Source organism: Macaca mulatta, chromosome 1 (genome assembly GCF_049350105.2).
Source record: "Macaca mulatta isolate MMU2019108-1 chromosome 1, T2T-MMU8v2.0, whole genome shotgun sequence".
In the NCBI taxonomy this organism is placed as follows: domain Eukaryota; kingdom Metazoa; phylum Chordata; class Mammalia; order Primates; family Cercopithecidae; genus Macaca; species Macaca mulatta.
The window spans coordinates 208,153,806-208,637,736 of record NC_133406.1 but is presented as its reverse complement, the minus strand read 5'-3'; the positions used below and the strand labels follow the sequence as shown (position 1 = coordinate 208,637,736).

The 483,931-nt window shown below is 47.2% G+C and overlaps 13 protein-coding genes across 46 annotated transcripts; 7 read left to right on the top strand and 6 right to left on the bottom strand.

Annotated features, from left to right (window-relative positions):
- The first annotated feature begins 4,976 nt into the window (after positions 1-4,976).
- FAM167B (family with sequence similarity 167 member B) lies at positions 4,977-6,953 on the top strand. Of its 2 annotated transcripts, none has more exons than XM_077964662.1 (2): positions 4,977-5,490; positions 6,443-6,953. In XM_077964662.1, the coding sequence occupies exons 1-2, from the start codon at positions 5,230-5,232 to the stop codon at positions 6,695-6,697; spliced, it is 516 nt and encodes a 171-aa protein (XP_077820788.1). In that variant the 5' UTR covers positions 4,977-5,229; the 3' UTR covers positions 6,698-6,953. The 2 variants fall into 2 exon arrangements, with proteins under 2 accessions (XP_077820788.1, XP_014989585.3); XM_015134099.3 differs by having other exon boundaries at positions 4,993-5,490; positions 6,467-6,953.
- A 2,003-nt stretch (positions 6,954-8,956) lies between these two features.
- Positions 8,957-42,943, top strand: LCK (LCK proto-oncogene, Src family tyrosine kinase). Of its 6 annotated transcripts, none has more exons than XM_015134119.3 (13): positions 8,957-9,311; positions 29,549-29,658; positions 29,877-29,958; positions 30,133-30,223; positions 30,454-30,552; positions 30,695-30,798; positions 31,152-31,301; positions 31,575-31,727; positions 31,845-32,024; positions 36,163-36,239; positions 36,331-36,484; positions 36,569-36,700; positions 42,295-42,943. In XM_015134119.3, the coding sequence occupies exons 2-13, from the start codon at positions 29,554-29,556 to the stop codon at positions 42,495-42,497; spliced, it is 1,530 nt and encodes a 509-aa protein (XP_014989605.1). In that variant the 5' UTR covers positions 8,957-9,311; positions 29,549-29,553; the 3' UTR covers positions 42,498-42,943. The 6 variants fall into 6 exon arrangements, with proteins under 6 accessions (XP_014989605.1, XP_014989587.1, XP_014989614.1 ...); XM_015134128.3 differs by lacking the exon at positions 8,957-9,311 and adding an exon at positions 29,296-29,452; XM_077964645.1 differs by lacking the exon at positions 8,957-9,311 and adding an exon at positions 29,352-29,452 and having other exon boundaries at positions 29,529-29,658.
- A 7,385-nt stretch (positions 42,944-50,328) lies between these two features.
- HDAC1 (histone deacetylase 1) lies at positions 50,329-94,428 on the top strand. Its single transcript, XM_015134135.3, has 14 exons — positions 50,329-50,443; positions 58,933-59,045; positions 75,282-75,399; positions 84,313-84,387; positions 87,411-87,549; positions 88,008-88,149; positions 89,545-89,637; positions 91,384-91,492; positions 91,574-91,714; positions 92,282-92,390; positions 92,484-92,614; positions 92,894-93,046; positions 93,505-93,553; positions 93,823-94,428. Exons 1-14 carry the CDS (start codon positions 50,395-50,397, stop codon positions 93,848-93,850), a joined length of 1,449 nt encoding a protein of 482 aa, XP_014989621.1. The 5' UTR covers positions 50,329-50,394; the 3' UTR covers positions 93,851-94,428.
- Positions 94,429-94,635: 207 nt separating this feature from the next.
- On the bottom strand, positions 94,636-97,019 carry MARCKSL1 (MARCKS like 1). Its single transcript, NM_001260707.2, has 2 exons — positions 96,729-97,019; positions 94,636-95,898 (listed from the first exon to the last, which is right to left on the bottom strand). The coding sequence occupies exons 1-2, from the start codon at positions 96,813-96,815 to the stop codon at positions 95,398-95,400; spliced, it is 588 nt and encodes a 195-aa protein (NP_001247636.1). The 5' UTR covers positions 96,816-97,019; the 3' UTR covers positions 94,636-95,397.
- Positions 97,020-110,519: 13,500 nt separating this feature from the next.
- LOC144334483 (uncharacterized) lies at positions 110,520-275,698 on the bottom strand. Its single transcript, XM_077964609.1, has 5 exons — positions 275,695-275,698; positions 114,418-114,518; positions 113,925-114,179; positions 113,580-113,654; positions 110,520-110,727 (listed from the first exon to the last, which is right to left on the bottom strand). The coding sequence occupies exons 2-5, from the start codon at positions 114,465-114,467 to the stop codon at positions 110,688-110,690; spliced, it is 420 nt and encodes a 139-aa protein (XP_077820735.1). The 5' UTR covers positions 114,468-114,518; positions 275,695-275,698; the 3' UTR covers positions 110,520-110,687.
- Positions 124,323-125,194, bottom strand: FAM229A (family with sequence similarity 229 member A). Its single transcript, NM_001265827.1, is given in 3 exon segments — positions 124,323-124,563; positions 124,753-124,899; positions 124,981-125,194. Coding segments are annotated over 3 exon segments (384 nt in total). The 5' UTR covers positions 125,115-125,194; the 3' UTR covers positions 124,323-124,460.
- On the top strand, positions 125,495-127,505 carry TSSK3 (testis specific serine kinase 3). The gene has a single exon (XM_077964593.1). It carries the CDS (start codon positions 126,684-126,686, stop codon positions 127,263-127,265), a length of 582 nt encoding a protein of 193 aa, XP_077820719.1. The 5' UTR covers positions 125,495-126,683; the 3' UTR covers positions 127,266-127,505.
- BSDC1 (BSD domain containing 1) lies at positions 128,118-159,594 on the bottom strand. 4 transcript variants are annotated; one of them, XM_002802289.4, is made up of 11 exons: positions 159,557-159,594; positions 159,233-159,293; positions 151,830-151,946; positions 148,907-149,125; positions 145,667-145,721; positions 143,207-143,322; positions 142,701-142,769; positions 142,456-142,534; positions 140,787-141,266; positions 131,425-131,528; positions 128,118-129,669 (listed from the first exon to the last, which is right to left on the bottom strand). In XM_002802289.4, exons 1-11 carry the CDS (start codon positions 159,565-159,567, stop codon positions 129,637-129,639), a joined length of 1,344 nt encoding a protein of 447 aa, XP_002802335.1. In that variant the 5' UTR covers positions 159,568-159,594; the 3' UTR covers positions 128,118-129,636. The 4 variants fall into 4 exon arrangements, with proteins under 4 accessions (XP_002802335.1, XP_001103174.1, XP_014989674.1 ...); XM_001103174.5 differs by having other exon boundaries at positions 148,907-149,074; XM_015134188.3 differs by lacking the exon at positions 128,118-129,669 and having other exon boundaries at positions 131,170-131,528.
- ZBTB8B (zinc finger and BTB domain containing 8B) lies at positions 229,606-246,220 on the top strand. The gene is made up of 3 exons (XM_015134244.3): positions 229,606-230,633; positions 240,640-240,818; positions 245,134-246,220. Exons 1-3 carry the CDS (start codon positions 229,643-229,645, stop codon positions 245,449-245,451), a joined length of 1,488 nt encoding a protein of 495 aa, XP_014989730.2. The 5' UTR covers positions 229,606-229,642; the 3' UTR covers positions 245,452-246,220.
- Positions 275,699-300,117: 24,419 nt separating the features above from the next.
- ZBTB8A (zinc finger and BTB domain containing 8A) lies at positions 300,118-366,632 on the top strand. 9 transcript variants are annotated; one of them, XM_077964536.1, is made up of 7 exons: positions 300,401-300,543; positions 311,978-312,059; positions 316,957-317,072; positions 352,790-352,846; positions 353,246-353,613; positions 358,775-358,944; positions 365,209-366,632. In XM_077964536.1, exons 4-7 carry the CDS (start codon positions 352,791-352,793, stop codon positions 365,539-365,541), a joined length of 927 nt encoding a protein of 308 aa, XP_077820662.1. In that variant the 5' UTR covers positions 300,401-300,543; positions 311,978-312,059; positions 316,957-317,072; position 352,790; the 3' UTR covers positions 365,542-366,632. The 9 variants fall into 9 exon arrangements, with proteins under 9 accessions (XP_077820641.1, XP_077820662.1, XP_077820659.1 ...); XM_077964515.1 differs by lacking the exon at positions 316,957-317,072 and adding an exon at positions 300,118-300,183 and having other exon boundaries at positions 300,443-300,543; positions 352,790-353,613; XM_077964533.1 differs by lacking the exon at positions 316,957-317,072.
- Positions 366,633-373,389: 6,757 nt separating this feature from the next.
- On the bottom strand, positions 373,390-419,810 carry ZBTB8OS (zinc finger and BTB domain containing 8 opposite strand). 6 transcript variants are annotated; one of them, XR_013404358.1, is made up of 9 exons: positions 419,666-419,810; positions 400,741-400,765; positions 399,931-400,052; positions 399,619-399,701; positions 397,787-397,839; positions 392,950-392,986; positions 386,621-386,738; positions 385,102-385,198; positions 373,390-374,221 (listed from the first exon to the last, which is right to left on the bottom strand). XR_013404358.1 is itself a non-coding variant. In XM_077964550.1 (8 exons), the coding sequence occupies exons 1-8, from the start codon at positions 419,796-419,798 to the stop codon at positions 374,103-374,105; spliced, it is 690 nt and encodes a 229-aa protein (XP_077820676.1). In that variant the 5' UTR covers positions 419,799-419,810; the 3' UTR covers positions 373,390-374,102. The 6 variants fall into 6 exon arrangements, 5 of the variants coding, with proteins under 5 accessions (XP_077820676.1, XP_077820694.1, XP_077820690.1 ...); XM_077964550.1 differs by lacking the exon at positions 385,102-385,198; XM_077964568.1 differs by lacking the exon at positions 386,621-386,738.
- A 591-nt stretch (positions 419,811-420,401) lies between these two features.
- RBBP4 (RB binding protein 4, chromatin remodeling factor) lies at positions 420,402-450,352 on the top strand. Of its 6 annotated transcripts, none has more exon segments than NM_001261038.1 (12): positions 420,402-420,555; positions 421,145-421,292; positions 426,827-426,972; positions 436,615-436,788; positions 437,131-437,246; positions 437,364-437,524; positions 437,627-437,753; positions 437,882-437,959; positions 440,788-440,864; positions 440,980-441,037; positions 441,129-441,239; positions 449,229-450,352. In NM_001261038.1, coding segments are annotated over 12 exon segments (1,278 nt in total). In that variant the 5' UTR covers positions 420,402-420,539; the 3' UTR covers positions 449,295-450,352.
- On the bottom strand, positions 449,678-482,900 carry SYNC (syncoilin, intermediate filament protein). Of its 7 annotated transcripts, none has more exons than XM_077964485.1 (6): positions 482,587-482,900; positions 474,595-474,776; positions 464,185-465,364; positions 453,820-453,944; positions 453,580-453,656; positions 449,678-451,440 (listed from the first exon to the last, which is right to left on the bottom strand). In XM_077964485.1, exons 3-5 carry the CDS (start codon positions 465,151-465,153, stop codon positions 453,608-453,610), a joined length of 1,143 nt encoding a protein of 380 aa, XP_077820611.1. In that variant the 5' UTR covers positions 465,154-465,364; positions 474,595-474,776; positions 482,587-482,900; the 3' UTR covers positions 449,678-451,440; positions 453,580-453,607. The 7 variants fall into 7 exon arrangements, with proteins under 7 accessions (XP_077820611.1, XP_077820607.1, XP_077820577.1 ...); XM_077964481.1 differs by lacking the exons at positions 474,595-474,776; positions 482,587-482,900 and adding exons at positions 467,607-467,684; positions 473,273-473,447; XM_077964451.1 differs by lacking the exon at positions 453,580-453,656.
- Positions 482,901-483,931: the final 1,031 nt, after the last annotated feature.

Genomic DNA, 483,931 nt, shown 5'->3' with positions numbered 1-483,931 from the left:
TGCAGTGAGCTTGCAGTGAGATTGTGCCACTGCACTCCAGCCTGCGTTACAGAGCAAGATGCCGTCTCAAAAAAAAAAAAAAAAAAAAAAAAGGGCTGGGCATGGTGGCTCACACCTGTAATCCCAGCACTTTGGGAGGCCGAGGAGGGCGGATCACGAGGTAAGGAGTTCAAGACCAGCATGACCAACATGGTGAAACCCTATCTCTACTAAAGAATACAAAAATTAGCAGGGTGTGGTGGCACACACCTGTAATCCTAGCTACTCAGGAGGCTGAGGCAGGAGAATCACTTGAACCCGGGAGGCGGAGGTTGCAGTGAGCCAAGATTGCACCACTGCACTCCAGTCTGGGTGATAGACTGAGACTCTGTCTCAAAAAAAAAAAAAAAAAGAAAAAAGAATAGGCCAGGGCAGTGGCTCACGCCTATAATCTCAGCACTTTGGGAGGCCGAGGCGGGCAGATCACTTCAGGTCAGGAGTTCGAAACCAGCCTGGCCAACATGGTGAAACCCTGTCTCTACTAAAATACACAAAAATTAGTGGTGGCAGGCGACTTAATCCCAGCTACTTGGGAGGCAGAGGCAGGAGAATCCCTTGAACCCGGGAGGCAGAGGTTGCAGTGAGCTGAGATCAAGCCATTGCACTCAAACCTGGGGGATAAGAGCGAGACTTCTCTCAAAAAAGAAAAAAAAAGGAAAGAAAAAGAAAAATAGAGCTGGGCGCAATGGCTCATGCCTGTAATCCCAGCACTTTAGGAGGCCGAGGCGGGTGGATCATGAGGTCAGGAAATCAAGACCATCCTGGCTAACACAGTGAAATCCCATCTCTACTAAAAATACAAAAAATTAGCTGGGCGTGGTGGCGTGCGCCTGTAGTCCCAGCTACTTGGGAGGCTGTGGCAGGAGAACTGCGTGAACCCGGGAGGCAGAGCTTGCAGTGAGCCGAGATCGCGCCACTGCACTACAGCCTGGGCAACAGAGCGAGTCTCAGAAAAAAAGAAAAAGAAAAAGAAAAAAAGAATAAAGGAATAAAACAATGGTACTTCATAGGCAGAGAAGGCTTTTTTTTTTTTTGAGACCGGTCTGCCTCTGTCACCCAGGCTGGAGTGTAGTGATGTGATCAGGGCTCACTGCAGCAGCTTTGCCCTTCTGGGCCCAAGCAATCCTTCCATTGCTTGATGGTCTTGATCTGACCTCGTGATCCGCCCACCTTGGCCTCCCAAAGTGCTGGGATTACAGGCCAGAGCCACCGCGCCTGGCCAATTTTGTATTTTTAGTAGAGACAGACTTTCTCCATGTTGGTCAGGCTTGTCTCCAATTCCCGACCTCAAGTGATGCGCCCACCTCAGCCTCCCAAAGTGCTGAGATTACAGGCCTGAGCCACCGTGGCCAGGCTCTATTATTATTATTATTATTATTATTTTGAGATGGAGTCTCGCTCTGTCGCCCAGGCTGGAGTGCAGTGGCGGGATTTCGGCTCACTGCAAGCTCCGCCTCCCGGGTTCACACCATTCTCCTGCCTCAGCCTCCTGAGTAGCCGGGACTACAGGCGCCCGCCACCGCGCCCAGCTAATTTTTTGTATTTTTAGTAGAGACGGGGTTTCACCGTGTTAGCCAGGATGGTCTCGATTTCCTGACCTTGTGATCCGCCCACCTCGGCCTCCCAAAGTGCTGGGATTACAGGCGTGATATTATTATTATTATTTTATTTATTTATTTATTTATTTGAGATGGAGTCTCATTCTGTCACTCAGGCTGGAGTACAGTGGCACAATCTCGGTTCACTGCAACCTCTGCTTTCTTGGTTCAAGTGATTCTGTCACAGCCTCCTGAGTAGCTGGGACTACAGGCGCACACCACCATTCCCGACTACTTCTTGTATTTTTAGTAGAGATAGGGTTTCACCATATTGGCCAGGCTGGTCTCGAACTCCTGATCTTGTGATCTGCCTGCCTTGGCCTCCCAAAGTGTTGGGATTACAGGCGTGAGCCACTGCACCTGGCCTCTAGCAGCTCTATTATTAAGAGTGTATATGTTTTCACTTATTTATTTATTTATTTTTTTTTTGAGATGGAGTTTCACTGTGTCACCCAGGCTGGAGAACAATGGTGCTATCTCAGCTCACTGCAACCTCCACCTCCAGGGTTCAAGAGATTCTCCTGCCTCAGCCTCCCATGTTTTCATTTCTTAAACACTGATGTCCACACTGTGCTGGATGCTGATTACTAAGAAGAATAATACCAACTTCTGCCTTCAAAGGGCCTTCTGGTCCACTCTGTTCCAGACTTTTGCATGTAAGTTTTGCACACACACACAAGCTTTCTTTCAAATAAAAAAAAAAAAGTGAAACCATAGTATAAACATAAAATTGGAACTATTCTATGAAAGAAATCAGACATGAAAGAATACATATTTGCTTCAGCCCAGGAGTTTGAGACCTTTTTTTTTTTTTTTTTTTTTTTTTTTGAGACGGAGTCTCGCTCTGTCGCCCAGGCTGTAGTGCAGTGGTGTGATCTCGGCTCACTGCAAGCTCCACCTCCTGGGTTCATACCATTTTCCTGCCTTAGCCTCCTGAGTAACTGGGACTACAGGCACCCGCCACCAGGCCCAGCTAATTTTTTTGTATTTTTTAGTAAAGATGGGGTTTCGCTGTGTTAGCCAGGATGGTCTCGATCTCCTGACCTCATGATCCACCTGCCTTGGGCTCCCAAAGTGCTGGGATTACAGGCATGAGCCACCGCGCCCAGCCAAGTTCCAAACCATTATGAGCAACAGAGGAAGACCTCATCTCTATCAAAAATTAAAAAAAAAAAAATTAGCTGGGTGTGGGGTCTTGGCCCTGTAAGTCCCAGCTACTGAGGAGGTGAAGCAAGATAATCACCTGAGTCCAAAAGTTCAAGGTTGCAGTGAGCCATAATCCCGCCACTGCACTCTAGCCTGGCAACAAAGCAAGACCCGGTCTGAAAAAAAAAAAAAAAAAAGTACAAATTGTAAAATTCCAGACCAGCAGCAGCAGCAGCTGGGATGGAAATTTGGTAGAAATGCAGATTACCAGGTCCCACCCCATACATACTGAATCTGAAACTCTGGGTGGTGGGGCCTAGCAAGCTTAGCAAGCTTTCTAGGTGATTCTGATGCATACTAAAGTTTGTGAACGACTAGAAGGTATACAAACAGAGAAAACTATGTTGTTAGAATGAGGGTAGTGTTACCCTTTGGAGATTAGTGACAGGCCAGGAGCACACGGGAAGCTAACAGCCCTTCCTGGGTGTTGTTAGAATGAGGGTGGTGTTACCCTTTGGAGATTAGTGACAGGCCAGGAGCACACGGGAAGCTAACAGCCCTTCCTGGGTGCTGGTAACACTCTGTTGCTTGATCTGGGGGCTGGTTACATGGATATGTTCACTTTGGGAGAATTCATCGAGCCATACATTCATTTATTTATTTATTTACTTATTTTTTGAGATGGAGTTTTGCTCTTTTTGCCCAGGCTGGAGTGCAATGGTGTGATCTTGGCTCACTGCAACCTCCACCTCCCGGGCTCCATTGATTCTCCTGCCTCACCCTCCTGGGTAGCTGGGATTACAGGCGTGCACCACCACGCCCAGATCATTTTGTATTTTTAGTAGAGATAGGGTTTCATCATGTTGGCCAGGCTGGTCTTAAACTCCTGACCTCAGGTGATCTGCCCGCCTCGGCCTTCCAAAATGTTGGGATTACAGGCGTGAGCCACCATGTCTCCATGCATTTATGATATGTACAGTTTTTCTGTGTGTATGTTATGCTTCTTTTCTTTCTTTCTCTTTCTCTTTCTTTCTCTCTCTCTCTTTCCTTCCTTCTTTTTTTTTTTTTTGAGACAGAGTCTCACTCTGTCGCCCAGGCTGGAGTGCAGTAGCCAGATCTCAGCTCACTGCAAGCTCCGCCTCCCGGGTTTACGCATTTTCCTGCCTCAGCCTCCCGAGTAGCTGGGACTACAGGCGCCTGCCACCTTGCCCGGCTAGTTTTTTTGTATTTTTTTAGTAGAGACGGGGTTTCACCGTGTTAGCCAGGATGGTCTCGATCTCCTGACCTCATGATCCGCCCGCCTCGGCCTCCCAAAGTGCTGGGATTACAGGCTTGAGCCACCGCGCCCGGCCTTTCTTCTTTCTTTTCTTTTCTTTTCTTTTTTTTTTTTTCCTTTTCTTAGACAGACTCTTGCTCTGTCACCCAGGCTGGAATGCAATGGCTTGATCTCAGCTCACTGCAACCTCTGCCTCTCGAGTTTAGGCGATTCTCTTGCCTCAGCCTCCCAAGTAGCTGGGACTACAGACGCATGCTACCACACTCGGCTAATTTTTTGTATTTTTAGTAGAGACGGGGTTTCACCGTGTTAGCCAGGATGGTCTCGATCTCCTGACCTCTTGATCCGCCCACCTCAGCTTCCCAAAGTGCAGGGATTACAGGCATGAGGCACTGCAGCCGTCCTTCTGTTGTGTACGTTATGTTTCAAAACAAAGTTTAAAAAAGGGAACTGCTCTGGTTGAAGCCCTGGGAGGGGCAGGGAGAGGGAAGGCAAGGAGCCCATCCACAGCTCTGCCCTTCTCCTGCAGGCAGCCCTTGAGGACTCCTTCGAGTATTAGCCTGAAATCCTTCATCTGTCCCAACAGAGCTCTGAGAAGGTCAGTGACTCGCCCAAGGTTCTGCAGAGCCAGCACTAGAACCCAGGTCTCCTGACTCCCAGGCCAGGGCCCTGGAGGCTAGTCCTTTCCTGAAGGGCTGGTGTCACGAGTAAGGACAAGGGGTGGCTAGGCAGCCTCCTCCCGGATCTCAGCTCCCTTAACTTGGGTCTTGGGAGGAGGGCCAAGATTCTGGTATGAATGATGCTTTTCTCATCCTGGAGTAACTTCCTTTCTGGGAACTGGGTGTCTCCTTCTGGGCAAAGACAATAAAATTCATCCAAAGGGCCAGAGGAGCAGGGTTCCTCCGGCCCCCACCCAGATGGGCATCACGTGGCTCTCAAGTTAGCAGTCCAGGAAAATTCCAGCCCTTGCATACTTGGCCTCACACAACCATCTGCTCACTCACCTTGGCACACTCAGCCCCCCTAACCCACCTTCAACATTGACCACCGCACACTCCCTGGCACGCTCTTCTCACTCTCAGCTTCTACCACCTCTCCCTGGGCAATATTGCCAGCCTTTCCCTAATTCCAGAGCTGCAGCCCTGCCCTGTCACTCACCTCAAACCTGCCATGTCCCTGGGGCTACTGAAATTCCAGGCAGTGGGTGAAGAGGGCGAGGAGGATGAGGAGGGGGAGAGCCTGGACTCTGTGAAGGCACTGACAGCCAAGCTACAGCTGCAGACTCGGCGGCCCTCATATCTGGAGTGGACAGCCCAGGTCCAGAGCCAGGCCTGGCGCAGGGCCCAAGCCAAACCTGGACCAGGGGGACCTGGGGACATCTGTGGTTTCGACTCAATGGACACCGCCCTTGAGTGGCTCCGACAGGAGCTGGTGAGTCTGTTGGGGCGGGCAGCTTTGCACAGGGCCTCAGGCTGGTCCTCCTCAGGGCCCAAGACCACAGGCATGGGGCAGTTACTGCAGGCAACTCCGGTGTCCTGGGCCGAGGAGCTGGGAATGGATTTGTCCAGTGTTGTATTCAGGGAGTCTTGCTGAAGAAGGACTCCATCCAGTGTACTGACCTTATGCTCTTATTGCTTAGGGGACAGAACACTGGCGTTGGGGAGTGTGGGGCACCATTATAAATAGGGAAAGACACAGCTTCCCCTACTCTGGGACTTTCTATGGCCCAAAGATACAGCGACGCTGCAGGCAGATTCTGAAGAGATGAAGTTTCAGTAGGTGGCTCCCAACTCAGCATGTGCAGATATAAAGATACCCAGCTGGGCTCCAACGCAGAGATTCCGCTTAGTTGATCTGGGATGGGGCCCAGGCAGTTGGATTTGCTTAATAATGACTCCTGGCCGGGTGTGGTGGCTCACGCCTGTAATCCCAGCACTTTGGGAGGCTGAGGCGGGCGGATCATGATGAGGTCAGGAGATTGAGACCATCCTGGCTAACACGGTGAAACCCCGTCTCTACCGAAAATACAAAAAATTAGCCGGGCGTGGTGGCCGGCGCCTGTAGACCCAGCTACTCGGGAGGCTAGGGCAGGAGAATGGCGTGAACCCGGGAGGTGGAGCTTGCAGTGAGCCGAGATCGTGCCACTGCACTCCAGCCTGGAAGACAAAGCGAGACTCCGTCTCAAACAAACAAACAAATAAACAAACAAACAAACAAACAAAGACTCCTTAGCTAGGTTTGAGAACCACCAGGTGAAGCCAGATTGGGAGATGGGGAGAGATCAAGCTGAGGTGAGAGGGGGCTGGGGAGGACACAGCCAGTGCAAAGGCCCGGCGTTGCCAGGAAGGGAGAAAGGGCGAGCGACCGAGGGCCTGTCCGGCAGGCTCACGCCCCCTCTCGGCCGCAGCGGGAGATGCATGCGCAGGACCGGCAGTTGGCAGGGCAGCTGCTGCGGCTGCGGGCCCAGCTGCACCGGTTGAAGATGGACCAAGCCTGTCACCTGCATCAGGAGCTGCTGGATGAGGCCGAGCTGGAGCTGGAGCTGGAGCCCGGGGCCGGCCTGGCCCTGGCCCCGCTGCTGCGGCACCTGGGCCTCACGCGCATGAACATCAGCGCCCGGCGCTTCACCCTCTGCTGAGGAACACCTGTGCCCCCCTGACTCCCCGCCCCCTCTCCCAATGCTGCTTCCCCTGCCTGTCTGGGAAGAGGAAAGGGAGGGGTGCCCCAGAGGCACCAGCTCCTGGCGGGGGAGGAGGAACATTTAGGTTTCTGAGAGCTGAATTCCAAGAGTGCAAAACCCCAGCATCCTGTTTCCTCTGCTGCCCCAGCTGGGAGGGGGAGGAGGAGGATCTCACACCCTCAAACTCCTCAATAAATGCCCTTTCTGGTTCCTATCAAGGTCTCTTGCAGTCGTTTATTTAGGCCCAAAGCCGTTATCTGAATGTCGCCTGTCACTGGGACCACCCTAGTTCACTGCAGGCCCATGGGAGGTGACTTAGGTAAATTGGGCTGCTGAAGAATGCAGAATCTGGGACACATAGGTTCAAAGCCAGCTACCCCATTTATTTATTTTTGTTGTTATTTCTTCTTCTCCTTCTTCTTTGAGACGGAGTCTCGCTCTGTCACCCAGGCTGGAGTGCAGTAGCGCAATCTCGGCTCACTGCAACCTCTGCCTCCTGGGATCAAGTGATTCTCCTGCCTCAGCCTCCTGAGTAGCTGGGATTACAAGCGGCCACCACTACATCTGGCTAATTTTATTTTATTTTATTTTATTTTATTTTATTTTATTTTATTTTATTTCTTTTCCTTCTCTTCTCTTCTCTTTTCCTTTCTTGAGATGCAATTTCACTCTTTCACCCAGGCTGGAGTGCAGTGGCGTGACCTTGGCTCACTGCAACCTCCGCCTTCCGATTTCAAGCGATTCTCCTGCCTCAGCCTCCTGAGTAACTGGGATTATAGGCACCCGCCACCATGCCTGGCTAATTTTTGTATTTTTAATAGAGACAGGGTTTCGCCATGTTGGCCAGGCTGGTCTCGAACTCCTGACCTCAAGTGATCCACCTGCCTGGGCCTCCCGAAGTGCTAGGATTACAGGCCTGAGCCACCGTTTATTTCTATTAGACCCTGAGGAGCTCCCTTAACCCCTGAGTCTATTTCCTCACCTCCACAATGGAGGTGCTGATTCTCACTCCACAGGCAGCGGATGTGCCTTAAGGGAAATAGTGCACAGTGAGCACTCAGTGAATGTGAACTATTACTCCCAGCTGCTGTCTTTCTACTCTGTGCTGAGACCCGGAGATGGACTGTGAAGTGTTCAGGCTTACATTGCAACGGAGTCTGGGCCCTGCACCTGGAGCTCCAACTCTAGGCTCTGTGTCACTGTGAAGGTTTTTCAACTTTGTCTCTCTCAGCCTTTGTTTCTTGTGTTACCCTCTTTGTCTGACTTTCCAACTCAGGCTTCCTCTTCCCCCCACCCATTTCCTGCCCCCCCTTCTCTCCGCAGCTGAGGTGCACACAGCATCGCTTCCACCTCACAAACCCCAACAATGCTCTGTGGGTTCCCCTCCCCCCACCAGCTCACTCAGGCAGTGACGCATGTGCACTTTCCTCCTGCGGGGGTCAAGGCTGGGTTCTCGGACCCGATGAGGCCACCTGGCGTTCCTCATATCACTGGTGACCTGGCCCTCAGCTAATGATGGGCGCCCCCTCAGCCTGGCCCCAGGGGAAATGGAAATTCTTTGCCTGCCTGCTGCTCGTGAGGATCTTCTTGCCTCCTGCTTATAACAGAAAGTCCTGACTGTCTGTGGCCTGCACCTGGGGGCCTGAGCGGCCCTGTTTGCTCTGTCATCCACCTGTTGCAGGAGATAGTGCCAAGCCCTTCACCTCTGCCAGGGGCTGTGACCTTGCCTCTACCTGAATTCAAAGTGTTGCCCTACTCTCCGACCATGATTAGTGGGTGTTGTCCTGGCCTCTGACTACAGCAGGGGCCGTTACGATGCCCTCTTGGAGACATGAGGTTGTCCTCCTGTCTGCCTCCTGAAACAGGCTGTTTTCCAGCACTCTGTCTGTAAGAGGGATGGTAGCCTACCATTCACCTACCCTTGACTATAATAAAGCCACTGTCCCATGCTCCGAGATGACATGGGAATTGTTCTCTTGGCCTGACCTGACTGTAACATGCGTGGTCTGCTCACCAGCTATTTAACAGGGATATTGTCCTCTCCTCTGACTCTGAATGATGCTACCTTTGCTGCCAGATAGAAACAAAAGGGTCTCTCAGCTGCAACAGTGGTGCTGCGGTGCTGCTTGCCTCTCACCGTAAGCTGAGTGTGTGTCTGCTTGCCCCCTGCTCCCTGGGCCCAAAGGCTGCCCTTGAATCTCCTGCCCAGATGCACTCTGGAGGGCAGAAGGGAGGGTCTATCAGACATCCTCCCCTCAACTTTAAACCTCCCAGTGTCGCCCTGGGACAGTAGGGGAAGTAGGGCCTGGCCTGGAGATGTAGGGGACCCCCAAGGGCTGAGAGGCGGGGGTCTATGGTGGCAGGAAGCTTGGGGTGCTAGAGGGTTGTGGTTGGGCTGCTGGGGCCCGGTTGGCTGCGGAGCCCTCGGGAGGAGGCAGGAAGTCAGGGTGGGACGTGGGCGCGAGGAGACAGGTGGTGGCTACGACGGTGAAGGGAGCTGAGACTGTCCAGGCAGCCAACTTAGGCCAGGAGGACCATGTGAATGGGACCAGAGGGCTCCCGGGCTGGGCAGGTAAGGAGCGCTGGTACTGGGGGCGCAGGCACTGGGGTGAGAGGCCTGATAGCAGACGGCTGCGGTTACGCGGGCCCAGGCTCCCTAGGGACACAGCAGCCCTTTGTGGCTGGGGAGAGAAGATCCTCGCTCAAGGTCAAGTGGGAGGCAGGCAGTGTCGCTGGGTTGCCTCTTTCCTGCGAAGCTGGTGGCGCTTGCCTCTGCCGTGCTGTCCACCAGCAGCCCCACCTCACTGGGACCATGTTTCCTGGAGACCAGGCACATGGACAGTCAGGTGTTAAAAAGGCTTCCAGAAACCACCAAATCCAGTCCCTCATGCCATGAGGATGAGGCTCCTGAGGCCCAGAGATAACAAGGCACTCACTGCCTATGGTTTCTCAGCAAGGCAGTGGCAGGGCTGGGCCACTGCCACTGAGAGAGTGATGTCCGAGGCTGTGACCACCCCGCCTGGAGCAGGGTGATGGACAGGTTGGACTCAGAGGACCCAGGAATCCTTCTGGTTTCTGGGACAGACCCCAGTGACAAGAATCTCCTGAGAGAGAGACAGAGAGAGAGAGAGAGAGAGAGAGAGAGAGATCACCCAGGGCATCCAGATGGACATGCGAGGAGTGATTTTATCCTCAGTGATCGAGGGAAGAGTCTCCTGATGGGCGTGGACTAATATGTGTGGGGGTGTCCATCACCCGGGATGGAGCTCCAGGGTGGATGGACATATCTGATCTGAGTCTGGGAGGTTGGGAGTGAAAGAGAATGATGGGAGAAAGGAAGAGGAAGTACTATTTTTATCCCAGACAGGGGTGCAGTTGGCCCTGGGTGAGGAAGCGCTGAACTCCCATCTGGAAAGTCACCATTCCTGCCCCTGCCAAGCGTCACAGCAGGATGTCCTCCCCTCGCCCCTGGCTCCCTCCGGCTTCAGCCCTGCCTGTGTAGGGCCAGTTGGTTTTGCTGATTCCTGCTTCAAACCCCAGGGAGGTGGAGAGAGATTGGGGAGGCATAGTTGCTACCTGCTCACCTCCTCACTTTTTAACTCTGAGCCTTAATTTTTTGGGGGAGTCCCCACTCAGCCAGATTTCCAGGTTTCCCCTGCTTCGTTGGAGTTTTTCTTGACACACACTTTCCGCCTAGTCAGCAGGTCCCAGCCTTTCTCCTATCTACAGCTCCGAGTCCTGTAGTCTCTTGTGGGGGCTAGGGAACATGGTGGCTCTCCCCGCGCTTCAGGGAGGGTCATTCACCCTGGACAGGCATGAGCAGTTCCTTCCACCCAGCCCTATGACAGATGAATCAAACAGGGTCCCTTGCTCTTGGGCCCCAGGAACAGAGGCTCTTCTCAAAGAGAGAAGGGCCAAGTGGACAGGGGCTGACAACAGGCTGAGGGTTGGTTCAGAGGAGGGGAGAAGGCATTTCTTAAGATCTGGAAAGCTTCCTGCCAGAGTCAAGACAGTTCTGAGAAGGAGAAAGACCCATTTTCGAGAGTGCCTAGGATATGAAGCCAAGGTCACTATCCCTGGATTCTGTTCCTTGGGTACCACGAGGCCAGAGACCTCAGAGCAAGACCAAAGGCAAGAGAGCCCACAGATGCGGTGTGGGGCAGAGAACATGCATTTCAGAGACAGGCCGACCCAGTCACAATTCCGCTCTACCATGTCCTTGAGCAAGTGGCTTCATCTCTCTCTGAACTTCAGTTTACTTACCTGTAAAGAGGCAATAATCAAGCTGGGCGCGGTGGCTCACACCTGTAATCCCAGCACTTTGCGAGGCTGAGGCGGGCAGATCACTTGAGGCCAGGAGCTTGAGACCAGGCTGGCCAACATGGTGAAACCCTGTCTTCACTAAAAATGCAAAATTAGCCAGGCGTGGTGGCAGTGGCAGGTGCCTGTAATCCCAGCTACTCAGGGGGCTGAGGCAGAATCGCTTGAACCCAGGAGGTGCAGGTTGTAGTGAGCAGAGATCAAGTCATTGCACTCCAGCCTAGGCAACAGATTGAAACTCCGTCTCAAACAAAAATGCCTCCTGGGTTCAGGCGATTCTCCTGCCTCAGCCTCCCAAGTGCTAGGATTACAGGTGCGCCACCACGCCCAGCTAATTTTTGCATTTTTAGTAGAGATGGGGTTTCACCATATTGGCCAGGATGGTTTCGATCTCCTGACCTTGTGATCCGCCCACCTCGGCCTCCCAAAGTGCTGGGATTACAGGCGTGAGCCACTGCACCTGGCCGGCACATAGTAGGTGTTCAAGGGAAGTGAGGCACTCCCTCCCCCTGCAAATGATGCACCAAAAGGAGGGCTGTCCACACCCAAATTACGCCCACTCAGCAGCTTGGCAGGCCAGTGAACCACCCATTCCCTCACATTTGTGGTGTGGCTTTGCAAATCAGCCTGCTTCCTGTATATAGTGTGAGGGGTGTGAGAACTCAAGCAGGCTGGACTCTGAGCAGGGCCATGGGATCTGCTTTAGAAGAGGGTCTCTCACACAGCCACACACAGACACACACACACACAAGCCAAAACACCATACATATTATAGGAAAATGTATGTGTACAGATGTGTTCAGAAGCAGGGCAGGGACTACACATAAAACACAGACTATATCCTATAACTCCAGGCACACACCCAAGCTGATGGCTTCAAGGCCAAGCTCAATTCAGTGAAAGTAATTCTCAGTGGGGTGGGGTGGGGTGGGGGGTGAGGAGCAGGTAGGACCAAGGTACCATCCAGTAATGTGGCCTCTTAACAATCAACCTCAGTGTTGATTTTAAAGTATCTGGAGCTAGGGGTTCGAGGCTGCAGTGAGCTATGATCGCTCCACTGCACTCTGGCCTGGGTGACACAGCTAGATTCTATCTCTAAAAAATAAATATGGCAGGGCACAGTGGCTTATGCCTGTAATCCCAGCACTTTTGGAGGCCAAGGTGGGTGGATCATCTGATGTCAGGAGTTCGAAACCAGCCTGGCCATCATGGAAAATCCCTGTCTCTGCTAAAAATACAAAAAATTAGCCAGGCGTGGTGGCACATGCCTGTAATTCCAGCTACTCAGGAGGCTGGCAGGAGAATCGCTTGAACCCGGGAGGCGGAGGTTGCAGTGAGCTGATTGCACCATTGCACTCTAGCCTGGGCGACAAGAGTAAGTCTCCGTGTCAAAATACATACACACATACATACATAACGTATCTGGAACTCCTTTTCCAACTGTTGTACTAAAGGACACTAGTTGCATTAGGCACCTGGAAAGGAGAGGGCTCTGAGGCCAACTCAACATGGCTTCAGCTACAAGCTCTGGCCCATCATAATCACGATCACATCACAACCAACATTAGCTTGTTAAAGCTCCAAAAGTCTCCCCGAGAAGAAGCCTGATTCGCTTTGTCTAAACCAGTGTTTCCTGAACTTCCTGGGTCATAAACCTTTTTGTCCCATGTCACCTATTCTATGTTGATGCCTTTTGATACAAGGAGAGGAGTGGGAGGGCAGGGTGGGCTGTGCAGAGACACTCACATGATTGTGTCTCATGGTAGAGTTTATGTCTTGGCAGTAGTTTTGTTGTTTATGTTTTCTCTCTCTTTTTTTTTTTTTTTTTTTTGAGACAAAGTCTTACTCTGTTGCCCAGGGTGGAGTGCAGTGGCACAATCTTGGTTCACTGCAACCTCCGCCTCCCAGGTTCCAGCGATTCTCCTGCCTCAGCTTCCCTAGTAGCTGGGATTACAGGCGTGTGCCACCACGCCTGGCTAGGATTTTTTTGTTTGTTTGTTTGTTTTTTGAGACGGAGTTTCGCTCTTGTTGCCCAGGCTGGAGTGCAGTGGCGCGATCTTGGCTCCCCGCAACTTTGCCTCCCAGGTTCAAGTGATTCTCCTGCTCAGCTTCCTGAGTAGCTGGGATTACAGGCATGGGCCACCATGCCCGGCTAATTTTGTGTTTTTAGTAGAGATGGAGTTTCTCCATGTTGGTTAGGCTGGTCTCAAACTCCTGACCTCAGGTGATCTGCCTGCCTCAGCCTCCCAAAGTGCTGGGATTACAGGCGTGAGTCACCTCGCCCAGCTGTTTTTGTTTTCTTATTACAAAATTAGCACATTGCTGTTTTAAAAACACTCAAACAGGCCAGGCACAGTGGCTCACGCCTGTAATCCTAGCACTCTGGGGGGCCATGATGGGAGGATCACGCGGGCCCGGGAGTTTGAGACCCGCCTGGGCAACATAGTGAGACCCCATCTCTATTTAATTATTGAAAAAAATAAATAAAATTTAAAACTCAAACAGTACAGAGGCACATAAAGAAATATAAGAAACGCAGCCTCCTCCAAACCCACTTCTGGGATATGCCCATCGTGAACCATTTGGTGTGTGTCCTTCCAGATTTTCCTATGTATGGCTGCTGGAAAACACGGAGGTTGAGTCTAGTCTCTGCAGGCTGGCAGACCAGGACTCACTTCACAACTCCACTGTTCATTTGTTTGTTGTGAGGCCTCAGACAAATCATTTTACCTGGTTTGGGCCTCAGTCTTTGCATCTGTAAAATGGGGATAATAATAGCACTTCATAGGATTATTATGAGAATTACATGAAATAATGCAAATAAAGGCTTAGCACAGAGCTTATTTAAAAGAATCCCCTATATACATATGTCAATGCAAATAGGCATATACTCTGCATTCTGTTCCGCAACTTGCTTGCCATGGGGTATGCGGGATGTCTTTCCGTGTCAGTATGTGGAGCTCTGCCTCATCCTTTTAACTGTTTCACTAAACGTTAGCTTGGTAAATGGTTAACGGTGGTGATTTTGAAATGTTACTTCCTGGCAAGTGTTGCTGTCGCGTGCGGCCATGTTGTTGGTAGTCTCAGATATTATTGATCAGTGAGCTAACTACAAGCCTTACAGCCTCCTGTGGAAATGAAGTGACCCACCAGAGGGACACCCACCTCTGTCACAGAGGGCAGGGCCAAATGCATGGGACGCTCTCTGCTCACCTCTGCGTCCTCAGCACTAGGTCAGAATCTGGCACGTAGGAGGCATCTATTAAATTTTTTTTTTTTTAGAGATAGTGTCTCACTCTGTTGCCCAGGTTGGGGCACTGTAATTTCACACACCTGGGCTTGAGTGGTTGTCCCACCTCAGCTTCCTGAGTAGCCTAGGACTACAGATGTGTATCACCACGCCCAGGTAATTATAAAATAATTCCTGGCCAGGCACACCTGTAATCCCAATACTTTGGGAGACTGAGGCAGGAAGATCTCTTGAGACTAGGCATTTAAGACTAGCCGGTGCAACATAGCAACACTCCGTCTCTATTAAAACATAATAATAACAATACATTTCATTTATTTATTTATTTATAGATGGAGTCTTGCTCTGTCACCCAGGCTGGAGTGCAGTGGTGCAATGTCAGCTCACTGCAACCTCTGCCTCTGGGTTCAAACAATTCTCCTGCCTCAGCTTCCCAAGTAGCTGGGACTACAGGCACATGCCACCACGCCTGGCTAATTTTTTTTTTTTTTTTTTTTTTTTTTTTTTTTTTTTTTTTTTTTTTTTGAGACTGAGTCTGGCTCTGTCGCCCAGGCTGGAGTGCAGTGGCCGGATCTCAGCTCACTGCAAGCTCTGCCTCCCGGGTTTACGCCATTCTCCTGCCTCAGCCTCCCGAGTAGCTGGGACCACAGGCGCCCGCCACCTCGCCCGGCTAGTTTTTTGTATTTTTTAGTAGAGATGGGGTTTCACCGTGTTAGCCAGGATGGTCTCGATCTCCTGACCTCGTGATCCGCCCGTCTCAGCCTCCCTAAGTGCTGGGATTACAGGCTTGAGCCACCGCGCCCGGCCTAATTTTTGTATTTTTAGTAGAAACGGGGTTTCACCATGTTGTCCAGGCTGGTCTCGAACTCCTGGCCTCAAGTGATCCACCCCTGCTTGGCCGCCCAAAGTGCTGGGATTACAGGTGTGAGCCACCGTGCCTGGCATAATACCCTTTACGTGTAAAATGTAAAATAAATTTTTGGCTGGGCCAAAATGTAAAAATTTTGGGAGGCTGAGGCGGGTGGATCATCTGAGGTCAGGAGTTCGAAACCAGCCTGGCTAACATGGTGAAACCCTGTCTCTACTAAAAATACGAAAAATTAGCCAGGCGTAGTGGCAGGTGCCTGTAATCCCAGCTACTCGGGAGGTTGAGGCAGGAGAATCGTTTGAACCCAGGAGGTACAGGTTGCAATGAACCGAGATCGTGCCATTGTACTCCAGCCTGGGCAACAAGAGCGAAACTCCATCTTTAAAAAAAAAAAAAAAAAAAAAAGTGTGTGTGGAGATAAGGTCTCACTATTTCACCCAGGCTGCACTCACACTATGTACGGTCTCAAGCAATCCTCCCACTTCACCCATTACGTTTTTGTCAATAGGCCAGCTCCTTTCATCCACAAGCAGCAGCCTAAGCTCAAAGTTCTCTCTTGTAGTGCAGCATTTCCTAAAATATGACCTGTACACCACTCAAGTGTGTGAGTGATTTTAGGGGATAATGGATGAACATTTACGAATGTTAATTTTTTTTAGTGTGCGCTGTTGTTTCACTTCCATTTATGTCTCATGATTTTGGTTTTCCATTTATGGTAGTAAAGTTTCCATTTTAGGTACATATATCAAAGATGAAAAAGTAGCCCGTGGAAGTGCCAAAAATCATGAAGGAAAATGAAAATGATCAATCATTTTAGCCTGGAAGATGTTTAAGGCCAGTGTCTATGTAGCAAGCACTATGTTAAAAATTTTATTTTATGAGATCATCTATATATCACGTATCATGCTCACCACAGCCAGCCCTAGATGCAAGTCTTATTTTTGTCATCATTTTGCTGATGAAGGAACTGAGGGAAGTACAGAGGTTTAGCAACCTGCCCAACAGCCTTCTGCCAGTAAGTCTTGTTTTTTTTGTTTTTTTTGTTTTGTTTTTGAGACAAGGTCTCGCTCTGTCACCTAGGCTGGAGGGTAGTGGCTCAATCTTGGCTAACCATAGCCTTGACCTCCCCAAGCTCAGGTGATCCTCCCACCTCATCCTCCCAAGTAGCTGGGACCACAAGCATGGGACATCAAGTCTGGCTAATTTTTGTATTTTTTTTTGTACCGATGGGGTTTTGCCATGTTGCCCAGGCTGGTCTCAAACTCCTGGGCTCAAGTATTTGTCTGCCCACCTCAGCCTCCCAAAGTGCTGGGATTGTAGGCATGAACCACCACGCTTGGTGCCCTTCTGCCAGCAAGTGATTGGGAGAACCTGGGATTGAACTTGGGTTGCCATGGCATGGACATGGTGAACTGAGCTTCCATAACTGCCAGACTCCCAGAAACTTTCATAAAGCAGTGTGGATTGCCAAGCTGTAAGTAAGGCTCCATCCTAATAAAACTCCCATGGTGCAAGAAGCACACCAAGGTACCCAAGGTAGGGGACTCAGTAAAAGGGATTATCAGGTACATTCATGTTACTAGTTGGGGGACTTCTACTAAAATACCAATTAGAATAATTGCTCTATATCCTTTATTTATAGCGATACTTGACTAGCAGAATCAGTTCTATGTTCAAGACATAAATACATTTTGTTTGCATATAAAATAAGGCTTTTGTTGTTGTTGTTGTTCTCTGTGTCAAGAAGCTACTGAGTTCATTCAAAAAAGGTATTAAGCCAGGCGTGGTGGCTTGCACCTATAATCACAGCATTTTGGGAGGCCAAAGCAAGGGGACTGCTTGAGCCCAGGAGTTCAAGACCAGCCTGGGGAACATAGCCAGAATCCACCTTTACAAAAAATAAAAAAATTAACAGGCCGGGCGCGGTGGCTCAAGCCTGTAATCCCAGCACTTTGGGAGGCCGAGACGGGCGGATCACGAGGTCAGGAGATCGAGACCATCCTGGCTAACACCGTGAAACCCCGTCTCTACTAAAAATACAAAAAACTAGCCGGGCGAGGTGGCGGGCGCCTGTAGTCCCAGCTACTCCGGAGGCTGAGGCAGGAGAATGGCCTAAACCCGGGAGGCGGAGCTTGCCGTGAGCTGAGATCCGGCCACTGCACTCCAGCCCGGGCTACAGAGCAAGACTCCGTCTCAAAAAAAAAAAAAAAAATTAACTGGGTTTGGTGGTGTGTACCTGTGCTCCCAGCTGCTCAGGAGGCTGAGGTGGGAGGATCACTTGAGCCCAGGAGGTTGAGGCTGCAATGAGCCATGATCATGCCGCCACACTCCAGCCTGGGCAATAGAGTGCGATCCCATCTCTAAAAGAAAAAAAAAGGAGAGAGAGAGAGAGGAATTAAAGTCAGGTGCAGTGGCTCGTGCCTGTAATCCCAGCTATTCGGGAGGCTGAGATGGGAGGATTGCTTGAGGCCAGAAGTTTCAGACTGCAGTGAGCTACAATCATGTGCTGAACTACTTCAGCCTGGGTGACAGAGTGAGATGTGAGACTCCATCTCTTTAAAAAAAAAAAAAAAAAAAAAAAAAAAAACCGGCCGGCCGTGGTGGCTCATGCCAGTAATCCCAGCACTATGGGAGGCCGAGGCGGGTGCATCACGAGGTCAGGAGATTGAGACCATCCTGGCTAACACGGTGAAACTCTGTCTCTACCAAAAATACAAAAAATCAGCCAGGCATGGTGGTGGGCGCCTGTAGTCCCAGCTACTCAGGAGGCTGAGGCAGGAGAATGGCATGAACCCGGGAGGCGGAAGTTGCAGTGAGCCGAGATCGCGCCACTGCACTCCAGCCTGGGCGACAGAGCAAGATTCTGTCTCAAAAAAAAAAAAAAAACAACAAAACAAAACAAAAAAAACCAGCCCGGGCCCAGTGGCTCACACCTGTAATCCCAGCACTTTGGGAGGCAGAGGCAGGTGGATCACAACATCAGAAGTTCGAGACCAGCCTGGCCAACATAGTGAAACTAAAATTAGTTTCTACTAAAAAAACACAACTCTACTAAAAACACAAAAAATTAGCTGGGCGTGGTGGCGGGTGCCTGTAATCCCAGCTACTTGGGAGGCTGAGGCAGGAGAATCACTTGAACCTGGGAGGTGGAGGTTGCAGTGAGCTGAGATCATGCCACTGCACTCCAGCCTGGGCAACAGTGTGAGACTCCATCTCAAAAAAAAAAAAGTATATATTTTAAAAAATATGAAAAAGGAGGTAGCCCAGGACACATCCCTGATCTACCCACTAGAAATTAATTACTGATGGGGCACAGTAGCCCATGCCTGTAATCCCAGCACTTTAGAGGGCTGAGGCAGTGGATTGCTTAAGCTCAGGAGTTTGAGACTAACCTGAGCAACACCGCAAAACCCTGTCTCTACAAAAATTCAAAAACTACAAAAACAGGCCCTCTCATTCACAGCTTCTCAGGTGATAAAAGAAAAAGAAAAAAAAAAATAGCTGGAGGCTGGGTGCGGTGGCTCACACCACACCCGTAATCCCGCACTTTGGGAGGCCAATGCAGGCAGATCACTTGAGGCCAGGAGTTCTAGACTACCCTGGCCAACATGGTGAAACCCCGTCTCTACTAAAAATAAAAACATTAGCCAGGTATGGTGGCGGGCGCCTGTAGTCCCAGCTCCTTGGGAGGCTGAGGCAGGAGAATTGCTTGAACCTGGGAGGCAGAGGTTGCAGTGAGCTGAGACCGTGCCACTGCACTCCAGCCTGGGTGACAGAGTGAGACTTTATCTCAAAAATAATAATAATAGGCCGGGCGCGGTGGCTCATGCCTATAATCCCAGCACTTTGGGAGGCCGAGAAGGGCGGATCACGAGGTCAGGAGATCGAGACCATCCTGGCTAACACGGTGAAACCCCGTCTCCACTAAAAATACAAAAAATTAGTCAGGTGCGGTGGCAGGCGTCTGTTGTCCCAGCTACTCGGGAGGCTGAGGCAGGAGAATGGCGTGAACCCAGGAGGCAGAGCTTGCAGTGAGCCGAGATCGCACCACTGCACTCCAGCCTGGGTGACACAGCGAGACTCCGTCCCCCCAAAAAAAAAATTAATAATAATAATAATAATAATAGCCGGGCGTGGTGGCACATGCTATTTGGGAGGCTGAGGTGGGAGGATCGCTTGAGCCCAGGAGGTCGAGGCTTCAGTGAGCTGTGATTGTACCACTGCACTCCAGTGGCACAAGACAGCAAGACAACAAGAGGGAAAGACCCTATCTCAAAATAAAATAAAATAAAATAAAATAAAATAAAATAAAGAAGTTATTTACCATTCCTGCTAGCCCTGATTCTTGATATTGCTTGATATTGTGATGAGGGCTCTATGTGGGCATGAATAGCTAAGTCTCTTTATTGAACATGGGCAGCTTTGTCATTAGTCAAGTCTGGGTCGGGGCAAAGGCCAAGAAAATGTTTTAAATGATTCATTTTTTAAATTTTTATTTTTATTTTTATTTATTTATTTATTTATTTTGAGATGGAGTCTCGCTCTGTAGCCCAGGCTGGAGTGCAGTGGCGTGATCTCGGCTCACTGCAAGCTCTGCCTCCCGGGTTCACGCCATTCTCCTGCCTCAGCCTCCCGAGTAGCTGGGACTACAGGTGCCCGCCACCACGCCTGGCTGATTTTTTGTATTTTTAGTAGAGACAGCGTTTCACTGTGTTAGCCAGGATGGTCTTGATATCCTGACCTTGTGATCTACCTGCCTCAGCCTCCCAAAGTGCTAGGATTACAGGTGTGAGCCACGGCGCCCGGCCTTTATTTTATTTTATTTTTGAGACGGAGTCTTGCTCTGTCGCCAGGCTGGAATGCAGTCCCGGGTTCACGCCATTCTCCTGCCTCAGCCTCCTGAGTAGCTGGAACTAAAGGCGCGCACCACCACGTCCAGCTAATTTTTTGTATTTTTAGTAGAGATGGGGTTTCGCCATGTTGGCCAGAATGGTCTCAATCTCTTGACCTCGTGATCCACCCGCCTCAGCCTCCCAAAGTTTTGGGGTTATAGGCGTGAGCCACCGCACCCGGCCTTTTATTTTTATTTTTACAGAGACAAGGTCTCACTATGTTGCCCAGGCTGGTCTTGAACTTCCGAGCTCAAGTGATTTTCCCATCTTGGCCCTAGGATTATAAGCGTGAGCCTCCAGGCCTGGCCATTTTAAGTGATTTCTGACAGATTTTGCCACAAAGTGGTCCAGAGTACAACAGTAGAATAGCCTGCTTGTTCTTTTTTCTTTTTTACTTTTTGTGCTCTACATGTTCAGAGAAACTGAACTATAGAAATGACCCCTGAAGGAAGTACAGTCTTGTCTGCTGTATTTTGCGTTGCTTTGTTTGTTTTGTTTTGTTTGAGACAGGTTCTTGCTCTTTCCCCCAGGCTAGAGTACTGTATTGGCTCACTGCAACCTCAACCTCCTGGGCTCCAGCGATCCTCCTACTTCAACCTCCCGAGTAGCTAGGACCATAGGCGTGCACCACTACACCTGGTTAATTTTTGTATTTTTTGTAGAGATGGGGGTCTCACCATGTTGCCCAGGCTAGTCTTGAACTCCTGGCCTCAAGTGACCTTCCACTTTGGCCTTCCAAAATGTTGAGATTACTGGCTTGAGCCATTACTTCCGACCACCTGCCTGTTCTTGATGTAAAGCATTGGCCCAAGAAACTCAACCTAGAAGCTGACACATCTTTTGGACAAAATGTTCAATAAATCAATAGGTCTATAGTTGGAGGAGAAAAAATGTTAACTTAAAAAATTTTTAATTTAATTTAATTTTTTCTTTTTTTGAGACAGGGTCCCCCTGTCGCCCAGACTGGTATGCAGTAGTATAATCATGGTTCACTTCAGCCTTGACTTCCTGGGCTGAGCGATCCTCCCACTTCAGCCTCCTGGGTAGCTAGGACTACAGACAAACGCCATCATGCCATCATGCTTGGCTAATTCTTTTTTTTTTTTTTTTTTTTTTGAGACAGAGTCTCACTCTGTGGACCAGGCTGGAGTGCAGTGGCGTGATCTCCACTCACTGCAACCTCCGCCTCCCCAGCTCAAGAGATTCTCCTGCTGGCCGGGCATGGTGGCTCAAGCCTGTAATCCCAGCACTTTGGGAGGCCAAGGCGGGCAGATCATGAAGTCAGGAGTTCAAGACCAGCCTGGCCAACATAGTGAAATCTCGTCTCTACTAAAAATACAAAAATTAGCTGGGTGTGGTAGGACGCGGCTGTAGTCCCAGCTACTTGGGAGGCTGAGGCAGGGTAATCACTTGAACCTGGGAGTTGGAGGTTGCAGTGAGCTGAGATTATGTCACTGCACTCCAGCCTGGGCGACACAGCGAGACTCTGTCCTCTGTCTCAAAAAAAAAAAAAAAAAAAAAAAGGCTGGGCATGGTGGCTCACACCTGTAATCTCAGCACTTTGGAGGCCAAGGTGGGCAGATCACGAGGTCAGGAGTTTGAGACCAGTCTGACCAACATGGTGAAACCCTGTCTCTCCTAAAAGTACAAAAATTAGCTGGGCTTGGTAGGCGCATGCCTGCAGTCCCAGCTACTCAGGAGGCTGAGGCAGGAGAATCGCTTGAACCTGGGAGGCGGAGGTTGCAGTGAACCAAGATCGCACCCTTGTACTCAAGCCTGGGTAACAGAACTAGACGCCATCAAAAAAAAAAAAAAAAGAGATTCTCCTGCCTCACCCACCCAAGTAGCTGGGACTATAGTCGTGTGCCACCACACCCCACATCCAGCTAATTTTTGTGTTTTTAGTAGAGATAGGGTTTCACCATGTTGGCCAAGCTGGTCTCAAAATCCAGACCTCAAGTGATTCACCTGCCTTGGCCTCCCAAAGTGATGGGGTTATAGGTGTGAGCCACAGCTCCCAGTAGCCAGGCGCCGGCCACTAATTATATAGCTGGACATGGCCGGGCACCATGGCTCATGCCTGTAATCTTAGCACATTGGGAAGCCGAGGCAGGTGAATCACTTGAGGTCTGGATTTCGAGACCAGCCTGGCAAACATGGTGAAACCTCATCTGTACTAAAAATACAAAAATTAGCCAGGTGTGGTGGTGCATGCCTGTAATCCCAGCTACTTGGGAGGCTGTGGCAGGAGAATCTCTCTCTCTCTCTTTTTTTTTTTTTTTTTTGATGGCGTCTAGTTCTGTCACCCAGGCTTGAGTGCAATGGCGTGATCTCGATTCACTGCAACCTCTGCCTCCCGGGTTCAAGCAATTCTCCTGCCTCAGCCTCCTGAGTAGCTGAGACTACAGGCATGCACCTAGTATGCCTGGCTAATTATTGTATTTTTAGTAGAGACAGGGTTTCACCATGTTGGTCAGGCTGGTCTCTTGAACCCCTGGGCTCAAGGAGTCCTACTGCCTCAGCCTCCCAAAGTGCTGGGATTATAGCTGTGAGTCACCACGCCCAGACTCCTTCTGGTCTTAGTTTGACAAAGATTGCTGAGTAGCCAACATGATCTAACCAGGTTAATAAATGAGGTCAATAAAAAGAAAATCAAAATTAAAGCTTAATATAAATTTCTCATTGTCTGAAAGAAAGAAGTGGAAGAAGAAAAAAAAAAAAAAAAAAAAAAAAAAAACCAGATGAAAGGAATCCCCAGGGCTCCCAGAACCAGCAATGAGGGCAGATTCTGGGGTGAATGAAACAGGACATTCTTTTCTCACAATTTAGGAATCCAAGGTCAGGAGTAAGAATTTCGTAGATTCGAGGCTGCCTCTGACTAGGACATGTAATATTCTCAGTCAAACTGCAGACTGCCCGTGGTCCACAGAACATTTTGTGACGATTATAGAAAGGCTACCGGCCAGGTCTGGTAGCTCATGCCTGTCATCCCAACACTCTGAGAAGCTGAGGCGGGCAGGTTACTTGAGGTCAGGAGTTTGAGACCAACCTGGCCAACATGGTGAAACCCTGTCTCTACTAAAAATAATAAAAATTAGTGGGCATGGTTGTGCGCACCTGTAATCTCAGCTACTTGGGAGGCTGAAACAGGAGAATTACTTGATCCAGGACGTGGAGGTTGCAGTCAGCCGTGATTGTGCCACTGCATTCCAGCCTGGGGGACAGAGCAAGACTCCGTCTCAAAATAAATAAATAAATAAAATAAAAATTAGACTGGGCATGGTGGTTCATGCCTGCAATCCCAACACTTTTGGAGTCTGAGGTGGGAGGACTGCTTGAGCCCATGAGTTTGAGACCAGCCTGGGCAACATGGTGAAACCTTGTCTCTACAAAAAGGTAAAAATAAAAGGCTGGGCACGGTGGCTCACGCCTGTAATCCCAGCACTTTGGGAGGCCAAAGTGGCAGGTTACTTGAGCCCGGGAGTTCAAGACCAGCCTGGTCCACATGGTGAAACCCCATCATTACAAAAAATACAAAAATTAGTCAGGCTTGGTGGCATGGGCCTGCAGTCCCCACTACTCAGGAGGCTGAGGTAAGAGGATCCCTTGAGCCCAGGGGCAGAGTTTGCAGTGAGCTGAGACAGTGCCACGGCACTGCACTACAGCCTGGGCGACAGAGCAAGACACTGTTTCAAAAAAAAAAAAAAAGAAGAAGAAGAAGACCGGAAGGATGGGGATAACACCCACAGATGTATGCCTATATGACCTCACAATTACATAGGGACAGTTGCTGCTATTCATAGTCTCATTCTGTTATATATCCCTCTGCACACACAGACTCCTGCAGACCCACAGACATGCACCCATAAGCACAGTGCTCACTGCATATGGTTTCATATGCATAGACTTGCATTCACCAGTCAGGTAAATACATAACCAGAAACATGCATTCCAGGTAGAGGGAGGATTGTCTTGAAGAGAAAAGCCTTTGTTAACAGCACAGTGGTCAAATTTTTGATGGGGAATGGACCCTGTCAGACCTGCCTTCCTGTCTCACATTCTCCTAGACCTCTCAGCCCTCCCCCTCTGCCCTTAGACTTCCCAGGGAGTGAAAAGTAGAGGAGAGAATCTTGATAAAGAATGTAGGAGCCAAGCCAGGCATGTGCCAGCAATCCCAGCTATCTGGGAGGCTGAGGTGGGAGAAGCACTTTAGCCCAGGAGTTAGAGACCAGCCTGGGCAACATAGTGAGACCTCGCCTAAAAAAAAAAAAAAAAAAAAAAAAGGATCTAATTTGAGTTTTGCATCTGCCAGGAACCCTCAGCGTGTTATTGGGACAATCACTTAACCTCTCTTTTTCCCTAGTTTTATTTTTTATTTTATTTTTTTTGAGACAGAGTCTTGCTCTGTCGCCCAGGCTGGAGTGCAGTGGCACAATCTCGGCTCACTGCAACCTCCGCCTCCTGGATTCACGCCATTCTCCTGCCTCAGCCTCCCGAGTAGCTGGGACTATAGGCGCTTGCCACTACGCCCGGCTAATTTTTTGTATTCTGTAGTAGAGACGGGGTTTCACTGTGTTAGCCAGGATGGTCTCGATCTCCCGACCTCGTAATCCACCCGCCTCAGCCTCCTATAAGTGCTGGGATTACAGGCGTGAGCCACCGCGCCCAGCCTTCCCTAGTTTTAAAATGAGGCTGGTGAACTGTATTAGTGTTTCCTAAACTCTTGTGAAGACAAGGTGTCTTTTACCATTTCCTGTTCTGCACACCCTCTTCCCCACATGGATCTCATGATTTTAAAGTTTTTACCTACTAAGCTACCTCATTTAGATGCAAATTTTCTTATTTTCAAGTTAAAAAACAATTTAAATAGAGGAAGGGTCACACCACATTGTCCAGGCTGGTCTCAAACTCCTGGGCTCAATCAATCCTCTCTCCTCAGCCTCCCAAAGTGCTGGGATTACAGATGTGAGTCACTGCACCTGGCCTCAAGTTTAAATTTTAATCAAAGATTTGGCCAGGTACAGCAGCTCGGAGGAAGATTCTATTTTTTTTTTTTTTTGAGATGGTGTCTTGCTCTGTCACCTAGGCTGGAGTGCAATGGCGTGATTTTGGCTCACTGCAACCTCCACCTCCCTGGTTCAAGCAATTCTCCTGCCCCAGCCTCTTGAGTAGCTGGGATTACAGAAGCGCGCCACCACACCCAGCTAATTTTTGTATTTTTAGTAGAGACGGGGTTTCACCATGTTGGCCAGGCTGGTCGTCTTGAACTTCTGACTCCAGGTGATTCACCCACCTTGGCCTCCCAAAGTGCTGGGATTACAGGCATGAGCCACCGTGCCCAGCCTGCTTTTTTTTTTTGAGACAGAGTCTCGCTCTGTTGTCCATGCTGGAATGCAGTGGCGTGATCTTGGCTCACTGCAACCTCTGCCTCCCGGGTTCAAGTGATTCTCCTGCCTCAGCCTCCTGAGTAGCTGGGATTATAGGTGCACGCCACCACAACTGATTAATTTTTGTATTTTTAGTAGAGATAGGGTTTCACCATGTTGGTCAGGCTGATCTTGAACACCTGACCTCGTGCTCCACCCGCCTCAGCCTCCCAAAGTGCTGGGATTACAGGCATGAGCCACCGTGCCCAGCCTGCTTTTTTTTTTTTTTTTTTTTTTTTTTTCTGAGATGGAGTCTCGCTTTGTTGCCAGGCTGGAGTGCAGTGGCACAATCCTGGCTCACTGCAACCTCCGCCTCGCGGGTTCAAATTATTCTCCTGCCTCAGCCTCCTGAGTAGCTGAGATTACAGGCACCCACCACCATGCCCAATTAATTTTTGTATTTTTAGTAGAGACAGGGTTTCACCATGTTGGCCAGGATGGTCTTGATCTCTTGTGATCTGCCCACCTTGGCCTCTCAAAGTGCTAGGATTACAGGTGTGAGCCACCAAGTCCAGCCTTTTTTTTTTTTAGACAGGTTCTCGCTCTGTTATCCAGGCTGGAGTGCTGGAGTGCAGTGGCACAATCATAGCTCATCGCACTCTTGAGCTCCTGGGCTCAAGTGATCTTTTGCCTCAGCCTCCCGAGTAGCTGGAAGTACAGGCGTGCACCACCACACCTGGCTAATTTTTTGATTTTTTTCTAGAGGTGAGGTCTCACTATGTTGCCCAGGCTAGTCTGGAACTTCTGAGTTTGAATGATCCTACTGCCTCAGTCTCCCAAAGTGCTGGGATTACAGATGTGAGCCACCACGCCCAGCCAGCAACTCCAGGTTTGCTCTACTCCAAATAGGTTGTGTGACTTTAAGCATACCTCTGTGGGCCTCAGTTTGCTCATCTAAAATCAGAGGTTTAGCCAGGTATAGCAGCTCATGCCTGTAATCCCAGCACTTTGGGAGGCCAAGGAGGAAGGATCACTTGAGGCCAGGAGTTTGAGACCAGTCCGAGCAACATAGCAATACCCCCATCTCTAGAACAAACAAAAAATCACCTGGGCTCAGTGGTGCCAGCTACCCAGGAGGCTGAGGTTAGAGGATCACTTGAGCCCAGGAGTTTGAGTTTTCAGTGAGTTAGGATTGGGTCATTGCACTGCAGTCAGGGCAAAAAAGTGAGACATTATCTCAAAAATAGATCAACAAATAGTAAAATTGGAGATTAGGCTTGCTGGTTTCTAAGACCTTTGCAGATGGGAGACTCTGTGCATTAACACTCCACGTTCCAGTTGACATTTATTAACTAATTTTGGGTGCTGGAGGCTTTCAGACGAATAAACTACAGTTTCTGCTCTTGATGAACCCCCACTCTCATCAAAGGTATGGGAGAGGCAGTGGGACCTTGGGGTGACACGTGAATCAGTAATCGTGGAACTCTGTGCCTAAGTTGATTATTGAGGTCTGAATAGAATGTTGCAAGAGACTGGGGTGAGAGGGAAGCAAAGACCATTGGGAAGTCTTCACAGACTAGGTGATATTTAGGCTAGGTTCCTGTAATCCCAACACTTTGGGAGGCTGAGGCAGGAGGATTGCTTGAGGCCAGGAGTTCAAGACCAGCCTGGCCAACATGGTGAAACCCTGCCTCTACTAAAATTACAAGTTAGCCAAGCATGATGGTGCATGCCTGTGATCCCAGCTATCAGGAGGCTGAGGGAGGAGAATTGTTTGAACCTGGAAGGTAGAAGTTGCAGGAAAAAAAAAAAAAAAAGGGTAATATTTGAACTGAGCCTTGAAGGTTGAGTTAGAATTCAGCAGGTGGACAAAAGAGAGCATGCCGACTGGGTTCAGTGGTGCATGCCTATAATCCTAGCATTTTGGGAGGCCAATGCAGGAGGATTGCTTGAGCCCAGGAGTTCGAGACCAGACTGGGCAACATAGTGAGACCTCATCTCTACAAAAAAGTAATCAGCTGGGCATGATGGTGTGCACCTTTAGTCTTAGCTGCTGGGGAGGTTGAGGTGGGAAGACTGCTTGAGCCCAGGGGGTCTAAGGGGATTGCACGACTGCACTTCAGCCTGGGCAAGGAAGGGGGACCCTGTCTCGAGAGAGAGAGAGAAAGAGAGAGAGAAAGAGGGCACATTTCACAGCAGAGGGATCCACAAGTACAAAGGCATTAAGTAAGAAAATAGCGGCCGGGTGCGGTGGCTCAAGCCTGTAATCCTAGCACTTCGAGAAGCCGAGAGGGGCGGATCACGAGGTCAGGAGATTGAGAACATCCTGGCTAACACGGTGAAACCCCGTCTCTACTAAAAAATACAAAAAACTAGCCGGGCGAGGTGGCAGGCGCCTGTAGTCCCAGCTACTCGGGAGGCTGAGGCAGGAGAATGGCGTAAACCCGGGAGGTGGAGCTTGCAGTGAGCTGAGATCCGGCCACTGCACTCCAGCCTGGGCGACACGGTGAGACTCCATCTCAAAAAAAAAAAAAAAGAAAAAAAAGAAAATAGCATGGGGTGTCTGGGAAAGGCAAGAATAGTTCAGAACACAGGCTGTGTGTGGAGGTGTGTGTGGGGGTGCCTGTGTGTGGGTGTGTTTGTGTGTGTGAGTGTGGGTGTGTGGGGGTATGTATGGAGGAGATGCCTGTGCGTGTGTGTGAGTGTATGTGGGGGTGAGTGTGTGGGTGTGTGCATGGGTGTGGGTATGTGGAGGTGCCTGTGTGTGTGTATGAATGTGTGTGTGGGGGTCATGTGTGCGGGTGTGGGTGCCTGTGTGTGTGTGTGTGTATGTGGGTGTGTTTGTGGGTGTGACTGTGTGGGTGTGTGGATGAGTGTGTGTGTTTGTGGGTATGGGTGCCTGTGTGTGTGGGGAATATGTGTAGAGAGTGTGTGTGAATGTGTGTGTGTGAGGGTGGGTGCCTGTGTGTGTTGGGGGGCACTTTTGGGGGGTGAGAGTATGTGTTTATTGAGTGTGAGTGTGGGTGCCTGAGTGTGGGAGGGTGAGTCTGTGTGTGAGTGTGGGGGGGTACCTGTGAGGGGTGAGTGTGTGTGTATGTGAAAGTGTGTGTGGATGCCTCTGTGGAGGTGGGATGGGGGTGCCTCTGTGTGTGTGTGTGTGTAGGGTCTGTGTATATATAGGGTGTGTGTGAGTGTGTGTGTGTGAGAGAGTGTGTGTGTAGCAGAATGGACTGCGAAGGTGGATTTGATCTTGAAGTTCTGGAATGCACGGTACATCAAACTTTATTTGAGGACAGCGCTTTCCAAGCGCTCTGAGGAGCAGCCCTAGACAAGGAGGAGCTGCAGGGACTCCGGGGGCTTCAAAGTGAGGGCCCCATTCTGCTTCAGACAAAACAGGCCCACACTTATCGCTTTATCTATGGAGTTCTGCTTGATTTCATCAGACAAAAAATTTCCAGTGCTAACACAGGCAAATAAGCGACAAAAAAAAGTTATGGCCAACAGACTGACTGGAGGGTTTTCTGCTGGGGAGAAGCACGCCTGTGTTTGAAGGAACCCTGTGAGGTGACTGTGGGGCTATGTGAGAGGAACAGCGGGGTCCTGATGGTGGACTTAGGGAGCAGAAGCCTCTTTCTCAGCCTCCTCAGCTAGACAGGGGAATTATAATAGTAGGTGGGGCGTGCACACCTCTCCAGTAGGGGAGGGTCTGATAAGTCAGGTCTCCCCCAGGCTTGGGAAAGTGTGTGTCATCTCTAGGAGGTGGTCCTCCCAACACAGGGTGCCGGCAGAGGGAGAGGGAGGGGGCAGAGGCAGGAAGTGGGTAACTAGACTAACAAAGGTGCCTGTGGCGGTTTGCCCATCCCAGGTGGGAGGGTGGGGCTAGATAGAGCTCAGGGGCCGTGTGTGAATTTACTTGCAGCCTGAGGGCTCAGAGGGAGCAACGGTTTGGAGCTGGGACCCCCTCTTTTAGCTTTTCTGTGGCTGGTGAATGGAGATCCCAAGATCTCACAATCTCAGGTACTTTTGGAACTTTCCAGGGCAAGGCCCCATGATGTCTGATGTTGGGGAGCAGATCTTGGGGGAGCCCCTTCAGCCCCCTCTCCATTCCCTCAGGGACCATGGGCTGTGGCTGCAGCTCACACCCGGAAGATGACTGGATGGAAAACATCGATGTGTGTGAGAACTGCCATTATCCCATAGTCCCACTGGATGGCAAGGGCACGGTAAGAGGCGAGACAGGGGCCTTGGTGAGGGAGTTGGGTAGAGCATGCAACCCAGGAGAAAGAAATGACTCTCCTAAGATCACACAGCAAGTAGCTGGTAGACTCAGGGATAACACCCAACCAGGCTGGAGAGACTGAGAGCAGGGCAGGGGGGAAGGGGGCCAGAGTCTAACCCAGTCTTCTGCTTTCTGACCCCACCCTCATCCCCTACTCCACAGCTGCTCATCAGAAATGGCTCTGAGGTGCGGGACCCACTGGTCACCTACGAAGGCTCCAATCCGCCGGCCTCCCCACTGCAAGGTGACCCCAGGCAGCAGGGCCTGAAAGACAAGGCCTGCCGATCCCTGGCTGTTGGCTTCCACCTCACCCCCACCTACTCTCTCCCCGGTCCTGCCTTCCTTGTCCCCCGCCCTGTAACTCCAGGCTTTCTGCCCATCCCAGCCCGGTTCTCCCTGATGCCCCTTGTTTTTACAGACAACCTGGTTATCGCCCTGCACAGCTATGAGCCCTCTCACGACGGAGACCTGGGCTTTGAGAAGGGGGAGCAGCTCCGCATCCTGGAGCAGTGAGTCCCTCTCCACCTTGCTCTGGAGGAGTCCGTGAGGGAGCGCGATCTCCGGGACCGCAGCCCTCCTGAGGCCACCGGTTGGGGTGGCCGCCCTTGGGACAAAATTCAAGGCTCAGGACTGCTGAGCCAGGGTTCGGCGAGGCTGGCTTAAGGGGTGGAGGGGTCTTTGAGGGAGGGTCTCAGGTCGACAGCTGAGCTAGCCACACTGATCCGCCTCCGTGGCGCAGGAGCGGCGAGTGGTGGAAGGCGCAGTCCCTGACCACAGGCCAGGAAGGCTTCATCCCCTTCAATTTTGTGGCCAAGGCGAACAGCCTGGAGCCCGAACCGTAAGTGGGGACCCGTCGTGGGGGTGAGCGGGAGCAGATCTAGGGATCCTGGAGCAGGGAGTGGGCCTGGGGTGGCGGTGAAGGCTTGAGGGCCACGGAGGAATATCCGACGACAGCCTTCGTTCGCTTCCGCCGTGCACAGCTGGTTCTTCAAGAACCTGAGCCGCAAGGACGCGGAGCGGCAGCTCCTGGCGCCCGGGAACACTCACGGCTCCTTCCTCATCCGGGAGAGCGAGAGCACCGCGGGTGAGCGGGCAGTGGTCTCGACCGGGCGCGGGGGTGCCGCAGGGTGTGCCCGAGGTGGGGGCGCGGGATGAGCCCGAGGGGGGCGCGGGGTGAGTCCGAGGGGGAGCACAGGGTGAGCCCGAGGTGGGGACGCGGAGTGAGCCCGATGGGGACGCGGGGTGAGTCCGAGGGGGAGCGCAGGGTGAGCCCGAGGTGGGGACGCGGAGTGAGCCCGATGGGGACGCGGGGTGAGTCCGAGGGGGAGCGCAGGGTGAGCCCGAGGTGGGGACGCGGGGTGAGCCCGAGGGGGGCGCGGTGGCGGGCCAGACTCACTGCGTTCTTTAGTCCCTTTGTCCATCCATTCATTCATTCAGGATCGTTTTCACTGTCGGTCCGGGACTTCGACCAGAACCAGGGAGAGGTGGTGAAACATTACAAAATCCGTAATCTGGACAACGGTGGCTTCTACATCTCCCCCCGAATCACTTTTCCCGGCCTGCATGAACTGGTCCGCCATTACACCAGTGAGCCCGGCAGGACCCCTCCCCCGTGCCCTATCAGCCTATCTCCCCTCAGTCCCCCTCGGGTGTCCCCCATCCATCTTTCAATGCGCTCCTCCATTCCCCGCAGTGGGTGAGGTGTGGAACTTGACCCTACGGACCCAAGTGTTTGGGTGACAGCCCCACACCCCCCTGCTAGTCCACTTCACCTAGATAGGAGCTTGGAGAAGTGGGGGAAGTGGTGTCAATACGAGGCCTGCCATATTGACAGTCTTCACCCCTCCCTTGTCCTCGCAGATGCTTCAGATGGGCTGTGCACACGGCTGAGCCGCCCCTGCCAGACCCAGAAGCCCCAGAAGCCATGGTGGGAGGACGAGTGGGAGGTTCCCAGGGAGACGCTGAAGCTGGTGGAGCGGCTGGGGGCTGGACAGTTCGGGGAGGTGTGGATGGGTGAGTGTGGCCTCCAGGACTGCCCGGGAAGAGGGGAACGGGAGGGGCTGCTGAGGTGGTGAGAGTCCCAGGACAGCTGCCTGGCGACTCTCCCACTCCTTCCCTTCCCCGATCCAGGGTACTACAACGGGCACACAAAGGTGGCAGTGAAGAGCTTGAAGCAGGGTAGCATGTCCCCGGACGCCTTCCTGGCCGAGGCCAACCTCATGAAGCAGCTGCAACACCAGCGGCTGGTTCGGCTCTACGCTGTGGTCACCCAGGAGCCCATCTACATCATCACTGAATACATGGAGAATGGTGGGTGCCGCCCGAGTCGGCTGCCGGGGGACACTGCTCTCCCCGCTGTCCCTGCCGGAGGGTGAAAGTACACCTTTTTTTCTGGCCCAAAGCTCAAGCAAGGAGGGTTTATTGAGCTTTCCTGGCCCCTAAAGACTCACCTCCAGCTGGGCGCAGTGGCTCAGGCCTGTAATCCCAGCACTTTGGGAGGCTGAGGCCAGCAGATCACGAGGTCAGGAGTTCGAGACCAGCCTGACCAACATGGTGAAACCCCGTCTCTACTAAAAATACAAAAATTAGCCAGGTGTGGTGGCGCATGCCTGTAATCCCAGCTGCTCAGAAGGCTGAGGCAGGAGAATCCCTTTAATCTGGGAGGATGAGGTTGCAATTGCAGTGAACCAAGATCATGCTACTGAACTCCAGCCTGGGTGACAGAGCTCTGTCTCAAAAAAAAAAAAAAAAAAAAAGGCCGGGTGCAGTGGCTCACAGCTGTAATCCCAGCACTTTGGGAGGCTGAGACGGGCGGATCACCAGGTCAGGAGATCGAGACCATCCTGGCTAACACGGTGAAATCCCGTCTCTACTAAAAAATACAAAAAATTAACCAGGCGTGGTGGTGGGCACCTGTAGTCCCAGCTACTCAGGAGGCTGAGGCAGGAGAATGGCGTGAACCCGGGAGGCGGAGCTTGCAGTGAGCCGAGATCGCGCCACTGCACTCCAGCCTGGGCGACTGAGCAAGACTCCATCTCAAGAAAAAAAAAAAAGAAAAAAAAAAAAAGAAAAAAAAAAAAAGAAAAAAAAAAAAGAAAAAAAAAAAAAGACTCACCTCCAGGCATGTGAAAAAGGTATATCCTCTGATCCTGTCTGGGGGCGAGCCTAAGGTAGCAAGAATGTTCTGGAAGAGCATTCACCCCAACCTGCCCTGACCTGCCATTCTGTTTACCTTCTTCAAAGCCCTACCTTGATCTCAGGATGCTTGATCTCAGAAAGCGAATGGGTCCCTACCCCTGTTTCTCTCCCTTCTGCCCCTGAGCTTTGGGAGGGCAGATCTGCCCCGGAAGCCCTCTTTTTCAGTTCTGAGTGAGCCCCCCCACCCCGCACCCTTCTTGGTCTGATACTGGACAGAGTGAGAGCCCCAGGAAGAGGAATACGAGTTTCTAGCCTCAGCTTTGTTCACACCGATTTGCTGTGTGACAGGCCAAGTGCCTGCACTGTCTCTGGTGCTCAGTTTCCTCAAGAATAACAGCAGAAATCTAAATGGGCTCACCAGAATTAATACAGAGTATTCATCAAGGCCTCTAGCGTCTGACTGCCTGGGTCAGAAGTCTGGCTTCATGATTTTATGGCTTTGTGATAATTACATCACCTCTTTCTGTCATGGTTTCCTACTATAATAATGCATTAGTAACCTCCTCATAGGGTCTTGTGAGGATGAAATAATTAATGCATATATAGCAGTTAGAACTATGCCTACTTTAGGCCGGGTCCAGTGGCTCACGCCTGTAATCCCAACACTTTGGGAGGCCAAGGTGGGCGGATCATAAGGTCAGGAGATCGAGACCATCCTGGCTAACACAGTAAAACCCCATCTCTACTAAAAATAAAAAAAATTAGCCTGCGCGGTGGCGGGCACTTGTAGTCCCAGCTGCTCAGGAGGCTGAGGCAGGAGAATGACGTGAACCCAGGAGGCAGAGTTTACAGTGAGCCAAGATCGCACCACTGCACTCCTGCCTGGGCGATAGAGTGACACTTGGTCTCAAAAAAAAAAAAAAAAAAGGACTATGCCTACTTCCAGGTGTAGTGGCTCAAGCCTATAACCTCAGCACTTTGGGAGGCCAAGGTGGGTGGATCACTTGAGCCCAGAAGTTCAAGACCAGTCCGTGCAACATAGCGAGACCTCATTCCTACAAAAAATTTGTAAAAATTAGCCGAGCGTGGTGGTGTATGCCTGTAGTCCCAGCTACTTGGGAGGCTGAAGTGGGAGGACCACTTGAGCCCAGGAGGTTGAGGCTGCACTGAGCTGTGATTGCACCACTGCACTCCAACCTGGGTAACAGAGTGAGACCTTGTCTCAAAAAAACAAAACACAAAAAAACCACAAAACTATGGCTACTATATAGTAACTGATCAATAGGTTTGTCGCTGTTATCTGGCTCTGATTCTTTGGGAGTGTAAGATCTATCCTTCTTTCAGGAAGAGAAACAAGCTGTTCATTGGCTAATGGGAAATCGCAAATAGATTATGTCATGTGTATCTTTTTTTTTTTTTTGTCTCACTCTGTCCTCCAGGCTGGAGTGCAGCGGCACGATCTCAGCTCACTTCAACCTCCTCCTCCTGGGTTCTCATGCCTCAGACTCCCAAGTAACTGGGACCACAAGCATGTGCCACCATGCCTGGCTAATTTTTGTATTTTTAGTAGAGACAGGTTTTCACCTTGTTGGCCAGGCTGCTGTCGATCTCCTGACCTCAGGTGATCCTCCCGCTTTGGCCTCCCAAAGGGCTGGGATTACAGGTGTGAGCCACCATGCCCAGTCTATCATGTGTATCGACTTTGATTGGTAGTTGCTTGTAGCGCTGGAGAAGGATTCTGAGGTTCAATGGAAGTGAGTGCTGGGAATGATTAGTAACATCTGCCATGGACACAATGGAAGAATGGCAGTATATATATGTCTCCGTATTTGCTGTGTGTGGGGGAGGTCTTTGTCTTTGGTAACTAGTTCAGCACTCAAAGTGGGGACACTCAGGTTGCTGTCATCCTTTCACAGGGTTTTTTTTTTTTTGAGACAGAGTCTCGCTCTGTCGCCCAGGCTGGAGTGCAGTGGCGCGATCTCAGCTCACTGCAAGCTCCGCTTCCCGGGTTCACGCCATTCTCCTGCCTCAGCATACTGAGTAGCTGGGACTACAGGCGCCCGCCACCGCGCCTGGCTAATTTTTTGTATCTTTAGTAGAGATGGGGTTTCACCGTAGTCTCGATCTCCTGACCTTGTGATCCACCAGCCTCGGCCTCCCAACGTGCTGGGATTACAGGCATGAGCCACCGCGCCCGGCCATTTCACAGGTTTTTTTTTTTTTTTTTTTTTGAGACGGAGTCTCACGCTGTTGCCCAGGCTGGAGTGCAGTGGCGCGATCTCGGCTCACTGCAAGCTCCGCCTCCCGGGTTCCCGCCATTCTCCTGCCTCAGCCTCCTGAGTAGCTGGGACTACAGGCGCCCGCCACCGCGCCCGGCTAATTTTTTGTATTTTTAGTAGAGACGGGGTTTCACTGTGGTCTCGATCTCCTGACCTTGTGATCCGCCCGCCTCGGCCTCCCAAAGTGCTGGGATTACAGGCTTGAGCCACCGCGCCCGGCCCACAGGGTTTTAATCTCTTGGGAAGGGCCAGTGGTCATTCACTCCATCCTAGCAACTTCCACTCATGTCCAGCTGCCCTCCACTATTAGAGAGGTGGTCCTTCAGACCCCCAGACCCCCTCTTTCTGTATTCCATCCAATATATTCAGCACATTGTTATTGTTTCTTACTCTGGGCTGGGCACCAGGAACATGGATGGATGAAACAAGGTTCCTGTTGTCAAGGTTCCCCAGTTACAGGTACTGGGGAAACCAGAGTTTGTGCCATGGGAAAGTTCCAGCATGCCCATGGGAGTGTAGATGATGATCCAGTTTATTATGCCTGCTAAGATCTAGAGAGGCTTCCTAGAGGGGCAGTCTAACTGGGCCATGAAAGAAAAGTAGAATTTTTTTTAGCAGGCAGAGATGAAATAAAGAGGCTTTGGGGTGACAGCCTAGTAGTCTGAGTGCAGGATCTCAAAATTGTTAAAGTGTTTGAAGTCAAAGGCAGAGTGAGGGAAAGAGAAGAAGCTACCAGTGTCGCCCATGTCAAGCTTTGGATACTAGTTGAGGAGTCTGAATTCTACCTTATTGATGATGAAAAACCTACAGATCCCTCCCAGCGTGCTCTACCCTAGCCCCTCCCTCTGCAAAAAAACCTTCACATATCCTGGGCATCCTTACCCTGAACACACACTCCTCCATTCTCACTCTTCACTCTTCCTTTTCACATGTCAGACACACTTCCAGACATGTGAAAAGGGTCTGGGAGAAGGGTCTGGGGACCTCCTCCTGGGGCAACTTAGGCCAGCAACTCTTGCTTCTGCCCACAGGGAGTCTAGTGGATTTTCTCAAGACCTCTTCAGGCATCAAGTTGACCATCAACAAACTCCTGGACATGGCAGCCCAAGTAAGAAGACTGGGGAGGGGCTGGGCAAGGGCACAGGCCAGTGGCGTGAAGACATCTGGCTCAGGATTGCTGATCTGTGTTTGTCCTGCAGATTGCAGAAGGCATGGCATTCATTGAAGAGCGGAATTATATTCATCGTGACCTTCGGGCTGCCAACATTCTGGTGTCTGACACCCTGAGCTGCAAGATTGCAGACTTTGGCCTAGCACGCCTCATTGAAGACAACGAGTACACAGCCAGGGAGGGTAAGTGTGAGATTTAAGGGTGATCTGGGCCCTGCAGGGTCTAGCCAAGCAGACCCAGGTGACCTCACTCTGCCTCCTCCTTAGGAGCCAAGTTTCCCATTAAGTGGACAGCGCCAGAAGCCATTAACTATGGGACATTCACCATCAAGTCGGATGTGTGGTCTTTTGGGATCCTGCTGACGGAAATTGTCACCCATGGCCGCATCCCTTACCCAGGTTAGAGCCAAGGGCAGGAACTGAAAGGGTGATGGGAAGGGCAGCAAGTCCATGTCTCCCCACTCAATTCTTTCCAGTCTCAGAATCTGAAACTTTGTAGTTGCATCTCCTCTATCCTTTCAGGGGTATGACTCCAACATCCCAAGGCAGATGCCACATCTCCCAGAGCTGGCTTCCATCTCTGTATCTCTCTTTAATAACCCCAGCTCTTTTCTTTTTCTCTTTTTTTGAGGTGGAGTCTAGCTCTGTCGCCCAGGTTGGAGTGCAGTGGCGCCATCTCGGATCACTGCAACCTCTGCCTCCTGGGTTCAAGCAATTCTCCTGCCTCAGCCTCCCAAATAGCTAGGATTACAGGTGCGTGCCACCATGCCCGGCTAGTTTTTTGTATTTTTAGTAGAGACGGGGTTTCACCATGTTAGCCAGGATGGTCTCAATCTCCTGACCTCGTGATCCACCCGCCTCGGCCTCCCAAAGTGCTGCGATTACAGGCATGAGCCACCGCGCCCGGCCCCAGCTCTTTTCTTTAGTTGTGGCCCAGGCAGCCTAGTATGGTAGAAGAGGATCTAGCTCAGAAACAAGAGGCCTACCTTTTATTAGCAGATCTGCCACTGTTGCTAACTTTCTGTTTGGCTTTGTTCAGATCATTCCTTCTTTCCCATCTGTTCTCATTTCTAATATGAGATTAGAACAGTGCTTGGTCAATACTAAGCTATTATCAATCATCACTTTGAACTAGTCACTTCACTTCTCTGAGTCTCAGTTTCCTGATATTAAAAATAAGAGACTAGGCCAGGTACAGTGGCTCATGCCTATAATCCCAGAACTTTGGGAGACCAAGGTGGGAGGATGGCTTGAGCCCAGAAGTTCGAGACCAGCCTGGGCAACAGGTCGAAACCCCATCTCTACAAAAACAAAAATTAGCCAGGTTTGGTGGCATGTGCCTGTAGTCCCAGCTACTCAGAAGGCTGAGGTGGGAGGATTACCTGAGCCAGGGAGGGAGAGGTTGCAGTGAGCCAAGATCATGCCATAGCACTCCAGCCTAGGGCAACAGACCAAGACCCTGCCTCAAAAAAAGAAAAAGAGAGACTCCATCTCTTCCCCCCCCCCAAAAAAAAAATTAAAAATTAGCTGGGCATGGTGGCACACACCTGTAGTTTCAGCTTTTTGGGAGGCTGAGGTGGGAGGATCGCTTGAGCCCAGGAGGTTGAGGGTGCAGTGAGCCATGATCGTTCTATTGCACTCCAGCCTGAGCAACAGAGAGAGAACTTGTCTCAAAAAAAAAAAAAAAAAAAAAAAAAGGAAAAATGAGAGACCATTTGTGAAAGAGCCTGACTCATAGTAGGTTGTCAGTATACACTGACTCCCTCACCATCTCCTGGACAAAGCCCTTTACCCCTGAATTCAGCCAAGACAGGGATGGAATTTTTTGAAAGGAACTTGCTAAGAAACTCTGGGGAGAGGAAATGGAGCACAAAGACAACGGAGTAGGGAGGCGCGGCACAGTGGCTAAATTTGTAGAAGCGTCCCACATCCCCAGAGTAAGGTGAACAGACCTTTGCTCCAAGGAAGGTAAAGACACCTTGGAAGGCCGGATGTGGTGGCTCACGCCTGTAATCCTAACACTTTGGGAGGCCGAGGCTGGTGGATCACAAGGTCAGGTGTTTGAGACCAGCCTGACCAACATGGTGAAATCCCATCTCTACTTAAAAAAAACAAAATTAAAAATTAGCCAGGCCTGGTGGTGCGTACCGGTAATCCCAGATACTCAGGCGGCTGAGGCAGGAGAATTGCTTGAACCTGGGAGGCAGAGGTTGCAGTGAGCCGAGGTCGTGCCACTGCACTCCAGCCTGGGCGACAAAGCGAGACTCCGTCTCAAAACAAAAACAAAAACAAAAAAACACCTTGGAGACAGGTGAAAAGCTGAGGGGCTTCCCTGCCCTGGGCTTGCCCCAACCCAGAGTCCAGGGGTAGTGCTGGAGCTGGAAATATGGAAATACTCTCCAGTTATCCTGCCAGGGGTCCTCACTGCTCCTCGCCTATTCCCACAGAAGGAAACCCATAGGGAATGTATCTATTAGAAGAAAATAGGCAGTGAAAGCATGATGATAAATGGAAACTGACATGTAGCATTAGGGTCAGGGAGACAATGGGGAGAAATGGGGACCTTGGTAAACTTGCAGCTGCTCCAGCAGATGGTTGCAATTAAGGCGTGGGGGACCTGAAAAACTAGATCTTTTTTTTTTTTTAAGAGAAGCCAAAACTTGGAGTTTTAGGAAAATTTGTTCATTTCCATTTATTGGCGATCGAGTCAAATTGTTTAAAAGCACTCTAGGGGCTGGGCACGGTGACTCATGCCTGTAATCCCAGCACTTTGGGAAGCTGAGGTGGGCAGATCACAAGGTCAGGAGTTCGAGACCAGCCTGGCCAACATGGTGAAACCCCACCTCTGCTAAAAATACAAAAATATTAGCCAGGCGTAGTGGTGGGACCTGCAGTCCCAGCCACTAAGGAGGCTGAGACAGGAGAATCACTTGAACCCTGGAGGCAGAGGTTGCAGTGAGCCATGATCATGCCATTGCACTCCAGCCTGCGCGACAGAGTGAGAGTCCATCCCAAAAATAAATATAAATAAATTAAATAAATTAATTAAATGAATAAATAAACAAAACCATTCTAGGGCCAATCCAAAGTGGATCTGTGGGCCATACTCTGGCTGGATTTAACCTGTGGGCTTGCATCCCCTAACTCTGGCCATGGCTGTTTAGTTCTGTGGCCTATGTCCTCCTATGCCCTAATTTTAAAATGTGAGAGTCCCGGTCGGGCATGGTGGCTCACGCTTGCCATCCTTGCACTTTGGGAGGCTGAGATGGGCAGATCACGTGGTCAGGAGTTGGAGACCAGCCTGACCAACATAGTGAAACCCCATCTCTACTAAAAGTACAAAAATTAGCCGGGTGTGGTGGCATGCGCCTGTAGTCCCAGCTACTCAGGAAGCTGAGGCAGGGGAATCCCTTGAACCCGGGAGGTGGAGGTTGCAGTGAGCCGAGACCATGCCATTGCACTCCAGCCTGGGCAACACAGTGAGACTCTGTCTCAAAAAGAAAAAAAAAATAAAATTGCGAGAGTCCTATAGGTAGAGGCCTCCCTTGTACAAGTCCTGGGGAAAAAGGGTCTCTGTTGACCAGGCTTTAGTCCCAAACTTTCCAGGAGCAAAACTTTGATTTTGTAAATACCCTATAAGCTTTTGGTCTTTGGGAACTGCTTGTCACAATCTTTGTTCAGAAGACTGAAGGAGAAACCAGACACTACATGAGCAATTTAGAAACAGGGAAGGAGGGAGCTGTGTTACTGCTGTGATCACGTAGTTCTCCAGAACAATTCTTCTTGGGGTCTACATGCCAAACGCCTGCCAGAGGGGCTAGGACCAGCATAAAGGGAGGGAACCAGCTCAAAGACTATTTCATCTGGGTCATGGAGGGGCCTGGGGAACCTTCTCAAGCCCAAATAAAGTCTGCTTTGCTGAGGCCCAGCGTCCATTTGGCTTCCTGATGCAGGATGTCATGTGCCTGGTCTTAAAACTGGAGCGACTTCACCACTGTCTTGGTTGTGAGTGCCCATGCTGCCCTGGGCCCTGACCATCTCATCATTCCTACCAAATAATCATCATCCCAGGTGCCCTTTATTACTTATTTATTTATGTATGTATTTCAGACAGAGTCTCTCTCTGTCACCCAGGTTGGAGTGCAGTGGCATGATCTCAGCTCACTGCAACCTCTACCTCCTGGGTTTAAGTGATTCTTCTGCCTCAGTCTCTTGAGTAGCTGGAATTACAGGTGTATGCCACCACGCCCAGCTAATTTTTGTATTTTTTTAGTACAAACAGGGTTTTACCATGTTGGCCAGGCTGGTTTCAAACTCCTAACCTCAGGTGATCCACCTGCCTCAGCCTCCCAAAGTGCCGGGATTACAGGCGTGAGCCACTGCACCTGGCCTCAGGTGCCCTCTATGAAGCATCTCCGATCCAGACTTTCTGTGCCTGGATAGATTCGATGCTTTCTGTGATATATATATATAATTTTTATTTATTTTTTATTTTTTGAGACAAGAGTCTGGCTTGAGTTGCTCAGGCTGGAGTGTAATGGCGCAGTCTCAGTTCACTACAACCTCTGCACCTCCACCTCCTGGGTTCAAGCAATTACTGTGCCTCAGCCTCCCAAGTAGCTGGGACTACAGGCATGTACCACCATGCCCGGCTAATTTTTGTATTTTTAGTAAAGATGGGGTTTTGCCATGTTGTTCAGGCTGGTCTTGAACTCCTGGCCTCAAGAGATCTCCCTGCCTTGGCCTCCCACAGTGCTGGGATTACAGACGTGAGCCACCATGCCTGGCTTGTGCACTATATTTGATGCTTTCTCATCAATCCTCATTCAATCCTCATAAGAATTCTGTCAGGTAGGAATAGCTATTTACTCTTTACTCTATTTTCCAAATAAGGAAACTGGGCTCGCCCAAGGTCCCACAACTAACATGTGTGTATTATTGAGCATTTAATTTATACCAGGGAAGCCGGTCATGGTGGTGTGCACCTGTTGTCTAGCTATTTAGGAGGCTGAGGTGAGAGGATCACTTGAACCCAGGAGTTCAAATCTGCCATGTGCTATGATTGTGCCTGTGAACAGCTGCTGCACTCCAGCCTGGGCAACATAGTGAGATCCCTTATCTAAAACATTTTTTTTAATTTTTGTTTTTATTTATTTATTTATTCATTTATTTATTCATTTATTTATTTTTTGAGATGGAGTCTCGCTCTGTCGCCCAGGCTGGAGTGCAGTGGTGCGATCTTGGCTCACTGCAAGCTCCACCTCCCGGGTTCACGCCATTCTCCTGCCTTAGGCTCCAGAGTAGCTGGGACTACAGGCGCACACCACCATGCCCGGCTACTTTTTTGTATTTTTAGTAAAGATGGAGTTTCACCGTGTTAGCCAGGATGGTCTCGATCTCCTGACCTCGTGATCCACCTGCCTTGGCCTCCCAAAGTGTTGAGATTACAGGCGTGAGCCACCGCGCCCGGCCAACATTTTTTTATTTAAAGTAAATAATTAGCTGGGAACGGTGGCTCACGCCTGTAATCCAGCACTTTGGGAGGCCAAGGCAGGCGGATCACCTGAGGTCGGGAGTTCAAGACCAGCCTGACCAACATGGAGAAACCCATCTCTACTAAAATACAAAATTAGCTGGGCGTGGTGGTGCATGCCTGTAATCCCAGCTACTCCAGAGGCTGAGGCAGGAGAATTGCTTGAACCTGGGAGGTGGAGGTTGTGGTGAGCTGAGATCGTGCCATTGCACTCCAGCCTGGGCAACAAGAGTGAAACTCCATTTCCAAAAAAAAAAAAAAAAGAAATAATCTATACCAGGCACTCCAAGTGGTGTGACTGACATTCAGCAAGTACGGCTTGTGTGACCTTACCATTGATGAAGACCAAGATTCTTTTGGATTGGTGCTCACACTGTGCCAGTTAAATATTCCGAACATTACCCCTGCCTGTGGGCTTCCAGTGCCTGACCTTCATGTCCTTTCTCCCATCAACCCCTAGGGATGACCAACCCGGAGGTGATTCAGAACCTGGAGCGAGGCTACCGCATGCCGTGCCCCGAAAACTGTCCAGAGGAGCTGTACCAACTTATGAGGCTGTGCTGGAAGGAGCGCCCGGAGGACCGGCCCACCTTTGACTACCTGCGCAGTGTGCTGGAGGACTTCTTCACGGCCACGGAGGGCCAGTACCAGCCTCAGCCTTGAGAGGCCTCGAGAGGCCCTGGAGTCCTCCCCTTTTCTCTCCAGCCTGACTTGGGGAGATGCAGTTCTTGTGCCATAGTCACACGGCCTATGCACATATGGACTCTGCACACGAATCTCGCCCATATGTGACACATATGCACCTTGTGTCTGTACACGTGTCCTGTAGTTGCGTGGACTCTGCACATGTGTCTTGTACATGTGTAGCCTGTGCGTGTATGTCTTGGACACTGTATAAGGTACCCCTTTGGCTCTTCCATTTCCTGAGACCACAGAGAGAGGGAAGAAGCCTGGGATTGACAGAAGCTTCTGCCCACCTACTTTTCTTTCCTCAGATCATCCAGAAGTTCTTCGAGTGCCAGGACCTTATCTAATACCTCTGTGTGCTCCTCCTTGGTGCCTGGTCTGGCACGCATCAGGAGCTCAATAAATGTCTGTTGATGACTGTTGTTCATCTCTTTACTGTCCACTCTTTGTGGGTGGGCAGTGGGGGTTAAGAAAATGGTAACTAGGTCACCCTGAGATGGGGTGAAAGATGGGATGAGTGGATGTCTGGGGGCTCTGCAGACCCCTTCAAATGGGACAGTGCTCCTAACCCCTCCCCAAAGGATTCAGGGAGACTCCTGCCTGGAATCCCTTAGGGAATGGGTGTGTCACAGGACCTTCCTCCCCATTATAAAAGGGCAATAGCATTTTTAACTGATTCAAGGGCTATATTTGACCTCATATATTTTTGGGTTTTTTTTTTTTTTTTTTTTTTTTTTTGAGACGGAGTCTCACTCTGTCGCCCAGGCTGGAGTGCAGTGGCGCAATCTCGGCTCACTGCAAGCTCCGCCTCCCGGGTTCACGCCATTCTCTGGCCTCAGCCTCCCGAGTAGCTGGGACTACAGGCGCCCGCCACTGCACCCGGCTAATTTTTTCTATTTTTAGTAGAGACGGGGTTTCACCATGGTCTCGATCTCCTGACCTTGTGATCCGCCCGCCTCGGCCTTCCAAAGTGCTGGGATTACAGGCGTGAGCCACCGCGCCCGGCCATATTTTTGTTTTTTGAGATGGAGTCTCGCTCTGTCGCCCAGGCTGGAGTGCACTGGCCGGATCTCAGCTCACTGCAAGCTCCGCCTCCCGGGTTCACGCCATTCTCCTGCCTCAGCCTCCCGAGTAGCTGGGACTACAGGTGCCCGCCACCTCGCCCGGCTAGTTTTTTGTATTTTTTAGTAGAGACGGAGTTTCACCATGTTAGCCCGGATGGTCTTAATCTTCTGACCCATGATCCGCCTGTCTCGGCCTCCCAAAGTGCTGGGATTACAGGCTTGAGCCACCGTGCCTAGCCCAGATTTTGTTTTTTTAAGGCTAGTCAAATGAATCAGTGGGAGTGGAGGAGGAACAAATAAATCTGTAACTATCTTCAGATTTTTTTATTTTTATTTTTTTGAGACAGGGTCTCACTTTGTCATCCAGGATGGAGTGCAGTGGCATGACCATGGCTCACTGCAGCCTCAACCTCTCCAGCTCAAATGATCCTCCTGTCTCAGCCTCCCGAGTACCTGGGACTACTTTCTTGAGGCCAGAAGTTCAAGGCTAGCCTGGGCAACAGAGTAAGATCCTGGTCTCCAAAAAAAGTTTTAAAAAAACCAAACACACTTAGCCGAGCATAGTAGCTCACGCTTGTAGTCCTAGCAGATCAGGAGGCTGAGGCATGAGGAGTGCGTGAGATATGACTGTGCCACTGCGGCACTCCAGAGTAGGCGACAAAGGGAGATCCTGTCTCAAAAAAAAAAAAAAAAAAAAAAAAAGGAAGGCTTCATTGAGAAGGTGGCTTTTGAGCAAAGACTCCAAGGTGAAGGAGTGAGCCTTGTATGGAGGAGGGGGAGGAGCAGTCAACCAGAGGGAATAGGGTGAGGCAGGCGTTTACCTGGCAAGCTCTGAGAGAGGAGGGTAGATCCTACAGGCCTGGGGCCTTGTGACCTCTGCAGAAGCTATTTTGAGGAAAGTGTGTAGGAATCTCTGCAAAGCTGGTATGATCTGAATTACATTTTATTTATTTATTTATTTTTATTATTTATTTATTTTTTGAAACGGAGTCTCACTCTGTCGCCCAGGCTAGAGTGCAGGGGTGCAATCTTGGCCCACTGCAAGCTCCGCCTTTCCCTGCCTCACTCCTGAGTAGCTGGGACTACAGGAGCCCACCACCAAGCCCAGCTAATTTTTTTGTATTTTTAGTAGAGACGGGGTTTCACCGTGTTAGCCAGGATGGTCTTGATCTCCTGACCTCATGCTCTGCCCGCCTTGGCCTTCCAAAGTGCTGGCATTACAGGTGTGAGCCACCGCACCCGGTCTATTTTTTTATTTTTTATTGAGATGGGGTCTTACTCTGTTACCCAGGCTGGAGAACAAAGGTGAAATCTCGGCTCACTGCAGCCTCTGCCTCATGGACTCAAACAATCCTCCCACCTCAGCCTCCTAAGTAGCTGGGACCACAGGCGTACACCACCACTCCCAGCTAATTTTTTGTATTTTTGGTGGAGACGGGGTTTCACCATGTTGCCCAGGCTGATCTCGAACTCCCAAGCTCAAGTGATCTGTCTTCCTCAGCCTCCCAAAGTGCTGGGATTACAGGCGTAAGTCACAGCGCTCGGCCCTGACTTACATTTTAAAAGGATGGCTCTTACTGCTGTCTTGAAAATAGACTGAGTTAGTCAGTTTATAAAAGTGGGGAGATTTTACATAAAACTCCAGATTTCTGCCTTCTCTTTTTTTTTTTTTTTTTTTGAGACAGAGTCTGGCTCTGCCGCCCAGGCTGGAGTGCAGTGGCCGGATCTCAGCTCACTGCAAGCTCCGCCTCCCGGGTTCACGCCATTCTCCTGCCTCAGCCTCCCGAGTAGTTGGGACTACAGGCGCCCGCCACCGCGCCCGGCTAGTTTTTTGTATTTTTTAGCAGAGACGGGGTTTCACCGTGTTAGCCAGGATGGTCTCGATCTCCTGACCTCGTGATCCGCCCGTCTCGGCCTCCCAAAGTGCTGGGATTACAGGCTTGAGCCACCGTGCCCGGCCTTCTGCCTTCTCTTGTAAAATAGGGGCTAGGTACGTTGGCTCACTCCTATAATCCCAGCATTTTGGAAGGCCAACATGGGCAGATTGCTTGAGCCCAGGAGTTTAAGACCAGACTGGGCAACATGGCAAAACCCTGTCTCTGCAAAAAAAAAAAAAAAAAATTAGCAGGGTGTGGTGGCACACACCTGTAGTCCCAGCTACTCAGGAGGCACGCCTGTATTCCCAGCTACTTAGGAGGATGGCTTGAGCCCAGGAAGTCAAGGCTGCAGTCAGCATGATCCTGCCACTGTACTTCAGCTTAAGCGAAAAAGAGAGCGAAACCCCATCTCAAAAAAAAAAAAAAAAAAAAGGAAGATTTAGCTATGTTGGACTTACCTGTCCTCATGGAGCCAAATAATGGCCACCCCTCCAGGTAGGGCATGAACTCTGCCTTTGCCAGAGTCCCCTCCACTCCCTGTTGGTCTTAGACAATGAAACTGAGTGTTAGTAGCTATTTATCATCAAGTTCGTGCTTGTTGTTCTTATAATAAAGAGAAGTGGTTTAATAAATGGTATAATAAAGAAAATTACATTATGGTATAATAAAGAAAATGGTTTTTTTGCACACACATTTCCATTAAAAAGTGAGAAAATTAAAGATACCTGAGGATGGCAGAGTGTTTGATGAAAGATGGGGAAATGTCAGCCAGGCACGGTGGCTCACACCTGTAATCCCAGCAGTTTAGGAGACCTGGGCATGTGGATCACAAGGTGAGAAGTTCAAAATCAACCTGGCCAACATAATGAAACCCCGGCACTACTAAGAATACGAAAAGTTAGCCAGGTGTGGTGGCAGGAGCCTGTAATCCCAGCTACTTGAGAGGCTGAGGCAGGAGAATCGCTTGAATCCAGGAGGCAGAGGTTGTGGTGAGCCAAGGTCACACTATTGCACTCCAGCCTGAGCCACTAGAGCGAAACTGTCTCAAAAAAAAAAAAAAAAAAAAAAAGATGGGGGAATGTCATATTTCTTTATTAAAGGGAAAATAATCTAATTTTTAAATTTTATTTATTATTTTTGTTTTATTTTATTTTTGAGACAGAGTTTTGCTCTTGTCCCCCAGGCTGGAGTGCAATGGTGCGATCTCAGCTCACTGCAACCTCTACCTCCGGGCTTCAAGGAATTCTCCTGCCTTAGCCTCCCTAGTAGCTGGGATTATAGGCGCCTGCCACCATGTCTAGCTAATTTTTATATTTTTAGTAGACATGGGGTTTCACCATGTTGGCCAGGCTGGGCTCGAACTCCTGACCTTGGGCGATCTGCCCGCCTCGGTCTCCCAAACTGCTGGGATTACAAGCTTGAGCAACCATGCCCGGCCTCTAATTTTTAAAATATGCAAACAAAGGGCCGGGTGTGGGGACTCATGCCTGTAATCTCGCAGTTTGGGAGGCCGAGGTGGGCAGATCACGAGGTCAGGACATCAAGACCATCCTGGCTCACACTGTGAAACCCCATCTCTACTAAAAACACAAAAAATTAGCCGGGCATGGTGGCGGGTGCCTGTAGTCCCAGCTACTTGGGAGGCTGAGGCGGGAGAATGGCATGAACCCGGGATGGGGAGCTTGCAGTGATCCAAGATGGCGCCACTGCACTCGTCTGGGCGATAGAGCAAGATTCCGTCTTTAAAAAAAAAAAAAAAAAAAAAAAAAAAAAAAAAAAAAGGCCGGGCGCAGTGGCTCACGCCTGTAATCCCAGCACTTTGGGAGGCCGAGGCGGGCGGATCACAAGGTCAGGAGATCGAGACCATTCTGGTGAACACGGTGAAACCCTGTTTCTACTACAAATACAAAAAAGTAGCCGGGCGTGGTGTCGGGCGCCTGTAGTCCCAGCTACTTGAGAGGCTGAGGCGGGAGAATGGTGTGAACCCGGGAGGTGGAGGTTGCAGTGAGCCGAGATAGTGCCACTGCACTCCAGCCTGGGCAACAGAACCAGACTCCATCTCTCAAAAAAAAAAAAAAAAAAAAAAATGCAAACAAAGAGCCTCTGAGTCATAACAACATAAATCTATCACCTGACTGACCTGCTGCCACACCTCATGATCTCATCTGATCCCCACACTCCTTCTCTTTGGGATACTGTGTGCTACCATAGTGTCGGTGAATTTTGTATTCCTATCCTCCCCATTTTTATTATTTTATTTTATTTCTTTTATTTATTTGAGACAGAGTCTCACTCTGTCATCCAAGCTGGAATGCAGTGGCCTGATCTCGGCTCACTGCAACCTCCACCTCCTGATTTCAAGCGATTCTCCTGCCTCAGCCTCCTAAGTAGCTGGGACCTACAGGCGTGCACCACCACACCCAGCTAATTTTCGTATTTTTAGTAGAGACGGGGTTTCACCATGTTGGCCAGGCTGGTCTCGAACTCTTGACCGCACGTGATCTGCCTGCCTCAGCCTCCCAAAGTGCTGGGATTACAGGCGTGAGCCACAGCAGCCGGCCTCCTCCCCATTTTATAACAAGGGAAATGGAGGCCCAGAACGGTTAAGTAAACCCACCCAGGGCTAGCTGAGAATTAGCAGCAGAGAACTCGGAGTAGAATTTGTTCCCTGGCCCTTTGCTGTTTCTATTATAGAGGTAACCAGCCTTAGATTTTCTGTTACCTTATAATTAATGACTTAAATGCAGTTTCTGAGTGAGAAACACAAGTCCCAAACACTCTTTAAAGAGGCATAAAGATGTATCTTGTTTTGTTTTGTTTGAGACAAGGCCTGGCTCTATTGCCCAGGCTGGAGTGTGGTGGTGTGATATTGGCTCACTGCAACATCTGTCTCCTGGGCTCAGGCTATCATCCCACCTCAGCCTCCTGAGTAGCTGGAACTACAGGAGCGTGCCCCCACACCCGGGTAATTTTTCTATTTTTTGTAGAGATGGGGTTTTGCCGTGTTGCCCGGGCTGGTCTTGAACTCATGAACTCAAGTGATCCACCTGCCTTGGCCTCCTAAAGTGTTGGGATTACAGACATGAGCTTGCCCTGTCTCTTGTTGAATGTAGGACCACGAGTAGGTGGCTAACTTAGTGCAATGTTTGGCATATAGGAAGCACTCATTAAATATCGACATTATTTTAGTTATTTTAATAGCCCAGCATTGCACTTTTAGGTCTTTCCGCTTTCAGTGATGATCAGTTGATAATTGATGATCTGGTGGAGTGGTCCTCAATGGGAGAGTTGGGGGCAATTTTACACTCCCTTACACCCCACTAATCTTCCCCCCAATCCAGTGGTAAAGCTATTGCACAGTACTTGGCAATGTCTAGAGACAATTTTGGTTGTCACAGCCTGCGGGGAAGGTGCTACTGGCATCTAGTGGGTAGAGGCTAAGGATGCTGCTTAATTTTTTTTTTTTTTTTTTTTTTTTTTTTTTGGAGACAAGAGTTTCGCTCTAGTTGCCCAGGCACAGAACAGCTTCCTACAAAAAAGAATTACCTGGCCCAAAATGTCATTAGCTTCCAAGCTGAGAAACCTGCTCTTCTAGGCCAGGCACCATGGCTCATGCCTGTAACATTGGGAGGCCGAGGCGGGCGGATCCTGAGCTCAGGAGTCGGAGACCACCTTGACCAACATGGAGAAACCTCGTCTCTACTAAAAATACAAAGTTAGCCGGGCGTGGTGGCGCATGCCTGTAAGGCCAGCTACTCGGGAGGCTGAGGCAGGAGAACCGCTTGAACCCAGACGCAGAGATTGCGGTGAGCCGAGATCACACAGCACAGATCACACCATTGTACTCCAGCCAGGGCAACTAAAGCGGAACTGTCCTCAGGGAAGGGAAGGGAAGGGAGGGGAGGGGAGAGGAGGGGAGGGGAAGGGAGGGGAAGAGAAGGGAAGGAAAAAGGAAAGGAAAAAGGAAAGGAAAGGAAAGGAAAGGAAAGGAAAATCTGCTCTCCTATCATAGGATAATCCCATTTCTTCCTGTCTAAAGAGACTCCTACTTAAGTCATCCTGGGTGACTGCTTCAGGGAGGTAGGTTTTGGAGTCAGAAAGGCTGGGTTCTGTCACTTTGTTACAGTGCCTCTGGTGCAAAGAAGGCATTCAAAAAACCCTGTACAGTTGAAAAATTGAATTTAATTACTTTGTGTAACTTTGAGTAATTCACAGAAATCTGAACTTCTTTATCCTGTCCTGTAAAATGGAGGTAAAAAGCCCTTGGCCGAGAGGTGTTTTGAGGAAAAACTGAAATAACATTGGTAAACTGTCGCACAGTACTTGGCACACAGCAGCCCCTCGACAAACAGCTTTCTTTCCCTTTCTTGTCAGTTTCTTCCTCTCAAAACCAGCGTGTTGCTTTTCTTTTTAATTTAATTATTTTTCTGTAGCCCTCCTTTGCGATCACAAACTCGCTTTCTAACCCAGGTTCAGCCCTTTTATTGGCTGAGTGACCTTGTGCAAGTCACTTTTCCCCTGTAGGCCTCGGTTTATTCTCCGTAAAATCAGAAAGTTGGCCTCCGATCTCCAAGCACGCTTTTCACGACCAAGTGGGACTGTTAAGTTTACGGAGCTGCTTTCCTCCCCCGGGACTGATGGTACGGTCCCCGGGCGGCTCCCCACCCATCTGTCGCAGACCTTGGTACAGGCCCAGGGGGCCCTCGGCGGCCTCTCCGGGCTGCCCTTGCCCCCTGCCGAGTTCCGGGCCCGTGTCTGCGCAAGCTGATTGGCTGGAGCGGTGCCCGGGCTGCGCGGCTATAGGTGAGCTCAGGAGGGGACGGGCGGGGCGGGCCGGAGACCCGCCCCCTCCCCCCTGGGTCGGACGCTGAGCTGAGCCGCGGGCGGGAGGGCGGACGGACCGACTGACGGTAGGGACGGGAGGCGAGCAAGATGGCGCAGACGCAGGGCACCCGGAGGAAAGTCTGTTACTACTACGACGGTGAGCACTGTCCTCGCGGCGGGGGCGGGGCCGGGCCGGGCCGAACCGGGGACCTGGAGGCTGAGGCTGGAGCGCCGATGGGAGGCTGCGGGAGGCTGAGGCGCTGGGGAGAGGCTCGGAGAGGAGGCTGCGAGGGGGAAGTCGAGGCTGAGGGAGGAGGCTGTGAGGAAAGGAGATCGAGGCTGAGATCGAGGGGATCGCGTGGGGGAACCCTGAGGTAATCTTGGTGGGAAGATTCTGAGGAAGTCTGATGTGGAGAGTTTGATGTGGAGAGTTTGAGTGGGACTCCTAGAGGGGAGGGTGCGTCCGAGGAGGGAGGCTGAATCTGATGGAGACGGCTGCAAGGATACATTTTCTTGCCGAGAACCCAAAGCTCTTCCCTGCCCCGTCTCTTCCTCATCTTTTCTGGGAGAAGAGCCCTGCACGACTGGTCGCCCGCCTCCCCTCCCCCAGCCTCTGAGCGGGGCCTGCGGTTGCTACTGCGACGTGGGGCGCCAGGGGTTGCAAGGAGAAGGATGCAACCTGTTAAAACAGGCTTCTCACTTAATCTCTCAAGCAGGTTACTGTGTTCGAGGAAGTGTTGAGGGGCTGGGGCGGTGGGAATGATCGGGTCCCAGTGACCGAAGTTCTCTCCGTGTCAGAGCTCAGAGTGTTAGAGGAGCACAGAGAATAGGCACCGAACTCCACCTGAGGAGTCAGCGAAGGAGGGGACGTCTCAGGACCTGAAGAACAGGAGTTCTTAGCCAGGCAAAGGGAAGGCAAAGATAACAGCAAGTTTCAGAGGCAAGAGAGAGGACAGCACCTTTGAAAAACAGGCATTTGACCGGGCGCGGTGGCTCACGCCTGTAATCCGAGCGCTTTGGGAGGCCAGGGCAGGCGGATCACTTGAGGTCAGGAGTTCGAGACCAGCCTGGCCAACATGGCAAAACCCTGTCTCTACAAAAATATAAAAAGTAGCTGGGCGTGGTGGCGCGCGCCTGTAATTCCAGCTACTTGGGAGGCTGAGGCAGGAGAATCCCTTGAACTTGGGAGGTGGAGGTTGCAGTGAGATGAGATCAGGCCACTGGATTCCAGCCTGGGTGACAGAGCAAGACTCTGTCTCAAAAAAAAAAAAAAGGGAAGAAAGAAAAGCAGGCATTTGTAACAGTATGGCTGAGACATAGATTTGGGGGCCTATTGTAGAAGGTGGGGACCCGGGGCGAGGGAAGTGTTGCAAATAATGTGGTTGCTGAAGTAAATGGAGACCGACCAGGTGAGGTGGCTCACACCTGTAATCCCAGCACTTTGGGAGGCCAAGGCTGGTGGATCATCTGAGGTCAGGAGTTCGAGACCAGCCTGGCCAACATGGCGAAACCCCGTCTCTACTAAAAATACAAAATTAGCCGGGCATGGTGTCGCGCACCTGTAATCCCAGCTACTCTGGAGCCTGAGGCAGGAGAATCCCTTAGAACCCGGGAGGTGGAGGTTGCAGTGAGCCAAGATCATACCACTGCACTCCAGCTTGGACAACGGAGTGAGGCTATGTCTTAAAAAAAAAAAAATGTAAACAGGGACCAGACCATGAAGGGCTGGGCATGCTGTCCCAAGGAAGTTGGACTTTATTGAGGGCACTTGTGAATGATTCAAGTTTTATGCAGGTTAGTGACATCATCAGGTTTATACCTTAGAAATTAAAGTCATGGGCTGGGCACGGTGGCTCACACCTGTACTCCCAGCACTTTGGGAGGCTGAGGAGGGCAGATCACGAAGTCAGGAGATCGAGACCATCCTGGCTAACTTGTGAAACCCCGTCTCTACTAAAAATACAAAAAAATTAGCCGAGCGTGGTGGCGGGCGCCTATAATCCCAGCTACTTGGGAGGCTGAGGCAGGAGAATGGTGTGGATGCGGGAGGTGGAGCTTGCAGTGAGCGGAGATCATGCCACTGCACTCTATCCTGGGCGACAGAGGGAGACTCCGTCTCAAAAAAAAAAAAAAGAGAAAGAAATTAAAGTCATGGGGTCCAGGTGCAGTGGCTCACGCCTGTAATCCCAGTACTTTGGGAGGCCGAGGCAGGAGATCACTCGAGGCCAGGAGTTCAAGACCAGCCTGGCCAACGTGGTGAAACCCCGTCTCTACTAAAAATACAAAAATTACCTGGGCGTAGTGGCACGCACCTGTAATCCCAGCTACTCAGGAGGCTGAGGCAGGAGAATCACTTGAACCTGGGAGGCAGAGGTTGCAGTGAGCCAAGATTGCGCCACCGCACTCTAGCCTGGGCAACAGGGTGAGACTCGATCTCAAAAAAATAAAAAAATTAGCCAGGTGTGGTGGCACATGCCTGTAGTCCCAGCTACTCAGGAGGCTGAGGCATAAGAATTGTTTGAAACTGGGAGGCGGAGGTTGCAGTGAGCTGAGTTCTCACCACTGCACTCCATCCTGAGCAAAAGATAGAGACTTGGTCTCAAAAAAACAAAAACGAACAAAAAAAGAAATTCAGATTTTAGGGGTAAGGAAGAAGGCATGGATCCCAAGTTCCTGGTGTGGGCAATACATATATATATAGAGAGAGAGAGACAGTGTCTAGCTCTGTCACCCAGGCTGGAGTGCAGTGGCATGATCTTGGCTCACTGCAACTGCAACGTCCATCTCCTAGATTCAAGGGATTCTCCTGCCTCAGCCTCCTGAGTAGCCAGGATTACAGGCGTACGCCACCATGCTTGGCTAATTTTTGTATTTTTATTAGAGATGGGGTTTCACCATGTTGGCCAGGCTCGTCTCAAACTGACCTCCAGTGATCTGTCTGCCTCAGCCTCCTAAAGTGCTAGGATTACAGGCGTGAGCCACACTTCCTGGCCTCTGGTGTGGGCAATTTGATGGTGAGTGTTTGGAGGTTTGGAGAATGCCATGTCAGTTGATAACTTTTTTTTTTTTTTAACTTATAGAGACGGGGTCTCAATATATTGCCCAGGCTTGTCTTGAACTCCTGGGCCTGGCCTCAAGCAATCCTGCCACCTCAGCCTCCCAGAGTGCTGGGATTACAGGCATAAGCCACTGTTTTTTGTTGTTGTTGTTTGTTTAGAAATAACTATTGATAACTGTTAAGATGTTTGGGGGACATTCAAGTAGAGGCATCCAGTAGGTAGTTTAGAAGATAGAAATTTTTTTGGTAGTCATCAGTATCTTAGTCTGTTATAACAGAACACTGTTTATAAAGAACAGAAATTGCTGGATGTGGTGGCTCATGCCTATAATCCCAGTAGTTTGGGAGGCTGGGGCAGACGGTTCTTTTGAGCCCAGGAGTTTGAGACCAGCCTGGGCAACATAGGGAGACCCCGTCTCAACAAAAAGTAAAAAAATTAGTTGGGCATGATGACATGTGCCTGTAGAGAGGCTGAAGTGGGAGGATCACTTGATCCTGGGAGGTCGACTTTGCAGTGAGCCATGATTGCACCACTGCACTCCAGCCTGGGGGACAGAGTGAGACCTTGTGACAAAAAAAAAAAAAAAAGAGAACATAAATGTATTTCTCATAGTTCTGGAGGCTGAGAAGTCCAAGGCTGGAAAGGCCAAGATCAGGGTGCCAGCATTTGGTGTCTGGTGAGGGTCTGGTCTCTACTTTCAAGATGGTGCTTTGAATTCAGTGTCTTCTTATGACGGAAGGTGGAAAGGCAAAAAAGGATGAACTCTCTGTTTTTTTAATAAGGCCATTAATGTATTAGGATGGTAGAGCCCTTAAGACCTAAACACCTCCCAAAAGGCTCCACTTCCAAACACTGTTGGCACTGGGGATTATGTTTCCAACACATGAATTTTGGGGGACACATTCAGACCATAGCAATCAGCATGTGGATAGTTATTTTATTTTATTTTATTTATTTATTTATTTATTTATTTATTGTAGAGATGTTGTCTCGCCATGTTGTCCGGGCTGGCCTTGAACTCCTGGGCTCAGGTGATCCTCCCATCTCAACCTCCCAAAGTGCTGGGATTATAGGCATGAGCCACCATTCCTGGCTGGTAGCAATTTTAATTATAGTAAATGTAGTCCTAAAGGATGCAGTCACCCAAGAAGTTATATAGAATTCCAGGGTGGAATTCTAAGGAAGTGGATTGAGGAAAAGTTTAGTGCCCCTCATGCTGTGTACTCCCTCACCATACTATTTGTCACTGTGTAGCGGAATTGCCCATTTACTTGGTCATATTTCTTGTAGGCAGGAGGCTCTTTAGAGAAAGGGGCCATGCCTTGTTTACCTCTGTATCCCCAGCACCAAAAACAATGCCTAGCTCATGGTAGGTTCTCAATAAATATGTGTTGATTAAATGTATAACGATATAGAGTGAGGGGCCAGAGAGGTAAGTGAAGCAGAAAGTACCGGGTTACAGAAGCTAAAGAAGGGAGGGATTGGGCAAGTGTTGGCAGCAATTGGGGCAGAAGCTAGATTGTGGTAGATTGCAGTACATGGATGGCTAGATGAAGAGGAGAGATTGGGTTGAACCCTTTTTTTGGAGACAGGGTCTCACTCTGTCACTCAGGCTGGAGTGCAGTGGCACGATCTCAGCTCACTCTTCCAAGTAGCTGGAACCACAGGTGTGCACCCTTTTTGTATTTTTTGTTTAGAAGACAAACGGTTGTCTTTTGTTTAGAGACAGGATTTCACCATGTTGCCCAGGCTGGTCTCAAACTCTTGAGCTCAAGTGATCTTCCCGCCTCGGCCTCCTGAAGTGCTGGGTTTACAGGCGTGAGCTACCATGCCCAGCTGGTTGAACCCTTTCAAAGGGAAGCTTGTGTGAGGTAGGGAGAGAGGATTATTGATAAGGGAGATGTAGTGGCTAAAAGTTGAGCATATTGAAATAATTCTTACAGAAAAGAGCCAGAAGAGAGGGAGAGGGTGAAGATACAGGAAAGGGACTAGTAGTGATGGAGTTTCCTGAGGAGACCAGGGGAAATGGAAACCGGAGCCCAGGTAGAGACACCAACCTTCAACAAAATCCTTTGTGATGCGAGGGTAAATGGCAAGGAAAAGTTCAAATGGAGGTAAGTTTGAAGAGGAGAAGATAAGGAGAAAGTTGAGGGAGTTCTCAAGGTGAGGAAAGAGAATATTCCTTTTCCTGAGGGTGGGGAAGGGCAGTTGGTAGATTAGGAATCTTGAAGAGAGGAGATTTAAATAGCTGTTGCAAAAGTTGGGGGCTAGGGAAAGAAATTTGAAAGGATTGCTGGGCAGTGATGAGAATCATTTTGAGGCTGGAACCTGTGATTTTTGTAGTCATATCATTTTGCACAGTTTTATGATAACATTTTATGATAACATTCTCAGTTTAAAAGAAGAAAAAAATGGGCCAGGCATGGTGGCTCACACCTGTAATCCCAGTAGTTTGGGTGGCCAAGGAGGAAGGATCACTTCAGGCCAGGAGTTCAAGACCAGCCTAGGCAACAAAATGAGACATCCCCCCCAGCTCTACAAAACAACACAAAAAAATAAGCTGGGTGTGGTGACACGTGCCTGTAATTTCAGCTACTTGGGAGGTTGAGGTGGGAGACTGAGGCAGGTGGATGGTTTGAGCCCAGGTGGAGCCTGCAGTGACCCCAATAATGGTGCCACTGCACTCAGCCTGAGTGACAAAGCAAGACCCTGCCTCAAAAAAGAAAAAGAAGAAAAGGTAGAAAGACCTCAGTCTTTAGATAAGGGAATAGACTTCTTTTTTTATTTTATTTTATTTTATTTTTTATTATACTTTAAGTTCTAGGGTACATGTGCACAATGTGCAGGTTTGTTACATATGTATACATGTGCCATATTGGTGTGCTGCACCCATTAACTCATCATTTACATTAGGTGTATCTCCTAATGCTCTCTCTCCCCCCTCCCCGCCACTTTTTTTTTTGAGACAGAATCTTGCTCTGTTGCCCAGGCTGGAGTGCAGTGGCATGATCTCGGCTCTCTGCAAGCTCCACTTCCAGGGTTCATGCCATTCTCCTGCCTCAGCCTCGCAAGAAGCTGGGACTGAAGGTGTGCGCCACCACACCTGGCTAATTTTTTGTATTTTTAGTAGAGACCGGTTTCACCGTGTTAGTCAGGATGGTCTTGATCTCCTTACCTCGTGATCCGCCCATCTCGGCCTCCCAAAGTGCTGGGATTACAGGCTGAGCCACCATGCCCGGCTGGGAATAGACATCTTACTCGAGAAACCGAGTTTTGCAGTGAGGTCATTACTTTGGGACTCAGATTTGGCTCTGCCATTGAGAAGCTTTGCAATACTAGGCAAGTCACCTTACATTTCAGATTACTCTCCTATAAAATCAAAATGATAGGAGTTCCTATTATGAGAACAATGATGGGAAAGCTCTTTAAGAGTTTAAAGTATGGCTGGCGCCAGGCTCACGTCTGTAATCCCAGCACTTTGAGAGGCCAAGGTGGGTGGATCATTTGAGGTCAGGAGTTTGAGACCAGCCTGGCCAACATGGTGAAACCCTGACTCTACTAAAAGTACAAAACTTAGGCGTGGTGGCACATGCCTGTAATCCCAGCTACTCAGGAGGCTGAGGCAGGAGAATTGTTTGAACCCGGCAGGCAGTGAGCCTGAGATCGCACCACTGAACTCTAGCCTGGGTGACAGAGTGAGACTCTGTCTCCAAAAATAAAAATAAAAATTAAGTCGTACCTAAATAAAAAGGACAATTTCTTTTAAAGTCTCTCAGCAACCTGATTAAGATATAGAGATAGACCACAGTGAAACCCCGTCTCTACTAAAAATACAAAAAATTAGCCGGGCGCGGTGGCGGGCGCCTGTAGTCCCAGCTACTCAGGAGGCTGAGGCAGGAGAATGGCGGGAACCCGGGAGGCGGAGCTTGCAGTGAGCCGAGATCGCGCCACTGCACTCCAGCCTGGGCAACAGCATGAGACTCCGTCTCAAAAAAAAAAAAGATATAGAGATATGTCTTTATTTTAATTATAGTAAATTTAGTCATGAAGGATGCAGTCACTCAAGAAGTTATATAGAAGAGGATCCAGGGTGGAATTCTAAGGAAGTGGACAGTACCCCTCATGCTCCGTACCACCCTGTCATAGCATTTGTCAATGTGTATAGGAATACACACAGCACGGTTGGCAAACTAATTAAAAACTTAGGAAAAGGATGGTTGGCCTGCACTATTGGAGGCTCACATCTGTAATTCCAGCACTTTAGAAGGCTAATCAGGAGTTTGAAACCAGCCTGGGCAACAAAGCAAGATGCCATCTCTACAAACAAGCAAACAAACAAAAACATCAAACAAACAAACAAAAAAACGTAAAAAGAAAAGGATGGTGTCTCAGAGCCCCACCCTGACTACCCTCACCTCAGGTACTCCCTTACCCTTCTGGATAAGGTATCTTAGTCCTCCAGGTCTGAGCCTTGACTGGATGCAGGCTTGATAGGCAAGGGAGTTGCTAGGGATCAAGGCTCATGCCTTTTTTTCACTGGGTGGCGAAAGCTCTGCCTCAAGCTAATAAACCTCTAAGGAGAGATCTTTGGGTGTATAGTTCACTTGATTTTGCAACAGTGTTCAAGGAACTTTCTACCAGGTAGATTTATAGGGCCCTCTAGATTAAGTGCAAACTAAAGTAGGTACCTGAGAAACCCAGTGTAGGGCCGGGCACAGTGGCTCATGCCTGTACTCCCAGCACTTTGGGAGGCTGAGGCGGGTGGATCACAAGGTCAGGAGATCGAGACCATCCTGGCTAACACAGTGAAACCCTGTCTCTACTAAAAAAAAAATGCAAAAAATTAGCCGGGCGTGGTGGAGGGCGCCTGTAGTGTCAACTACTTGGGAGGCTGAGCCAGGAGAATGGCATGAACCCAGGAGGCAGAGCCTGCAGTGAGCCGATATTGTGCCACTGCGCCCCAGCCTGGGCAACAGAGTGAGACTGTCTAAAAAAAAAAAAAGAAAAAAAAAAAAGAAAAAGAAACCCAATGTAGCTTTTAGCATATTGGATTTGGAGTCAGAAGAGTGGGCTCCAGATCATTCATTAGCTGTGTGATCTTGAGCAGGCACTTAACTTCTCTGAGACTCAATTCAATTCATTGAATCTTTATTGAGCCTCTGTGATATACAAGGCATATTAATCCTTGCCTTCAAGGGGTACCCAGTCTTGTGGATATAGTCATGTAAATAATTCAGATATAAAATAATCCTAGCACTTTCGGAGGCTGAGGTGGGAGGATCACTTGAGGTGAGGAGTTTGAGACCAGCCTGGCCAACATGGTGAAATCCCACCTCTACTAAAATACAAAAATTAGCTGGGTTTGGTGGCACGCACCTGTAATCCCAGCAATTTAGGAGGCTGAGGCAGGACAATTGCTTGAACCTGGGAGGCGGAGGTTGCAGAGAGCTGCCGAGATAGCACCATTGCACTCCAGCCTGGGTACAGAGCGAGACTCCATCTCAAAAAAAAGAAAAAAAAAATTCCTGGGTTCTCCTGGGAGTGTATGTCTAACCGTTTCGTGAAGCTGTCACTGTCTCTTCTTCAGGGGATGTTGGAAATTACTACTACGGACAAGGCCACCCAATGAAGCCTCACCGAATCCGCATGACTCATAATTTGCTGCTCAACTATGGTCTCTACCGAAAAATGGAAATCTATGTGAGTTACCATATGTGCTATTATTCCCTAACTGCATCTGCTCTGGTTCCCTATATGCCATTCATTATCTCATTTTCTCCACCACTCATTTACATGTTGACTGCTGTTACAAGGCAGGTACAATAAATGATAAAGATTTTTGGCTGGGCATGGTGGCTTACGCCTGTAATCACAGCACTTCAGGAGGTGGAGGCAGGAGGATCACTTGAACCTAGGAGTCCTAGGCCAGCCTGGGCAACATAGGGAAATCCTGTCTCTACAACAAAATTTGGCCATGGTGGCGTGTGCCTGTGGTCTCAGGTACTTGGGAGGCTGAGGTGGGAAGACTGCTTGAGCCTGGGAGGTCGAGGCTGCAGTGAGCTATGATTGCACCACTGCATTTCAGCCTGGGGGACAGAGCAAGACTCTGTCTTAAAAAAAAAGCTAGGCTGGGCATGGTGGCTTACGCCTGTAATCCCAGCACTTTGGGAGGCCGAGGTCAGGAGATTGAGACCATCCTGGCTAACACGGTGAAACCCTGTCTCTACTAAAAATACAAAAAATTAGCCGGGCATGGTGGCGGGCGCCTGTAGTCCCAGCTGCTCGGGAGGCTGAAGCAGGATAATGGTGTGAACCCATGAGGCAGAGCTTGCAGTGAGCTGAGATCGCACCACTGCACTCCAGCCTGGGTGACAGAGCGAGACTCCATCTCAAAAACAAAACAAAACAAAAAAACAAAGCCAGGTGCAGTGGCTCATGCCTGTCATACTAGCACTTTGGGAGGCCGAGATGGGCAGATTGCTTGAGCCCAGGAGTTCGAGACCAACTTGGTCAACATGGCAAGACCTCGTCTTTACAAAAAAGTAGCCGGGCATGGTAGCAAGTGCCTGTGGTCCCGGCTACTTAGGAGGCTGAGGTGGGAGGATCATTTTGAGCCTGGGAAGCAGAGGTTACAGTGATCCGTGATTGTACTACTGTGCTCCAGCCTGAGAGACAGAGTGAGACCCTGTCTCAAAAAACCTGTAATCCCAGCACTTTGGGAGGCCGATCTTCGAGTTTTTAAAGAGATGCTGGAAATCCAGATTATTATGTAAAATCTCCCAAGAAACCTTGTCTCTACAAAAAATACAAAAAAAAAATTAGCTGGCATGCTGACCTGCACCTGTAGTCCCAGCTATCTGGAAGGCTGAGGTCGGAGGATCACTTGAGCCTGGGAGGTCAAGGCTGTGGTGAGCCGTAATTGCACCACTGCACTCCAGCCCAGGTGACAGAATGAGATTTTGTCTCAAAAAAAAAAGTTAACCCAGAGTTTTTGCTTTTTGGTTTTTATTTGAAGCATGTATTCAATCCAAACACATTGGCCGGGCGCGGTGGCTCAAGCCTGTAATCCCAGCACTTTGGGAGGCCAAGACGGGCGGATCACGAGGTCAGGAGATCGAGACCATCCTGGCTAACACAATGAAACCCCGTCTCCACTAAAAATACAAAAAAATTAGCCGGGCGTGGTGGCGGCGCCTGTAGTCCCAGCTACTCGGGAGGCTGAAGCAGGAGAATGGCGGGAACCCGGGAGGCGGAGCTTGCAGTGAGCCGAGATCGCGCCACTGCACTCCAGCCTAGGCGACAGAGCGAGACTCCGCCTCAAAAAAAAAAAAAAAAAACAAACACATTAGTACATCTGTAGACCAAATAGGTCCAATGGTTCCCAGTTTTAACCTCTCTGGAGACAGTGAGGAGGAACAAGTGAAGGGTTTTTAGTGAAAGAGGGATAGGAACAGGCATGCATTTTAGAAGCAGAGAGGCTAGGTGAGTGGCTGTTACAAGAGTCCAAATGAGAAAATAAAGAGGGACTAGGGTTGCATGTTGCCTTACAGCATAAGAATCTGTGGTTAAAAAGTCTGTTTCTACAGCTTGAGTAATCTAATAACAGTGGTATTTTTGTCACCCATTCCAGAGACTGAAAGAAGATTAGTGTTCTTTCCTAGATGGCCTTGTCATGTCTCTGGAGCCAGTGGAGGCAACTGGGGAAGCAAGGAAGGAAAGTAGAAGAGTAGACAGACCTTGGGACTACAGAGCTTTTTTAGGTGTGAAGGCAGCTGGGAATGAAAAACAGAAAAGGCAGAAGATATTTTTAGGTACTCTAGGGAGCAGACTATCTCTGCTCCCTAGAGCTCTGCTCCCTGCAGGCTGGAGTGCAGTGGGGTGATCATAGCTCACTACAGCCCTGAACTCCTGGGCTCAAGTTATCTTCCCACCTCAGCCTCCCAAGTAGCTAGGACTACAGGCAGGCACCACCATGCCTGTTTTTTTTTTTTTTTTTTTTTTTTTGAGACAGGGTCTCACTTTGTCACCCAGGCTGGAGTGCAGTGGTGCGATCTCAGCTCACTGCAACCTCTGCTTTCTGGGCTCAGGTGATTCTCCAGCCTCAGCTTGCCAAGTAGCTGGATTTAAAGGTGTAAGCCACCATGCCTGGCTAATTTTTTGGTAGAAATGGGGTTTTACCATTTTGCCCAGGCTGATCTTGAATTCCTGAACTCAAAGCAATCCGCCTGCCTTGGCCTCCCAAAGTGCTGGGATTATAGGCGTGAGCCACCATACCCAGCCTCTCTCGGCTAATTCAAAAAAATTTTTTTGTTGAAACAGGGTCTTGCTGTTTTGCCCAGGCTGGCGTCAAACCCCTGGCCTCAAGAGATCTTCCTACTTTAATCTCCCAAAGTGCTGAGACTTTAAGCATCAGCCACCATGCCTGTATTCTTTTTAAAAAATTATAAAAATGATTTTTATTTTTTACCTGCAGTTCCAAGCACAGTATGTTTTAGTTTTATATGTTTGATTGTTATATAGATGGAGCCATACCGTATTTATTATGTGACTTTCTTATTTTTGCTAAATATGTTCTTGAGACTCACCCATGTTGATACATGTAGCTGTATTTATTTATTTATTTATCTATTTATTATTATTATTATTATTTTTTTTTTTTTTTTTTTTTTTTTTGAGACGGAGTCTCGCTGTGTCTCCCAGGCTGGAGTGCAGTGGCGTGATCTCGGCTCACTGCAAGCTCCGCCTCCCGGGTTCATGCCATTCTCCCGCCTCAGCCTCCCGAGTAGCTGAGACTACAGGCGCCCGCCACCACGCCCGGCTAGTTTTTTGTATTTTTTTAGTAGAGACGGGGTTTCACCGTGTTAGCCAGGATAGTCTCGATCTCCTGACCTCGTGATCCACCCGCCTCGGCCTCCCAAAGTGCTGGGATTACAGGCTTGAGCCACCGCGCCCGGCCTATTATTATTTTTTGAGACAGAGTCTCGCTCTGTTGCCCAGGCTGGAGTGCAGTGGCGCGATCTCGGCTCACTGCAAGCTCCACCTCCTGGGTTCACACCATTCTCCTGCCTCAGCCTCCCCAGTAGCTGGGACTACAGGTGTCTGCCACCATGCCTGGCTAATTTTTTCTATTTTTTAGTAGAGACGGGGTTTCACTGTGTTAGCCAGGATGGTCTCGATCTCCTGACCTCGTGATCCGCCCACCTCGGCCTCTGAAAGTGTTGGGATTACAGGCGTGAGCCACCGCGCCTGGCTGCTGTATTTATTTTTACTGAATTTCATTGAAATAAATGTATTTTAGTCTGTTATCTCATTGATGGGCATTTGATTTGCTTCTGGGGTTTGACTATTGCAAATACTGCTGCTATGAACTTTCTTGAACATGTCTCTTGATGCATATATGCTAAAGTTTCACTAAAGGATATACTAGGAGTAGAATTGGATCAGGACATATGCAAATACTCACCTGTATTAGATAAAGCCAAAATAGTTTCCAGTTGCCAGCTATGTAAGAATTGCAGTTGCTCTGAGTCCTTGCCAAAACTTGATTTTGTCAGATTTCAATTTTGTTGCTAATTTAGGTAGACATGAAATGGTATCTTACTATTATTTTAATTTGTATTCCCCAATTCCTATTCAACCGTTTTGCCCATTTTCCTATTTGGTTGTCTTTTTTTTTTTTTTTTTGACACAGTGTCTCACTCTGGCACTCAGGCTGCAGTGCAGCAGTGCGATCTCGATCTCGGCTCACCGCGTCCTCTGCCTCCCAGGCTCAAGCCATCTTTCCATCTCAGCCTTCTGAGTAGCTGGGACCACGGGTGCATGCCACCACACTCGGCTAATTTTTGTATGTTTGTAGAGATGGGGTTTTGCTGTGTTAACCAGGTTGGTCTCAAACTCCTGGGCTCAAGTGATCTGCCCACCTTGGCTTCCCAAAGTGCTGAGATTACAGGCATGAGCCACAGTGCCTGACCCATTTCTTTTATATATTAAATGTCCATTTTTACTTATTCATTGCATATATACTCATCAGGCACCTATTTTGTGCCAGGCAGTATGTGTGTGTCTGGCTTTGGGCTCTCTGTTCGGTTGACTTGGTCTGCTTATTGACCCATATGCCAATACCACAGTGGCTTAATTACTTAATTTATATTATAGTAAGTCTTGTTATGTGGTAGCACAGTTCTCCCACTTTGTTCTTCTGAAAAAGTGATTTGGCTATTTGCCCTTTCACTTTGTTTTTCTTTTTCTCGCTCTTTTTTTTTTTGAGACAGAGTTTTGCTCTTGTTGCCCAGGCTGGAGTGCAATGGTGCAATCTCAGCTCACTGCAATCTCTACCTGCCGAGCAGCTGGGATTACAGGAATGCGCCACCATAGCCAGCTAATTTTGTATTTTTAGTAGAGATGGGATTTCTCCATATTGGTCAGGCTGGTCTCGAACTCCCAACCTCAGGTGATCCGCCCACCTTGGCCTTGCAAATTTTGGGATTACAGGTGTGAGCCATGGCACCCAGCCTCTTTTTCTCTCTTTTAGAGACAGTGTTTTATTCTGTTGCCTGGGCTAGAGTACAGTGGCACAGTCATAGCTCATTGCAGCCTCAACCTCCTGGACTCAAGTAATCCTCCCTCCTCAGCCTCCTGAGTAGCACTTCTTTTTAATTTAATTGTGATTTTGATATGCGTTTCACTAATTCACCAAGGTCTATTTAGAGCTGATTCTGTTGTTTGTTTTGTTTCTGTAGGATCCTGGACTGTGTTTCCTGTGTATTTTGTGATTTTGGACTGTGGGGTAATGCAGTAGCCCACTCTTATCTGAGCGGGGATACTTTCTAGTACCCCCAGTAGATGCCTGAAACCATGGATAGTACTGTACCCTATATATGTTATATTTTTTCCTGTACATATATACCTCTGATAAAGCTTAATTTTTAAATTAGGTAGAGTAAGAAATTAACAACAATAATAATAAACTAGGACAATTATAACAATAAACTGTTTGCAGTTTCATGCATAGAAGATTCATTCCTGGCCAGGCGTGGTGGCTCATGCCTATAATCCCAGTGCTTTGGGAGGCCAAAGCCAGTGGATCACCTGAGGTCAGGAGTTCGAGATCACCTTGACTAACATGGTGAAACCCTGTCTCTACTAAAAATACAAAATTAGCCAGATGTGGTGTCGCATGCCTGTAATCCCAGCTACTCAGGAGGCTGAGACAGGAGAATCATTTGAACCTGGGAGGCAGAGGTTGCAGTGAGCTGAGATCGCACCATTGCACTCTAGCTGGGGCAATGAGAAACTCCTTCCCAAAAATAAAAAAAAAGAAGATTCATTCCTACTGTAGATCTTAGCTCTTAGCAACTTCAGCACAGGATTTTTTTCTTTCCTTACTGTATTAAGAACTTCAACCCTTTCATATAAAGGAAGCACAGCACAGCTTCTCTTTGGCATATTGCCAACATCACTACTCTTGTACTTTGGGGCCATTATTAAGTAAAACAAGGGTTTCTTGAACAGAAACACTGCGATACCTTGATAACTGACCTGATTACTGAGAGATCTACTAAGTGACTCACAGGTGGGTAGTATACAGCGTGGATATGCCAGATAAAGGGATGATTCACACCCAGGGGACAGACCTGGATGTTACAGAATTTCATCATGAATGGCTCACAATTTGAAACTTATGAATTGTTTATTTCTGGCATTTTTCATGTAATATTTTTGGACAGTGATTGTGTGTCACTGGAACTGTAGAAACCACAACTGAGGATAAGAGGGCACTGCTGTATTCTTTGGAACTTTTTTTTTTTTTTTTTTTTGAGACAGAGTCTCGCTCTGTCACCCAGGCTGGAGTGCATTGGCGCGATCTCCACTCACTGCAAGCTCCGCCTCCCAGGTTCAAGCCATTCTCCTGCCTCAGCCTCCCATATAGCTGGGACTACAGGCGCCCACCACCGCGCCCGGCTAATTTTTGTATTTTTTTAGTAGAGACGGGGTTTCACCGTGTTAGCCAGGATGGTCTCGATCTCCTGACCTCGTGATCCACCCGTCTCGGCCTCCCAAAATGCTGGGATTACAGGCATGAGCCACCGCGCCTGGCCTCTTTGGAACTTTGAGTCCTGGGATGAAGATGGGTTGTTAGAAGGTGATTTGCTTTTACTTTGTAAAAGAGGTGGCATTTGAGATGAGCTCTTTCCTTCAGAGATTTGGGATAAGGGACGAATTTCAGATAATAGGAAGAACATGAGCACAAACACTGTTGAAAAGCTCTATAGCTCTCTAGGTCTTAAGGAGGAGTTGTTTGGAGTATAATATTTGTGAAAGAGAGTGGGGCAATTACATTGGGAAGGGAACCATGTGAAATTTCTTGATTGCTATATCAAAGAACTTAGAATCTTTACTTCGTCAACAGGGTGTCATTGAATGAGAGCAGTACATTAACATTTTAAGATTTTTGTGATACCAGTGTGGAAGATGGAAGCTGATAAGGCTGGATAGAAATAGGACCAATTAGGAGGCCAAAAATACTCCAAGTGAGATTTAATTTATGTATGGGTTTTTTTTTTTTTTTTTTTTTCTTTTTACTTATTTATTTTTTTTTTGAGACGGAGTCTCGCTCTGTCGCCCAGGCTGGAGCTCAGTGGCACAATCTCAGCTCACTGTAAGCTCTGCCTTCCAGGTTCACGCCATTCTCCTGCCTCAGCCTCCCGAGTAGCTAGGACTACAGGCGCCCGCCACCATGCCTGGCTAATTTTTTGTATTTTTATATTTTTGTATTTTTAGTAGAGACGAGGTTTCACCGTGTTAGCCAGGATGGTCTCGTGATCCGCCTGCCCCGGACTCCCAGGCGTGAGCCGTGGCGCCCGACCTGTTTTATATTTTGAGATAGGGTGTTGCTCTGTCATCCAGGCTGGAGTGCAGTGATGTGATCACAGCTCACTGCAGCCTCACCCTCCTGGGCTCAAGTGATCCTCCCACCTCAGTCTCCTGAGTAGCTGGGACTACACTGTGTGCTACTATACCTGGCTAATTTTCATATTTTTTATAGAGATGGGATTTCCCCTTGTTGTGTAAGCTGGTCTCAAAGTGCTGGGCCCAAGCAGTCTGCCCCTCTTGGCCTCCCAAAGTGTTAGGATTGTAGGCATGAGCCACCACACCCAGCCAAGAGTTAACTGGTTAGGTCAACAGTTACTCATTGAGCAGCTGCTGTATGTCAGGCACCATGCTTGTTGCTTCAAATAAAGGTAGAACCTGCTCCTGGCCTCCCAGAGTAGACCAAGCAAACATGCAATTTCTATGCAGTTTGGTGAGTGAAATGATAAGGGAAGTACAGGCTTCTCAGGGTAACATTTCAGAGAGTTACTTAACTGAGATTCTGAGAGGTCAAGGACAGCTTTTTGGGGGAATTGGCTTTTCTTCTCTCTCTCTCTTTCTCTCTCTCTTTTATTTTAAGAGACAGCCTTAGGCCGGGTGTGGTGGCTCAAGCCTATAATCCCAGCACTTTGGGAGGCCGAGACGGGCGGATCACAAGGTCAGGAGATCGAGACCATCCTTGCTAACCCGGTGAAACCGCGTCTCTACTAAAAAAATACAAAAAAACTAGCCGGGCGAGGTGGCGGGCGCCTGTAGTCCCAGCTGCTCGGGAGGCTGAGGCAGGAGAATGGCGTGAACCTGGGAGGCGGAGCTTGCAGTGAGCTGAGATCTGGCCACTGCACTCCAGCCTAGGCGACAGAGCGAGACTCCGTCTCAAAAAAAAAAAAAAAAAGAGACAGCCTTGGCCGGGTGTGGTGGCTCACGCCTGCAATCCCAGCACTTCGGGAGGCCGAGGCAGGCAGATCACTTGAGGTCAGGAGTTCAAGACCAACCTGGCCAACATGGTGAAACCCTGTTTCTACTAAAAATACAAAAATTAGCTGGGCATGGTGGTGGATGCCTGTAATCCCAACTACTCGGGAGGCTGAGGCAGGAAAGTCGCTTGAACCTGGGTGGCGGAGACTGCAGTGAGCTGAGGTTGCACCACTGTACTCCAGCCTGGGCAACAGAGCGAGTCTAAAAAAAAAAAAAAAAAAAAGCCTTGCTTTGTTGCCAAGGATGGAATGCAGTGGCTATTCCTAGGTGAGATTATAATGCACTATAGCCTCAAACTCCTGTGCTCAAGTGATTCTCCTGCCTCAGCCTCCCAAGTAGTTGAGACTACAAGTGTGTGCCTGGGTTGACTTTTAATTGCAATCTAGAGGTTGAGTAGAGGGTGTGAAGAGAACAGTGTTCTAGGTCATAGCATGTATAAAGGCCTAAAGGTGAGAGAGATGGCCCTTGGGGAACTGCAAGCAAAATGGTGCTTGGCAGATTGGCACAGTGAATGAGATCAATTCAGCCTCTCAAACATGTTTTATTTAACTCACAAAGTATTTTAAGGGCTTTACGTTAGTGACCAACCTTTAAAAAATGAAATCTGTCCAGAAAGGATCTGGCAGTTGGGCTCAAATTCCCTCATGGCAGTCATCAGCTAGAGCTATGTAAATAAAGGCTGTCCTCTGCTCACCAGTGTTTTGTTTGTGTTTGTTTTAAGCACCAAGTTAGTTAGCTAAACTGACTGGCCCTTATGAGTGCTTTGAGTTTGGTGTTCCCTGGGATAGAGCACAAAATATTTAGGGGAGTGCAAGTAGGGTGAGCAGGCAGATTATTCTGGTTTTCCAAGCCAGGTTAAAGAGTTTGAACTTGATATTTTGAGTAATGAAGCCATTGAAGTGTTTTTAGAGGGGAGTGACGTGATTCAGTTTGCATTTTAAGACTGATAACTCTATAACAGGCACAGTGACACATGCTCGTAATCCCAGCTACTAGCAAGGGTGAGGCAAGAGGATCACTTGAGCCCAGGAGTTCAAGACCAGCCTGGGCAACATAGGGAGATCCTGTCTCTAAATAAAAAAGAAAAAGACAGGCCGGGCATGGTGGCTCACGCCTGTAATCCCAGCATTTTGGGAGGCTGAGGCGGGTGGATCACCTGGGGTCAGCAGTTTGAGACCAACCTGGCCAACATCCCCATCTCTACTAAAAAATACAAAAATTAGCCGGGTGTGATGGCGGGCGCCTGTAATCCCAGCTACTTGGGAGGCTGAAGCAAGAGAATTGCTTGAACCTTGGAGGCGGAGGTTGCAGTGAGCCAAGATCGTGCTGTTGCACTCCAGCTGGGTGACAAGAGTGAAACTTGGTGATACAAAGAAAAAAAAGGCCAGGCGCGGTGCCTCACGCCTGTAATCCCAGCACTTTGGGAGGCCGAGATGGGCGGATCACAAGGTCAGGAGATCGAGACCATCCTGACTAACATGGTGAAACCCCGTCTCTACTAAAAATACAAAAAAATTAGCCAGGCGTGGTGGCGGGTGCCTGTAGTCCCAGCTATTGGGGAGGCTGAGGCAGGAGAATGGCGTGAACCCAGGAGGCGGAGCTTGCAGTGAGCCGAGATCGCGCCACTGCACTCCAGCCTGGGTGACAGAGAGAGACTCTGCCTCAAAAAAAGAAAAAAAAAGAGAGAGAGAGAGAGAGAGAGAGAAAGGGGGAGAGGGAGAGAGAGGGAGAGAAAGAGAGAAAGAAAAAGAAGGAAAGAAAAAGAAAGAGAAAGAAAGAAGGAAGGAAAGAGAGAAAAGAAGGAAGGAAAAGAAAGAAAAGAGAAAAGAAAGACAGACAGAAAAGTCTGCCTGTAGTATTGAGCATAAATTAACAATGGTTAAGAGGGAGGCTAGGATACCAGTTAGGAGATTGTTGCCAGAATCCAAGTCAAAAAAAAATGGTAGCCCCGAAATGGAAGTGGACAGATTTGACAGATAATACATTGGTGGTAGTTTCAAGAGAAGCTGAATGTAGTGGATGAAAAAAGAAGAATCAAAGATGTTACCCCAGACCGGGCGTGGTGGCTCATGCCTGTAATCCTGGTACTTTGGGAGGCCGAGGCCGGCAGATCACCTGAGGTCAGGAGCTTGAGACTAGCCTGGCCAACATGGTGAAACCCTATCTCTACTAAAAATACAAAAATTAGCTGGGCGTGGTGGCGGGCACCTGTAATCCCAGCTGCTTAGGAGGCTGAGACAGGAGAATCGCTGAACCTGGGCAGCAGAAGTTGCAATGAACCGAGATCATGCCATTACACTCCAGCCTAGGCGACAGAATGAGACTGTCTCAAAAAACAAAACAAAACAAAAACAAACAAACAAAAAAACCAAAGGTGATGCCCTGGCTTCGATCTTGAACAGCTAGGTGGTTGGTGCTGAGAATAGGAAACCTGGGAAAGAGGGGCATAGGAAAAATAGGGTAGTAGATGCAATCAAGATTATGGAGGCACGAGAGAGACTGGCAATGGATTGAAATGGGAAAGCAAAAGAGGGCAGAGTTTAAAATGACACTTAGGTTTTCAGCCTGAGTAGACAGTTGGTATCATTAACAGAAATAGTGAAAGAGAACTTCTGGAAGTTAAGTGGAATTTGAGTGCTTCTAGGCTCTCAACAACAAATTGTTCAGTCCAGTTGAATTTGAAGTGCCTTTAGGATTTGTGGGTGGAGCAGACTGAGAAGCTATTGGACGTATGAATCTGGAGCTCAGAACTAAGATCAAAATGGAGTTTGTGCAGTCATCTGTGTAGAAGGGATAGCCAGACCAGAGTTTTGATGACATTAGGAAGAGGGTAAAGGGCTTAGTATAGTAAAAACAACTTGGTATTTGGAGCCAAGTCTTTTTTCTTTCACTGTAGGTGTTTTGGTTTGCCTTTTTAGAGATAGGGTCTCACTGTTTGCCCAGGCTGGTCTTGAACTCCTGGGCTCAAGTGATCCTTACATCTTAGACTCCTGAGCAGCTGGGACTACGGTGCATGCCACTGCACCTGGCTTCTCTATGGCTGTTTTTGATAAAACAGTATCTGTCGTTCAGTCTTGTATGCTGCATTAAATTAAGTGAGGATTAAATGAGAGTCAAAGTACCTGGAGCCAGATCTCTGGATTCCTTCCAGTTTACCAGCTGTGTAACCCCAGGCAAATTACTTAACCTCTCTCTTTTGTAGTTTCCTCCCTGTGAAATAAGGATAATAATAGTATGAATTTTTTTTTTTTTTTTTTTTTTTTTTGTGATGGAATTTCACTCTGTTGCCCAGAATGCAGTGGTGTGATCTCGGCTCACTGCAACCTCTGCCTCCTGGATTCAAGCGATTCTCTGCCTCAGCCTCCCGAGTAGCTGCGATTACAGGCGCCTGCCACCACGCTCGGCTAATTTTTTGTATTTTTATTAGAGATGGGGTTTCACCATGTTGGTCAAGACTGGTCTCGAACTCCTGACCTCAAGTGATCTGCCCCGCTCAGCCTCTCAAAGTGCTGGGATTACAGGCATGAGCTATTGTGCCCGGCTGGGAACTTTTTTTTGTTTGTTTTTTGTTTTATCAGATGGATTCTCACTCTGTCGCCCAGGCTAGAGTGCAGTGGCACCATCTTGGCTCACTGCAACCTCTGCCTCCCAGGTTCAAGCAGTTCTCTGCCTCAGCCTCCTGAGTAGTTGGGATTATAGGTGCATGCCACCATGCCCGGCTAATTTTTGTATTTTCAGTAGAGACGGAGTTTCACCATCTTGGCCAGGTTGGTCTTGAACTCCTGACCTCTTGATCCACCCTCCTCAGCCTCCCAAAGTTCTGGGATCACAGATGTGAGCCTCTGTGCCCGGCCAAACTTTTTTTTTTTTGAGACAGAGTCATGCTCTGTTGCTCAGGCTGGAGTGCAGTGGCACGATCTGGGCTCACTGCAACCTCTGCTTCCTGAGTTCAAGTGATTCTCATACTGCAGCCTCCCGAGTAGCTGGAATTACAGGCGCCTGCCACTGTGCCCGGCTAATTTTTGTATTTTTTGTAGAGATGGGATTTTGTCATGTTGGCCAGGCTGGTTTCAAACTCCTGGCCTCGGCCGGGCGCGGTGGCTCAAGCCTGTAATCCCAGCACTTTGGGAGGCCGAGACGGGCGGATCACGAGGTCAGGAGATCAAGACCATCCTGGTTAACACGGTGAAACCCCGTCTCTACTAAAAAATACAAAAAATTAGCCGGGCGCGGTGGTGGGCGCCTGTAGTCCCAGCTACTCGGGAGGCTGAGGCAGGAGAATGGCGTGAACCCGGGAGGCGGAGCTTGCAGTGAGCTGAGATCTGGCCACTGCACTCCAGCCCGGGCGACAGAGCGAGACTCTGTCTCAAAAACAAAAACAAAAACAAAAACAAACTCCTGGCCTCAAGCAATCCTCCCACCTCGGCCTCCCAAAATGCTGGGATTATAGGCGTGAGCCAACGTACCTGGCCATGAACTTTAAAAGGTGTTTTTTTTGTTTTTTGTTTTTCAAAGATGGGGTCTTGGGAGTCTGAACCTATTCTGGCTAGGAGAGGTTGCCCGATAATTTATTTTATTTATGTATTTTTTTGAGCTGGAGTCTCGCTTTGTTGCCCAGGCTGGAATGCAGTAGCATGATCTCAGCTCACCGCAGCTTCTGCCTCTGAGTTCAAGCAATTCTTCTGCCTCAGCCTCCTGAGTAGCTGGGATTCCAGGCACCCGCCACCACTCCCAGCTAATTTTTGTATTTTTAGTGGAGATGGTGTTTCACTATGTTGGCCAGGGTGGTCTCAAACTCCTGGCCTCAGGTAATCTGCCCACCTCAGCCTCCCAAAGTGCTGGGATTACAGGTGTGAGCCACTGTGCCTGGCCCTGATAATTATTTTAAAAAAGAGAAAAAGACAGGGTCTCACTATGTTGTCCAGGCTAGCCTTGAAGTCCTAGGCTCAAGTGATCCTCCAGGGCTTAGATCTTTAAAAGGTTGTTGTGAGAATCATATGAGGTAGTATTTAAAGTGTCTGAAAGAGTGACTGTCATAGAGGAAACAATAAATGTTGGCTGTGTATTAAAAATGCTTTATAAACTACAGAAAATATGGCAGGTTCTCAAATAACATCACTTCGCTCAGCATCATTTAATTACAACGTTGAGGAGAAAAATAACTGATATCTGGCGTGGCCACTATCTGTGTGGTGTTTGCACATTCTCCCCTTGTCTGTGTAGGTTTTCTCCGGGTACTCCAGTTTTCTGCCACATCCCAAAGATGTGCATGTGAGGTGAGTTGCCATGTTTTCATGGTCCTAGTCTGAGCAAGTGTGGATATGGGTGTGAGTGCACCCTGTGATGGAATGGCATCGTGTCCAAGGTTGGTTCCTTGTGCTGAGCTGCAGGGACAGGCTCTGGCCACCCTTGGAAATGAATGATTGAATTCAAATTATTGTCAAATAAAAATTCGTAAAGTAGATAATAATCATACAGATGCACAACAATAAAAGATGTGATACAGAAACACTCAGTGAGCCAGCCTGCCATATTTATTATTGTTCGTTTTTGAATTGCATGATGGTAGAAGGTTCTCCTTGCAATTTTCACTTTGCATACATTTATTTATTTATTTATTTTTATTTATTTTTTTTTGAGACGGAGTCTTGCTCTGTCGCCCAAGCTGGAGTGCAGTGGCGCAATCTCGGCTCACTGCAAGCTCCGCCTCCCGGGTTCACGCCATTCTCCTGCCTCAGCCTCCCGAGTAGCTGGGACTACAGGCGCCCGCCACTGCGCCCGGCTAATTTTTTGTATTTTTAGTAGAGACGGGGTTTCACCATGGTCTCGATCTCCTGACCTTGTGATCCGCCCGCCTCGGCCTTCCAAAGTGCTGGGATTACAGGCGTGAGCCACCGCGCCCGGCCTGCATACATTTATTATGTGATTTAACCCACCACCACCACAACCACCATCACTCACTGATGCACCAAAAATTGGGTAAATAATAATGTATATATTTTTTGAGACGGGGTCTTGCTCTGTTGCCCAGGCTGTAGTGCAGTGGCAAGATTATAGCTGACTGCAGCCTCGACTTCCCTGTGCTCAGATGATCCACCTTAGCCTCTTGAGTAGCTGGGACTATAGGCAAGTACCACCACATCCGGCTAATTTTTTATATTTTTGTAGAGACAGGGTTCACCATGTTGTCCAGACTGGTCTCAAACTCCTGGGTTCAAGTGATCCACCTGCCTCAGCCTCCCGAAGTGCTGGGATTTTAAGCATGAGCCACTGCACCCAGCCCAATAATCATCTTCCTTATTTTTATAAATCTTTCTTAAATATAGGGATAGTTCACATTTATTTCAGTATTTAATGTTTGAAGTGTTTTGGGTCTTTATTTAGAATTTTAGTGATGTTTTTGTGACAGAAATATGCTGTAGGAGCTTAAATTCTTGTTTATATCAATTATCCTGTGGTAAAATTGGTTTCTTAATACATTATTTTGCCTACAGTCACAATTTCCAGGAACCTGTGGATAACATTAAGTGAGGACTTTTGTTGTATTGGTAATTAGAGAGGCAGAGGGTCATCTCTGAAGAAGACCTACCTTTAAGGGATGGGAGGAAAAGAAGAGAATTTTAAAAAGAGGGAAGGAGGAATCAGAATGTTGGGATAACCAGGAAATTATCTTGTCAAGAAAGTGGCAAGGGGAGGATGTGATAAAAATTGTTGATGTGATGACTTATAAAGGATTTCCCATCTGTTTCAGTTGTCATTAGATACCCTTTTTTCATGAACTCTTGGAGCCATTTTGTCCATAATTTTATGATACATATATATACATATTTATTTTTAATTTTTGAGAGGGAGTTTCGCTCTTGTTGCCCAGGATAGAGTACAGTGGCGCAATCTCAGCTTGCTGCAACCTCCACCTCCTGGGTTCAAGCGATTTTCCTGTCTCAGCCTCCTGAGTAGTTGGGATTACAGGTGCATGTCACCACGCCCAGCTAATTTTTGTGTTTTTTGTAGAGACCAGGTTTCATTATATTGGTCAGGCTGGTCTTGAACTCCTAACCTCAGGTGATCTGCCCGCCTCAGCCTCCCAAAGTGCTGGGATTATAGGCATGAGCCACCACACCCAGCCAGTTTTATATAATATTTAATAATAAAAAGTAATAATTTTGTAGGCCGAGCACGGTGGCTCACGCCTGTAATCCAGCACTTTGGGAGGCTGAGGCCGGCGGATCACCTGAGGTCAGCAGTTCGAGACCAGCCTGACCAACATGGCAAAACCCTGTCTCTACCAAAACTACAAAAATTAGCTGGCTTGGTAGTGGGCACCTGTAATCCCAACTACTCGGGAGGCTGAGGCAGGAGAATCTCTTGAACCCGGGAGGCGAAGGTTGCAATGAGCCGAGATCGCGCCATTGCACTCCAGCCTGGGTGACAGATTGAGACTCTGCCTCAAAAAAAAAAAAACAAAAAAAGAAAACAGAAAAAAAAAGGCCTGGCGTGGAGGCTCATGCCCGTAATCCCAGAACTTTGGGAGGCCGAGGCGGGCAGATCGCGAGGTCAGGAGATCGAGACCATCCCGGCTAACACTGTGAAACTCCGTCTCTACTAAAAATACAAGGCGGAGCTTGCAGTCAGCCGAGATTGTCCCAGTGCACTCTAGCCTGGGCAACAGAGTGAGACTCCGTATAAAATAAATAAATAAATAAATAAATAAATAAATAATAATAATAATTTTGTGAAGCACCTTACAGTTTACAAAGAGATTTAACAACCTCTTCCGATTCTCTTAACTTCCCTGTGTGGTCCATGTTGTCCCTGTTTAATAAATGAGGAAATGGAGGTTCAAGAGATAGTAACTTGCCTAAGCAACAGAGCTTGAGTTACTCTAGGCCTTCTGATACTCTGTCTCCTTTGGTAATCTTGTTTGCCTAGTTATCTTGTAAATCTCTTGAGGCCTGAATCTAATCAGTTATTTCTTTTTATTCTTTATAGCACCTAGCTCCGTGCTGCGCAGGAAATAGAAATATTCAAACTAGATTGAGTGGACTGGCCGTGGTCAAAAATAACTTGCCCTTTCTCCCTTCTGCCCTCTAGCGCCCTCACAAAGCCAATGCTGAGGAGATGACCAAGTACCATAGTGACGACTACATTAAATTCTTGCGCTCCATCCGTCCAGATAACATGTCGGAGTACAGCAAGCAGATGCAGAGATGTAAGTCCATTCTTTTCCTCCACACTCCCAAGCCCCCAGTTGCATCTTACTTTCCACTGCAGAGGCCCGCTCTGCTGTCCTGGCACCTCCCATTCAGTGGACACCAGATTTCCCCTACCTCCTAAAGGTGCCAGAGTGCTTTTTCCCCTCAAGTCGGGTTTTTCATGTTTCCTGATTTGTGAACAATAGAGGTAGTACTTTTTCTGGTTATGTTCACAACACTGTCCCAAGAGTACTGTAATTATTGTAGTGGAAAAAGCACTGACCTGGGACGGAGAGACAGTAGATACAGTAAAATTTAACTCTAACTCTCAGCTGACTGGGCAAGTCACTTCTCAGATTTTTGTAAAGTGGACTGGGCCACGTGATCTCTGATTTCTGTCCAACTGTAACTGTTTTAACTTAGTGGGTATTGATTGAGAATTTAGAGGCCACTCAGGACAGATTCTAGATGGTGTAATCTTTGAGATGAGGTGATTGCGCCCCTGGCCCCTTGGACTTGAAACTTCAGAGCAGGTCTCATCTTGGAAGCCACGCTTAATTTGTAGGAATCGTGGGAATTATTTTAGCTGTGGGGGGGAAAAAAGTATTCAAATTTGGAACTAAACTATCATACCTGACTTCCCCCTTGTGTTATTTTAGAAATTATCTCTTAGCACCTAAGACTTCATATAGTGTAACAGCATTGACCAGAAGAAGTTTTGATTAATTTATGACAGCTTAGATTGAAGTGTCAGAAAATATGCGGCACTTGTTTATTGCTGCTGACCACAAGGTAGTCTTATTCCCAAGGAAGAAAGGTATTTATAACTATTATTATAACTAATAATAACTGTACAGTGGTATTGATGACAGAACCACAGAGACCTTCCTTGAAGCATTAAGCTTCTTTGCTACTGACAACTCCAGGAGCTGCCAGCTGCTGTGAGTGAGGTGTTTGCTCTGAATTGCAGGGTCTTATTTCCCTCCAAGATGAGGCAAATTCATGCCTTTCCTGTAGATGGCTTTAGAGGTTTCCATAACCCATTTAGGCCAAGGATCAGGCTCTATTCTCAGCAGAGTGGGCTGTCACTAGAGAAGCAGCTTGCTATTAAAGTAAGAAAATAAGCTTTCATGTCTTAGTTTGAATCCTTGGTCTCCTGGCCCCTCTGGTGTTATTTCCCTGCCCCCTCCTTTTTTTTTTTTTTTTTTTCCTGAGACAGAGTTTCACTCTTGTTGCCCAGGCTGGAGTGCAATGGGGCGATCTCTGCTCACCACAACCTCCGCCTCCCGGATTCAAGTGATTATCCTGCCTCAGCTTCCCAAGTAGCTGGGATTACAGGGATGTGCCACCACACCCGGCTAATTTTGTATTTTTAGGTTTCTCCATGTTAGTCAGGCTGGTCTCGAACTCCTAACCTCAGGTGATCCACCGGCTTTGGCTTCCCAAAGTGCTGGGATTATAGGCGTGAGCCACCGTGCCCGACCTGTTTTCCCTCTTTAAGAGGAAGACAGGACAGGCACAGCGGTTCATGCCTGTAATCCTAGCACTTTGGAAGCCCAAGGTGGGAGGATTGCTTGAGCCCAGCCAGGAGTTTGAGACCAGCCTGGGCAATATAGTGAGACCTCCATCTCTACAAAAAAATTAAAAAATTAGCTGGGCATGGTGGTGCACACCTGTGGTCCCAGCTACTCGGGAGGCTGAGGAAGGAGGATCTTTTGAGCCTGGAAGGTCGAGGCTGCAGTGAGCCGTGATTGTACTACTATACTCTAGCCTGGGCAACAGAGTGAGACCAAAAAAAAAAAAAAAGACATTAGTGCCTATTTCCTAGTGAAGGATGAGGGGATAAGTGAAGATAATGTATTTATTTATTTATTTATTTAATTTTAATTTTTTTTTTTTTTTTGAGACGGAGTCTCGCTCTGTCGCCCAGGCTGGAGTGCAGTGGCCGGATCTCAGCTCACTGCAAGCTCCGCCTCCCGGGTTCACGCCATTCTCCTGCCTCAGCCTCCCGAGTAGCTGGGACTACAGGCGCCCGCCACCTCGCCCGGCTAGTTTTTTGTAGTTTTTTAGTAGAGACGGGGTTTCACTGTGTTCACCAGGATGGTCTCGATCTCCTGACCTCGTGATCCACCCGTCTCGGCCTCCCAAAGTGCTGGGATTACAGGCTTGAGCCACCGCGCCCGGCCAGATAATGTATTTAAAGTATCTACCCTCAATGAATTGCTTTTGATATTTTGCTGTTGCATAATCGCTTTTGCTATTATGACTTACTATTTTTATTATTTACAAACTCATCAAGGCAGACAAAATACTATGCCCTTAGGAGTGTGCAGGTTCTGCTCTGGTGCTCCAATTTTTCTGAATCCAGCATTCTAAAGTTGTACATTAAAAATTCAGTCTGGCTGGGCATGGTGGCTCACACCTATAATCCCAGCACTTTGGGAGGCCAAGGCAGGCAGATCACCTGGGGTCGGGAGTTTGAGACCAGCCTGGCCAACATAGTGAAACCCCATCTCTACTAAAAATACAAAAATTAGCTTGGTTTGGTGGTACATGCCTGTAATCCCAGCTACTCAGGAGGCGGAGGCAGGAGAATTGTTTGAACCCAGGAAGCAGAGGTTGCAGTGAGCTGAGATCGTGCCACTGCACTCCGGCCTGGGTGACAGAGCGGGACTCCATCTCAAAAAAAAAAATTTGGTCTGGGCACCTATAGTCCCAACTACTCAGGAGGCTGAAGCAGGAAGATTGCTTGAGCCCAGGAGTTCAAGGCTAGTTTGGGCAATATAGTGAGACCTGATCTCTAAAAAAAAATTTTTTTCTAATTAAAATAATTAGGTCTTGGATTTTTCTGTCATCAGAAATGGGGGGTAGGAAGAATAAGCCTCTCTAAGGACTTCAGAGTACCTCACTGAGTTGATTCATAGGGTTATGGAGGGTCAGAGTAGACAAAGACTTTAGATGTCACTTAACATAGTGCTTTATAACCTGGGGTATCTACGAAGACAGTAATGAGCTCTTTTTAAAAAAAGAATTATTTTTATTTTTATTCTTGTTTTTAGAGATAGTTTATCATCCAGGGTAAGTACAGTGGCAAGATCATAGCTCACTGCAGCCTCAAATTCCTCTTTTTTTTTTTTTTTTTTGAGACGGAGTCTTGCTTTGTCGCCCAGGCTGGAGTGCAGTGGCGCGATCTCGGCTCACTGCAAGCTCTGCCTCCCAGGTTCACGCCATTCTCCTGCCTCAGCCTCCAAGTAGCTGGGACTACAGGCGCGTACCACCATGCCCAGCTAATTTTTTGTATTTTTAGTAGAGACGGGGTTTCACCGTGTTAGCCAGGATGGTCTCGATCTCCTGACCTCGTGATCTGCCCACCTCGGCCTCCCAAAGTGCTGGGATTACAGGCGTGAGCCACCGCGCCTGGCCTTAAATTCCTCTTACTCCTTAACTTGCCCTTCCTTAGAATATGTACCAATATCTAACCTAGGCGCTGGATGTAGTAGAATGCACCTGTAATGCCAGTGCAGGAGGGATAGCTTGAGGCCAGGAGTTCAAGACCAGCCTGGGCAGCATAGTGAGACCCCCATCTCTTTAAAAAAAAAAAAAGTAAAAAATTAGTTGGGCATGGTGGCACATGCCTGTGATTCTGGCTACTCAGGAGCCTGAGGCAGGAGGATCCCTTGAGCCTAGTTCAAGCCTGCATTGAGGTATGGTCTCATTTCGCCACCACACTCCAGCCTGGGCAACGTGGCAAGAACTTGTCTCGATAAAAAAAAACACACATGGCCAGGTGCGGTGGCTCATGCCTGTAATCCCAGCACTTTGGGAGGCCGAGGTGGGCGGATCACGGGGTCAGGAGATGGAGACCATCCTGGCTAACACGGTGAAACCCTGTCTCTACTAAAAAAAATACAAAACATTAGCCGGGAGTGGTGGCAGGTGCTTGTGGTCCCAGGTACTCGGGAGGCTGAGGCAGCAGAATGGCGTGAACCTGACAGGCGGATCTTGCCATGAGCTGAGATCGTGCCACTGCACTCCAGCCTGGGTGACAGAGCGAGACTCCTTCTCAAAAAACAAAAACAAACAATCCAAAAAATAAACCACACACACACACACACAAAAATATCCCACACACCTAACCTAGGAAGTTATGCTTGTGATAAGATCGAGTAAGTCAGGTTTTCTTGCTTGTGGCTGAAATGTAATAAACCCTTTCTGGTCACCTTGAGAGCCTTGACCAGAAGTTCTGACCTAGTATTTAGCAAGTGAAAATGGGAACACAAATAAATGCACTTGGGGGCTTATGGTGAAAACATGATAAAAGGGATTGGTAAAAAATTAGGAGACATTCTCATCCATTTTACAGACATGTAAACTTTCCCAGTCACACAGCAAGGTGATGATAGACTGCAGAATGGAACTCTAGGCCCCCAATTCTGGAGTTTTAAAAAATATAGTGTATATAAAATATTTTAGACACACAGGCCAGGCAAGGTAGCTCATGCCTGTAATCCCAGCACTTTGGGAGGCTGAGACAGGTGGATCACTTGAGGCCAGGAGTTTGAGACCAGCCTGGCCAGCATGGCGAAACCCTGTCTCTACCAAAAGTACAAAAATTAGCCATGTGTGGTGGCGTGTGTGCCTGTAATCCCAGCTACTCAGGAGGCTGAGGCATGAGAATTGTTTGAACCTGGAAGGCAGAGGTTGCAGTGAGCCAAGATCGCACCACTGCACTTCAGCCTGGGCGACAGAGCAAGACTCCATCTCAAAGGAAAAAAAAAACAAAAAAAACCAAACATATTTTAGACACACACAAAAAGCATAAAAAATAATATAATACACTTTGGGAGGTCAAGGTGAGCGGATCAGGAGATGGAGACCATCCTGGCTAACACGGTGAAACCCCGTCTCTACTAAAAATACAAAAAAATTAGCTGGGCGTGGTGGCAGGCGCCTGTAGTCCCAGCTATTCGGGAGGCTGAGGCGGGAGAATGGCGTCAACCCAGGAGGCGGAGCTTGCAGTGAGCCGGGATGGTGCCACCGCACTCCATCCTGGGCGACAGAGTGAGACCCCGTCTCAAAATAAATAAATAAATAAATAATAATATAACGAACATCGGCTGGGCGCAGTGGCTCACGCCTATAATCCCAGCACTTTGGGAGGCTGAAGCGGATGGATCACGAGATCAGGAGATCGAGACCACCCTGGCTAACACGGTGACACCCCATCTCTACTAAAAATACAAAAAATTAGCCGGGCGTGATGGTGGGTGCCTGTAGTCCCAGCTACTCGGGAGGCTGAGGCAGGAGAATGGCGTGAACCCGGGAGGCGGAGCTTGCAGTGAGCTGAGATCCCGCCACTGCACTCCAGCCTGGGCAACAAAGCCAGACTCTGTCTCAAAAAAATAAAAATAAAATAATAATAATAATATAATGAACATCCATGTGCCCACTACCCAGCCTGAGAAAGAAAACATTATTAATACAGTTGATGCCCCCTTGGGCATCTTTCCTTGATCACATACCCTTTCTCTCCCACTCCCCCAGCCCCCCACCCCATTACCAGCACTGCCAAGGTATAAGCACTATCCTGAGGTTAGTGTTTAATCCCCACACCTCTTTCTACAGTGAGCATTTGACTGCCTTCTCTGCCTCCACCTCTCACCCAGTATTGCTTCCCTTTAATCTAAAACTAGCCTGAGCATGAGAAAAGTGTATATAGTGGAAAGAGAGAAACCCATAGAAAAGTCCTCCCTAGCCTCACAGATTAGCTCACATGAGTATCTGCTCTTCCATTTGCCCCCTTTCCATCTCTAATCACATAGTTTATTGACTGGGAATAAATAGGCTGGTCATTTCAGCCACATGTTGGTTTGGGGCCTGAAGAAAAATATTTTTTTTTCTCACCTCCAAAACACCCATTCCTTCCCATGGAGGCTCCATATCCCAAATAAGAGTATAAACAAAGCTTTGGAAACGCAGGCAGGCCAAACTCTGTGCAGGAGGAAGTGGCCAGAGAGGGAAATCAGTCGCCAATGGATAAACAGCTGGGGCCCAGGGACCAAAGTTCTTATTTACACAGTCTCCCAGCGTTTACCCAGGAAGTGAGGAAGAGACCCACCCGCTGCACACTCCCTCATGCAGCCACGCTTCTGCAAAGCACCAGATCTTGGCACCCTCCAAGTTTAGGGCAGAACCAGAGCTGGTAACTCTTGTAGTCATTGTAGATCTTGAGCTTCAACTGTGTCTTGAGAGTTTACCAGCACGGTCCAAACTGGGCTCTTCTGCTGTCACCCCAGGGCTGCTCCTTCCTCTGCTTTTGGAACTCTTGTCAGTAACAGTGGGTACAGTAGAAGGCTGGGCAAGAGAATAAGTATGCAGGCCCATACTTCCTGCCTCTGACTTCCTGTAGCTCATCGATGTCTCAGCAGTTACTTTTTTTGTTTTTTGTTTTTGAGACGGAGTCTCACCCTGTCGCCCAGGCTGGAGTGCAGGGGTACGATCTCGGCTCACTGCAACTTCCGCGTTTTGGGTTCAAGTGATTCTCCTGCAGCCTCCCAAGTAGCTGGGATTACAGGCTCATGCCTGGCTCATTTTTGTATTTTTAGTAGAGATGGGGTTTTGTCATGTTGGCCAGGCTGGTCTCGAACTCCTGACCTCAAGTGATCCACCCACCTTGGCCTCCCAAAGTGCTGGGATTACAGGCATGAGCCACCACACCCGGCTGGCAATTACCTTTTCTGTAAGAGGTTTGGAGCTATAAAGTTCCTCTAGGTCTGAGTCTACAAGCTCCAGGTGTGCTTTCCTTCCTGTTTTCATTTCATTTGCCTTGTTGTTTGCATATGTTTCCACATTATGTACTACTTGGTACTTTTACCCCATTAGGCTCGAAATAACTTTACTCCAGTTGTCACTGTGAATGTAACAGTAAGACACTGGACTATGGGAGTCAAGACACCGGGACCCTGATTCTGGTTCTGCTACTGCCTGGTTTTGTAACCTTGGGCAAATCACTTAACTGCTCGGTATCTGTTCCTCCGCGCAGTGGGGTTGATATCTGTCTTGTCCAGCTCATAGAGTTGTGAGGATCACATGAGGTTGTATATGTGAAAGGACTTAGAAAAGGGCCAGGATATATTTTCACAGGCTTTTTTTTTTTTTTTTTTTTTTTTTTTGAGACGGAGTCTCACGCTGTCGCCCAGGTTTGAGTGCAGTGGGGTAATCTCGGCTCACTGCAAGCTCCACCTCCTGGGTTCACGCCATTCTCCTGCCTCAGCCTCCTGAGTAGCTGGGACTACAGGCGCCCGCCACCGCGCCCGGCTAATTTTTTGTATTTTTAGTAGAGACGGGGTTTCACTGTGGTCTCGATCTCCTGACCTTGTGATCCGCCCGCCTCGGCCTCCCAAAGTGCTGGGATTACAGGCGTGAGCCACCGCGCCCGGCCTTTCACAGGCTTTTAAGACAGACAAACCAGCTGGGCACGGCGGCTCACGCCTGTAATCCCAGCACTTTGGGAGGCCGAGGCGGGTGGATCACAGGATCAGTAGTTCGAGACCAGCCTGGCCAACATGCGAAACCCCGTCTCTACTAAGAATGCGGAAATCAGCCAGGCGTGGTGGGGGTAGGTGCCTGTAATCCCAGTTACTCCGGAGGCTGAGGCAGGAGAATCGCTTGAAACTTGAGGGCAGAGATTGAAATGAGCCAAGATTGCGTCACTGCACTCCAGCCTAGGCAACAAGAGCGAAACTCTGTCTCAAAAACAAAACAAAACAGACAAACCAAAGCTTGAGGCTTGCATACTGCTTCTGCCATTTACTAACAGTTCACCTCTCTGAACCTGTTTCCCTACTTTTTTTCTTTTTTTTTTTTTTTTTTTGAGACAGGGTTTCTGTCTCGCCCAGGCTGGAGTGCAGTTGCGTGATCTCAGCTCACTGCAACCTGTGCCTCCTGGGTTCAAGCGGTTCTTGTGCCTCAGCCTCCCAAGTAGCCGGGATTACAGGCACTTGCCTCCACACCTGGCTAATTGTTATGTTTTTGGTAGAGATGGGGTTTCGCCATGTTGCCCAGGCTGGTCTCGAACTCCCCGCCTCAAGTGATCCTCCTGCCTCAGCCTCCCAAAGTACTGGGATTACAGGTGTGAGCCACTGCGCCAGGCCCTGTCTCCCTACTTATAAGATGGGACCAAATCTTACCTCAGAAGCTTGTGTGAAGATGGATGATCTCGGGTATTTAACGCATGTAGCGCAGTGTCTGACACATTGTAAGTGCCCAGTGAACAATGTTCTCTGAGTCTCTGTTCTTGCCCCTTGTTTGTCAGCAGGCGTGAGGTCCAGAGGGTAAATTTTTCTCCCTCCAGAAATGAACCAACATTTTCCAAGTTGCTAACTGCTTCTCCATATTAGATTTTTGTTAATTTTCTGACCAGTGGGTGAGTTTGGGATATCAGTATTGCTTGTTACAGATAATGGGCTAAGACCAGGTGTGCACATGCCTATTGGGAGGCTAAGGCAGGAAGACTGCATGAGACCCAGGGAACATAATGAGACTCTGTCTCTACAAAAAACAAAAAAAATTAGCCGGGTATAGTGACATGCACCTGTATGTAGTCCAAAGTACTTAGGAGACTGAGGTGGAAGGATTTCTGGAGCCCAGGAGGTTAAGGTCAAGGCTACTGCACGTGAACCATGTTTGCACCACTGCACTCCAGCCTGGGCAACAGAGCAAGCCCCTGGCTCTAAAAAAGAAAAAAATAATGATGGACTAAAGCTCAAAGATGTTAAACAACTTGATGCAGTCATATAGCCAGTAAGTAGTAGAGCCTGGACTAGAACCCACACCTCCTGAATTTAAAGTCTATGTTTTTTTCCATCAGCTCATAAATATGTAAACTAAAGGAAATTGTGGAAACTAACCTTTTGCTTATTTCTTTCAAGTCAACGTTGGTGAGGACTGTCCAGTATTCGACGGCCTCTTTGAGTTCTGTCAGTTGTCTACTGGTGGTTCTGTGGGTAAGGAATATTCATCCTCCCCCCAGGGGTAGACTGGGTTGTTCTAGTGAGGTCTGCCTTTTAGGCTGCTATCCTAGTTGGCTGATCTGAAACCATGTAGATTGGTCCTGTGGTTTTTACTTAAGTCTCTAAAGTGGCTGGTGTAATGTCTCACACCTGTAATCCCAGCACTTTGAGAGGCTGAGGAGGAGGATTGCTTGAGGTCAGGAATTCAAGACCAGCCTGGGCAACTTAGTGAGACCCTCGTGTCTACAGAAAAATAAAGTAAAAACAATTAGCTGGGCATGGTGGCTTGTGCCTGTAGTCCCAGCTACTCAGGAGGCTGAGGCTTAAACCCAGTAGGTTGAGGCTGCAGTGAGTCGTGGTCACACCACTACACTCTAGCCTGGGCAACAGAGCAAGACTCTGTCTCCAAAAAAAAAAAAAAAGTTTAAAAAGTCTCTAAAATGTCCTTCTGGTTCAGTCCCAGCCCAAGTTCAATCTCTGACATGGTACTGACAGGTGTCCTTGACTGTCCTCTCCTACTAAGAGATCTTATGTACAGGAGTTCCCTGCAGACCTCCTGGGGTTGTTAAGATGCTGTATGTAAAAGCAATTTGTGAACTGCAAAGTGCTATAAAAATGGAAGTGTCATCATCTGTGAATCTGTCCTATGAAAAAGTATGGTAATTACCTTTAGAGGTCAGAAATACTCCCCACGTGTCTCCCACTTCCATTTGCAACTTTTGGGTTATCTCCAGGATGACTCTAAACCCTTTCTTAAATATTTATTTCCCTGTGATCCCCCACCAATATAATCATTGTGTCCACCCCCGCTGCCCGACCAGTATAATCGCAGAAAACAAAGAAGTGCACAGAAAAAAACACAGTCACCCATAGTCCCAGGGTTGGTGGATAACCTCTGTCACCATGTTGGTGTTTGGCCATTCTTTGGTGTGTGTGTTTATATCTGTATAACACATATACAACATCTACATTTTACAAAAGTAGGTTATATACATATCACATATATATGGTTTTATGCCTGCATTTCCTACTTAACGAAATTGTCTGTAGTTTTCTACAGCTTGCTTTCTTGTGGCTCTATGATTATTCCATGTTGTGGATTTACTTGAGTTGATCTAATCTGTCCCTCTTCTTGATAATTTGGATCTATCTATGCTTTTATTGCTGTTAAAATCAACACTGCAGCCGGACACGGTGGCTCACGCCTGTAATCTCAATCCTTTGGGAGGCCGAGGCAGGTGGATCACCTGAGGTCAGGAGTTTGAGACCAGCCTGGCCAACATGGTGAAACCCCATCTCTACTAAAAAATACAAAAATTAGCCAGGCGTGGTGGCGCACGCCTATAATCCCAGCTACTTGGGAGGCTGAGGCAGGAGAATTGCTTGAACCTGGGAGGTGGAGGTTACAGTGAGCCGAGATCGCGCCACTGCACTTTAGCCTGAGTGACAGAGTGAGACTCCATCTCAAAAAACAACAACAAAAAATTAACACTGCCGGCCGGGCGCGGTGGCTCAGGCCTGTAATCCCAGCACTTTGGGAGGCCGAGACGGGTGGATCACGAGGTCAGGAGATCGAGACCATCCTGGATAACACGGTGAAACCCCGTCTCTACTAAGAAATACAAAAAACTAGCCGGGCGAGGTGGCGGGCGCCTGTAGTCCCAGCTACTCGGGAGGCTGAGGCCGGAGAATGGCGTGAACCCGGGAGGCGGAGCTTGCAGTGAGCTGAGATCGGCCACTGCACTCCAGCCTGGGCTACAGAGCGAGACTCCGTCTCAAAAAAAAAAAAAAAAAAATTAACACTGCCACAAATGCACTTGCACACATGAGTGTGTATTTCTCTTTTACTTCTTCTGGGGCCTATTTGTGCTAGTGCTTTTTTTTTTTTTTTTTTTTTTTTCTTTTTGAGACGGAGTCTCGCTCTGTCACCCAGGCTGGAGCGCGGTGCCCGGATCTCAGCTCACTGCAAGCTCCGCCTTCCCGGTTCCCGCCATTCTCCTGCCTCAGCCTCCCGAGTAGCTGGGACTACAGGCGCCCGCCACCTCGCCCGGCTAGTTTTTTGTCTTTTTTTGGTAGAGACGGGGTTTCACCGTGTTAGCCAGGATGGTCTTGATCTCCTGACCTCGTGATCCGCCCGTCTTGGCCTCCCAAAGTGCTGGGATTACAAGCTTGAGCCACCGCGCCCGGCCGTGCTAGTGCTTTTTGACCTAGTGTATCGGCACTATCTTTGGTCATTTTTTTTTCTTTCTTTCTTTCTTTTTTTTTTTTTGAAGTAGAGTCTCCCTCTGTCACCCAGGCTGGAGTGCAGTGGCGTGATCTTGGCTCACTGCAACCTCCGCTTCCTGGGTTCAAGCGATTCTTCTGCCTCAGCCTCCCCAAGTAGCTGGGACTACAGGTGTGTACCACCACGCCCAGCTAATTTTTTTTTTGTATTTTTAGTAGAGACAGGGTTTCACCATGTTGGCCAGGCTGGTCTTGAACTCTTGACCTCAGGTGATCTGCCCACCTCGGCCTCCCAAAGTTCTGGGATTACAGGCGTGAGCCACCGCACGTAGCCTATCTTTGGTATTTTTTCAAAGTTCCTTGACCATGAGCCATAGTAAGAAATAAATTTACACATGCAATCCAGGATACATATAACACATATGCATGCATGCACACACTCACTCACTCTGAAGCCAGTTTTACAAAAGAGCAGTTACCTTTACTGTTACTCTGATATTTTTTTCTATGCTATTTCATTAAAAATATATATATACTAATAATGATGCACTAAATCAATTTTAAGGCCTGCTAATGGGTTACTACCCTCAGTTTGGAAAATAGTATTTTAAGAGTAGCCAGTGTCATGTTTATTTCCTGCTGGAGTAGGGTGGGAGGGAGGGGACTAATCTATGAATTGTACAATACAGCTGTTGAATAGGCAGGTCTTAACCTCTCACTTGGTTCCCTGGGCTTCTTGGAAGAAGGGGAGAGTGGCTTAGTAACCAGCTTATGTTCTCTCTTCCCATGCCCAGCAAGTGCTGTGAAACTTAATAAGCAGCAGACGGACATCGCTGTGAATTGGGCTGGGGGCCTGCACCATGCAAAGAAGTCTGAGGCATCTGGCTTCTGTTACGTCAATGATATCGTCTTGGCCATCCTGGAACTGCTAAAGTATGCCTGCCTGGCCTTGTCTCTTGGAAGAGCACCTTAGGCCAGGTTCCCATTTCCCTTTCCCCCTGGGCTTGCCTCCCTAGTTTGCTTTTCCTACCGATGTGCTGGCTAGGATGTGCTCGGTGAGTGTCTCTGGCCATCATCTCCTTGATGGGGTCTTGGTTTGAACTGAGCCACGGCATGATCAGGGGCAGGTGCTGCTCAGATCCTGCCTCCAGAGTGTCCCTGTGTGGCTGGAGTTGACCCTGGCTGTAGAGTAGGAAGATCGGACTTGGTCGGCTTGGTCAGGCCTCTGGAGACACCTGGCCGCTCTTCCACCTTCCTTCAGCCAGTTTCCACGTCTCTGGTGCTTAGAGATACCTGAGGGAGGCAGCCAGCCCGGTAAGCTGGGACCTGGCGCCCTTGGCGCGTCCCATCCCCAAAGAGCCCCCAGACCCCTGACCCCCTTCTGACCCTAGGTATCACCAGAGGGTGCTGTATATTGACATTGATATTCACCATGGCGACGGCGTGGAAGAGGCCTTCTATACCACAGACCGGGTCATGACTGTGTCCTTTCATAAGTATGGAGAGTACTTCCCAGGAACTGGGGACCTGCGGGTGAGAACGCCCTTTAGGAGCCAACCAGCTCACCCTCAGCTGGCAGCTCTACTTCTCTGTCCTATCTCATGCCACTAAAAACTGCTTCCTGCCTCTTCTGCCATTCAGAATACCATGTCCCAATCTGAAGCTCTTGCCCTGATCTCTTTCCCTTCTTTATTCTGGAGGAAGGGAATGATGGGACATAAAGGGCCAGAGAAAGGAGAAGGGGTCTCCTGACTCACTGTACTTTCCTCTTGGCCACAGCTAGGTTGCATCACACTATTCTTGTGTCTCATAAGCCTTGAGTTCGGGGGTAGGAATTGGGACTCTGAAGGACATCTCAGGTGTTCTTAATGTTTTTGGGTCACTTTCCCGTTTAGCCTTTTGACTGAAAACTATGGACTCTCTCTCCAGAAAAGTACTTGAGATCTTACATCTGATATAGAATAGGTAATAGACAAGTCCCCTTACTGAAGCCCATCCATGAACCTTAGGATAAGAATCCTTGGAAGCTACTTCCTTGAACTGTTCCATCTGCTTCTGTTAGCATGAATGTGGTGAAATCAGCTGCTTTGCCATGCCCAGTGGCCCTTGGGTAAAAAAGTGGCACTAATTCAGTTGTTTGCCATGGCAAGCGTTAGAATAAACGAGCATTCACTTTTGTTGTTGTTGTTGTGAGACAGTCTCTCCCTGTCACCCAGGCTGGAGTGCAGTGGCATGATCTCGGCTCACTGCAGCCTCCGCCTCCCGCCTCCACGCGATCTTGTGCCTCAGCCTCCGAATAGCTGGGATTTAGCTGGGATTATAGGTGTGTGTCACTCTGCCCGGCTAATTTTTGTATTTTTAGTAGAGATGGGGTTTCGCCATGTTGGCCAGACTGGTCTTGAATTCCTGACCTCAAGTTATTCACCCACCTCGGCCTCCCAAAGTGCTAGACTTACAGGCGCATTCACTATTTTGAGGTTACTGGGAAGGACTTTCTGACCTCTCTCCTTCCCTCCACAACACCCTAGAGAGGGAGCATGGGGGAAGAGGAGTGAGCATTAGAGCCCTCTGGAGTGGAAAGGGTTGTCAAGGATGGGTGTTATTTCTGTGACCCACCTGCCAGCCAGCTCTAACCCAATCCCAAGGTAGAAATCTTGTGCTATAGGGTAGGATATTCAATCTCTGGTCCCATCAACAGCTCGCAGCCTGGGTGTAGGCTGAACGCTATGTCCAGAGATGATTTGTCAGTGAAGTTAGATTTGCCAGTGAAGAGAATGGTACTAGCAAGATACCCCTGTTCTGCCTTGGCCCACATCATGGGCCTAGCTTGTCTCTCTTAGAACATCTTCCTTTATCCCTCCAGCCCCCATCCTTGACCTTCCTTCAAGCTTCATCCTTCAGTTTTACTTTAATGTCCTTCTTAATTAGGATATCGGGGCTGGAAAAGGCAAGTATTATGCTGTTAACTACCCGCTCCGAGACGGGATTGATGACGAGTCCTATGAGGCCATTTTCAAGCCGGTAAGTGGCTTTATCCACCCCTTGGGCTACAAACAGGGGATTGGTCGGCGGTTGGGGGGAGCAAAGCACCCCCACCATACCTCAGGAATCTCTCCTTACTAAAGCTGGTGGGGAGATAGAAGTGTTTGAACCCTGGATTGTTGTGTGTTCAGTTAGGGGAACAGACACCCATATTTGTTGTTTCCTTCTATGGGTCAGGTCTTCTGCTGGATACAAATATATCTAGACACGATCTTTGCCCTCATGGACTACAGTGGGGAAGGCAGGCACATACCTAGTAGTCTGTGATTAGTACTGTTTTTATATCTGTTTCTTTGGGCTACTGGGAGATTATTGTGTTCTTTTGGTTAGTGGTATGTCTCCTTGGTTTTTCGTGTTCCTCATTGCCTTACATTGATGTCTGCACATTTGAAGAAGTAAGGACTTACCCTAGTCTTTGCAGACTGGCTTTGTCTGGGAAAGCCCTTCACCAGTCAGCCCATCCAGAGATTCTGGAAAGGCTGTCTGGCATGTTCCATGGGCAGGCTGGCCTAGTGCCTGTGTTTCTGAGGGCTGATCAGAGGAATGAAAGACGAACTACTGCCTGGGCTGGCAGGAGGGTAGCCGGGGATGATTTCACAGAGATGCTGATGTTTAAGTTGGACTTTGAAAAACGAGGAGGTGCCCATGTGAAGAAAGAGGTGATGGCAGTAAGGGTGGCATTTAGTGGAAGGAACAGCACCAGCAGAAGTGCAGAGGTACCAGTGTGGCAGCATGTAGGCCAGTGTGGTATATGGGAGGAATGCTGAAGGAGGTGGTGGGAAGTATATGCTGGGCTCAGTATTTCAAAGGGAGCCTTGAATGCCATGCCGAGGAGTTAAATCTTCACTTATAAACAATAAGAAACTGTTTTTTTTGTTTGTTTTTTTTGTTTTTTTTATTTTTTGAGGCGGAGTCTCGCTCTGTCGCCCGGGCTGGAGTGCAGTGGCCGGATCTCAGCTCACTGCAAGCTCCGCCTCCTGGGTTTACGCCATTCTCCTGCCTCAGCCTCCCAAGTAACTGGGACTACAGGCGCCCGCCATCTCGCCCGGCTAGTTTTTTGTATTTTTTAGTAGAGACGGGGTTTCACCGTGTTCGCCAGGATGGTCTCGATCTCCTGACCTCGTGATCCACCCGTCTCGGCCTCCCAAAGTGCTGGGATTACAGGCTTGAGCCACCGCGCCCGGCCAATAAGAAACTGTTTAACCTGATAAGGTCAGGTAGTCATTCAGCAAACGCTGACTACCTACTACGTGCCTAGTATTTAATAAGGGCTACAGAAGTGGGAGTGTGGTCTCGGTCTCAGTAATATTAGACTCTGCTTGTGAGAATAAGATAAACTAAAAGTGCTTGCTCATAATGTAAGGCTCCAAGTCTGTAAAACCGAATGAGTAGAGTAGATGCAGCTAAGGGTCAGGAAGGCTTCCTGAAGGAAGTGGCACTAGAGCTTGGGCAATAGAAGAAGAGATATAGGGAGTTGACAGGGAGGCCATTCTAGGTTCAGTGTTACTAGAGTTAGAAGGGTCTTAGAGAACTTTTCAAATTGGAAAACTGAAATCCCAAGTGGGGAAGCAAGAGCTTCAGCCTGGCACTCCCTTTTCTCTCCCACGTAGCATGAGGGAGAGTGGAAAGGTAGGAGTGGGTGGGAAAGTGTTGCACCCACCCTTTCCACCCCAAGCCTCCTATTGCTTTCTTGAGGTTGGTGGTGACCAGGATGTATCATTTTAGGTCATGTCCAAAGTAATGGAGATGTTCCAACCTAGCGCGGTGGTCTTACAGTGTGGCTCAGACTCCCTGTCTGGGGATCGGTTAGGTTGCTTCAATCTAACCATCAAAGGTGAGACCAGGTAGCACAAGGATGGGTGGGCGGGGTCCTGCTTGGTGCTCCTGTAACTCAGCACCCCTTCTCCCACCAAAGGGCACGCCAAGTGTGTGGAATTTGTCAAGAGCTTTAACCTGCCTATGCTGATGCTGGGAGGTGGTGGTTACACCATTCGTAATGTTGCCCGGTGCTGGACATACGAGACAGCTGTGGCCCTGGATACGGAGATCCCTAATGGTAATAGCTGCAGGGCCAGGTTTGGCTGGGCTGGGTGGGAGCTGGAGCTCATCTGTCCTTAAGTTTATAACCCCTTCCCCGTTGGTCATATGACCACTGTTCTTCTGATACTAGTCACTGAGTCCCCTGCATGTCCTCTTGTGATCAGCAGACCATAACCATCACTTTTTCCCTAGTCCTTTTTAGCTCTGTCCCCTCTCCCTTCTGCTTTTGGTCTGGACAAAGTTCTCAGTGGTAATTTACAGCTTTGGAATTTCTGCTCTGTAGAGTAACTGGAGTAGTGAGTGAAGGGAGCGTTCATAATGAGCATGGGCTCAAGTGTCCTAAACCAGGAACATGGACCTTCTCCTAGCGACATATACACCACTGGTATAGACATAGAGTGATGTTAACAAGATGGAAATCCCATAGGTACCCGTGTCTCACCGTGTCTTGGAGGCATTCTCCTCTGTTTGACAGATGGATCAAGGGCCCAGAGAAACCTACAAATGCTTTAGGGTGCTTACGTGCAAATGGTTCAGGTGCGGTGGCCAGGTCTCTTAACGGTCTTCTCCCTGCCCCAATCAGAGCTTCCATACAACGACTACTTTGAATACTTTGGACCGGATTTCAAGCTCCACATCAGTCCTTCCAATATGACTAACCAGAACACGAATGAGTACCTGGAGAAGATCAAGTGAGTATATCCTCCAGCCACCCCTTGGTTGAACATTCCTGACTTTGGTTTGTCCCTGACCAGAGCCCTGCTACTCTCTCCCACTGGCCACAGACAGCGGCTGTTTGAGAACCTTAGAATGCTGCCGCATGCACCTGGGGTCCAAATGCAGGCGATTCCTGAGGACGCCATCCCTGAGGAGAGTGGCGATGAGGACGAAGAAGACCCTGACAAGCGCATCTCGAGTAAGACCTAGACGCAGAGCCCTATGCCTTCCACTCAGTAGGCAGCCCCCACTTCCACCACCATTCCTGGCTGCACACTCTCCAAGCTCCCCACCTTGGAGAAATCTGTTTCCAGTTCCAGTGCCTGTAGGAACAGGTTAGGGAGCCTGAGCTCCTCCCTCTTCTCTGGTTCCCTTTCCCTTGGTGTCTCTTGGAGGGCCTGCAGGGAAGCACTGGGCATAGATGCTGAGCTAGATCGGCACCCGCCTGCTCTCACCCATGCTTCCCACTCCCTCCCAGTCTGCTCCTCCGACAAACGAATTGCCTGTGAGGAAGAGTTCTCCGATTCTGAAGAGGAGGGAGAGGGGGGCCGCAAGAACTCTTCCAACTTCAAAAAAGCCAAGAGAGTCAAAACAGAGGATGAAAAAGAGAAAGACCCAGAGGAGAAGAAAGGTGGGTTTGGGTTCAGCCGGGACTTGGGTCTTGAGCCTGAGAGGATGAATCTATGTAGGGCAGTGGGAGGAGGGAGTGACTCAGGCCCTGCCAGCTCCTGTGGGGCTCTTCCTCAGTTCCTTGAGCCTTTCAGTGTCTCCCAGAAGTGGCAGGGCCCACAAAACAACGAACCTCTACTGGCCAAGCACGGCTCTCACATACCACCCAAGCCCTTTTCCCAGCACTGCACCCCAGTTTCCCAGGGGGCTGCCTCCGCCCACCAGATTCTGGCTGTAGCAGGCTGGGAAACCGGTCCAACCTGTTCTCTACAGGGCTCACTGGGAAGACCAGGGATGGGCTTTTCTCTCTTTTATGTCCAGTGAGCGTAGTGTTGGGGAAGGGGTCTCAGGGTAAATGAAGACCTCACGGGTCTTTCCAGAGGTGCTGCCCTTAGCCATCCCTGTACTCTTGTGTTCTAGAAGTCACAGAAGAGGAGAAAACCAAGGAGGAAAAGCCAGAAGCCAAAGGGTGAGGAACGAGCTGCCTGCAGCCATCTCCCTGGCATTGGAGCACCAGCCCCTTTGTCCCACTACTCTGAAGAAAGGCACAGGGACAGCTGGTCCAGCTTACAAAGGCCTCTTTCAGGGACCAGTCTGTCCAGCTCTGCAGTTCTAGGCAGAGCTAGGAGCCCCAGCCCCCAGTAGTCACCTGGGATCCTGTGGAAGTCACTGTGTCTGCACTTTTGCCCCGAGGCTCTGGGCTGGGTCATCTCATGCCAGTCTCTGCTCTCTCCACAGGGTCAAGGAGGAGGTCAAGTTGGCCTGAACAGACCTCTCCAGCTCTGGCTCCCTGCTGAGTCCCTCACCTTTCTCCCCCAACCCCTCAGATTTTATATTTTCTATTTCTCTGTGTATTTATATAAAAATTTATTAAATATAAATATCCCCAGGGACAGAAACCAAGGCCCTGAGCCCAGGGCAGCTGTGCTGGGTGAACTCTTCCAGGGGCCACATTGCCACCCATTCTTCCCCAGTTCTTAACTTTGAACCATAAAGGGTGCCAGGTCTGGGTGAAAGGGATGCTTTTATGCAACCGTAAGACAAAATCCTGAAATGCGAAGTGCCTGCTTAGTAGCTTTGGAAAGGTGCCCTTATTGAATATTCTAGAAGGGGTGGCTGGGTCTTCAAGGATCTCCTGTTCTTTTCAGGCTCCTAAGGTAACATCAGCCATTTTTAGATTGGTTCTGTTTTCATACCTTCCCACTGGCCTCAAGTGAGCCAAGAAACACTGCCTGCCCCGTCTTCTCCTAATTCTGCAGGTGGAGGTTGCTAGTCTAGTTTCCTTTTTGAGATACTATTTTCATTTTTGTGAGCCTCTTTGTAATAAAATGGTACATTTCTATATCCTCCTGAGCTTGTTTCCTACGTGTCATTGGGTTGGTTTCAACTCTTACTTCCCTGCCCTTCTGGTGTCCATGAGTATTGGGGCAACCCCCTGAACAAGAAAACCCCATAAACTTACCTGCCTGCCTTAACTCCTCCCTTGAGGTTTGAGGTGAACTACTTTCCACCAATCTTCTCACCCTACCCCCAGAAGACCACTCATTAAAGCACCACTAAAGGGACGACATTTATTCCTTTTCCAAATGTTACAGTAAAACCAGGTGGAAGAGAATGGTTTTAGCAGTTAGAAAAAAAAAAAAAGTACAAATCTGGGGTTTGGCCATTAAAAGTTATTTACAACAATGGGAGAAAAAAAGACAACAAGAAGTTGTTTCACATTACAGACCTCCCCCCACCCCAAAGCCTAATACTTGCTTACCAAGTCAAAAAAGAGACACAGTTGATTCACAAGCTGGAGGTTTGAACTTGAGTAAGACATTTATAAAAACCTAGACGGGGCAGTGTCCTCCCCAGCCCAGGTGCCACTAGGCACAGCACAAGAGACTAAAAACAACAGGGGGAAGGCTGGACACTCAAGGTTTGGGAGTATAAGCACCCCACTTCTGGCTCAGGGATTTGGGCAGTAGGATAAACAAAACCTACTTGGAAAAGAATTGGGGAAGAAAACCAACAACTGCCTTATGCAGGGGTGGGGACAGGGAAGGAGGTAGGGCTAGGGACAGGAGCATTTCACATCACTAACCTAACTTGGGAAGCTGTAAGGGACCATCTTCAACTGGCCTTAGAACCAGATGGCTGATGGGAGAATCCACAGGAGGGAGAGGAGGAAAGGGAACGTGGCTGGGAGGAGGCAATAGCCCCTTCCTTTCTGGGCACAGGAAGGCAGCCAGGGCACCAGGTCCAGGCAGTGACCTCACAAGGACAGCACAGTTTTTGCAGCTTAGAGATCACCCACCTGCCCCCACCTAGCTACTCATTCTGCTCAGCGCTGGCTGGTGTAGGGCCACTCTCCGGCCCCGAGGGAGTGGATGGCTCTGTAGCCTGGGGCCCTGCCTCTTCTTCTGAGGCCGCACTAGCCTCTGCCCCCTTGGCCTGGGGTTCCTGGCTCTCAGGGGTGGCTGCGGCCTTCCCTTCCTGGGCAGTGCCCTCGTCGCTGCAGGCACCGATCTCCCCCTGCTCCTGCTCTTCCTCTGTGGGTGAGGAGGCAGAAGAATCACCCCCACCCTCCTTCCGATTTCTCTTGAAGGACAGGCCGCTCAATTTGAAAGGCTTCTTGAAAGAGAATTTCTTCTTCTTCTTGGGGGTCTCCTTGGGGGGGACCTCCCCCTTGGCCTCAGCACCCTGGCTAGGGGGTGCTGGCTCGATGGCATCGCCAGTGGCCCCGGCTGCCTCATCTGTTCCGTTCACGGGGGGCGACTCCCCTTCACCCTTGGGGGATAAGTCTCCATTGCTTTTCACGTGGCCATTCTCCTGCAGGGCAGAGGGGACAGCAATGAGGGCAGGGGCTCCCCCTCCCCCAGCCCGCTTCTGATCCCTTCTAGAGGAGGGGGTCCCCGATTCGATTCTACTGCAACCCGAAAGTATGGCCCAGGATCCCGTCAAACACCTCCCTCTCGCCCCTCACGGGCGCGCGGGCATCGAGCGCGCAGAGGCCGCGACCGGCAGGAGGCGCTGGGGTCCCGTGGCCCCCACCCCCGTCCCCCGGGGCGCGCTCTCTATTCCGCGCGGAACCGCTCCGGATCTGCTGTGCGGATCCCGGGCAGGCGGGCGAGCCGTTCCAGGCGACATTGGGCGGGAAGCCGCCCCGGGGCGCTGTCTCTCTGCACCTGGACGGCCTATTTTCCCAGCCTCCCGGAGGCTTTGTGTAAACGGCCCCCACCCACCCCAGGCTCTCCCACATCTCGGCTCCCCCTTAAAAAAAAAAAGACCATGGGCCACCGAGGTCGGGTCTGCGGGTGGAGTGCGCTCCCCGCCGGGCCCCAGCTCCGCGGCCCCTGGGCGCCCCCTTGGCGTGGCCCAGCAGCGCCTTTGTTCCCCGCGCGGCACTCGGGGCGGCCGGGGGGCAGCGCCGGGGGCCGGGGCCGTGAACAAAGAACGCGGCGGGGCCCGGCCGGCGCCCCCTCCCCGCCCCTCCCCTCGCTTCGCCCGCGGGGGCTGCGGCGCCGAGAACAAAGGGACCGGGCGGGGGAGGGGGCGCCGCGTGTCCCGGGCCGGACAAAGCGCGCGGCCCCGGCCCCGGGCCCTAGAGGGGGCGAGGTGCGAGAGGAGGGGCTGGGGCCGGCCGCGCCAAGCGTACCCACCTGGCCGTTGGCCTTCGCGGGGGAAGCGCCTGCTGCCTCCTCGGCGGTCACGTCGCCCCGGGGAGCCTTGGAGCTCTGGCTGCCCATGATGGGGGTCTGCTGGGGGGCGCTCGGAGCCGCCCCGGGCTCGCGCCGCAGGGGATAGTACGGCGGGGTTGGCCCGGCCGGCGGAGGGGTGGGGCTGGCGCCCGAGGGGGAGGGGTGCCGGGGGAAGCCGAGCTGCACCTCCGCTCCGCGGCCGACCCGCTAGCCGCACCCGCCGCCGCTCCGCTCCGCGCCAGAATGCCGCCCGCCGCCCGCCGAGCTCCCTATATATAAGCGCCCGAAGCTCGGGGCGGGGCCGGACATTTAAATGCGCGCCCAATCGAGGGGCGGAGGCGGGGTCGGCTCGCAGGCCCCACTTGCGCAGCAGGCGACGCTGGCGGTCGGGTACCCCCCACCCCTCCCGAATCCCAGGGGCAGGTAGAGTCCGGTGTGGGCAGGAGCGAGGCCGGTCCTTCCGCGAGCTGGGCGGGTCGGGTCGGGGCGGGGCTGGGGGCCTAGAGGAAGGGGACGGGCAGTCATTCCTTCTTCTCCGCTCCACCTCTTAGGTGGGCGCCCCGGCAGCCTGGAGCGGCCCCCAACGCCTTGGTCCTGCAGCCGCTGTCAGTCTCCCCGCTTGAACCCTTCGAAGGGCTCACACGACCAGACCCGTCAGATGACTGGTCCTGAATTATATACTCTAGAAAATGTGGTCATAGAAGCCGCAGGGCCACTGCGCTGGGCTCGGCACCCGCTCCGGCCTGGAGAGCGGTCAGAGGTCCCACCCACGTCCCTGCCTGCCTGCCGTGGCCAGCCGTGGAGCAGAGGGCTGTGACTTGCCTTGGGGTCACTCTGGTCAGACTAGTGAGGACTTTCCCTCATTCTTCCTTTCAGTCCCTTGGTGGCCAGTCATTCTGAGTGGGGACAGACAGATTTGCCTTCAGCCCCTCCCACCCTCAGCTGGGACGCACTGCAAAGTCCCACGTGGGGTATTTTGTGACCTTGAAGGGCATCTCCATCCCCGTTGAAAGGCCAAGGCTTAGCGGCATTGACAACCTGTCTGGCCTGCTCTGGTCTTTCCTCTTTACCTCGACACACAACTCTGCTCCCCTACATCAGGGTGCCCCAGGCCGGCAGAGAAACCCCAGCCGGGGACTCAAACCTCAAAACACCCCAGTTTCTGAAGGGGAGGGATAGGATGCCACCAAGGGTCCCTCCAAGAGACAGCCCCTTGAGGACAGCCCTCAAAGCTGCCCAGCCCAGCTTCCCACCCTGCCTGAGAGCAAGGGAGCCTGGAGGCAGGATGGGGGTGGCTGGAGACTCCCTAGCTCTGGTCCTCTGCCACCTCTCCTTCCGCTGGCCTGGATAGGCTGGTGGGAACCCCAGAGTCCTGGGCGGCCCTGGATGTCTGTGTCCGGCTGCCAGCCCTCAGCCCCCAGGAGGAAAGGGATGGGGGCTGGAAGGAAGCAAAGTGTTGCAAATGCAAGGCTGTGTCCCAGCCAGCTCAGCAAGTCCCTCCCCTCCCTCCTACGGTGAAGCCTCCTGGGAGGCCTGAGGCTGTGAAGTGTGGAGACACCCCAGGGCCTGAGAACTTGGGAACTCCCCAGAGATCTGACCAACAAAGGGGCGGGGAGGGCTGAGGTGGCTTCTACATTCTGCACTCACTCCTGTATCCTCCATCCCCACCCCCACCCTGAGACTACAGAATACCCTCAGCTATCTCAGGTTCACTCGCCCTCCACCCCCCACCCCATTTCACAGACTGGGACACTGAGGTTCAGGAAGAGAAAGTGACATGCCCAAGGGCACACAGCAGCTACCAGTAGCTGAGGGTGAGAAAAGGTTTGGAGAGATTTGATAACATGGGCCAAGGGCTGTAAGGAATCCCCTGGCAGAATGTTCTGTTGAGATCTGGGGCTGCCTGGTCAGAGTGGGAGGCAAGGGCTACTTCTGGGACAGGGAGAGGCACCGTGCCCCCACCGCAGCTCATTGAAAGTACCGTGACTTCTCCACAGCTTGCCACTAAGGGACGGATGTCATGACCTGCTCTCTGTCTCAGCCACAATAGGGAACCCACAATGCTGCCAGGCGCTGCCTGCACCAGCTGGCTGGGCTCAGATGGAGGGAGGGTGTGTGAGTCTTGGAGGGGTTGGGGTCAGAGGTTAAGAGCAGAACCTAAGGCTTCTGATCTCCAGGCACTGCCTGGCGGGGATGAGAGGCAAATATTCCCAAGGATCCCAGGAGTAGCATCGAGGAGCATCAGGGTGAAAGACCCTGGGTCCCCAGAGCCCCAGAGGGAGCCTGGTCCCCGGGGGAGGCCCTGCATCCCCACCAGACATCCCAGGAGGCTGGGGAGGGGGCGCCTGGGAGCCTGATCCCTCAGCAAATCCAGGTCCCAGCAGAATCTGACTTCTGGAAGAGGCAAGAGGTTTAGGATGCTTTAGGGTGGGGGTGGGAGGGTACAGCAGCCCCATGGCCTCCTCGGTCCACACTGCAGCTCCTTCCTCCCCAGCTGCTGCCAACCCAGACAATGCGCCCATTGTTCTGTGTCTCCGGGAGCCTGTGTGCAACTGCGTGTATCTGTTTCTCTCTGTGGATGACTGTGTGTATTGCTCTGTGTCTGTGTGTGTGAGACTTTCTGGCTGTGTGTGTGTGTGCGCGTGTGCCCAGGTGTGCACGTTTGTGGTTGCATGTGTCTGGATCTTTGTTTGGCCCTGTATATTCAAGGGTGAAGGAGAGAGCCTGGTGATCCTGGTAACTGAGACTTGCTGAGTATGTACCTGCCCTTCCTTGAGACTTGGTGACTGTGTCTGACTGGGTGTGAAACTGTGAGTGTGTGGCTGTATGAGAGGATATCGATGGGCCGGGTGTGGTGGCTCTCGCCTGTAATCCCAGTGCTTTGGGAGGCTGGGGCGGGAAGATTGCTGAAGCCCAGAGTTCGGGAATATCTGAGTGTGTGGAGCAAAGAGCGGCTCCTTTATGTCTGGGTGAGTGTTCCTGAGGGGGGCTGTGTGTGCCTCAGTGTGTCATTGAGGCTGTGGCTGTGGTGGTTAGAACATCTGAGGTGTGGGCATTTGCCAGGATGGAGTGACAGGGAAAGGAGGAATGGGAAGGACAGGGTAACTCTGAAATGGATGGGGGAAGGGAAGCTGTAGAGACCAGAGACCCCGCGTTCACACAACTCCTCATCTGTCCCAGTTCTCCTAGTAAGGGCTGTGGCCCTGGCCCTGGCCCTGTCCTGAGATGCTCCCGGCCCCACCACGAATCAGGCAGGGACAGCAGAAGATGAATTTCCCTGGCAGGAAACCTGGGACCTCTAGAGAGATGCAGAGCAGGGCTGAAGATGGGAGGGGGCAGCGGAAACCAGTGCCCCATGAAGGAGGTTGGGGGGGCTACTTTGACGCCTGTCAGGCCCCAGAGCCTTGTGTTGAGGACTGGATTAGATGCCAGGGGAGGTGTGAATGGGCAATAAGTAGTCAGAGATGGAGGCGTGGGCCTTCCTAGCGGAGGGACCGGCATATGTAAAGGCCTCGAGATGGGAAGTGACATCATCAGAGGTTCCAACGGAGGCCCTAGGGAACGGCGACTTGGCACAGCCCCAGTCCCCATCTCCTAGGGAGCATCAGCTGGACCTGAGACCTCAGTTCTTGCCCCAGGTTGGCCTCTTCTTGCTGTCACCATCAGCCAGTCCTCTCTCTTTGGCCTCCGTTGCTTATCTGTACAGTGAGAGGTTGGGCTCTGTGACTCATAGTTGCAGATACTGACTGGAGTTCCTCTTTCTGCTCACACTTAGACGTCAAGAGTAAGTGGTGAGTCAGGCAGGGTCCCAGCCCTCAGGGGTTTCCCATGAGGGGAGGGAGAGAAGAGACAGGCCATATCTTAGGGAGAAGAAAGCCAGACCTAGCATTAGATGAAGGACCTGTGGGCTGCCTGGAGGAAGAAGAGCATGGAGAAGAGCTCAGAGCAGGACAAAGTGGGAACAGGAGTGGTAGGTGTGAGGGTGCAGAGGGAGGCAGAGGCCTTTTCTGGAGCAAGGTTTGGGAGGTGGGATCCCTAGGATTTGTTAACTGGCTGGGTGCAGGGACCAGATGCTGATGCCGCCCACTTTTCTGTTTGGGGTGACAGTGGGTGAAGTGGACCCGTCAACTGAGATAGGCCATCAAAGGGAAAAAGAACGTGGGAGGGAGTTGCTGAATCTAGTCCTGTTACATTTGCGATGTCCAAGGAAGATTCAGGGGGATGTCCAGAAGGCAGCCTGAAGTCTATATACTTCACGTAGACATGTGATCACATTTCCTGAGCCAAAGGCTAGAGCCTAAAGGCTGGCTAGTGACCTTACAGGGACAACAGACAGAAGGTTTTAAGTCAGGACTGACCCCTGAAAATCTAGGCCTCTGATTACTGCCAATAAGAGGGTAATGGCAGCCAAGTCATGCATAGGACGCCCAGGAGGTGCCTGGGTGGCAGGAGCACCGCATTGGTGGGCAGCAGCAGGAGAGGGCTCCGGGAAAAAGCCAGCAGCAGACTAGGGGCAGGAGAAAGCCCAGAGTGCAGACCAATGGGAAGAATCTTTAAAAGGCGGGAAGGGGGCAGGGTGCATCCCAGCACTTTGGGAGGCCAACGTGGGCAGATCACTTGAGGCCAGGAGTTCAAGACCAGGCTGCCCAACATGATGAAACCCCACCTCTATCAAAAAATACAAAAATTAGCTGAGTGTGGTGGTGCGTGCCTGTAGTCCTAGCTACTCGGGAGGCTGAGGCTCGAGAATTGCTTGAACCTGGGAGGCAGAGGTTGCAGTGAGCAGAGATTGTGCCATTGCACTCTAGCCTGGGTGACAGAATGAGAATCTGTCTAAAAAAAAAAAAAAAAAAAAGGGAAAAGGCAGGAATAGGGACAGGGTGCAGTGGCTCACACGTGTAATTCCAGCACTTTGGGAGGCCAAGGCAGGAGGATTGCTTGAGCCCAGAAGTCTAAGACCAGCCTGGGGTGTAACACAGCAAGACCTCATCTCTACAAAAAATAAGATAGGCCAGGTACAGTGCCTCATGTCTGTAATCCCAGCACTTTGGGAGGCTGAGGCATGCAGATCACTTGAGGCCAGGAGTTCAAGACCAGCCATGGCCAATATAGTAAATCCCTGTCTCTACTAAAAATACAAAAATTACCCGGGTGTGGTGGTGTGTGCCTGTAATCCCAGCTACTTGGGAGGCTGGAGGATGGCAGGGTGGTGGAGGTTGCAGTGAGCTGAGTTTGCGCCACTGCACTCCAGTGTGGGCAACAGAGTGAGACTGTCTCAAAAATAAGTAAGTAAAAAGTAAATGTTTTTTTTTTTTTTTTTTTTTTTTGAGACGGAGTCTTGCTTTGTCACCCAGGCTAGAGTGCAGTGGCCAGATCTCAGCTCACTGCAAGCTCCGCCTCCCAGGTTCACGCCATTCTCCTGGCTCAGCCTCCCGCATAGCTGGGACTACAGGCGCCCGCCACCTCGCCCGGCTAGTTTTTTGTATGTTTTAGTAGAGACGGCGTTTCACCATGTTAGCCAGGATGGTCTCGATCTCCTGACCTCGTGATCCGCCCGTCTCGGCCTCCCAAAGTGCTGGGATTACAGGCTTGAGCCACCGCGCCCGGCCTAAAAGTAAATGTTTTTAAAGGCAGGAAGAACAGAGAGTAATCACCATCATTGCTGCCGGCGTTGATTGCGTGCCTGTTGTATGGCAAGCCTTGTGCTGACTGCTTTCCATATGTTCCCTCTGACCCTGTGAGATGTGTCCCACCACTGTCCCCATTTCCAGAGCAGGAAACAAGGCCAGGACTAGGGGAAGGTGGTTTTTAAGAGCTCTGAGGCGTGTGTGGTGCTAGGGTCAGCTGGAGGCTTCCAGAGAGAGTTCCGAGCTCCAGGCTGAGAGGAGATGCCAGAGGTGCTGGCGAGGAAAGCCAAGGCAGTGGCAGAGTCTGCCCCAGGGGCTGGACACTGCAGAACCAGCGCTACTTCTCATGCGCCTGGGCTCCCTGGCTCCCGGCTTGGTTGTCAGCAAGACCCAGGTGTGCTGTGTCCCTGCCAGTGACAGGCCTTGAACCCTGCTCTGGATACGGGGACACCTCAGGGGCCCTTCACTGGGAGCTGCCATCCAGACAGTGACCAAGTCATAAGGACAGGGATTTCGAAAGTTCCCTTTCAGAATTCTAGGCCACCCAGACCTTTCATTTCTCCCTTCCCCTCCTGCTTCCCCTGGCTGTGTGTGTGTGCGCGTGTGCACACGTGCACACGCATGTGTATGTGTGGTGGTTGCATAGACTGGATGAGGCCCAGCCACTATCTGATAGAGCTGTCTCTCTGGGGCTCAGTTTCCCCAATAGCAAAGAAGCCTGTAATTCCAGCTTGCCTGCTGACCTCCCCCAGGCTTGATGAGGTCACCAGAAATTCAACCCAGTTTATCTGGGCTGCCCGGAGCCTACCCTCTCCCCCTTCTCCTCACCTCTTCCTGACTTTCAGTTTCTTTACAGATCCTGGGTACCTCTGGGAAAGGAGTGGCCAAATCAGTGGAATGCGGGTTGCTTACAACTTTCCAACCAAAATTCCCCACTTAGGGGAAGTCCCTTCAAAAGAGAAACTGGGCCGGGCATGGTGGCTCATGCTTGTAATCCCAGCATTTTGGGAGGCTGAAGCAGGCAGATCATCTGAGGTCAGGAGTTTGAGACCAGCTTGTCCAACATGGTGAAACCTCGTCTCTGCTAAAAATACAAAATTAGCTGGGCATGGTGGCATGTTCCTGTAATCTCAGCTACTCGGGAGGCTAAGGCAGGAGAATCGCTTGAACCCGGGAGGCAGAGGTTGCAGTGAGCCAAGATCACTCCATTGCACTCCAGCCTGGGCGACAAGAGCAAAACTCCGTCTCAAAACAACAACATCAAAAAGAGAAACGGAAACTCCCTCCTAGCCTAGTCCCCAATCCCACCCCTTTCTACATCACCCCAACCCCACCCCACTACCTCTCCTATTCTGCCTCTGCCCCCAGATGATCCGAGCCCACACTACTGCTGCCTTCCAGCTTTGCAGCCCTAGACAGGTCCCTTCCCCTTCCTAGCCCCACTCGCCCACTCGAAAATGAAGACACTGGGAACCGCTTCAGGTGGTTGTGAGGTTGGGTGAGGTATTCTTGTGTTGAGGTGGTGTTCGTGGTAAAGAGCTGGCTCCATTGCCACTGTGTGACTTTAAGCCCTCTCTGAGCCTCAGTATCCTCATCTATAAAATGGGAATGATAGGCTGGGCGCAGTGGCTGACGCCTGTAATCCCAGCACTTTGGGAGGCCGAGGTGGGCGGATGACAAGGTCAGGAGATCGAGACCATCCTGGCTAACATGGTGAAACCCCGTCTCTACTAAAAATACAAAAAAATTAGCTGGGCATCGTGGTGGGTGCCTGTAGTCCCAGCTACTCGGGAGGCTGAGGCAGGAGAATGGCGTGAACCTGGGAGGCGGAGCTTGCAGTGAGCCGAGATCGTGCCACTGCACTCCAGCCTGGGCGACAGAGCGAGACTCCGTCTCAAAAAAAAAAAAAAAAAAAGAAATGAGAATGATAATAGTACTCATTCTGTGGGGTTATTGTGAAATAAATGAATTGGAAGCATCAAGGAAAGACCTTAAAACAGAGTATCCTGGCGCGGTTGCTCACACCTGTAATCCCAGCACTTTGGGAGGCCGAGGCGGGCGCATCACCTGAGGTCAAGAGATCGAGATCATCCTGCCCAACAAACCTCATCTCTACTAAAAATACAAAAATTGGCCGGGCGCGGTGGCTCAAGCCTGTAATCCCAGCACTTTGGGAGGCCGAGGCGGGCGGATCATAAGGTCAGGAGATCGAGACCACAGTGAAACCCCGTCTCTACTAAAAATACAAAAAATTAGCCGGGCCCGGTGGCGGGCGCCTGTAGTCCCAGCTACTCAGGAGGCTGAGGCAGGAGAATGGCGGGAACCCGGGAGGCGGAGCTTGCAGTGAGCCGAGATCGCGCCACTGCACTCCAGCCTGGGCGACAGAGCGAGACTCCGTCTCAAAAAAAAAAAAAAAATACAAAAATTAGCTGGGCATGATGGCACGTACCTGTGATCCCAGCTACTCCGGAGGCTGGGGCAGGAGAATCGCTTAAACCTGAAAGGCAGATGTTGCAGTGAGTCGAGATCCTACCACTGTACTCCAACCTGGTGATAGAGGGAGACTCTGTCTCAAAAAACAAAACAAAACACACACACACACACACACCACAAAACCCGCGCATTTGAGGTGCAGACCACACTGGAAGATTTCAATAATGTTCCTCAGGGCTGTTACATAAAATTCCGGGGCAGGCGCCAGACACAAACTTGGTGCCCAACAGTTTTCCATTCTTGTCTTCTCTCTCTCCTCTCTTTCTGCCCTGGGGAGGGGAGCTGGGAGCCTAGGATTGCCCTGAATCAGCCCTGTGGCCCCTTCATCATCTTTCCTCTGGGGCAGGTGGTGAAGGCACTGACTGGGCTGTCCCAACGATGGGAATTGTTCAGGGGGGAATGTATTTGGCTTCAATAAATTTCCTTATTTCCTATCTTCTCTCCCTCTTTTTTTTTTTTTTTTTTTTTTAACAGAGTCTTGCTCTGTCACCCAGGCTCGCGTGCAGTGGTGCCGTCATAGCTCATTGCAGCCTCAACTTCCCTGGGCTCAGGTGATCCTCTCACCTCAGCCTCCCAAGTAGCTGGGACTACAGGTACACACCATCATGCCCAGCTTTTTTTTTTTTTTTTTCCATAGAGACAGGCCTCGCCATGTTGCCCAAGCTGGCCTTAGAACTCCAGGACTCAAGTGATCCTCCTACTTCGGCCTCCCAAAGTGTTGGGATTACAGGCGTGAGCCACTGGCCTCAGTTAATTTCTTAATGAGAAAGGAATGTGCCTCTTTCTCAGAATCCTGAAGATTCTCTCCCTTTCCTTTTGCACCCCGTAAGTGTCCTCCTGGGACCTCCTTTTAGTACCTTTTTCCAGAGAAATATACTGTGGAGTGGCCCCCCACCTGCACCCAAACACATACTTCATCTTTCTGTCCCCTCCCAGCCCCTCCTTAAATTCCCCTTCTCTCTCTCTCTCTCTCTTTTTTTTTTTTTTTTTTTTTTTTTTGAGACAGAGTCTTGCTCTGGCACCCAGGCTGGAGTGCAATGGTGTGATATCAGCTCACTGCAACCTCCGCCTCCCAGGTTCAAGTGATTCTCCAGCCTCAGCTTCCCAAGCAGCTGGGATTACAGGTGCCTGCCATCATTCCCAGCTAATTTTTGTATTTTTAGTAGAGATGGGGTTTTACCATGCTGGCCAGGCTGGTCTTGAACTCCTGACCTCAGGCGATCCACCTGCCTCAGCCTCCCAAAGTGCTGGGATTACAGGCGTGAGCCACCGTGCCCGGCCTAAATTCCCCTTCTCTTCTGCTTACTCAGAGAGGTCTCATATCCCTGGCTACCCTTCCCCAGTGCCTCAGCTCTCACCACTGTTGCATTGGGGAATATGCCAGGAATATAACACATGCTTTTGGGGGGACACATTCAAGTCATAGCAATCCACTCAGCCTGCCGAGCTTCAACTCGACTGGCTTCTCAGTTCCTCTGAGTGCTGAGTTCTGTCCTGCCTCAGGGCCTTTGAACATGCTGTTTCCTCTGCCCAGCATTCCTCTCTGCTTTCTGAATTTCTACTCGTCTCTTTTTTTTTTTTTTTTTTTTGAGATGGAGTCTCACTGTGTCACCCAGGCTAGAGTGCGGTGGCACAATCTTGGCTCACTGCAACCTCTGCCTCCCGGGTTCAAGCAATTCTCCTGCCTCAACCTCCCGAGTAGCTGGGATTACAGGCACCCGCCACTATGCTCAGCTAATTTTTGTATGTTTAGTAGAGACGGGGTTTCACCATGTTAGCCAGGCTGGTCTTGAACTTCTGACCTCAAGTGATCCGCCCACCTCAGCCTCCCAAAATGCTGGGATTACAGGTGTAAGCCACTGTTCCCAGCCTACTCTTCTTTTAAAACCCAGATCAAACCACTCCCAAGGAGCTTTCCAGAGTCCCCAGGAGGAAGGACTGGCTCTTCCCACCACAGACGCCATTGCTCTGGGCTTTGGGCTCAGCACCTCTCACACCTTACTTACGTCCTCCACTGCCCAAGCCAGGAACCTGGACTGATCTCAGCTCATTGCTCCTCTCCATTCCGCACTGCGGAAGACCCTTCGTTCACCTGGGCTGGGCTATGTCATCTGCTTCTCACTGATCTCTCTGCCAACCAGTCCTGCCCCTCCAGACATTCTCCACTGTCTCAGGGTCACTTTCTTTTTTTTTTTTTTTTTTTTTTTTGAGACGGAGTCTCGCTCTGTCACCCAGGCTGGAGTGCAGTGGCCGGATCTCAGCTCACTGCAAGCTCCGCCTCCCGGGTTCACGCCATTCTCCTGCCTCAGCCTCCCCAGTAGCTGGGACTACAGGCACCCGCCACCGCGCCCGGCTAGTTTTTTGTATTTTTTAGTAGAGACGGGGTTTCATCGTGTTAGCCAGGATGGTCTCGATCTCCTGACCTCGTGATCCGCCCATCTCGGCCTCCCAAAGTGCTGGGATTACAGGCTTGAGCCACCGCGCCCGGCCTCAGGGTCACTTTCTAATAGAGGGTGCTCAGCAGCTATTTGTTGACAGACAAAGTAAACGACAGGAGGAATGAATGAAGGCGTGACAGAAATGTAAAAACAAATGTGCTCTCCTTGGATTTTAACCGTTCAGTGGTTCCCTATTGCTCTCAGGACCAAGCCCGAGCCTTACATTTAAGGTATTTGCTATCTGAGCCCCACAACACACTCTGGGCTTCTGGCCAGGCCATAACCTTGCTCTCCTTCCTGCCTTAGCACAAGCAGTCCCCTCTGCCTGGCTGTCTTTCCCTGCTATTGCAGTAATCGAGGCCAGAGATGATGGGGCCTGAACTCAGTGCGGAAGGGAGAGTTGGCCAGCACCCATGTGTCTTGAGCTCAGTGTTCTCCCTGCTCTCAGTGCTGGCGCTTAAGAGGGTAGCCTTGGAGTTGAAGTTCCAGTGCCTATTAGAGGGCCCATGGAGACATCAGGCTGGCAGTTAGTGGATATATGAGTCTGGACTACAGAGGAGAAGCCCCATAGTTTGGGGTGATCCCAAATTTGAAGCCAAAGGGCTCAACGGGATCCATTAGAGAGAAAGAGTGGCTCAAGAAAGGAAGGCAGAGTCAGGCTGGGTGCGGTGGCTCACGCCTGCAATCCCAGCACTTTGGAAGGCTGAGTCGGGAGGATTGCTTGAGCCCAGGAGTTCGAGACCAGCCTGGGCAACGTAGCGTGATCCCCATCTCTAAAAGAAACAAAAAAAAAAGAAGGCAGAAGACATTTAGACTCCCATTGGGGATCAGCTGATGACCAGTGAGCCAGGAGCAGGGGTGTCCTCAAGGCTGGGGGAAGAAACGCCTTCCGGAAGGAGTGAGTGATCCACCATGTTAAATACCGCTGAAAGGCAGAGGAAAGGAGGGAAAGGAGCACGGGGGACATTCAGGAGCAGCAGCCGCAGGACTCAGGGAAGGACTCAGTGTGGGATTGGGGAGGTCGGAGGGCTGAGGGGGACCGCAGGTCTGGCTTGGGAAAATGGGCGGAAGGGTGTGCCAAGTGCCATGGAGGAAGCCTGAGGAAGAGCAGCGGCGTGTGCGTGGAAACAGAGGGGTCGGTTTGGGCCAGGCGAAACTGAGGTGACTTTGGGATGTCATTAGATCTATGGCCTGGAGAGAGAAGTCTGTGTTGGAGAGAGAGAAAAAATGAGACCCCCAACCACCCTCTCTCTCTCTCTCTCTTTTCTCTCTCCCGTATCTATGAGCTCATCTATATGCTACTCTGAAGTCTCTATCTCCAGCCTAGATCTCTGTCCAGAACTCCCAGTGAACTTGGAGGTCACCCTGGATGTCCCATAGGGACCTGTAAAACAGACAAACAGGCCCCAGTGGACACAGATCAGAGAGGACAGAGTTGGAGGCAGGAAACCCAGGGAAAAGTCAATTGGACTCGTCCAGACAAAGGACAAAGGCAATGGTGGCCTGAACTAGGCGAGGGAAGAGGGTAGAGGAGGAGAAGATGAAGTCTAGAGACATTCTGAGAGCAGAGAGCCCCAGAGATAGGGACTAGGTTCTGTGTGAAGGGAGAGGGGCTGGAGGAGGGAGGGACATGGTTGCTGCTCCAGAGAGCTGGGCATGGGGCTGCCCTGGAGAGCTGGGCATGGGGCTGCCCTCAGCTGGCCTTGTTTGAGGAGGAGCCCACCTGGCTGCCAATCTCACCTGTTTATTTGACTGAGAGCCCCGCAGAGGGCAGGGGATGGGTCATAAGGTTTTTTGTTTGTTTGTTTTGTTTTGTTTTGACGGACTTTTGCTCTTGTTGCCCAGGCTGGATTGAGGTGGTGTGATCTTGGCTCACCGCAACCTCTGCCTCCTGGGTTCAAGTGATTCTGCCTCAACCTCCCAAGTAGCTGGGATTACAGGTGCCCGACACCACACCCGGCTAATTTTTGTACTTTTAGTAAAGACAGAGTTTTGCCATGTTGGCCAGACTGGTCTCAAACTCCTGACCTCAGGCCATCTGCCTGCCTCGGCCTCCCAAAGTACTGGGATCATAGGCATGAGCCACCGCGTCCAGCCCATAGGGGGGTCTTATGTGGGTGGGGGAGGGGGGCTCCTGTTGAGCAGTGAGTGGATAAGTCAGGGCAGCTCTTTCCTCTAGTCATCAGCAACCTCTGCCAGACCTTTGCACGGAGGCTTGGGGGGAACCCCTCCAGGCCACAGTCCTGGACAGGACCTGGGACAGTGGGTAAGAGAGGGTGCAAGGACAGCTAGGCCTCGGACCTAACTGAGGGCCGGGGACCAATCGCCAGGCCGCGTCCCTCCCCTGCTTTATTTATTTGTTTATTTATTTATTTATTACTTTTTTGAGACAGAGTCTCGCTCTATCGCCCAGGCTGGAATGCAGTGGCGTGATCTTGGCTCATTACAACCCCTACCTCCTGGGTTCAAGTGATTCTCCTGCCTCAGCCTCCCGAGTAGCTGGAATTACAAGTGCATGCCACCACGCCCAGCTCTTTTGTATTTTTAGTAGAGACGGGGTTTCACTGTGTTGGCCAGGCTGTCTCGAACTCCTGACCTCAAGAGATCCACCCACCCCGGCCTCCCAAAATGCTGGGATTACAGGCATGAGCCACCGCACCCAGCCCCTCCCCTGCTTTAAACGTGTTCATGGCTCCCTGTTTCTGCCTGGATAACCCCTTGTACTGGCTTTCAAGGTCTTTGAAGCGATGCCCTAACTGGCCTCATTTTAGGGAGAGCCCGCTTGGCTGCCAGTCTCACAAATCCCCAAACCTTTCTGCACGCTGCCCCCTCTGCCTGGAATGCGGCTCCCCGGGCATGCCAACCCCAGTGCCCGCCCACCTGTCAAGATCCAGCTCCAGGGACCCCTCCAGAAGACTTTCCTGACCCACTGTGCCCCAAACTAATGTCACCCTCCTGTGACACTGTACTCAGCTGGTGCATGTCTCCTCTTTCCGTGGCACTTTGAGAGTCAGGAGAGTAGGAACCAGGCCTCTTTCATCCAGTCTCCTCCCTGGGAGCTCACGGTTGGGGTGGGCACGGTGGAAGGTCAAGGGGTGATGGCAGAGGCTCTCCCAGCCCTGTAGGTTTGGCCAACTCAGTGTGTGTCAATGGGAAAAACCGAGATCATCCCCTCAAAGTAGAGAGAGCCAGAGTGAGGCCACGGCGATTTTATTTGGAGAATGAAGGGCAGAACCATAGAGATCTCAGGAAGGAGGGCAAAGGTAACTCATTGTCATCCACAGAGAGGGGACTCAGGATCACGCTGCGCATCCAGGCCGTCTTCCCTCTTAGCCCAGCCTTGGCACAAGTCGGCCCCAGGATCATCGTGCGATGGAGACTGAAGCCTGTCTCCCCAAGTCCCTGAAAAACACATCTGTGACACTCTTCCTGAATCCCAGGGCACAGGGAGTGTGGCTGAGCATGCCAGACTGCCTGGGCTCAAATCCTGTCCTGCCATGAACTGCCTGGGTGTCTTTGGACAAGTCATTTGACAGCTCTGAGCCTCCGCCTCCTCATCTGAGGATAATGGGAATAATGAGGGTACCCACCTCATGGGGATGTGATGAGGCTTAAAGAAGAAAATGCATGCAAAGTTTTAGCACAGTACCTGGCAGTGAGTAAATGTGCAATAATATTAATTATTACTATTTTATCAAGAGGCCTGGAATCTGGTCCCAGTTCTGCCACTGTTTTCTTCCCTAGGCCTGCCTGAGTTTCCATCTATAAAGTAGGTGTTAATTGATTAAATGAGATAATGGATGCCAAAGAAGCTTCTGAGATGAGTGATTATTTCTGCCCTTTGAAGTTCACTTCCCCGAAGCTGCAGGGTGTTGTCACCCCCACTCTGTCAGGTCTTTACTGGGCTCTCCGTCTAGGCAGGACCCGTTGCTGAAGGGCCAGCCCATCTCCTCCCTTCTGCCCACAAGGCAGAATGAGAGGAAAAGGCTGGGGTTGCCTCAGCAGGGACTGTGGTTAGACAGGACGAAGAACTTCCTTCCGGACTGCAGGATGCTGCCCTGGGAAGGAGCCAGAGGTCGTGGGACTGATGCCGTTTGGGGGGAGGAGTTGCTTCCAGGAGAATGGCAAGGCCAAGCCAGTTAAGCCAGAGTTAGCCAGTGGGGTGATTCTACTGGGCAGTGACCTCACTTCCAGAGACGCTGATGGGGCCCTGTTTAAACTGGCCCCAGGGCTCCCAGGATCACAGAGACGACAGACAAAAAAGACACAGAAACACGATTCTCCAGGCACAGACAGCCAGAGGCAGTGGTTACCAACCAAGAGACTATACTGTTCCCTCCACCCAGAACACTCTTGCCAGGCTCTGGAAGCGGCTGACCGTCTTTCCTAGCCTCGTTTAAGACTTGCTTCCTCAGAAGTGACCTCCCGACAACGCATGCATTCTTTCAGCATTTGCTGTGCCCCAGCTATGTGTTAGGCACTGTTCTAGACCTGTGAACAACACTAAGTCCCAGCCGGGTGCGGTGGCTCATGCCTGTAATCCCAGCACTTTGGGAAGCTGAGGCAGGCGGATCATGAGGTCAGGAGATTGAAACCATCCTGGCTAACACGGTGAAACCCCATCTCTACTAAAAATACAAAAAAATAGCCGGGCGTGGTGGCGGGCGCCTGTAGTCCCAGCTACTCTGGAGGCTGAGGCAGGAGATTGGCATGAACCCAGGAGGCGGAGCTTGCAGTGAGCTGAGATCGTGCCACTGCACTCCAGCCTGGGCGACAGAGCGAGACTCCGTCTCAAAAAAAAAAAAAAGACCAAGTCCCTGTCCATCCCATATCAAGTAGCACCTGACCCAGCCCTGTTCTTCTCAAACATAACACACTGTTTCTCTCTTCAGTTTATGGCCTGTCTCCCCACCAGAATGTATGTTCCATGAGGGCAGGGACCTCAACTGTTTGCTTCACCAGTGTAAACCCAGTGATTAACTCAGTGTATAAACCTGTCACAAACCACTAAAATAGGCCCTTGATAAATACTTGTCTTGTTTTTGTTTTTTTTTTTTTGAGACAAGGTCTGCTCTATTGCCCAGGCTGGAGTGCAGTGGTGCGCTCTTGGCTCACTGCAACCTCTGCCTCCTGGGCTCAAGTGATCCTCCCACCTCAGCTGGGAGTAGCTGGGACTACAGGTGCATGCCACCATGCCTGGCTAATTTTTCGTACTTTTAATAGAGACGGGGTTTCGCCATGTTGCCCAGGCTGGTCTAGAACTTCTGGCCTCAAGCAATCTGCCCCCGTCAGCCTCCCAAAGTGCTGGGATTACAGGCGTGAGCCACCACGCCTGGCCAAGCCCTTGATAAATATTTGTTGACTAAATATACACAGATATCAGAGACAGAACACACAGAAACAGAACCACGCTCAGAGGCGGTACAGACTTTCAGAGATGCACCGAAATGTGAACACAGACACACAGGATGATTGCCACGACAGGGCCCTTCAAACTGACGGAGCCTCCCTTCCTTGCCTCTAGGCCCAGGGCTGGAGTGACCTTTGCCCTGGGGCTGACCCAGCTGGGGCCCACCCAAGTGCACCACTTTCCTGGTCCCCAACTCCTTGCACCGGGCACAGAGTTGGTATTACGTTTGGGGAGTCCTGTTTGGGGCTCCTCTACTTTTTTGGGGCATCTTCTGACGAACATAAATTTCAACATAATCAAATTTGTCAATCTTTTTTTTTTTTTTTTTTTGAGACGGAGTCTCGCTCTGTCGCCCAGGCTGGAGTGCAGTGGCCGGATCTCGGCTCACTGCAAGCTCCGCCTCCCGGGTTTACGCCATTCTCCTGCCTCAGCCTCCCCAGTAGCTGGGACTACAGGCGCCCGCCACCTCGCCCGGCTAGTTTTTTGTATTTTTTAGTAGAGATGGGGTTTCACCGTGTTAGCCAGGATGGTCTCGATCTCCTGACCTCGTGATCCGCCCGTCTCGGCCTCCCAAAGTGCTGGGATTACAGGCTTGAGCCACCGCGCGTATGTTTGTGTCGGCCCAAGAAGGGCAGGGAAAAATAACCCTGCAAAGACCACGCCCTGCACTCGGGGCCCCCACAGTGCCCTGGAGCCTCGCAGGCCGAGGCTGAGGCTGGCCGACCTCGTGCTCGGGCCTCGCCCCTCCCCACGCCTCTAGCTAGGCCCCGCCCAGACCCGCCCCTCCACGAGGCCCCGCCCACCGACCTCGCCCCCTGTGGCCCCGCCCCTCACCGGCTCTCACGGGTGCAAGGGAACTAGATGTCTCTTCCTTTTGCCCAGAAAATAGTAGTTAATATTCTGCCATCGGTGCTTCCACCTGGAGGGAGGGGAAATCGGGAAGACAGGGTGGGGGCAAGGCTCCCCTCCCTCTGGGTCTGCGTCTACTCCGCCTAGTCCCGCCCCTTCCTTCCGCTCCCGGTAGCCCTCAGGCCCCGCCCTTCCCACCCAGTTCCGCCCCCTCCCCTCGCTCCCAGGCCCCCATCCTCGGCTCTGGGGATCCTCCCCTTCCTTAGACCGCGCCCCTTCGCATAGGCCCCGCACCCGTCTGCTCCCCGGACCCTCGCCCCGCCCCTCTCGGCGCACTCACGTGAGTCTCGGGCGCGCGCCGTAGCAGCTTGGCCAGCGCGCTGAGGGCACGTCGGCCAGGCCGGTGGCCCCGGGCAGCAGTAACAGGTTGCGTGCGGGCCAGCGCCAGGCGGCACCCGGAGGGTGGCGGCGCTGCGGGCTCAGCCAGTAGTCGCCCAGGCTGCGGCGGGCGGCGGGCGCCGGCAAGACCGGGCCCCGGCTGCCCCAGAAACACAACTCCTTGTCCAGGCGGTGCGGGGCCGTGGCCCGGGGCCGCCTGCGGGGGAGATGGGACAGCGATCACCCCAGGAGAACACGACAGGCGGGGAGAAGGGAGCTGCCTCGGATCGGACGAGGCAGGGCACGGCCCGGGGTCACTCCTGGTCGATTTAGAAGGACGTGGAAAGGGACTGGAGGCCCCCACTGGCGCCTTCCCAAGGACCTGGGTGCCTCCTTCTCCAGCTGCCAGACCAGGGTGCTTTATCCCGCCGGCGCCTTCCCTCGGGCCCCCTCACCGGGACAGAAGAAAATTCACCACGAAGTGAGCAGTCTCGGTGAATAGCATGGTGTCCGGCCGGTCTGGCCCGACTGCGGCCTCTTTAATACCTGCCTGGGCGTGGAGGGGGAGTCCTGAAAACCCATAGTCCCCCGGGGCCTGGCTGTTTTTAGCAGAAGGCCAGGAGGCGTCAGCTGGCAGAGGGGGTGGGGGCAGAGCTGGTCTCTCTCATGAGGTCTAGTCTGGTCTGCCCCCACTAGTCGCTTCAGTGGGAGGGGGCTGGTCACCAGATCTCCAGGTTCCCCAGAGACACTCCTCCCCAGGTCCAAGGACAGAAGTGCAAGGACAGGCAGAGGCAGCAGGAGGGGCCAGGGGCAGGAAGGTCAGCTGCCCATTGGAGAAACCCTTCCTTATCCCACCCAGGGCTTCCAGCCCCTGCTCACACACTTTTTTTTGAGACAGGATCTCACTTTGTCATCCAGGCTGGAGTGCAGTGGGGTGATCACAGCTCACTGCAGCCTCGACCTCCTGGGCTCCAATGATCCTCCTGCCTCAGCCCCCCAAGTAACTGGTCTACAGGCACTCACCACCACATCTGGCTAATTTTTTGTATTTTTTGTAGATACAGGGTTTCACTATGTTGCCAAGGCTGGTGTCGAACTCCTGAGCTCAAGTGAATCACCGGCCTTGGCCTCTCAAGTCTAGGATTACAGGTGAGCCTTTTTTTCTTTTCTTTTTTTTTTTTTGAGACGGTCTCAACTCTGTCACCCAGGCTGGAGTGCAGTGGCACAATCACTGCTCACTGCATCTTCGACCTCCCAGGGCTAACCTTCCTGCTGATGCAGGAAGATTGCTGGGATTGCAGCAGCTGGGACCACAGGCCTGCGCAACCAAGTTCAGCTAATTTTTTGTGGTTTTTTTTTTGTAGAGACAGTTTTGCCATGTTGTCTAGGCTGGTCTCAAACTCCTGGGATCAAGCAATCTGCCCGCCTCCCAATCAGCTTCCCCAAAGTGCTGGGATTGCAGGCATGAGCCGCCACTCCTGGCTGGCCTCACACACTCCTGATGGTGTGCTCAGGCACATCTCACACCTCAAAGGGCCTCCTCTTCTCCCAGGCTTAGGCGCACCCTGACCCGCTCCCCATGGCTTTCATAGGTGCCTTTTCCCTAATTCTATGCATGCTTAAATGTCAGCTCTTCAGCCAACTCTAGTTCAGGAGGCTGCTGGGGCTCTAGGATTCCCTAAACTGTCAGCAAAGTCCTGATACTTTCCTTCCCCAAAACTGAAGTCTTTGATCTGTTTAACCCTCTCTTTTTGCAGAAGAAGAAACTGAGGTTCACAATGGGGCAGTGAAAAGCCAAAAGTAAAACCTAAGCTTTCTACAACTCTGCCTGCTCCTACAAAAGGTGATACAACCCTTCTGTGTGTCCTTGTCTAGCTCAGGGCATGGGGTTCAGGGCTTAGAGCCCAGGCTGGGCCCTGCTCCTCCCTGACCCCTGGGGATCCTAAGGAACATGCTGGCCCAGCTCCCTTTCCCACACTGCCAGTTTGGGCTATTTCCCCACCAGTGACTCACACTGGCTGCCGGGGAGAGTGGGCAGCTGTTCTGAGCCCCCAGAGCCCAGTACAGGCCCTGACTTGCCCCCCAAGTTGTACAGCCATATTTGGGAATTTAATCTGTTTTTCCTCCTTGGGGACTCTCCTTCCCTTAATCCCTTCCTTTTTTTCCCTGTCTTCAACCATTTTTCCATATCTTCAGCCTCACCCTCCCTGATGGCTTCTTCCCACAGGCAGACAAACAGGCTCTAGTCTTTTCATATGTTTGAAAAAAAGAAAGCCCTCCCTCAGCTCCACATCCTTCTCCAGCTCCCCTCTGCAGCCAACATTCTTGAAGGAGTTGTATACACACGTTGTTTCCACTTCCTCACTCAGCCCCTGCAATCTGGCTTCCTCCCCTACCATTCCACAGGAACAGCCTGCCAAGGTCACCACTGACCTCCTTGTTGCTAAATCCAAGGGATGCTTATAAGTCTTTATCTGCCTTGACCCCTTAGCAGTGGCCAGCTTTGACACAAATACTTCTTCCTCTTTGAGATACTTTTAGGCCCTTGTATTTCTGGACACTGTGCACTTTTGATTTTCTTGCTATCTTATGGGTTGCTGCCACATGGCAAATTTCTTATCCTTTGCTCACTGCCTAATCATGGTTGTTCCCAGACCTGCTACAGTCTGTCCCCGGGGAGTCTCATCAACTCCCATGCCTTCAGCGTCCAGCCCATGTCAGAAACTCATTTCTCTTTCTCAGTCCAGCCCTCTCCCCCACCCCACACCTGCCTTCTGGACCCCTCCTGCTGGATGTCCCATCTCTCAGGAAACAGGCTGCATACCTGCCCTCCCTCCATGTCCCCCAGCTTAGCCATCTCCCAGTTGTCTGAACCTGAAATCTGGACTTGGTTCTAGATTCTGTCCTCTCTCACCCCCCCTTTTTTTTTTTTTTTGAGACAGAGTCTTGCTCTGTTGCCTAGGCTGGAGTGCAGTGGTGCAGTCTTGGCTCCCTGCAACCTCTGCCTCCTGGGTTCAAGCAATTCTCCTGCCTCAGCTTCCCGAGTAGCTGGGACTACAGGCGTGCATCACCATGCCTGGCTAATTTTTATATTTTTAGTAGAGACGGGGTTTCATCATGTTGGCCAGGCTGGTCTTGAACTCCTGACCTCACGATCCACCCTCCTCGGCCTCCCAAAGTGCTGGGATGATAGGCGTGAGCCACTGTGCCCAGCTTTTCTCACCCTTTTCATCCTTAAGCAGCTATGAAATCCTGTCCTTTCAGGACATACCTAAAATCCCATCGCTTCTCTCCATTTCCACCAACACCTGAGCCAAGGGCCCATCACCTTTCACCAGAGAGGCTGCAGCAGCCTGCTGACCTGTCTCCCTGCTGCCACTCTCAATCCCCTATGTGGTCTGTTCCTATAGGGCAGCCGGGTGTGTCTTCCCAAAATAGGAATATGTCTCCCTGCACCATGTCTTTAGCATCAAGTTCACCCAACCCATGGCCCATGCCAACCCCAGTGTTGGGGCGTTCCTCAGTCTTTGCCTGGGTAACAGCTTCTCATCCTTCAGTTCAAGCGTCCGTTCCTCATGAGAGCCATTTCCAACCTCCCAGCCAGGCAGGTGGCTCTACTCTTTCTTCTCCTCATAGCACCAAGGCCTCTCCTCTGTGGACATCACAAGCAGTCATTCACAAACTAGTCTAATCTGCAGATTCCTGAGCCCTCCTGTTCTACACCCTGGGGATGTCAGGAGGAGGACGGTCCAGCCCCTGGCCCCTGGGATGACAGGCGTGAGCTGAGATCAGGAATAGATACGGACACTGAAGGCAACACAGTGGCCATGCAGGCCCTAGGGATGGGGGACTGATGGGTGGTCAGGGGAGCCGCCTTTGAGGGCAATCTGCAGGGTCAGGGGAAGCTATTCCAGGCAGAAGGGACAGTGTGCTTAAGGTGGGAGGAATGTTTTGTGATGATTTGGATGTGAAGAAGCCATTGATGAGGTTTAGATAGGAAACTGACCCAGCTGCATTTGTGGTCTTTATAAAATAATTCTGGATTGGAGGAATCAAGCGAGGAAGAAAGGAGGGAAACCCGGCAGGGAGCTGCGGGAATAATCAGGTAAGTATTAAGGGGGACCTGACTCAGGGCAGTGGCAGTGGATTTGGGGCAGACTGAACTGTGGTTGCCTGTACTGGAGTCAGGGAAGAGGGAGGGAATGAGAATGATTCTAGTCCCCTACCCTTACGGTGGGTGGGAGAGGGCAGTGGGAGCTGGACCATCCATATCCCCGTGGTGACCAGGCTGTTCTACCTGCAGTCCTTCATCCATCCTTTGTATTTTTTTTTCTTTTCTTTTTTTTTTTTGAGTCAGTCTCGCTTTGCCGCCCAGGCTGGAGTGCAGTGGCATGATCTCAGCTCACTGTGACACCCACCTTCCAGGTTCAAGCGATCCTCCTGCCTCAGCCTCCTGAGTAGCTGGGATTACAAGCACATGCCACCATGCCTAGCTAATTTTTGTATTTTTAGTAGAGACGGGGTTTCACCATGTTGGTCAGGCTGGTCTTGAACTCCTGACCTTGTAATATGCCTGCCTCAGCCTCCCAAAGTGCTGGGATTACAGGTGTGAGCCACCGCGCCTGGCCGTCTTTTTTTCTTATATTCATGCAGTGACATGATCTCGGCTCACTGCAGCCTTGACCGTCCAGGCTCAAGCGATTCTCCTCTCACCCACCTGAGTAGCTGTGACTACAGGCACATGCTACCACACCCAGCTAATATTTTTGTATTTGTAGAGACACTATGTTGTCCAGGCTGGTCTTGAACCCCTGTGCTCAAAAGATCCACCTGCCTCAGCCTCTCAGAGTGCTGGGATTACAGGTGTGAGCTACCGCACTGGCCTCATCCTTTTTCTTTTCTTTCTTCTTTCCTTCCTTTCCCTTTCCTTTTTCCCTCCCTCCCTCTCTTTCCTTCCTATCTTCCTTCCCTTCATCTGTCTTCCTTCCTTCCTCTCTTTCTTTCTTTCTCTTTCTCCTTCCTTCCTTCCTTCCTTCCTTCCTTTCTTTCTCTCTCTCTCTCTCTCTCTCTCTCTCTTCTCTCTCTCTCTCTTCTCTCTCTCTCTCTTCTCTCTCTCTCTCTTTTTCTTTTTGAGACAGAGTCTCACTCTGTTGCCCAGCCTGGAGTGCAGTGGCATGATCTTGGCTCACGGCAACCTCTACCTCCTAAACTCAGGTGATCCTCCCGCCTCAGCCTCCCAAGTAGTTGGGACTACAGGCATGTGCCACCACACTTGGCAATTTTTTTTTTTTTGGTAGAGACAGGGTTTTGCCATGTTGCCCAGGCTGGTCTCAATCTCCTGACCTCAAGAGGTCTGCCCATCTCAGCCTCCCAAAGTGCTGGGATTACAGGCGTAAGCCACCATGCCTGGGCACCCCATCCTTTTTCTTAGGGGAGCAGATGGAGGCCCCTAAGAAGTAGAAGGCTGCTGGCCGGGCGCGGTGGCTCAAGCCTGTAATCCCAGCACTTTGGGAGGCCGAGACGGGCGGATCACTAGGTCAGGAGATCGAGACCATCCTGGCGAACACGGAAACCCCGTCTCTACTAAAAAATACAAAAAACTAGCCGGGCGAGGCGGCGGGCGCCTGTAGTCCCAGCTACTCGGGAGGCTGAGGCAGGAGAATGGCGTAAACCCGGGGGGCGGAGCTTGCAGTGAGCTGAGATCCGGCCACTGCACTCCAGCCCGGGCGACAGAGCCAGACTCCGTCTCAAAAAAAAAAAAAAAAAAAAAAGAAGTAGAAGGCTGCTAATAAGGCCTAGGACTAGGCAGAGGGGAGGAGAAGGGGAAGCTGGGTCCGAGTCCCGATGTGATGAGGTTTCAGGGAAAGTGGCATCTGGGGTTTCCTCAGAGCCTGGAAATTCCACTGTTTCCGGCTCCACTCTGAGACCCCCAAATCCTGAGATGCTCAAACCCTGGGGCCCAGTCCTTACAAGTCCTGGGGGCCCTCTAGGGGATGTGAGTCTGTATCAGGAGGTCCACAATCCCCTGACAAGTCCCAAGGTGGTGAGTAGGATCCTTGACTGTCCCTAATGCCAATGTGCACTTCGGGTGAGGCAGACCCCACGCCTGTTCCCTGCATGATCCCATGTCATCCTCATGTAATCCTTGGAGGCACATAGCTTATTTATCCCCATGCCACCTATGAGACTTCAAGGGGTTAAGGAACTTGCTCAAATTTGCACGGCTAGGGTGAGGCAGAGTGAGGATTTGAACCAAGGTTTGACTGACATCAGAGTCTGTGCTTTTAACTCCTGTGCTATATTAAGTCTGGCGACCCCCCTGGTTGATTGGCTCAGTAAGAGGAGGAGGATTTGTGGGGGATTTGCTTGTGGTTGGGGTGGCTGTCCCCCTCTCATATCAAGCGATGGGAAAGGGTAGCACTGACGTCAATTATTGCCATGGTGATACAGCAACCCTTTCCCTGCTGTCTCCATGGTAACCTGGGGGGTCCATCTGTACTTCGCCCCCTCCTTCTAAAAGGGGGTCCCTTAGGGAGGGGCTGGCTAATAAGGTGTCTGAGAAAGAAGTCAGGGAAGGCAGTGATTCGAGCATCCCCCTTTGCCTGGCCCCTCCCCATTCCTCAGGCCCAGAGAGTAAGGCTGGGATCTACATTGGGTTCTGCACTGGGGTCTGGGGACAGATGTACCCTTTAGGGTAAGGGAGGCAGCTCTGTCTTTGCTACCTGGGGATTCCCCTGGAAATTCCCCTGCCCCCAATCCCCCCACCAAGTTCTTAGGCTCCTGAACAGAACTGCTAAGAAGTTGGCAGAGAGAGACAAGAGGGTTTCCTCAGCCCTCTTCAGGGCTGGACATCACCCAACCCCTGGGGACAGTGTCTTTGGCTGTCTGGCTCTCTGCTGCCCCTTGAAGCCAATGGTAGGAGCAGCAGCCATAGCAGTCTCTCTTGCTTATCAAGTGGTAGCTGTGGCAGTGATTCTTGCGTGGTGCTATACATACAGGTCCTTGCTGAAACTTTCCACCAGGTGTCAATTAACCCCACTTTACAGATTTGAAGATGGAGGCTTAGAGGGGCTAAGTAACTAGCTCAAGATTGCACAGTTAGAAAAACAGAGTCAGGGCCGGGCACGGTGGCTCACGCCTGTAATCCCAGCACTTTGGGAGGCCGAGGTGGGCGGATCACGAGGTCAGGAGATCAAGACCATCCTGGCTAACACGGTGAAACCCTGTCTCTACTAAAAAATACAAAAAAAAAAAAAAACAGAGTCAGGACCTGAACTCAGCACTAGTTTTGGCCAGTGGCTTTTCCAGTGAGAAGGAGGAAGAAGAAACAGAGACCAGGATGGAAGAGAAGAGAAACAGGAGAGTGAAGTGACCCAGCTAGGAACCTGTCATACTCTGCCTGCCTGCAGAACAAAATTCAGACTCCTTCACCTGGTATGCAAAGGTCTCCTTGATCCAGCTTCTCTTCTATTAACCCATTCCTGGATCCCCTGCATTCTACGCTCTGAAAGGGAAAATGATGTCAAATTCAGGCCTGGATTCTCAGTACCAGCCATGGCCCAGGAAGGTGTTGACGAAAATTGATGAACTGAGTTTCTTGAACTTGTCCTTCACTTTCCTGCCTCCAGGCCTTTACCCACAATGCTTCCTCCCCAAAGGGAGTGCCCTTCCCCTTGCTCATGGACATTCTAGAGCTAACTAGTCCCACTGGCAAGGACTGCGTCTAGAATCTTTGTGTCCTTCACAAATCAGGCATGTGGGACGTGGCAGTAACTGGTTCTAAATTTTTTTTTTTTTTTGAGACGCAGTCTCACTCTGTCACCCAGGCTGGAGTGCAGTGGCGCGATCTCGTCTAACTGCAAGCTCCACCTCCCAGGTTCACACCATTCTCCTGCCTCAGCCTCCCGAGTAGCTGGGACTACAGGCTTCTGCCACCATGCCTGGCTATTTTTTTTGTATTTTTAGTAGAGATGGGTTTCACCATGTTATCCAGGATGGTCTCGATCTCTCGACCTTATGATTCACCCGCCTCGGCCTCGCAAAGTGCTAGGATTACAGGTGTGAGCCACCGCACCCGTTCTAATTTTTTTTAGAGTCAGCATCTCACTCTGTTGCTCTGGCTGGAGTGCAGTGGTGTGAACTTGGCTCATTGCAGCCTCAAACTCCTGGGCTTAAGCAATCCTCCTGCCTCAGGCTCCCCAGTAGCTAGGACTACAGGCACATGTCATCATACCTGGTTTTTGGGTTTTGTTTCGTTTTTAGAGATGGGATCCTGCTGTTTTCCATGCTGGTCTTGAACTCCTGGGCTTAAGTGATCCTTGTGCCTCAGCCTCCCAAAGTGCTGGGATTACAGGCCTGAGCCACCATGCCTGGCCTATTTTTTTTTTTTTTTTTTTTTTTGAGACGGAGTCTCGCTCTGCCGCCCAGGCTGGAGTGCAGTGGCCGGATCTCAGCTCACTGCAAGCTCCGCCTCCCGGGTTCACGCCATTCTCCTGCCTCAGCCTCCCGAGTAGTTGGGACTACAGGCGCCCGCCACCGCGCCCGGCTAGTTTTTTGTATTTTTTTAGTAGAGACGAGGTTTCACCGTGTTAGCCAGGATGGTCTCGATCTCCTGACCTCGTGATCCGCCCGTCTCGGCCTCCCAAAGTGCTGGGATTACAGGCTTGAGCCACCGCGCCCGGCTTTTTTTTTTTTTTTAGGAAAGGAAGGTTGAGAAGACAGGAGAAAGGCAGTGGGAGAGATGGGGGAAAAAAAAAAGGAAGAATGAGAAGGATTCACTATTTGGGGGCTGATAGAGTCCAAAGAGACCAGCTGATGCCTTTTTTTTTTTTTTTTTTTAATTAAAAAAAAAACAGTGAGGAAATAGGCCCTTTTAATAAGCCTCCTACATGGGGACTGCCTGGGACAGCATTTTATGTGGAAACTGAGAAGGGTATCCCTTTTGGGTGACTGTGGAATTCTAAGGTGCTGTAGGGAGAGTCTGGACTTCTCTACCCCATGAGGATTAGATGCGGGTGTTGAATTAATTGTCCTTAGATCTCAGGGTACAGGAGACTGAACCTAACCTTTAGGTTACACTCCCTCCATACAAAATTGGAAAGCAGAATATACGGGCTCATTAAAGCAAAATTGGAAAGTAGAAAATAGTTGCTTAAATACTACCACTTCCGGGCAGGCTTCCTGTCATGGGCCCCTCCGAGGGTAGATCTTAGGGCATGTGGTCTGAGGATGCCAAGGAGTGTGCTAGTGTCACTTCTCATTGGGGGAACTGAGTCTCAAAGGCTCAGTTCACTCATCTGTAAAATAGGAAGTTAAACCAACTTCTTTCTTTCTCTTTCTTTTTTTTCTTTTTTTTGATAGAGTCTTGCTCTGTTGCCCAGGCTGGAGTGCAGAGGCATGATCTTAGCTCACTGCAACCTCTGCCTTCTGGGTTCAAGTGATTCTCCTGCCTCAGCCTCCCGAGTGGCTAGGATTACAGGTGTGTACCACCACACCCAGCTAATTTTTATATCTTTAGTAGAGATGGGGTGTCACCATGTTGGCCAGGCTGGTCTCAAACTCCTGACCTCGTGATCCACCTGCCTTGGCCTCCCAAAGTGCTGGGATTACAGGCGTCAGCCAGCATGACCGGCAAGCCAAGGTTTTTCAAATGGCCTCTCCCCCAATCTTTTTATGATCCCTTCTGTCCTAGGAGAAACCAAGTCTCAGGATGGACTAGGGCAGCTCCAAACCCTTCCAACAAGGAAGGCCCCAGGCGCCTAGGACCGCAAAGAGCAAGTCCCAGAACCATCTTCTCGCTGGAGAGGATTAAAATGGGCCTGGTGGGGCGTCTGTAGTCTCAGCTACTCGGGAGGCTGAGGCAGGAGAATTGTTTGAACCTGGGAGGCGGAGGTTGCAGTGAGCAGAGATCGCGCCATTGCACTCCAGCCTGGGAAACAGCGAGACTTCGTCTCAAAAAAAATATATAATAATAAATAAATAAATAAATAAATAAATAATGGGCCTGGTGTGGGTGGCCACTGGCTGTATTCTATGTTACTTGTCGGCCCACCTCTCCCTCCTGTCCCCCACTTCTGTGGGTCACCGGGGTCCAGCACAGTGATGTGAATTTCACCAGAGAACTAGGAGAGGGTTAGAGAGATCTGGGACAAGGGCAGGGCCCCAGGGGAAAGGCTGCCCAGCAAAAAATGGGAGGAGCGAAGTGGCATAGGTTGAAAGGTGGAAGGGCGGGCCCCTGGGGCTGTGTCCAAGCGAGGAGGCCGCGGAAGGGCAAGTGTTATTGGACTGGACAGAGCAGCTGGTGGGCCCGACGGATAGACATACACTGCCAGCCCGGAGTGGAAAGAACAGTTTATGCTGTGCTTTATTAAAATGTGCATCATTTATTTTAAAATGTGCATCATTGTCTCGTGCTCGGCGCATGCGACCTCAGCGTGGTGGCCCGCGGGGGGGCCTCGTTCCCGCCCAGCTCCCGCGGAGCCGCAGGGAGCAGGCGCACTCACGTGGCGCGGGCCCGGGGGCTCCCGCCCATGGCCAGGTAGACGTCGATGGGCACGTGCAGCAGCGTCAGGCAGTGGCATCCGGGGCAGCGACGAAGCGGCCTGGGGAAAGCGGGGCGCGACAGGGGGCGCTGAGGCGGGGGCCCGGCCCATCCTGTGGGGAACATCCAGGGAGTGCACCTGGGTCCCCGGGGGTCCGGACGTGGATGCGGGGACCTGACTGCTGGGGGCGCCAAGTGGGACCGAGGGCGGGGCCGCGGGACGGGCGGAGGGGGTTGGCGCGGGCCTCACCTGACCGGGTTGTGCTCCGTCGCTACCGCCTCCGGGCTGTCCTGGGACTCGGGGGAGGCGGCAAGGCCACGGGAGTCTCCGGCCTCAATGGGGAATCTCCGACCCTGCGGGGGCTCCTGGGCGCTCATGTCCAGGCCCCGGGGCGCTCTGCGCGGGGAGTGGCGGTCAGGCCTCTCCCGGGCAGCCGGGCGCCGCCGCCTCGCGCCCGCCCCCTGGGCCGTCGCTCACCTCCCGGAGGCTGAGACCGGTCCCAGGCTGGAAGCAGCTGCCCGAGCCCTGGCCGCGGGAGAACGCTCCGGTCCAGGCGGAGCCGGGCAGGTCTCTGCGGCGGGCCCGGACCCGGGCGTCGAGGAGGGCAGCATTGTGACCCGGGCCGCGGCGCGCTGACCTCACAGAACCCGTTCCTCCCACTGGAGAACCCCCAACGGCGCCCCCGGCCGCCCCTGGCACTCAGCGCGGGCCGGAACCGGGGACTGGAGGGATCTGGCCATGGCGCCTGGAGACGGGGTAGCGCAGACCCCAGCCACCCGATGGGGGCGCAACAGGCCAGGGCAACCCGCCGCGAGGTGGCGTCCACGCCAAGGAGCCGAGCCTTCCCGGCCCACACAGACGCCGAGGAGCGCCCTCCCAGACGGGGCTACGACTCAGTGCCTGGCGCGGGGGCGGGCTCGGCGGTGACTTAATCCGGGCTGGGTTTGGTGGTGGTAGTGAGGGCAGGTAGGGGCACTGCCCATTTTGGCCAAGGGTCACACAGCATTTACATCACAATTGCGCCGGAGCTTAAAAATGTCTGGCCCTCTCCCTCCCCACCACCCGCGGCTGTGTCCAGACAATGTTCTAACGCTGGGGGCGGCTGCGGATGAAGTCCTTGGGGAGAAAAGGAGCAGGCCAAAGGCGATGGTGGAGTAGAGCTGCCTCGCAGAGGCAGCATGAGCTGAGAGGGTGATAGGAAGGAGGCGCTAGACAGGATGGAGGACTTTCTGCTCTCCAATGGGTACCAGCTGGGCAAGACCATTGGGGAAGGGACCTACTCAAAAGTCAAAGAAGCATTTTCCAAAAAACACCAAAGAAAAGTGGCAATTAAAGTTATAGACAAGATGGGAGGGCCAGAAGGTGAGCTGGGGCCCCTTTGGAGGGAAGGAGGGCTGGCTGAAGGCGGTGGGTGCTTCCTCCTGTTGAAAAGATCATTCGATCACTCCCTGCGCCCACTGGCCTGGAACCAAGCAAGCCGGATGGCAGCTCTGGAGTGGGTCAGTGGGTAACAGAGGGATTCTGGGAGTCCAGGAACATTACACCCCCCAAAATGCAAGATTAAAGTGGCATGAGGTAAAGGATCCTCAGAGGCAAAACCTGAGCCAGGCTTTCCTTTCCGGCAGGGGAACAGAGACTGGCAGAGGCCACAGCCAGGGCTAGTAGAGAACAGGGGCTGGTGCCAAGGCCCGTGGAGATGGGAAAAAGGAAGACAGGGCTCATAGAAAGAACTATGGGGTCAGGGGACAGCGGCGGGAGGAGCTGGCTCACCAGCCTGTGGACAAATCAGGCCTGCTAATTTGTGATTCTGTGGCTTTGTCTAAAAGCACCTAAAGCACCTTGATATCCAGTCTCACAGACTGCTCAACAGTCCACGAGGCTGGTGGGAGTGGTTCTTTTTTGAATGATACACTAATGACAAAAATAATAGAAGTAAACATTCTTTGCAATGTCCAAGCAGCTAGACACATTTAAGACCATTAAGGGAGCCAAGAAATAAGACCCAGACAAAGTGGGCAGAAGTTGGAAGGCAGGAGACAGGTGTGAGGAGGTGGGCCTTTCTGATCTGCCAGCCCATCTCTCCTCCCCTTACTTCCTCAGAGTTTATCCAGAGATTCCTGCCTCGGGAGCTCCAAATTGTCCGTACCCTGGAACACAAGAACATCATCCAGGTGTATGAGATGCTGGAGTCTGCCGACGGGAAAATCTGCCTGGTGATGGAGCTGGCTGAGGGAGGGGATGTCTTTGACTGCGTGCTGAATGGGGGGCCATTGCCTGAGAGCCGGGCCAAGGCCCTCTTCCGTCAGATGGTTGAGGCCATCCGCTACTGCCATGGCTGTGGTGTGGCCCACCGGGACCTCAAATGTGAGAACGCCTTGTTGCAGGGCTTCAACCTGAAGCTGACTGACTTTGGCTTTGCCAAGGTGTTGCCCAAGTCGCGCCGGGAGCTGAGCCAGACCTTCTGCGGCAGCACAGCCTATGCCGCCCCTGAGGTGCTGCAGGGCATTCCCCATGATAGCAAGAAAGGTGATGTCTGGAGCATGGGTGTGGTCCTGTATGTCATGCTCTGTGCCAGCCTACCTTTTGACGACACAGACATCCCCAAGATGCTGTGGCAGCAGCAGAAGGGGGTGTCCTTCCCCACTCATCTGAGCATCTCGGCCGATTGCCAGGACCTGCTCAAGAGGCTCCTGGAACCCGACATGATCCTCCGGCCTTCAATTGAAGAAGTTAGTTGGCATCCATGGCTAGCAAGCACTTGATAAAAGCAATGGCAAGTGCTCCCCAATAAAGTAGGGGGAGAAAGCAAACCCAAAAATCCGCTTCTAAAATGGTGATATATATTTTACGCCTTAAGTTTACTTATCCTAAAACTTACATCTACCGGAGCCTTACTACCACTCTTCCCTTTTAGAGATCTTCATGGAATCAAAGGGCCTCATTCAGACTTGCTTTTTTTTTTTTTTTTTCCTCCTTGCTCTGTCGCCCAGGCTGGAGTGCAGTGGCACGATTCCAGCTCACTGCAACTCTGCTTCTCAGGTTCAAGCGTTTCTCCTGCCTCAGCCTCCCTAGTAGCTGGGATTACAGGCACCTACCACCACACCTGGCTATTTCTGTATTTTTAGCAGAGATGGGGTTTCATCATGTTGGCCAGGCTGGTCTCGAACTCCTGACCTTAAGTGGAGGCCTGCCTTCGCCTCCCAAAGTGCTGGGATTACAGGCGTGAGCCACCAATGCCTGGTCTGACAAGTGATTTTCATACTAAAGTTAATTAAAATAGACCCCAGAATCATATACAAACAGGGGGAAGAGAGGAGAAAAACGACCAAGAACAACTGAAGCCATTGTTGTTGCAACTTCCTTTCCAAAGAAAAGCAGAGGTGTCGGGAGTGCAGAGATGGCCTCCCGACTCCTTGTCCCAGTGAGAGGCCTGTGGGGAGCCCTGTCCCTTTCTCATCCCAAAGGCAAAGCTGAATCTGGGATGAGGACAAGCGATGTCCTCTGGACCCAGGCTATCCCTCTACCCTGTTTCTGGCTCCAAGTGGGAAGCCAGTCCTGCCCTGGCCCAGTGCAGCTGCCAAGGGGACGAAAACAGACCCCAGACACCTTCCAGCTTTGGTTGAATCACTTTAATGCTGTTAACGGCAAGTCTGTAAAAGGTTCAGGACAAAGTTCTTTTTTCTTTCTTTTTTAATTATAAAACTAACAGCTGTTAGAATCTTTTTTCTTTTTTTTTTTTCCTTTTTTCTTTTCCCAGCTACAAAATACTCTGGGGAGATGCATTATAATTTAAAATATATAATATTGCACAAACAACCAAAAAGTTAATTAAACTAAAGAAATAATTACAAAGAGAAAAACCCCATCCCGTCAAAAAAAAGATTCAGCATTCTCTCCAACCCACCCCCTCACTGAAGGTTTGAAGTAGAAGTGACCCCACTCTCTCGGTGTCCCTGACCACGATCCCTTTCACTCGCTGGTGAGCACACCAGATTAGGTACAAGAATCATCAGAGCAGCATCGTGAAGCACCAGGCTCTCCAGAGATTCCTGCAGCCCCTCATTCCCCCCAGAGGTGCAGCTTTACCAGACTGGAGGGTGAGAGTGCAAAGGCTGGGTCTGTCTTCAGGGAGAAGAGCTTTTGCAGAAGCCTGATGAGAGTTTCAAGTTCACCCCCAGGATAGCCCTTCCAGAAGCAGAAGGGCTGAGGCGGAGAAGCTAGGCTTACCAGAGTTGTAAGTACTCGGCTGTGATCACCGCTCTGTACCGCTGGTAGCTGTTTTGTGTCCTAAGCTACAGGGGAGTTGAGGTGGGTAGCTGGTTGGACAAGGTATCCTGCCAGGCAACACACAGAAGGGCCTCAAGTGGCCCCCTCCCTTCTTGGGGAGGGGAAGAAATGCAAGAGTGAACTCCTGCAGGTGGCACAGCTGGGCTAAGGACTTGGGTGCATCTGACATGAAGAAGCCCTGGGAAGGCATAGGGACAGACCAGCGTGGGCTGGAGGAAAGGAAGGAGGTGGGTCAGGGTTTGGTCTCTGGATTCTGAACCCCAAAGGAGCCTTTCCAGGAATGGAAAATGCCTGGGAAGGGGAGATTCCCAAGAGAGGAGAGGCAAATTTCCCAGAGGTAAGTGCATCTTACCCACTGGGATAGGAACCAAAATGTGTCTGCTGTCCCTGTTTAGCCAAGGGTAGGTGGCGAGGCCCTCCCTGCCTGCTTATGGTGGACAGTGTGTGTTGTCTCGGCTTCCTCCGAGAGACTGGTGGTTTAGCTTCTGTCTACACAGGCGGAAGGGCTAGAACTATCCCTTGGGACTTCCCAGCAGGAGTCCTCAGTAACAGTGGGTGTTCGGCAGAAAAACACAGGCTCTTCTGGTGACGGGGGATAGGTTTCCTCTCCCTCGGGTCATCCTATTGTTGGCACAAGTCAGAGTTCCTGGCCAGGATTTAGAGAGCCCCTTTCCAGGCATGAGCAGAGGCCCAGAGGGCCAGCAGGGAGCCACCAGAATCTGTGCCCAGAGCTCTGGTTGGCAAAGGAGATTTGGGGGGACATTCTCAGAGTCTTCCAGGGCTGGGCTGAGACGAACGAGGGAGGCGAGAGATGCCATGGGTGGGGAGCTGCTCCCTCTGGCTCCCTTACTCCCAGTCCTCCCACTCTACATCTTCCAGCTGCAAATGGGAGGGGGTAATGGAGATCACAAACACAGTTACTCCTGAGTCAGGCCCAGACCTAACCTCCCCTTGCTGAGCAGAGCCACCTCCTATCCCCTACCCTAGGCCATACTCTGCCCCCTACTGAGAGTGAATCCCTAGTCTTAAGGAATGTGTCTGAGGGGCAGAGCTGCCCTCTGCTTGAGGGGTGGGCCTGCTGCTCTGATTATTTCAGACCTAAAGGAAATGCTTCCGCCAACCAACACCAGACACCACAAGGTGATGGCTGCCTACAGGAACCAAGTCAGCCCCAGTCCTTTAAGGAGAACTTGCCTCCTGCTGAGCAGATAATGCCATGGCTCTGAGATGCAGATAACTTAGGAGGCCTGAGCAGATACTTGGCCTTGGTCACAAAAGAACAGTGTAATCAAGGGCAAGTTACTTAGCCTTTGGGTGAATGGGGGCCACTCTCCGAGTGGCACTATGGTTAAAAACAGAGGTGGCAATGGCCTACAGGTGCCCACTAGGTCTTCACTAGGGGCACCAACACCCTAATTCCCAGCTCAAGTCTCCCCACAGAACCTTTTCTTGCTTTGTTCCTACTCTTGGCCTGCTGTCGGCTAAGCCCTGGTATAAGAGGTTCTAGAATGCTCAGGTGTATTGCAATCAGGTTTTAAAGGGGGCTGCAAAGACACAAAAAGCCAGCAAGCCCCTGTGGCCTGACAGGGCACTATAGGCCTTCTCTGTCCTGAGTATAGTGAGGTAGTCACAAGTGCAAAATACTCCTGTAGATAAAATACTCCCCCAAGGCTTCAGTTTCCCATCATGAAAAAGGAGGCCCTTCACAGGTCTCTCTAATCTGTCCACCTCTTTCTAACAGGCTCATGAGTTACACAATGGAAGGACTCATGTGGTTCTTATGTGACAGTGGAAGTAATGCTGACATGAATCAGATATCTGGGCTGCAGCCTCAGTCCTGTCATTAATTAGCTGGGAGAGCTTTGGACTGTTCCAGCCTCTGAATCTAAATGAGCCACTTTTGATTCTGAGAGGTAGTGAAGAATAACAGTACTAAGGCCTCTTTGAGCTGAATAACTGGAATGGGTTTTGTGGGGTTTATCACTAATGTCTCCTGAGTGCCACCATGTCTCAGGCACTAGCCCTAAGGTGTCTACATGGATCACCTCATTAGAGCTTATAAGCCAGGTCTTATAATAATCAATTCCATATTTTAGATGAGGAACCAGGGGCTTAGGTTAAGTAACTTGCCCTTGATCACACTGGTCTTTTATCTCCAAGGCCAAGTATATACTCAGGCCTCATACCTGGGGACCACAACTCAGGTCAGGTAGGGTTTGATGTCTTTTTTTTTTTCAAAAATAGAAATGGGGTCTCACTATATTGGCCAGGCTGATCTTGAACTCCTGGCCTCAAGCAATCCTCCCACCTTGGCCTCCCAAAGTGTTGGGATTACAGGCGTGAGCCACCGTGCCCAGCACGGCATCTGTTTTCTTAAGCAGTTTCTCAGGCAATTTTAATACAGAGCTAATGTCAAGAACTCTCCCCTCTATCTACCCTGGAACTGAGGGGAAGTGGAGCCTACCGATGACCACTGTTGTGGATCTGAGCAGGAAGCTCCAGCTCCTTTCCCACAACCTATCACCTCAGACAGGAGCAGTGACCCTCCTGAGGGGACAGCTGGGCTGGCTGGGGAGAGTTCTCACATCCAGGACCATTAGGCTCACGTCCCTCTGACCCACCAGGCCCACTCACCTCCCCAGAGGCATCCACTTTGGAAAGTGCCATCTGCACTTCCTCTTCGGTCATGTCCAAGTCAAAGTCTTTCTCCCAGTCCTCACTGATGTCTGTGCTTGAGCCTGGAACCACGAGCCACAGTGTGAAAAGCAGGAGGAGGCAGGGAAGGGACACTTGAAGAGGGTGTAGCTGGGGAGATAGCATGCTTTAAAAGGGTCTCACAAATACACAAGTCTTTACATTCTGTGTTCACTCTGGCACAGCAATCCCACTTTTTTGTTTTGTTTTGTTTTCTTAGATGGAGTCTCGCTCTGTCGCCCAGGCTGGAGTGCAGTGGTGCGATCTTGGCCCACTGCAACCTCCGCTTCCCAGGTTCAAGCGATTCTCCTGCCTCAGCCTCCCAAGTAGCTGGGACTACAGGAGCATGACCCCATGCCCAGCTAATTTTTGTATTTTTAGTAGAGACAGGGTTTCACCATGTTGGCCAGGCTGGTTTCAAACTCCTGACCTCAATGATCCGCCTGCCTCGGCCTCCCAAACTGCTGCAATAACAGGCGTGAGCCACGGCGCCTCGTCCCCACTTTTAAGAATCTATTCTAAGGAAAAATCCTGGATTCAGTCAGGAATTTAGCAAAGAGTGTTCACTGCAGTGCTGTCATAGTGACGGAAACCTAGAAACAATCTGAAAGTCCACTGACAGGGAATTAGACAAGTAAATAGTGAGTTACATGATGGAACACTATAGGCTGTCAGAGGTTAGGCTGGAGACGAACTTCACATCCATGCCAAACAGCCTTAAACTATTACCTCAGAAAAAGCAGGCTACTAAAGAGTGGAGAAGCACTGTGGCTCAGAGGCTCCAAGAGTCACAGAAATCTTCCAGAGGAAATACACAGTGAACTGAGACCTTGTCTCTAGAAAAAAATTTTAAAATTAGCCAGGCATGGTAGTGCACACCTGAGGAGTCCCAGCTACTCAGGAGGCTAAGGTGTGATGATCACTTGAGCCCAGTTCAAGGCTGCAGTGAGCTATGATCATGCCACTGGTGACAGTGCAAAACCCTGTCTCTAAACAAAACAAAAACCTCCCCTCAAACCCAAAACAGTGAACCTCTTCCTCCTCACTCCATTCTGCCCATACTAATCCTGTTCCTCCAGAAACACACCAGGCGCATTCCCAACTTAGGGCTTTTGCATGGGCTGTTCCCTGCACCTGGAACTCATCTCCTCAGATACCCACAAGACCAACTTGTCACCTCCTTCACGCCATTGCTCAAATCTCACCTTCTAGATGTGGTCTACACTGACCATCCTAAAGAGCAACCGATCATCACCCTCACTCTGTTCTAGTTGTTGTTGTTGTTGTTGTTTGAGACAGAGTCTCGCTCTGTCATCCAGGCTGGAGTGTAGTGGCACAATCTCAGCTCACTGCAACCTCTGCCTCCTGGGTTCAAGAGATTCTCTTGCCTCAGCCTCCTGAGTAGCTGGGATTACAAAGACACCTGCTACCACGTCCAGCTAATTTTTGTATTTATTTATTTTTGAAACAGTCTCACTCTGTCGCCTAGGCTAGAGTGCAGTGGTGCGATCCTGGCTCACTGCAACCTCCGCCTCGCAGGTTCAAGTGATTCTCCTGCCTCAGCCTCCTGAGTAGCTGAGATTACAGGTGCGCACCACCATGTCTGGCTAACTTTTGTATCTTTAGTAGAAACAGGGTTTCACCATGTTTGCCAGGCTGGTCTCAAACTCCTGACCTTAGCTGATCCGCCCGCTTCAACCTCCCAAAGTATTGGGATTATAGACGAGAGCCACCACGCCTGGCTCTGGATTGATCTTTTTTCCATTGTAGTGATCACTTCTAACATATTACATAATCAGACTTAATATGCTTATTGTCTATTAATAGAGGAGTTAGAGTATGAGCCCTATGAGGGCAGGGATCTTTTGTTTTGTTCTCTTATGTATTTCAAGTTCTTAGAACACATAGTTGGCACTCAATAGTCACAGACCCTTTCTGTAAACCAGGGGTTGGCAAACTATGGCCCATGGATCAAATCCAGCCATGTCACATCATTTGTTTACATACTGTCTATGGCTGCTTTCATGCTACAAGAGCGAAGATCAGTAATTTCAACTGCATGGCCCAAAAAGCCTAAAATATTTATGGTCTGGTCCTACACAGAAAAAGTTTACCACCCCCTGCTCTATGTGATTCTGATGCCTGTCTGTACTATTTGACGATCATTGCTCTAAACATTCATATTTGGCTATGACTTCTTATAGGCAATATTAAAAGTATATATATAAAAGTTATTAAGAAGCAAACTACACAAATAGTTCCTTTCAATAAAGCATGTACAGTATCATTCCAGCTTTAAAATGTGCCCACAGGCCAGGCGTGGTGGCTCAAACCTGTAATCCCAGCACTTTGGGAGGCCGAGACAGGCGGATCACAAGGTCAGGAGATTGAGACCATCCTGGCTAACTCGGTGAAACCCCGTCTCTACTAAAAAATACAAAAAACTAGCCAGGCGAGGTGGCGGGCGCCTGTAGTCCCAGCTATTTGGGAGGCTGAGGCAGGAGAATGGCATAAACCCGGGAGGCAGAGCTTGCAGTGAGCTGAGATCTCGCCACTGCACTCCAGCTTGGGTGACAGAGCGAGACTCCATCTCAAAAAAAAAAAAAAAAAAAAAAGCCCACAAATGCATGTACACATGCAGAAGAGATGAGCAAGATATCCAAATACACTAGCAAAGTTATCTCTAGGTGATGAGGTCATGGGGTGATTTTTCTTAACTTTTTTCCAAAAATGAACACATATTACTTTGTGATCTTTTTTTTTTTCTTTTTGAGACGGAGTCTTGCTCTGTCGCCCAGGCTGGAGTACAGTGGCACGATCTCGGCTCACTGCAAGCTCTGCCTCCTGGGTTCACGCCATTCTCCTGCCTCAGCCTCCCGAGTAGCTGGGACTACAGGCGCCCACCACCACGCCTGGCTAATTTAGAGACGGCATTTCACTGTGTTAGCCAGGATGGTCTTGATCTCCTGACCTCGTGATCAGCCCACCTTGGCTTCCCAAAGTGCTGGGATTACAGGCGTGAGCCACTATGCCCGGCCTGTAATCTTTTTTTTAAGTACCTTTAAAAAGAGTGGGTCCCTCATCCTCCAATGGCATGACCAGTAAACATCTTCATTTCTTCTTCTCTGACTACTCCTCACCAGATGCCTCAGCACTGAGACCTACCCCTCAGCCCCGCTCCCACATTCCTTATATGGTTTCCTGTATCATCCTCTCTTCCAGCCAGAGCATGGTCTCTGGGGCCAGGCAGACCTGGGTTGAATACCTACTCCTTCACTGTGTAGTCTTGGGCAAATTATTGTGGGCTTCAGTCTATTTATAAAATATGGATAAAAGCACCCTCTGCAAAGAACCACTGGAGAAGCTTATTAGAATGCAGACTTCTACCCTGTCCACCCCCGATCCCAACAAAGACTCAGCAGGTCTAGCTGGTGGCTGGGAAGGCTGCATTGTAAGTTGTAAGCAGGTACCTGTGTGATTCTGTGTAGACCTGGGCCTGTAGTTTGAGAAACAATGGTGTTAGAATTAGAGCTATGCATATAAAGTGCCTATTACGTATATATACATGGCTATGTAATGAATGGTGCTGCCTTTCTTCTAAGGGCCTTGTCTCAGAGTTAAGTCATTCTGTACAAGGTACCTCAGCAAGTCAGGGCAGCCAAGACCCAGTTCTTCTGACTCTGCACCTACATCTCTCTGTGCCTTCAGGACACTTAAGTGACATTCATCTGGCTGTCACCACAGGCTTCCTGTGGGTTAGCCAGACTCTTGGTTGCTTCCTCACTTCAGGGCTTTGTCTGTGGCCATGACAGCTTTCCCTAACCTCAGGCTGCCCTCTAGGGACTTGAAACCGTCTCTTCAGGCTTAAATGCTACAGCAGACCCTTTCAGGGGTAAAGAACAGAGTATCCACTAACATTTCTGGAATATTCCACATCTACCTCTTGGGTGGGTGTTAATAGTCCCCGTATACAGATAACGAAACGAAGGCTTCAGGTGGCACAGGGAGATGTGAAGCTGGGCTCTCTCTGCCATGTGCCTCCTTCCACCGTCCTGTCCTATCACATAAGGAGAGCACTAAGACCTCCATCACAATGTGCACGTGGCAGAGAGCTGACCTGTGCTACAACTGAAGACTTCAGGATGGAGTTCTACTGGTTTGGTTTTGAAAATGGAAGTTTTCAGGTGATTGCTAACTTTGTAGTGCTGTCACTCACAGCTCATTTTATTCTGTTTAATTGGCCCTCTGCTTCCCCAGTTAAGAAACAGAGGCAATACTGCTCTTAGGTTACACAGTCAGTCATGAAGTAAGGTCTTAACCTCTAGGCTCCTTCCAGGCCATGAGCCTGCCCCAATCTCTCGCCCCTTCCTGTGCAGAAAGAAATCCAGTCTCTCAGAACAGACGAATCCTGTGACAAAATGTAGGTGGGAAGCAGCTCTGCAATGACAGGAATCACCCTGGGACCCAGTAAAACCCTTTGGCTAGGGCACCCTAAGAGACTCTGCTGAACCGAGACCAAGCCTTATATCACCCTAGGACGTGGGCCCAAGAGGAAAAAGGAGTTACTTTGTCTCCAAGCCCCCTTTCTTCCTTTTAAGATTTATTTCCTCTACTCTGTTCCCACTGTTCCAGCCTGGTCCAAGACTCTGGCTGCCTCCCACCTGACTACAGTTGTTTCTGGTGGGTCTTCTGTAGCACATCCTCAGCCTCTCCTTTCACAGGCCCCGAGGGCAGTAGAGGCAGCATAGCAGAGTGGTTAAGAGCTTATGTTTACTTCTCCTATAATTTCAATTCCATCCAGTCTCCAACCACTACTAATTTTTTCTGATTAGCCTTTGTAGCCCAATTCCAAATGAAACCTATAATTTGTAACCCTCCAACTGTTTCACTATCCCTCATTCTCTCCCTTACTCAGCTCATATTCTATAAGCCATCATTCTTATCACTTCTTGCATATACTTTCTTTTCTTTCCTTTTTATTTTTTTGAGACAGGGTCTCAGCTCTGTCAGCCAGGCTGGAGGGCAGTTTAGCGATCTCAACTCACTGCAGCCTCAACCTCCCCACTCAGGTGATTCTCCCACCTCAGCCTCCCAAGTAGCTATGACTACAGGCATGTGCCACCACATCTGGCTAACTTTTTGTATTTTCTGTAGAGATGGGGTTTCACCACAATGCCAGGGCTGGTCTTGAACTCCTGGGCTCAAGCAATCCATCTGCCTCAGCCTCCCTTAAGTACTGCAATTATAGGCATGAGCCACCAGGCCCAGCGGACTTTCTTCTTTTCATCCACTGATTTTACCTGGCTAAACTTGAACCTAATTAGATCCAACTCCCCATCTGCTCTGTTCCTGCACCTAAGCAACTGAATGTGACTGAACAAAAATACAACAGGTTGATGGTCTCACTTAAAATCTACAATCACAAGGGCCCTGGGACCATCCACCCAGCAAACCTATTATACCTGTCAGGCCCATCACCTACTCTTCCCTCTCCTACAGGACTATTTCATACTCTCTGAAATATTTATTGGGTGTGACTGATCTCAGGTTCCTACCACTAGAAAAATAGGAAAAAGTACACAGATCTCACAGGGCTTTTTTTTTTTTTTTTTTTTTGAGACGGAGTCTTGCTCTGTCGCCCAGGCTGGAGTGCAGTGGCCGGATCTCAGCTCACTGCAAGCTCCGCCTCCCAGGTTTATACTATTCTCCTGCCTCAGCCTCCCTAGTAGCTGGGACTACAGGCGCCCGCCACCAGGCCTGGCTAGTTTTTTGTATTTTTTAGTAGAGACAGGGTTTCACTTTGTTCGCCAAGATGGTCTCGATGATCTGACCTCGTGATCCGCCTGTCTCGGCCTCCCAAAGTGCTGGGATTACAGGCTTGAGCCACCGCGCCCGGCCCTCACAGGGCTTTTGTAAGGATTGAGTAACATGCATATCAAGTGCTTAGCACAGAGCTAGACACACAGAAAGTGCTCAGAGAATGTTACCTCTATTATCGTTTCCCCAAAGCAGGGCTCTACTTAAATTTCTGCTCTGATTGAGGATCTATCATGAAACAATTATCCCGTCTATAGAGGAGCAAACAAAGGCTTACAGAAGATTAGTAATCTTTCTGAAGTCACATGGCTTATGAACAAAGTTGGGATTTGAACCCAGAACTGTCTGAACTCCAGAACCCACACCCTTAGCATCCATGCTCTGCTGCTTTATGGCCCCAAGGCCAATCTTCTGAATCCAGCTTAAGGTTTTAAATTCCGAAGTTCTATTTCTGAGTCAACCCACTCACCCTTCTTGTACTTCCTTCTCCTGGGAGAGAATACAGAAGAGTGGGTTTAGGTCACCACCCCTTAAACATGCCCCATGACCTTTGCTAGCTGGTCCTTGTAGGCCCCCTCATCTTAGACTACCACTCCCCTGCACCTGCCCCAAACTCGTCAACTCTCCTATACAAGGCTTGACTCCTTGGCGAAGCAACACAGATGTCCAGAGATTCCTTCTTTCTCTGAACTCCTCCAGTACCAGACTGGCCCATCCTGCTTTATGCTCCCTCACAAAGACTGCGGCTTCTGCCCCTCTCCCACTCAGTGTCTCATAAAGAACAGGAAGGAGCTTGGGCCGGGCGCGGTGGTTCACGCCTGTAATCCCAGCACTTTGGGAGGCCAAGGTGGGCAGATCACAAGGTCAGGAGATCAAGACCATCCTGGCTAACACAATGAAACCCTGTCTCTACTAAAAATACAAAAAATTAGCTGGGTGTGGCAGCATGTGCCTGTAGTCCCAGCTACTCGGGAGGCTGAGGCAGGAGAATGGAGTGAACACAGTAGGCGGAGGCTGCAGTGAGCGAGACTGCGCCACTGCACTCCAGCCTGGGCAACACAAGTGAGACTCCGCCTCAAAAAAAAAAAAACAAAACCAGGTAGGAGCCCAATGGATTACCTCACTGATCAGTCAGAAGGGAGGCACTGGGTTGGAGACTGGAAACTCCATGGTTTCCTTTTTTTTTTTTTTTTTTTTTTTTTTTGTTTTGTTTTGTTTTTTTTTTTTTTTTTTGAGACAGAGTCTCGCTCTGTCACCCAGGCTGGAGTGCAGTGGCGCGATCTCGGCTCACTGCAAGCTCCGCCTCCCGGGTTCATGCCATTCTCCTGCCTCAGCCTCCCGAGTAGCTGGGACTACAGGCGCCCACAACCGCGCCCGGCTAATTTTTTGTATTTTTAGTAGAGACGGGGTTTCACCGTGGTCTCGATCTCCTGACCTTGTGATCCGCCCGCCTCGGCCTCCCAAAGTGCTGGGATTACAGGCGTGAGCCACCGCGCCCGGCGACTCCATGGTTTCCATCAGGGAATAGGTTAGAGGTGAGGTGGGGTTCATTTCCCATCCACTGTGGCAAACCAGTCCCTTCCTGGGCCAGCAGGCCAGGCCTTACCTGCCGGGCAAGCTTTGTGGCTGTGGCTGGTGCTGAGTGTTAGCAAAGACAGGAGGATGCGTGTGTGAAGTGTGCAGGTGGTGGGGGGACTGGGAGGGGGCGGTTCTTAGTGATAATCAGCCATACCTGAAGTGGTATTTTGGATGTGGTAAAAAGGCTGACACCAAGGCTATCCTTGTCCTTTAATTCCTGCAGTTACAGAGGTTGCTCTTTGACATAAACTCAGAGTCTCCAGTCTAAAATTCCATTATACAGATAAGAAACTAAAGCTCCATTACTCAAGCTGGGTCACTGTAAGTTCATGGATGTTCATTTTTTTTTTTTTTTTTTTTTTTGAGACGGAGTCTCGCTTTGTCGCCCAGGCTGGAGTGCAGTGGCCGGATCTCAGCTCACTGCAAGCTCCGCCTCCCGGGTTCACGCCATTCTCCTGCCTCAGCCTCCCGAGTAGCTGGGACTACAGGCGCCCACCACCACGCCCGGCTAGTTTTTTGTATTTTTTTTAGTAGAGACGGGGTTTCACCATATTAGCCAGGATGGTCTCGATCTCCCGACCTCGTGATCCGCCCGTCTCGGCCTCCCAAAGTGCTGGGATTACAGGCTTGAGCCACCGCGCCCGGCCGGATGTTCATTTTATTCTTCTTTAAACTGCACGTATGAGTTTTGTTTATATATTTCATAATAATAAAGGCCTGGGGAAGCTGAATGACGTTCCTAAGGCTACACAGGACGAAGACCCTTTAACATCAATGTCACTGGGATTTCCAAGCCAGGGTAAGGTTAAATTGTCCAAAAAGATAGAAATTGGCACAGTGTGCTAGTTAAGGGCACGGGCTTGGAGTCAGACAGCCCTGGGTCTGAATCTGGGCCTCCTGGCCATGTGAACTTGGGCATTACCTAACCTAATATTTTTGGGTCTCATTTTTTTCATCTGTAAAATGAGGACAGTAATACTGAGAAATTAAGTGCCATATAACATATGTAGCATGGGATCTAGCATCAAACTTGTTTTGTTGACTCTTAAGATGCCAACAATTTAAGATGCATTCTTATTTCAGAGATTAATGTGCAACTTAGAATGAAACATGTGGCCGGGCGCAGTGGCTCAAGCCTGTAATCCCAGCATTTGGGAGGCCGAGCCGGGCGGATCACGAGCTCAGGAGATCGAGACCATCCTGGCCTACATGGTGAAACCCCGTCTCTACTAAAAAATACAAAAAACTAGCTGGGCGAGGAGGCGGGCGCCTGTAGTCCCAGCTACTCGGGAGGCTGAGGCAGGAGAATGGCGTCAACTCGGGAGGCGGAGCTTGCAGTGAGCTGAGATCCGGGCACCGCGCTCCAGCCTGGGTGACAGAGCGAGACTCCGTCTCAAAAAAAAAAAAAAAAAAAAAAAAAAAAAGAATGAAACATGTTAGCAAATAGTCAATATATAGCAGCTGTCATCACTATTGGAAATGAAAAAAATCTGCTCATAGTATCCTAAAAAGGGACAAGGAGACAAATCTGCCTTGGGAGGTGGCCCTGACCCCACACAACAATGGGCTTAGACCTCCAGACCTACCTTTTTTTTTTTTATTTTATTTTATTTTATTTTTTGAGATGGAGTTTCGCTCTTCTTGCCTAGGCTGGAGTGCAATGGCGCAATCTCGGCTCACTGCAACCTCTGCCTCCTGGCTTCAAGCGATTCTCCTGACCCGGACTCCCCAGTAGCTAGGATTACAGGCATGTGCCACCATGCCTAGCTAATTTTGTACTTAGAGACAGGGTTTCTCCATGTCGGTTAGGCTGGTCTCAAACTCCCAACCTCAGGTGATTCGCCCACCTCGGCCTCCCAAAGTGCTGGGATTACAGGCATGAGGCACCACTCCCAGCCCAGACCTACCTTTCTTTCCATTGTTGGAGGGTGTAGACTTCCCACTGTCCGAGTTCAGCTCAAACACCCGTAAGTCTGTGGGAGCCTCCTCCCTCAGAGTCTCTACTCTGGCTGGAGGCCTGGGTTCTGGGCCGCTGGGGTGGCCAGCAGGGGTTAGGGGCTTGGAGTGAATAGGGGGCGGGGGTCCAGTCTCGCCCACATCCACAACCAGGCCCTGTTCCTCCAAAGATGCCTCTAGCAGCTTTTGGGACAGGTCCTTGGGCAGCACTGGTGCCTCAGGTGCAGCGGCTGGGTTGGCAATCTGTGTCACGAGGGAGACGCTCTCGCTGCTCTCTGATGGAGTCACCTCGGCTGGGGGCTCAACTGAGGTCACCAGATTCTCTTCACAGGGGCTCTGGGGGCCAGGTCCTCCTTCAGGGAATGTAGAAGTTTTGGTCACAGGAACCTCTGCCTCTTTTGGAGATGTGAGTGAAATGCCCATGAGCTCCTCTGTAGAGAGAGAAAGGGAGGGGCAAGAGGGAAATGTACCCTGGCCAGCCCTAAGACAACCTTGGGGCCGGGCGCGGTGGCTCACGCCTGTAATCCCAGCACTGTGGGAACGAGGTGGGTGGATCACCTGAGGTCAGGAGTTTTTGAGACCAGCCTGGCCAACATGGTGAAACCCTGTCTCTACTAAAAATACAAAAATATTAGCTGAGTGTGGTGGCACATGCCTGTAATCCCAGCTACTCGGGAGGCTGAGGCAAGAGAATCGCTTAAACCCAGGAGGCGGTGGTTGCAATGGGCCGAGATTGCACCACTGCACTCCAGTCTGGACGACAGAGCAAGACTGTCTCAAAACGAAAAAAAAAAAAAAAAAGACTCAATAGTGTCATTTAGCTCTCCCCTTTGCCATCACAATGCTTCTGCAGACACTCCCTGCTAGTCAAAAGTCCTGCTCAGCCCTGGGGCCTAATGCCTGGTGGGCTTCCAGCAATGCAGTTCAAGGGGCTGTTATGGATTAGAAAGCCAAGGCTCAGAAGTGAGTCAGTTTTGGGTTCAGGTTGGGCTCTGCTACATCCTAGGTATATGATTGGGCAAGTCACCTAACTTTTACTCTTAACTTACTTTTATCCTTAAGAGGGGTAATAGGGTGGTGGTAAGGACTCTGTGTAAAGCTCTTAGTGCAGCCTCGACATATGGTGTAAACACTTAAGAAATGCATTAATATTATATCATCCAGAAGGCTCCAACGTGCTGTTATAAACTGAGCTACAGGTAGAGGATGCTCAGCTCCCTCCCTAACTCAGTGGTTCCCAAACCAGGCTGTGCATTAATATTACCAGGGAGCTTGTTTAAAATACATGTCTGGCCGCTTCTTTACAGTCTTCTTTAGAAGGTGGGGAAGGGAATCTGGATTTTCAAGAAGCTCCCCAGTGACTAGGCGGCAGCTGGTTCATGGGCTGGCAGGGGAGTCTACACCAACTGACACATGGGATTTCTGTAGCTAAATCGGAATTCCACTAGCCTTGTTCAATATTTCCTTGTTAGCTCCGCCTATCCTCAGCACATACAATGTGCTTGTTCCCTACTCTTGCCTGATGGGCGCCAAGTCTCTCCAGGCTTCAGAAAGCATGGCCCAGCCCAGAGTGTCCCACACAGATGTGTCACTTGCCCTTCACCTCTCAACGCCTCGTACCTTCCTCCTCCTCCCAGCCAGGTTCTTCAGAGATGCTCTGTTCCGCCCGCTGCTTCAGGGCGTCCCTCCGGGCCTGCTCCTGAATGTGAGGGAGCAGATGGACACAGGAAGTCAGGGCACCCTCTTCCCAGATCCTGGTCCTGATCCCACAACTCTTGGCACCCTGTATCCCTTTCTTCTCTCAATAAATCCAGCCTGCTTCCCCCAGGGTTGAGTGGGGACCTCCCCAGGCTAGACCAGCGTACCTGCTCTAGCTGATGGACTTTATAGAAATACCGATGCCAGAATTCTGAATGGGAAACAGCTGCTGGAACCTGGAGGGAGGGGAAAATGGAGGTGAGACTTTGGGAGTATTTGTGTGGGGTCTGTGTCCCCACCCTTATCAGTCTATTCCCAGCAAGTCTGGATATCAGACCCAGTAAGTGGCTTAGCAGTGATAGAGCACTTCCACCCTGACCAAAGTTTCGGCCAGACCCACCTTCCTAGTCCGGGTTGGCCAAGGAGGGAGAAAAGAACTCCCATCAGGCTTTGCTGGCCCTTTCATTTCTCACCATTCTCTGACTGCCAGAAGCCTGGCAAACCAGCTTCTCCCCATGTGAGTTCTTGGCTCAGGATATGGCTGGTCTGGCTCTATGGAGCCTCCCAGTGCTCTCCGAGCCAGATGACGCCACAGTGACTCTGAACATGTCCCTCCCACCTCCCAACACCTCAAGCCTGGAGCTGGCTGAGGCCCTGCAGACTGGGCCCTCACCATCTTGGTGTAGAGGGCCCGGATAGAGGGGCTGCCTACAAGGAGCTCTGAGATCTCCCCCTTCTTCTCCTCCAAGCAGAACTGGGAAAGCCAGGCGTCAAACAATTCCGGGGGCCCTGCAGAGGGACAGATGCTGACAGTCAGTTCCCTTGGTCTGGGGAAAGAACACTGGGCCTACAGAATATACCTAAGGCTGGACATGGAAAATGAAGAAAGCTTGTGTGTTCAAAGCCACTTAGCCAAGGGTAGGGGGTCAGGCAGGGTGAAGGGGCGGGTGTGCACCTGAGTGATCTCCAGAAGGGGCTGCAGTCTCCATGTTCTCATATCCCTGCTCGCTTTTTAGCCCATGGCACCTGGCTACTGAATCTCCTCGTCTCTGAAACAGCTGCTCTTAGGTCACATGACCCCAGCTGCCAGAGCCAACATCTATTTCTCTGTCTTCCCTCTTGTGACCATCTCTGACTCTGGGGGCCACTGCCTTCCTCCCGAAGCCCTCGTCTCTCCTGGTTTCTCACTCCTTTGTTATCTTCCTCCACTTCTCTGGTTGGTCCATTTGAGTCTCTGTGGGTTTTTTGTTTTCCTTTCCTTTCCATCTCTCTCTGGCTTTTTTTCCCCCCAAAATAATTGCCACTAAACCATAAGTTTCAACCTCATCCTCCCACTGTGTCTCTCTTTGCAGCCCAGGCTACTCTCTTGGCCCCAGATCCAGAGTTCCAAGTACCCCCGATACTTCTACCTGCAAACACACCATGCGCTCATTTTCCTTCCCACCTGATTATCTGACAGGGTTATCCAATCTGGGGGCCATCCTATCTCCTCCCTTATCCAATCACTCTAGATCACACTTCCTCAGTTGTCTCTTTTTTATTTTTTAAGAGATAGAGTCTTGCTCTGTCACCAGACTGGAGTGCAGTGACACAACTGTGGCTCACTGCAACCTTGAATTTCTGGGCCCAAGTGATCCTCCTGCCTCAACCTTCCGAATAGCTGAGGCTACAGGCACACCATCACGCCTGGCTAACTTGTATCTTTTATATGCACACTGTCCTCTCCATGCCACCTGACTCTTCCTAGGTTTTGGCCTTACCTCTGACACGGGATTCCTACCTAGCCTCCTAACTGGTCTTCCTGTCTTCTGTCTTTCTATTTCATTCTTTACAATGCTGCCCCAAGGGCTGCTTTACAAAATGCAAACTCTGATCACCCCAGGCCTCAAAAACTTTCACTGGTTCTCTATGGGAGGTCTTTTTAAGCTGGAGTCCAAGATGGGCTTCAAAGGGTCAAAGAATTCCCATATTGCACAAAAAGTTTTGTGGAGAGAGGGCTTGTCATTTTCAATAGATTTTTAAAGGCCTTTGTGACTAAAGAGAGGTCTAGAGCTACTACTGTGAGCCTTTTAGGCCAAAATTCCAACTGCCTGGTCTGTCACACCAAGCCCTTCACAATCTGGCTCCCATGAGCTGCTCTCATTGCCTTCACTTCCTCATACGCACCCTTTAACCTAGCGTTACTAAAAGGTGGGGTGCTCCCTGCTCTCTCTCCCAGCAATCTTTGCCTGAATGCCCTTCCCCACTTCTCATAGTGAAGCTAACTGACGTCTCATTTAACCTTAAAACTCCAACTCCGTCCAGGTGTGGTGGCTCATGCCTGTAATCCCTGCACTTTGGGAGGCCGAGGCGGGTGGATCACCTGAGGTCAGGAGTTCCAGACCAGCCTAACCAATGTAGTGAAACCCCGTCTCTACTAAAATTACAAAAATCAGCCAGACACAGTGGCAGGTGCCTGTAAGCCCAGCTACTCGGGAGGCTGAGTCAAAAGAACTGCTAGAACCCGGGAGGTAGAGGTTGCAGTGAGCCGAGATCGCGCCACTGCACTCCAGCCTGGGCGACAAAGTGAGACTCCATCTCAAAAACAAACAAACAAAACCCAACTCCAGCATCACTTGCTTGGTTCCCAGACCAGGAAAGGTGCCATTCCTCTGGGCTCCCACTGTCCCGCTGCTCTGTAGAAGCAGTCATGCTGCTCTCTAGTATTTCTACTTTATTCACTGTTTCTGCTTTCTCCCTCTTAACCGCTAGTTCCTGGAGGGCTGGACTAGGTGGAGGGTTTGGCTCATTTCTGATCTCCAGTTTCCATCATGGGGTTTGCTGCATGGCAGGGGCTTAGCCAACACAAGCTGAAGAGAAGGCAAGTGGGGCAGCAGGGCTGGGAGGGAGGCTGAGCTAAGGATGAGGGATGAGAGGGGCCAAGTCCCTGCAGGGTGGGCAGGACAGCTCAAGTTCAGGAAAGAAAAGAGAACATCAACCCAATCCACACGGTATAAGGTACACACTAGTCTCACTCTGGTCCCCCTACATAGCGGGTGCCTGGCCTCTGCTACCTGAGACAAACAGGGCCTACAACCAGACCCCCTTAGTCTACTTGCCCTACAAGCCCACCCCCTCACTGCTACCCTCTCACCATCTGGTTCATTGCAGTAGGTTGCTGGGTCCGACTGCAGGCTATAGAGGCGAGCCTGTAAGAAACAGAGAAGAGGAAACAGAAATCCTGAGATGCTGGGCATAGAAAGCACCCTTTCTCTGCCAGGATACTCAGTCAACCACAACCCAGCTTCTCCCTTGTTGGCTGGGATACCCCCAGGGCACTTGTTAATTAGCACTGTGGCACGGGGAGTGGAGCACTACGCTGGGCATCCAAAACTGGGGTTCCCAGAAAAATGGCCTTTCACCCAGTATTCTACCCCAGGAGCTAAGAAAATACAGCACAAGCAGGCTACAAAAGTATTTGTAAAATGCTTTGTAGTAGTGAAATTTGAAAAATGTTAGTGCCCATATATTAATAAAGTCAAAATTTAGGGATAAATTTTAAAATAACACAATTTCCCTCCAATTAAAACCATTCAAGAATTTATTAATTGTATAGCCAGTCTCTACCAAGTTATGTTCTCACTGGAACCACAGGGTGGCAAACTTAGCTGGCAAAGACGAAGTCTGCCTTTCTTCCTCAGTATTACAGGAAGCATGGGCTGTCTGTAAGTGGATTTGGTGACAATTCACTGTCATTATGGCTCAAAATCTTATCAAACATTTTCACAATTCCACTCACATGTTCACTAAGTGGTGGTGCTAATACTAGTGCTTGTTGATACATACTTGAAAAACCAGTACTTTTGGAACAGAAGTTCAACATGGGCCGGGTGCGGTAGCTCACGCCTGTAATCCCAGCACTCTGGGAGGCCGAGGTGGGTGGATTGCTGGAGATCTGGAGTTCAAAACCAGCCTGGCCAACATGGTGAAACCCCGTCTCTACTAAAAATGCAAAAATTAGCCGGGCATGGTGGTGCATGCCTGTAATCCCAGCTACTCAGGACGCTGAGGCAGGAGAATCACTTGAACCCAGGAGGTGGAGGTTGCAGTGAGCCAAGATCACTCCACTGCACTCCAGTCTGGGTGACAGACAGAGACGCCGTCTCAAAAAAAAAAAAAAGTTCAATGTGATAAAATGCTACAAAACCAGCCTAGGCAACATGGGGAAATCCTGTTTCTACAAGTATAAAAATTAGCTGGGCATGGTGATGTGTGCTTGCAGTCCCAGCTGCTCAGGAGGCTGAGGTGGGAGGAGCACCTTAGGAGATGGAGGCTGCCGTGAACTGTGATTGCACCACTGCACTCCAGCCTGGGGGACAGAGTGAGACCCTATTTCAAAAGAACAAACTACAAAGAGGGCCCCCAGTTGCCATGACATTATATTGTAAATTTAGAAGAAAACTCTCCATGAAATAGAAAACACAATGTGGCCAGGTGTGGTGGCTTATGCCTGTAATCTCAGTACTTCAGGGGGCTGAGGTAGGAGGATCACTTGGGCTCAGGGGTTTGAGACCAGCCTGGGCAGAATAGGGAAACCTCGTCTCTACAAAAAAAAAAAAAAAAAATGCCGGGCGTGGTAGTGCATGCCTGTGGTCCCTGCTACTACGGATACTAGGTAGGTTAAGGTGGGAGGAACACTTGAGCCCAGGAAGTTGAAGCTGCAGTGAGCTGGGATCATGCCACTGCACTCTAGCCTGAGTGACAGAGTGAGACCGTCTCAAAAAAAAAAAAAAAAAAAAAAGAAGAAGAAAAGAAAATGCGAAAACACAGCAAAAATACACTACCGTGGCTGTTGCTTTAAGTGCTCTGAAGACACCTCTCTCCCTTTACCTATACATATATTACTAGAAATTAGTCTAAATAACCCAAATGTGGAGATTATGCCTCTAAAAATGCTCTCCACAGCGTTCCTTATTATGCTTGAAAGCTGAAAGGAATCCAAATATGCAACATGAAGGAAAAATGGAATAATTAATGCTATTTTCACTTGCAAGAATTTAAAGACATTAAAAATTATGGCTGGCTGGGCACAGTGGCTCACGCCTGTAATCCTAGCACTTTGGGAGACCAAGGTGGGAGAGTCACTTGAGCCCAGGCATTTGAGACCAGCCTGGGCAACATAACGAGACCCTGTTTCTACCAAAAAAAAATTTTTTTAATTAGTTGGATGTGGTGGTTTACGCCGGTGGTCCCAGCTACTCAGGAGACTGACGTGGAAGGACACTTGAGCCTGGAAAGTCGAGGCTGCAATGAGCCGTGACTGCACCACTGAGCCCCAGAGAGAGCTTGGGTGACAGAGTGAGACCCTGTCTCATTAAAAAAAACAAAACAGGGCCGGGCGCGGTGGCTCAAAGCTGTAATCCCAGCACTTTGGGAGGCCGAGACAGGTGGATCACAAGGTCAGGAGATGGAGACCATCTTGGCTAACATGGTGAAACCCCGTCTCTACTAAAAAATATAAAAAACTGCCGGGCGCGGTGGCTCACGCCTGTAATCCCAGCACTTTGGGAGGCCGAGGTGGGAGGATCACAAGGTCAGGAGATCGAGACCACGGTGAAACCCCGTCTCTACTAAAAATACAAAAAATTAGCCGGGCGCGGTTGTGGGCGCCTGTAGTCCCAGCTACTCGGGAGGCTGAGGCAGGAGAATGGCGTGAACCCGGGAGGCGGAGCTTGCAGTGAGCCGAGATCGCGCCACTGCACTCCAGCCTGGGCAACAGAGCGAGACTCCGTCTCAAAAAAAAAAAAAAAAAAAAAAAAATATATATATATATATATATATATATATAAAAAACTAGCCGGGCGAGGTGGCAGGCGCCTGTAGTCCCAGCTACTCAGGAGGCTGAGGCAGGAGAATGGCATAAATCCGGGAGGCAGAGCTTGCAGTGAGCTGAGATCCGGCCACTGCACTCCAGCCTGGGCAACAGAGCGAGACTCCGTCTCAAAAAAAAAAACAACAACAACAACAAAAAAAAGGTGATTAGGAAAGATGCTACGTTTGTTGGTTTTTTAAAAGCAGGTTACAAAACCGCATGTATAAAATGTCTTTTTTGTTCAAAAGAAAAAACCAAACTATCTTTACCTATGTTTAAAAACAAAAACAAAAGTAAGGTTATATACCAATAAGAAATCAGGGGTTCTCTTTCGGTGATGCAATTATGAGTTTAAAAATAATTAACTTGTCCTTGCTTACTGGTATTTTTGGATTTACTATTAATAATATAGCCATATTGATTTTTTGGCCTGAACATGGGTTGCTTTTGTGAGTACAGGTTGTAAGTTAAAGCCCAGGTTACAGATGTTAGGCATCTGTAGGGGAGACTGTCAGTGAATACCTTGGTGCCATCATAGGGCTCAGCTGTGCCAGATGGTGTGCCCATCAGGGTGATGACATCGCAGTCGATGGTTTTGTCTGGTGAGGGGGCAAAGGTGTCTGAGATCACCCCTAGGAAGTCAGACAACCCTTTCTTCATCTTCTCCGTTGCTCCTGAGGAGCCTTCCGTCTGTATAGAGAATGGGCAGAGGAAGCAAGCGCCCCGGCAACAGGCTGCAATCTGGGGTATGGGGGTAAAACATTGGGGCAAAGGTGTATCGTGTGTTGGGGGACCAGGGAGGTGCTCACGACTCTTCACCCATCTTTGGGGCTGGAGAAGGAGTAGGAGGAAGCAAGGGTCCTCCATCCCCCAAGTGGGTCTGCAGAACAGGGCCATGGTAGGCCTGCGTAGATCAGAGTAAAGATCTTTGATTGGCTGTTTCATCAAAATTTCAAGGCCAGTCAGGCTGGTCAAAACTTGGCCAGAGAAGGTCCATACCATAGACATATCAGTGGGGAAGAGGGCCTATGGGTAGAGTGGTGGAAGGGGTACTAGCTTTGGAGTTAGACAAAGCTAGTTTGAATCCTTGCTCTACCACTTGTTGGTCATGAAACCAAAACCCTTTCTGAATCCGAGTTTCCTTATTGTAAAATGGGGACAAGTATACATCCTTCATAGGGTTACCATGAAGATTAAAAGATAGGGCATGGACAATGCCTGGCACACAGCATACGCTTAATAAACTGCGGCACTGTAATATTGCAATTTCATCATCATTATTGCTCAGGAAGTAGAATACTTCGTACAAAAGGCTGGAAACATATGGGCAGGATTAGAACAGATAGCTTGCCTTGCCTGGGACTAATTGAGGGTCACTATACAGACCACACTGGTCAGAATGCCTTCCAGCAGGCAGGGATAGGGTGCTGAGAACAGGGTCTAAAAACCTCGTGGAAAATTATACTTACTCTTGATTAAGCTGCCGAAGCATTTTAAACCTATAACCTATCATAGTGCCTGGCACATATTGTTACAGGTAACAATATTTGTTGAATTAAAAAAATGAATGAATGAATGAAATAAACAAGTGATATCTCTGCTATTGGCTAGACTTATAGCAGTTCAGCAGGGTTACAACTTGTCATTCATGCTCATCAGTAGCTGTGGTTAGAATGGAGACAGTATTTTACAAGAGGATTCAGCAAAATAAGCTTGACTAAAAAATTCCAAAACTCATTTTTCATAACATGAGTAATTAATTACAAGATAATTGATTCAGCTGGTGATCAAATTAAGAAGCTCCAATTTGTTCCAATGCTAAAGGGAAAATTGTAATATAAAAAACAGTATGCTTTACCTCACTGGAAACTTCAGAACTTTGCAGGGATATCTTTGACCACAATTTTTCCTTCTCACACTGACTTTAGAATCTAACCTCCATCTTGTAAGAGGTTTCCACTGTACATTTCTGATTAATAAAAACAGTATTGGGGGAGGGGGACAAGGATTGAAAAACTACCTATGGGGTACTAGCTGGTGATGGGTTCATTAAAAGCCCAAACCTCAGTATATACACAATATTCCCATGTAACAAACCTGTGCACGTATCCCCTGAATCTAAAACCAGAAAACAACAAACAAGCCAGGCACGGTGCCTCACACCTGTAATCCCAGCACTTCAGGAGGCCAAAGCAGGTGGATCGCTTAAGCTGAGGAGTTTGAGACCAGCCTGGGCAACAGAGTGAAACCCTGTCTCTACAAAAAATACAAAAATGAGCTGGGTGTGGTGGCATGCACCTGTGGTCCCAGCTATTCAGGAGGCTGAGGTAGGAGGATCACTTGAGCCGGGGAGGCAAAGGTTGCAGTGAGCTGAGATCATGCCACTGCACTCCAGCCTGGGTGACAGAGTGAGACTCCATCTCAAAACAACAGCAACCACCAACAAAAAACAGGACCAGTAAGAAAATAAGTTGGTACAACATTTCTGGAGGGCAGTTTTGAGTATAGTAAAAGGCTTAAACTAATCACTCTGTGATACCTTCCACAATTATATTATAAAGCAAATATTATGGCACTGGGCAAAGGTTTAGCAGAATGTTTACTGTAGCTCTGTGTACAATACTGGAAAAAACTGAAATAGGAAAGCAGCAACTGGTTAAATCCACATAGTGGAATACCATGCCACTTATTACACTCTAGAACAAGGTTTGCAATTTAAGTAAAAAAACAGGGGCCGGGTGCTATGGCTCATGCCTGTAATCCCAGCACTTTGGGAGGCCGAGGCAGGCGGATCACGAGGTCAGGAGATCGAGACCATCCTGGCTAACATGGTGAAACCCTGTCTCTACTAAAAAATACAAAAAATTAGCCGGGCGTTGTGGCAGGCACCTGTAGTCCCAGCTACTTGGGAGGCTGAGGCAGGAGAATAGCGTGAACCCAGGAGGCGAAGCTTGCAGTGAGCCAAGATGGTGCCACTGCACTCCAGCCTGGGCGCCAAATGGAGACTCTGTCTCAAAAAAAAAAAAAAAGGTTACAAAACATGGTATTCAGTTGACCCCTGTTTTGAAAAAGAAGTCTACATCAGGGATACACCCCCAAAATATTAACAGTAGTTATCTTTGGGAGATGGAGTTATGGATGTCTCTAGGTCTTTCTCTTGCTTTCTTCCTTTCTTCATTCTTTCTCTTTTACTTGCCTGTATTTTCTAAATTGTCAACATGAATGACTTTGCTAATGGAAAGCATTTGCTAAAACAATACAGAAGTGGGAAAACTAATTATTACTTAAAATATGCAGCTTGTTTGGTTGCCAGACACAATTCTTTCAAAATGGGAGGAAAAATAATCACTTAACGGTAGAAAAAAATAATCACTTAACGGTTGGGAACCCAGGACAGGGCAGGTTGCGAGGGGCAGTTACTTGGGAGCATTTGGGTGGTACTCACAGCCAGCTTCTCCTTGACCACGCTGGCCGTGGCTGCGATGGTACAGGCCGTGTCATGCTGCACCACCTGGGTAAACTCTGTCAGGTCCCGCTTCATGAACTCCAAGGCTTCAGAGGACTGTGGGAAGACAGAGAGGGATGCCAGGGCCAGCTGGCCCCACCACCCCTTGTTCCTGTTCCCTGTGCTTCTTCAGTACCAGACAGACACATGGAAATCTCAAATGGCAGGGGAGCTTGGGCTCAGAAACAAAGCTCATTTGTCCCAATTCCATGATCTGGGATTACCTGACAGCAGAGAGTGTGGGAGAATTTCCTGCTACTCTGAGCATGAAGACTGAGTCTCAGCCTAGGCACTCACAAGCTATGTGGCCATGAGTAAGTCTCATCTAGTCCTCAGTTTTCTCCTATAAAATGAGGGAGGCGATCTAGACCAGAGATTCTCAAGCACAAACTGGAAAAGAGGGGGCACAGTCAGTCTGAAAACAATACTGGCTTTGATTAATTGCTTTGATATGCTTTAAATCATGATATTCATATTAAGTTTCAAATAACATGAAAAAAAGGTACATGACTTTTTTTTTCCCCCTTGAGACGGAGTTTCCCTCCTGTTGCCCAGGCTGGAGTGCAATGGCACCATCTCGGCTCATCGCAACCTCCACCTCCCGGGTTCAAGCAATTCTTCTGCCTCAGCCTCCGAGTAGCTGAGATTACAGGCAGCGCCACCACGCCCAGATAATTTTGTATTTTTAGTAGAGATGGGGTTTCTCCATGTTGGTCAGGCTGGTCTCGAACTCCCAACCTCAGGTGATCTGCCCACCTTGGCCTCCCAAAGTGTTGGGATTATAGTCGTGAGCCACCCAGCCTAAGGCATGTGATTTTTTTATCAAAGGAAAGTGTTTCTATTTTTACTTTTTTTGTTACAGGGAAATTAAGTTGAAATATGAGGCAGTAGGTGAAGTTATTTGCCTTCAGGTTTAAGAATTAGTAATTACTAATTGTATTAGTAACAGCAATAGCTTGGAAAGCTGTTTTATGAGTAATTCTTAACAATTTAGTATCAGTAAAAAGGCATGTGATTTTTACATTCAACAAAGGAGGAAGCGGTCAAGATAACAACTGGATCAGATTATCTTGAAGGCCTTCTGGGTTCTACCATCCCAAGGTTCTATTCATATACAAAGCTCCTTCAGGCAGAACTCATATTTGCTCCTGCTAAACCAATCTGCTTCTCCGTCTGCACCCAGACCTCACTGGAGAAAGCAGGCCCTCAGCTCACTTCTAGGTCTTGCCCTGTCTTGCTTCACTCACCAACTCTAGGATGCCTTCCTGGAGTATCTCAGTGGCCACTCCCCCTGCAAGCCCTGTCATTTTACACGGGGATAATCACCTGCATTTTTAAAAGCATGTTTTTGAGTGCTCCTGTGGTTTATTCTTCTGGGAAGGGCCTGCCCACTTTTCATTAGCTTGGGAAGTTTCTGAATGGGACAGTCTCACGTATCAGCTACAGGCTTCTCTGGGGGTGGTAATCATGCCTCCATATTGATTTAGGACTCCTTAATTGGGGGTGGAGGGGGTAATTTACTTATTTACTTTTATTAAAATTTAAAAAAATATTTCACGGCACCATGAAATTGTGCCCCAGGTCATTTACCGATTCACTCTTTCTACCCACACTGCCACCACCTTAGTCCAGGCCAACTTGTTCTTTTATCTGGATTCCTCCCAGGTTGTCTCAGCTACCTTTACTTCATTCTCCTTATGACACCCAGTGGGTGCTTTGTCTGTTAGGGCAGACCCTGCTGCTTTACACTCTTTAAGTTTACACACTATCATAAGAGCAAGTTGAAAATCCACGTTTACTTACAAGGCCTATATAACTTGGCCTCTGGCTGATTGGTATCCCCTACCACCGTGCCCTTCACTGAGCTCCAGCTGGCCTTCCTCAAGTTTCTAAAATGCCCTAGCATCTGCCCTGCCTCAGGGTATCTGAACACATTGTTTCCTCTCCCTGATACAGAGTTCTAACTCTTCAAAACAAGCAAGCTGCAAACACAATGAAGGAACCCTCTTATCTGGAAAACTACTGCTCATCCTTAAAGTCTATGCTCCATTTCCCTAGAGGGGCTTCCCTGCTGCCTCTTCAGACTCAGCTGGCTTTCCCTGCTTTATCTCTTCTTTTTTTTTTTTTTTTTGGAGACAGTTTCCCTCTGTTACCCAGGCTGGAGTGCAGTGGTGCGATCTCGGCTCACTGCAACCTCCGCCTCCTGGGTTCAAGCCATTCTCCTGCCTCAGCCCCCAAGTGCTGGGACTACAGGTGCTTGCCACCTCAGGGAGGCATGATTACCACCCCCCAGAGAAGCCTGTAGCTGATATATGAGACTGTCCCATTCAGAAACTTCCCAAGCTAATGAAAAGTGGGCAGGCCCTTCCCAGAAGAAAAAACCACAGGAGCACTCAAAATGGTCCCATAATAGTGCTGATGTGCCCGGCTAATTTTTTGTATTTTTAGTAGAGATGGGGTTTCACCATGTTAGCCAGGATGGTCTCGATCTCCTGACCTTGTGATTCGCCCACCTCGGCCTCCCAATTTATCTCTTCTTTAACATAGAACATACTTTAGACTTATGATGACCTGTTCAATGTCTGTCTTCCTGGATAAACTGTGAGTTCTGTGAATACAGGTCCTATGTGTTTTGTTCCCTGATGGTTCCCCAGTATCTGACACAGAGCATACAGTAGGTGCTCAAAAAAGTCTGCTTGTTAAATTTACAAGGACCATTGAAATTTCAGTTATGTAACCACTTGTGTGACTAAATGGTTGTCTTCCCACTAATTGTGAGCTCTGAGCAAACATGAACAGATGTTGCCCTCAAGCAGGTCACAGTATACTGGGGAAAATAGTCCCACGATAGTGCTGATGTGCAAGGGCAGAGCAGTAGCCGCTGTACTATGGGGAGGTTGGGAAGATGTGGTGACCGGAGGCCTGAAATGGGCCCTTAAAGAATGAACAGGAGTTGATTAAGAAGTATTGATGTGGGCCAGGTGTGGTGGCTGACGCCTGTAATCCCAGCACTTTGGGAAGACGAGGCAGGAAGATTGCCTGAGCCCAGGAATTTGAGACCAGTTTGGGCACCATGGCAAAACTATCTCCACAATATATATATACAAAAAATTAGCCAGGGGTGGTGGCACGCACCTGTAGTTCCAGCTACCCAGGAGGCTTAGGTGGGAGAATCACCCGAGCCCGGGTGGTTGAGGCTGCAGTGGTGGGCTGTGATCACGCCACTGCACTCCAGCCTGGGTAACAGAGTGAGACCTTGTCTCAAAAAAAAACAAAAGGAACAGGAGTCAGCTAAGAAGTGTTGACATGGGGTTTACTGACATCTACAAGCATTATAGTCCTGACGGACATAAAATGTGAAGCAAGAGTGGTGAGGGATAAAGCTGGAGAGGTTGCCAAGGGCAACCAGGGAGGGCCTGGTCAGCCCTAGGATGATAAGGAGCCACCAAAGGTTTGAAGTGGGTGGGATATGAGATTTGCCTTTTCACTAAATTACTCCAGTGACTGGAATGGAGCAAAGGTCCAGAGGTGAGAAGATTAGAAGAGGAAGGAAGACCAGTCAGGAGGCTGCTGCAATAATCCAGGAAAGAAAAGAGAAAAATATGAGTAAGGACAATGCTAGTAAAGACAGAGAGGATGAGACTGGTTCAAGAGATAGGAGGCAGAAGAACGTGGATTTGGTGACTGAACAGGTATACTGACTGAGGGCTAGAAAAGAATCATGGAAGTGCCATAGGCTGCTAAAATAGGTGACTGGGTAGATGCAGTACTACCAGCGAAGTGAGAAAATCCTGGAGGAGGAGGAGTTCTAGAGAGAAGGTGGTAACAATGACTTTGGGCACGCAGAACTTGAGATAACTGTGGGCTGTCTAGGATAGCTGTCCAGCAATAGCCATCCTCAAACACTAAAGCTGGCCGGGCATGATGGCTCGTGCCTATAGTCCCAGCACTTTGGGAGACCAAGGTGGGCAGATTGCTTGAGCCCAGGAGTTTTAGACCAGCCTGGGTAACATGGCGATATCTTATCTCTACAAAAAAATACAAAAATTAGTTGGGCGTGGTGGTACACGCCTATAGTCCCAGCTACCTGGGGGCCTGAGGCGGGAGGATTGCTTGAATCCAGGAAGTGGAGGTTACAGAGAACCATGTTTGCATCACAGCACTTCAGCTTGGGTGACAAAGCGAGGGCCCGTCTCAAAACAAAACAAAACACAACATTAAAGTTCAGGGAAAAGGTCTAAGAGTCGCCCTAACAGAAAAGTGGAGAAGGTGACCCAGGAAGAGTTTGGAAAGTGGACAGAGCAACGGGCTGAGGATAAGTGTCCTCAGACACCACCTGTAGGGGGCAAGCAGAGGAAGAGGAACTCATGAAACAGTTACAAAAGCAACATCTGGAGATGTGGAGACTTAAGAATCATGTCACAAAATCCAAGAGAGTAGTGTTTCAAGAGAGGGAGTGATCACTAGTGTCAAATGCAGCAGAAAGGTCCAGGAAGATAAGGGCTGAAAACCACCCACTGGATTTGGCAAGCGGTAGGTGAAGCTGAGTGTGAGTAAAGATAAGCTTATAGGTGGTGGCTCTGAGGGCGGGGAGGGAGTTAAAGATCCTGTTTGTTGACCTGAAGTTTCAAAAAGTAGATGAGGTTGTCTCCTGGAAGTGAAAGGGATAAAGTGGCTGAATAGGGGACCCGAGGGAAGAGTTAGGTTTTGGGAAAGTTTCTGAAGTTAAGGGGAAGAAAAGCAAATTGGAGACTGAAGAGTATGTGGGCCCAGATGAGGTTGGCGAATCCGTGATGGAACCAAAAAGCATTTGGTGCCTTTCTCTTTTTAATTTTTTTCTTTCTGGTAAGTATGCAGAGCAACGATGTGTCTTTCTCTATCAACGTGTATGCACAAGTATTTGTGTCAGTCATATTGCTCTTGACAACACACAGGAAGACAGGACAGGAGGAGGTAAGGAGCAGAGGAAAGCAGATGACAGCACCATCTCATAGCTGTAGTCTTCAGGGCAATGTATTCTAAGGAGTGTTGAGAAGTGAGTGGTCCAAATGGAGCCAGAATGGGACATAAATATAGGAAAGCACCAAAAGACCAAGAAAAAAAATGGAAGGAAAAACGAACTGGGGGTGGTATCTAAGAGGTTTTCCCATCAGCCTGGCACCTAATAACAGCTAACACTTATACGGCACTTACTATATGCTAGGTACTGTTTTTAGTGTTTTACATTTAACCATCACCACAATCTCATCAGGTAGGTATTGTTAGTATTCCCATTATATAGATGAGGAACTGAGGCCTAGAGAGGTTAAAAACTTCCCCAAGAGGCCAGGTGTGGTGGCTCACGCCTGTAATCCTAGCACTTTGGGAGGCCGAGGCAGGCGGATCACCTGAGGTCAGGAGCTGGAGACCAGCCTGGCCAACGTGGTGAAACCCTGTCTCTACTGAAAATACAAAAATTAGCTGGGCATGGTGGCGCACACCTATAATCCCAGCTACTCAAGAGGCCGAGGCAGGAGAATCACTTGAACTTGGGAGGCAGAAGTTGCAGAGCCGAGATTGAACCACTGCACTCCAGCCTGGGTAACAGAGCCAGACTCAAAAGCAAACAAACAAACAAAAAACAAACAACACTTGCCCAAGTACATATAAGAGTAAGTAAGAAAGTAAAAAAAAAGGGAAATTAAGTCTTTTCTTTCCAAAAAGACTCCCACCTCCACCCCCCCCCCAGCTTTTAACTGGGAATTCAAAGAAGGAAGACGGAAGGTTGGCCAACTATCTATCTTTCACAAGTTGTGGTAAGACCAATCTTGAGAGAAACACAAGAGGCCCTCATGCAACATCTGCTGAATGAATGTCAGACTTTCCTGCCAGGAAATTACCCAACAGGAAACATGCTACTTTCTGGTCTTTTCTATCAAATGTTAGGGTGCAGTCTTCTCTCTTAGTCCTCATCAACAACATAAACAGCTCAGGGCATTCTCAGATTTCCTGGGCTATTGCTGAGAGGCTGTCCAGGAGTACCCAGGATAGGGGAGGAACAAAAACACTCCCAGATGTCCGGGTGTGGTGGCTCACGCCTGTAATCCCAGCACTGTGGGAGGCTGAGGTGGGTGGATCACCTGAGGTGAGGAGTTCCAGACCAGCCTGGCCAACATGGTGAAACCCTGTCTCTACTAAAAATACAAAAATTAGCCAGGAGTAGTGGCACACGCCTCTGATCCCAGCTACTTGGGAGGCTGAGGCACAAGAATCGCTTGAACCTGGGAGACAGAGGTTGCAGTGAGCTGAGACCGTACCTGTGCACTCCAGCCTAGGCGAGAGTAAGACTGTCTCAAAACAAAACAAAAATACTCCCAGAGTAGGGGACTTATTTAGGTGAGGTCAGAAGCTTCCTGGAGTTGGCCCTGAGGCAGGACTTACCCCAATTGCTTGAGGTAAACAGTAATCAACTTTTCCCACAATTCAGTTGGGCTGATTTTGACAAATAAGCATGAAATGAAACAGGAATACACATTGGCAAATTACCCACTGGCACAGCCAAATATCACTCATCCCACAGAGATTGTTCAGCAAGAAGGCCTTCCACTCTCTGGTGACTAATCTCTCTCTCTATCGCCTGTTGCATAGCCCTTACTTAGAACTCATCAGGTACCAGTGTGTATGGCTCATGCTCATCTCTGGCTTGGGTTCTTGCTTTTCATCCTGTCTAGGCAGGGTTGGCCTTAATAAGGTTCCTTCTCCAAAAGGCCTTCTCTGGTGAGTTACTGACTACCGAGAATAGACAAGGAGCCTCAGTACTTTCCTTTCACAGAACTTACCACAACGGTAACTAAACAACTGTTTGGCTACTCGGTTAATGGCTGTCTCCCCACTAGACTGTGAGCTTTGTAAGGCCCAGGATTACATGTGTCTGGCTGAAGTCTGTATCCTCAAGACCTATTAGAGCGCTGGTTGTCGCATATACTCTAATACTTGAATGAGTATACGAGTAAGTTTTTTTTATTGCTAGAATCTTTTCCTTCAAGACCTATATCAAATGTTCTCTCTTTCACGAAGAAACTGAATTTCCTGAACTGAAATAAATTGCTCCTTCCTATGGATTCCTACAAAACGTTCGTTAACTCCAGCCTTTAAAACCATCTTTATTTCACTGTGGGTAGTATCACACTGGTTTGCGTCGAGGTCTGTCTTGCCGTGGACCGGTAGAGGCTAAAAGAAAGGCCCGGGTCAGCCTCATCCTTAAGACTTAACGCCCGCAAAAGTTGGGCGGGGCTGGTTGGACCAGGTTGCACTGAGGCGGCGCAGGGCCCTGGTGAGGGAAGAAGGGCACGGGCCCGGCTTACCTTCTCTTTGACTGCTTGGTAGCTCTGCTGCAGCCAGCTCCGCCACCATCCCACGTCCTCCCTGTGGAAGAGAGACACATCTGGCAGTACCGCGGTGCGATTCCTGCCCGCCCAAGGATCCGGTCTGTTTCCCCCTCAAATGTACCCCGCGGGCCGAGGCTTCGCAGACCGCTTCCCCACCCCCTCAGAGTGCGACTCCACTCTGCCCTTTCAGATCAGTCCACGCCCGCGCTGATCTCATGTTCCCCACCGGGACTCTTGCCCAGCACCCCAACCCTGGGAGAATTCAGGCCCCAACGCCTAGGAGCAAAACGACGGGCTCACCCTTCCGCCATCTTGCCTGCATGACATCACCACTATTTACTGACCTTTGACTTCCGACACGGCACCGCCCCCTCAAGGACCGCCCCGAGGCGCTCGGCCCAATCCTTGCGCCGGCACCGCCCTCAGCCCAATCCCTTCCCTGCTCCATCATTAGGTCCCGCCTCCCTTAACTCTCCAGTCTCTGTCCAGTCTCTGTCCAGAGTTCTGCCTCAAACTCCGCCCCTGAACTCTCAGTTCAATCGTCATTCAGTGCTGTCCTCAGGCTCCACCTCCACCAAACTTGATTCTGTCGCTGTCCGCAAACGTCCGGTACGGTGGCCTCTATGGACGATGATCAGCCGACCAGCTGGACGGCGGAGAGCTGGGAGCAGAGGGGAGGAGGAGAGATAGCTCGAACGTCAGGATCCCAGAGCGCAGGGTTAGCACCGCCCCCCTTTGTGAAACCAGCTGCGTCGAGGCTGCTTTGTGTCTCTTCAGGCTAATTCAATAAGCCCATACTGCGGGGCTCTGGCCCAGAGTTTGGAGGAATGTGAAGAATTCAGAGGCGACTTAGATGCAACCTTTGGAGGGCTCCCGGGTTAATGGGAGACAGACACACACTCAGTAATCCAACTTTCGGTGGCCCGGCTCAGAACAATGCCAGTTGGAGGTGGTCTGGAGAAATCCAGAGACAGCCTGCATTGAGTTCCACTGCGTTTGGAACAGAGAGTCCACAGCCCACATACTTTGGACCTTAGCTAAGGTCAACCCCTCCACATGTGCGGTAGATCCCGTCGCCTCTTGTTTGCTTAAGGACATAGATCTAGTAATCCCCCCTTCATCTCATTTCCCTCTGATGACTGCATTATCCTTGTCATCATCCGTACTGCTGTTTCTCCCATCTCAAAGGCAAACAAAAACCAGCCCTCTCTAGATCCCTCACGGTTTCCCTACTCCCCTTTACAGCAAAAGCGTTGCCTACTCATAGTCTCCAACTCCCCTCTCCTCCCATTCTCTCTTGAACTCACTGCAGTTAGGATTTTACCTCTCAGACAATCCTTTGAAATAACTTTCTTTTATTTATTTGTTTCTTTTATTTTATTTATTTTATATTTATTTATTTGGTAGCTCTGCTTCAGCCAGCTCCACCGCCATCCCACGTCCTCCCTGTGGAAGACAGACATATCTATTTTATTTTATTTTATTTCGTTTCATTTTATTTTACTTTATTTTAAGTCAGAGTCTTGCTCTGTCACCGGGGCTGGAGTGTAGTGGTGTGATCTCAGCTCACTGCAACCTCTGCCTCCCGGGTTCAAGCGATTCTCCTGCCTCAGCCTCCCAAGTAGCTGGGATTATAGGGGCCCACCACCACGCCCGACTAATTTTTGTATTTTTAGTAGAGATGGGGTTTCACCATGTTGGCTGGCTAGTCTCGAACTCCTGACTTCAGGTGGTATGCCTGCCTCGGCCTCCCAAAGTGCTGGAATTATAGGCATGAAGCACTGCGCCCAGCTTGACATAACTTTCTTAAGGTCACCAAGAGGAGTGGCCAATTTTCAGTTCTTATTTTACATCCACATCTTATTTGACACAGTTGACCACTTTCTTCATTTGGCTTCCAGGACATCATTCCCTCTTGACTTTCTTCCCCATTCATTGGCATCTCCTCAGTATTCTTTGCTGTTTTCTCACCACCTTCTTGTTGCTGGAATGGGACATTCCCTGGGAGAGGGCTCAGCCCTTGGTGTCCTCCTTTTTGATGTTTTAGTCATTCCCCAGATGTTCTCATAAAGTCTCATTATTTTATTTATTTATTTTTGTTGAGATGGAGTCTCACTCTATTGCCCAGGCTGGACTGCAGTGGCACAATCTTGGCTCACTGCAACCTCTGCCTCCTGGGTTCAAGCGATTCTCCTGCCTCAGCCTCCCAAGTAGCTGGGATTACAGGTGCCCACCACCACGCCCGGCTAATTTTGTATTTTTAGTAGAGACAGGGTTTCACCATGTTGGCCAGGCTGGTCTTGAACTCCTAGCCTCAGGTGATCCACCTCCCTCAGCCTCCCACAGTGCTGGCAGTACAGTGGAGTGCAAGAGCCACTGCGCCTGGCCCATTTTATTTTATTTTTAAGACAGGATCTTACTCTGTTGCCATATTAGTCCGTTTTCACACTGCTGATAAAGATATACCTGAGACTGGGCAATTTACAAAAGTTTTCCTGGACTCGTGGTTCCACGTGGCCAGGGAGACCTCACAATCATGGAGGAAGGTAAAAGGCATGTCTCACATGGTGGCAGACAAGAGAAGAGAACTTGTGCAGGGAAACTCCTGATTTTAAAACCATCAGATCTCGTGAGAACCATCCACTATTACAAGAACAGTATGGGAAAGACCCGTCCCTACCATGATTCAATCATCTCTCACTGGGTCCCTTCCGTAACACGTGGGAATTATGGGAGCTACAAGATGAGATTTGGGTGGGAACACAGAGCTAAACCATGTCAGTTGCCCAGGCTGGAGTGCAGTGGCACGATCATGGCTCACTGCAGCCTTGACTTCCTGGACTCAAGCAATCCTCCTGCCTCAGTCTCCTGAGTAGCTGGGACTACAGGCATGCACCATCAAGCCCAGCTATTATTATCATTTTCTTAAATAGAGATGAAGTCTCCCTGTGTTGCCTTACTTTTAATTTTTCTTTAGCAATGCCTCACTATGTTGCCCAGGCTGGTCTTGAACTCCTGGTCTCTAGTGATCTGCCCAGCTTGGCCTCCCAAAGTGCTGAGATTACAGGCGTGAGCCATCTTATAAATCTCATACTTTTAAATGCCATGTATATGCTGATAGCTCTCAAATTTTCTCTCCAACCGATACATTTTCTCTGAACATCAGGCTCATTTTGTCTATTTGGATGTGTAATAGGTGTATTATATTTAACATGTCCCAAAACAAACTCCTGATTTATCCACCTCATCTTCCTGCAAACTTTCCCACATTTGTAAATGGAAACCTCATTATTCCAGTTGCTCAAGCCAAAAACCTAGGAGTCATCCTTGCTTTCTCTCTTTCATATCCCAAACTAATCCTATCAGCAAATCCAGTTGGCTCTGCCTTTCAAACAAAACCACAATCTAGTGACTTCTCACCACCTCCACTGTTACTATGTAGATACAAGCTACCATAATCAATCTCATGGTTAATTACAAGAGCCTCTTGGCCGGGTGCGGTGGCTCAAGCCTGTAATCCCAGCACTTTGGGAGGCCGAGACGGGTGGATCACGAGGTCAGGAGATCGAGACCATCCTGGCTAACACGGTGAAACCCCGTCTCTACTAAAAAATACAAAAAAACTAGCCGGGTGAGGTGGCGGGTGCCTGTAGTCCCAGCTACTCGGGAGGCTGAGGCAGGAGAATGGCGTAAAAGCTGAGATCTGGCCACTGCACTCCAGCCCAGGCGACAGAGCGAGACTCCGTCTCAAAAAAAAAAAAAAAAAAAAGAGCCTCTTAACAAATATTTCTGCATCCACTCTTGCCTTCCTTAAGTCTAGTCTTCATTTGCCTGAAAATAATCTTTTAAAAGACATAAGTCGGCCGGGCGCGGTGGCTCAAGCCTGTAATCCCAACACTTTGGGAGGCTGAAATGGGTGGATCACGAGGTCAGGAGATCGAGACCATCCTGGCTAACATAGTGAAACCCCGTCTCTACTAAAAAAATACAAAAAACTAGCCAGCTGAGGTGGCAGGTGCCTGTAGTGCCAGCTACTCGGGAGGCTGAGGCAGGAGAATGGCGTGAACCTGGGAGGCAGAGCTTGCAGTGAGCTGAGATCCGGCCACTGCACTCCAGCCTGGGCGACAGAGCAAGACTCCGTCTCAAAAAAAAAAAAAAAAAAAAAAAGACCTAAGTCACTGGGAATGCAAAATGGTGCAACTGGTATGGAACACAGTATGCCATTTCCTCAAAAAAATTAAACAGAATTACCATATGATCCAGCACTTCCACTTCTGAGTATATACCCAAAAGAATAGAAGGCAAGTACTCAAACAGATATTTGGTGTTGTTTTGTTTGTTTGTTTTAGATGGAGTTTCGCTCTTGTTGCCCAGGCTGGAGTGCAATGGCACAATCCCAGCTCACCTCAACCTCTGCCTCCTGGGTTCAAGCAATTCTCCTGCTTTAGCCTCTCCAGTAGCTGAAACTATAAGCGCGTGCCACCACACTGAGCTAATTTTATTTATTTATTTATTTTGAGACCGAATTTTGCTCTTGTCACCCAGGCTGGAGTGACAAGCAATCTCGGCTCACTGCAACCTCCACCTCCCAGGTTCAAGTGATTCTCCTGCCTCAGCCTCCCAAGTAGCTGGGATTACAGGTACCCACCACCACGCCCAGCTAATTTTTGTATTTTTAGTAGAGACAGGTTTTCACCATGTTAGTCAGGCTGGTCTTGAACTCCTGACCTCAGGCGATCCACCCACTTGTGTTGTGAAGATGATGTGATCAAATGATTGAATACTACTGTTAACAGGTCTAATGATGCCATTGAGGTGAGCACTTTATACAGTGTATCCTCCTAAAAGCTCAATGAGGTAGGAACTAGTTGTAATCTACATTTTATAAATGAAGAAGGTGACCAGGCATGGTGACTCATGTAATCCCAGCATTTTTTGGGAGACTGAGAGGGAAGGATTGCTTGAGCCCAGAAGTTTGAGACCAGTCTAGGCAACATAATGGGACCCAATCTCTATTATTATTATTATTATTATTATTATTATTATTATTTTGAGACAGTCTCACTCGGTCACCCAGGCTGGAGTGCAGTGGCGCGATCTTGGCTTACTGCGACCTCAGCCTCCCAGGTTCAAGCAATTCTCCTGCCTCAGCCTCCCGAGTAGCTGGGATTATAGGCATGCTTCACCACACCCAGCTAATTTTTGTATTTTTAGTAGAGACAGGGTTTTCCCACGTTGGCCAGGCTGGTCTTGAACTGCTGACCTCAGGAGATCTGCCTGCCTCGGCCTCCCGAAGTGCTGGGATTACAGGCATGAGCCACTGTGCCCGGCCTCTATTAATTTTTTTTTAATAAAAATGAAAAAACTAAGATTCAGAGGTATAGGGTGACTTTCTCAAGGTGACACTGCTAGGAAATGGCAGAACTCGGATTTGAACCCAAGGCTGTCTAATAAAATCAAGCTTCTGTGCATTTCATGCTAGTCTTTTTTTTTTTTTTTTTTTTGAGACGGAGTCTCGCTCTGTCGCCCAGGCTGGAGTGCAGTGGCCAGATCTCAGCTCACTGCAAGCTCCGCCTCCCGGGTTCCCACCATTCTCCTACCTCAGCCTCCCGAGTAGCTGGGACCACAGGCGCCGCCACCTCGCCCGGCTAATTTTTTGTGTTTTTAGTAGAGACGGGGTTTCGCCGTGTTAGCCAGGATGGTCTCGATCTCCTGACCTTGTGATCCGCCTGTCTCGGCCTCCCAAAGTGCTGGGATTACAGGCTTGAGCCACCGCGCCCGGCCTCATGCTAGTCTTAACTTCTTCCAACCTTATGCCCTGCTTGCTTACCCAGATGATAGCTGCAGGCATCCTGTTCTTCATTATCTTCACCTTATCTCATTCCTCACCCCCAGGCCCAGCAGGGTGCTTGCCCATGATGTCCCTAGTGACTGTGGATTCAGTGGGATCCTTTGCTTGGGTTTCTTTGGTTTTCCTTATCTGTTCACTCCAGTACCTTGACCCTCGGCTCCTTTCACTGGCATAACCTCGGGCATCAAACATATTCATCCTTTTTTTTTTTTTTTTTTTTTTTTTTGGAGGCAGGTCTCACTCTGTCACCCTGGCTGGACTACAGTGGCATGATCATGGCTCACTGCAGCCTCAACCTTCTAGGCTTAAGTGATCCTCCTGCCTCAGCCTCCTGAGTAGCTGGGACCACAGGCGTGTGCCACCATGCCTAATTTAATTTATTTATTTTTTTTTTTTGTAGAGATGGAGTCTTGCTATGTTGCCTAGGCTGGTCTATGCACCCCTGGGATCTAGCAATCCACCTGCTTTGGCCTTCCAAAGTGTTGGGATTACAGGCATAAGCCACTGTGCCTGGCCAATGTCTTCATTCTTAATGTTGGGATACTAATTCTGGTTGTTGTGATGACTAAAGAAAATAAGTAAAACACCGAGCACATTGCAAGGCATAAAGTCCTCATGCGGGGATTATGATTGTCTTACCTCCTTACCCCTGTCCTCAGAGCCTAAGACAATGCTAGGCGCTGGTAGAGGGCTAATGGGCATCTGTTGAGTTAAACAGTATATTGAAAGAACACTGGATTGGGAGTCAGCAGAGCTGGATTTTAATACTGGTTAATGGGCAGTTGTCACTGTTTCTCTCTGAAATTCAGTTTTTTCACTGTCCTTGCGGCCTCTACAGTCTCTTGTAGCTCTTAGGCAAAGTATGAATGCAGGTAAATCCCTCACCCTCAGACCCTCCTTTGACCCAAATCCCCCATCTGACACTGCTAGACCGCTTTTGGCAGATGATTTTTTTTCCTACTCCCCCCACCCACCCGTTAGAACTGGCAGGTGATTCTTATCCCAGGATCCTGGCTTTCGCTCCGAGGGAGCTCTGACACCCAGGTGCCACCAGATGGTGCTGTGGACTCATTCTTCATGGGAAGCTGGCTCCCCGGCTCCCCATCTCCCTGCCTCCTAGGAGAGGCCTTCTGGCTCCTCTGGACAGGGTGGGGTTCCTCCGTGGAAGACTCCTAGGCCTGGGATAATCCTGGGAGGTGACTCAAGCCTTTCAGAAATTTCCAAGGCCCAAGCCCGCCCTTGGTTTGGCTGTGCAGATTCCAGCACAGAGTTGGCAGAAGGACGGACTGCGTGATTTGTAGAACCCAGTGTAAAATGAAAATGCCTAAATTGCTGATGTAGGCAGCACAGGAAATGCCTAAAAGCCCATGGAATGGTTCTAGTTCAGCCCTCTAGAGCTGACTGTTAACATTTCAGGAATTTTGGACAGGTGTGGTGGCTCACGCCTGTAGTCTCAGCTGCCTGGGAGGCTGAGGCAGCAGGATCACTTTAGCCTGAGAGGCAGAGGTTGCAGTGAGCAGGGATGGAGCCACTGCACCACTCCACCCTGGGTGACAGAGGGAGACCCTGTCTCAAAAAAAAAAAAAGGAATTTTAAGAGCTGGTTGTTGAACATGGCCATTATTTAATTAAATGTTATAAACTTACCATTAAACAAGTTATAGAGTTGGGTGTGGTGGCTCACACCTATAATCGCAACTTTTCAGGCAGCTGAAGCTGGACGATCTCTTGAGTCCAGGAGTTCAAGGTTACAGCGAGGTATGATTACTCCATTGTACTCCAGCCTGGGTGCTGGGTGACAGAGCGAGAGCTCATTTCTTTTTTTTTTTTTTTTTTTTTTGAGACGGCATCTTGCTCTGTCGCCCAGGCTGGAGTGCAGTGGCACGATCTCGGCTCACTGCAAGCTCCACCTCCTGGGTTCACGCCATTCTCCTGCCTCAGCCTCCTGAGTAGCTGGGACTACAGGCACCTGCCACCACGCCTGGCTAATTTTTTGTGTTTTTTAGTAGAGACGGGGTTTCACCGTGTTAACCAGGATGGTCTCCATCTCCTGATCTCATGATCCGCCTGCCTCGGCCTCCCAAGGTGCTGGGATTACAGGCGTGAACCACCGTGCCCAGCCACGAGAGCTCATTTCTAAAAAATAAATAAATAAAATAAAAACAAAGGTAATAAATAACCCAAACTCATCACTGTGTAATTACTTTTATATATTTCACTATCATTTATGCTCACTTTTTTTTGGCTGGGTATAGGGGACTTTATTGACGGTACATGACAAAGTGGGATCTCATAGTCCTCTCCCATTCTTCAGGGAGCCTGGCGTGGAAACTGTGTTCAGGATGGGGAGATTCTCAGTGTCGTGGGGGACTGAGTTTGGCAGGGATTCCCCAGCAGCTGAGGGCCTCTCTTCCTCTCGTGCTGTCATTGGGGCTAGTGGTTCAGAGGGCTCTTACTCCTTGGAAGCCATGTAGACCATAAGGTATATCGTTCTGTTGCTGTAGCCAAATTCATTGTCATATCAGGAAATGAGCTTGACAAAGCGGTCACTGAGGACAATGCCATTCCCAGGATCTAAGGTGAAAAAGGTGGGTGTCTCTGTTAAAGTTGGAGGAGACAACCTACTGCTCAGTGTAGCTCAGGAGGCCCTTGAGGGGGGCCTCTGATGCCAGCTTCACCACCTTCTTGATGTTATCATATTTGGCAGCTCTCTCCAGATGGCAGATCAGGTCCACAACCCACATGTTGGCAATGAAGACATGGAAGGCCATGCCAGAGAGCTTTCTGTTAAGCTCAGGGATGGCCTTGCCCACAGCCTTGGCAGAGTGGGTAAATGCAGGGATGATGTCCTGGAGAGTCTTGTGGCCATCATGCCACAGTTTCCCAGAGAGGCCATCCGCAATCTTCTGGGTGGCAATGTTGGCACCAACTGTGGCCATGAGTCCCTCCATGATGCCAAAGTTGTCATGGATGACCTTGGGCAGGATAGCTAAGCAGTTGGCAGTACAGGAAGCATTGCTGACAATCACGAGGTTGTTTTCATACTTCTCAAGGTTCACGCCCATCACAAACATGGGGACATCAACAGAGAGGGCAGAGATGACCCCTTTGGTTGCACCCTCTAAGTGAGCCCCAGTGTTCTCCAAGGCAGTGAAGAGGCCAGTGGACTTCACAACATAACCAGCATCAGGACCAGCCCATTTGATTTTGATAGGATTTTGTTCCTGGAAGATGGTGATGGGATTTCCACTGATGACAAACTTCTCGTTCTCAGCCTTGATGGTGCCATGGAACTTGTCATGGGTGGAATCATACTGGAACATGTAGACCATGGAGTTGACCTGAATGAAGTGGTCATTGATGGTGACACTATCCACTTTGCTAGAGTTAAAAGCAGCCCTGGTAAACAGGCTTCCAATATGGTCCGATCTGTTTACTCTGGCCTTCACTCACACCATGATGTCTCAAGGCTGCTGCTGGTGCTACACGAGAAGATGTGTCTGTATGTCGTATGGAAAGAGCAGAGGGCTCATCTGTACTCTTGAATTAACTTACATTTATTGTATCTATATGGTGAAAATACTATATAATAGTGTACTTTTTTTTTTTTTTTTTTGAGACGGAGTTTCACTTTTGTTGCCCAGGCTGGAGTGCAGCGGCAGTATCTCGTTTCACTGCAACCTCTGCTTCCTGGGTTCAAGCGATTCTTTTCCTCCACCTCCCAAGTAGATGGGGTTACAGGCACACACCACCATGCCTGGCTAATTTTTTGTATTTTTAGTAGAGATGGGATTTCACCATGTTGGTCAGGCTGGTCTTGAACTCCTGACCCCAAGTGATCCACCCGCCTCGGCCTCCCGAAGTGCTGGGATTACAGGCATGAGCCACCACGCCTAATAGTGTACTATTTATGGTATCTCTCCTCAACTCTGCATTCAGTGATGTCACATTGGCAGCTTAAAATTGATGAAGGTGGGAGTGTTTAATCATTAAAATCCACAAACACTACAAATCATGCCCCTTCTTCCCTCAAGCCAGTTGTTAAACTTTTACCAGAATACCCGGGTCCTGATTGTACTCCTAATGTCCTATGTGATTTTGAGCAAAGCCCTGTTTTCCCCAGACTCCTATGTATTTATGTATCACTTTATAATTGACAAAAGGGCAGCATCTTTGTGTGCTAGGCGCTGTTGTCTCATAGAATTCTTAGAACTACCCCAGGGGTAGAATATTGTAGTCCAAAGAGCAAAGAAGAACTTTGCTCCAGGGTGGCTCTGTTACCAGAATTCCCAAAAGATGGCACTGTGGACTGGCACACTGTCTTTCAGTGCCATGTTCTCCACATTGGTTAAAGGATAACAATTACATACATATTATATATATAATATAATATATAATATACATATGGCATATAATATATATAATATACATATGATATATAATATAATATATAATATACATATGGCATATATAATATAAATATAGTATACATATGGTATATATAATATATAACATATGGCATGTATAATATAAACATAGTATACATATGGTATATATAGTATATATTATTTACATATGGTATCTATAGTATAATATATATTATTTACATACGATATATAATATTTGCATATTATATATAATACATATTATGTATATATTATATATAGTTTTTGAGATGGAGTTTTGCCCTTGTTGCCCAGGCTGGAGTGCATGGTGCGATCTCGACTCACCGCAACCTCCACCTCCTGGGTTCAAGCGATTCTCCTGCCTCAGCCTCCCAAGTAGCTGGGATTACAGGCATGCGCCATTACACTCGGCAGTGTATATGTATTTTAAGACGGGGTCTCACTCTGTCTTCCAGGCTGGAGTGCAGTGGCACGATCTCGGCTCAATGCAACCTCTGCCTCCTGGGCTCAAGCCACCCTCCCACTTCAGCCTCCCAAGTAGCTGGGACCACAGGCACACGCCACCATGTCTGGCTAATTTTTGTATTTTTATAGATACGGGGTTTTGCCATGTTGCCTAAGCTGATCTTGAACTCCTGGACTCAAGCAGTCCACCGGCCTCAGCCTCCCAAAGTGCTAGGCTTATAGGCATGAGCCACCGCGTTTGGTCAATAATAATATTCTTTTGGGCACCTCCAGCGTTGCTTTTGGGACTCACACATCATAAGCCTCCTTCTTGGCTATTTCTGGAAGTGGGGAAAGATCTAGCTCCCTCTGGCTTCTGTATAAGGGAGGTGGGAGGCAGGAAGTGGAATATTCTTCTTACTACAATAGCGAGGGTTTTTCCCAAAAGGGAGACTGGGCTTGGATGCAGATAACCCGAACATCAACTGTCCTGTTCCCCATTTGCTGCCAAACACATACACTCTGTGTTTTGAACTTAGACTTGCTTCCCAATTAGTATAAAGTAACTACCACTTCTGTAATTAAAAACATTGTTTTAATTACTCTCCAATGAAGGCATCCCAAAGCCTTGACGACTGTCCTCCAGCTCTCTCATAATTCCTGCTTAGGAATCTGCAATCCATGACTGAATGGTGAAGTTAATTTCCCTATAAAACCACCTAGAGACAATAGTGGCAGAAAGGGAAAAGAAAGAGAAGTAAAAGTATTCAAAATATGTAAATATCTACATCAAGGAAAGAAATTCAAGTAGAGACTATAATCCCCCCCCTCTGTAAAGCAGTCTAAGGCTGATCTTGTATTTATGACTTTCATTCTTTACTATCTATTCTAGGTTCCATCTGCCTTCAGTCAGCAACAGATGGTCAAGTTATTTAGCCACAGGAGAGACCACCCCTTCATTCCTGAGCAATCTGTGGCCTAAAAGATCCTTTTGTATAGAACTGCAGTAGTTTTGCAGTGCCTTTGATCACAGAATATTGCAGTAGTTGTAGGATCCTCTGGAAACATAGCAAAGTCTATCACTAAAGCTCCCTGCCTCCACTCAACCTATTTCCACTTGGTAGCTAGAGTTTAAAATTCTAGAAAATATCTTGATTTTTTTTTTTTTCGGCCTGTCTGTTCAGTGGCAGGAGATGCTCAAAAAGGTTGAGTGGCAATTTCAACTTCCAGTTTGGTGAAAAATTGTGTCACTTGATGGAGGCATTTCTCCCTTGGAGACTAAAATTTTAACATACCTCTCCTCCCTACAGTCATAGGGTCAAGAAGCAAATAACTTATGAGTGAGTCAAAAAGTTTCATTGTGGGCCAGGCTCAGTGGCTCACACCTGTAATCCCAGCACTTTGGGAGGCTGAGGCAGATGGATCGCTTGAGGCCAGGAGTTTGAGACCAGTCTGGGTAACATGGCAAAACCTCGTCTCTAAAAAAACACCAAAAAAATTAGCCGGGCTTGGTGGCTCGCACCTGTGGTCCTAGCTACTTGGGAGGCTGAGGTGGGAGGATTAGTTGAGCCCGGGAAATGGAGGTTGTAGTAAGCCAAGATTGCACCACTGCACTCTACCCTGGGTGACAGAGGGAGACCATGTCTCAAAAAAAAAAAGTCTAAGTATGACAGAAACCACTCCTACATTCAGCCCTTGGTTTCTGAACTATGTATCTGGCTAAAGGAGAAATGGTATACTGGTTCAGAGCATATACTGCATCCTTTTAACAGCGCTGTATCTCACAGGGTGCTATCTAACAGCTGGTAGATTACCTGGGCCTTCAGTAGACTTTGCCACCACTCTAGAAGGTTGGCTGATGGAGCGCAGGTCAGACCAGTGAATCCTGTGGTGTCCGCTTACTGTTTCACTTCTTTTCTTGTGAAGTGAATTTCATGGTCAGAAACAATATTGTGTGGGACACTAAGACTGTGTATTAAGTCCATAGATGGAGGTTCTGAGAGAAGAATGAGAAGCAGGGAAAGGAAATTCAAACCCAGAGTAAGCACTGTCACCAGTGAGACAAATTGTTCCTTCTTCACAAGGGACATAGTCCTATGTTATTGATCTGCCACCAAATAGTTGGTTTGTTCCATCAAGGTATGACACCACATCAAGAGTCCAGGACTGTTTGCTCCTGTAGGCAAACTGGGCATCAGTAGGTCAGTAGTGGTGGTTGCCAGGATGGCCTTGGACAGGGATGTTGCTGTTCTTGGGCCTATGCATAATTTCCACTTCTGTCACTATCGTCCTCTGTCCATGAACCCACTGAACAAGAACTGGACTGGCTGGCGGAAAAGGCCATCTAGTTAATATCCACAGAACATCATATCTGCTGATTATTAAAAGCTTCCTGCACAGTGGTGGCCCATGGCAAGCAATCATTTGACACACCTGCTGTCTTATGATCTGGGACCATTCCAGGAAATCCACCTTTCCCAAACCTCTTTGTCATTAACTTGCAATCTTTTTTTTTTTTTTTTTTTTTGAGACGGAGTCTCGCTCTGTCGCCGGGGCTGGAGCGCAGTGGCCGGATCTCAGCTCACTACAAGCTCCGCCTCCCGGGTTTACGCCATTCTCCTGCCTCAGCCTCCTGTGTAGCTGGGACTACAGGCGCCCGCCACCTCGCCCGGCTAGTTTTTTGTATTTTTTTAGTAGAGACGGGGTTTCACCGTGTTCGCCAGGATGGTCTCGATCTCCTGACCTCGTGATCTGCCCGTCTCGGCCTCCCAAAGTGCTGGGATTACAGGCTTGAGCCACCGCGCCCGGCCTAACTTGCAATCTTTTAAGACCCTGAGCTGCTCACACTATTTGTCATTGGCTGGTGAACTGGTATAGATCCTGACCTCAGGCCATTTCTCCTACCAGGCAAAGTGGACAATGAAATGCACTGCTTACCGTTCTGCCTATTTCTTGCTCTTTCAGAATCTGCCATCTGAAAACCAGGCTCTCATATATTTTTTTCTTTACAGTGGAGCCTTGTCACAATCATTTACATAGTCATGAATATTCTAATGGCTGGGTCTATTTCAGCGGGTCTATCCTTGTTTCTCTCTCCCAAACTTGTTTTGTTGTTGTTGAGACAGGGTCTCACTCTGTTGCCCAGGCTGGAGTGCAGTGGTGTCATCTCTGCTCACTGCAACCCCCACCTCCCAGGTTGAAGTGATTCTTGTGCTCCCACTTCCTGAGTAGCTGGAATTACACGCGTGGCCACCAAGCCTGGCTAATTTTTGTGTTTTTTGGTAGAGACAAAGGTTTCGCCATGTTGGCCAGGCTGGTCTAGAACTCCTGACCTCAAGTGATCTGCCTGCCTTGGCCTCCCAAAGTGCTGGGATTACAGGCGTGAGCCACTGCGCCCAGCCTTTCCTAAACTTTTTTTTTTTTTTTTTTTTTTTTTTTTGAGACGGAGTCTCGCTGTGTCTCCCAGGCTGGAGTGCAGTGGCGTGATCTCGGCTCACTGCAAGCTCCGCCTCCCGGGTTCACGCCATTCTCCCGCCTCAGCCTCCCAAGTAGCTGAGACTACAGGCGCCCGCCACCACGCCTGGCTAGTTTTTTGTATTTTTAGTAGAGACGGGGTTTCACCATGTTAGCCAGGATAGTCTTGATCTCCTGACCTCATGATCCACCCGCCTCGGCCTCCCAAAGTGCTGGGATTACAGGCTTGAGCCACCGCGCCCGGCCCTCCTAAACTTTTTATTCTGTCATATTGCTTCCTTCAGTAACTATGGCCTATGATTCAGTGTTGATTCTGATTTCAAGACATCTCTGCCTTGAGACAAAGTGGAAAACCATATGCCTTGCTCCAGCGGCCACCAAGAAGAGCTCCTTTCTCCGCTATCCTTCAGAGTGACCTTGCTCAGGCCATGACAGTCCATTTCCAGCTCATACCAGCACGTTGTACAGAGCCATGCATAACAGAATTCACACTTGCTTCCTCCTGTATGACCTGGGTTGGAGTCTCTGGAGCAGTGTGCAGGAATGGGCACTGGGAGTGAAAACAGCCTGCTCATTGCACCCTCAGGGCTGTTTAGGCCACATTCTCCATGGACCACTTTCACTTGAGAATGACTGAGTATTGGCGATCAGAAAACACCCAATTCATGATGGGCAGCTCAGGATGCAACGTCACCTGATGCTCTATGGTCAACCATGCAGCCTACTAGAACTATTAGGAAAATCCTAGTAGCTACTACTAGGGCAAGGATGTCATCGAAGAGTACTTCAGATGCGATAATGAACAAATAAAACTTTGGTTCACATTCTTAAAAAAAAAGTAGCTACTACTACTAAAACTAAGGAGCTATTTCTCAAAAGAAAAATACTCATTATGAATGAGTAACAAAGCTAACAGCTTTGCCTCCAAACTTTGAGGGCCTCTACAGTGATCCCTCTACCAATGTTTGCAATAGGCTCAGTATGGCATCATTTCCCTCAGACACATTTTTTTTTTCTTTTTTTGAGACAGAATCTCACTCTGTTGCCCAGGCTGGAGTGCAGTGGTGTGATCTCGGCTCACTGCACCCTCTGCCTCCCGGATTCAAGCAATTCTCCTGCCTCAGCCTCCTGAGTAGCTGGGATTAGAGGTATCCGCCACCACGCCCGGCTAATTTTGTATTTTCAGTAGAGACCGGATTTCTCCATGTTGGTCAGGCTGGTCTCGAACTCCCAACCTCAGGTGATCCACCCGCCTCAGCCTCCCAAAGTGCTGGGATTACAGGTGTAAACCACTGCACCTGGCCTTCCCTCAGACACTTTAAGCTGTGGATCTGTTTCGTTGTCAGGGCCAAATTGCTGAGCCAGTTTGCACTGCAGCCTGTACCAGTTGGAGAGGCATCCTCTTTAACTCTGTGCCTTACTCAAACCTGGAGACTGGCAAATAGTTAGAAGGAGTTGGCTGGGTGTGGTGGCTCATGCCTATAATCCCAGCACTTTGGGAAGCTGAGGTGGGCTGTTTGCTTGAGGCCAGGAGTTCAAGACCAGCCTGGCCAACATGGCAAAACCCTATCTCTGCTAAAAATAAAAGTAAAAAAAAATTATTTAAAAAAGACAAAAAAAGAAGTAGTGTACCTAGTAATGTTTGTATGTTGCCCGCAAAATCCAAAGAGACCTATCAAGCACTGGGATTCCTTCTTAGAGGAAGGAAGACTGAAGTACAGCAACCTGTCCTCTGCTCTGGAGGGAATGTCCTGGTGCGTCTCAGACTGTGTGACTTCCAAATTTTTTTTTTTTTTTTGAGATGGAGTCTCGCTCTGTCGCCCAGGCTGGAGTGCAGTGGCATGATCTCTGCTCACTGCAAGCTCCGCCGCCTCCCAGGTTCACGCCATTCTCCTGCCTCAGCCTGCCTAGAAGCTGGGACTACAGGCGCCCGCCACCATGCCCGGCTAATTTTTTGTATTTTCAGTAGAGACGGGGTTTCACCGTGTTAGCCAGGATGGTCTCGATCTCCTGACCTCGTGATTTGCCTGCCTCGGCCTCCCGAAGTGCTGGGATTACAGCGTGAGCCACCGCACCCGGCCAATGACTTCCAAAATTTTAATGAAATGGCAGCCTGCTATATTTTTGCTGGATTTATCTCCTACCCTTTTATACCCACTGTTTTCTACCTTTGGGTTTGTGTCAGCACAGTGCCACCAAAGTAGTAGAACAGCATGACAGCCTGTAGAATGAAATGACAAATACTTGGATTGACTCTTGACCTCTATGCCACCCTCCTTCTATTGGATGCATTGTAAAGTGAAATATCACATTTCCCAGAGTCCCTTGCAGTTAAGGTTCTGCTTGTGAACTAGGTTCCTTCAAGTAGGCACATCCATGTGAGATGTGGGAAAGCAGCTGTGAGGCAGAAGTCACCTTTCTGCAGAAGTGGCTGCTGGCAGAGATGCCTGCTTGAAATACATTGAGTTGTTTCTGCACTGAACTGACTGATACAGATGATGGCAGAGCCAAAATTTCTACAGACCAAATTGGGGCACAGAGCAGAAGGGTTGGCTTTTCTTTGAGGAAAGATTATAATGTAAATTGCTTTTTTTTTTTTTTTTTTTTTTGAGATGGAGTCTCACTCTGTCACCCAGGCTGGAGTGGAGTGGCACGATCTTAGCTCACTGCAACTTCTGCCAGCCTCAGCCTCCCAAAGTGCTAGGATTACAGGTGTGAGCCACTGTGCCTGGCCATAAAGCAAATTGCTGCTGCTGTTTTTGTTTTTTTGTTTTTTTTCATTGAGATGGAGCTACGGTCTGTCACCCAGGCTGGAGTACAATCTTGGCTCACTGCAACCTCCACCTCTGGGGTTCAAGCAATTCACCTGCCTCAGCCTCCCAAGTAGCTGGGATTACAGGCAGCCACCACCATGCCCAGCTAATTTTCTGTATTTTTAGAAGAAACAGGGTTTCACTATGTTGGCCAAGCTGGTCTCGAACTACTCTCCTCAAGTGATTCACCTGCCTCAGCCTCCCATAGTGCCGGGATTACAAGCATGAGGCACCGCACCTGGCCACAAATTGCTTCTTATGTTCTCTGTCATATTGGAGAAAAATGCATTTGCTTGTCCAAATTCTGGGAGTTGCACTGATATACTCCCCCAATAGCCACATCTGAAATAGCAGTGGTAACTCAGGCTGCCATTTGATTCAGTTTACAATATTCCTCCACCTTCTTGAAGACCATCTGTCTCTTTCTCTATCTAGATTGAAGACATGGATATGGATGTGACAGATATCACCACCTCTGCATATCTGAAGTCTTTGATGGTGGCATTAAACTTTGCAACGCTTTCAGGATTTTTTATTTCATTTTTATTAAAAAAAATTTTTGGCTGGGTGCAGTGGTTCAAACCTGTAATCCCAGCACTTTGGGAGGCCGAGACGGGCGGATCACGAGGTCAGGAGATCGAGACCATCCTGGCTAACCCGGTGAAACCCCATCTCTACTAAAAAATACAAAAAAAAAAAAAAACTAGCCAGGTGAGGTGGCGGGCGCCTGTAGTCCCAGCTACTCGGGAGGCTGAGGCAGGGGAATGGCGTAAACCTGGGAGGCAGCGGAGCTTGCAGTGAGCTGAGATCTGGCCACTGCACTCCAGCCTAGGCAACAGAGCGAGACTCCGTCTCAAAAAAAAAAAAAAAAAAAAAAATTTTTTTTAGTTGCTCTCTCAGCATACCAGGATTTTTAATTTTAATTTACATTTTGGTGGGAATGAAAAACTTTGATGAGTTCTACTTTGTTTTTCTCTTTTTTTGAGATGGAGTCTCACTCTGTTGCTCAGGCTGGAGTGAAGTGGTATGATCTCGGCTCACTGCAACCTCTGCCTCCCAGGTTCAAGCGATTCTCCTGCATCGGCCTCCTGAGTAACTGGGATTACATGCATGCACCACCATGCCCGGCTAATTTTTGCATTTTTAGTAGAGACAAGGTTTTACCATATTGCCCATGCTGGTTTCAAATTCCTGGCCTCAAGTGATCTGCCAGCCTCAGCCTCTTAAAGTGTTGGGGGTTTACAGGCATGAGCCACCACACCCAGCTTGTTTTATTTATTTATTTATTTATTTATTTATTTATTTATTTATTTATTTTTTGAGAGAGAGTTTCACTCTCTCACCTAGGCTGAAGTACAGTGGTGCAATCTCAGCTCAATGTAAACTCCGCCCCTGGGTTCAAGCAATTCTCCTGCCTCAGCCTCCTGAGTAGCTTTGTTTTTTTTCTTTCTTTTTTTGAGACGGAGTCTCGCTCTGTCGCCCAGGCTGGAGTGCAGTGGCCGGATCTCAGCTCACTGCAAGCTCCGCCTCCCGGGTTCACGCCATTCTCCTGCCTCAGCCTCCCGAGTAGCTGGGACTACAGGCGCCCACAACTGCGCCCGGCTAATTTTTTGTATTTTTAGTAGAGACGGGGTTTCACCGTGGTCTCGATCTCCTGACCTTGTGATCCGCCCGCCTCGGCCTCCTGAGTAGCTTTGATTCTGGGCATCTGCCACCACACTTGGCTAATATTTGTATTTTTAGTACAGATGGGGTTTCCCCATGTTGGCCAGGCTGGTCTCGAACTCCTGACCTCAGGTGATCTGCCTGCTTCAGCTTCCCAAAGTGCTAAGATTACAGGCATGAGCCACCATGCCCAGCCTGTTCTTCTTATAATAAAAACTATTAACCTATGGTCTGGAAGCTAATGCAGGTTTCTGCCAGTATTTTAGGATATTTCTTAACAGTTACACACATGAGGACAAAACTATCAGTTTTTGGGACTAGATCCACCCTAAAGTGGACTTTGGTCAAAACTCCATTTGTCACCTAAATCCCTATGCCCCCCGTTGTCTCTTGATACTTAGCCTCTCAGTTGACCATCTGCCATCTGCCCTGTACTGCCAGAGCTAGACACCAGCCAACAACACTTCCCAGATTCCACTGCTAGCTGCGTCCCAGTTACGTTGTGCCAATGGGAGGTGCCTGGTTATATTTGAAGGTGAGAGGAAGGGAGAAATTCTTAGGCTTTAGGAGGTGCCTTACCTTTAGCAGTGGTGGCTCCTCCAGCACTGTCAGTAGTGAGAGTGGGGTTGTTGGCTTCACCCCCAGGGTGGTTTCCTGGGCTCTGGAAAATGTGACATTTTACTCTTAGCTCCTTTGGCATTTCCAACATCTTTGTAAGCAAGTCCCTGCATTGTATACATTTCTGCTTGAAATATGTTGAATGTTCTCTGTTTTTCTTATCGACACTTACTCATACATTTCCATAAGCCCACACTCTGAATGCTGAAGCCCAGAGGCATTGTGGGTCTCCAGGAATCAATGTGGTTAGTGGTCTGATTGTCCCCAAGAGGTTTGGGTATTTGACTGGAAGGGTATGCGTCCCTTTAAGGAGTCAATCTTGACTTGCTGAGCTGATAAAATTCCCATGGGGAGAACAAGGCCTCATACCTTGTCTGCACAGTCCCCACACAGAGTTCCCAACCTGTGGTCAGTAAAGAATGTCACTTTCTAACAGGTCCAGGAGCTCCAAGTTTATTTTAGGATCCAACTCACAGGTATCTGAGGATACAAACCCATGGCTGGGTTCAGCTTTAAAAGGTCTTATCTGAGATTCCTTGTGGAACAGAGTTCCATCAAAACCAATCCAAAAGGCTTATGTAGAAATTACTCTTCTTGCTGCACTTTATGCAAATAATCAGGCTAAGTATAAAACTAAAGTTTATTCTACGAACAACATAGTCCTATCATAATTTGTTTTTACCAAAAATGAGGACTAGAGAGAGAAATTACGCTCCCAAGCTTATATATTTGTCATTAAATCCTAGTCTCATTGTTTTTAAGCTTTTTGCCTGCGTTTTAGACTAACCCTGCTTATACCTGTGGATCAAGTGGTAAGTGGTGATCACCTGCAGCTTGGAAGAAGCAAAAAGGGATGGGTAATGTGAATATCTGGATCAATACGCTAGTTCTGGGCAATTATCCTGCAAATTCTGCCAGGTAATGAAAGTGAGTAGGGTGCCCATAACCCAGAGATTTGTTTGGCAAAATAAAACCAAGGAACTTCATAGACCCCCAAAGTGAAATTCAGTATCTTGGTAAGTAAAATTTTAGATGGAAATAATCTAATACAACACCCTTGCAGAAATTTCTATACTCATTCTACTAATTGCAGTAGAGCTATACACAGTAGCACCTTCTAACTGAAATATTGGATAGTTTCCATCATTGTAGTATTTTGCTTATTTTATATATATATAAAATAGTTATATATAACTGTTATAACAGGGATAATAGTTACCAACAAAAAGGAAGCATGAAAGTTTTACTATCACCAAGTCTGCTAGGACTTTTTATTGGGTTTAGTGATACATCACACCCTTTAGCTCCTACACTATCAGCCATGGCCCATTTGTACAAAAAGACTAATTGTTGGGTCTGTCCTGAGCAATTTGCTCAGTTCAATAATGCTAAGGAACCTGCACTATGGTAGCAATGGTTCCCAACCTATTATTTTTAAATTGCACTGACATGGCCACATCATCTGGGGACATCCCTAACCTAGGTTCCTTTTTAGAAAGTGCACTATCTTGGAAGCCAGAGCTGGAGCCAGGTCAAGCCAGACTGGTGACATGGAGCCCCTGTACCAGTAAACCCACAAGCAGGTCCATTAGATCCAGTCTCACATGGGACGCCTGGAGATGGCAGACAAGCAGTTTGCATACTTAGTAGAAAACAAAATCCAAGCAAGCACAGACCAGATATTCAGCCGTCTAGAACATCTGGAGATTTTGTCCAGCAAGGAGCCCCCTAACAAAAGGCAGAATGCTAAACTTCGGGTTGACCAGTTAAAGTATGATGTTCAGCACCTGCAGACTGCTCTCAGAAACTTCCAGCATCAACACTATACAAGGGAGCAGCAGGAGAGACAGCAAGAAGAGCTTCTCAAACCTTCACCACTAACAATTCTCAATCGCAATCCTCTGATAACTGTTGAAGATTCGTATCTGTTTAAACTGCTGGCATTGCTGGACATGGTGGCTCACACCTGTAATCCAGCACTTTGGGAGGCCGAGGTGGGTGGATCACCTGAGGTCAGGAGTTCGAGACCAGCCTGACCGACATGGAGAACCCTGTCTCTACTAAAAATGCAAAATTAGCTGAGCGTGGTGACACATGCCTGTAATTCCAACTACTTGGGAGACCGAGGCAGGAGAATCGCTTGAACCTGGGAGGCAGATGTTGCGGTGAGCAGAGATTGCGCCACTGCACTCCAGCCTGGGCAACAAGAGCAAAACTCTGTCTCAAAAAAAAAAAAAAAAAAAAAAAAAAAAAAATTGCCGGCATTAAAATATCTAGACACGGGAACAACACAAGTCCCACTTATAACAATTGAGAACATCCTCATGATGACTCTTGAATTGGAAAAACTAGCTATCAGCTTCCCAGTTTGCACAAATAATGTGGGGTCACTGGCACAAATGATGAGGCATCTCCGGGAAGTTTAACTTCCTATCTGTCCAATCTCTTGAACAGATAATGCCAGTTAGTTACTTTGTTTTGTTTGTTTGTTTGTTTTTTGAGACGGAGTCTCGCTCTGCTGCCCAGGCTGGAGTGCAGTGGTGCGATCTCGGCTTACTGCAACCTCTGCCTCCCAGGTTCCAGCGATTCACCTGCCTCAGCCTCCTGAGTAGTTGGGATTACAGGTGCCCATGACCACACCCGGCTAACTTTTGTAGTATTAGTAGAGACGGGGTTTCACCATGTTGGCCAGGCTAGTCTTGAACTCTTGACCCCAGGTGATCTACCTGCCTTGGCCTCCCAAAGCACTGGGATTACCGGCATGAGCCACCGTGCCCAGCCAGTTAATTACTTTGGATGTGGCTCTAAAACCTGAGTTGAGGCCTTCTGTAGGACTGGAGATGGTTCAACCTTCTCAGGTGGCTCTGATGACTGAGCTGGTATCTCCTGCTGTGGTGGAGGACTGACCTCTTCAGTGGACTTTGGAGGACGACCTGAGGCTTCCTGCTGGGTTGCAGATGGTTCAGCCTCCTTAGGGGGCGCTGGTGGCTCAGCTGGGAACTCTTGTGGGACTGGAGAAAGTTCTACTTCCTTAGAGGGATCTGGAGTCTGAGCTGTGGCCTGTTGCCTGACTGGAGATTCAATCCTTTCAAGAGAATCCAGAGGTGGGGAAGGGGGATCAGGCTGGGTTAGAGAAAAGTCAGCCTGCTCAGTGGGAATCGGAGGGTTGTCCTGCTGGAAGGGAGAAGGTTCAACCTCGACAGTTGGTAAGCTCCATATCCACATTTTTAACTGTGGTATTGGTTGTAAGGCCGGCCGAGGAAAAGGACAAGGAGACCCAAAGTCAGACGGGCAAGTTTTTATTGTCCTGCCGGGCTGCTCCTTGACTAGCAGAGGAGACAGCGCCGCTTACAGGCTGCAGCAGGGCTTTACAGGGCAAGGAACTGGGTCAGGGTGTGTGAACTGAGTTGGGAGCAGGTGTTCTGCCCACTTCCTGGAGATGTTTTTGCCAGCTTTGTTAAGCGAGGTTAACAGACATGTTAACCGCATCTTGTAACTGCCAGTTTAGCCGAAATCTTCTGGACAGTCACTGGAGGGTTCAGTGAAAGGGGGTTTGTCTTTTGCCCTGGGGTAGCTGTGTGGAGAGTGCAAGGGACTGTATTGTAAGGCCTGTGGGAGGGAAAGGGAACAGTCTGGTCAGGGTGACCCTAACAATAGTCAAAGTTGAATTACTTCTTAATATTGAAGACAGATCTAGAGTTGAAAATACCATCTCATCATTCTATGAACTTAAAGTCTGAGGAGAGCTGAGTTGGAGGCTGAGTTGTGGCCTCTTGATGGACTGGAGGAAGTTCATCATTTCAGGGGTATTTAGCTGCTGAATTACAATCTCTTGCTGGTCTTTCAAATGTTGAAACTGCTCAGGGGACATTAAGGACTGAGCTGGGGCCCCCTGTTGTATTAAAATTTCAACCTGATTAGTGAATTCTGGAGTCACGGCAACCATGTGATCCACAAGTTTAACAGTGACATTGTGCAATGTTGGAGGCTGAACTTGATCATGACTTAGAGGAGAAACTATTACCTTATAATGCTCTGGAGATTGAGCTACAACTTCATTACGGAGCTCTGAAGGCTGAGCTGGGGCTTCTTGATGGGTTGGAGAAGACTCAACCTCCTCAGGGGTCTGTGGATGCTCAGCTGCAGCCTCCTGCTGGGTTGGAAAGGGGTTCTCATCCTTAATAGGTTATGGTATTGAAGTCTCCTGTTTAACTGGTAAAGGTCCAGCCTCTTCTGATGACTCTGGAGGCAGAGATGGGCCCCCATGCTGGGTGGCGGAAGGTTCTGCATCATTAACTGGCCCTGAGAGCTGAGCTGTAGCCTGCTGGTGGATTGGAGAAATTTCCCTCTCTGCAGTAGGCTCCGTTGCTATGGTGAGCTGCATATCTGGAGACTTAACAGTGACATTGGGCAAATCTGAGTGCTGAGCTTGAGGTAAAACTGTTACTTCATGATGTCTGGAGGCTGAGCTGGGATCTTCTCCTGGGTGGGAGAAGGTTCAACCTCTCCAGAAGACTCAGAAGGCTGAGCTGGCTTCTCCTGCTCTCTGGGAGAAGGTTCAGGCTTCACAGGAGAACCTGGAGGCTCAGCTGGGGCCTCTTCTTGGGTTGCAGAAGGTTCCACCTCCTCTGGAGACTGGGTTGGGGCCTCCTGCTGGGCTAGAGAAGATTCAATCTCCTTGGTAGGCTCTGAGGTTATGGTAACCTCTGCATCCGCAGGTTTCACTGTAATGTTGGGCAAGTTATAATGAGCTTGATCTTCACCAGGAGGGTGAAGTGTCGCTTCATGATTCAGTGGAGTTTGAGCTGCACTCTCCACAGAGGACTCTAGAGGCTGAGTTGGGGCCTCCTGCTGGGTCTGAGAAGGTTCAGCCTCCCCAGGAAACTCAGAAGGCTGAGCTGGCTTCTCCTGCTCACTGGGGGAAAGTTCAGCCTTCACAGGAGGACCTGGAGGCTCAGCTGGGGTCCCTTAGTGGGTTGCAGAAGGTTTCATCTCCTCAGGGTGCTCTGGTATCTGAGCTGGGGGCCTCTAATTGGGTTGAGGAAGAGTCCACCTCCTTAGGATGCTCTAGAGGCTGAGTTGCAGCCTATTCCTGGCTTGATGTAAGTTCCTTACCTGGTTCTGGAGTTACTGTAAGCTCCACATCCACAGGTTTGACTGTGACATTGGGCAAGTGTGAGTGCTGAGCTTCACTCTAACTTTTTTTTTTTGAGACAGAGTCTTGCTCTGTTGCCCAGGCTGGAGTGCAGTGGTGTGATCTCGGCTCACTGCAACCTCTGCCTCCCAGGTTCAAGCAATTCTCCTGCCTCAGCCTCCTGGGTAGCTGGGATTACAGGCGCCTGCCACCACGTCTGGCTAATTTTTGTATTTTTAGTAGAGATGGGGTTTCACCATATTGGCCAGGCTGGTCTCAAACTCCTGAACTTGTGATCTGCCCACCTCAGCCTCCCAAAGTGCTGGGATTACAGGCATGAGCCATGGAGCCCGGCTGCTTCACTCCAACTTTTATTGTTTTTGTTTTTTTTGTTTTTTGTTTTTGAGACGGAGTCTCGCTCTGTCGCCCAGGCTGGAGTGCAGTTGCCGGATCTCAGCTCACAGCAAGCTCCGCCTCACAGGTTCACGCCATTCTCCTGCCTCAGCCTCCCGAGTAACTGGGACTACAGGCGCCCGCCACCTCGCCCGGCTAGTTTTTTGTATTTTTTAGTAGAGACGGGGTTTCACCGTGTTAGCCAGGATGCACTCCAACTTTTAAATGAGACATTTGCCTCATGATGTATTGATGGCTGAGCTACAGTCTCTTCAGAGGCGGGTAGCTGCTGTGCTGGGGCCTCCTGCTCTGTTGAAGTAGAGTGAACCCTCTCAAGGGACTGTGAAGGCAGAGCTGGGACCTCCTCCTGGGTTGAAGAAGGTTCTACCTCCCCAGGGAGCTGTGGAAGCTGCTCTGGGGCTTCTTGCTGGAGTGAAGAGGACTGGATTTCTTCAAGGTCTCTGGATTTTGGGTTTCTGGCTCTAGATGAAATTGAAAAAGTCCAACTTGCTCAGGAGGCCCTGAGTTCACCTGGAGTTCTGGGGACAGGGTGCCTGGATACAGTATATTCATACTTGAATTTAAATATCCTGCAAAGTTTGTTTCTGACACTGAGGTTTTGATACAAATCGATGTGGAAGTTCCAGCCACAACCTTAGCAAGCCTCCATGCTGAGGTAGACCTTTCTTCAGGTTCTTGGGCCAAACAATAAGCTTCGTTGCTTTTGAATTCTATCTAGAGGTAGAATAAGTATTTCATATGCCTGATGATCTGCAGCTGATCTAGATTTGCAGTTTTAACCTTACTTTTGAGGCAAAGAGGCCGAGCTAGGGCCTGGTTCTGATCCCAGTCCAGCATTGGGACCACCTCTGGGAGCCTTTCTTGCCGAGTCAGCTTGTCATTCAGATTCTGGTGTGCAGCAAGGAACTGCTGTGGCCACGGGGGCAGCTCTCCAACTGAATCCGTGTCCAGGAATGGAACCAAAGTCTTGGTCAAAGTCTCAGTCAATTCCTGAGCCGGAGCTGACATATGGGAGGAAGCAGAGGACCCCAGATGTTCAAAGCCCCCGGGTCTGCGAGGTGGCGGGAGGGTAAGCGCATGGGGCGGTTCGGGTGGGAGATCGGAGGAGCGGGAAGACAAGGGCTCATCCGCCACAGGGCGTCGGAGATCAGCTGCAGCGGGTCCTGGACCCACTCCAGAGGCTGAGCTGCCTGGACGAGTAGCCACAGTAGTTGCCACGTGAGCAGGGGGCCGTGGGACCCAGAGACACAGCCGGAACATGACATGGACTGGCGCCGCGCACAGAGCTGGAGTCATTCTGGCAGCCCGGAGACGCTTGCGCCCCTAGCAACCGTGGGCACCGCCCTGTCCTTTATTTACGACACCTTTATAAGCAACCTTTATTAGGCTGAGGTCTAGATCCGCTCCTCGTCACCAGGGCGATCTTACCCTACAATCCTGCCCAAGCCTCCCTTCCCCAAGCCCCGCCCCGCAGGAACACTCCTCCTCTCCCTAAGCGAGGAAGGATTTAGGCAGCAGACCTGGGTGGTCCCAAGACTCCAGTAGCCTATTGTGGTGGTGGTGGGGTGGGGTGGGGTGCAGGCGCGGTAGAGCTTCCCAAGGAAGTCACGGGACCTCACCTCGGGATATTCAGAAGTGCTAGTCCAGTCCTGGCAGCCTGAATTCTTTCTCCTCCAAGCTGAAATCCGAGAGATACTCTTCCTCCTCTCGGCCATACAGCTTCCAGGGAAAACAACTGACCTGCAAAATCTGCGCCAGTTAGGGTGGCTCGCAGAATACACATTATGGTCATTTATTCCAAAATGTTGCCATTTTCGCTAAACTTTCGATATCCTTTGTTGCATGTTTGATCATTAATTCACCGCCCTATTAAGTACGGGCTGCCAGGGAACGAGCGAGGACTCCAAATTTTCTGTAGGAGGTGTTTTGGGGGGTGGGCAATTCAGTCTGGGAGAGAAGGCCTTAATCCGAGTGAATAGCCCTTTGCTGGGAGGGCCGTTAGACTGGGAGGAGGCTGAATTGTCATCCTGCCTTGACTTAATACAGCCTTTACCCTAGAAGCTACAGCGCCACTCTTCAGAAGTCTACCCTGTGTGCACACATGGAGAAGACGCTTAGGTTGTTAAAGTCAGCATGTTAAATAATTTTCTGAAACGCAGCTATAACTAGAACCCAGCTGGCTTCCCCCACAGCCATTCTTACCTATTTTATTACTCATTGTCTGGCACAATTACAAAGTGCGGGTGGTACTGATACCTACCTTTTAGGGTTTTCTGATGATTTAATTTGATAATGAATGTACACTGCTTTGCAAACAGTGAGCTTTCAATAAAAGGTACCTATTGTAATTCTCAAAAAAAAAAAAAAAAAGTGCACTATCTTGAATACGCCTAACAAAGAGACCTATCATTTCCATGCCCTCATATGGAGATTTAACTGAAAGAGAAGATTGAGAGGGCATGCACATGACAATCTCATCTTAGAAAGACCATGGATGGGGAATTCCATAACCAGAGGCCTCTTCCGGTTTGCTGGTATTCCTCTCCTTGAAAGGTCAGCACTTAATATTTCCACTGTGATGCAACGAGGATGGAAGGCAACAGTAGGAGCTGTGGAAGCACAAACAATCCAGAGTCTTTAGCCTCAGTAGTAACACAGAATAGACTGGGCCTCGATGTCCTTACAGCAAAGGTAGGGGTACCTGTGCAGTCTTTTTTTTTTTCTTTTTGAGACGGAGTTTCACTCTGTCACCCAGGCTGGAGTGCAGTGGCCGGATCTCAGCTCACTGCAAGCTCCGCCTCCCGGGTTTACGCCATTCTCCTGCCTCAGCCTCCCGAGTAGCTGGGACTACAGGCGCCCGCCACCTCACCCGGCTAGTTTTTTTTTTTGCATTTTTTAGTAGAGACGGGGTTTCACCGTGTTAGCCAGGATGGTCTCGATCTCCTGACCTCGTGATCCGCCTGTCTCGGCCTCCCAAAGTGCTGGGATTACAGGCTTGAGCCACCGCGCCCGGCCACCTGTGCAGTCTTAAATGAAACATGCTGCTTCTGGAGAAACACCTCTAGTCAAGTAGAGGAAAACTTACAGTTGCTTAAAGATCAAGTGAAAATCATTGACAGGTTAAGAGAAAATGCAGGCTCCAGCCCCGGATGGCTACAATCCCTCTTTAATGAATCCCAGTCTTCTTTGTGGAACTGGTTAGCTCCATTATTAAGTCCCCTTTTGCTCATGTGACCTTGTCTGCTCAATATTATAACTCAAATTGTTTCCTCTTGCCTAGAAGCAATCAAACTCCAAATGCTGCTGCAGACTGAAGTATGCATGGGCACGCCTTTCTTCTGAGGTCTCTTAGATAGACTCCAGGAGGAGTCCCAGCTGCTGTTCCCCACATGACGCCCCTTTTCAGAAGGAAGCAGCTAGAAAGAGTCATTGCCCAACACCCCCTAACAGCAGTTAGGGTTACCACTCCAGAGGGAGGTAATGATACAGGAGCTAAGAAGAAATTACTTAGGCAGATAGTAAGGGTATGGGAGTCCTCGGTAAAGCTTTTCTTTTTTAATGAAAAGCAGCCCCAAATCATTAAATCACTTTCTTTCTTTCTTTCTTTCTTTTTTTTTTTTTTTGAGACAGAGTCTCGCTCTGTGGCCTAGGCTAGATACAGTGGTGCAATCTCAGCTCACTGCAACCTCCACCTCCTCCGCCTCCCAGGTTGAAGTGATTCTCATGCCTCAGCCTCCTGAGTAGCTAGGATTACAGGTGTGTGCCACTACGCCTAATTTTTGTAATTTTAGTAGAGTCAGAGTTTCACCATGTTGGCCAGGCTGGACTCGAACTCCCCACCCCAAGTGATCTGCTGGCCTCGGCCTCCCAAAGTGTTGGGATTACAGGTGTGAGCCACCGTGCCCGGCCCTCCAACTCACTTTCTAACAAAGAGTAGCCTGCAAGCTGGGAGCTTGCATGGGTGAATGCTGGCAGGAACTAAGGACTAGACATATTTAAGATGGCAGCTTCGGCCAGGCGCAGTGGGTCAAGCCTGTAATCCCAGCACTTTGGGAGGCCGAGACGGGCGGATCACGAGGTTAGGAGATCGAGACTATCCTGGTTAACACAGTGAAACCCCGTCTCTACTAAAAAAAAATACAAAAAACTAGCCGGGCGAGGTGGCGGGCGCCTGTAGTCCCAGCTACTCGGGAGGCTGAGGCAGGAGAATGGTGTAAACCCAGGAGGTGGAGCTTGCAGTGAGCCGAGATCCGGCCACTGCACTCCAGCCTGGGCGACAGAGCAAGCCTCCGTCTCCAAAAAAAAAAAAAAAAAAAGATGGCAGCTCCACTTTCCCTTCTCTGCCAGCCACGTGTATTGTAAAGGAGTAGACACAATGGTGCCAATCAACTGGAAAGCCCATTTGCATAATAAGATTCAGGTGAGGCAACCATTCTTCCCTGTGCATTATTAGACGTCATAGCTGATTGAACCAATGGAGCCCTACAAAAATCAGACACTGCCTCCTCAAACTGGACGATAAAACTCGGTGCCTTCATCTACAGCCGGTCGTTTGCCACTCGGTCCTTTCCTTCTCCGATTGGAGACCCCTTCCTCTTTGGAAGAAGCTATTTCTCTTTCTCTTCTCTTCTACCTATTAAACCTCCACTCCTAAACTTGTGTGTGTCCGTGTCCTAAATTTTGCTGGCACATAACAGTGAACCCCAGGGTATATACATGAGACAATGTAGCTGCTTCACTGTCACCACATGGCCTCTAACAACCCAGAATCCTCTCATCCTCCTTGAGGTCAGAGCCATTTCAATGGTGAACCCATCCACAACTATTCTGGGCTTAGAGAAGATGGTCAGGAAAGTGCTTTTTAATGATTTTGGCACTTCCTTCATCAATTGTCCTCTAGCTTTGGTAATGAAGGTGAATTCTGGGCCTTTTCAAGGAATATAATTATTGGGTTGCTCAGCAAGATACATATATAGATTCAGTAAATCATTCTTGCCTCCTGAGGTCTTTAAATGTCTTCCTCTAATTTATGTCAAGAGACTTCCACTGTTGTACAAATTAATGATGGGCCAGAATCATATCCAGGTTTGCATAAACTAACACTTCGAATTTCTAGAATAATGGTTGCCAGCTGTCAGTGGGAGAACATCGGATGCAGAATCGCCAGTAAGTACACTCAAATCAATAAATTCATTTTGATCTAAAATTATATTCAGATTTTCCTTAGTTGAGAACTTTCCAAATCCACCTGCATAAATAGTCCCCTGCCCGCTCATTAAATAAAGTAGCAAATTCCTGTAATTTTTTCTTTGGGAAGGTCTCTTCTGCCCTATATTTGTCTACTTTTCATCCCCCAGGACATGCTAGGTGTGGACTTCAATTCTGGCTAAGGGGCAAAAAGGGACCTGTTTTCCCCAGCAATTAGGATAATTTTCCCAATTAAAGGAGGATCAAGTTCTTCAGGCAAGGGAGAAGGGAACACTTTCTTTCTTTTTTTTATTTTTTATTTTTGAGATGGATTCTTGCTCTGTTGCCCAGGCTGGAGTGCAGTGGCACGATCTCAGCTCACTGCAAGCTCCGCCTCCCGGGTTCATGCCATTCTCCTGCCTCAGTCTCCCGAGTAGCTGGGACTATAGGTGCCTGCCACCATGCCCGACTAATTTTTGTATTTTTAGTAGAGATGGGGTTTCACCGTGTTAGCCAGGATGGTCTCGATCCCCTGACCTCGTGATCTGCCCGCCTTGGCCTCCCAAAGTGCTGGGATTATAGGTGTAAGCCACCGCGCCCAGCTGGGAACACTTTCTTAGGGCTCAGTAGACAAATCTCTACATTCTCACTAAGAAATCTAACCAAGTCTTGGCTGGGCACAGTGGCTCACATCTGTAATCCCAGGACTCTGGGAGGCTGAGGCGGGTGGATTGCTTGAGCTCAGGAGTACAAGACCAGCCTGGGCAACATGGCAAAACCTTGTCTCTATAAGAAATATAAAAATTAGCCAGATGTGGTGTTGTATACCTGATGCCCCAGCTACTGGGGAGGCTGAAGTAGGAGAATCGCTTGAGCCCAGGAGGTCCAGGCTGTAGTGAGCCATGACTGGGCCACTGCACTCAAACCTGGGCAACAGAATAAGACCCTCTCTAAATTTAAAAAAAAAAAAAAAAAAATTCCATGTGCCAGGACATTATGGCAAGGGCAATCTTCAGAGCCTCTTGTAAAGCAGTATTGAGGTCCACAACACCTCCTGCAGCCATGCCTTCGTGGGCCGCGGTGGTGGGTTACGGGTGAAGCCAGAACTTGAGTGCATGCAAGCCTCTGCCTCTGCGTGACTACACAGCGGCAGGGAAAGAGTTTTTTATGCTTTTTTAAAAAGTTGAAGTAAAAGTTATGCAACATGCAATTAACTATTTTAAAGTGTAAAATTCAGTGGCATTTAGCGTATTCCCAATGTTGTACACCAGCAACTCTCCTTCTGTCCGTAGTTTCAACTTTTGTTGTTGTTGTTGTTGTTGTTTTTTGAGACAGAGTTTTGCTCTGTCGCCCAGGCTAGAGTGCAGTGGTGAAATCTCAGCTTACTGCAGCATCCACCTCCCAGGTTCAAGCGATTCTCCTGCCTTGGCCTCCCAGGTAATGGGGATTCCAGGTTCCTGCCACCATGCCCAGCTAATTTTTTGTATTTTTAGTAGAGATGGGGTTTTACCATGTTATCCAGGCTGATCTCAAACTCTTGATCTCAGGTGATCCTCCCTCCTCAGTCCCCCTAAGGGCTGGGATTACAGGTGTGAGCCACTGTGCCTGGCCAGTTTCAACATTTTTTACCGCTCTAGAAAAACACCCCATCCCCATTAAGTAATTATTGCTCATTTCCCCTCCCCCAATGCCTTGTTAACTGCTAATCATCTTTCTGTCTCTATGGATTTGCCTAGTCTGGATACATCATGTGTGACAGTTAATTTTATGTGTCAACTTGACTGGATCAGGGGATTCCCAGACATCTGGTCAAACATTATTTCTGGGTGTGTCTTTAAGGTTGTTTCCAGATGAGATTAGCATTTGAATCTCTGGACTCAGTCAAGCAGCTTGCCTTCCCCAGTGTGGGTAGGCATAATCTAATTTGTTGAGGATCCAAACAGAACAAAAGTCAGAGCATGGAGAAGTCAGGGTTTCTTTTCTTTACTTTTTTTTTTTTTTTTTTTTTTTGAGGCAGGGTCTTGCTCTGTCACGCACACTGGAGTGCAGCAGCACAATGATAGTGTAAACCAAAAATAAAATTCTAAGCCCGGAGCCGACTGGTGAGCCCTCCCGTTGGCCAAGGGCATTCCAAAGTTAACCTGAAGAACTAATTCAGGCCATGATGAGAAGTGGGGGTTCAACATGCCTCAGTATATCCTCCTCCCTTTCGGAATTCAGGCACAGCTGACCAGATTAACATAGATGTGGAGACCTTAAGATTGGCAGAACAGACTAGTTAAATCTAATGAGAAACATTCACAATCTATTGTCTCTGAAGCCTGCTACCTGGAGGCTTCATCTACATGATAAAACTCTGGTCTTCACAGCCCTTTATCATAACCCAGACATTCCTTTTTATGGATTCCAGGTCTTCAGGTAAACTCTTTCAACCAATTGCCAATCAGAATATTTTTGGAGCCTCAGGACCCACAGAATAGGAGAAAAAAAAAAAGAAAAATTTTGAATCCACCTATGACCTAGAAGTCCCTTTTCCACCCCACCTCCAGTTGTCCCATCTTTCTGGAACAAACCAGAAAGGTTACATCTTCCATATATTGATTGGTGTCTTATGTCTTCCTAAAATATATAAAACCAAGCTGTAGTCCAACCCCCTTGGGCACATGTTTTCAGGATCTTCTAGGGGTGTCTTATGGGCATGGGCCATTAGTCACTCATATTGGGCTCAGAATAAATCTCTTCAAATATTTTACAGAGTTTGACTCTTCATTGGCAATAGCTCACTGCAGCCTTGAACTCACTGCCTCAGCCTTCCAACTAGCTGGGACTACAGGTGTGTGCCACCTTGCTGAGCTAATTTTTAAATTTTTTGTAGAGAAGGGGTCTTGCTATATTGCCCAGGCTGGTCTCCAACTCTTGGCCTCAAACATTCCTCCCACCTTGGCCTCCCAAAGTCCTGGTACTACAGGCATGAATCACTGTTCACAGCCCACGGCTTCTTTTCTGTCTTACTGTTTGAGCTGGGACATCTTTTTTTTTTTTTTAGAGATGGAGTTTCCCTCTTGTTGCCCAGGCTGGCGTGCAATGGTGCCATCTCGGCTCACTGCAACCCCCACCTCCTAGGTTCAAGCGATTCTCCTGCCTCAACCTCCCAAGTGGCTGAGATTATAGGCGTGCGCCACCATGCCTGGCTAATTTTGTGTTTTTAGGAGAGACAGGATTTCTCCATGTTGGTCAGGCTGGTCTTAAACTCCCGACCTCAGGTGATCCACCTGCCTCAGCCTCCCAAAGTGCTGGGATTACAGGCATGAGCAACCGTGCCCATCAAGCTGGGACATCTTATCTTATTTTATTCTACATTTAAATTGGGATTTATACCTTCATCTCCCCTGGTTCTACCACCTTTGACTTGAATTACACCACTGATTTTCTGTGTCTCCAGCTTACAGGTGGCAGATCATGGATTTCTCAGCCTTTATAATTCCATTGTAACAACCTGATGGGTTCTGCCTGCCTGCTGCACAAGTGAAGACTACACCATTGCAGTAGAGAAAGAGTTTAATTGATGCCAGACTGGTCATGACATGCAAGAGATGGAGTTATTACTCAAATCAATATCATCTAAGACTCATAGGTTAGGGATATTTCAAAGGCAGTTTGGGGGAAGGGGTAGGGGTGGCTAGGAAATGGGTGCTTGCTGCTGATTGATTGGGGTGTAATTATAGGGGTGTGGGAAATCATCCTCCTGAATGCCAAATCGCTTCTGGGTAGGGCTACAGGAGCCATCAGCAGGTGGGTCCAGGTGGAACTAGGTGTCAGACATGCAATAAATCTGAAAAGATATCTCACAAGGCCGATCTTGGGTTCTACAATAGTGATATTATTTGCAGGAGTAATTGGGAAAGTTGTATATCTTGTGGCTCCTGAAATAATGGCTAGCAATCATTTATGTCTATGCCTTGGCAGAATTCAGGCTCCTCTCTTCCTCCTAACCTGGTGGTCTCTCATTAGCTTTACAAAGGTGGCTGAGTTTTGGGGAAGAGCTATTATCATTTACATGATAACCTAAATGTCTTCCAAAGCAAGGCTAAAGGTAAGAGGGGGATTGGCTAGGCAAAATCAGGTCTTCCCCACTGTCATTTTCTCACTGACACAATTTTTGCAAAGGTGGTTTCACCTTGAGGAATTTCTCATAATAAATCAATTTCTCTTTCTCCTTTTGGTTCTGTTTTTTTGAGAATCTCAACTAATAAATTACATAAAAGAAATCATACAAAATGTAACCTTTTGGCTGGGCATGTTGGCTCACACCTATAATACCAACATTTTCAAAGGCTGAGGCAGGAGGCTCACTTGAGCTCAAGAATTTGAGACCAGCCTGGGCAACAGAGTGAGACCTCAACACTATTTAATTAAATTTAAAAATTAATTAATTAATTTTGAGACAAGGTCTCACTCTGTCACCCAGGCTTGAGTGCAGTGGTGTGATCATGGTTCACTGCAGTCTTGACCTCCCAGGCTGAAATGATCCTTCCACCTCAGTCTCCCAAGTAACTGGTACTACAGGCACACGCTACTGCACCTGGCTACTTTTTGTATTTCTTATACAGACAAGGTTTCACCATGTTGCCCAGGCTGGTCTTCAACTCCTGAGCTCAAGCAATCCACCCACCTCGGCCTCCTAAAGTGGTGGAATTACAAGCATGAGCCACTGTGCCCAGCCTATTTTATTTTTTTATTTTAAGACATTTATTTAAGGATTTATTTATTTATTTATTTATTTATTTTGAGATGGGTGTGACAGTTCACGCCTGTAATCCCAGCACTTTGGGAGGCTGAGGTGGGTGGATCACCTGAGGTCAGGAGCTCGAGACCAGCCTGGCCAACATGTTGAAACCCCATCTCTATTAAAAATACAAAAATTAACTGGGCATGGTGGTAGGTGCCTCTATTAAAAATACAAAAATTAGCTGGGCATGGTGGTAGGTGCCTGTAATCTCAGCTGCTCGGGAGGCTGAGACAGGAGAATTGCTTGAACCAGGGAGGCAGAGGTTGCAGTGAGTCAAGATTGCACCACTGCACTCCACCTGGGGCAACAAAGAGCGAAACTCCACTCAAAAAAAAAAAAAAAAAAGATCTCTTGTGTTTGGCTTATTTCACTTAGCATAGTTTTTGAGGTTTATCCAAGTTGTAGCATATATTGGTACTTTGCTCTTCCTTATGACTGAATAATATTCAATTGTATGTCTATGCCACATTCATTCATCTGAAGGTGGATATTTGGGCTGTTCCCACCTTTTGGCTATTATAAATAATGCTGCTATAAACATTAATGTACAAGTTACTCTGGGCCGGGCGCGGTGGCTCAAGCCTGTAATCCCAGCACTTTGGGAGGCCGAGACGGGTGGATCACGAGGTCAGGAGATTGAGACCATCCTGGCGAACATGGTGAAACCCCGTCTCTACTAAAAAATACAAAAAACTAGCCGGGTGAGTTGGTGGGCGCCTGTAATCCCAGTTACTCGGGAGGCTGAGACAGGAGAATGGCGTAAACCCGGGAGGCGGAGCTTGCAGTGAGCTGAGATCCGGCCACTGCACTCCAGCCCAGGGGACAGAGCGAGACTCCGTCTCAAACAAACAAACAAACAAACAAAAAAACAAAAAAAAACCAAGTTACTCTGGACATATATTTTCATTTCCCTTAGGTATATACCTAAGTGTGGAATTGCTGTTTCATTTCCCTTAGGTATATACCTAAGTGTGGAATTGCTGGGTCATATGCTAATCCTATGTTTAACTTTTTGAGGAACCCACCAAACTGTGTTTCACAGTTGTTGCACCATTTTACATTCCCACCAGCAATGTACAGGTGTTTCCCTTTCTCCACATCCCTGCTGTTCCGCAGTAGGCAAGCCCACCTCCCTGAAAGTCCGAGGAAGCTGAGTGGCTGGAGATGCTGACATATTCAGTTTCTCATTAAGAGACATTTAATAGGCTGGGCACAGTGGCTTATGCCTGTAATCCCAGCACTTTGGGAGGCCGAGGCGGGCGGATCACCTGAGGTCGGGAGTTTGAGACCAGCCTGACCAACATGGAGAAACCCCGTCTCTACTAAAAATACAAAATTAACCAGATGTGGTGGTGCATGCCTGTAATCCTAGCTACTTGGGAGGCTGAGGCAGGAGAATCGCTTGAACCCAGGAGGTGGATGTTGTGGTGAGCCAAGAGCGTGTCTTTGTACTCCAGCCTGTGCACAAGAGCGAAACTCTGTATCAAAAATAAAAAAAAAGACATTTAATAGGGACTTATGAACAGAAGTCATGTCTGTGTCTTGGGCAACAGTGAGATGAGATAATGGTTACCTGTGCCATTACTCCCCGAGTCCAGGGCTTATTTACCACAGGGAAAGGGCATATGTGATTCAGAAGGAATATATAGGACAATTGCTTACAGGCAGATCTCATGGAAAGTACATGAACATGAATGTTATTTTGACCTAAGGGCAGGATTTATGGGAAGAATGTAATCTTACATAAGGAACAAAAAACTAAAAATCTTAGAGGCTTTCCTGGAACTGAGGTTAATCAGAACTCAACATGGTGGATTAACATCCAGAATAGAATTGCTTTGTCCTCTACCCTTGCCAATACTTGTTATTATCTGTTTTGTTTTTTGTTTTTGTTTTTGTTTTTGTTTGAGACAGAGTCTCACTCTGTCACCCAGGATGGAGCGTGATCTCGGTTCACTGCAACCACCGCCTCCTAGGCTCAAGTGATCCTCCCACCTCAGCCTCTTGAGTAGGTGGGATCACAGGCAGGTGCCAGCACACTCGGCTAATTTTTGTATTTGCTATTAATAAGACCTTGTCTAGTCCAAATTAACTTAGAACTGGCATAGGTAGTTCCTTCCTGGTTCTGTAAGTACTTCAAGGCTTGGCTGAGTGCAAACAGCTCCCACTTTTGAGCAGACCAATTATTAGGCAATTTTCCTAATTCTGCTTCTACAAGAGTTTCCCTATCAATTACTGAATACTCATTGTGTTTTTTTTCCCTCAATCACCTGGGAGGAATCATCTATCATCCTGTCCTGAAGGGAATTCCTCCTAGCAATTAATTAAGATTTAGATCCCCCTTAGGAAACCTGCTGGGTTAAGGAAATTATCAGTGGTTAAAGTTAAATGATCTTTTTCTAACAGAATAATCCCATACTTTTAAGATCTTTGCGTTAGTAAGCTACCATTTTGCTTTTTTTTTTGTCTTAGGATAGTTCTGAACTGGTGAGGTGTGCTCACAATGAGGTTTCCTCTAAAAGTTATTTTTCTACTTTCTTCTGCTAGCAAAGCAGTTGCCGCTACAGATTGAATTCATTTGGGCCATCCACGCGTTCCTGGGTTAAGGGTTTATTTATTTATTTATTTATTTATTTATTTATTTATTTATTTATTTTGAGATGGAGTCTTGCTTTGTTGCCCAGGCTGGAGTGCAGTGGCGCAATCTTGGATCACTGCAAGCTCCACCTCCCAGGTTCATGCCGTTCTCCTGCCTCAGCCTCCCGAGTAGCTGATACTACAGGTACTCAAATGCCCAGCTAATTTTTTGTATATATTTTTGAGACAGAGTCTTGCTCTGTTGTCAGGCTGGAGTGCAGTGGTGCGATCTCGGCTCACTAAAACCTCCGCCTCCCAGGTTCAATCAATTCTCCTGCCTCAGCCTCCCTAACAGCTGGGACTACAGGCGTACCCCACCATGCCAAGCTAATTTTTGTACTTTTAGTAGAGATGGGGTTTCACTGTGTTAGCCAGGATGATCTTGATCTCTTGACCTGGTGATCCTCCCACCTTAGCCTCCCAAAGTGCTGGGATTACATGCGTGAGCCACCGCGCCCAGCCAAGGATTTTTTTTTTTTTTTTTTTTTTTTTTTTTGAGACGGAGTCTCACGCTGTTGCCCAGGCTGGAGTGCAGTGGCGCGATCTCGGCTCACTGCAAGCTCAGCCTCCCGGGTTCCCGCCATTCTCCTGCCTCAGCCTCCTGAGTAGCTGGGACTACAGGTGCCCGCCACCGCGCCCGGCTAATTTTTTTTGTATTTTTAGTAGAGACGGGGTTTCACTGTGGTCTCGATCTCCTGACATTGTGATCCGCCCGCCTCGGCCTCCCAAAGTGCTGGGATTACAGGCTTGAGCCACCGCGCCCGGCCCAGCCAAGGATTTTTTTTTTTTTTTTTTTTTATTATTATTATACTTTAAGTTGTAGGGTACATGTGCATAACGTGCAGGTTTGTTACATATGTATACTTGTGCCATGTTGCTGTGCTGCACCCATCAACTGGTCATTTACATCAGGTATAACTCCCAATGCAATCCCTCCCCCCTCCCCCAGCCAAGGATTTTTAATAGGAAGGCTAAAGGTTGTCAGTGGCCTTAGTGCTTTCTGGCTACACCCTTGTTATCACTGAGACCAAGGTTGTATTCTAGTGTTATAGAGTCACGGAGAAGACCTTCAATTGTCAATTATAGCTTTTAAATTTAGCCTTGCTTTTAAAGGAATAGGGTACACTGTTTTCTCTTTACTACTTTCATCTCTCTTTTTCTCTCTTTGACTTTCTGTCTCTCTCTCTCTCTTTAACTCTTTATTTGTCTCTTTATCTCTCCCTCTCTCTGCCCCTTTCTTTTTCTCTCTTTCCTCTCTGCTGGTCTTTCCCTGCCTCTGCCAGCCACTTATGCTGCTGTTCTCCCCACTCCTTCCCCTAGGGGAGGGACCAGTGGGAGTGGAGCTACTTTTTCTTCCCCCGAGAAGAAAGGAAAGCCGGGGGTGGGGGGTTTGTGTGAGGTTCAACCCCCTCCATGGGAATTTCTCACCTCTTTTTTGAGGTTCAATCCCCGCCAAGGGGATTTCTCACCTCTTTCGGAGGTTCAACCCCCACTCATGGGGATTTCTCACTTTTTTTTGTTTGTTTGTTTGTTTGTTTGAGACGGAATCTCGCTCTGTCACCCATGCTGGAGTGCAGTGGTGCAATCGCAGCTCACTGCAAGCTCTGCCTCCTGGGTCCATGCCTTTCTCCTGCCTCAGCCTCCCGAGTAGCTGGGACTACAGGCACCTGCCACCACGCCCAGCTAATTTTTTTGTATTTTTAGTAGAGACAGGGTTTCACTGTGTTAGCCAGGATGGTCTCGATCTCCTGACCTCGTGATCCACCCGCCTCAGCCTCTGGAAGTGCTGGGATTACAGGCGTGAGCCATCACGCCCGGCCGATTTCTTACCACTTTTTAACCTCCAAGACATCCCAAGTAAGGAATACTTCACTGCCCCCCCGCGGCTTTCTTTCCCTAGTCCTGACTGAGGAATGCTTTACTGCCCCTGCGGTTTCTCTCTCCTTGGTATGTCCTAACCAAGGAATGCTTTACTGCCCCATGGCTTTTTCCTTAGTCCCAACCACCAAGGAAATACTTTACTGGCTCCTGTAGCTTCTCCTTCCTTGGTCTGTGTGTGTGGCAAGCCACCCAGGTGCCAAGGCAAGAGACCGAAGGCACAAGCTGTTCCAATATAATAAAGAAAATAATTAGAATAAGAATAGTTATATTAGAAATAGAATATAGACATGATTATATATTAATATTATTAATCATCAGTTTGTAGCATTACTCTTTTATTAATAACTTCTGTTCTACAATTATAACTTAGGAAAACCAGGCCATACAGAGTTAGCAGCTGAAGGGACGTGGTGAGAAGAGACCAGAAGGCAAGTGTGAACCCTCTGTCACACCCAGACAGGGCCACTAGAGGGCTCCTTGGTCTAGCAGTAACGCCAGTGCCTGAGAAGTCACCCGTTACTTAGCAGACTTCGGTCTAGTGGTAGCGCCAGTGCCTGGGAAGGCACCTGTTACTTAGCAGAGAAAGGGAGAATCCCTTTCCCTGGGGGAGTTAGAGAACATGCTGCTCCACCACCTCTTGTGGAAGGCCTGACATCAGTTAGGCCTGCCCACAGCCATCTGGAGGCCTAAATGTCTCCCTGTGATGTTGTGCTTCAATAGTCACACTCCTGGTCCACTTTCATGTTCCACTCTGTACACCTGGCTCTGCCTTCTAGATAGCAGTAGCAGAATTAGTGAAAGTATTAAAGTCTTTGATCTTTCCGAGAAATGCATAGAAGAAATAATGACATAAGCTGTCCCCTCTCTCTCTCCACCTTGGCTACCAAATAGGGAAGGGCCTCCTGTCTGGTGAACACGTGACTTGCATGACCTTACCTATCACTGGAGATGACTCATACTCCTAACCCCGCCCCCTTGCCTTGTATACAATAAATAGCAGTGCGACCAGGCATTTGGGTCTCCACATCTTGGTGGTTGTGGTTCCCCAGGCCCAACTGTCTTTCTCTCTCTCGCTTTGTCTTGTATCTTTATTTTGATGATTTCTCGTCTCCTCACACGAAGAGAAAACCCACAGGCCCTGTAGGGCTGGACCCTATAGAGTCATTGCCGCAGTGTGTGAGGATCCTTTAAGCTAGGTTGCTGGCCATTTTTTTTTCCACGTTGCTGAGAGCTCAGGTTATTCCTCACACTGGGTGGGTTTTGATTTCTCACCCCTGAGGCAGCCACTCGGGGGCAGGGTGCACCTCCTTACGAGAGAGAACCAGCGACCACCCTTGGAGGGGAATGTAATCCCGGATGAGCCCCCAAATTGTTATAAATAAAGTTTCAGTGCCACAAAAGAAATAGCACTCGAATATAAATTTTTTTTTTTTTTTTTTTTTTTTTTTTTGAGACGGAGTCTTGCTCTGTGCCCCAGGCTGGAGTGCAGTGGCGCGATCTTGGCTCACTGCAAGCTCCGCCTCCCGGGTTCACGCCATTCTCCTGCCTCAGCCTCCCGAGTAGCTAGGACTACAGGCGCCCGCCACCTCGCCCGGCTAATTTTCTTGTATTTTTAGTAGAGACGGGGTTTCACCGTGTTAGCCAGGATGGTCTCGATCTCCTGACCTCGTGATCCGCCCGTCTCGGCCTCCCAAAGTGCTGGGATTACAGGCTTGAGCCACCGCGCCCGGCCTAAAATTTTCTTTTTAATTCTCAGCAAGGCAAGTTACTTCTATAGAAGAGTGCACCCTTACAGATGGAGCAATGGTGAGCACACACTTGGACAAGGGAGGGGAAGGGCTTTTTATTTCTAATGCATGTGGCCTCTGCTGCTGTGTCATTCCCCTATTGGCTAGGGTTAGACTGCACAGGCTAAACTAATTCCGATTGGCTAATTTAAAGAGAGTGGCAGGCTGAGTGGTTTGGTGGGATAAATGGTCATGCAGGGTGGAGAATGAGTCAGGGTGGAGCAGGTAGCAGGTAATCAGAATGAGTCAGGGTAGAGCATGTAATCAGAATGAGTCAAGGTGGAGCAGGTAATTGAAAAAGGTTGCTTTATGAGAAAGTTAAGTTTAAAAGTAGAAGGCAAAGAATTGTATATACTGACATATTGATTCTTCAAACATAAATTTAGAACTCATATCTAACATGTTGCTGAGTTTAAGAGTCTTTTTGTTTTTTGTTTGTTTTTGAGACAGGATCTTGCTCTGTCACCCAGGCTGGAATGGAATGGCCAATCATAGCTCACCGCAGCCTCCAGTTCCTGGGCTCAAGTGATTCTCCCCCCTCAGCCTCCCGAGTAGCTGGGGCTATGGGGATGTGTCACCATGCTCAGCTATTTTTTACATTTTTTGTAGAGATGGAGTCTTGCTATGTGTCCCAGGCTGGTCTTGAAATCTTGGCCTTAAGCCATCCTCCTGCTTGAAACCTCTGCCTCCTAGGTTCAAGCGATTCCCCTGCTTCAGCCTCCTGAGTAACTGGGATTACAGGTGCCTGCCACCACGCTTGGCTAATTTTTTGTATTTTTAGTAGAGATGAGGTTTCATGGTACTAGCCAGGATGATCTCAATCTCCTGACCTTGTGATCTGCCCGCCTCAGACTCCCAAAGTGCTGGGATTACAGGCATGATCAACCACACCTGGCCCTGTAAATATTTTTAAAGCAGGTATTAGAGAACCAAAGGCAAAAAAGGAAACTAAAGTAGCATAAAGAGAATAACTGGAAGAAGTATCTGCCACCCTTATATCTGAGAATCATAGGAAGAGGGAGAAATTATTCCAATTTAGAAGGTAGAACTAAGATTGCCAGGTAAAATACAGGACACTCCTTTAAGTTAGAATTTCAGATAAACTATGAATAATTTATTTTTATTATTATTTTTTATTTTTTGAGATGGAGTTTCACTCTTGTTGCCCAGGCTAGAATGCAATGGCACGATCTTGGCTCACTGCAACCTCTGCCTCCTGGGTTCAAGTGATTTTCCTGCCTCAGCCTCCCAAGTAGCTAGGATCACAGGCATGTGCCACCATGCCTGGCTAATTTTGTATTTTTAGTAGAGATGAGTTTCACCATGTTGGTCAGTCTAGTCTTGAACTCCTAACCTCAGGTGATCTGCCTGCCTCAGCCTCCCAAAGTGCTGGGATTAAAGGCGTGAGCCACTGCGACCAGTCAACTATGAATAATTTTAGTCTAACTATATACCATGTGAGATTTGGAACATACTTATACTTTTAAATTATTTATTGTTTATCTACAATTCAAATTTAACTGATGCTCTGTGTTTTTCTTTGCTAAGTCTGGCAACCCTACCTGGAACCCTGACATCTGAGGCGAGGAGGCTGCTTGTCAGTGACAGATGTCTTTGAGGGGACCACAGTGAAGCTGATGATTCTGTGAATGGTAGAAAAGTGCAAACAAATCAACTGCTGATACTGGAATAAACTGCAGCTACTGGGTGAAAAATCATTGCTGAGGGGATGATGACAGGTATAAGAAATTGACAAGAGCTTCTAGCTTAGAAGTTTCCCTCTGGTGTACTCCACTGGCAGCTGGAAAAAAAGAATGGTGGTTTTCAATTTCAGCTCTGGCATTAGAAAACAGACCATAGGCAGTGGGTTTAAAGCCATGAGTCAACAGATTAGTAATCAGCACAGCTGGGCAGCTGCCAAGAACATTTTCTCCAATGCCACCCTGGAGGTGGACATAGAGAACAATGGACTAGGAAGATCCTTCCAGAGAATCCATCCAGGGGCTGACTAATTGGTTGATCAAGAACTAAGAATCGGCAGGGCATGGTTGTTCATGCCTGTAATCTCAACACTTTGGGAGGCCAAAGTGGGAGTATTATTTTAGCCCAGGAGCTTGAGACCAGCCTAGGCAATATAGCAAGACCTCATCTCTACAAAAAAATTTAAAAATCAGCTGAGTCTGGTGATGCACACCTGTAGTCCCGCCTACTCGGGAGGCTGAGGAGGGAGGATCCCTTTAGCCAGGCAGGTGGAGGCTGTAGTGAGCCTTGATGCTTACTGTACTCCAGCCTGGGTGAGAGAGCAAGACCCTATCTCAAACAAGCAAACAAAAATAATCTCTGCTTTTTGAATGATAGGTTTTTAAAAAGTTGTAGTCATCCTTTCTTCTCTCTCATTGTATACTGGGAGTGTTGAATGATAGACAGATAACGTCTTTACACATCTGAATTTGATGGAGAAGACCGCATGTTATACCGAGACTTTAAGTATGATGCAGTCACTTTGGATGGGACTTTAGAATACCTCTCAGGGAGAAGATCAATGTGTTTTATATTTTGGAAGAAGAATGAGTGTGGATGTGGAGTAGTCAAAAAGTGGACTGTGGCAGAGGCTGAGTAATTACCATCCTATACAAATTCTTCCAGAGAAGAGAAAAAGTGAGAACTTTCCAGTGCATTGCATGAAGTTGGCATGACTGAGGTAGGAGGCAGGACTGGACTCCAGAGCTGGGGCTTAGACTCTCGACCAAATTGAGGACTAGCTAAAACAGGTCTAGGGTGGAAACAGCTTTCCATAAAACATGCCTACCAGTATGCCATGTCAGTTTACCACTGCCATGGCAACACCCAGAATTTACCACCCCTTTACGTGGCAATGACCCTGATAGCCAGGAAGTTGCCACCTTTTTCCTAGAAATTTCTGCATAAATTGGCCCTTATTATATTATATGCAAAGATAATATTTGCATATAATTAAAAGTAAAAATATGAATGCAGGCCTGCCTCTGAGCTGCTATTCTGGGCACACTGCCTATGGGGTAACCCTGTTCTGCAAGGAGTGGTACCTCTGCCGCCACGGTGCACTGCTGCTTTGATAAAAGTTGCTCTAAGACTTTTTAAAAGCACCTTTTGGTTTCATGGTTATATACAGGACAGGGCTCACCTGTGCTGCATCATAACCATGAAACCAAACCTGGTAAGAAATGACAAGAATAAAAATGAAGGGTCAATCTCAATCATGGATATCAATCTAAACAAAATATTAGCAAATTGCATCTTCTATGAGAAAACACCAAATGGCCGATGACGCTGGTGCAGTGGGTGGGGCCAGAAGCCACAGGGGCCCTGGAATGGGAAACCGCAGCAGCTTTCAGGAGAGGCTTCGGTAGTGACATTGAGGCCAGGGTGACCAGGGCGGGGCCCAGCTGTGGAGCATGCTGAAGCAAGTCCAAGGCCAAAGAGTGGATGCCATTACTTATAGAAAGGGAAACATTTTGGTTATGGAACATCTCCATCTTATATCCAGTTAATTACACAGTGTAGTATATGACTGTCCTCCATTTTCTGGCTAGCCAAGTTCCCCATAAATCTGTAAGTTCCAGGGTTATATATAGTAAGCAACCTAGACAGGCCAGGTATATCCAGTTAAGAATGTTTCATAAATAAGGATTTCCTATTATTTTTCGGCCAGTAAATTCTATTCATGTGTTTACCAAGGGTGTGAGTTAGTAGCATGTTTATAAGATTTGACCAGGATCATTTCTTTTTCCCTGGACCCTAGGAAAGACAGGAAATGGGTTACAGCCTTGCTGTTAAGTCTTTCTGTCCCATAACGGAACTTTCTTTATCTCATAAAGGATATTTACAATAAATGTACTTTGTATATTAAAAGTTCTCTGTAATAAAAAGTACAATCAAACAACAACAACCAAACTGAGGCAATCATACCAGAGGACCATTCCTGTGCCTGCCATCCTGTCCAAATGTCCACCTATTACATTTTCTATAAAGTCAGGGCTTCAACTGGGAGTAAAATACAGATTGAGAGGGTATTTGGAATTGACTCAAGAGGCAGTGACCACTGTATCTAATCCAGGGGAAGACGCATACACCTAAGAATAAATGTGAGCGCCCTACATTGGCAGGGAAAACTCAGAGTTGCCCTTGGGTTAAATGGATTTTTTTTTTTCTTTTGAGATAGTCCTCACTCTGTCACCCAGGCTGGAGTTCAGTGGCACAATCAGAGCTCACTGCAGTCTCAACCTCCCACGCTCAAGCAATCCTCCCACCTCAGCCTCTTGAGTAGCTGGGACAACAGGTGTATGCCACCATGCCTGGCTAATCTTTTATTTTTTGTAGAGACAGGGTCTCACTATGTTGCCCAGGCTAGTGTTGAACTCCTGGGTTCAAGTGATCCTCCCACCTCAGCCTCCTGAGTAGCTGGGACTACAGACACAAGCCACCATGCCCAGCCTAAACTAATATTAATAAGAAATCTTGGCTGGGTGTGATGGTACATGCCTTGTAGTCCCGGCGACTCAGGAGGCTGACAGGAGGATCACTGGAACCCAGGAGCTCTGAGCACTATGCTGATTGGGTGTCTGCATTAAGTTCAGCATCAGTATGGTGACTTTCTGGGAGCAGGGGGCCACCAGGTTGCCTAAGGAGCGGTGAATTGGCCCAGGTTGGAAACAGAGCAGGTCAAAACTCCTGTGCTGATCGGTAGTGGGATCATGCCTGTGAATAGCTACTGTGCTCCCGCCTGGGCAACATAGTGAGATCCCCATCTCTGAAAGCAAGCAAACAAACAAACAAACAAACACTGACTTCCATTGAGGTGCAACATATTTTGTGGTGACCGCTTCATGAGTCCTCCCAGGAGAGGAGAGATGGTGGCCCAGAACCTGGAGATGCAGAGGGGATGGTTTTGCCTTTGGAATCAGTTACAGGCAAGGACATTATAGCGCCTTGTTGGATGAAGGCAGGTGGAACCCACATCTGTTGCAACACAAGTTATCCACACTCTATCATATTGCTCCTGACAAATCAGATGCCTCCTGACCAGGTGGGCGGCTTCTATTCTTGCATCTTTTTGGGAAGTGCCCAGCTGCTCCTGACTCTGTTATTCAAGTATCACACACATCCACTCTCAGTGGAAACTCAGGGAACCCCTGAGAAAAGGTGAGTTGTGTGTAGTTCCTCAAGTGGCTTTCTATTGTTCTGAGTACTCCTCACTAGGACAGATGTTGACAGTGGCTGGCCACAGTAAATACAGAGATTACAAAAAAAAACAATGTAGGGAGGCTGGGTGCTGTGGCTTACACCTGTAATCCCAGCACTTTAGGAGGCCAAAGTGGGAGCATCGTTTTGGGAGAGTCGCTTGAGGCCAGGAGTTTGAGGCTATAGTGAGCTATGATTGCACCACTGCACTTCAGCTGGGGGACAGAGTGAGACCCTGCCTCTGGGAAAAAAAAAAATAAAAGGAATACAGTTGTCTGTGGTTTTAAGTTTAGCACCCTAGCAGCTGCCATGACAAGCTTCTCATAAATCGCTCCTGTAGGCAGGGCGCGGTGGCTCAAGCCTGTAATCCCAGCACTTTGGGAGGCCGAGGCGGGCGGATCACAAGGTCAGGAGATCGAGACCACAGTGAAACCCCGTCTCTACTAAAAAAAAATACAAAAAATTAGCCGGGCGCGGTGGCGGGCGCCTGTAGTCCTAGCTACTCAGGAGGCTGAGGCAGGAGAATGGCGTGAACCCAGGAGGCGGAGCTTGCAGTGAGCCGAGATCGCGCCACTGCACTCCAGCCTGGGCAACAGCGTGAGACTCCGTCTCAAAAAAAAAAAAAAAAAAAAAAAAAAAAAAAAAAATCGCTCCTGTAATAAACCACACACATCCCAAATCCTGAAGGTGACAGTAATGTGTTTCCCCAGTGATAGCTTGAATGTCCTCCGTTTTGTTCATTGCCTGTCCTGCCTGAATGCTGACTGGAGAAGTTTTATTGGTGGCCTCTTTCGGGCATCAGAAAATGCTCTGTGATTTTCCAGGGTGGCTACAGGTATAGTGCATTTGCAATTGTTCTGGCCCTGCCTGCTGTGGGGAGTAATATGGACAGTCTTAGTGAGGGGGTGTAGCCTTTTTCTATCTTCCCCATATGGGAATCAAATATAGCCAATGTATACAATCCGGTGGCTGGGTATGTCCATATGGACTGCATGGCCCTGAACATGCAGCCATGGTTGTCATGTACCTCTTGAGTCTGAGGGAATATATATTGTCCTGTGATGACTTTGTTCAATGATTTGCTTTTTTTTTTTTTTTTTTTTGAGACAGTTTCACTCTTGTTACTCACACTGCGGTGCAATGACGTAATCTCAGCTCACTGCAACCTCTGCCTCGTGGGTTCATGCGATTCTCCTGCCTCAGCCTCCTGAGTAGCTGGGACTACAGGCACCCTCCACTACACCCAGTTAAGTTTTGTATTTTTAGTAGAGATGGGGTTTCACCATGTTGGTCAGGCTGGTCTCAAACTCCTGACCTCAGACGGTCTGCCCACCTTGGCCTCCCAAGGTGCTGGGATTACAGGTGTGAGCTACCGCGCTCGGGTTCAATGATTTATCAGACCTCTGGGTGGACTAATGGCCTCTGTGCATCTCTATCCATAAGCCATAGGCACCAAGCTGTGAAAGTGAACATCTTGTAAATGCATCATCCACAGAGAAGACACTGCAATTGGAACAGACCTGTGGGAGAAGCCTGCTGAGTATCATCACAAAGTGCCACCCTTATGTTCTTCCCTAGAAACTTCTTTTTCACAGCCTATGGATTGGGCCACCTAAGGCAGAAAAACAGCTGATCATTACTAACCAGGCATCACTTGAGGAATACATTCCCACAGGTCAGAAAACAGGACATCCTCATTTGTTGCAGGAAGTCAGGGACCCCGAATGGAGGGACTGGCTGGAGCTGAGGCAGAAGAACATAAATTGTGAAGATTTCACGGACATTTATCAGTTCCCAGAATTAATACTTTTATAATTTCTTACACCAGTCTTTACTGCAATCTCTGAACATAAATTGTGAAGATTTCATGGACATTTATCACTTCCCTAATAATACTCTTATAATTTCTTTTTTTCTTTTTTCAGAGGACAAAATGGTTTATTATATTTACACAGATGTCTACAATTTCTGTTGTTCTTCCTTCATTCCTGAAGTTCTGATTTTCCCTCTGGGGTAATTTCCCTTCAATCTGAAGAACTTCCTGTAACTTTTCTTTTAAATTAAAAAAAAAAAATTATTTATTATACTTTATGTTCTAGGGTACATGTGCACAACGTGCAGGTTTGTTACATATGTACACATGTGCCATGTTGGTGTGTTGCACCCATTAACTCGTCATTTACATTAGGTATATCTCCTAATGCTATCCCTCCCCCCTCCCCCCACCCCACAACAGGCCCTGGGTGTGTGATGTTCCCCTTCCTGTGTCCAAGTGTTCTCACTGTTCAATTCCCACCGTTTTTTTTTTTTTTTTTGAGATGGAGTCTGGCTCTGTCGCCCAGGCTGGAGTGCAGTGGCCGGATCTCAGCTCACTGCAAGCTCCGCCTCCCGGGTTTATGCCATTCTCCTGCCTCAGCCTCCCGAGTAGCTGGGACTACAGGCGCCCGCCACCTCGCCCGGCTAGTTTTTTTGTATTTTTTAGTAGAGACGGGGTTTCACCGTGTTAGCCAGGATGGTCTCGATCTCCTGACCTTGTGATCCGCCCGTCTCGGCCTCCCAAAGTGCTGGGATTACAGGCTTGAGCCACCGCGCCCGGCTCAATTCCCACTTATGAGTGAGAACATGCAGTGTTTGATTTTCTGTTCTTGCAATAGTTTGCTGAGAATGATGGTTTCCAGCTGCATCCATGTCCCTACAAAGGACATGAACTCATCTTTTTTTATGGCCGCATAGTATTCCATGATGTGTACGTGCCACATTTTCTTAATCCAGTCTGTCATTGATTGTCATTTGGGTTGGTTCCAAGTCTTTGCTATTGTGAATAGTGCTGCCATAAACATATGTGTGCATGTGTCTTTATAGCAGCATGATTTATAATCCTTTGGGTATATACCCAGTAATGGGATGGCTGGGTCAAATGGTATTTCTAGTTCTAGATCCTTGAGGAATAGCCACACTGTCTTCCACAATGGTTGAACTAGTTTACAGTCCCACCAACAGTGTAAAAGTGTTCCTATTTCTCCACATTCTCTCCAGCACCTGTTGTTTCCTGACTTTTTAATGAGCGCCATTCTAAGTGGTGTGAGATGGTATCTCATTGTGGTTTTGATTTGCATTTCTCTGATGGCTAGTGATGATGAGCATGTTTTCATGTGTCTGTTGGCTACATGAATGCCTTCTTTTGAGAAGTGTCTGTTCATATCCTTTGCCCACTTTTTGATGGGGTTGTTTTTTTCTTATAAATTTGTTTGAGTTCTTTGTAGGTTCTGGATATTAGCCCTTTCTCAGAGGAGTAGATTGCAAAAAATTTTCTCCCATTCTGTAGGTTGCCTGTTCACTCTGACGGTAGTTTCTTTTTCTGTGCAGAAGCTCTTTAGTTTAATTAGATCTCATTTGTCAATTTTGGCTTTTGTTGCCATTGCTTTTGGTGTTTTAGACATGAAGTCCTTGCCCATGCCTATGTCCTGAATGGTACTGCCTAGGTTTTCTTCTAGAGTTTTTATGGTTTTAGGTTTAACATTTAAGTCTCTAATCCATCTTGAATTAATTTTTGTATAAAGTGTAAGGAAGGGATCCAGTTTCAGCTTTCTACTTATGGTTAGCCAGTTTTCCCAGCATCATTTATTAAATAGGGAACCCTTTCCCCATTTCTTGTTCTTGTCAGGTTTGTCAAAGATCAGATGGTTGTAGATACGTGGTATTATTTCTGAGGGCTCTGTTCTGTTCCATTGGTCTATATCTCTGTTTTGGTATCAGTACCATGCTGTTTTGGTTACTGTAGCCTTGTAGTATAGTTTGAAGTCAGGTAGCATGATGCCTCCAGCTTTGTTCTTCTGGCTTAGGATTGTCTTGGCAATGCAGGCTCTTTTTTGGTTCCATATTAACTTTTTTTTTTTTTGAGATGGAGTCTCACTCTGTCGCCCGGGCTGGAGTGCAGTGGCCGGATCTCAGCTCACTGCAAGCTCCGCCTCCCAGGTTTACCCCATTCTCCTGCCTCAGCCTCCTGAGTAGCTGGGACTACAGGTGCCTGCCACCTTGCCTGGCTAGCTTTTTGTATTTTTTAGTAGAGACGGGGTTTCACCGTGTTAGCCAGGATGGTCTCAATCTCCTGACCTCATGATCTGCCTGTCTCGGCCTCCCAAAGTGCTGGGATTACAGGCTTGAGCCACTGCGCCTGGCCCCCATATGAACTTTAAAGTAGTTTTTTCCAATTCTGGGAATAAAGTCATTGGTAGCTTAATGGGGATGACATTGAATCTATAAATTACCTTGGGCAGTGTGGCCATTTTCACGATATTGATTCTTCCTATCCATGAGCATGAAATGTTCTTCCATTTGTTTGTGTCCTCTTTTATTTCATTAAGCAGTGGTTTGCAGTTCTCCTTGAAGAGGTCCTTCACATCCCTTGTAAGTTGGATTCCTAGGTATTTTATTCCCTTTGAAGCAATTGTGAATGGGAGTTCACTCATGATTTGCTGTTTGTCTGTTGTTGGTGTATAAGAATGCTTGTGATTTTTTTTTTTTTTTTTTTTTTTTTTTTTTTTTTGAGATGGAGTCTCGCTCTGTCGCCCAGGCTGGAGTGCAGTGGCGCGATCTCGGCTCACTGCAAGCTCCGCCTCCCGGGTTCACGCCATTCTCCTGCCTCAGCCTCCTGAGTAGCTGGGACTACAGGCGCCCGCCACCGCGCCCGGCTAATTTTTTGTATTTTTAGTAGAGACGGGGTTTCACCGTGGTCTCGATCTCCTGACCTTGTGATCCGTCCGCCTCGGCCTCCCAAAGTGCTGGGATTACAGGCGTGAGCCACCGCGCCCGGCCATAAGAATGCTTGTGATTTTTGCACATTGATTTTGTATCCTGAGACTTTGCTGAAGTTGATTATCAGCTTAAGGAGATTTTGGGCTGAGATGATGGGGTTTTCTAAATATAGAATCATGTCATCTGCAAACAGGGACAATTTGATTTCCTCTTTTCCTAATTGAATACCCTTTATTTCTTTCTCTTGCCTGATTGCCCTGGCCAGAACTTCCACCCCAAATCAACGGAATATACATTCTTCTCAGCACCACATTGCACTTATTCCAAAATTGACCACATAGTTGGAAGTAAAGCACTCCTCGGCAAATGTACAAGAACAGAAATTATAACAAACTGCCTCTCAGACCACAATGCAATCAAACTAGGACTCAGGATTAAGAAACTCACTCAAAACCGCTCAACTACATGGAAACTGAACAACCTGCTCCTGAATGACTACTGGGTACATAACGAAATTAAGGCAGAAATAAAGATGTTCTTTGAAACCAGTGAAACAAAGATACAACATACCAGAATCTCTGGGACACATTTAAAGCAGTATGTAGAGGGAAATTTATAGCACTAAATGCCCACAAGAGAAAGCAGGAAAGATCTAAAATTGATACCCTAACATCACAATTAAAAGAACTAGAGAAGCAAGAGCAAACACATTCAAAAGCTAGCAGAAGGCAAGAAATAACTAAGATCAGAGCAGAACTGAAGGAGATAGAGACAGGGAAAACTCTTCAAAAAATCAATGAATCTAGGAGCTGGCTTTTTGAAAAGATCAACAAAATTGATAGATCGCTAGCAAGACTAATAAAGAAGAAAAGAGAGAAGAATCAAATAGACACAATAAAAAATGATAAAGGGGATATTACCACTGACCCCACAGAAATATAAACAACCATCAGAGAATACTATAAACACCTCTATGCAAATAAACTAGAAAATATGGAAGAAATGGATAAATTCCTGGACACATACACCCTCCCAAGACTATACCAGGAAGAAGTTGAATCCCTGAATAGACCAATAACAGGCTCTGAAACTCAGGCAATAATTAATAGCCTACCAACCAAAAAAAAGTCCAGGACCAGACGGATTCACAGCTGAATTCTACCAGAGGTACAAGGAGGAGCTGGTACCATTCTTTCTGAAACTATTCCAATTGACAGAAAAAGAGGGAATCCTTCCTAACTCATTTTATGCGGCCAACATCATCCTGTTACCAAAGCCTGGCAGAGACACTGCAAAAAAAGAGAATTTTAGACCAATATCCCTGATGAACATCGATGAAAAAATCCTCAATAAAATACTGGGAAACCGAATCCAGCAGCACATCAAAAAGCTTATCCACCATGATCAAGTGGGCTTCATCCCTGGGATGCAAGGCCGGTTCAATATATGCAAATCAATAAACATAATCCAGCATATAAACAGAACCAAAGACAAAAACCACATGATTATCTCAATAGATGCAGAAAAGGCGTTTGACAAAATTCAACAGCCCTTCATGCTAAAAACTCTCAATAAATTCGGTATTGATGGAACGTATCTCAAAATAATAAGAGCTGTTTATGACAAACCCACAGCCAATATCATACCGAATGGGCAAAAACTGGAAGCATTCCCCTTGAAAACTGGCACAAGACAGGGATGCCCTCTCTCACCACTCCTACTCTTATAATTTCTTATGCCTGACTTTACTTTAATCTCTTTTTTTTTTTTTTTTTTTTTTTTTTTTTTTGAGACGGAGTCTCGCTCTGCCACCCAGGCTGGAGTGCAGTGGCCGGATCTCAGCTCACTGCAAGCTCCGCCTCCCGGGTTCACACCATTCTCCTGCCTCAGCCTCCCGAGTAGTTGGGACTACAGGCGCCCGCCACCTCGCCCGGCTAGTTTTTTGTATTTTTTAGTAGAGACGGGGTTTCACCGTGTTAGCCAGGATGGTCTCGATCTCCTGACCTCGTGATCTGCCTGTCTCGGCCTCCCAAAGTGCTGGGATTACAGGCTTGAGCCACCGCGCCCGGCCATACTTTAATCTCTTAATCCCGTTATCTTTATATGCTGGGAATGTACATCACCTCAGGACCACTATTGTACAAATTGATTGTAAAACATGTGTGTTCAAACAATATGAAATCAGTGCACCTTGAAAAAGAACAGCGATTTTCAGGGAACGAGGGAAGATAACCATAAGGTCTGACTGCCTGCAGGATCAGGCAGAAGAGAGGCATATTTTTCTTCTTGCACAGAGCCTATAAATGGACATGCAAGTAGGAGAGATATTGCTGAATTCTTTTTCCAGCAAGGAATATCCTGGGGAAGGAATGCATTCCTGGGGGAAGGTCTATAAACAGCTGCTGTGGGAGTGTCTGTCTTATGCGGTGGAGATAAGGACTGAACTATGCCCTGGTCTCCTGCAGTACCCTCAGGCTTACTAGGATTGGGAACTTTCAGCCTGGTAAATTTTGGTCAGACCAGTTCTCTGCTCTTGAACCCTGTTTTCTGTTAAGATGTTTATCAAGACAATATGTGCACAGTGGGACATAGACCCTCATCAGTAATTCTAATTTTGCCTTTGCCTTGTGACCTTTATTGCTGTTTGAAGCATGCAATCTTTGTGACCTACTCCATGTTCATACCCCCCTCCCCTTTTAAAATCACTAATAAAAACTTGCTGGTTTTGTGGCTCAGGGAATATCACAGACCTACCTACATGTGATGTTACCCCTGGAGGCCCAGCTGTCAAATTCTTCTCTTTGTACTCTTTCTCTTTACTTCTCAGACTGGCCAACACTTAGGGAAAATAGAAAGAACCTATATTGAAATATTGGGGGCAGCTTCCCCAGATCCTCATTTCTCTCTGTATTAGTCTGTTCTCATGCTGCTAATAAAGACATACCCAAGACTTGGTAATTTTAAAGAAGAAGAGGTTTAATGAATTTAGGGACAAATTGTGAATACCCACGGGGTGACTTTTGCACTATAAGAAAGCAAAAAACAGTTCCACGTGACTGGGGAGGCCTCATAATCATGGTGGAAGGTGAAGGAGGAGCAAAGGCATGTCTTATGTGGTGGCAGGCAAGAGGGTGTGTGCAGAGGAACTGCCCTTTATAAAACCATCAGATCTCCTGAGACTTATTCACCATCATGAGAACAGCACCCTGCTCCCATGATTCAATTACCTCCCACTGGGTTCCTCTCACAACACATGGGAGTTATGGGAGCTACAATTCAAGATGAAATTTGGGTGAGGACATACAGCCAAACCGTATCACTCTCCTGCTATGTTTTCATGCAAAGCATTGCCATGAAAGGGAGCATGCTCCCCATCCTACTCAAGCACAACTCTTGGCTCTGTGCATATATTAGTGGGAGGACTGTTGTGGTTTGGTGAAAAATAAGTCAGCAGCATCCTATCCTGGGTCAAGTACTTGTACCATTAGGAACTTGGAGCCTGCTGGCATCATAACACTGTCCCTTTAACCAGTTAGAGCAAGTGCTTCTATAGGGCACTGTCAGGCCAGAACATGTCCTGGTGTTAGGGGTAGGGGGGTTGGTTTTTCCTTTTTAAATTTTTATTTATTTATTTATTTATTGAGACAAGATCTCACTCTGTCACCAAGGCTGGAGTGCAGTGATCCTGGCTTACTGCAACCTCCATCTCCCAGGTTCAAGCAATTCTCCTGCCTCAGCCTCCTGAGTCGCTGGGATTACAGACACACACCACCATGCCTTTTTTTTTTTTTTTTTTTTTTGGTATTTTTAGTAGAGATGGGATTTTGCCCTGTTGGCCAGCCTGGTCTCGAACTCCTGACCTCAAGTGAACTGCCCGCCTCAGCCTCTCAAAGTACTAGGATTACAGGTGTGAGCCACCACACCCAGCCTGTTTTTTGCTTTCTTATGTGCAAAAGTCACCCCATGGGTATTCACAATTTGTCCCTAACCACTAGAGGTTTTCATGAATGTATCCTTTGTAGCACTCCAGAAGGTCAACTTCTTGACAGAAGCTGTCTCCCAACATCAATCAGTACTCAAAAATGTGTCAGTTGGGGCCGGGCGCGGTGGCTCACGCCTGTAATCCCAGCACTTTGGGAGGCCGAGATGGGCGGATCACAAGGTCAGGAGATCGAGACCATCCTGGCTAACACGGTGAAACCCCGTCTCTACTAAAAGTACAAAAAAAACTAGCCGGGCGAGGTGGCGGGCGCCTGTAGTCCCAGCTACTCGGGAGGCTGAGGTTGGAGAATGGCATAAACCCAGGAGGCGGAGCTTGTAGTGAGCCGAGTTCGCGCCACTGCACCCCAGCCTGGGTGACAGAGCAAAGACTCCGTCTCAAAAAAAAAAAAAAAAAAAAAATGTGTCAGTTACCAGAGAAGGGGTTATACCCTGATACTTCAGTCAATTACTCTGGCATTGTAGAAACTAATAAACAGCTCCAAATATTCTATGATATCTTAAATCAAAACAATTAAGGAAGAGACAAGGGAAACAAATAGTGCCTGCTGCAATGCTTTCTCATTTCCCTTTGGGAAGATAGGGTTCCTTGTTTTGCAGGAAGTCATCCCTTAGAAATTTTTTTTTTTTTTTTTTTTTTTGACAGAGTCTTGCTCTGTCACCCGGGCTGGAGTGTAGTGGTGCCATCTTAGCTCACTGCAACCTCCACCTCCCAGGCTCAAGTGATTCTCATGCCTCAGCCTACCAAGTAGCTGGGATTACAGTTCTGTGCTACCACACCCAGCTAATTTTTGTATTTTTATTTTTATTTACGTATTTTTTTAGATAGAGTTTTACTCTGTTGCCCACGGTGGAGTGCAGTGGCACCATCTCTGCTCACTATAACTTCTGCTTCCTGGGTTCAAGTGATTCTCATGCCTCAGCCTCCCGAGTAGCTGGGACTACATGTGCGTGGTACCACACCTGGCTACTTTTTTTGTATTTTTAGTAAAGAGGCGTTTCGTGTTGGCCAGGCTGGTCTCAAACTCCTGACCTCAGGTGATCTGCCTTCCTTGGTCTCCCAAAGTGCTAGGATTGCAAGCATGAGCTACCGCACCCAGCCTAATTTTTGTATTTTTAGTGGGCGGGGGGGGGCGGTTCGCGATGTTGGCCAGATTAGTCTCAAACTACAGACCTCAGCTGATCCACCTTTTTTATCCTCCCAGTGCTGGGATTACAGGCATAAGCCACTGCTCCCAGCCAGCAATTTTTAATTCTCTATTTGTTGCTCTGGAGGTCCTAAGTTTTAAATTCAGTGACACGTTGCTGTGCCATTCATGCTGCTGGGTATTGTCGATTGGCACTCAGCATCCATTCCCATCTCCTTCTACTGTCCCTTCCTGTGCTGCAGAATCTGGAGAGTTAAAACGTCATGGCCAGGATTTGGAAATGAGGTGGAGGCCACCCGCCTGCTGCTTGCTGCTGATGTATGGCAGCAGAGGTATGAGGCGTGTCTGCAGCAGGGTTGTAGGGTCCAGTCACTAGCCATGTAGGGGTTGAGAGGCTGTTTCAGGGGCAGCAAGGGTGATGTTGACTTCCAGTCCCTGAATCACAGCCACGGCAGTGTGTTGTTGAGCTTAACAGGTACAGTGATGACATCCTCATTTCTTCCTTTCCTGATAGCAGCAAAAATGGGTAGCTACCCTGGTGGGACAGTTTGGAGTCATCCTTGCAGAGTCATTCTCTAGCCTTCCTGACAATTTGTATTACCTAATTCCTTATAGGAATTCTTTTCTGTTTAAACTAGCCAGGTTGCTTTCTGCTTAAACTAGCCAAGTTGGTTTCAACTGAACTTTGAAAGATACACCGAAGTTCAGAGTGTCTAATACTAAAGGTTGTGCTGGTCTAGGTGGATAGAGTAAGTCCCACAGCAGACCACATCATATCTAGAGATCATAAGGCCTCTAGACATTTCCTATGCCTAGTTGTCAGGATCATGTCCTGTGCAGTCCACCCTAAAAAGCCCTTTTACGTTAGCAGTCTGGAATGTTACTAGGTCATCCAGCACAGGTTGCATGTGCCATAGTCATAAAATTTGGGACCTGAAACTTGGAGCCTGGGTGCAGGAAATGTGGAATGAATACTAGGCTGAGTTCCAGGTAGAGTCACAATTAAGGTGAAGGCATCAATGACATGACTTCGCAGGTGAGAAGATACAAAAGGCTGAGCCCAGAGAAGCCTGGTGCTCCTCACTTCTGATGCTTTCTCTGCTGCCTTGATGATCAAAAGTCCTCAGCACCCAAGATGGCCTTTGGGGACTGAGTGGCAAGGACAGCCACACTAAGAGGAAAGATGTAACTGCTGCTGTCCCTCTCTGGGTATCCAGCTTTACAAGAAATAGGTAAACTGCTTTTCTTTGATAGATAGTACAGTGGTGTTTGGCTGACATTTCACCACCTAAAATTATTAAGTTACCTTTAGAGTGAACTGCAATTACATTTTTGACAAGTTCTAAAATATATCCTAAACAAATCCCTCCACCTCTACCACCTCTACCCTATCCCCAGTTATCAGCATCTATCAGCAGGGGAGAGACCATATCTTATCTCTTCCCTGCTTAAGATCCTTCGAAGGTGTCCCTTCACATTTCTAAGAAAAAATCCAAACTCCTTAAGGTGGCCTACAAATTCCTATGTAATCTGGCCTTTGCTTCTCTATCCATTCATATTTCCTGTCACCTGGACTGGCTATATAATTTGGGGGGCCCAGTGCAAAATGAAAATGCAGAGCTCCTTGTTCAAAAACTATTAAGAATTTTAAGAGGGCAATGGCAGAGCATTAAACCAGGTATCAGCCCTTTCTTTCCTTTTTTTTGAATTCTTAAAATATTTATTTAGACTTTATTATTTTTATTTGTTAGTAATTTAATTTTTCTTCTTCCTGCTCCTCCTCCTCTTCCTCTTCTCCTTTTTTTGAAACAGTGCAGTGGCATGATCTCGGCTCACTGCAACCTCCACCTTTCAAGTTCAAGAGATTCTCGTGCCTCAGCCTCCCAAGTAGCTGGAATTACAGGTATGTGTCACCATGCCCAGCTAATTTTTGTATTTTCAGTAGAGACTGGGTTTTGCCATGTTGGGCAGGCTGGTCTCAAGTGATCCGCCTGCCTCAGCCTCCCAAAGTGCTGGGATTACAGGTGTGAGCCACCGCACCTGGCTCTTTTTTTGTTTTGTTTTGTTTTGTTAAGTAAAAAACTTCACCTGGAAGCACCAGCCCTTTCTGAGGATGTGGCCCTGTGCCACCATATGGGTTGCATGCCCATGAAGCTGGTCTACCTGCCATCCACTTCCTCAACCCAATGGCATCCTCCCGTTTTTTAGACATGTACCAACCGGTTTTCTGTTTCATCTTAGCATGGCTCACTACTTCTCATTAGGGTCTCTCAGTGGAGAGGGTAGTCTTTTTTTTGTTTTTTTGTTTTTTTTTTGAGACAGAGTCTTGCTCTGCTGCCCAGGCTGGAGTGCAGTGGCCAGATCTCCACTTACTGCAATCTCCACCTCCCGGGTTCAAGCCATTCCTCTGCCTCAGCCTCCTGAGTTGCTGGGATTACTAGCACACACCACCCACGCCCGGCTTATTTTTGTATTTTTAGTAGAAATGGGGTTTCACCATGTTGGCCAGGCTGGTCTCAAACTCCTGACCTCAAGTGATCCACCCGCCACCACTCCAGCCTGGGCGACAGAGCGAGACTCCATACATTTAAAAAAAAAAAAAAAAAGTAATACTGGCGTAGAGTGAATCCCTAGTCCAATATGACTGGTATCCTTATAAAAATACTTAATTTTTATTGTATTGTATTGTATTTTTTTTTAGACGGAGTCTCTGTCTGTCGCCCGAGGCTGGAGTGCAGTGGCGCGATCTCGACTCACCGCAACCAAAAGGCGACATTTTGACGTGGAGACATATACAGGGAATATGCCCTGTGAACATGAAGATGGCCATATGTAAGCCCAGGAGAGAAGTCTGGAACAGACCGTTTCCTCACAGAAGGAACGAACCCTGCCAACATCTTGCTTTCAGATGCCCCCAGGATTGTGACACAATAAGATCTGTTATTGACGCCACCCGGTTGGTGACATTTAGGTAGAGCAGCCCTAGCAAACGAATACACCCCCATTAGAACTAAGCTCCCTGAGAGCGGTAAGCTGCCTTGTCTTGCTCACAGCTGTTCCAGAACACGCCTGTACGGTCACTTAGCACCTAGTACTGCCATTTAACCGTTTCACTAGTATGTACGAACCGGAGAGCCTGTCAAGGGAAGAGCTGAATCTTTTATCTTTTCTAACGACTACCCAGTAAAGGAAACCGCGGGTATGCAATAAAAACCTGTTGAATCGATTAAATCATTTCACTTATTTCCAGATCTTTGCGGAGAGCGCCAGTAGGTGAAATATGTGCTGACTGATGAGTCACAGCTCTTATTCCCTGGGCTGCATTAATACCCACGACGTGCTTTTCGCTCTCCAGACAAAGAGACCGGTACTTGGCAGGTCCCTCAAGTGGGACTCAAAAGACCGAACCGAGCTGCAGCCTTTCGCTAGCACTGGTCCTCGCCCCTTTTGGCATCTTGGTACTTGTAGTTTTGTCCACTCTATCTTTACCAGAAAAGCCAGCGCTGAGACCACAACTCCCATCACCCTGCTAGCACCGGCGCCTTCAGAGCGCATCCTCCGAGGGGCACCAGCGCCATTGACCACCCTGCTGGCCGAAGGGCCCGCCTTCCCGAGGCCAGGCGCTCCCGCGATTGGCCAGCCGCCCCGCCTCTCATCGGAGGGCGCCAGGTGAATGAAAGGGGGGCGTGTCGGTGCGCGGAGCTCCGTGGCTGCGCTGCTGGAACCCGCTGGAAGGTGAGCGCCAAGAAGCGGGTTGGCGCTGCCGCTTTCGTTGGTTTGGGGAGGATTCCGAGCACCCGGGAGGCTGGCCTGAGATTGGGGTTAGGGAGCAGGATTGCCGCCACTCAGTCATCCTCCTTCGGACCGCTTGGCCCTGGCAACTCCTGGGACCTCCGCCCCGCGAGCCCTTCCAGCGTGGGGAGGGGCAGGCACGGCTGTGGGCTCCCAGCTTCCCTGTCATTGGGTGCTCTCCGCGTCGTCCAGCCGGGGGTCGCAGCGCCGACTTCTTCCACGGTGAATGGTACCCAGGCGTGGGGGCTCAGCCACACTGGGGAAGTGCCAGCCGCAGCGATGGCCACTTTGTCCGCGGGAGGCCACGGGAGGGGCTAGGCCTCGGGGCCCCATCCTCGGGGGCCATGCCCTGTAGCTGGTTCTGGTGGCCTGTGCAGGTCGTCTGGTGCTGGGCGGGGGAGGGTCTGTCTTGCGAGCAATTTAGATGCAGTTGACCCTGAAATTCTTCGTGTGGAAATGGAAACTTCTCTAATGTCGTTCTCCTCCGATCCATGCCTAAAAGAAAGGAGTGACTTCCCCAACCTGTCGCATCGTGTCCTGGAGGGTTTGGAGAGGCCGGTTAGCATAGTGGTTAAGGATGTCAACCCGGGAGTCAGTCTCTCTGTTCCATTCCTAACTTGGTGATGTTATTTTTATCTTTGAATCTCAGTTCCTCCTCTGAAAAAGAGGATGTAGTTAGAGTATCTGTTGCACTGGGTTATTGTGAGGTGAAAACTAATGTGCTTGTAAAAGCCGGGCATGGTGGCACGCACCTGTAGTCCCTGCTACTAGGGAAGCTGAGGTTGGGAGGATCTCTTGAGCCCAGGAGTTCCAGGCTGCATTGAGGTAGGATCGTGCACTCCAGCCTGGGCAACAGAGCAAGACCGTGCCTTTTAAAAAATTTAATTTAAAAAGTAAAATGAATATGCTCGTACTTTGCACAGTGTTTTATAAGGAATAGTGCTCAATATTTTGCTAAAATTGAGGAGCAGGTTTTTGTTATTCTCAGGTTGGTGGGACTGGAGGAGTCTTGTCAGAAAAGGTTGGGGGTGGAATTCAATGCTGCTTTTGGCCTCTGAACAGAGACAGTTGTGTGATCTGGCTAGGACTCCCTCAAGGGTATATGAGAGTTTGTATTGCAGGTAGCTGTGTTGGCATCTGCTGTCTCCTGGAGGACAGGCACTATACTTGGTTCATTTTTCTATTCCTGGCATCTTCCTTGTGTCAGGCATTGTATGTAGCTGGTAACCATTGAATTGAGTTGGAACCGTGGGGTGGTTGGGAGGTTCCCTGCCAGAGTGCAGATAAATGTGCTTCTGAGAGCGGTCTGCCCTCAGAGCTGCTTTTCTGGGAGAAGTGGTGATCCTCAGCATTTCCCGGGGCCGCAGAGCACTTCAGGCAAATGGGGGTGATATAAATAAATATATACACAATATATACCAAGTACAGGATTGGGGAAAATTTTGAAGAAAGTACTATATGGAAAGACTTTTGCAAATCAGGAAGTAGAATAAAAATAATTGCAATAGAATAAAAAATAATTTAAGTGAGAAAGCCAAAATAAATTGGTTTTAGGTGCTATTGCTGGAAAGGAGGCTCTTCCAGTGAAAGACGGAAGTGCTCTGGGAAGAGCCCCTGTAGATCAGACCATACTACAAGTTAAGAAATGTTGTACCTACTTACATGTTTATCTACCTGGCTTACCAACTCCTCACCCCTCTGCCCTGCCTCCTTTTTTTCTTAGTTAACAAAGAACAAAGCCAAGGCAGAAGGATCACTTGAGTCCAGGAGTTCAAGACCACTGAGACCAGCCAGGCAACATAGTGAGACCCCATCTCTATAAAAAAATGTTTTCAGGCCGGGCGCGGTGGCTCAAGCCTGTAATCCCAGCACTTTGGGAGGCCGAGACAGGCGGATCATGAGGTCAGGAGATCGAGACCATCCTGGCTAACACGGTGAAACCCCGTCTCTACTAAAAAATACAAAAAACTAGCCGGGCGAGGTGGCGGGTGCCTGTAGTCCCAGCTACTCGGGAGGCTGAGGCAGGAGAATGGCGTGAACCCGGGAGGTGGAGCTTGCAGTGAGCTGAGATCCGGCCACTGCACTCCAGCCTGGGCAACACAGTGAGACTCCGTCTCAAAAAAAAAAAAAAAAAAAAAAAATGTTTTCAGAATTAGCTGAGTGTGGTGATGCATGCCTGTAGTCACAGCTCCTCAGGAGGCTGAGGCAGGAGGATTGCTTGAGCCTGGGAGGTCGAGGCTGCACTGAACTGTGATCATGCCACTGCACTCCAGCCTGGGTAACAAAGTGAGACCCTGTCTCAAAAGAAAAGACAAACAATACATGCACATAGTAAAACATTCTATCAGAAAGATTTAAAATTAAAGGCAAAAGTCCCTCCACACACTTTTTTTTTTTTTTTTGAAACAGAGTCTTGCACTGTCGCCCAGGCTGGAGTGCAGTGGCACAATCTCTGCTCACTGCAGCCTCCACCTCCAACGCCTCCTGGGTTCAAGTGATTCTCCTGCCTCAGCCCCCCGAGTAGCTGGGATTACAGGTGCCCGCCACCACACCCAGCTAATTTTTTTTTTGTATTTTTAGTAGAGACAGGGTTTCACTATGTTGGCCAGGCTGGTCTTGAACTCCTGACCTCGTGATCTGCCCTCCTTGGCCACCCAGAGTTCTGGGATTACAGGTGTGAGCCACTGTGCCTGGCCCCTCCACCCACTTCTTCTTTTTTTTTTTTTTTTTTTTTGAGACGGAGTCTCGCTCTGTCGCCCAGGCTGGAGTGCAGTGGCGCGATCTCGGCTCACTGCAAGCTCCGCCTCCCGGGTTCACGCCATTCTCCTGCCTCAGCCTCCCGAGTAGCTGGGACTACAGGCGCCCACAACCGCGCCCGGCTAATTTTTTGTATTTTTAGTAGAGACGGGGTTTCACCGTGGTCTCGATCTCCTTACCTTGTGATCCGCCCGCCTCGGCCTCCCAAAGCGCTGGGATTACAGGCGTGAGCCACCGCGCCCAGCCCCTCCACCCACTTCTTAACTGTACTCCCTTTCCCCAAGGGTGCTGTTAATTCTCATATAGCCTTCCAGAAAAACATATATTTGCCAGCAAAAGCATTTATGCATAGGATCAACTATACATTTTGTTTTGCATCTTGCTTTTTTTTTTTAATATATCTTGGTGACTTTTTCACATGAACACAGGCAATTCTACATGGTTGCATAATATTCCATTGTGTGATTGTAAAGTCATTGATTTAACTTGTCCCCTACTGATGGACATTCACATTGTTTCTACTTTTGCGCTAGTACAAAATCGTGGTGTAACAGACATCTCCGAACTTATTTTATTTAAGACGGGGTCTTGCTGTGTCTCCCAGGCAGGAGTGCAGGGATGCCATCACAACTCACTGCAGCCTTGACCTCCCAGGCCCAAGCGATTCTCCCGCTTCAGCCTTCGTGTAGCTGGGACCACAGGCATGTGCCACCAAACCTAGCAAATCTTTTAAATTTTTTGTAGAGATAGAATTTTGCCATGTTGCCTGGGCTGGTCTCAAACTCCTGAGGTCAAATAATCTGCTCACCTCAGCCTCCCAAAGTGCGGGGATTACAGGCATGAGTCACTGTGCCCAGCCCTGAACTTATAATTTTTTTTTTTGAGATGGAGTCTTGCTCTGTCGCCCAGGCTGGAGTGCAGTGGTGCAATGTCGGCTCACTGCAATCTCTGCCTCCCAGGTTCAAGCAATTCTCCTGACTCAGCTTCCTGAGTAGCTGGGATTACAGACGTGCACCACCACACCCGGCTAATTTTTGTATTTTTAGTAGAGATGGGGTTTCACCATGTTGGCCAGGCTGATCTTGAACTCCTGACTTCAAGTGATCTGCCCACCTCGGTCTCCCAAAGTGCTGGGATTACAGGCGTCAGCCACCATGCCCAGCCCTGAACTTATAATTTGATATATTTGGGGGAATGTATTCAAATGAGTAAATGTATCGCAATGAGTTTGCCAAGGCAGAAGGTGTGTACATCTGAAGTTTGATAAATATTGCCAAATTCTCCTCTGATGTGGTATTCCAAATTGTGTTCCCACCAAACTGGATATTATCATATTGAAAAATGTGATTTTATCAGTCTGATGTGTTTTTTTTCAGTTCTAAGAAAGAATAAAATGTAATTTTTTTTTCTGTCTCTTGTTTTTCCGTTAGTATTTTGATTGTCAAAGGCAACAGCAGACACTGCCAAGAAAGCTTGGTTGGAGCAGTGGGAAGGGGTGAGAATGTCAGTGAAACCTTAGTCCTGTGAAAGTTTTGATTGAATTTTTCTTTTTTTCTTTTTTTTTTTTTTTGAGACGGAGTCTCGCTGTGTTGCCCAGGCTGGAGTGCAGTGGCACAATCTCGGCTCACTGCAAGCTCCATCTCCCGGGTTCATGCCATTCTCCCGCCTCAGCCTCTGAGTAGCTGGGACTACAGGCGCCCGCCACCACGCCCGGCTAGTTTTTTGTATTTTTAGTAGAGACGGGGTTTCACCATGTTAGCCAGGATGATCTCGATCTCCTGACCTCGTGATCCACCCGCCTCGGCCTCCCAAAGTGCTGGGATTACAAGCTTGAGCCACCGCGCCCGGCCGGTAATAGAATTTTTCAGATATCCGACAGTTCTCTTTTTTTTTTTTTTTTTTTTTTTTTTTTTTTTTTTTGAGAGGGAGTCTCACGCTGTTGCCCAGGCTGGAGTGCAGTGGCGCGATCTCGGCTCACTGCAAGCTCCGCCTCCCGGGTTCCCGCCATTCTCCTGCCTCAGCCTCCTGAGTAGCTGGGACTACAGGCGCCCGCCACCGCGCCCGGCTAATTTTTTGTATTTTTAGTAGAGACGGGGTTTCACTGTGGTCTCGATCTCCTGACCTTGTGATCCGCCCGCCTCGGCCTCCCAAAGTGCTGGGATTACAGGCTTGAGCCACCGCGCCCGGCCCTCTTTTTTGACCAAAATGTTAACTTTAACTACTTTGGATGGGAAAAAAAATCCTAAAATTATGACATAACTTCCTTGAGTTTAAAATGAATATTAAGATAGGAATCTTTTTTTTTTTTTTTTTTTGAGACAGAGTCTCGCTCTGTTGTCCAGGCTGGAGTGCAGTGGCACGATCTCCACTCACTGCAAGCTCTGCCTCCCAGGTTCACATCATTCTCCTGCCTCAGCCTCCCAAGTAGCTGGGACTACAGGCGCCTGCCACCACGCCTGGCTAGTTTTTTGTATTTTTTTTAGTAGAGACGGGGTTTTACTGTGTTAGCCAGGATGGTCTCGATCTCCTGACCTTGTGATCCGCCCGTCTTGGCTTCCCAAAGTGCTGGGATTACAGGCTTGAGCCACTGCACCCGCCATAGGAATCTTCTTAATACCTTAGGCCCATCGGTTATAGCCCTGGGCTTAATTTAGTGATGTCCTTAGGCCATTTTGAATATGTAGGAGTATTTAATACCCTTAGCTAAATGGCCTCCGGCTGATATCTTGAAAAAATTTCTAGATCTACCTTTTATAGCTTTTTAACTTTTTTATAGCTGTCAGTTTTCTCTTTTAGGTTTGTCAGTTTACTGTACTTACAGAGGCTTCTCTCCACTCTCCTCCTGAGTTGATTCTCTAGTTTCTAAACTTAACTCTATCATTTGTTATAAATACATACAAAGTAGGTATAAGTTGCCATTTAATAAGGTTCCAGTAAGTCTTTTATGAGTAAAGTCTGCACAATTAATGCATAAGCCTTGAATTTTGCCAGTGGAGGAACCCTTTACTGGGGCAAGGGGCGCCTGATTTGTCACTGGGAAAGGTCTTGGTGTGTTCCATTTGTGGAGAGGAAGAGTGGTTAAAGAGCTATTGGCAGAGGTTGCCAGCTCTAGCTAACCCTTTTGTGATTCCAGTAGAGGGGATGCACTTGGCTATAGGAACCTCTCTGATCTCAATGGGTCAGTAGGTAAAGGGGTAATAGCTGATGGATGGTTATGTGATTTATGTGATGGAAGAAGATGGGGTAGGGGGAGTTGGGGAACAGGTCAGTGTCTCTGTCCTCCTCACTACCAAGTGGATTTTATCTATTTATTTACTTCTTTTGGAGATAGAGTCTCACTCTATCCCCCAGGCTGCAGTGCAGTGGTGCGATCTCGGCTCACTGCAACCTCTGCCTCCTGGGTTCAAGCAATTCTTGTGTCTCAGCTTCCTGAGTAGCTGGGATTACAGGCACCTGCTACCACACCCAGCTAATTTTTGTATTTTTAGTAGACACAAGGTTTCGCTATGTTAGCCAGGCTGGTCTCGAACTCTTGAGCCCAGGTGATCTGCCCACCTTGGCCTCCCAAAGTGCTGGGATTACAAGTGTGAGCCACCATGCCTGGCCCCAAGGGGATTTTAAACTTGGTTTATAGTTTATCTACTAAGCAGTTAAGAAATGAATATTCCTTTTTTGCTTAACAAATCTATTTTGTCGGTTGGGCACGGTGGCTCACGCCTGTAATCCCAGAACTTTGGGAGGCTAAGGTAGGCGGATCACAAGGTCAGGAGTTCGAGACCAGCCTGGCCAATATGGTGAAACCCCATCTCTACTGAAAATACAACACTTAGCTGGGCATGGTGGCGCATGCCTGTAATCCCAGCTACTTGGGAGGCTGAGGCAGGAGAATCACTTGAACCCAGGAGGTGGGGGTTGCAGTAAGCCAAGATCACACCACTGCACTCCAGCCCAGGCAACAGAGCAAGACTCTGCCTCAAAAAGAAAAAAAAAAAGAAGAACAAATCTATTTTGTCCAAAGCACTCTGCCAGATACTGTAAGGGATATAAAATTGAATAAGACATGGCTGATGCTTTCAAAGGGCTTGTAGTTCATTGACAGAAAAGGGCCAGGACATAAATAATAAGCAGGAGTTAACCAAGGGTAGTGGAATCAGTTAGGAGTCTCCCAGTTGCATGAAATAGAAAACCCAACTCAGAGGCCAGGTGTGGTGGCTCACACCTGTAACCACAGCACTTTGGGAGGCCAAGCCGGAGGGGGGCAGATCACTTGAGGCCAGGAGTTCGAGACCAGCCTGGGCAACATGGCAAAACCCTGTCTCTACCAAAAATACAAAAAAAATTAGCCGGGGGTGGGTACCTGTAGTCCCAGCTACTCGGGAGGCTGAGGTATGAGGATTACTTTAGCCAGGGAGGTGAAGGTCGGAGAGGGCCGAGATCACACCACTGCACTCCAGCCTGGGTGACAGAGTGAGACCCCCTCCCCCATCTCAAAAAAAATAAAAAATATTTAAAAAAGAAAACCCAACTAAGACCAGCTAAACCAAAAAGGAACTTAATTGGCTTCTGGTACTGCTTGAGTTGGGGCTGCGATGTTGTCCCCAGGCTCCATCAGCCTGAGCTGGGCCGTCATCTTTGTTAGGCTGATTTCCCTGGTGGTGTGGCAGCAACATCCCTCACATCCTGCATCCCACAGAGCAGAGAGTGCTCTTTTTTGAAATTCCAGCAAATGTTTCATTGCTTTTCATTGGCTCTGAAAGCCACAAGGCCGTCTCTGAGCCAATCACTGTGGTCAGAGGGTGGGATGCGTTAATTTTTTTTTTTTTTTTTTTTTGAGACAGAGTCTCGCTTAGTCGCCCAGGCTGGAGTGCAGTGGCGCGATCTCGGCTCACTGCAAGCTCTGCCTCCCGGGTTCACGCCATTCTCCTGCCTCAGCCTCCCGAGTAGCTGGGACTACAGGCGCCCGCCGCCTCGCCCGGCTAATTTTTTGCATTTTTAGTAGAGACGGGGTTTCACAGTGTTAGCCAGGATGGTCTCGATCTCCTGACCTTGTGATCCGCCCGCCTCGGCCTCCCAAAGTGCTGGGATTACAGGCGTGAGCCACCGCGCCCGGCCGGGATGCGTTAATTTTATGAGCCTACATTATAGCTTACACACCTGGTGCTTGAGGATGGCATCAGCTTTATGCAAAGCATGTTGGCCAAGAATGGGGGAAGGATGCTTCCATCAAAGCCAAAAAAGGCACTAGAACCAAAAGAATGTGGAATACATGCTGGCTAGCCCAAGAATCCACCAAATGCTTCAGTGTAACGATGATAAAAGGAGACCAGTCTCGTTTGTGACCAGCCTGGGTAACACGGTGAAACCCCATCTCTACTAAAATAGAAAAAATTAGCTGGGCATGGCAGCATGCACCTGTAATCCCATCTACTCAGGAGGCTGAGGCAGGAGAATCGCTTGAACCCGGGAGGTGGAGGTTGCAGTGAGCCAAGATTGCACCACTGCACTCCAGCCTGGGCGACAGAGCAAGACTCCATCTCAAAAAAAAAAAAAAAAAAAAAGAGACCAGTCTCAAAGTTTTGGATTGGGATGCTGGAGGCTGGGTGTGGTGGCTTACTCTTGTAGTCTCAGGACTTTGGGAAGTGGAGGCAGGAGGATCGCTTGAGGCAAGGAGCTTGAGACCAGCCTGGGCAACATAGCAAGACTACCATCTCTACAAAAAAAAATTTGTTTAATTGGCCGGGCACAGTGGTACACACTTGTAGTCCTAGGTCTTGGGAGACTGAAGTCGGAGGGTTGCTTGAGCCCAGGAATTTGAGGGTGTAGTGAACTATGATCACACCACTTGCACTCTAACTTGTGTGACAGACCAAGACCCTGTCTCTAAAAAAGAAAACCAGTTTCAGAGTGATACACTAAAGACTCAACTATAATTTTTTTTTTTTTTTTTTGAGACAGAATCTCAGTCTGTCGCCCAGGCTGGAGTGTAGTGGCGCAGTCTCAGCTCATTGCATCCTCTGCCTCCCGGGTTCAAGCAATTCTCCTGCCTCAGCCTCCCGAGTAGCTGGGACTCATGTACCCACCACCACGCCTAGTTAATTTTTGTAGTCTTAGTAGAGACAGGGTTTTGCCATGTTGGCCAGGCTGGTCTCAAACTCCAGACCTCAGCTGATCTGCCCACCTCAGCCTCCCAAAGTGCTAGGATTACAGATGTGGGCCACCGCACCTGGCCTCAACTATAATTCTTAGATGTGAATATTTTCTGTATTTTGAGCCTTGAAGAAAGTAGAATGTAGTACATTAGAGCATTGGCTCTGGAGGCCAATAGACCTGATTTTGAGTCCCAGATCTGTTACAACTGGGTCATCTCCTACCCTCAATTTCCTTATCAGAACAAAGGAGACAATATTTACTTGTAAGGTTTTTATAAAAATTCACTGAAAGAATCAATGTAAAATAGTAAGCACTGTGCTCACATGCAGTTAGCTATAGTTATTATTTTTTTTTCATAAATTAACCCAGTTGGATAACCTCTGATTTTTATTAGATCCAAAGCAGACCATATTATTATTATTATTATTATTATTATTATTATTATTGTTGAGATGGAATCTTGCTCTGTCAACCAGGCTGGAGTGCAGTGGTGCAATCTTAGTTCACTGCAGCCTACACCTCCTGGCTTCAAGCGATCCTCCCACCTCAGCTTCCCTAGTAGCTGGGATTACAGGCCGGGCTAAGTTTTGTATTTTTAGCAGAGAAGGGGTTTCACCATGTTGGACAGGCTGGTCTCACAGTGATCTGCCTGCTTTGTCCTCCCAAAGTGCTGGGAAGCCCATATCCTACAGATACTATTGGACCACTGGTTTTGGAAAAATTGTTTAAATTTTTTTTTTTTTTTTTTGAGATGGAGTCTTGCTCTGTTGCCCAGGCTGGAGTGCAGCGGCACCGTATCTGCTCACTGCAAGCTCTGCCTCCCAGGTTCAGGCCATTCTCCTGCCTCAGCCTCCCCAGTAGCTGGGACTACAGACGCCGGCCACCATACCCGGCTAATTTTTTGTATTTTTATTAGAGACAGGGTTTCACTGTGTTAGCCAGGGTGGTCTCCATCTCCTGACCTTGTGATCCGCCCGTCTCGACCTCCCAAAGTGCTGGGATTACAGGCGTGAGCCACCGCACCCAGCCTTGTTTAAAAATTTTAAAAGAAATATTATTGGCTGGGCGCGATGTCTCACGCCTGTAATCCCAGCGCTTTGGGAGGCCGAGGCTGGCGGATCAGGAGATCAAGAGATCGAGACCATCCTGGCTAACACGGTGAAACCCCGTACTAAATACACAAAAAATTTAGCTGAGCGTGGTGGCGGGCGCCTGTAGTCCCAGCTACTCAGGAGACTGAGGCAGGAGAATGGCGTGAACCCGGGAGGTGGAGCTTGCAGTGAGCCGAAATCGCGCCACTGCACTCCAGCCTGGGCGACAGAGCGAGACTCCGTCTCAAAAAAAAAAAAAAAAAAAAAAAAAAAAAAAAAAATCATATTTGTAAAGGTTGAGATTTGTGAATTAACTTAAGAAAAATCTTGACAGAGATACAGGTTTACTCTGGAGCAGCAGCAGCTGGCGGAGCAATGGAGATGGAATCCTATTATGCCAAGCTTTTGGGGGAGCTGAATGAACAGAGAAAGAGGGACTTTTTCTGTGACTGCAGCATCATTGTGGAAGGGCGGATCTTCAAGGCCCACAGGAACATTTTGTTTGCTAACAGCGGCTACTTCCGAGCCCTGCTCATTCACTATATCCAGGACAGCGGGCGGCATAGCACCGCCTCTTTGGACATTGTCACCTCTGATGCCTTCTCCATTATCTTAGATTTCCTCTATTCTGGGAAGTTGGATTTGTGTGGGGAGAATGTGATTGAAGTGATGTCGGCTGCCAGCTACCTGCAGATGAATGATGTGGTGAACTTCTGCAAGACATACATTAGGTCATCCCTCGACATTTGCCGAAAGATGGAGAAGGAGGCTGCTGTGGCTGCAGCAGTGGCGGCAGCAGCGGCGGCGGCTGCAGCGGCGGCGGCAGCGGCGGCTCATCAGGTTGACAGTGGAAGCCCCAGTTCAGGCCGGGAGGGTACCTCCTGTGGTACCAAGAGCTTGGTCTCCTCTCCAGCCGTGGGAGAAAAGAGCGTGGACTGCCTGAGAGAGTCCCCTTGCGGTGACTGCGGAGACTGCCATCCCTTGGAACTGGTGGTGAAAGACAGCCTTGGCGGTGGCTCGGCTGACAGCGACCTCTCTACTCCACCCAAACGGATAGAGCCCAAGGTGGAATTTGATGCTGATGAAGTGGAGGTGGACGTTGGGGAACAGCTGCAGCAGTATGCTGCCCCGCTGAACCTGGCCCACGTGGAGGAGGCCTTGCCAAGCGGCCAGACGGTTGACTTGGCTTACAGCAACTACCACGTGAAGCAGTTCCTGGAGGCGCTCTTGCGCAACAGCGCTGCCCCGAGCAAGGATGATGCTGACCATCACTTTTCTCGGAGTTTGGAGGGAAGACCAGAAGGTGCAGGAGTAGCCATGAGTTCTATGATGGATGTCCAGGCTGACTGGTATGGAGAGGACTCAGGTGAGTTCCCTTAGCATTCATCAGCCCTGTCAGTCATTTAGTACACACTGTCTGTGCCTTGTGTTCTCCCATCATCATGATCATTATCACCATCATCATTGTCACTACCAACATCATCAGTACCATCATCACCAGTACCATCATCATCAGTACCATCATCACCAGTACCATAATCATCAGTATCATCATCACTAGTATCATCGTCATTACCATCATCACCAGTACCATCATCACCAGTACCATCATCAGTACCATCGTCATCACTACAATCATCACCAGTATCACCATCTCATTATGATCATCATCAGTCACCATTACTGCCACCACCACCACCACCAATATGCATTAATTGAGCACCTGCTGTATGCGGGGCATTGTTTCTTCCTGTATGTTTGTGTTTTACCTCTACAACTAGAATGTAAGCGTGTTGGGGGCAGTTTGGAGACATGGGAGGAACCCACTCTCTTCCTCTGACCGGCAGTGGGACCTTGGTTAAATCACTGAATCTCTTTGAGTCTGTTTTGTCATCTGTAAAATGGGGATAATCATCCCTGCCCTGCCTCTCTCACAGGTAACGGTTGTGGGGATCAAATAAGAGAGTTTTCAGAACTTTTTCTCACGTATCATCTTAGATTTCCTCTATTCTGGGAGGTTGATTTTGTGTGGGGAGAATGTGATTGAAGTCATATCCAGAGATATATGCTCCAGAGATTTATACTTCTCTGTGTCAGCCAAGGTGCTTGGCATAGAATAGGCACCCAGCCTGGTGTGTTTGATGATGCCATCTACTTGAGACTATTTGACTGATGGATTGATTGATTGAGACAGGGTCTTGCTCTGACACCCAGACTGGAGTGCAATGGTGCAATCTCAGCTCACTGCAATCTCTGCCTCCCAGAGTTCAAGTGATTCTCATGCCTCAGCCTCCCGAGTAGCTAGGATTACCATAGGCGCATACCACCATGCCCAGTATTTTCAGTAGAGACAGGGTTTCACCATGTTGGTCAGGCTGGTCTCAAACTCCTGACCTCAAGTGATCCTCCCGCCTTGGCCTCCCAAAGTGCTGGGATTACAGGCGTGAGCCACTGTGCTCGGCCGACTTGAGACTATTTTAGTGCCAGTGTTTGACTTCATGTGAGCTAACTTTTACATCCTTTGGTAGGCTTTTGCGTTTCAAGAGAACCTGGTTGTTTCTTTGAACAGTTCTGAGAGTTGAGATAATATGGTTAACTCCTCTTAACAGGTGAGGTAATTGTGTTGCAAGGTATCTTGTAGGAGACAAAAATAAACTTGACTGCCACCTTACTGACGAAACGTGGCTTCCAGAACCTCAAGCCAAGGCTGGGCGCAGCTGCATGCACCTGTAATCCCAGTTACTTGGGAGGCTGAGGCAAGAGAATAGCTTGAACCTAGGAGGTGGTGGTTGCAGTGAGCCAAGATCGTGCCACCACGCTCCAGCCTGGGTGACAGAGCGAGACTCCCTGCCAAAAAAAAAAAAAAAAAAAGAAAGAGAAAAGAAAAGAAAAAAAAAACAGAACCTCAAGCCAAGAAATTCATGAATTGCAGTCTGGCAGTGAAATATTCAGTAGTAAAAGTCTTTTCCTTTTTTTAGCTTCTAATTCTCTGGTTGAAGTGAAAGTCTTTTAAATAAAGGGAGATCAGCTATTTTTATTCATTACTAAATGGCTGTCTTGAGACTTTTTTTTTCTTTTGAGACAGGGTCTCGCTGTGTTGCCCAGACTAGAGTGCAGTGGCACCATCACAGCTCACCGCAGCCTTGACCTCCCGAGCTTGAGTGATCCTCCCACTTCAGCATCCCAAGTAGCTGGCGCTACAGGCATACACCACCACATCCAGCTAATTTTTTGTATATTTGATTTATAACAGAGACGAGGCCTCCCTATGTTGCTCAGGTTGGTCTCAAACTCCTGGGCTGAAGTGATCCTCCCACCTCAGCCTCTCAAAGTGCTGGGATTACAGGTGTGAGCCATTGTGCCTGGCCTGTCTTGCAAATTTTTAATTTCTGGGAATTTTTGGTTTTGTTTTGTTTTGTTTTGTTTTTGAGGCAGAGTCTCACTCTGTTGCCCAGGCTGGAGTGCAGTGGTGCAATCTCAGCTCACTGCAACCTCTGCCACCTGGGTTCAAGCAAGTCTCTTGCCTCAGCCTCCCGAGTAGCTGGGATTACAGGCATGTGTCACCATGTCCGGCTAATTTTTGTAGTTTTAGTAGAGATGAGGTTTCACCATGTTAGCCAGGCTGGTCTTGAACTACTGACCTCAGGTGATCCTGCTGCCTCGGCCTCTCAAAGTGCTAGGATTACAGGGGTGAGCCACTGTGCCTGGCCTCAAATTTCATTTTTTAAAAGCAGGAGCACTCAGTATGTCTGATTAAAACTGGACTTGAAAAACTTGAAAATGGCCAGGTGCAGTGGCTAACACCTACAATCCCAGCATTTTGAGAGGCCAAGGTGGGAGGATCGCTTGAGCCCAGGAGTTCAAGACCAGCCTGGGCAAGATGGCAAAACCCCATCTCTACAAAAACAAAAAAAAATTGAAAAATTAGCCAGGCCGGGCGCGGTGGCTCACGCCTGTAATCCCAGCACTTTGGGAGGCCGAGGCGGGCGGATCACGAGGTCAGGAGATCGAGACCATCCTGGCTAACACGGTGAAACCCCGTCTCTACTAAAAATGCAAAAAATTAGCCGGGCGAGGCGGCGGGCGCCTGTAGTCCCAGCTACTCGGGAGGCTGAGGCAGGAGAATGGCGTGAACCCGGGAGGCGGAGCTTGCAGTGAGCCGAGATCACGCCATTGCACTCCAGCCTGGGCGACTAAGCGAGACTCTGTCTCAAAAAAAAAAAAAAAAAAAAAAAGAAAAATTAGCCAGGCGTCGTTGTATGTACCCATAGTCCCAGCTGCTTGGGAGGCTGAGGTGGGAGGATCACCTGAGCCTGGGAGGTCAAGGCTGCGGTGAGCTGTGATCATGCCACTGCACTCCAGCCTCGACAACAGAGTGAGACGTTGTCTCAAAAAAAAAAAAAAAAAAAAAAACTTGAAAATGCTGTTTCTGGTTCTCAGAGACACTGGCTTCACCAGCATTGGGAAGATCGTGGCTGCTTCCATGAACACACCATGGGAACTTGTTGAAATTCTCATTGCTGTGTGTACGATGGCATTTCACACACTGATCACCCTTTCATATCCACGAGACTCTCATGATGCCCCATGTGTTTGACAGAGGAAATATGGAGAAACTGCGACCCAGAAGGGTTTAGTGAGTTTCGTAAGAATGCAGTAGTAAGTGGCCCAGCTAAAACCACAAACCTGGAGTGGCTTCATTTCATTCATTAAACAAACAGTGAAAGCAACACAAGTAGATAGAGGATTTCAGTGCAATGATTTTTTCTTTGAACCCCTCTGCAGGTAAGCACAAGAAGTATCATGAAATAGGCATTTGGCTCTGTGCCACTTATAATATATTCAGGTCCTGTCCTTATTGGTCTGGAAAGTCAGGCTTCTTGCTACAGGGTGCTGTGGCAATGCTGCTGCCCTGGCCCCTGGCCATGCCTGTTGTCTACCATGTTTTTATTTCATTCATATGGCTCCAGGGTATAGTTTTTCCAAGTGCACAGAGTAGGATTGATTTGTTTGGTTATTCATTTATTTGTTCAAATATTTGAGTACCTTTTGTGTGAAGACATAAAGATAAGTCAGACATGGATGCAGCCCTCAAAGAACTGATGGTGTCGTATAGGAGATAAGACACAAATGTGGGCCAGGCACAGTCGCTCATGCCTGTAATCACAGCACTTTGGGAGGCTGAGACAGGTGGATCACTTGAGGTCAGGAGTTCGAGACCAGCCTGGCTAACATGATGAAACCCCATCTCTACTAAAAATACAAAAAAAATTAGCCAGGCGTGGTGGTGAGTGCCTGTGATCCCAGCTACTCGGGAGGCTGAGGCAGGAAAATTGCTTGAACCCAGGAGGCAGAGGTTGCAGTGAGCTGAGATCGCACCACTGCACTACAGCCTGGGCAACAGAGTGAGACTGTCCCACAAAAAAAAAAAAAAAAAAAAAAAAAAAGACACAAATGTAAATAACATCACATGCTAGAAAGGTACTAGGGTTGAAAGACACTCAGGTATGAGTTCACAGTAGTCCAGAAGGAGAACTGGCTTCCTACTGGGAGATCAGGGAGGCATCCTGGAAGCGCCATCTGAAGATAAGAAGAGGGGACAGGGAAAAATTGATTGGAGTCAGGAGTCAGATCATGGAAAACCTTACATACAAAGAGGGGAGGTTATATCTGTAGGCACAGGGGATTTTTCTTTTTTTTTTTTTTTTTTAACAGTCTTACTCTGTTGCTCAGGCTGGAGTGCAGTGGTGCCATCTCAGCTGACGGCAACGTCTGCCTCCCAGGTTCAAGCAATTTTCCTGCCTCAGCCTCCCAAGTAGCTGGGATGACAGGCGTGCATCACCATGCCCAGCTAATTTTTGTATTTTTCGTAGAGACAGGGTTTCACTATGTTGGTCAGGCTGGTCTCAAACTCGTGACCTTAAGTGGTCCACCCGCCTCAGCCTCCCAAAGTGCTGGGATTATAGGTGTGAACTGCTATGCCTGGCCAGGTTTGTTTTGTTTTGTTTTGCTTTGAGACAGGGTCTCACGCTGTCACCCAGGCTGGAGTGCAGTAGCGCAATCACAGCTCACTGCAGCCTCGACCTCCTGGGCTCAAGTGGTCCTCCTGCCTCAGCCTCTCAAAGTATTAAGATTATAGGCATGAGCCACCACACCGGTCACAGGGGAGGTTTTGGTAGTTTCTTTTATTTTTTTAATTTTTATGCCCACCTGGATGCTCTGCACAAGCCTCAATCCCTGTAAAATCTGAACTGAACTCCCCTTTCCTCCTGTACCTGCTTTTCCTTCTGTTAATTTCACTCTTTCTCAGTGTGACTCCTCTCCACCTCCACAACCACTGCCTTAGCTCCTATCATCTCTCATCCAGACTCGTGGTCCCCTCCTACTTGGACTTCCTGCCTTTAATATTGCCTCTCTTAAGTCTTTTCCCTGAATTGTGCCCAGAGGGATCTTTTAAATTTGGCCATGAAAATTTGACCATGTGACCATTGTACCTTCCTTGCTTAAAATTCTAGCTGGCCAGGAGTGGTGGCTCAGGCCTGTAGTCTCAGCTACTCAGGAGGCTGAGGCAGAAGAATTGCTCGAACCCAGGAGTTGGAGGTTGCAGTGAGCTGAGATCGCACCACTGCACTCCAGCCTGGGCGACAGAGCGAGACTCCATCTCAAAAAAAAAAAAAAAATCCAGGCTGCTTACAAGTAAAGTCCAAATTTCTCAGCATGTTAGTTCCATGAGGGGCAGGGACTTTGGTCTATTCTGTTCACTGTTATATCCCCAGGACCCTAGAACAGAGCCTGACCCATAGTGAGTGCTCAGTATAAATTTGCTGAAAGAATGAATGAATGAATGTGACCATCACAATCTAGTTCTTGTTCCTTCCTTGCCCTCATTCCTAACCCCCACTTCATACTTCATAGTCTCATTTACCTCTATGCCTAAGCACGTGTTCTTCCTCTGCCCGAGATACCTTTCTCTGTCTTGAACTCCCAGTGAACTCCTGTTCATCTTTTATTTTATTTTATTTTTTGAGATGGAGTCTTGCTCTGTCGCCCAGGCTGGAGTGCAGTGGCCGGATCTCAGCTCACTGCAAGCTCTGCCTCCTGGGTTCAGGCCATTCTCCTGTCTCAGCCTCCCGAGTAGCTGGGACTACAGGCACCCGCCACCTCGCCCGGCTAATTTTTTTGTATTTTTTAGTAGAGACGGGGTTTCACCTTGTTAGCCAGGATGGTCTCGATCTCCTGACCTCGTGATCCGCCCGTCTCGGCCTCCCAAAGTGCTGGGATTACAGGCTTGAGCCACCGCGCCCGGCCTGTTCATCTTTTAAAACCTTGCTCAAAGTTAACCTCTTCTGTGAAATCTTTGCTGAACTCCTAAGGAAAATCATCACTTTTTATTTATATTTCTTCATCACTTTGAACTTTGCATGTGTGCTTCATATGGTATGAATATGTTTACATATCTTTCCTGCTAGACTTAACTTCTTGAGGGAGGAAACAGGTGTCTTACAATGGCCTGGCATGTAATAGGATTCAGGTGAACTGCTGTATTGGGGGAGTGAGATCAGGAAGGGGGAAGAAAGTGTTGAGACAATCCATACTTTTCTGATGGAGAAATAGTTAACAGTTATTTTTCCAAGGACTTATGCTGGGCCTATTTTATTTTATGTTTTTGTAGATAATCAGGAAGAAGTGTGTGGTACAAAGCCAAGGTGATGGAGATAAATAACAAGGAAGTTCCACAGTGCCAGAGGAGTGAGCAGGGTGATGAGCTATGAGCTGCTGCTTTGATCCTAGGAAACAGGTTGTTATTCCTGGCCGGGTGCTGTGGCTCACACCTGTAATCCTGGCACTTTGGGACACTGAGGCATGGAGGATCCCTTAAGCCTAGGAGTTCAATACCACCCTGGACAACATAGTGAGACTCTGTCTGTCTCTACAAAAAAAAAAAAAATTGTTAAATTAGCTGCCCGTGGCCGGGCATGGTGGCTCACACCTGTGATCCCAGCACTTTGGGAGGCCAAGGTGGGTGGATCACCTGGGGTCAGGAGTTCGAGACCAGCTTGACCAACATGGTTAAACCTCTGTCTGTACTAAAAATACAAAATTAGCCAGGCATAGTGGTGCATGCCTGTAATCCCAGCTACTTGGGAGGCTGAGACAGGAGATTCACTTGAACCTGGGAGGTGGAGGTTACAGTGAGCCGAGATTGTGCCATTGCACTCCAGCCTGCCCAACAAGAGCAAAACTCCATCTCAAAAAAAAAAAAAAAAAATTAGCTGCACGTGGTGGCACATGCCTGTAGTCCCAGCTATTCAGGGAGCTGAGATGGGAGGATCACCTGAGCCTGGGAGGTAGAGGCTGCAGTGAGCCATGATCATGCCACTGCACTCCTACCTGGGTGACAGAGACCCTGTGTCAAAAAACAAAAAACAGGCTGGGCATGGTGGCTCATGCCTATAATCTCAGCACTTTGCGGGGCTGAAGCAGGTGGATCACTTGAGGTCAGGAGTTCAAGACCAGCCTGGCCAACATGGTGAACTCCTGTCTGTACTAAAAATACAAAAATTAGCCAGGCATGGTGGTGTGCACCTGTAATCCCAGCTGCTCTGGAGGCTGAGACAGGAGAATCACTTGAACCCAGGAGGCGGAGGTTGCAATGAGCCGAGATCGTGCCACTGTACTCCAGCCTAGGTGACAGAGTGAGACTCCATCTCAGAAAAAAAAAAAAAAAAAGATAATCATTCCTATTTTACTTGTATCTCAGTACCAGTGTGAGCAGTGAGAGATTTAATAATTCCACATATGTCAGCAGCGATGAGCTTTTGAGCTGCTACTTTTATCCTGGGAAACAGATTTTGGAGTCACTATAGATTATGCAAAATGTTAGGCATTATTAGGATGGGAACTCAATACCAAAGAGAATTTCCACCCTTACGTAAAGGATGTTGGACTCTCACATTCAATTTAGTGTGCCATACTTTTCATAGCACCTCAGGAAAGACAGAGCCAGTTAGGTATCCCAAGCCAGCCCCAGAGAAAAGAGTTACTCCAGTGTTGACAGAGACCACAAGAGCCTGGACTGCTTACCCGGTAAAAAAAATTCTGAAGAGATGACAATGATGACAAACATGGCTGACATTTGCAAGTGCTTACTATGTGCCACGTGCTGTGCTTTATGTGTTACTTTATTTCATTCTTACCACAGTCCTGTGAGGTGGGAACTGTTATCATACCTGTTTTACAGATGAGGAAAGTAAGGCACAGAGAAGCTAAGTAAGATGTCGAGGGCCACACGGCTGGTCAGTGCTAGAGCCAGGACATGAACCATGTTTCTCTACTTGGAAAGCTTGAGTCACTAGTGCCTTCATAGGTGATATGATATGACCAAAATCTGTAAATCTGGAAGGGCATGGATAGAAAGAACAAATCTCGGGCCGGGCACAGTGGCTCACGCCTGTAATCCCAGCACTTTGGAAGGCTGAGGCAGGTGGATCACCTGAGGTCAGGAGTTGAGACCAGCCTGGCCAACATGGTGAAACCCCATCTCTACTAAAAATACAAAAATTAACTGGGCGTAGTGGCAGGTGCCTGTAATCCCAGCTACTCCAGAGGCTGAGGCAGGAGAATCACTTGAACCCAGGAGGTGGAGGTTACAGTGAGCCAAGATCGTGCCACTGCACTCCATCCTGGGCAACAGAGTGAGACTCTGTCTCAAAAAGTAAAATAAATAAATAAAATGAAGAAATCTCGGAATATAGTTGACCCTCTGTGTCCATAGCTTCTGCATCTGTGGATTCAACCAATCATGTATGGAAAATACGGTATTCACAGGATCCGCAGGGCTGACTCTGGGACTTGAGCATCCTTGGATTTTGGTATCCAAGGAGTATCCTGGAACCAATTCCCAGTGGATACCAAGGGATGACTATAGCAGTAAGTGTAACTCACAGAACTTGAGTGGAACAGTTTCTATACACATGAGTGATAATCACATTGTCACCTTAATGGTTATATGAGCAAGGTGAGGGAATAAATTGGAAAAAGATTTAAGTGAATTCCTGGATATTTGATGATTTCACATATGTAGAGTTAATATAAATTCCAAACAATTTAGGGTCTGCATCAAAGCAAGCCTCTTCTACGTATGCCTGGAAAATATTCTTAGGAACTACTGTCCAAGAAAGCATGAATTCTGGTCTAGAAATCTGATCCATTATAACAGCATTTTCCAAGTTCTGAAGGTAGTGAGATCAACTCAGAGGGTTGTATTAGTCAGCTCAGGCTGCCACAACAGAGTGCCCCAGACTGGGAAGCTTAACAGAAATGTATCCTCAAAATTCCAGAGGCTCAGAGTCCAAGATCAAAGTGTCAGCAGGGTTGGGTTCTGGTGAGGCCTCTTCCTGATTTGCAGATGGCAGCCTTCCCACTGTGTCTTCACACAGGCTTTCCTGTGTGTGTGTGCTAGGGGTGGGGGTGAGAGGAATGGCAGGGGGTATGCAGGGAGAAGGAGAGAGCAGTTGATCTCTGGTGTCTCTTCTTCATAAGAAAACCAGTCATATCATTAGGGCCCTACCTTATAAACTCATTTAACCTTCATTACCCTCTTAAGGGCTTTTATCTCCAAACACAGACTTCAAGGTATGAATTTTAGGGGTACACAATTCAGTCCATAACAGAGTCTCACCCAGCAGTCTTTTGTTTTGAGATGGAGTCTCGCACTCTTGCCCAGGCTGGAGTGCAGTGGCGCCATCTTGGCTCACTGCAAGCTCCGCCTCCCGGGTTCACACCATTCTCCTGCCTCAGCCTCCCGAGTAGCTGGGACTATAGGTGCCCGCCACCAAGCCCGGTTAATTTTTTGTATTTTTAGTAGAGACAGGGTTTCACCGTGTTAGCCAGGATGGTCTCGATCTCCTGACCTTGTGATCTGCCTGCCTTGGCCTCCCAAAGTGCTGGGATTACGGGCATGAGCCACCGTGCCTGGCCCCCAGCAGTCTTAAAATGAAATCAAACAGAATAAACACTATCAGGGTAAGTATTGTTTTGGGAAACTTTTCCAGTTATCCACATAAGGCATGTGTGTTCTGAGGTTGTAATGCAAGCTGAGTTTCTAACTGTGAGTCACACAGAAGCGTGGAAGCTGGTGTCTTACAGCATTCCCGACCTTATAAGAAGTACACTTTACCCTGGGGCTGATTGGGAGCCAGACTGAGTTGGAATTGCAGACGATGTCTTGCTGTTGGCTGGTGGCGGAGTTGGTGTCCTCCTCCTTCATCTGGGCTGGTGGAATTCCCCAGCTCTGGATCCCATCCACCAGCGGGTAGCCAGGGTTGGTCACTGCGTACAGCACAGGTAAATGAAAGCATTTGGTTCCCCAGGTGATGTGCTGGTGGTCCCCATCAAGCTCCACAAGTGTCCTTTCTGCCCTTACACTGCCAAGCAGAAGGGCATCCTCAAGCGGCACATCCGTTCACACACAGGCGAGCGGCCCTACCCCTGTGAGACCTGCGGCAAGAGGTTCACGCGACAGGAGCACCTGCGGAGCCACGCCCTGAGTGTAAGTGTTCCAGCTGGCCATGCCCTCGTGTCAAGAGCGATTCATGATCTCATCTAATGGAAGGGTACAGCCAGCCTGTCTTTCATGTCTCTGTCTACTGGGATGTTTTCAGATAATTGTCAACATATATTTTTACTACTAAATTAAAGCTCAGGTGGTGGCACTTACAGAAAGCTAAAACTTTATATGTTAGAGTTAAGTTTTAACTTCAAGTTAGACTAGTTTTCTCAGGGGAAGAACCAAGAAAGTTTAGATCCTGGTAAGAGGTGATGATTGTAATGTAGAGAACAACAGGGCTCAGACAGGATTGTGAATCTCTTCCTACCAGTGTGATACCAAAGGTAAGCTGCATCCTCAGTTTCCCACCCAGCCCCAGCACCTGGGGGTAAGGGAAGGGTATACTGCCATGTATAGAGCTCCCTGTGGGCAGCAAAGAGGGCCCCAGCCCAAGGAGGCCCTCCCCTCTAATGAGCTGCCCCCTAGGATTTGTCTCCATGTGAGCTGGTGAGTCCAACCAGCTGAAAACCATTCAGGCCACTTAGAAAGATGTTACATTTATTTATTTATTTATTTAAACTTTTAGGTTTGTTACATAGGTAAACTCATGTCACAGGGATTTGTTGTACAGATTATTTTATCCTGGAGTTAATTCTCTTTGCTCCTCTCCCACTTCCCACTCTCCAGCCTCCGGTAGACCCCAGGGTCTGCTGTTTCCTTCTTTGTGTTCATTAAGTTCTCATCATTTAGCTCCCACTTATAAGTGAGAACATGTTGTATTTGGTTTTCTGTTCCTGTGTTAGTTTGCTGAGGATAATAGCCTCCAGCTCTATCCATGTTCCCACAAAACACATTATCTCATTCTTTTTTATGGCTGCAGATGTTGCATTTTATGATCATCTTTTTTTGTTTGTTTGTTTTGTTTGAGACAGAGTCTCACTCTGTCGCCCAGGCTGCAGAGATAGATCATAGCTCACGGCAGCCTTGACCTTCCAAGGCACAGGTGATTCTCTCACCTTAGCCCCTACTTGGGTAGCTGGAACTACATGCAAACACCACCACGCCCAGCTAATGTTTGTTTGTTTGTTTGTTTTTTGTAGAGACAGGGTTTTTCCAGGTTGCCCAGGCTGGTCTTGAACTCCTGGGCTCAAGCGATCTGCCTGCCTCAGACTCGCAAAGTGCTGGGATTATAGGCATGAGCCACCATGTGCAGTTATGATCATCTTTGAGCAAGACAATCAGTGTTTGGGAAATCTAACATACAAATAGCTTGACCTTCAATGGGCGCTCTTAAGAATACCAAAAACTGGGCCAGGTGTGGTGGCTCACGCCTATAATCCCAGCACTTTGGGAGGCCGAGGCAGGCGGGTCACAAGGTCAGGAGTTCGAGACCAGCCTGGCCAATATGGTGAAACCCCGTCTCTACTAAAAATACAAAAATTAGCCGGGAGTGGTGGCGGACGCCTGTAGTCCTAGCTACTTGGGAGGCTGAGGCAGGCGAATTGCTTGAACTCAGGAGGCAGAGGTTGTAGTGAGCCAAGATCGGGCCACTGCACTCCAGCCTGGGAGACAGAGCGAGACTCCATCTCAAAAAAAAAAAAAATACAAAAACTGGCCAGGTGTGGTGGCTCACGCCTGTAATCCTAGCACTTTGGGAGGCCGAGGTGGGCAGATCACAAGATCAAGAGATCGAGGCCATCCTGGCCAACATGATGAAGTCCTGTCTCTACTAAAAATACAAAAATTAGCCGGGCATGGTGGTGTGTGCCTGTAGTCCCAGCTACTCAGGAGGCTGAGGCAGGAGAACTACTTGAACCCGGGAGGCGGATGTTGCAGTGAGCGAAGATCGCGCCACTGCACTCCAGCCTGGTGACAGAGCAAGACTCCGTCTCAAAAAAAAAAAAGAATACGAAAACCCTCAGAATGGGAGAAAATATTTGCAAGGGATATATCTGATAACAGTCTAGTATCCAGAATGAAGAACTTTTATAATGCAACAGTAAAAGAATGAATAACTCAATTAAACCTGGGCAAAGGATTTGACTAGACATTTCTTGGGAAAAGGTAGACAAATGGCCAATAAGCACATGAAAAGATGCTCAACATCATTAGTCATAGGGTAAATGCAAATCAAAGCCACCATAAGATGCCACTTCCCACCCACTAGGACTGCGCTAATTGTGGGTGGTTCTCCTGTATCAGCCTCTCCTCATCTCTGCCTCTTGTGTGTATCTTGCATCCAGAGCTCTCTAAAACAGAGGCTGTGATTGGTTCACAGAGCCCCATTGGCTGGAGTTCCTGAAAAGTGTACACATTAAAAAGATAGTTCCTAGGCCCAGCGCAGTGGCTCACACCTGTAATCTCAGCACTTTGGGAGGCTGAGGTGGACGGATTATCTAAGGTCAAGAGTTTGAGGTCAGCCTGGCCAATGTGGTAAAACCCCTTATCTACTAAAAATACAAAAAAAAAAAAAAAAAAATTAGCCAGCCTTGGTGGCACGTGCCTGTAATCCCAGCTCCTCAGGAGACTGAGGCAGGAGAATTGCTTGAACCTGGGAGGCGGAGGTTGCAGTGAGCCAAGATCAGGCCACTGCACTCCAGCCGGGGCGACAGAGTAAGACACCGTCTCAAAAAAGAAAAAAAAAAAAAAAAAAAAAAACGTAGTTCCCAAAGCAGCTGCTGGCACATCTGGGGAATATAGCTGTCTACCCTAGCAAATCTGCCTTCCTAATAATTAAACAATCCAAGGTACATAAAAACTATGTCAGCATTGGGGGATGGGAGACGGACAGCATTAGGAGAAATACCTAATGTAAATGACGAGTTAATGGGTGCAGCAAACCAACATGGCACATGTATACATATATAACAAACCTGCACGTTGTTCACATGTACCCTAGAACTTAAAGTATAATAAAAATAAAAATAAATAAAATATCAATTACCAAAGGTGTCCAATGAGAGGGGAAAAAAAAGCCATGTCAAAAATCCTAATGAGAGCCAGATGCAGTGGCACACACCTATATTCCCAACTACTTGGTAGACTGAGGCAGGGGGATCACTCGAACCCAGGAGTTCAAGTCTAGCCTGGGGAACATAGCAAGACAGCAAGACTCCATCTCCAAAAAAAAAAAATCCTGGCCAACTATGGTGGCTCACACTTGAAATCTCAACACCTTAGGAGGCCAAGGTGGAAGGATCACTTGAGGCCAGGAGTTCAAGACCAGTATGGGCAACATAGTGAGACGCCACCTCTACAAGAAATAAAAAATTAGCCAGGCATGGTAGTACATGGGTGCATGTGGTCCCAGCTGCTTGGGAGGCTGGAGGGGGAGGAACACTTGAGCCCAGGAGTTCAGGGCTTTAGTGAGCTATGATCGTGTCACTGCACTCCAGCCTGGGTGACAGAGCAAGACCCTGTCTCAAAAAAAAAAAAAAAAAAAAATCCCTATCAGTTCACTTTCACTTGAGTGCTCTTTGTATGCTAAGCACTGCGCATATAGTAAGGAATGGGACAGACTCTGTCCCTGCCCTCTTAGAGCTTACACTCTAGTGAATTTTATCAACAATTTGTGAGATGTACAACAAAGGAAGAAGTATGGGTGAGAATCGCTAGCTGGGGGCCCTAACTGGCCTAGAGCATCAGGAGAGACCTCCTTCCAAGGTGTTCATAAGGGGTGAAGGGTTGATGATGAGGAGAAGGGAATGTCCCACATGTGTCCAATGGCTCTGGGGTAGAAAGAACCTTGGTAAGACGAAGACTCATATGGTTTGGATCTCTGTCCCCACTCAAATCTCATGTTGAAATGTAATCCCTAATGCTAGAAGTGGGGCCTGGTGGGAGGTGGTTGGATCATGGGGGCAGTTTCTCATGGTTTAACGCCATCCGTCCTTGGTGCTGTCATTGTGATAGTGAGTTCTCATGAGATCTGGTTGTTTGAAAATATGTGGTGCCTCCCCCTTCTTTCTCTCCCCTCTGCTCTGGCCTTGTGAAGTGCAGACTCCCTCTTTGCCTTCTGCCATGATTGTAAGTTTCCTGAGGCCTCCCCAGAAGCTGAGCAGATGCCAGCATCATGCTTCCTGTACAGCCTGTGGAACTGTGAGGCAATTAAACCTCTTTCCTTTATAAATTACCTAGTCTCGGGTATTTCTTTATAGCAGTGCAAGAACAGACTAATACAAAGACTGTGGCAGAGAATGCAGGTGGAGTGCTAAAAAAGGAATCCGGAGGGTCAGGCAGGGGCCAGATCACATGGGACCTTGTGGAAAAGGCTCATCTCCTTTTCTCTGACATCTGCTGTGTCCGCTTGTGATTACAGGTCCACAGATCCAACCGTCCAATCATCTGCAAGGGCTGCAGGAGAACATTCACGAGTCACCTGTCCCAGGGGCTGCGGCGCTTTGGGCTGTGTGACAGCTGCACCTGTGTTACAGACACACCCGACGATGACGATGATTTGATGCCTATCAACCTAAGCTTGATGGAGGCTTCATCCGAAAGCCAAGAAAAGAGCGACACAGACAATGACTGGCCAATCTATGTGGAGTCGGGTGAGGAAAATGACCCCGCTGGAGATGATTCTGATGACAAACCACAAATTCAGCCCAACTTATCAGACCGAGAGACACTTACGTAGCAATAAATTGGTGGAGAAGAGGTTTTAGAACTTGCTAGTGCTCATTCTGTTGTTGAAAGATACCATTTGTTCAATTTTGTGGAACGCTGAGAGGAACATTTTTTCACTGTTATATGTGCATTTTTATTAGACTATCTGATAGAGGTTGGATTTTGTGACTCAAAGGACAGATAACCTTTTTGTGTGGTGCCCTTGGTTTCTGAGGGCTTTGCTGGCCACTCCTTAATTCTGAGTGAATCAATGCAGGCCCTGAGGTCTCCTGTTTTTCTTGCTGTGCATCCAAACTGTGGTTAGGAGAAAGATAAGAAAATCTCCACGCTTGTTTTTATATTGACTCAGCCCTCTGCATTCCTTTGTTATCATCCTCTTTCTCTAAAAACCATTAAGTTTTGGGATCAAGTTTACCTTTGCCAAGCCTTTCCTAATGAATTCCACATTAAATTTTCTGGCAACGTATTAAAGAGAAACCTTTATTGATATAAAGCAGGCAGGGCGGTCTAGCTACACGATCAAAAAAGGTACTCTCTAAATCTAGGACAGCAATTTTAAAGGCTTGGAATACTTACGGGCAGACAAACATGAGAATGATCCGAAAGGCTCATTATGGCATCCTGACTTGCCCAGTTGAATAAAATTTTAAGTTAGCACTGAGAAGGGAGGCTATGACCCCAAGTCTGGATGATTTCCCTGTCTGGTTTGGCATTTGATGATTCTACACCTACAACCTGTTCTGTTATCATAAAACAACTCATTTGGGCAAAACTCAAAATGCTCCCCTACTTTTTCCAGCAATTTCCAAAAGTTGGAACTGTGTAACTTGGAAATGTAGCTGCCTCTGGCATTCTTTTACTTAGTTTATACTGATGCAGGGCAGGCAAGCCCGAATATTGGGGCTTAGTCCAGGGGAGTTCTTGGCTTCACCCAGGAAAGAATTCAAGGGCGAGCCAGTGGTGTTAGACAGCAGCTTGTATTGAAGCAGCAGTGTGCTGCAGCAGCAGCAAAGGGGCCGCTCCTTGTGGACTAGGACTACCCCATAGGCAGTGTGCCCAGAGTAGCATCTCAGAGGCAAGTCGGCACTCATATTTATACCCACTTTTAGTTACATGCAAATTAAGGGGCAGATTATGCAGCAATATTTAGGAAAATGGTGGTAACTTCCAAGCCGCTGGGCGATTGCCAAGATAAGGGGCAGTGACTTCCAGGTGTTGCCATGGCAATGGTAATTGACATGGCCCAGTGATGAGCGTTTCTTATAAAAGCTGCTTCCCACACCATCCTCCCACCACCGCCTTGTTTTAGCTAGTCCTCAGTTTGGTCCGTGTCTGAGTCCGGCCTTTGGAGTTGAGTCCTGCCTTCTACCTCATTGCCTAGAACTTTATTTTTTTTTTTTTTTTTTTTTTTTTTTTTTTTTTTTTTTTTTTGAGACGGAGTCTCGCTCTGTCGCCCAGGCTGGAGTGCAGTGGCCGGATCTCAGCTCACTGCAAGCTCCGCCTCCCGGGTTTACAACATTCTCCTGCCTCAGTCTCCCGAGTAGCTGGGACTACAGGCGCCCGCCACCTCGCCCAGCTAGTTTTTTGTATTTTTTAGTAGAGATGGGGTTTCACCGTGTTAGCCAGGATGGTCTCGATCTCCTGACCTCGTGATCCGCCCATCTCGGCCTCCCAAAGTGCTGGGATTACAGGCTTGAGCCACCGCGCCCAGCCTTGCCTAGAACTTTAATTGGAGGGAAAGTATAAGCCCATAACGCCAAGTTACATTTCTAAAATGTTCATCTTTTAAAAGATCCTAATGAAGGAAAGGCAAGGTTAGTAGAAGAACAGGTTTTTAAAAGCAGTCTACCTTTCACCCACTTTTCAGCCACACAATTATTGCAACAAAAGAGGCTGAACTCTTTAAAGGGCTAAAGGGCAGGCAGTATTAGGAATTCGGAATGTAATTGAAGGCATTTTCCATAATTTTGTCTTACGTTAAAATATCCAAAATGGATTTTAAAAGAAATCTTCTTGTCTTCCTTTAAGTATAGTCGTCTTTCAAAAGATGGTAAAGTCACTTTTATTTCTACCTCTTGAGCAACAAAGAAGTCAAAAACATTATAAATTGGCTTGTAAATGTTAGCCAAAGCATTAGAAAGGTGTTCAAGCTGTACTTCTCAATTGTAGTTAAAACTGGAACAGTGCAACTCAAACTCTGGCCCACAGAGAGGCACTGTTCTGTAAATTGTTTTCTACCACTCTGCTACAAGGAAAGTCAGAAATTAAGTCTATGCATATAGAAATGTTGATAACACTTTGACATGGCTGTGACTCATGGCTTTGTCTTCCTTTTTTTTTTTTTTTGAGACAGAGTCTCACTCTTTTGCCTAGGCTGGAGTGCAGTGGCGCGATCTCGGCTCACTGCAATCTCCACCTCCCGGGTTCACGCCATTCTCTTGCCTCAGCCTCCTGAGTAGCTGGGACTACAGGCGCCTGCCACCACGCCTGGCTAATTTTTTTGTATTTTCAGTAGAGACGGGGTTTCACCGTGTTCGCCAGGATGGTCTCGATCTCCTGACTTCGTGATCTGCCCGCCTTGGCCTCCCAAAGTGCTGGGATTACAGGCGTGAGCCACCGCGCCTGGCCAGCTTTGTCTTCTTGAGTGGGGTATGGACCAGTTCAGTTCTGGTCAGCTAGAGGGCCACATGGTGCAGAGGATGGATACCAGCCTGTAGAGCAGGACCACATATTGGTCTGCAGTAGATGGGAAAATTTAAAACTTCTTTTATCACAGGTAGTTCAATAAATATCATTCTTGGATGGGTGTGGTGGCTCACACCTGTAATCCCAGCACCTTGAGAGGCCAACGCAGATGGAACACTTGAGGTCAGGAGTTCGATACCAGCCTGACCAACATGGCAAAACCCCGTCTCTACTAAAAATACAAAAATTAGTTAGGAGTGGTGGCATGTGCCTGTAATCCCAGCTACTCAGGAGGCTGTGGTGAGAGGAACACTTGAGCCTGGAAGAGGTTGCAGTGAGCTGGGATTGCACCACTCCACTCCAACCTGGGCGACAGAGTGAGACACTGTCTCAAAAAAATAATAATAATAAAAATAATAATAAATAAAATAAAAATATTCTATATCAAGAGTTACACATTGAAAATGATCAGGAACCAGAGATACTTGTCTTATCTAAAATAAAAATACTAGCTGTGGCCAGGCGCAGTGGCTCACGCCTGTAATCCCAACACTTTGGGAGCCAAGGCGGGTGGATCACCTGAGGTTGGGAGTTCGAGACCACCCTGGCCAACATGGAGAAACCCTGTCTCTACTAAAAATACAAAATTAGCTGGGCATGGTGGTGCATGCCTGTAATTCCAGCTACTCGGGAGGCTGAGGCAGGAGAATCACTTGAACCCAGGAGGCGGAGTTTGCACTGAGCCGACATCACACCACTACACTCCAGTCTGGGCAACAAGAGCGAAACTGTCTCCAGATATATATGTTAGCTGTTATTTTAAAAGAGGGATCTCAGCAAAAAGGAAACTTAAATGAATGTGTAGAAAATGTACTTGGCCAGGAACAGTGTTTGATATTTTTGCTTTCTCTGTTTAAATGATCTCTGATGTTTTAATGACTTTTCTACCTCATAGTTCAACCTCTCTGCCTGCTTTCTCCAGTGGAGCTATGATCCTCTTCAGTGATTCCGTGACCTATTCATATCACTGGGTAAAACATTTTACATTAGAGATTTCCCTGTAGGATAGTGATTCTCAGTTGGGGGCGATTTCGTGCCTTGTAGGTGGCTATTGGCATCTAGTGGGTAGAGGCCAGGGAAGCTGCCTAACATCCTAAAATGCACAGGACAGCCCCACAACAAAGAATTCTCCAATTCAAAAAGTAATACCAAGGTTGAGAAACTCTGTGGTAAGATAAAGTAGGAGTTTTTTAAGGATCTTTCATCAGTGGACTTAATTTTGTGTTATATTTTAAGCTACCTTTTACTTTCATAATATTTATTGATTGACTATTTTATTTTATGTATTTATTTATTTATTTTGAGATGGAGTTTCGTCCTTGTCACCCAGGCTGGAGTGCAATGGCACAATCTCGGCTCACTGCAACCTCCACCTCCCAGGTTGAAGCAATTCTTCTGTCTCAGCCTCTTTTTTTTTTTTTTTTTTTTTTTTTTTGAGACGGAGTCTCGCTCTGTCACCCAGGCTGGAGTGCAGTGGCCGGATCTCAGCTCACTGCAAGCTCCACCTCCCAGGTTTACACCATTCTCCTGCCTCAGCCTCCCGAGTAGCTGGGACTACAGGCGCCCGCCACGTCGCCCGGCTAGTTTTTTGTATTTTTTAGTAGAGACGGGGTTTCACCGTGTTAGCCAGGATGGTCTCGATCTCCTGACCTCGTGATCCACCCGTCTCGGCCTCCCAAAGTGCTGGGATTACAGGCTTGAGCCACCGCGCCCGGCCTCTGTCTCAGCCTCTTTAGTAGTTGGGACTACAGGCACACGCCACCATGCCTGGCTAATTTTTGTATTTTTAGTAGAAATGGGGTTTCACCATGTTGGCCAGGCTGGTCTCAAACTCCTGACTTCAAGTGATCTGCCTGCCTCAGCCTCCCAAGGTGCTGGGATTACAGGCATGAGCCACCGTGCCTAGCTGACCTTCATAATATTTAATAGGCCCTTATGTTCTCGCAAATTTTAGAAAATAGTGGATTAGTAAAATGAGGAGCTGAGGCCAGATGGTTCACAGCTTGTCCATGATCTGATTTAGGTTTATAATGTGAAAACTTAGAAAATTCTGACTCATTCACACACCCAGAATCATTACTAGGTTCTGATCATTTTGTTAATATTTTTTTTTTTTTTTTTTTTTTTTTGAGACGGAGTCTCGCTCTGTCGCCCAGGCTGGAGTGCAGTGGCGCGATCTCGGCTCACTGCAAGCTCCGCCTCCCGGGTTCATGTCATTCTCCTGCCTCAGCCTCCCGAGTAGCTGGGACTACAGGCGCCCACAACCGCGCCCGGCTAATTTTTTGTATTTTTAGTAGAGACGGGGTTTCACCGTGGTCTCGATCTCCTGACCTTGTGATCCGCCCGCCTCGGCCTCCCAAAGTGCTGGGATTACAGGTGTGAGCCACCGCGCCCGGCCATTTTGTTAATTTTTAAAGTAGCAGAATCACTGGGAAGAAAATAGAATGTGACACCTAATATTTAAATGATTCTCTTTCTTTCGTAATATCTGATTGTTGCATTTCTGGTGGACCGTTTGGAGTTTGTGTATAGGCATTGGCAGTAACTGGATCACTGAATTCTATCACTTTTAAAGGAGATACTTCCTTTGTCTAGACTATTAGATCATAAATTGGTCCTCTTTTAAATTTATGTTCACATTAGGTGGTCAGTATTTATAATCACAGTGTCTTTGAGGTTTAATTTGTGGGGTTGGTGATATTTTTATACTAAGTAAATTTATAGTTGAGCCCAACACAGACCGTTAGTGGTTTAGTTTCTATTCTGGCACATTCCACCCAAGTTCACAAAGGGATATTTTTGTCTCATATTAGATACATTGCATGAATAGGAACAGGACTCTTACTTGTAATGGAATTCCAAAATGGCATTCTTGGGAAGTTATTTCTCTTGGGGGATGAGAACCCCCTTCTCTAAAGTTGAGAAGGAATGTAAATAGGACCTTACCTATTTCTTACCTAAGAAACGACATAGTGCATCATGATTCTGATCATTTGGCAGAAAGACGCCATTCTGATGTAAATATTTTGGTGGCCACCAGACTTTGAATATTCCTTAAGGAAGCTGCCGACCTAGTGGTCTGCAACATGTTGTGGAATTGAGTATTCTGGTGGTTTTGTTATTGTTCATTGATGTCGTGACAAACCCCAGGGAGAGAAAGACAACAGGTAGGTCTGCATGCACTGATTCTGTGAGCCGTAGGAAAGAGTGGAGTGGCCTTTGGTTAACTGAACTCAGACTGTTTTATTTGGAACTCTAGATTTTTCTTGTGGGTGTCCTTTGTGCATTAAAAGAATGATCTCTGTGAAGTCTAGTGTAATGGGGTAGGGAGGGGCAAAGGGTTGGGGTGGGTGAGAAGTTCCTATTATGCTCTGTTTTGAGCATTCCCACTGTGCTTCCTGTTGTTGCTGGTCTCTTGTAGCTTGCCTTGTGTTTTGATGTGATCACACTGTCTTCTAACCTGATAAGGCGGCACTTTATTCAGGTGCATATGATGGGCACTGTTTTCATGAATTTCTGTTGCTTTTGTAGTTCTCTCCACTCAACAGTACTGTGTTCCACAAACCTTTCATTGTAGTGCTGGAAATTTGAATTCTTTTCTTCAAATGATGCTTCTGTAGAGAAAAATGAAAAGTGTTTTGGGGTCAGGAGTAGTTTGGTTGGTTCCTAAACATGTCCTAGTTTTAAAAGGTGACAGTAACTCACACGACTGCATGATCGGATGATACGGAAACTTCGTAACTGAAGGAGAACATTTAGCATCTGTCTTGACCCTCCAGGTAGATTATTTTGCTACTGGCAATTCTTCATTGACAATTGTGGTTTTGTGGGGGGGGGGGCAATTTTTATATCCATCATTTGATTTCTGGACCTTTGTCAGTTAATCAATAGAGGTTAGGGCAGGGATTATGTGCTCTGATGAGGAAGGTTTAGTAGTAACAAGCTTGGGGATTTTGAGGGAAGGCATCAATTTCATATACAGGTCTTGGTGACATGTAATGGATATGGATTATCTGTCATGCGGACAGTGAAGGGTATGATCAGGATTTTTTTGAAAGTAGGAAAACATACCAAACAGTTTCACATCTTTTACTATCCATAGGCCCTGAGGAGCATCTACTGCCATCAGAAAAACATGCAAATAGTAGTGCAATGCCCTCCAAGGGCCTTAGGCCCAGCTGAAGGTTTAGAAACATTCAAATTTGGCCGGGCGCAGTGGCTCACGCCTGTAATCCCTGCACTTTGGGAGGCCGAGGCAGGTAGATCACGAGGTCGGGAGATCGAGACCATCCTGGCTAACACGGTGAAACCCCGTCTCTACTAAAAATACAAAAAATTAACTGGGCATGGTGGCGGGCGCCTGTAGTTCCAGCTACTCGGGAATCTGAGGCAGGAGAATGGTATGAACCCGGGAGGCGGAGCTTGCAGTGAGGCGAGATGGCGCCACTGCACTCCAGCCTGGGCAGCAGAGTGAGACTCCGTCTCAAAAAAAAAAAAAAGAAACATTCAAACTTATAAACTGCCACAGTTGGCATCCGATTCACTTAGAAGGATATAGAATGGGAAGTGCTACTTACTAGCAAGGCAGAACCAGTTGCTCTTCTCTGAAAGTCTCTGCAGCTGCCTATGTGGCATAATGCAGGTGCAAGAAGACAGATCCACATGGGGCAAGTATGGGAGCTGCCCCAGCTTAAGAGACCCTTGCCCCACAGGAACAAGTATCTCTTATAACAGCTTCATAGACATGGCCTCCAGGGTCCCTGTAAAAGACATGCCTGTTCCAAGCATCACTGTACTTAGGGAAGCCCAGAGCTGAGGCTTCCTATCAGGCGTTTGTAGTTCTCCCAGTCCAGATGCAGTTTACCAGTTGGGTGTTATGTCTACCGTATGTAACATTGCCTAGCAGTTGACATATGTATTTTTATTAGGTTGCCAGGGGAACAGAGCTAGAAAGTTAACAAAAGGTAAAATTCTCATGCAGAAGGGAAAGAGGCTTTGTTAATCCTTTACCAAACACTATGCTAAGCAATTGCATAACAGATATTACACCTAATTCCTGTAGAATATAGCCAGAGGAATTTCCTAGTAAAATATAACCCACTCTAACTCATTTTTCCTTTCTTGAATAGTGTTCTTGGTGCTTAGTTGCTTGTGATTAATAGGCGGTTTGCAAGTTTTGGTAAGGTGTGTGTAAGAGTTGGCTTAACAGTCAAAATGATCCCAGCCAACGTACCATGTATCTTTTGGTGTCACTCATAGTAGGCGAGTATAGTATGTAGGGACATTATTGAATGGACATGTCTGAGTATTCCATCAGTCATACTTTGATGGGAGCCTTTATCTACCTGGGAAACACCAAACACAAGGCTCTTGGTAACCGTGACTCTTTTTTTTTTTTTTTTTTTTTTTTTAAGATGGAGTTTCGCTCTTGTTGCCAGGCTGGAGTGCAGTGGTGTGATCTCGGCTCACCACAACCTCCGCCTCCTGGGTTCAAGCAATTCTCCTGTCTCAGCCTCCCAAGTAGCTGGGATTACAGGCACCCACCACCATGCCCAGCTAATTTTTGTATTTTCAGTAGAGACGGGGTTTCACCATGTTGGTCAGGCTGATCTTGGCCTGACGTCAGGCAATCCGCGCAAAGTGCTGAGATTACAGGCGTGAGCCACCGCGCCCGGCCTGCTCTTGGAAATCATGCCTCTTATTCCTGCGTCACGTGGTCCTACTCTTGCCTGTTTCTGTGGCTCCCAGCAGATCAATGAGTGAAGATGGCTGGTTATTCATTCAGTAGTTATCAAACAATTATTTATGGAGTCCTTACCATATGTCAGGCATGAAGGGTACTTCGGAACCAGCACAATCCCTGCCTTCAGCACAACCACACACAGAGCCTGCAGTGTGTAATCACAGAGACTAGCAGTTAACCAGTTATAACAGCATGTTGGGTGTGACAATAGGAACAAGCACAGGGTACTCTGAGAATGCGTGAGTCGGGTACCTAGCCAGCCACAGAGCCTCACAGATGCTTTTTATCTAAGCTACTCTTCCTATCCAATAAAATTCCAGCTTTGGCATACTATATTTATAAGCAGTTTAAACAGTTGCTGAAATTTCTTGCCTTTTCCCAAACATAGTGGCTTCGGTCACTAACAGTGTTTAAATTACCTGTTTTATTCAGGTATGCAAAAATATACACTATACATAGAATATCAGAATATTGTAGTCTTTAGAAAATATGCATCAGGTTTTTTGTTTTGTTTTGTGACGGAGTCTTGGTCTGGCGGCAGGCTGGAGTGTGGTGGCGCGATCTCGGCTCACTGCAACCTTCGCCTCCAAGGTTCAAGTGATTCCCCTGCCTCAGCCTCCCGAGTAGCTGGCACTACAGGCGTGTGCCACCACGCCCGGCTAATTTTTTGTATTTTATTAGAGACGGGGTGTCACCATGTTGACCAGGATGGTCTCGATCTCCTGACCTCATGATCTGCTCACCTCAGCCTCCCAAAGTGCTGAGATTACACCAACTGAGTGGTTTTCTTATTTAAAAAATAATACGGTTTTCTGGCCGGGAGCAGTGGCTCACGCCTGTAATCCCAGCACTTTGGGAGGCCAAGGCGGGTGGATCACCTGAGGTCAGGAGTTCAAGACCAGCCTGGCCAACATGGTGAAACCTCATCTCTACTAAAAATACAAAACAGGAGAATCGCTTGAACCCGGGAGGTAGAGGTTGCAGTGAGCTGAGATAGTGCCACTGCACTCCAACCTGGGCAACAGAGTGAGACTCCGTCTCAAAAAAATAAAAAATAAAAATAATATGGTTTTCTTATTTAAAAAATAATATAATATGTAAATTATTTTTCAAGTAAAAATTAAATAACAACAGATAACTTCTCATTATGTTGATCCAGTGTACTGTGACAGATGGGGAGGAGCCCCACTGCATCTGGAGTGGGTCTTGGCTGGCCATGTGAACTAATTAATACCTCAGAAATCAGGATACATGCCAGGCACAGTGGTTCACACCTGTAATCCTAGCACTTCGGGAGGATAAGGCGGGTGGATCACTTGAGGTCAGGAGTTTGAGACCAGCCTGACCAACATGGTGAAACCCCATCTCTACTAAAAATATACAAAATTAGCCTGTAATTCCAGCTACTTGGGAGGCTGAGGCAGGAGAATTGCTTAAACCTGGGAGATGGAGGTTGCAGTGAGCCGAGATCACGCCACTGCACTTCAGCCTGGGCAACAAGAGCGAAACTCCATCTCAAAAAAAAATTAAAAAAGAAAAGAAAAGAAATCAGGATACATATAGGACAGAACCATTAAATCAAGAGATTTGAAAGTTAGAAGGGACAGGAGAGCTAGTCTAGTCCAACTCCATGTGACAGATGAAATGACGTTTCTAGTTCTTACACAGCTGGTTAGGATCAGAAACCGGGTCCTGTCAGGCCAGTGCTGATAATAGACAGACATGTTTGGGCAGGCAGAAAAGACCATTCATAGATAACATTTGTTTCCCTGGGTATCCCTCAGACCAGAGGCACAGGAGAGGAAAATGCTGTTTTGGCCTCATATGATAAAGTATGCATTGTGTGATAACGGTCTGCATTCTTGCAATGCTTAGACAGGGAGGGGGAAATCACATTTTGAGCATGGGGAGTTAATTTCTTTGTCCTGTAATACCCACACAGGTCTGAAACAACATAAACCACCATGGAGCACACTCCCACTCACACACAAAAGGCAAATTAAAATATTCATCGTGCACTTACTTAATATGTGTTCTGTATTGATTGTAATGTATTCGTTTTACTTGTAAAAAATTTCAAAAGTAAAAATATATATATTATTAACTTGAAGTGACTTTTTCCAATTGCTCTGATTTTTTTTTCTTTCTTTCTGTTTTGAGACAGAGTTCTACTCTGTCACCCAGGCTGGAGTGCAGTGGCGAAATCTCGGCCCACTGCAACTTCCGCCTCCTGGGTTCAAACAATTCTCATGCTTCAGCTTCCTGACTAGCAAGGATTACAGAGGTGCGCCACCACGCCCGGCTAATTTTTGTATTTTTAGAAGAGACGGGGTTTCACCATTTTGGTCAGGCTAGTCTCGAACTCCTAACCTTAGGTGATACACCTGCCTCAGCCTTCCAAAGCGCTGAGATGATAGGTGTGAGTCGCCATGTCCTGCCTCTGATTTTTGAAATATAAATTCGGTATGATTCAGGGAATGTAACAAGAACAATCTTATTTGAAACGGAAAACCACATATTTTTAAGTCATCAGCCCACATGATAAGATGGTATTGAGTAAAAATGTATTCTTAGGTATTTCTTGACTCAGTGGACTTCAATCAGTCTACTGTAAAAGCTAGTTTTATTTAAAGGTCTGTAATTATATATAAGAATTATTAGCAAAACAGATTAGCCACTTAATCTAAAAATACCTAGATGCAGTATTCCCGATTTTTAATGAAATATTTATCTGGTTTGGGATTAAAATGAACTCAGGGCCATCAAAAATGCAAATTATCTTTAATTTGGTTAAATCCACCTGGGTGTAAATGGAAACAATCTCAAGCTACATTTTTGTTTTGATTTATATAAAGTCAGATTGAAACATCCTAGTTACAAGTTTAGAATAGGAGGGGCCTCAGCTAGGTTCAAGAAAAAATCCTTTGTTCCTCTGTTGCTCATTTTGTCCTCAGAAACAAATACAATTTAACTGTTTTCTGTACCTTCCCAAATTTGAAGCTGACTTGAATTTGGTACCTGCAAATTTTAAATGGCTAAGGTCAAAACAGTTAAAACAGTTTCTTTAGAATGAGTGTGTTAGCTGGGTGTCGTGGTGTCACCTGCAGTCCCAGCTACTCAAGAGGCTGAGGCAGGAGGATTGCTTGGGCCCAAAAGTTCAAAGCTGCAGTGAACTAGGATCATGTCACCACAACTCCAGCCTGGGCAACAGAATGAGACCCTGTCTCAAAAACAATTTTTTTTTTTTTTTTTTGAGACAGAGTCTCGCTCTGCCGCCCAGGCTGGAGTGCAGTGGCGTGATCTTGGCTCACTGCAAGCTCCGCCCCCCGGGTTCACGCCATTCTCCTGCCTCAGCCTCCCAAGTAGCTGGGACTACAGGCGCCCGCCACCTCGCCCGGCTAGTTTTTTTGTATTTTTTAGTAGAGACGGGGTTTCACCGTGTCAGCCAGGATGGTCTCGATCTCCTGACCTCGTGATCCGCCCGTCTCGGCCTCCCAAAGTGCTGGGATTACAGGCTTGAGCCACCGCGCCTGGCAACAATTTTTTTTTAAATTGAATGAATGCAATAAGGAATTGAGGATCTTCTCACATTAATGAGTTAATAACCCTTCATAATTTTAGTTAATTGTTTTTCTCAGGGCAATTATTTTATATAAAATTCTAGTGGATAATTTTATGGACAAGATTTTAGTTAAGGAAAAAAAAATAACCCCACAAAATAAAGAGAACTATTAGATAGAGCTCTAAACAGAAGAAAGTTCCATCAAACCATTTTTCCCACTTTTTTGTCCCCCGGTGTTAGGACCCACCATTTAGTTATATGAGACAATTTCTGGCTGACAGAATTTTAGATTCTGTAGAAGAAGGCTGACTACTGTCTGATGAATGGGTAATTGATGATGCAACGTATGGAAAAAGTAAGGCAGACAACACAAAAATCACAGGAAGCGCAGCCATTCTACGTGCTGAGCTCTACAGTTGCACGCTGTCCAACAACTCTTGGAAGAAAAATAGAAACGGACTTTATCTTTGCCTGCCAAGTTTGCAAATGGATTAGTTCATTACAAAGGCACTTGTCAAAACATATTTATTAAAAAGAGAAGCCAGAGTTGGAAATCATCTTGACCATTAAAAAAATAGCAACTGATACCTTGTTTAAGAAGCAAGAAAGCTTCTGCGTTTTGGAATTGAAATGGTTTTTACGTTAAAGTGGCGATGTACCAGGTCTGTTTATATAGGTCAGTGTTGCCCAGCTTGTATTGTTTTGCTGTTTTTACTTTTTTATATATAAAGAACTAAAATTACGAGAGAAGAAATTCGCGGATATAATCTAAATCTGATTTCTCTTTCGGTTGTTTGGCATTCCATTTTTTATATAAATCTTTAAGACATATGCGCATATTTTTATTTTAAAAATTATTTCTGCTTAAACAACAGTTTCAAATATTTCTCTTTTGAAGACAGAAAGTTGGTTTAGTTTCAGCAATGTATTGATAAAATTCTACATTTTTTTAAATGTTGAGGCTGGGTTTATTTAAGATTAGCTGGGCTCGCTGCCTGCTCTTAAGAAAAACATGTATAGCCTATAAATTTTTAAAAGATTCCCATAATAATATAGAACTGCTAACACTAAATATGTTTTCCATCTGGTTAAAGACTCATTAACTTCATTTAGTAATAGGGAAAAAAGCTATTAGGTAGAACAGGGGTTAGGCTAAATCCTGCTTGCTGCCTGTTTTTTTTTTTTTTTTTTTGGTAAATAAAGTTATATTGGAAGACAGGCACATCCATTCCTTTTTGTCATTGTTTATGCTGTCATTGATGAAGTTGAGTGGTTGCTACAGACACTTTTATCCACAAAGCCTGACATATTTACTATCTGGCCCCTCACAGAGAGTTGCCTACCTATGATGTTGCACGGGACAGGAGATCTTTTATTCCTTCGCAGGGATGATGGAGGTACAGTAAGTCCCTACTTTGGACCAATCTGTGAGCATCACTAGGATTTAAATATGTCTGGTATGTATGAAGGTCAGTGGAGCGGGCACCACTGATCTGTATGAAGTTTTTTTAGAGAAGTCACTAGAAGGATCTGGCCAGGAGAAAGATGGTCACTTGGTTCAGCTCCAAGGAAGTATGCCTGAGCCTTCCATTTGAGAGCTATATGCAGAAACTGAGCATGACCTATATAATCTTGGTGACATGCTGGGAGGTCAAACTGTACTGCTTTTTTTTTTAATACTGCTGCACTGCTTTAAACACCTGATGCCAGGTGGGAGGGCAGGGGCATTGCCCTGCACTTCCACAACACTGCATGTCCTCAAGGTGTTCTCAGTAGAGGTGTGGCCCAGGCAGGGGCAAGAGAGGTTGAGTCCCTGCTGGATGGGCTCTAAGGGTGAACACTAGAGGCAGCTAGGATTTCAGTTTTCCTGACACCTGCAATTCAGCACCAAACCTCACAGACGGAATCCAGAGAACCTGTCTTGGTCAGGGCACATTTGGCTTCAAGGAACAGACACTCAAACAAGCTTAAAGCAATGATTCATAAAGTGTGGTCTCGGAACCAGCAGCATCGGCATCATCCAGGGAGATTCTGATGCAAACTAAAGTTTGAGAATAGGCTGGACACAATGGCTCATGCCTGAATCCCAGTACTTTGGGAGGCCGAGGCAGCCTGATTGCATGAGCTCACCAGTTCAAGACCAGCCTGGACAACATGGTGAAACCCCGCCTCTACAAAAAATATAAAAATTAGCTGGGTGTGGTGGCACGTGCTTGTAGTCACAGCTACTCTGGAGGCTGAGGTGGGAGGCTCGCTTGAGCCCGAGAAGTCGAGGCTGCAGTGAGCCATGATTGTGCCACCACACTCTAGCCTGGACAACAAAGTGAGATCCTGTCTCAAAAACTAAAAATAAGGCTGGGCGCGGTGGTTCATGCCTGTAATCCCAGCACTTTGGGAGGCCGAGGCGGGTGGATCACCTGAAATCAGGAGTTCGAGACCAGCCTGGCTAACCTGATGAAATCCCGTCTCTATTAAAAATACAAAAAAATTAGCTGGACATGGTGGCAGGAGCCTGTAATCCCAGGTACTTGGGAGACTGAGGCAGGAGAATCACTTGAACCCGAGAGGCAGAGGTTGAAGTGAGCCAGGATTGCGCCATTGTACTCCAGCCTGGGCAACAGAGCAAGACTGTGTCTCAAAAAAATAAATAAATAAAAATAAAATTTAAATTTAAAAAAAGCTTTGAGGCCAGGCGCGGTGGCTCAAGCCTGTAATCCCAGCACTTTGGGAGGCCGAGATGGGCGGATCACGAGGTCAGGAGATCGAGACCATCCTGGCTAACACGGTGAAACCCCGTCTCTACTAAGAAATACAAAAAATAGCCGGGCGAAGTGGCAGCGCCTGTAGTCCCAGCTACTCGGGAGGCTGAGGCCGGAGAATGGCGTGAACCCGGGAGGCGGAGCTTACAGTGAGCTGAGATCCGGCCACTGCACTCCAGCCTGGGCTACAGAGCAAGACTCCGTCTCAAAAAAAAAAAAAAAAAAAAAAAAAAAAGCTTTGAGAATAGTTTTTACTTTTTAATGTATTTTTTTGAGACAGGGTCTCGCTCTGTCACCCAGGCTGGAATGCAGTGGCATGATCTTGGCTCCCTGCAACCTCTGCCTCCTGGGTTCAAGTGATTCTCCTGACTCAGCCTCCCACAGAGCTGGGATTACAGGTGCCCACCACCATGCCTGGCTGATTTTTGTATTTTTAGTAGAGACAGTTTCGCCAAGTTGGCCAGGCTGGTTTTGAACTCCTGGCCTCAAGTGATCCACCTGCTTTGGCCTTACAAACTGCTGGGATTACAGGAGCCACCGCGCCCGGCCGAGAATAGTTTTAAGAGGATTTGTTTCTAATTAAAGTGAGTGACTTTATGAACATTCTGGGAGAGGAACTCAGCAGATGACCTGGAATTGGAAAGCAGCGGTGAGGCTGCTCCTGATCAGTCATGTGCCTTGCCCATGTTTCCTATCCACTTCTCTTTGTGCCTGTGTGGGGTCCCTGGCCACTCTCAGAAGACCACCTTTCTCCCACCCATTCCTCAGCTCAAAAGTGCTGCCCAGGCCGGGCGCGGTGGCTCAAGCCTGTAATCCCAGCACTTTGGGAGGCCGAGACGGGCGGATCACGAGGTCAGGAGATCGAGACCATCCTGGCTAACACGGCGAAACCCCGTCTCTACTAAAAAATACAAAAAAGTAGCCGGGCGAGGTGGCGGGCGCCTGTAGTCCCAGCTACTCGGGAGGCTGAGGCAGGAGAATGGCGTAAACCTGGGAGGCGGAGCTTGCAGTGAGCTGAGATCCGGCCACTGCACCCCAGCCTGGGCAGCAGAGCAAGACTCCGTCTCAAAAAAAAAAAAAAAAAAAAGTGCTGCCCAACCCTGACCTAATCACTGTCCTGTCCTTCAGTCCAAATCTTCCAAAGGAAAACACCTGAGTTTCTGCCCAGCAAAAGACTGGTTCCCTCAGATCACACATGGCACCCCTTGGGTCAGGAAGCAGGGGGCTCTGACTGAGGATAAGTGGTGGCCATGGGGACAGGTCCCCTGAGAAGCGGCCCTGGAGAGGGACAGGAAAGTTGACCTGCGTGTCTCCTAAATAAATAAAATCATGCCTGGCAGGAAATTTGAGAGGAATGCACATGATATACTTCCAGGAGCTCCCAGAATTAATGGGGGAAAAAACTGCAGGTGGCTGTAGGGTTTTCCATTAGAAGGGGAGTAAAGTGTATTTAGTTATTTGAAAACAGGTGTTCAAACAGAAACTTGTATACAAAGGTTCACAGCAGCTCTGTTCACAATAGCCTAAAGGTGGAAATATCCAAATGTCCATCAACTAATGATTGGATAAACAAAAGCGCCACACACACACACACACACACACACACACACACACACACATGCGTGGAATATTATTCATCCATTAAAAGGAAGTTCTGATGCCTGCTACAACATGGAGGAACCTTTAAAACATTGCTTCAGGTGAGAGAAGCCAGTCACAAAGGACCACATATTGTTTGATTCCATTTATATGAAATATCCTGGCCGGGTGCGCTGGCTCACGCCTGCAATCCCAGCACTTTGGGAGGCCGAAGCGGGCGGATCACAAAGTCAGGAATTTGAGACCAGCCTGGCCAACATAGTCTACTAAAAATTAACAAATTTAGCGGGGCCTGGGGGCGGGCGCCCGTAATCCCAGCTACTTGGGAGGCTGAGGCAGGAGAATCGATTGAACCAGGGAGGCGGAGATTGCAGTGACCCGAAATCGCGCCATTGCACTCCAGCCTGGCGACAGAGCAAGACTCCGTCAAAAAAAAAAAAAAAAAAAAGAAAAGAAAAGAAAAAGAAGGGAGGAAGGGAGGGAGGGAGAGTGGGAGGGAGGAAGAAAGGGAAGAGAGAAGAAGAGAAAGAAGGAAGAGAAGGAGAAAGATCCTGAATAGGCAAATCCATTAAGACAAAAAGCCCAGTGGCGGTTGCTGGAGGCTGAGGGAAGGAGGGAATGGGGAATGACTGACTGCTCATGGGTGCCGGTGCCTTTGGGGCGATGAGAAAGTTTTGGAACTATATAGTAGTGATGGTTGCACACCATGAATATCTTTAATGTCCCTAAGTTGTATTTTTAAATGATATTGTTACGTATTTTACAATTTTAAAATAATCTAATTATTGTTCTTGGGACGCCCGTAGGTCCCCCTGGCAGGAGGGGTGGAGGGGGAATGATTGTGGCTGCGCGCAGAGCTGGCCGAGGGCGGGAGGGCGTCGGGGCTGCCCGGGACCTGCAACCAGCCTGGCAGCGGGCGGCGGCGGCGGCGTTGGGATGCGGGCCACGGGAGGTCGGCCCCCAGACTTCTCCCGGCCGGGAGCAAAGCGGGAGACGCCAAGGCGAGCAGGCGCCATTTGCAGCCTGGGGCGCAGCAGCTACAGCGCCGGCTCCGAGGGGTTGGGAGCCGCCAAGGAGGCGGCGCGGGCGGCGGCGGTGGGCGTTAGCGGGCACTGGCTCCTGGCCGCCCCTCCCCGCCCCCGGCCCCTCCTGCGCACCCGAGAGGGGCTGCGGAACAATGGCCGCGCCGCCGTCGCCGCCCGGCCCTGCCCGGGGAAAGGCGGGAAAGCGCGCGGAGCCTCCTGCTGGCGGCGGCGGGAGCGTCTGGAGCCGTCCGGCGCCGCGGACTCCGGGGAGGATTGGTCTGCGCAGCGCAAGGACAGCAGCCGCCGAGGGCGGGGCGCGGGCCAGCGGATTTGCAGAACTTCCCTCAGTTGGGCTTTGTCTCATTTCGACTGGATTCAGGTTCTGCATCCTAGACAGGACTGTCACAGAAGGGCTGCTGCGATCTTAACGCAGCGCATCAAGTGGCACACGATTTCAGCTTGTCAATTTGTCTCATCACTGATGATGCTCAGTTTTATCTTTAAGATGCTGTCTGTAGGCTTCTCCGCTGTAAGGTCACGCTCACTTTGCAGTTATAATAAAAGTATTTTGTAGGGTGGTACTTTGAAATTTCATGAATCACCCATTTCTCATCAAACGTTTTCAACTTTATTTTTGTTTTTGAGACAAGGTGTCGCTCTGGCACCCAGGCTGGAGTGCAGTGATGCGATCACGGTTCACTGCAGCCTCAACCTCCGGATTCAACTCCCACTTCAGTCCCCTGAGTAGCTGGGACTACGCGGGTGCCGCCGGCTTTGGCCTCCCAAAGTGCTAGGATTACTGGTGTGAGCCACCATACCCGGCCCATTTATTTTTTTCATACTTACGGACACATGGTTTTCTTTTTCTTTCTTTCTTTTTCTTCTTTTCTTTTTTTTTTTTTTTTTTTTTTTTTTTTTTTTTAGCTAATGAGGAGTTCTCATTATATTGCCCAGCTGGTCTTGAACTCCTGGACTGCTGCCTTAGCCTCTGGCATAACTTGGCATTACAGGCACAACACTGGGCCTGGCTGTTAGGTTATAATATGTTGCTGTCATTTATTTTATTTTATTTTTATTTTTTGAGATGGAGTCTCGCTCTGTCGCCCAGGCTGGAGTGCAGTAGCGCGATCTCGGCTCACTCCAACCTCCACCTCCCGGGTTCAAGGGGTTCTCCTGCCTCAGCCTCCCGAGTAGCTGGGATTACAGGCGTGCATCACCATGCCTAGCTAATTTTTGTATTTCTAGTAGAGATGGGGTTTCACCATGTTGGCCAGGCTGGTCTCGAACTCCCGACCTCAGGTGATCCACCTGCCTCGGCCTCTCAAGGTTGCATGGGCAACCCTGTCTCAAAAAAGAAAAAAAAAAAAAAAAAAGCGCAAAAGATTTGAACTTCACCAAACAAGATATATGGATGACAAAGATAGCATTAATGATTGGGAAAATGTAAACTGAAACAGCAAAGCAAAATAAAACCACCATACCTACTAGAAAGGCTAAAAAACAAAAAACAAAACAAAAACCAGCAGTAGCAAGCACTGGCAAGGATTCAAAACAACGGAACTCTCACAAATTGCTGATAGGAAAGCAAAATTATACAGTTACTTTGGGAAACAGTTTGGCAATTTCTTATTTATTTATGAATGAATGAATGAATGCATGAATGAATGACAAGGTCTCACTCTGCCACCCAGGCTGCAGAGTAGTGGTATGAACACGGCTCACTGTAGCTGTGACCTCCCAGGGATTCAAGCAATCCTCCCACCTAAGCCTCCCGAGTACCTTTGACTATATGCATGCACAACCACACCCAGCTAATTTTTTATTTTTTGTAGAGGTGGGGTCTCCCTATGTTGCCCAGGCTGGTCTCGAACTGCTGGGCTCAACTCATCCTCCTGCCTCAGCCTCCCAAAGTGATGGGATTATAGATATAAGCCACCACCTGGCCATTTCTTACAAATTTAAGTGTATACTTAGCATATGACCCAGAAATCCCACTCCTAAGTATTTACCTAAGAGAAATGAAAACTTACATTTATACAAAAGTCTAGATATGAATGTTTAGAGTAGCTTTTTGCATAAATTCCCCAAAAGAAGCAATCAAAACGTTCTTCAACTGGCGAATAAACATCCACACAATGGAATATTACTCAGCAATACAAAAGAAAAAAATATTGTTACATGCAACAATAGTATGAATCTTTAGTGCATTATGTTAACTGAGAGAAACCAGACTCAAAAGAATATCTAGTGGTGGTGAAAATGGTTGCCACGGGATGGGAGAGTGTAAAGGAGGCTAACTACTAAGGTTCAGCACAAGGGAGGTTTTTGGGGGGCTGTGGGTAAGATAATTGTTCTGTATCGTGATTGTGGTATTGGTTACACAACTCTATGCCTTTGTCAAAATTCACAGAACTATACACCAAAAAGTGAATTTTACTGTATATAAGTTAAATAGTAAAAAATAAAAATTTATAGTGGCTATATTTGAAAAGAAAAAAAGACTGTTGATATTAAAATTAATGAAATAGTTTAGTATATTTTACTTAATGTATTTGAAATGTGGTCATTTCAATTGTAATCAGTATAAGAAATTACGAATGAGCTATTTTACATTCTTTTCTTTGTACTAAGTCTTGAGAATTTGGTGTGTATTTTATATTTACAGGACATCTTAATTTATGCTAGCCACATTTCAAGTGCTCAGTAGCCACATGTGACTAGAGACTATCATACAGGACAGTACACGTCTAGATCATGATTGGAAAAAAAGTAAGATGTTTCCAGCCTTGAGCAACAATCATCAAATACAGGGTAAAATTTTCCAACCAAGTAGAATATACTACTTAAGCCGGGCGCGGTGGCTCACACCTATAATCCCAGCACTTTGGGAGGCCAAGGCAGGCGGATCACCTCAGGTCAGGAGTTTGAGACCAGCATGGCCAACATGATGAAACCCCATCTCTACCAAAAATACAAAAATTAGTCAGGCACGGTGGTAGCCGCCTGTAATTCCAGCTACTCAGGAGCCTGAGGCAGGAGAATCATTTGAACCCAGGAGGTGGAGGTTGAAGTGAGCTGAGATCTCGCCACTGCACTCCAGCCTTGGTGACAAGAGCAAGACTCCATCTCAAAAAACAAACAAAAAAAAAACAAGAATACACTACTTAAAATTATCAGACTTAAAAAAAATCTGTAAACAATCATAAGGAAAAGGTATAAAAATATTAATTTTTGTATTTTTAGTAGAGATGGGGTTTTACCATGTTGGCCAGGCTGGTCTCAAACTCCTGACCTCAGCCTCCCAAAGTGTTGAGATTACAGGCGTGAGCCACCGCACCCAGCCGTCTTCTGCCCTCTTATCTCTTCCTCACTCCATACTTCACCCTGGTGAAAACTTACTTCTCCTTTGAGCCCAAGTCTCCATAGGCTTCCTTTTCCTGAAATCCCTGCTTGGTAGGGCAGGAACTGGGTCTTATTCTTTGTACAGTGGGCCCCCAACACTGTTTTCTTCTTCTTTTTTTTTTTTTTTTTTTAAGACGGAGTCTCCCTCTGTCGCCCAGGCTGGAGTGCATGGCGCGATCTCAGCTCACCACAAACTCCGCCTCCTGGGTTCACGCCATTCTCCTGCCTCAGCTTCCCGAGTAGCTGGGGCTATACAGGTGCCCGCCACAATGCACAGCTAATTTTTTTTTATTATTATTTTTAGTAGAGATGGGGTTTCACCGTGTTAGCCAGGATGGTCTTGACCTCGTGATCCGCCCACCTCAGCCTCCCAAAGTGCTGGGATTACAGGCGTGAGCTACTACGCCCAGCGAAAAAGACTCTTGAATATATGTAAGGTTTTTTTTGGTTTTTTTTTTGTTTTTTTTTTTAAGAGGCAGGGTCTCACTCTGTTGCCCAGGCTGGAGTGCAGTGGCTACTTTACAGGCACAATCATAATGGGCTACATCCCTGACCTCCTGGCCTCAAGTGATCCTCTTGCTTCAGTATCCCAAGTAGCAAGGACTACAGGTGCCAGCCTCTACACCTGGCTTATATGTAAATTTAATATCTGGAAAAAGTGGCTTTTTAAATCTGAAGGAAAGGGTGCCTTATTAAATAAACATTGTTGGGACAATTGGGTAGCTATATTGGAAAAAAAAAATTAGATCATATACAGCAAAATAACATTTAGATGGATAAGAGTCTTAAACATTAAAAAACATTAACATATTAAAAGAAAATAACAGGTAACATAAACTTGATGTGAGAAAATATTTCCTAAGAAAAAACATAAAACCCAGAGACCATAGAAGAAAAGAAAAAGTAAGGTTTACTGGGTCAATACAAAATATTTTGTAACATGAAAGATATTATAAACAAAGTTAAAAGATGAAAAAAGATTGGAGTCATATATTTGTCAAACATATAATGGAGAGAGTTGATATTGATAATACGTAAAGAGTTCCTTAAGAAAAAGCCCAAGACGCGGGGTGGTGGCTCATGCCTGTAATCCCAGCACTTTGGGAGGCGGAGGTGGGTGGATCATTTGAGGTCAGGAGTTTGAGACCAGCTTGGCCAACGCGGTGAAACCCTGTCTCTACTAAATAAACAAAAATTATCGGGCGTGGTAGCCCACACCTGTAATCCCTGCTACTTGGGAGCCTGAGGCAGGAGAATTGCTTGAGCCCAGGAGGCGGAGGTTGCAGCGAGCAGAGATCGCACCATTGCACTCCAGCCTGAGTGACACAGCGAGACTTCGTCTAAAAAAAGAAAAGAAGTCCGGGCGTGGTGGCTCACGCCTCTAATCCCAGCACTTTGGGAGGCCGAGGCAGGCGGATCACAAGGTCAGGAGATCGAGACCATCCTGCCTAACACGGTGAAACCCCGTCTCTACTAAAAATACAAAAAATTAGCCGGCTGTAGGCGGGCGCCTGTAATCCCAGCTCCTTGGGAGGCTGAGGCAGGAGAATGGCGTGAACCCGGGGGGCGGAGCTTGCAGTGAGCCGAGATCGCGCCACTGCACTCCAGCCTGGGCGACAGAGCAAGACTCCGTCTCAAAAAAAAAGAAAAGAAAAGAAAAGAAAAACTCCAAATAACAACAACAACAACAACAAAAGACAAAGGCTATTGACAGGAATTTACAGGAGAAGAAATGAACACCTAATACCCAATAACATATGAGATGTTCAGCCTCACTAGTGAGGGGAGGATGCAAGGCAAAACAATAGATAGTTGCTATTTTTTAACCAATCAAATTAGCAACAATTAAAATGATTCATAATATCCAGTTGATAAGGTATTAGGAAGAGGTTTTTTGTTTGTTTGTAGTTTTTTTTTTTTTTTTTTTGAGACAGAGCCTCACTCTGTCACCGAGGTTTGAATGCAATGGTGCGATCTCAGCTCACAGCAACCCCGGCCTCCTAGGTTCAAGTGATTCTCCTGCCTCAGCCTCCTGAGTAGCTAGGACTACAGCCACCCGCCACTATGCCCGTGGTGTATTTTTAGTAGAGATGAGGTTTCACCATGTTGGTCAGGTTGGTCTCAAACTCCTGACTTCAAATGATCCACCTGCCTCGACCTGCCAAAGTGCTGGCATTACAGGCATGAGCTACCACACCCAGCTGGTAGAATATGAATATGTATATATACACATATATATATATATATATATATTTTTTTTTTTTTTTTTTGAGATGGAGTTTCACTCTTGTTGCCCAGGCTGGAGTGCAATGGTGAGATCTCGGCTCACCACAGCCTCTGCCTCCTGGGTTCAAGCGATTCTCCTGCCTCAGCCTCCTGAGTAGCTGGGATTACAGGCATGCACCACCACTCCCAGCTAATTTTGTATTTTTAGTAGAGATGGGGTTTCTCCATGTTAGTCAGGCTGGTCTCCAACTCCCAACCTCAGGTGATCCACCTGCCTCAACCTCCCAAAGTGCTGGGATTACAGGTGTGAGCCACTACACCCAGCCCCGGTAGAATATTTTAAAAGGCAATTTGTTGGCCAAGTGAGGTGGCTCATGCTTGCAATTCCAGCACTTTGGGAGGCCGAGGCAGGCAGATCACTCGAGGCCAGGAGTTCGACACCATGGCAATATGGCAAAACCTCGTCTCTGCTAAAAATACAATAGCTGGGTGTGGTGGCACACACCCATAGTCCCCACTACTTGGGAGGCTGACATGGAAAATCACCTGAGCCCGAGCAGTAGAGGCTACAGTGAGCCGGGTTTTTTTTGTTTTTTTTTTGAGACAGAGTCTCGCTCTGTTGCCCAGGCTGGAGTGCAGTGGTGTGATCTTGGCTCACTGCAAGCTCTGCTTCCAGGGTTCACGCCATTCTCCTGCCTCAGCCTCCCAAGTAGCTGGGACTACAGGCACCCACCACCATGCCCAGATAATTTTTTGTATTTTTAGTAGAGATGGGGTTTCACTGTGTTAGCCAGGATAGTCTCGATCTCCTGACCTCGTGATCTACCCGCCTCAGCCTCCTAAAGTGCTGGGATTAAAGGCGTGAGCCACCGCACCCGGCCAGTGAGCCATGTTTACACCAGTGCACTCCAGCCTGGGTGACGGGAGACCCTGTCCCCTGCCAAAAAAAAAAAAAATTGTTAGCACAGTATGTCAAAATTTAAAATATAAATCCCTTTTGACCTAGCAATTATACTTCTAGTGAGTCTCTTCTGCAGAAATGCAGGCAGGCAGCTGGGCGCAGTGGCTCATGCCTGTAATCCCATCACTTTGGGAGGCAGAAGCATGTGGATCACTTGAGGCCAGGAGTTTGAGTCCAGCCTGGTCAACGTGGGAAAACCCATCTCTACTAAAAATACAAAAATTAGCTGCGCATGGTGGTGTGCACCTGTGATCCCAGCTACTCAAGAGGCTGGGGCACGAGAATTGATTGAACCCGGGAGGCAGAGGTTGCAGTGAGTTGAGATCATGCCACTTCACTCCAGCCTGGGCAACACAGGAAGACTCTGTCTCAAAAAACAAAACACAACAAAACACAAAAATTAGCTGGGAATAGTGGTATGCACCTGTAATCCCAGCTGCTTGGGAGGCTGAGGCAGGAGAACCCCTTGAACCTGGGAGGTGGAGGTTACAGTGAGCCGAGATCATGCTACTGTGCTCCAGCCTGGGTGACAGAGCAAGACTCCATCTCAAAAAAGAAAAGAAAAGAAAAAGAAACACAGGCAGGCAATGAGGCAGGGAGGATGGATGTAAGTGGGGAGATGAGGAGCAGGCTGGGACCCACAGATGCAAGTGGGAACCCCACCGAGATGGACTGGAACCCATGTCAGTTTACACTGCTTCCAATCCAACCTTGCTAATGTGGGTGTCTCACAGAAGTCAGGGCCCTTTGTCGTAGAGCAAAACATGTTCACCTGGCTCATGAGTCAGAGAAGCTGAAGGAGGATCTAGGAGAAGGTAGAGAAGTTTCAGGTCCAGCTGCTGCTTCATATCCAAAGGATGTGAGTCAGCAGATTTTCTGCCCTTCAAATATCCCCTAGACCTCCCTTATGGTCCACCCTAAAGGAAACATGCAAGAAAGGAAATTCTGGGAAATGTCATTTAGTCCAGCCAAGTTGATGCACTGCAAATTGAACATATGTGCAGATACATGTCCATTCATCATTGTTCGTAATAGGAAAAATAAGAAATAGCTTTAATGTCCACTGATAGGGGAATAGTCAAGAAAATTATAGTGTATGGTATACACACACACACACACAATGCATACTATGGAATCCTATGGTAAATATATCCTATGTATATATATACTGTGATATAAATATATTCCATACTATGGAATGATATGGTATGCGCGCACACACACACTGCATACTATGAAATACTATGCAGACTTTACAATGAATGAGATCAGCTTTTTTTTTTTTTTTTTTTGAGATGGTCTCATTCTGATGCCCAGGCTGGAGAGCAGTGATCACTGCAGCCTCAACCTCTGGGGTTCAGATGATCCTACCACCTCAACTTCCTGAGTAGCTGGGACTACAGGTGTACACCACTATCCCCGTCTAAATTTTTGTATATTTTTGTAGAGATGGAGTTTCGCACCATGTTGCCCAGGGTGATCTCAAACTCCTGGGCTCAAGCAATCCACTTGCCTCGGCCTCCCAAAGTGCTGGGATTACAGACATGAGCCACCATGCTCAGCCTAGATCTGCCTTTAAAATGAACATGACTACACACCTACCACAATGGCTAAAATGAATAAAACTGACAACACCAAATTTGGAAAAAAATGTGTAGTAACTGGTACTTTTTTTTCTTTTTCTTTTTTTAAGTGTAAAATGGTACAGCCACTTTGGGGGAAGAAATGTGGCAGTTTTTTTTTGTTTTTTTTTTGGCTTTTTTTTTTAATGTGGCAGTTTCTTATAAAACTAAACATATGCCTACTCTATGAACCAGCAATTCCACTCTTAGATATTTACTCAAGAAAAATGAAAATATGCATGCATAAAAACACTTGTACAGAAATGTGCATAGCAGCTCTCTTCATAATAGCTAAAACCTGGAAGCAGATCAGGTGTCCATCAATAGAATATATATAATCTTGTATATTCATACAATGGAATACTCAACAATGTAAATGAATGAACTACAGCTACAAGCAACAACAGGGATGATTCTCAAAAACATTACACTGAGTAAAATAATCTTTACACAAAAGAGAGCATGTTTGGCCAGGTGCAGTGACTCACATCTGTAATCCCAGCACTTTGGGAGGCTGAGGCGGGCAGATCACTTGAAGTCAGGAGTTCAAGACCAGCCTGGCCAACATAGTGAAACCCCATTGCTACTAAAAATACAAAAAGCCGAGCATGGTGGTGGGCGCCTGTAATCCCAGGGAGACTGAGGTAGGAGAATTGCTCGAACCCAGGAGGTGGAAGTGAAAGAAATCAGGCACATTCCTCAGCCCCGGGCTCAACACAAACAGGCCCAGTACAAACACATCCCACCATATATCTCTCAATTTCCTGAGCCCAGTACAAACACCATATATCTCTCAACTTCCTGAGCCCAGTACAAACACATCCCACCATATATCTCTCAATTTCCTGAGCCCAGTACAAACACCACCTGGAAAATCCCCGATAAGGACACAGCCGTTTGTAGTTTTACTGAAAGCGCGGGAACCAATAGAAAAACTAGTAAATGTATAACTTAAAATGTAAACCAATTGTAATGCTGTAACCAAAAGAATTCCCTTGTTCCCCTGTAACTTTACTATCCTATTTACCTCGGGTATAAAAGGCAAGCACTTGCATTGTTCGGGGCCCTCTTGTATGCTGTGGAATGGAGGGACCAAGTTCAAACTTGCAGTAAAAGATCCTTGCCGCTTGGCTTTGACTCTGGACTCTGGTGGACTTCTTTGGGGAACAAACGGTCTGGGCATAACAGAAGTTGCAGTGAGCCAAGATCACACCACGGCACTCCAGCCTGGGTAACACAGTGAGACTCTGTCCCAAAACAAAACAAAACAAAACATGTTTTATAGTTCCATTTATATGAAGTTCTAGAACAGGCAAAACTAAACTTTGTGGAATCAAAGTTGAACAGTGTTTGCCTATAGGAAGTTAAGGAAAGACCTGGTGGGGCATGAGGGAATTTGCTGGGGTGATGATAAAGTTCTGGGCTAGGTGTAGTATCTCCCATCTGTAATCCTGTGGGGAAAAGAAAGAGATCAGCCTGTTACTGTGTCTATATAGAAAGAAGTAGACATAAGAGACTCCATTTTGTTCTGTATTTGAGATGCTGTTAATCTGTGACCCTACCCCCAACCTTGTCCTTGCAAGAGACATGTGCTGCGGTGACTCAAGGTTTAATGGATTTTGGGCTGTGCAGGATGTGTCTTTGTTGAAGAAGTGCCTGAAGGCAGCTTGCTGGTTAAAAGTCATCACCATTCTCTTAATTTCAACTACCCAGGGACACGTACACGGCCAAAGGTCGCAGGGACCTCTGCCTAGGAAAGCTAGGTATTGTCCAAGGTTTCTCCCCATGTGATAGGCTGAAATAATGCTAAAAGGTTTATGGAGATGTTTGCATATGCATCTCAAGGCACAGCATTTTCCTTTAAACTTATTCATGTCACAGAGGTTTTTGTTCATATGTCTTACTGCCGATTTCCTCCCTACAATGATCCTATTGTCCTGACACTCCCTTATCTTTAAGATGGTAAAGATCTTATCTTTAAGATGGTAAAGATAATTATCAATAAATACTAAGGGAACTCAGAGACCGGTGCAGGCGTGGGTCCTCTGTAAGCTGAGTGCTGGTCCTCTGGGCCCCGGCTTTTCTCTATACTTTGTCTCTGTGTCTTATTTCTTTTCTCAAGTCTCTCGTTCCACCTAACGAGAAACACCCACAGGTGTGGAGGGGCAGGCCACTTCTTCAAATCCCAGCACTTTGGGAGGTCGAGGCAGGAGGACTGCTTGAAGCCAGGAGTTCAAGACCATCCTGGCCAACATGGCAAAACTCTGTCTCTACAAAAAAAAAAAAAAAAAGAGCCAGGCATGGTGGCACATGCCTGTAATCCCAGCTAATGGGAGGCTGAGACACAAGAGTCTGTTGAACCCAGGAGGTCAAGGCTGCAGTGAGTCATGATTCTGCCATGCACTCCAGCCTGGGCAACAGAGCAAGACTCTGTCTCAGTCAATCAATCAATAAAAGGTTCTGTGTCTTCATAGAGGTTTTGGTTATACAGGTATATGGATTTTTAAAAACTCAGCAAAAGTTGACTTAAGATGTGTGCATGTCATTGTATGTAAATTTTACCTTGAAAGAAAATATATAAACATTGAACTTTAATTAATTATATATGTGCCTTTTTTAAGGGGGAAGTATACTGATGCCTGCAATTTGCTTTGCATCAAATTGTGTCAAATTTACAATGCATCAAAAAGGAAAATGAATGGATGAATGGACAGTGATAGACAGATATGAGATAAAACAAACTCACGCCTGTAATCCCAGCACTTTGGGAGGTTGAGGCGGGCAGATCACCTAAGGTCAGGAGTTCAAGACCAGCCTGGCCAACTTAGTGAAACCCTGTCTCTACTAAAAATACAAAAATTAGCCAGATGTGGTGGTGGGCGCCTGTAATCCCAGCTACTTGGGAGGCTGAGGCAGGAGAATCGCTTGAACCTGGGAGGCAGAGGTTGCAGTGAGCTGCAATTGAGCCACTGTACTCCAACCTGGGCGACAAAGCAAGACTGCACTTCAAAGAAAAAAAAAGGCCGGGCGCGGTGGCTCAAGCCTGTAATCCCAGCACTTTGGGAGGCCGAGACGGGCGGATCACGAGGTCAGGAGATCGAGACCATCCTGGCTAACACGGCGAAACCCCGTCTCTACTAAAAACACAAAAAATTAGCCGGGCGAGGTGGCGGCGCCTGTGGTCCCAGCTACTCGGGAGGCTGAGGCAGGAGAATGGCGGGAACCCGGGAGGCGGAGCTTGCAGTGAGCTGAGATCTGGCCACTGCACTCCAGCCTGGGCAACAGAGCGAGACTCCGTCTCAAAAAAAAAAAAAAAAAAAAAAGAAAAAAAAAAGAAAAAAGAAAAAACACAACAACAATAAAACAGAAACATAATAGTTGTTGTGTAATACTTTGTAACCAATATAGTATAGAAATAAATAAAATGAATTGTGGAAACACTAGCCTAATATTACATTACCAATAATTTTGGGCAAGATATTTTAGCTAAAACAACATTAGATGAAACGAAGTGACATTTAATGTGATTCCCTTTGTGAAAGTTTTCATGAAAATAAATATAGGCTGGGTACGGTAGCTCACACCTGTAATTCCAGCCCTTTGGGAGGCCAAGGTGGGAGGATCACTTGAGCCCAGGAGTTCTTGTTGGAGGTGACTCTCTGAAGAGTCTATAGGCAGCACAGATCTCACTGCCACCCTGGAAACATAGTTAAGACGCTATCTCTACAAAAAAAAATTTAAGGCCAGATATATATGTGTATATATATATGAGAATGTATATCTACCAGCTGGGTGTGGTGGCTCACACCTGTAATCCCAGCACTTTGGGAGGCTGAGGCAGGCGGATCACTTGAGGTCAGGACTTCCAGACCAGCCTGGCCAACATAGTGAAACCTCGTCTCTACTAAAAATACACAAAATAGCTACTTGGGAGGCTGAGGCAGGAGAATCGCTTGAACCCAGGAGATGGAGGCTCCTGAGTGAGCCGAGATCATGCCACTGTACTCCAGCCTGGGTGATAGAACGAGACTCTGTCTCAAAAAAATAAAAAATCGTCAGGCATGGTGGCACATGCTTGTAGCCCCAGCTACTTTGCAGGCTGAGGTGAGGAGATCGCTTGAGCCCAGGTGGTTGAGGCTGCAGTGAGCCATGATCATGCCACTGCACTCCACCCTGGGTGATAGAGCAAAAACCTGTCCAAAAAAAAAAAAAAAAAGGAAAATACAGTCTATTATCATTTAACAATGGGATACATTCTGAGAAATGCATCATTAAGTAATTTCATCTTTGCATGAACATCATAGAATGTACTTACACAAACGTAGATAATATAGTCTATTATACAACTAGGCTATATGCTATGGCCCAGGGGTCCACAACCCCTGGGGCACAGACTGGTACCAGTCCCTGGTCTATTAGGAATCGGGCTGCACAGGAGTAAATGGCTGAGCTCCACCTCCTGCCAGATCAGCGGTGACATTAGATTCTCATAGGAGTGGGAACCCTACTGTGAACTGCGCGTGTGAGGGATCTAGGTTGCGCGCTCCTTATGAGAATCTAATGCCCAATTATCTGAGGTGGAGCAGTTTCATCCCAAAACCATTTCCGTCCCCGCCTTCCATGGAAAAACTGTCTTCCATAAAACTGGTCCCTGGTGCCAAAAAGGTTGGGGACCGCTACTACAGCCTATTGATCCTAGACTACAAACTTGTGCAGCATGTTACTGTATTGAAAACTGTAGGCAACTGTAACACAATGGTATGTATGTATGTATGCATGCATGTATTTATGTATATATGTATTTGACGGAGTCTTGCTCTGCCCAGGTTGGAGTGCAGTGGTGCTATCTTGGTTCATTGCAACCTCCGTCTCCCGGGTTCAACCAGTTCTCTGCCTCAGCCTCCCAAGTACCTGGGATTACAGGTGCCCACCACCACGCCTGGCTAATTTTTTTATTTTTAGTAGAGATGGGGTTTCACCATCTTGGCCAGGCTGGTCTTGAACTCTGGACCTCAGGTGATCCACCTGCCTCAGCCTCCCAAAGTGCTGGGATTACAGGCGTGAACTACCGCACCCAGGCAAAACAATGGTATTTCTATACTGAAACATAGAAAAGGTACAATAAAAATGTAGTATTGGCTGGGCGTGGTGGTTCACGCCTGTAATCCCAGAACTTTGGGAGGCTGAGGTGGGTGGATCACCTGTCAGGAGTTCGAGACCAGCCTGGCTAACATGGTGAAACTCTCTCTCTACTAAAATTACAAAACTTAGCCGGGTGTGGTGGCGTGAGTCTGTAATTCCAGCTACTTGGGAGGTTGAGGCAGGAGACTTGCTTGGACCCAGGAGGGCAGAGGTTGCAGTGAGCAGAGATTGTGCCACTGCACTCCAGCCTGGGAAACAAGACTGAAATTCTGTCTCAAAAAAAAAAAAAAAAAAAAAAAAAAATGTAGTATCAAAAATTAACAAAATGGTACACCTATAATGGTACAACTAATGGCACTTACTATAAATGGAGCTTGCAGGACTGGAAGTTGCTCTAGAAGGGCCAGTGAGTGAGTGGTAACTGAATGTGAAGGCCTAGGACATTATTGTACACTACTGTAGACTTTATAAACACTGTACACCTAGGCTGAATATATTTATTTTCAGACAGAATCTCACTCTGTTGCCCAGGATGGAGTGCAGTGGCATGATCTCAGCTCACTGCAACCTCAGCCTCCTGGGTAGCTGGGACTACAGGCACATGCCCAGCTAATTTTTGTATTCTTAGTAGAGATGTGGTTTCACCATGTTGGCCAGGCTGGTCTTGAACTCCTGACCTCATGTGATCTGCCCACCTCAGCCTCCCAAAGTGCTAAGATTACAGGCCTGAGCCACTGCGCCCAGCCGGCTAAATTTATTTTTTAAAATTTCTTTCTTCAATAGTGAATTAACTTTAGCCTGCTCTAACATTTTTACTTTATACACTTTTCAATTTTTAAAAAACTTTTATGGCCGGGCGTGGTGGCTCATGCCTGTAAACCCAGCACTTTGGGAGACCGAGGCGGGCGGATCAAGAGGTCAGGAGATTGAGACCATCCTAACACAGTGAAACCTTGTCTCTACTAAAAATACAAAAAATTAGCTGGGCGTGGTGGCGGGTCCTGTAGTCCCACTTACTTGGGAGGCTGAGGCAGGAGAATGGTGTGAACCCGGGAGGCGGAGCTTGCAGTGAGCCGAGATCGTGCCACTGCACTCCAGCCTGGGCGACAGAGCGAGACTCCATCTCAAAAAAAAGAAACTAAATAAAAATAATAATAACTTTTTAGGCCAGGTGTGGTGACTCATGCCCATAATTCCAACACTCTGGGCGGCTGAGGCAGGAGAATTGCATAAGCCTAGGAGTTAAGACCAGCCTAAACAACTTAGTGAGATCCCATCTCCACAAAAAATAAAAAATAAGCTGGGCGTGGTAGCGCCCATAGTCCCAGTTACTCTGGAGGCTGAGTGGGGAGGATCACTTGAGCCTGGGAGTTTGAGGCTGCAGTGAGCCATGATCAAGCTACTGCATTCCAGCCTGAATGACAGAGGGAGACCTTGTCTCAAAATAGAAGACAAAAAACAAAAAACTCCACTTTTAACTCTTTTGTAATAACACTTAGCTTAAAACACACATTCTACAGCGGTACAAAAATATTTTCTTTCTTTATATCCTTATTCTATAAGCATTTTCCTATTTAAAAATTTTTTTTGAAACACCATGACTGGCTAATTTTTGTGCTTTTTTTGTAGAGACAGGATTTCACCATGTTGCCCAGGCTGGTCTTGAACTCCTGAGCTGAAGCAATTTGCCCACCTTATCCTCTCAAAGTCGCTGGGATTACAGGTGTGAGCCACCTCACTCGGCTAATTTTTTTACTTTTTAAACTTTTTTTGTGAAAAACTAAGACACACACACACACACCAACACACACATACACTAGAGTAGACTAGGCCTACACAAGGTCAGGATTACCAATATCACTGTTTTCTATCTATACATCTTGTCCCACTGGAAGGTCTTCAGGGGTAATAACACACATGGAGCTGCCATCTCCTATGATCACAGTATCTTCTTCTGGAATTCCTCCTGAAGGACCTGCCTGAGGCTGTTTTACAGAAAAATTTTAAAAATATAACTAGAAGGAGTACATTCCAAAATAATGATAAATAGTATATAGTATTTAAACACACAAACCAGTAACATTTTTTTTTTTTGAGATGGGGTCTTGCTCTGTTGCCCAGGCTAGAGTGCAGTGGCCCGATCTCAGCTCACTGCAGCTTCTGTCTCCTGGGTTAAAGTGATTCTCCTGCCTCAGCCTCCCAAGTAGCTGGGATTACAGGCGCATGCCACCATGCCTGGCTAATTTTGCATTTTTAGTAGAGATGGGGTTTCACCATGTTGGCCTGGCTGATCTTGAACTCCTGACCTCATGATCCTTCCACCTCAGCCTCCCAAAGTGTTGGGATTACAGGCGACAACCACCGTGCCCGGCCCATAGTCATTTATTATCAAGTATTCTGCACTGTACATAATTATGTGTTCTAGACTTTTGTATGACTGGCAGCACAGATTTGTTTACACCAGTGTCACCAGTGCTAGGATGCTACCGCAGCTACGACATCACTAAGCAATAGGAAGTTTTCAGCTCCATTATAATCTTAGGGGACCACTGTTGTATATGCAGTCTATTGTTGACCAAAATGTCATTATGCGGTGCATGACTGCAGTTATTGTTGGATGATGTGTTTTGAATTGTGGTATGGGGAACTATGGTCACTGGAATAATAAACATATAAAGTATAGGTTTCTAATTCTGAGATGAGTAAGATCATTACATTTGTTAAGGAGCTGGTACAAATTCACAGGTATCTGTTCTAGCTTCGTTTCCTCTTTGCTTGCCCTTTTTTTTTTTTTTTTTTGAGAGGGTCTCACTCTGTTGCCCAGGCTGGAGTGCAGTGCCATGATCTTGGCTCACTGCAACTTCTGCCTCCCAGGCTCAAGCAGTCCTCCCGAGTAGCTGGGACCATGGGTGTGTACCACCACACCCGTGGTTAATTTTTTGTACTTTTTGTAGAGAGAGGGTTTTGCCATGTTGGTCAAGCTGGTCTCAAACTCCTGAGCTCAAGCGATCTCCTGCCTTGGCCTCCCAAAGTGCCGAGATTACAAGTGCAAGCCATCACACCAGGCCCCCCGTCTTTGCTTTCTATTAGTCTTTTATTTCCCTGGTCACCAGCGGTTTGTCCAACAGCTTATTTTCCCCTTTTCTTCCAATGAAGAGTCCCACATCTTCATCAAATTTAAATGTTTTTCTCATTTGAATATCTCAGATAACCGATGATCTTTGTGGTTACAGTTTTGGTGATGAACACATTCATTTATTCCTCAAATGTATTCAAATTATCAATTTATCTCTTAACTTCAAACTTAAGCTTTTTTGCTCTGCTTTGTGCAATCAGTTGACTGACTCTATACATTTCTTCTTTCCTAGCTAGAGCAGTGTTAGGCCCTGTCAATAGAGGGCGCCAGAGGGAGACTGCAATAGCAGAGGCAGGGGCTTAGCGGTTTCAAAAAAAAAACTTTTTTTTTTTTTTTTTGGAGACAGTTTCACTCTCTGTTACCTAGGCTGGAGTGCAATGGCGTGGTCTCAGCTTACTGCAACCTCTGCCTCCTGGGTTCAAGCAATTCTTCTGTCTCAGCCTCCCAAGTAGCTGAGACTACAGGCGCCCGCTACCATGCCCAGCTAATTTTTGTATTTTTAGTAGAGGCGGGGTTTCACCATGTTGGCCAGGCTTGTCTCCAACTCCTGACCTCAGGCAATCCACCCGCCTCAGCCTCCCAAAGTGCGGTGATCACAGGCTTGAGCTACCACGCCCGGTTTCAGTGTAAGTTTCTTCTTGATCCTACAGTGCAGCTCCATGGGGAATGGTGCCCACCCTGCAGTGAGTTTGCTGGCACCCTGGTGGGTGGCCACAGATGTTCCAGCCCACACCTGTGGCACCTCAACGAACTTCACCATCCAGCAGGCTGTAGACATATCCTCTCTGAAGAGGTCTAAATCTCAGTCTTGGTGGGGCATGGGAAAGGAAGTCCTCTTGCGAGTTTCTTCTTTCTTTGAGTACTCTCCTTCAAACTTAAAGGTAATAGCTGGTCCTGTTTTCTTTGCCATTTGCTACATTTGCTATTTCTGTTTGTTCATTTATTTGAGACAGGGTCTCACTCTGTCCCTCAGGCTGGAGTGCAGTAGTGCAATCATGGCTCATGGCAGCCTCAACTCCCAGGCTCAGGTGATCCTCCTGCCTCAGCCTCCTGAGTAACTGGGATTACAGGCATGCACCACCATGCCTGGCTAATTTGTTGACCAGGCTGGTCTCAAACTCCTGCGCTCAAGTGATCCTCCCACATCGGCCTCCCAAAGTGCTGGGATTACAGGCATGAGCCACCATGCCTGGCTGTATTCTTGTTTTCTTTGGAGCTCTGTTTCCATTTTAGTAGATAACTACTTGTGCTGGTCAATTTTGAGTGTCAAACTGGAGGGTGTTTTGATGAGATTAACATTTAAATCTGTGAACTCTGAGTAAAACAGATTGCCTTCCATAACATGGGTGGGACTCATCCAATCAGCTCAAGTCCCAAATAGACCACAAAGAGCAACCTTCCTGAGGGGATTCTCCAGCAGACTCTGTGGACTAGAATTGTACTGTCAGCTCTCCTATGTCTCCAGCCTGCCCACACTGCAGATTTGGATTTGTGAGCCTCCATAATCACATGAGCCAATTCCTTATAAGAAATCTCTCGGCCGGGCGCGGTGGCTCAAGCCTGTAATCCCAGCACTTTGGGAGGCCGAGACGGGCGGATCACGAGGCCAGGAGATCGAGACCATCCTGGCTAACACGGTGAAACCCCGTCTCTACTAAAAAATACAAAAAACTAGCCGGGCGCGGTGGCAGGCACCTGTAGTCCCAACTACTGGGGAGGCTGAGGCAGGAGAATGGCGTGAACCCGGGAGGCGGAGCTTGCAGTGAGCTGAGATCCGGCCACTGCACTCCAGCCTGGGCGGCAGAGCGAGACTCCGTCTCAAACAATAAAAAAAAAAAAAATAAGAAATCTCTCTTGGCTGGGTGTGGTGGCTCATGCCTGTAATCCCAGCACTTTGGGAGGTAGAGGTAGGCAGATCACCTGAGGTCAAGAGTTTGAGACCAGCCTGGCCAATATGGTGAAACCCCGTCTCTACTAAAAATACAAAAATTAGCTGGGCATGGTGGTGGGCGCCTGTAATCCCAGTTACTTGGGAAGCTGAGGCAGGAGAATCACTTGAACCTGGGAGGCGGAGGTTGCAGTGAGCCAAGATTGCACCATCGCACTCCAGCCTGGGTGACAAGAGTAAAACTCCGTCTCAAAAAACAAAACAAAACAAAACAAAACAAAACAAAACACAAAACAAAAAACTCCCCCTCCCCACCTTTTACTAGTTAATAATTCTTTTTTTCTAGACTGGGCACGGTGGCTCATGCCTGTAATCCCAGCACTTTGAGAGGCCGAAGTGGGCAGATCACGAGGTCAAGAGATCGAGACCATCCTGGCCAACATGGTGAAATCCCATTTCTACTAAAAAAACAAAAATTAGCTGGGCTTGGTGCTGTGCACCTGTAGTCCCAGCTACAAGGGAGGCTAAGGCAGGAGAATCACTTGGACCCAGGAGGCAGAGGTTGCAGTGAGCTGAGATTGAGCCACTGTATTCCAGCCTGGTGACTAAGCGAGACTCCATCTCAAAAAAATAAGAATGAAAATAATAATGTTTTTCTTCTCACCCCGCGCCCGCCTCCCCGAGACAGAGTCTCACTCTGTCGCCCAGGTTGGAGTGTAGTGGTGTGATCTTGGCTCACCGTAACCTCTGCCTCCCAGGTTCAAACGATTCTCTGTCTCAGCCTCCCAAGCAGCTGGGACTACAGCCACGTGCCACCATGCCTGGCTAATTTTTGTGTTTTTAGTAGAGACAGGGTTTCACCATGTTGGCCAGGCTGGTCTTGAACTCCTGACCTCAGGTGACCCACCTGCCTTGGCCTCCCAAAATGCTGGGAATACAGGTGTGAGCCACCACAGCTGGCCTCTTTTTTTCTTTTTTCTGTTTTATTGAGATGGAGTCTTGTCGCCCAGGCTGGAGTGCAGTGGCACAATCTTGGCTCACTGCCACTACCATCTCCTGGGTTTAACTGATAATCCCACCTCAGCCTCCCGAGTAGTTGGGATTACAGGTATCCACCACCACACCTGGCTAATTTAGTATAATTCTTTATATTAAAGTTTCTATGTTCAAATTCGTGGCATGGTTTATGTCTCTGGGCTGTACACTACTGACATCAGCAGTGGACTTGACACAGGGCACATACATGTGACTTCAGCAAACTAAGAAGAAATGCCTGTCCTCCACAGTTGAAGAAATGGACAGAGGAAAAGTCAAGAACGTTTTTCATAAGAACAGTAGTGGAGATGTTTGTTTAGAGCCCTCCAGAAGCAGAGAGGAGGGATGCCGTAAGGCTTCCCAGGAGAGTTGATGTCTGAACTAAATAATGAAGGAAAAATAGGAGTTTTCCTGGCCAGGCACGGTGGCTCACGCCTGTAATCCCAGCACTTTGGACTTCTGAGGCGGGCGGATCACCTGAGGTCGAGTTTCACACCAACCTGGCCAACATGGTAAACCCTGTCTCTACTGAAAATACAAAGATTAACCAGGTGTGGTGGCACATGCCTGTAATCCCAGCTACTCAGGAGGCTGAGGCACAAGAATTGCTTGAACCTTGGAGGCAAAGGTTGCAGTGAGCCGAGATTGCACCATTGTACTCCAGCCTGGTCAAAGAGCGAGACTCCGTCTCAAAAAAGAAAAAAAAAAAGAAAAAGAAAAAAAAAAGGATACAAATATATAGTTAGAAAAAATAAGACCTAGCATGTTTTTTGTTTTTGTTGTTGTTGTTTTGAGACGCAGTCTCGCTGTCGCCCAGGCTGGAGTGCAGTGGCACGATCTCTGCTCACTGCAACCTCTGCCTCCCAGGTTCGAGCAATTCTCCTGCCTCAGCCTCCCGAGTAGCTGGGATTACAAATGCATGCCACCACACCTGCCTAATTTTTGTATTTTTAGTAGAGATGGGGTTTCGCCATGTTGGCCAGTCTGGTCTCGAACTCCTGACCTCAGGTGATCCACACACCTCGACTTCCCAATGTGCTAGAATTACAGGTGTGAGCTACCGCACCCGGCTTATTTATTTATTTATTTATTTTGAGACGGCCTTGCTCTGTTGCCCAGGCTGGAGCACAGTGGTGCAATCTCAGCTCACTGCAACCTCTGCCTCCTAGGTTCAAGCAATTCTCCTGCCTCAGCCTCCTGAGTAGCTGGGATTACAGGCACACACCACCACGCCCAGCTAATATTTTTGTATTTTTAGTAGAGACAGATTGGCCAGTCTGGTCTTGAACTCCTGACCTCAGGTGATCCGCCTGCCTCAGCCTCCCAAAGTGTTGGGATTACAGGTGTGAGCCACCGCACCCAGCCAACTCTGTCTCTTTAAAAAACAAAATAAAAAAACATACGAGGGCCGGGCGTGGTGGCAGGCACCTGTAATCCCAGCTACTTAGCAGGCTGAGGCAGGAGAATCACTTGAACCCAGGAGGTGGAGGTTGCAGTGAGCCGAGATAGCGCCATTGCACTGCAGCCTGGGTGACAAGAATGAAACTCTGTCTAAATAAATAATTAATTAATTAATTAATTAAGAGAATGGCTATCCCGATTATCCTGACTCAATCTTTATGTTACACACATATATCAAATTATCATATGCATCCCAAAAGTATGTACATCTATTACATATCAATAAAAAAATAACAAAAGGGAAAAAAACAGAGCCAAGAAGAGGCTCCAATTAAACTTAAAAGAGAGAGGGAGAGGGAGTAAAGCCCAGGCTGCCAGCACTGACAGTAAAGTCCTGCTGGAAGAATGGGGAAAGTGTGAGTGTAAGCAGGTGGGCATTCACTGCCAGCCTCTCCTCCAAATACCGAAGGCTAAGGAATTACAAGCCAAGAGACTGCCTCATCCCAATGCTACTTCCTCCGAGGAGTTTAAAGGTAAGAGCTCAGAAGGGCCACCTGACCACAGTGAGGGCCAACGGGAGTGAGCCAGAGTGGTTTTGTGGTGCCTGGCGCTCCCTTCTCTGGGGCTACTCCCTCTCTCTCCTTAAATTTGTCTTGACTACGTTAGTCATCTTTGCTGAGGTAACAACCAACCTCAAAATCTCTTTGGCTTACAACAGAGGCCAGCAAATGTTTTCTGTAAAAGGCCAAACAGTAAATACCTTGGGCTCTGTGGGATAGGCATATCGTCTCTGTTGCAACTACTCAGCTCTGCAATTATAGCGTGAAAGCAGCCACAGACAATATATAAATGAATGAGCATGGCTGTGTTCCAATAAAACTTTATTTATGAATACTAACAATTTGAATTTCATACAGTTTTAATATCTCAAAATATTCTTCTTTTGATTACTTTTCCAACCTACAAAAATGGAAAAAAAAAAAAAAAAAAAAAAAAAAGGCCAGGTGTGGCTGCTCATGCCTGTAATCCAGCATTTTGGGAGGCCTAGGCTGGAGGATCGCTTGAGCTCAGGACTTTGAGACTAGTCTGGGCAACATGGCGAAACCTCATGTCTACAGAAAAATTTTAAAAATTAGCTAGGCATGGCAGCATGCACCTATAGTCTCAGCTACTTGAGAGGCTGACATGGGAAGACCGCTTGAGCCCAGCAGTTGAGGCTGCAGTGAGCAGTGATTGCACAATTGCACTCCAGCCTGGGCAGTGGAGCGAGACCCTGTCTCACACACACACACACAAAAAGCAAACAAACAAACAAACATTCTTAGCTTGCAGATCTTACAAAAACAGAGAGTAGACTGGGTTCAGCCCATAGACTGTAATTTGGCAACCCTTGCTTTACAAAAACCATCTATTTCTTGCTTACATTACATGTTGGTGACTACAGGGCAGCTTCCATGCTCACCCCACGACCTAGGCTGAGCTGCAAGAGCAGCCCCTACTTGGGTCATGTTTTTGCAGCAGAGAGGAAGAACAAGATTGCTGGTGAAAATGCATCATGCCTCTTAAAGCTCCTGCTCAGAGCTGGCATGTTGTCACCGCTTACATTCCATTGGCCCAAGCAGGTCCCAAGGCCAAGCCAGCCACTGGGGCAGGGAACTGCACTCTGCCTACAGAGAGTCATTGAAAGTCATAGCAATGGGTGGAAATGTATAATCCTCTCGGGGTGAAGGAGGGAACATTTGGAAAGAGTAATACAGTATACCATCCTGAATAACACCTTCTCCCAACACACATTAGGACAATACTAGTCAAAGTGTGGTCCAAGGAATGATGTACATGGTCTATGGTGAATACAGAAAGTGAGAGCAAGCATTTTAAAAGTTTTATAGCAATTTGATATTGCTGCAATAAATAGGCCCTCAAGAGGTTGGGAACAAAAATAATCTGGTTCTTTTTTTTTTTTTTTTTTTTTGAGACTGAGTCTGGCTCTGTCGCCCAGGCTGGAGTGCAGTGGCCGGATCTCAGCTCACTGCAAGCTCCGCCTCCCGGGTTTACGCCATTCTCCTGCCTCAGCCTCCGGAGTAGCTGGGACCACAGGCGCCCGCCACCTCGCCCGGCTAGTTTTTTGTATTTTTTAGTAGAGACGGGGTTTCACCGTGTTAGCCAGGATGGTCTCGATCTCCTGACCTTGTGATCCGCCTGTCTCGGCCTCCCAAAGTGCTGGGATTACAGGCTTGAGCCACCGTGCCCGGCTAATAATCTGGTTCTTTACCACAAAAACGCCACATTAGCAGACAGAGTAGCCAATACTCCAGGGAACATGCATGACTTTACAGGACAAAATACAATCACCATGAGAAAAAGAGTAAGCTGGCCAGGCACAGTGGCTCATGCTTGTAAACCCAACATTTTGGGAGGCTGAGGTGGGAGGATCACTTGAGGCGACGAGTACAAGACCAGCCTGGGTAACAAAACAAGACACTGTCTCTACAAAAAATAAAAATAGGCCAGGCAAGGTGTCTCATGCCTATAATTCCAGCACTTTGGGAGGCTGAGGCGGGAGGATGGCTTGAGCTCAGGAGTTAAGACAGCAGCCTGGGCAACAACATGAGACCCTGTCTCTATTTAAAAAAAAAAAAAAAAAAAAAAAAGGCCAGGCATGGTGGCTCATGCCTGTAGTTGCAGCACTTTGGGGGGCCCAGGCGGGCGGATCACCTGAGGTCGAGAGTTCGAGACCAGCCTGACCAACATGGAGAAACCCTGCCTCTACTAAAACCACAAAATTAGCCAGGCATGGTGGCACATGATGGTAATCCCAGCTACTCGGGAAGCTGAGGCAGGAGAAGCACTTGAACCCAGGAGGCAGAGGTTGTGGTGAGCCGAGATCGCACCATTGCACTCCAGCCTTGGCAACAAGAACGAACTCCGTCTCAAAAAAAAAAAAAAAAAATTAGCCATGAGTGGTGGTGTACGCCTGTGGTCCCAGCTACACAGGAGGCTGAGGCAGTAGGATCGCTTGAGCCTGGGCGATCAAGGCGGCAGTGAGCCATAATTGCACTATTGCACTCTAGCCCAGGTGACAGAGTTAGACCCTGTCTCAAAAAAAAAAAAAAAAAAAAATTAAAAGGGTAAGCTAAATTACACGTACACATACACACAATGTATACTGTAGTATATTATTATATACATAGATATATAATCTAAGAATTATTAGAATAGAAGGATCAAAAATGTAAAATAAGAATGATATACTCAGCCGGGCGCGACGGCTCACACCTGTAATCCCAGCAATTTAGGATGCTGAGGCGAGCAGATCACCTGAGGTCAGGAGTTCCAGACTAGCCTGGCCAATATGTGAAACCTCATCTCTACTAAAAATACAAAAATTAGCCATGTGTGGTGGTGGGCACCTGTAATCCTGCTACTTGGGAGGATGAGGCAGGAGAATCGCTTGAACCCAGGAAGCAGAGGTTGCAGTGAGCTGAGATCGAGCCTGGGCGACAGAGCAAGACACTATATCAGGAAAAAAAAAACAAAAGATATACTTAAAGAAGAGATTACGTTGACAATCTGAGGCAATAATGAGAAATTGTAAAAAATAACCAAGAATAAATATTAGAATTGAAGAGAGGAAAGAAAGAACAGAGATAGAATAATGGCAGGATGGATATAGTTGAATAACAAATTAGTAAATTTCAATATTATATTTAGGACCTTTCCCAGAAGACAGCAGGAAAGGACAAAGAACTAGAGAATATAAAAATAAATCCCAGCTAGGTGCAGTGGCTCATGTCTGTAATGCCAGAACTTTCGGAGGCCAAGGCAGACAGATCTCTAGAGCCCAGGAGTTTGAGACCAGCCTGGGCGACATGGTGTAATCTAATTTCTTTTTTTTTTTTTTTTTTTTTTTTTTTTTTGAGACGGAGTCTCATGCTGTTGCCCAGGCTGGAGTGCAGTGGCGCGATCTCGGCTCACTGCAAGCTCCGCCTCCCGGGTTCCCGCCATTCTCCTGCCTCAGCCTCCTGAGTAGCTGGGACTACAGGCGCCCGCCACCGCGCCCGGCTAATTTTTTGTATTTTTAGTAGAGACGGGGTTTCACCGTGGTCTCGATCTCCTGACCTTGTGATCCGCCCGCCTCGGCCTCCCAAAGTGCTGGGATTACAGGCTTGAGCCACCGCGCCCGGCCGGTGTAATCTAATTTCTACAAAAAAATACAAAAATTAGCCGGGCATGATGACATGTGCCTGCAGTACTAGTTACTTAGGAGGCTGAAGTGGGAGGAACACTTGAGCCCAGGAGGTTGAGACTGCAGTGAGCTATGATCATGCCACTGCACTCCAGCCTGGGCAACAGAGAAAAACCCCATCACAAAACAAAAAAGTGCCCATAGACTGCCAAACAGGATAGTTAAGAAAAAATCTACACTTAGTAAAATTACGAATATGTAATTTTACATATTCAAATTTGCTATTCAAAATGTAAGAATAGCAAATACAAAATGTAAGAATGTCAAAGACAGCCAGGTGTGGTGGCTCACACCTGTAATCCCAACACTTTGGGAGGCCGAGGTGGGTGGATCACCCGAGGTCAGGAGTTCATGACCAACCTGGCCAACATGGCGAAACCCTGTCTCTACTAAAAATTACAAAAATTAGCCGGGCACGGTGGCAGGCGCCTATAATCCCAGCTACTCAGGAGACTGAGGCAGGAGAATCGCTTGTACCCAGGAGGCAGAGGTTGCAGTGAGCCGAGATTGCGCCATTGCACTCCAGCTTAGGAGAGAGAGCAAGACTCCGTCTCACAAAAAAAAAAAAAAAAGAACGTCAAAGACAAAGACAAAGAGAACATCCTATAGGCTCATAAGAAATAGCAAATTGATACCACACTACTCAATAGCAACACTGGATGCAAGATAAAAATAGAGCCATATGGTTTTTCTGTTTTGTTTTTGGTTTTGGCAGAACACTTCTACAGTAGAGCAATATGGTTTAAAGTATCAAAGAGCACGTTGAATCTAGAATTTTTTGTTTTTGAATCTAGAGTTTTTTTTTGTTTTTTTGTTTTTTTGTTTTTTTTTGAGACGGAGTCTCGCTCTGTCACCCAGGCTGGAGTGCAGTGGCCTGATCTCAGCTCACTGCAAGCTCCGCCTCCCGGGTTTATGCCATTCTCCTGCCTCAGCCTCCCGAGTAGCTGGGACTACAGGCACCCGCCACCTCGCCCGGCTAGTTTTTTTTGTATTTTTTAGTAGAGACGGGGTTTCACCGTGTTAGCCAGGATGGTCTCGATCTCCTGACCTCGTGATCCGCCCGTCTCGGCCTCCCAAAGTGCTGGGATTACAGGCTTGAGCCACCGCGCCCGGCCGAATCTAGAGTTTTATATCCATTCAAATTGTCATTCAAATGTTAGAGCATAATAAAAATATTCTCCAGCACACAATGCCTTGTAAGCTTTGTTACACAAAGACAAACATTGAAGACAACCTTGAAGAGAGTACTCAAGATGAGAAACACATCCAGGAGATGCTGCAAGGGAGGAAAAATAAAAGTGTTCAAATACTTTGGTAAAGTTTGTTCTTGTCCGTATTTGCTCTTTCTTTCTTTTTTTTTTTTTTTTTGAGACGGAGTCTCGCTCTGCCACCCAGGCTGGAGTGCAGTGGCCGGATCTCAGCTCACTGCAAGCTCCGCCTCCCGGGTTCACGCCATTCTCCTGCCTCAGCCTCCTGAGTAGCTGGGACTACAGACGCCCGCCACCTCGCCCGGCTAGTTTTTTGTAGTTTTTAGTAGAGACGAGGTTTCACAGTGTCAGCCAGGATGGTCTCGATCTCCTGACCTCGTGATCCGCCCGTCTCGGCATCCCAAAGTGCTGGGATTACAGGCTTGAGCCACCGCGCCCGGCCCTTTTTTTTTTTTTCTGACAGCATCTTGCTTCGTCCCCCAGGCTGGAGTGCAGTGGCATGATCTCGGCTCACTGCAACCTTCACCTTCCGAGTTCAAGCAATTCTCATGCCTCAGCCTCCCAAGTAGCTGGGATTGCAGGCACATGCAACCACGCCTGGCTAATTTTTGTATTTTTGGTAGAGGTAGGGTTTCGCCATGTTGGTGTGAGCCACTGTGTAAGCCACTGTGCCCAGCCCATCTTTGTTGTTAAATAAAAAGGTTTCTGTTAAAGAAAATAAAAGGGGCCAGGAGGGTTGGCTTATACCTATGATCCCAGCGCTTTTGGAGGCTGAGGCGGGTGGATCACTTGAGGTCAGGAGTTTGAGACCATCCTGGCCAACATGGTGAAACCCTGTCTCTACTAAACATACAAAAATTAGCTGGGCATGGAGGCTGGCCACCTGTAATCCTTGCTACTCGGGAGGCTGAGCCAGGAGAATTGCTTGAACCCAGGAGGTGGAGGTTGCAGTGAGTCAAGATTATGCCACTACACTCCAGCCTAGGCAACAGAGCAAGACTCTATCTCAAAAAAAAAAAAAAAAGAAAAGAAAAAAAGGAAAAATACATTAACAACAAGTAATACCTATACTGGAGGGGATGGAGAAGAGACATGAAGATATGCTTAAGTATATATGCTTAAGTATAAAAATATATTTTATTTTTATTTTTATTTTTTTTTGAGACAGAGTTTCATTCTTGTTGCCCAGGCTGGAGTGCAATGATGCGATCTCGGCTCACAGCAACCTTTGCCTCCTGGATTCAAGCGATTCTCCTGCCTCAGTCTCCCAAGTAGCTGAGATTACAGGCACGTGCCACCAGGCCTGGCTAATTTTTGTATTTTTAGTAGAGACAGGGTTTTACCATGTTGGCCAGGCTGGTCTCGAACTCTTGACCTCAGGTGATCCACCTGCCTCGGCCTCCCACAGTGCTGGGATTACAGGTGTGAGCCACTGTGCACAGCCTTAAGTATATTCTTATTAAGGGGAAGAAATAGATATCAATGCATTTGTTATATCCAGAAAGGCAAAAACCATGAGTATGAGTAATAAAGGCAACTACAATCAGCAAAATATAAATGTATAGCAGAAGAAAATCTAGCCAGTGGACTACAAGGAAGAACAACACAAAAGCAATAAAACAACCAATATAAAATACTGGTTGGAAGTAAATTTAAAATTAATTGTAAATACAATAATACAATTGGGTTAAATTTAAAACTAAAAAGCAGAGCCTCTCAGAACTGATTTTTTTTTTTTTTTTTGAGACGGAGTCTCACTCCGTCACCCAGCCTGGAGGGCAGTGGTGGCATCTTGGCTCACTGCAACCTCCGCCCCCCAGGTTCAGGTGATTCTCCTGCCTCAGCCTCCTAAGTAGTTGGGATTACAGGCGCCTGCCACCACACCCAACTAATTTTTGTATTTTTAGTAGAGACGGGGTTTCATCATCTTGGATAGGCTGGTCTTGAACTCCTGACCTTGTGATCCACCTGCCTCGGCCTCCCAAAGTGCTTGGATTATAGGCATGAGCTACTGCACCGGCCAGAAATTTTTTTTTTTTTTTTTTTTTTTGAGATAGGTTCTTACTCTGTTGCCCAGGCTGGAGTGCAGTGGTGCAGTCATGGCTTACTGTAGCCTTGAATTCCTGGGCTTAAGCAATCCTCCAACCTCAGCCTTCCAAGTAGCTGGGATCACAGGCATACACCACCATACTCAGCTAATTTTTAAATTTTTGTAGAGACAAGGTCTCCCTATGTTGCCCAGGTGGGTCTTGAACTCCTAGGCTCAAGCAATCCTCCTGCTTCAGCCTCCCAGAATGTCGGGATTACAGGTGTGAACCACTGTGCCCAGCTTAGAACAGATTTTTTTAAATTCCAACAATATGATTTATCAAAAGATATTTAAAACAAAAAGAAATAGAAAAGATGAAAACAGAAGGATAAAAAATATATAATGGGTAAATATAAAAAAGAATCCAGGCCAGGTACAAGGGTTCACACCTGTAATCCCAGCACTTTGGGAGGCCAGGGCAGGAGGATCACTTGAGGCTAGGAGTCCAAGATCAGCCTACGCATCATAGTGAGACCCTCTATATTTAAAAAAACAAAACAAGGCCGGGCGCGGTGGCTCAAGCCTGTAATCCCAGCACTTTGGGAGGCCGAGACGGGTGGATCACGAGGTCAGGAGATCGAGACCATCCTGGCTAACACGGTGAAACCCCGTCTCTACTAAAAAAATACAAAAAACTAGCCGGGCGAGGTGGCGGGCGCCTGTAGTCCCAGCTACTCGGGAGGCTGAGGCAGGAGAATGGCGTAAACCCGGGAGGCGGAGCTTGCAGTGAGCCGAGATCGCGCCACTGCACTCCAGCCTGGGTGACAGAGCCAGACTCCGTCTCAAAAAAAAAAAAAAAAAACAACAAAACAAAACAAAACAAAACAAAACAAGGCCAGGTGCGGTGGCTTACACCTGTAATCCCAGCGCTTTGGGAGGCAAAGGTGGGTGGAACAACTGAGGTCAGGAGTTCAAGACCAGCCTGGCCAACATGGTGAATCCCTGTCTCTACTAAAAATACAAAAATTAGCCGGGCGTGGTGGCGTGTGCCTGCAATCCCAGGTATTTGGGAGGTTGAAGCAGGAGAATCACTTGAACCTGGGAGGCAGAGGTTACAGTGAGCAGAGATCACGCCATTGCACTCCAGCCTGGGCAACAAGAGTAAGACTCTGTCTCAAATAAATAAATAAAGTAAAAAAAAATAGACATTAATCTTCAAAATGGAGGGAAACGCAGGCACAAATGAAGCACTGGTCCATAGCAATTCTGAAATCCAACTGGGCAAGTGTTGGAAATCCTTGATTAAGATCCAGGGCCTGGTCCAGGTGCAGTGGCTCACGCCTGTAATCCCAGCACTTTGGGAGGCCAAGGCAGGTGGATCACCTCAGGTCGGGAGTTTGAGACCAGCCTGACCAACATGGAGAAACCCCGTCTCTACTAAAAATACAAAACTAGCCGGGCGTGGTGGCACATGCCTGTAATCCCAGCTACTCGGGAGGCTGAGGCAGGAGAATCACTTGAACCTGGGAGGCAGAGGTTGCAGTGAGCAGAGATCGCGCCATTGCACTCAAGCCTGGGCAACAAGAGCAAAACTCTGTCTCAAAAAATAAAATAAAATAAAATAAAATAAAATAAAATAAAATAAAAAGATCCAGGGCCTGGGAATAATTATTCCTGACTTTTGGTTCTACCTTCTGGGCTCTTATTTCTGCCCTCTGAATCACCCTTCCTTTTGCGTGAAAGGTGGCCCATATTTTGGATCACCTGAGGCAGGAGATTGAGACCAGCCTGACCAACATGGAGAAACTCCATCTCTACTAAAAATACAAAAAAAGAAAAACAAATAAACAAAAAAAACCACTTTAACCAGGTGTAGTGGCGGGCGCCTGTAATCCCAGCTACTCAGGAGGCTGAGGCAGGAGAATCGCTTGAACCCAGGAGGCGGAGGTTGCAATGAGCTGAGGTCGCGCCATTGCACTCCAGCCTGGGCAACAAGAGTGAAACTGTGTCTCAAATTAAAACAACAACAACAAAAAAAAGAAAGGTGGCCCATATTTACAGTTGTGCAGTTTTCACAGATTGTATTCTGCCAGAATTTTTTGGGTCCATTTTCTACCATTTTGTAGTGCCTCTGGCCATTTCAGTCCAACCTGACAGTGTTCCTCGGAACACTTCCTTTATTGTTATTTTATTTGTTTGTTTGTTTGAGACAGGGTCTCACTCTGTCACCCAAGCTGGTGTGCAGTGGTGTGATCACGGTTTACTGCAGCCTTGACCTCCTGCCTTGGCCTCTGGAGTAGCTGGGACCACAGGTGCATGCTACCATGCCTGGCTAATTGTTCTTTATTTTTTATTTTTTGTAGAGATGAGGTCTCACTATGTTGCTCAGGCTGGTCTCGACCTCTTGGGCTCAAATGATCCTCCTGCCTTGGCCTCCCAAAGTGCTGGGATTACAGGCAAGAGCCACCATAATCAGTCCCGAACAATCTCTTTGAAACATAGTAGGTGTCTTGTGAATCTTCTTGGGGTTCACTCGATTAGACAAAAGACACTCCCAAAAATATCTTCAAGATAAGCTCTTCTCTATCTTGGGCCTCCACTGAGGAATAGCCCTTAAGCTGGCCTGGGCTCAAGCCTCAAGCCTCCTGAGTAGCTGGGACTACAGGCATGAGCCACCAGGTCCCGCTGATTTTTTTTGTTTGTTTTGTAGAGACAGGGCCTCACTATGTTGCTCAGGCTAGTTTCCAACTCCTGGCCTCAAGCAATCTGCCTGCCTTGGCCTCCCAAAGTGCTGAGATTACAGGCGTGAGCCACTGTGCCCAGCCCCCTTAAGCTTCTTAGAAGCTCTACTGTTTGATTGAGATGATCTATAAGTCACATGCTTACATTCTTTATTTTTATTTATTTAAAATTTTAAATTTTTTTGTGAAGACGAGGTCTCACTGTGTTGCCTAGGCTGGTCTCAAACTCCTAGACTCAAGCGATCCTCCTGCCTTGGCCTCCCAAAGTGTGGGATTACAGGTGTGAGTCACCGCACCCAGTCTCTTAAATTCTTCAGATAACTTTTTGTCTAACTGAATGGTATTCTAAAGTACCATCTATGATCTTTTTGAAAACTTAACGAAGGATCTTACAGCCACATCCTTGACTTCATCTTTAGACTTATTTTGCTGACATTACCCTGAATTTAAACTTTGCTCAGAAGTCATTTCTTAATCATACCATCATTTGCCACCTTAAGAGCTTGGGAATTTTCCAAGCCAGCAAACTTTGGCTTCCCTTTGTCTAACAGTCCTTCCTTTAGCTTATCTCTCTCCTCTCACATTTTACTATAAGCAGCAAGGAGAAACCACCTGTTTCCTTCAACACTCTGGGGGGAAGCTTTATAGCTAGATCACCAAGTTCAAATATTTTCTACTTTTCACCTTATTATAGACAACTGTGTTGCTTCCCCCCGCATCCCCAACCAATACCTATCAAGGACTCCCTTTCCTCCAGTTTTCAATAAGATTTATAGATTTTTCTGTAATCCCTCACTTGCATCTTCCTCAAAGACCATTAGAATTTGTCTTTTTTTTTTTTTTTTTGAGACGGAGTCTGGCTCTGTTGCCCAGGCTGGAGTGCAGTGGCCGGATCTCGGCTCACTGCAAGCTCCGCCTCCCAGGTTTACGCCATTCTCCCGCCTCAGCCTCCCAAGTAGCTGGGACTACAGGCACCTGCCACCTCGCCCAGCTAGTTTTTTTGTATTTTTTAGTAGAGATGGAGTTTCACCATGTTAGCCAGGATGGTCTCGATCTCCTGACCTTGTGATCCGCCCGTCTCGGCCTCCTAAAGTGCTGGGATTACAGGCTTGAGCCACTGTACCCCGCCATTTTTTTTTTTTTTTTTTAAATGGAGTCTCACTCTGTCATCAAGGCTGGAGTGCAATGGCACAATCTCAGCTCACTGCAACCTCCGCCTCCTGGCTTCAAGCGATTCTCCTGCCTCAGCCTCCCAAGTACCTGGGGTTACAGGCACCTGCCAGCACGCCTGGCTAATTTTTGTATTTTTGGTAGAGATGGGGTTTCACCACGTTGGCTAGGCAGGTCTTGAACTCCTGACCTCGAGTGATCCACCCATCTTGGCCTCCCAAAGTGCTGGGATTACAGGCGTGAACCACTGCACCCAGCAAGAAGTTGCCTATTTTTTTTAGAAGATTCTTCAAGCTTTCATTAACACCTCAAAGCCCTTCCACCTACTGTCTAGTTCCAAAGTCATATTTTCAGGTTTTTGTTATGGCAGCACTTCTAGCTACCATAATCTGTATAAGTGATCTATTGCTGTATAATAAATTACTGGCTGGGCTTGGTGGCTCACACCTGTAATCCCAGCACATCAGGAGGCTGAGGTGAGAGGATCACTTGAGCCCAGGAGATCACTTGAGACCAGCCTGGGCAACATAGGGAGATCCCCATCTCTACATAAAATTAAAAAATCAGGCATGGTGGTGTGCACCTGTAGTCCCAGCTACTTGGGAGGCTGAGGCAGGAAGATTGCTTGAGCCTGGGAGGTCAAGGCTGCGGTGAGCCGTGTTCATGTCATTGCACTCTAGCCTGAGTGACAGCTGTCTCAAAAAATATATATATTCTTTTACACATATCCCCGTCTAGCTACCACCGTCTCTCTTTGCCTGTAATAATTCTAAAACATTACCCAAAATTATCTGACATTCTTTCCATTAGAGATAGCAACTATGTCCCCCTTCTGCTTGAATCTTAGTAGGCTGTGACAACTTCCACAGACAGGCAGAAAAAGTCATGCAGCTCCCTCCTACCTGTCTTGGACACACTCTCTCAGAACCCAGCTGCCATGCTGCAGGAAGCCCCAGCCCCACAGAGAGGTCAAGGGTAGGTGCTCTAGATGACAATCTCAGCTGAGCCAACCTTCCAGTGATCCCAGCCTAGGTGCCAAAACTTTGAGCGAAGAAACCTGCAGATGATTCCAGTTCTTAGTAGTTCAAGTCACCCCCAGTCATTTAAGTCTTCCCAGCTAAGGCTCCAGACAACAGAGGAAAAAAAAACAAGCCACCCCTGCTGTGACCTGACCCATAGAATCCAGGAGCATGATAAAACCGTTTCGGTTTTCTACTAGTACGTTTGGTTTGGTTTATTACACAGTAAAAATAACTGGAACATCCCCTTTATAAACCAGTTTCTGAGAGGACTTGTCTGTTCTCATCATCTCTATTCCTTCATCCTCCACTTATTCCTCTAATCTGGATATCCACCCCATCTTTTAAGCTTAATCATGTTCTCTAAAGTCAATGATCTCAAATTGACTTGTCAGTGTCAACTTGTCAAATGTCAATGATCTCCAACTTGTCAAATGTAATCAAACGTAATTTTCTTTTTTTTTTTTTTTTTTTTTTTTTTTTGAGACGGAGTCTGGCTCTGTCACCCAGGCTGGAGTGCAGTGGCCGGATCTCAGCTCACTGCAAGCTCCGCCCCCCGGGTTTATGCCATTCTCCTGCCTCAGCCTCCCGAGTAGCTGGGACTACAGGCGCCCGCCGCCTCGCCCGGCTAGTTTTTTGTATTTTTTAGTAGAGACGGGGTTTCACCGTGTTCGCCAGGATGGTCTCGATCTCCTGACCTCGTGATCCGCCCGTCTCGGCCTCCCAAAGTGCTGGGATTACAGGCTTGAGCCACTGCGCCCGGCCGTAATTTTCTTTTAGATTTGTTCTCTTAGCAATATTTAGCACTACTACCCAATTCTTCCTTTTTTTCTTATTTTCATAGTTGAGTTCTCGCTCTGTCACCCAGGCTGGAGTGCAGTGATGCCATCATGGCTCACTGCAGCCTAAAGCTCTTGGACTCAAGCGATCCTCCCACCTCAGCCTCCCAAGTAGCTAAGACTACAGGCACAAACAACCAAGCCCAGCCAATTTATTTGATTTTTTTGTAGAGACTGAGTCTCGTTATATCGCCCAGGCTGGTCTGGAACTCCTGGCCTCAAGCCAACCTCCTGCCTCAGCTTCCCAAAGTGCTGGCATTACAGGAATGAGCCACTGTGTCCAGACTCTTCTCTTAGTTTTTATGCCACCACATTATCCCAGGTCTCTTCCTTCCTTTCCAGTCTTCTCACACTCATTTGCAATTTCACCTTCCTCTAACCACCCACTAGATGAGGAAATAGCTCAATGTTTGGTCCTAAGCCTTCTTTTCTTCTCATTTTATAATCTCTATCCATATCCATGGTTTTAATTCCTGTCCCACCTATATGACTTGGATGATGAAATTTCTTTTTTCTTTTTTTTTTAGACGGAGTCTCACTCTGTTGCCCAGGCTGGAGTACAGTGGCATGATCTCGGCTGTCTGCAACCTCCACCTCCTGGGTTCAAGTAGGAATTGTTTTTTTAATTTAAAAATTTTTAAAATTCTGGCCTTCTAGTCCTTTCTCTCTCAGTGAACAGAACCACCATCTGTCCAGTTCCGAAAGGCTGGGAGTTGTCTTTGACTCTGCCTTCTCCCTCATTTCCCAGAGTCAACCTATTATCTCTAATATTTAACTCTCCACCTCACTTGATATCCCCACTTCTACCTGCCTCCTCTACCTCCAGTCTAGTTCAAGATTCCACCATCTCTTAGCTGGGCCACTGTGATCCACTCTTCCTTCCCTCTAAATCATCTTCCACAGTCATCTTTTCAAAACGCTTACCTCATCATAGCACACACGCCCCATGCAGCTTAAAACACATTAATGGCTCCCGAAGTTCTTAACCTGGCCCCATAAGGCCCTGATGGTCTGACCCCTGCCTCCCTCTCCCATCTTATCTCTTGTCTCTCCCCCTCACCTTGTACTCCAGCCTCATCAGCCTTTTATGCCATATTCCCATCTACCAAGCACCATTTTGCTCCCTCTATCTGGAATGCTCCTGACCACTCACACGCTTGCCTATTAATTCCTACTCCAGATTTCCAGTCAAGATAACCTCAAGGAAGCCCTCCTTGTACAAACCCCCTCCCTCATGAGACGGGTCCCCACTTCATCAATATTCTCATCACACAACATACCTTTCCTTCAGACTTATACAATTTTCAAATTATACATTTATTTGATTACCATCTGTCTCCCCCACTAGACTGCAAATCCCATAAAAGCAGGGACTTGGTGAATTTTTTACTCACCACTGCATTCCAAGAGCCTAGAGCAAAAACTTTACCCTTAGCAGGCACTGTTAAAATTGGAATGGGGCCGGGCGCGGTGGCTCAAGCCTGTAATCCCAGCATTTTGGGAGGCCGACGCGGGTGGATCATGAGGTCAGGAGCTCAAGACCAGCCTGGCAACCTGGGGAAACCGTCTCTATTAAAAATACAAAAATTAGCCGGGCGTGGTGGTGGACACCTGTAATTCCAGCTACTCAGGAGGCTGAGGCAGAGAATTGTTTGAACCTGGGAGGTGGAGGTTGCAGTGAGCCGAGATCCTGCCACTGTACTCCAGCCTGGGCAACAGAGGGAGACTCTGTCTCAAAAAAAAAAAAAAAAAAAAAAAAAAAAAAAATTGGAATGGATTATCTTCCTCAAGATTTGAACTGAAGAGGTGGAAACAGGGATGGGGGTGGGGTAGGGTGGCAGTCAGAGTTTAAGAGACTAGCACTGGTTAATGATGGAGCCCCAACATAGAGAAACAAGCTCCCAAAGCTAGCAGAATGAAGATGAGGGACAAAACTGTCATTACCTCTTCCTTGCAACAAAGTTTTTTGTTTGTTTGTTTGTTTGTTTGAGATGGAGTCTTGCTCTGTCACCCATGCTGGAGTGCGGTGGCACGATCTCGGCTCACTGCAACCTCCACCTCCTGGATTCAAGCCATTCTCCTGGTTCAGCTGCCCCAGTAGCTCGGATTACAGGCACGCACCACTATGCCCAGCTACTTTTTATATTTAGTAGAAGGGTTGCACCATGTTGGCCAGGCTGGTCTCGAACTCCTGACCTCGTGATCCGCCTGCCTTGGCCTACCAAAGTGCTGAGATTACAGGCAAGAGCCACCGCGCCCGGCCACAACTAAGAGTTTATCACCAACCTGATGTGCTCTCTTGAGGAATAAGTTTGTGGAACTCTTTTGCATTAATCTTTAATTAAGGCTAAAATCAAACCTTTGGCTATAACCATGTCCAGGTCTTTCTGGGGGAATTCTCAATGGGGGGCGCTAGCAGAGTAATCTGAGTACATCCAATATACCTGATACCTAATGGTTTTCAAATATGTTTCTACTTACCTGTTCAGAAGGCAAGGAAACACAACTAAATAGCAAAGCACCTCTGCAGTGACACAGAAGTGACATTAAGAGACAATTGTGAAGATCTTGCATCCTCAAAATGCATAATTATTCCTGAAATCAAAGTTACAGACTGTCCAATATGACTGATTATGAACAGGAGAGGAATCCATTAAAAGCTAAACCCAAGTTTTGATAATTTGAACCTTTTTCCTCCAGTTTTACTATAACACAGTACTTTTCAGTACCTGACCCCAGCATAAGGAACTAGGAAACTAATTTATAGAAGTAATGCATCTATAGTAACAGTGAAAATCCACTGATTTACTATTTTAGCAAATGTATAACCTGATATCTGTACTCTAAATATTAGAGATGTAAATTTGTCAGAGGAAGCTTGGTATACAATGAATGCTTGTATTGGAAAAGACGGAACTTGCTGTTTTTACTAATTTTGTATTTCTCTGGACTTAAACTAGGAATTATGTTCTCTTAGCTTCTCTGGGTTTTCCTCTTCAAATGAAATGCTTCTGACCTGTAGAGGTTTAGAAAAGGTTATCCTCAACTAAAACAACTGCTTCAATACAAGAGAAAACTCTGTGGAAATCTTTTGCATTTGACGTTGCTAAACTTAAGTACAATAATGTCACATGTACTTATACAGTAATTGTGGGCACGCCTAAGTCCCTCCCTCTTTCCTAAACCAAATTCCCCAGATCCTAGAAATCCAGCCCTTCTGCCCTCCGGAGGCGCCTTTCCCAACGTAAAGTACAATTTTAAATTTCAGCTCCTGACTAAAATCATGATCCGCAGTCAACTGCTAGAGAATCTGGGCACCCCGGTGCCTCTGGAGCGTGCAGCGGGTGTGGGCAAGGGCAGGGGGAGTGGGCGAAGCTGCTGGTTGGTGCCTGAAATCTGTGCGTTGCCCCTTTAATTGTGTCCCCAGCCCTCGGGCGTTTCTGTCCAACGCCCACGTCAGCAAATACCTTTTGTTTCTCTCACGTTGGGGCTACTTGTTTTAGGGCGCAAAGGAACGGCCTCGAAAGGGGGTCCTTCCCCAGCCGAGAACCAAGAATCTTCCCCCGGCCCGCGCGCGCGACCGGCCGGTGCGCCGCGGCCCGCGGTAAGTGGCGGCGCGCGGCGCCGGCGGAGGGCGGGCGGGCGTCGGGGCTGCCCGGGACCCGCCGCGAGCCTGGCCGCGGGCGGAGGCGCCGCGGGCTCTCACGGCCCGGGCGGCGGCGGTGCTGAGATGCGGGCCCTGGGCGCGCCTCACCAAGACGTCCCCGGGCCGGGAGCGCGGCGGGAGGCGCCGAGGCGAGCGGGCGCCATTTGCAGCCCGGGGCGCAGCGGCGGCGGCGGCGGCGGCGCCGGCTCCGAGGGGCTGTGGGCGGCCACGGAGGACGCGCGGGCGGCGGCGGCGGGCCGAGCCCGGGGCGGCGGCGGGCGTTGGTGGGCACCGGCTCCCGGCCGCCCCTCCCCGCGCCCGGCCGCGCCGCCCAGCCCGCCAGGCCGGCCCCTCCTGCGCGCCCGGGAGGGGCTGCGGGACAATGGCCGCGCCGTCGCCGCCCGCGCCCGCCTAGCCGCCCGGCCCGGCCCGGGGAAAGGCGGGAAGGCGCGCGGAGCCTCCTGGCGGCGGCGGCGGGAAGGCGGCGGGGACGGCGCCGGGCGTGTCTGGAGCCGTCGAGCGCCGCGGACTCCGGAGGGGCTCGGGCTGCGCGGCGCAAAAACGGGCGGCCGCCGGGGGGGCGCGCGAGGAGGGCAGGGCCGGGGCCGGAGCCGGAGCCTCTGCGGGCGCGGCCAGGGGCGCTGCCGGTGAGCCTGGCTCCCAGGGCAGTAGCCCGAATTTCTCGGTACAGCCTCCATCCTTGGTTTTATGTCAAGATGCGACATCTGGGCTTAGAAAACCGAGGGCTAACTCACCGCGCCTAACCAATGTTGAGCTCCAACTATTTGCTTCTGGACGGAACCGTACATGCTCATCTCTACCCATGCTGACCGCCTCTTTTGTGAGTTAGTCAGCGGCTTGTTCCCTTCCCCTTCAGATGCGCTTATTTATCGCTGATTGTTCCAATGGCCCTACTCCACATCATTCTGAGACGCGTTTGGAAGCGGTAGATTTACACACACACCTGGTGGGCTTCTAACCACACGTCAGTATCACTATGCTTGATAAACCTCTATATTTGCACAACTTTAAATGGAGTGCTTTCACCTATATGAATTATTTCACTTAATTTCACATAAAACAACCACTTAGGCTGACGGTAATTCCACTTTGCAAATGAGGGAACACGTGTGAAGCATGGCGTTTCACCTCTAGGCCAGGGTGACATAGCCACCCAGGACCTCCTGTTCCCGTCCTGCCTTCCCTCCTAAGGTACCTCCAGAGGAGTCTTTAGAAGGGCCAATCTTACACAGCGCTTCCCTGCACTGAAAACCTTAACTGATCTTTTTCAGGAACGCCTCCAAAATCCCCAGCAAGCTTCTGCTCCAGTCTTAATCTCCTCCATGCCTCAGGTATGGATGCATTTGTGGACTGGAGCAAGAGCCCCTCACTGATAAGCAGGGATCAGATGTCTTTATTCCTGGGAACCTCTCTGGCCACACAAGTGGCAACTGGGAAGTGAGAATCTGGCTTAGGGCCCTTGACCAAATGGGTGTCTGGGTGGATTGTGCTCAAAAATGTCAGCAGGAGGCATAATGAGTAGGGACTCCAGGAAGGAGGCCAAGCCACTAACCCTTATCTCCAAGCCCTGAAATCACCAGCTTTGCTGTTGATAATGATTTGAGGCCATGAAAAACTTTGTAAGATAGAGTAATATTGATTCATCCTGTATCATTTAAATCTAATTTTTAGATACAACTATGTCTAATAGATTTAACTCAGTGACACAATGATATGTTAATCATATTTAAAGGATTTGATGTGTTTGATTCCCTTGAATGAAGCTTTTGTTACTTTTGTGCTCAAAATTGGTCAGTGGTTCCCCATCTTACGCAGTTTAAAAGCCAAAAGCTCCATAATAGTCTATGCAGCCTTACAGCATCTGGTCTCACTATGTCCTACTTCTCTCATGATTTGCTTTCCCTTTCTGACTCCATATCCCATTGCTTCCCCGCTGCTCACCTCAGGGCCTTTGCGCTTGCTTTTCCCTTTGCCTGAAATACTGTTTCCCCAGACACCCACATGACTCTTACTTCCTTTGGACTTTACCCAAATACCATCTTCTCAATGAGGCTTTCCCCAACTATAGTTTTGATTCTCTTAAGTGTTTTTATTCTAAATCTTTTCTGTCTCATGCCATTTGTGCAGCTATAAAAATACTTTGGGACTGGGTAATTACACAGAACAGAAATTTATTTCTCACACTTCTGGAGGCTGGGAAGTCCAGGCAGTTTGGTGCCTAGTGAGGGCTGCTCTTTGCTTCCAAGATGGCACCGCGTTGCTGCATCCTCTGGATGGGAGGACTGCTGTGTCTTCACGTGGCAGAAGGGATAGAAGGGCAAGAGGGGCCAAACTCACTCCCTCAGGTCCTTTTATAAGGGCGTTAATTCCATCCATGAGGGCAGAGCCTTCGTGGCCCAATCACCTCCTAAAGGTGATACTGTTGCAATAGGGATGAGTTTTTTTTTTTTTTTTTTTTTTTTGAGACAGAGTCTTGCTCTGTCGCCCAGGCTGGAGTGCAGTGGCGCTATCTCGACTCACTGCAAGCTCCGCCTCCCGGGTTCACGCCATTCTCCTGCTTCAGCCTCTCCAGTAGCTGGGGCTACAGGTGCCCACCACCACGCCTGGCTAATTTTTTTGTATTTTTTAGTAGAGATGGGGTTTCACCGTGTTAGCCAGGATGGTCTTGATCTCCTGACCTCTGATCCGCCCGCCTTGGCCTCCCAAAGTGCTGGTATTACAGGCGTGAGCCACCGTGCCCGGCCTTGGGGATGAAGTTTCAACATGAATTTTGGAGGGGATACAAATGTTCAAACCACCGCTGTTAAATGTTTTTAATACAGACGATCACTGACTTACAATGGCTTAACTTATGATTTTTTGACTTTACAGTGGGTTTAATGGGGTATTAAAGGCATTTTAAACTTACAGTGTTTTCAACTTAAAATAGGTTTATTGGGATGTATCCCCATCATAAGTTGAGGAGCATCTGTACTTAATTCTAAATCTTCCCAAAGCTAAAGGATCGTTTATCCATCAAGGAATACAATTACCACCCTAGTTAGGTGAAGTTCTTTATGACTCAGGAATGTTTGCTAAGCAGGCTAACAAGATTAGTTTTGCTGACATTGGTGGGACACATTAAATTTTAGATTAATGACTCTGTATCTTAAAAGAGTTGATCCTCTCAGCCGGGTGTGGTGGCTCGTGCCTGTAATCCCAACACTTTGGGAGGTTGGGGTGTGGGGGTGGGGGGGGGGGTGAATCACGAGGTCAGGAGTTCGAGACCAGCCTGGACAAGATGGTGAAACCCCATCTTTACTAAAAATACAAAAATTAGCAGGGCGCAGTGGCAGGCACCTGTAATCACAACTACTTGAGAGGCTGAAGCAGGAGAATGGCTTGAACCCGGGAGGCAGAGATTGCAGTGAACCAAGATCGCGCCACTGCACTCTAGCCTGGGTGACAGAGCAAGACTCTGTCTCAAAAAAAAAAAAAAAAAAGAGAGAGTTGATCTTCTCAACCACAACCTTAGTTCAAGTTACACTTGCTACCTAAATCTTCTGTCTACTCATAGAAATACATGTCTTTTGCTTCTATTCCAAAGACCTTCGAACTTAATGGTTCCTAAAATGTGTAATTGTCTTTCCCAACCACCTTTTTAAAGATCATTGAACTTGATGGAAGTCTTGAATTCTGTTATATTCTTGGGACTATTATAATATTTAACTCTTACAGATATTTAAAATGTTTCCATTTGGATTTTGGATGTCCCATATAAATTGATCTAACTTGCTGTTTCAACGTATAAACTCACTCTACTGGAAGAAGAAAATCTGAAATGTATTACCCATTTCCATGACCTAATCACATAATTCTGAAAATAAACCTTTTTTGATGACTCAAGAGTACGGCTATGAATGCGTGTTACGTTAAAATCCTTTCAATGTGAATATCAAGTTGTAACTGACCCCAATGTATAGGACAATTCCTATTTTTTTTCGAGAGATAACTGGTTTTTTTTGAGACGGAGTTTTGCTGTTCTTTCCCAGGCTGAAGTGCAATGGTGCGATCTGGGCTCACTGCAACCTCGCCTCCCAGGGTCAAGCAATTCTCTTGCCTCAGCCTCCCAAGTAGCTGGGATTACAGGAGCCTGCCAGCATGCTCAGCTCATGTTTTGTACTTTAATAGAGATGAGGGTTCACCATGTTGGTCAGGCTGGTCTTGAACTCCTGACCTCAGGTGATCCACCCACCTCGGCTTTCCAAAGTGCTGGGAATACAGGTGTGAGCCACTGTGCCTGGCCTGAGATATAACTCTTATACCATAAAATTTACCCCTTTTAAAGTGTACAATTCAGTTTTTTATTTTTATTTTTTATTTTTATTTATTTTTTTTTTGAGACGGAGTCTCGCTCTGCCGCCCAGGCTGGAGTGCAGTGGCGCGATCTCGGCTCACTGCAAGCTCCGCCTCCCGGGTTCACGCCATTCTCCTGCCTCAGCCTCCCGAGTAGCTGGGACTACAGGCGCCCGCCACCTCGCCCGGCTAGTTTTTTGTATTTTTAAAGTAGAAACGGGGTTTCACGGTGTCAGCCAGGATGGTCTCGATCTCCTGACCTCGTGATCCGCCCGTCTTGGCCTCCCAAAGTGCTGGGATTACAGGCGTGAGCCACCATACCTGGCCTTGTTTGTTTTTTAGAGACAGGATCTCACTGTCACCCACACTGGATTGTGGTGGCGTAATCCTAGTTCACTACATCCTTGACCTCCTGGGCTCAACCAGTCCTCTGCCTCAGCCTTCCAAGTAGCTGGGACTGCAGGCTCACACCACTGTTCCCAGCCAGCATGAGGTTTCTAAGGTTCACCCATGTTGTAGTATATACAGTCATATGTCACTTAATGATGGGGATATGTTCTGAGAAATGTGTTGTTAGGTGATTTTTGTCACTGTGTGAACATCATAGAATGTGCTTACACAAACCTAGCTGGAATAGCCTACTATACACCTAGGCTGTATGGTATAGTCTATAGCTCCTAGGCTACAATCCTGTATAGCATAATATTATAGGCATTTTTATTTTATTTTTATTTTATTTTATTTTATTTTATTTTTTTGAGACGGAGTCTCGCGCTGTGTCACCCAGGCTGGAGTGCAGTGGCGCGATCTCGGCTCACTGCAAGCTCCGCCTCCCAGGTTCACGCCATTCTCCTGCCTCAGCCTCCGAGTAGCTGGGACTACAGGCACCCGCCACCACGCCCGGCTAGTTTTTTGTATTTTTAGTAGAGACGGGGTTTCACCATGTTAGCCAGGATGGTCTCGATCTCCTGACCTCATGATCCACCCGCCTCGGCCTCCCAAAGTGCTGAGATTACAGGCTTGAGCCACCGCGCCCGGCCTATTATAGGCATTTTTAAAACAATGGTAAGTATTTGTGTATCTAAACATATCTAAACACAGGAAAGCTGGGCACGGTGGCTCACGCCTGTAATCCCAGCACTTTGGGAGGCCAAAGTGGGTGGATCACCCAAGGTCAGGAGTTCAAGACAAGCCTGGCCAACATGGCAAAACCCCGTCTCTACTAAAAATACAAAAATTAGCCCGGCATGGTGGTGGGCGCCTGTAATCCTGGCTACTCAGGAGGCTGAGGCAGGAGAACTGCTTGAACCCAGGAGGCAGAGGTTGCAGTGACCCAAGATCGTGCTACTGCACTCCAGCCTGGGGGATAGAGCAAGACTTTGTCTCCAAAAATAAATAAATAAACACACACAGGAAAGGTTTCGCCATGTTGGCCAGACTGGTCTTGAACTCCTGACCTCAGGTGATAAACCGCCTCAGCCTCCCAAAGTGCTAGGATTACAGGCTTGAGCCACCCCACCTGGTCTTCTGTATCCACATTTGTATAAGACAAGAAAATGTGTTGTAATAAAATTCTAAAATGTTTACATTTTATATTCAGTGAAAGCAGTGTTTTTAAATGTTTGGATAATTAACAATAATAATAATAGCTGACATTTATCAAGGGCTTGTTATAAACCAGGCACTGTTATAAGCATGTTGCTTGGATTATCTTCTGATTTTCTCCATCTCACAGCTCTATAAGCTATAGGTATTATTATTATCCCTGTATTAGTCCATGCTCACATTGATAAAAAGAAATACCTGGCCAGGCACGGTGGCTCAAGCCTGTAATCCCAGCACTTTGGGAGGCCGAGACGGGCGGATCACGAGGTCAGGAGATCGAGACCATCCTGGCTAACACGGTGAAACCCCGTCTCTACTAAAAAATACAAAAAACTAGCCAGGTGAGGTGGCGGGTGCCTATAGTCCCAGCTACTCGGAAGGCTGAGGCAGGAGAATGGCGTAAACCTGGGAGGCGGAGCTTGCAGTGAGCTGAGATCCGGCCACTGCACTCCAGCCTGGGCAAGAGAGCGAGACTCCATCTCAAAAAAAAAAAAGAAAAAGAAAAAGAAATACCTGGCCGGGGCCAGGCACCGTGGCTCATACCTGTAATCCCAGCACTTTGGGAGGCCGAGGCAGGTGGATCTTGAGGTCAGGAGTTCGAGACCACCCTGGCCAATATGGGGAAACTTCATCTCTACTGAAAATATAAAAATTAGCCAGCTGTGGTGGCCCGCACCTGCAGTTCCAGCTACTCCAGAGGCAGAGACAGAATCGCTTGAACCCGGGAGGCAGAGGTTGCAGTGAGCCGAGATCACGTCACTGCACTCCAGCCTGGAAGACAGAGTGAGACTCCGTCTCAAAACAAAACAAAACAAAAAACAAAACAAAAAACACCTGACCGGGTGCTGTGGCTTACGCCTTTAGTCTCAGCACTTTGGGAGGCAGAGGCGGGTGGATCACCTGAGGTCAAGAGTTTGAGACCAGCCTGGCCAACATGGTAAAACCCCGTCTCTACTAAAAATATAAAAATTAGCCAGGTGTGGTGGCGCATTCCTGTAATCCTAGCTACTTGGGAGGCTGAGGCAGGAAAGTGGCTTGAACCCGAGAAGTGGAGGTTGCAGTAAGCTGAGATCACACCATTGCACTCCAGCCTGGGCAACGAGTAAAACTCCGTCTCAAAAAAAAAGACTGCCTAACAGGCGCCCCAGGGAGGGAATCAGGAGGCTCCCAATGACATTGCTAGTGTAATTTAAGGTCAACTAACTGCTATAGGCAGTGTGCTGTGTAATCTAGCACTTTGAGAGGCCAAAGTGGGAGGATCCCCTTGAGCCCAGGAGTTCAAGTTTACAGTGAGCTATGATTGCACCACTGCACTTCAGCACTTCATCCTGGATGACAGAGTGAGACCTTGCCTCTGAAAATAACTAAATAAAAGGAAACAACCCTGCTACCCCTGAACTTCCCCTGAACTCCTACCAAATAGTGATTCCTGTCTTCACCATGTTTGTCTCTTGCCAATCATGAAGCTTTTGACACTGGAATGCTGCTATGAGAAAAAAATACAATGTTCCATAAATGTGCTTGCCTGCATTAACAGCCAAAACAGAAGAAAGATGGTTCCCACCTCATTTCTGCCTTCCGGATCTCACAACATCCCACTGATGGGCCACATTTCACATGGGGAAACTGAATTGTAAAGGAGTCTGGGAAATGTACTTTTTAGTTTTCCAGAAGGAAGTTAGAAAGGATGCTGATGCTGGGCGTGGTGGCTCATGCCTGTAATCTTAGCACTTTGGGAGGCCGAGGTGGGCGGATCTCTTGAGCCCAGGAGTTCAAGACCAGCCTGGGCAATATATTGAGACCCTTTAAAAAAAAAAAAAAAAAAAAAAAAAAAGGATCGTGAGTGTTCAGAGTGTTCATCCACAGATCTACTCTAATATCTGCTGGAGTGGACCTTGGTGGTTATCTGAAAAAATAGCATTCCATCAGTATGTAAAAACTGTTGAGGGCACAGACTGTGCTCAGAAATCAGTTCTTTTGACCAGATGCGGTGTCTCACGCCTGTAATCCCAACTCTTTGGAGGCCAGTGTGGTGGGTGGATTGCTTGAGTCCGGGAGTTCGAGACCACCCTGGGCAACGTGGCGAGACCCCATCTCTACAAAAAATACAAAAAAATTAGCTGGGTGTGGTGGTACACGTCTCTGGTCCCGGCTCCTCGGGAGGCTGACATGCAGGCATCCCTGAACCTGGGAGGCAGAGGTTGCAGTGAGCCAAGATCGTGCCTCTGTACTCCAGCCTGGGTGAGAATGAGACCCTGCCGCAACAAAAAAAAAAAAGAAAAAGAAAAAGAAAAAAGAAAGCAGTTCTCTTAAAAAGCTGGGCTTTATATTAATTAGAATATTAATTAGAATATTAGGCCGGGCACGGTGGCTCACACCTGTAATCCCAGCACTTTGGGAGGCCGAGGCAGGTGGATCACAGGGTCAGGAGTTCGAGACCAGCTTGGCCAATATGGTGAAACCCCGCCTCTACTAAAAATACAGAAATTAGCCGGGCGTGGTGGTGGGCTCCTGCAGTCCCAGCTACTCAGGAGGCTGAGGCAGGAGAATCGCTGGAACCCAGCAGGCAGAAGTTGCAGTGAGCCAAGATCGTGCCATTGCACTCCAGCCTGGGCAACAGGAGAGAGACTCCGTCTCAAAAGAAAAAAAGCCACAAGTTACCACTGTACTTGTACACTGGACAGTAGTTAATATGCCCTTTAGTGGCAGTGTTGAAACAGTGAAGCAATCCAAGTAAATGCCATTCTCTGAATGCCCTTCTAACTCATTAGGGCTAGGTGACAGATGAGCTTTTAGTGTGGCAACGACTTGTTCTCAAAAACTATTAATTTTGGGCCAGGCACAGTGGCTCATGCCTATTATTCCAACAAGGTGGGAGGATCACTTGAGCCTAGGATTTCAAGACCAGCCTGGGCAACATGGCAAAACCCCGTCTCTACAAAAATACAAAATTTAGCCTGGTAAACCTGTAGTCTCAGCTACTTAGAAGGCTAAGGCTGGAGGATCACTTGAGCCTGAGAGGTCAGGGCCACAATGAGCCATGGTCACACCACTGCATTCCAGCATGAGTGACAGAGTGAGACTGTCTCAAAAAAAAAAAAAAAAAAAAACAAGCTGGGCACGGTGGCTCACGCCTGTAATCCCAGCACTTTGGGAGGCTGAGGCGGGCGGATCACCTGAGATCGGGAGTTTGAGACCAGCCTGACTAACATGGAGAGATCCCGTCTCTACCGAAAACAGAAAATGAGCCGGGTGTGGTGGTGCATACCTGTAATCCCAGCTACTCGGGAGGCTGAGGCAGGAGAATCAGTTGAACCTGGGAGGCAGAGTTGGTGGTGAGCAGAGGTCGCACCATTGCATCCAACCTGGGCAACAAGAGCGAAACTCCATCTCAAAAAAAAGAAAAAAGTTATTTCAGTTTGTTTTCTTATTTATTTAGAGAGAGGTCTCACTATGCTCCCTACGCTGGTCTGGAATTCCTGGCTTCAAGTGACCTTCATGCCTCTGCCTCCTGAAATGCTGGGATTACAGGCGTGAGCCACTGGGCCCAGCTCCTCTTCTTTATATTTGCCTGTATTTTCTTTTCTTTTTTTTTTTTCAAGATATGTTGAATTTTTAAAGCTGTTGTGTTCAGTTTTCTTCCAAAACACATTGATGACATTTGGAGGAAAAGAGCAATAGGACTTACTATCTTGGTATCATCTACTGGCCTGCCTTTGAATAGTGTTGTCTTAAATTTATTTTCTTGTCAAAGTTAAAAAGTATGTTTGGGTTGGGGACAGTGGCTCATGCCTATAATTCCAGCATTTTTGGAGGCGGAAGTGGGGGGATCACTTGAGCCCAAGAGTTGGAGACCAACCTGGGCAGCATGACAAAACCTCGTCTTTCTAAAAAATACAAAAATTAGCCAAACTTGGTGATGGGTACTTGTAGTCCCAACTACTTGGGAGACTGAAGAGGGAGAATCGCATAAGCCTGGGAGATCAAGGCTGCAGTGAGCTGTGATTGTGCCACTGCACTCTAGCCTGAGTGACAAAGTGAGACTGTCTTAAAAAATAAACCAAATGGCCAGGCGCAGTGGCTCATGCCTATAATCCCAGCATTTTGGGAGGCCCAGGCGGGCGGATTGCCTGAGGTCGGTCAGGATTTTGAGACCAATCTGGCCAACATGGAAAAACTCTGTCTCAACTAAAAATACAAAAAATTAGCTATGTGTGGTGGTGTGTGCCGGTAATCCCAGCTACTCGGGAGGCTGAGGCAGGGGAATTGCTGGAACCAGGGAGGCGGAGGTTGCATTGAGCCAAGATCACACCACTTCACTCCAGCCTGGGTGACAGAGTGGGACTCCATCTCAAAAAAACCAAAACAAAACAAAAAAAGGATTGCTTTTGATTTGCCATAATATATTTTAATATTGGAAATCTCTTATAAAGATTGAGGTTAAAAAGATATATATATAAAACATAAAAATATGTATATAAAATGTAGTTCTTTAAAAAGAGTTCCAAGCCAATTTGAAGCCAAATGATTTTTCTATTATTAATATTAATGATTTATTTATGTTGTATATATCATTGTATATTATATTACATATTTGTTATGTATTATATATTATCAATATTAATTATTAATGGCTTTCTATTAACTATTATTAATAATAATCTGTGCCAGATAATCTATTTTTATATGTTAAAAATGATATCTGGCCAGGCACGGTGACTCAAGCCTGTAAGCCCAGCACTTTGGGAGGCTGAGGTGGGCGGATCACGAGGTCAGGAGATCAAGATCATCCTGGCTAACACAGTGAAACTCCGTCTCTACTAAAAATACAAAAAAATTAGCCGGGCATGGTGGCAGGCGCCTGTAGTCCCAGCTACTTGGGAGACTGAGGCAGGAGAATGGCGTGAACCCGGGAGGCGGAGCTTGCAGTGAGCTGAGATCGCGCCACTGCACTCCAGCCTGGGGGACAGAGCAAGACTCTGTCTCAAAAAAAAAAAAAAAAGATATCTGACAGCGGCTCTTATATAATTTTTGTTTGTTTGTTTGTTTTGAGACAGAGTCTCGCTCTGTCACCCATGCTGGCGTGCAGTGGCACGATCTTAGCTCACTGCAGCCTCCGCCTCCCGGGTTCAAGCAATTCTCCCTCCTCAGCCTCCCAAGTAGCTGGGATTACAGGCACCTGCCACCATGCCCGGCTGATTTTTGTATACTTAGTAGAGATGGGGTTTCACCATGTTGGCCAGGCTGGTCTCAAACTCCTGACCTCAGGTTATCTGCCTGCCTTGGCCTCCCAAAGTGGTGGGATTACAGGCGTGAGCTGCCGTGCCTGGCCCTTATATAATTTATTTAAATAAATATTATGAACCTTAGCAGATCTTTCTACCTCTTATTACAAAAGTACATTATAAATATCTCTTTTCTCTCTCTACAGGACAATCCTGCAAACACAGACTGTTTGACTTAGAATCTTCTCTTTTTTACTCCATTCAAGAGCAGTATTCATAAATTTCCAGGTATGACAAATTTTAATTCTTGATCTACCTCACTTAAATGCATAGATTAAAAAGTAAAATTCTGGGGCCGGGTGCTGTGGCTCATGCCTGTAATCCCAGCACTTTGGGAGGCCAAGGTAGACAGATCACCTGAGGTCGGGAGTTCGAGACCAGCCTGACCAACATGAAGAAACCCTGTCTCTACTGAAAATACAAAATCAGCCAGGCGTGGTGGCACATGCCTATAATCCCAGCTACTCGGGAGGCTGAGGCAGGAGAATTCCTTGAACCTGGGAGGCAGAGGTTGCGGTGAGCCGAGATGCTGCCATTGCACTCCAGCCTGGGCAACAAGATTAAAAGTCCATCTCAAAAAAAAAAAAAGTAGAATTTTGGGCTGGGTGCGGTAGCTCATGTGCGTAATCCCAGCATTTTGGGAGGCCAAGGCAGGCAGATATCCTGAGGTCAGGAGTTCGAGACCAATCTGGTCAACATGGCGAAACCCCATCTCTATTAAAAATACAAAAATTAGCCAGGCGTGGTGCTGGGTGCCTGTAATCTCAGCGCTTGTGAGGCTGAGGCAGGAGAATCACTTGAACCCAGGCAGCAGATGTTGCAATGAGCCGAGATCACGCCAGTGCACTCCAGCCTGGGCAACAGAGCAAGACTCTGTCTCAAAAAAAAAAAAAAAAAAGGTAAAATTTTGTAGTTGTAGATATTATATATTAGAGAATGGATTTATTTCTTGGAAATTCACTGTCTAAGATGTTCAGTGTTCTGATCTTTTTGGTCTCCCTGTTCACTGATTGCTAATTTTTTTAAATGACATCTTTATTTTGAATTCTCTCTCTTTTTTTTTTTTTTTTTTTTGAGATGGAGTCTCGCTCTGTCCCCAGGCTGGAGTGCAGTGGCCGGATCTCAGCTCACTGCAAGCTCCGCCTCCCAGGTTTAGTCCATTCTTCTGCCTCAGCCTCCTGAGTAGCTGGGACTATAGGCGCCTGCCACCTCGCCCAGCTAATTTTTTGTATTTTTTAGTAGAGACGGGGTTTCACCGTGTTAGCCAGGATGGTCTTGATCTCCTGACCTCGTGATCCGCCCGTCTCGGCCTCCCAAAGTGCTGGGATTACAGGCTTGAGCCACCGCGCCCGGCCGAATTCTCTCTTAAGGAAGTGTAGTGTATCCTTGTGAATGTGGGCCGAATTCTTTTTTTTTTTTTTTTTTTTTAACATCCAGGATACATATTTGAATTACATTTTAATCTTTTACTTATTTATTTATTTATTTTTTATTTTTTTGAGATGGAGTCTTACTGTGTCGGCTAGACTGGAGTGCAGAGGCAACCTCCGCCTCCCGGGTTCAAGCACTTCTGCCTCAGCCTCTAGAGTAGCTGGGATTACAGGCACCCGCCACCACTCCTGGCTAATTTTTGTATTTTTGGTAGAGATGGGGTTTCACCATGTTGGTCAGGCTGGTCTCGAACTCCTGACCTCAGGTGATCCACCCGCCTTGGCCTCCCAAAATGCTGGGGTTACAGACCTGAGCCACCACACCCGGTTTTTATCTTTTTTTTAAACTGGGATCCAGGCAATTGTATGGAACTACATTTTTTAATTCATTGCCTCTCTTGTGTATATATTTCTCCCATTCTAGCTTGATCCACATACTTGTATTATTAAGAACTGGAGATTATCTAGACCAGTCCTTTTAATTTGCAGAGAAAGATGTTAAGCCTAGAAACTTAAGTTACTTGCCCATGGACATAATACTAATTTAGTGGTAGAACCAGTGTCAGAATTCTGACCTCCCACAGCTGCATCATGCAGCCTTGGAGTAACTGTCTGGGTTAACTCCCTTTTCTGTAAAATGGAGATAATAATACCATCTCCCGGCAAGGCACAGTGGCTCACGCCTGTAATCCCAGCACTTTGGGAGGCCGAGACGGGTGGATCACGAGGTCAGGAGATTGAGACTATCCTGGCTAACACAGTGAAATCCTGTCTTTACTAAAAATACAAAAAATTAGCTGGGTGTGGTGGCGGGCGCCTGTAGTCCCAGCTACTCGGGAGGCTGAGGCAGGAGAATGGCATGAACCCAGGAAGCGGAGCTTGCAGTGAGCCGAGATTGTGCCACTGCACTCCAGCCTGGGCGACAGAGCAACAATCCGTCTCAAAAATAATAAATAATACCATTTCCCCTATAGGTTGCATGTAAGGATTAAATGAGACAATGCAGGTAGTTACTTTAATACTGCCTGTTGGCCCTTTAACCCCTTCACTGCATCTTTCTTGAAATTCTCCACCCTTGGCTAATGTGTCACGAAGCTCTCTTAATTCTCCCTGTAATTCCTTATCTGTAACAGTGGCTTCTTTTCCCCATCCTGCTCCACAATCATGGGCAATCCTCCAGGTTCCCCTCTCAGCCCTTGTTTCCTCTGAGCCCCTTCATTTCTGCTAACAACTTAATCACTATTTGCAGATTCTCTTGCTCCTCTCTCTTCAAGTCTGAGTGTCCCTGTGAACTTCAGACCAGCATTTCCAGTGGCCTCCTGGCCATATCTATCTGATTTCCCATTCCTCTCAAATCCAGCATACATAAAACCAAAGTCATTGCTTTTCTTCTAAACCAGTTATTTCTCTGGACTCTGGACTTCCCAATTTCTTGTTTCAAATTTTAAAAAAAATTTTTAATTTTAATTTTTTTTTTTTTTTTTTGAGACAGCATCTGTGTGCCCAGGCTGGAGTGCAGTGGTGCAATCACTGTTGCTCACTGTAGCCTCAACCTCCCGGGCTAAAGTGACCCTCCCACCTCAGCCTCCCAAGTAGCTGGGACTACAGGCACATGCAATTTTTTATTTTTATTTATTTATTTATTTTTCTGAGACAGAATCTTGCTATGTCCCCCAGGCTGGAGTGCAGTGATGTGATCTCAGCTCACTGCAACCTCCACCTACTGGGTTCAAGTGATTCTCCTGCCTCAGCCTCCTGGGTAGCTAGGATTACAGGTGTGTACCACTGCGCCTGGCTAATTTTTGTAGTTTTAGTAGAGACAGGGTTTCACCGTGTTGGTCAGGCTAGTCTTGAACTCCTGACCTCATGATCCACCTGCCTCGGCCTCCCAAAGTGCTAGGATGACAGGTGTGAGCTACTGCGCCCGGCCACAATTTTTTATTTTTTAGAGACAGGGTCTTGCTCTGTTGCCCAGGCCGACGTACAGTGGTATTACCATAGCTCACTGCAGCCTCCAACTCCTGGGCCTAAGCAATCCACTGCCTCTGCTTCCCAAGTAGCTGGGACCACAGGCATGCACCATCATGCCCAACTAATTTTTAAAAATCTATTTTGCCATCCTGGTCTCAAACTTAATTTAAGAAAAAGCAAGGTATAGGACCGGGCACCGTGGCTCACGCCTGTAATCCCAGCATTTTGGGAGGCCGAGGCAGGTGGATCATGAGGTCAAGATATCAAGACAATCCTGGCCAGCATGGTGAAACCCAGTCTCTACTAAAAATACAAAAATTAGCCAGGTGTGGTGGCAGGTGCCTGTAGTCCCAGCTACTTGGGAGGCTGAGGGAGGAGAATCATTTGAACCTGGGAGGCGGAGGTTGCAGTGAACCAAGATTGTGCCTCTGCACTTCAGCCTGGCGACAGAGCAAGACTCTGTCTCAAAAACAGAAAAAAGAAAAAGCAAGGTAGAGACCAATGTGTATGATACAAGGGAACTTAACTTTCTTTTTTTTTTTTTTTTTTTTTTTGAGATGGAGTCTCGCTCTGTTGCGTAGGCTGGAGTGCAGTGGCCAGATCTCGGCTCACTGCAAGCTCCGCCTCCCGGGTTCACGCCATTCTCCTGCCTCAGCCTCCCAAGTAGCTGGGACTACAGGCGCCCGCCACGTCGCCCGGCTAGTTTTTTTTTTTTTTGTACTTTTTAGTAGAGATGGGGTTTCACCGTGTTCGCCAGGATGGTCTCGATCTCCTGACCTTGTGATCCGCCCGTCTCGGCCTCCCAAAGTGCTGGGATTACAGGCTTGAGCCACCGCGCCCGGCCGGGAACTTAACTTTCTTAACTTTCCATATCAGTAGAGTATTTTCTTATTTTTGAATCGTACGCATTCAAGGGTGAAAGGGAAGGGGAAAAGATCAGTGTTGCGGTGGCTCACACCTGTAATCCCAGCACTTTGGGAGGCCAAGGCAGGTGGATCACTTGAGGTCAGGAGTTCGAGAACAGCCAGGCCAACATGGTGAAACCCCGTCTCTACTAAAAATACAAAAATTAGCCGGGTGTTGTGGTGCGCTCCTGTAGTCCCAGCTACTTGGGAAGCTGAGACAGGAGAATCACTTGAACCTGGGAGGCAGAGGTTGCAGAGCTGAGATGATGCCATTGCACTCCAGCCTGGGTGACAGAGCCAGACTGTCTCAAAAAAATGATGTGAGAACTATATAAATAATTTGTGTTTCTCTAGGATTTTGTTTTTGTTTGTTTTTGTTTTGCCTTGGGTTCCAGGGCAAATAATGCTAAATGTAAATGTATAGAAACCATCTCATTAACATTTTGTTTAATTTAAATAAAATGTTGCTTGCTCTGTCCCTGAGGCTAAAGGGCAGTGGCATAATCCGAACTCACTGCAGCCTCTAACTCCTGGGCTAGGTGATCCTCCCACCTCAGAACCCAAATAGCTGGGACTACAGGCCCATGCCACCATACCCAGCTAGTTTTTATAATTTTTTATAGAGATGAGGTTTCACCATGTTGCCCAGGCTAGTCTCAAACTCCTGAGCTCAAACATCTACCTGCTTCAGTCTCCCAAAGTGCTGGGATTATAGGTGTGAGCCACTGCGCCCAGTCCATTTTACCAAACTCTTATCATCAGTTATTAAAACTTTCCAATGCCACCCTCTGTTGATGACTTCTAAATCTTTATCTCCAGCCTAGATTTCCTGAGCGTATATCCAGACATCCTTATACTGACTTCATGCTCGGTGAGCAACATTTTGATGACTGACTTTCCATATCACCTCCTCATAAGGAAAGGAGAATATGTTGGTCAGTGGAAAACAAATATCTGTCCCTTTGATGTTTACATTTTTCATCATAATTTATAAAATGGCCTTGTGTCTCTTTTGTATATATGGTATATCTGACATATCACATACACATATATAACATATATAGACCTATGTACAAACTCTGTGAGCTTGATTAAAGACAGAGGATGGGGGAAAAGGAGGGAAGTAGGAAGGCATTTGCCTGTAAGAAACAGATCATCTTTTTGTGGACCAAATCACATTTCTGATGAGTTTCTGAAAAATCAAACTTTAAATAAGAGGTAACAATGTAAATGCTGCCAATCATTTATCTTAGCACCTAGCCAGCTGGCCATTTTCTTCCTTGCTCACCCCTCCCTCCTTCTTATCTACAGTAGTTAGCTACTTAGGGAAAAATTTAGGTCTTCTCATCACACAGTACACCAAATACATTCTAGAAGAGAAGTATTACACACACACACACACAAGCAAATGGAAGTAAATATTCATCAGACATCTGGAGGAGGGAAGATATCCTGAGAGTAGAACACACTGAAAACAAATCATGTAGGGAACTTTCAACATGTGCCATTCATTTACTTATTCGTTTATTAGTCTCCAAGTCTGAAGGATGTAGATATGAGGCTGAGAAGGGAAAGGTTTGGCCTGGGACAGTTCCTGGGTCCTGGATTAGGCACTATAGGGAGATAGTGGTATTAATTCCCAAGAAAGGAGACACAGATGAAGGAGTAAATTTCACGGGTTAAGAAAAGGCAGCAATAGTAAGTTTGGAATTCAGTAAGTTTGAGGTTATCTTCTGTATCTAACTGGTGATGGATAACAACAATGATGATAAGAATTATAACAGCGGCTCATATATTATTGAGCAGCTACAGTGTCCCAGGCACCTGCAGGGTTCTTGACATTTGCAATGTCGCATTGAATCTACAATTCCATGAAGTAGGTACTGCACTCTTATAAACCCCCATTTATAGGTGAGGAAATAGGTGTGTAAACCACAGCAGAGCCGGGGCTTAGATTCACTTTAATGGCATAGCCCATGTGTTTACCCACTGTTATTTATGCTGCTTCCAAGTCTTGCTGATTCTACCTCTTTGGCTTATCTCTATCTACTTCTTTTCTTTCTTTCTTTCTTTCTTTCTTTCTTTCTTTCTTTCTTTGTTTGTTTGTTTGTTTGTTTGTTTGTTTGTTTTTGTTTGAGACGGTGTCTGGCTTTGTCACCCAGGCTGGAGTGCAGTGGCGTGATCTTGGCTTACTGCAACCTCAGCCCGCCGGTTCAAGCCTTTTTTGTGCCTCAGCCTCCCGAGTAGCTGCAAATACAGGCACCCGCCACCACTGGACCTGGCTAATTTTTCTATTTTTAGTAGAGATGGGGTTTCACCAAGTTGGCCAGGCTGGTCTCCATTGAGCCACCTGCCTTGGCCTTGTCTACTTGTTTTCATCACCACTACTGTGGTTTAAATGTTGGTCCCTTCAAAACTCATTTTGAAACTTAATCCTCAATTTAAATTTTTTTTTTTTTTTTTTTTTTTTTGAGACAGGGTCTCATTGTGTCACCCAGGCTGGATGGAGTGCAGTGGCACGATCACAGCTCACTGCAGCCTCAACCTCCCCAAGCTCAGGTGATCCTCCTACCTCACCCTCCTGAGTAGCTGAGACTACAGATGCATGCCACCATGCCTGGCTAATCTTTGTATTTTTTGTAGTGATAGGGTTTCGCCATGTTGCCCAGGCTGGTCTCCAACTCCAGGGCTCAAGTGATTTGCCTGCCTTGGCCTCTCAAAGTGCTGGGATTACAAGCGTGAGCCACCATGCATGGCGCAATGTGGCAGTATTGAGAGGTGTGGCCGTTAAGAGGTGATTGGGTTATGAAGGATTAATGGGTTATCATGGGGGGAACTGGTGGTTTTATAAGAAGAGGAAGGGAGATGTGAGCACGCTCAGCCCCTTGCCACCTGTACTAGTCCGTTCTTGCATTGCTATAAAGAAATACCTGAGACTGGGTAATTTATAAAGAATAGAGGTTTAATTGGCTCACAGTTCTGCAGGCTGTACAGGAAGCATAGTAGCTTCTGCTTCTGGGGAGGCCTCAGGAAGCTTCCAGTTATGATGGAAGGCATAGGAGGAGCAGGCATCTTCACATGGCTGGAGTAGGAGGAAGAGAGGTGCCACACACTTTCACACAACGAGATCTCATGAGAACTCACTCACTATACAGCATCAAGGTGGGGATGGTGCTAAACCATTCATGAGAACTCTGCCTCCATGATCCATTCACTTCCCGTCAGTCCCCACCTCCAACACTGGGGATTACAATTCTACATGAGATTTGGCCAGGGACACAGATTCAAACCGTATCACTACCGATCCTTCTGCACTGTCCCAGGACTCTGCAAAGAGTCTCCAAGAGCAAGAAGGCCCTCACCAGGTGTAGACCCTTGACCTGGGATGTCTCAGCCTTCAGAACTGTAATACATAAATTTCATTTATTTGTCTTTTTTTCCTTTATCTTTTTCATGATGTTATTTTTTCTTTTTTTCTTTTTCTTTATAAATCACCCAGTTTCAGCTTTTTGTTGTTGTTGTTATAAGTAACAGAAAACAGACTCATACCACCCTACCACTACCCACAACTACTTCCATTCTTTTTTTTTTCTTCTTCTTCTTCTTGTTGTTTTTGAGATGCAGTCTCACTCTGTCACCCAGGCTGGAGAAGTTCAGTGGTGCAACTTCAGCTCATTGCAACCTCTGCCTCCCAGGTTCAAGCAATTCTCCCACCTCAGCCTCCTGAGTAGCTGGGATTACAGGAGGCACATGTCACCATGCCTGGCTAAATTTTGTATTTTTAGTAGAGATAGGGTTTCACCATGTTGACCAGGCTGGTCTCAAACTCCTGACCTCAAGTGATCTGCCCACCTTGGCCTCCCAAAGTGCTGGGATTACAGGCATGAGCCACCATGCGGCAGCCCAACCACTTCCATTTCTACCCCTACCATTTTGTCTAGATTACAACTGCCTCCTGCCTGATCTCACTGCCGATGACATTCTTACTGCTCTCTGATTTGATCAAATACTAAATCACCTCTCTCCTTTGCATTAAACCCCTTAATGTCCCCCCCACCCCTGCCCCAGTGCTTACAGGGTCTAATCCAAACTCTTTTTTTTTTTTTTTTTTTTGAGACGAGTCTTGCTCAGTTGCCCAGGCTGGAGTGCAGTGCTGTGATCTCGGCTCACTGCAATCTCCACCTCCTGGGTTCACGCCATTCTCCTGCCTCAGCCTCCTGAGTAGCTGGGACTACAGGCGCCTGCCACCATGCCCAGCTAATTTTTTTTGTATTTTTAGTAGAGACAGGGTTTTACCATGTTAGCCAGGATGGTCTTGATCTCATGACCTCGTGATCTGCCTGCCTCATCCTCCCAAAGGGCTGGAATTGTAGGTGTGAGCCCCCACGCCCGGCCCCAAACTCTTTAATAAAGCAAATAAGGTGCTCCATCCATCTCTCACCATCTCTTTTGCACCCTGTGCTCCAGCCATATTGAACAACTTACTTCCTATTTTCTTTTTTTTTTTTTTTTTTTTTGAGATGGAGTCTTGCTGTGTCTCCCAGGCTGGAGTGCAGTGGCGTGATCTCGGCTCACTGCAAGCTCCGCCTCCTGGGTTCACGCCATTCTCCCGCCTCAGCTTCCCAAGTAGCTGGGACTACAGGCACCCGCCACCACGCCCAGCTAGTTTTTTGTATTTTTAGTAGAGACGGGGTTTCACCATGTTAGCCAGGATAGTCTCGATCTCCTGACCTCGTGATCCACCCGCCTCGGCCTCCCAAAGTGCTGGGATTACAGGCTTGAGCCACCGCGCCCGGCCCTTACTTCCTATTTTCTTATTATACCAGTCCGTGCCTTGGCTCAAACTCTATCTTCTGCCTAGAATGCGTTTCTCTTTTTTTTTTTTTTTTTTTCTGAGTGAAAACCTACTTGCCTTTCAAGCATCTACCCTAGCATTATATCACCTACGAAGCAAAGTACGTTGAGTCTTCTCCCACAGTTCTGGAGGCTAAGTCTGAAATCAGGGTGTTGACAGGGCCATGCGTCCTCTGAAGGTTGTAGGGCAGAGTCCTTCCTTGCCTCTTCCTAGCTTCTGGTGGGTGCCAGCAATCCTTGGCATTCCTTCTGTTGTAGCTCCATAATTCCAGCCTCTGCTTCTGTCTTCACGTAGTGTTCTTCCTTCTCTGTGTGTGGTTTTGTTTCCATTTTTGTTTTTCTGAGACTAGCCTGTTGCCTAGGTTGGTCTTAAACTCCTGGCCTCAAGCAATCTGCCTTTCCTTGGCCTCCCAAAGCGCTAGGATTAGAGGTGGGAGACACCGCATCCAGCCCCTGTGTGTGTCTTCTCAGTGTCCTACTTTCTCCAGATCTTTCCTTATAATGATACCACCCTAATCCAGGATGACCTCATCTTAACTTGATTGTATCTGCAAAGACCCTATTTCCAAATTAAGGTCTCCTGTGTAGGTAGGTACCAGGGTTTAAGACTTCAGCATATAATTTTGGGGGGCACAACTCAACCCCATGTCTCACATGCAGGAGCAAGAGCAAGAGAGAGTGGAAGGAGGTGGTACATACTCTTTTATTTATTTTTTATTTTTATTTGAGACACAGTCTCACTCTGCCACCCAGGCTGGAGTGCAGTGATGTGATCATGGCTCACTGCAGCCTCGAACTCCTGGGCTCACATGAATCTCCTGCCTCAGCCTCCAAACTATAGGAGGCCACCATACCCAGCTAATTTTTAAATTTTTTTTTCTTTATAGAAACAGGGTCTCACTATGTTGTTCAGGCTGGTCTTGAACTCCTGGGCTCAAGCAGTCCTTCTGCCTCAGTCTCCCAAAGTGTTGGGATTATAGGCATGAGAGCTATTTTTTAATTTTTATTTTTTTAGGTGGAGTTTCACTCTTGTTGCCTAGGCTGGAGTGCAATGGTGCAATCAGCTCACTGCAACCCCCGCCTCCTGGGTTCAAGCAGTTCTCCTGCCTCAGACTCCCGAGTAGCTGGGATTACAGGCATGCACCACCACGCCCAGCTAATTTTGTATTTTTAGTAGAGATGGGGTTTCCCCATGTTGGTCAGGTTGGTCTCGAACTCCTGACCTCAGGTGATCCGCCTGCCTCGTCCTCCCAAAGTGCTGGGATTATAGGCCTGAGCCACCGCGTGCGGCTTTTTATTTTTCTTTTTTCTTTTCTTTTGTGAGACGGAGTCTCTCTCTGTCGCCCAGGCTGGAGTGCAATGGCGAGATCTCAGCTCACTGCAGTCTCTGCCTCCCTGATTCAAGCAATTCTCCTGCCTTGCCTCAGCCTCCCGAGTAGTTGGGATTATAGACACCCATCACCACACCCAGCTCATTTTTTTGTACTTTAGTAGAGATGGGGTTTCACCATGTTGGCCAGGCTCCTTTCAGACTCGTGACCTCAAGTGATCCACCCACCTCGGCTTCCCAAAGTGCTAGGATTACGGGCTTGAGCCACCACACCCAGCCCCGAGCTATTTTTAAGTACTGAAATATTTTTATGTATAAACTGTTATTTTGGTGTTATAAAATGTAAATCATTTATGTTATAAGACATGTCCACAGAGTTATATACTGCATTTAGGTTTCATATCAAACAAGGGTACATTTTTAAAGTAGGTATACTGAGTACCTCATTCTTTATTTTATATCCTTACAAGGTACTTTATTGTTTTAACTCTTATTTTCTGTTTCTTATAGGATTAGTTCTCTTTTTCAGGGATTATTAGTTGTTTGCATTTCCCCCAGAGGCAAATCATCTACTGCCAGAGGCTCCCTGATGGAATCAGGTTAGAATGAGGTTGGGGGTGGGAAGACATTAAGAGAAGCAAAACCAGGCACGATGGCTCGCCCTGTCATCCCAGCAGTTTGGGAGGCCAAGGTGGGAGGATCCTGTGGGCCCAGGATTTTGAGGTCACAGTCAGCTATGACGCCAAGGAAAGGGAGTTAATGAGGAAAAGTTTATAAGACCTGATTCCCAGCCCTACAGGACTTCTCTCCTTTTCCCCTCTAGGGCTGACATCTTCTTTGTCTTTTTCTTTCTTTCTTTTTCTTTTTTTGAAATGGGGTCTCACTTTGTCACCCAGGCTGGAGTACAATGGCATGATCTCAGCTCACTGCAGCCTCTGCCTCCTGGGTTCAAGCAGTTCTCTTGCCTCAGCCTCCCAAGTAGCTGGAATTACAGGCCCCCACCACCACACCCAGCTAATTTTTTTTTTTTTTTTGTCTTTTTAGTAGAGATGGGGTTTCATCGTCTTGGCCAGGCTGGTTTCAAACTCCTGACCTCAGGTGATCTGCCCACCTTGGCCTCCCAAAGTGCTGAGATCACAGGCATAAACCACCAAACCTAGCCACCTTCTTCCTAAGGATAATTTATTTGAGACAGGTTCTTCTTCCCCAGTCATCTCACCCTCAAGCCAGAGGGGTTGAGGAAGCCCCATGATAGAACCTGGTCATCTCTAGGTGGAACGGCCTCTGAGACAAAACATTAAAGAGGATGGGGAGTACAACTCACTTCTTAATAATGTTATTGATACTGAGATGCCAGCAAGGTCATTTCATCTCAGTTTTGCAACAGCTAATTTGAAACCATGGGCACAGTGAGCAGTCAGCATGCTGTCACTGGTCCTGAGGACATTGCAGTATTTGAATGGTGAGAAGTGACAGCACTCAGAAAAGGACACACCAGATTTCTATGGCTTTTTTACCTTAGGATCTCAAAGGACATTACTGCTTTATTACTCATTCCCTAGAAAATAGTGCGCTAGAATAACTCATCCCTAAGAACGCTATGTGATTGGTATTTTGCAATTTTTACTCCATCCCAGTGCCAAGTTTCAGTGTTTTTCTAGTGTGATTGATATATTAGAATTTTTACTTTATAAGCTGTGATAAAACCATAATACTTTTTGGCCACTTTAAGTCTGGAGCTTTTATGATTTCACATTGAAAAGAAGTCTGAAGCTTTATTAGGTAAGTGAAAATGTAACACAGATGTCTGGGTAATGGAAGCCAGTAGCCTGTTTTTAACAGAATTACTCTTTAAAAGCAGAATAAATTCCCTCTCTAGAATTTAGGGATACAAATTCTCTACCCTCAGCCTTTGACCTATAACCTCTTTAGGGAAAAGGATTCATCTCTCTGTCTCTAATCTTTCACCAAAATACCAAATAATTAAGTGCACATGTTGCATAGCAAAATATACCTAAAACAATTAATACATCAAGTAAACCAATAGTTTCTCATTTTTAGAGTATCTAAAAAAAAAAAAAAAAAAAAAAACCGCAACAATTTATGCTGGCATTTTATAGTATAACTTGATTTATTTCAGGATTTCATTGTAAGAAACACAAACATATGTAGTATATAATTTAACTGCAACAAAATAGTTTAAAAATGTTGAAGTTTGAACAATCCTGAGAGATCATGCAGTCCCACCTCCTACCAAATGCAGTCACCCTAAATCAATGACATTCTGCCTCTGCTACAATGGTAGCATAGAAAGTGTTACTTTGCAAAGTGACTGATACTGTTGTTAATCAGTTTAGCCCAGTGTTCAAATTTGTCTTACGGAAACCCACAGTAAGAAATACATTTTTGCTGGGCACTGTGGTTTATGCCTGTAATCCCAACACTTTGGGAAGCCAAGGTGAGTTGATTGCTTGAGCTCAGTAGTTCAAGACTGCCTGGGTAAGATGACAAAACCCCATCTTTACAAAAAAAACACAAAAATTAGCCAGGCGTGGTGGCATGTGCCTGTAGTCCCAGCTGCTTGGGAGACTGAGGTTGGAAGATGGCTTGAACCCAGGACGTTGAGGCTGCAGTGAGCGGTGATCAGGCCATTGCACTCCGGGCTGGGCGACAGGGCAAGAACCTATCCCCTCCTCCAAAAAAAAGAGAAGAAAAAAAGAAATCCCTTTTAAGGCTTGGCACAGTGGGTCATGCCTGCCCATAATCCCTGCATTTTGGGAGGCCAAGACTGGAGGATCGCTTGAGGCTGGGAGTTAAAGATCAACCTAAGCAACATAGCAAGACCGTGTCTCTACAAAACAATTTAAAAAATTAGCTGGGCATGGTGGCGTGCCCTGTAACCCCAGCTACTCAGGAGGCTGAGGCCAGAGGACCTCTTGAGCCCAGGAGTCTGAGGCTGCAGTAAACTGTGATCACCTACTGTAGTCCAACCTGGATGACAGATTGAGACCATCTTTTAAAAAAATTTTTTTTAATTAAAAATAAATAGCTGTTCTGTATGAGCTCAAATTCATTCATTTCCCTTTAGTCCTATATTTTGGTCCATTTGCATTTTAGTGAATATTTATTCATTGAATAAATGCTGACTGAGCACTTATGTGCTAGACATTATGCACTGTGCTAGGGATGCTGAGGTGGAAAAAACAGAGACTTAGAGCTTTTGGAGCTTAGACTCTACTTCTTAGTCTAGAAGCCTAGTCTACTAGACCTATTAAGAGAATAATTCTGGCCGGGCGCGGTGGCTCAAGCCTGTAATCCCAGCACTTTGGGAGGCCGAGACGGGCGGATCACGAGGTCAGGAGTTCGAGACCATCCTGGCTAACACGGTGAAACCCCGTCTCTACTAAAAAATACAAAAAACTAGCCGGGCGAGGTGGCGGGCACCTGTAGTCCCGGCTACTCGGGAGGCTGAGGCAGGAGAATGGCGTAAAAACCCGGGAGGCAGAGCTTGCAGTGAGCTGAGATCCGGCCACTGCACTCCAGCCTGGGAGACACAGCGAGACTCCGTCTCAAAAAAAAAAAAAAAAAAAAAAAAAAAGAGAATAATTCTGGCCGGGCACAGTGGCTCATGCCTGTAATCCCAGCACTTTGGGAGGCTGAGGCAGGCGGATCACAAGGTCAGGAGATCGAGACCATCCTGGCTGACACAATGAAACCCCGTCTCTACTAAAAATACAAGAAAAGTAGCCGGGCATGGTGGTGGGCACCTGTAGTCCCAGCTACTCGTGAGGCTGAGGCAGGAGAATGTCGTGAACCCGAAAAGCGGAGCTTGTAGTGAGCCGAGACTGTGCCACTGCACTCCAGCCTGGGCGACAGAGCAAGACTCCATCTCCAAAAAAAAAAGAATAATTCTACAGCTGGGCACAGTGGCTCATGCCTATAATCCCAGCACTTTGGGAGGCCAAGGTAGGCGGATCACTTGAGCCCAGGGGTTTGAGACCAGTGTAGGCAAAATAATGAGACCCTATCTCTACAAAAAGAAGAAAAAGAAAGAAAAAATTAGCTGGGCATGGTGGCGCATACCTCTAGTCCCAGTTACTCAGGAGGCTGAGGTGGGAGGGTCACCTGAGCCTGGGAAGTCAAGACGGCAGTGAGCCGTGATAGTGCCACTGCACTCCAGCTTAGGCAACAGAGCAAGACTCTGTCTCAAACTTAATAATAATAAATACATAATAATAAAAACAAAATAATTCTAGTTCTTCGACATAATTGCCTTTCAGTATTGGAAGACAACTATCACGTTTCCTAATCTATGCCTCATATGATGTAGTTTCTGTAACAATAGCTATTGAGCCATAGTGATTAACTAAAGCTCCCCATACTAAAGATGGGCTTGTCAAGGAAACCTCTGTTGAAGTGACATTTAAGTAAAGACTTGTGTAGATTTGGGGAACAAGTTATGTGAAGATCCTTCACTCCTGGGTGAGGAATGTTCCAGACACAAGGGACGTCAGGAATGAGCTTGGCACCTTGGGAGGCATCAAAAGCAGTAAGGTGAGAGCTGCAGGTAGGGGAGATCTTTCGGAGATCTGGCAGCACTTTTAGACCAGGGTAAAGACTTTGGATTCTTACTCTGTGAGATGGGAACCACTGGAGGTTAAAGTATTTAACTTCATTTATTTTTGTGAAAGGGATTTTATTAGTCCATTCTCGCATTGCTATAAAGAACTCCCTAAGACTGGGTAATTTCATTGGCTCACAGTTCCACAGGCTGTAAAGGAAGCATGACTGGGCAGGCCTCAGGAAACTTACAGTGATGGCAAAAGGCAAAGGGGAAGCAGGCCCATCCTACATGTCTGAAGCGGGAGGAAGAGAGTGAAGGAGGAGGTGCTACACACTTTTAAACAACCAGATCTCGTGAGACCTCACTCACTATCACAAGAATAGCAAGAGGGAAATCTGCGCCCATGATCCAGTCACCTTCCACCAGGTCCCCTCTCTAACCTTGGGGATTACAATTCAACATGAGATGCAGATCCAAACCATATCAGGGATCTTCTCTCGTATCTGCCACCTAGCTATTTTTGTGTATTAATTTTATCATAAACTGGCTCTTTTACCAAATTCTTTTGTTTCTAGGTTTATTTAATTGGCTTTATTAAGATATAAGTTAGACTGGGCGTGGTGGCTCACGCCTGTAATCCCAGCATTTTGGGAGGCCGAGGCAGGCGGATCATGAGGTCAGGAGTTTGAGACCAGCCTGGCTAACATGGTGAAACCCCGTCTCTACTAATAATACACAAAAATTAGCCAGGTATGGTGACACACACTTGTAATCCCAGCTACTAGGGAGGCCGAGGCAGGAGAATTGATTGAACCTGGGAGGCAGAGGTTGCAGTGAGCTGAGATCACGCCACTGCACTCCAGCCTGGGCAACAGAGCAAGACTCTGTCTCGAGAAAAAATTAAGATATAATTTACATGCAATAAAATGCCCCAATTGTAAATGTACAATTTAATGTTTGACATATAGTCATATGTAATAATCACCATAAATAATACATGAAACATTTTCATCACCTAAAATTTCCCTCATGCCTTTTTTTTCTTATGCCATTTTGTAGTAGAGCCTCCTATTTCGTTCTGAGTTTCAGGCAATTGTAATCTCCCTTATGTGACTATAGATTAGTTCTGCCTATTCTAAGATTTCATATAACTGGACTCACACAGTAGGTGTTCTTTGGTTTCTGGCTCCTTTCATTGAGCCTAATGATTTTGAGAGTCATTCACATCATTGCTTGTGTCAGAGGTTTGTTTGCTGTATTGTTCAGTAGTATTCCATGGTATGGATATACTACAATTTATTTATTCACCATCAGATGCACATTTTCTTTCCAATTTGGGGCTAATATGAACAAAGCTGCTATGAAAAATTCTTGTATAAGTCTTTTTGTAGTCATGTGTTTTCATTTCTTTTGGATAAATACCTAGGAGTGGAATTGCCGGGTCTTAGAGTAGGTATAACTTTAGTAGAACTGCTAAATAGTTTTCCAAAGTGACTGTAGCATTTTACATTTCCACCAGCAATGCATGAGAGAACTAACTTCTCCACATCCTTGCCAAGATTTGGTGTTGTCAGTCATTTTGTTTTTGGCCATGATGGTGGGTGTGTAATGACATTTCCTCATGGTTTTAATTTGCATTTCCTTGATGACCAGTGACATCTTTTCATATGCTAATTTTGTTTGTTTTCTATTATGAAGTGTCTGTTCAAATCATTCGCCCATGGGTTGTTTGTCCTATTGTTGAGTTCCTATTGTTGAATTTTTCTTTTTTCTTTTCTTTTCTTTTCTTTTTTTTTTTGAGACAGAGTCTTGCTCTGTCGCCCAGGCTGGAGTTCAGTGGCTCAATATTGGCTCACTGCAAGCTCCGCCTCCCGGGTTCATGCCATTCTCCTGCCTCAGCCTCCCAAGCAGCTGGGACTGCAGGCACCTCCCACCACGCCCGGCTAATTTTTTGTATTTTTAGTAGAGATGGGGTTTCACCGTGTTAGCCAGGATGGTCTCAATCTCCTGACCTCGTGATCCACCTGCCTCGGCCTCCCAAAGTGCTGGAATTACAGGCATGAGCCACCGCGCCCGGCCCAAGAAGATTCTTTAGAGGATTTTCTGTGTACATGATTATATCTATAAACAATAACAGTTTTTCCTTTTCTGTGTACATGATTGTATCACCTGTAAACAAGAAGTTTTTCCTTTTTACTCTTTATGCCTGTTATTTATTTATGTATTTTTTTTTTTTGAGACAGAGTCTCGCTGTGTCACCCTGGCTAGAGTGTTATGGCGCAATCTCGGCTCACTGCAGCCTCCGCCTCCTGGGTTCAAGCGATTCTCCTGCCTCAACCTCCTGAGTAGCTGGGATTACAGGTGCCCACCATCGTGCCCAGCTTATTTTTGTATTTTTAGTAGAGATGGGGTTTCACCATGTTGATCAGGCTGCTCTCGAAGTCCTGACCTCATGATCGGCCCGCCTCGGCCTCCCAAAGTGCTGGGATTACAGGCGTGAGACACTGTGCCCAGCCTATGCCTGTTATTTCTTTAACATCTCTTATTGCACTGACCAGCACCTCCAGGACAGTGCTGGATGGAAATAGCTGAGAGCACAAATCTTGCCCTGTTCCCTGTCTTAGGGGGAAAGCACTTGATCTTTAAATTAAGTAAGGTATTAGCAGTTGGCTTTTTGTAGATGACCTTTAGCAGCTGAGGAAATTTCCTTCTATTTCTATTTCACTAGAGTTTTTACTATGAATAAGTGTTGGATTTTTCAGATGTCTGTTCTGTGTCTGTTGAGATAGCCTTATTTTTTATTGTTGTTCTGTTAATGTGGTGCTGATTGACTTTCAACTGTTAAACATCTTGTAATTCCAGTGATGAACTGCACTTGGTATTATCCTTTCATATATATTTGATTTACAATTTTTTCTTTTTTTTTTTGAGACAAAGTCTCGCTGTCACCCAGGCTGAAGTGCAATGGTGCGATCTTGACTCACTGCAACCTCCGCCTCCTGGGTTCAAGCAATTCTCCTGCCTCAGCCTCCCAAATAGATGGGATTACAGGCGTCTGCCACCACACCCAGCTAATTTTTTTGTACTTTTAGTAGAGATGGGGTTTTGCCATGTTGGCCAGGCTGGTCTCGAACTCCTGACCTCAGGTGATCCAACCACCTTGGCCTCCCAAAGTGATGGGATTACAAGTGTGAGCTACTGCACCTGGCCACAGATATAATATTAAGTTGGTTTTTTTGTTGTTGTTGTTGTTTTGAGACAGAGTCTCACTCTGTCACCTGGGTAGAGTGCGTTTGAACAATCTTGGCTCACTGCAACCTCTGCCTCCCAGGTTCAAGTGATTCTCCTGTCTCAGCCTCCTGAGTAGCTGGGACTACAGGTGCACGCCACCACGCCCAGCTAATTTAGGATTTTTGTGTCCATGTTTACAAGGGATATTGGTCTGTAGGTTTCTTTTCTTTTTTTCTTTTCTTTTTTTTTTTTTTTTTTGAGACAGAGTCTGATGCTATTGCCCAAGCTGGAGTGCAGTGGCACGATCTCAGCTCACTGCAACATTTGCCTCCCAGGTTCAAGCAATTCTCCTGCCTCAGCTTCCCAAGTAGCTGGGATTACAGGCATGTGCCACCACGCCTAGCTAATTTTGTATTTTTAGTAGAGACAGGGTTTCTCCATGTTGGTCAGGCTGGTCTCGAACTCCTGACCTCAGGTGATCCGCCTGCCTCGGCCTCCCAAAGTGCTGGGATTACAGGCATGAGCCGCCGCACCCGGCCTTGTAGTTTTATTTCCTTATAATGTTTTTGGTTTAGGAATCAGAGTAATACTGGCCTCATAAAATGAGTTGAAAGTTTTTCTCCTTGTCTATTTTATGAAAGTGTTTGTATAGATGAGTATTATGTCTTTCTTAAATGTTTGATAGAATTCAACACTGAGGACATTTGGGTCTGGAGTTTTCTTTGTGGGCAGTTTTAAAATTATATTTTAAATTGATTTAATACAATTTAATTTTTAAGTTTTATATATGGCTATTCAGATTTTTAATTTTTTTCTCATACTAGGTTTTTTGTTTTTTTTTTTTGAGACAGAGCCTCACTCTGTTGCCCAGGCTGGAGTACAGTGGTGTGATCTCACCTTACTGCAACTTCCGCCTCCTGGGTTCAAGTGATTCTCGTGTCTTAGTCTCCTGAGTAGCTAAAATTATAGGTACACACCACCACACCTGGCTAATTTTTGTATTTTTAGTAGAGATGGAGTTTCACCATGTTGGCTAGGCTAGTCTCAAAACTCCTGACCTTGGGTAATCCACCCGCCTTATCTCCCAAAGTGCTGGGATTACAGGCCTGAGCCACTATGCCTGGCTTCTTGTACTAGTTTTGATCACTTATAGCACTCAGGGAATTCATCTATTTCATTTAATTTGTTGAATATATTAGCATAGAGTTCATAATAGTTTCTTTTTATTCTTTCAATGTTTGTAGAATCTGTAGTGATGCTTCATTCCTAATACTGGTAATTTATGTCTTCTTTTTTTTTTTTCTTGGTCTAGCTAAAGGTTAATCAATCTTTATTGATAATGATTAATTTATTGACATTGATATAGATAACCAGCTTTTGGTTTCATTGATTTTTCTCTATCATTTCTTGGTTTCTATTTTGTTCATTTCTGATCTTGTCTTTATTATTTCCTTCCTTCTACGTACATTGGGTTTAATTTAATTTGATCTCCTTTTCTCTGGATTCTTTTTTTTTTTTTTTTTTTTTGAGACTGGGTCTCCCTCTGTCACCCAAGCTGGAGTGCAGTGGCTTGATCTCGGCTTACTGCAACCTCCCCATCCCGGGTTCAAGTGATTCTCCTGCCTCAGCCTCCTGAGTAGGTGGGATTACAGGTGTGTGCCACCATGCCCAGCTAATATTTTGTGTGTTTTTAGTAGAGATGGGATTTCGGCACATGAAAATCCTAAAATACTTGGAAATTAAACATTAAACTTCTAAATAAATAGACATTTATAGAACACTCCACACAAATCAAACTTTGTTGTTTGCAGTTCAAGCAGTTTAGAGGAAAATGTATATTTTATTTTTTATTTTATTTTTTATTTTTTGAGACATAGTTTTCACTCTTGTTGCCCAGGCTGGAGTGCAATGGTGCAATCTCAGCTCACTGCAACCTCCACCTCCCGGGTTCAAGCGATTCTTCTGCCTCAGCCTCCCAAGTAACTGGGATTACAGGCATGCACCACCATGCCCGGCTAATTTTTTGGATTTTTAGTAGAGATGGGATTTCACCGTGTTGGCCAGGTTAGTCTCGAACTCTCGACCTCAGTTGACCCGCCCGTCTCGGCCTCCCAAAGTGCTGGGATTACAGGTGTGAGCCACTGAACCCGGCCCGGAAAATGTATAGTTTTAAATTCTTATATTAAAAAAAAAAAAAACTAGAGTCAGACTTCTAGTTTGATTCCATATGGTCAGAGAACATACTCTGTGTGATTTTAATCCTTTAAATGTTCTAAAAACTTGGGCTAGGTGTGGTGGCTTATGCCTGTAATCCCTGAGGCTGAGGCAGGAGGATAACTTGAGGCCAGGAGTTTGAGACCAGCCTGGGCAATGTAAGCAGACCCCTGACTCTATAAAAGCCTTAAAAATTAGCCAAGTGTGGTGGCGTGCACCTGTGGTCCTAGTTACTTGGGAAGATGAGGCTGGAGGATTGCATGAGCCCAGAAGTTTGAGGTTATAGTGAGCTATGATTGCAGTCCTGCACTCCAGACTGAATGACGGAGCAAGACCCTGTCTCTAAAATTAAAAAATAAAAAAATTTTTTAAAAATTATAACATGTTTTATGGCTCAGGGTATGGTCTATCTTTTTTTTTTTTTTTTTTTTGAGACGGAGTCTAGCTCTGTTGCCCAGGCTGGAGTGCAGTGGCCGGATCTCAGCTCACTGCAAGCCCCGCCTCCCGGGTTCATGCCATTCTCCTGCCTCAGCCTCCCGAGTAGCTGGGAGTACAGGCGCCTGCCACCTCGCCCGGCTAATTTTTTTTGTATTTTAGTAGAGACGGGGTTTCACCGTGTTAGCCAGGATGGTCTCGATCTCCTGAACTCGTGATCCGCCCGTCTCGGCCTCCCAAAGTGCTGGGATTACAGGCTTGAGCCACCGCGCCCGGCCAGGGTATGGTCTATCTTGATTAATGTTTGCTACATACTTAAAAAGAATGTATATATTGCTTTTGTTGTATAGAGTGTGCTATAAATGTAAATTTGTCCAAGTTGGTTGATAGTATTGCTCAAGTGTTTTATTTAATTTATTATTATTATTTTGAGACAGGATCTCACTCTGTCACCCAGGCTAGAGTTGCAGTGGTAATAACATGGTTCACTGCAGACTTGACCTCCTAAACACAAGTGATCCTCACAACTCAGCCCCATCAGTAGCTGGGACCACAGGTGCATGCCGCCATGCCCAGCTAATTTTTACATATTTTGTAGAGATGGTTGTCTCTCTGTTTTGCCCAGGCTGGTCTTGAACTCCTGCCCTCAAGTAGTTCTCCCACTTTGGCCTCTCATAGTGCTGGGATTACAGGCATGAGCCACCATGCCTGGCCTGATAATGTCCTTTTTAAATGGAGCTCAGACTATTAATATTTAATATAATTATTAATATAGTTGGATTTAAGTGTACTATCTCGCTATTTGTTTTCTATTTATGCCAACTTTTTAAATGTCTTTTGTTCCTTTTCTCTTCTTGTTTTTTTTTTTTTTTGAGACAGAGTTTCGCTCTTTCGCCCAGGCTGGAGTGCAGTGGCACAATATCAGCTCACTGCAACCTCTGCCTTCTGGTTTCAAGTGATTCTCCTGCTCCAGCCTCCTGAGTAGATGAGATTACAGGCGCTCGCCACCACACCTGGCTAATTTTTGTATTTTTAGTAGAGATGGGGTTTCACCGTGTTGGCCAGGCTGGTCTCGAACTCCTCTCCTCGTAATCTGCCTGCCTCAGCCTCCCAAAGTGCTGGGATTACAGGCGTGAACCACCACGCCCGGCCCATCTTTTGTTCTTTTTCTTTTCTTTATCTTGCCTCAGCGAAAGAATATTGAGGTGGTTCACGCCTATAATCCCAATACTTTTGAGGGTCTGTGGTGGGAGGATCGCTTAGGGCCAGGAATTCAACACCAGCCTGGGCAACATAGCAGGACCCCATCTCTGCAAGAAATTTTTTAAAAAATTAGTTAGGCATGATGGTGGTCTCCCGTAGTCCCAGCTACTCAGGGGGCTGAGGTGGGAGGATCACTCAGGAGCTGAGGCCAGGAGTTGAAGGTTACAGTAAAGCTATAATCATGCCACTGCACTCCAACCTGGACAACAAACTGAGACTCTATCCCGGAAACAAACAAACAAAAAGAATATTGAGCACTTTTTTAGTATTCTGTTTCATCTCCACTATGGGCTTATTAACTTAATCTCTGTCTTATTTTTAGTAGTTGTTCTCAGGGTTTTAATACACATTTTCCCTCATCACAATATGCACTTCACTTATTACTCATCACATATTATAGAGCTTCATATATAGCAGGTTTCACAAACTACAGCCTTCAAGCCAAGCCTGAATACCTACCTGCTTTTGTAAATAAAGTGTTATGGGAACATAGCCATGGTCATTCAATTACATATTTTTTCATCAAGTCCAAAATGTCTACATAAATATGACACATTTTGTGCTGTAAGGACAGAGTTGAGTAGTTGCAATGGAGGCCACATAGCCTGTAAAGCCAAAATATTTACTGTGTGGCGTTTTAAGTAAAAGTTTGCCAACTTCTCATGTTTATTATAAGAAACTTACAGTGGTATATTTCTGTTTTTCACTTCCTTCAAATATTTTTTCTGTCCCCACCTTTTCTGGAACCTCAGTTACAAATATATTAGACTATTTGATATTGTTCCACATTTCACTAAAGCTCTGTTCTTTTTTTTTTCTTTTCTTTTCTTTTCTTTTTCTTTTTTTTTCTTTTTTTGAGACAGTTTCGCTCTTGTTGCCCAGGCTGCAGTGCCATGGCGCAGTCTTGGCTCACTGCAACCTCTGCCTCCCGGGTTCAAGCAATTCTTCTGCCTCAGCCTCCTGAGTAGCTGGAACTACAGGTGCCCACCACCATACCTGGCTAATTGTTGTGTTTTTAGTAGAGACGGGGTCTCACTATGTTGGCCAGGCTGGTCTCAAACTCCTGACCTCAGGTGATCTGCCTGCCTTGGCCTCCCAAAGTGCTGGGATTATAGGCCTGAGCCACCACAACCAGCCAAATTTTTGTATGTTTAGTAGACACAGGGTTTCACTATGTTGGCCAGTTTGATCTCCGTCTCCTAACCTCAAGTGATCCGCCCGCCTTAGCCTGTCAAAGTGCTGGGATTACAGGCATGAGCCACCATGCCCAGTCTTTTTTCTTTTTTTTTTTTTTTTTTTTTTTGAGATGGAGTCTCGCTCTGTTATCCAGGCTGGAGTACAGTGGCATGATCTCAGCTAACTGCAACCTCCACCTTCTAGGTCCAAGCGATTCTCCTGGCTAAGCCTCCCTAGTAGCTGGGATTACAGGTGTGCACCAAGACGCCAGGCTAATTTTTTGTATTTTTTAGTAAAGACAGGGTTTCACCATGTTGACCAGGCTGGTCTCGACTCTTGACCTCAGGTGATCTGCCCGCCTTGGCCTCCCAAAGTGCTGGGATTACAGATGTGAGCCATGCCTGGCCTCTGTTCATTTTTTGTCCTTTTTTGTTTTCTTTTTGAGAGAGTCTTGCTCTGTTGCCCAGGCTGGAGTGCAGTGGCACAATCTCAGCTCACTGCAATCTTTGCCTTCCAGGTTCAAGCGATTCTCACGCCTCAGCCTCCTCAGTAGCTGGGATTACAGGTGTGTTTCACTATGTTGCCCAGGCTGGTCTTGAACTCTTGAGCTCAGGCAATTCACTTGCCTTAGCCTCCCAAAGTACTGGGATTATAGGCTTGAGCCACTGAGCCCTCCCGTTAGTCTTTTTTTTTTTAACTTTAGTTCAGATAATTTCCACTGTATGTCTTCAAATTCATGGAATTGTCTTCTGCAGTTTATAATCCGTTAATAAGCCCATCTAGTGCATTTTTAATTTCAGATACTGTATTCTTTTCCTTTTTTTTTTTTTTTTTTTTGAGACAGAGTCTTTCTCTGTCACCCAGGCTGCGGTGTAGTGGCACAATCTCAGCTCATTGTAGCCTCCACCTCCCAGGTTCAAATGATTCTCATGCCCTAGCCTCCCGAGTAGCTGGGATTACAGGTGTTGGCCACCATCCCTGCTAAAATTTTTATACTTTTAGTAGAGAGGGGGTTTCACCAAATTGACCAGACCGGTCTCAAACTCCAGGCCTCAAGTAATCTGCCTGCTTCAGCCTTCCAAAGTACTGGGATTACAGGCATGAGCCACTTCACTTAGCCCAGATATTGTATTTTTTAATTTCTATAATTTTTTTTTCTTTTTTTTGAAAGGGAGTGTTGCTCTATTGCCCAGGCTGGAGTGCAGTGGTGTGAGCTCAGCTCACTGCAACCTCTGCCTCCTGGTTCAAGTGATTCTCCTGCCTCAGTCTCCCCAGCAGCTGGGATTATGGAATTACACTTACATGCCACCGTGCCCGGCTAATTTTTTTTTTTTTTTGAGATGGAGTCTCGCTCTGTCGCCCAGGCTGGCACAACCCCGACTCACTGCAACCTCCACCTCCCGGGTTCAAGCAATTCTTCTGCCTCAGCCTCCCAAGTAGCTGAGATTACAGGAGCATGCCACCACTCCTGGCTAATTTTGTGTGTGTGTGTGAGTGTGTGTTTTTGTAGAGATAGGATTTTGCCATGTTGGGCAGGCTGCTCTTAAACTCCTGACCGCAGGTGATCTGCCTGCCTCGGCCTCCCAAAGTGCTGGGATTACAGGCCTGAGCTACCACATCCAGTCTAATTTTTGTATTTTTAGTAGAGATGGGGTTTCACCATGTTGGCCAGTCTGGTCTCCATCTCCTGACCTCAAGTGATCTGCCCGCCTCGGCCTCCCAAAGTGCTGAGATTACAGACGTGAGCCACTGGGCCGGCCCTAATTTCTAGAAATTTTATTTGACTATTTTTATATCTTTCAATATGTTCATTTTTAAAAAAATATTTGAGTATATGTATAGTTAATGCTTTTACATCCTTCTTTGCTAACTCTAGCATCTCTTTCTAGATCTGTTTCTATCGACTAATTTTCCTTCTGATTAAAAAAAAATGTTTTATTTATTTATTTATTTATTTATGGAGACAGGCTCTCACTATGTTATCCAGGCTGGAGTGCAGTGGCTATTTACAGGTGTGATCATAGCGTACTGCAGCCTCTGACTCCTGGACTCAAGCAATCCTGCTGCCTTAGCTTTTCAAGTAGGTGGGACTACAGCCTCACGCCATTGTGACTAATCATTTTGTTATGGAATGATGGACACTATAAATATATATTTTTGAGTATCTGGTTTTTGTTGTCTGTCTTAATTGAATTTTGGTTTACTTGTTAATTTGTTAATGAATCAGCTTGATTTTGAGGCTTGTTTTTAAGCTTTGGGGCAGTTCTCTCTAAGATATTACTCTTCCAGGGTCTCTACTTTATGCCCTGGATGTTCAGCTTCAGCAAACAATGTTTACTCTGACTGGTCAAAACTTAAATATCAGCCAGGCACACTGGCTCACACCTAAAATCCCAGCACTTTGGGAGGCTGAGGCGGGTGGATCACCTGAGGTCAGGAGTTCAAGACCAGCCTGACCAACATGGTGAAACCCCATCTCTACTAAAAATACAAAAATTAGCCAGGTGTGGTGGCAGGCGCCTGTAATCCCAGCTACTCAGCAGGCTGAAGCAGGAGAATCACTTCAACCTGGGAGGCAGAGGGCTGCAATGAGCTGAGATCACACCATTGCATTCCAGCCTGGGCAACACAGCAAGATTCCATCTCAAAAACAAAAAAAAAGTGGGGGGGAAAAGAAAAAAAAACCAACAACTTAAATATCTTCCAACTCTCTGTGTGTGAGCTCTGGGAATTTTTCTGCTCGTAGAAACTCAGGACTCCTGTGAAGAGTTATTGATCTCTTTGCATAGTTGCTGCTTCTCTGGTACTTTGCCTCAAACTTCCAGGCACCTCATGCTCCTAAACACTGATCTCTGCTCCATTCAGTGTGATTTTTCTCTTCCTGTATTCCAGTCCAGAAAGCCAAAGTAATAGTAGGACATACCTCACTTGGTGCCATTCTCTCAGGGATCACAGTCCCATACTCCCTGATTTCATTGTCTGAAAATAATTTTTTTCATGTATTTTGTTCGGTTTTTCTAATTGTTTATAGCAGAAGGCCAAGTCTAGTACCAGTTACTCCAACATGGGAAAAGAATTTTATTTTTGTGGTTTTCTGATTTTACTTTATAGATACACAGTATCACCTGCAGTAATAATAATTCATTCTTTCTAATATTCACACATTGTAGTTAGTTATCTTGTCTAATTCATTGGCTAGTACTTCCAGGACAATGTTAAATAATAGTATTGATATTTCCTGGTATTTTTCTGTAAGGGTAGATGGGACAGCATTTTAAAGGGAGGCGGGGCATGGTGGCTCACGCCTATAATCCCAGAACTTGGGGAAGCCCAGGTGGGTGGATCGAAGAATCGCTTGAGCCTGTGAGGTGGACATTGCAGTGAGCCAAGATCGCGCCATTGCATTCCAGCTTGGGCTACAGAGTGAGACTCCGTCTCAAAAAAACAAAAAACAAACAGAAAAAAACAAACAAAAAATTTTAAGAGAGCATTGACTGGGCACAGTGGCTCATGCCTGTATATAATCCCAGCACTTTGGGAGGCAGGCAGAACACTTGAGTCCAGGAGTTTGAGACAAGCCTGGCCAACATGGCGAAACTCCGTCTCTACTAAAAATACAAAAAATTAGCTGGGCGCGGTGGCACATGCCTGTAGTCCCAGCTAGTAAGGAGGCTTGAGGCACAAGAATCGCTTGAACCTGGGAGGCAGAGGTTGTAGTGAGCCAAGATCGCACCGCTGTACTCCAGCCTGGGCAGCAGAGTAAGACTCTGTTTGAAAAAATAAAAAAAGAGAGCAAGAGAATTTTCAGGGTTAATGAAAATACTGGGGAAAAGGGCACTGTCCTATGGTGTTGACGGAGATACAAATTGATAGTGTTTTTGGAAGGCCGTTTGTCAGTACCCACTTAACAACTGGACTTCTAGGAATCAAATTATGTCCTTAATGCTTGTCTTAGTCTGTTTCTGTTGCTATAACAGAATACCACAGACTGCGTAATTTATAAAGAACAGAAGTTTATTTGACTCACAGATCTGATGCCAGCATCTGGCAAGGATCATCAGATGGTGGAAGGCATCCCATGGCAAGGAAGTACAGGAGCAACACAGAGAGACAACAAGGGGGCCAAACTCTTAGCAGGAGCCCACTCCCATGCTAACTAACCCACTTCCGAGATAACGGCATTAATCCATGCATGAATAAGGTGCCCACGTGACCTAATAACCTCTTTAATCTACCTCTTAATACTGTTCCATGAGTTTGTAGCGACATTAAAACCATAACAATGCTCAAGGATGTATATGCAAAAAAAAAAAATTTTTTTTTTTTTTTTTTTTTTTTGAGATAGAGTTTCCCTCTTGTTGCCCAAGCTGGAGTGCAATGGTGAGATCTCAGCTCACTGCAACCTCCAGCCCCCCAGGTTCAAGTGATTCTTCTACCTCAGTCTATCCCAGAGTAGCTGGGATTACAGGCTCACGCCAATACATCCGGCTAATTTTTGTATTTTTAGTAGAGACGGGGTTTTGCCACATTGGCCAGGCTGGTCTCAAACTCCTGACCTCAGGTGATCCACCCGTCTCGGCCTCCCAAAGTGCTGGGATTACAGGCGTGAGCCGCCGTGCCTGGCCTGCAAAAATATTTGTTGCAGCATTGTATTAGTCTGTTCTCACACTGATCCAAAGAAGTACCCGAGACTGGGTAATTCATAAAAGAAAGAGGTTTAATTGACTCAGTTCTTCATTGCTGGGGAGGTCTCAGGAAACTTACAATCATGGCAGAAGGTGAAGGAGAAGCAGGCATCTTCTTTATAGGGCATCAGGATGGAGTGAGTACCAGCAGAGGAAATGCCAGATGCTTATAACACCATCAAATCTCGTGAGACTCACTCATTGTCATGAGAACAGCATGGGGGAAACTGCGCCTATGATTCAATTACCTCCACCTGGTGCCACCCATGAGCATTACAATTCCAGATGAGATTTTGGGTGGGGACACAGCCAAACCATATTAAGCATTATTTATCGTATCAAAAAAATGTAGTCATGACCCAACTACCTTGTTTCAAAGAGAACAGAGGAATTACTATATTTTAACTGAGGGGATATGCTAATACAGGTTGAGTATCCCTAACCCGAAAATTCGAAATCTGAAATGCTTCAAAATCTAAAACTTATTGAGTACTAACCTGATGCTCAAAGGAAATGCTCATTGAAGCATTTTGGATTTTGGATTTTCCAATTAGGGATGCTGAACCTAAGTATAATGCAAATATTCTAAAATAAAAAAAAATATGAAATTCAAAATGCTTCTAGTCCCAAGCATTTTAGATAAAGGATACTCAACCTGGCCGGGCGCGGTGGCTCACGCCTGTAATCCCAGCATTTTGGGAGGCTGAGGCGGGCAGATTGCCTGAGGTCAGGAGTTCGAGACCAACCTGACCAACATGAAGAAACCCTGTCTCTACTAAAACTACAAAAGTTAGCTGGGCATGGTGGCGCATTCCTGTAATCCCAGCTGCTCGGGAGACTGAGACAGGAGAATCGCTTGAACCCAGGAGGCGGATGTTGAGATGAGATTGTGCCATTGCGCTCTAGCCTGGGTAACAAGAGCGAAACTATCTCCAAAAACAAAAAAGGATACTCAACCTGTAAAAGATTAGGCACTGATTTAATTCTTCTGTAGCAATATTCCCAGATGTCTTGTTTCGCAGTTGTCCGACGTAACCACGCATATGTTATGTCTCTGTTAGCACAGTATCCTGGGTTTGTCTGTACTCCAGAAACAAGGTCATATAAGCACTCAGCAAAAGCTGAATCTTGGGGCACATAATGATAATGTGAAGGTCCAATCCCTAGCTAAGTGACTCAGTCTTTTTTATTTAATAATTTCTGGGAGATTTGGGATTTCGAAGCCCATTACTAGTAGAACCTGGCCTATATTAAACATGGAAGAAACTTCATTATAGACAGAACTCTTGGGAACTAATTCATTATAGGGTCTTCATCTCTATATATGTTCATGTTTATAACTTTCATACAGTACTGAGTAGTAGTTAATGTATTTGTAAAATAACCGCTCAGGCCGGGTGCAGTGGCTCACTCCTGTAATCCCACCGCTTTGGGAGACTGAGGCAGGTGGATTGCTTGAGCCCAGGAATTTGGGACCAGCCTGGGAAACATAGTGAAACCCCATTGCTACTAAAAATACAAAAAATTAGCCAGGCATGGTGGTGCACGCCTGTAGTCCTAGGTACTCTAGAGGCTGAGGTGGGAGGATTGCTTGAACCTGGGAAACAGAGGTTATAGTGAGCCAAGATTGTGCCAGTGGCACTCCAGTCTGGGTGACAGAGTGAGACCCTGTCTGAAAAAAAAAAAAAAAAAAAAATCAGGTTAAGTGACTGAATCTGGTGGTGGTCTGGGGTGGGAGTTCAGATGGTGAGGCATTAATATAGTCTTACTCATAGGTAAAGACTGGATTAGATTATTCCAGTAATACAAAGGTCATTCATCATCCAAGAAATCCATTAATGTAATATACCATTTTAACAGGTTGTTTTGGGTTAAATTTGTTCTCCCAAAATAATATGATTAAGTCCTAATCTACAGTCTTTTATTTGGAAATAAGGCCATTGAAGATGTAATTAATATGGTCACTAGGGTAGGGTGGACCCTTAATCCAGTATCACTGGTGTCCCTATGAGAAGACAGTGTGAAGATGTGAGGAGAGAATACTTTGGGTTTTGTTTTGTTTTGTTTTTGAAACGGAGTCTCACTCTGTTACGCAGGCTGGAGTGCAGTGGCGGGATCTTGGCTCACTGCAACCTCTGCCACCCAGGTTCAAGCGATTCTCCTCTGTCAACCTCCCAAGTAACTGGAATTATAGGCGCCTGCCACCATACCCAGCTAATTTTTGTATTTTTACTAAAGAGAGGTTTTCACCATGTTGATCTTACCATGGTGACCATGTTGGTCTCGAACTCTTGACCTTAAGTGATCTACCTACCTCGGCCTCCGAGGTAGGCCTACTACTCCAAGGTAGTGCTGGGATTACAGGTGTGAGTCACCACACCTGACCAAGGAGGACAGAATACTTTGTAATGATAGAGAGACACACATGGAGGGAGAAGATGGCCATATGAAGACAGAGGCAGAGATTGGGGATAAGCTGCTTCAAACCAAGGAACACCTAGGGCCACCAGAAGATAGAATGAAATAAAGAAGGATTCCTCCCTTACAGGTTTCAGAAAACACATGATCCTGTTGACAATTTAATTTTGGATTTCTAGCCTCCAGATTGCAAGACAATAAAATTATATTTTTTTAAGTTACCTAGTTTGTGGTACTTTGTTAATGGCAGCCCTAGGAAACTAATATACAAAGAGGGGAAAACGTATAAATGCAGAATAAACATTTAATACATTTTAACTCTAATTTATGATTTTTTAAGTTTTAGCAGATTGAAAACAAAGGGTACCAATCAAACTCCTATATTAAACGTCGTCATTCTTTTTTTTTTTTTTTTTTTTTGAGATAGAGTCTGTCTCTGTTACCCAGGCTGGAGTGCAGTGGCACAAACAAGGATCACTGCAACCTTGACCTCCTGGGCTCAAGGGATCCTACCACCTCAGCATACCATGTAGCTGGGACCACAGGTGCACGCTACCATGCCCAGCTAATTTTTGTTTTGTTTTGTTTTGTTTCTAGAGACAGGATCTCACTTTGTTGCCTAGGCTGGTCTCAAATCTTAAACTCCTGGCCTCAAGTGATCCTCCTGCCTTGGCCTCCCAAAGTGCCCAAATTAGAGATGTAAGCCACCATGCCCAGCCTAAGCATCATTATTAGTAGTTAAATTTTAGCAGTGTTTCCATTCAGCAAGTGACACCTGCTGTCATGGCCTCTGTTCCACACTTTATGGGAGATCCTAGCCCATGCAGTAGGACAAATATAAGAAATGAGGCAGAGGCCGGGCGCGGTGGCTCAAGCCTGTAATCTCAGCACTTTGGGAGGCCGAGGCGGGCGGATCACAAGGTCAGGAGATCGAGACCATCCTGGCTAACACGGTGAAACCCCGTCTCTACTAAAAATACAAAAAAACTAGCCGGGCGAGGTAGCGGGCGCCTGTAGTCCCAGCTACTCGGGAGGCTGAGGCAGGAGAATGGCGTAAACCCAGGAGGCGGAGCTTGCAGTGAGCCGAGATCGCGCCACTGCACTCCAGCCTGGGGGACAGAGCAAGACTCCGTCTCAAAAAAAAAAAAAGAAAGAAATGAGGCAGAAAAATGGAACTACATGAAATAAAACTCCTTATTTGCAGACACATAATTATCTACGAAGAATGTTTCAGAAAATCTTTGGGTGGTTTTTTTGTTTTTTGTTTTTTTTTTTTTGAGAAGGGTCTTGCTCTGAGGCTCAGGCTGAAGTGCAGTAACTTACTGCAGCCTCAACCTCCTGGGCTCAAGCAATCCTACCTCAGCCTCCCAAGTAGCCAAGACCACAGATATGTGCTATTTTCTTATTTTTGTAGAGACAGAGTCTCCCTGTGTTGCTCAGGCCACTCTTGAACTCCTGGGCTCAAGTGATTCTCCCAACTTGTTCTCCCAAAGTGCTGGGATTATAGGTATGAGCTATAGCACTTGGACTCAGAAAATCTTTGGATAAACCATTAGAATAATAAGAGACTTTAGCTAATAAGAGAGGTTGCTACATACCAGATTAATATACAAATATGAATAGTATGCCTATAAACCAGTAATAATGCAGTAGGAAAAAAAGTGCCCATTCATTATAGCAATAAAATCTATGAGCAGTAGGAATAAATCTAACAAAAATATGTAAGATCTTAACAGAGAAAATAACATTGAAGAGTATGAAAGACCTGAATAAATGGAGAATTATACCATGTTCATGGATGGTGAGACTCAACATTGTAAAGATGTGAATTCTCCCCTAAATTAATCTAGAAGTTCAATACAATAATGAAGCTTGTCAAACTGATGCTAATATTTATGAGGTAGAAGGGTCAACAGCATTTTTGAAAAAAATGTTACTTGATGCCATGCCTGGTGGCTCAACACCTGTAATCCCAGCACTTTGGGAGGCAAAGGCGGGTGGATCACGAGGTCAGAAGTTCGAGACCAGCCTGGCCAACATAGTGAAACCCCATCTCTACTAAAAATACAAAAATTAGCCAGGCATGGTGGCGTGTGTCTGTAATCCCAGCTACTCAGGAGGCTGAGGCAGGAAAATCGCTTGAACTTTGGAGGTTGGAGGATGCAGTGAGCCGAGATTGTACCACTGCACACCAGCCTGGGCAACAGAGAGTGACTCCATCTCAAAAAAAAAAAAAAAACTTGAGGCGGTGGGGCAACTCATTTTAAAGTTTTGGTAATACTGTGAAGTGTTGGTGCAGAGACAGGCAAATTGAGAAAGTGAACTGAATAAAAATCTCATCAATAGATCCATAAATTATGGACTCCAGATGTATAACAGTAGTACCATTACAAATTAGTGGGGAAGGCTGGGTGTGGAGGCTCATGCCTGTAATCCCAGCATTTTGGGAGGCCAAGGTGGGCGGATCACTTGAGCTCAGGAGTTTGAGACCAGCCTGGGCAACATGGTGAGACCTTGTCTCTTATTTAAAACAACAACAGGCCGGGCGCGGTGGCTCACGCCTGTAATCCCAGCACTTTGGGAGGCCGAGGTGGGCGGATCACAAGGTCAGGAGATCGAGACCACGGTGAAACCCCGTCTCTACTAAAAATACAAAAAATTAGCCGGGCGCGGTGGCAGGCGCCTGTAGTCCCAGCTACTCAGGAGGCTGAGGCAGGAGAATGGCGTGAACCCGGGAGGCGGAGCTTGCAGTGAGCCGAGATCGCGCCACTGCCTGGGCGACAGCGCAAGACTCCGTCTCAAAAAAATAAAATAAAATAAAACAACAACAACAAAATAGTGGGGAAAGGATAAACTTTTCAATAAATGGTGCCAGGAAAGTTGTGGGGTTTTTTTGTTTTTTTTTTTGTTTTTTTTTTTTTGAGACAGAGTCTCGCTCTGCCGCCCAGGCTGGAGTGCAGTGGCGTGATCTTGGCTCACTGCAAGCTCCGCCTCCTGGGTTCACGCCATTCTCCTGCCTCAGCCTCCCGAGTAGCTGGGACTACAGGCGCCCGCCACCTCGCCCGGCTAGTTTTTTTGTATTTTTTTTTTAGTAGAGACGGGGTTTCACTGTGTCAGCCAGGATGGTCTCGATCTCCTGACCTCGTGATCCGCCCGTCTCGGCCTCCCAAAGTGCTGGGATTACAGGCTTGAGCCACCGCGCCCGGCCAAGAAAAGTTGTTTATATGGAAAAAAAAATTAGAATACTATGTACAAAATAAATTGAAGTAAATTAAAGCCCTAAAAGTGAAAAACAGAACTTTAAAAAATTCTTTATGTCCTTGAGATAGGGAAGGATTTCTTAAAATACAGAAGAAGCATACCACTAACTGATTGATAAATTTGACTGTATTAAAACTAAAATCGGTACTGGGTGTGGTGACCCACGCCTGTAATCCCAGCACTTTGAGAAGCCAAGGTGGGCTGACCACCCGAGGTCAGGAGTTTGAGACCAGCCTGGCCAACATGGTGAAACCCCATCTCTACTAAAAATACAAAAATTAGCCAGGCGCCTGTAATCCCAGCTACTTGGGAGGCTGAGGTAGGAGAACTGCACAAACCCAGGAGGCCGAGGTTGCAGTGAGCCGAGATTGTGCCACTGCACTCCAGCCTGGGAGACAAAGCAAGACTCTGTCTCAAGAAAAATAAATAAATACATAATAAAAATACAAAAATTAGCCAGGCATGGTGGAAGTACTGGGATGGGAAGCATGCAGATCATATAGGGCATTTTAGCTTATGAGAACTTTGGAGTTGGATGATAAACCATTGGAAAGTTTTGTGTAGAGGAGTAATGTGATTTCACTTATGTTTTAGAAGGATCATTCTGGCTGCTGTATTCAAACTAGACTGAAGTTGCAAGGAGGCTATTAAAATAGCCTTTAGGGCCAGGTGCCACTTTGGGAGGCCGAGGAGGGCGGCTGAGGTCAGGAGTTTGAGAGCAGCCTGGCCAACATGGCAAGATCTGTCTCTACTTAAAGTACAAAAATTAGGCCAGGCACGGTGGCTCACGCCTGTAATCCCAGCACTTTGGGAGGCCGAGGCAGACGGATCACGAGGTCAGGAGATCAAGACCATGCTGGCTAACACGGTGAAACCCCGCCTCTACTAAAAATACAAAAAAATTAGCCAGGTGTGGTTGCAGACGGCTGTAGTCCCAGATACTCGGGAGGCTGAGGCAGGAGAATGGCGTGAACCAGGGAGGCGGAGCTTGCAGTGAGCCGAGATTTTGTCACTGCACTCCAGCCTGGGCAACAAAACGAGACTCCATCTCAAAAAAAATAAAAAAATACAAAAATACAAAAGTTAGCTGGGCGTGGTGGTGGGCGCCTGTAATCCCAGCCACTTGGGAGGCTGAGGTAGGAGAATCACTTGAACTCTGAAAGCGGAGGTTTCAGTGAGCTGAGATTGCGCCACTGCACTCCAGCTGGGGCAACAAGAGCAAAACTCCATCTCAACAAATAGCCTCTAGATGATAAGTGATGGTGACTTGGATCAAGGTGGCAGCAGCAGCCATGGAGAGAAGTGGTGGGATTTTGCTATTCTGAAGGTGAAACCAACAACATGGAGTCAAAGATGACACAATGGCTTTGATCTAAACAGCTGGTAGAATGGAGGTTACGTTTCCTAAGATGGATAAGAGTGTAGGAAAGGTAGATTTAGGATGGAGGTGAACAAAAAGTATGGTTTTGCACATGTTAAGATGCTGTGATTTGCTGGGCGTGGTGGCTCATGCCTGTAATCCCAGCATTTAGGGAGGCCAAGGCAGGAGGATTGCTTCAGCCCACCAGTTTGAGACCAAGCTGGGCAACATAGTGAGACTGTGTCTCTATTTATTTAAAATAAATAATTTTTTTAAAAAGATGCTATCATATTATGAAATATGTGTTTGGTCTTCATCCCTCTTTCCTGGCATACAACTAAAATCCTTAGAATCTCCAAAGTGGTGTCTTTTTGTATGCTCATGAATTGACTGCTGGCTGACTGGCAGCCTCTAGGTAGCTTCAGGTTTGGGGCTGGTCACCAGAAAGGTCAAGCAGGAGTAGAGAAGTAGGACTTTCAGCCCACCCCCAGCCTCTGGGGAGGAGAGAGAGGCTAAAAGTTAATTTGATCACCAATGGCGAATGATATCATCATTCATGCCTACATAACGAAGTTTCCATAAAACCCAAAAGGCCTGGGTTTGGAGTGCTTCCAGATAGCTGAACATGGGGAGGTTCCTGGAGGGTGGTACACTTGGTGGGGGCGTGGAAGCTCCAAGCGCCTTCCCACGTGCCTTGCCCTATGCATCTCTTCATCTATATCCTTTGTAATATCTTTTATAAGAAACCAAGAAACTTAAGTGTTTTCCTAAGTTCTGTGAGCTACTCTAGCAAATTAATCAAACTTAAGGAGGGCATTATGGGAACCCCAGTTTATAGCTGGCTAGTCAGAAGCACACATAAAACAAGCTGGGGCCTGCAATTGGCATCAGAAGTTGGGGGATGCCTTCTGGGACTGAGCCTTCAACCTCTGGGATCTGATGCTCTCTCCAGTTACATAGTGTTAGAATTGAATTGAATTACAGGACAACTTGCTGGTGTCAGTGCAGGACTGATTGCTTGCTTGATGTTTGAAACTATGAGCCTGGATGGGATCCTAAATACTCCCTAGGGAACGATATAGGTAGAGAAGATGTTTGAGGCCTGAGACCCTGTACATTCCAAAATTTGGAGATTAGGAAAATGGAGAAGAACCAGCAAAGGAGACTGAGAAGGAGTAGCCGGTGAGGTAGGAGAGCCATGAAGGAGTAGTGTCCTGGTGGTCAAGTGAAAAAAGTGTTTTAGGATGAAGACAATGACCAACTGTGTAGGCAAAATGAAGACAAAGAAATGATCATTGGATTTGACAACACGCAAGTTACTAATAACCATAAAAAGGATGGTTTTGGCCAGTCCCGATGGCTAACGCCTGTAATCCCAGCACTTTGGGAGGCCGAAGCAGGCAGATCACCTGAAGTCAGGAGTTCGAGACCAGCCTGGCCAACATGGTGAAACCTCATCTCTACCAAAAATACAAAAATTAGCTGGGTGTGGTAGCACGCATCTGTAATCCCAACTACTCAGGAGGCTGAGGCAGGAGAATCTCTTGAACCCGGGAGGCAGAGGTTGCAGTAAGCCGAGATCACGCCACTGCACTCTAGCCTAGGTGATAGAGTGAGACTCTAACTCAAAAAAAAAGAGTGGTTTTGATGGATGGTGATGAAAACCTGACTGGAATGGGTTCAAGAGAGACAGGGAGACAGCAAATACAAACAAAACAGAACAAAACTATTTCAATGAATTTTGTGTAAAGGGAGTTGAAAAGAAAAATGGAATAGAAGCCAAAATGTAGGTGTGAAATCAAGGGGAAGTTTTTTTGGTTTTTTGTTTTTGAGACGGAGTCTCGTGTCACCCAGGCCAAAGGGGAAGTTTTTGTTGGCACATCTGTTTGTTTGTTTTTGAGTTACAGTCTTGCTCTGTCGCCTAGGCTGGAGTGCAGTGTCGCAATCTCGGCTCACTGCAGCTTCTGCCTCCCAGGTTCAAGCGATTCTCCTGCCTCACCCTCCTGAGTAGCTGAGATTACAGGCGCCCACCACCATACCCAGCTGATTTTTGTATTTTTAGTAGAGATGGGGCTTCATCATGTTGGTCAGGCTGGTCTAGAAATCCTGACATCAAGTGATCCGCCCGCCTCAGCCTCCCAAAGTGCTGGGATTACAGGTGTGAGGCACCGCGCCCGGCCTGTTTGTTTGAGGTGCAGTCTCACTCTGTTGCCCAGACTGGAGTGCAGTGGCGCAATCTCTTCTCACTACAACCTCCACCGCCCAGGGTCAAGCAAATCTCCTACGTCAGCCTTCTGAGTAGCTGGGATTACAGGTATGCTCCACCATGCCCGGCTGATTTTTTGGTACTTTTAGTAGAGATGGGGTTTCACCATGCTGGCCAGGCTGGTCTTGAACTCCTAACCTCAGGTGATCTGCCCGCCTCGGCCTCCCAAAGTGCTGGGATTACAGGCGTGAGCCACCACGCCCGGCCTCTGTTTTTAAGATAGGAGATACTTGATACCATGTTTGTACAATATTTGCAATTACCCACTTTGTGTACAGAGGGGAATGATTTTGAATTCAGCTTAAGCACAGCTTATTTCTGCCTGTCTTGCGTTCAGAGACCCACCCTTCCTGAGCAATGTCACATTTGCTTCTGCAAGGTGCCCTGAAGGCACTACCAGCCCGGGATCAATTTTCAGGTTAATTTTTCTTTTTTTAAACTTTATTTATTTATTTTTATAGAGATGGGGAGCTTACCATGTTGCCCAGGCTGATCTCGAACTCCCGGGCTCAAGCGATCTGCCCGTCTCAGCCTCCCAAAGTGCTGTGATTACAGGCATGAGCCACTGTGTCCGGCCTATGTTAATTTTTCTGGTTGAGATTTCCCACACCAAGCAGGTAAAGTAAATCTGGCCTCCAGAATCTCACAAGGCAAACCACTGGGCTTCAGTATTTCACCTAGGGCCTTTTTTTCCCTACCCAGGGCCCTGCAAAGACAAACTTTCTTTACCTTCTCATTGGACTTAGTCAGAATTTTTAGTCCCTTTTCACTAAGGTTGTGGTCCTCAGAGGGTTCTAACTTCCCAGCTGTCAGCTCTAATAGATCAGAGTTTGGTACTGGTAAGGACCTAGTCCCTTAGCCATTACTGGCTCACACAGCTCAGGCTGTGCTGCCTCCGCTTAGCTGGCGTCTAGGGATTTCTACATCTTTCTTGCAAGCTCAGCCACACCTTTAAAAAACTTCAGCTGTATTTTATCCAGCATCTCTAGGGATTTGTGGCAGAAAAGTTTTCACCACTATTTTGCTGGAACCAGAAATTTTTCTCCTCACTCTACCTGGCTAATTCCTGCTCACCTTTGAGGTCTCAGTTTAAATGTTACTTCTAAAGAGGTATCCCCAACCTTCTCCATCTCAGTCTAAGCTAGGATACTACTCATAGCCCCTTTATACTACTCATAGCACCTTCTTTCTTTCTTAGCACTTAACTTGTCATTGTAACTTCATGCAAGTCTTTGTTGAATTTAATTAAATTTAACTACACACACACACACACACACACACACACACACACACACACACACATATATGGAATCTCACTCTGTCGCCCAGGCTGGAGTGCAGTGGTGCAATCTCGGCTCACTGCAACCTTCACTTCCTGGGTTCAAGCAATTCTCCTGCCTCAGCCTCCCAAGTAACTGGGATTACAGGTGTGCGCCATGATGCCCGACCTTTTTTTTTTTTTTTTTTTTTTTTTTAAGTAGAAATGGGGTTTCGGCATGTTGGCCAGGCTGGTCTTGAACTCCTGACCTCAAGTGATCCACCTGCCTCAGCCTTCCAAAGTGCTGGTATTACAGGTGTGAGCCACCTATAATTTAACTTTTTCAGAGACAGAGTCTCTGTGGCCCAGGCTGGTGTGCAGTGAGTGTTGTGATCATGGCTCACTGCAGCCTCCACCCCCTGGATTCAAGTGATCCTCCTGCCTCAGCCTCCTAAATAGCTAAATATATATTAAAAATATATATATATATATATTTTTTTTTGTAGAGATAGGGTCTTGCTATGTTGAATAGCCTATTCTTTCACTCCTAGGCTCAAGCTATCCTCCTGCCTCTGTCTCCCAAAGTGCTGGGATTACAGGCATGAGCTACCACCCTGGGCTGGAGTCTTTGTTTAATGTCTGATAACCGTTTTAGATTGAAAACAACATGAAGGCAAAAATCAAATGTGTTGGCTCAACATATAGCAAAAGGCCTGATTTATTGAACATGCTCATGCCTGTAATCCTAGTATTTTGGGATGCTGAGGCCAGAGGATCTCTTGAGCCTAGGAGTTCAAGACCAGCTTGGGCAACATAGTGAGACCTCATCTCTATATTTAAAAAATGAAAGAAGGCTGGGCACGGTGCCTCACGCCTGTAATCCCAGCACTTTGGGAGTCCAAGGCGGGTGGATCACGAGGTTAGGAGTTCAAGACCAGCCTGGCCAGATGGTGAAACCCCATCTCTACTAAAAATACAAAAATTAGCCAGGCACGATCGCGGGCGCGATGGCGGGTGCCTGTAATCCCAGCTACTCGGGAGGCTGAGGCAGGATAATCGCTTGAACCTGGGAGGTGGAGGTTGCAGTAAGCTGAGATCGCGCCACTGCACTGTAGCCTGGGTTACAGAGCAAGACTCTGTCTCAAAAAAAATAAATAAATAAAGAAGAAGAAGATGCTCAATAAATTTTGCTAATAAAACAAGTAATTTTCTAAAAAACTAGTCTCAGGTTTTTTTTTTTTTTTTTTTTTTTGGTTTTTTGTTTTTGTTTTTGTTTGAGACAGAGCCTTGCTCTATTGCCAGGCTGGAGTGCAGTGCTGCGACCTCAGCTCACTGCAACCTCCACCTCCCAGGTTCAAGCGATTCTCCTGCCTCAGCCTCCTGAACAGCTGGGACTACAGGTGTGCACCACCACGCCCAGCTAATTTTCATATTTTTAGTAGAGACGGGGTTTCATCATGTTGGCCAGGATGATCTTTGGCTCTTGACCTTGTGATCTGCCCGCCTCAGCCTCCCAGCGTACTGGGATTACAGGCATAAGCCACCGTGCCCAGGTGATAACAGTCTAGTATTAAGTGATGTGTTGAAACCTATTATCTTCTGTGTCTTGGCAATTATATTCTCCAACAAGAAAGAGTTCTTAATGGAATAAAAGAGGCTTCTGATTATTATTTTAGTTGACTCACCTTAGAAAAGGATTGTTCACTTTGGGAGGCTGAGGCAGGAGGATTGCTTGAGTCCAGGAGTTAGAGACCAGCTGGGGTAACATAGCGAGACCTTATCTCTATTAAAAAAAAAAAAAAAGCCAGGCATGGTGGTGCACACCTGTAGTCCCAGCTACTTGGAGGCTGAGGTAGGAGAATCACTGAAACCAGGAGTTTAAGGTTGCAGTGAGCATTTTTTGTTTGTTTGTTTTTTGGGTGTTTGTTTTTTGAGATGGAGTCTTGCTCTGTGGCCCAGGCTCGAGTGCAGTGGTGCAATCTTGGCTCACTGCAACCTCTGCCTCCCAGGTTCAAGCAATTCGTCTGCCTCAGCCTCCCAGGTAGCTGGGATTACAGGCATCCGCCACCACACCCAGCTAATTTTTGTATTTTTGGTAGAGACAGGGTTTTACCATGTTGTCCAGGCTGGCCTCGAACTCCTGACCTCAGGTGATCCTCCCGCCTCAGCCTCCCAAAGTGCTGGGCTTACAGGAGTGAGCCACTGTGCCCAGCCGCAGTGAGCTTTGATCACACCACTGCACTGCAGCCTGGGCAACAGAGCAAGATCCTGTCTCAAAACAAAATAAAATAATTGTAATGTAGGTTTTGGTAACCACACGTGTCTTTTCCTCTTCAGAATGGAGATCTCCTCTCATCAGTCTCACCTCCTGCAGCAACTGAACGAGCAGCGCAGGCAAGATGTATTTTGTGACTGCAGTATTCTAGTTGAAGGGAAGGTCTTCAAAGCACATCGAAATGTATTATTTGCTAGTAGCGGCTACTTTAAAATGCTTCTTTCTCAGAATTCAAAAGAGACAAGTCAGCCAACCACAGCTACATTTCAGGCTTTCTCCCCTGACACTTTTACAGTTATCTTGGACTTCGTATATTCTGGCAAACTGTCTCTTACTGGTCAGAATGTCATAGAAGTAATGTCGGCTGCTAGCTTCCTTCAGATGACTGATGTCATAAGTGTATGTAAGACTTTTATTAAATCTTCCTTAGACATTAGTGAGAAAGAAAAAGATCGCTATTTCAGTCTCTCAGATAAAGATGCCAATTCTAATGGTGTAGAACGTTCCTCTTTTTATAGTGGTGGCTGGCAAGAAGGAAGCAGTTCTCCACGTTCTCACCTAAGCCCAGAGCAAGGAGCAGGTATAATAAGTGGAAAATCTTGGAATAAGTATAATTATCATCCAGCCTCCCAGAAGAATACTCAACAACCCTTGGCCAAGCGTGAACCAAGGAAAGAGTCCATTAAAAAGACCAAACATTTGAGAATGTCACAGCCTTCTGAAGTTACTCATTATAAGTCAAGCAAACGAGAAGCACGAACATCTGATTCTTCCAGCCATGTTTCCCAGTCTGAAGAACAAGCACAGATTGATGCTGAAATGGACTCTCCTCCTGTTGGCTATCAGTACGGTCAAGGATCTGATGTCACATCCAAAAGTTTTCCAGGTACCCAAGAAGGGCATAAGTCCCCTCCTCTAGGTTCCAAAGTGCTATATAAATCGGTCTTCTGTCAAAACACCCTTAGTTTCAGGTGCTCTAAGCAGTTGAAGCAACTGATTTTTTTCAAAAGTTCTATTTCTGTAATGAAATTTATTTAGTAACGACAGGCGTGGTGGCTCACGCCTGTGATTCCAGCAGTTTGGGAGGCTGAGGTGGGCAGATCACCTGAGGTCAGGAGTTCAAGACCAGCCTGGTCAACATGGCAAAACCCCATCTCTACTAAAAGTACAAAAAAATGAGCGGGGCATGGTGGCATGTGCCTGTAATCCCAGCTATTCAGGAGGCTGAGGCAGGAGAATCACCTGAACCCAGGAGGCGGAGGTTGCAGGGAGCTGAGATTGCGCCACTGCCCTCCAGCCTGGGTGACAGAGCAGGAGTCCTTCTCAAAAAACAAAAAAAATTAGCCAGGCATAGTGGTGCACACCTGTAGTCTCAGCTACTCAGGAGGCTGAGGCAGGAGAATCACTTGAGCCTGGGAGGCAGAGGTTGCAGTGAGCTGGGATTGCACCACTGCACTCCATCCTGGGCAATAAAACGAGACTGTGTCTCAAAAAAAAAGGAAGAAGAAATTTGTTTCATAAAACGTGGATTTATTCAAAATAATATTGAATAAATATAATGACAATCCAAATAATAAGAGTACTAAGGGTCAGAACCCATGATTTTTCTTTTTTTTTTTTTTTTTTTGAGACGGAGTCTCGCTCTGTAGCCCAGGCTGGAGTGCAGTGGCCGGATCTCAGCTCACTGCAAGCTCCGCCTCCCGGGTTCACGCCATTCTCTCGCCTCAGCCTCCCGAGTAGCTGGGACTACAGGCGCCCACCACCGCGCCCGGCTAGTTTTTTGTATTTTTTAGTAGAGACGGGGTTTCACCATGTTAGCCAGGATGGTCTCGATCTCCTGACCTCGTGATCCGCCTGTCTCGGCCTCCCAAAGTGCTGGGATTACAGGCTTGAGCCACCGCGCCCGGCAGAACCCATGATTTTTCAAACCTGTATCTGTGGGTGGTTAGATTACTCTTAAATGTTTAAAGCTCTTTTCTAAATAGTTCAATCTCTAAGACACATATTTTCACTTTTTTTTTTTTTTTTTTTGAGACAGAGTCTTGCTCTGCCCAGGCTGGAGTGCAGTGGCCAGATCTCAGCTCATTGCAAGCTCCGCCTCCCGGGTTTAGACCATTCTCCTGCCTCAGCCTCCCGAGTAGCTGGGACTACAGGCGCCCGCCACCTCGCCCGGCTAGTTTTTTGTATTTTTTAGTAGAGACGGGGTTTCACCGTGTTAGCCAGGATGGTCTAGATCTCCTGACCTCGTGATCCGCCCGTCTCGGCCTCCCAAAGTGCTGGGATTACAGGCTTGAGCCACCGCGCCCGGCCGATATTTTCACTTTTAAATAGTCTTTTTTTTTTCTGTGTATTTACTCAGAGGAATATTTAGCTTATTAAGATACAAACACAGGTTGGGCGTGGTGGCTCACGCCTGTAATCCCAGCACTTTGGGAGGATGAGGCAGGCAGATCACAAAGTCAGGAGTTCAAGACCAGCCTGGCCAATATGGTGAAACCCTGTCTCTACTAAAAATACAAAATAAATAAGCTGGGCGTGGCACACGCCTGTAATACCAGCTACTCAGGAGGCTGAGGCAGGAAAATTGCTTGAACCCGGGAGGTGGAGGTTGTGGTGAGCTGAGATCACGCCACTGTACTCCAGCCTGGGTGACAGAGGGAGATTCCATTTCAAAAAAAAAAAAAAGATACAAATACATTTTTTTTCTTCTTTTTTTGAGACGGAATTTTGTTCTTGTTGCCCAGGCTGGAGTGCAATGCGCAATCTCGGCTCACCGCAACCTCTGCCTCCCGGGTTCAAGCAATTCTCCTGCCTCAGCCTCCGGAATAGCTGGGATTACAGGCGTCTGCCACCACGCCCAGCTAATTTTTTGTATTTTTAGTAGAGACGGGGTTTCTGCACGTTTCCCAGGCTGGTCTTGAACTCCTGACCTCAGGTGATCTGACCTCCTCGGCCTCCCAAAGTGCTGGGATTACAGGCATGAGCCGCTGCGCCCAACACATCATTTTTTTTTTTTTAAGGAATGCCTGTAGTCCTAGCTACTGGGGAGGCTAAGGCCCAGGAGTTAAAAGACCAGCAGAGGAAACATAGAGCCCATCTCCCACCCAAAAAAGAACACCTCACATACAACCCATGACACTGGTCCTGTAAGTCTACAGTGGACCAATGTGCAACATGAGACATCTCATTTTCATGATAATAGTAAAACGCAGAAAGATCATGTAAATTGACAGTTTCAGAATAATCCTCCCTCACTCTGGAAGTAGAGAATAGGGATAAGAAATGCGTATCATACAATTTTCCCCCCAGTTAATCAGTTAACAAATTTGCCTAATAGTTTCCATGTAAATTTAAAGGAAAATTATATTAAAATGAAACTCCTCAAGGTTGTAAGATACAAATTACATATTTATTTTATTTTATTTTGCTATTTTGTAGAGATGGTGGGTCTCATTATATTTCCCAGGCTGGTCTTGAACTCCTGGCCTGAAATGATCCTCCCACCTCAGCCTCCCAGAGTGCTGGGATTACAGGAATGAGCCACTGTGTCCAGCCTGATTTTTATTTTATAAAAGTTTCAAACATATACAAAAGTAAAAAGAGAATGGTATAATTAACCTCCATGCATCCATGACCTAGTCCCACAACCTCTAACTCATGGCCTGTCTCATGTCTGTATCCTTATCCCTAACCCACTCCCTTTATTACTTTTAAACCAATCTCAGACATCATATGTTTTCACTTGTAAATCGTTCAGAATGTGTCCTTAAAATAGTATAGGAAAAAACTACAATACTATTGTCATACCAAAATTGAACAATAATTATTTATTTATTTATTTATTTATTTTTGAGACAGGGTCTCACACTGTTGCCTAGACTGGAGTGCAGTGGCACAATCTTGGCTCACTGCAACTTTCACCTCACGGGTTCAAGCGATTCTACCACCTCAGCCTCCCAAAACGCTGGGATTACAGGCATGCGCCACCACACCTGGCTATTTTTTTTTTTACTTTTGGTAGAGATGGGGTTTTACCATGTTGGCCAAGCTGGTCTCAAGCCCCTGACCTCAAGTGATTTTCCTCCAAGAAAAAAGCTTAAATATTAAATACTTTTACTTTGAAATTGTGTACAGTTTTAAAATATAGTACTATTTTACATTTAAAATCTAATGACCCTAATGCATTAAATTAAAAAAAAAAAAAAAGGCACGGCAGGCCAGGCACAGTGGCTTACGCCTGTAATCCCAGTACTTTGGGAGGTAGAGGCGGGCGGATCACGAGGTCAGGAGTTCGAGACCAGCCTGACCAACATGGTGAAACCCTGTCTCTACTAAAAACACAAAAATTAGCTAGGCGTTCTGGTGCGTGTCTATAATCCCAGCTACTCAAGAGACTGAGGCAAGAGAATTGCTTGAACCCAGGAGGTGGAGGTTGCAGTGAGCAGAGATTGCGTCTTGCACTCCAGCCTGGGCGAGAGTGAAACTCCATCCCAAAAAAAAAAAAAAAAAAGCATGGCAGTCTGTATCAGTCTGAATTTACCCAACTTGCTTTTTTTTATTTTTATTTTTTATTTATTTATTTATTTATTTTTTTGAGACGGAGTCTCGCTCTGTCACCCAGGCTGGAGTGCAGTGGCCGGATCTCAGCTCACTGCAAGCTCCGCCTCCCGGGTTCACGCCATTCTCCTGCCTCAGCCTCCCGAGTAGCTGGGACTACAGGCGCCTGCCACCTCGCCTGGCTAAGTTTTTGTATTTTTTTTTTAGTAGAGACGGGGTTTCACTGTGTTACCCAGGATGGTCTCGATCTCCTGACCTCGTGATCCGCCCGTCTCGGCCTCCCAAAGTGCTGGGATTACAGGCTTGAGCCACCGCGCCCGGCTGCTTTTTTTTATTTTTTATTTATTTATTTTTTTAGACGGAGTCTCGCTCTGTCGCCCAGGCTGGAGTGCAGTGGCGCCATCTCAGCTCACTGCAAGTTCTACCTCCTGGGTTCACACCATTCTCCTGCCTCAGCCTCCCGAGTAGGTGGGACTACAGGCGCCTGCCACCATGCCCGGCTAATTTTTTGTATTTTTTAGCAGAGAAGGGGTTTCACTGGGTTAGCCAGGATGGTCTCGATCTCCTGATCTCGTGATCTGCCCGCCTTGGCCTCCCATAGTGCTGGGATTACAGGCATGAGCCACCATGCCCAGCCGAATTTACCCAACTTTCTAAATATATCAAATACTGAAGTTAAAGTTCTATACTTAGAATTACATTGACAATCTAGTCTTAATAAAATTTCTTTCATCTGTTATTTTTTGGGCTCACCAACTCTTTGTGCATTCTTTTTATTTCATAATTTTTTTTAAGTTTATTTTTTTCTTGTTTCCAGTGGGATTGGATTGGATTCTTTCTGTTATTAGAATTGTTATTATGAACTTTGAAGGGGTGGCCTGCCCCTCCACACCTGTGGGTGTTTCTCGTTAGGTGGAACGAGAGACTTGAGAAAAATAAGACACAGAGACAAAGTATAGAGAAAGAAAAGCAGGGGCCCAGGGGACCGGCGCTCAGCTTACAGAGGACCCACGCCGGCACCGGCCTCTGAGTTCCCTTAGTATTTATAGATAATTATCTTTACCATCTTAAAGATAAGGGAGTGGCAGGACAATAGGATCGTTTTTAGGGAGGAAATTAGCAGTAAGACATAAGAACAAGGATCTCTGTGACATGAATAAGTTTAAAGGAAAATCCTGTGCCTTGAGATAAACCTTTTAGCAACATTGTTTCATCCTATCACATGGGGATAAACCTTGGACAATACCTAGCTTTTCTAGGAACAAAGACACACCCTGCCCGCCCCAAATCCATTAAACCTTGAGTTACCACAGCACATGTCTCTCGTAAGGACAAGGTTGGGGGTAGGGTCACAGATTAACAGCATCTCAAATACAGAACAAAATGGAGTCTCTTATGTCTACTTCTTTCTATATAGACACAGTAACAGGCTGATCTCTTTCTTTTCCCCACAAACTTTCCAATGATTTAATCAAAGCGTCTCTTGACAGATGATCTGCCCCGGATGCGATTCAAGTGCCCGTACTGCCCACATGTGGTGAAGCGGAAGGCAGACCTAAAGCGCCACCTTCGCTGTCATACAGGAGAAAAGCCCTATCCATGTCAAGCCTGCGGAAAAAGATTTAGCAGACTAGACCATCTAAGTAGCCATTTTCGAACAGTATGTATTATTTTTTTTTCATCGTTTTACTAATTCTTTTTTGTTTTCTTTGTTTGTTTGTTTGTTTTGAGATGGAGTCTCGCTCTGTCGCCCAAGCTAGAGTGTAGTGGCGCGATCTCGGCTCACTGCAACCTCTGCCTCCTGGGTTCACGCCATTCTCCTGCCTCAGCTTCCCTAATAGCTGGGACTACAGGTGCCTGCCACCACGCCCAGCTAATTTCTTTTTTTTTTTTTTTTTTTTTTGGATTTTTAGTAGGGACAGGGTTTCACTGTGTTAGCTAAGATGGAGTTTTTGTTTTCTTGAGATGGAGTTTCACTCGTTGCCCAGCCAACAATCTCAGCTCACTGCAACCTCTGCCTCCCGGGTTCAAGCAATTCTCCCGCCTCAGCCTCTCGAGTAGTTGGGATTACAGGGGTGTGCCACGCCCGGCTAATTTTTGTATTTTTAGTAGAGATGGGGTTTCACTACATTGGCCTGGCTGATCTCCAACACCTGACCTCAGGTGATTCACCTGCTTTCGCCTCCCAAAAGTGCTGGGATTACAGGCATGAGCCACCACGCTCGGCCTTGTTTTGTTTTGTTTTGTTTTGTTTTGTTTTGTTTTGTTTTGTTTTGTTTTGTTTTGTTTGAGACAGGGTCTCTCTCTATCGCCCAGGCTGGAGTGCAGTGGCACCATCTCAGCTCACTGCAGCCACAACTTCTCAGGCTCAAATTATCCTTCCTCCTCAGCCTCCTGAGTAGCTGGGACTACAGGCCTGCACCAACACGCCGGGCTAATTTTTGTATTTTTTTTTTTTTTGAGACGGAGTCTTGCTCTGTCGCCCAGGCTGGAGTGCAGTGGCCGGATCTCAGCTCACTGCAAGCTCCGCCTCCCAGGTTTAAGCCATTCTCCTGCCTCAGCCTCCCGAGTAGCTGGGACTACAGGCGCCCGCCACCTCGCCCGGCTAGTTTTTATTTTTTATATTTTTTAGTAGAGACGGGGTTTCACCATGTTAGCCAGGATGGTCTCGATCTCCTGACCTCGTGATCCGCCCGTCTCGGCCTCCCAAAGTGCTGGGATTACAGGCTTGAGCCACCGCGCCCGGCTAATTTTTGTATTTTTGTATTTTTTGTAGAGATGGGATTTCATCATGTTGCCCAGGCTGGTCTTGAACTCCTGGGGTCAAGTGATCCACCTGCCTCGGCCTCCCAAAATGGTAGGGTTACAGGCGTGAGCCATCACACCTGACCCATCATTTTACTTCTTAAGAAATATGTACATTTGGCCAGGCGCAGTGGCTCACACCAGTAATCCCAGCACTTTGGGAGGCCAAGGCGGGCAGATGGCTTGAGGCCAGTTCAGTTCAAGACCAGCCTGGCTAAAATGGTGAAACCCCATCCACCAAAAATACAAAAATTAGTGTGGTGTGGTAGCTCACACCTGTAATCCCAGCTACTCAGGAGGCTGAGGCACAAGAATCGCCTGAACCCAGGAAGTGGAGGTTACAGTGAGCTAAGATCAAGCCACTGCACTCCAGCCTGGATGACACAGTGAGACCCTGTGTTAAAAAAAAAAAAAAAAAAAAAAAAATGGCCGGGCGCGGTGGCTCAAGCCTGTAATCCCAGCACTTTGGGAGGCCGAGGAGGGCGGATCACAAGGTCAGGAGATCGAGACCACAGTGAAACCCCGTCTCTACTAAAAATACAAAAAATTAGCCGGGCGCGGTGGCGGGCGCCTGTAGTCCTAGCTACTCAGGAGGCTGAGGCAGGAGAATGGCGTGAACCCAGGAGGCGGAGCTTGCAGTGAGCCGAGATCGCGCCACTGCACTCCAGCCTGGGCAACAGCGTGAGACTCCGTCTCAAAAAAAAAAAAAAAAAAAAAAGTACATTTATGGGCTTTAGGATCATCTCATTTGCTGAGGGAAATATTTTCACACAACTCTACCATATTTAAAATTTCTCCAACTTAGTGTTTTTACTTTGCACATAAAGCATAATTATATATATTGATTTTATTGTCCTTTTAGACCTTGAAGTGGGGTATATTCTTTTCATGGTAAATAGTTTTATATTTCCATTTTAATTCACTTAGTCTAACATGTTTTTATATACCGGTCTGTTCAGAGCCAAAGATAATGTAAACTGTATAAATGTTTTAAGTGTCTAGGTCAGAATCACCACTGCAGATACTCAGCATCTACCAGTGATTACTGAATCCTTGTCTGGAAGGATCTCAGTCTAGTTGCTGCTGTCCAACCAGAGAGGGTCTTCACTATACCTGCTTTCTTTCTTTTTTTTTTTTGGAGACAGAGTCTTGCTCTGTTGCCCAGGCTGGAATGTAATGGTGTGATCTTGGCCCACTGCAACCTCTGCCTCCCAGATTCAAGCAATTCTCCTGCCTCAGCCTCCCAAGTAGTTGGGACTACAGGTGCCCACCTAGTTTTTGTATTTATTATTTTTTTTTTTCTCTTTTTTGAGACGGAATCTGGCTCTGTCGCCCAGTCTGGAGTGTAGTGGCCAGATCTCGGCTCACTGCAAGCTCCGCCTCCCGGGTTTACGCCATTCTCCTGCCTCAGCCTCCTGAGTATCTGGGACTACAGGCGCCCGCCACCTCGCCCGGCTAGTTTTTTGTATTTTTTAGTAGAGACGGAGTTTCACCGTGTTAGCCAGGATGGTCTTGATGTCCTGACCTCGTGATCCACTTGTCTCGGCCTCCCAAAGTGCTGGGATTGCAGGCTTGAGCCATCGCACCTGGCCAGTTTTTGTATGTTTAGTAGAGGTGGGGTTTCACCATGTTGGCCAAGCTGGTCTTGAATTCCTGACCTTGAGTGATCCATCCACCTCGGCCTCCCAAAGTACTGGGATTACAGGCATGAGCCACCACACCTGCTGGTCTTATATTTTTAGATATCCGATGGTCTCAGGAATTTGTATTGGTTTATTATGTCTGGATCCACAATTATTATTCTTTTTGATACTCAAATTTTCAGTTTTATCCAGTGAACAGTCTCTACCTTGACACTGGCTCTTGTCTCCTTTTGTCACAACTCCATTAAATTTTGAAAGTGTCCTTGTTCTCTGACTCCAAAAGAGGCCAAGACTCACTTTGTACTTTCCCTACAACAGAGCTGGAACCAGCCATTTCTCAATCCGTTTCCTTTAATGGAAAGTGAAATTAGAGCTCAAAGTCTGGGCAATCATTGTTATGGAGGTGTCATTTCTTTTACACTATTTCAGTGGATGGAGTTAGAAGATATATGTTTTGGAGGGATGGACATGAATCTGTATCAGAGCTTGTAACAAAAACAATACCACATTTGATACCCATAGTTTTTTGTTTTGTTTTGTTTTTGAGACAGAGTCTCGCTCTGTCATCCAGGCTGGAGTACAGTGGCATGATCTCAGCTCACCACAACCTCCACCTGCTAAGTTCAAGAGATTCTCCTGCCTTGGCCTCCCGAGTAGCTGGGATTACAAGCACACACCACCATACCCAGCTACTTTTTTTTTTTTTTTTTTTTTAATTTTTAGTAGAGACAGGGTTTTACCATGTTGGCCAGGCTGGTCTTGAACTCCTGGCCTCAAGTGATCCACCCACCTCCACCTCCCAAAGTGCTGGGATTACAGGTGTGAGTCACCACGCCCAATCTAGTAGACATAATATTACTATCTCAGGAGAAATCAGGATTCATTCAAATCGTGTACTTTCAGTGTTTACTGATTAATATGTCAACAGTTATGCACAGGATAATAACTGTACTAGTGGTAGTTACATACGCTTTCCTACATATTTTACCAGGCTATATTAGCTTTCTTGGATTTTTTTTTTTTGAGATGGAGTCTCACTCTGTCATCTAAGCTGGAGTGTAGTGGCGCGATCTCAGCTTACTGCAACCTCCGCCTCCCAGGCTCAAGTGATTCTCCTTCCTCAGCCTCCTGCATAGCTGGGATTACAGACGTGTGCCACCATGCCCAGCTAATTTTTGTATTTTTTTTTTGGTAAAAATGGAGTTTTACCATGTTAGCCAGGCTGGTCTCAAACTCCTGACCTGAAGTGATCCAACCACCTTGGCCTCCCAAAGTGCTGGAATTACAGGTGTGGACCACCGTGTCCAGCTTCTTGGGTATTTTTACTGTGTTTGGTGGCCTACTTCTACACTGTCCTGACTTTATTTATTTATTTATTTATTTATTTATTTTTGAGATGGAGTCTTGCTCTGTTGCCCAGGCTGGAGCACAGTGGTGCAATCTTAGCTCACTGCAAGTTCCACCTCCCGGGTTCACGCCATTCTCCTGCCTCAGCCTCCTGAGTAGCTGGTACTACAGGCACCCGCCACCAGGCCTGGCTAATTTTTTTTTTTTTTTTTGATTTTTAGTAGAGACGGGGTTTCACCGTGTTAGCCAGGATGGTCTCGATCTCTTGACCTCAAGCGACCCGCCCGCCTCGGCCTCCCAAAGTGCTGCGATTACAGGCGTGAGCCACCGTGCCCGGCCTATACAATTAATTTTTATAATTTTTAGATTAGAACCCATAATCTACTGTTCTGACAGCTGTTGAACAAAGTTGTTTATTACTAATTATAATACCTAATTATTCCTCAACTACAGCTGTTTACCAAGGCATTTTACACGTTAACTCATTTGGTCCTCATGTTAGCCCTGTGAGTGGTATTCCCATTAGCCACAGGAAGCAAGCAAAGATAATACTACGCTGATACGTAGAACCAGCACCATAGTAGTTGTTTATGACGAGTGTCCAGTAGAATTAGTCAGGTTTCTCATCTGTCTGGGTGGTGCCCATATCTTACCAGTTAAATATTTTAACTGTCACCCTAAAGCAAGTTTATATAATGTTTTAAATTACTTGCTCCAAGATACATGGTTAGTAAGTGACGAAGATAGTAAATGACTAGAACCCCAAGCCTTCCAATCCCTGTGTGGTCCTCTCTCCAGCAGATCTTTTATTAATAAAAATGGCAAGTACTCCTTCTATCTAAAATATTGATACATTTAAATTTTTACAATATTTATCTTTCTCTAGTAAAATAACAAAAAATTAATACACAAAACAAGAGAGATTCCACCCCCACCACCACCTCAAATTAAGATATGTTCAGACTGGACAACATAGCAAGACCCTTTCTCTAAAAAATTTTTTTTTTTTTTTTTTTTTTTTTTTTTTGTTGAGACAGAGTCTCGCTTTGTCACCCAGACTGGAGTGCAGTGGCCGGATCTCAGCTCACTGCAGGCTCCACCTCCCGGGTTCACGCCATTCTCCTGCCTCAGCCTCACGAGTAGCTGGGACTATAGACGCCTGCCACCTCGCCCGGCTAGGTTTTTGTATTTTTTAGTAGAGACTGGGTTTCACCATGTTAGCCAAGATGGTCTCGATCTCCTGACCTCGTGATCCGCCCGTCTCGGCCTCCCAAAGTGCTGGGATTACAGGCTTGAGCCACAGCGCCCGGCCAATTTCTTTTAATTAGCCAGGTGTGGTGGCATGCATCTGTAATCCCAGCTCCTTGGTAGGTTGGGATGGGAGGATTGCTTGAGCCTGGGAGGTTGAGGCTGCAGTGAGCTATGGTCACCACAACACCCTAGCCTGGGTGACAGAGGGAGACCCTATCTTAAAAATAAAAAGTATGCTGGACACAGTGGCTCACGCCTGTAATCCCAGCACTGTGGGCATCCGAGGCAGATGGATGACAAGGTCAGGAGTTCAAGACCAGCCTGACCAACATGACCTATCTCTACTAAAAATACAAAAATTAGCTGGGCATGGTGGCGTGTGCCTGTAATACCAGCTACTCAGGAGGCAGAAGTAAGAGAATTGCTTGAGCCCGGGAGGCGGAAGTTGTAGCAAGCTGACATTGCGCTATTGCACTCCAGCCTGGGCGACAGAGTAAGATGCTGTCTCAAAAATAAATAAATAAATAAATAATAAAAATAAATAAGTGCATGGTGCATGTAAGTGTTTGCAATTATTATTATCATAGGAAGTATCCTGTTGTTACCTCAGATACCCAAATGCTATTGGATTAAGGGATAAGTGAAATTATTATGTAATATTAATAATAAAAAACATGATAGCCACTATTTAGAGAAAGCTGATGTTTTTCTGTGACATCAATTTGCCACTAAAACCCTTGATCTTTTTCTAATAATAGATGTTAATTTGAGTTTAATGCATGGCTTTGAACATCTTAAGTTTATGAACTGGTACCTAAAATATCAAACTGTCCTGCTTTTGAAAAATCACTTTTATCACTATTTAAATCTCTACACAGATTCACCAGGCATGTAAACTCATCTGCAGAAAATGTAAACGTCATGTGACAGATCTAACAGGGCAAGTGGTACAGGAGGGAACCAGGCGCTACAGACTGTGTAATGAGTGTCTTGCAGAATTTGGCATAGACAGCCTCCCCATTGACTTGGAAGCTGAACAACATCTTATGTCCCCATCAGATGGAGATAAGGATTCCAGATGGCACTTGAGTGAAGATGAGAATAGATCCTATGTGGAGATTGTAGAAGATGGGTCTGCTGATCTGGTCATCCAACAGGTTGATGATAGTGAAGAAGAAGAAGAAAAAGAAATTAAGCCCAACATTAGGTAGCTGTAATGTGAACCAACAGAGCTGGCATGTCTGCAATTTACATTGACTTCCTGTATCTCTCTCTTTCTGTGGTCAGAGTCTAGTTAACAAATTTATCATACTGACTTTAAAGAAATGATCTGATATAACTTGCATGCTTTCTGAACAGGCCATTGTATCTATTCTGAACTTTGTTGCCCTAAAATGTGTTGCTGCACTGGAAAGAAAGAACTAGCTTGAGTTGGCATGATGGATGAACAATTATCCTCTTACTTTCATTACAATCCTCTTTATTACAGAGATACCCTTTTTCTTTTAATATTGGAAGATCTACTTAGCAAACTTTTTTCAAAGAAAATACTTTAAATAAATTCACCACATCCAAACTTTATGTAAGACAATTTCAAGGTGTTTCAAAAACACATATACAACCAATGTTTAATTTCACAGGAAACCAGTTAAGAGCACATTTAAAGATCTGGCAACCCACCTGACTAGACAAATTAGTCTTTGTATTAATTTGAGATCTGAAACAATCTGTCATTACTCTGATATCCTGAACGTTTAAGGATTATGGAAGAAGACTAAAATGTTTGAAATCATTCATATTTGACATTTTTATCATTAGGTTAAAATTACTCTCAGTATTGTTAAAAACAAAACAAACAATAAAAAAAATGAAAGTAGAGGCTGACCAAAGATTAAATGCAGATATTTTCTTAAAGCAGGAAACTAATGTTGCCTAAAAGTCAAGGCAGTTTGTGAAGACGATCTGTCAATATGGTTATCCATCTCTCTAAAGAAAAACAGGCCAGGCGCGGTGGCTCACGCCTATAATCCCAATACTTTGAGAGGCCAACGCAGGCGTATCACTTGAGGTCAGGAGTTTAAAACCAGCCTGGCCAACATGGTGAAACCTCATCTCTACTAAAAAATATAAAATTAGCCGGGCATGGTGGCGCATGCCTATAATCTCAGCTACTCGGGAGGCTGAGGCAGGAGAATTACTTGAACCTGGGAGGCAGAGGTTGCAGTGAGCCAAGATCATACCATTGCACTCCAGCCTGGGCAACAAGAGAGAAACCCCCCCCCCCAAAAAAAAGGAAAATAAACTAGGAGGTTCTTACCATATTTGAGTGATTTCTAATATTATGTAGTGCTATATTATTTATACAGTACTCTCTCACATATTTTCTCAATCAGTGAGGTGGATACTATCTCCGATTTACAAATGAGGAAATTAAGGTCAGAAAGTTTGAGAGAGAAAGCTGATGACTGGACAGGGTCTGATTTTAAACAATCCTCTTTCAACATTCTCTCCCTGTATGTCTCCTGAAATGGCAAAGAATAGAAGTCAAACCTCACCAGTTGGCAGTAATTATAAAAATAAGCCAATCAGAATTAGAAAGTATGAAAGGAGGAATTGAATCATTTTCAACAACATATAATATCTTGATCTAGAGATTTTCAAATAGTGCTAAGTAATGTCCCTACAGTACCTATTGGTATGTTTTTATGTCAAGTTATTTATATGTAAATATAAAGTATAAAACTATTTGAACAAATTATTCACTTAAGTACATTGAACATTTTTGCTTCTCTTGTTTATATATTTTCAAGACAAATTTTCTCCTAATATACAAAGTTTAAACTTCTCCCCTTTGGGCTGGGCACGGTGGCTCACACCTGTAATCCCAGCACTTTGGGAGGCTGAGGCGGGTGGATCTCCTGAGGTCAGGAGTTCGAGACCAGGCTGACCAACATGGAGAAACCCCATCTCTACTAAAAATACAGAATTAGCCCGACGTGGTGGTGCATGCCTGTAATCCCAGCTACTCGGAAGGCTGAGGCAGGAGAATCACTTGAACCCAGGAGGCAGAGGTTGCAGTGGACTGAGATTGTGCCATTGCACTCCAGCCTGGGCAGCAAGCGTGAAACTCTGTCACAAAAAACAAAAAACAAAAAATTAAAAAACCAAAAAACTTCTCCCCTGCCTGAATTATGAAACATTCCAAAATTACAGCTAAATTAGAGAAGCATTGTTTTAGTTCTAAAGGTAAAATCTAAATATCTGAAGTAAAGAGCTGAACTTCATAAAGGTCTCTTCTGCAAGTTATCACAGTGGAGCTTGATAGAATTTCATTGTATATGGAGAGGTACCGTCTATTTTACTGTATTTTTAAATGCCATTTTTAAATGACATACCTCAAAATGATACTTTTTATGTTATTATCTTCTCTTGTTCTTTCATTAATTATTGTCCTTGATACCGATTTCTAGGCTAAATTGGTTACTTTCTTTTAAAAATTTTAAAAATAGATGAATAACCATTTGTTTCATGGTACTTAACTGAGACTTTTTCAAGATTCCCTTGATGGCACATTTCCAGTTGCTTCAAGACTGGATGATAGGCATTGAGTTCTCTGTTCTCCCAACATGGCTGTTCCTAAATCAGGATTCTGTTTTTTTTTTGAGACGGAGTCTCGCTCTGTTGCCCAAGCTGGAGTGCAATGGCGTGATCTCAGCTCACCTCAACCTCCGCCTCCCGGGTTCAAATGATTCTCCTGCCTCAGCCTCCTGAGTAGCTGGAACTACAGGCACGTGCCACCATGTCAGGCTAATTTTTGTATTTTTAGTAGAGATGGGGTTTCGCTATGTTGGCCAGGCTGGTCTCGAACTCCTGACCTCGTGATCCCCGCCCCCGCCCCAGCCTCCCAAAGTGCTGGGATTACAGGCGTGAGCCACCATGCCCAGCCTAAATCAGGATTCTTAACAATTAAAGTGTATCTGAATGAGGAAGGAAATGCTTGTCATTCTCTAGTCTTACCAGAGTAATACTGACACCTTTTGAAATTAAAACCTGATTCTTTAGTTGTTGGAGCCAATAGGAAAAATGGCTGATTTGAACTTCATTCATATCAATGAAGTAGTGCTTGCATGTGTATACTCTAATGCACTTTATTTAGTCTATGATCTAAATGTCCTTTTATGCTATTATCTTCTGCATGCAAACTTTACATACATCAGCATGAATATCAGCAACATTCACTGAACACACTGCCACCAGCACTTGTTATTGCCTTTTCAGAAATAATGCTTTCTCATAATTGTTTATAACAAGCATCAAATGATCCCCACAAAACAACGATCGAGTTCACCAAACTAGACAAATCTGTTGTATCATTTTAACATCATAAAAGAACATTTAAGACATGTCTGTAAGTTGTAAATAATGCCTCCAGTTATCATATCATATATATCTAAGACATTAGAGACCGGTTATTTTCTACAGTGAAACTGTCTATTGATGATTTGAGAAAATTGAATTCTTTGGTTTTTACATGTGGGCAAATGTTACATAGGGGTATAATCTGTTTAAATAAGCTTTATTTATGCCAAGGATTTTTTTTTTTTAATATCAAGACTTGGTTAGACCAAAGTTTGCTCTTGCAGGAATGCCATTTATCAACTTCTGAATGCCCTTCTAACTCCATTACTCTCAAGAGTGTCTGGGTATAGGATGAAGCATTACAAAAAGAAAGCACCACTGCAGTCATGCCTAGTGTCTGGAAGAAACAAAATGGACTAGATCTGCAGTTTAAAGTAATTTTTTAACCTGAGAAACTCTTCAAATGAATTATTTCCTAGAGATGCTCAAATTTAAGGGATGAACTCTAAAATCAGAGCTGCTCTGGTTAAAGCCCCCCACAAACCTTTCCCCAGACACCTCTGCAGAACTCAGGTGCACAACGTTGAAAACCATGGAATTAGACAACTTCTTGAATTCCCTTTGAGCGCTGCAGCCTCATTTCGTAACTCCTATTACTCACTGTGCTTATAAGCAGGTAACCATATGGTCTCTTAGTGAAGCAAATCACATCCTTAGCACATGATGTTCCTTCTATGGGTATCAGATCTTAAGACTTTTTAAAATTTAGGAACAAATTTTTCAATTTTTTTTTTTTTTTTTTTTTTTTTTTGAGACGGAGTCTGGCTCTGTCACCCAGGCTGGAGTGCAGTGGCTGCGATCTCGGCTCACTGCAAGCTCCGCCTCCCGGGTTTACGCCATTCTCCTGTCTCAGCCTCCCGAGTAGCTGGGACTACAGGCGCCCGCCACCTCGCCCGGCTAGTTTTTTGTATTTTTTAGTAGAGACGGGGTTTCACCGTGTTAGCCAGGATGGTCTCGATCTCCTGACCTCGTGATCCGCCCGTCTCGGCCTCCCAAAGTGCTGGGATTACAGGCTTGAGCCACCGCGCCCGGCCAAATTTTCCAATATTATATTTTCAGTAATGCAATCAAAATAAGCATAGTTACTGTTTTCTATATGGCTAAGTACTGACTAATGGATGAAAGAAGTTTGGTGCTTCAATTATTTATGAGCTCAGAACTCAATTATTAAGTTATTTTGCCAGGTCATGCCAAGATTTATTGAAATTTCCACTCATATTGGTTTTCAAAAAATTTTTTTAGTCCTAAAATTAAATAAGTATGGAAAATCACTAAAAGCAGTGTAGCATAAGATGTGTTTAACTGGGAAGGGCGATAATAATAGGTACAGGAGGCGGGGCGCGGTGGCTCATGCCTGTAATCCCAGCACTTTGGGAGGCCGAGGTGGGCGGATCATGAGGTCAGGAGTTAGAGACCAGCCTGGCCAACATGGTGAAACCCCATCTCTACTAAAAATACAAAAAAAAAAAAAAAAAAAAAAAATCAGCCGGATATGGTGGCGTGCACCTGTAATCCCAGCTACTCCAGAGACTGAGGCAGGAGAATTGCTTAAACCCAGGAGGCAGAGGTTGCAGTGAGCCAAGATCATGCCACTGCACTCCAGTCTGGGCAACAGAGCAAGACTCTGACTCAAAAAAAAAAAAAAAAAAGAAAAATAGGTACAGGAGGACCAAACTTTAGATTATAAACAAAGTTTTATGTTATTTTATATGAGTGTATCAGTATTACTATTTATCGTTTATATAGCATTTTATATTTGCAAAGTGTTTAATAATTTTATGTTATTCTTTACATATCTGTGAAATAGGACAGTTATCCCACATGAAAGGTAAATAAATTGAGGCACAGAACAGTAAAAAAACCTAAAGGTCAGGCACGGTGGCTCACACCTGTAATCCCAGCACTTTGGGAGGCCGAGGCAGGTGGATCACTTTAGGTCAAGAGTTGGAGACCAGCCTGGGCAATATTGTGAAACCCCTTCTCTACTAAAAATACAAAAATTAGCCAGGCATGGCGGCGGGCATCTGTAATCCCAGCTACTCTGGGGACTGAGACAGGAGAATTGCTTGAACTCAGGAGGCGGAGGTTGCAGTGAGCCAAGATCACGGCACTGCACTCCAGGCTGGGTGGCAGAGCGAGATTCCATTAAAAAAAAAAAAAAAAAAAAAAAAAAAAGGAACCTAAGACAACCCAGTGAAATGGTGGCCAAAAAAATAGAAAATAGAATGATCACATTTTCTGAATCCTAGACCATCAGCGTAATTCACTGAGGTGTATTATGTATCACTCTATTTTATAGATGATTTTATACAAGTGATTGTTTTAAAGCTGACATCATTGTATGTGGATACATTCTATATAGAATAAATGTTATGTAAAGGACATGACTTTAGTTATCTCACAGGATCCAGAAACTTCCTGGCCGGTGGCACCTCTGCTTGGATTTTGCTTGTGCCTGTTGGGCTCATTCCACCCATGTGGCCTGGCAGGCTGTGCTCCACTGGTGGTACCGGCCTGGATCCCATGTCTGCCAAGGGTGAGCCAGGCACGGAGTGATGGGTGTGTGAGTGAGTGAGCGTGGGGTCCTGCCACTGCACACAACCAGGCACACTGGCTGCAGTGGGGTGGACAGCTCTCAGCGCTGGCACAGGCACCAGCTCCATGCGAGGCTGCAGCGAGACCAGATGTACCAAAAGCGGCTTCCACTGCGGGCACCAGCATCTGGACAAGGGGAATGCAGTGGTGCCCGAAAGCTCAGAGATGCAAGGAACTGCAGAGCCCCAAAGAGGGTGTTACAGCATGTCACAGCCCTGGCTCAGGGAGCCTCGAGGTCTGGGCTGCCAGAAGGGCTGCAGCTCTTCTCCTTCTTGTCGCCCCCAACGTGGTGAGCAGGGGGCGTGTTTGAGCCCTGCTTGTGTTACAGCTCTTTCGGTCCACCCTTCAGTGGGGCCCGAGTTCTTTTCCTGCATCCAAGAAGAATGAGGTACGCAGACAACTGGAGAGTGAGCAAGGCGGAAAGGAGCTTCACTGAGCAACAGAACAGCTCTCAGGAGTCCCAAAGTGGATAGCTCCTTTCCACAGGCAGGTCGACCTGATGAGTGTCCAGATGACCAGCTCTCACCCAAGAGGAGACCTGCAGGCAGGTCCTTTTAAGGAGACCGAAGTGGGTAGCTCCTTCCCACAGCTGGTAGTCCTGACAGTCGGCTGAGTCTGGCTGAGTCCAGGGGTTTTTATGGGCTCAGAAGGGAGGAAGTGCATGCTGCTTGGTCCATGGGTATCCATGGGCAGCCCAGAAAACACCACAAGTTCTTACCCCAGCCCTGGACTCCACCTGGAACTGCCAGCTCAGCCCCCAGGCTTCAGGCATTCACTGGCTTGAAAGTGGGATTTCACTGGGAACTCACCTTTTTCCACCCAGGAACCTATCGGCTTCCTACCATCAACATGCCCTCCATGGTGCCCACGCTGTTTGTGCCACAGGGCACTGCTGGCCTGAACTGAGTCACCCTCATACCCCCCTGGCTGGCCTCCCTTCCATGCACATGGGTGCCCAAAGTTTAGAGGGGGCCGAGGTGGCAGGGGGCTGGCGTGTCAGTGCCACCTCAGGCATGCTGAACCTGGCCAGGTCACGACAACACCTAGGTTTGGCCACAACTTTGCTCTGCAACAGAGCAGGTGCCGGGAGCAGAAACAGGCCAGGGAATGGGAGCAGGCACTTCTGAGCCTGTGGGGGCCGGAAGCTTCCCAAGCCCTGAAGAGTGCAGGGATGCCCAGGTCTGGAGCCGCAGCTGGATAGCTGCAGCTGTGCCCACGAGTGTGGGACTCCAGCCCTGCCAACTCAGTAGGGGCAGGGTTCCTGCCTGTAGCCAGCTCCTGCGGGCTCCCTGGAGCCGTGAGCCTCAGCTGCGTTTCCCCCACTGCAGCTGGCATCGCGGCAGCGGCTGTTACAGATGGGCCACCGATGCCTTTAGTTACAAGAGTTTTAATGATAAAATTTAGGTTATCACAGAAATGGTAGTATATAGCCAGCTGTTTTATATATTGTGAAGTATAAGTAACATATACAGCAAGAGAAGCAAGAGAAGCAAAGGGACTCTTGAAGTCAAAATATTTTGCAGTTACTGAAATAGTATAACACTTTTCCCTGCTCTTTTTTTTTTTTCCAAACCATCAAAATCCATTGCATACTTTATCACCTTTAACTAGGAAACCAGAGACTGGGTAAAGTGGCTTACGCCTGTAATCCCAGCACTTTGGGAGGCTGAGGTGGACAGATCATTTGAGGCCAAGAGTTCAAGACCAGCCTGGCCAACATGGTAAAACCCCGTCTCTATAAAAAGTACAAAAATTAGTCGGGCGTGGTGCCGCACGCCTGTGATCCCAGCTACTCGGGAGACAGAGGCACAAGAATTGCTTGAACCTGGGAGGTGGAGGTTGCAGGGAGCCGAGATCACACCACTGCACTCCAGCCTGGGTGACAGAGCAAGACTCTGTCTCAAAAAAAAAAAAAAAAAAAAAAAAAGGAAACCAGAGACCAGGGAAAAGCCCTTTACCTTTGCACTTAGCTAGATCATTTGCAAGCATGATTTTATACTTTGCCTGCCTTGCTCTTTCAGATTTCCAGATACACAATTCCATTATACATTGGGAAAATCATTTATTTCCTTGTTGATATTACTTACAGCTACTTATTTTCTTTATTAAAGAGAAACTTATTTTTATTCAGCCCATAAGGGAGAAAAGGGAACATTTCTGCCTAGACCAGAGATCCTCAACTTCGATTGCACATTAGAATCACCTGTGGAGCTTTTAAAATGTAGATGCCTAGGCAAATCGGAATCTCTGGCAGGTGGGGCTTGGGTGTAAGTATTTTTGCAAGCTAGGTTGGCTGGGCATGGTGGCTCATGTCCATAATCCCAGCACTTTGGGAGGCCAAGGAGAGTGGATCAGGAGGTCAAGAGATCGAGACCATCCCGGCCAATGTGGTGAAACCCCATCTCTACTAAAAATACAAAAATTAGCTGAGTGTGGTGGCACGAGCCTTTAGTCCCAGCTACTTAGGAGGCTGAGGCAGGAGAATTGCTTGAACCCGGGAGGCAGAGGTTGCAGTGAGCTGAGATCACACCACTACACTCCTGGCGACAGAACAAGACTCCGTCTCAAAAAAAAAAAAAAAAAAAACTAGGCTGGGTACAGTGGCTCATGCCCGTAATCCCCACACTTTGGGAGACTGAGGTAGGAGGACTGCTTGAGCCCAGGAGTTTGAGACCAGCCTGGGCAACATAACAAGACGCAGTCTCAGCAAAAAATTGAAAAATTAGGTGGGTGTGGTGGCACATGCCTGTAGTCTCACCTACTCAGGAGGCTCAGATGGGAGGATCACTTGAGCCTCAGGATCACTGAATGAAGGATGCAGTGAGCTATGATGGTGCCACTGCACTTCAGCCTGGATGATACAGCAAGATCTTGGCTCTAAAGATAAAAATAAATAAATAAATAAATAAATAAATAAATAAATAAATAATTAAAAGCTTCCCAATGTTTGTGACATGCAAAATAGGGCCCATTCAAGGTTTCGCTGTGTCCTCCCCATATAGATGCCAGGGAGAAGGAGTAGGACCATTTGACCTTCCAGTCCACTGATTCTCAACTGTATCATTAAGGAAAATTTTAAAAATAGAGGTGCCCAGTCCAGGAAAATACTTATTTTTGTGAAATTTCAAGACACACTGCATGTTCCATTATCTAAGGTTTTTAATAGGGACTAGTAATATCGACACTCTAATAAAATAATGAGTAGTCTTAAAATACCCCATTTTTATTTTGGGATGCATTTGAATTTTATTTGATTACGGGTATTGTATTCTGGGAATTCACACAGTACTTCAAACCAATAAAAGAACTATACTGTATAATAAATACGTGACTGAAATACTACATACTGAAATTTTACAAGCATTAATATTTTCTTTTTAAAAAAAGGAATCAGAACACTCCAAGCACTGTAAAAGCTCAATTGCTACACATTAGAATTCCATAAAATAATTGAATTAAGTCATTCTTTAGTTCCAGTTAAATGGAATCCTAGAGAGGCAGGAAAATATTACTGCATTATTTAAAGAAGACTTCAGACGAATTTGGAAACAGCAAATTTCTCTTTTGCTTTATTTCTTCAAGAATTACCATTAAAGTCAGGCGTGGTGGCTCACGCCTGTAATCCCAGCACTTTGGGAGGCCGAGGTGGGTGGATCACTGAGGTCAGGGGTTCGAGACCAGCCTGACCAACATGGTGAAACCCCATCTCTACTAAAAATACAAAAATTAGCTGGGCGTGGTGGCGGGCGCCTGTAATCCCAGCTACTCAGCAGGCTGAGGCAGGAGAATTGCTTGAACCCGGGAGGCAGAGGTTGCAGTGAGCCGAGATCGGGCCACTGTACTCCAGCCTGGGCAAAAAGCAAGATTCCATCTAAAAAAAAAAAAAAAGCTTTGAAAATAACTTAAAACACAACTTTTGGATACAGTACCATCCTCATTCCCACCTTGAAGGTTATGTTTGCAATCCATTCAGGACAAGTATATCTCTTCAGTCTCCTACAAAAAAGAATTTCTTCCAATGACAAAATGGTACTTTCTTGCATAATTTTTTTTTTTTTTTTTTTTGAGACGGAGTCTCGCTCTGTCACCCAGGCTGGAGTGCAATGGCGTGATCTCAGCTCATTCCTCCGCCTCCCAGGTTCAAGCGATTCTCCTGCCTCAGCCTCCAGAGTAGTTGGGATTATAGGCATGCGCCACCATACCCGGCTAATTTTTGTATTTTTAGTAGAGACAAGAGTTTCGCCATACTGGTCCGACTGGTCTCAAACTCCTGACCTCAGATGATCCGCCAGCCTTGGCCTCCCAAAGTGCTAGGATTACAGGCATGATCCACCACAACTGGCCCGTAATTTTTTGTCTTTTTATTTTCTTGCATAATTTTAAAAGGTTATATGCCGAGTCCAGGCGCGGTGGCTCACACCTGTAATTCCAGCACTATGGGAGGCCAAGGCAGGTGGATCACTTGAGGTCAGGAGTCCAAGACCAGCCTGACCAACATGGTGAAACCCCGTCTCTACCAAAAATATAAAAATTAGCTTGGCATGTTGGCACACACCTGTTATCCCAGCTACTTGGGAGGTTGAGGCAGGAGAATTGCTTGAACCCAGGAGGTGGAGGTTGCAGTGAGCTGAGATTGCGCCACTGCACTCCAGCCTGGGCAACAGGAATGAAACTTCTTAAAAAACAAAAGATACTGTGCCTTTTGTTGCCTATCTGAACTGATTTAAAACTTTCTGGCCGGGCGCGGTGGCTCAAGCCTGTAATCCCAGCACTTTGGGAGGCCGAGACGGGCAGATCACGAGGTCAGGAGATCTAGACCATCCTGGCTAACACGGTGAAACCCCATCTCTACTAAAAATACAAAAACTAGCTGGGCTCAGTGGCGGGCGCCTGTAGTCCCAGCTACACGGGAGGCTGAGGCAGGAGAATGGCGTGAACCCGGGAGGCGGAGCTTGCAGTGAGTGGAGATCGGGCCACTGCACTCCAGCCTGGGCGACAGAGCGAGACTCCGTCTCAAAAAATAAATAAATAAATAAATAAACTTTTTCTATATACTGAGGAAAAAATCCACAAAAAACCCAGGAGTTGAAAACCCCACCTAAAAGTATTAGCACCACATGTTAAAAAAATGAAGGCCTTGAGATATGGCCACATTGGCTCACTCCTGTAATTCCAGCGCTTTGGGAGGATGAGGTGGGAGAATCACTTGAGGCCCGGAGTTCGAGGCCAGCCTGGGCATCAGTGACATCCTACCTCCACCAAAAAAACCCAGAAAATTAAAATTTGGTGGGCATGGTGGCACAGTCCTGTAGTCCCAGCTATTCGGGAAGCGAAGCTGGGGTTGGAGGATCGCTTGAGCCCAGGAGTTCAAAACTGCAGTGAGCTATGACTGTGCCACTGCACTCCAGCCTGGGCCACATTATGAGACCCTCTCTATTTAAAAAGTAACAAATAAATGAAAAAGAAAGCCTGGATTTTCTCTCCCTAAACAATGAATATCATGTTCAAGCAAGTGACCCCTCTATAAACCCTGACTTTATGTATTATTTTCAGGGATGACTATGCCAGTGAGCGAGATTAAGGGGTAGAAACTTTTCCTTTTCAGTCCTGTTTTTCCTCACAACTACTTTTGCTGGAAAGTTATTCAGAGTCTAACAGCTAGACCCCCATTCCCCCACCGTCCCCACTGGAGAGGCCCGGGACTTACCAGACACCCCTAAAGCTAGATTAGCTAGACTCTAGGGGCGTTAGAGGGAAATAGACATTTTTCTGTCGTGTGTAGTGGACGCCTTATAAAAAGTCCACTTTTGGCCCCGGCGCGGTGGCTCACGCCTGTAATTCCAGCACTTTAGGAGGCCGAGGCCGGCGGATCACCTGAGGTCAGGTCAGTCTGGCCAACATGGTGAAACCCCGTCTCTACTAAAAATACAAAATTAGCCTAGCAGGGTGGTGGGCGCCTGTAATCCCAGCTACTCGGGAGGCTGAGGCAGAAGAATCACTTGAACCCGGGAGGCGGAGGTTGCAATGAGCCGAGATCATGCCATCGCACTCCAGCCTGGGTAAAAACAGCGAAACTCCATCTCAGAAAATAAATAAATTAATTAATTAAAAAATAAAAAGAAAAAACCCACATTTGCCATGCACCGACTAGATCCACACCATCATTTAAAATAGTTGGACTTGGGGGTTTGTGCTGTGGAATGACTAACCTGGAAGCCACGCCACGACTGAGGGGCGGCGGGGACTCCAATCCGCGCGATCAGATGCCGCGGCAGGTGCTTAAGACCTGCAGTCTAGAGAGCGAGCCTCTTATCCCCACTTTAGGAAAAGTTGTTTGGTGTTACTTAAGGTTATGACATTGTCCTCTGTGAAGTCACTTGCGTCCCTGACACCCCCCAACTCAGCTGGGACTGGCCAGTGCCCTGCTCTGGGGCCTCGCTGCGGCGGCCAGTAGGAGGCGTCGGCGCCCCAGGAGTCTGCGGCCGAGCCAATGGGAGCCGCGAGAAGGCCCGGGACGGAGCCTGGACCTGCTATGCTAGGGAACTACTCCCGTGGGATTTGGCCAGAGGTATCTCACTGACGTCCTGTCGCCCAGGCTGGGGTGCAGTGGCGCGATCTCAGCTCACTGTGACCTCTGCCTCCTGGGTTGAAGCGATTTTCCTGCCTCAGCCTCCCCAGTAGCTGAGATTACAGGCGTGCGCCACACACCCGGCTAATTTTTTGTATTTTTGTTAGAGACGGGGTTTCACCATATTGGCCAGACTGGTCTTGAACTCCTGGCCTCATGTGATCCCCCCACCTCGGCATCTCAAAGTGCTGGGATTACAAGCGTGAGCCACCGCGCCTGGCCTGAAGTGCTGGCTTTTGAATATAGATGCTCAACTAAGATATGGGAGAAAGCAAGCTAGATTAGCACAGGAAAAAGCCACAGTAGATAAGTAGGAGAAAGGAAATAAGTCTGGAGAAGAGAAAGGAAAGGGAGAAGCAGAAACGAGTGACTCAGCTTGCCCAGCTTAATAAACTAAGATTCTAGCTACCATGTCAGTTGTGCAGATGGCACAGGCTCCCAGGGTTGTCTCTAGAATGGTGACACCCCTTTACCAAGCACTGTGGCCCATTTTAGAATTAAAGAGGGGGCTGGGCACAGTGGCTGATGCCTGTAATACCAGCACTTTGGGAGGAGGAAGTGGGAGGATTGCTTGAGGGCAGGAGTTTGAGACTAGCCTGGGCAACATACTGCCTTTGCAAAATTATGACTGAGACAGTGGAAAGAGATCTAACCTGACTCCATCTTGGCTCTAACCTCCAAGCTGTCCTTCTTCATTCCTGGGCGGAGGCTAAACTAACTTCAGGAGAAACTTACAGTTTACAGTTTAAAACAAAGATGATAACAGCCCTTTCCCAACACAAACCTCCTTGCCTGGGGACTAGACTGCCTTTGTAGGACTAACAAATTAGCCACAAGATTAGAAATTATGGTTTAGGATTCATGCAGCTGGAGTTTACAAAATCTTGACCTTCCCTAAACTGCCCTAAGATCAGTGCTTGAGATATTTTGCAGACCCTGCACTTGCTGAATCAGCTGGGACCACCCAGATCGATAAACTGGCTCATCTGATCTTGTGGCCCCGCACCCAGGAACTCACTCAGCGCAAGAAGACAGCTTCCACTCTCTACGATTTCATCTCTGACCTGGCCAATTAGAACTCCCGGCTCACTGGTTTCCCCCAATCCACCAAGTTGTCCTTAAAAACTCTGATCCCCAAATACTGGGCAAACTTAATTAGTAATAATATAACTCTGGTCTCCCGCAGAGCCAGCTCTGCGTGAATTACTCTTTCCCTATTGCAATTCCCCTGTCTTCATAAATCAGCTCTGTCTAGAGAGCAGGTAAGGTGAACCCACTGGGTAGTTACACTGTCTCCCAAAAAAATAGCAGTCAGGCATGGTGACACATGCCTGTAGTCCCAGCCACTCAGGAGGCTGAGGCGGGATGATCACCTGAGCCCAGGAGTTTAAGGCTGCAGTGAGCTATGATCATGCCACTGTACTCTGAGCAACAGAGCCAGACTTTCTCTCTAAAAAGAAGGCTGGGCACGGTGGCTCACACCTGTAATCCCAGCACTTTGGGAAGCCGAGGTAGGCAGATCACCTGAGGCCAGGAGTTCCAGACCAGCCTGGCCAACATGGCAAAACCCCCTCTCTACTAAAAATACAAAAATTACCCGGGTGCAGTGGCACATGCCTGTAGCCCCAGCTACTTGGGAGGGTGAGGTGGAAGAATCATTTAAACCTGGGAGGTGGAGGCTGCAGTGAGCCGAGATCACACCACTGCACTCCAGCCTGGGTGACAGACTGAGACTCTGTCTCAAAAACAACAACAACAACAAAATGTTATGCCAGAGTCAGATTGGAAAGTAAGTCACGATATATAGGGTTAAATAAAATTCATCTGATGAAAATGTATGGTTCGTAGGGCATGATTCCCCAGACCCCTTAGACAGGAATTTGGGCAAGATAAAAAAATCAGAGCTTAGTCCTCAGAGCCCATGACTATAATGTCTTTAGTGTTTATACTGGGAGGTAGTTTAGTTTAGTTTAGTTTGCTTTACTTTAATTTTTGAGATGGAGTCTCGCTCTGTTGCCCAGGCTGGAGGGCAGTGGCACAATCTTGAATCACTGCAACCTCTCTCCTGGGTCCCAGCGATTTTCCTGCCTCAGTCTCCCGAGTAGCTGGGATTACAGGTGCGCACCACCATGCCTGTTTGGGAGGCCAAGGCATGTGGATCACGAGGTCAGGAGATTGAGACCATCCTGGCCAACATGGTGAAACCCCATCTCTACTAAAAATAGAAAAAATTAGCCAGGTATGGTGGTTCATGCCTGTAGTCCTAGCTACTTGGGAGGCTGAGGCAGGGGAATCACTTAAAACCGGGAAGCAGAGGTTGCAATGAGCCAAGATCGCGCCACTGCACTCCAGCCTGGCAGCAGAGACTCTGTCTCAAAAAAAAAAAAAAAAAAAAAAAAGAAAGAATGTTAAGAATGTTGTGTAAATACACTGACTACAGTCTGAAGTCTCAAGTCTGCCTCTTATAGCCAGATAGTATTAGTTGTCACTAATTTCCTCATTAATAAAATGTAGAATAAATGTACTACATGTAAAATTGCTGTAGGACAAATGGGTAACATTTTCCAGTTGGAAGCACCTAGAAGAATGTTTTGTACAGTGGAGACCTGGATATGCATTTATGACAAAATAAATGTTGGTTCTTTTTTTTTTTTTTTTGAGATGGAGTTTCACTCTTATTGCCCAGGCTGGAGTGCAGTGGCGCGATCTCAGCTCACTGCAACCTCCGCCTCCCAGGTTCAAGCAATTCTCCTGCCTCGGCCTCCCTAGTAGCTGGGATTACAGACGCCCGCCACCACAACCGGCTAATTTTGTACTTTTAGTAGAGACGGGGTTTATCCACGTTGATCAGGCTGGTCTCGAACTCCCGACCTAAGGTGATCCACCCACCTTGGCCTCCCAAAGTGCTGGGATTACAGGCATGAGCCACTGCACCCGGCCATAATGTTGGTTCATTCTAAAAGCACACTCTTGCATGTTCAGAATTTAACATTAAGCAATTACTTATAGGTAATTTTTTTTTTTTTTGAAACGGAGTTTCGCTCTTGTCGCCCAGGTAGGAGTGCAATGGTGCGATCTTGGCTCACTGCAACCTCCGCCTCCCAAGTTCAAGCGATTCTCCTGCCTCAGCCTCCAGAGTAGGTGGGATGACAGGCGCCTGCCACCATGGCCAGCTAATTTTTGCATTTTTAGTAGAGATGGGGTTTCACCACATTGGCCAGGCTTGTCTCGAACTCCTGAACTCAGGTGATCCACCTACCTCAGCCTCCCAAAGTGCTGTGATTACAGGCATGAGCTATCGTACCAGGCCACTTATAGGTAAACAAAAAAAATGTACATTGTACATTAGGAAATCATACTGATAAAGTAATACAGTCACTAAATTCTAACAGTTTGCTCTGGAAGAGCTTTTGGAGGATATCTTTTCCAATATCCTCATTTCTGAAGTGAGGAAACTAAATTCTCAGTCTCATAGTTTCTCTGTGGCAAAGCTAGTATCGTTGAGATCATTCAGGGCTTCTTACTGGGCAGAATCTGGTAATCCCCAAACCTTCTGCATGTCAGATTGGGTGAGGGGTAGCCCCAGTAGTTCATGATGGCACTTCTATCTTGAGAAGGGTATGAGTGGTTCTTCTTGAACATTTTCTTCCAAACTGGAGAGAACTGGCAAAAGAGGCTGTGGATACAACCACTTAGCCATCTTAGATGGGGAGGTACCAGTAATAAGAGATCATCTACTGGGTGTGGTGGGCCACACCTGTTATCCTAGCACTTTAGGAGGCCATGGCAACAGGATCTCTTGATCCCTGAAGTTCAAGACAAGCCTGGGCAACATAGTAACATCCCATCTCTAAAATAAAAATAAAAATGTTTAAAAAGATCATCAGCCAGGCGCGGTAGCTCATGCCTGTAATCCCAGCACTTTGGGAGGCCAAGGCGGGCAGATCACAAGGTCAGGAGATCAAGACCATCCTGGCTAACATGGTGAAACCCCGTCTCTACTAAAACTACACACACACACAAAAATTAGCAGGGCGTGGTGGCGGGCACCTGTAGTCCCAGCTACTAGGGAGGCTGAGGCAGGAGAATGGCGTGAACCTAGGAGGTGGAGCTTGCAGTGAGCCAAGATCGCATCACTGTACTCCACGCTGGGCAACAGAGCGAGACTCCATCTAAAAAAAAAAAAAAATAATCATACCACTATTGTTACCCATAGTACATACATACACTGTTACCCATAACACATAGATAAGGAAGTACGTCCAAGGTCATCAATAGAGCAAGGATTAAGAATCAAGGCTTGTGAATTAAGATTCCTTTTTTTTTTTTTTTTGGAGACAAGATCTCACTCTCACCCAGGCTGGAGTGCAGTGGTGTCATCATGGCTCACTGCAGTCTAGACTTCCTGGACTCAGGTGATTCTCCCACCTCAGCTGCCCAATTTGGGACTACAGGCCTGTGCCACCATCCCCGGCTATTTTCCTGTATTTTTGTAGAGGTGGGGTTTCAGCATGTTGCCCAGGCTAGTCTCAAACTCCTAGGCTCAAGCGATCCACCTGTGTTGGCCTCCCAAATTATTGGGATTACCGACATGAGCCATCGTACCCAGCCGGACTTGAGATTCTTAAGCTCTTGAGATTTGTTCAAGAAGTTGACCCGCAGTCTCTGCCTAAGAGTTTTAGGTAGCCCTAAAACACTTAATCCATTGATCATTAAGTAGTCAATGACCATCTATTATGTGATCTGGGGGCTTGCTTTCTCTTCAGAGAGACAAAACTAGAAAACATTCGACAATTATAAAATTGACTAAGCTGGCAAATCTTTAAAACTAACTAGACAGGCACAATTCAGAGAAGACCACTGATGGCTGAAATGGTTGGCAAGGTTTCTTGGTGACAGGCTTTGACGTGAACTTTATTTATTTATTTACTTTTTATTTTTGAGGTGGAGCCTCGCTCTGTCGCCCAGGCTGCAGTGCAGTGGCACAATCTTGGCTCACTGCAACCTCCGCCTCCTAGGTTCAAGCAATTCTCTGCCTCAGCTTCCCGTGTAGCTGGAATTACAGGTGCCCAACACCATACCCAGCTAGTTTTTGTATTTTTAGTAGAGATGAGTTTCACCATCTTGGCCAGGCTGGTCTTGAACTCCTGACCTTGTGACCCACTTGCCTCGGCCTCCCAAAGTTCTGGGATTACAGGCGTTAGCCACCACGCCAGGCCTGATGTGGACTTTAACGCAGAACTTGCAAGATGTTTGCCCCTCATTGTGATTACCATAGTAGTTTTTCCCCCCCCAAAAAAATTGGGAGCTTTCACATAAAAATCCCAATTTTTGAGGTGTCATGAAAAACTACGACACTCAGCTTGTATTCCTACTACCGACAAGGATTGTCGCTGAGGCAGCTGACCTCTCAGACACTATAATCCCTGGGCTCAACACTTACAGCCAATTCCATTACCCACCTGGCTCCTTGGGCAGTGGGTTTGCTTCCCTTACTTTAGGAGGAAGGATAAAGGCAGCCCAAAAAGGAGAATTGGACAGAAAAGTGAAGATGAGTGGGTATGTCATGAGGTGAGAGATAATGTTGAGACACTTATAACTAGAACAGAGTTTTCATGTGAGGATAAGGTTCACTCCCCATTTAAACCAATTAGCTCTGCTGTGGGGGACAATCTGCTCCCTAGACCAAAACACGTATTTGAAACTAGCAGAAGAATCTGGTGACAGCCAGTGCAACCATTTCAATAAATAAACCAAAATAAACTGTGCATTGCTGCTGATGGACTAAAGATGCCAATTTTCTATATAATGGGTGACATACTCAATTTCCTTCTATTGATTACCTTCATTTTGGCATATTTAAAAACTAACATACATTTTTTTTTCTTTTTGGAGATGGAGTTTCGCTCTTGTTGCCCAGGCTGGAGTGCAATGGCACGATCTCGGCTCACTGCAACCTCTGTCTCCCAGGTTCAAGCGATTCTCCTGCCTCAGCCTCCCAAGTAGCTGGGACTACAGGCATGTGCCACTACGTGTGGCTAATTCTGTATTTTTTAGTAGAGACAGAGTTTCTCCATGTTGGTCAGGCTGGTCTGGAACTCCCAACCACAAGTGATGCGCCCGCCTCAGCCTCCCAAAGTGCTGGGATTACAGGCATGAGGCACTGTGCCCGGCCAAAAACTCATATTAAAATTTGAAATTGACATTAAAATAAATAGATTATAAGTTTATCATACATTATAATTTGTATTGCATAATTACATCTCACTTGTTTTTACTTAACTCCATTATGTAGTACTGGTGGTAAGCAATATTGAGGCAGAATAGGGTCTGCAGGCAGGGAACCTAAGGCAGATGTGCGCTGACTTCCTAGAACTGAATCAAGAAGATCAGATGGTACTCCCTTTGGCTCCCCAGTCTTCAGTGGGAACTTTACTTCAGCCTCTGATTGGTCACCTCCTACAACCAATCACACTGGTCATGGGCCACTCCTTAATTTACATAGAATATAACCAAGTAAGAAATGGGAAACCTCTAGAGGGTATTTAAACCCCAGAAAATCCTGTAACCAGCGCTCTTGAGCCCTTGCTTGAGCCTGCTCACACTCTATGGAGTGTTCTTTTTGTTTCAATAAATTTGTGCTTTCATTGCTTCATTTTTTTGCTTTGTTTGTGCGTTTTGTCCAATTATTTGTTCAAAATGCCAAGAACCTGTCAACTCATAGTCAAGCAAGACCTTTCACGGGTAACAATATAGTTGCCTCACATGCTTTTTGTCCTGGGCAAGTCTGTGCCCCATGTAGTTTTTGTTTTGTTTGAGACAGGGTTTTATTCCTGTCGCCCAGGCTGGAGTGCAGTGGCACGATCTTGGCTCACTGCAACCTCTGCCTCCTGGGTTCAAGAGATTCTCCTGCCTCAGCCTCCCAAGTAGCTGGGACTACCAGTGCATGCCACCACACATGGCTAATTTTTGTATTTTAGTAGAGATGGGGTTTCACCATGTTGCCCAGGCTGGTCTCAAACTCCTGGGCTCAAGTGATCCACCCACCTCGGCCTCCCAAAGTGCTGGGATTACAGGTACGAGCCACCATGCCCAGCTCTACTTGGTTTTAATATATTCCAGCTCTCACCCTCTTCTTATTCTGGATTTGGCCTTCATTGCCTTCCTGGTCTTCCATTGTTCATTTTCACGATCAAGCTCCAATTAGCCCACGATATGCAAAGGTTCTGTGAAAAAAAGAGCCCCATCTCAGCCTGGCAATCAATCCTAATAAAAGGTAAAAGGGTTCTAGACCGGGCGCGGTGGCTCACTCCTGTAATCCCAGCACTCTGGGAGGCCGAGGCGGGTGGATCACAAGGTCAGGAGACTGAGACCATCCTGGCTAACACGGTGAAACCCCATCTCTACTAAAAATACATAAAATTTGGACGGGCCCGGTGGCTCACGCCTGTAATCCCAGCACTTTGGGAGGCCGAGGCGGGCGGATCACGAGGTCAGGAGATCTAGACCATTCTGGCTAACACAGTGAAACCCCGTCTCTACTAAAAATATGAAAAAAATTAGCCGGGCATGGTGGTGGGTACCTGTAGTCCCAGCTACTCGGGAGGCTGAGGCAGGAGAATGGCGTGAACCTGGGAGGCAGAGCTTGCAGTGAGCCGAGACCGCGCCACTGCACTCCAGCCTGGGCGACAGAGCCAGACTCCGTCTCAAAAAAACAAAAGGGTTCTGAGGGATGTTTTTGGCTTGAAGAGTTACAATTCAAATCTGTAAAAGGTGCCTGAGTACAAAGAAGGTTAAAAAGCACTACCCAGTGTTCCTGCTATATATTCATTTGAAGAGCTGCTTTTCAAACCACAGGCTCTTGGCCTATTCTTCATTAACCCTATTTTCTTTTTCTGTTTTAAGATGGAGTCTCACCCTGTCACCTAAGCTGCAATTCAGTGGCACAATCTCAGCTCACTGCAACCTCCACCTCCTGGGTTCAAGCGATTCTCATTGCCTCAGGCTTTCAAGTAGCTGGGATAACAGGCGCCTGCCACCACACCAGGCTAATATTTTGTATTTTTAGTAGAGATAGGGTTTTGCCATGTTGGCCAGGCTGGGCTGAACTCCTGATCTCAGGTGATCCACCTGCCTCAGCCTCCCAAAGTGCTGGGATTACAGGTGTGAGCCACACTGTGCCTGGCTTTCATTAACCCTATTTTCTGTTAAACACTCATAGAAAAATAGTTGCTAATCCGTTCCTTTTAGTTCAAGTTTGCCATACTGTGAGGATATTCAGCACCACCCAGTGGCAATTTTTTTATGTTCTTGTGAATAAATAGCAATTTTGCAAACTCTTGATCCCAAAAGATAGTACCTGTATCAATAGAAACAAGAAAAAAGTTGTGAATCAAACTAAATTTCATTTATAAAAAGTCTTCTACTTTAAGAGTTCAGATCATTTTAAGGTTGTTTTCCTGGCCTCATGTCTCCTTAAAGACAAATAGTTAGGCCAGGTGCAGTGGCTCACACCTGTAATCCCAGCACTTTGGGAGGCCAAGGTAGATCACTTGAGCCCAGGAGTTCAAGACCAGTTCAAGACAACATAGTGAGACCGCATCTCTACAAAAAAATTTTAAAACTTAGCCAGGTATGGTGGTGCATACCTGTAGTTCCAGCTATTTGGGAGGCTGAGTTGGAAGGACTGCTTGAGCCCAGCAGTTTGAGGTCACAGTAAGCTATGATTGCACCACTGCATTCCAGCCTGGGAGACAGAACAAGATCCTGTCTCAAAAAAAAAAAGGACGAATAACTTAGGTAGTTAAACAACAACAATAAATAAATTTTTCAAAAATTCTCCTTTTATTCTCTAGTTATACACATATACTCACTTTCAAATAAAATTCTACATTAGAAGGAAAAGCCTCTTTGTAAGGCATAGTATTGACGTTTTCTTATGAGAAAATAGGAAATATCATCAGTGCTTTTAAAAAAGTGAAAGCGTAAGAGAAAATCAGGGCTCTATCTAGAGAAGTCTAATTGTTTCTCTATAAAAACCAACTGGAATACAGGATACCTGTCCTATAGCAACCTAAAACACAACCTCCCTTGATGTACATATAGAAAATATATGTCTTGTAGCCAGGCGCAGTGGCTTATGCCTGTAATCTCAGCACTTTGGGAGGCCAAGGGGGGTGAATCATGAGGTCAGGAGATGGAGACCATCCTGGCTAACACGGTGAAACCGTCTCTACTAAAAATACAAAAATTAGCTGGGCATGGTGGCGGGCGCCTATAGTCCCAGCTACCTATAAGGCTGAGGCAGGAGAATGACGTGAACTCAGGAGGCGGAGCTTGAAGTGAGCCGAGATCATGCCACTGCGCTTCAGCCTGGGCTACAGAGCAAGACCAACTCAAAAACAAAAAAGAAAGAAAGAAAATATATGTCTTAACCAACTTGGAAGAAAAACAAAATTCTGTGTGTGCAAATATATTTTTTCAAGTTACTCTTTTTTCAACCTGGATTTAGCCTCAGGCTGCTGCTGACATCCTCGCGGGGGTGAGGCTGGAGGGCTTGCATTGCACTGAAAGGGCATGAGGCACCTACTGCCACAGCAGAGAATCAAAGGACCATAACTGTCCCTTGGGGATTGAAGAATTCTTTAAAGTCTGATTATTTGGGGAACACAGACTAAGGCTGTACCCTGATTTTCCCTTTCTGAAAGTCACATTTTAACTAAAACATTTCTGTTCTACAAATTTCCACGTATCAAAAGACGCTGTAGAATTTAATTCATAGTGTCTTCTCAAAAGGAAAAAAAGGAAAAAAAAAAGCAGTTATTCATAGGAGTCTTTTCTTTTTTGGTGTCTTAAATGTCAATGATCACAAAAACTTCTGGCTTCTCTTCGTCATACACCTGCATTGCTGAATATGTTATTGCTTTGACTTCTGTTCCCTAAAGTTGGGGTTAGAGAAAAAAAAATAGGAAAATAGGATATTGAAATCATAATCATTAATTCTAGCAACAATTGGCAGAAAGTAAAAATTTTGGTATTTTGAAAATGAAAAACTCACATGAAACAATTCGTTATGAAATTAGCATAGTATACAGGGATCCAAGAAAAATGAGAGGCAACACACGCACAACGGAGTTGGGACATGGAACTCTAATCCTGGCTTTGTTTCCAGCTGGGTATAGAAATTGTCTGGCCTATCTGGACATCAGTTTTTCATTGATAAAATGGGTTAAATCACATAAAGACACATCCATAGGTATGTTCACTGCAGTACTATTCACAATAGCAAAGACACAGAATCAACCCACATGCCCATCAATGGTAGACTGGATAAAGAAAATGTGATACATATACACCATGGAATACTACACAGCCATAAAAAAGAATGAGATCATGTCCTTTGCAACAACATGGATGGAGCTGGAGGCCATAATCCTAAGTGAATTCGTGCAGGAACAGAAAACCAATACCACGTTTCCATATATTTAAGAGGGACACAAACATTGAGTACACATGAACACAAAGAGGGAAACAAGACACCGGGTCTGCTGATTGAAAAACTGCCTATCAGGTATTACGCTGATTACCTGGGTGAAAAATTATCTGTACACTAAACCTCCACAACATGCAATGTACCCATGTAACAAACTTGCATGTGCACCCCATGAACCTAAAAATAAAAGTTGGAAAGAAAAAAAGTAAAAAGCTTTTGAGGATGATTAAAAAAAAAAAAATGGGTTGAATCAAACAACACAAGCTTTTCTACTATTTGGCTCGGGGCTCCTTCTGAAACCCAAACCACCTCCTTATACTCTGACCTAGGCCTTAGGAACTCAACCTATTCTCTTTTCCTCAGCTGCCAACACTCACTTCACCTCTTGGGACTCTTCTCTTTCCAAGTCTAGCTGAAGAGTAAGATACACTTTCCCAGGTCAAAAGCTCTCCACACGTCTCTGATACATGACACTGCCCAACCCTGCCCCAGTTTAAGACCACAGAATTAGATGTTCTCTTAGGTTCTTTCCAGCTCCAAAAGGAATCTACAGTAATTCTGTGCACCATAAAATGTATCCAGCAATACGTAAATGACATTTGCTAGCTGTACACCACACAAAAAAAGGAAGATTTCACAGAAGGATATAAGTGGCAGTGCCGCTGCTTTTTCTCCTCTGCCACAATCACCTGGCAAAACCACAACCTAATTCAAGTTCAACTGTCTGCTTATGGCAGCACACACCATGCTAATTGGTATCACCCTGAGTGTATGTCTACACATCTCAAACAGGAATTCAGCACTTGCAGTAAAATCTTACAATTACCAATAAATTCCCTTTTTCACTCTCTGAGACAATTCTTTCCCTTCTCCTCTAGTGATCATTCCTCCCTCATTCTCACTCTGAATCAATTGTGCTTCCTAGAGAAAGTAAGAGCAACTCAGTAAGAACTGACGCATCTTCCTACCACCAAATCTACCATCATGCTGTATCTGTACTCACCTTAGCCTCCCTGGCTGCAATGAATGGCTTGTCCCTGCTCCCATCAGAAGGCCAACTTCTATACATGAGTATTCGATCCTATACCCGCCTTACCAAATTTTACCAAAGAGGCTGTGGCCCTATCTCTACAACCTTATCTGCTACTATTACACCTTCACTCTCAGCTCCAGCTTGCTGTTCCGTGAACACAACCTATCTCATTTCAGGGCCTTTACACCTGTTTCTTCACCTGGAAAGTTCTTCCATATTTATGCTCACTTATCTCTCTTGCCTTATCCTGATGGCACTGGTCACTATCTGAAATTATGTGTTTACATGTTTGTCTGGCTCACTTATTCCACTACGTTTTAAACTCAGTGAGGGCAGAGACTTCACTTATCCTATTACATTTCTACCTTGAGTGCGTAAAAAAATGTCTGAAACACTAGAGGCACTTGATTCAACATTTGCTGAATGCATGCATAAACTCATGGATGAATGGAATATGGATTCATGGAGAGAAGGTAAAGACAATATTAAAACCAGGAAGGTATTTTTAAACCAAGAAATATTCCAGGAACCAGATGTTTTAATAAGCTATTTGTAAAATATTCCTTTTGGTTTTGAAAAGTTGTTTGATTGGCTGGGCACAGTGGCTCATGCCTGTAATCCCAGCACTTTGGGAGGCCAAGGCAGGCGGATCACCTGAAGTCAGGTGTTTGAGACCAGCCTGACCAACATGGTGAAACCCCGCCTCTACTAAAAATACAAAAATTAGCAGGGCGTGGTGGCGTGCACCTGTAATCCCAGCTATTCAGGAGGCTAAGACAGGAGAATCACTTGAACCTGGCAGGCGGAGGTTGCAGTGAGCTGAGATTGCGCTACTGCACTCCAGCCTGGGCAACAGAGTGAGATTCTATCTCACAAAAAAAAGTTATTTGATTATTCATTCATTCAAAAAATAGGAAGTAGCTAGGTGCGGTGGCTCACGCCTATAATCCCAGCACTTTGGGTGGCCGAGGTGGGTAGATCACCTGAGGTCGGGAGTTTGAAACCAGCCCGGCCAACATGGTGAAACCCCATCTCTACTAAAATACAAAAATTAGTCGGGCATAGTTGCATGCGCCTGTAATCCCAGCTACTCGGGAGGCTGAGACACGAGAAGCCCTTGAACCCAGGAGGGGGAGGGTGAAGTAAGCAGAGATTGTGTCACTGCACTCCCTCCTGGGTGACAGGGTGAGACTGTCTCGAAAAAAAGAAATAATAAAAACTGTTGGCTGGGCGTGATGGCTCATGCCTCCTTTGGGAGGCTGAGGCAGGTGAATCACCCGAGGTCAGGAGTTCGAGACTAGCCTGGCCAACATGGTGAAACCCCATCTCTACTAAAAATACAAAAACTTATCCAGGTATGGTGGCATGTGCCTGTAATCCCAGCTACTCGGGAAGCTGAGGCAGGAGAATTGCTTGAACCTGGGAGGCAAAGGTTGCAGTGAGCCGAGATCGTGCCACTGCACTCCAGATTGGGCAATAGCATGAGACTCCGTCTCAAAAAAAAAAAAAAAAAAAAAAAAACTGTTAGGAGTACCAAGCTGGAATTGGTGGTATGTACCTATAAGCTCAGCTATTCAGGAGACTGAAGTGGGGGGATTGCTTGAGCCTAGGAGTTTCAGATCAGCCTGGGCAACATAGCAAGGCACTGTCTCACATAAACAAAAACTCTTAGGAGTAAATGAAATTAATTTGCTCATGATTCATTCTGAATACTTCCAATGGCAAGTATGAATTTAGAATACAGTTTTGTGCTGCATAACAACATTTTGGTTAATGATTAACTGCATATATGATGGTGGTCTGAGAAGATTATAATACCTTTTTTTTTTTTTTTTTGAGACGGTATTTCACTCTTGTTGCCCAGGCTGGAGTGCTAGGGCATGATCTCCGCTCACTGCAACCTCCGCCTCCCAGGTTCAATCTCCTGCCTCAGCCTCCCACATAGCTGGGATTACAGGCACCCACCACCACACCCAGCTAATTTTTGTATTTTTAGTAGAGACAGGGTTTCACCAAGTTGGCCAGGCTAGTCTCCAACTCCTGACCTCAGGTGATTCACACCTCGGCCTCCCAAAGTGTTGGGATTACAGGCGTGAGCCACCACACCCAGCCTATAATACTGTATTTTTACTATACCTTTTTTTGGTATTTAGAAATATAAACACACAAATATTTACCAATGTGTAACAACTGCCCATAGTATTCAGTATAGTAACATGTTGTACAGGTTCGTAGCCTAGGAGCGATAGGCTATACCATATAGCATAGGTTATACCATCTAGGTTTGTGTAAGTACACTCTATGATGTTTGCACAATGACGTAATCACCTAAAGATGCATTTCTCAGAATGTATCCCAGTAGTTAAGTGACCTATGACTGTATCTGGCCTAAACACAGGGGTCAGCAAAATATATATAGCTCACAGGCCAAATCGCCTCTTTTTCTACAGTCCCATAAAGTAAGAGTGATATTTATATCTGTATTTATTTATTTTTATTTTATTTTTTTGAGACCAGTCTTGCTCTGTCACCCAGGCTGGAGTGCAGTGGCATGATCTCAGCTCACTGCAACCTCTGCCACCCAGGTTCAAGTGATTCTCCTGCCTCAGCCTCCTGAGCAGCTAGGATTACAGGTGCGTGCCACCACGCCCAGCTAATTTTTGTATTTTTAGTAGAGGCTAGGTTTCACTATATTGGCCAGGCTGGTCTCAAACTCCTGACCACAAGCGATCTGCCTGCCTTGGCCTCCCAAAGTGCTGGGATTACAGGTCTGAGCCACCGTGCCTGGTCTGATTTTTACATTTTTAAATGGTTGGGGGGGAAAATCAAAACAATGACATTTTGTTACATTTGAAAATGGTAAGAAATTCAAATTTCAATGGGCATAAAAAAGTTTTACTAGAATACAAGTGAACTCATTCATTTAAGTATTATCTATGGCTGCTTTGGTTCTACAACAGAAGCACTGAGTAGCTGCTCTTCTGTCATTCTTGGCCCACAAATCTTAAAACATTCATTTTCTGTTCATTTTACAGAAAAAAAAACCTGCCAACTCCTATTCCAATAGATTTCCTATCATAGAGTGACGCCATACAGGTCGGCAAATACAGAATCTAGAGACACACAGAAAGTATAAGGTACAATAAAGAACATCTAGTCCAACATCTTTATTATAGGAGAAGAAATCAAAGGTCAAAAAGGCAAAGGGAATTTCAAATCCCACAATAATCTGAACAAACCTGACCCTAGAACCCAATGCTGACTACTCATCCACTAAATCAGGTGTGTATAATCACAGTATTTTAACAAAATACATCCAGACAGGTCAGAGAACTTTGAGAAAAACTTATCACTTTACACCAGTTAGAACTAACTGAAGTTGACTGTCACATACATGAACTTTATAGTAAGGAAATTTTTCATGTTCTTAATGACTGGATTTTAAAACATACCTGAGGGTGCTTGGACAATGAAAATTCTTCTCCCCACCTTGAGAATACAAATTAAAACATGATTAAGATTTGTTCTCTCTTTATATATAAGCCTTGTAAATGTGGTTAACATGCTAGAAAGCCAAAAGAGACAGGTGGGGTCAGGGAGCTGTTGTTTCACTTTGATGTGTCAGAAGATACAGCTGTTGAGGGACCTGTGCGCAGTGGTCATTATTTGCTCTCAAGGTTGATAGTTAAGGCCGGGCGTGGTGGCTCACACCTATAATCCTGGCACTTTGGGAGGCCAAAGGGAGGATCGCTTGAGCCCAGGAGTTTGAGAACAGCCTGAGCAACATAGGGAGACCTCATCTGTACATAAAATTAAAAAAAAAAAAAAAAATTGGTTGGGTGTGGTGACACATGCCTGTGGTCCTAGCCACTCAAGAGGAGGAGGCAGGAAGATTGCTTGAGCCCAGAAGTCAAGGCTGCAGTGAGCTGTGATTGCACCACTGCACTCTAGGCTGGGTGTCAGGGCAACACTCTGCCTCAAAAGAAATTTTTAATTACAGGCTGGGCATGGTGGCTCACGCCTGTAATCCCAGCACTTTGGGAGACTGAGGTGGGTGGATCACCTGAGGTCAGGAGATCGAGACCAGCCTGACCAACATGGAGAAACCCTGTCTCTACTAAAAATACAAAATTAGCCAGGTGTGGTGGCACATGTCTGTAATCCCAGCTACTTGGGAGGCTGAGGCAGGTAATCGCTTCAACCCAAGAGGCAGAGGTTGCAGTGAGCTGAGATCACGCCACTGTACTCCAGCCTAGGCAACAGAGCAAAACGAAGAAGGTCATACACTGTGGCTCATACCTGTAATCCCAGTACTTTAGGTGGCGAAGGCGGGAAGATCACCTGAGGTCAGGAGTTCAAGACCAGCCTGGCCAACATGGTGAAACTCCGTCTCTACTAAAAATACAAAAATTAGCCAGGCATGGTAGTGGGCACCTGTAATCTGAACTACTCAGGAAGCTGAGGCAAGAGAATCGCTTGAACCCAGGAGGCAGAGATTGCAGTGAGCTGAGATCATGCCACTGCACTCCAGCCTGGGCAACAGAGCGAGACTCTGTCTCAAAAAAAAAAAAAAATTTAATTATGGTGGCTCCCACCTGTAATCCCAGCACTTTGAGAGGCAGAGGTAGGTGAATCCAGGAGTTCAAAACCAGCCTGGCCAACATGGTGAGACCTCGTCTCTACTAAAAATACAAAAATTAGGCAGGCATGGTGGTATGTGCCTGTGGCCCCACCTACTCGGGAGGCTGAGGCACAAGAATGGTTTCAATCTGGGAGGCGGACATTGCAGTGAACCAAGATCATGCCATTGTACTCCCAGCCTGGGCAACAGAGTGAGACTGTCTAAAAAACAAACAAAAAAATTAATTTAAAAACCTTTGGCCGGGCGCGGTGGCTCAAGCCTGTAATCCCAGCACTTTGGGAGGCCGAGACGGGCGGATCACGAGGTCAGGAGATCGAGACCATCCTGGCTAACACGGTGAAACCCCGTCTCTACTAAAAAATACAAAAAACTAGCCGGGCGAGGTGGCGGGCGCCTGTAGTCCCAGCTACTCGGGAGGCTGAGGCAGGAGAATGGTCTAAACCCGGGAGGCGGAGCTTGCAGTGAGCTGAGATCCGGCCACTGCACCCCAGCCTGGGCGACAGAGCAAGACTCTGTCTCAAAAAAAAAAAAAAAAAAAAACTTTAAAAAAGGTTGATAGTTGATCTCAAAATAAATGTGCCCCAATATAGTGTACCTATGGTGGAATCTCAATAAACATTGTTTAATAAATATTGTTTCAAAACAGAGTAGTAACATATTCAAAATTTTTACTATCCTCAGAGTTATGAAACTAAAGTAGGCTGGGTGCAGTGGCTCACACCTGTAATTTCGGCACTTTGGGAGACTGAGGTAGGAAGATAGCTTGAGCTCAGGAGTTAGAGACCAGCCTGGGAAATGTAGTGAGACCCTGTCTCTACAAAAAATGTTTAAAAAATAATAATAATAATTAGCCAGGCATGGTGGCATATGTCTGTAGTCCTAGCTACATGGGAGGTTGAAGTAGGAGGGCTGCTTGAGCCCAAAAGGTCACGGTTGTAGTGAGCCATGATCATGCCACTGCACTCCAGGCTGAGAGACAAAGCAAAACCCTCTCTCAAAACAAAAACAACAAAAACGAAACAAAAAAGAAAAAAAAAAAAACTAATTAAATAATACCTCCCATTGCAGAAAGCAAGTCTGAGTACCAAAGGCAAAATACTAGACTCTATAATACGCTCCAAACTTGGTTTGCACTTTACAACTTTTCTAAAAGTATCCATGATCTGTATATAGAAGGCCCTAGAAAAGTAATTTAGAACTTGGGATCAGTCTCCTCTCTGCCTTTGACACTAATGTGACTGAAGATCACAACGTGGTGTAGTAGAAAGAGCAAAGTTTTAAAATTCTGTTCAAACACATATTAGCTAGTACTTTTGGACAAGCTTGTTTCTTTTTTTTTTTTTTGAGCCGGAGTCTCGCTCTGTTGCCAGGCTGGAGTGCAGAGGCACGATCTTGGCTCACTGCAACCTCCACCTCCTGGGTTCAAGCGATTCTCCTGCCTCAGCCTCTTGAGTAGTTCAGGTCACAGGTGCCCACCACCACGCCTGGCTAATTTTTGTATTTTTAGTAGGGATGGGGTTCCACCATGTTGACTAGGATGGCCTCAATCTCTTGACCTCGTGATCCGTCCGCCTTGGCCTCCCAAAGGGCTGGTATTATAGGCGTGAGCCACCGCACCCAGCAAGTCTGTTTCTTTTTTTTTTTTTTTTGAGACGGAGTCTCGCTCTGTCGCCCAGGCTGGAGTGCAGTGGCGCGATCTCGGCTCACTGCAAGCTCCGCCTCCCGGGTTCACGCCATTCTCCTGCCTCAGCCTCCTGAGTAGCTGGGACTACAGGCGCCCACAACCGCGCCCGGCTAATTTTTTGTATTTTTAGTAGAGACGGGGTTTCACCGTGGTCTCGATCTCCTGACCTTGTGATCCGCCCGCCTCGGCCTCCCAAAGTGCTGGGATTACAGGCGTGAGCCACCGCGCCCGGCCCCAGCAAGTCTGTTTCTTTACTCATTAAACAACAACAACAACACAGAGGTGAAGATAATAAAAGATCTCACTTTACAAAGAAGAAGTGAATGAAATTCAATATAAAATGGGGCCACAGGAGTTAGAGACCAGCCTAGCAACACAGCAAGACCCCATCTCTATAAAAAATAAAAAATTAGCTGAGATTAGCCAGGCATGGTGGCAGGCGCCTGTAATCCCAGCTACTCAGGAGGCTAAGGCAGGAGAATCGCTTGAACTCTGGAGGCAGAGGTTGCATCGAGCCAAGACTGCAGCACCGCACTCCAGCCTGGGCAACAGAGCAAGACTCTGTCTCAACAACAACAACAAATTAGCTGGGCACGGTAGTGCGCACCTGTAATTTCAGGTACTTGGGAGGCTAAGGAAGGAGATCACTTGAGCCCAGGAGTTCAAAGCTGCAGTGAGCCATGATTACACTACTGCACTCCAGCCTGGGGGCCAGGGCAAGACCCTGTCTCAAATAAATCAATAAATTAAATTGAGCCAGGTGTGGTGGTGTGCACCTGTTGTCCCAGCTACTCAGGAAGCCAAGACAGGAGGATCACTTGAGCCCAGGAGTTGGAGGACGCCTGGGCAACATAGTGAATGAGAACCCATTTCTAAAAAAATAAATGAGGGCGGGCGCAGTGGCTCAGGCCTGTAATCTCAGCACTTCGGGAGGGCCGAGGTGGACAGATCACCTGAGGTCAAGAGTTTGAGACCAGTCTGGCCAACATGGTGAAACACTGTCTATACTAAAAATACAAAAAATTAGCTGGGCATGGTGGCAGGCGCCTATAATCTCAGCTACTCGGGAAGCTGAGGCAGAAGAATCACTTGAACCCAGGAGGTGGAGGTTACAGTGAGCTGAGATCACGCCACTGCACTCTAGCCTGAGCAACAGAGCAAGACTCTGTCTCAAAAAAAACCAAATAAATAAAAAATAAATGAAAATAAAATTTAAAAGTTGTATGTAAAAGTAACCTAGGAGGGCCAGGAACAGTGGCTCATGCCTGTTATCTCAGCACTTTGGGAGGCTGAGGCCAGGGGACAGTCTGAGCCCAGGAGTTTGAGACCAGCCTGGGCAACATGGGGAGACCCCATCTCTTCAGAAAACAAAAGAGTCAGCCAGGCGTAGTGGTGCACTTGGTGGTCCCAGCTATTCAGGAGGCTGAGGTGGGAGGATCCCTTGAGCCCAGGAGGCTGAAGCTGCAGTGAGCCGTGACCGCACCACTGTATTCCAGCCTGGGTGACAGAACAAGACGTTATCTAAAAAAAAAAAATTTAAAAACCTAAAAAATATAATTAAGTGACTAAAGAAACCTGAGAGACAAGTCCAGTCAAAGTGACCTAATTGTTTGCAAACTCTGGCAGGAAAAGAAAAGTACGATTTGTTAGTAGAAAGAACTGATTTAAATAGGTCTAAAAGTGAGAATGTATGAGAAAAAAATGTGTCAGTGTTTCCCATCCACTAAGCTGGGCTTTATGCTGTGCCATTTAGCAATTATTTGTATTCTCTCCCTAAAAATCAACAAATTGGGAATCAGATTTAACAATTAAAATCAACTTTATTTTGATAAGTTTCTGGTCCTTCCAAGTCCTTAGGCATCCCACAAAACTCAATCTGCAAGTGGCCCTCTGTTTCCTTGCCCATTGAATTCAATGAAGAATATAACTTTAACTTGGTACTTAAAAGATTTTCAAAACTTACCCAATTGATCGTAATTTGAAATTTCTTTGATCAATACTAAGTACTTTCACTTCCTAGAGAGGAAAAAAAAATTTTAATTAAAAAAGCTCATAATAGACCATCTACTAAAAATCTTTTTGTTTTGTTTTGTTTTTTTGGACCATCTACTAAAAACCTGTACAACTCTTTTTTTTTTTTTTTTTTTCTGAGACGGAGTCTTACTCTGTCGCCCAGGCTGGAGTGCAGTGGCATGATCTCGGCTCACTACAACATCCGCCTCCCAGGTTCAAGCAATTCTCCTGTCTCAGCCCGCCAAGTAGCTGGGACTACAGGTGCTTGCCACCACGCCCGGCCAATCCATTTTTTTTGTATTTTTAGTAGAGATGGGGTTTCACCTTATTGGTCAGACTGGTCTTGAACTCCTGACCTCAGGTGATCCACCCACCTCAGCTTCCCAAAGTGCTGCGATTACAGGCGTGAGCCACCACGCCTGGCCTTTACAACCTTTTCTAGAAAACAATAGCATACAACTTCTGTGAAGCAAAGAAAATTAAAATATTAGCTTAAATAGGATAACAAATGAGATATATATGTATATGGGTTTTTTAGTTTTTGTTTTTTTTGAGACAAGGTTTCGCTCTGTTGCCCAGGCTGGAATGCCCTGGCATGATCTTGGCTCACTGCAACCTTCACCTCCCAAGCTCAAGCAATCCTCCCACCTCAGCTTCTGGAGTAGATGGGACCACAGGCATGTGCCACCAGATTATTATTGTTTGTTTGTTTGTTTTCAGAGAGGGAGTTTCGCCATGTTGCCCAAGCTGAGTATTAAATATATTTCAAGGAAATAAGTTTTTTCTTACATATTCAAGGGAGGCATTCTAGAAGGATGTAAGATCCAAAAATATGAGTCAAAAGAATTTCTCTGCAAGATATATGTTAGAGGACTACTCTGGACACACTGCCTATAGGGTAGCCCTGCTCTGCAGGGGGCAGTACCTCCACTGCTGCTGTACACTGCCACTTCAATAAAAGCTGTTGTTTAACGCTGGGGGAAAATAGATATATGGTGGAGGAGGACATAGGATTTCAATCACTCTGAGCCTAATAAAATACTGGTAGGCACTTGAACTCTGTAGGGTGAGTGAGTCAGTTGATAGAGTGAGTATAAGCAGTGAAGCTGGTAAAGCAGAGAATGGAGGAATTATAAAAGCAGAGAGTGCCATCTCTGTTAAATAACAATGACATTGCAGATGTGTTCCCTTCTAAAGGATGACAGCAGCAAGCAATCTCCATTTGGCTTTTCCTTTTTTCATGTTAAGGAAAACTAAAAGCTGCAATTGTTTAACTTAGGCCAATGTGACAGGGCTACTACATTTCAAATGGAACAAAAGGAACAATGGATGGACATAAATATAGCTCAAACTTGGGACATATAAAAAGTGTGGATGAGGCTGCATGCAATGCTCACACCTGTAGTCCCACCACTTTGCAAAATTGAGACAGGAGGATTGCTGGAGGCTAGGAGTTCAAGACCAGCCTCCGTGACATAGCAACACCCTGTCTCTATCAAAAACAAAAACAGAAAAAAATGTGCATGAAAACTGTAGGTACCTTTTTATCACACAATCCTGATTAGTGACAAATATATGAGATCTAAATACAAAATGTTCACACATAGGCAAATGCAGGTTAACCAGGAAGTACCCGTGGTCATTATGATTTCTGCAAATTAGTATCGTCTTATTTGTATGGATTTGTTTTGTTTCACATGTCCTATTTTAAATCATCTGTTCTATTTTAAAATATGAACTAAGAATCCATTTGCTCAATAAAAAAGAAAAACCTTTGCTTACCCGGGGTATGAAGAATTCATCAGCACTGAACTTATAAAGCCATTCATCCAAAAAGTGAAACAGAAGAGACTGTAAGTCATCTCCTACACAGGATCAAAACAGCCATAATAGTATGTTTAATAATTCTGGTCTCTAAAAACATACTTGAATTTAAAAGTGCAATAAATGTCTAGGTCAGTTGAAAGAGAAAGAAAAGACTCATCATTAATTTTCTGGTTCTTTTTGTGAAAATAATACTCATATTATGTAAAATACTGCACAATTGTATACAATACTGTATAACAATTTCTTCCTTGTGAATAAATCATTTACCTTGGGTTTCTACTTCTACTGTTTGGAGGGGCTCCACTGTCCCAGTATCTGTCATGTAACCAAACATGGCCATTGCACATTGCTCGAATGCTTCCTCCAGAGTATCTCCCCACGCGTGTAACCTAAAGAAGCATATTCATGCTCGGTGTAATATAATCCACCGTGAGAAAGAAAACTTGATAGCAAGCAAAGTCAAAATAAATTCAGTATGATAAATACAAATTTTAAGGCCTCAATCAATTTAATGGCACTGCAACTGGGTGCTTTTATTTTTATTATTTATTTATGTTTTTTAGACTGAGTCTCACTCTGTCGCCCAAGCTGGAGTGCAGTGGTACGATCTCGGGTGACTGCAACCCCCGCCTCCTCGGTTCAAGCGATTCTCCTGCCTCAGCCTCACAAGTAGCTGGGATTACAGGCGCACACCACCACGCCTGGCTAATTTTTGTATTTTTAGTAGAGACGGGGTTTTACCATGTTGGTCAGGCTGGTCTCGAACTCCTGACCTCATGATCCGTCTGCCTCAGCCTCCCAAAGTGCTGGGATTATAGGCGTGAGCCACTGTGCCCAGCCTTATTTTTATTTTTTGAGATGGGGTCTCTCTCTGTCACCCAGGCTGGAGTGCAGTGGTGTGATCTTGGCTCACTGAGCCACTGAACCCTGCAAAACTGGGTGCTTTTAAACCACGATTTTCATATTGTGTAGGAACCAAAATGAGAGGGGAAAAATTAAAGATAGGGATACCAAGATTAAAACATTCAGTCTTCCTATTGACATGGTTTCAAAGGAATGAACTCCCACTATACTCACTGGACATCCGCTGTATGATCCAAATCTGAGGGAGAGAGGGAAAAACACTTATAAGACACTAAACTTCACTCTCAAATCACACACACAAAATAACTCTAGTCCGTTATTATTAGGAATATCATCTTTAAAGAGCAAGAAAACGTAGGCCAGTCCATCCACACCTTTTGCTATCTATTTACTCAACAAAGTTAATTGCTTTGCTTTGTTGGAATCTTTTTTTTTTTTTTTTTTTTTGAGACAGAGAGCTGAGATTGAGCCACTGCACTCTAGCCTGGGCAACAGAGCAAGACTCCATCTCAAATTAAATAAATAAATAAAATAAAATTCCGGGTTTCTGTCTCACCTTTTCTTTTACAGTGAACCTAATCCTAGGTAAAATCAATTTAGAAAATAAACACATTGGCCGGGCGCGGTGGCTCAAGTCTGTAATCCCAGCACTTTGGGAGGCCGAGGCGGGCGGATCACAAGGTCAGGAGATCGAGACCACAGTGAAACCCTGTCTCTACTAAAAATACAAAAAATTAGCCGGGCGCGGTGGCGGGCACCTATAGTCCCAGCTACTCAGGAGGCTGAGGCAGAAGAATGGCGGGAACCCGGGAGGCGGAGCTTGCAGTGAGCCGAGATCGCGCCACTGCACTCCAGCCTGGGCAACAGCGTGAGACTCCGTCTCAAAAAAAAAAAAAAAAAAAAAAAAAAGAAAATAAACTCCACAATATACGAGCTTTTTCCGGATATTCCCACAGGAAAACCAGAAAGTAACAAACGGTACCATAGTACACTCCCATTGGATATCTCCTCTCAACATTTTTAGAGTCTATTCTTAAGCCATATCTTTTTTTTTTTTTTAGATGGAGTTTCACTCTGTCATCCAGGCTGGAGTACAGTAGCACGATCTTGGCTCACTGCAGCCTCTGCCTTCAGGGTTCAAACAATTCTCCTGCCTCAGCCTCCTGAGTAGCTGGTATTACAGGCGTATGCCACCACACCTGGGTAATTTTTGTACTTTTAGTAGAGGTGAGGTTTCACCATGTTGGCCAGGCTGCCCTTGAACTCTTGACTTCAGGTGATCCACCCACCTCAGCCTCCTAAAGTGCTGGGATCACAGGCGTGAGCCACTGCGCCTAGTCCACATCATGGCTTTCATCAATTCTTCCCACTTAGGATCATAGAATATTATGGCTAGAAGGAATTCTTGGAGATCATTAATATGATTCCTTCACTTGGAACTGCCTTTGCAAAATTATAACTGAGGAAATTATGACAGTGAAAGAAATCAGACCTAACTGACTCCATCTTGCTTCTAACCTTTAAGCTGTCCTTGTTCATTTCTGGTGGGCCGAACTAACTTTGGGAAGGAATTCAGTTCATGGTTAGACTCTGAAACAATAACAGCCCTTTCCCAAAAAGACCCTCTTCTTGCCTGGGGACCAAACAGAATGCCTTTCAAGGACTAACAAATTAGCTACAAGATTAGAAATTGGAGTTTAAGGGTCATGTAGCCTCTAGTTCCAAGAGTCTGAACCTCCCCAAATTGCTCCTGTGGATAACATCACTATTGCAAAACCTAAGATCAATACTTGAGATATTTTGCAGACCCTGCCCTCCATGGATCAGCTGACACCACCCAAACTGGAAAGCTGGCTCAACCAGTTTTGCCGTCCCACATAGGAAGACAGCAAGAAAAACGCACTTCAATCCCCTGTGATTCCATCTCCAACCTGACCAATTAGTAGCATCCACTTCCCAAGCCCCTACCCGTCAAATTGTCTTTAAAAACTGATCCCCGAAAGCTCGGGGAGACTGATTTGAGTAATAAAACTCCGGTCTCATGCACAACCAGCTCTGCATAAATTACTCTTTCTCCATTGCAATTCTCCCATCTTGATGAATCGGCTCTGTCTTGGCAGCGGGCAAAGTGAACCCATTAGGCGGTTACACTTAAAAGAAAAAACCTGAGGCCAGGCGCAGTGGCTCATGCCTGTAATCCCAGCACTTCGGGAGGCCGAGGCGAGTGGATCACAAGGTCAGGAGATAGAGACCATCCTGGCCAACATGATGAAACCTCATCTCTACTAAAACACAAAAAATTAGCTGGGCTTGGTGGCGCGCACCTGTAAACCCATCTACTCAGGAGGCTGAGGCAGGAGAATCGCTTGAACCCGGGAGGTAGAGGTTGCAGTGAGCCAAGATCGTGCCACTGCATTCCAGCCTGGGCAACAAGAACAAAACTCAAAAAACGAAAAAAAAAAAAAAGTGGGGAAGGAGAGGGTCGGGTCCCTAGGATGAACCTAACCCTCCGTGCTTCATTAAAATGCCTGCCTGAGAAAGAGCATCATGGCCAGGAGAATATGTTTGTTCTAGCAAACACCTTATGTAGGCCCCTAAATTTCCTTAGAGCAGGTACTAAGAAGGGCTTACAAATGTGAATATGTATCTCTTAACAACTTTTTTTTTTTTTTTTTTTTTTTGAGACGGAGTCTCGCTCTGTCGCCCAGACTGGAGTGCAGTGGCGCGATCTCGGCTCACTGCAAGCTCCGCCTCCCGGGTTCACGCCATTCTCCTGCCTCAGCCTCCGGAGTAGCTGGGACTACAGGCGCCCGCCACCACGCCCGGCTAATTTCTTTTTGTATTTTTTTAGTAGAGACGGGGTTTCACCGTGTTAGCCAGGATGGTCTCGGTCTCCTGACCTCGTGATCCGCCCGCCTCGGCCTCCCAAAGTGCTGGGATTACAGGCTTGAGCCACCGCGCCCGGCCTCTTAACTACTTATAAATGTCTTCCTCAAAAACCCAAGGGCCATTCCTTTGAAATGTAATCAATGGGAAGGATGGGGCCTTTGTCTCCCAGCCTCTGTGGGAGGAAAGAATCCTAATATCCATAACTGTCAGCTATCAGACACAGCTAGACTAATCACATTTACATTGATTAACTCTTTGTACTTTTTCACTGCTCTGACTCTATTAAGCTCCCCTCTCTCCTCTCCCTTTAAAATGTGGGGTCATCCCCACACAAATCAGAATGGAGCTCAGCTCTTTTCCCTCAGTAGTTATTAAATAAAACCTGTTTTCACTGCTCTGAGTAATGTCCAGTTGTATTTACCTTCGACATGAGTGAAGAAGCCAGACATAAAAGAATCTGGCCGGGCGCGGTGGCTCACGCCTGTAATCCCAGCACTTGGGGAGGCCGAGGCGGGTGCATCACGAGGTCAGGGGTTCAAGACCAGCCTAGTCAACATGGTGAGACCTCATCTTTACTAATAATACAAAATAAAAATAAAAATAAAAATAGCTGGGCGTGGTGGCGCACACCTGTAGTCCCAACTACTCAGGAAGCTGAGGAAGGAGAACTGCTTGAACCTGGGAGGCGGAGGTTGCAGTGAGCCGAGATTGCGCCACCGCACTCCAGCATGGGTGACAGAGCAAGACTCCGCCTCAAAAAAAAAAAAAAAAAAAAAAAGGAATCTAAACTATGTGGTTCTATCTATATGAAAACTAAAATGGGCAAAATTAAGCTATGGTGATAGAAAACACAAGTGTTTTTCTCAAGAAAAGGGAGTGGAGGATTGACTGGAAAACAGCAAAAGGGAACTTTCTCTGGTGATGGACATGTTCTATAGATTGGATGGAGTGTCGGTTACAACGTGTGTGTGTGTGTATATATATATATACATATATATATATATATATATTTTTTTTTTTTTTTTTGGAGACAGAGTCTCGCTCTGTAGCCCAGGCTGGAGTGCAGTGGAGTGATCTTGGCTCACTGCAACCTCTGCCTCCCAGGTTCAAGTGATTCTCCCACCTCAACCTCCTGAGTATCTGGGATTACAGGAATCCACCACTATGCCTGGCTAATTTTTTGTATTTTTTAAGTATAAACGGGATTTTGCCATGTTGGCCAGGCAGGTAAAACTCCTAATCTCAAGTGAACCACCCACCTCGGCTTCCCAAAGTGCTGGGATTACAGGCCTGAGCCACCTCACCCAGACTAAATTATATTTCAATTAAAAAAAAATCAATTTAAAAGACAGTGATACAATGCTATAGGGCAGTGGTTCTCAAATTCTGGAGTCTCCAGAATCCTATTTTTTTTTTTTGAGACAGATTCTCGCTGCAACTTCCACCTCCCAGGTTCAAGTGATTCTCCTGCCTTAGCCTCCCAAGTAGCTGGGACTACAGGCGTGCACCACCACACCCAGCTAATTTTTGTATTTTCAGTAGAGATGGGGTTTCACCATGTTGGCCAGGCTGGTCTCGATCTCTTGACCTTGTGATCCGCCCACCTCAGCCTCCCAAATGCTGGGATTACAGGCGTGAGCCACCACACCCAGCCCAGAATTCTTTATTCTCTTAAAAATTATTGAAGACCCCAAAGAGCTTTTGTTAATATGTGTTATATCGGTTATTAACCACACTGCAAATTTGAAGTGAAAATATTTTAAAATATGTATTAATTCATTTAAAAATAACAATAGGCTGGGTGTGATGGCTCACGACTGTAATCTCAGCACTTTGGGAGGCCGAGGTGGGTGGTTCACCTGAAATTAGGAGTTAGAGAACAGCCTGGCCAACACGGTGAAACCCTATCTCTACTAAAAATACAAAAAATTAGCTGGGGATGGTGGCACAATGCTGTAATCCCTCCCAGCTACTTGGGAGGCTGAAGCATGAGAATCGCTTGAATCCAGGTGGCAAAGGTTGCAGTGAGTTGAGATCGCACTACTGCTCTCCAGCCTGGGTGACAGAGTGAGACTCCATCTAAATAACAATAATAATGATAATAATCCCATTTTATTGAACATAATTTGAGTATTTTTATTTTTTTGATTTTATTTATTTATCTTAAAGATGGAGTTTCCTGGCCAGGCGCATTGGCTTATGCCTGTAATCCCAGTACTTTGGGAGGCTGAGGTGGATGGATCACTTGAGGTCAGGAATTCGAGACCATCCTGGCCAACATGGTGAAACTCCGTCTCTACTACAAATACAAAAATTAGCCCGGCGTGGTAGTGTGTGCCTGTAGTCCCAGCTACTTGGAAGGCTGAGGCAGAAAAGTTGCTTGAACCTGGGAGGTAGAGGTTGCAGTAAGCCAAGATCATGCCACTGCACTCCAGTCTGGGCAACAGAGAAAGACTCCATCTCAAAAAAAAAAAAAAAAAAAAAAAAAAAGATGGAGCTTCCCTATGGCTAGTCATAGGCACAACCATAGTACAATATATCGTAGTACTCCTGGGCTCAAGTGCTTACCACCATCCTGGCCTTGCATATTTTTATGAAAAGTAACTACATGGTTAAAAAAATTTAGCTGGTCATGGTGGCTCATGCCTGTAACCCCAGCAACTGAAGAAGCTAAGGCAGGAGGACAGATGGAGGTCAGGCATTCAAGACTAGCCTGGACAACATAGTGTGACTCCATCTCTTAAAAAGTTTTTAAAAAACCAGGTGTCGTAGTGCATGCCTGTAGTCCCAGCTACTTGGAAGGCTGAGATGGGGAGGGCTGCCTGACCCGAGGAGCTTGGGCTGCAGTGAGCTAAGAGTACAGTGAGCTGCACTCCAGTGTGGGCAACAGAGTAAGGTCCCATCTCTAAAAAAAAATAAAAGTTATTAATAAAAAAATTAGCGAAGACTGGCACTGTTTTGCATTTTTTCAAATATTTTAAATGTCTTGCAATATATTCATTTAGTCGGAGTGCATAAATAAAATCCAACCTCACAAATATGCAGAAGGAAAATAGAGGAGCATTGTAATATCTTCTTCAAATAATTGTGGATAGGCTGGTCCAAGTGCAGTGATGTTTACAATTAATTCATTATAACCAGTTATAGATTTCTTTGTTCCTTCTCCACTCCCACTGCTTTACTTAACTAGCCTTTAAAAAAAATTATGGATAGTCTCTTTTTATATTATACCAAAACTCAAAACATGGTAGTTTTGTTTTTTTTTTTTTTTTTTTTTTTTGAGACGGAGTCTTGTTCTGTCGCCCAGGCTGGAGTGCAGTGGCGCAATCTTGGCTCACTGCAACCTCCACCTCCCTGGTTCAAGCAATTCCCCTGCCTCAGCCTCCCGAGTAGCTGGGATTACAGGCGCGTGCCACCACGCCTGGCTAATTTTTTTTTTGTATTTTTAGTAGAGACGGGGTTTCACCACATTGGCCAGACTGGTCTCAAACTCCTGACCTCAGGCAATCCACCCCTCTTGGCCTCCCAAAGTGCTGGGATTACAGACATGAGCCACAGCGCCCAGCCAAAACATGGTAGTTTTTTCAACATTAGTTGAAATGTGGAATCCATAACCATAACAATGAACTTACCATACCGTGAAATTAAAATCCATTGATCTATTATGCACTTAGAATGAATCTTTTTGTTTTCTTTTTTGAGATAGAGTCTCACTCTGTCATCCAGGTTGAAGTGCAGTGGTACAATCATAGCTCACTGCAGCCTTGACCTCCCAGGCCCAAGTAATACTTCCGCCTCAAGTCTCCCAAGTAGCAAGCACTACAGACACGCACCACCACACCTGATTAATGTTTTGTAAGAGACAGGGTTCTGCCACATTGCCCAGGCTGGTCTCGAACTTATGGGCTCAAGCCATCTGTCCCCCTTTGTTGCGGGAAGTCAGGGACCCCGAATAGAGGGACCAACTGAAGCCGCGGCAGATGAACATAAATTGTGAAGATTTCATGGACATTTATTAGTTCCCCAAATTAATACTTTTATAGTTTCTTACACCTGTCTTTACTGTAATCTCTGAACATAAATTGTGAAGATTTCATGGACACTTATCACTTCCCCAATGAACACCCTTGTGATTTCCTATGTCTGTCTTTACTCTCTTAATCCTGTCATCTTCTTTGTAAACTGAGGAGGATGAATGTCGCCTCAGGACCCTGTGATTGTATCAATTGGACAAATTGTTTGTAGAGCATGTGTGTTTCAACAATATGAAATCTGGACATCTTAAAAAAAGAACAGGGTAACAATAATGTTCAGGGAACAAGAGAGGTAACTTTGAACTGGCCGCTGGTGAGTCGGAAGGAACACAGCTATATTCCTCCTCTTTCATAAGCAAATAGGAGAAATATCGCTGAATTCTTTTTCTCAGCAAGGAACATCCCTGAGAAAGAGAATGCGCCCCAAAGGTAGGCCTATAGACGGCCCCTTTTTAAGGCGTCCCGTTTTTTATGGTCAAAGCCGAAGGGATGAAATAAGCCCCGGTCTCCGATAGTGCTCCCAGGCTTATCAGGATGAGAAAATTCTCACCTAATAAATTGTGGTCAGACAGGTTATCTGCTCTCAAACTCTGTTTCCTGATAAGACGTTATCAATGACAATGCGTGCCCGAAACTTCATTAGCAATTTTAATTTCACCTCATCCGGTGGTCCTGTGATGCTGTGATCTCGCCCTGATCTCTGTGACCCACACCCGATTCATGCACTCCCTCCCCTTTTGAAAATCCTAGTAAAGGCCGGGCGCGGTGGCTCAAGCCTGTAATCCCAGCACTTTGGGAGGCCGAGACGGGTGGATCACGAGGTCAGGAGATCGAGACCATCCTGGCTAACACGGCGAAACCCCGTCTCTACTAAAAACACAAAAAATTAGCCGGGCGAGGTGGCGGCGCCTGTGGTCCCAGCTACTCGGGAGGCTGAGGCAGGAGAATGGTGGGAACCCGGGAGGCGGAGCTTGCAGTGAGCTGAGATCTGGCCACTGCACTCCAGCCTGGGTGACAGAGCGAGACTCCGTCTCAAAAAAAAAAAAAAAAAGAAAATCCTAGTAAAAACTAGCTGGTTTTCCTGCTCGGGGAACATCACGGATCCTGCCGACACGTGATGTCTCCCCTGGACACCCAGCTTTAAGTTTCTCTCTCTTACGCTCTTTCCCTTTATTTCTCAACCCAGCCGAGACACTTAGGAAATAGAAAAGAACCCATGTTAAACATCGGGAGCGGGTTCTCCCGATACCCCTTGGCCTCCCAAAGTGCTGGGATTTAGCTCACCAGGCCTGAAAATTCTAATTGGACTTGAAACCTTGAATTTTATCATTACCAACAAATATTGTCAGCTATTTTCCTTAACGTGACAGATCACTGTTCACTTTCAAGAAAATATCTGCCCGCCGGGCGCGGTGGCCCACGCCTATAATCCCAGCACTTTGGGACGCCAAGGTGGGCGGATCACCTGAGGTCAGGAGTTCAAGACCAGCCTGGCCAACATGGTGAAACCCTGTCTCTACAAAAATACAAAAAAAAAAAAAAAAAAAAAATTAGCTGGGCGTGGAGGTGGGGCCTATAATCCCAGCTAATCAGGAGGCCAAGGCAGGAAAATCCCTTGAACCTAGAAGGCCAAGTTTGCAGTAAGCCGAGATCCTGCCACTGCCCTCCAGCCTGGGCGATAGAGCAAGCCAAATACTCAAGTCTGAATAACAATAGCATGTCTTTCATTCTTTCAAGGAAAGCGGTCCACGAAAAATGGAGCTAGTTCAGCTCACAACTCAATTACACAAGTTGTTTTTGAGACAGATTTTGCTCTTGTTGCCCAGGCTGGAGTGCAATGGAGTGATCTCAGCTCACCAAAACCTCTGCCTCCTGGGTTCAAGCAATTTTCCTGCCTCAGCCTACTGAATAGCTGGGATTACAGGGATGCGCCTCCATGCCGGGCTAATTTTGTATTTTTAGTAGAGATGGGGTTTCTCCATATTGGTCAGGCTGGCCTCGAACTCCCAACCTCAGGTGACCCGCCCGCCTCAGCCTCCCAAAGTGTTGGGATTACAGGTGTTAGCCACTGAGCCTGGCCAGTTACAGAAGTTCTTTTCCACGAGTAATCAACACTTAGCATGCCACAAAAATACTTTATACATACTTCCAATTTTGTTACACAGAATATTATGAGGACTAAACTCTGATTTTTTTTATCTTGCCCAAATTCCTATCTAAGGGGTTTGGGGAGTCATGCCCTACAAATCATAAATTCTCATCAGAAGGGTTTTATTTAACCCTATATATAGTGACTTACTTTCTAACCTGACTCAGGCATAACATTACAAGATACAAGACAAGGAAGGAAGGAAGAAAATCAAAATATTTTACCCCAAAACATGTTTCTTTGCCATATTTTGAAATGGCCAGGGCTGGGCTTGATGGTTTACACCTGTAATCCCAGCACTTTGGGAGGCCAAGGCGGGCGGAACACCTGAGATCAGGAGTTCAAGACCAGCCTGGCCAACATGGTGAAACTCCGTCTTTAATAAAAATGCAAAAATTAGCTGGGCATAGTGGCGGGCACCTGTAATCCCAGCTACTCGGGAGGCTGAGGTAGGAGAATTGCTTGAACCCAGGATACAGAGGTTGCAGTGAGCCGAGATGGTGTCACTGCACTCCAGCCTGGGCGACAGGGTGAGACTCTGTCTCAAAAAAAACAAAAAAAGAAAGAAAGAAAGAAAGAAATGGCCCGGCAAAGTTGTTCTTTGTGGGGGAGAATTTGCATCCTTAAAGAATCTCTATTAACATAGCTAGGTCTTTTTCTTGCAGACCCTCCCAATCTTAAAGATATTAACTAACATCTGAATATCTGAATAGGAAACATTTGTCATCTATTGTCTCTAAGGGCAGCCACTATAAGACTTCAAAAGAACTTTGTTCTCCACAATCTTTTATCTTAACCAGAACATTACCTTTCTATCAATTCTAGGTCTTTTTTTTTTTTTTTTTTTTGAGACGGAGTCTTACTCTGTCATCAGGCTGGAGAGCAATGGCACAATCTCGGCTTCACTGCAACTTCCGTCTCCTGGGTTCAAGCGATTCCCCTGCCTCAGCCTCCTGAGTTGCTGGGATTACAGACGCATGCCACCATGCCTGGCTAATTTTTTTGTAGTTTAGCAGAGACAGAGTTTCACCATGTTGGCCAGGATGGTCTCAATCTCCTGACCTCATGATCCGCCAGCCTCAGCCTCCCAAAGTGCTGGTATTATTACAGGCATGAGCCACAATCCCAGGTCTTTAGACAAATTCAACCCATTATCAACCCGAAAATGTTTAAATTCACTTATAGCATGGAGGCTCCCCCAACCGTCCACCCCCCTCACCCCTCGGCTTTGAGTTGTCCCACGTTTCTGGACCAAAGCAATGTATTTCTTAAACATATCTGATTAATGTCTCATGCCTCTCTGAAATGTATAAAACCAAGCTGGGCCCTGACTACCTTGGGCACACTGAGCACATGTTCTCAGGACCTCCAGAGGGCTGTGTCAGGGGCCATGGTCACTTATATTTGGCTCAGAATAAATCTCTTCAAATATTTTAGATTTCCACTATTTTGTCAACAATTAAAAAGGCACCTATTCAGAATATTAAAAGTTAAGATTTCATAACATCAACAGTTCTTACTGATTCATTAAAGATATTCTTTATTTATTTATTTATTTTTGAGACGGAGTCTTGCTCTGTCGCCCAGGCTGGAGTGCAGTGGCGCGATTTCGGCTCACTGCAACCTCTGCCTCCCAGGTTCATGCCATTCTCCTGCCTCAGCCTCCTGAGTAGCTGGGACTAAAGGCACCCGCCACCACGCCCGGCTAATTTTTTTTTTTTTTTTTGAGACGGAGCCTCCCTCTGTCGCCCAGGCTGGAGTGCAGTGGCCAGATCTCAGCTCACTACAAGCTCCGCCTCCCGGGTTTACGCCATTCTCCTGCCTCAGCCTCCCGAGTAGCTGGGACTACAGGCGCCCGCCACCTCGCCCGGCTGGTTTTTTGTACTTTTTGGTTTCACCGGGTTAGCCAGGATGGTCTCGATCTCCTGACCTCGTGATCCGCCCGTCTCGGCCTCCCAAAGTGCTGGGATTACAGGCTTGAGCCACCGCACCCGGCCTCGGCTAATTTTTTGTATTTTTAGTAGAGACGGGGTTTCACTGTGTTAGCCAGGATGGTCTCGATCTTCTGACCTCGTGATCCGCCCACCTCGGCCTCCCAAAGTGCTGGGATTACAGGCATGAGCTACCACGCCCGGCCTAAACAATTTTTTTAAAAGAATATCTTTGGCCGGGCTTGGTGGCTTACGCCTGTAATCCCAGCACTATGGGAGGCCAAGGCGGGCGGATCACGAGATCTGGAGATCAAGATCATCCTGGCCAAAATGGTGAAAACCTGGCTCTACTAAAAATGCAAAAAATTAGCTGGGCGTGGTGCAGGTGCCTGTAATCCCAGCTACTCTGTAGGCTGAGGCAGGAGAATGGCCTGAAGCCAGGAGGCAGAGCTTGCAGTGAGCCAAGATGGTGCCATTGCACTCCAGCCTAGGCAACACTGTGAGAATCTGTTTCAACGACGACAAAAAAAAAAAAAAAAATGTTTACAGATGTGAGCCACTGTACTTGGCCTTTAGTTTGTTGTTGTTGTTGTTGTTTTTTTAAGAGACGGGTTCTCACTGTCTACCAAGGTGGAGTACAGTGGCACAATCATGGCTCACTGCAGCCTTGACCTCCTGGGCTCAAGAAATCCCTCCTGCCTCAGGTAGCTGGGACTGAGGGCATGCACCACCATGCCTGGCTTTTTTTTTTGAGACTGAGTCTCACTCTGTTGCCCAGGCTGGAGTGCAGTGGTGTGATCTCAGCTCACCAAAATCCCCGCCTCCCAGGTTCAAGCAATTCTCCTGCCTCAGCCTCCCGAGTAGCTGGGACTGCAGGCATACGCCACCACACCTGACTCATTTTTGTATTTTCAGTAGAGACGGGGTTTCACTATGTTGGCCAGGCTGGTCTCGAACTCCTGACCTCATGATCCGCCCGCCTCAGCCTCCCAAAGTGTTGGAATTACAGGCATGAGCCAACATGCCCAGCCCTGGCTAATTTTTTTTTACTTTTTTTTTTCTTTTTCTATTAAAAAGATGGGGGTCTCACTAGGTTGCACGCGTTGCTCAAACTCCTAGCTTCAAGTGATCCTTCCACCTTCGCCTCCCAAAGTGTTGGGATTATAGGTGTGAGCCACTGCTCCCAGCCTAAGAATGTTCTTTTCTTTTTCCTTTTTTTTTTTTATTTGGAGTCAGGGACTCTGTCGCCCAGGTCGGGAGTATTGTGGCATGATAACAACCCACTGCAACCTTGAACTTCTGAGCTTGAGCAATCCTTCTGGCTCAGCTTCCCCAGTAGGTGGGACTACAGGACTACACACACATGCCACCACACCCAGCGGTTTTTTTTTTTTTTTTTTTTTGTAGAGATGTGTTTCACTGTGTTCCCCAGACTAATCTGGAACTCCCAGGCTCAAGAAATCCTCTGGCTTAGGCCTCCCAAAGTGTTAGGATTATAGGCATGAGCCACCTCACCCAGGTGTTTAATTTACTAACATGTACTTAAAAAAAAAAAAAAAAAAAAGAAGCAACTGGACATGGTGGCTCATGCCTATAATCCCAGCACTTGGGGAGGCTGAGGCGGGCAGACCACAAGGTCAAGAGATTGAGACCATCCTGGCCAACATGGTGAAACCCCGTCTCTACTAAAAATATAAAAATTAGCTGGGCATGGTGGCACATGCCTGTAGTCCCGGGTACACAGGAGGCTGAGGCAGGAGAATTGCTTGCACCCAGAAGCAGGAGGTTGCAATGAGCCGAGAGGGCGCCACTGCACTCTAGCCTATCAACAGAGTGAGACTTCATCTCAAAAAAAAAAAAAAAAGTCATTTTCACTGAAGAATGTCATTACGGCTAGGTGCAGTGGCTCACACCTGTAATCTCAGCACTTTGGGAGGCCAAGGCAGGAGGATTGCTTAAGGCCAGGATTTCAAGACCAGCCTAGGCAACATGGCAAGACCCCATCTCTACAAAAAATAACATAATTAGCTAGGTGTGGTGGCCAGGCATATAGATAGTAGTCCCAGCTACTCAGGAGGCTGAGGTGGGAGAACAGCTAGGAGTTCAAGTTTGCAGCAAGCCATGACAGCGCCACTATACTCCAGCCTGGTAGACAGAGGCTTTCTAGCATGCAGTTTGGTGCTGCTGTCTCTATTTGTGCTAAGGGGCCAAGAGATTTTGTTTTTGCTTTTTTTTCACAGATAGGTTCCTGCTATGTAGCTCAGGATGGAGTGCAGTGGGGGCAATTATAGCTCCAAAAGATAGAGCCCAGCCTTGCTCTGTAGCCCAGGATAGAGTGCAGTGGTGCAATTACAGCTCCAAAAGACCGAGCCCAGTCTCAAACTCCTGGATTCAAGTTATCCTCCCACCTCAGCCTCTGGAGTAGCTGGGACTACAGGATGGGGCCAGTTTTACCAGCCATTGATTTTGTACCACCAGTACAAATATCAACACAGTGAAAACAGTAACATCTCAGTATTATTATGAAAATAGTTTTGACATCACAGCCCCTTTGGAAGGGTACAGGGAAACCCAGGAATACAAAGATTACATTTTGAGAACTGCTATTATACTACTTATACAAGTATACTCAGTTTCTGAATATTAACTTATGACACGGGCACTCTTCTATAAGTACATCATACTTCAGTAAAAGATATATTTTCGCTGGGTGCAGTGGCTCATGTCTGTACTCCTAGCACTTTGGGAGGCCAAGTCGGGCAGATCACCTGAGGTCAGAAATTTGAGACCAGGCTGGCCAACATGCTGAAACTCCATCTCTACTAAAAATGAAAAAGTAGCTGGGTATGGTGTTGCACACCTGTAATCTTGGCTATTCGAGAGGCTGAAGTGGGAGGATCATTTGAGTCCAGGAGGCAGAGATTGTAGTGAGTCAAAATCGCGCCACTGCACCACTCCAGCTTGGGTGACAGAATGAGACTGTCTCAGGAAAAAAAAAAAAAAAAGATTTTTTTTCCTTGGTATCTAATTCCAGGTGACTCAATTAAAGTTTTTTAGATTTTTTTTTTTGTTTTTTATTTTTTGAGACGGAGTCTCGCTCTGTCACCCAGGCTGGAGTACAGTGGTGTGATCTCGGCTCACTGCAAGTTCCACCTCCCTGGTTCACACCATTCTCCTGCCTCAGTCTCCCGAGTAGCTGGGACTACAGGCGCCCACCACCACAACCGGCTAATTTTTTGTATTTTTAGTAGAGACGGGGTTTCACCGTGTTAGCCAAGATGGTCTTAATCTCCTGACCTCATGATCCACCTGCCTCGGCCTCCCAAAGGGCTGGGATTACAGGCATGAGCCACTGAGCCCAGCCTTCATTTTACTTTCTGAGACAGAGTCTCACTCTGTTGCCCACGCTGGACTGCAATGGTGCCATCTCGGGTCAAAGCAAACTCCAATTCCTGGGTTAAAGCAATTCTCTCCTCAGCCTCCCTAGTAGCTGGGATTACAGGCATGCACCACCACAACCATACCTATCTAATTTTTATTTTATTTTATTTATTTATTTATTGAGACAGAGTCTCAGTCTGTCACCAGGCTGCAGTGCAATGGCGTGATCTTGGCTCACTGCAACCTCTGACTCCCGGATTCAAACTGGGATTACAGGTACATGCCACCAAGCCCAGTTAATTTTTTTTGTATTTTTAGTAGAGACAGGGTTTCACCATGTTGGCCAGGATGGTCTCGATCTCCTGACCTCCCAAAGTGCTGGGATTACAGGCATGAGCCACGGTGCCTGGCCTAATTTTTATATTTTTAGTAGAAATGGCATTTCGCCATGTTGGCCAGGCTGGTCTCCAACTCTTGGCCTCAAGAGATCCACCCACCTTGGCCTCCCAAAGTGCTAGGATTACAGGTGTGAGCCACCAGGCCTGGCCACAGGTTATTCAATAAAAGTTTTCTTTTCAAATGTATAGAAACAAAATAGGAAAATTATTTTAAAATCTCAGTGGACAAGGCCTTCCCTGAGTATGACATCTTATCTTAGAAGCCATAAAAGAAAGGGTTGACTGGGCGTGGTGGCTCATGCCTGTAATCCCAGCACTTTGGGAGGCTCAGGTGGGCGATCACTTGAGGTCAGGATTTCAAGACCATCCTGGCCAACATGGTGAAACCCTGTCTCTACTAAAAAAACACAAAAATTAGCCAGGCGTGGTGGTGGGCGCCCGTAATCCCAGTCATACAGAAGGTTGAGGCAAGAGAATCACTTGAGGCCAGGCACAGTGGCTCACACCTGTAATCCCAGCACTTTGGGAGGCCGAGGTGGGTGGATCACAAGGTCAGGAGTTCAAGACCATCCTGGCTAACACGGTGAAACCCCATCTCTACTAAAAATATCAAAACATTAAACGGGCGTGGTGGCGGGCGCCTGTAGTCCCAGCAACTCAAGAGGCTGAGGCAAGAAAATGGCGTGAACCTGGGAGGCGGAGCTTGCAGTAAGCAGAGATCGCTCCACTGCACTCTAGCCTGGGCGACAGAGTAAGACTCTGTCTCAAAAAAAAAAAAAAAAGAGAATCACTTGAACCCAGGAGGCGGAGGTTGCTGTAAGCTGAGATGGTGCCACTGCACTCCAGCCTGGGAGACAGAGCAAGACACTGTCTCAAAAAAAAAAGAAAAGAAAAAAAGAAAGAGTTGGCCAGACACAGTGGCTCACGCCTGTAATCCCAGCACTTTGGGAGGCCGAGGGGGGTGGATCACCTGAGGTCAGAAGTTCAAAACCAGCCTGGTCAACATGGTGAAACCTCCTCTCTACTAAATATACAAAAATTAGGCGGGCTTGGTGGCGGGTGCCTGTAATCCCAGGTACTTGGGATCTAAGGCAGGAGAATTGCTTGAACCCAGGAGGCAAAGGTTGCAGTGAGCTGAGATCGCACCATTGCACTCCAGCTTGGGCAACAAGAGCGAAACTTCATCTCAAAAAAAAAAAAAGAAAAAAAAATTAGCCCGGTGTGGTGATGCATGTCTGTAATCCCAACTACTCAGGAGGCTGAGGCAGGAGAATTACTTGAACCTGGGAGGCGGAGGTTGCAGTGACTGGAGATCGTGCCACTGCACTCCAGCCTGGATGACAAAGCGAGACTCCGTCTCAAAAAAAAAAAAAAAAAAAGAAAGGCTTAATGCAGGGGGTCCCCAACCCCCAGGCTGGTACCAGTTGGTGGCCTGTTAGGATCCAGGCAGCACAGCAGGACATGAGCTCACAAAGTTTCTTCTATATTTACAACCACTCCCCATTGCCTACATTACTGCCTGAGCTCCACCTTCTTTTGGATCAGGCGCAGCATTAGATTCTCATAGGAGCTTGAACACTATTGTGAACTGCACATTGGAGGGATCTAGGTTGTGTGCTCCCTATGAGAATCTAAAGCCTGATGATCTGTCACCCCCATATGGGACCACCTAGTTGCAAGAAAACAAGCTCAGGGCTCCCACTGATTCTGTATTACAGTGGGCTGTATAATTATTTCATTATATATTACAATGTAATAAAACTGAAATAAAATGCACAATAATGTAATGCACTTGAATCATCCTGAAACCATACTCCCCTACAACGCCCATTGGTGGAAAAACTGACTTCCGTGAAACCAGTCCCTGGTGCCAAAAAAGTTGGGGACCACAGGTTAATGAGCTGCACTGCATAACAATACTATCTGCCTAGTAAGAAAAACTAGTAACCCAAGAGAAAAAAAAATAACCCAAGAGAAAAAAGGGCTAAGAATATTAACATACACACCCCAGTATGGGAAATACAAATAGCTTCCAAAACACTATAATATGTTCAACTTCACTTACAATAAGAAAAATACAGTGAGTATACTTTACAAATTGGAAAAGGCCAAAAAGTATGGTAACGGTAAAAGTGGGAGGAAAGAGGCACATTCACACAATACTAGTGAAAGTATAAATTGGTACAACTTCTATAGAGAGCAATTTGGCAATAACTGTCTAAGTTAAAATATCCTTTTAAAAAACGTATGAGTCTTAGCAACGGAAACAAAAAAAACGCACATATCCTTTGGCAAAGCAATTTAACTTGGAGAACTTGATTCTACAGATTCACTTGCACATGTACAAAACAATGGATGTACAAGTGTATTCACTGCTGCACTGTTTCTAATACCACAAGAGTAAAAATAGCCTAAACATCCATCAACTGAAAACTGGTTAAAGTAAATGCTAGAACATCTAGGTATGTACATGTAAGAAAAAGGTAACGATGACTGCCCTATAGAGGGGAACTAGGTGGTTGGGGATGGGGGCTGCCAGAGTTACTTTTCACTGCGTTACGTCACACTTTCTGAATTTCGAATCAATATATATGACTTATTAAAAATAATTGTTTTTTTTGAGACAGAGTCAGGCTCTGTGGCCCAGATCTGTCACCCAGGCTGGAGTGCAATGGCGCAACCTCAGCTCATGGCAACCTCCACCTCCCGGGTTCAAGCAATTCTCCTGCCTCAGCCTCCCAAGTAGCTGGGATTACAGGCGCCCACCAACATGCCCATCTAATTTTTGCATTTTTAGTACAGATGCGGTTTCACCATGTTGGCCAGGCCAGGCTGGTCTCAAACTCCTGACCTCAGGTGATCCACCCGCCTCAACCTCCCAAAGTGCTGGGATTACAGGCGTGAGCCACAGCATCCAATCTTTTTTTTGGGGGGGGGCGGGGACAGTATCCCTCTGTTGCCCAGGCCGGAGTGCAGTGCTGTGATCTCAGCTCATTGCAACCTCCACCTCCTGGGTTCAAGCAATTCTTCTGCCTCAGCCTCCCGAGTAGCTGGGATTACAGGCGCCCACCATCATGCCCAGCTAATTTTTGCATTTTTAGTAGAGACGGGGTTTCACCACGTTGGCCAGACTGGTCTGGAACTCTGACCTCAGGGGATCCACTCATGTCGGTTTCCCAAAGTGCTGGGATTATAGGTGTGAGCCACTGCGCCCGGCCTATATTTTAAAATTGTTTTTAAGTGAGAGAAGGGGATATGCTAGGAGGTATGCCAGGTCCAGAAAGCACAGAGCCTAGAATACTATGGTAAATAAGTAGATTTTACAGAGAGGACAATGAGAAATTAATGAAAGTTTTTAAGCAGATAAATAAAAGTCAGATTTGTGCTCCCCAAACCACAGCTACCTTTAGGGATGACAGCTTAACGTTTAATATAGAATTTAAGAGACGAAGATAGGTTATGTGATTTGCCTAAAGTCACTAAGCGAATAAATGGCAAAACCAGATGGGCGCTGCAGCGCGGGCTATGATCTCTTCATTGCACTCCAGCCTGGACGACAGAGCGAGACCCCATCTCTAAAAACATATATATATATGTATTTTTTTTTTGAGACAGTTTCGCTCGTTGCCCAGGCTGTAGTGCAATGGGACGATCTCGGCTCACCGCAACCTCCGCCTCCCAGGTTCAAGCGATTCTCCTGCCTCAGTCTCCCGAGTAGCTGGGATTACAGGCATGCGCCACCACGCCCAGCTAATTTTTTATTTTTAGTAGAGACGGGTTTTTTCCATGTTCGTCAGGCTGATCTTGAACTTCCAAACTCAGGTGATCCGCCCGCCTCGGCCTCCCAAAGTGCTGGGATTACAGGCGTGAGCCACCGCGCCCGACGTAAAATAATCATTTTTAAAAATCACAATCATAAATGGCAAAACCAGGTCTTTTTGCTAATATGATCGAGGTGAAACATCAAGTTAGAAATCCCCTAATTAGCTTTCCGAGTCCTCTAACCTGGCACACTCTTATCTCACCGTTGGGAAATACATGGGAGTAACAACCCTGCAAACGCCTGAAAATATGGTTATCTTTAGAATTTACGAAGATAAATGTGATTAGGCACATGTGAAAGAAGTTCAAGAGACTGTAAATGAGAGAGGCCAGGTTTCGCGACTATTAAACCAGGTGGCTTTTTCCTTCAGCATCCCCAGGACAAGTACGAATGAGACTATAACACCCGGCACAAATGGGATCACGCTTGAAGTACCTATGGGGCAAAGGAGAAAGAGTAGCAGGAAGCTGCGGGTAAGGAGAGAGGATGCCTGTGTGCTCACATCTAAAGAGAGAAGTAAGCCACCTACTCACACTCGTACTTCCTATTGACTGGCGGATACTTGGCCTTGATCGCCTTCTGTTCCTCAGTCAAATTGTAATCTCTAACATCTTCCTCCTCCTGCGCCATCACTGCAGGATTAGACACTCTACTTCCGCCCTTCATCCGCCGGACTTCGGCCCGCAGTTACTACTTCCGCTCTAGACCCCGCCCCTGAGCACACACCCCTAAAGAACCACAGTCCGTTCTCGGAGTTGGCCGCTAACCTGCTTTAGTCCCGACCCTGTTGCTTGGATCACATGTTTAAAAGGCCAAAACCCCATCTTCTGCCCTCCCTTCATTACTAGTTCCTTCTCAAGACTAAGGGAAAACGTTGAAGGGCACCTTGAATGAAACCCCTCTGGCTCTGAGTGGCGAGGTTCTTTTCCCCGCCTCACCCCCAAAATTTATAATTAGACCCGAAGTCATTCTATATTTTTCATCTCAGTACTCTGAAAGGGTTGTAAGCTTAACAGCCTTCAAGAAAATGGCTGCCCTCGGGCCGCGGGAGTGTGTGGACTAAACCTCTCTCACGTGACCCTGGCCGGGCGCAGTCCCGTCAACGCTGTCGCGCGCAGTCGCTAGAAGTCGGCGGCGGGAGGTGTTGGGGGAGGGGCGGAGCGCGCGCCTCGGTCCCCGCGGAAAGCTACTCCGCGCGTCTGGATAGGTCGCAAGCGCGGCTTCCCCGCCCTTCCCGCCGTTAGGAGCGCTCCGATTGGCTGATGTTGGCGCGAAGGTGCGCGAGTCGGCCCTCGCGCTGGGGGCGCAGGAAACAATAGAGGCCGCGCGCGCAGAGCGAGCGCCTGCTGCCTCCCCGCCCCTCCCGGAACGCTCGACCCTAGGGTTCCCCCGGCTCGTCTGCCCGCCATGGCCGACAAGGAAGGTGAGGGTTCCGGGGCCGCCCCAGGAGGGCAGCGGGTGCCGGGGCTGAGCCGCGGCCTCGACACGGCCTAACAGTGAGGGCAGGCCCGAGTTTGCCGAGTGCAGTTCCCGGTACCGAAGGCGTGAAGAGGGAACTCCCCGCGGGGCGGGCTAACGGCTCGCGGGTTCCCTGGGACCGACGTCCGTCGCCGCTGGCGAAGCTGGCGGTGGGGCTCCCGGCGGTTGTTTGTTCCTCCTCCTGCCCTCGATATCGGTCTCTCGGCCTCTGTCCCGAGCCTCGGGACACCGCTTTCTACCCACAAGGCTCGGAGCTCGGGCCTTCTAGTCGGGCTTGTGAGTTTCAGCGCGCGCGAGCGTGCTCCGAAGGCCTGGCCCGGTGGCGTGGAACGGGTAACGGAGTGTTTGGCGGGGATGCCCCGAGGAGTTCTGGCGCCGCGAAGGTGGAGAGGAGTGTGGGTACCTCTGCCGTGGGGATTTAGACAAATCACCTCCATTTCAGAGTGAGGTTGTAGGAGTCATGCTGGTAGCTTTGCAGAGGATTACCCAGTTTCCGTTTGTTTGCTAACTTAATTTGTTTTAAAAATTTTTAGCAGCGTTCGACGACGCAGTGGAAGAACGAGTGATCAACGAGGAATACAAAATATGGAAAAAGAACACCCCTTTTCTTTATGATTTGGTGATGACCCATGCTCTGGAGTGGCCCAGCCTAACTGCCCAGTGGCTTCCAGATGTAACAAGGTGACATGACTCTACTGAACGTTATTTTGATGTGTCTTCAGTGTAGATTTCTCATACTGATTTTCTGTTTTCCGCTCTTCAGTCACCCGGAGAAGGCATGTGATCAAAACCTCTTTGTGACATTTTTTCTAGGCCACAGAGGCAAAATAACAAAATGATTTTGTAATTTACCTGACAAGAGAAAACATTGGCGTTTTCTTTCTCTGATACTGAATTGAATGGCTGTAGCTGATGATAATACCTGTAATAATAATAGCTGTACCAAATAATAGTACAAAACTTGTCAACTTTCAAAAACTATTATGGCCAGGAGCAGTGGCTCACCCTTGCAATCCGAGCACCTTGGGAGGCCCAGGCAGGAGGCTTACTTGAGGCCAGGAGTTGGAGACCAGCCCTGGGAGCATAGACCCCCGTCTCTACCGCCCCCCACCCCATAAAAGAAAAAAGTATTACCATGAGTCCAGTCCTTACAACAAAACTTTTTTTTTTTTTTTCTTTTTGAGACGGAGTCTCACTCTGTTGCCCAGGCTGGAGTGCAGTGGCGCGAGCTTGGCTCACTGCAGCCTCTGCCTCGCAGATTCCAGCGATTTTCCTGCCTCAGCCCTCCCAAATAGCTGGGATTACAGGCACCTGCCACCACGCCTGGCTAATTTTTTTGTATTTTAAGTAGAGACGCAATTTCACCATGTTGGACAGGCTGGTCTCCAACCCCCTAACCTGTGGTGATCCGCCCGCCTCTGCCTCCCAAAGTGCTGGGATTACAGGCGTGAGCCACTGAATCTGGTCTCAACAAAACTTAGTTTGAATTCTCATAGTATGTCATGGTACCTGCCTTCAGGGAGCACATTGTCTAGTTGAAGTGGCAGATAACAAACTAATAATTATAATTATATATGATGACAGCAGTTGTAGAGAGATAATTAGGGTACCTAGAAAACACCTGAAAGTGGAATGGTTTTCTTATAAGGGGTTTGGGCATAGTGAGCGCTATAAAGATTAATCCCATGTTTTTTACATGCAGCTTATCTCTAATAGAGGGGATAAAATATTTAGTTTGCATTTATTGGGCTGTATTAGGTGCCACATTTCAGGGGATCCAAATTAGTTATAATTAGCATAAAAGTGGCACAGAAAATTATCAGAGGGAGGAAAATTTGCCCAATTGGAGTATCAGGAAAGGCTTCTAGGAAGAAATGACAATGCAGAAAACAAAGAGGAAGAAATTTAGATGATACTAACATAAAGTTTTAACAAGACCATTGCGCCATTTGAAATAACGGATTTTCTGTTACAAAACTACCTGAGTTTTCCGAATAACATTCAAAAGCGATTGTGTGCTAAGTAAGTAAATTCCTTCAGAACTCAGATCTTTAAAAGTCAAGATAATTGCAAAATGTTATTAGACTATGATGCAGCTCAACAAATAATAGAAATTTGGCAGAAATTATACTAGTAATCTAAGAATGAGGCTGCTACCTTTACAGTGGCATAAAGAAAACTAGAGAAATCTGTCCTAGGGATGTTACACAAAACCATAGTAAAAGACTAGAAATTTGGAGTTAGAAGCTTTTGGTTTTTTTTTTTACAGTTAAATGTTTTTACCACTGCCCAACAATGCAAGAAACAGTTTTACTACATTTTTGCTCCAACAACAGTTGGAGTAAAACTCATTTGTTTGTTTTTTTGAGACAGTCTCACTGTTGCCCAGGCCGCGATCTCCGCTCACTGCAAGCTCCGCCTCCCGGGTTCACGCCATTCTCCTGCCTCAACCTCCCAAGTAGCTGGGACTACAGGCGCCCGCCACTATGCCCGGCTAATTTTTTGTATTTTTAATAGAGATGGGGTTTCACCGTGTTAGCCAGGATGGTCTTGATCTCCTGACCTCGTGATCCACCCGCCTCGGCCTCCTAAAGTGCTGGGATTACAGGCGTGAGCCACTATGCCCAGCCTAGAAGCTTCTTTATCATGACCAGGAGTTCCCACATTCAATTGATCATCAGAATTGCTTGGGGGAATTCAGGATAATTGGAATCATTTCTGTCAAGAGTTTTCAGTGGTAATTCAAACCATTTGAGAGCTTGTGAGCTGGGCATGGTGGCTCACACGTGTGGCTCACACGTGTAATCCCAGCACTTTGGGAGGCTGAGGCAGGCAGATTGCTTTAGGCCAGGAGTTCAAGACTAGCCTGGGCAACATGGTGAAAATCCCGTCTCTACTAAAGTTACACATATTATCCGGGCATGGTGGTGTGTACCTGTAGTCCCAGCTCCTCGGCGGGGGCTGAGGCAGGAGGATCACCTGAGCCTTGGGAGGTCAAGGCTGCATTGAGCTGTGATCCTACTACTGCACTCCAGCCTGAGCTACGGAGTGCCACCCGGTCTCAAAGACCTTGTGGCAGAGTACTTAATGAGAAATGTACTTGAATGGCGATTCCAGATTTACTATAGTCATATGCTAAATTGTGCTTATTGGACTAGTGGATCACAAATATTGGCCACCCCATACCTACTAAACATTCTAGAACCACTACTCTTCAGAAACTTCCCAATAGAATGACTAGCTAGGTTTCGAAAGCAAGAATTAAAGACTTAATTCCCCAAAGCTGAAATCTGTGCTGTCATCTTAGTAGTTTTCTGCATTAGCAAATCTATATAAATGTGAGAATTGGTTTTTTGTTGTTTTGACACGAAGGACGGAGTTTCACTCTTGTTACCCATACTGTAGTGGAGTGGCATGATCTCAGATCACTGCAACCTCCGCCTCCCGGGTTCAAGTGATTCTCCTCCCCCGGTCTCCCAAGTAGCTGGGATTACAGGCACCCGCCACCATGCCCAGCTAATTTTTTGTATTTTTAGTAGAGGGGGTTTCACCATGTTGTCCAGGCTGGTCTCAAATTCCTGACCTCGGGTGATCCACCTGCCTCAGCCTCCAAGAGTGCTGTGATTACAGGCGTGAGCCACTGCACCTGGCCGAAAATTGTTTTGAGACAGGATCTTGCTCTGTTGCGCAGACTGGGTTGCAGTGGCACAATCAGAGTTCCCTGCAGCCTTGACCTTCTGGGCCAGGGGATCCTTCTGCCTCAGCCTCTGGAATAGTTGAGACTACAGGCACACGCTACCACGCCTAGCTAATTTTTGAAAAATTTTTTGCTATGTTGCCCAGGCTGTTCTTTAACTTCTGGGCTCTAGTGATCCTCACACTTTGGCCTCCCAAAGTGCTGGGATTACAGGCATGAGCCACCTTGGCCTTGTTGTTGTTTTTTAAGATAAGGATTGTGTACAAGCAAGCAGCCCTGATGCAGTGTTTACTTTTGTGTGTGTTCTTTTTCTGGTGTTTATTCATATCCATTTCCCCCTTTTAAAAAAAGAAAAACCACAATTGTAGTTCTGTAACACTGTCTTCTCCTTCATTCTTTTTCTGGTTCTTTGTCTAACCGTCTACATACAGGTAATTACAATTTTCTGTTCATATCCCTCTTTTCAGTGTAAGGTAGATGCTCTCAAAGCTTTGCCTGTGACATCTGTGCAGAAGAATTCCTATTGATATCTTTAGACCTAATTTCTCTGGAGCTTTTCCTGATTTTTCTTCTGCCTGCCGGTGTCTTCTCTGGTATATCTTACTGGCTTCCTCAGTTTGACATGTTGTAAATGGAATTATTCCTTCTATGAAGGCCTTACCCCAACTTTCTCTCCTACTGTTCCTGTTTCTTTTCATCATAATTGGCTTTGGTTTGACATTTTCCCTTTCTCCATTTTATAGGCAGTCAATTTATAAACCCCAATGAATTCTGCTTGTGTAGGATCTTTCCCATCTAGACCAGGAGTTCTCAAAATTTTATATGCATTGTAATCAGCTGGAGGTATTGTGAGATAGATAGTTGTGCCCCACCTTCTAGAGTTGCTGATTCAATGGGTCTGGAGTAGATGTGAGAATTTGCATTTCTAACAAGTTCCCAGATGATGTGGATGCCCTTGACCCAGTATGGAGTCCAGAATGCCTTAAGACGGCATTCAGGACACTAAATAAAGTCCATTTTAATCGGCCTTCTCTCCCACTGTGCTCTCCCATATCAGAAGTCAGATTTGGACTTCAGCATACTTCTGTTACTTAGTAGCTGTGTGATCTTAGGCACGTTGTTTAATTTTCTTCCTTTCCTTTTCATTCTTTTCTTTCTTTCTTTCTTTGGTTTTTTTGTTTTTGTTTTTGTTTTGTTTTTGTTTTTTTGAGACAGGAGGCAGTCTTTCTGTGTCACCCAGGCTGGAGTGCAGTGGCACGATCTCTGCTCACTGCAGCCTCCACCTTTCAGGTTCAAGCAATTCTTGTGCCTCAGCCTCCCGAGTAGCTGGGATTAGCCAGCTGCCGATTGTGTTTTTTGTTTTGTTTTGTTTTTTGACACAGAGTCTTGCTCTTTTGCCCAGGCTGGAGTGCAGTGGCGCCATCTTGGCTCGCTACAACCTCTAACTCCTAGGTTCAAGCAGTTCTCCTGTCCCACCCTCCCTAGTAGCTGGGACTATAGTCACCGCCACTACACCCAGCTAATTTAGTAGTATTTTAGTAACGATTCTCTTGCCTCATCCTCCTGAGTAGCTGGGATTACAGGCACCTGCCACCATGCCTAGCTAAATTTTGTATTTAGTAGAGATGGGATTTCACCATATTGGTCAGGCTGGTCTGGAACTCCTGACCTCAGGTGATCCACCTTCTTCGGCCTCCCAAAGTGCTGGGATTACAGGCGTGAGCTGCCGTGCCTAGCCCAGCCGCAGGTTTTTTGAGGTCAGGAATTGTGTCTTAATCTTCTTTGTACTTTACGTTTGGAGCCATGTGTCCATTGATTAGGCAGTTAGTAAATATTTGGTAAATTGGTTTACTTAATGTTATTTCCTCCTCTTTCCCTTTTTTCATTTTTTTCTTTTCAATTTCTTTGCGCCCTTTCCCCTTCTTTTCAATGAAAAATTTTAGTGTGCAAAATTATTAGCATACCCAACAATGGTTTGCTTTCCCTCCAACCTGTTGGTAGTGAGTGAGTAGTTAATTCCCATTTTATTCCATTAGTTTTACTTTTTCTCCAGAGTAATTAAGTAGAAAATGTGGCTCTTGGCCAGGCACGGTGGCTCTTGCCTGTAATGCTGTCCGTTGGGAGGCTGAGGTGGGTGGGAAATTTGAGGCCAGGAGTTTGAGACCAGCCTGGCCAACATGGTGAAATCCCGTATCTACTAAAAATACAAAAATTAGCCAGGCATGGTGGCGGGTTCCTGTAGTCCCGGCTACTAGGGAGGCTGAGGTGTGAGAATCACTTGAACCCAAGAGCCAGAGGTTGAAGTGAGCCAAGATCGCACCACTCCATTCCAGCTTGGGCGAAAGAGTGAGACTATTTATTAAAAAAAAAAAAGAGAGAGAAGAAAAGACTCTTAATGACTTTTCACCTCTCTTAAAACCTGATTGTGTAGTAGTGACTTTTACGTACACGTATATTGTTGACCTCGCGGTCTCCTGATGTTACTAATTTGAATAGTGACCATATGTTGCCGTTACAGACCAGAAGGGAAAGATTTCAGCATTCATCGACTTGTCCTGGGGACACACACATCGGATGAACAAAACCATCTTGTTATAGCCAGTGTGCAACTCCCTAATGATGATGCTCAGTTTGATGCGTCACACTACGACAGTGAGAAAGGAGGTAGGAATCTTAAACGTGAAAGAAGTAAAGATGTGTGGGTCATAATCTTTTTATGTTTTTGAATTATAAAAGTTATATCCAGTTTGATAAACTGTGACTTTAGAAACAATATTTAAGCTTGAGGAAAGCCTGAGTTTGCAATGGTAGATATTTATATTAGAGTTGTAGATATCAGAAGAAATATTTAACACATCCTTGGTTCTGTACCTTCACAATAAACTTTTCTCAGCTGGTGCTGGCGGGGAGGATTTCTGCAATTGAAAGAAGCAGAAATGTACTATATATTATTGCTGTACATTCTTGATTTATTTTTTATTTTTTTGTTCAGAATCTCGCTCTGTTGCCTAGGTTGGAGTGTAGTGGCGTGATCCTCACTCACTGCAACCTCTGCCTCCCAGGTTCAAGCGATTCTCTTGCCTCATCCTCCTGAGTAGCTGGGATTACAGGCACCTGCCACCACGCCTAGCTAGTTTTTGTATTTTTAGTAAAGACAGGGTTTCACCAAGTTGGCCAGGCTGCTCTTGATATCCTGACCTCATGTGATCCACCCACCTCAGCCTCCCAGAGTTCTGGAATTACAGGCTTGAGTCACCGCGCCCATCCATATTGCTGTACATTCTTAAGATGGGAGATAACTACCCCTAAAGAGGTGAAAATTGGTTTGTGTGTGTGAGTAGGTGTAAATAATCTTACTGGTTGATTGTCTAAAGCACAGATATGCACAAAGTACATAGGATATCTATGGTATTAAAATTTCGTGGGACTGGTGGGGAAGGGGTAGTTCTTAAAAGATTTCTTAGAGGAGCAGTAGTGAAAAAAAAAGGTTGAAAAACACTAACTTAAATTACCCTTTCTAGGCTTAAAGTGGTAGAAATGACTTAATCATGGCACTCCCTATATGTATAGAAACTAAATTCCAATGAGTTGTTTCATTATATCCTATTTTTAGGCCATAACCTAAGGGTGTAACTGATCATGACATGCTTACTCTTTCCCTTTTTTTTTTTGGAGATGGAGTCTTGCTCTGCCGCTCAGGCTGGAGTGCAGTGGTGCGATCTTGGCTCACTGCGACCTCCGCCTCCCAGGTTCAAGCGAGTCTCCTGCCTCAGCCTCCTAAATAGCTGGGACTACAGGCATGCACCGCCATCCCTGGCTAATTTTTATATTTTTAGTAGAGACAAGGTTTCATCATGTTGGTCAGGCTGGTCTTGAACTCCTGACCTCAAATGATCCTCCTGCCTTTTGTTCTTGCTGTTACTTAGGCACAAATACTCTAATTGGTAGTGTGATAAATTGTAAAACTACATATATGTGTGTGTATATATATTGTGTTTGTGTGTAAAATTATATAATTATATATAATTGATAAAATATACATATGATTTATATATTTTATAATTTTGTTATATGTATATAATTGTATATATAATTTTACACATAATGTAAAAAACACACCCCTTCTCCCATATAATAAACCTTTCCCCAGCCAGGTGCAGTGACTCACGCCTGTAATCCCAGCACTTTGGAAGGCTGAGACCGGTGGATCACTTGAGGTCAGAACTTCGAGACCAGCCTGGCCCAACATAGTGAAACCCTGTCTCTACTAAAAATAAAAAATTAGCCACGCGTGGTGGCATGCACCTGTAAGAACCCAGCTACTCAGGAGGCTGAGGCAAGATGGCATCACTTGAACTCAGGAGGCAGAGATAGCAGTGAGCCAAGATCTCACTATTGCACTCCAGCCTGGGCAAAAAAAAAAGGGGAAACTCCATCTCAAAAAACAAAACAAAAACTTTTCCCCTGGATATCACTTGATGTATTGTGATGTATTGTTTTCTAAAGGATTTATCCTGTGTATTGGATCACTCATTAAACAAATATGTTGAGTAGTTTTATATGCCAAGTATAGAATATGCAATATAGGTTCAGAATTTGCTCTTGTGGCCTAATATAAGCAATTATATATAATATAAGGTCACCTACCTCCTTTTGATGGCTATATAGTAGACCATAATGATTCTTTATTGATTGACATTTAGATGGTTTCTAATTTTTTGACTTTAAAAGCATAGTTTTGCTATAGAAATACTCTCTAAGTAGAATGTTGTATCAAAGGGCAGGACCATTTTTTAATATAATTGATACTGCTAAGTTGCACTCCGAAAAAAGATTTGAAGTCCCACAACAGCGTATGTATTTATGTCTGTTTTTTTGGGGTTTTTTTGTTTTTTTTTTTTTTTGAGACGGAGTCTTGCTCTGTCGCCCAGGCTGGAGTGCAGTGGCCGGATCTCAGCTCACTGCAAGCTCCACCTCCCGGGTTTACGCCATTCTCCTGCCTCAGCCTCCGGAGTAGCTAGGACTACAGGCGCCCGCCACCTCACCCGGCTAGTTTTTTGTATTTTTTTAGTAGAGACGGGGTTTCACCGTCATAGCCAGGATGGTCTCGATCTCCTGACCTCGTGATCTGCCCGTCTCAGCCTCCCAAAGTGCTGGGATTACAGGCTTGAGCCACCGCGCCCAGCCGTATTTATGTCTGTTTCTCCATGCCCTTGCCAACACTGGACTCAATAGAACTCATTCTCAGTTTACATTGCTTTTTTTATTTGTGATGTTGAGCTTACTTCATATTTCCCTTGAGCTGCTTATTTATGTCTTTTGCCCATATTTCCTTTTGAGTATCTCTTCATATAAGGTAAATTACACTCTCTCCACCCAATAAATAGGTGCAGATCATTTTCTAGTTTAATTTAAAATCTTTAGTCCTGTTATTGATTAGAAGCTGTAAGTTGCTTTTTTAATGGGGCCTTGCTCTGTCATCCAGGCTGGAGTGCGCTGGCATGATCTTAGCTGACTGCAGCCTCCTTATGGGCTCAAATGATCCTCCCATCTATGCCTCCCAAGTAGCTCTGGCTATAGACGTACACCACCATACCTGGATTTATTTATGTATTTTTATTTTTTATTTTTTATTTTTTTTGAGTCGGAGTCTGGCTCTGCCGCCCAGGCTGTAGTACAGTGGCGCAATCTCTGCTCACTGTGACCACCGCCACCCGGGTTCAAGCTATTCTCCTGCCTCAGCCTCCCAAGTAGCTGGAATTACAGGCACCCGCCACTACATCCAGATAATTTAATTTTTTTTTAAGAAATGGCGTGTCACTATGTTGCTCAGGTTGATCTTGAACTCTGGCCTCAATCTTTCCACCTCAGACCTCCCCATTCAGTGATTTCATAATGTATGTATTCATCTATTGTTGTCTTCTGGGACTTTTATGTTTGGGCCATTAAAACTTATTGTTCTGGTATTTGGTATGGAATCAGAATCCAGCCTTTTTTTCCTAAATGATTGAGTTTTTGTTGTTATTTTGAGGCGGAGTCTTGCTTCGTCACCCAGGCTGGAGTGCAGTCGCACAGTCTTGGCTCACTGCAGCCTCTGCTTCCTGGGCTCAAGCAATCCTCCTGCCTCAGCATCCTGAGTAGCTGGGATTGCAGGCATGTGCCACCATGCCCAGCCGATTTCCATTATATTTTTTGTGGAGGAGTGGGTCTCACCACATTGCCCAGGCTAGTCTGAAAACTCCTGGGCTCATGCAGTTCACCCACTTTGGCCTCCCGAAGTTCTGGGCTTATAGGCCTGAGCCACTAAGCCAAAAAAATTTTTTGTATTCAGTCAACCATTGATGGACACTTGGGTTGATTCCGTATCTTTGCTATTGTGTATAATGCTACAGTGAACATAACAAGTGCATGTGTCTTTTTGGTAGAACGATTTCTTTTCTTTTGGGTATATATACCCAGTAATGGGATTGCTGGGTTGAATGGTAGTTCTATTTTTAGTTCTTTGTGGTTTTTTTGTGTTTTTTTTGTTTTTGAGACGGAGTTCCACTCTTGTTGCTGGAGTAAAGTAAGTGGCGTGATCTCGGCTCACTTCAGTCTCCGCCTCCGAAGTTCAAGCAGTTCTTCTGCCTCAGCTCCCCGAGTATCTGGGATTACAGGCATGCCCCACCACACCCGGCTAATTTTGTATTTTTAGTAGAGACGGGGTTTCTCCATATTGGTCAGGCTGGTCTCAAACTCCCAACCTCAGGTGGTCCACCTGCGTCAGCCTCCCAAAGTGCTGGGATTATAGGCGTGAGCCACCATGCCTGGCCCTATTTTTAGTTCTTTGAGAAATCTCCACAGACTGCTTTTCACAGTTGCTGAACTAATTTGCATTCCCACCAGTAGTGTCTAAGTGTTCCCTTTTCTCTGCAGCCTCACCATGTTATTTTTTGACTTTTTAATAGCCATTCTGACTGGTGTGAGAGGCATCTATCTGTTTTGATTTGCATTTCTCTGATAAATGGTGATGTTGATCTTTTTTTCCACATTCATTGTCCACTTATATGTCTTCTTTTGAGAAGTGTCTGTTCATGTCCTTTGCCCACTTTTTATCTTTCTTTCTTTCTTTCTTTCTTTTTTTTTTTGAGACAGTCTCGCTCTGTCGCCCAGGCTGGAGTGCAGTGTGGCGATCTTGGCTCACGGCAACCTCTGCCCCCTGGGTTCAAGCGATTCTCCTGCCTCATCCTCCTGAGTAGCTGGGATTACAGGCGTGCACCACCGTGCCCGGCTTATTTTATATTTTTTGTAGGGATGGGGTTTCACTATATTGGCCAGGTTGGTGTCAAACTCCTGACCTCATGATCCACCCGCGTCAGCCTCCCAGAGTGCTGGGATTATAGGCGTGAGCCACAATGCCCAGCCTAGTTTTGTTTTTTAAGAAACTGGTATCTCGCCCAGGCGCAGTGGCTGGCATCTGTAATTCCAGCACTTTGGGAGGCTGAGGCATGTGGATCACGAGGTCAGGAGTTCAAGACAAGCCTGGCCAACATGGTAAAACCCCATCTCTACTAAGAATACAAAAAATTAGCTGGACGTGGTGGTACGTGCCTGTAGTCCCAGCTACTTGGAAGGCTGAGGCAGTAGAATGGCTTGAACCCGGGAGGCGGAGGTTGCAGTGAGCCGAGATTGCGCTACTACTGCACTCCATCCTGGTTAATGAGCAAGACTCCTTCTCAGAAAAAATAAAAATAAGTAAGTGATGTCTCTGGTCTTTAGTCCAAGTTTATAATAAATTATTATATATTTTACTGAAGCTGGTATTCTTAGTTGTAAGGTTCATGGGCTCAAAAAGTGGCTCAATGGTAAAATTCATATGGTAGTTACCTTGTTTGAGGACATAGTATTGACTGGGAAGACACCGTTCGTACCTTCTGGGATGGGAATGTTTTATATTTTGACCTGGTGCGTACATATGTAAAAATTCATCAAATTACAACAACTTATGCACCTTTACTATATCATGTTATACCTCATGTTTGTTTTAATATTATTTATATGGAGAGAAGCTAGCAAAATAGGAAGGCAAGTTGATACCTCAGCCTTTCTTTTCTACTTCAGATTGGCCTTTTCACATACCAGTTTCAACACCTATTTATTTATATTACTATATGTGTATTTTTTCAGACAGAGGTCTCACTCTGTTGCCCAGGCTGGAATGCAGTGGTGTGATCACAGCTTACTGCATTCTCAGCCTCCCAAGCAGTTAGGACTACAGTCATGTGCCACTGCAGTCAGCCCCTGAAATGTTTTTTAAATGCAATTTACATTTCTTTTTCTAATCCTGTCAATTTTTTATTTTTTATTTACCTTTTTTTTTTTTTTTTTTTTTTGAAACGGAGTCTAGCTCTGTCGCTCAGGCTGGAGTGCAGTGGCGCGATCTCGGCTTACTGCAAGCTCCACCTCCCGGGTTCACGCCATTCTGCCTCAGCCTCCTGAATAGCTGGGACTACAGGTGCCTGCCACCATGCCCAGCTAATTGTTTTTGTATTTTTAGTAGAGATGGGGTTTCACTGTGTTAGCCAGGATAGTCTTGATCTCCTGAACCCTGTCAAATTTAACATTGAGGGGTGTATGCAACTTTGGTAACACTGATGTAATAAGTTCTGATAACCCAGTAACATTGGGCCAGCCCAATTTTCAATTTTGAATACACTAAGTTCTTACTACTGTAGTTTTGTTTATGGTGAAGGAGGCCTATGTTTAATATATGCCCAATACTGAAATAACCAACGTTATGTAGTGGTTACCCCTTGCTTCATGGGCTCTGTGCCAGCTGTGGCTTCTCCTTTGTTATTGGTGCCTCTTTTCTGGCAGCTATCTTTTTTTTGTTGTTTGTTTGTTTGTTTTTTCTGAGACAGAGTTTCTCTCGCCCAAACTGTAGCGTAGTAGCGCAATCTTGGCTCAGTGCAACCTCTGCCTCCTGAGTTCAAGCGATTCTCCTGCCTTAGCCTCCAGAGCAGCTGGGACTATAGGCACGTGCTACCACGCCCAGCTAATTTTTGTATTTTTAGTAGAGATGGGGTTTTGCCATATTGGCCATGCTGGTCTCGAACTCCTGACCTCGTGATCCACCCATCTCGGCCTCCCAAAGTGCTGGGATTACAGATGTGAGCCACTATGCCCAGCCACTTTTTTGGTGGGGGGTGTCATTGGAGATATGATGAGGATTCAGTTCCAAATCACTGCAGTAAAGCAAATATATAAAGCAAACCACACAGATTTTTTGTATGTTTACATTTTACTGTAGTCTCCTAAGCATGCAATAGCATTATGCCTAAAAAACAATGTACATACCTTAATTTGGAAATACTTCATTGCTAAAAAAAAAATGCTGACCCAGAGGCACCAACTGAACACATGTTGGGAAAATGGCACTAATAGACTTACTCAATGCAGGGTTGCTGTAACCTTCAATTGGGGAAAAAACATATCTGTGATGCACAATAAAACAAGCTGTGCCTGTACTTAGACTGAAGTTTCTTGAGATACATACCATATATGCCTTGTTTTTTCATAGATTGTAGATGTTTGTGGGCTGGAGTTATGGGAAAAATTAGTTTAATGTGGGATTTTTTTCTCCTTTAGAATCTATCTTGAATTTTTATTTTTAGGTTTTTAGCCTGTGTGAAACGTTTGCTTTTCAAAAGTTATTTTGAAGTTGTAAGTTATCTAATATGCCAGCCATACCACCCATGTATGTCTTTGCTTTCTGAAAAAATGTTTGTCCTTCAAAGAATAACACTAGGCCCGGCCCAGTGGCTCTCTCATGTAATCCCAGCACTTTGGGAGAATGAAGCGGGTAGATTATCTGAGGTCAAGAGTTTAAGACCAGTTTGGCCACCGTGATGAAACCCCATCTCTACTAAAAATATAAAAATTACCTGGGCGTGGTGGCACATGGCGGCAGTCCCAGCTACTTGGGGGGCTGAGGCAGGAGAATCGCTTGAACCCAGGGGGCAGAGGTTGCAGTGAGCCGAGATTGCGCCACTGCACTCCAGTCTGGATGACAGAGCAAGACCCTGTCTTAAAAAAGAAAAAAAAGAATAGCACTGCATAGCAATGCGATTGACAGAATATTTTTATTTATTTTTAAGTTACTCTCACAACTTCTTTGCTTTGTGGATAAGGTATTTGAGGCTCAGAAACTGAAGGCCTTCCCTGGATCACCAAACTAAGTAAGTGACAGAGCCACTTAGGGACCTGGGTCTGACTCTTACTTTGGAACTTTTGCAACCATATCATGCTGTCTTCTATTACTCTTTGATCATTAACTACCTTTGTTTATATAGTGCTTTGCCAAGATTTACATAATCACATTATATTGTTATACATATTATAATGGTACTTGAGAGAACTCTCTTAAGTGCATATAGTAGTCATGTGTGAATAAAAAATGTTTTCATCTAGTTGTTGCCTACCTGGTTTATTTCAACCAGGGACTTTGGTTGGCGTGTGTAAGTGGGTGTAGCAAAATGGAACTGGCTGCTGTGGCTCTGTTTTTCCTCACTGAAATAAAAGAAACACTGTAAGGAGAAGATAAACGGCATGATGGTATTTCAGAACATTCATCCCAAACTAGAGCTTCAGACAAGCGATGCAAGAAGAGCACTTTAATGTTTAGCACACTGTGTACTTAATATTCATTATAGTAGTAGCATTGGTTTTATTTATTCGGCATACTTATTTGTACTTTGAAATTTGAAAACTTTATTAAGATCTGTTTTTGAAGTATGTGGGCAAAGGATAACCCAGGTGCCGAGACAAGTGACTGAAGGCACAAACTGTTTCAGTATAATAAAGAAAATAGTTAAAATAAAGAATAGTTACAATACAAAGTAGATATAGAGATGATCTTGGACATTATCAGTCATTGGTATAATCATTATTAATCATCAACTTTTAATATTACTCCTTGTTGTATTACTAATATAACCAAGGAATAACTGGTGAGTATAGGGTCAGGTGCTGAAGGGACATTTTGAGAAGTGAGCTAGAAGGCAAGAGGTGAGCCCTCTGTCAGGCCCACATAAGGGCCGCTTGAGGGCTCCTTGGTCAAGTGGTAACGCCAGTGCCTAGGAAGGCACCCATTACTTAGCAGACCGTGAAAGGGAGCCTCCCTTTCCTTGGAGGAGTCAGGGAACACTCTGCTCCACCAGCTTCTTGTGGGAGGCTGGATATTATCCAGGCCTGCCTGCAGTCATCCAGAGGCCTAAACCCCTCCCTGTGGTGCTATGCTTCGGTGGTCACGCTCCTTGTCCACTTTCATGTTCCTCCCTTACTCCTGATTCCTCTTTGAGGTTCTTAGAAAAAAGCAGTAGAAGAAATAGTGAAAGTCTTAAAGTCTGATCTTTCTCATAAGTGCATAGAAGGAAACGGTGAGGTATGCTGCCTTCCCTCAGATTCAGCTACCTAAAAGTGAAGGGTCCCCTGTCTCGTGATAACGTGACTTGCTTGACCTTATCAATCACTTGGACGACTCACCCTCCTTACCCTGCCCCCTTGTCTTGTATGCAATAAATTATCAGCGCACTTAGCCATTCGGGGCCACTACCGATCTCCAGGTCTTGGTGGTAGTGGTTCTCCAGGCCCAACTGTTTTCTCTTTATCTCTTTTGTCTTGTGTCTTTATTTCTTACAATCTCTCGTCTCCGCACACGGGGAGAATACCTGCTAAGCCCTGTAGGGCTGGACCCTACATCAGTAGAATTCTAGTTTTCCTTAATTTCAGACAGTAATATAATACAGCCATCTCTCAGAATCCGTGGGGAATTGTTTCCAAGACCACCTTCAGATACCAAAATTCACAGATGCTGAAGTTTCTGATACAGCATGGCATAATGTTTGCACATAACCTATGCAGATCTTCTCATATACTTTAAAGTGTCTCTAGATTACCTATAATACGGAATACAATGTAAATGTTATATAAATAGGCTGTATTGTTCAGGGAATAATGATGAGGGGGAAATCTGTACGTGTTCAATACATGCATTGTTTTTCTGAATATTTTCACTTAATGATTAGTTGAATTCATGGATGAAGAACCCACTGATATGGAGGGCTGACTGTATTTCTTATTAGGTATTTAACTACCTAGAATCACAGGGGTAGGAAAGCACTTTATAGTGCTAGCAAATGTATAGATAATATCTAGTATTATGCCAGTTTGTTCCTAAGGAAAAAAAATCCTTGCCTGTGTTTTTATACTCCGGGTACCCTAGAGTAGCTCTTGTTTTGTTCTCATTTGCAATTAATTTATTTACAGAATTTGGAGGTTTTGGTTCAGTTAGTGGAAAAATTGAAATAGAAATCAAGATCAACCATGAAGGAGAAGTAAACAGGGCCCGTTATATGCCCCAGAACCCTTGTATCATCGCAACAAAGACTCCTTCCAGTGATGTTCTTGTCTTTGACTATACAAAACATCCTTCTAAACCAGGTACGTGCCCCTTTGTATTCAAATACAAATGAGTCACTATGGGAACACATGGTTCCACTCACTCTGAGTTTAATTGCATGTTACTCTGTGTAATTTTAACATCTTGTGATTTGTATTGATGTGTGTATGTTTTTCTTCATTTTGCCTACATGAAAAAATAATGCCTTTTTACATAGAACAAAATACTGGTGCTGTTTAAGCATTATCTGTTTGGTCATAATGGTTCCTATATCACTGATAAATGTTAAGAGCTTTTAGACATCTTGATTAAAATTCCATTATGCTCAGTAGGCCCAGAGAACCAGTGGACTGGGTAGTCTTGATGTGTCTGTCACTTTGCAGATCCTTCTGGAGAGTGCAACCCAGACTTACGTCTCCGTGGACATCAAAAGGAAGGCTATGGGCTTTCTTGGAACCCAAATCTCAGTGGGCACTTACTTAGTGCTTCAGATGACCACGTGCGTATCCTTCCCATTTTGAAGCAAATCTGGGCTAGTTACCAGTTGGTTTCTTTTTTGGGGTGTGTGGGGAGGTGAGAATCTTCCTTTTATATAATGGTTAATTTTACATTTAAGACCATCTGCCTGTGGGACATCAGTGCCGTTCCAAAGGAGGGAAAAGTGGTGGATGCAAAGACCATCTTTACAGGGCATACTGCAGTAGTAGAAGATGTTTCCTGGCATCTGCTCCATGAGTCTCTGTTTGGGTCAGTTGCTGATGATCAGAAACTTATGATGTGAGTAGAATCCATTCAGGGTTTTTACTTAATATCTTGTCTAAGTTTTATGTTTAGTTACCATTTCAAGGGTTTTTTTCCTCTTTTTTTTTTCCACTGAAGTTGGGATACTCGTTCAAACAATACTTCCAAACCAAGCCACTCAGTCGACGCTCACACTGCTGAAGTGAACTGCCTTTCTTTCAATCCTTATAGTGAGTTCATTCTTGCCACAGGATCAGCTGACAAGGTCAGTTTCATTTATTTTAATAGAAAACAATTTAATTTCTCTAGCTTTTTTTGAATTGCAGAAATTTTACTTACAGTATTTTTTTTTTCTTATCTTAAAAAATGAATTACTCTTGTTTTTGTACCTAGACTGTTGCCTTGTGGGATCTGAGAAATCTGAAACTTAAGTTGCATTCCTTTGAGTCACATAAGGATGAAATATTCCAGGTAAGAGAAACCAGTGCTACTAATTTTGTTTTTGTTATTTCTAAGAAAAACCTGGATGTATGAGTGGGCACACATGTGCTTTATGCTGTTGCTAAAAATAGAAATCTGTATTCCTATGCTACTTTCTGTGGGAATTGTTATTTCTTTGTTATCTCTGTACTTTCTCAAACTGGTTATTGACCACCTACATTCATCAGATATTAAGAAAACAGGCCAGGTGTGATGATTCATACCTGTAATCCCAGCACTTTAGGAGGCTGAGATGCGTGGGTTACTTGAGGCCAGGAGTTTGAGACCAGCCTAGCCAACATGGCAAAACCCTGTCTCTTTATTTTTTAATAAAAATTTGCAAAGAAAGGAAAACTAGTGCCTGATTATTTTTTCAGCCTTCTTTCTGACACTTAGTGATCTCTTCCCTTCTTCCAATATATTCTTTATTCTTCATTGCATACCACATATGTTGATTTTTCAATCCAAGCCTAAACCTCTGGCTCCATATTTTCTGCCTCATCAGTTTAAAACCATTTATGCCTAGTGTTCCATTATTGGAACACTAAGCATGTGGGAGTTTATATCCTACTGCTCAAGGTCATCGCCAAGGTCTGATTGCAAAAATTAAAAAAAGAAATAATTGTTGCAGTGTGTTCAAAGCTTGTTGCTAGGGCACTATGAGAGATTACATTATGTAGCCTTTGCTGTCAAGGAGCTCCCCTTTTCTGGGGGGACGGAGTTTTGCTCTTGTTGGCCAGGCTGGAGTGTAGTGGTGCAATCTCGGCTCACTGCAACCTTCACCTCCCAGGTTCAAGTGATTCTCCTGCCTCAGCCTCCCGGGTAGCTGGAATTTCAGGTGCCCGCCACCATGCCCAGCTAATTTTTTGTGTTTTTAGTAGAGATGGGGTTTCACCATGTTGGCCAGTCTGGTCTCCATGATCCACCTGCCTTGGCCTCCCAAAGTGCTGGGATTACAGGCATAAGCTACCACGCCCAACCGAGCCAAAATTTTATAGTGAGGGGGAGGGCTTGTTTAGAAATTACTATAATAAAAGATTTTGTCAAGTGTTATGAACCTGAGGGTGGTAAAGATTAATTCTGGTGTGTGAAGGTGGCATCTGAACTGGGCTTTAGGTGAACCATACTCCTACATACTTAGTCTCTTATTTTCTACTTTTCAGCCCGCCTTGGTGAACATTTTATCCTTACCCTATCTCTTTGCTTTGCTTGTGATGGTGTTCTGACTTATGTGTAACACTGAACTCATAGTAAATACTTAGGAACATAGTTATTGTATATGTCATCTGTACTTTAGTTCTTAGGTCAGAATTGGATTGCATTTGGGTAGAGGCCAGAATTAGCCAATAAGAATAGACAATAGGTAGGCTGGGTGCAATGGCTCATGCCTGTAATCCCAGCACTTTGGGAGGCCTAGGCAGGTGGATCACGATGTCAGGAGTTTGAGACCACCCTGACCAACATGGTGAAATCTCGTCTCCTAAAAATACAAAAATTAGCCAGGCGTGGTACTGTGCGCCTGTAATCCCAGCTACTCAGGAGGCTGAGGCAGGAGAATTGCTTGAATGTGGGAGGCAGAGATTGCTGGGAGCTGAGATCACCCCACAAGAATAGACAAGATTTGGCCGGGCGCGGTGGCTCAAGCCTGTAATCCCAGCACTTTGGGAGGCCGAGACGGGCGGATCACAAGGTCAGGAGATCGAGACCATCCTGGCGAACACGGTGAAACCCCGTCTCTACTAAAAAAATACAAAAAACTAGCTGGGCGAGGTGGCGGGCGCCTGTAGTCCCAGCTACACAGGAGGCTGAGGCAGGAGAATGGCGTAAACCCGGGAGGCAGAACTTGCAGTGAGCTGAGATCCAGCCACTGCGCTCCAGCCCCGGCGACAGATCGAGACTCCGTCTCCAAAAAAAAAAAAAAAAAAAAAAAAAAGAATAGACAAGATTCGATGTTTCAAAAGATAAGATCATGCTGGGCACATGGTGCACAACTCCAGCTACGAAGGAGGTTGAGGCAGCAAGTTCCTTGAGCCCAAGAGTTCAAGTACAGCCTAGAAGCAACATAGTGAGGCCTCATCTCTTTTTTTGATACCAGCCTAACCCCATCTCTACACAGATACAAAAATTTGCCGGCTGTGGTGGCAGGCACCTGTAATCCCAGCTACCTGGGAGGCTGAGGTGGGAGAGTCACTTGAACCTGGGAGGTGGAGGTTGCATTGAACCAAGATCCTGCCATTGTACTCCAGCCTGGGTGACAGAGCAAGACTTCATCTCAAAAAAAAAGCGTGCAAGGGGGTGGTGTGGGAATGGAACAAAAGCTTATATCCTGGGTCTAGTAATGGGTTGTTATCGTACAAGAAATTTTTTTTTTTTTTTTTTTTTGAGACAGACTCTCTGTCACCCAGGCTGGAGTGCAGTGGCACGATCTCGGCTCACTACAACCTCTGCCTCCTGGGTTCAAGCAATCCTCCTGCCTCAGCTTCCCAAGTAGCTGGGATTATAGGTGCCCGCCACCACACCTAGCTAATTTTTGTATTTTTAGTAGAGACAGGGTTTCACCATGTTGGTCAGGCTGGTCTCGAACTCCTCACCTCATGTGATCCACCCGCCTCCCAAAGTGCTGGGATTACAGACATGAGCCACCACTCCTGCCCGTAAAAGAAATTCTTTAGCTCTTAATTTTAACTGTAGCATCTATAATACTTTGACTTCCTCTTCCCTTTTGTTTACAGAATTTTTAAATTGTTAAATATTTTATGAATTTTTTCCCTTTGTTTTCTAATTCATCGCTTTGCTGTTTACTTCATTCCTATGTGTAGGTTCAGTGGTCACCTCACAATGAGACTATTTTGGCTTCCAGTGGTACTGATCGCAGACTGAATGTCTGGGATTTAAGGTAATTCTTGTGTTCATTCCTCTGTCTGCGTACTTATTTCCTTTATTTACACTTTGCAAAGGTAGTCACTAGGGGTAAATCTATTTTAACTTTTAAAATTATGCTTTTGTACTAGTAAAATTGGAGAAGAACAATCCCCGGAAGATGCAGAAGACGGGCCACCAGAGTTGTTGGTATGTTAAAAGCATTGGACAGTACTGAAGTAGTGTGTAATTTAATGTCCTCTATCTGCATTTCACATCTTTGTTTTCTTCCCTCTTTCAGTTTATTCATGGTGGTCACACTGCCAAGATATCTGATTTCTCCTGGAATCCCAATGAACCTTGGGTGATTTGTTCTGTATCAGAAGACAATATCATGCAAGTGTGGCAAATGGTAAGGGTTTGGTCATTTATTTTGGGGAGGTGAGATAAATAAGACACAGAATCAATTTACATTTATATATTTTATGATTACGGCTACTATCTCTGTTCATTTTACTCCCGGGTGTGATTTTAAGACTTGTCTATACATGGCCGGGCGCGGTGGCTCAAGCCTGTAATCCCAGCACTTTGGGAGGCCGAGACGGGCGGATCACAAGGTCAGGAGATCGAGACCAGCCTGGCTAATACGGTGAAACCCCGTCTCTACTAAAAAAATACAAAAAACTAGCCGGGTGAGGTGGCGGGCGCCTGTAGTCCCAGCTACTCGGGAGGCTGAGGCAGGAGAATGGCGTAGACCCGGGAGGCGGAGCTTGCAGTGAGCTGAGATGCGGCCACTGCACTCCAGCCTGGGCGACAGAGCGAGACTCTGTCTCAAAAAAAAAAAAAAAAAAAAAAAAAAAAAAAAAAAAAAAAAAAAGACTTGTCTATACATTATCGTTTTCAGCTGCCTGTTCTTGACCATTTTGGTTATACTACTGGTATTTTAAACTCAGCTAAACAAAACAAAACTGACCCTCTCTCCCACTTCTCCTTTCTCCTTTCCTCCTCCTTTTTTTTTTTTTGTATGGCTCCAACATTTTCCCAGCTAACCAGACTTGAAAACTCAAGAATTTTCCGTGTCTGTTTACCTCTAGTTGTAGTTCACTTCCAGATTTCATACCATCTATCTGCGGTGTTTCTCCCGTCTTCGCCTCATCATCTTAGAAGTACAAATTTACATACCCAAAGGAGGTGTATCACCTCACAACATCAAATACTGTTTCTCCATGAAACCTATCTAGATTTCAAAAATGTTCCCTGTCTCTACCTCAAAGAATGAAAGAATGTGAACACCCTCCTTAAATTGTATTTTCTTCTTCTTCTTCTTCTTCTTCTTTTTTTTTTTTTTTTGAGATGTTCTTTCACTTTTCCACCCAGGCTGGAGTGCAGTGGTACAGTCTCAGCTCACTGTAACTTCCATCTCCCAGTTTCAAGCGTTTCTCTTGCCTCAGCCTTCTGAGTAGCTGGGACTACAGATGTGCACCACCATGCCCAGCTAATTTTTTTATTTTCAGTAGAGACAGGGTTTCACTGTGGTAGCCAGGTTGGTCTCGAACTCTTGACCTTATGATCTGCCTGCCTCGGCCTCCCAAAGTGCTGGGATTACAGGCGTGAGCCACCATGCCCAGCCTCTTAAATTTTCAAAGCACTTCAATTTAATAAAAATAACTGTGGCGTCTCATACATTAATAGTTAAAAAATAGTTATATTCGGCCGGGCGCGGTGACTCATGCCTATAATCCCAGCACTTTGGGAGGCTGAGGCGGGTGGATCGTGATGTCAGGAGATCAAGACCATCCTGGCTAACATGGTGAAACCCTGTCTCTTCTAAAAATACAAAAAAAAAAAAAAAAAAAACTAGCCGGGTGTGGTGGCAGGTGCCTGTAGTCCCAGCTACTCAGGAGGCTGAGGCAGGAGAATGGCATGAACCCGGAAGGCAGAGCTTGCAGTGAGCCGAGATCACACCACTGCACTCCAGCCTGGGCAACAGAGCGAGACTCCATCTCAATTTAAAAAAAAAAAAAAGTTATATTCTGGAGATGGTGGTTATGGTTAATACAGTGTAAGTGTGCTTAATGCCACTGAATTGTATACATAAAATGGCTAAGCTGATAAATTTTATGTTGTGTGGAGTTTGCCAGAATTTGGAGGTGGAAGACAATTTCTTGCTCTGTTGTTCAGGCAGAGTGCAGTGGTGCGATTACAACTCACTGCAGCCTCCTATTCCCAGGCTCAAGATATCCTCCTACCTCAGCCTCCCTAGTAACTGGGACCACAGGTGTGCATTACCAGGCCTGGTTAATTTTTTAAATTTTTTTGTACAGATGGGGTTTGCCATGTTGGCCAGTCTGGTCGTGAACTTGTGAGTTCAAGCGATTTGCCCACCTCCCAGAGTGCTGGGATTACAGGCTTGAGGCTGGCCCACTTTTTGTTTGTTTGTTTGTTTTTTAAGAATTACGTAGCTTGATGGTCATCTGGTAAATGAAAAGAATTCAGAAGAAAGTTTTGCTGTCTCTCAGACTAGATCTAGTACCAGGGAATAGTTTTTGACTCGTCATGAGGAGAGGGAGGATGTTTTCAACAGTACTTTCTTAAACTGCAATAGCACTATTTTTTCTTATTTTTTATTTTTAAAATTTTTTTTCCCTAAGCGGAGTCTTACTCCCTCGCCCAGGCTGGAGTGCAGTGGAGCGATCTCAGCTCATTGCAACCTCTGCCTCCCGGGTTCAAGCAGTTCTCCTGCCTCAGCCTGCTGAGTAGCTGGTATTACAGGTGTGCACCACTATGCCTGGCTAATTTTTTGTATTTAGTAGAGTTGGGGTTTCACCATGTTGGTCAGGGTGGTCTTGAACTTCTGACCTCATGATCCACCCTCTTTGGCCTCCCAAAGTACTCGATTACAGGCATGAGTCACTGTGTCCAGCCTTTTTATTTTTGAGACAGTTTTGTTGTTGTTGTTGTTGTTGTTGTTGTTGTTGTTGTTGTTGTTTTGAGACAGAGTCTCTGTCGCCCGGGCTGGAGTGCAGTGGCCTGATCTCAGCTCACTGCAAGCTCTGCCTCCCGGGTTTACGCCATTCTCCTGCCTCAGCCTCCCGAGTAGCTGGGACTACAGGCACCCGCCACCTCGCCCGGCTAGTTTGTTGGGTTTTTTTGGTTTTTTTGGTTTTTTTTTTTTTTGTATTTTTAGAAGAGACAGGGTTTCACCGTGTTAGCCAGGATAGTCTCGATCTCCTGACCTCGTGATCCACCTGTCTCGGCCTCCCAAAGTGCTGGGATTACAGGCTTGAGCCACCACGCCCGGCCAGTTTTGTTGTTATCCAGCCTGGAGTGCAATGGTGCGATCTTGGCTCACTGCAACCTCTGCTTCCTGGGTTCAAGCGATTCTCCTGCCTCAGCCTCCTGAGTAACTGGGATTACAGGCATGCGCTACCACGCCTGGCTAATTTTTTTTTTTTTTTTTAAGGAGAGATTGGGTTTCTCCATGTTGGTCAGACTGGACTTGAACTCCCGACCTCAGGTGATCCACCTGCCTCAGCCTCCCAAAGTGTTGGAAATACAGGCATGAGCCACCACGCCTGACGCAATAGCACTATTGACGACAGAAATAAAATAAGTTTGTGACCTGCCAGATTAACAGATTGTACTACATCCATACTTTTTCTTTTACCTCCAAATACCATCACAACATCCATACTTTGTAAAATATTACTTATCAAAAAGAAGTATGATTAGGGGCTGTGCTCAGTGGCTCACACCTGTAATGCAAATACGGAGGATCACTTGAGCCCAGAAGTTCTAGACTAGCCTGGGCAATATAAAGTGAGACCCTGTCTCTACCGAAAAAAAAAATTAACCAGGCTTGGTGGCACGTGCCTGGGATCCCAGCTACTTGGGAGGCCGAGGCAGGAGGATACCTTGAATCCAGGGGATGGAGGCTGCTATGAGACAGGGTGGCATGTGCCTTTAGTCCCTGCTCTTTGGGAGGCTGTGATAGAAGGATCCCTTGAGCCCAGGAGTTTGAGGCTACAGTGAGCTGTGATCACACCACTGCACTCCAGCCTGGGTGACATAGTGAGACCCGGTCTCTAAGGGAAAAAAAGAAAGTACAGTTAGGCTTATAAGATATTCATGACGTGCTGTTAAGTAGGGGAAGAACAGACTGAAGAATAGCATAATGGTATTCTTCATATTAAAATTTTGTGTATCTAGTCTATATTTAGAAAGCTGATTGCTGGCAGGTGTGGTGGCTCATGCCTGTAATACCAACACTTTGGGAGGCCGAGGTGGGCAGATCACCTGAGGTCAGGAGTTCGAGACCAGCCTGTCCAACATAGTGAAACCCTGTCTCTACTAAAAAATAAATACAAAAATTAGCCAGGCATGGTGATGGGCGCCTGTAATCCCAGCTACTTGGGAGGCTGAGGCAGGAGACTTGCTTGAACCCAGGAGGCAGAGGTTTCGGTGAGCCCAGATGGCACCATAGCACTCCAACTTGGGCAACAAGAGCAAAACTCCGTCTCAAAAAAAAAGGTGTTTGCTAAAATGTGGTTGGTACCTTGTTCTTGGTTTCTTTATACCTTTCTGTATTGTAATTCTTTTACGAAAAAGATACGTAACTTGAGAACAGAAAATTCACCTCACTCTTTTTAATAAATCCCTTCAATATTAATGCAAAAACTTAATAAGTGGGCATGGTGACATGTACTGTAGTCCCAGCTCCTTGGGAGGCTGAAGTGGGAGGATGGCATGATCCCAGAAGGCAGAGATTGCTATGAGCTAAGATGGCACCGCTGCACTCCAGCCTGGGTGACAGAGCAAGACCCTGTCTCAAAAAAAAAAAAAACAAAAACTGAAGAGCTCAAGATTAAACTAGATCCCTGCAAAGCCATCACCTCCATTCCAGGTTGTTACTTTATTTGGTGATTTTAGCATTGTAATAGAGTAAGTAAGTATTGGTCTTTGTCCCAGTTCTTGGCACAGAGCTCCCCAAAAACACTTGGAGTTTGCAGAGTGCTAGAAGTATCTTTGTCATTCCTGGTGATCCACTTTGGACCACACCTGAGTTTGTTCTACTGTGAGGTGACTTTAGTGGGGCCGCTAGATAGCCTCATAGTGACTTTAGTCAGAAAGGCCAGTTACTTGATTTGAGGGTTAAAACTTGTCAGCCCACTCACCAGCCTTGGGGTCGCAGGGCTAGAGATTGAACTCTGTAAAAACTCTTAATTTGATGTGCTTCCTGGTTGATGAACAACTCATTGACAGACTGGGAGGGTAGCATTCCCAGAGACTTCATGGAAACTGCAACCCCTCCCCACCTTGCCCTATGCATCTCTTCCATGTGGTTCCTCAGCTGCATCTTTTATTTAAAAAAAACAAAACAAAACAGTAATAGTAAAAAGCTTTCTTTGGTTCTGTGAGTCATTGCATCAAATTATCAGACCTGAGGAGGCAGTAGTGGGAACCCTAAAATTTGTAGTCAAGTGGGATAGAAGTGTGCAGGTAGCCTGGGACCAACGACTTGAAACTGGCTCCTGAAGTAAGGACGGTCTCCCAAAGCTAACTTCAGGTAGTGTCAGAATAGGATTGAGTCGTACACCCAGTTGGTGTCATGAGAAAAGGCACCCCACATTTGCCATTACAAGTGACATCAGAAAGGATCACACAATTGTATGTATTTTTTTTCACTGGGGTCAGATCACAGGTTCTTTGAAGGTAAGACTGTCCCATCCTCTGCAGTACCTATCATAGTGATTTGTGCATAGTAGGTGCTAAGAGTAAATTTTGCTCCTGTGAAAGTGGTTCCTGTATTTTAAGATTATGCCATTGGACACAGGTATTCTGTCAAGCAGTAGAAGTAGAGTTTATTCTATACAAGAACAAGTTTTCTCTTAAATATATAAAGATTCGGAACATGTTATTTTGGAAGTTTTAAGTGTGCAGTTCAGTCTTCAGTGTATATACAGTTGTGCAACCATCAACCACAGTCAATTTGAGAACATTTTCCTCATCTGAAAAAGAAACCCTGTACCCATCATTTCCTATTTTTCTAATTGAAGGGGTGGCCTGCCCCTCCACACCTTTGGGCGTTTCTCGTTAGGTGGAACCAAGAGACTTGAGAAAAGAAATGAGACAGAGACAAAGTATAGAGAAAGAAAAAGTGGGCCCAGGGGACCGTTGCCCAGCATACAGAGGACCCACGCTGGCACCGGTCTGAGTTCCCTCAGTATTTATTGATCTTTACCATCTTAGAAAAAGGGAAGTGGCAGGATAATAGGATCATCGGAGGGAGAAGGTCAGCAGTAAGACATATGAATAAAGATCTCTGTGACATGAATAAGTTTAAGGAAAAGTGCTGTGCCTTGATATGCATATGCAAACATCTCCATAAACCTTTTTAGTGCATAAAGAGCAGCATTGCCGCTTGCACATCCCACCTTCAGCCCCAAGGCAGTTTTCTCCTTTCTCAGTAAACAACATGCAATTGGGTTTACTAAGATGTTCCATTGCCCAGGGACGGGCTTTTCTCTATCTGAACTGCCAAGAGGCCTTCTTTCCTCTTACACTAGTCCTCTTCAGCACAGACCCTTCACGGGTGTCAGGCTGGGGGACGATCAGGTCTTTCCCTTCCCACGAGGCCATATTTCAGACTGTCACATTGTGCCTTAGACAATACCTAGCTTTCCTAGGCAAAGGTCCCTGCGACCTTTTGGCAGTGTACGTGTCCCTGGGTACTTGAGATTAAGAGAGTGGTGATGACTTTTCTCTACCATAATGCCTTCAGGCACTTGTTTAACAAAGCACACCCTGCAAAGCCCAAAATCCGTTAAAACTTGAGTCTCCACAGCACATGTCTCTTGCAAGGACAAGGTTGGGGGTAGGGTCACAGATCAACAGCATCTCAAATACATGGAGTCTCTTATATCTACTTCTTTCTATATAGACACAGTAACAGTCTGATGTCTCTTTTCCCCACACTCATAGTCCCCCAGCCCTAGGCAGCCAAGAAGCTATGGATTTGCCTGGTTTGGACACCTTTTTTTTAGACGAAGTCTCAGTCCCAGGCTGCAGTGCAGTGATCTCGGCTCACTGCAACCTCCACCTCCTGTGTTCAAGCAATTCTCCTGCCTGATGCCTTAGCTTCCCAAATAGCTGGGATTACAGGCGCCTGTCACCACACCCGGCTAATTTTTATATTTTTAGTGGAGACGGAGATTTCACCATGTTAACCAGGTTGGTCTTGAACTGACCTCATGATACGCCCACCTTGACCTCCCAAAGTGCTGGGATTACAGGCGTGAGCCACCACACCTGGCCTGGACACCTTAGATAAATAAAATCATAAAGTATGTGAATTTTTTTTTTCTTTTGGCACACAGTCCCGCTTTGCCACCCAGGCTGGAGTGCAGTGGTGCAATCTTGGCTCACTACAACCACCACCTCCCAGGTTCAATCAATTCTCATGCCTCAGCCTCCCAAGTAGCTGGGACCACAGGTGTGCACCCCCACACCTGGCTGATTTTTGTATTTGTAGTAGAGATGCAGTTTCGCCATGTTGGTCAGGCTGATCTCGAACTCATGACCTCAAGTAATCCATCTGCCTTGGCTTCCCAAGTGCTGGGATTGCAGGCATAAGCCACTGCACCCGGCCTCACTGGCTTTTTTATTGCCAAATAATATTCCATCATATGGATTGGATATATCATGTATCCATGTTATTAGTTGATGAATATTTGGATTGTTTTACTTTTGGGCTATTAATAATGTCTGGTTAGGCCAGGCACAGTGGCTCACGCCTGTAATCCTAGAACTTTGGGAAGCCGAGGCAGGCAGATCACCTGAGATCAGGAATTCGAGACCAGTCTGGCCAACATGGTGAAACCCCATCTCTACTAAAAATAAAAAAATTAGCCAGGCATAGTGGCATGCGCCTGTAATCCAAGCTACTCGGGAAACTGAGGCAAGAGAATTGCTTGAACCTGGGAGGCGGAGGTTGCAGGGAGCCAAGATGGTGCCACTGCACTCCAGCCTGGGAGACAGAGCAAGACTCCATCTCAAAAGGAAAGAAAAATAATAATGCCTGGTTAAAGAACTCAAGAATGTTGGCTATCAAGACAAATAGTATCCACACTTTAGTTTTGTGGGAATGTCCTAATCAGGGGCCTGTGGACCACCTGCCTGTTTTTACTGGAACATGGTCATGCTAATTAATACTTCATTACCCATTATAGGTTGTCTCCGGATGCTTTCATCCAACAGAGTTGAATAGTTATAACACAGACTGTGTGGCCCAAAACCTATAAAGTATTTACTGTCTGGTTTCCTGGCTTAATCTGTTGTTGAAACCTTGAGTTTTAGAAGAAGTCTTCATGTTTACTAAATTCTTTTTCTTGTTTTTGGGCAGGCAGAGAACATTTATAATGATGAAGACCCTGAAGGAAGCGTGGATCCAGAAGGACAAGGGTCCTAGATATGTCTTTACTTCTTGTGATTTTAGACTCCCCTTTTTTCTTCTCAACCCTGAGAGTGATTTAACACTGGTTTTGAGACAGACTTTGTTCAGCTATCCCTCTATATAATAGGTACCACCAATAATGCTATTAGCCCAAACAGTGGGTGTTTTCTAAATATTAATGGGGGGGCTTGATTCAGCAAAGCCACAAACTTAACGTTGAAATTTTCTTCAGGAATTTTCTAGTAACCCAGGTCTAAAGTAGCTACAGAAGGGGGAATATTATGTGTGATTATTTTTCTTCTTATGCTATATATCCCCAAGTTTTTCAGACTCATTTAAGTAAAAGCTAGAGTGAGTAAGGAATAGAGCCAAATGAGGTAGGTGTCTGAGCCATGAAGTATAAATACTGAAAGATGTCACTTTTATTCAGGAAATAGGGGAGATTCAAGTCATATAGATTCCTACTCGAAAATCTTGACACCTGACTTTCCAGGATGCACATTTTCATATGTAGACCAGTTTCCTCTTGGTTTCCTCAGTTAAGTCAAAACTACATGTTCCTCTTTCCCCATATATTCATGTATTTTTGCTCGTTAGTGTATTTCTTCAGCTGTTTTCATGTTGTTTCTTTCCTGTCTGTGAAATGGTGTGTTTTTTGTTGTTGTTGTTTTTTTTAACTTGGGACCACCAAGTTGTAAAGACGTATGTTTTTACCTGACAGTTACACCACATGCAGACTGTCAAGTTGAGAAGAGTGAATCAATAACTTGTATTTGTTTTAAAAATTAAATTAATCCTTGATAAGAGTTACTTTTTTTTAGGAGTTAGTCCTTGACCACTAGTTTGATGCCATCTCCATTTTGGGTGACCTGTTTCACCAGCAGGCCTGTTACTCTCCATGACTAACTGTGTAAGTGCTTAAAATGGAATAAATTGCTTTTCTACATAACCCCATGCTGATGGGTTTTATTTAGTATAAAACATCCATCAAACACCAGTCTCTGGCTTCTAGAAGAGTCCTTCAGATGACAGTTGTTTTCCATGGTCTTTGACTATCAAGAGCAGAATTAAATATAATAGTCCCAGAGCTGTAGAAAAGAGCTTTACTCCTTGACAGGGAAAGTGAAAGACATAAAACACTGAATCAGAGGTGGCACAGATTAGTCTTTGATAAGGTAACGTTTCTTTGAAGTCGATCTCTAGAGAACTACATGGACTTTCAAGAATGTCAAAGGCAGTGTGGTAGAGAGAATTTAAGGCAAAATTTAAATTTGGAAAAGGTGCTTGAACCTTTTCTCAGAAAGAGGTTTTGTCTCCCCAGTATGTTTTTCACTGGGGCCTTTACTTAGAGGTTAGAAATAATAAGCTTTGAAAGCCTCTTATCACCAGATGCAATGACCAGATAAAATGCCTGTTTTTTTCCACTTAGTTTTTTGTTGTTGTTTTTTAACTGAGTAGATCATTCTGACCCAAAACCACTTTGATGAGGTAAGATCCTTGGGAAAATCTGAATAGCGTTAACCATTAGATTCAAATCTCGATTGGTTTCTTTTCTTCAAGTCTAGTTGTTTTAGAGTATAATGAAAATTAACTTGACACAATTTTAAGAGTAGACAATATGGGTCAGCATATCCTTTAGCAAAAAGTAAACTTTGTAAAAGTATTCATTTAAATTCTAACACTCATGGCACAAAAGAATGGAAATTGTAAATCCATGTAATGGAAATTGGCTATTTTTTAGACCCCACATGTGCCCCTCAAAAATGTTTTTGGTTTGGGTCAACACAAAGCAAGATACATTCTTTAAAATACTCCAAGATGCGTCCATACGTTCATCCTTTACTCAGTGCATGTGTGAGGGTTGCTGCTGGAAGATAGGAGGCTCATTTTTCCTTTCCGTGGTGTGTTAAGATCAGTATCAACAGCAGATGAAATAGAATCCAGCAAAGAGTTGACTGGTGTTCTCCCTCCAGCAAACTCTACAATCTTTTTAAGCAGGTCAGCCAGTATTTGCAACTTCCACAGGATGAAATGCTTGCCAAGTTCCTGGCACTCTTGTCTGTTCGGAAGAGAACGTCCAGAGGGTACTTAGTGATCCTTTGCTAAGAAGTTTTTTGCTGTTTCTGGGTTACAGATTTGGCCATATATTTCTAAACAGCCCCTGTAAGGTTGAAAGAAAAAGAAAAAGTTTGTAACAATGAACTTCTGAGGTTTAGTTACTGCAGGCTTTGTTGAGGAGAGGTTGTTACAGTGTGATTTATGGATGATCAGGGATGACTTTCCCCTAGCAAATATTTGGATGCCTCCTGTTTGTGAAATAGAGTGAATGGTAACCTATGTGGTGGTGATGGGAGGGATACTTAAACGTTTTTCTCTGGTACGTTAACTTCCACAGGTATAATTACAATGCCTGAAATTCTTTAGTTTCATTTCTTTGGATTAGTCATTGTCTTTTCCAGATTGTACTTTTAATCTGATCCACACAAAGATAGCTAGCAGATCATTGACTTCAATTGCAAGGTTATAATTTCACAAACATTAGGCATATTATCAGTCATGTGGATTCAAACACAGTTTAAGAAAATCCTCAAGACTGGGTGTGGTGGCTCATGCCTGTAATCCCAGCTGCTTAGCAGGCTGAGGCAGGAGTATTGCTTGAACCCAAGAGACAGAGTTGCAGTGAGCCAAGATCGTGCCACTACTCCAGCCTGGGCAACATAGCAAGACCCCCCATCTCTACTAAAAAGAAATTTTAAAAAATAATAATATCCTAGAAAATTAGAAAAAGCAACAATAGTTACTTGTGGGCCAGGCACAGTGGTTCATGCCTGTCATCCCAGCACTTTGAGAGGCTGAGGCTGGTGGATCACAGGGTCAGGAGTTCAAGACCAGCCTGGCCAAGATGGTGAAACCCCGTCTCTACTAAAAATACAAAAATTAGCCGGCCGTGGTGGCACACACCTCTAGTCCCAGCTACTCAGGAGGCGGAGGTTATAGTGAACCGAGACCAAGACCGAGCCGCTGCACTCTATCCAGCTTGGGTGGAGCGAGACTCTGTCTCAAAAAAAAAAAAAAAAGTTACTTGTGAATTTGATGTAAGTTTAGGAAATAAATAAAATATATAGGCATCTGTATAATATACAACTTGACACGGACTTTTATCCTTAGTTTCTTTAAGGGACTCTAGAACTTTTATGAGAATATACTAGTAAAACATTTGGGGAGGGATCCTGAATAGGTGATTGGTCAGAAAGATGCCTTCAGTTTTGTCAGTGTCTAAAAGTAAGTCTGTGTGGGCCAGGCACGGTGGCTTACACCTATAATCTAGCACTTTAGGAGGCTGAGGTGAGTGCATCACGAGGTCAGGAGATCGAGACCATCTTGGCCAACATGGTGAAACCCCGTCTCTACTAAAATACAAAAAATTAGCCAGGCGTGGTGGTGCATGCCTGTAATCCCAGCTACTTGGGAGGCTGAGGTAGGGGAATCACTTGAACTCGGGAGGCAGAGGTCACACCACTGAATCCAGCCTGGCAATAGAGCAAGACTCCGTCTCAAAAAAAAGGAAAAAAAAGGTAAGTCTGTGTAATATGAACATCTCTGCTTCTACCCAAAACCACAGCCTTTGAATATTAAATAAGGAAATTAATGGATAGATATGTTTATTATTTTTGATAGCACAACTGCCTTCCCTGCTATTGTAAGGAAAACAGAATAGCAGGTGGGTAGGGTAGGGTGAGGAAACAAGATGCCCAAAGCCTAGATGCCACAGAATTCGTGGTGATAATCAGGGCATATTTTGAGTCCTACTAGAAACTGAAACATTCCAAATGAACTCTGAATGCCTGACCCAGGCATTTTGGAGGTTTTTGTTATCCCCTTGTCATTAGGCACACACTTAAGGGTTTTTTTGTTGTTGTTTTTTTTGGGGGGTTTTTGTTTTGTTTTGTTTTTTTGAGACAGAATCTCTGTTGTCCAGGCTGGAGTGCAGTATTGTGATCTTGACTCACTGCAATCTCTGCCTCCCGGTTCAAACAATTCTGCCTTGGCCTCCTGAGTAGCTGGGATTATGCCCACTATGCCCAGCTAAGTTTTATATTTTAGTAGAGATGGGGTTTCACCATTTTGGCCAGGCTGGTCTTGAACTCCTGACCTCATGATCTGCCCACCTCGGCCTCCCAAAGTCTTAGGATTACAGGCATGAGCCACTCCGCCCGGCCTGTTGTTTTTAAGACATTAATTAGTACTGTTAGGAAAGCAGTAACAATGCAAACACCACTCTTCTCTCCACAAAGATCACCTTGAGACTGTGTTTCCATTCCACCTGCCTAAGAAGTGGGAGCATCAGCCTCTTCCAGGCTCTTGGGTAGCATAGCCCTTTAAAAGAAGAGAGCCATTTTCCATGTGTTTGTGGATAAGCACAATTTGAAAATCATTTCCCAAATCCTTGTTTTTGACTCTAAATTAAAATTTTCCCTAAGCCCTTCCACCATCCCCTCAGCCAGTGTTAGATGAGATTTGTGTAGCAGCGGAAACTGACTTATAAGTAGAGAGCTCTTCAGCAAGACTGAGCCTTAGCTGTTCCATCTCTTTGTTCTTCTGTTGCTGGACTTGCACCCCACTTCTTAACTGCCTTTGGCGTTCTTCCATTTCCTCCAGCTGTTCCTGCATGAGATGGCCAAGAACATTTCTAATGAGCCAAACAATAAAAACCTGACATTGTCCACTCTAAATAAAACACTTTTTTGTTCATTGTTTAATCTTCGTAGCAGTATTGAGCAGCATTTATATGATAGGTTACGAAACAGAGGTTCAGAGAGGTTGGTCTTTGAAAAAAAAGTGAAAATGGTGACCTAAAAGGAATCTTGTCTGTTAACCACAGCTTAATAGACTCCTGGGAGGGTGATGGGGACTTTTTAGTATTACAACCTTAGTGTCATTGAGGAGGATTTTGGTCTAGTTAGTGAACTGAGAGTTTCATATACTTCTCCCTCCATGTGCAAGTTTAAGATAACTGGTAGTTTTTAATAATATACTACTTGGCCGGGCGCGGTGGCTCAAGCCTGTAATCCCAGCACTTTGGGAGGCAGAGACGGGCGGATCACGAGGTCAGGAGATCGAGACTATCCTGGCTAACATGGTGAAACCCCGTCTCTACTAAAAAAATACAAAAAACTAGCCGGGCGAGGTGGCGGGCGCCTGTAGTCCCAGCTACTCGGGAGGCTGAGGCAGGAGAATGGCGTGAACCCGGGAGGCGGAGCTTGCAGTGAGCTGAGATCCGGCCACTGCACTCCAAGCCTGGGCGACAGAGCGAGACTCCGTCTCAAAAAAAAAATATATATATATATATACTACTTAAAGTATGGCAACAATTATTAAATATTGGCTAGAATTCTAGGAGAGTTACACAACTAGTGGAAGTCCATGTTTAGAAAATAAATGGCTTGTTTAAGGAAAAGTTTTTGTGTCCAAAGCTCCTTAAAGTCAGAGATACTTCTACTTGGTACTTACCTTAACATCATGTGGAAATTGATGCTTTAGTGAGGGTGTTGGCTATCCTAGTTGCTAATTTCCTGCATCCTTTTTTCTTCTTAATTATTTTTTTTTTATAGAGACAGGGTCTCGCTATGTTGCCCAGGCTGGTCTTGTTCCTGGGCTCAAGTAATCCCCCCACCTTGGTCTCCCAAAGTGCTGGGATCACAGGTGTGAGCCACTGTGTCCAGCTCATCCTTTTTTCATTACACAAAAAGACTGAATTTCTTTAGTTGTTCTAAGTTGGAAGATGAAGATGCTATGCACAGGAGACCCTTGGGAGCCCTCAGATAATTTTCTTATTCTTACAAAACCAGGTTGGGATGCATTCTGTAAATTGTCCCTGCCTATGATATATACCTGAGGAATAAGGTAAGGACGATGTCAGCAAGTCAGTCTCTGGTTGACCTGCTAGCTGGCATGGATCCTTAAGGAGGCGGGAGGGAGTCGGGAAGAGAGGAATGGGTGAAGTTGGTATCTTTTAAAGGGAGAGTAACTTTACCTCATTTTAAAGAATACTAAGGAGTCCAGTTGGGGTAAATGCTATTATGAAAAGGATCTAGAAAATTTGTCCTCTGAGTCATACTTGACATCATACCTGTGGCACATCAGCCTGCACTGTTTGATACTCTGGCTGTATCTCAGCTTTCACCAACATTGTCCAAGGACCTTTTTTTTTTTTTTTTTTTTTTTTTTTTTTTTTTGAGACAGAGTCTCTCTCTGTCGCCCAGGCTGGAGTGCAGTGGCCGGATCTCAGCTCACTGCAAGCTCCGCCTGCCGGGTTTACGCCATTCTCCTGCCTCAGCCTCCCAGGTAGCTGGGACTACAGACGCCCACCACCTCGCCCGGCTAGTTTTTTGTATTTTTTTTTAGTACAGACGGGGTTTCACCGTGTTAGCCAGGATGGTCTCGATCTCCTGACCTCGTGATCCGCCCGTCTCGGCCTCCCAAAGTGCTGGGATTACAGGCTTGAGCCACCGCGCCCGGCCCAAGGACCTTTTTTAGTGCCCAGCCATGCCTAAGAGTGTGTCGTCTAAAGAGGGAAGCATCTGCATACTGCTGTCCTGATTTCTCAGTCCTCACTACATACCAGACCTGTTGTTAAGGCACAAAAGTGCATGCTTGGAAAAGCAGTCCGCACCACCAGTGATAAGCTGTGACAGAGTGCAGCAGCGAAGAAAGGATCGCTACAGTGGCATTAAGGATGGTCTCTTAATCCTGTGTTAACCACTAGATTAACTTTCCAGTCAACTCACAGTCCTTCAAAGGCTTTCCACTTTATTTAGTGGCATTCAGACCCCCTCTAGTTTGACCCCTACCTCCAACTTGAACCTCTGTTACTCTTCCATATGAACATTTTCCTCTAGCCCTGGATTACTAGTACCGAAGCCACTAGTCACGTATGACTCATTTGAAATATGACTAGTCTCAATTGAGATGTGATGTAAGTGTAAAATACACAGCAGATTTCTAAGACAGCACACAAAAAGAATGTAAAATACGTCAATATTTGATACTGATTACATGTTGAAATATGTGTTGGGTTAAATAAAATGCATTGAAGTTAATTTCACCTGTTTCTTTTTTTTAATAGAGCTACCAGAACATTTAAAATGACATTTGTGGCTTGCAGTGATAGCACTACTCTACCCTGACCAACTCAGATCTCTGCCTGTGTTCCTGCCACTTCTTTCACCTAGACAAACAGTCCCTTGTTTTTTGCCACCTTCTAACCTACATACTAACTTCTCAAGGGCCAGTACATGTCTGTCTACAGTTGCCCCAGCACTTGCATTGACAGCATTCCCAATTTTAATTTTCTACATAGGCCAAAGACAGAAAGGATACATTCCCCAACTCAGAAGTGAAACTGCTACAGCAATAGTATGAAGTAACAGGTGCTGTGAAAACAGGAGGGTTACCTGTCGGGAAACCAGGAAGAAGGGAAACGGGTTTAAAGGATGAGTAAGAGTTAAAGGGGGAGAAGAGGTCTAGTCAATGTATAGTCATGGAATTGTGGGAAAGTGGCTTACTAGTTCATTCCTTGCAATCCTATGGATATGGGAGTATTATTAATCTCATGTTTCATGTGAGGGTGCTGAGCCACAGAGCTTAAGTAATTTGTCCAAAGTTTCCAACTTAGTGATAGAGCTAGGATTTGCTGTTGGCTTAGAGCTCATACTCAAGGTAATAGGCTTTTTAGTGGTTCTCAGACTTTTCTGTGCAACCCCAAAAGATGGCCAAATTGGAGGGCCCTTGGTACTTTCCAGTTAGAGAATAACTCACTTTTACCTGGTGTATATATTGGCATTCTACGTACAATTCTCTGGGGGAGAAGGTCCATAGCTTTAGAGAAAACTTTAGTTTTGGAAACCACTGGTCTAAAGAATACATAAAACTGGCCAGGCATGGTGGCTCGTTCCTGTAATCCCAGCATTTTGGGAGGCCGAGGCAGGCGGATCACCTGAGGTCAGGAGTTCGAGACCAGCCTGGCCAACATTGTGAAACCCAGTCTCTACTAAAAACACAAAAAATAAGCTAGGCATGGTGGCGGGTGCCTGTAATCCCAGCTATTAGGGAGGCTGAGGCAGGAGAATCACTTGAACCTGGGAGCCGGAGGTTGCAGTGAGCTGAGATCAGGCCCCCGCACTCCAGCCCGGGCGACAGAGCGAGACTCTGTCTCAAAAAAAAAAAAAAAAAACCACATTGCTTAGATTTTATGAAATACATTCATTTTATCTGTTACGCCTCATTCTGGAGTACAAACTTCTTTTTTTTTTTTTTAAGACAGAGTCTCTGGCCCAGGCTGGAATGCAGTGGCATGATCTCAACCTCCACCTCATGGGTTCAAGCAATTCTCCTGCCTCAGTCCCTGAGTAGCTGGAATTACAGGCATGCACCACCACTCTTGGCTAATTTTTTTTTTTTTTTTTTTTTTTTTTTTTTTTTTGAGACGGAGTCTCGCTGTGTCGCCCAGGGTGGAGTGCAGTGGCCGGATCTCAGCTCACTGCAAGCTCTGCCTCCCGGGTTTTTACGCCATTCTCCTGCCTCAGCCTCCCGAGTAGCTGGGACTACAGGCGCCCACCACCTCGCCCGGCTAGTTTTTTGTATTTTTTAGTAGAGACGGGGTTTCACCGTGTTAGCCAGGATGGTCTCGAACTCCTGACCTCGTGATCCGCCCGTCTCGGCCTCCCAAAGTGCTGGGATTACAGGCTTGAGCCACCGCGCCCGGCCGGCTAATTTTTTTTGTATTTTTAGCTAGACAGGGTTTCACCGAGTTAGCCAGGTGGTCTCGATCTCCTGACCTCATGATCCACTCTCCTCTGCCTCCCAAAGTGCTGGGATAACAGGCATGGGCCACCAAGCCTGGCCTCTGGAGTACAAACTCTTTGAGGGCAGGAGCGTTACCCCCATCCCCCAACACACACACACACACACACAATTTCTTTTTTTTCTTTTCTGAGACGGAGTCTTGCTCTTGCCCAGCTGGAGCACAGTGGCACAATCTCAGCTCACTACAACCTCTGCCTCCCAGGTTCATGCGATTCTCCTGCCTCATCCTCCCAAGAAGCTGGGAATACAGGCACCTGCCACCACACCCAGCTAATTTTTGTATTTTTTAGTAGAGACGGGGTTTCACCATGTTGGCCAGGATGGTCTCCATCTCTTGACCTTGTGATCCGCCCGCCTTGGCCTCCCAAAGTGCTGAGATTACAGGCGCGTGAGCCACCGCACCCAGCTTTTTTTTTTTTTTTTTATGAGGTGAGTGACTGTCACCCAGGCTGGAGTGCAGTGGCACAATCTCAGCTCACTGCAACCTCTGCCACCCAGGTTCAAGCTATTCTGCCTCAGCCTCCCGAGTAGCTGGTATTACAGGCGCCTACCACCACACCTGGCTAATTTTTTTTTGTAGTTCTAGCAGAGATGGGATTTCACCATCTTGGCCAAGCTGGTCTTGAACTCCTGACCTCGTGATCCACTGCGCCCGGCCACATACTATTTCTAATTGGTATTGCCAGCACTTAGCTCACTGCCTGGTCCAGAGTAGTTAGGCACTTAGAAACTTGAATGAATTGATGATTAAGGTGATGACAGAGGCAAACTTTGCCATCGTTAAGAGTGGAGTACAGCCTAAGGATTAAAGGGACACCCTTAAGTAAGCTGATGGTCTGGGCGCAGTGGCTCATGCCTGTAATCCCAGCACTTTGGGAGGCCGAGGCGGGTGGATCACGAGGTCAGGAGATCGAAACCATCCTGGCCAACATGGTGAAACCCATCTCTACTGAAAATACAAAAATTAGCTGGGTGTGGTGGCGTGAGCCTGCAGTCCCAACTACTCGGGAGGCTGAGGCAGGAGAATCGCTTGAACCCAGGAGGCAGAGGTTGCAGTGAGCAAAGATCATGCTACTGCACTCCAGCCTAGCAACAGAGCGAGACTCCGTCTCGAAAACCAAACAAAAAGTAAGTTGATGAAATAGAAATTTAGCAAACAGTTTAGGAAGCCATTTCAGAAAGAAAAATTAGGTCCTTCAGACCTTGATTCCTACTTTAATGATGGTATAGCAACAAGAGAAGCTATTATACTACCAAGAGTGTTTCAGGCCAGACAAGGTGGCTCACACCTGTAATCTCAGCAACTTGGGAGGCTGAGGCAGGAAGACCAAGACTTCCTATCAATAGAAAGAAAGATTCATTTGATAGAGATTAGATAGACAGACTTCTGAATATTTTTTTAAAAACTTTGTGTCATAAGATTATCTTTGGAAAACGATCCTTGGAAAGATGCACAAATCATCAAATCTGAAACCATCTTAACCTCTTCCTTAGAGTAGCTTTCTAATTATTCTCCATTGCTCTGTATCTCTAGCCCACTTTACATCCTGCACCAGTACTTCTTGTAATCCCAGCACATTGGGAGGCCGAGGCGGGTGGATCACGAGGTCAGGAGTTGGAGACCAACCTGGCCAAGATGGTGAAACCCCATCTCTACTAAAAATACAAAAATTAGCGGGACATGATGGCGGGCACCTGTAATCCCAGTTAGAAGGCTGAGGCAGAAGAATCGCTTGACCCGGGAGGCGGAGATTTCGGTGAGCCAAGATCATGCCACTGCACTCTAGCCTGGGTGACAGAGCAAGACTCCATCTCCAAAAAAAAAAAGTAGAGAGGCAGGCAGTGGCTCAAGCCTGTAATCCCAGCACTTTGGGAGGCCGAGCCAGGATGATCACCTGAGGTCAGGAGTTTGAGACCAGCTGGCTAACGTCGTAAAACCTCATCTCTACCAAAAATAGAAAAATTAGGACCAGGCCCGGTAACTCATGCCTGTAATCCCAGCACTTTGGGAGGCTGAGGCGGGCAGACTACCTGAGCTCAGGAGTTCAAGACCAGCCTGGGCAACACGGTGAAACCCCGTCTCTACTAAAATACAAAAAATTGGCCGGGCTCAGTGGCTCACACCTATAATCCTAGTACTTTGGGAAGCCGAGGTGGGTGGATCATGAGGTCAGGAGATTGAGACCATCCTGGCTAACATGGTGAAACCCCGTCTCTACTAAAAATACAAAAAATTAGCCAGCCATGGTGTTATGCACCTGTAGTCCCAGCTACTCAGGAGGCTGAGGCAGGAAAATCGCTTGAACCCAGGAGGCAGGGGTTGCAGTGAGCCCAGATCACACCACTGCACTCCAGCCTGGGTGACAGAGCAAGACTCCTTCTCAAAAAAAAAAAAAAAAAAAAAAAAAATACACAAAATTAGCCGGGCGTGGCAGTGTGCACCTGTAGTCCCAGCTACTCGGGAGACTGAGGCAGGAGAATTGCTTAAACCCAGAAGGTGGAGGTTGCAGTGAGCCGAGATCGCATTATTGCACTCCAGCCTAGGCGATAGAGCAAGACTCTGACTTAAAAAAAAAAAAAATTAGCCAGGTATAGTGGCACGTGCCTGTAATCCCAGCTACTTGGGAGGCTGAGGCAGGAGAATCGCTTGAACCTGGGAAGCAGAGGTTGCAGCAAGCCGAGATCGTGCCACTGCACTCCAGTATGGGTGACAGAGGCAGACTCCATCTCAGGAAAGAAAAAAAAAAGTAGTAAGGCAATCATGTTACTTCCCTGATTAAATCCCTTTAATGATGCAGCAGTCTACTGAATAAAGTCCAAAACACAAGTTTTTTACCTGCAGCCAAGTTACTAATTATATTTCAGATATGTTGATAAAATACATTATAATTTTTTTTACCTATGTATTTTCTCCCCTGCTCCCCTCGGGTTTACCTCAGCTGAATCTTTGCGTATTTTAATGTGGCTATTAGAAAGTTTATGATTATTTATGTGACTTGCATTATATTTCTGTTGGGCAGCACTGGTCTAGATTGTCCCTATACTTTCATACCTAGCTCAAATTTCACCTCTTTTTTAATGAAGAGTTCTCTGATTTAGCCAGTGGCTAAAAATAATCTATCCCGGCTGGGTGCGGTGGCTCACGCCTGTAATCCCAGCACTTTGGGAGGCCGAGATGGGCGGATCACAAGGTCAGGAGATTGAGACCATCCTGGCTAACACGGTGCTAAAAATAAAAAAAATTAGCCGGGCGTGGTGTCAGGCACCTGCAATCTCATCTATTCGGGAGGCTGAGGCAGGAGAATGATGTGAACCCAGGAGGTGGAGGTTGCAGTGAGCCGAGATCACGCCACTGCACTCCAGCCTGGGCGAGAGTGCAAGACACCGTCTCAGAAAACAATAATAATAATAATCATCATCATCATCTATCCCACAGCCATTTTACCTGCACCTCTCATAAATCGCCTGTTACTTTCTACCCTGAGATACAATTATTAATGTTGTATCTCATTAATACATTAATACTCTGTCTGAGTACTGGCTATTAAGGATAGTATTGATGCTAAATAAATGACTTTTCACTAGATTGTGAACAATTTTTTAAAAATGGGGTCAGGGGAGTATGAAGAGTTTAAAAACAGTATTACGGCCGGGCACAGTGGCTTACCCCTGTAATCCCAACACTTTGGGAGGCTAAGGCCAGTGGATCACTGGAGGTCAGGAGTTCGAGACCAGCTTGACCAACATGGTGAAACCCCATCTCTACTAAAATACACAAATTAGCTGGGCATGGTGGCACAGGCCTGTAATCCCAGCGACTTGGGAGGCTGAGGCAGGAGGATTGCTTGAACCCAGGAGGCAGAGGTTGCAGTGATCTGAGATCGTGCCACTGCACTCTAGCCTGTGTGACAGAGTAAGACTCTGTAAAAATAATTGGGAGGCCAAGGCGGGTGGACTGTCTAAGCTCAGGAGTTTGAGACCACCCTGGGTAACATGGTGAAACCCCATCTCTACTAACATACAAAAAATTAGCAGGGCGCAGTGGCAGGTACCTGTAGTCCCAGCAACTCAGGAGGCTGAAACAAGAGAATTACTTGAACCCAGAAGGCGGAGTTTGCAGTGAGCTGAGATTGCTCCAGTGCACTCCAGCCTAGGTGAAAGAGCAAGCCTCCATCTCAAAAATAAATAAATGAATAAAATAAAAAACATTCAGTATTATGACCCCAAAAACCACAGTGTTTTCATTTTTCTTTTCTTTCTTTTTTTTTTTTTTTTTTTTTTTTTGAGACAGAGTCTCACTTTGTTACCCAGGCTGGAATGCAGTGGCGCAATCTCAACTCATTGCAACCTCCGTCTCCCGGATTCAAGCGATTCTCCTGCCTCAGCCTCCCAAGTAGCTGGCACGTGCCACCATGCCCCCCTAATTTTTGTATTTTTAGTAGAGATGGGGTTTCACCATATTGGCTATGCTTGTCTCAAACTACTGACCTTGTGATCCACCCACCTCAGCCTCCCAACCAAAGTGCTGGGATTACAGGCGTGTGCTCCCGGCCAGACTGTTTTCATAATACAAACTACAGAAAGCTTGACAAAATCTTCAGTGAAGTGAATGCAGCCATTTCAACAGGGAAACTTGTTCCTTTAAGGGCATATCAAAATCTGTGGGAGGACATAGATTTTTAAGTTTATCCAAAGGAATCAGTGTTCCAAAAGATTAAAACACTGCTTAGAGCACCACACTACAGTCTTCTCATTAGTGCCCCGCAGCACATGTGCTCTGAGCCTTGAGTAGCACAGAGTAATAGAACGACAAGCAAAATGTATTCCCTACCTTCTGAAAGTCCACAGTCTAGGAGGGACTACGTAATTGTTTATTCACTTAGTATTTATATCCCACTCTGTTCTAAAAAGGGATTAGAACTGGCTCACACTTAATCAGAAATAACTTGAATGCAAGAGAGATGGGGACAAATGCACATAAAAGGAAAATGAAGATTAGAGGATTCTATTAAGGTTGGTGCAAAATTAATTGCAGCTTTTGCCATTAAAAGTACTTGAGCCCATAATTTCAAGACCAGCCTGGGCAACATAGCAAAACCCTGTCTACAAAAAATACAAAAATTGGCTGGCCGCAGTGGCTCACACCTATAATCCTAGCTCTTTGGGAGGCCAAGGCAGGCGGATAGCTTGAGCTCAGGAGTTCAAACCCAGCCTGGGGCACATGGTGAAACCCTGTCTCTACAAAAAATTAGCCAGGTGTGGTGGCACACACTTGTAGTCCCAGCTGCTTGGGGGCGCTAAGGCAGGAGGATCGCTTGAGCCCAGGAGGTTGAGGCTGCAGTGAGCCCCCAAGACTGCACCTGTCTCAAAAAAAAAAAAATTAGCTGGGCATGGTGGTGCACGACTGAAGTCCCAGCTGCTCAAGAGGGTGAGGTGGGAGGATCGCTTGAACCTGAGAGGTCGAAGCTGCAGTGAGCTGTGATCATGCCACTGCATCAGCCTAAGTGACAGCAAGACCCTGTCACAAAAAAACACAGAGTGCCGGCCGGGCACAGTGGCTCACGCCTGTAATCCCAGCACTTTGGGAGGCTAAGGCGGGTGGATCACGAGATCAGGAGATCAAGACCATCTGGCTAACACGGTGAAACCCTGTCTCTACTAAAAATACAAAAAAATAGCCGGGCGTGGTGGCGGGCGCCTGTAGTCCCAGCTACTCAGGAGGCTGAGGCAGGAGAATGGCATGAACCCGGGAGGCAGAACTTGTAGTGAGCTGAGATCACGCCACTGCACTCCAGCCTGGGAGACAGAGTAAGACTGAGACTCTCAAAACAAAAAACAAAAAACCCAGAGTGCAGATAACGTTTAGTCCCTAGCATGGGCCCGAATGAATGAAGAATGGAGAAAAGAATTGCATGGCCCCAAAGAACAAAATTTTTGCTCCTACATGTGACACTATCCTTCAGCCCCAAAGACCTTGGACTCTGGCCGCTCTTTCCCCAGGTTAAAAGACGTCAGTTCCTTTCATGTCCAATGGGCCTACCCTGTATTGCTGAACCTCTTCATCTCGTTTTTGCCTCACAAGTGCGATCTGGTCCTCCAGGTTCCTGTTTTGCAGGTGGAGCTGCCGGGCCTCTGCTTGCAGGGGTCTCAGAGCCTCCTTCATCTCCTGGATCTCAGCCTGGGTTTTCTGCAGAGCTTTGGTCCCAGCTTCTTTCCTTTCTAGGAGCCGCAGGAGCTGAGGCTCATACTCCTCCTCCAGGCCCTGGCGGCTCTCTGCCATGAGATTTTCAAACTGGGCAGAGAGTCGCCGGCTTTCCTGGAGAAAGTGCCCATCCCTCTGGCTTGGAGGGGCTTCTAGTTGTTGCCGCAACTGCTCCTTCTGCTTCTGATAGGCATCCCGGAGCTGGGCCAGTTCCTCTGAGAGTTGGGTTGCCCTCGTAGTCAGCACTTCCCGGAAATCGGCAAACTGAGCCACGTCCTGCTGGCGGCACTCCAGTTGGTATTGGTAGGCCACACATTCCTTCGTCACCTTGAAAAGCTTCTGCTTGACCAGCCGGATCTCCTCCCTTAGGCCATCTCTCTCCAGCTCTGCTTGGGCATGGAGCTTGTAGGCAGCCAGGATGTCCTGATGGACCTGCTGTACCTCCTGCAGGGCTGGTTCCCGGAGCAATACAAGCTCATGGATGAGCTGATCCCTCTCCTCTTCCAGCTGGGCCACAGCTTGGACACACTGCTGGAAACGCCCTTCTAGCAATTCCAGGTCCTCTATGCTCAGGTTCTCCTCCATGCTGGGGCTCGGCTCGGCTCTGAGGCTCTCCTCAGGGTGAGATTTCTCCACCCTTGTGACTGTGTCTCCCTCATGAACAACCTGCTCTGGGTTTGTGGGCTTTCCTGGCTCCACGGGCCCCTCCACAAACTGCATCCAATCTGGCTCCATGGTTTCCTCCACACTCACTGTCTCCTCTGGATTCCCAGGCTCCTCCCCATGCAGAGCCTCATCTGGCTGCATGGCCTCTTCAATATACAGGGCCTCCTCTGGCTTCTCAGTCTCTTGCACATAGAGTGTCTCATCAAGGTCCCCTGTGTCCTCCAGGTAGAGAATGTCTTCGAGGTTTAAGTACCCCTCTGAAGATAGAGTAACTTCTGGGTTCAAGGCTTCTGCCTCATTTAGGGAGTCAGAGTTCTCTGGAAGAGGATAATTGGCTTCTGCTCTTATTTTCCTGCAAAAGAAATGATTGAAAGTGAAAGGGCAGCCACAATCCCAGGATGGTGCAATCCTGGAACCAGCAGCCACGGGCCTAGACTACCCCAGGTTCTTAGATGTCAGCAGCCACTCGTCTGCTCCCTCCAGTCTGTCAATCCACCCCTCCACACACCCAACCACTGTGTAGATCCCCTGCCAGCCTCCCAGTGACATCACCATATGGTCTCTGCTTATGCAGCTCCAAGGACTTCAGATACCTGAGGCACCGCTGTTTGTTCCACAATTATAATAAATTTTTTTTTCTTTGAGATGGAGTCCCACTCTGTTGCCAAGGCTGGAGGGCAGTGGTGCAATCTTGGCTCACTGCAACCTCTGCCCCCTGGTTCATGCGATTCTCTTGCCTCAGCCTCCCAAGTAGCACCACCACACCAATTTTTTTTTTTTTTTTTTGGTGGGGGACAGAGTCTTGCTCTGTCTCCAGGCTGGAGTGCGGTGGTGCGATCTTGGCTCACTGCAACTTCTGCCTGCCAGGTTCAAGTGATCCTCAGCCTCCTGAGTAGCTGGGATTACAGGTGCACACCACCATGCCTGGTTAATTTTTGTATTTTTAGTGCAGATGGGGTTTCACCATGTTAGTCAGGCTGGTTTCAAACTCCTGACCTCGTGATCTGCCCGCCTTGGCCTCCTAAAGTGCTGGGATTACAGGCGTGAGCCACCGCGCCCAACCCAGTTCTAATAAAATTATAATGTTGAGATTAAAACCTTCGGCCGGGCGCGGTGGCTCAAGCCTGTAATCCCAGCACTTTGGGAGGCCGAGACGGGCGGATCACGAGGTCAGGAGATCAAGACCATCCTGGCTAACACAGTGAAACCCCGTCTCTACTAAAAAATACAAAAAACTAGCTGGGCGAGGTAGCGGGCGCCTGTAGTCCCAGCTACACGGGAGGCTGAGGCAGGAGAATGGCGTAAACCCGGGAGGCAGAGCTTGCAGTGAGCCAAGATCCAGCCACTGCACTCCAGCCTGGGCGACAGAGCGAGACTCCGTCTCAAAAAAAAAAAAAAAAAAAAAAAAAAAACCTTCGTTTTAACTTTTTTTTTTGTTTCAGAGGGAGACTTGCTCTGCCACCCAGGCTGGAGTACAGTGGTGCCATTTCAGCCTCCGCCTCCCAAGTAGCTGGGACTACAGACATGTGCCACCACACTCAGCTAATTTTTGTATTTTTAGTAGAGATGGGGTTTTACCATGTTGGCCAGGCTGGTCTCAAACTCCTGACCTCAAGTGATCCGCCTTCTTCAGCCTCCCAAAGTGTTGGGATTACAGGCATTGAGCCACCATAGCCAGCCCTTCCTTATAACTTTTAGCCGCTGGATTTACCTGATACTTCCTTCTAGGATCAGATATTTCAACCTTCTTTTCTATGTAAGTTATCTAAACACTTAAAGATAACCATGGTCAGCCAGGTGCGGTGGCTCACACCTGTAATCTCAGCACTCTGGGAGGCCAAAGCAGGTGGATCACCTGAGGTTGGGAGTTCAAGACCAGCCTGACCAACATGGAGAAATCCCATCTCTACTAAAAATGCAAAATTAGCCGGGCGTGGTGGTGCATGTCTGTAATCCCAGATACTCGGGAGGCTGAGGCAGGAGAATCTCTTGAACCTGGGAGGCGGAGTTTGCAGTGAGACCAGATTATACCATTGCACTCCAGCCTGAGCAACAAGAGCAAAACTCCGTCTCAAAAAAAAAAAAAGGCCAGGCGCAGTGGCTTACAACTGTAATCCCAGCACTCTGGGAGGCCGAGGCGGGTGGATCACGAGGTCAGGAGATCGAGACCATCCTGGCTAACACAGTGAAACCCCATCTCTACTAAAAAATACAAAAAATTAGCCAGGCGTAGTGGCGGGCGCCTGTAGTCCCAGCTACTCCGGAGGCTGAGGCAGGAGAATGGCGTGAACCTGGGAGGCCGAGCTTGCAGTGAGCCGAGATCGCACCACTGCACTCCAGCCTGGGCGACAGAGCAAGACTCCATCTCAAAAAATAAATAAGATAAAAAATAACCATGGTCAAGTGCAGTGGCTCATGTCTATAATCCCAGCACTTTGGGAGGCCAAGACCTCTTGAGTCCAGGAGTTTGAGGCCAGCGTGGGCAACAAACATGGCGAAACCCCATCTCTACAAAAAAGTACAAAAAATTAGCTGGGCATGATGGCGCACACCTGTTGTCCCAGATACTCGGGAGGCTGTGGTGGGAGAATCACCTGAGCTTGGGAGGTTGAGGCTGTGGTAAGCCGTGATTGCACTTCTCTGCACTCCAGTCTGGGCAACAGAGACCCTGTCTAAAAAAAAACCAAAAAACAAAAAACAGCTTATCTTTGTTATTCCAAACATGTCCAGGTTTCCAGCGCCCTCTTCATTTGTGTCATATCCTTGTGACACAAGTGACACCTTTCAGACTGTCACTCTCTTGAGGATTTTTTTTTTAAATTTACCTTTATTCTTAAGTTCCCCAAGAGCTAGAAATTGGGATAGGTATCAAAAGCAGTGCTCCAGGGCCAGGCAAGGTGGCTCACACCTGTTATCCCAGCACTTTGGGAGGCCAAGACGGGTGGATCACCTGAGCTCGGGAGTTCGAGACCAGCCTGGCCAACATGGTGAAACCCTGTCTCTACTAAAAATATAAAACTTAACAGGGCATGGTGGTGCATGCCTGTAATCTCAGCTACTCAGGAGGCTGAGGCACAAGAATGGCTTGAACATGGGAGTTAGAGGTTGCAGTGAGCCAAGATCACACCACAGCCTGGGCGACAGGCCAGGACTCCATCTCAACAAAAAAAAGCAGGTCGGGCACAGTGGCTCACGCCGGTAATCCCAGCACTTTGGGAGGCTGAGGCAGGTGGATCACAAGGTCAGGAAATCGAGACCAACTTGGCTAACACGATGAAACCCTGTCTCTACTAAAAATACAAAAAAAAAAAAAAAATTAGCTGGGCACGGTGGCAGTCGCCTGTAGTCCCAGCTACTGGGGAGGCTGAGGCAGAAGAATGGTATGAACCCAGGAGGCGGAGGAGCTTGCAGTGAGCCAAGATCGCACCAGTGCACTCCAGCCTAGGCGAAAGAGCGAGACTATGTCTCAAAAAAAAAAAGTTTTTCATACCAAGTGCTTGTAAGCAACATTTCTTGTTTCTGTAAAAGTTCATCTTGTTAGAACTGGCCCACCCTTCTAGCCTGTCAAAGGCTCTTGAAGTCAGATTCTATCATTCCGACATCTGAGCTCTTTGACCCAGCTGCCAGCTCAGTCAGTTCCCAGTGGGGAGTGCTCTCTTGCTGCTTTGCCGCACAAATGCAAATGGCTTTGGTCTTTCCTGTCTCTGCTTTTGTTTGTTTGTTTGTTTGTTTGTTTTTTTAGATGGAGTCTCCTTCTGTCGCCCAGGCCTGAGTACAGTGGCGTGATCATAGCTCACTGCAGCCTCAACCTCCCTGGCTCAAGCCATCCTCCTGTCTCCCTCCTGGGTAGCTAGGACTACAGGCATGTAGCACCACACCCGCTAATTTTTTAACTTTTTGTAGAGATGAATTCTCACTATATTGCTCAGGCTGGTCTCAAACTCCTGAGCTTAAGCGATCCTCCCACCTAGACCTCCCAAAGTGCTGGGATTATAGGCATGAGCCACCACATCCGGCCATAGGCAAGAAATCTTCAAACAGCTCTTTCCCTCCCCTGTATGGCCAGTTCACTAAGAAGTGTCCTTTCTTTTCTTTTTCTTTTTGAGATGGAGTCTCACTCTGTCGCCCAGGCTAGAGTGCAGTGGCGTGATCTCAGCTCACTGCAACCTCCGCCTCCTGGGTTCAAGTGATTCTCCTGCCTCAGCCTCCTGAGTAGCTGGGACTATAGGTGCACACCACCACGCCCGGATGATTTTTGTATATTTAGTAGAGACAGGGTTTCACCATGTTGGCCAGGATAGTCTCAATCTCCTGACCTCATGATCCACCTGCCTCGGCCTCCCAAAGTGCTGGGATTACAGGCATGAGTCACCACATCTGGCCAAAAAGTAACCTTTCTATCTTAGAAAGACTACAGTCTCCATCCCCCTCTTCTGCATCCCACTATCAGGGCCCTACTCCAAGTCATCATGTCTCACTGGCACTTCTGTCCTGGTCTTCTAAAAGGACTTCCTCCTCTCCTCACCCCAATCTATTCTCTACACTACCACAGTTAACTTGCTACAACACAGAGTTAACTATTGCTCCACTTCACCAGTAAATACCCAAACTGCTAGGCATGGTTTCAAGGTCCTTAAAGATGTGGCCCAAACATACCGTTTTTTTTTTCTTTTTCTGAGACAGTCTCGCTCTGGTGCCCAGGCTGGAGTGCAGTGGCACAATCTCGGCTCACTGCAACCTCCGCCTCCCAGGTTCAAGAAATTCTCTGCCTCAGCCTCCCGAGTAGCTGGGATTACAGGTGCCCACCACCATGCCTGGCTAATTTTTTGTATTTTTAGTAGAGACAGGGTTTCACTATCTTGGCCAGGCTGGTCTCAAACTCCTGACCTCGTGATCCGCCCGCCTCAGCCTCCCAAAGTGCTGGGATTACAGGCATGAGCCACCGCGCCTGGCCCCAAACATACCTTTGTTAGCCGCCTCTCACATTATTCCTGCAACCCACCCAATGCTTGACATCCCAGAGCATGCATTAACTTTTTACACCTCCTACTCTTAGCCCACAGTGTCCAGCTGAGAAATGCAGCTTCTCAAAACCACCTAAAGAGAGAACAACCCTGTACTACCTGGGAAGGCAGAGCTCCTAGAGCCAGGGCCAGGAAGGATGCACCTGCTCAGTCAGCCAAACCCACTCTGATATTCAGTAGTCCCTGCTTTCCCAGCAGACGGCCCTTTCATCATTCTCCTGCCGAGCCGCCCACCTTGGAATGACTTCACTGTGTTCAAGATTATTCTAGGCATTTTACATGAACACTCATTTATAGAATCCTCATCATCTATTGGCTGGGAGTGGTGGCTCACGCCTGTAATCCCAGGACTTTGGGAGGCCAAGGCAGGTGGATCACCTGAGGTCAGAAGTTTGAGACCAGCCTGGCCAACATGGTGAAACTCTGTCTCTACTAAAAATACAAAAAAATTAGCTGGGCATGGTGGCGCGTGCCTGTAATCCCAGCTACTCGGGAGGCTGAAGCAGGAGGATCGCTTGAACGCGGGAGGCAGAGGTTGCAGTGAACTGAGATTGCGCCATTGCCCTCCAGCCTGAGCAACAAGAGCAAGACTATCTCAAAAGAAAAAAGAAAAAAAGAATCCTCATCTATTATCCCCATTTAATAGATGAGGAAGCCAATGCACAGAGTAAATAACTCACACGAGGTTCCACAACTGTTGTAAGTGGTGGAGGCTGGAGAAGGCCTGCGGTATTTACCACCCTCCTAGGATAGGCGTGAGGTTCAAAAGAGATAACTACAGCACATATAATAGAGCCTGGCACACAGCAGTCACTATATATCCTCTGACTCCTGGGTTCAAGCAATTCTCCTGCCTCAGCTTCCCAAGTAGCTGGGATTACAGGCACATGCCACCACGCCTGGCTAATTTTTTGTATTTTTAGTAGAACCGGGGTTTCACTATGTTGGCCGGGCTGGTCTTGAACTCCTGATCTCAGGTGATCTGCCCACCTTGGCCTCCCAAAGTGCTGGGATTACAGGCGTGAACCACGGCGCCCAGCCCACAATATACTTCTTTTTTTTTTTTTTTTTTTTTTTTTGAGACGGAGTCTCGCTCTGTCACCCAGGCTGGAGTGCAGTGGCGCAATCTCGGCTCACTGCAAGCTCCGCCTCCCGGGTTCACGCCATTCTCCGGCCTCAGCCTCCCGAGTAGCTGGGACTACAGGCGCCCGCCACTGCGCCCGGCTAATTTTTTTTCTATTTTTAGTAGAGACGGGGTTTCACCATGGTCTCGATCTCCTGACCTTGTGATCCGCCCGCCTCGGCCTTCCAAAGTGCTGGGATTACAGGCGTGAGCCACCGCGCCCGGCCAATATACTTCTATCTACCTAACAAATTTGTACTCATCCTTCAAGCCCTGCTCAAACTTAATCTCTTCCATAAAGTATCTCCCAGACAACCCCATCTGTGTTCTCAGGATACTCTGTATGCAGCACATCTTCACACTTATTGCTCCAGTTACAGAAGTGCATGTGTCTGTCTCCCTGATAGTGAGTTTCCTAAGGACAAGCAGAGTTCTCATTCTGCTCTATATCCTAGGGTGGGGCTCTGTAACGGCAGACAGGCAGAAACCAGATGAACTCCAAGGAGGAAATCTGCCCAAGGTCGAATGGCAAAGCTGGAAGTAGCACTCAGGCCTCCTGACCTCCAAGCTGTGCTGCTAGCACACCTCGTATTGCTTCCGCCACCCCACCCATGGTGCCAGGCCTCTGCTGGGTGCTGCCCTCACGCAGCCGCCTCTTTTAAACAGAGAGAGGAGGGAAAGAAGCAGATGACAGGAGGCTCAGAGGAGAGGAAGCCAGCTTAGCTGGGGCCCCTGACCTCCAGCTTCCTTGGGCCCTGGGCAGCCTGCCTCTGCCTCTCTGTCCCTGTCCCCAGAGGACCGCAGAGCTCTCCAACCCTGTTCAGGGATGTGGCTGGGAGTGCATGTGACACTGTGCAGGCAAGAGTCCTGTGTCTGACTGTGTAGCTGTAGGTGTGGACAGCAGTATGGGTGAGTGTGTGTGTGTAAGACCGCTCAGCTTTTTGCCCCTGTGTGACAGTGAAGGGGTGTCGGGAGGTGTGTATTTGCACCCTCACCTCTTGGTACACTGGGAAGTCTCAGAGCCACAGTATGACCTGGGACAGAAATACTCGCCTCTCACCCCAAACCCCTCAGCCACAGGTCCCTTTCCCCACTAATCAGCGGTGCCCTGCCAGCAGGGATAGTGGGGAGGGCCCCTGGACCCTTCCCCCATCTATCCCAGGCCAGACCGGAGAGAACAAGTCCTGACAGACTCTTAACTTCAAGCTGCTGGCAGATGCCCAGCCTTGCACCAAGTGGCTTCCACACAGCCAATTCAGCAGGGGAGGCCTCCGTCTCCAGCTGACATTTGCAGGGAGGAATGAAGGCAAGCGAGAAGTGTCTTTGGCTGCTATTGGCCAAATGGCACTTGAGCGGTGGATGCCCACTCGCCTGGAAGGGTTAACTCTCATGCAGCCCCGGGAGGGGGAGGGGTATTATAAAAAGCCACAGACAAACGGAGGTGCCAGGACCCCGGGCCGGCCCGACTCCCCGATGTCCCCTCACGAGGCGGCTCCAGTGCCCCACCCCAGCTGGACCACTACCCCTAGGCAGGCGAAAGACGCCCGCGGTCGGGGGGAAAGGGAACCCGTCCAGCAGCACTCCCTCCCCGGGGGGGCGGCGACGCGGGCCCGGCACGGTCCTACCTCGCGGCCTGGGCGGCGCCGTCCCCGCCGCGCCGGGGCTCCCGGCTGGCCATGGCTACGCGACCCCGGGCTGGCGGCCGCGTTATTAATAGCCGGGCCCGCGGGCCCCTCGCTCCGGCGCCCGTGCCCGCCGCACTGCCAGCTGCAGCCGACACCGGATCCCGGCCGGCCCCGGGCCGGGCGCGCCCACTTGGCCGGGGCTCCTGCCGGGGGAGGAGGGAGCGGCCGCGCGGACCTGGGGGCGGGGAGACTCTGCCCCTCCCGGACCAGCCTGAGGCGGGAGTGGGAACTGGGGCCTGGAGTGGCCTTTCCAAACCTCCCAGCCCCCTGGTCTTCCCGAACCTTCTCCCCACCCTTCCTTTCGTGGGGTCCCGTTGCAGGGGGAGGGAGAAGGGTCTGAAGCCCCAAGGAGCACCTCCACTGTCCAGCCTGGGAGGGTGGGGGCAGGGTTGGGCGGGCTGCTCAAAGGGACCCAGCACCCCTCTCACGCGAGTGTTTGGGGGTGTCCGCCGCCGCTCAGCGCCCTCTGGTCCCCACCCAGGAGGGGAAGGACCGCAGCCACCCTCAGGGCACTCCGGGCTGTCCCCCGCAGCTGTCGTGAAGGGCGGGGCAGGGCGCGGCCGGGGAGGAGAGTTCACGGCCGCACCCCGCGCATTTGGGGACAGCCTGGAGCCTGGGGACGGGCTAGGTGGCTGGGGAGTTTAAAAAAAAAACTGCGGAGGAGTTTACGCCTATCACATTGAGTCCATATTTAACCCCCCTTTCTGCCCCACCCTTTGAGGCTTCCTGGGGTCTCTCCCCTGCTCCACCTGTCACCCCACTCAGCCCACTTCTGTCAACTTCAAGACATACCTCCCCCCACGTCCTCAGCCCACTAGTGTCAGGGTCAAACCAGCACTGACGTCTTTCTCCCCAAGAGAGAAGCTGCTGGGCCCCTTCCCAGACCTGAGCTTCAGGCGTTCTTCCTTGGATTCCTTTTTCCACTTAGCCACCCTGTCTGGGGAGGTCTTTGACTCAATCGCAGAAGAATGCCTGCACCACAACAAGCTCCAGGGGCTGGGGTGCCTGGGAGGCCGGTGGGGGAAGCATGCTGTGGTCTTGAATGTGTGTGGGCTTGTGTGCCCCTGTGTGACTCTGCGGTGATTGTGGGGTACATGTCTGTGTGTGAGCCTGTGGACGTGTGATCGTGTGATCTCAGGGTGAATGTGTGTGGTCATCGGGCCATGGTGGAGTGTCTTTGTGGGGCTGGCTGTTGTGACTGTGTGTGGGGGGCATGCGTATGATCCCGCATGTAACTCTGATTGTGTGCTTGTGTGTGACTGGGGATTGATGAATGTTCATTCATCCTCGAGTCTGAGTGTGCCGCCTGTGGCTGTATATTTATATTTCTCTGTCTAATGCAAGAGGGTGGAAGATTTAACACCCAGGGCAGCCAAATATACCCTTGTAAGGTATGCACGAGAAAAAGCCAGGTTTTGAGGCTGCTGGTCATTTTCTGACTTACCCCTGAACTATTCCAGGGGAGGAGGCTGGCGAAGCCTCAGCTGCTGGGCATTTGACATCTGCTGCCCGCCAGAGGAGAGCTAAGGCAGCAAGGGCAGGCCTGCCAGCGGCTCTGTTTGCTGTGGTACCAAGCAACAGGAGGCAAGGGTGGCATTCAGAGGAGCTGGCTCTGCCCCTCCAACCCCCAGCCCAGGACCTGGTCTTGGGCTCTCCCCAGGACTGAATTTCTGACCCCCTTCTACCCTCCTGCTCAGAGCTTCTTTAGGCTGAAACCCTGAATTCCCCAGGGTCCCAGAAACTTCCCCACCTCCAGGCCTTTGTTGTTGTTGTTGTTGCTGTTGTTTCTTGCAGTCAGGGTCTCCCTCTGTCATCCAGGCAGGAGTGCAGTGGTGTGATCATGGCTCACTGCAGCCTCAACCTCCCAGGCTCGGGTGATCCTCCCATCTCAGCGTCCCGAGTAGCTGGAACTACAGATGCACACCACCACACCTGGAAAATTTTTGTATTTTTTGTAAAGATGAGGCCTCACTGTGTTACCTAGGCTCATCTCAAACTCCTAGGCTCAAGCAGTTCTCCTGCCTCAGCCTCCCAAAGTGCTGGGGTTACAGGAGTGAGCCACCACACCCAGCCAGGCCTTTTCTGCTACTCCCTCTGCCTAGAAAACCCTTTCCAGCTCTTCCCAGCCCACCTTTTACTTTCCTTCAGGTCTCAGCTCACATCTCACAGAGCCTTCTCTGATGCTTCCCCACCCCCTGCCCATGATGTCCATCCATTTACTGTTTGTTGTGGGCTTTTTGTTGGTTTTGTTGGGTTTTGTAAAATTTTATTTAATAGAGATGGGGCCGGGCGCAGTGGCTCAAGCCTGTAATCCCAGCACTTTGTGAGGCCGAGACGGGCGGATCACGAGGTCAGGAGATCGAGACCACCCTGGCTGACACGGTGAAACCCCGTCTCTACTAAAAAATACAAAAAACTAGCCGGGCGAGGTGGCGGACGCCTGTAGTCCCAGCTACTCGGGAGGCTGAGGCAGGAGAATGGCATGAACCCGGGAGGCGGAGCTTGCAGTGAGCTGAGATCCGGCCACTGCACTCCAGCCTGGGCGGCAGAGCGAGACTCCGTCTCAAAAAAAAAAAAAAAAAAAAAATAGAGATGGGGTCTCACTATGTTGTTCAGGCTGATCTCAAACTCCTGGCCTCAAGGGATCCTCCAGACTCAGCCTCCCAAAGTGCTAGGATTACAAGCATGAGCCACCATGCCTCATCTCATTTACTGTTTATCCCTGTCACCCTGTTTATCTTCTGTGTAGCACTTATCAATCTGCAACAATACTGTTCATTTTCAATTCTTTTCTTCTCTGCTTCCCCCACTAGAATGGAAGCCCCCTGAGGGCAGAGACTTTCCGTGTCTTGTTTACTGCTGTGTCCCCAGAGCCCAGCACAAGGCCTGGCGCATAGTAGGACCTTAAAAAAATTTGTTGTTTGTTTTTGTTTTTTGTAACAATAACAATCATTTATTTTACCCACAGATCTGTGATTTGGGCATGGCTTAGTGGAGGCAGCTCATTTCTGCTTCACGTGGCATCAGCTGAGGGGCTTGCCCAGAGGCTGCAGAACTTGCATCCAGGACAGCTCACTTATGTGGCTGGCAAGTTGATGCGGTCTGTCAGCTGCGAGCTCAGCAGGGGATTTGCCTGGGGGTCTTGGTTCTCCTCCACATGGGCTTTTCCACGGGTTGCTTGTGCTTCCTATGGCATGGTGGCTAAGTCCCAAGAGTAAATGTCCCAAAAGAACAAGGCAGAAGTGAAAGGCATTTTTTTGAGTTAGCCTTGGAAGCTACACACTGTCACTGCTGACCTATTCTGTTGCTCAAGGCAGTCACAAAGACCCGGGCCTCTAGCTCATGGGGAGGGGACATAGATGCCACCTTTTAATGGAAGGGTGTGTCAAAGTCACAGTATGTAAAAAGAGCTTGTGGAATGGGATATAGTATTGCCTCTATCTTGGGAAAATACAATCTACCAAAGATGCAGACTCCCATCTTGGTCTTCCACCATCTCCAGATTGTGGCCCTAAATCCACACCCGTCCAAGACCAGTCCAAGCTCCCTTCTAATGCCTCATTCTATCCAATGAAAGTAAAAAGGGGCCGGGCGCGGTGGCTCAAGCCTGTAATCCCAGCACTTTGGGAGGCCGAGACGGGCGGATCATGAGGTCAGGAGATCGAGAGACGATCCCGGCTAACACGGTGAAACCCCGTCTCTACTAAAAAATACAAAAAAATAGCCGGGCGAGGTGGTGGGCGCCTGTAGTCCCAGCTACTCGGGAGGCTGAGGCAGGAGAATGGCGTAAACCCGGGAGGCGGAGCTTGCAGTGAGCTGAGATCCGGCCACTGCACTCCAGCCTGGGTGACAGAGCAAGACTCTGTCTCAAAAAAAAAAAAAAAAAAAAAAAAAAAAAGAAAGTAAAAAGGAAGGGTCGCTCACCTCATACCACTTATGATTGTGTCCCATTGCCAGAGCTCAGTCACATGGCCATATTTAGCTTTAGTGGCTTATTATAAAGGATATTGAAAAGGATACAGATTAAGAGATAAATAGGGCAGAGTTATGGAGGAAGGGGCATGAAGCTTCCATGCCCTCCCTGGGCACACCATCCTCCAGGAACCTCCATATGCTCAGCTATCTGGAAGCTCCAAAAAACTAGTTGAATGAATGAAGGAAGGAGGATGGTTTTACTTAGGCTAATTTAGGCAATATTTGATGCCTGCTGTGTGCTAGGCCTGGGTCACTCACCTCTCAGGAGCCCCTAGTCTACTCAGGGAGACAGACACACATGTGCCCAGATTGCATATAGCAAGGCAGAATGAGGTATATTTGAGCCCATAAGATTCAGCTCACTTGGCAAACATTGGCACCTGGGCTGTGCTGGGCCCTGTATCAGAGCAAACAGCCTTATTTGGCCCAAGCCTGCAAGAAGCTTTCAGTGTAGAGGAAGCTAGAACCGTCTCCTGGGGAGAAAAACCTATGCAGAGAATACTGCCAAATCACTGGGCTGAGTGATGTGATAGACACTGAGAACCAGGGAAGCCAGGGATGGATGGGAGAAATTAACTCCAGGACTGGGGATGGCCTCTTGAACGAAGTACCTGGGCCTGGAAGAATGAGCAAAGCTGTTCTGGAATCAGGAATCAGGCACAGACTCTGCTTTGAAGGACAAGCGCAGCCACTCTTATCTCTCAACCCCTCGGCAAAGCCAAACACGGAGGAGGAGAGAGGCCCCTGGGCTGGCTACTCTTTGCCTAACCTTCCTTCTCAGAGCTGCGTGTCCTGGAGCTGACTCCTACGGCCAGCCTCTCCTGGGCCCCCTTGCCTTCTGGTTTCAGGTGGGGTTTGGCCAAACTGGGGACCCTGGCAGGAGATTAGAGAGGGAGGAGAGTGAGATCAAGATATTTATTTATTTTTATTTTATTTTTTATTTTTGGTGGGACAGAGTCTCGCTCTGTCACCCAGGCTGGAATGCAGTGCCATGATCTCAGCTCACTGCAACCTCCGCCTCCTGGGTTCAAGTGATTCTCATGCCTCAGCCTCCCAAGTAGGTGGGACTACAAGCATGTGTTACCATACCCAGCTAATTTTTGTTTTTTTTTTTTTTTTTTGAGACGGAGTCTCGCTTTGTCGCCCAGGCTGGAGTGCAGTGGCCGGATCTCAGCTCACTGCAAGCTCCGCCTCCCGGGTTCACGCCATTCTCCTGCCTCAGCCTCCCAAGCAGCTAGGACTACAGGAGCCCGCCACCTCGCCCGACTAGTTTTTTTTGTATTTTTTAGTAGAGACGGGGTTTCACCGGGTTAGCAAGGATGGTCTCGATCTCCTGACCTCGTGATCTGCCCGTCTCGGCCTCCCAAAGTGCTGGGATTACAGGCTTGAGCCACCGCGCCCGGCCAATTTTTGTATTTTTAGTAGAGGCAGGATTTTGCCATGTTGGCCAGAATAGTCTCAAACTCCTGACCTCAGGTGATCCACCCACCTCAGCCTCCCAAAGTGCTGGGATTATAGGTGTGAGCCATCACACCTGGCCTAGATCAAGATATTTATTATGCTCTGTCCCTGCCTGTGACTTTGGCAGCAGTAACTATATTCCTCCGCCAAAAGCCATGGCTCCTGTTGGGTGGCTTGTACCCATGGGTACAGCTCGGGCCAGGTGCCTTAACAAGGCTCCCTCCCCTGCTCCTTCAGGCCCAGGGGTAATGATTCCATCCCACCATTGTGAGTCCCAGGTGCTCCGCCATTCCTGCCCACACCTCTGTGAATGGTCTCTTCATTAAATCCTCTTCTGGCAAACACTGAGTGTTTGAGTGTGCCCCTGTTTCCTGCTGAGACCCCTAAGATAAGAACTGAACCTTAGAAAGCTGGGCCTTGGACAGATAACTTAGGGAGACTGTCTTTCTGAATACCCCCCACAGCTGGGTGTAGTGGCTCACACCTCTAATCCCAGGTGTGAGGGAGGCCGAGGCAGGAATATTGCTTGGGTCCAGGAGTTCAAGGCTACAGTAAGCAACGATCACACCGCTGCATGATGCCCTACTGCCTGGGCAACAAAGTGAGACCCTGTCTCCAAAAACATACATAAATGAATCCCCACCGGCTGGGCTCCATGGCTCACGCCTGTAATCCCAACACTTTGGGAGGCCAAGGCGGGTGGATCACCTGAGGTCAGGAGTTCAAGACCAGCCTGGCCAACATGGTGAAACCCCATCTTTACTAAAACTACAAAAACTACGGCTAGGTGCAGTGGCTCATGCCTGTAATCCCAGCACTTTGGAAGGCTGAGGCAGGTGGATCACCTGAGGTCAGGAGTTCGAGACCAGCCTGGCCAACCTGCTAAAACCCCATCTCTACTAAAAATACAAAAATTGGCTGGGTGTGGTGGCTCATGCCTGTAATCCCAGCTACTTGGGGGGCTGAGGCAGGAGAATTGCTTGAACCTGGGAGGTAGAGGTTGCAGTGAGCTGAGATTGTGCCACTGCGCTCCAGCCTGAGCAACAAGAGCGAGGCTCTGTTTCAAAAAAAAAAAAAAAAAATCCCCACCAAAAACCAGAATCAGAAAAGTTGTGAACAAATTTCATCCCAAGTGAAGACTTCTGGGCGCCCCTCCAGGCAGGGTCCCCACCCAAGGGGTCCCTCTGTCTTAGGACTGTAGTTATTGTGGCTTGTAGAATGGGGCAGTCAGGGGGCTGTGAGTGAGTGGACATGTGTGTGGGAGGAATGGATGGATGAGCTGGGAAGTAGAGAGGCACCAGAGGGCAGCAGGGGAGGCGTGGCCTTGGCAGCTATCTCGATCAGACCCCAGAGCAGATCCTATAGGACCCTGGGAAGTCAACCTCCCTGAACCTCAGCTCCCTCTCAGCAAAATGGGCAATTAACACCCTCTTCACAGCATTGTTGTGAAATGCAATCAGATGTGAGGCTCAACACATGAGCCACTGGAAGTGAAGTTGCTCTCCAAGCTGAGAGAAGCACATTCCCCATTACTACTGATGCAGGTGGAGGCCATTCTGCTCACTGTTTTTGTTTTGTTTCGTTTTGTTTTTTGAGACGGTATTCTTGCTCTTGCCACCGAGGCTGGAGTGCAATGGCATGATCTTGGCTCACTACAACCTCTGCCTCCTGGGTTCAAGAGATTCTCCTCCCTCAGCCTCCTGAGTAGCTGGGATTACAGACACCAGCCACCACACCTGGCTAATATTTGTATTTTTAGTAGAGAAGGGGTTTCTCCATATTGGCCAGGCTGGTCTCGAACTCTTGACCTTGTGATCTGCCCTCCTGGGCCTCCCAAAGTGCTGGGATTACAGGCATGAGCCACTGTGCCTGGCCTCTGCTCACTTTCTTTGTGCCAAGAGCTCCAGCAACCCATCTAGAGGTGGGAGGAGGGTGGTACAGAGATGCCCTGGCAGGGCCCTCAGACCCACCACTTCTGTTTTTTGTTTTGAGACAGAGTCTTGCTCTTGCCCAGGCTGGAGTGCAGTGGTATGATCAGTGGGACCACAGGTGTGTGCCACCCCACTTGGCTAAATTTTTTAATTTTTTGTACAGATCAGAGCTGAATGGGGGGATATCGCACCATGTTGCCCAGGCTGGTCTTGAACTGCTGAACTCAAATGATCCTCCAGCCTCAGCCTTCCAAAGTGCTGGGATTACAGGCATGAGCCACCGCACCCGGCTTGACCTACTACTTCTAGAGAGCCAGGGTGTGAATCCAAGCTTTGGAGTGCTTACTTGCTGTGTGACCTTAGGAAAGTCACTCCACTTCATGGAAATTGTTTTCTTCTCTGTAAAATTAGATAACATGTCCAGGCGCGGTGGCTCACTCCTGTAATCCCAGCACTTTGGGAGGCCAGGGTGGGTGGATCACCTGACGTCAGCAGTTCGAGACCAGCCTGAGCAACATGGAGAAACCCCATCTCTACTAAAAATACAAAATTAGCTGGGCATGGTGGCGCATGCCTGTAATCCCAGCTACTCGGGAGGCTGAGGCAGAAGAATCGCTTGAACCCGGGAGGCGGAGGTGCGGTGAGCCGAGATTGCACCACTGCACTCTAGCCTGGGCAACAAGAGCGAAACTCCGTCTCAAAAAAAAAAAAAAAAAAAAAAAAGAGAACACAAAGACAGTAAGTCGTTAAAGCAAGACCTCCCTAGGTTTTCAACAAATAGTGGCCAAATGATGTGTTCATAGTATATAGTAACGAACAAGACAAATAGAAGAGAATAAAGAATGAAAAGAAAAAACAAATAGTGGCCAAATTAGTAAATGATGTTAGCTATATTCTTGAGCCCCTACTGCATGTCAGATGCTAAACTGGTCTTTTTTTTTTTTTTTTTTTTTGAGACAGAATCTCACTCTGTCACCCAGGTTGGAGTGCAGTGGCGTAATTTTGGCTCACTGCAGCCTCCACCTCCCGGGTTCAAGCAATTCTCCTGCCTCAGCCTCCCAATTAGCTGAGATTACAGGTGCCCACTACCATGGCTGGCTAATTTTTATATTTTTAATAGAGAGATTTCACCATGTTGGCCAGGCTGGTCTCAGACTACTGACCTCAGGTGATCTGCCCGCCTGGGCCTCCCAAAGTGCTGGGATTACAGGCCGGAGCCACTGAACCTGGGCTAGAAGGCATTTTATCTGCTTTAATGCAATATATCTTCAGAACAGCCCTATAACACAGGACCTGTAATAAAGCCCATTTACTAATGAGAAAACTGAGGCTTGGAGAGGTTATGCAACTTAGTTGACCAAAGTCACACAGAGAGGAAATGGTGGCACCCAAGATTCCATACACTGCCTCCACGAATAAATGATGTGTTATCCACATCATTGTCATTAACCTTGACTTCCAGAGACTTATAGTCTAGTGGGAATCTGGCAGCCTTTCCATCCTCAGACTTAGCCTGGAAGGGCCCAGGCATGGCCATAAACTTGTTTTGTGTCTCTGGGCAAATTAACCTCTCTGGTTCTGCTGCTTTTTTTTTTTTTTTGAGATGGAGTCTCAATCTGTTGCCCAGGCTGGAGTGCAGTGGCGCAATCTCAGCTCACTGCAAGCTCCACCTCCCAGGTTCACGCCATTCTCCTGCCTCAGCCTCCCGAGTAGCTGGGACTACAGGCTCACACCACCACGCCTGGCTAATTTTTTGTATTTTTAGTAGAGACGGGGTTTCACCGTGTTAGCCAGGATGGTCTCCATCTCTCGACCTCGTCATCCGTCCGCCTCGGCCTCCCAAAGTGCTGGGATTACAGACGTGAGCCACCGAGCCCAACTGCTGCTGCTGCTGCTTCTTTTTTTTTTGAGACAAAGTCTCACTCTGTCACCCAGGCTGGAGTGCAGAGGCTGGAGTGCAGTGGCTGGATCTCAGCCCACTGCAACCTCCGCCTCCGGGGTTCAAGCAATTCTCCTGCCTCAGCCTCCCGAGTAGCTAGGACTACAGGCACCCGCCACCACACTGGGCTAATTTTTGTATTTTTAGTAGAGACAGGGTTTCACCATGTTGGTCAGGTTGGTTCCCTGAACTCCTGTCCTCAGGTGATCCACCGCCTCAGTCTCCCAAAGGGCTGGGATTATAGGCGTGAGCCACCGCGCCCGGCCCCCTGATTCTGCTTCTAGGAAATTAGATTAGGTGAGCGTTAAATGAGAAAATGTGCAGGAAACGCCCAGACCTTTGCCCAGTATACAAGAGACACTTGATAAGTGTTCTCTTAATTTCCTCCTTTCTCCCTGCCTTCTGGGACCGCTGTCTGGGAGACATTGGGGCCTACCCGGTGCTGACAACCGGCCACCGCTTCAGAGGACGCTGCGTTCAGGGTCGTCCCTCCCCAGGTCGGGCAATGCCGAGCACTGCCTCCAGGGGGCGCCGCCACGCCGACCCCGCGCCCCGGGGGTTGTCTTTTCCGACGCGGCCGCGCGGGGCCGCCCGGGCCCTGATTTTTCAGGACCGACGATGCGCAGACAGTGGGGAGGTCGGCGTCCCAGCTGAATCAAGGACGTCCTTTGGCACCGCAGTGATAATTAACACACAACAACAATAATAGCCGCAGATCCACCCACAGCGAGCTGCTGGAGTTCAAAGGACGCATGCGCGTGATGGGAGGCTGTGGAACTCAGGGAAGGAGCCAGGCCTTAGACCCTGAGCTGGGTTCGAATCCAGGGCAGTCTCTCACGTTTCCGCTCTGTACCCTTGGGCTTTTCTGAGCTTCTGCTTCCTTTGTTTTAAAATGGGAAATGTATTACAGTTCTTGAGAGGAATAAATGAGCTCTTGGAGAGCTCTTTGAAGAGCAACTTAGGAGAAGTGCATGTACCGTAATTCCCTCTATCCTGTGAGGGAGCTCTGATTGAATTCCTTTCTCGAATGAGAACGCTGGGGACCCTTTCCCAGGCTCACGGGCCTTCATGGGTCTCTCTCTCCCCTAGCACAGCCCAGAGGCCAGTCCAGGAGCTCTTTCCCTAAACCCCCTCTTCGGAGCTTCCCCACTCCTCTCTCGAGTTGCCGGCACCTTCAGCTCCTTGGGCTCCTTTGGGCACTGCCCCTCGATCCCCAGGTGCAGGCCCAAGCCTGCAAGCTTCCTCTGGCCAATCCCACTACATCCCTCAAACTGAAGCACCGCCCCCTCGTTCTCCTTACCTCTTCCAAAACCCCATCCAGCCACCTTCTCCAGAAAAACCTTTCCCAGTGCCCTCTCCCAGGTCCACAGGCTTTGCACATGCTACTCCCTGTATCTGGAACATCCTTTCCCCAAGCCCTAAAGCTTGTTATTCAGAGCACAGCTTAAATATCACTTCTTCCAGGACGCCCCCTCCCTGTGGTCTTATGGTCGCCTGCATTTCGTTTTTTTTTTTTTTTTTTTGAGAGGGAGTCTCGCTCTGTTGCCCAGGCTGGAGTACAGTGGCGCGATCTCGGCTCACTGCAAGCTCCGCCTCCTGGGTTCACGCCGTTCTCCTGCCTCAGCCTCCCAAGTAGCTGGGACTACAAGCGCCCGCCACCACGCCCAGCTAATTTTTTTTTTTTTTTTTTTTTTTTTTTTTTTTTTTGTATTTTTAGTAGAGACGGTATTTCACCATGTTAGCCAGGATTGCCTCGATCTCCTGACCTTGTGATCCGCCCG

Excerpts from the sequence above, each read along its gene's own strand:
- HDAC1 (XM_015134135.3), top strand. The coding sequence starts at position 50,395 with ATGGCGCAGACGCAGGGCACCCGGAGGAAAGTCTGTTACTACTACGAC. Across the intron at positions 89,638-91,383 it reads ATGAGGCCATTTTCAAGCCG|GTCATGTCCAAAGTAATGGA; the intron begins GTAAGTGGCTTT and ends GTATCATTTTAG. Across the intron at positions 93,554-93,822 it reads GAAAAGCCAGAAGCCAAAGG|GGTCAAGGAGGAGGTCAAGT; the intron begins GTGAGGAACGAG and ends CTCTCTCCACAG.
- LOC144334483 (XM_077964609.1), bottom strand. The coding sequence starts at position 114,467 with ATGCTATTCACCGAGACTGCTCACTTCGTGGTGAATTTTCTTCTGTCC. Across the intron at positions 113,655-113,924 it reads GGCGCGCGCCCGAGACTCAC|GTGGAAGCACCGATGGCAGA; the intron begins GTGAGTGCGCCG and ends CCCTCCCTCCAG. Across the intron at positions 110,728-113,579 it reads CATCTAGTTCCCTTGCACCC|GGACTTGGGGAGACAGGCTT; the intron begins GTGAGAGCCGGT and ends TGTGTTTTTCAG.
- RBBP4 (XM_077987539.1), top strand. Across the intron at positions 426,973-436,614 it reads CTACGACAGTGAGAAAGGAG|AATTTGGAGGTTTTGGTTCA; the intron begins GTAGGAATCTTA and ends ATTTATTTACAG. Across the intron at positions 441,038-441,128 it reads ACGGGCCACCAGAGTTGTTG|TTTATTCATGGTGGTCACAC; the intron begins GTATGTTAAAAG and ends TCCCTCTTTCAG.
- BSDC1 (XM_015134188.3), bottom strand. Across the intron at positions 145,722-148,906 it reads AGCCCTATGATGGCACCAAG|GCTCGCCTCTATAGCCTGCA; the intron begins GTATTCACTGAC and ends TGTTTCTTACAG. Across the intron at positions 141,267-142,455 it reads TGGCTGGGAGGAGGAGGAAG|AGGAGCTCATGGGCATTTCA; the intron begins GTACGAGGCGTT and ends CTCTCTCTACAG.
- MARCKSL1 (NM_001260707.2), bottom strand. The coding sequence starts at position 96,815 with ATGGGCAGCCAGAGCTCCAAGGCTCCCCGGGGCGACGTGACCGCCGAG. Across the intron at positions 95,899-96,728 it reads CCGCGAAGGCCAACGGCCAG|GAGAATGGCCACGTGAAAAG; the intron begins GTGGGTACGCTT and ends TCTGCCCTGCAG.
- FAM167B (XM_077964662.1), top strand. The coding sequence starts at position 5,230 with ATGTCCCTGGGGCTACTGAAATTCCAGGCAGTGGGTGAAGAGGGCGAG. Across the intron at positions 5,491-6,442 it reads AGTGGCTCCGACAGGAGCTG|GCTCACGCCCCCTCTCGGCC; the intron begins GTGAGTCTGTTG and ends CCTGTCCGGCAG.
- LCK (XM_077964634.1), top strand. The coding sequence starts at position 29,424 with ATGGAGATCCCAAGATCTCACAATCTCAG. Across the intron at positions 30,553-30,694 it reads AACAGCCTGGAGCCCGAACC|CTGGTTCTTCAAGAACCTGA; the intron begins GTAAGTGGGGAC and ends CGCCGTGCACAG. Across the intron at positions 36,240-36,330 it reads TCCTGGACATGGCAGCCCAA|ATTGCAGAAGGCATGGCATT; the intron begins GTAAGAAGACTG and ends TTTGTCCTGCAG.
- TSSK3 (XM_077964593.1), top strand. The coding sequence starts at position 126,684 with ATGCTGGAGTCTGCCGACGGGAAAATCTGCCTGGTGATGGAGCTGGCT.
- ZBTB8OS (XM_077964550.1), bottom strand. The coding sequence starts at position 419,798 with ATGAAGGGCGGAAGTAGAGTGTCTAATCCTGCAGTGATGGCGCAGGAG. Across the intron at positions 400,053-400,740 it reads GATCATACAGCGGATGTCCA|GTTACACGCGTGGGGAGATA; the intron begins GTGAGTATAGTG and ends ATGCTTCTTTAG. Across the intron at positions 386,739-392,949 it reads CATTGTCCAAGCACCCTCAG|GATCTTGTTCTGTCTCCCAG; the intron begins GTATGTTTTAAA and ends TTTTTGAGACAG.
- SYNC (XM_002802294.4), bottom strand. The coding sequence starts at position 472,837 with ATGGCCAGCCGGGAGCCCCGGCGCGGCGGGGACGGCGCCGCCCAGGCC. Across the intron at positions 453,945-464,184 it reads AAGAGGTTCAGCAATACAGG|GAACAGCTGGAGGAAATGGA; the intron begins GTAGGCCCATTG and ends CATCTCATGCAG. Across the intron at positions 451,441-453,819 it reads GAAGAGCTCTCTACTTATAA|GGGCTGTTTAGAAATATATG; the intron begins GTCAGTTTCCGC and ends TCAACCTTACAG.
- ZBTB8A (XM_077964515.1), top strand. The coding sequence starts at position 352,791 with ATGGAGATCTCCTCTCATCAGTCTCACCTCCTGCAGCAACTGAACGAG. Across the intron at positions 353,614-358,774 it reads CACATCCAAAAGTTTTCCAG|ATGATCTGCCCCGGATGCGA; the intron begins GTACCCAAGAAG and ends GTCTCTTGACAG. Across the intron at positions 358,945-365,208 it reads TAAGTAGCCATTTTCGAACA|ATTCACCAGGCATGTAAACT; the intron begins GTATGTATTATT and ends ATCTCTACACAG.
- ZBTB8B (XM_015134244.3), top strand. The coding sequence starts at position 229,643 with ATGGAGATGGAATCCTATTATGCCAAGCTTTTGGGGGAGCTGAATGAA. Across the intron at positions 230,634-240,639 it reads CTGGTATGGAGAGGACTCAG|GTGATGTGCTGGTGGTCCCC; the intron begins GTGAGTTCCCTT and ends TTGGTTCCCCAG. Across the intron at positions 240,819-245,133 it reads TGCGGAGCCACGCCCTGAGT|GTCCACAGATCCAACCGTCC; the intron begins GTAAGTGTTCCA and ends TTGTGATTACAG.